The 566,785-nt window shown below is 45.9% G+C and overlaps 41 protein-coding genes, 8 long non-coding RNA genes and 7 pseudogenes across 71 annotated transcripts; 30 read left to right on the top strand and 26 right to left on the bottom strand.

Moving 5' to 3' along the window:
* The first annotated feature begins 84,383 nt into the window (after nucleotides 1-84,383).
* LOC108165235 lies at nucleotides 84,384-86,684 on the top strand (annotated as a pseudogene).
* Nucleotides 86,685-87,320: 636 nt separating this feature from the next.
* Nucleotides 87,321-101,096, bottom strand: LOC108152521 (protein yippee-like CG15309). 3 transcript variants are annotated; one of them, XM_017281921.2, is made up of 3 exons: nucleotides 100,788-101,096; nucleotides 89,642-89,890; nucleotides 87,321-89,576 (listed from the first exon to the last, which is right to left on the bottom strand). In XM_017281921.2, the coding sequence occupies exon 3, from the start codon at nucleotides 89,437-89,439 to the stop codon at nucleotides 89,095-89,097; it is 345 nt and encodes a 114-aa protein (XP_017137410.1). In that variant the 5' UTR covers nucleotides 89,440-89,576; nucleotides 89,642-89,890; nucleotides 100,788-101,096; the 3' UTR covers nucleotides 87,321-89,094. The 3 variants fall into 3 exon arrangements, with proteins under 3 accessions (XP_017137410.1, XP_017137411.1, XP_033242232.1); XM_017281922.2 differs by having other exon boundaries at nucleotides 87,321-89,573; XM_033386341.1 differs by lacking the exon at nucleotides 100,788-101,096 and adding an exon at nucleotides 94,055-94,144.
* Nucleotides 96,538-103,411, top strand: LOC108152520 (kelch domain-containing protein 3). Of its 3 annotated transcripts, XM_017281919.2 has the most exons (3): nucleotides 101,451-101,540; nucleotides 101,633-101,699; nucleotides 101,800-103,411. In XM_017281919.2, the coding sequence occupies exon 3, from the start codon at nucleotides 101,818-101,820 to the stop codon at nucleotides 103,051-103,053; it is 1,236 nt and encodes a 411-aa protein (XP_017137408.1). In that variant the 5' UTR covers nucleotides 101,451-101,540; nucleotides 101,633-101,699; nucleotides 101,800-101,817; the 3' UTR covers nucleotides 103,054-103,411. The 3 variants fall into 3 exon arrangements, with proteins under 3 accessions (XP_033242231.1, XP_017137409.1, XP_017137408.1); XM_033386340.1 differs by lacking the exons at nucleotides 101,451-101,540; nucleotides 101,633-101,699 and adding an exon at nucleotides 96,538-96,556; XM_017281920.2 differs by lacking the exon at nucleotides 101,633-101,699 and having other exon boundaries at nucleotides 101,434-101,540.
* An 88-nt stretch (nucleotides 103,412-103,499) lies between these two features.
* Nucleotides 103,500-104,518, bottom strand: LOC108152522 (INO80 complex subunit C). Its single transcript, XM_017281923.2, has 3 exons — nucleotides 104,420-104,518; nucleotides 103,956-104,095; nucleotides 103,500-103,881 (listed from the first exon to the last, which is right to left on the bottom strand). The coding sequence occupies exons 1-3, from the start codon at nucleotides 104,437-104,439 to the stop codon at nucleotides 103,685-103,687; spliced, it is 357 nt and encodes a 118-aa protein (XP_017137412.2). The 5' UTR covers nucleotides 104,440-104,518; the 3' UTR covers nucleotides 103,500-103,684.
* Nucleotides 104,519-106,274: 1,756 nt separating this feature from the next.
* On the top strand, nucleotides 106,275-109,325 carry LOC108152970 (mannosyl-oligosaccharide glucosidase). The gene is made up of 2 exons (XM_017282693.2): nucleotides 106,275-108,050; nucleotides 108,121-109,325. Exons 1-2 carry the CDS (start codon nucleotides 106,403-106,405, stop codon nucleotides 109,002-109,004), a joined length of 2,532 nt encoding a protein of 843 aa, XP_017138182.1. The 5' UTR covers nucleotides 106,275-106,402; the 3' UTR covers nucleotides 109,005-109,325.
* A 2,105-nt stretch (nucleotides 109,326-111,430) lies between these two features.
* Nucleotides 111,431-118,099, bottom strand: LOC108151991 (transmembrane protein 68). The gene is made up of 4 exons (XM_017280957.2): nucleotides 117,390-118,099; nucleotides 117,150-117,288; nucleotides 112,581-113,247; nucleotides 111,431-112,509 (listed from the first exon to the last, which is right to left on the bottom strand). Exons 1-4 carry the CDS (start codon nucleotides 117,433-117,435, stop codon nucleotides 112,381-112,383), a joined length of 981 nt encoding a protein of 326 aa, XP_017136446.1. The 5' UTR covers nucleotides 117,436-118,099; the 3' UTR covers nucleotides 111,431-112,380.
* Nucleotides 118,100-118,270: 171 nt separating this feature from the next.
* LOC108151990 (transport and Golgi organization protein 2) lies at nucleotides 118,271-120,224 on the top strand. Of its 2 annotated transcripts, none has more exons than XM_017280955.2 (4): nucleotides 118,271-118,972; nucleotides 119,044-119,166; nucleotides 119,301-119,574; nucleotides 119,641-120,224. In XM_017280955.2, exons 1-4 carry the CDS (start codon nucleotides 118,831-118,833, stop codon nucleotides 120,098-120,100), a joined length of 999 nt encoding a protein of 332 aa, XP_017136444.1. In that variant the 5' UTR covers nucleotides 118,271-118,830; the 3' UTR covers nucleotides 120,101-120,224. The 2 variants fall into 2 exon arrangements, with proteins under 2 accessions (XP_017136444.1, XP_017136445.1); XM_017280956.2 differs by having other exon boundaries at nucleotides 118,274-118,972; nucleotides 119,445-119,574.
* Nucleotides 120,218-125,890, bottom strand: LOC108151989 (RRP12-like protein). The gene is made up of 10 exons (XM_017280954.2): nucleotides 125,673-125,890; nucleotides 125,064-125,608; nucleotides 124,028-124,968; nucleotides 123,052-123,933; nucleotides 122,820-122,954; nucleotides 122,308-122,740; nucleotides 121,974-122,242; nucleotides 121,185-121,378; nucleotides 120,573-121,128; nucleotides 120,218-120,472 (listed from the first exon to the last, which is right to left on the bottom strand). The coding sequence occupies exons 1-10, from the start codon at nucleotides 125,812-125,814 to the stop codon at nucleotides 120,370-120,372; spliced, it is 4,200 nt and encodes a 1,399-aa protein (XP_017136443.1). The 5' UTR covers nucleotides 125,815-125,890; the 3' UTR covers nucleotides 120,218-120,369.
* A 333-nt stretch (nucleotides 125,891-126,223) lies between these two features.
* On the top strand, nucleotides 126,224-187,451 carry LOC108151473. Of its 6 annotated transcripts, XM_017280102.2 has the most exons (10): nucleotides 155,382-156,138; nucleotides 163,419-163,543; nucleotides 165,013-165,434; nucleotides 171,065-171,649; nucleotides 173,227-173,647; nucleotides 173,870-174,026; nucleotides 174,099-174,346; nucleotides 175,258-175,441; nucleotides 181,901-183,916; nucleotides 185,641-187,451. In XM_017280102.2, exons 1-10 carry the CDS (start codon nucleotides 155,769-155,771, stop codon nucleotides 185,643-185,645), a joined length of 4,533 nt encoding a protein of 1,510 aa, XP_017135591.1. In that variant the 5' UTR covers nucleotides 155,382-155,768; the 3' UTR covers nucleotides 185,646-187,451. The 6 variants fall into 6 exon arrangements, with proteins under 6 accessions (XP_017135592.1, XP_017135594.1, XP_033243905.1 ...); XM_017280103.2 differs by lacking the exons at nucleotides 155,382-156,138; nucleotides 185,641-187,451 and adding an exon at nucleotides 126,224-127,056 and having other exon boundaries at nucleotides 181,901-184,350; XM_017280101.2 differs by lacking the exon at nucleotides 185,641-187,451 and having other exon boundaries at nucleotides 181,901-184,350.
* LOC117186773 lies at nucleotides 165,918-167,098 on the bottom strand. 2 transcript variants are annotated; one of them, XR_004471685.1, is made up of 4 exons: nucleotides 166,936-167,098; nucleotides 166,438-166,844; nucleotides 166,274-166,369; nucleotides 165,918-166,212 (listed from the first exon to the last, which is right to left on the bottom strand). It is a non-coding gene; the product is annotated as an uncharacterized LOC117186773 (long non-coding RNA). The 2 variants fall into 2 exon arrangements; XR_004471684.1 differs by having other exon boundaries at nucleotides 166,274-166,844.
* A 5,244-nt stretch (nucleotides 187,452-192,695) lies between the features above and the next one.
* Nucleotides 192,696-196,166, bottom strand: LOC108153036 (DNA ligase 4). Its single transcript, XM_017282790.2, has 5 exons — nucleotides 195,795-196,166; nucleotides 195,569-195,733; nucleotides 194,577-195,490; nucleotides 194,048-194,500; nucleotides 192,696-193,982 (listed from the first exon to the last, which is right to left on the bottom strand). The coding sequence occupies exons 1-5, from the start codon at nucleotides 196,099-196,101 to the stop codon at nucleotides 193,071-193,073; spliced, it is 2,751 nt and encodes a 916-aa protein (XP_017138279.1). The 5' UTR covers nucleotides 196,102-196,166; the 3' UTR covers nucleotides 192,696-193,070.
* An 11,358-nt stretch (nucleotides 196,167-207,524) lies between these two features.
* Nucleotides 207,525-208,859, top strand: LOC108153283 (ribonuclease H2 subunit B). Its single transcript, XM_017283155.2, has 2 exons — nucleotides 207,525-208,040; nucleotides 208,112-208,859. The coding sequence occupies exons 1-2, from the start codon at nucleotides 207,680-207,682 to the stop codon at nucleotides 208,771-208,773; spliced, it is 1,023 nt and encodes a 340-aa protein (XP_017138644.1). The 5' UTR covers nucleotides 207,525-207,679; the 3' UTR covers nucleotides 208,774-208,859.
* Nucleotides 208,860-211,364: 2,505 nt separating this feature from the next.
* On the top strand, nucleotides 211,365-216,741 carry LOC108153041. 3 transcript variants are annotated; one of them, XM_033387077.1, is made up of 5 exons: nucleotides 211,365-211,504; nucleotides 212,002-212,583; nucleotides 213,102-213,262; nucleotides 213,909-214,101; nucleotides 214,170-216,741. In XM_033387077.1, exons 2-5 carry the CDS (start codon nucleotides 212,476-212,478, stop codon nucleotides 215,850-215,852), a joined length of 2,145 nt encoding a protein of 714 aa, XP_033242968.1. In that variant the 5' UTR covers nucleotides 211,365-211,504; nucleotides 212,002-212,475; the 3' UTR covers nucleotides 215,853-216,741. The 3 variants fall into 3 exon arrangements, with proteins under 3 accessions (XP_033242968.1, XP_017138289.1, XP_017138290.1); XM_017282800.2 differs by having other exon boundaries at nucleotides 211,365-211,582; XM_017282801.2 differs by lacking the exons at nucleotides 211,365-211,504; nucleotides 212,002-212,583; nucleotides 213,102-213,262 and adding an exon at nucleotides 213,714-213,822.
* Nucleotides 216,742-218,261: 1,520 nt separating this feature from the next.
* LOC108152872 (fatty acid hydroxylase domain-containing protein 2) lies at nucleotides 218,262-219,919 on the top strand. The gene is made up of 2 exons (XM_017282501.2): nucleotides 218,262-219,020; nucleotides 219,076-219,919. The coding sequence occupies exons 1-2, from the start codon at nucleotides 218,305-218,307 to the stop codon at nucleotides 219,197-219,199; spliced, it is 840 nt and encodes a 279-aa protein (XP_017137990.1). The 5' UTR covers nucleotides 218,262-218,304; the 3' UTR covers nucleotides 219,200-219,919.
* On the top strand, nucleotides 219,600-222,343 carry LOC108152871 (RNA-binding protein FUS). Its single transcript, XM_017282500.2, has 2 exons — nucleotides 219,600-220,304; nucleotides 220,395-222,343. Exons 1-2 carry the CDS (start codon nucleotides 220,000-220,002, stop codon nucleotides 221,377-221,379), a joined length of 1,290 nt encoding a protein of 429 aa, XP_017137989.1. The 5' UTR covers nucleotides 219,600-219,999; the 3' UTR covers nucleotides 221,380-222,343.
* On the bottom strand, nucleotides 222,234-223,338 carry LOC108152873 (selenoprotein BthD). Its single transcript, XM_017282502.2, has 2 exons — nucleotides 223,231-223,338; nucleotides 222,234-223,165 (listed from the first exon to the last, which is right to left on the bottom strand). Exons 1-2 carry the CDS (start codon nucleotides 223,258-223,260, stop codon nucleotides 222,620-222,622), a joined length of 576 nt encoding a protein of 191 aa, XP_017137991.1. The 5' UTR covers nucleotides 223,261-223,338; the 3' UTR covers nucleotides 222,234-222,619.
* Nucleotides 223,339-224,410: 1,072 nt separating this feature from the next.
* Nucleotides 224,411-268,704, top strand: LOC108151874 (neuroglian). 3 transcript variants are annotated; one of them, XM_017280768.2, is made up of 8 exons: nucleotides 224,411-224,513; nucleotides 242,542-242,815; nucleotides 244,188-244,317; nucleotides 259,410-262,223; nucleotides 262,292-262,456; nucleotides 262,521-262,898; nucleotides 262,969-263,072; nucleotides 266,987-268,704. In XM_017280768.2, exons 2-8 carry the CDS (start codon nucleotides 242,746-242,748, stop codon nucleotides 267,253-267,255), a joined length of 3,930 nt encoding a protein of 1,309 aa, XP_017136257.1. In that variant the 5' UTR covers nucleotides 224,411-224,513; nucleotides 242,542-242,745; the 3' UTR covers nucleotides 267,256-268,704. The 3 variants fall into 3 exon arrangements, 2 of the variants coding, with proteins under 2 accessions (XP_017136257.1, XP_017136258.1); XR_001774766.2 differs by lacking the exons at nucleotides 224,411-224,513; nucleotides 266,987-268,704 and adding exons at nucleotides 263,695-264,026; nucleotides 264,699-265,771 and having other exon boundaries at nucleotides 242,746-242,815; XM_017280769.2 differs by lacking the exons at nucleotides 224,411-224,513; nucleotides 266,987-268,704 and adding an exon at nucleotides 264,699-265,771 and having other exon boundaries at nucleotides 242,746-242,815.
* On the bottom strand, nucleotides 231,394-232,153 carry LOC117186124. The gene is made up of 3 exons (XR_004471264.1): nucleotides 231,914-232,153; nucleotides 231,760-231,861; nucleotides 231,394-231,706 (listed from the first exon to the last, which is right to left on the bottom strand). It is a non-coding gene; the product is annotated as an uncharacterized LOC117186124 (long non-coding RNA).
* LOC108151875 (actin cytoskeleton-regulatory complex protein pan1) lies at nucleotides 236,003-241,009 on the bottom strand. 2 transcript variants are annotated; one of them, XM_017280771.2, is made up of 4 exons: nucleotides 240,609-241,009; nucleotides 236,683-240,027; nucleotides 236,461-236,621; nucleotides 236,003-236,402 (listed from the first exon to the last, which is right to left on the bottom strand). In XM_017280771.2, exons 1-3 carry the CDS (start codon nucleotides 240,826-240,828, stop codon nucleotides 236,608-236,610), a joined length of 3,579 nt encoding a protein of 1,192 aa, XP_017136260.1. In that variant the 5' UTR covers nucleotides 240,829-241,009; the 3' UTR covers nucleotides 236,003-236,402; nucleotides 236,461-236,607. The 2 variants fall into 2 exon arrangements, with proteins under 2 accessions (XP_017136260.1, XP_017136259.1); XM_017280770.2 differs by having other exon boundaries at nucleotides 236,461-236,628; nucleotides 240,609-241,008.
* A 12,534-nt stretch (nucleotides 268,705-281,238) lies between the features above and the next one.
* On the top strand, nucleotides 281,239-284,637 carry LOC108152834 (integrator complex subunit 4). The gene is made up of 2 exons (XM_017282439.2): nucleotides 281,239-283,422; nucleotides 283,497-284,637. Exons 1-2 carry the CDS (start codon nucleotides 281,332-281,334, stop codon nucleotides 284,481-284,483), a joined length of 3,078 nt encoding a protein of 1,025 aa, XP_017137928.1. The 5' UTR covers nucleotides 281,239-281,331; the 3' UTR covers nucleotides 284,484-284,637.
* On the bottom strand, nucleotides 284,565-285,419 carry LOC117186113. Its single transcript, XR_004471255.1, has 2 exons — nucleotides 285,103-285,419; nucleotides 284,565-285,040 (listed from the first exon to the last, which is right to left on the bottom strand). It is a non-coding gene; the product is annotated as an uncharacterized LOC117186113 (long non-coding RNA).
* Nucleotides 285,420-285,699: 280 nt separating this feature from the next.
* LOC117186111 (E3 ubiquitin-protein ligase UBR1-like) lies at nucleotides 285,700-296,885 on the top strand. Of its 2 annotated transcripts, XM_033386231.1 has the most exons (8): nucleotides 285,700-285,868; nucleotides 286,833-287,428; nucleotides 290,567-290,901; nucleotides 290,978-293,151; nucleotides 293,230-293,341; nucleotides 293,409-293,537; nucleotides 293,605-295,033; nucleotides 295,116-296,885. In XM_033386231.1, exons 2-8 carry the CDS (start codon nucleotides 287,254-287,256, stop codon nucleotides 296,246-296,248), a joined length of 5,487 nt encoding a protein of 1,828 aa, XP_033242122.1. In that variant the 5' UTR covers nucleotides 285,700-285,868; nucleotides 286,833-287,253; the 3' UTR covers nucleotides 296,249-296,885. The 2 variants fall into 2 exon arrangements, with proteins under 2 accessions (XP_033242122.1, XP_033242123.1); XM_033386232.1 differs by lacking the exon at nucleotides 285,700-285,868 and having other exon boundaries at nucleotides 286,725-287,428.
* LOC117186112 lies at nucleotides 286,848-288,900 on the bottom strand. 2 transcript variants are annotated; one of them, XR_004471254.1, is made up of 3 exons: nucleotides 288,806-288,899; nucleotides 287,950-288,721; nucleotides 286,848-287,878 (listed from the first exon to the last, which is right to left on the bottom strand). It is a non-coding gene; the product is annotated as an uncharacterized LOC117186112 (long non-coding RNA). The 2 variants fall into 2 exon arrangements; XR_004471253.1 differs by having other exon boundaries at nucleotides 287,950-288,900.
* Nucleotides 296,886-301,696: 4,811 nt separating the features above from the next.
* On the bottom strand, nucleotides 301,697-309,574 carry LOC117186166 (annotated as a pseudogene).
* LOC117186165 (E3 ubiquitin-protein ligase UBR1-like) lies at nucleotides 308,125-318,872 on the top strand. Its single transcript, XM_033386387.1, has 7 exons — nucleotides 308,125-308,845; nucleotides 311,959-312,293; nucleotides 312,370-314,543; nucleotides 314,622-314,733; nucleotides 314,801-314,929; nucleotides 314,997-316,425; nucleotides 316,508-318,872. The coding sequence occupies exons 1-7, from the start codon at nucleotides 308,671-308,673 to the stop codon at nucleotides 317,638-317,640; spliced, it is 5,487 nt and encodes a 1,828-aa protein (XP_033242278.1). The 5' UTR covers nucleotides 308,125-308,670; the 3' UTR covers nucleotides 317,641-318,872.
* A 3,637-nt stretch (nucleotides 318,873-322,509) lies between these two features.
* On the bottom strand, nucleotides 322,510-336,444 carry LOC117186498 (annotated as a pseudogene).
* Nucleotides 327,931-328,962, top strand: LOC117186497 (E3 ubiquitin-protein ligase UBR1-like). Of its 2 annotated transcripts, none has more exons than XM_033387376.1 (2): nucleotides 327,931-328,663; nucleotides 328,925-328,962. In XM_033387376.1, the coding sequence occupies exons 1-2, from the start codon at nucleotides 328,489-328,491 to the stop codon at nucleotides 328,945-328,947; spliced, it is 198 nt and encodes a 65-aa protein (XP_033243267.1). In that variant the 5' UTR covers nucleotides 327,931-328,488; the 3' UTR covers nucleotides 328,948-328,962. The 2 variants fall into 2 exon arrangements, with proteins under 2 accessions (XP_033243267.1, XP_033243266.1); XM_033387375.1 differs by having other exon boundaries at nucleotides 327,982-328,663; nucleotides 328,901-328,962.
* Nucleotides 328,511-329,954, bottom strand: LOC117186500. Its single transcript, XR_004471555.1, has 2 exons — nucleotides 329,185-329,954; nucleotides 328,511-329,113 (listed from the first exon to the last, which is right to left on the bottom strand). It is a non-coding gene; the product is annotated as an uncharacterized LOC117186500 (long non-coding RNA).
* On the top strand, nucleotides 334,995-345,768 carry LOC117186495 (E3 ubiquitin-protein ligase UBR1-like). The gene is made up of 7 exons (XM_033387374.1): nucleotides 334,995-335,714; nucleotides 338,855-339,189; nucleotides 339,266-341,439; nucleotides 341,518-341,629; nucleotides 341,697-341,825; nucleotides 341,893-343,321; nucleotides 343,404-345,768. The coding sequence occupies exons 2-7, from the start codon at nucleotides 338,863-338,865 to the stop codon at nucleotides 344,534-344,536; spliced, it is 5,304 nt and encodes a 1,767-aa protein (XP_033243265.1). The 5' UTR covers nucleotides 334,995-335,714; nucleotides 338,855-338,862; the 3' UTR covers nucleotides 344,537-345,768.
* Nucleotides 345,769-349,329: 3,561 nt separating this feature from the next.
* On the bottom strand, nucleotides 349,330-356,683 carry LOC117186496 (annotated as a pseudogene).
* A 5,109-nt stretch (nucleotides 356,684-361,792) lies between these two features.
* LOC117186499 lies at nucleotides 361,793-362,189 on the top strand. Its single transcript, XR_004471554.1, has 3 exons — nucleotides 361,793-361,843; nucleotides 361,911-362,039; nucleotides 362,106-362,189. It is a non-coding gene; the product is annotated as an uncharacterized LOC117186499 (long non-coding RNA).
* Nucleotides 362,190-369,511: 7,322 nt separating this feature from the next.
* Nucleotides 369,512-376,879, bottom strand: LOC117186173 (annotated as a pseudogene).
* On the top strand, nucleotides 375,453-376,509 carry LOC117186175 (E3 ubiquitin-protein ligase UBR1-like). Its single transcript, XM_033386420.1, has 2 exons — nucleotides 375,453-376,181; nucleotides 376,419-376,509. The coding sequence occupies exons 1-2, from the start codon at nucleotides 376,007-376,009 to the stop codon at nucleotides 376,463-376,465; spliced, it is 222 nt and encodes a 73-aa protein (XP_033242311.1). The 5' UTR covers nucleotides 375,453-376,006; the 3' UTR covers nucleotides 376,466-376,509.
* A 2,438-nt stretch (nucleotides 376,880-379,317) lies between the features above and the next one.
* On the top strand, nucleotides 379,318-381,451 carry LOC117186085 (E3 ubiquitin-protein ligase UBR1-like). Its single transcript, XM_033386185.1, has 3 exons — nucleotides 379,318-379,644; nucleotides 379,720-381,383; nucleotides 381,427-381,451. The coding sequence occupies exons 1-3, from the start codon at nucleotides 379,318-379,320 to the stop codon at nucleotides 381,449-381,451; spliced, it is 2,016 nt and encodes a 671-aa protein (XP_033242076.1).
* A 5-nt stretch (nucleotides 381,452-381,456) lies between these two features.
* On the top strand, nucleotides 381,457-385,206 carry LOC117186174 (E3 ubiquitin-protein ligase UBR1-like). Its single transcript, XM_033386419.1, has 5 exons — nucleotides 381,457-381,892; nucleotides 381,971-382,082; nucleotides 382,150-382,278; nucleotides 382,346-383,774; nucleotides 383,857-385,206. The coding sequence occupies exons 1-5, from the start codon at nucleotides 381,471-381,473 to the stop codon at nucleotides 384,987-384,989; spliced, it is 3,225 nt and encodes a 1,074-aa protein (XP_033242310.1). The 5' UTR covers nucleotides 381,457-381,470; the 3' UTR covers nucleotides 384,990-385,206.
* Nucleotides 385,207-390,570: 5,364 nt separating this feature from the next.
* LOC117186084 (arf-GAP with Rho-GAP domain, ANK repeat and PH domain-containing protein 2-like) lies at nucleotides 390,571-392,980 on the bottom strand. Its single transcript, XM_033386184.1, has 7 exons — nucleotides 392,564-392,980; nucleotides 392,365-392,491; nucleotides 392,259-392,296; nucleotides 391,657-392,196; nucleotides 391,481-391,576; nucleotides 390,727-390,860; nucleotides 390,571-390,663 (listed from the first exon to the last, which is right to left on the bottom strand). Exons 1-6 carry the CDS (start codon nucleotides 392,978-392,980, stop codon nucleotides 390,771-390,773), a joined length of 1,308 nt encoding a protein of 435 aa, XP_033242075.1. The 3' UTR covers nucleotides 390,571-390,663; nucleotides 390,727-390,770.
* Nucleotides 392,981-393,043: 63 nt separating this feature from the next.
* LOC117186083 lies at nucleotides 393,044-395,991 on the bottom strand (annotated as a pseudogene).
* On the top strand, nucleotides 395,495-406,073 carry LOC117185909 (annotated as a pseudogene).
* Nucleotides 406,074-410,295: 4,222 nt separating this feature from the next.
* LOC117185881 lies at nucleotides 410,296-430,545 on the bottom strand. The gene is given in 10 exon segments (XM_033386987.1): nucleotides 410,296-410,988; nucleotides 411,055-411,578; nucleotides 411,642-411,776; nucleotides 412,397-412,492; nucleotides 412,573-413,213; nucleotides 413,282-413,408; nucleotides 413,481-415,648; nucleotides 415,651-415,862; nucleotides 420,358-421,123; nucleotides 429,957-430,545. Coding segments are annotated over 9 exon segments (4,794 nt in total). The 5' UTR covers nucleotides 421,113-421,123; nucleotides 429,957-430,545; the 3' UTR covers nucleotides 410,296-410,852.
* LOC108165236 lies at nucleotides 421,353-421,682 on the top strand. Its single transcript, XM_017301275.1, has one exon. The coding sequence runs from the start codon at nucleotides 421,353-421,355 to the stop codon at nucleotides 421,680-421,682; it is 330 nt and encodes a 109-aa protein (XP_017156764.1).
* Nucleotides 430,546-431,454: 909 nt separating the features above from the next.
* Nucleotides 431,455-432,431, top strand: LOC108153050. The gene is made up of 4 exons (XM_017282823.2): nucleotides 431,455-431,607; nucleotides 431,672-431,888; nucleotides 431,953-432,064; nucleotides 432,124-432,431. Exons 1-3 carry the CDS (start codon nucleotides 431,577-431,579, stop codon nucleotides 432,029-432,031), a joined length of 327 nt encoding a protein of 108 aa, XP_017138312.1. The 5' UTR covers nucleotides 431,455-431,576; the 3' UTR covers nucleotides 432,032-432,064; nucleotides 432,124-432,431.
* LOC108153052 lies at nucleotides 432,163-432,675 on the bottom strand. Its single transcript, XR_001774873.2, has 2 exons — nucleotides 432,438-432,675; nucleotides 432,163-432,377 (listed from the first exon to the last, which is right to left on the bottom strand). It is a non-coding gene; the product is annotated as an uncharacterized LOC108153052 (long non-coding RNA).
* Nucleotides 432,676-432,948: 273 nt separating this feature from the next.
* LOC108153049 lies at nucleotides 432,949-434,006 on the top strand. Its single transcript, XM_017282821.2, has 2 exons — nucleotides 432,949-433,426; nucleotides 433,490-434,006. Exons 1-2 carry the CDS (start codon nucleotides 433,154-433,156, stop codon nucleotides 433,589-433,591), a joined length of 375 nt encoding a protein of 124 aa, XP_017138310.1. The 5' UTR covers nucleotides 432,949-433,153; the 3' UTR covers nucleotides 433,592-434,006.
* A 107-nt stretch (nucleotides 434,007-434,113) lies between these two features.
* On the top strand, nucleotides 434,114-435,659 carry LOC108153048 (zinc finger C4H2 domain-containing protein). Its single transcript, XM_017282820.2, has one exon. It carries the CDS (start codon nucleotides 434,340-434,342, stop codon nucleotides 435,318-435,320), a length of 981 nt encoding a protein of 326 aa, XP_017138309.1. The 5' UTR covers nucleotides 434,114-434,339; the 3' UTR covers nucleotides 435,321-435,659.
* A 215-nt stretch (nucleotides 435,660-435,874) lies between these two features.
* On the top strand, nucleotides 435,875-438,077 carry LOC108152393 (dnaJ homolog subfamily C member 22). 2 transcript variants are annotated; one of them, XM_017281692.2, is made up of 2 exons: nucleotides 435,875-436,282; nucleotides 436,353-438,077. In XM_017281692.2, the coding sequence occupies exon 2, from the start codon at nucleotides 436,375-436,377 to the stop codon at nucleotides 437,632-437,634; it is 1,260 nt and encodes a 419-aa protein (XP_017137181.1). In that variant the 5' UTR covers nucleotides 435,875-436,282; nucleotides 436,353-436,374; the 3' UTR covers nucleotides 437,635-438,077. The 2 variants fall into 2 exon arrangements, with proteins under 2 accessions (XP_017137181.1, XP_017137180.1); XM_017281691.2 differs by having other exon boundaries at nucleotides 436,337-438,077.
* Nucleotides 438,078-438,085: 8 nt separating this feature from the next.
* LOC108152392 (UNC93-like protein) lies at nucleotides 438,086-464,182 on the bottom strand. Of its 2 annotated transcripts, none has more exons than XM_017281689.2 (6): nucleotides 463,045-464,182; nucleotides 447,331-447,469; nucleotides 440,868-441,002; nucleotides 440,371-440,776; nucleotides 439,457-440,310; nucleotides 438,086-439,382 (listed from the first exon to the last, which is right to left on the bottom strand). In XM_017281689.2, the coding sequence occupies exons 2-6, from the start codon at nucleotides 447,376-447,378 to the stop codon at nucleotides 439,209-439,211; spliced, it is 1,617 nt and encodes a 538-aa protein (XP_017137178.1). In that variant the 5' UTR covers nucleotides 447,379-447,469; nucleotides 463,045-464,182; the 3' UTR covers nucleotides 438,086-439,208. The 2 variants fall into 2 exon arrangements, with proteins under 2 accessions (XP_017137178.1, XP_017137179.1); XM_017281690.2 differs by lacking the exon at nucleotides 463,045-464,182 and adding an exon at nucleotides 452,265-452,375.
* On the top strand, nucleotides 448,619-450,110 carry LOC108152394 (homeotic protein female sterile-like). The gene is made up of 4 exons (XM_017281695.2): nucleotides 448,619-448,677; nucleotides 448,763-448,921; nucleotides 448,994-449,494; nucleotides 449,558-450,110. The coding sequence occupies exons 2-4, from the start codon at nucleotides 448,919-448,921 to the stop codon at nucleotides 450,035-450,037; spliced, it is 984 nt and encodes a 327-aa protein (XP_017137184.1). The 5' UTR covers nucleotides 448,619-448,677; nucleotides 448,763-448,918; the 3' UTR covers nucleotides 450,038-450,110.
* An 18,702-nt stretch (nucleotides 464,183-482,884) lies between the features above and the next one.
* On the bottom strand, nucleotides 482,885-483,505 carry LOC108152396. The gene is made up of 3 exons (XR_001774825.2): nucleotides 483,253-483,505; nucleotides 483,105-483,184; nucleotides 482,885-483,029 (listed from the first exon to the last, which is right to left on the bottom strand). It is a non-coding gene; the product is annotated as an uncharacterized LOC108152396 (long non-coding RNA).
* Nucleotides 483,506-492,992: 9,487 nt separating this feature from the next.
* On the bottom strand, nucleotides 492,993-494,085 carry LOC108152395. The gene is made up of 3 exons (XM_017281696.2): nucleotides 494,017-494,085; nucleotides 493,371-493,733; nucleotides 492,993-493,297 (listed from the first exon to the last, which is right to left on the bottom strand). The coding sequence occupies exons 1-3, from the start codon at nucleotides 494,083-494,085 to the stop codon at nucleotides 493,145-493,147; spliced, it is 585 nt and encodes a 194-aa protein (XP_017137185.2). The 3' UTR covers nucleotides 492,993-493,144.
* Nucleotides 494,086-504,267: 10,182 nt separating this feature from the next.
* Nucleotides 504,268-505,595, bottom strand: LOC108153271. Its single transcript, XM_017283140.2, has 2 exons — nucleotides 505,543-505,595; nucleotides 504,268-505,483 (listed from the first exon to the last, which is right to left on the bottom strand). Exon 2 carries the CDS (start codon nucleotides 505,454-505,456, stop codon nucleotides 504,410-504,412), a length of 1,047 nt encoding a protein of 348 aa, XP_017138629.1. The 5' UTR covers nucleotides 505,457-505,483; nucleotides 505,543-505,595; the 3' UTR covers nucleotides 504,268-504,409.
* A 1,635-nt stretch (nucleotides 505,596-507,230) lies between these two features.
* LOC108151687 (DNA-directed RNA polymerase III subunit RPC9) lies at nucleotides 507,231-508,077 on the top strand. The gene is made up of 4 exons (XM_017280432.2): nucleotides 507,231-507,336; nucleotides 507,392-507,506; nucleotides 507,578-507,730; nucleotides 507,795-508,077. Exons 1-4 carry the CDS (start codon nucleotides 507,329-507,331, stop codon nucleotides 508,017-508,019), a joined length of 501 nt encoding a protein of 166 aa, XP_017135921.1. The 5' UTR covers nucleotides 507,231-507,328; the 3' UTR covers nucleotides 508,020-508,077.
* LOC108151685 (density-regulated protein homolog) lies at nucleotides 508,022-508,922 on the bottom strand. Its single transcript, XM_017280429.2, has 3 exons — nucleotides 508,698-508,922; nucleotides 508,372-508,633; nucleotides 508,022-508,293 (listed from the first exon to the last, which is right to left on the bottom strand). Exons 1-3 carry the CDS (start codon nucleotides 508,818-508,820, stop codon nucleotides 508,109-508,111), a joined length of 570 nt encoding a protein of 189 aa, XP_017135918.1. The 5' UTR covers nucleotides 508,821-508,922; the 3' UTR covers nucleotides 508,022-508,108.
* An 80-nt stretch (nucleotides 508,923-509,002) lies between these two features.
* On the top strand, nucleotides 509,003-510,550 carry LOC108151683 (GATOR complex protein NPRL2). The gene is made up of 3 exons (XM_017280427.1): nucleotides 509,003-509,240; nucleotides 509,301-509,807; nucleotides 509,875-510,550. The coding sequence occupies exons 1-3, from the start codon at nucleotides 509,121-509,123 to the stop codon at nucleotides 510,427-510,429; spliced, it is 1,182 nt and encodes a 393-aa protein (XP_017135916.1). The 5' UTR covers nucleotides 509,003-509,120; the 3' UTR covers nucleotides 510,430-510,550.
* On the bottom strand, nucleotides 510,496-512,502 carry LOC108151684 (ketimine reductase mu-crystallin). Its single transcript, XM_017280428.2, has 3 exons — nucleotides 511,039-512,502; nucleotides 510,770-510,967; nucleotides 510,496-510,704 (listed from the first exon to the last, which is right to left on the bottom strand). The coding sequence occupies exons 1-3, from the start codon at nucleotides 511,835-511,837 to the stop codon at nucleotides 510,637-510,639; spliced, it is 1,065 nt and encodes a 354-aa protein (XP_017135917.1). The 5' UTR covers nucleotides 511,838-512,502; the 3' UTR covers nucleotides 510,496-510,636.
* Nucleotides 512,503-517,758: 5,256 nt separating this feature from the next.
* LOC108151681 (mucin-5AC) lies at nucleotides 517,759-560,807 on the top strand. The gene is made up of 5 exons (XM_017280424.2): nucleotides 517,759-517,931; nucleotides 518,414-518,469; nucleotides 539,489-539,883; nucleotides 555,791-556,365; nucleotides 556,752-560,807. Exons 4-5 carry the CDS (start codon nucleotides 555,791-555,793, stop codon nucleotides 559,525-559,527), a joined length of 3,351 nt encoding a protein of 1,116 aa, XP_017135913.1. The 5' UTR covers nucleotides 517,759-517,931; nucleotides 518,414-518,469; nucleotides 539,489-539,883; the 3' UTR covers nucleotides 559,528-560,807.
* An 81-nt stretch (nucleotides 560,808-560,888) lies between these two features.
* On the top strand, nucleotides 560,889-566,216 carry LOC108151682 (regulator of G-protein signaling 7). 2 transcript variants are annotated; one of them, XR_004471404.1, is made up of 8 exons: nucleotides 560,889-562,406; nucleotides 562,686-562,933; nucleotides 562,992-563,175; nucleotides 563,235-563,521; nucleotides 563,579-563,692; nucleotides 564,321-564,446; nucleotides 564,511-565,932; nucleotides 566,009-566,216. XR_004471404.1 is itself a non-coding variant. In XM_017280426.2 (7 exons), exons 1-7 carry the CDS (start codon nucleotides 561,777-561,779, stop codon nucleotides 564,836-564,838), a joined length of 1,917 nt encoding a protein of 638 aa, XP_017135915.1. In that variant the 5' UTR covers nucleotides 560,889-561,776; the 3' UTR covers nucleotides 564,839-566,216. The 2 variants fall into 2 exon arrangements, 1 of the variants encoding a protein (XP_017135915.1); XM_017280426.2 differs by having other exon boundaries at nucleotides 564,511-566,216.
* The last annotated feature ends 569 nt before the right edge of the window (nucleotides 566,217-566,785 follow it).

The following is a 566,785-nucleotide window of genomic DNA, read 5'->3' as shown; positions in this document are numbered from 1 at the left end:
GGCGGATTATCGGCCTTCCTTCTGGAATGCGAGTATTCCAGGACCGCCGAGGAAAAGCTGCTATCATCGTCGACGAACCGGACGCCATCTGCATGCCAATGGAGACCCTTACCACGCATTTTGGAGTATGCGTCAGAGTTACGGGATGATTCGGCTCAATCTTCATATGCTCCGTGTACTGCCAATTCGACACCGACTTGGCGCCGTACCTCAGGTACTTAGATGCGGTGCTGCTGCTGGGCAGCCGCACTTCTGTCATCTTTGGGCTCGACGCGAACGCAGTATCCCCAGCGTGGTTTAGCAAGCTCTCCGGACACAATCGGGGGCAAGCTAACTATGCACGGGGTGAGCTGCTGTCTGAGTGGATAACCGAGAGAGCCAGCGTGCTCAATGAAGCCAGTCGGGTGTTTACATTCGATAACCGTAGAGGCCAAAGCGATATCGATGTGACAATCGTCAACCAAGCTGCGACTATGTGGGCCACATACGATTGGGAAGTGAAGGAATGGGACACCAGCGATCACAACATGACCCATTTTGTGGTGACGACTGACCCGAACGACGCAGTTGAGCCCATCGCTCCTGTGCCATCCTGGAAGCTTTCCAATGCGCGCTGGCGATTGTTTGAGGAGGAAGTGGTAAGGGAGACAGCCGAATTGCCAGAAGACATCGCCGAATCGCCGTTGGACAACCAAGTGTCTGCACTGCGCTCTGTAGTGCACAGTGTGTGTGACAGAGTGCTGGGACGCAGCACACCGAGAGCCGCGAGAAAAGTAGTTTGGTGGACTGCCGAACTACACTCCAAACGCCGAGAGGTCAGGAGACTGAGGCGAAGGCTCCAGGACGCTCGTCGGCACGAGACCGACGCAGCAGAGGAACTTGTGGTCGCGTTGAGGATCTCCTCAGCGCAGTACAAGAAGCTCATCCTGAGAACGAAGGAAGACAACTGGCGACGCTTCGTAGGAGAGAACAGAGATGGTCCATGGAGGCACGTCTACAGGCTCCACCGGCCCTCGAAGCTTTCGAGGTTGATGCATGCGTCGCCAGGTTGAAAAGCAGACGCTCTCCCGACATGGACGGCATCACAGGTGCCATTTGCAAGGCATTGTGGCGCGCCATCCCTCAGCACATGACAGCGATGCATTCCCGCTGCCTGGAGACAGGGAACTTCCCAACGGAATGGAAGCATCCTAGGGTGGTTCCACTCCTGAAGGGACCCGATAAGGACCGGACCGATCCTACCTCATATCGGGGTATCTGTCTGTTGCCAGTGCTGGGCAAAGTGCTTGAGGGGATCATGGTGTATCGTCTGAAGGACACCATTCCGGATGGCTGCAGATGGCAATTTGGCTTTCGCCAAGGACGTTGTGTGGAGGATGCTTGGAGACACGTCGTGAGCACTGTTTCGGCCAGCCAGTCGAAATATGTGCTCGGAGTCTTCGTGGACTTCAAGGGAGCCTTCGACAACGTCGAATGGAATGCTGCACTACGCCGCCTCCTTGAGCTGGGATGCCGAGAAGCAAGGTTGTGGCGAAGTTTCTTCTCCGGCCGGAGTGCGAGCATCGTCAGTAGGCATGGAGTAGCCATTGTTCCGGCCTATGCTGACGACTTGCTCCTCCTCATCGAGGGAAATTCCCGTTCAGAACTCGAGCAAAAAGGAGGTGAGTTAATGTCCATCGTAAGCGCTTGGGGTGTTGAAGTCGGCGTTGCCGTTTCAAAGGCTGCGCATAGGCATACTTAGACGGCCACTAGTGGTACAGTTTGCTGGAGAAAGCCTGCCATACAAGGGCAAGTATTTGCTCCCGCACATCACGGGCTTGCGTGATAAGCTAACTGGAGTCGTAGGGGCAATGTCGCGCATACTGCGGGTCGACTGGGGTCTCAGTCCCCGCACAAAGCGGACAATATATGCCGGACTCATGGTGCCTCGGTTTGGTCTGTCGTGGCGACGACACAAGTGGTTGCCAGGAGGCATCTGCTTGCGTGCCAAAGGATTATCCTGATTAGATGCCTGCCGGTATGCCGAACAGTGTCCACCATGGAACTACAAGTAGTTGCTGGAACCCCTCCGTTTGATCTGGTTGCCAGACGCCTGGCAATCAGCTTCAAACTAAAGCGTGACTACCCGCTGGAGGAGAGCGATTGGCTGTACGGCGAAGATTTGGCAAATCTTAGCTGGAAGCAGAAGATGGCGCGACTAGACGAAGTCCTGTTGTGCGAGTGGCAACGCAGATGGGATGATGGTGACTCCCCAGGTGACGCAACGCTTCATTCCGAACGCAGGCTTCTACAGCGAACGAAGGTTTGTCTTCACGCTGGGTTCCTGCTGACGGGCCACGGATCGCTCAATGCATTTCTGCATGGAAGAAGCCTTAGCGACACGCCAGCATGTCTATGCGGCGCAGAACGCGAGGATTGCCAGCACTTCCTATGTGCTTGTCCCCTCTATGCAGACTTGCGAGACCTCGATGGACTTGGAGTGCAGTACACGGATGGCGACTGGACCTTCTCCGATGTGACGGCTTCTCAGGAGAGGATGCGGACTCTCGACAGGTTCGCCGGACTTACGCCGATAGAAGGAGCCACATAGACAATGGAAGTAGATACGGAGGCCGACGCCAGCGACACTTGCCTGGCTAGTGTAGGGGCGAGCTCGTCGTCGAGAGTTCCCGCCCATAGGCTGGCCGAAATCCACAGCCGCCAAAAAGGGAACCAAGAAGATCTGGCTTGGGATTGGGCTAACCGGAGAGCAGCCAATCCCAGCCGAGAGATCGCCTCCACTATTGCTCCCCTTTGAGGATTCCCCACGGCAATCCTCGTCGCTACCAACCGGTACGACGAGCTGGTCATGGCTCTGGCTGGGGAGAAGGTGCGACTGGAGGAGAGGGCAAGGATGCCCAAGGAAGACCCGCTGCTGCTGCCCACACGGGCACCACCGTCGTCACTACCGCTGCGTATGCGACAGCCTTCCCAGGCCTGCCCCCACCGAGCGCCGTCGCTGCACCGATCCCAAAACCTAGGGATACTTGGTCTGCTCTAATAAAGAGCAAGAACCCGGAGGAGACCAGCAAGGAGCTTGTGGAGCGAGTCAAGAAGACCGTGTTGCCGACACTTGGAGTCCGCGTCCACGAGGTTCGCGAGCTGAAGAGCGGAGGAGCGATTATTCGCACCCCTTCAGTGAGCGAACTGAGGAAGGTAGTGGCCAGCAGCAAATTTACCGAAGCAGGACTGGAGGTTAAGAAGAGGCCGGAGACCAAGCCTCAGGTCGTGGTGTACGACGTGGACACGTCCATCACACCTGAAGAGTTCATGGAGGAGCTCTTCACGAATAACCTGGAGGAGACCATGACTGCCGCGGAATTCAAAAAGTCGGTTCACCTGGGCAGTAAACCCTGGTCGGTCACCGACGGCGCCACGATCAACATGACGCTAGAGGTCGACGCGAAGGCACAGGAGGCGTTGCACGAATACGTGTATATAAAGTGGTTTAGATGCCGCTGCTGCTGCTGTTCCTTGGTCCGAACATACGCCTGCCACAGATGTGCAGGCTTCGACCACAAGGTGTCGCAATGTCGCCTAAAGGAGAACGTGTGCCACCGGTGTGGACAGAACGGCCACAACGTTGCACGGTGTCCCAATCCCGTGGACTGCCGCAACTGCCGCCTCAAGGGGTACCCTGCAGCACATTCCATGCTGTCAGCGGCGTGCCCGATCTACGCAGCGGTACTGCCGAGGGTGCAAGCTAGACATTAATGTTTAGCTTCATCCAAGCTAATTGTGGCCGTGGCCGAGCAGCTGTGATAGAACTCGGAGCCATCATGCGCAGCTCTAACCATCAGCTCGCACTGGTCCAGGAGCCGTACGTCGATGGAGCAGGGCGGATTACCGGCCTTCCTTCTGGAATGCGAGTATTCCAGGACCGCCGAGGAAAAGCTGCTATCATCGTCGACGAACCGGACGCCATCTGCATGCCAATGGAGACCCTTACCACGGATTTTGGAGTATGCGTCAGAGTTACGGGAAGATTCGGCTCAATCTTCCTATGCTCCGTGTACTGCCAATTCGACACCGACTTGGCGCCGTACCTCAGGTACTTAGATGCGGTGCTGCTGCTGGGCAGCCGCACTTCTGTCATCTTTGGGCTCGACGCGAACGCAGTATCCCCAGCGTGGTTTAGCAAGCTCTCCGGACACAATCGGGGGCAAGCTAACTATGCGCGGGGTGAGCTGCTGTCTGAGTGGATAACCGATATGAGAGCCGGCGTGCTCAATGAAGCCAGTCGGGTATTTACATTCGATAACCGTAGAGGCCAAAGCGATATCGATGTGACAATCGTCAACCAAGCTGCGACTATGTGGGCCACATACGATTGGGAAGTGAAGGAATGGGACACCAGCGATCACAACATGACCCATTTTGTGGTGACGACTGACCCGAACGACGCAGTTGAGCCCATTGCTCCTGTGCCATCCTGGAAGCTTTCCAATGCGCGCTGGCGATTGTTTGAGGAGGAAGTGGTAAGGGAGACAGCCGAATTGCCAGAAGACATCGCCGAATCGCCGTTGGACAACCAAGTGTCTGCACTGCGCTCTGTAGTGCACAGTGTGTGTGACAGAGTGCTGGGACGCAGCACACCGAGAGCCGCGAGAAAAGTAGTTTGGTGGACTGCCGAACTACACTCCAAACGCCGAGAGGTCAGGAGACTGAGGCGAAGGCTCCAGGACGCTCGTCGGCACGAGACCGACGCAGCAGAGGAACTTGTGGTCGCGTTGAGGATCTCCTCAGCGCAGTACAAGAAGCTCATCCTGAGAACGAAGGAAGACAACTGGCGACGCTTCGTAGGAGAGAACAGAGATGGTCCATGGAGGCACGTCTACAGGCTCCACCGGCCCTCGAAGGTTTCAAGGTTGATGCATGCGTCGCCAGGTTGAAAAGCAGACGCTCTCCCGACATGAAAGGCATCACAGGTGCCATTTGCAAGGCATTGTGGCGCACCATCCCTCAGCACATGACAGCGATGTATTCCCGCTGCCTGGAGACAGGGTACTTCCCAACGGAATGGAAGCATCCTAGGGTGGTTCCACTCCTGAAGGGACCCGATAAGGACCGGACCGATCCTACCTCATATCGGGGTATCTGTCTGTTGCCAGTGCTGGGCAAAGTGCTTGAGGGGATCATGGTGAATCGTCTGAAGGACACCATTCCGGATGGCTGTAGATGGCAATTTGGCTTTCGCCAAGGACGTTGTGTGGAGGATGCTTGGAAACACGTCGTGAGCACTGTTTCGGCCAGCCAGTCGAAATATGTGCTCGGAGTCTTTGTGGTCTTCAAGGGAGCCTTCGACAACGTCGAATGGAATGCTGCACTACGCCGCCTCCTTGAGCTGGGATGCCGAGAAGCAAGCTTGTGGCGAAGTTTCTTCTCCGGCCGGAGTGCGAGCATCGTCAGTAGGCATGGAGTAGCCATTGTTCCGGCCTATGCTGACGACTTGCTCCTCCTCATCGAGGGAAATTCCCGTTCAGAACTCGAGCAAAAAGGAGGTGAGTTAATGTCCATCGTAAGCGCGTGGGGAGTTGAAGTCGGCGTTGCCGTTTCAAAGGCTGCGCATTGGCATACTTAGACGGCCACCAGTGGTACAGTTTGCTGGAGAAAGCCTGCCATACAAGGGCAAGTATTTGCTCCCGGACATCACGGGCTTGCGTGATAAGCTGACTGGAGTCGTAGGGGCAATGTCGCGCGTACTGCGGGTCGACTGGGGTCTCAGTCCCCGCACAAAGCGGACAATATATGCCGGACTCATGGTGCTTCGGTTTAGTCTGTCGTGGCGACGACACAAGTGGTTGCCAGTAGGCATCTGCTTGCGTGCCAAAGGATTATTAGATGCCTGCCGGTATGCCGTACAGTGGGCTGGGTGGATTACCTATCGGTACCACGGGTTGTGCAGCTTCCAAGGCTGCACATTGAGGTCGGCCCCTAGTGGGAGTATCGTGCTGGCTGTGGTTTATACCCAAACGTTACGCGGGGAGAGCCGCTATGCTCCTCGTGGAGTTGTGCTCTCAAAAAGCCTGTGCTAAAGCTTCTTTTTCGGGGCGTTAACTGGCGCATCTGTATCAGGCTCCTGCGTATGTGCGCGGTGGTAGGTGATGGCGTGATATATATATATCGCACTAATCGAGGCTAAGCCGTACACATCAGACGCCTTGGTTTAAATTCCTCCCTGTGGAACAGCTACGTTAAATAAAGATAAGTATATGATTAGAGCCTAGAGACTGTGTGTTGATATCGTGTATAGCCAAATGAATGGGTTTGCGCAGAAGTGTATGATATACTGAGAAAGAGATCGAGCCGAAGGCACAAGTGCTAGCAGTGTGCAGACATGGCGTGTGGCGCGGTTGACGTGGTTGTGCGAGACGGATGAGGCACATCTTGTAAATTGGAATATGGTAGCCTGCGAAACCAACATTCGAGGAATCATTAAATGAAGTTTTGTACTGTTTGAGTTTGTTTATATTTTTTTTTTTTTTCTCAATGGTCATAAGATATGAAAACAAGAACGATAAAAAGAAAATATTACTAAAGCAAGAATGATACCAACCTAGTGATACAGTATGCACACGAGGACGTGTGAAAGTCAAGATGGCCGTGTCGGAGATGCATAAGAATGAAGGAGAAAGAGATGTATAGCATTAAGAAATGGTGACAATAAAGAAAGAATACGCTGTGGAGTTGTGTCTGTTATGTTTACAATTCGTGTTTTTGCTGAGAGCGAGAGAGAGTCGCCGAGTGTGGCGCGGTGTTGTTGTATTTGAGAGAGCGACATCAAAAAGGAACTGCGGAAGGAGAGCAATTAAATCTGAAAATGCTGTGTCGGTCAATGCGAGAGCTGAGAGAGGCAGAGACAAGAATGTACTCGGCAGGTTGCTCATGGACTTTAGAAAGAGAGACAACACCACGACTCACTGCGCTCGAGGGTTAAGAAAAATGCAAGAAGAAGAGCCCCCTGTCCCTCAGCCCCCGACACATACATATATGTACATATGTTTAAAGAAATGAGATTCTTTATCTATAATATAAATGCATCGATCAACTCTTAAATTATCAGAGCCGATTTCTTTCAGGACATTTTCAAAAACTTCAAACCAGCACTTGGCAGCCTGTTTTAGACCATAAATAGCTTTATTTAGCTTACAGACTTGACTTTGTCAATCCTTGAGGAATCTTCATATAAATTTGTCTCTTTAAGGTTACCATTAAGGAATAATTTCTTTACATCCATATGATGCCTTTTCAAATCATTTTGATTTGCAAACGACAGAATAAATTGAAAAAAAGACATACGTGCAACTGGTGCAAAGTTTCACTTAAATTCTTCAACTCCTTTGCGGGCTTTGTTCTCCACACCCCAAAACACGCAAACAGAAACATATAAACATTTATACATATTTGTATATCGGAGGGGCAATCAAATATCACTCATACGGCACATGAATAATTCAACCAATTTAAAAGACAAAAACCAAAAAGGAAACAATGGGTGGAGAGAAACGCAAATTCACATCAAATTATACAATTACAAAATATTAAAACAAAATTATGGATAATCATTTTCAACGCATATAAGCCGCAGAAAACAAAGCCAAACTTTTATTTAAAATTTTCCAATCAGCTGCAACCTTCTGAAGAAAAGAGCCAAGATTGAGGCTTGTGTGCCTCTCACCAAACGCGCTTCACAAGCTAACATATAGGCATTTCCGCGAAAAGGTCAACCAAGAGTTAAAAAAAAACTACCGAAGATCTTGCTGTTTTTGATTATATATTATTTAGAAGTATTGCAATTTTATATTTTTGGGTAAAAATAGTGAATAAAAGTTCATATGTAAAAAACAATTGTAAGCGAAGTTGAGTTTGTATGTATCTTGCAATGGGCACGTTTTATAGGCTTATTTCGTTAAATTATTTACTTCATTTAGAGTTCTCTTACCGTAGAGCTTCTCTTCTTTAATTGTACTTAGATAAGTGAAGTTACGGTAAAAATAACAAAGAGAGACAACAGAGCACGAAGTAACCGTATTTGTGCTAATCTTTAATCTGATAAGTTGTCAAAACATTTGCATTTAATGATAAGAGTGGACGCAAATTTGTAGTTTACGTGAGATTGGTTCAACAGTCAGTAAAATAAAATTAAATAAAATTTTTTTCCAATATTGGTTTTTTTATTCATTGCGAAAGTTTGTCGTGTGAGTTATTTTTGCCTAGTTATTATTAGCTTTTTCAATGAAAATAAAAATAGCGCGCACCGCTTATTCTCAAAAATGTCATATTAATTAATTATGTATACATATGTATGTACATATGTTAAGCAAAAACGAATTTAAAATAAATTAATTTCTTTTCTTCTGTAACATCGAGTATTTTTTAGTCGTTTGCAGCTCATGGATATCGCTTTTTTATTTTTATACCCGATACTCAAAATGAGTATTGGGGTATATTAGATTTGTGGTGAAAGTGGATGTGTGTAACGTCCAGAAGGAATCGTTTCCGACCCCATAAAGTATATATATTCTTGATCAGCATCAATAGCCGAGTCGATTGAGCTCTTTCTGTCTGTCCGTCTGTTCGTCTGTCTGTCCCTATCAGCGCATAGTGCTCAAAGAGTATAAGAGCTAGAGCAACGAAATTTTATATCCGGACTTCTGTGATATGTCACTGTTACAAGTATATTTCAAAACTTTGTCCCGCCCACTTCCGCCCCACAAAGGGCGAAAATCTGTGGCATCCACAATTTCGTCGATACGAGAAAACAGAAACTACGCAAAATCATAGAGAATGACTATATCTATCAGATTCCTGAATCTGGATCAGATCGGATCATTTTTATAGCCAAAAGGAACAAATCAATTTGCAGTGGCTACGCAGCGCCCGACGACACGCTCAGACTGATTTTCTGTCTCTCTCGCACGCACTCTTTGTCGTGTCGGTCAATATTAGCGGCGTCTGCCGGAGGAGAGCCATACTGACTAAGTATCGGGTATAAATGTAGAGTTGCAGTCTACGCAGCAACTCACAACGTTCCCCCTCGTTTTTTTAAACACGTGTATAACCTTTTCTTTTATCTCGCCGTTCCACCAAACTTCCCTTTCACAATTCAGTTCTATGGATCGAATGATCCAGCGCTTGAGCTTTGATTTTGTCTCTTGATCCCAATCTAACCGCACGCTCTAAAGCACAAGGCCTAGATAACCCACCACGATAACTCAAAGCTCGCTCTCCCGTCAAAAGCTTTCTCTTTATTCCCATTTATTCCATTGCTTGCAGATAAGCTACAGGACTGTGCACAAAAATAAGTCAATCCAAATATGGGCCGTCACACCACATGTTATTTTTAAGCTGTTCTACTTGCTCAAAATAAGCTGGAAAACGGTCATCCTTTAAGTTACGCATTTCTGTAGGTCTTTGGCATGGAACTTTCCTATCAGTTGACCATCTTCTTCTAATTTATAACAGTGGTTACCAAACTTTCGAACTACAGTTGCCTTCAAGAATTTAGGAGCTAGTTTTGCATTAAATACATTGATCTTATTACTTTGGGCAAAGTTTAGCCTAAAGACGTTTTCGAACGTAACATACATTGTGCGCAAATCATTGTAAGAGACCATACTCTTATTGGTTTGATATGCCTTACTGACGTTTTCCATGACTTTGTTCCTAACAATTTGCAATTTTTCTATATTCAAAATATTCTCGCCCTCTTTAAGCATTTCTATTCTCCTCAGCAATTCATAGTTGTCTGCGTGCGTTATCATATTGTAACGGTTTCGGCTGGACAGTACAGATCTAGGTTAGGTTATTGCTATGGTGCTCGGGCATATCGCATGCAATAACCTTGTGCCAATTATCGATGCATGTCATAGCATAGCTGGGGTGGGTGCAGGCAAGCTCGATTTAGGGCACAGCTGATCAAAACTTTCGTAAGTGCTGTGCAGCGCATCGCAACAGAGCTTTCGAAGCGGAGCGTGAAGATCTGCAAGCTCGTATCCACCCTTGACGGGAGTACTCTTCGTGAGCCAACCTTGGTGTGGGGCCGATTTTTTTTGTCTCCTGTGGAAATCGTTGGAACAGCTCATCACATAACCTCGACCGGCCATAACCCTTGCGCCATACATAACCTACGCGCAGGCTCCATGCGGCTTGCAGTGTGGTGCATAGAGGGCATAGAGATCACCCCCCACCCTTCGTATGCTCCGCTAACTAACTAGAAGAAGCCGTTACGGATCCGGACCAATATTTTGTAGCATAGTGTAGCTTTAAGTTTCCTTCTTTTTTGGTTCCTTCTGAGCCCTGCTATTCCTATGTTACTTTCATTAATTCCGAGGCAGTCCAGTCTCGATAGCCGTGAACGCGAAAGTTCCCAAAACTTAATTTATTTTGCTGGTTGAAAATATAAAAAAAATAATTTATAATAGTAACAACACAAACAAAAAAATTAGAAAAAAAAAATACCCCTAACCTATCAAATATCCCCCCCTTTTTTACCAATTCCCCTTCGAACTGGGCACACATTAACCTTGTTTCCACAGCTCCACAACGAAAGGCGCCTTTCAGCGAGGTACCACTGTACTGAAGCTGTAAGTGACCCAATTTCCCTTTTCTCCTTTGCGTCGGTATTCGTAAAATTCTAAAAGGCATGCGCAGCGGCCAGCCGCTGCTGATAAGAGAGCGCAACGATTGAGTTCCACACACTCGAAGCTTTTCGTTCTCGTAGTTGCCAATTCTGCTTTAAGCTTGCATTGCTCGCATTCTATGAATGCTAATGCATTGAAACGTTACCGAAAAATACACTAACCAACAAGAAAAAAAAAAACAAAACCAGTTAAAATGTTTTAGTTTAATTTCGTTTTAGATTTTCATTGCGGATCGCTGGTCTGACGTACGCTGCTTCGATAATTTTGTCGGATTTTGATTTTTCTATGTATTAATATTAATTTCCTTATATCTTTATTATATTCATATACCCTCTCGTTTATATATACATAGATATATAACTTTCCTCTTTATCCTTTAGGATTAAGCCCCATTTTTTTTAATTCCATTAATTTTTATGCTCTCCTTGATTTGCCTAATGGTCGCAATTAAATACTTGTGTTTGCTGGTTTTCTGAAAATGTGGCAAAATATCTAGTTTTAAGTACCGAGAAATATATTGAATTTTGTTAGCAATGAATATGGAATAGACTTCTAATTTCCCAGTGACATGGTGACGTAATGGGGTTAGGGTGAGAATAATAGGGATCTCCAGAACCTTCTCACAACTGGAAATCATGGGTGGGTACAGAATTGTGTGGGTCGACTACAATCTCACGCCCGCGATATTTTTGGAACACACAGACGAAAGCCCCTAGAACTTTCGGGTACGCCCTCGGTATGATTGTGCCGTTTCGTTTTCGTTTATGCTCGGAGTAGGCATATTGTTGTTTTCGGAGTTAGCTCCCTGTAGAGTTACGGGATTCTACATTTTTAAAGTTTATGTAGTAGGAGTCGAGACGCGGTCAAATTCGGCAAGATTCGGCAATCTGGTAGATATGGCCATTCTCTATGATTGTGCGTTTTTAATCTTCTCCTCTTTCCAAAATTGTGGTTGCCACAGATTTTCGTCCCTTGCGGTGTGGGAAGGGGGTGGGGCGAAATTTGAAAACATACTTGTAGCAGTGAGCTCTCTACAGTGAGCAAAAAGAAATACACTTGTAACAGTGAAACTCACTGTGAAATATTATAAATAGTTTTGTAACAGTGAGAGCTCTACAGTTCGGACTTATAGTCTCTGAGATCTGTGGATACCACAGATTTTCGTCCTTTGCGGGGGCGGAAGAGGGTGGGGCCATGTTTTGAAATAGACTTGTGCAGTATCGATATCATAGGAATGCGAATAGCAAATTTGGTTGCTCTAGCTTTTTTAGTCTCTGAGATCTAGGCGCTAATGTTTCGCGCTTAGCAAAGCCGGCTATAATACGTGTGTGTTAGAGAGAGACAGGGCGAGAAAAAATTAAATTGTTTTCTTCATTGTGGCTATAAAAATGATACGATCTGGTTCAGATTTGGCATTCTAGAAGATATAGTCATCCTCTACGATCCGGCGTAGTTTCTGTTTTCTCGTATCGATGAAATTGTGGATGCCACAGATTTTCGCTCTTTGTGGGGACGGAAGTGGGCGTGGCAAAGTTTTGAAATATACTTGTAACAGTGACATATCACAGAAGTCCGGATATAAAATGTCGTTGCTCTAGCTCTTATAGTCTTTGAGCACTATGCGCTGATAGGGACAGACAGACAGGGCTCAATCGACTCGGCTATTGATGCTAATCAAGAATATATATACTTTATGGGGTCGGAAGCGCTTCCTTCTGGACGTTACACACATCCACTTTTACCAAAAATCTAATATACCCCAATACTGATTTTGAGTATCAGTTATAAAAAGATATTAGACCATTTGTAGAAATAAATATATTTGGTAAGACCTATGGAGGATTATTAGATTCCGGTGCATCAGATTCATGCCTTAGTGGGGAAGCTGCAAAGGAATTTATAAGCAAGAATATGTCCTAAATTGCAAGCAAGTCGGAAGTTGAAACTGCTGGAGGACAGAAATACAAAATTCTTGGTTACGTAGAAACTCAAGTAAGCTTTAGGAATCAGACTAGATTGTTCACCTTATATATAACCCTAACCTATCTGAATTTGATTGAATTGAATTGCCAGAATTGCTAAATGCCGAACAACAACAACGCATATAAAAGGTTGTAGCTTGTAGAATGTTGTAGAATGCACACATTTCCATCCCGATCGAGGCTCCGCCAGCCCTCGAAGCTTTTGAGGCTGGGATGCCGAGAAGCAAGCTTCTGCCGAAGTTTCCTCTCAGGCCGGAGTGCGAGCATCGTCAGCAGGCATGGAGTAGCCACTGTACCGGCCTATGCTGACGACTTGCTCCTCCTCATCGAGGGAAATGCCCGTTCAGAACTCGAGCAAGCAGGAGGTGAGTTAATGTCCATCGTAAGCGCTTGGGGAGTTGAAGTCGGCGTTGCCGTTTCAAAGGCTGCGCTCCAGCTGACTGGAGTCGTAGGGGCAATGTCGCGCATACTGCGGGTCGACTGGGGTCTCAGTCCCCGCACAAAGCGGACAATATATGCCGGACTCATGGTGCCTCGGTTTGGTCTGTCGTGGCGACGACACAAGTGGTTGCCAGGAGGCATCTGCTTGTGTGCCAAAGGATTATCCTGATTAGATGCCTGCCGGTATGCCGAACAGTGTCCACCATGGAACTACAAGTAGTTGCTGGAGCCCCTCCGTTTGATCTGGTTGCCAGACGCCTGGCAATCAGCTTTAAACTAAAGCGCGCCTACCCGCTTGTGGAGAGCGATTGGCTGTACGGCGAAGATTTGGCAAATCTTAGCTGGCAGCAGAAGATTGCGCGACTAGACGAAGTCCTGTTGTGCGAGTGGCAACGCAGATGGGATGATGGTGTCTCCCCAGGTCGGGTGACGCACCGCTTCATCCCGAACGCAGGCTTCGTCTACTGCGAGCGAAGCTTCGGCTTCACGCTGCGCGCGGGGTTCCTGCTGACGGGCCACGGATCGCTCAATGAATTTCTGCATGGAAGAAGGCTTAGCGACACGCCAGCATGTCTATGCGGCACAGAAAGCGAGGATTGGCAGCACTTCCTATGTGCTTGTCCCCTCTATGCAGACTTGCGAGACCTCGATGGACTTGGAGTGCAGCACACGGATGGCGAATGGACCTTCTCCGAAGTGACGGCTACTCAGGAGAGAGTTTCCAAGGCTGCACATTGAAGTCGGCCCCCTAGTGGGAGTATCGTGGTGGCTGTGGTTGATACCCAAACGTTACGCGGGGAGAGCCGCTAGGCTCCTGGTAGAGTTGCGCTCTCAACCGGGTGCCGAGACACATAGATTAGAAGACGTGTTAGATACACCTCGCCCCTCACCAAGGGGGATTGTATGCCCGACCAGGATACCTTTAATTGGGCGTTAACTGGCGTTTACCAGGTTCCTGCGTATGTGGCGGTGGTGCGTGATGGCGTGATATATGTATATATATCGCACTAATCGAGGCTAAGCCGTACACATTAGACGCCGTGGTTGAAATCCCTCCCTGTGGAACCGCCACGTAAAATAAAACTGAGAGATCAGACTAATTCTGTCCCTATCTACTCTCGTTGCTCTCCGACTGCTAACGAAAGCAGACGTGTTTTTATAGCGTTCCGCTTTGCCGTCATTTTCTTTAGTAAAGAGTGTAATTTTCCCGTGCGGAAAGTGTCCAGAAATTGCCGCGAGATGTCGCGCTGTTCGCCAGTGAAATCGCGAGTTAATTTGGTGCAAAAACAGTGCAGCTATTGGCAAATTATTTTTTGCAAAATAAACTCCGAAAAACAGCCACGTCTAGAACTTTAGCTCGACAACAAGTGCGAATAGTTCGTCCACAAGTTCGAGTTCGAAGCTTCGGCTCGAAGCTGCCACTACCTTTGCCGCTGCCGCCGCCGCTGCCGCCACTGCTGCCACCAACGCTGCCGCTGCCACATGCCCGGCAACTGGCATTGTCGCGGCAGGCTACTCGGCCGTCATTGCGGAAATATCTGCAATAAGGATGGCAGTAAATGAAGCGGTACTCAAGGGGCTGATGCCGCCAGAGGCCTCCATGGCAATCCTCGTCGCTACCAACCGGTACGACGAGCTGGTCATGGCTCTGGCTGGGGAGAAGGTGCGACTGGAGGAGAGGGCAAGGATGCCGCCTCCACCAAGACCCGCTGCTGCTGCCCACACGGGCACCTCCGTCGTCACTACCGCTGCGTATGCGACAGCTCTCCCAGGCCTGCCCGCACCGAGCGCCGTCGCTGCACCGATCCCAAAGCCTAGGGATACTAGGTCTGCTCTAATAAAGAGCAAGAACCCGGAGGAGACCAGCAAGGAGCTTGTGGAGCGAGTCGGGAAGACCGTGGTGCCGACACTTGGAGTCCGCGTCCACGAGGTTCGCGAGCTGAAGAGCGGAGGAGCGATTATTCGCACCCCTTCAGTGAGCGAACTGAGGAAGGTAGTGGCCAGCAGCAAATTTACCGAAGCAGGACTGGAGGTTAAGAAGAGGTCGGAGACCAAGCCTCAGGTCGTGGTGTATGACGTGGACACGTCCATCACACCTGAAGAGTTCATGGAGGAGCTCTTCACGAAGAACCTGGAGGAGACCATGACTGCCGCTGAATTCAAAAAGTCGGTTCACCTGGGCAGTAAGCCCTGGTCGGTCACCGACGGCGCCACGATCAACGTGACGCTAGAGGTCGACGCGAAGGCACAGGAGGCGTTGCACGAATACGTGTATATAAAGTGGCTTAGATGCCGCTGCCGCTCCTTGGTCCGAACATACGCCTGCCACAGATGTGCAGGCTTCGACCACAATGTGTCGCAATGTCGCTTAAAGGAGAACGTGTGCCACCGGTGTGGACAAAACGGCCACAACGTTGCACGGTGTCCCAACCCCGTGGACTGCCGCAACTGCCGCTTCAAGGGGTACCCTGCAGCACATTCCATGCTGTCAGCGGCGTGCCCGATCTACGCAGCGGTACTGCCGAGGGTGCAAGCTAGACATTAATGTTTAGCTTCATCCAAGCTAATTGTGGCCGTCGCCGAGCAGCTTCGATGGAACTCGGAGCCATCATGCGCAGCTCTGGCCGTCAGTTCGCACTGGTCCAGGAGCCGTACGTCGATGGAGCAGGGCGGATTACCGGCCTTCCTTCTGGAATGCGAGTATTCCAGGACCGCCGAGGAAAAGCTGCTATCATCGTCGTCGAACCGGACGCCATCTGCATTCCAATGGAGACCCTTACCACGGATTTTGGAGTATGCGTCAGAGTTACGGGAAGATTCGGCTCAATCTTCCTATGCTCCGTGTACTGCCAATTCGACACCGACTTGGCGCCGTACCTCAGCTACTTCGATGCGGTGCTGCTGCTGGACAGCCGCACTCCTGTCATCTTTGGGCTCGACGCGAACGCAGTATCCCCAGCGTGGTTTAGCAAGCTCTCCGGACACAATCGGGGGCAAGCTAACTATGCACGGGGTGAGCTGCTGTCTGAGTGGATAACCGAGAGAGCCAGCGTGCTCAATGAAGCCAGTCGGGTGTTTACATTCGATAACCGTAGGGGCCAAAGCGATATCGATGTGAAAATCGTCAACCAAGCTGCGACTATGTGGGCCACATACGATTGGGAAGTGAAGGAATGGGACACCAGCGATCACAACATGACCCATGTTGTGGTGACGACTGACCCGAACGACGCAGTTGAGCCCATTGCTCCTGTGCCGTCCTGGAAGCTTTCCAATGCGCGCTGGCAATTGTTTGAGGAGAAAGTGGTAAGGGAGACAGCCGAATTGCCGGAAGACATCGCCGAATCGCCGTTGGACAACCAAGTGTCTGCACTGCGCTCTGTAGTGCACAGTGTGTGCGACAGAGTGCTGGGACGCAGCACACCGAGAGCCGTGAGAAAAGTAGTTTGGTGGACTGCCGAACTACACTCCAAACGCCGAGAGGTCAGGAGACTGAGGCGAAGGCTCCAGGACGCTCGTCGGCACGAGACCGACGCAGCAGAGGAACTTGTGGTCGCGTTGAGGATCTCCTCAGCGCAGTACAAGAAGCTCATCCTGAGAACGAAGGAAGACAACTGGCGACGCTTCGTAGGAGAGAACAGAGATGATCCATGGAGGCACGTCTACAGGCTCCACCGGCCCTCGAAGCTTTCGAGGTTGATGCATGCGTCGCCAGGTTGAAAAGCAGACGCTCTCCCGACATGGACGGCATCACAGGTGCCATTTGCAAGGCATTGTGGCGCGCCATCCCTCAGCACATGACAGCGATGCATTCCCGCTGCCTGGAGACAGGGTACTTCCCAACGGAATGGAAGCATCCTAGGGTGGTTCCACTCCTGAAGGGACCCGATAAGGACCGGACCGATCCTACCTCATATCGGGGTATCTGTCTGTTGCCAGTACTGGGCAAAGTGCTTGAGGGGATCATGGTGAATCGTCTGAAGGACACCATTCCGGATGGCTGCAGATGGCAATTTGGCTTTCGCCAAGAACGTTGTGTGGAGGATGCTTGGAAACACGTCGTGAGCACTGTTTCGGCCAGCCAGTCGAAATATGTGCTCGGAGTCTTTGTGGTCTTCAAGGGAGCCTTCGACAACGTCGAATGGAATGCTGCACTACGCCGCCTCCTTGAGCTGGGATGCCGAGAAGCAAGCTTGTGGCGAAGTTTCTTCTCCGGCCGGAGTGCGAGCATCGTCAGTAGGCATGGAGTAGCCATTGTTCCGGCCTATGCTGACGACTTGCTCCTCCTCATCGAGGGAAATTCCCGTTCAGAACTCGAGCAAAAAGGAGGTGAGTTAATGTCCATCGTAAGCGCTTGGGGTGTTGAAGTCGGCGTTGCCGTTTCAAAGGCTGCGCATAGGCATACTTAGACGGCCACTAGTGGTACAGTTTGCTGGAGAAAGCCTGCCATACAAGGGCAAGTATTTGCTCCCGCACATCACGGGCTTGCGTGATAAGCTGACTGGAGTCGTAGGGGCAATGTCGCGCGTACTGCGGGTCGACTGGGGTCTCAGTCCCCGCACAAAGCGGACAATACATGCCGGACTCATGGTGCCTCGGTTTGGTCTGTCGTGGCGACGACACAAGTGGTTGCCAGGAGGCATCTGCTTGCGTGCCAAAGGAATATTAGATGCCTGCCGGTATGCCGAACACTGTCCACCATGGAACTACAAGTAGTTGCTGGAGCCCCTCCGTTTGATCTGGTTGCCAGACGCCTGGCAATCAGCTTCAAACTAAAGCGTGACTACCCGCTGGAGGAGAGCGATTGGCTGTACGGCGAAGATTTGGCAAATCTTAGCTGGAAGCAGAAGATGGCGCGACTAGACGAAGGCCTGTTGTGCGAGTGTTAACGCAGATGGGATGATGGTGACTCTCGGGTGTCGCACCGCTTCATCCCGAACGCAGGCTTCGTCTACAGCGAACGAAGGTTTGGCTTCACGCTGCGCGCTGGGTTCCTGCTGACGGGCCACGGATCGCTCAATGCATTTCTGCATGGAAGAAGCCTTAGCGACACGCCAGCATGTCTATGCGGCGCAGAACGCGAGGATTGCCAGCACTTCCTATGTGCTTGTCCCCTCTATGCAGACTTGCGAGACCTCGATGGACTTGGAGTGCAGTACACGGATGGCGACTGGACCTTCTCCGATGTGACGGCATCTCAGGAGAGAATGCGGACTCTCGACAGGTTCGCCGGACTTACGCCGATAGAGGGAGCCACATAGACAATGGAAGTAGATACGGAGGCCGACGCCAGCGACACTAGCCTGGATAGTGTAGGGGCGAGCTCGTCGTCGAGCGTTCCCGCCCGCAGGCCGGGCCGGCCGAAATCCACAGCCGCCAAAAAGGGAGCCAAGAAGATCGGGCTTGGGATTGGGCTAACCGGAGAGCAGCCAATTCCAGCCGAGAGATCGCCGCCACCATCGCTCCCCTTTGAGGAGGCTGCTGCGACGCCAGGCACCTCTGGCGCTACTACCACCGCTGCCGCCACCGCTCACACTACCTCTTCCGCTGCCGCCGCTGCTGCCACCACTGCTGTCACCACCGCTGTCGCCGCCGCTGCCTCCACCGCTGCCGCTGCCACATGCCGATGTGGTAAACGAAGCAGTGCTCAAGGGGCTGATGCCGCCAGAGGCCTCCATGGCAGTCCTCGTCGCTACCAACCGGTACGACGAGCTGGTCATGGCTCTGGCTGGGGAGAAAGTGCGACTGGAGGAGAGGGCAAGGATGCCGCCTCCACCAAGACCCGCTGCTGCTGCCCACACGGGCACCACCGTCGTCACTACCGCTGCGTATGCGACAGCTTTCCCAGGCCTGCCCGCACCGAGCGCCGTCGCTGCACCGATTCCAAAGCCTAGGGATACTTGGTCTGCTCTAATAAAGAGCAAGAAGAGCTTGTGGAGCGAGTCAAGAAGACCGTGGTGCCGACACTTGGAGTCCGCGTCCACGAGGTTCGCGAGCTGAAGAGCGGAGGAGCGATTATTCGCACCCCTTCAGTGAGCGAACTGAGGAAGGTAGTGGCCAGCAGTAAATTTACGGAAGCAGGACTGGAGGTTAAGAAGAGGCCGGAGACCAAGCCTCAGGTCGTGGTGTACGACGTGGACACGTCCATCACACCTGAAGAGTTCATGGAGGAGCTCTTCACGAAGAACCTGGAGGAGACCATGACTGCCGCTGAATTCAAAAAGTCGGTTCACCTGGGCAGTAAGCCCTGGTCGGTCACCGACGGCGCCACGATCAACGTGACGCTAGAGGTCGACGCGAAGGCACAGGAGGCGTTGCACGAATACGTGTATATAAAGTGGTTTAGATGCTGCTGCCGCTCCTTGGTCCGAACATACGCCTGCCACAGATGTGCAGGCTTCGACCACAAGGTGTCGCAATGTCGCCTAAAGGAGAACGTGTGCCACCGGTGTGGACAGAACGGCCATAACGTTGCACGGTGTCCCAACCCCGTGGACTGCCGCAACTGCCGCTTCAAGGGGTACCCTGCAGCACATTCCATGCTGTCAGCGGCGTGCCCGATCTACGCAGCGGTGCTGCCGAGGGTGCAAGCTAGACATTAATGTTTAGCTTCATCCAAGCTAATTGTGGCCGTGGCCTAGCGGCTGTGATGGAGCTCGGAGCCATCATGCGCAGCTCTGGCCGTCTGTTCGCACTGGTCCAGGAGCCGTACGTCGATGGAGCAGGGCGGATTACCGGCCTTCCTTCTGGAATGCGAGTATTCCAGGACCGCCGAGGAAAAGCTGCTATCATCGTCGACGAACCGGACGCCATCTGCATGCCAATGGAGACCCTTACCACGGATGCGTCAGAGTTACGGGAAGATTCGGCTCAATCTTCCTATGCTCCGTGTACTGCCAATTCGACACCGACTTGGCGCCGTACCTCAGCTACTTCGATGCGGTGCTGCTGCTGGGCAGCCGCACTTCTGTCATCTTTGGGCTCGACGCGAACGCAGTATCCCCAGCGTGGTTTAGCAAGCTCTCCGGACACAATCGGGAGCAAGCTAACTATGCACGGGGTGAGCTGCTGTCTGAGTGGATAACCGATATGAGAGCCGGCGTGCTCAATGAAACCAGTCGGGTGTTTACATTCGATAACCGTAGAGGCCAAAGCGATATCGATGTGACAATCGTCAACCAAGCTGCGACTATGTGGGCCACATACGATTGGGAAGTGAAGGAATGGGACACCAGCGATCACAACATGACCCATGTTGTGGTGACGACTGACCCGAACGACGCAGTTGAGCCCATTGCTCCTGTGCCGTTTGTTTGAGGAGGAAGTGGTAAGGGAGACAGCCGAATTGCCGGAAGTCATCGCCGAATCGCCGTTGGACAACCAAGTGTCTGCACTGCGCTCTGTAGTGCACAGTGTGTGCGACAGAGTGCTGGGACGCAGCACACCGCGAGCCGCGAGATGCATGCGTCGCCAGGTTGAAAAGCAGACGCTCTCCCGACATGGACGGCATCACAGGTGCCATTTGCAAGGCATTGTGGCGCACCATCCCTCAGCACATGACAGCGATGTATTCCCGCTGCCTGGAGACAGGGTACTTCCCAACGGAATGGAAGCATCCTAGGGTGGTTCCACTCCTGAAGGGACCCGATAAGGACCGGACCGATCCTACCTCATATCGGGGTATCTGTCTGTTGCCAGTGCTGGGCAAAGTGCTTGAGGGGATCATGGTGAATCGTCTGAAGGACACCATTCCGGATGGCTGCAGATGGCAATTTGGCTTTCGCCAAGGACGTTGTGTGGGGGATGCTTGGAGACACGTCGTGAGCACTGTTTCGGCCAGCCAGTCGAAATATGTGCTCGGAGTCTTCGTGGACTTCAAGGGAGCCTTCGACAACGTCGAATGGAATGCTGCACTACGCCGCCTCCTTGAGCTGGGATGCCGAGAAGCAAGGTTGTGGCGAAGTTTCTTCTCCGGCCGGAGTGCGAGCATCGTCAGTAGGCATGGAGTAGCCATTGTTCCGGCCTATGCTGACGACTTGCTCCTCTTCATCGAGGGAAATTCCCGTTCAGAACTCGAGCAAAAAGGAGGTGAGTTAATGTCCATCGTAAGCGCTTGGGGTGTTGAAGTCGGCGTTGCCGTTTCAAAGGCTGCGCATAGGCATACTTAGACGGCCAGCAGTGGTACAGTTTGCTGGAGAAAGCCTGCCATACAAGGGCAAGTATTTGCTCCCGCACATCACGGGCTTGCGTGATAAGCTGACTGGAGTCGTAGGTGCAATGTCGCGCGTACTGCCGGTCGACTGGGGTCTCAGTCCCCGCACAAAGCGGACAATATATGCCGGACTCATGGTGCCTCGGTTTGGTCTGTCGTGGCGACGACACAAGTGGTTGCCAGGAGGCATCTGCTTGCGTGCCAAAGGAATATTAGATGCCTGCCGGTATGCCGAACACTGTCCACCATGGAACTACAAGTAGTTGCTGGAGCCCCTCCGTTTGATCTGGTTGCCAGACGCCTGGCAATCAGCTTCAAACTAAAGCGTGACTACCCGCTGGAGGAGATCGATTGGCTGTACGGCGAAGATTTGGCAAATCTCAGCTGGAAGCAGAAGATGGCGCGACTAGACGAAGGCCTGTTGTGCGAGTGTTAACGCAGATGGGATGATGGTGACTCTCGGGTGACGCACCGCTTCATCCCCAACGCAGGCTTCGTCTACAGCGAACGAAGGTTTGGCTTCACGCTGCGCGCTGGGTTCCTGCTGATGGGCCACGGATCGCTCAATGCATTTCTGCATGGAAGAAGCCTTAGCGACACGCCAGCATGTCTATGCGGCGCAGAACGCGAGGATTGCCAGCACTTCCTATGTGCTTGTCCCCTCTATGCAGACTTGCGAGACCTCGATGGACTTGGAGTGCAGTACACGGATGGCGACTGGACCTTCTTCGATGTGACGGCATCTCAGGAGAGAATGCGGACTCTCGACAGGTTCGCCGGACTTACGCCGATAGAGGGAGCCACATAGACAATGGAAGTAGATACGGAGGCCGACGCCAGCGACACTAGCCTGGATAGTGTAGGGGCGAGCTCGTCGTCGAGCGTTCCCGCCCGCAGGCCGGGCCGGCCGAAATCCACAGCCGCCAAAAAGGGAGCCAAGAAGATCGGGCTTGGGATTGGGCTAACCGGAGAGCAGCCAATTCCAGCCGAGAGATCGCCGCCACCATCGCTCCCCTTTGAGGAGGCTGCTGCGACGCCAGGCACCTCTGGCGCTACTACCACCGCTGCCGCCACCGCTCACACTACCTCTTCCGCTGCCGCCGCTGCTGCCACCACTGCTGTCACCACCGCTGTCGCCGCCGCTGCCTCCACCGCTGCCGCTGCCACATGCCGATGTGGTAAACGGAGCAGTGCTCAAAGGGCTGATGCCGCCAGAGGCCTCCATGGCAATCCTCGTCGCTACCAACCGGTACGACGAGCTGGTCATGGCTCTGGCTGGGGAGAAAGTGCGACTGGAGGAGAGGGCAAGGATGCCGCCTCCACCAAGACCCGCTGCTGCTGCCCACACGGGCACCACCGTCGTCACTACCGCTGCGTATGCGACAGCTTTCCCAGGCCTGCCCGCACCGAGCGCCGTCGCTGCACCGATTCCAAAGCCTAGGGATACTTGGTCTGCTCTAATAAAGAGCAAGAAGAGCTTGTGGAGCGAGTCAAGAAGACCGTGGTGCCGACACTTGGAGTCCGCGTCCACGAGGTTCGCGAGCTGAAGAGCGGAGGAGCGATTATTCGCACCCCTTCAGTGAGCGAACTGAGGAAGGTAGTGGCCAGCAGCAAATTTACCGAAGCAGGACTGGAGGTTAAGAAGAGGCCGGAGACCAAGCCTCAGGTCGTGGTGTACGACGTGGACACGTCCATCACACCTGAAGAGTTCATGGAGGAGCTCTTCACGAAGAACCTGGAGGAGACCATGACTGCCGCTGAATTCAAAAAGTCGGTTCACCTGGGCAGTAAGCCCTGGTCGGTCACCGACGGCGCCACGATCAACGTGACGCTAGAGGTCGACGCGAAGGCACAGGAGGCGTTGCACGAATACGTGTATATAAAGTGGTTTAGATGCTGCTGCCGCTCCTTGGTCCGAACATACGCCTGCCACAGATGTGCAGGCTTCGACCACAAGGTGTCGCAATGTCGCCTAAAGGAGAACGTGTGCCACCGGTGTGGACAGAACGGCCACAACGTTGCACGGTGTCCCAACCCCGTGGACTGCCGCAACTGCCGCCTCAAGGGGTACCCTGCAGCACATTCCATGCTGTCAGCGGCGTGCCCGATCTACGCAGCGGTACTGCCGAGGGTGCAAGCTAGACATTAATGCTTAGCTTCATCCAAGCTAATTGTGGCCGTGGCCTAGCGGCTGTGATGGAACTCGGAGCCATCATGCGCAGCTCTGGCCGTCTGTTCGCACTGGTCCAGGAGCCGTACGTCGATGGAGCAGGGCGGATTACCGGCCTTCCTTCTGGAATGCGAGTATTCCAGGACCGCCGAGGAAAAGCTGCTATCATCGTCGACGAACCGGACGCCATCTGCATGCCAATGGAGACCCTTACCACGGATTTTGGAGTATGCGTCAGAGTTACGGGAAGATTCGGCTCAATCTTCCTATACTCCGTGTACTGCCAATTCGACACCGACTTGGCGCCGTACCTCAGCTACTTCGATGCGGTGCTGCTGCTGGGCAGCCGCACTTCTGTCATCTTTGGGCTCGACGCGAACGCAGTATCCCCAGCGTGGTTTAGCAAGCTCTCCGGACACAATCGGGAGCAAGCTAACTATGCACGGGGTGAGCTGCTGTCTGAGTGGATAACCGATATGAGAGCCGGCGTGCTCAATGAAACCAGTCGGGTGTTTACATTCGATAACCGTAGAGGCCAAAGCGATATCGATGTGACAATCGTCAACCAAGCTGCGACTATGTGGGCCACATACGATTGGGAAGTGAAGGAATGGGACACCAGCGATCACAACATGACCCATGTTGTGGTGACGACTGACCCGAACGACGCAGTTGAGCCCATTGCTCCTGTGCCGTTTGTTTGAGGAGGAAGTGGTAAGGGAGACAGCCGAATTGCCGGAAGTCATCGCCGAATCGCCGTTGGACAACCAAGTGTCTGCACTGCGCTCTGTAGTGCACAGTGTGCGCGACAGAGTGCTGGGACGCAGCACACCGAGAGCCGCGAGATGCATGCGTCGCCAGGTTGAAAAGCAGACGCTCTCCCGACATGGACGGCATCACAGGTGCCATTTGCAAGGCATTGTGGCGCACCATCCCTCAGCACATGACAGCGATGTATTCCCGCTGCCTGGAGACAGGGTACTTCCCAACGGAATGGAAGCATCCTAGGGTGGTTCCACTCCTGAAGGGACCCGATAAGGACCGGACCGATCCTACCTCATATCGGGGTATCTGTCTGTTGCCAGTGCTGGGCAAAGTGCTTGAGGGGATCATGGTGAATCGTCTGAAGGACACCATTCCGGATGGCTGCAGATGGCAATTTGGCTTTCGCCAAGGACGTTGTGTGGAGGATGCTTGGAGACACGTCGTGAGCACTGTTTCGGCCAGCCAGTCGAAATATGTGCTCGGAGTCTTCGTGGACTTCAAGGGAGCCTTCGACAACGTCGAATGGAATGCTGCACTACGCCGCCTCCTTGAGCTGGGATGCCGAGAAGCAAGGTTGTGGCGAAGTTTCTTCTCCGGCCGGAGTGCGAGCATCGTCAGTAGGCATGGAGTAGCCATTGTTCCGGCCTATGCTGACGACTTGCTCCTCTTCATCGAGGGAAATTCCCGTTCAGAACTCGAGCAAAAGGGAGGTGAGTTAATGTCCATCGTAAGCGCTTGGGGTGTTGAAGTCGGCGTTGCCGTTTCAAAGGCTGCGCATAGGCATACTTAGACGGCCAGCAGTGGTACAGTTTGCTGGAGAAAGCCTGCCATACAAGGGCAAGTATTTGCTCCCGCACATCACGGGCTTGCGTGATAAGCTGACTGGAGTCGTAGGTGCAATGTCGCGCGTACTGCCGGTCGACTGGGGTCTCAGTCCCCGCACAAAGCGGACAATATATGCCGGACTCATGGTGCCTCGGTTTGGTCTGTCGTGGCGACGACACAAGTGGTTGCCAGGAGGCATCTGCTTGCGTGCCAAAGGAATATTAGATGCCTGCCGGTATGCCGAACACTGTCCACCATGGAACTACAAGTAGTTGCTGGAGCCCCTCCGTTTGATCTGGTTGCCAGACGCCTGGCAATCAGCTTCAAACTAAAGCGTGACTACCCGCTGGAGGAGATCGATTGGCTGTACGGCGAAGATTTGGCAAATCTCAGCTGGAAGCAGAAGATGGCGCGACTAGACGAAGGCCTGTTGTGCGAGTGGCAACGCAGATGGGATGATGGTGACTCCCCAGGTCGGGTGACGCACCGCTTCATCCCGAACGCAGGCTTCGTCTACAGCGAACGAAGGTTTGGCTTCACGTTGCGCGCTGGGTTCCTGCTGACGGGCCACGGATCGCTCAATGCATTTCTGCATGGAAGAAGCCTTAGCGACACGCCAGCATGTCTATGAGGTGCAGAACGCGAGGATTGCCAGCACTTCCTATGTGCTTGTCCCCTCTATGCAGACTTGCGAGACCTCGATGGACTTGGAGTGCAGTACACGGATGGCGACTGGACCTTCTCCGATGTGACGGCATCTCAGGAGAGAATGCGGACTCTCAACAGGTTCGCCGGACTTACGCCGATAGAGGGAGCCACATAGACAATGGAAGTAGATACGGAGGCCGACGCCAGCGACACTAGCCTGGATAGTGTAGGGGCGAGCTCGTCGTCGAGCGTTCCCGCCCGCAGGCTGGGCCGGCCGAAATCCACAGCCGCCAAAAAGGGAGCCAAGAAGATCGGGCTTGGGATTGGGCTAACCGGAGAGCAGCCAATTCCAGCCGCTCCCCTTTGAGGAGGCTGCTGCGACGCTAGGCACCTCTGGCGCTACTACCACCGCTGCCGCCACCGCTCACACTACCTCTTCCGCTGCCGCCGCCGCTGCCACCACTGCTGTCACCACCGCTGTCGTCGCCGCTGCCTCCACCGCTGCCGCTGCCACATGCCGATGTGGTAAACGAAGCAGTGCTCAAGGGGCTGATGCCGCCAGAGGCCTCCATGGCAATCCTCGTCGCTACCAACCGGTACGACGAGCTGGTCATGGCTCTGGCTGGGGAGAAAGTGCGACTGGAGGAGAGGGCAAGGATGCCGCCTCCACCAAGACCCGCTGCTGCTGCCCACACGGGCACCACCGTCGTCACTACCGCTGCGTATGCGACAGCTTTCCCAGGCCTGCCCGCACCGAGCGCCGTCGCTGCACCGATCCCAAAGCCTAGGGATACTTGGTCTGCTCTAATAAAGAGCAAGAAGAGCTTGTGGAGCGAGTCAAGAAGACCGTGGTGCCGACACTTGGAGTCCGCGTCCACGAGGTTCGCGAGCTGAAGAGCGGAGGAGCGATTATTCGCACCCCTTCAGTGAGCGAACTGAGGAAGGTAGTGGCCAGCAGCAAATTTACCGAAGCAGGACTGGAGGTTAAGAAGAGGCCGGAGACCAAGCCTCAGGTCGTGGTGTACGACGTGGACACGTCCATCACACCTGAAGAGTTCATGGAGGAGCTCTTCACGAAGAACCTGGAGGAGACCATGACTGCCGCTGAATTCAAAAAGTCGGTTCACCTGGGCAGTAAGCCCTGGTCGGTCACCGACGGCGCCACGATCAACGTGACGCTAGAGGTCGACGCGAAGGCACAGGAGGCGTTGCACGAATACGTGTATATAAAGTGGTTTAGATGCTGCTGCCGCTCCTTGGTCCGAACATACGCCTGCCACAGATGTGCAGGCTTCGACCACAAGGTGTCGCAATGTCGCCTAAAGGAGAACGTGTGCCACCGGTGTGGACAGAACGGCCACAACGTTGCACGGTGTCCCAACCCCGTGGACTGCCGCAACTGCCGCCTCAAGGGGTACCCTGCAGCACATTCCATGCTGTCAGCGGCGTGCCCGATCTACGCAGCGGTACTGCCGAGGGTGCAAGCTAGACATTAATGTTTAGCTTCATCCAAGCTAATTGTGGCCGTGGCCTAGCGGCTGTGATGGAACTCGGAGCCATCATGCGCAGCTCTGGCCGTCTGTTCGCACTGGTCCAGGAGCCGTACGTCGATGGAGCAGGGCGGATTACCGGCCTTCCTTCTGGAATGCGAGTATTCCAGGACCGCCGAGGAAAAGCTGCTATCATCGTTGACGAACCGGACGCCATCTGCATGCCAATGGAGGTAAGGGTGGTAAGGGTACCACGGATGCGTCAGAGTTACGGGAAGATTCGGCTCAATCTTCCTATGCTCATTGTACTGCCAATTCGACACCGACTTGGCGCCGTACCTCAGCTACTTCGATGCGGTGCTGCTGCTGGGCAGCCGCACTTCTGTCATCTTTGGGCTCGACGCGAACGCAGTATCCCCAGCGTGGTTTAGCAAGCTCTCCGGACACAATCGGGAGCAAGCTAACTATGCACGGGGTGAGCTGCTGTCTGAGTGGATAACCGATATGAGAGCCGGCGTGCTCAATGAAACCAGTCGGGTGTTTACATTCGATAACCGTAGAGGCCAAAGCGATATCGATGTGACAATCGTCAACCAAGCTGCGACTATGTGGGCCACATACGATTGGGAAGTGAAGGAATGGGACACCAGCGATCACAACATGACCCATGTTGTGGTGACGACTGACCCGAACGACGCAGTTGAGCCCATTGCTCCTGTGCCGTTTGTTTGAGGAGGAAGTGGTAAGGGAGACAGCCGAATTGCCGGAAGTCATCGCCGAATCGCCGTTGGACAACCAAGTGTCTGCACTGCGCTCTGTAGTGCACAGTGTGTGCGACAGAGTGCTGGGACGCAGCACACCGAGAGCCGCGAGATGCATGCGTCGCCAGGTTGAAAAGCAGACGCTCTCCCGACATGGACGGCATCACAGGTGCCATTTGCAAGGCATTGTGGCGCACCATCCCTCAGCACATGACAGCGATGTATTCCCGCTGCCTGGAGACAGGGTACTTCCCAACGGAATGGAAGCATCCTAGGGTGGTTCCACTCCTGAAGGGACCCGATAAGGACCGGACCGATCCTACCTCATATCGGGGTATCTGTCTGTTGCCAGTGCTGGGCAAAGTGCTTGAGGGGATCATGGTGAATCGTCTGAAGGACACCATTCCGGATGGCTGCAGATGGCAATTTGGCTTTCGCCAAGGACGTTGTGTGGAGGATGCTTGGAGACACGTCGTGAGCACTGTTTCGGCCAGCCAGTCGAAATATGTGCTCGGAGTCTTCGTGGACTTCAAGGGAGCCTTCGACAACGTCGAATGGAATGCTGCACTACGCCGCCTCCTTGAGCTGGGATGCCGAGAAGCAAGGTTGTGGCGAAGTTTCTTCTCCGGCCGGAGTGCGAGCATCGTCAGTAGGCATGGAGTAGCCATTGTTCCGGCCTATGCTGACGACTTGCTCCTCCTCATCGGGGGAAATTCCCGTTCAGAACTCGAGCAAAAAGGAGGTGAGTTAATGTCCATCGTAAGCGCTTGGGGTGTTGAAGTCGGCGTTGCCGTTTCAAAGGCTGCGCATAGGCATACTTAGACGGCCACCAGTGGTACAGTTTGCTGGAGAAAGCCTGCCATACAAGGGCAAGTATTTGCTCCCGCACATCACGGGCTTGCGTGATAAGCTGACTGGAGTCGTAGGGGCAATGTCGCGCGTACTGCGGGTCGACTGGGGTCTCAGTCCCCGCACAAAGCGGACAATATATGCCGGACTCATGGTGCCTCGGTTTGGTCTGTCGTGGCGACGACACAAGTGGTTGCCAGGAGGCATCTGCTTGCGTGCCAAAGGAATATTAGATGCCTGCCGGTATGCCGAACACTGTCCACCATGGAACTACAAGTAGTTGCTGGAGCCCCTCCGTTTGATCTGGTTGCCAGACGCCTGGCAATCAGCTTCAAACTAAAGCGTGACTACCCGCTGGAGGAGATCGATTGGCTGTACGGCGAAGATTTGGCAAATCTTAGCTGGAAGCAGAAGATGGCGCGACTAGACGAAGGCCTGTTGTGCGAGTGGCAACGCAGATGGGATGATGGTGACTCCCCAGGTCGGGTGACGCACCGCTTCATCCCGAACGCAGGCTTCGTCTACAGCGAACGAAGGTTTGGCTTCACGCTGCGCGCTGGGTTCCTGCTGACGGGCCACGGATCGCTCAATGCATTTCTGCATGGAAGAAGCCTTAGCGGCACGCCAGCATGTCTATGAGGTGCAGAACGCGAGGATTGCCAGCACTTCCTATGTGCTTATCCCCTCTATGCAGACTTGCGAGACCTCGATGGACTTGGAGTGCAGTACACGGATGGCGACTGGACCTTCTCCGATGTGACGGCATCTCAGGAGAGAATGCGGACTCTCGACAGGTTCGCCGGACTAACGCCGATAGAGGGAGCCACATAGACAATGGAAGTAGATACGGAGGCCGACGCCAGCGACACTAGCCTGGATAGTGTAGGGGCGAGCTCGTCGTCGAGCGTTCCCGCCCGCAGGCTGGGCCGGCCGAAATCCACAGCCGCCAAAAAGGGAGCCAAGAAGATCGGGCTTGGGATTGGGCTAACCGGAGAGCAGCCAATTCCAGCCGAGAGATCGCTGCCACCATCGCTCCCCTTTGAGGAGGCTGCTGCGACGCCAGGCACCTCTGGCGCTACTACCACCGCTGCCGCCACCGCTCACACTACCTCTTCCGCTGCCGCCGCCGCTGCCACCACTGCTGTCACCACCGCTGTCGCCGCCGCTGCCTCCACCGCTGCCGCTGCCACATGCCGATGTGGTAAACGAAGCAGTGCTCAAAGGGCTGATGCCGCCAGAGGCCTCCATGGCAGTCCTCGTCGCTACCAACCGGTACGACGAGCTGGTCATGGCTCTGGCTGGGGAGAAAGTGCGACTGGAGGAGAGGGCAAGGATGCCGCCTCCACCAAGACCCGCTGCTGCTGCCCACACGGGCACCACCGTCGTCACTACCGCTGCGGATGCGACAGCTTTCCCAGGCCTGCCCGCACCGAGCGCCGTCGCTGCACCGATCCCAAAGCCTAGGGATACTTGGTCTGCTCTAATAAAGAGCAAGAACCCGGAGGAGACCAGCAAGGAGCTTGTGGAGCGAGTCAAGAAGACCGTGGTTCCGACACTTGGAGTCCGCGTCCAGGAGGTTCGCGAGCTGAAGAGCGGAGGAGCGATTATTCGCACCCCTTCAGTGAGCGAACTGAGGAAGGTAGTGGCCAGCAGCAAATTTACCGAAGCAGGACTGGAGGTTAAGAAGAGGCCGGAGACCAAGCCTCAGGTCGTGGAATACGACGTGGACACGTCCATCACACCTGAAGAGTTCATGGAGGAGCTCTTCACGAAGAACCTGGAGGAGACCATGACTGCCGCTGAATTCAAAAAGTCGGTTCACCTGGGCAGTAAGCCCTGGTCGGTCACCGACGGCGCCACGATCAACGTGACGCTAGAGGTCGACGCGAAGGCACAGGAGGCGTTGCACGAATACGTGTATATAAAGTGGCTTAGATGCCGCTGCTGCTGCCGCTCCTTGGTCCGAACATACGCCTGCCACAGATGTGCAGGCTTCGACCACAAGGTGTCGCAATGTCGCCTAAAGGAGAACGTGTGCCACCGGTGTGGACAGAACGGCCACAACGTTGCACGGTGTCCCAACCCCGTGGACTGCCGCAACTGCCGCCTCAAGGGGTACTGTAGCGCCATTTGGATAATAATAATTGTTATTAGGATAGTATCTCATGAAGTCTAGTGTAAGTTAGGATAGGGCAAAGCGGGAGCGCAATAAAAGCTCGCTCTCTCGCTCTTTTGCGAATTCGCCCCGCTTTGCCACCGTAGGTAAGGTAGGCACAGAAGAAATTGTTTTAATATATGAAGGAGGTCGAGAAAAATCCATGAAAACGAACGCACGCACTTATTTTTTTCGTCGTATTAAAATACAAAATTGCAGTCACCCAAGTTGTTTCGGTATCGTTATTTAGAAAAACTATTCTAAAATTTCATGGCGCCCCCGGGTGGACTTGCAAATTAAACGTATTAAATAAAAGTGGAAGGCAAAAGTGACAGTGACACAGTGGAGAATAGATCAATAGCCAAAATCTATTATACCTACATGTACATGCATATGTGCTGCAGCTAAATTGCCAAATTGACCGCGACGTGTGTGCAAATAATTCAACAAACAAAACTAAAAATCACCGCGTCGGTCGTGCAATACCCTGTCTGCAGCTACATATGTATATACAAAAGGAGATACACATACACATACCATCTACCCAAGAAGATCCAAGTGGAGCATCCAGTATAAGAAGAGGAGAGTACAGCACCTGGAATTTCCAATCTTCTCAAGAGGTATTTGTGCAAAAAATTGAAAGCTCGAGTGAAGACGAAAAGATTAAAAAACTCGCAATTATTGTCTTTTGCTGAAACAATTGCACCTCGCTTTCAATTCTTGGCACATACGTATGACATAGTAGAGCTAGATTGCATGCTGTAGTTAGAGTTGAGCATATATATATTAATACATATATACATATGTATGTACATCTAACCCTCTTGGACGCAATAACTACACATAACTCATTTTAACTGCAATCTCTGTCACCCCTTTCCCCTTTCTCGTTTTCGTTGTGTCAAATATATGTATGTATAGTTGGGTCGTTGGCCAAGCACGCATACCAATACGCAGCTGCAGCGGTGAATTTTTTCGTCTCGCTTTCGCTCTTCACCGTTGCTTATCGTTGTTCTTTTGTTTGGCGCGCTTGATCCAAACCAAACACCAAGTGACGCGCTACCCTGTTTTCGTCGGGTATATTCGTTTGGTGTCAGTAGGATCCAACTATCAATTAAGACAAAGTCGTGCCTCGCAAATCAATTTAGCGTCGATCGTTGTCGGTGCATACGTACATATACACAACATCCATTCTTCAGAACTGCAGCGGTAAAATTTTCCGTTTTCGCTTGTCACCAGTGCAGTTCGTTGCTATTCTTGTGTGGTTTTCGTGTACGCGCCAGCCAAGCGACGCTCTGCCCTAAATTTTTCGGGTATATTGGTTTTTCACCTCGTTTGGGTACAATTACCCATTATTTCATTGAGTGCCTCGGCATTAAATACGATTATTAGAAACGATCTTTCGCCTTCAGTTGCTTGTATTGAGAATCAATATGATCTCAAAAGCCAACAATATTGCCCTTGAAGAGCTGAAGAAAAAGCGCAGTTGCCGTGTCAAAGGCATTCGTTTATTAGCGGACCGTTTAGAAGCGGGGGATATTCCGCTGGTATTGACGGAGCTCGAGTGCACTCTCGAAACGCTGATGCGTAGCATTGACACGGCACGCGAACTTCAAGAGAAGATTGAAGATATAGACATTGACGATGAATTTGGAGTCGAGTTGGAAGAACTCTCAATTGTCACAAAGGCAAAATTAATGTCTCTCATTTGCGCATTAAAGACAGCTGATGAGACAATACCGGCAGTACCAGCTTATGGTGGCCCAACTCGTGCTCGCCTTCCGAAGTTAGCTCTGCCGCAGTTCAGCGGCAACTTTTCGGACTTTAAAAACTTCATAGGTTTATTTGAGACTCTAGTTCACAATGACCAAAGCATTCCAATTATGGAAAATTTTAACCATTTGCTTTCGTGTCTCTCCGGTGAAGCGTTGGGAACAGTTAGGGCTTTCCAAGTAACCGAGACCAACTACGAGAAAGCAATGGCTAGCTTAAAACGGGTCTACGATAATGATTGTCTGATCTTTAAAAATCACATTGATGCCCTATTTAGTCTTCCCAAAATGACCCAGCAATCAGCATCGTCCTTAAGGAACCTTATCGATACCGCCTCATCCATATATGGTTCGTTGTTGTCGATTGGCGATGATAAAAAGATCTCGAATGCGATGATTATTCATCTCGTCTTGAGCAGAGTCGATCCGGTGACCAAAGAGAAATGGGAAGAACAGCTCGATTATGACAAACTGCCACTTTGGACGGACTGTGAAAAGTTGCTTAATCGCAGACATCAGCATCTTTCGGCCGAAAATTCGGACAAACCAAAGCAGGAGCAGAAAGCTGTGCCAAGCAAGCCGCATAATCGGAGCTCATTCGCGTGTTCCACCGCGAATACCCAAAACCAACAATGCAGCTACTGCAATGCGAAAGGCCATTTGTTGACAGATTGCAGTCCATTTGGTCGGCTGGCAGTAATGCAAAGGTTCGAATTCGCAAAAACTGCATCCTTGTGCATCAATTGTCTGCAGCCAGGCCACTCTGTAGTACGATGCAAGGCTAAGAAGTGTCGAGTGTGTGGCTGCTCAAACCATACCTTATTGCATAGATACACAGTGGCGAATAAAAGTCTAGCGTTACCATCACCCCCAGAGAATTCTCCTCCTCCCAATCAGAATCAACCTTCCACTTCGCATGCTCTCCATGCGACAGCTATGGATAGAGTTATTCTGGCTACGTCGATCGTAAGCGTCCGAACAAATAATGGTGAACATGTTTTGGCCCGAGCTCTGCTTGACTCGGGGTCTCAAACCAATTTTATAACGGAGGACTTAGCACAGCGCTTAGGGAGGAGGGAGGAGTCGTATATCAACTTGCTTGGTATTGGTGAATCCAATTCACAAGTCAAGAAAAAGATACACACGGTGGTGAAGTCGCGAATTACTGGTAGTGAGTTTTCGGTTGATTTCTGGATTTTTTTTTTTTTTTTTTTTTTTTTATTTGTGGACCTTGACATGCAATGACTGCATCTTTCAAGAGGCGATGCAGTTACTGCACCGTCAAGTGGCCCGTGTGACACCAGCAGAAGGCTGTTACGCGCGGATCCCAGGCAAAACGCAGCCCTCCTCCCGCCCAACCGACCGAGGGGCGCTGCCGCATGACGCGCGGTGCGTAGCCGCACCAAACGCGAACATGCAAGAAAGATAGCTATTAGACTAACATTCGAGGAAAATTAGTACTAAACTTACTAAGAAACTAAGCATGCAATCAAAGTAAAAATACCACTACAGTTACTAATTAATAGAAAGGTGTGTAAGGATTAATAATTTAATAAGAGGAAGAGAATTAGTGGTGGATATAATATGGTAGAGGGAATTATAATCCGAGCATAAGACCCTAAACGGTTCATGCAAGGAATAATTCGATCTACAAAGTGGAAGGAACAACGGTATAAAATTTCTAGTCAGTCTAATAGGAATCGTGAAGTTTATGCGGCTCAACAGATCAGGGCTGTCTATGTCACCCCTGATCAAGTTGTGCATAAATATCACACCAAGCATTTTTCTACGGTTAACTAAGGATGGGAGGTTTACTAATAGTAGTCTACTAGAGTAAGATGGGAGTCTTACACCCGCATCCCAGTTAAGGCCCCGCAGAGCAAAGAGTAAAAAGTTTTTCTGTACTGATTCTATACGGTCCTGGTGTACTTTGTACTGAGGGCACCATACACAGGAGCCGTATTCTAAGATCGGACGAACAAGCGAGGTATAGAGAGTCTTTGTTATATAGGGGTCGTCAAATTCCTTTGACCACCTCTTTATAAACCCAAGCACGCCCATGGCCTTATTTACCATGGTAGAAATGTGTTCGGAAAACTTTAACTTGGGGTCTAACATAACACCCAGATCATCCACCAGGGTAATTCTCTCAAGAAAACCACCAAATAGGGTGTAGGGAGCCAACAAAGGGCTAGAACGATGAAATGTCATAACTTTGCATTTCGAGGCATTAAGGTGTAACAAGTTTGCACAACACCATGACTGAAAGTTATTGAGATCGGATTGCAAGCGAGAATGAAATGAAATGTCCTTGTACTGGACACAGAGTTTAACATCATCCGCATACATAAGTACTCGAGAGTATGTTAATACTGAAGGTAAGTCATTAATAAAGAGTGTGAAGAGTAAGGGGCCTAGATGGCTGCCTTGTGGTACTCCCGAAGAAACCTTTACTGGTAAAGAGAGGGAGTTTTTGAAGAGGACTCTTTGAGACCTAGAACAAAGATAGCTAGAAATCCATCTCAGGAGGTTGGGCGGAAACCCTAAAAGGTCAAGTTTAGGCGCTAAAAGGGAATGGTTTACAGAGTCGAATGCTTTACTAAAGTCGGTGTAAATAACATCCGTCTGTAAGTTACATTGAAAGCCTTTAATAATGAAAGAGGTAAACTCTAACAAGTTCGTGGTGGTTGATCGCCGCCTTATAAATCCATGCTGAGTTGGAGATATAAGTGACTTGCAGAGATGTTGCAAGTGCGGAGTTAAAACCCTCTCAAACATTTTAGGAATAGCGGATAACTTTGCTATACCTCTATAATTTTTTGCATCAGACCTGCTACCTTTTTTATGGAGAGGAATTATAAACGATTCCTTCCAGATCGGGGGGAAGCAAGAAGAATCAATGGATAGGGTGAATAGTTTAAGCAAAGGTCCACACAGAGCCTCGGCGCAGTACCTGAGTACACAACCTGGAACCCCGTCTGGACCCGGTGAAAACACCGGCTTAACTAGTCGAAGATCATGAAGTAGGGAACATTCATTTAACAAGGGACTGAAAATGCCGTTCGACCTCGGTAAACCGTATGGGTACGGATGACCAGAGTAGCTTTCCTCAGAATAGGTGGTTTGGAAGAATTGGGCAAAAAGATCGGCAATTGCCTGATCATTATTTGCCGACGTATTACAAAATGATAGCGAGGATGGGTGTGCGGACGTTCTACGCTTACTGTTTACGAAGCTGTAAAACTGTTTAGGGTCCTGAAAAAAACGTATCCTGCATCGAGATAGGTAGTTCTTATAGCATTGAGCATTAAGAACTGAAAAGTTTGACCGAGCTAATACATAGCGAGAGTGAGAAGTAGGAGATCCCACTTCTTGAAATTTTGTATAAAGTCTTGATTTTAAGTTTTTTAGACTGGATAACTCTTTGGTAAACCAAGGGGGTTTTCCAGATCTAGTCGGACAAGAAAGCGGGACACAACAATCGAAAAATGTGCCAAGAGCATTGTAAAAAATGTTTGTGCCTTTTATGATATCAGTGCACAAGTACAAAGCGGACCAATCAAAATCCCTAATGAGGTTATTAAGCTTCGCAAACTCGGCTTTACGAAAGCAGCGGACACGTTCGGGCAGCCTACTCGACCGATCCAATACAGTTGGTCCTATATCTAGCGACACCTCGAAAGTAGGGTGGTAGGCGTCTTCAGGTATAGTGAGCGGAAGGGCTCGGGTTAACAACACTATGGTCGGATCCGATACAAAGCACAGATCAAGCAATCGACCCAAGGAATTTTTCACATGGTTGACTTGAGACAGGGATAGGTCAAGTAAGCCGTCAACAAAGTCATGTCGTGACATGGGCACTAGGATACTAGACTCGTTTACCGAAGACCAAACAGTTCCTGGCAAGTTGAAGTCACCAAGAACTATCATACGATCTTTATCAGATAGCGAGGAAGAAACAGCGGTTAAAGCGGACAAGTGCTGCTCATAAATTGAAATATCCGAAGAAGGTGGGATATACGAGCAAGTAATGAATATAGCGAAAGCGGGAAGAATCAGTTTTACACACAGGAATTCCAGTTCCTGTTGAACTTGGACTGTGAAGTGTTCCGACGTGAAGTAAGAGTCCACTGCAATTAGAACCCCCCTGCCCGTCGAGACGAACGGTCCTTTCTAAAAGTTGTGTACCGACCTGCCAAAACCTCGGAACTAAGAATGTCCGGCTTTAACCAGGTTTCAGTAAACACAATAACGTGGGAAGCAAATGCAACACTATCCCGGAAAAGAATGCTGAGCTTACTACGCAAGCCTCTTACATTCTGACAGGTTACTAAAAGAGAAGTTAGTTTTTTGGAAAGGTGGAAGCAAGACGGGAAGTTGAGGAAGAGGAAGTTGAGGTTGAGGGTGGCACACAGGAAAGATTTGGAAGGGATATGGGGGGCCTATTCTTCTTCTTAGCCTTAAACTCCTTCACCACCAAATGCTCCGGCCAAAATTTGGCGGAGCAAATGGTGTCAAATTGAGTTGGGGAGATGCTTATCTTAAACGAGGCTATCTGCCTGGCATAAGAGAAGTTAAATTTCTCCACCTTTAAGCCCACGGCTTTTATTTTGCTTTGAATAAAAGCAATTACATCATTAGATGTGAGGTCAGGGGCCAGCCGTGAAACAAAAACTTGTCGTTTTGGTGGGACTCCCACCAGTGGTTTAGTCACCACAGGCCTAGTACCTGTGGTGGCAATATCCGGATGTCCGGAACGTCTATTTACTGGTGGGCTCGGGATAGACGGGACAACTAGCGAACTTGCGTATACCACGGACACGGACGCTGCAGACGTACTTGGCTGCACATTCTCCGAGGCGATGAATTCGGCTACCGAATCTGCATCGCCAGCAGCTGTCGTTGCCCTTGGAGTGGCAAACGAGATCAACTGCTGCACACTTGGAGTGGTCGGAGTCAGTTTTTCGGCGGCGCACGGCTGAGTGACGGTTGGCAATTGCAGATCCCGCGGAGTGACCTTTTTGCGCCTCGGAGACTCATTCAGCAGTTTTAAACCGCTAAACTGAGCCTCCATGGCTAGGAGCCGGTCGTATTGGTTTTTAAAACCAACGGTCAGCTCCTTAAAGCCACTCCGCGTCTGCCTCATGAAAGCCACCATGTCTTTCTCCACCGCACGGCATGCCTCGCAACTGTAATGCAAGCCATTACGTTTGGCTATAGCATCACTCACGAGGCCAGAAAATCCAGCGCATTTTGCGTGCACTACGCTGTCGCAGAGCCAGCAGGGGACATTCGGCTGATCGTGGGTGATCTGCTTCTTACAGCTTTTTTTGGCACAGACCACAGCGTATTCCATTTTATTATTTATTTATATACTATTATTTGCAAAACAAATTGGTATCAGACCAATGTGCCAGACAACGCTCAAAGCGGAATTGGTAAAAAAAAGAGAGCAGAGTGGAGAGCGGTTATAGCGAGAGCTACTAAGCAGAGAGCGCTATTGCTCGGAAAGTTTGAAGAGCGAGAGAGAAAGAACAGTTATTGAAGTTGAGGTGATAGCGAGAGAGTGATAAAACAACAAAAGCTACCAGACGAGAGCGGACTGCAATGCAATGTAATGCGTACTCACTCACTGCAACAACACAAACACAAGCACAAGCACAAGCCGACGCCGAAAAATAAAAAGTTAAATAATGTTTTAACACAAATCAAAAGGCATGCACTCGCGTAATAGAATAGGTTTCCAGATTGTTGTCTGGTTAGGAAGTATAATTAGAATTAGAATTTAGTTAGGAAAACACCGGCTGTTTATTCAAAACAAAAGGAAAAAATGCGGAGCGCAAAACAAAAACACGTCTGATCACTACGAAAGATAATAGGAAATTCTAAAGTCCATTTCGGGGTATCACCCTGATCAGACACTTAACGTGAGTGACTGGAAAATCCCGAAGAACTTACCACTTGCAGACCCATATTTCTTCAAGCCACAGAAGATAGATATGTTGATAGGTGCAGAAACATTTTTCGAACTTTTATCTGTTGGTCAGATTCGACAAGGTCCTGACTATCCAACTCTGCAGAAAACGCTTCTCGGCTGGATTGTGTCGGGCAGATACACTCCAAAGGTGACTGCCACCCAAGAAGCTAGGAATTGTTTGAGTTGTCGAGAAGAGTCAGTGATCCACATCGACAATACATTACAAAAGTTTTGGTCACTGGAAGAATTGCCGTCTTCTAAAAAGTCTTTATCTCCTGAACACAAGTTATGTGAAAAGCATTATAGAAGGACTACTCAGGTCGTGCCTTCAGGTCGGTTTGAAGTAAGACTGCCGTTCAAATCAGATCCCAGTATCTTAGGCAACTCCTTTGAAGTGGCTAAACGGCGGTTTTTATCGCTTGAAAAAAGATTGTCTCGTGACCCCGAGTTGCAGAAAATGTACTTGGAGTTCATGGAAGAGTACCTCTTCTTGGGTCACATGTCTACCACAGACAACACAATCCCCAAAACTCCACATTATTTCATTCCACATCAGTGTGTGTTGAGGCCTCAAAGCACGTCGACCAAGCTCCGCGTCGTTTTCGATGCGTCTTGTAAAACGTCCTCTCAGGTGGCCTTGAACGACATATTGATGGTCGGTCCTACGATACAGGATGAGCTGTATTCGACATTGCTCCGATTCAGACTACACAGGTACGCCTTGACAGCCGATGTCAAAAAGATGTATCGCCAAGTCTGGGTCGCTGATGCGGATAGACAATTTCAGCTCATAGTGTGGAGAAGATACCCGTCTGAGTCCTTGAGAATATACCAGCTCAACACCGTAACATATGGGACTGGACCAGCCCCATTTTTGGCTATTCGGTGTTTGAAGAGGTTGAGTGAGTCTGCAAAACTCTCATTCCCTAAAGCTGCTGAAGTTATTGACTCCGACTTCTATGTCGATGACATGTTGACTGGTGCTGGTTGCGTAGAGGAGTTAAAGACAATTAAGTCTGATGTGGCTCAGGTTCTTCAAACCGCTGGGTTTGATTTGACTAAATGGTTTTCGAACTCACCTGAGGTCACCGCATCCGAGAGCACAGTTAAACCGATAACGATCTCGGACTCAGAGTCAACTAAGGCGTTAGGAATATCGTGGCTGCCACACGAAGACGTCTTTAAGTTCCAAATTGACACGTCAGTTATGGGTCTCCGAGCGACAAAACGGAACATATTATCGGTGACATCAAAGCTGTTTGACCCCCTTGGCTTGTTAAGTCCTTTAGTAATTAAGGGAAAGATCCTACTGCAGGAGCTTTGGCTCAACAAGCTAGATTGGGATGAGTCAATTCCAATGAACTTGGAAACAGCATGGAACTTATTAAAAGAATCCTTGGGTCAGTTGGAGAAGATTACCATACCTCGATTTGTGCATACTGATCCCATGTCACCGATTCAAGTACATGCCTTTGCCGACGCATCCATGAGAGCTTATGGAGCCTGCGTCTATATCCGTAGAAAGACTGCAGAAGGTTTCAAGGTCTCCTTGTTGACTGCAAAGTCGAAAGTAGCGCCACTAAAGACGAAAACGCTTCCAAGGCTTGTGCCGCTCACCTTCTAGCAGACCTTTGTCACCGAATCAAATCACTGCTCAAGGTTCCAATTGATAAAATGATATTCTGGTCAGATTCAGAAGTTACTCTTCATTGGATCAGATCCCACCCTTCGTCGTTGTCAACATTCGTTGCGAACCGAGTAGCGGAGATTCAAGAGTGGTCAAGTGGCGGCATGTGCCAACAAAACAGAACCCAGCAGACATAGTTTCGAGAGGTTGTGACGTAGAGGAAATCGTGCAGTCGATCTGGTTTGGTGGACCAGAGTTCTTAAAGTTTGAAGAAGAGAGCTGGCCCAGAAATCCACACTTCGAGCTTTCCGAAGAAGAGATACAGATGGAAAGTCGGAAGACAGCACATTCCATGATGTCAGCGGCGTGCCCGATCTACGCAGCGGTACTGCCGAGGGTGCAAGCTAGACATTAATGTTTAGCTTCATCCAAGCTAATTGTGGCCGTGGCCTAGCGGCTGTGATGGAACTCGGAGCCATCATGCGCAGCTCTGGCCGTCTGTTCGCACTGGTCCAGGAGCCGTACGTCGATGGAGCAGGGCGGATTACCGGCCTTCCTTCTGGAATGCGAGTATTCCAGGACCGCCGAGGAAAAGCTGCTATCATCGTCGACGAACCGGACGCCATCTGCATGCCAATGGAGAGCCTTACCACGGATTTTGGAGTATGCGTCAGAGTTACGGGAAGATTCGGCTCAATCTTCCTATGCTCCGTGTACTGCCAATTCGACACCGACTTGGCGCCGTACCTCAGCTACTTCGATGCGGTGCTGCTGCTGGGCAGCCGCACTTCTGTCATCTTTGGGCTCGACGCGAACGCAGTATCCCCAGCGTGGTTTAGCAAGCTCTCCGGACACAATCGGGAGCAAGCTAACTATGCACGGGGTGAGCTGCTGTCTGAGTGGATAACCGATATGAGAGCCGGCGTGCTCAATGAAACCAGTCGGGTGTTTACATTCGATAACCGTAGAGGCCAAAGCGATATCGATGTGACAATCGTCAACCAAGCTGCGACTATGTGGGCCACATACGATTGGGAAGTGAAGGAATGGGACACCAGCGATCACAACATGACCCATTTTGTGGTGACGACTGACCCGAACGACGCAGTTGAGCCCATTGCTCCTGTGCCGTTTGTTTGAGGAGGAAGTGGTAAGGGAGACAGCCGAATTGCCGGAAGTCATCGCCGAATCGCCGTTGGACAACCAAGTGTCTGCACTGCGCTCTGTAGTGCACAGTGTGTGCGACAGAGTGCTGGGACGCAGCACACCGAGAGCCGCGAGAAAAGTAGTTTGGTGGACTGCCGAACTACACTCCAAACGCCGAGAGGTCAGGAGACTGAGGCGAAGGCTCCAGGACGCTCGTCGGCACGAGACCGACGCAGCAGAGGAACTTGTGGTCGCGTTGAGGATCTCCTCAGCGCAGTACAAGAAGCTCATCCTGAGAACGAAGGAAGACAACTTGCGACGCTTCGTAGGAGAGAACAGAGATGGTCCATGGAGGCACGTCTACAGGCTCCACCGGCCCTCGCAGCTTTCGAGGTTGATGCATGCGTCGCCAGGTTGAAAAGCAGACGCTCTCCCGACATGGACGGCATCACAGGTGCCATTTGCAAAGCATTGTGGCGCACCATCCCTCAGCACATGACAGCGATGTATTCCCGCTGCCTGGAGACAGGGTACTTCCCAACGGAATGGAAGCATCCTAGGGTGGTTCCACTCCTAAAGGGACCCCATAAGGACCGGATCGATCCTACCTCATATCGGGGTATCTGTCTGTTGCCAGTGCTGGGCAAAGTGCTTGAGGGGATCATGGTAAATCGTCTGAAGGACACCATTCCGGATGGCTGCAGATGGCAATTTGGCTTTTGCCAAGGACGTTGTGTGGAGGATGCTTGGAAACACGTCGTGAGCACTGTTTCGGCCAGCCAGTCGAAATACGTGCTCGGAGTCTTCGTGGACTTCAAGGGAGCCTTCGACAACGTCGAATGAAATGCTGCACTACGCCGCCTCCTTGAGCTGGGATGCCGAGAAGCAAGGTTGTGGCGAAGATTCTTCTCCGGCCAAAGTGCGAGCATCGTCAGTAGGCATGGAGTAGCCATTGTTCCGGCCTATGCTGACGACTTGCTCCTCCTCATCGAGGGAAATTCCCGTTCAGAACTCGAGCAAAAAGGAGGTGAGTTAATGTCCATCGTAAGCGCTTGGCGTGTTGAAGTCGGCGTTGCAGTTTCAAAGGCTGCGCATAGGCATACTTAGACGGCCACCAGTGGTACAGTTTGCTGGAGAAAGCCTGCCATACAAGGGCAAGTATTTGCTCCCGCACATCACGGGCTTGCGTGATAAGCTGACTGGAGTCGTAGCGGCAATGTCGCGCGTACTGCGGGTCGACTGGAGTCTCAGTCCCCGCACAAAGCGGACAATATATGCCGGACTCATGGTGCCTCGGTTTGGTCTGTCGTGGCGACGACACAAGTGGTTGCCAGGAGGCATCTGCTTGCGTGCCAAAGGATTATCCTGTCCACCATGGAACTACAAGTAGTTGCTGGAGCCCCTCCGTTTGATCTGGTTGCCAGACGCCTGGCAATCAGCTTCAAACTAAAGCGTGACTACCCGCTGGAGGAGACCGATTGGCTGTACGGCGAAGATTTGGCACTAGACGAAGTCCTGTTGTGCGAGTGGCAACGCAGATTGGATGATGGTGACTCCCCAGGTGACGCAACGCTTCATTCCGAACGCAGGCTTCGTCTACAGCGAACGAAGGTTTGGCTTCACGCTGCGCGCTGGGTTCCTGCTGACGGGCCACGCTCAATGCATTTCCGCATGGAAGAAGCCTTAGCGACACGCCATCATGTCTATGCGGCGCAGAGCGCGAGGATTGCCAGCACTTCCTATGTGCTTGTCCCCTCTATGCAGACTTGCGAGACCTCGATGGACTTGGAGTGCAGTACACGGATGGCGACTGGACCTTCTCCGATGTGACGACTTCTCAGGAGAGAATGCGGACTCTCGACAGGTTCGCCGGACTTACGCCGATAGAGGGAGCCACATAGACAATGGAAGTAGATACGGAGACCGACGCCAGCGACACTTGCCTGGCTAGTGTAGGGGCGAGCTCGTCGTCGAGAGTTCCCGCCCATAGGCTGGCCGAAATCCACAGCCGCCAAAAAGGGAGCCAAGAAGATCTGGCTTGGGATTGGGCTAACCGGAGAGCAGCCAATCCCAGCCGAGAGATCGCCTCCACTATCGCTCCCCTTTGAGGATTCCCCACGGCAATCCTCGTCGCTACCAACCGGTACGACGAGCTGGTCATGGCTCTGGCTGGGGAGAAGGTGCGACTGGAGGAGAGGGCAAGGATGCCCAAGGAAGACCCGCTGCTGCTGCCCACACGGGCACCACCGTCGTCACTACCGCTGCGTATGCGACAGCCTTCCCAGGCCTGCCCCCACCGAGCGCCGTCGCTGCACCGATCCCAAAACCTAGGGATACTTGGTCTGCTCTAATAAAGAGCAAGAACCCGGAGGAGACCAGCAAGGAGCTTGTGGAGCGAGTCAAGAAGACTGTGGTGCCGACACTTGGAGTCCGCGTCCACGAGGTTCGCGAGCTGAAGAACGGAGGAGCGATTATTCGCACCCCTTCAGTGAGCGAACTGAGGAAGGTAGTGGCTAGCAGCAAATTTACCGAAGCAGGACTGGAGGTTAAGAAGAGGTCGGAGACCAAGCCTCAGGTCGTGGTGTATGACGTGGACACGTCCATCACACCTGAAGAGTTCATGGAGGAGCTCTTCACGAAGAACCTGGAGGAGACCATGACTGCCGCGGAATTCAAAAAGTCGGTTCACCTGGGCAGTAAACCCTGGTCGGTCACCGACGGCGCCACGATCAACGTGACGCTAGAGGTCGACGCGAAGGCACAGGAGGCGTTGCACGAATACGTGTATATAAAGTGGTTTAGATGCCGCTGCTGCTGCCGCTCCTTGGTCCGAACATACGCCTGCCACAGATGTGCAGGCTTCGACCACAAGGTGTCGCAATGTCGCTTAAAGGAGAACGTGTGCCACCGGTGTGGACAAAACGGCCACAACGTTGCACGGTGTCCCAACCCCGTGGACTACCGCAACTGCCGCTTCAAGGGGTACCCTGCAGCACATTCCATGCTGTCAGCGGCGTGCCCGATCTACGCAGCGGTACTGCCGAGGGTGCAAGCTAGACATTAATGTTTAGCTTCATCCAAGCTAATTGTGGCCGTCGCCGAGCAGCTGTGATGGAACTCGGAGCCATCATGCGCAGCTCTGGCCGTCTGTTCGCACTGGTCCAGGAGCCGTACGTCGATGGAGCAGGGCGGATTACCGGCCTTCCTTCTGGAATGCGAGTATTCCAGGACCGCCGAGGAAAAGCTGCTATCATCGTCGTCGAACCGGACGCCATCTGCATGCCAATGGAGACCCTTACCACGGATTTTGGAGTATGCGTCAGAGTTACGGGATGATTCGGCTCAATCTTCCTATGCTCCGTGTACTGCCAATTCGACACCGACTTGGCGCCGTACCTCAGATACTTCGATGCGGTGCTGCTGCTGGGCAGCCGCACTTCTGTCATCTTTGGGCTCGACGCGAACGCAGTATCCCCAGCGTGGTTTAGCAAGCTCTCCGGACACAATCGGGAGCAAGCTAACTATGCACGGGGTGAGCTGCTATCTGAGTGGATAACCGATATGAGAGCCGGCGTGCTCAATGAAACCAGTCGGGTGTTTACATTCGATAACCGTAGAGGCCAAAGCGATATCGATGTGACAATCGTCAACCAAGCTGCGACTATGTGGGCCACATACGATTGGGAAGTGAAGGAATGGGACACCAGCGATCACAACATGACCCATTTTGTGGTGACGACTGACCCGAACGACGCAGTTGAGCCCATTGCTCCTGTGCCATCCTGGAAGTTTTCCAATGCGCGCTGGCGATTGTTTGAGGAGGAAGTGGTAAGGGAGACAGCCGAATTGCCGGAAGACATCGCCGAATCGCCGTTGGACAACCAAGTGTCTGCACTGCGCTCTGTAGTGCACAGTGTGTGCGACAGAGTGCTGGGACGCAGCACACCGAGAGCCGCGAGAAAAGTAGTTTGGTGGACTGCCGAACTACACTCCAAACGCCGAGAGGTCAGGAGACTGAGGCGAAGGCTCCAGGACGCTCGTCGGCACGAGACCGACGCAGCAGAGGAACTTGTGGTCGCGTTGAGGATCTCCTCAGCGCAGTACAAGAAGCTCATCCTGAGAACGAAGGAAGACAACTGGCGACGCTTCGTAGGAGAGAACAGAGATTGTCCATGGAGGCACGTCTACAGGGTCCACCGGCCCTCGAAGCTTTCGAGGTTGATGCATGCGTCGCCAGGTTGAAAGGCAGACGCTCTCCCGACATGGACGGCATCACAGGTGCCATTTGCAAGGCATTGTGGCGCGCCATCCCTCAGCACATGACAGCGATGTATTTCCGCTGCCTGGAGACAGGGTACTTCCCAACGGAATGGAAGCATCCTAGGGTGGTTCCACTCCTGAAGGGACCCGATAAGGACCTGACCGATCCTACCTCATATCGGGGTATCTGTCTGTTGCCAGTGCTGGGCAAAGTGCTTGAGGGGATCATGGTGAATCGTCTGAAGGACACCATTCCGGATGGCTGCAGATGGCAATTTGGCTTTCACCAAGGACGTTGTGTGGAGGATGCTTGGAAACACGTCGTGAGCACTGTTTCGGCCAGCCAGTCGAAATACGTGCTCGGAGTCTTTGTGGTCTTCAAGGGAGCCTTCGACAACGTCGAATGAAATGCTGCACTACGCCGCCTCCTTGAGCTGGGATGCCGAGAAGCAAGCTTGTGGCGAAGTTTCTTCTCCGGCCGGAGTGCGAGCATCGTCAGTAGGCATGGAGTAGCCATTGTTCCGGCCTATGCTGACGACTTGCTCCTCCTCATCGAGGGAAATTCCCGTTCAGAACTCGAGCAAAAAGGAGGTGAGTTAATGTCCATCGTAAGCGCTTGGGGAGTTGAAGTCGGCGTTGCCGTTTCAAAGGCTGCGCATAGGCATACTTAGACGGCCACCAGTGGTACAGTTTGCTGGAGAAAGCCTGCCATACAAGGGCAAGTATTTGCTCCCGCACATCACGGGCTTGCGTGATAAGCTGACTGGAGTCGTAGGGGCAATGTCGCGCGTACTGCGGGTCGACTGGGGTCTCAGTCCCCGCACAAAGCGGACAATATATGCCGGACTCATAGTGCTTCGGTTTAGTCTGTCGTGGCGACGACACAAGTGGTTGCCAGTAGGCATCTGCTTGCGTGCCAAAGGATTATTAGATGCCTGCCGGTATGCCGTACAGTGTCCACCATGGAACTACAAGTAGTTGCTGGAGCCCCTCCGTTTGATCTGGTTGCCAGACGCCTGGCAATCAGCTTCAAACTAAAGCGTGACTACCCGCTGGAGGAGATCGATTGGCTGTACGGCGAAGATTTGGCAAATCTTAGCTGGAAGCAGAAGATGGCGCGACTAGACGAAGTCCTGTTGTGCGAGTGGCAACGCAGATGGGATGATGGTGTCTCCCCAGGTCGGGTGACGCACCGCTTCATCCCGAACGCAGGCTTCGTCTACTGTGAGCGAAGCTTCGGCTTCACGCTGGGTTCCTGCTGACGGGCCACGGATAACTCAATGAATTTCTGCATGGAAGAAGGCTTAGCGACACGCCAGTATGTCTATGCGGCACAGAACGCGAGGATTGGCAGCACTTCCTATGTGCTTGTCCCCTCTATGCAGACTTGCGAGACCTCGATGGACTTGGAGTACAGCACACGGATGGCGAATGGACCTTCTCCGAAGTGACGGCTACTCAGGAGAGAATGCGGATGCTCGACAGGTTCGCCGGACTGCCGTTCTCCAGGCGACAGCAACAGCTGAACGTGCTAGCGGTGCACGGGCTGGGTGGATTACCTATCCAGGCTGGTCGGGGCTAAAGGGGACGATCGAGCTGAGTCCTTAAGATCGGTACCACGGGTTGTGCAGCTTCCAAGGCTGCACTTTGAGGTCGGCCCCCTAGTGGGAGTATCGTGCTGGCTGTGGTTGATACCCAAACGTTACGCGGGGAGAGCCGCTATGCTCCTCGTGGAGTTGTGCTCTCAAAAAGCCTGTGCTAAAGCTTCCTTTTCGGGGCGTTAACTGGCGCATCTGTATCAGGCTCCTGCGTATGTGCGCGGTGGAAGGTGATGGCGTGATATATATATATCGCACTAATCGAGGCTAAGCCGTACACATTAGACGCCTTGGTTGAAATTCCTCCCTGTGGAACAGCTACGTTAAATAAAGCTAAAGTATATGATTAGAGCCTAGAGACTGTGTGTTGATATCGTGTATAGCCAAATGAATGGGTTTGCGCAGAAGAGTATGATATACTGAGAAAGAGATCGAGCCGAAGGCACAAGTGCTAGCAGTGTGCAGACATGGCGTGTGGCGCGGTTGACGTGGTTGTGCGAGACGGATGAGGCACATCTTGTAAATTGGAATATGGTAGCCTGCGAAACCAACATTCGAGGAATCATTAAATGAAGTTTTGTACTGTTTGAGTTTGTTTATGTTTTTTTTTTTTTTTCTCAATGGTCATAAGATATGAAAACAAGAACGATAAAAAGAAAATATTACTAAAGCAAGAATGATACCAACCTAGTGATACAGTATGCACACGAGGACGTGTGAAAGTCAAGATGGCCGTGTCGGAGATGCATAAGAATGAAGGAGAAAGAGATGTATAGCATTAAGAAATGGTGACAATAAAGAAAGAATACGCTGTGGAGTTGTGTCTGTTATGTTTACAATTCGTGTTTTTGCTGAGAGCGAGAGAGAGTCGCCGAGTGTGGCGCGGTGTTGTTGTATTTGAGAGAGCGACATCAAAAAGGAATTGCGGAAGGAGAGCAATTAAATCTGAAAATGCTGTGTCGGTCAATGCGAGAGCTGAGAGAGGCAGAGACAAGAATGTACTCGGCAGGTTGCTCATGGACTTTAGAAAGAGAGACAACACCACGACTCACTGCGCTCGAGGCTTAAGAAAAATGCAAGAAGAAGAGCCCCCTGTCCCTCAGCCCCCGACACATACATATATGTACATATGTTTAAAGAAATGAGATTCTTTATCTATAATATAAATGCATCGATCAACTCTTAAATTATCAGAACCGATTTCTTTCAGGACATTTTCAAAAACTTCAAACCAGCACTTGGCAGCCTGTTTTAGACCATAAATAGCTTTATTTAGCTTACAGACTTGACTTTGTCAATCCTTGAGGAATCTTCATATAAATTTGTCTCTTTAAGGTTACCATTAAGGAATAATTTCTTTACATCCATATGATGCCTTTTCAAATCATTTTGATTTGCAAACGACAGAATAAATTGAAAAAAAGACATACGTGCAACTGGTGCAAAGTTTCACTTAAATTCTTCAACTCCTTTGCGGGCTTTGTTCTCCACACCCCAAAACACGCAAACAGAAACATATAAACATTTATACATATTTGTATATCGGAGGGGCAATCAAATATCACTCATACGGCACATGAATAATTCAACCAATTTAAAAGACAAAAACCAAAAAGGAAACAATGGGTGGAGAGAAACGCAAATTCACATCAAATTATACAATTACAAAATATTAAAACAAAATTATGGATAATCATTTTCAACGCATATAAACCGAAGAAAACAAAGCCAAACTTTTATTTAAAATTTTCCAATCAGCTGCAACCTTCTGAAGAAAAGAGCCAAGATTGAGGCTTGTGTGCCTCTCACCAAACGCGCTTCACAAGCTAACATATGGGCATTTCCGCGAAAAGGTCAACCAAGAGTCAAAAAAAAACTACCGAAGATCTTGCTGTTTTTGATTATATATTATTTAGAAGTATTGAAATTTTATATTTTTGGGTCAAAATAGTGAATAAAAGTTCATATGTAAAAAACAATTGTAAGCGAAGTTGAGTTTGTATGTATCTTGCAATGGGCACGTTTTATAGGCTTATTTCGTTAAATTATTTACTTCATTTAGAGTTCTCTTACCGTAGAGCTTCTCTTCTTTAATTGTACTTAGATAAGTGAAGTTACGGTAAAAATAACAAAGAGAGACAACAGAGCACGAAGTAACCGTATTTGTGCTAATCTTTAATCTGATAAGTTGTCAAAACATTTGCATTTAATGATAAGAGTGGACGCAAATTTGTAGTTTACGTGAGATTGGTTCAACAGTCAGTAAAATAAAATTAAATAAAATTTTTTTCCAATATTGGTTTTTTTATTCATTGCGAAAGTTTGTCGTGTGAGTGACCGTAAGTGCAATCCCTTCAAAAAAAATTATTTTTGCCTAGTTATTATTAGCTTTTTCAATGAAAATAAAAATAGCGCGCACCGCTTATTCTCAAAAATGTCATATTAATTAATTATGTATACATATGTATGTACATATGTTAAGCAAAAACGAATTTAAAATAAATTAATTTCTTTTCTTCTGTAACATCGAGTATTTTTTAGTCGTTTGCAGCTCATGGATATCGCTTTTTTATTTGTATACCCGATACTCAAAATGAGTATTGGGGTATATTAGATTTGTGGTGAAAGTGGATGTGTGTAACGTCCAGAAGGAATCGTTTCCGACCCCATAAAGTATATATATTCTTGATCAGCATCAATAGCCGAGTCGATTGAGCTCTGTCTGTCTGTCCGTCTGTTCGTCTGTCCGTCTCTATTAGCGCCTAATGCTCAAAGAGTATAAGAGCTAGAGCAACGAAATTTTATATCCGGACTTCTGTGATATGTCACTGTTACAAGTATATTTCAAAACTTTGTCCCGCCCACTTCCGCCCCACAAAGGGCGAAAATCTGTGGCATCCACAATTTCGTCGATACGAGAAAACAGAAACTACGCAAAATCATAGAGAATGACTATATCTATCAGATTCCTGAATCTGGATCAGATCGGATCATTTTTATAGCCAAAAGGAACAAATCAATTTGCAGTGGCTACGCAGCGCCCGACGACACGCTCAGACTGATTTTCTGTCTCTCTCGCACGCACTCTTTGTCGTGTCGGTCAATATTAGCGGCGTCTGCCGGAGGAGAGCCATACTGACTAAGTATCGGGTATAAATGTAGAGTTGCAGTCTACGCAGCAACTCACAACGTTCCCCCTCGTTTTTTTAAACACGTGTATAACCTTTTCTTTTATCTCGCCGTTCCACCAAACTTCCCTTTCACAACTCAGTTCTATGGATCGAATGATCCAGCGCTTGAGCTTTGATTTTGTCTCTTGATCCCAATCTAACCGCACGCTCTAAAGCACAAGGCCTAGATAACCCACCACGATAACTCAAAGCTCGCTCTCCCGTCAAAAGCTTTCTCTTTATTCCCATTTATTCCATTGCTTGCAGATAAGCTACAGCACTGTGCACAAAAATAAGTCAATCCAAATATGGGCCGTCACACCACATGTTATTTTTAAGCTGTTCTACTTGCTCAAAATAAGCTGGAAAACGGTCATCCTTTAAGTTACGCATTTCTGTAGGTCTTTGGCATGGAACTTTCCTATCAGTTGACCATCTTCTTCTAATTTATAACAGTGGTTACCAAACTTTCGAACTACAGTTGCCTTCAAGAATTTAGGAGCTAGTTTTGCATTAAATACATTGATCTTATTACTTTGGGCAAAGTTTCGCCTAAAGACGTTTTCGAACGTAACATACATTGTGCGCAAATCATTGTAAGAGACCATACTCTTATTGGTTTGATATGCCTTACTGACGTTTTCCATGACTTTGTTCCTAACAATTTGCAATTTTTCTATAGTCAAAATATTCTCGCCCTCTTTAAGCATTTCTATTCTCCTCAGCAATTCATAGTTGTCTGCGTGCGTTATCATATTGTAACGGTTTTGGCTGGACAGTACAGATCTAGGTTAGGTTATTGCTATGGTGCTCGGGCATATCGCATGCAATAACCTTGTGCCAATTATCGATGCATGTCATAGCATAGCTGGGGTGGGTGCAGGCAAGCTCGATTTAGGGCACAGCTGATCAAAACTTTCGTAAGTGCTGTGCAGCGCATCGCAACAGAGCTTTCGAAGCGGAGCGTGAAGATCTGCAAGCTCGTATCCACCCTTGACGGGAGTACTCTTCGTGAGCCAACCTTGGTGTGGGGCCGATTTTGTTTGTCTCCTGTGGAAATCGTTGGAACAGCTCATCACATAACCTCGACCGGCCATAACCCTTGCGCCATACATAACCTACGCGCAGGCCCCATGCGGCTTGCAGTGTGGTGCATAGAGGGCATAGAGATCACCCCCACCCCTTCGTATGCTCCGCTAACTAACTAGAAGAAGCCGTTACGGATCCGGACCAATATTTTGTAGCATAGTGTAGCTTTAAGTTTCCTTCTTTTTTGGTTCCTTCTGAGCCCTGCTATTCCTATGTTACTTTCATTAACTCCGAGGCAGTCCTGCCTCGATAGCCGTGAACGCGAAAGTTCCCAAAACTTAATTTATTTTGCTGGTTGAAAATATAAAAAAAAAAGATTTATAATAGTAACAACACAAACAAAAAAATTAGAAAAAAAAAATACCCCTAACCTTTCAAATATCCCCCCCTTTTTTACCAATTCCCCTTCGAACTGGGCACACATTAACCTTGTTTCCACAGCTCCACAACGAAAGGCGCCTTTCAGCGAGGTACCACTGTACTGAAGCTGTAAGTGACCCAATTTCCCTTTTCTCCTTTGCGTCGGTATTCGTAAAATTCTAAAAGGCATGCGCAGCGGCCAGCCGCTGCTGATAAGAGAGCGCAACGATTGAGTTCCACACACTCGAAGCTTTTCGTTCTCGTAGTTGCCAATTCTGCTTTAAGCTTGCATTGCTCGCATTCTATGAATGCTAATGCATTGAAACGTTACCGAAAAATACACTAACCAACAAGAAAAAAAAAAACAAAACCAGTTAAAATGTTTTAGTTTAATTTCGTTTTAGATTTTCATTGCGGATCGCTGGTCTGACGTACGCTGCTTCGATAATTTTGTCGGATTTTGATTTTTCTATGTATTAATATTAATTTCCTTATATCTTTATTATATTCATATACCCTCTCGTTTATATATACATAGATATATAACTTTCCTCTTTATCCTTTAGGATTAAGCCCCATTTTTTTTAATTCCATTAATTTTTATGCTCTCCTTGATTTGCCTAATGGTCGCAATTAAATACTTGTGTTTGCTGGTTTTCTGAAAATGTGGCAAAATATCTAGTTTTAAGTACCGAGAAATATATTGAATTTTGTTAGCAATGAATATGGAATAGACTTCTAATTTCCCAGTGACATGGTGACGTAATGGGGTTAGGGTGAGAATAATAGGGATCTCCAGAACCTTCTCACAACTGGAAATCATGGGTGGGTACAGAATTGTGTGGGTCGACTACAATCTCACGCCCGCGATATTTTTGGAACACACAGACGAAAGCCCCTAGAACTTTCGGGTACGCCCTCGGTATGATTGTGCCGTTTCGTTTTCGTTTATGCTCGGAGTAGGCATATTGTTGTTTTCGGAGTTAGCTCCCTGTAGAGTTACGGGATTCTACATTTTTAAAGTTTATGTAGTAGGAGTCGAGACGCGGTCAAATTCGGCAAGATTCGGCAATCTGGTAGATATGGCCATTCTCTATGATTGTGCGTTTTTAATCTTCTCCTCTTTCCAAAATTGTGGTTGCCACAGATTTTCGTCCCTTGCGGTGTGGGAAGGGGGTGGGGCGAAATTTGAAAACATACTTGTAGCAGTGAGCTCTCTACAGTGAGCAAAAAGAAATACACTTGTAACAGTGAAACTCACTGTGAAATATTATAAATTGTTTTGTAACAGTGAGAGCTCTACAGTTCGGACTTATAGTCTCTGAGATCTGTGGATACCACAGATTTTCGTCCTTTGCGGGGGCGGAAGAGGGTGGGGCCATGTTTTGAAATAGACTTGTGCAGTATCGATATCATAGGAATGCGAATAGCAAATTTGGTTGCTCTAGCTTTTTTAGTCTCTGAGATCTAGGCGCTAATGTTTCGCGCTTAGCAAAGCCGGCTATAATACGTGTGTGTTAGAGAGAGACAGGGCGAGAAAAAATTAAATTGTTTTCTTCATTGTGGCTATAAAAATGATACGATCTGGTTCAGATTTGGCATTCTAGAAGATATAGTCATCCTCTACGATTCGGCGTAGTTTCTGTTTTCTCGTATCGATGAAATTGTGGATGCCACAGATTTTCGCTCTTTGTGGGGACGGAAGTGGGCGTGGCAAAGTTTTGAAATATACTTGTAACAGTGACATATCACAGAAGTCCGGATATAAAATGTCGTTACTCTAGCTCTTATAGTCTTTGAGCACTATGCGCTGATAGGGACAGACAGACAGGGCTCAATCGACTCGGCTATTGATGCTAATCAAGAATATATATACTTTATGGGGTCGGAAGCGCTTCCTTCTGGACGTTACACACATCCACTTTTACCAAAAATCTAATATACCCCAATACTGATTTTGAGTATCAGGTATAAAAAGATATTAGACCATTTGTAGAAATAAATATATTTGGTAAGACCTATGGAGGATTATTAGATTCCGGTGCATCAGATTCATGCCTTAGTGGGGAAGCTGCAAAGGAATTTATAAGCAAGAATATGTCCTAAATTGCAAGCAAGTCGGAAGTTGAAACTGCTGGAGGACAGAAATACAAAATTCTTGGTTACGTAGAAACTCAAGTAAGCTTTAGGAATCAGACTAGATTGTTCACCTTATATATAACCCTAACCTATCTGAATTTGATTGAATTGAATTGCCAGAATTGCTAAATGCCGAACAACAACAACGCATATAAAAGGTTGTAGCTTGTAGAATGTTGTAGAATGCACACATTTCCATCCCGATCGAGGCTCCGCCAGCCCTCGAAGCTTTTGAGGCTGGGATGCCGAGAAGCAAGCTTCTGCCGAAGTTTCCTCTCAGGCCGGAGTGCGAGCATCGTCAGCAGGCATGGAGTAGCCACTGTTCCGGCCTATGCTGACGACTTGCTCCTCCTCATCGAGGGAAATGCCCGTTCAGAACTCGAGCAAACAGGAGGTGAGTTAATGTCCATCGTAAGCGCTTGGGGAGTTGAAGTCGGCGTTGCCGTTTCAAAGGCTGCGCTCCAGCTGACTGGAGTCGTAGGGGCAATGTCGCGCATACTGCGGGTCGACTGGGGTCTCAGTCCCCGCACAAAGCGGACAATATATGCCGGACTCATGGTGCCTCGGTTTGGTCTGTCGTGGCGACGACACAAGTGGTTGCCAGGAGGCATCTGCTTGTGTGCCAAAGGATTATCCTGATTAGATGCCTGCCGGTATGCCGAACAGTGTCCACCATGGAACTACAAGTAGTTGCTGGAGCCCCTCCGTTTGATCTGGTTGCCAGACGCCTGGCAATCAGCTTTAAACTAAAGCGCGCCTACCCGCTTGTGGAGAGCGATTGGCTGTACGGCGAAGATTTGGCAAATCTTAGCTGGCAGCAGAAGATTGCGCGACTAGACGAAGTCCTGTTGTGCGAGTGGCAACGCAGATGGGATGATGGTGTCTCCCCAGGTCGGGTGACGCACCGCTTAATCCCGAACGCAGGCTTCGTCTACTGCGAGCGAAGCTTCGGCTTCACGCTGCGCGCGGGGTTCCTGCTGACGGGCCACGGATCGCTCAATGAATTTCTGCATGGAAGAAGGCTTAGCGACACGCCAGCATGTCTATGCGGCACAGAAAGCGAGGATTGGCAGCACTTCCTATGTGCTTGTCCCCTCTATGCAGACTTGCGAGACCTCGATGGACTTGGAGTGCAGCACACGGATGGCGAATGGACCTTCTCCGAAGTGACGGCTACTCAGGAGAGAGTTTCCAAGGCTGCACATTGAAGTCGGCCCCCTAGTGGGAGTATCGTGGTGGCTGTGGTTGATACCCAAACGTTACGCGGGGAGAGCCGCTAGGCTCCTGGTAGAGTTGCGCTCTCAACCGGGTGCCGAGACACATAGATTAGAAGACGTGTTAGATACACCTCGCCCCTCACCAAGGGGGATTGTATGCCCGACCAGGATACTTTCAATTGGGCGTTAACTGGCGTTTACCAGGTTCCTGCGTATGTGGCGGTGGTGCGTGATGGCGTGATATATGTATATATATCGCACTAATCGAGGCTAAGCCGTACACATTAGACGCCGTGGTTGAAATCCCTCCCTGTGGAACCGCCACGTAAAATAAAACTGAGAGATCAGACTAATTCTGTCCCTATCTACTCTCGTTGCTCTCCGACTGCTAACGAAAGCAGACGTGTTTTTATAGCGTTCCGCTTTGCCGTCATTTTCTTTAGTAAAGAGTGTAATTTTCCCGTGCGGAAAGTGTCCAGAAATTGCCGCGAGATGACGCGCTGTTCGCCAGTGAAATGGCGAGTTAATTTGGTGCAAAAACAGTGCAGCTATTGGCAAATTATTTTTTGCAAAATAAACGCCGAAAAACAGCCACGTCTAGAACTTTAGCTCGACAACAAGTGCGAATAGTTCGTCCACAAGTTCGAGTTCGAAGCTTCGGCTCGAAGCTGCCACTACCTTTGCCGCTGCCGCCGCCGCTGCCGCCACTGCTGCCACCAACGCTGCCGCTGCCACATGCCCGGCAACTGGCATTGTCGCGGCAGGCTACTCGGCCGTCATTGCGGAAATATCTGCAATAAGGATGGCAGTAAATGAAGCGGTACTCAAGGGGCTGATGCCGCCAGAGGCCTCCATGGCAATCCTCGTCGCTACCAACCGGTACGACGAGCTGGTCATGGCTCTGGCTGGGGAGAAGGTGCGACTGGAGGAGAGGGCAAGGATGCCGCCTCCACCAAGACCCGCTGCTGCTGCCCACACGGGCACCTCCGTCGTCACTACCGCTGCGTATGCGACAGCTTTCCCAGGCCTGCCCGCACCGAGCGCCGTCGCTGCACCGATCCCAAAGCCTAGGGATACTTGGTCTGCTCTAATAAAGAGCAAGAACCCGGAGGAGACCAGCAAGGAGCTTGTGGAGCGAGTCGGGAAGACCGTGGTGCCGACACTTGGAGTCCGCGTCCACGAGGTTCGCGAGCTGAAGAGCGGAGGAGCGATTATTCGCACCCCTTCAGTGAGCGAACTGAGGAAGGTAGTGGCCAGCAGCAAATTTACCGAAGCAGGACTGGAGGTTAAGAAGAGGTCGGAGACCAAGCCTCAGGTCGTGGTGTATGACGTGGACACGTCCATCACACCTGAAGAGTTCATGGAGGAGCTCTTCACGAAGAACCTGGAGGAGACCATGACTGCCGCTGAATTCAAAAAGTCGGTTCACCTGGGCAGTAAGCCCTGGTCGGTCACCGACGGCGCCACGATCAACGTGACGCTAGAGGTCGACGCGAAGGCACAGGAGGCGTTGCACGAATACGTGTATATAAAGTGGCTTAGATGCCGCTGCCGCTCCTTGGTCCGAACATACGCCTGCCACAGATGTGCAGGCTTCGACCACAATGTGTCGCAATGTCGCTTAAAGGAGAACGTGTGCCACCGGTGTGGACAAAACGGCCACAACGTTGCACGGTGTCCCAACCCCGTGGACTACCGCAACTGCCGCTTCAAGGGGTACCCTGCAGCACATTCCATGCTGTCAGCGGCGTGCCCGATCTACGCAGCGGTACTGCCGAGGGTGCAAGCTAGACATTAATGTTTAGCTTCATCCAAGCTAATTGTGGCCGTCGCCGAGCAGCTGTGATGGAACTCGGAGCCATCATGCGCAGCTCTGGCCGTCTGTTCGCACTGGTCCAGGAGCCGTACGTCGATGGAGCAGGGCGGATTACCGGCCTTCCTTCTGGAATGCGAGTATTCCAGGACCGCCGAGGAAAAGCTGCTATCATCGTCGACGAACCGGACGCCATCTGCATGCCAATGGAGACCCTTACAACGGATTTTGGAGTATGCGTCAGAGTTACGGGAAGATTCGGCTCAATCTTCCTATGCTCCGTGTACTGCCAATTCGACACCGACTTGGCGCCGTACCTCAGCTACTTCGATGCGGTGCTGCTGCTGGACAGCCGCACTCCTGTCATCTTTGGGCTCGACGCGAACGCAGTATCCCCAGCGTGGTTTAGCAAGCTCTCCGGACACAATCGGGGGCAAGCTAACTATGCACGGGGTGAGCTGCTGTCTGAGTGGATAACCGATATGAGAGCCGGCGTGCTCAATGAAGCCAGTCGGGTGTTTACATTCGATAACCGTAGAGGCCAAAGCGATATCGATGTGAAAATCGTCAACCAAGCTGCGACTATGTGGGCCACATACGATTGGGAAGTGAAGGAATGGGACACCAGCGATCACAACATGACCCATGTTGTGGTGACGACTGACCCGAACGACGCAGTTGAGCCCATTGCTCCTGTGCCGTCCTGGAAGCTTTCCAATGCGCGCTGGCAATTGTTTGAGGAGGAAGTGGTAAGGGAGACAGCCGAATTGCCGGAAGACATCGCCGAATCGCCGTTGGACAACCAAGTGTCTGCACTGCGCTCTGTAGTGCACAGTGTGTGCGACAGAGTGCTGGGACGCAGCACACCGAGAGCCGTGAGAAAAGTAGTTTGGTGGACTGCCGAACTACACTCCAAACGCCGAGAGGTCAGGATACTGAGGCGAAGGCTCCAGGACGCTCGTCGGCACGAGACCGACGCAGCAGAGGAACTTGTGGTCGCGTTGAGGATCTCCTCAGCGCAGTACAAGAAGCTCATCCTGAGAACGAAGGAAGACAACTGGCGACGCTTCGTAGGAGAGAACAGAGATGATTCATGGAGGCACGTCTACAGGCTCCAACGGCCCTCGAAGCTTTCGAGGTTGATGCATGCGTCGCCAGGTTGAAAAGCAGACGCTCTCCCGACATGAACGGCATCACAGGTGCCATTTGCAAGGCATTGTGGCGCGCCATCCCTCAGCACATGACATCGATGTATTCCCGCTGCCTGGAGACAGGGTACTTCCCAACGGAATGGAAGCATCCTAGGGTGGTTCCACTCCTGAAGGGACCCGATAAGGACCGGACCGATCCTACCTCATATCGGGGTATCTGTGTGTTGCCAGTGCTGGGCAAAGTGCTTGAGGGGATCATGGTGAATCGTCTGAAGGACACCATTCCGGATGGCTGCAGATGGCAATTTGGCTTTCGCCAAGGACGTTGTGTGGAGGAGGCTTGGAAACACGTCGTGAGCACTGTTTCGGCCAGCCAGTCGAAATATGTGCTCGGAGTCTTCGTGGACTTCAAGGGAGCCTTCGACAACGTCAATTGAATGACGACTTGCTCCTCCTCATCGAGGGAAATTCCCGTTCAGAGCTCGAGCAAAAAGGAGGTGAGTTAATGTCCATCGTAAGCGCTTGGGGTGTTGAAGTCGGCGTTGCCGTTTCAAAGGCTGCGCATAGGCATACTTAGACGGCCACTAGTGGTACAGTTTGCTGGAGAAAGCCTGCCATACAAGGGCAAGTATTTGCTCCCGCACATCACGGGCTTGCGTGATAAGCTGACTGGAGTCGTAGGGGCAATGTCGCGCGTACTGCGGGTCGACTGGGGTCTCAGTCCCCGCACAAAGCGGACAATACATGCCGGACTCATGGTGCCTCGGTTTGGTCTGTCGTGGCGACGACACAAGTGGTTGCCAGGAGGCATCTGCTTGCGTGCCAAAGGAATATTAGATGCCTGCCGGTATGCCGAACACTGTCCACCATGGAACTACAAGTAGTTGCTGGAGCCCCTCCGTTTGATCTGGTTGCCAGACGGCTGGCAATCAGCTTCAAACTAAAGCGTGACTACCCGCTGGAGGAGAGCGATTGGCTGTACGGCGAAGATTTGGCAAATCTTTGCTGGAAGCAGAAGATGGCGCGACTAGACGAAGGCCTGTTGTGCGAGTGTTAACGCAGATGGGATGATGGTGACTCTCGGGTGACGCACCGCTTCATCCCGAACGCAGGCTTCGTCTACAGCGAACGAAGGTTTGGCTTCACGCTGGGTTCCTGCTGACGGGCCACGGATCGCTCAATGCATTTCTGCATGGAAGAAGCCTTAGCGACACGCCAGCATGTCTATGCGGCGCAGAACGCGAGGATTGCCAGCACTTCCTATGTGCTTGTCCCCTCTATGCAGACTTGCGAGACCTCGATGGACTTGGAGTGCAGTACACGGATGGCGACTGGACCTTCTCCGATGTGACGGCATCTCAGGAGAGAATGCGGACTCTCGACAGGTTCGCCGGACTTACGCCGATAGAGGGAGCCACATAGACAATGGAAGTAGATACGGAGGCCGACGCCAGCGACACTAGCCTGGATAGTGTAGGGGCGAGCTCGTCGTCGAGCGTTCCCGCCCGCAGGCCGGGCCGGCCGAAATCCACAGCCGCCAAAAAGGGAGCCAAGAAGATCGGGCTTGGGATTGGGCTAACCGGAGAGCAGCCAATTCCAGCCGAGAGATCGCCGCCACCATCGCTCCCCTTTGAGGAGGCTGCTGCGACGCCAGGCACCTCTGGCGCTACTACCACCGCTGCCGCCACCGCTCACACTACCTCTTCCGCTGCCGCCGCTGCTGCCACCACTGCTGTCACCACCGCTGTCGCCGCCGCTGCCTCCACCGCTGCCGCTGCCACATGCCGATGTGGTAAACGGAGCAGTGCTCAAGGGGCTGATGCCGCCAGAGGCCTCCATGGCAATCCTCGTCGCTACCAACCGGTACGACGAGCTGGTCATGGCTCTGGCTGGGGAGAAAGTGCGACTGGAGGAGAGGGCAAGGATGCCGCCTCCACCAAGACCCGCTGCTGCTGCCCACACGGGCACCACCGTCGTCACTACCGCTGCGTATGCGACAGCTTTCCCAGGCCTGCCCGCACCGAGCGCCGTCGCTGCACCGATCCCAAAGCCTAGGGATACTTGGTCTGCTCTAATAAAGAGCAAGAACCCGGAGGAGACCAGCAAGGAGCTTGTGGAGCGAGTCAAGAAGACCGTGGTGCCGACACTTGGAGTCCGCGTCCACGAGGTTCGCGAGCTGAAGAGCGGAGGAGCGATTATTCGCACCCCTTCAGTGAGCGAACTAAGGAAGGTAGTGGCCAGCAGTAAATTTACGGAAGCAGGACTGGAGGTTAAGAAGAGGCCGCAGACCAAGCCTCAGGTCGTGGTGTATGACGTGGACACGTCCATCACACCTGAAGAGTTCATGGAGGAGCTCTTCACGAAGAACCTGGAGGAAACCATGACTGCCGCTGAATTCAAAAAGTCGGTTCACCTGGGCAGTAAGCCCTGGTCGGTCACCGACAGCGCCACGATCAACGTGACGCTAGAGGTCGACGCGAAGGCACAGGAGGCGTTGCACGAATACGTGTATATAAAGTGGCTTAGATGCCGCTGCCGCTCCTTGGTCCGAACATACGCCTGCCACAGATGTGCAGGCTTCGACCACAATGTGTCGCAATGTCGCTTAAAGGAGAACGTGTGCCACCGGTGTGGACAAAACGGCCACAACGTTGCACGGTGTCCCAACCCCGTGGACTACCGCAACTGCCGCTTCAAGGGGTACCCTGCAGCACATTCCATGCTGTCAGCGGCGTGCCCGATCTACGCAGCGGTACTGGCGAGGGTGCAAGCTAGACATTAATGTTTAGCTTCATCCAAGCTAATTGTGGCCGTCGCCGAGCAGCTGTGATGGAACTCGGAGCCATCATGCGCAGCTCTGGCCGTCTGTTCGCACTGGTCCAGGAGCCGTACGTCGATGGAGCAGGGCGGATTACCTTCCTTCTGGAATGCGAGTATTCCAGGACCGCCGAGGAAAAGCTGCTATCATCGTCGACGAACCGGACGCCATCTGCATGCCAATGGAGACCCTTACCACGGATGCGTCAGAGTTACGGGAAGATTCGGCTCAATCTTCCTATGCTCCGTGTACTGCCAATTCGACACCGACTTGGCGCCGTACCTCAGCTACTTCGATGCGGTGCTGCTGCTGGGCAGCCGCACTTCTGTCATCTTTGGGCTCGACGCGAACGCAGTATCCCCAGCGTGGTTTAGCAAGCTCTCCGGACACAATCGGGAGCAAGCTAACTATGCACGGGGTGAGCTGCTGTCTGAGTGGATAACCGATATGAGAGCCGGCGTGCTCAATGAAACCAGTCGGGTGTTTACATTCGATAACCGTAGAGGCCAAAGCGATATCGATGTGACAATCGTCAACCAAGCTGCGACTATGTGGGCCACATACGATTGGGAAGTGAAGGAATGGGACACCAGCGATCACAACATGACCCATGTTGTGGTGACGACTGACCCGAACGACGCAGTTGAGCCCATTGCTCCTGTGCCGTTTGTTTGAGGAGGAAGTGGTAAGGGAGACAGCCGAATTGCCGGAAGTCATCGCCGAATCGCCGTTGGACAACCAAGTGTCTGCACTGCGCTCTGTAGTGCACAGTGTGTGCGACAGAGTGCTGGGACGCAGCACACCGAGAGCCGCGAGATGCATGCGTCGCCAGGTTGAAAAGCAGACGCTCTCCCGACATGGACGGCATCACAGGTGCCATTTGCAAGGCATTGTGGCGCACCATCCCTCAGCACATGACAGCGATGTATTCCCGCTGCCTGGAGACAGGGTACTTCCCAACGGAATGGAAGCATCCTAGGGTGGTTCCACTCCTGAAGGGACCCGATAAGGACCTGACCGATCCTACCTCATATCGGGGTATCTGTCTGTTGCCAGTGCTGGGCAAAGTGCTTGATGGGATCATGGTGAATCGTCTGAAGGACACCATTCCGGATGGCTGCAGATGGCAATTTGGCTTTCGCCAAGGACGTTGTGTGGAGGATGCTTGGAGACACGTCGTGAGCACTGTTTCGGCCAGCCAGTCGAAATATGTGCTCGGAGTCTTCGTGGACTTCAAGGGAGCCTTCGACAACGTCGAATGGAATGCTGCACTACGCCGCCTCCTTGAGCTGGGATGCCGAGAAGCAAGGTTGTGGCGAAGTTTCTTCTCCGGCCGGAGTGCGAGCATCGTCAGTAGGCATGGAGTAGCCATTGTTCCGGCCTATGCTGACGACTTGCTCCTCCTCATCGAGGGAAATTCCCGTTCAGAACTCGAGCAAAAAGGAGGTGAGTTAATGTCCATCGTAAGCGCTTGGGGTGTTGAAGTCGGCGTTGCCGTTTCAAAGGCTGCGCATAGGCATACTTAGACGGCCACTAGTGGTACAGTTTGCTGGAGAAAGCCTGCCATACAAGGGCAAGTATTTGCTCCCGCACATCACGGGCTTGCGTGATAAGCTGACTGGAGTCGTAGGGGCAATGTCGCGCATACTGCGGGTCGACTGGGGTCTCAGTCCCCGCACTAAGCGGACAATATATGCCGGACTCATGGTGCCTCGGTTTGGTCTGTCGTGGCGACGACACAAGTGGTTGCCAGGAGGCATCTGCTTGCGTGCCAAAGGATTATCCTGATTAGATGCCTGCCGGTATGCCGAACAGTGTCCACCATGGAACTACAAGTAGTTGCTGGAGCCCCTCCGTTTGATCTGGTTGCCAGACGCCTGGCAATCAGCTTCAAACTAAAGCGTGACTACCCGCTGGAGGAGAGCGATTGGCTGTACGGCGAAGATTTGGCACTAGACGAAGTCCTGTTGTGCGAGTGGCAACGCAGATGGGATGATGGTGACTCCCCAGGTGACGCAACGCTTCATTCCGAACGCAGGCTTCTACAGCGAACGAAGGTTTGGCTTCACGCTGGGTTCCTGCTGACGGGCCACGGATCGCTCAATGCATTTCTGCATGGAAGAAGCCTTAGCGACACGCCAGCATGTCTATGCGGCGCAGAACGCGAGGATTGCCAGCACTTCCTATGTGCTTGTCCCCTCTATGCAGACTTGCGAGACCTCGATGGACTTGGAGTGCAGTACACGGATGGCGACTGGACCTTCTCCGATGTGACGGCTTCTCAGGAGAGAATGCGGACTCTCGACAGGTTCGCCGGACTTACGCCGATAGAAGGAGCCACATAGACAATGGAAGTAGATACGGAGGCCGACGCCAGCGACACTTGCCTGGCTAGTGTAGGGGCGAGCTCGTCGTCGAGAGTTCCCGCCCATAGGCTGGCCGAAATCCACAGCCGCCAAAAAGGGAGCCAAGAAGATCTGGCTTGGGATTGGGCTAACCGGAGAGCAGCCAATCCCAGCCGAGAGATCGCCTCCACTATTGCTCCCCTTTGAGGATTCCCCACGGCAATCCTCGTCGCTACCAACCGGTACGACGAGCTGGTCATGGCTCTGGCTGGGGAGAAGGTGCGACTGGAGGAGAGGGCAAGGATGCCCAAGGAAGACCCGCTGCTGCTGCCCACACGGGCACCACCGTCGTCACTACCGCTGCGTATGCGACAGCCTTCCCAGGCCTGCCCCACCGAGCGCCGTCGCTGCACCGATCCCAAAACCTAGGGATACTTGGTCTGCTCTAATAAAGAGCAAGAACCCGGAGGAGACCAGCAAGGAGCTTGTGGAGCGAGTCAAGAAGACCGTGGTGCCGACACTTGGAGTCCGCGTCCGCGAGGTTCGCGAGCTGAAGAGCGGAGGAGCGATTATTCGCACCCCTTCAGTGAGCGAACTGAGGAAGGTAGTGGCCAGCAGCAAATTTACCGAAGCAGGACTGGAGGTTAAGAAGAGGCCGGAGACCAAGCCTCAGGTCGTGGTGTACGACGTGGACACGTCCATCACACCTGAAGAGTTCATGGAGGAGCTCTTCACGAATAACCTGGAGGAGACCATGACTGCCGCGGAATTCAAAAAGTCGGTTCACCTGGGCAGTAAACCCTGGTCGGTCACCGACGGCGCCACGATCAACGTGACGCTAGAGGTCGACGCGAAGGCACAGGAGGCGTTGCACGAATACGTGTATATAAAGTGGTTTAGATGCCGCTGCTGCTGCTGTTCCTTGGTCCGAACATACGCCTGCCACAGATGTGCAGGCTTCGACCACAAGGTGTCGCAATGTCGCCTAAAGGAGAACGTGTGCCACCGGTGTGGACAGAACGGCCACAACGTTGCACGGTGTCCCAATCCCGTGGACTGCCGCAACTGCCGCCTCAAGGGGTACCCTGCAGCACATTCCATGCTGTCAGCGGCGTGCCCGATCTACGCAGCGGTACTGGCGAGGGTGCAAGCTAGACATTAATGTTTAGCTTCATCCAAGCTAATTGTGGCCGTGGCCGAGCAGCTGTGATAGAACTCGGAGCCATCATGCGCAGCTCTAACCATCAGCTCGCACTGGTCCAGGAGCCGTACGTCGATGGAGCAGGGCGGATTACCGGCCTTCCTTCTGGAATGCGAGTATTCCAGGACCGCCGAGGAAAAGCTGCTATCATCGTCGACGAACCGGACGCCATCTGCATGCCAATGGAGACCCTTACCACGGATTTTGGAGTATGCGTCAGAGTTACGGGAAGATTCGGCTCAATCTTCCTATGCTCCGTGTACTGCCAATTCGACACCGACTTGGCGCCGTACCTCAGGTACTTAGATGCGGTGCTGCTGCTGGGCAGCCGCACTTCTGTCATCTTTGGGCTCGACGCGAACGCAGTATCCCCAGCGTGGTTTAGCAAGCTCTCCGGACAAAATCGGGGGCAAGCTAACTATGCGCGGGGTGAGCTGCTGTCTGAGTGGATAACCGATATGAGAGCCGGCGTGCTCAATGAAGCCAGTCGGGTGTTTACATTCGATAACCGTAGAGGCCAAAGCGATATCGATGTGACAATCGTCAACCAAGCTGCGACTATGTGGGCCACATACGATTGGAAAGTGAAGGAATGGGACACCAGCGATCACAACATGACCCATTTTGTGGTGACGACTGACCCGAACGACGCAGTTGAGCCCATTGCTTCTGTGCCATCCTGGAAGCTTTCCAATGCGCGCTGGCGATTGTTTGAGGAGGAAGTGGTAAGGGAGACAGCCGAATTGCCGGAAGACATCGCCGAATCGCCGTTGGACAACCAAGTGTCTGCACTGCGCTCTGTAGTGCACAGTGTGTGCGACAGAGTGCTGGGACGCAGCACACCGAGAGCCGTGAGAAAGTAGTTTGGTGGACTGCCGAACTACACTCCAAACGCCGAGAGGTCAGGAGACTGAGGCGAAGGCTCCAGGACGCTCGTCGGCACGAGACCGACGCAGCAGAGGAACTTGTGGTCGCGTTGAGGATCTCCTCAGCGCAGTACAAGAAGCTCATCCTGAGAACGAAGGAAGACAACTGGCGACGCTTCGTAGGAGAGAACAGAGATGGTCCATGGAGGCACGTCTACAGGCTCCACCGGCCCTCGAAGCTTTCGAGGTTGATGCATGCGTCGCCAGGTTGAAAAGCAGACGCTCTCCCGACATGGACGGCATCACAGGTGCCATTTGCAAGGCATTGTGGCGCGCCATCCCTCAGCACATGACAGCGATGTATTCCCGCTGCCTGGAGACAGGGTACTTCCCAACGGAATGGAAGCATCCTAGGGTGGTTCCACTCCTGAAGGGACCCGATAAGGACCGGACCGATCCTACCTCATATCGGGGTATCTGTGTGTTGCCAGTGCTGGGCAAAGTGCTTGAGGGGATCATGGTGAATCGTCTGAAGGACACCATTCCGGATGGCTGCAGATGGCAATTTGGCTTTCGCCAAGGACGTTGTGTGGAGGATGCTTGGAAACACGTCGTGAGCACTGTTTCGGCCAGCCAGTTGAAATATGTGCTCGGAGTCTTCGTGGACTTCAAGGGAGCCTTCGACAACGTCAATTGAATGACGACTTGCTCCTCCTCATCGAGGGAAATTCCCGTTCAGAGCTCGAGCAAAAAGGAGGTGAGTTAATGTCCATCGTAAGCGCTTGGGGTGTTGAAGTCGGCGTTGCCGTTTCAAAGGCTGCGCATAGGCATACTTAGACGGCCACTAGTGGTACAGTTTGCTGGAGAAAGCCTGCCATACAAGGGCAAGTATTTGCTCCCGCACATCACGGGCTTGCGTGATAAGCTGACTGGAGTCGTAGGGGCAATGTCGCGCGTACTGCGGGTCGACTGGGGTCTCAGTCCCCGCACAAAGCGGACAATATATGCCGGACTCATGGTGCTTCGGTTTAGTCTGTCGTGGCGACGACACAAGTGGTTGCCAGTAGGCATCTGCTTGCGTGCCAAAGGATTATTAGATGCCTGCCGGTATGCCGTACAGTGTCCACCATGGAACTACAAGTAGTTGCTGGAGCCCCTCCGTTTGATCTGGTTGCCAGACGCCTGGTGTGTGACGCACCGCTTCATCCCGAACGCAGGCTTCGTTTACTGTGAGCGAAGCTTCGGCTTCACGCTGCGTACCGGGTTCCTGCTGACGGGCCACGGATCACTCAATGAATTTCTGCATGGAAGAAGGCTTAGCGACACGCCAGTATGTCTATGCGGCACAGAACGCGAGGATTGGCAGCACTTCCTATGTGCTTGTCCCCTCTATGCAGACTTGCGAGACCTCGATGGACTTGGAGTACAGCACACGGATGGCGAATGGACCTTCTCCGAAGTGACGGCTACTCAGGAGAGAATGCGGATGCTCGACAGGTTCGCCGGACTGCCGTTCTCCAGGCGACAGCAACAGCTGAACGTGCTAGCGGTGCACGGGCTGGGTGGATTACCTATCGGTACCACGGGTTGTGCAGCTTCCAAGGCTGCACATTGAGGTCGGCCCCCTAGTGGGAGTATCGTGCTGGCTGTGGTTGATACCCAAACGTTACGCGGGGAGAGCCGCTATGCTCCTCGTGGAGTTGTGCTCTCAAAAAGCCTGTGCTAAAGCTTCTTTTTCGGGGCGTTAACTGGCGCATCTGTATCAGGCTCCTGCGTATGTGCGCGGTGGTAGGTGATGGCGTGATATATATATATCGCACTAATCGAGGCTAAGCCGTACACATTAGACGCCTTGGTTGAAATTCCTCCCTGTGGAACAGCTACGTTAAGCCGTCAGCCATTGGGTGCTACAGGGGGACAAACGGATGACGGGTCGGCTCGCACAACTGTGAACTCGGCGCAGGCGCAGCCGCTCCGGTTAGTAATACCCGGTGCGGTCTGCGTCTCACACCCCCCCTAGGACACAGAGGGTTGCGAGCGAACCGTCACCCGCCGTAACTGTGCACACCGGTGGAAGTGCGACTATACTCTCCCCGTGAGGGCGGCTGGAAACAGGTCCTAGCACGGTCATGTCTCTGCTAGGATGCTGGCGAATGGTAGTCGGGCGGAGAGAAGAAAACTCTCAGTGAAATTACCCCAATCCAAGGTGACACTGTTATATGCCGAGGGATGCATGGCCGGGGGGGTGCCCGGTCGCTAATATGCGGACTCTGGATACCTGCCGACCTCCAGTTTAAATCAGGCTTCCCGGGGCAAGCGGGCTATGCCTCGGGTGACCAACCCCTTCCCGCCTACTCGTGGGAACAAAAATGCCAAACATATCAAAAATACCAAATAAAAACACCGCAAAGGAGCTCGGTACTCCTCTTAAAGTACCGGAGGGACAAGCCAATCCCTCTGCACCAGCGCCTGGGAAACCGGGTCCAAAGAAGACGGGGAAGGAGACTGAGTCGGTCCACCGTCTTCAGGCAGCAGCCGCAGCGAGGGGGGGCCCGAAAAGCCAATCGCGTCCTTCTAAGTCGGGTGGCTCCAAGGGCGAAGCGGATACCGGGGTGGCTGCCAAGCAGAGCGTAATCGCGGCTGGTAAGCGCACCGGGACCGAAGAACCCATGGGAGCCCCGGCGGGCAGCGTCTCTGCACCACGGGGTGGAAAGCCGTCGTACCAGGACAGGAGACGAGCGGCTTTCATCCTGTCCAACGAAGACCCGAACTTCAAGGCGTCAGCCGAAGGAAAGGAGCAGAGGCTGTGGGCCTGCTCAATCCTTCCACTGTTCCAGCCAGCCAAAGCCGGAAAGGGCGCAGCCAAGGCCGCCAACAAGCGGCAACGCTCAGCGGAGGACCCCGCAAATCAGCCAGGCCAAGCCCAGCAAGCCAAGCGGGTGAAGACCCACCTCACGAACCGGTCGTTCGCTGAGGTGGCGAGGGGCAGGACCCTGATCGGTGTCCTGGACAGGGGCGCCGAGGACGGCCATGTCCCTCGCGATAAGTGGCACCTGGTGGAGAACGAGCTCCAGGACCGGTTCCTACTGGAACTGGAGGAGAACGGCGGACCACCGCCAAAGTGTGAGGACGCAGGGTGGCATCAAGGCAAGGTGAAAGCCATCGCCTGCCAAGACGCTCGCTCTGCGGCTCTCTACATGAAGGCGGTGGCAGCCCTAAAAGAGGTCTATCCAGGGGCGAAACTGGAGGCCGTGAAGTGGGAAGATGTCCCTAGTCGCCCGAGAGCCAGAGCGTGGGTCTCGGCTAAGCCTGCAGAGCCTGAGAAGATCCTCAGGTTACTGCAGGTCTGCAACCCCCACCTTCCTACAGCCGATTGGAAGGTGGCAAAGGTGGAGGATATCCAAGGGCAGAGGCGCCAGATTATCCTCGTCCTAAATGAGGAATCCATTGATCTCCTCGCAAAGTCGGACGGTGTAGTGGATTATGGCTACAAGAAGGTCACCATATCCACTTACAAGTCCGATCGCAAGGGCAGGCAAGCGGAGGTCGAGCCAGACCCGGAGCTGCCGGAGATCCCAAAAGAGGGGGCCTCGTGCGAGGAAGACAACCCGGCGTCGGATGCGGCGTCCATGATGTCGGACGATATCTTGGACGACTACGCGTTCGACGAGAGCGACCTAGCCAGAGGTCTCAGCCACATCGTTGTTGGGGAGGAGCCGGAGTCCCCTGACAGCGATCTAGAAGTAACAATGGTGGAGGCGAGCCTCAGGAATGTCGTTGACGCTCCTGCAGATAAACCTCCACCATTGTAAGGCAGCATGCGCTGCTCTACTGCTCCACCTGGCCAAGGGTGGAGCCGACATAGTCCTCATTCAGGAGCCCTGGATCCTCGGAAACAGGGTCTCCGGTCTGAGGACTTCTGACTACAAGCTATATGTAGCTGAAACCGCAGGTAAAATTCGTACCTGCATTCTTGCAAAAAGAGAGTTGCACCTATTTTTGCTCCCAAATTTCAGCAATGAAGACCACACCGCAGTGAGCCTCGAAGGCCAGGAGCGCTCACTGAGGATCTGCTCCGCATACATGGGGCATGAACAACCAGACCCCCCTCCACACGCGCCTCTCCGGGCTCTAATCGCAGACTGCTCGGCCAAGGACATCGGCCTAATTGTGGGGTGCGATGCCAATGCACATCACTGTCAGTGGGGAAGCACTGACACAAACGAAAGGGGTGAGTACCTTTTCAGTTACTTACTGACCACTCAGATGGTCTTACTAAACCGGGGTAGTGATCCCACCTTTATCATTAAAAACCGCAAGGAGGTCCTGGACCTCACGCTTGCCTCTCATGAGATACAGCGTAACATTGTATCCTGGAGGGTCCTGGAAGAGCACTCCTTCTCGGACCACAGGTACGTGGAAACTGTCTTCTCCTTCTCAGTACCGAAGCCAGTCCGATTCCGAAACATCAGGCGGACAAACTGGACTCGGTACTCTGATTACCTCTGTCGTGTTCTCCCTGAGCCCCCATCTGAGGAGGAGTTCTCCACGGAGGCCACGACTCGTCTTCTTAAGATCTTTACCGACGCCTGCAATAAGGCGCTCGACAAAGCATGCCCCTCTGGCAAGAACAGAGGCCGGAAGAAACCTGAATGGTGGAATCCGAAACTGGGTGAACTCCGGAAAGCCTCCCGGAGACTCTTCAATAAAGCTAAGGCTGAAAACGTTGAGCAAAACTGGGCCGAATACAAGGCCAGTCTGTCAACCTACAACAAAGAACTTAGAAAAGCCAAACGCGCCTCCTGGCGTAAGTTCTGCAGCGAAATCGAGAGTAACTCAGAAGCCTCACGCTTGCGCAGAGTTCTCTCGAAGACAACACCCACCCTGGGCTACTTGAAGAACACCGACCAGTCGTGGACTACGTCCAGCGAGGAGTCGCTAAATCTTCTCCTAAATACCCACTTCCCTGGCTGCGATGAAAACAGACCCAACTACCTCGCGCCTCCTTCTGTCGCCTCAAATGCCATCTTGGGACTGCTAAGCCAGGAGAACATTTCCTGGGCGATCAGAAGCTTTAAACCCTACAAGTCCGCGGGGCCAGACGGCATTTTCCCTGCCCAACTGATTCACGCGGGACATAAAGCCATTAACTGGCTCAAAATAATTTACGAGGGAATCTTCTCCCACGGGTGCATTCCTGACACCTGGCTTCAGACCAAAGTCGTATTCATACCCAAGGCAGGCAAGCCCTCGCACACTGCCCCAAAAGATTTCAGACCCATAAGTCTATCGTCTTTTCTTCTAAAGGCGATGGAGCGGCTCCTGGGGCTGCATCTAACGGCGTGCATTCCGTCCAGTCTGATCTCAGACTCCCAGCATGCCTATCGGAAGGGAAGATCCACCGAAACGGCCCTACACTCGATCACATCGATCATCGAAGCATCCCTTAATTTTAAGGAGTACACCCTAGTAGCCTTCCTCGACATAGAAGGCGCCTTTAACAACATCCTTCCGACCGCCATCACGGGCGCACTGACGGATCTGGGCGTTGACTCCAGGACGGTGAGCCTGATCGATCAGATGCTACAATGCAGGACGGTTGAGGCATCACTGGGGACGTCAACGTGTACCAGATTTGTCAGCAGAGGCACACCGCAGGGCGGAGTCCTCTCGCCCCTCCTATGGAACGTGGCAGTGAACACACTGCTGCGGGAGATAGAGGGGGGTGGCTGCCGTGTGGTGGCGTACGCGGACGATGTTGCCATAGCATTCTCCGGAAAATTTCCGCAGACATTGTGTGAGTGCATGACAAGTACTCTCACGAAAATGTCGAAATGGGCAGACAAATGCGGGTTAGGCGTCAACCCGTCTAAAACGGAACTGGTGCTTTTCACTAGGAAGTACAAAGTTCCGGTAATGATTCCCCCAAGACTATGTGGGGAAACGCTAGTCTTCAGCAACAACGCCAAGTATCTTGGCCTAATCCTCGATAGAAAGCTCGATTGGAAATTGAGCATAGAGGATAGAGTAAAGAAGGCCACAGTGGCCTTCTATACTTGCAGGAAAGCCATCGGACTAAAATGGGGAATGACCCCCTATATAGTTCGGTGGCTCTACACCGCCATCATACGACCAATCATGCTCTATGGAGTGGTGGTATGGTGGCCAGCCTTGGACAGAAGGACATGCCTCAATAAACTCAGCAGAGTTCAACGCATGGCAGAGCTATGCATAACTGGCGGGCTACGCACTACTCCAGGGGAAGCCCTGGATACTGTGCTGGACCTCCTCCCTGTGGATCTCATGGGAAAGAAGGTGGCAACACTTTCCGCCCTCAGAATGAGAGAAGCCAGACTGTGGAAAGCATCCGCGGTTGGGCACTCGGGAATCCTGATGAGACTCCCGCAATTACCAGAGAGGACAGATTACTGTATCCCCAGTGATCACCTCTCGACGCCCTTCCAGGTATCAATCCCATCTAGGGAGGACAGGGAGATGGGCGAACCAGGACCTGCAAATGCGGTCCACTTCTATACTGATGGCTCAAAGCTAGACGGCCGCGTGGGAGGCGGAGTCTACTGCAGCGAGCTGAACATCAGTCATTGCTTCAGGCTCCCGGATCACTGTAGTGTGTTCCAAGCGGAGGTTGAAGCCATCAAGGAGGCCATTTCGATCGTCTCCAAATTACTTCTAGATACGCACTTAGTGTGCGTCTTCTCGGACAGCCAAGCAGCTATCAAAGCTCTAGGCTCAATATCGTCGAACTCAGCGACTGTAAATGACTGCCGCAGGTCTCTGCACGAGATCGCAGAGCAGTTAGATCTCTTCCTTATATGGGTCCCCGGCCACAGGGACATCGAGGGGAATGACGCCGCCGACGAGCTAGCCAGGCAGGGTACTACGATTCCTCTCCTACCGGAGAGGGAGCAAGTAGCGATGCCCTTGGCTACGTGCAGGCTCCTAACGCACGAATTGTTCGAGCAAAATGCCAATAGGAGATGGCAGCAAACCGTTTCCTGTAAAGTCTCAAGATTGATATGGCCATATCGATCGAAGAAGCGCTCAGCAGAGCTGTATAAACTCAGCAGAGCACAGTGCTCTGCAGTTACTAGAGCCATCACGGGACACTGGCAGATCGGCACTCACGCCTCTAGACTGTCAATCCCTCATAACGACTTCTGCAGGAGTTGTCGCGACGAGGAGGAGGAGGAATCGGTCCCCCACTTCTTCTGCCACTGCCCAGCCCTTGGAAATCGTCGTCTTCGAATTCTCGGGGCCGCTTTCCTCACGGACATTTCGGACCTGTCCGTAATCAAACCAGGGACCTTGTCCAAATACATCCAAGCCACCGGATGGGACTGCCCTTAACCTGCAGTAGTATGCTCTCACGGTTCGGGCAACGCGAAGGGGCACATGCCCATGCGGCAACACAACGGACCTTTTATAGGTCCAAGTGAGCTTGGGGGCGGGAGGCTCTTATCCCCCCCCCCTCCCGGCTACCGCCTTAACCTAACCTAACCTAACAGCTACGTTAAATAAAGCTAAAGTATATGATTAGAGCCTAGAGACTGTGTGTTGATATCGTGTATAGCCAAATGAATGGGTTTGCGCAGAAGAGTATGATATACTGAGAAAGAGATCGAGCCGAAGGCACAAGTGCTAGCAGTGTGCAGACATGGCGTGTGGCGCGGTTGACGTGGTTGTGCGAGACGGATGAGGCACATCTTGTAAATTGGAATATGGTAGCCTGCGAAACCAACATTCGAGGAATCATTAAATGAAGTTTTGTACTGTTTGAGTTTGTTTATGTTTTTTTTTTTTTCTCAATGGTCATAAGATATGAAAACAAGAACGATAAAAAGAAAATATTACTAAAGCAAGAATGATACCAACCTAGTGATACAGTATGCACACAAGGACGTGTGAAAGTCAAGATGGCCGTGTCGGAGATGCATAAGAATGAAGGAGAAAGAGATGTATAGCATTAAGAAATGGTGACAATAAAGAAAGAATACGCTGTGGAGTTGTGTCTGTTATGCTTACAATTCGTGTTTTTGCTGAGAGCGAGAGAGAGTCGCCGAGTGTGGCGCGGTGTTGTTGTATTTGAGAGAGCGACATCAAAAAGGAACTGCGTAAGGAGAGCAATTAAATCTGAAAATGCTGTGTCGGTCAATGCGAGAGCTGAGAGAGGCAGAGACAAGAATGTACTCGGCAGGTTGCTCATGGACTTTAGAAAGAGAGACAAAACCACGACTCACTGCGCTCGAGGCTTAAGAAAAATGCAAGAAGAAGAGCCCCCTGTCCCTCAGCCCCCGACACATACATATATGTACATATGTTTAAAGAAATGAGATTCTTTATCTATAATATAAATGCATCGATCAACTCTTAAATTTTAAGAGCCGATTTCTTTCAGGACATTTTCAAAAACTTCAAACCAGCACTTGGCAGCCTGTTTTAGACCATAAATAGCTTTATTTAGCTTACAGACTTGACTTTGTCAATCCTTGAGGAATCTTCATATAAATTTGTCTCTTTAAGGTTACCATTAAGGAATAATTTCTTTACATCCATATGATGCCTTTTCAAATCATTTTGATTTGCAAACGACAGAATAAATTGAAAAAAAGACAGGTGCAAAGTTTCACTTAAATTCTTCAACTCCTTTGCGGGCTTTGTTCTCCACACCCCAAAACACGCAAACAGAAAGATATAAACATTTATACATATTTGTATATCGGAGGGGCAATCAAATATCACTCATACGGCACATGAATAATTCAACCAATTTAAAAGACAAAAACCAAAAAGGAAACAATGGGTGGAGAGAAACGCAAATTCACATCAAATTATACAATTACAAAATATTAAAACAAAATTATGGATAATCATTTTCAACGCATATAAACCGAAGAAAACAAAGCCAAACTTTTATTTAAAATTTTCCAATCAGCTGCAACCTTCTGAAGAAAAGAGCCAAGATTGAGGCTTGTGTGCCTCTCACCAAACGCGCTTCACAAGCTAACATATAGGCATTTCCGCGAAAAGGTCAACCAAGAGTCAAAAAAAAACTACCGAAGATCTTGCTGTTTTTGATTATATATTATTTAGAAGTATTGAAATTTTATATTTTTGGGTCAAAATAGTGAATAAAAGTTCATATGTAAAAAACAATTGTAAGCGAAGTTGAGTTTGTATGTATCTTGCAATGGGCACGTTTTATAGGCTTATTTCGTTAAATTATTTACTTCATTTAGAGTTCTCTTACCGTAGAGCTTCTCTTCTTTAATTGTACTTAGATAAGTGAAGTTACGGTAAAAATAACAAAGAGAGACAACAGAGCACGAAGTAACCGTATTTGTGCTAATCTTTAATCTGATAAGTTGTCAAAACATTTGCATTTAATGATAAGAGTGGACGCAAATTTGTAGTTTACGTGAGATTGGTTCAACAGTCAGTAAAATAAAATTAAATAAAATTTTTTTCCAATATTGGTTTTTTTATTCATTGCGAAAGTTTGTCGTGTGAGTGACCGGAAGTGCAATCCCTTCAAAAAAAATTATTTTTGCCTAGTTATTATTAGCTTTTTCAATGAAAATAAAAATAGCGCGCACCGCTTATTCTCAAAAATGTCATATTAATTAATTATGTATACATATGTATGTACATATGTTAAGCAAAAACGAATTTAAAATAAATTAATTTATTTTCTTCTGTAACATCGAGTATTTTTTAGTCGTTTGCAGCTCATGGATATCGCTTTTTTATTTTTATACCCGATACTCAAAATGAGTATTGGGGTATATTAGATTAGTGGTGAAAGTGGATGTGTGTAACGTCCAGAAGGAATCGTTTCCGACCCCATAAAGTATATATATTCTTGATCAGCATCAATAGCCGAGTCGATTGAGCTCTGTCTGTCTGTCCGTCTGTTCGTCTGTCCGTCTCTATTAGCGCCTAATGCTCAAAGAGTATAAGAGCTAGAGCAACGAAATTTTATATCCGGACTTCTGTGATATGTCACTGTTACAAGTATATTTCAAAACTTTGTCCCGCCCACTTCCGCCCCACAAAGGGCGAAAATCTGTGGCATCCACAATTTCGTCGATACGAGAAAACAGAAACTACGCAAAATCATAGAGAATGACTATATCTATCAGATTCCTGAATCTGGATCAGATCGGATCATTTTTATAGCCAAAAGGAACAAATCAATTTGCAGTGGCTACGCAGCGCCCGACGACACGCTCAGACTGATTTTCTGTCTCTCTCGCACGCACTCTTTGTCGTGTCGGTCAATATTAGCGGCGTCTGCCGGAGGAGAGCCATACTGACTAAGTATCGGGTATAAATGTAGAGTTGCAGTCTACGCAGCAACTCACAACGTTCCCCCTCGTTTTTTTAAACACGTGTATAACCTTTTCTTTTCTTTTATCTCGCCGTTCCACCAAACTTCCCTTTCACAACTCAGTTCTATGGATCGAATGATCCAGCGCTTGAGCTTTGATTTTGTCTCTTGATCCCATTCTAACCGCACGCTCTAAAGCACAAGGCCTAGATAACCCACCACGATAACTCAAAGCTCGCTCTCCCGTCAAAAGCTTTCTCTTTATTCCCATTTATTCCATTGCTTGCAGATAAGCTACAGGACTGTGCACAAAAATAAGTCAATCCAAATATGGGCCGTCACACCACATGTTATTTTTAAGCTGTTCTACTTGTGAGTTGCTGCGGACACCGCAACTCTACGGTTATACCCGATACTAAGTCAGTATGACTCTCCTCCGGCAGACGCCGCTAATATTAAACGACACGACAAAGAGTGCGTGCGAGAGAGACAGAAAATCAGTCTGAGCGTGACGTCGGGCGCTGCGTAGCCACTCCAAATTGATTTGTTTCTATTGGCTATAAAAATGATCTGATCTGATCCAGATTCAGCAATCTGATAGATATGGTCATTATCTATGATTCTGCGTTTTTAGTTTTCTCGAATGTGCAATATTATAGATGCAACAGATTTTCGTCCTTTGTGTGGGCGGAAGGGGGTGGGGCGAAATTTTGAGTTACACGTTTTATAGTAAGATCTAACAGGAGTGCGGATACCAAATTTGGTTACTCTAGCCTTAATAGTCTCTGAGATTTTTGAATATCCCCAGATTTTCGTCCTTTGCGGGGGCGGAAGGGGGTGTGGCGAAATTTTGAAACAAACTCGTCTCGGTCCGATATATTAGGAGTGTGGATACCAAATTTGGTTGCTCTAGCTTTTGTAGTCTCTGAGATCTAGGCGCTAATGTTTTACTCTAAGCAAAGCCGCCTATGCTACGTGTGTGTTAGAGAGAGACAGGGCGAGAAAAAATGAAATGAGAGAAAATGAAAAAAAATAAAATCATATTTTACCGGCTGCAACTGTAAACGGCAAACACAACGCAAACCAACGGTTTATCCAACAGCCGCTATCTCTCGCACGAAGCAGGGACAAAGAAGACCAGACGATAGCTCTGCGCCTGGACAGTAGCACACAACAACAACACAAGCCGACGGTTAGACAGCAGCCTCTCTCTCGTGCAAAGCAGAGACCAAGAGACCAACGAGCGTTCTGTTGCTGCACATCATCTCTAGACACAAGGCCTCAACTCAACGCTCACAGTAGCACAGTTTCTGCTCTCCGCTCGGACAACACCAACAACAACGACTCGCAAGTTCTCTTAAGCTACGCTTTAAGCAAAGAGAAGCACTCCCGAGTACCAGAGTAAGTGTTTCGTTGTGGGTATTTTGTACAAGGTCAAAGAGAGTGCAACTAAGGGTGAGAAAGGTACATACACATATAACAGCAACATGTCAACAGCCGAGTCCCACGACCTCGAAGCCGATCCTCAGGTGGAGATCGACAATCTCAGTGTTATTCAGACAAATCTCATTGCGAGGGTTAATCAAACGGTGCGTAATTTCAGAAAGGATGGCGCAGATCGGAAAACAAAAGCTTATTTTCAAACGCGCTTACAAACTTTGCAACGGTTCTTAGGTGAATTTGAGCAAAATCATCAACGTTTGCTAATACTTCGATGTCCAAGTACGCATAGTTATGTGTCCAGCGAAGTGGCCTTTCGCTTTGATGAAGACTATACAACGGCATTCAGCATCATATCAGAGGCCTACGAAAATGTATGTCCAAGAGCACCACCGGTACAGCAGAATCCGGAGCCAGCAAATCCATCCGTATCATCAGTGCAATTGCCCAAGCTACCTGTACCGACATTTACAGGCAAGTTTGTGGATTGGCCGGCATTTCACGATGCATTTGTTCAACTCATCCATAACAACCAGAAACTGTCCGACGTCCAAAGGTTTCATTTCCTGAAGCAAGCTCTTCCCTCGGATCGCGACGAGGATATTCAGCAGATGGCGCTTGCGGGAAATAACTATGCAACAGCTTGGAGTCTCGTCCTCAAGCGATACGACAACAAACGGCTGCAGTTTATGTACCATATGAACGGTTTGTATGACTTGCCACAGTTGACAAAGGAGCAGTCTGCTGATATAAAACATATGCTTAATGTTGCGACGGTTTGTCTCAATGCTTTCAAGAATCTAGATGTTCAGCATTGGATGGCTCATCATCTCACTTCCAGACTGCCAAGCACGACACTGCAAGCTTGGGAGCTCCATCTCGGTAGCTCTGCCGAACTTGCCACCTTTTCTCAGCTACAATCATTTCTCAACGACCGTCTCGTCAGCATCGATGTGTTCGAAAACCGAGGCCACTCCACGACGCGGACACCTGTGCCGCAGCCTGTCAATCAAAGGCACCCGAAGAAGTCAGTTGGCAACGTAACATACAAGGGCAACAGTTTCCATGCCAAGACTGCGGTTGCCGAACACACTCGCTGCCCTCACTGTAGCGACAGTCACAATCTTCGGCATTGCCCGGACCTTTTGTCCAAGGACTGCTTTGCAAGGAAAGCCATCGTCGATCATGCAAAGGCATGCCTCAACTGTCTGAGCCGTTCCCATGCACTTTCAAAATGTACCAGTAAAAGGAACTGCACGCAGTGTGGTCAAAGACACCATACACTGCTGCACTTCCCAACTCCTGCTCAGGTGGCAACACAGCCTCACGCAGCCTCCCATAGCGCTCGTTCCGGTAACTCCTGGCAGTATACAACGAGCGACTCATCTGGCAGGGCTACACCTACGCAACTCTACGCTAGGACCCCACTTCCTACTCAGAGCACTGCACAGCCTCTCCCAGTTGTTCCCAACACTAGTTCCGGTGGTCATCCACAGTCTGCAGCGACCGACTCGTCTGTGAGAACACACTCTGCGCAACTAGTCTCCGCTACGGCAACGCATCACGAACCCAGCACTGTCCTTCTGGCCACTGCCCTGGTCACAATCCACAACCCCCACACTGGTCAATCAGCGGTGGTACGTGCGTTAGTGGATTCAGGCTCGGAAGGAACCCTCATTACAGAGCACACAGTGCAGGCTCTCAACCTCAAGCGGCATCCAATTTCGGCAGAAATTGCTGGAGTTGGGACCACCTCCAAGAACAGGTGTACCTACACTACAGAATTGGCATTAAGTTCTTGTACTTCGCAGTTTTGTACTACCATTGATACTGCGTTTATACTTAAACCGCTTACATCGCAATTACCTTCAAAATCCATCAAATTGCAGCAATGTCCTCATTTGAACGGAATAGAACTCGCCGATCCCAGGTTCTACAAATCACAACGGATTGATCTTCTGCTGGGAGCGGACGTAATCCCACAGATCCTGCTTTCAGATATCCGCAGAGGAAAGGAGAACCAACCAATTGCACAGCACACCCAGCTGGGCTGGATAGTCTTTGGTCGAGCCACTTCCACACGCTCACACGCTGTCACCATTAGATGTCACCACAACAGGCTAGAGAATCTCGTCCAGAAATTCTTCGAAATGGAGCATCTCGGTTCTGCAAAACAGCTCACACCAGAAGAGCGATGGTGCGAGGAGCATTTTAAACGAACTCACATCCGTCAACGAAACGGCAAGTATTTGGTACGGTTACCACTTAAGCGTTTGTTTGACCCTTCGCAGGTGCTAGGCAAATCACGTCAAATCGCGATTAATCGATTCCAAATGCTTCAACGAAGATTCCAAAGGCAGCCGGAGCTGCAAGCCAAATATTCGGAAGTCATGAAGGAGTACTTTCAACTAGGCCAGGTGACCAAAGTAACAACCAAGGAGCAGCAGCATTGCATCATTAGCAAGGAGAATGGAATCGAGTCCACATGTTGCACCTTGCCTCATCACGCAGTATTTAAAGAGGAAAGTGTCACTACTAAGGTTAGAGTAGTATATGACGCCTCCTGTAAAACGTCAAACGGAAAATCGCTCAATGACGTCCTATGCACCGGACCAGCGCTCCAAAACGATCTAGCCGGCGTGGTCCTGAATTGGCGTTTCCATCGTTTTGTTTTTGCTGCCGACATTCAGAAGATGTATAGAGGCATTGACATGAATGCAGAGGATTCGCAATATCAACGCATCTTTTGGCATGACGAACACAACCAAGTAGCTGAGTATTATCTCAACACAGTTACGTTTGGAACCGCTTCAGCTCCTTACACAGCCATTCGCGTCATACATCAACTGGCGCAGGATGAACGAGACCGATACCCACTCGCGGAAGGGGTCCTTCGACACGAAATATACGTGGACGACGTACAAAGCGGAGCTTCCACTCGCGAAGGAGCATTAGAAATTCAAAATCAATTGATCGGAGCCTTACGATCAGCAGGAATGGAGCTTCGAAAGTGGTCTGCGAATGACGCTTCTCTGCTACAAGACATACCTCCAGACCATTTATCTCATAAGACATTATTAGAGTTTGAGTACCAAGATCCCGTTAAAACCTTAGGCCTCTATTGGCATCCACATCAAGACTATTTTGGGTTCAAGATAAATTTTGAAATCAGTCACGCACATACTAAACGTTCTTTACTTTCCACAGTCGCCCGACTGTACGACCCATTAGGTTTCATCACGCCCTGTGTCATGACCGCGAAGGCGATACTCAAGGACTCATGGATGGCCCGCATCAAACGCAACGATGGCAGCCTAGCACAACTGGACTGGGATGAACCGCTGCCAACCGAACTGCTTGATAGATGGCAGGGATTCATACAGAACTTGCCATATGTCGAGCAAATTCAAGTACCACGATGGCTGCGCTTCAACATCCACGAGCTTGCGTCATTACAGCTACATGTTTTCTGCGATGGATCATCACTGGCGTATGCAGCATGTGCATATATTCGTGCAGAGCTACCAAACGGAATGATTCAAACTCATTTGCTAGCTGCACGCAGTCGAGTCACACCCACGAAACCGATCACAATTCCACGAGTCGAACTTTCGGGTGCGCTGCTGGCAGTTAAACTGGCAAAATGGATCCGGGACCAACTTCGCACTGCAGGACCACCTATGGCAACCTTCTATTGGTCAGATGCTACTATCGTTTGGTTTTGGATAAATGGAGATCCCCACCGATGGCAAACCTTTGTGTCAAATCGCGTTGGACAGATTTTGGAGCATAGTACATCAACCCAGTGGAGACATGTACCTACTGCGGTAAACCCAGCGGACTGCGCAACTCGTGGCTTAACACCACAAGAGTTAGCAGTACATCCATTATGGTGGTCTGGACCATCATGGCTACAGCAGCCGGAAAGCCAATGGCCGGCAAACGGAGTTCCCAGTCAGGACATCGACAGGACTATAATCGAGGAGAAACCGTCAGTTTTGTTCCAAAATGCTGTGCAAGTCTCGGAGGCTCCAGAAGCCTTCATCCACAACTCGTCCTCATACGACAGGTTAATATCAGTCATGGCATATGTTCTACGGTTTATACATAACATTCAAGCCAAAGGGGACAAACTGTCTGGACCACTGAGTGTGCAGGAGCTCGACAACGCTTTAAGTCATCTCGTTCGCAGCATTCAACAGGAGGTCTACGCGACAGAGATATTGAGGTTGAAGGGAAACAAGGCACTATCGGGCACACACAAGTTGTGTCAATTATCCCCATTTCTAGATGACCAACAAATTCTACGAGTCAGAGGTCGACTGCGAAATGCAATGCACCTTCCGATAAGCCAGCGACAACCAATGATCATTCCCAATCATCATCATTTTACCGATCTCGTCGTGCGTAATGCCCACCGTCTCGCACTCCACGGCGGCACCGAATTAACGCTAGTCAACGGAAAACAAACTGTCAAACGCATTCTTCGACAATGCGTCCGATGTTTTCGTCACCGACCGAAACCAGCAGCACAATTGATGGCCGATCTTCCCCTACATAGAGTCAATCCGCCAACTCGTGCATTCATCGCCACCGGAGTGGACTATACAGGCGCGTTCGAAATTCAAGCATCCAGATTCCGTGGACACACAAACTACAAGGCGTATATCGCAGTGTTCATCTGTTTGGCTACAAAGGCAATTCATCTTGAAGCGGTCACGGGCTTAACCACCGAACACTTTCTCATGGCCCTACAACGTTTCATCGCGCGTCGGGGCTACTGTCAACACATGTATAGCGACTGCGGCACGAACTTCATTGGTGCCGACCGGGCTCTTCAAACCTGGCAAATACATTTGAAACGAGAGCTACCCACAACTGTAATACCTGCTTTAGCGGCCCGAAACGTCCAATGGCATTTTAATCCACCGCATAGTCCTAATTTCGGAGGCCTTTGGGAGGCAAATGTAAAGTCTGTCAAAACACATCTCTATCGAGCCTTTTCAGGATATAAAATGACCTACGAACAACTTGCTACCGTGCTAACACAAATTGAAGCCTGTTTAAATTCCAGGCCATTATGTCCACTAAGCGCGGAGCCGGAGGACCTAGCTGTCCTCACCCCGGCACATTTTCTTATTGGAGATTCATTATTAGCACCGCCGGATGTAACGACAAGGGATGTTCCACTCACAGTCCAATTTCTGGAAGGACAGAAAATGATCCGGCAATTTTGGAAACGTTGGAGTTCGGATTGGCTATCACATCTTCAAGCCCGTCCAAAGTGGCGACAGGAAACCGACAATCTACAAGTCAGCGATCTAGTAATTGTCAAGGATGACCGACTGCCACCCAACGAGTGGAAACTGGGAAGGATAATAGAAGTTCACCCTGGAGCTGACAGTTTAGTCAGAGTCGCAACTGTTAAAACAGCATCAGGCGTATACAAACGATCGGTCTCTAAACTATGTCGGCTACCGTTGCCACAGACCTCAGAACAATCCTACCACCGTTGCTAGCTCTATTCGACCATACATGTACCATAACGAACACTTTATTTATTCACAGAGCATTCACATGTGACATCCTTTGGTTTCTAATACTGGTCCCAGTATTGGGGGCGGCATGGACGGTTTTCTAAGGGTTAAACTACAAAGAGAGTGAGAGAGCTCTAACTGCGATTGCCCACTCGGAGAACGGCGTCGTTTCATGCTAGGGCAGCGTAACCTCGTTTCCGATCACCATGAAGAGTCTTCGTTTGCGTGTCGACGAAATCACAACGACAATTAGCAGTTGCAGCCGGCCGCGCTTAAACCCGTATTACCCATTACATACATACATACTCTATACGCGATTAAGATTAAAGTTTAAGTTGATTGAAGTCCAAATGAATAAATATCGAATTGTCTATATCGTGTAGTACATTATTAAACGCAAAGATTCCCCAGAGCATTTCTGCTCAACATTGAAATCTCGTATCGAGGATTTCACAACACACAGATTTTCGTCCTTTGTGGGGGCGGAAGTGGGCGGGGCGAAGTTTTGAAATATTTTTGTAGCAGTGACATATCACAGAAGTCTGGATCCAAAACATCGTTGCTCTAGCTCTTATAGTCTTTGAGCACTAGGCGCTGAAGGGGACGGACGGACGGACGGACGGACGGACGGACAGACCGACAGGGCTCAATCGACTCGGCTATTGATGCTGATCAAGAATATATATACTTTATGGGGTCGGAAACGATTCCTTCTGGACGTTACACACATCCACTTTTACCACAGATCTAATATACCCCAATACTCATTTTGAGTATCGGGTATAAAAACGAAGTTCTCTTCTATCGCTCACTGCTGGTACTACAGGGCAGTCAGTATGGCTCTCCTCCGGCAGACGGCTCTAACATTAAACGACAGAGTGAGTGCATGAGAGACAGAAAAAAAAGTCAGAACTTGTCATCGGGCGCTGCGTAGCCACTGCAAATTGATTGGTTCCTTTGGTTATAGTAATGTTCCGATCTGATTCAGATTTATCAATCCGGTAGATATGATTATTCTTTATGATTCTCTCTTATGATTTCTCGTACCTTTAAAATTGTGGAAGACAGAGATTTTCGTCCTTTGTGGGTGCTGAAGGATGTGGGGTGAAATTTTAAAACAAACTTGTAACAGTGAAATCTAACAGGAGTCTGCATAAATTTGGTTGCCCTAGCTTTTATAGTCTCTGAAATCTAGGTGCTCATAGGGACGGACAGACGAACGGGCAGACATATATGTATATATTTTATGGCGTCGGAAAGGAATCGTCCTTCTGGACGTTACACACATCCATTTGCACCACAAATCTAATATACCCCTATACTGATTTTGAGTATCGGGTATAAAAAGGGCATCATAATACACATATGTAATAATATGTAAATGCAACAATAACGTGTATTTTATCTATGCTCTTTATTTGGCTTTTAAGGTTGTGTGAAAATTTGAAATCAATTTTTTCTATTACTTTTGAATAAAAATGAACAAAATATTTCTAGCCTGCTGAGCTGTGCTTTCGGACTAGTCGACAGCCCTACTCAGCTGTCAGTTGTCTAATAGAAAATTATAAAAAAGTCGAGCTGAGAGATTTATTTTGTCAGGCAGGGCGAGAAGGAGCAAATCAAAATCGAAGTTCTAACTTATAAATTATTGAAACAAAATACAGAATACAAACATCAGGTAAGCAACAAAATGTCTGCAGCCGGAGCAACATTAGCACGACTAACGAGGGGGAACGTTGTGAGTTGCTGCGGACACCGCAACTCTACGGTTATACCCGATACTAAGTCAGTATGGCTCTCCTCCGGCAGACGCCGCTAATATTAAACGACACGACAAAGAGTGCGTGCGAGAGAGACAGAAAATCAGTCTGAGCGTGACGTCGGGCGCTGCGTAGCCACTGAAAATTGATTTCTTGCTTTTGGCTACAAAAATGATCCGATCTGATCCAGATTCAGCAATCTGATAGATATGGTCATTATCTATGATTCTGCGTTTTTAGTTTTCTCGAATGTGCAATATTGTGGATGCAACAGATTTTCGTCTTTTGTGGGGGCGGAAGGGGGTGGGGCGAAATTCTGAGATATACGTTTTATAGTGAGATCTAACAGAAGTGCGGATACCAAATTTGGTTACTCTAGCCTTAATAGTCTCTTAGATTTGTGGATGCCCCAGATTTTCGTCCTTTGCGGTGGCGGAAGGGGGTGTGGCGAAATTTGGACACGAAACGGTCAAGGTCCGATATCACAGGAGTGTGGATACCAAATTTGGTTTCTCTGGCTCTTATAGGTTCTGAGATCCTTGAACTCATATTTTGCAATTGACAAAACCGACCATGAAACCTGTGTGTTAGAGAGAGACAGAGCGAGAAAGAATGAAATTGTTTTCTTGATTCTGGCTATAATCATTATTCGATCTTGTTCAGATTTTGCACTGTAGAAGATATGGTCATCCTCACCGATTCTGCGTTTTTGGTTTTATCGTATCTTTAAAAATGTGGATGCCACAGATTTTCGTCCTTTGTGGGGGCGGAAGTGGGCGGGGCGAAGTTTTGAAATATTTTTGTAGCAGTGACATATCACAGAAGTCTGGATCCAAAACATCGTTGCTCTAGCTCTTATAGTCTTTGAGCACTAGGCGCTGAAGGGGACGGACGGACGGACGGACGGACGGACGGACGGACGGACGGACGGACGGACGGACGGACAGACGGACAGACAGACAGGGCTCAATCGACTCGGCTATTGATGCTGATCAAGAATATATATACTTTATGGGGTCGGAAACGATTCCTTCTGGACGTTACACACATCCACTTTTACCACAAATCTAATATACCCCAATACTCATTTTGAGTATCGGGTATAAAAATGGTGACTCTTCCAGGTGTAGTACCGTCACAATGTCAGAAATGCGTGCGCTGAGCTTGCGTCTACATAAGCAGTTCCACCAAGTACTTCCCCTGCGGGCGGCGATAATGGCAATGATGCGTCGTGAAACCCATCACGACGGTACACGCCTGATGAGTGGCGATCGCGAGGTGGTCGGCTATGGCGTAAACGGCAATCCCATCTACATCGATTGCGTGGAGTTTCCGTTTCCGGCGATTCGCTATCGCGAGGTCACACCCGAGCTGTGCGCAGTGCGCGAAAAGGAGCTAGGCGACTGGAATGCGTTGTCGCTCCAGGACAAGAAGCTCCTGTATCGGCACAGCTTCTGTCAGACCTACGCTGAGTTTCAGCATTTTACGCCCGACTGAAGGTTGGTCATTGGCGTTGGTTTTTGGTCAGTCGCCGTTGGACTACTTATTTCGTTGTCCTATTACTTCAAGCTATATGACCCCGTGCCGGAAACGTATGCCGAGGACCGGCGCCAGGCGCAACTGCGTCGCATCATTCAACTGCAGATGAACCCCATTACCGGACTGTCGTCCAAGTAGTGCTACCACTCCAACAAATGGAAATAATTGGTGACCACAGATCAAGCTGATCCACTAAGTACACAGAAACAAAACCTCTCTATAGCACAGTTACATGTTAGCACCATAAATCTAAATTCCACGAATCGCAAATGCACATAGTTAACGCAGAGTCGAGAAGAGAATTAAAATCAATCGCACAAATCAACCTTAATCGATTTCACATGAACATAATCGAAAACGCAGAACACAAAATTGATAAACCAAAAGAAAATTGTCTTAAAATAAACCCGTTTTAAGCTCGTTTTATAGAAATAAATGTGTCTCTAATTTTTCTCTGCATCGTACTTCTATTAAAGGAAAACAAAATTCTAAGTACAGCTAAAAATGCGCTTTATTGCAGTTAGTGATTTATGTTTCGTTTATATCCAATATATATGTATATATATACATATAAAATGTATATTTATGCATGTATGTATGGCGATGTATGCAAACCAAACGCATATGTCGCACGCGAGTCAAATGTATCGCTAACTTTTTAGCTCACTGGCGATCTCGTTTGCGGGCATGCTGCGAGACACTCGCTGAAGGATCGTGCGTTTGGTTTGGTGGGTATGCATAGCACACACATACATATACGTGTATACTCACTCTTACAATAGAACATCTTGAAACGCTTTTACTAACAACCTCGCTACTCCAACCTGACTTCAGTTAATGTAGATGGCTGTAATTTTGTGTTTGATGTAAAGGTGTTCTAGTTTTATTATGTATGTATATATTTTGGTATGAATGGATGTATGATAGTAGTATGTATGTATATGCAAGTATAATATATACATACATATATGTATGTATGTAAATACTGACATCAGTGTTATGAATTCCGCTTAAATTTGTGTTGCATTTATGGTGCATCACATGCAGGGAGTAGAGTAAAACAACGCTTAAAGCTTTTTCAGAATTAGGCCTAAAGATTGATAAATATGAGTAAATAGACGATTGCAATGTACAAACAATGTCATAAAAACAAAAAAAAAAGAACCGGTTCTGCCATTTGTATAATTTTGCATGTTTCACGATATAAGCTTTCTTTAAAAAAATTTGATTTGTTTTGTTTTTGATTGAACTTTTGTTATATTTTGCGGTTTTCCTTTTACTTTTAAGGTATTTTAACACTACCAAAAATATGTTTCTCATATACATTTATATAACTACTTAAAGAACATCTTTTAACTTGAATAGTTCTGGCAGTTATTTTTGCATACATTATTTCATAATTTGCTTCCATTAAAAATATTTCTTCCATTTTTTCTTCCGTTTTCTCGATTCTCTTTGATTATTATACAATTTTTGCGAGACAAATACGCAGTTTCTTTATATACATAAATAAATATTCATATTGGATTTTATTACTGTTACGCATAGAATGCCTTGTATTTTATTGAATTTCTTTCACACCCCGCCCATTTCCTGCGATCAGGATCCACGTCACAGTATTACATTCCACTGGGAGCAGTATATTTATTGATGTGCCTGTGAAGCAATCTAGCCTTTCGGTTCGCACCATTTTCGACCTCTCTGACGCGTGCATTGCTGCTTTGCTATTCTTTCAGCTTTAAACAGTTATAATTTTCATGGTATTCATTCATGGTAAATTGCATTAAATAATAAATTTAAAATACATTTTTAAATACCTACTATGTTGAAAATGTGTGTTCGCCTGAGTATGTGTATGAATGTATGTGTATGTGTGTGTGTGTGTGTGTTCTGTATGTGCTTTCGCGTGGTTCTGAATATTTATTTATGATTCCCGATTAGGTTTTTGCATGCCTTGTGTTCTAAAGATCCATTTTTTCCCGCGGTGGTTGTGTTTTATTGCTAAGCATTTCTCCTGTTTTTTGGCAGTGCAAGTTGTTGTTGTGTGTACATGTGTGTGTGTCGTTTTCTCGCTGCGGGCTTCTTGTTTTCTGTTTATACAAAAATCGATTTCACTCATACTGAACATAAATTAAACCTTATTTAATCAGCATCTTCATTCGATTAGTGTCCTTCAAATAATCGATCAATTAATTCAAATACAAAGAAGGAGAAAGAAAGGGAACGCGAACATAAGCGTGATGAAATTCTTAAAATATTCAAAAGCCTGACATATACATACATATGTACATATATACATTTACATATGTACATACGGAGATGGCGCCAGCTCCAACCAGGCTCGCTGCGGCCGGCGCAGAGATCGTCCAAACGGCCACTCAAGCATTTTATACATGTATATATAAATTTGTTATATATGCACATATATGTACGTATCTGCATGAGTGTGTGTTTATGTGGGTGGGTTGTATTATGTTTTGTCTCTGATTGGATGATTGTTCTATTAGATACGACGATTAGTGCACTAATAGCATACACATATATATGTATTCTGGTACCAAATAACTCTCACTGGTGGATCGAATTTAATTTCTTCACCGCCTGCTGCCTAGCCCTTGCCCTTGAACCTACACCCCTGCCTGATCATATCCTTCTCGTTTTTGATCTCTTTCTTGTTCCCTCTGTTCATCGACGCCTCAAAACATCAGCACACTCCATCCCTCTCATTGCACTTTGCATTTGCATTCCACTTGAGGGAGTACAAGAGCGATCCCGCTCACGCTCGCACTCGAACTTCTTCCAACGCCTTCCACTCGTTGTCCACGCTGTGTGTTTGTGTCTGTATTTCCACTTTTGTTGCTGCTGCTGTTGTTTCGGCCATTTTTCTGCTTTAACCCTTGCCGACGGCTGCCTTACATCCGCCAATCCGCCTTGCATACGTTCAATCCCAGCCGTTCTCCTTGATCATGTGCGCCAGCTCGATAATAAACTTCCCCTCCTTGTACTTCTGGCTGGACTCGTAGGCGTGCTCATACTTCCAGCCCAGCGGCGTCTTGCAACATTCGCAGTAGATGTCGGCCACGGCGTGGAGTCCAGTGAGCAGGACCCGCTCTTCCGTCTGGCCACAGGCCACGTTCACCACCGAGTTGAAGAGGTAGGCCGGGCCCTGGCTGCCTTGGAACGACTTCGAAATGAGTTCGTCGTGGGAGGCGAGGTGGGCGCGGCAGTGAACACATGAGTAGGTCCGATTGGTGGACGGTAGATAGGCTTGAAAGGTTTTCACCATTTTTTCTGCTGCTGAATGGGTAGGTGCCCTCTTCTTGATCTCCCCTCCTTTGGTTGAGGCTTCAGCACTCAGTCCTTTCAATTTATGTGTTGTTTATCTCTTCCCTTTGGTCTTTTTACTTTATAGATGGCCCGCTGCTGAAGTACCGGATAAATATTTATTAGTGGCAAGGACATAAATGAAGAGATTACACAGCACATACCTTGGCCACGTCCAAAAGGCCACGAAACAATCTCTGTTCTCTTTTCACCGCTGGACCCTATGCTCGGGCGTTAACTGCGCGCTGCTGCAGCGGCAAATGCAGCAGCAGAAACTGCTGCGGCTGCTGTCATTGAACGATTACAGAGGCGTCCCTGTCCCGCCACTGATACCGAGATGACGCCGTCGACGACGCCTTTGTCTGGCCGTTCTGATCCCAAGTTATGTATATCGAATTTCCCGACAGCCAAAGCTGAAAATAAGAACAAAGTTAAAATATTAGTGCATGTGTAGCTCTGTGGTGGTGGTGCATCTTTCTGCAGGCGGCTATTGGTTTGCCAGAGAAGGAAAGTGCCAGGGGCGAAAGCGGGGGACGGAAAGTTATATATACATATATGTATGTATATGCCCGGGGCATTTCCATTATCGATTTCCATTTACAATCTCTCTTGCCCACACGCAACAACACGTATGATTGACCGACCCGAAACAAAGAAATACAACAAAAATGTACGTATGGATGTATAATATGTACAGAAGAACACATATGTACATATGTATGTATATGTACATATACCCTTGCAGCTCGAGTACCGTAAAAGTTCAAGTCTCTGACGATTGGCTTTCTGCTGCGGTTGGCGTCACTTTTCATTTGTTGCTTCTGTTTTGACTGCGGCTTCTGATATGTATGTTCAGTGGCGTTAGCAGTAGCAGCTGTCGACTGAACCATTTCAAACCCTGTTGATTTACTATATATCTGGGATACATATTTTTATAACTACTATTTTCCATTTTTGTATAATAAAAATCTTTTTTCGTTCCGCAAAATTGCAGAAACATTGAAGTATTCCAAGGGAATGGTGCATAATGCCATGAAACATAGCACAAAAATAAAAACTATCCCAAACTCTGGAGAGGAATATGTACACTCATGAGACAGACCCATTTCCTCTTCTAATATTAAAAAGAATTCTTGATTCTTAAAATATATTCTTGATCAGCATCAAAAACCGAGTCGATAGAGCCATGCCTGTCTGTCCGCACACTCCTATCCTATCGAACCTGATATCCGCCCCGCATAGGACGAAAATCTGTGTCATCCACAGATCTCAGAGACTATTAAGGCTAGAGCATGAATCTGGATCACATCGGATCAATTTTATAACCAAAAGGAGCAAACCAATTTGCAGTGGCTACGCAGCGTCCGTTAACACGTTCTTACTGTTTTTCTGTCTCTTTCGCACGTACTCTTTGTCGTACGTCCTCGCCGTCTAGCGGAGAGCCATACGGACTAAGTATCGGGTATAAATATAGAGTTGCGGTCGCAGCTGGAACTCACAACGTTCCCCCTCGCTTCACTTTTACTTTAGGGACTGCAAAGATAAACAAACTCAATAAAACAAACATAAAAATTAAGATCACTTCAAAGTTACTTAAACTATTCATCCAAACCTCCGGATGGGACTGCCCTACACCTGCCTTCATGACCTAGCCCAACCTATTCCGATAATCAATCAATGATCTCTTGCATTATTTTGTAGAATTTTTTAAACGAAAACACTCCATTTCCAGATACTTTTGTTCCGATAATTTAACAAATTGGCACATAGTTTCATTAACATCTGAAACCCATTATATATATACTTTATGTTCCTCAAAGTCTCTCTAAAAACCCTAGTAAGTCGTTTTTTAAGGAAAAGCTAATTTAATTATATATCAATTGGTTTCATTCAATTTAGAAAATAATATCGGGACAAAAGTATATGGAAATGGAAATATGGACTTTTCGAAGGAATTTCCCATATACAAAATTAAATGTCTTAAAAACGAAATAGTATCGGCTAACGGTACATTTCCTAACTTTTCTTATGGAATATAAAAAAAAAAGTAAAACAGGAAAATTAAATGTTAAAAATTGTATACAGATACCCGATTCGCAGAGTTTTGCAAGGGCAGGGGTCGCGGCTCTACAATCGTAGCCGGTATTCAGTCAGTAAATACATACATATGTATGTATGTTTATGTTTATGGTTTATGTACATATGTATGTAACCTATACAACAATATATTATATATTTAATTCTACGTAAGCACTGGAATTCGTCTCGGAGCTGATGGCTCTCCGAGACTCTCGCCGCATGCTCTCTCTCTCTAAGTTTTTTGGTATCGCTTTCCGCAAAATGGACAAATTGATTTGCTGCTTAATGTGGGGGGGGGACGGAATTCGGCAATTTTTCTCAGTTTTGCTAGCACTTGTCATGGGAGATGGGAAAAACATAGAGAGAAAGAGAGAAACATAATGTCAATTCTTCCATTTCGTTTATCCTCTTTACACCTAATGACCAATTTTATTAGAATTTAAAAAATTTTATTTGTCTCCATATTTCCGCCAATGTTTTGTATTCCGCTATAAGCGTCGCGCTCTACTCACACCAGCCAGCATTTATACATACATATCTCGTTCCTCTCCGCTAAGGGACTTACACTGCACGAATAAGAGTATGTAAAGGAGAGAGAAAATGAGTGAGCGCATGGAAGGGGGTTGAGGAGCCACTGCAGTTTTATTTGCTCCTCCTGGCTAATAACACAAATAATAAACCGATCTAAATCAGATTTGGCAATCTGGTAGATATGGTCATTCTCAATGATTCTGCGATTTGTTATGATTTTTTAAAAAGAACGAGGGGGAACGTTGTGAGTTGCTGCGGAGACCGCAACTCTACAGTTATACCCGATACTAAGTCAGTATGGCTCTCCTCCGGCAGAGGCCGCTAATATTAAACGACACGACAAGGAGTGCGTGCGAGAGAGACAGAAAATCAGTCTGAGCGTGACGTCGGGGGCTGCGTAGCCAGTGCAAATTGATTTGTTCCTTTTGGCTATAAAAATGATCTGATCTGATCCAGATTCAGCAATCTGATAGATATGGTTATTATCTATGATTCTGCGTTTTTAGTTTTCTCGAATGTGCAATATTGTGGATGCAACAGATTTTCGTCTTTTGTGGGGGCGGAAAAGGGTGGGGCGAAATTCTGAGATATACGTTTTATAGTGAGATCTAACAGAAGTGCGGACACCAAATTTGGTTACTCTAGCCTTAATAGTCTCTTAGATTTGTGGATGCCCCAGATTTTCGTCCTTTGCGGGGGCGGAAGGGGGTGTGGCGAAATTTGGACACGAAACGGTCAAGGTCCGATATCACAGGAGTGTGGATACCAAATTTGGTTGCTCTGGCTCTTATAGGTTCTGAGATCCTTGAACTCATATTTTGCAATTGGCAAAGCCGACCATGAAACCTCTGTGTTAGAGAGAGACAGAGCGAGAAAGAATGAAATTGTTTTCTTGATTCTGGCTATAATAATTATACGATCTGGTTGAGATTTTACACTCTAGAACATATAGTCATCCTCTACGATTCTGCGTTTTTGGTTTTATCGTATCTTTAAAAATGTGGATGCCACAGATTTTCGTCCTTTGTGGGGGCGGAAGTGGGCGGGGCGAAGTTTTGAAATATTTTTGTAGCAGTGACATATCACAGAAGTCTGGATCCAAAACATCGTTGCTCTAGATCTTATAGTCTTTGAGCACTAGGCGCTGAAGGGGACGGACGGACGGACGGACGGACGGACGGACGGACGGACGGACGGACGGACGGACGGACGGACGGACGGACGGACGGACGGACAGACGGACAGACAGACAGGGCTCAATCGACTCGGCTATTGATGCTGATCAAGAATATATATACTTTATGGGGTCGGAAACGATTCCTTCTGGACGTTACACACATCCACTTTTACCACAAATCTAATATACCCCAATACTCATTTTGAGTATCGGGTATAAAAAGCGGACGTATTCTCCAAATGCAAAGTATGCAAATTTGCTGCTGCTGACTCGGACGCTGACGGCGGCGTCAGCGCCTGCGTCTGCGCTAACGACTTGAACAAAGAAACCAAAGGAGCGCCCAGGCCCGGGCAGAACAAAGAGCTACACAGACAGCTATTCAGAGAGAAAGAGAGAAGAGGGAAATGCACCAGACAACAAAGAGATCTAAAACACCCCCGGCCGCCTGCTAGGAGGCGTGCCGGCCAAAAATTAATTAGCATTATAATTAGGATATTTGTCAACGACTCTTCTCCTCTCGACACCTAACTGTAATTAATTTAATAATATCGAAGCAGAAACCAAAACGAAAACGAAGAAGCAAAACAGTTCACTGAACCACAAAAAAAAAACAAAAAAACGAAGAAACGCGGTGGCGGTGGCGGTTGCGGTTGCGGTGGCAGCGGCGGAGAAGGGAAAGGTGAAGCTTCAAAAGCTATTCGTCACATACACACACATCTTATTCTGCCGTTTGTTTCTTTTCTTTTATTTATTATTATTCATGCAACTGGATTTTAGCTTATTTTTTCACCTTTTCAGAGTACTTTGAGCGTCTGCCTCTTCCCCACACTTTTTGTTTTTGCCAACGAAAAATCAGAAACCAAAGCGCGCTGCTCGAAACGAAACGAACGAATGAGCGGCGACGCGACGCCGTCTCCACTGGTAGAGTATTGTATTGGCCTGACAGCGGCGCTGGCAGTGGCAGCACCAGCAGCAGGTGGTCGAGACATCAGCAGCGACGATAAAGTACAAATATGATATGCAAAGTGCAACAATGGCAAAAATTTAAACGCATAATGCGTGCTCAATGAACAAACAAATTACGTACAATTTGCAAATTCAATAAAGACGACTGACCAACGAACGTACACAGAAGTAGCTAAAGCAGAAAATGAAGAAGAAAAAGTAAGAGCAAAATTATATACATTGGATAACATTAATATTCGTTTTTTTTTCAACTTCAAACGCGAATAAAAAGTACATATAAAACAACTAAAAACGAGGGGGAACGTTGTGAGTTGCTGCGGAGACCGCAACTCTACAGTTATACCCGATACTAAGTAAGTATGGCTCTCCTCCGGCAGACGCCGCTAATATTAAACGACACGACAAAGAGTGCGTGCGAGAGAGACAGAAAATCAGTCTGAGCGTGACGTCGGGCGCTGCGTAGCCACTGCAAATTGTTTTGTTCCTATTGGCTATAAAAATGATCTGATCTGATCCAGATTCAGCAATCTGATAGATATGGTCATTATCTATGATTCTGCGTTTTTAGTTTTCTCGAATGTGCAATATTGTGGATGCAACAGATTTTCGTCCTTTGTGTGGGCGGAAGGGTAACTCAAACGTAACTAACGTGTAACTCAAAATTTCGCCCCACCATTTTGAGTTACACGTTTTATAGTAAGATCTAACAGGAGTGCGGATACCAAATTTGGTTACTCTAGCCTTAATAGTCTCTGAGATTTTTGAATATCCCCAGATTTTCGTCCTTTGCGGGGGCGGAAGGGGGTGTGGCGAAATTTTGAAATAAACCCTTCTCGGTCCGATATATTAGGAGTGTGGATACCAAATTTGGTTGCTCTAGCTTTTGTAGTCTCTGAGATCTAGGCGCTAATGTTTTACTCTAAGCAAAGCCGCCTATGCTACGTGTGTGTTAGAGAGAGACAGGGCGAGAAAAAATGAAATTGTTTTCTTGATGCTGGCTATAATAATAATACGATCCAATTCAGATTCAGAATCCGCAGTCTTAAAGATATGGTCATTCTCTACAATTCTACGTTTTTGGTTTTCTCATATCTTTAAAATTGTGGATGCCACAGATTTTCGTCCTTTGTGGGGGCGGAAGTGGGCGGGGCGAAGTTTTGAAATATTTTTGTAGCAGTGACATTTCACAGAAGTCTGGATCCAAAACATCGTTGCTCCAGCTCTTATAGTCTTTGAGCACTAGGCGCTGAAGGGGACGGACGGACGGACGGACGGACAGACGGACAGACAGGGCTCAATCGACTCGGCTATTGATGCTGATCAAGAATATATATACTTTATGGGGTCGGAAACGATTCCTTCTGGACGTTACACACATCCACTTTTACCACAAATCTAATATACCCCAATACTCATTTTGAGTATCGGGTATAAAAACGAAGTTCTCTTCTATCGCTCACTGCTGGTACTACAGGGCAGTCAGTATGGCTCTCCTCCGGCAGACGGCTCTAACATTAAACGACAGAGTGAGTGCATGAGAGACAGAAAAAAAAGTCAGAACTTGTCATCGGGCGCTGCGTAGCCACTGCAAATTGATTGGTTCCTTTGGTTATAGTAATGTTCCGATCTGATTCAGATTTATCAATCTGGTAGATATGATTATTCTTTATGATTCTCTCTTATGATTTCTCGTACCTTTAAAATTGTGGAAGACAGAGATTTTCGTCCTTTGTGGGTGCTGAAGGATGTGGGGTGAAATTTTAAAACAAACTTGTAACAGTGAAATCTAACAGGAGTCTGCATAAATTTGGTTGCCCTAGCTTTTATAGTCTCTGAAATCTAGGTGCTCATAGGGACGGACAGACGAACGGGCAGACATATATGTATATATTTTATGGCGTCGGAAAGGAATCGTCCTTCTGGACGTTACACACATCCATTTGCACCACAAATCTAATATACCCCTATACTGATTTTGAGTATCGGGTATGAAAAGGGCATCATAATACACATATGTAATAATATGTAAATGCAACAATAACGTGTATTTTATCTATGCTCTTTATTTGGCTTTTAAGGTTGTGTGAAAATTTGAAATCAATTTTTTCTATTACTTTTGAATAAAAATGAACAAAATATTTCCAGCCTGCTGAGCTGTGCTTTCGGACTAGTCGACAGCCCTACTCAGCTGTCAGTTGTCTAATAGAAAATTATAAAAAAGTCGAGCTGAGAGATTTATTTTGTCAGGCAGGGCGAGAAGGAGCAAATCAAAATCGAAGTTCTAACTTATAAATTATTGAAACAAAATAAAGAATACAAACATCAGGTAAGCAACAAAATGTCTGCAGCCGGAGCAACATTAGCACGACTAACGAGGGTGAACGTTGTGAGTTGCTGCGGACACCGCAACTCTACGGTTATACCCGATACTAAGTCAGTATGGCTCTCCTCCGGCAGACGCCGCTAATATTAAACGACACGACAAAGAGTGCGTGCGAGAGAGACAGAAAATCAGTCTGAGCGTGACGTCGGGCGCTGCGTAGCCACTGAAAATTGATTTCTTGCTTTTGGCTACAAAAATGATCCGATCTGATCCAGATTCAGCAATCTGATAGATATGGTCATTATCTATGATTCTGCGTTTTTAGTTTTCTCGAATGTGCAATATTGTGGATGCAACAGATTTTCGTCTTTTGTGGGGGCGGAAGGGGGTGGGGCGAAATTCTGAGATATACGTTTTATAGTGAGATCTAACAGAAGTGCGGATACCAAATTTGGTTACTCTAGCCTTAATAGTCTCTTAGATTTGTGGATGCCCCAGATTTTCGTCCTTTGCGAGGGCGGAAGGGGGTGTGGCGAAATTTGGACACGAAACGGTCAAGGTCCGATATCACAGGAGTGTGGATACCAAATTTGGTTGCTCTGGCTCTTATAGGTTCTGAGATCCTTGAACTCATATTTTGCAATTGACAAAACCGACCATGAAACCTGTGTGTTAGAGAGAGACAGAGCGAGAAAGAATGAAATTGTTTTCTTGATTCTGGCTATAATCATTATTCGATCTGGTTCAGATTTTGCACTCTAGAAGATATAGTCATCTTATCGTATCTTTAAAAATGTGGATGCCACAGATTTTCGTCCTTTGTGGGGGCGGAAGTGGGCGGGGCGAAGTTTTGAAATATTTTTGTAGCAGTGACATTTCACAGAAGTCTGGATCCAAAACATCGTTGCTCCAGCTCTTATAGTCTTTGAGCACTAGGCGCTGAAGGGGACGGACGGACGGACGGACGGACGGACGGACAGACGGACAGACAGACAGACAGGGCTCAATCGACTCGGCTATTGATGCTGATCAAGAATATATATACTTTATGGGGTCGGAAACGATTCCTTCTGGACGTTACACACATCCACTTTTACCACAAATCTAATATATCCCAATACTCATTTTGAGTATCGGGTATAAAAAATCTCTTAAACGGTTGGGCCCATTTTTTTTTGAACAGCGATACAAACGGCATATAAAATGTATTGCATAAATTATATAAATCATAAGCTCACTTATGGACCTTTACGTATACTGATTAAGTGGAGACCATAAGGAAAAAGCAGGCAGTGAGTGAGCAAAATATATAAATGTATGTATAAGGCATGAATTACTAAATATAATCATTTTGGCTTTTTTCTAATGAAGTTCGCGATAATTTAATTTTTTGTTGGCGAATCCTGATTTTTTGTGGCAGCCGTGTGTACAATGTCCATACACATGTAGTTAGATACGAGTATGTACATAACCATGTAGATATGTATATACATACATATGTACATATGTACATGTCATATGAACGATCGAAGTGCAAGGGTATGCAAGGCCTCAGGGCCCAAAGCAAGTCAAATTTACTTAAATACATATGTATGTGAGATCGGCAACGGTGGACAGAATATTTGTTGCGCTTGTTTCATACGACTGCACTAATGCTGGACAGAGGTCTTCTGGTCATGACAACTTTAGCTATGTATAGTATGTATGTATGTATGTTAATATGTATGCACACACATAAACCCAGTTTTATAATATGGAAATGCCATAGAAGTGGGCTGTTTTGGTTCGGCCCCTGTTGGCGTGACTGTGGCAAAGTCCCCACCATGCTGTGTAACGGTAAGTCTGCTCATGTATCGTGATAAGTTTTTGGGAATGCGATTGCGATTGTCTGTCAGCGTTGCTTGCGGATCGCAAGCCAGACTGGATTGGATTGCCGCAAGCCCAGTTCAAAACTGCATGCATACATACATATGTATGTACATAATTAACACCGAAACCGCCTAGTCAGCTTTTTCTGTTCTTGTTTAATTGAGAAGTACATACGAGTACGCATTTACAGTGAAAATGTGGCGGCGCGGCACGGAATCTGCGAGCTAATTCGCGAAGTGGCCCAGGCTCTATGGCTTTATTTGTTTGCTTATCTTCGTCTCTCAATGAAATTTGTTCTGCGATTGTTTGTTTTCGTTACTACTTTGCACCCGTGGAGAAGAAATGTATCCTATACTCGTTTTTTACACCAACTTGCTTAACCGGGATCGCATTTGATCAATTAGAAAGAAAACCATCTTTGTTTCTTTGAAAACTATTAAGTATCTTGATAGTTTGTACAGACTCTTCTATCAGTTGCTTCTGTAGGCAATATAAAAGGCGGAACATCAAAGAAGGGGTTTTTGGTAGATACTGCACCACTGCAAATTGATTTGTTCCTTTTGGCTATACAATTTATCCAATCTGATCCAGATTCAAAATTTTGAGATACACGTTTTATAGTGACATCTAACAGGAGTGTGGATACCAAATTTGGTTACCCCAGCCTCAATTTACGGGGGCGTAAGGGGGTGTGGCGAAATTTTAACACAAACTCGTCAAGGTCCGATATCACAGGAGTGTGGATCAAAAAGTTGGTTGCTCTTGCTCTTATAGTCTCTGAGATTTAGGCGCTAATGTTTTACGCTAAGCAAAGCCGGCTATGATACATACATACGTGTGTGTTAGAGAGAGACAGGGCGAAAAAAAATGAAATTTTTTTTTCGTTCTGGCTATGATAATGATACGATCCAATTCAGATTCCGCAGTCTAGAAGATATGTTTATTCTCTACGATTCGGCTTTTGGTTTTCTCGTATCGTTGAAATTGTGGATGCCACACATTTTCGCCCTTTGTGGGGGCGGAAGTGGGCGGGACAAAGTTTTGAAATACTTGTAACAGTGACATATGTATCACAGAAGTCCGGATAGTCACACTAGGCGCTAATAGGGACGGACAGACGGACGGACGGACAAACGGACAGACAGACATGGCTCAATCGACTCGGCTATTGATGCTGATCAAGAATATATATACTTTATGGGGTCGGAAACGATTACTTCTGGACGTTACACACATTCATTTTCACCACAAATCTAATTTACCCCAATACTCATTTATAGTATCGGGTATAATTAAATATTATATGCGTTGGTATATACATATGTATTTTGTGCTGTGTCAAAGTTGCACGTATTAGTAAGTTATTAGTAATGGTTTAGTATGTTGTTGATAACTTTTAAATATAATTGGTTTGTAATATCCAACTTTTTTTTGGCTCATACATACATATGTATGTATATAACTCGAACTCAATAAAATTTTCTTACACAAAAACACACCGCCCGTAACGCCTGTGATTATCGTGATGCAGATAAAAACTATGAGATCGATGCTATCCTAAGATATTTCTCTCTATCATGGCCAGGGGACAAAGAAAACCAGAATAACCAACAACTGACGAGAGAGAGAGATGGAGTGAGATCACACTTTTAGAAAAAGAGAGCTAGTACATATCATATACTATATGTGCATACGTATGTACATAAGGCTAGAAAACATTTATTTTCATTAAATATTTCCACATCGGGGGTAAACACTTTTCGGCTTCATTCGATTGCATTCGTGATTTCTTATCAGAAAACAGCCTGAACTTATTGCGTTGTGACGCTAGCGACAGACCGCTACAGTGGCAGCAGAAGAGAGGCAGAAGCGTAAACAACAATACACAAACAGCTGCGTCGACACACACACACACTCATGCGCACTACAGCTGTTAGTTTGTCTTTTGGTGTCTTGTGTGAGAATTGCTGGTTTTGTTCTATGTATGCAACAAACATAAACTGCGAAAATCCTTTCTCTTGGCCTCTGGCCCCCCCTGCGCAAACACTCTTGCGGCAGAATGGGTAGAAACAAAGTCAGCTGTGTGGAAGAAACGCAATACCAATGGCAGGTGAGAGACAAAGATAGAAATTAAGCATTTTCGCGACCCGCTCTCTCCTGCTCAAACTGAAGTTTTGCTGTCGAAAGGCGCAATTTGTTAAACAGTGGGCATACGCACGCACATGGAAAACAGCTATCTATACATACAAACAAACAAACATGTCTTGTTTTTGCTAATGCGCTGCGCTGCTTGCAACGAGGGGAGCGGGTAAAATAGAGGCATAACAACTGAATTTGGCTGAAAAATTATGTTAAAACAACTTACGTTTTGCCTGTTGTTTTTGTTTGCAAGAACAATGCACAGCCACACACACCACCATATACCGAGAACAAAAAAAGAGGCAGCAACGACGACGACCCACTGGAAAAGGCACTTTGTCCGTGGTACCCGTTTCTTCACTTGTATAATGCAGCAGAAGTTTGCATTGTTTCTATTTTACATTTGTTTGCGCTGCGCTCATATTCTGCCTTTAACAGCACCTGTTCTCTAACAGCGCACTCGCTGTGCACTTGCACCTAACAGAACAAGATGCGTCTCCAGAGTTTATTTTGGGTCGCAACTGCCATGGGATTCGGTAACCTTCCGTATATGCAACTGTCACACAGTACTGTATACTGTACACTTAAGCTATTTATTTCAATAACTTTACAACGCTATGCGATGCTTTTGGCTTACGTACTGCCTCTAACAGCACATCATTCTGTGCGCCCAACAGCACCAGTTCGCTAACAGCGCTCGAAGCGCATTTGTGAAAACCGCCAGGCACTTATATGCAACAAGCACTGAATTATCTGTGGAATGGATTTTAATGAAATATACGTGACTTTGTCACATCAAATTTTATATCTAACAAATCTTTTACCACCTTTTTTCCGTTACATTGGTGCTGTGAATGTGACAAAAAAAAAGCTGCGAACTTTCACGCACTTACAGCACTGTCCGAATTCGAGTCAGAGTCATCTGTTCTGTGCCAGTGCTGTCATCGATTGAAAAGCCTTAACATACCATATACGTTCCGTAAGTGCGAAGTTCCATACCTAGTTTTATTAAAAACGGTAGCAACAACAAATACAATACATACAAATAAGTTAAATTACCTTTAACAACAGTGGTGGTATCTGCCGTTGCCTTTACACCTGTGTGGCCTTCAAGCACTCGCACCTCCATAATAACTCGGTCTGTTTGTTTTACTTTTTTTTTTTTTTGCTGCTAGTCAGTCTCTGCCTGACGTTCGGCCCAAACTGATCAAGTTTTCTTTGTCATCATTCTGTTGCAGTATCCGAGCCCGATCCCAATGCTGTGGACCGTACACCTGGACGGAGGGCCTCAGAGGGTTAACCATGCCGCTGTGGGCGTGGGCGACTTAATCTACAGCTTCGGTGGATACTGCACCGGCTATGACTACCGCTTCAACGAGCAGATCGATGTGCACGTCCTGAACGCACACACTATGCGCTGGACCCTCGTCCCACAGCAGAACGACGAAGAAGGTGTTCCTCTCAAGTATCCGCTGGTCCCCTTCCAGCGGTACGGCCACACCGTGGTGGCCTACAAGGAGCGCATCTACATATGGGGCGGACGGAATGACGAGAACCTTTGCAACGTCCTCTACTGCTTCGACCCGAAGACTGCGAAGTGGACACGGCCCGTGGTTACTGGCTGCTTGCCCGGGGCCCGGGACGGTCACTCGGCATGTGTCATCGGCAACTCCATGTACATATTCGGCGGTTTCGTAGATGAGATAAACGAGTTCAGCAGCGACGTGCACACCCTCAATCTGGACACTATGGAGTGGACTTATGTACAGACATTTGGTGTTCCCCCCAGCTACCGGGACTTCCATGCCGCTGTGGCCTACGAGGAAGAGCGCATGTACATTTTCGGGGGACGCGGCGATAAGCACAGCCCATACCACAGTCAGGAGGAGACCTATTGCCATGAGATTGTCTTTCTGGACATGAAGACGAAGGTATGGCACCGTCCGTTCACGGCCGGAAAGGTCCCCGTCGGCCGGCGCAGCCATAGCATGTTCGTCTATAACAAACTCATCTACGTCTTTGGCGGCTACAATGGGCTGCTCGACCAGCACTTTAACGATCTGTACACGTTTGATCCCCGCAGTAAACTCTGGAACCTAATACGGGCCAATGGAAAGGGGCCGACGGCCCGCCGCCGTCAATGTGCCATTGTGATAGGCACACAAATGTTCCTCTTTGGCGGCACCAGTCCACGAATCTCCACAAGTACAACGGCGGTGCTGCAGCACGAGCAGCAGGGATATGCTCCGGCTGCACCTGGAGTTCAAGGCCATGCGGAGGCCCAAGACGCCGGGCCACCGCCGGTATTGCCTCTCATAGATTACAGCGACCTGCACGTGTTAGATTTCGAGCCAACACTGAAGACCCTGGCCACCATGGTGGTGCTGAAGTACCAGTTGGACATCTCCGGACTGCCACGGAGCTTTCGCGCCGACCTGCAGATGCTCACCCAGCCGAACAGTATTAGCCGCCCCATCAACCAGGCCGGGTAGCATCAAACAAGATTCCTGGACCGAATGCCACAAAATGCATAAAGGACACATTGAAATTAGTCTTAGCTCACACGGCGCGTGCGCTGAGGTCCGGGAAGCGGGTCCCATAACTCCCACAACTAGTCCGCTTTCCACAGGCACACGCACACATATACAGATCGAGCAAGAAATACTGATATTCTGGGAAATCCCGGTAATTGATGAGTTTCCGAAACTTTTTTTGGTACTTCCTTTAGATGCTTAAATCTCAATTAACTCAAACAAAATTATAATACTGATAATAACACGAGAGATTTAGTTTGTAAAACATTTAGAGAAAGGACCAAATAAAGCTCCTTTAGCTGTACTTGTTCCGAAATGTCCTCTAGCGCTCATTAGCGTTCGTTCCCCAGCTGAAGGATAGCTGAAAGTTGAGCTTTCACAGAAACAATAGAAAAGGTATCGAATAATTTCAGCTTACTTTCACTGTTTTATTATTAAAAGTTCTTGGGGTTATTTTCACTGCCTTACAGTTTGACAACTCTTTACAATCTATACTTAAAAATAAACCTTACATTCTAACTAAAAGTAAGGTCAGAAATAACTGCAGACCGGACCTTCGAGAGCTCATTCAGCAGTCATTCGTCCACCATTACACGGCACTTGTGTAGCCGCGTACCGATAGGTACCGGTTGATGATGTCCGATGGCATGTGCTGCATGGAGGCGTACTCTTCGGCATTGACAAAACGAAGCTTTGTGTGCGGATCCATATAGGGGGCGGGCAAGCCACTAATGTCTGAGTACTTCTTTGCCGGTACCAGAGAGGGTGGTGCATTAAGCGTGAAGTCTGGATATTGACACAAACAAACAGACAAGGCGAATTGAGCGTCAAAAGAAATGCATGGTGTTCTTGCTACTTACACGTTGGCCTGTCAACAGGTAGCTTCTGGTTTCGTTCCATATTGCTTATCTGGCGCATTGGGCGGTAGACACAGTTCTTTGCGAAGATAAAGGGCTTTTTAAATGAGCGTCTGTTCTTCTGACTTGATTTCGCGTCCATGCTTGAGAGATGGATAAGATTTTAATGGTTGGTGTATGCATTAGAGCTGGGAAAACAAACGATGGCACTATCATTACATCGATGTTTTGGCAATTCAGAAGACTCCATGGGAGTCATCGATGTTTTTACTGCTCAAATGTATAATGAAATTAACCATTAATTTTGGGGTAAAAATTGTTCAATTTACTAAAGAAGTTCGTTTCCTGACTTTTATTCAGTGAACTAAGTCGTTCTTTTAGTTTGTTCGATTTTTTCTCCTCTTTAGGTCATACATCTTGCCACTTCTTGGCCTTTTGTATCGATAACGTGAAGATAGTGAACTCACCTAGTTGTTAATCCATTCATGTAGAAATGCCACTTAGAGCCAAATGGCTCTGATAACCTGATAACCTATTTCCAGGGGTGACCATCCACAATCCATTTCTGGGATTGTCCCTAAGGTTTTGCATCTGCGAAAATTTTTCAGTTATTCCACTATCCATCTGGGATGTTCCTAGTCCGCACTTTTTTATGCGATACTTTGCCGATAGTTTACAAGTGAAACCCTAAAAAGCAATAAAAATAAATACTTGAAATCTTTTTCCAAATTTCAAATCGTAGAAGTCCAAAAAACCATAAAAAAAATATATACAAAATAAAAACCAGAAACTAGTGGTGGTAAGTTTAATAATTATATGTATGTATTTTTTTGTTTATCATATTAGTATTTTACAGCCATTAAAAAAATACACCTAGGTTGAAGGGTAGTGCTGGAAAATCGCGTAAGAAAAATGTGGTATGATAATATTGACGATTTGCGGGGTGCCCGAAAGAATTCTTTTGAGGTCGATCACGACAGATCTAACTGAAGCCCCAGCATTCTTTCTGCGGCCAACGCGCTCCACCAAAACTGGACAGCCTTCTGAAGATTGATGGCGAAATGCTGGAAAGGACTGCCGGAAGGACCAGCAGATATTACAGGAGGAGCACCAGGAAATAATGCGAGAGATACTAAAATAAATTGCGAGCAGCAAAGGCCAAACCAACTTATGGACAGATCTACTGCAATTATTAAGGGAGTCCAGAGAGTATCGTTATACAGTACATATGTACATATGATGTACATTAAGATTTTTGCTAAAACATTTTCCTCAAAACATATTAGATTATCTAACAAAATCCTTGAAATTTGGACAATCACGTCTAACGGTATATTTTTTAGCTTTTATTACCCCGGAATTTGGTAACGTAACGCCAGTAACGTACCAGATGCCTCCGCGATTTTAATAAAAAAAACCAGGAAAGGCTTTAACATTTAACAACATGAAACCTTCATATACTCAGGCAGGTATTTCACTTTCAAGACAATTTTCTGATTTACTTTTGAAAACATATAATTTAGAGCACCCGTTTTCACAAAACGCAATATTTCTCCGTTTTCACATCGGAAACATTTTCCTCGCCGAAATGAAAATTAAACAGCTATTGATCCAAAAAACGAATTTTAATTTCAAAAGGAAAAAAATAGATGACTTTTAGATGCATTAAGATCAATTGTACACCATTAATAGGGAAATTTAGCTTGTCTAATGGCAACAACACTTTTTGTTTTCGTGCTGCAAGCTGACGCAGCTCGATTGGGTTATCGAAACGTTGGCAAGAATTACATGCTTGCGCATAACAGCATAAGTGCGCGCTTAACAGATCAGATTAGGCTCGTAAATATATTAAACTGTGCGCCTAAAAGAACATCTTGGTAAAAACTGTTACTCACAGTTCGTCAGCCATTTTAAATACACAGCTGTTTCATCTAAGATGTCTTGATCTTCTTACATCGTCGGTTGTTGCTTGAAAACAAGTAAAGGCATTTTTATCGCGCTCTATATTTACGAAGCAACCAAGTCAATTTTTTTAATGTGCCAGAATCGAAGGAAAAATAAAAAATATCGATGACAAAAATTTGTGACAACGAAACTTTTTGGCTGAAAACGCAAAAATAAGTGAAAACCGGAACCTACCTGATTATCAAAAAAAAAAACTATACATATAGTCCTGACCAATTCGAATAGTTTTGCAATTCCGTCAAAAACTTCCAACGTTACCCGAAGATGTGCTCTGTGTCGAATAATAATTCGTGATCAGCACCTTAGTCCATCTATCGATAAATCTTAAAGATTTACCTGTCATCCATCGTTGCTGTTATGTTTTCTTGTAATTGGCAACCCTGCGCACAACGCAAAAATACAATGCGCTGTCTAAATAATTTTAACTGTGCAGAAACTAAGTAGAATTTCGTAACTCCCAATTACGATCGAAACCAACAAATAAAATGGCCCGGAATACTGGCGCTGCCAGGTCCAGTTCAGGCAACTCGGGCCAACCGGCATCTGCAGCAGCGGCAGCGGCAGCAGTAGCAGCAGCTGCCGCAGCCGCCAACTCCAAACAGAAGCGTAGCACCAGGTTCAATTTGTCCTCGAAGGTGATGATGGACAAATGGAAGACGTTAATCGGTTGCATTTCCCTGGGAATCGCTTCGTTCTTTGGCTACGTGGGCTACTTGGAGACGAGGGTGAACACTCCGTTCGATAACCAGAAAATGGTTGTTAACACGGGGCTGGACAATCCAGATCTATACTGGGGATCGTACCGGCCGCTCACCTACTTCGGTATGAAAACACGAGATCCGCACTCCCTGGTAATGGGATTGATGTGGTACACGCCCAGTAGTCTGGGCCATGGTGGCCAGGGAATTCGGCACTGGTGTGAGCAGGGCGACAATCTCGACGGCTACGGGTGGACGCATCACGACGGCCGCAGCTTCGGCGTGCAGGAGATCCAGGACCTACCCTACGAGCTGAAGACCTCCTTTGTCAAGTATCCGGCTGGGAAGCAATATGGCGGCGACTGGACCGCTCGTATCTCGGTGAGGAACACAACTCGGGCATGGGACAAGAGCATCTCGCTCATTTGGTACGTGGCGTTGGATGAGCGCACCAATGGCCATATCAAGTACGTGTCGGACGAGAAGAGCCCCGAGCCAGGTGTCTATGGCGAGACGCAGGGACTGGGCGAGTTCCAGGTCCGCTTCCATGCAATGAAGGGAAAAATTCTGCACAAGTCCTACCTCAGCACGGTGGCGCCGTCGCTGAGTAAGCTGAAAGACACGCTCTTTTCGCATTTCCGAGCATTCGCGGACAAGCGCGGCAACCGCTTCATTGGCCTGCCCGGCGAGATTGTCTTCCAGAACGGTCTGCCTTCGTCCAATCCGGAGCCAAACTTCATAGCCATACAGATCACGGCCGAGGTAGACTTCACCCTCGACATTACCTATCAGTCCACATCGGGATTTACTCTGAGCGAGTCCATACCAAAGCCGCCCACGGGCCGGGCGTACACAGAGTCGCTGCAGGCAAAGATCAGCGAGTTCGACCAGCGATTCGAAGAGAAGTTTCAGCTGAAGAGCCGCGGCTACTCGCTCGAAGAGGTGCGCTTCGCACGCAACGCCCTGAGCAATATGCTAGGTGGCATCGGCTACTTCTACGGCTCTAGTCGTGTGCAGTCGGTCCACACCAAGAACCCAGTGCCCTATTGGAAGGCTCCCCTATACACGGCCGTGCCTTCTCGCAGCTTTTTTCCCCGTGGCTTCCTATGGGACGAGGGCTTCCACGGGCTGCTGATAAGTTCATGGGACATCGATATAGAGCTGGACATCATCTGTCATTGGTTTGATCTACTCAATGTCGAGGGCTGGATTCCACGTGAGCAAATCCTCGGAGCTGAGGCCATGTCCAAGGTCCCCGAAGAGTTTGTCACACAAAGGAACAGCAATGCCAATCCGCCAACGTTCTTTCTGACGCTACGGAAGCTGCTCACCAGCCACAGGAAAGAGCTCTCTCAAGAGGGTCGCCTGGCCACCCTCGAGCGGCTGTATCCCCGTATCCAGGCGTGGTTCAACTGGTACAACACCACACAAAAAGGTTCGGTTTTCTTCTGCATCTTTCTATCTCTTTCCTTTTCTAATTCGTGCTCTGCACTTCATTTTCGCAGGCGACTTAATGGGATCATATCTGTGGCGTGGTCGAAATACTACCACCCAGCGAGAGCTCAATCCTAAGAGCCTATCCTCCGGCCTGGACGATTATCCACGCGCCTCGCATCCCACCGACCGGGAGCGGCACTTGGATCTGCGCTGCTGGGTGGCGCTGGCCGCCAGCGTGATGGCCGAGCTGTCGACGCTGCTTGGCAAGGACGACGTCAAGTACTATGAGACGGCCTCCTATTTGACGGACAACGAGCAGCTGAACCGTCTGCACCTAGCCCCCTACAGTGAACAGTACGCCGACTGGGGCCTCCACACCGACCAGGTCATGCTGAAGCGTCCACCAGCGATGGCGCCGCAGCGGGGCAGCCACCCGTCGCAACAGCCAGAGATGGTGCGCGTGTCGATGGAACAGCCAACCTACCAGTTTGTGGACACCACATTTGGCTATGTAAATCTATTCCCGCTCCTGCTCGAGCAGCTTAATCACGACTCGCCGTATCTGACCAAAATGCTGCAGGACCTGAGGGATCCACAGCAGCTTTGGACAAAGTTTGGCCTTCGGTCGCTATCGAAGCGCTCCCCGCTGTATATGAAGCGGAACACTGAGCACGATCCGCCGTACTGGCGTGGCCCCATCTGGATCAACATTAACTTTCTGGCTGTGAGGGCCCTGCAGCATTATGGCAAGATAGAGGGCCCCAATGCCGCCCTGGCCCGTGAGATTTACACGGAACTGCGCGAGAATCTAGTACGAAATATATTCAGGCAATACCAGAAGAGCGGCTACCTTTGGGAACAGTACGATGACTCCACTGGCGAGGGAAAGGGCTGCAATCCGTTCACCGGCTGGACGGCTACCGTGGTCCTCCTCATGGCCGAGCAGTTCTAGCTTGGTTCTACTTTCTTTATCGTTTTCCTCTATCTGCTGTGAGTTCCTCAACCAATGGAGTCCTACAATGGGAGTCCCCAATGATCTACATATAGTATATGTTTTTATGTAGTAACATAGAGTGTGTAATCTTTAGTGTGTCTTCCTGTCCGTCAGTCCTGGTTGCTGTACAAAACGTTTCCCCCTATTGAGGAAATGTCCACGTGCTGGAGAATGTGCGTAAGAAATTCGGACAAAGAAAGGATGGGACAAAGAAGAGAAAAAGGGGAAATTTTTAGCGTTAAATAGATGAATTTTAAAATTAAAAACTATTATAAAAGATTCCTTTGGATGTTTTGATTTTGCTGTTGCTGTTTATAATCAGCAATTGAGAAATAACGCTTGTGTCCAATCCATAACCATAAGAGGCTTCCATCGGATGGCGATTTACATATGCCCATATAAATTAACTTTTACTTTTACGAGCCCCTTCTATTTGTGGGTATTCTGAGCGACATGATTAAGGGACGTGTCATAACAAGCGTCTGATTAACGCTGGGGGAAATGGATTCAGAAGTAAGCGTTACCGACCTCAAAAAGTACATACTTGATCAGCATCAATAGCAGATTCGATTGCTAGAGCAACCAAATGTTGTGTGCAGGCTCCTGTGATATCGCACTGAATGGAGTTTGTTTCCAAATTTTGCGACGCCCCCTTCTGACCCACAAGGAACCAAAAACTGTGGCATCCACAACATTGAAGATACAAGAAAATGCAGAATCCCAGAGAATGACCATATCTAGCAGATTGTCGAATCTGGTTCGGGTCGAATCATTAATATAGCCAGAAGCAACAAATGAAAGTGCAGTGGCCTCGCTACGCCCTCCACGCGCTTACTCATTCCCTCTCTCTCTCTCTCTCACACAGTCTTCATCGTGCAGTGTGCGCCATTCACGAAGAGGAGCGAGATAAATCGGCCGATGTTGTGATAACAGAGAACAAAAGACAGAGGAAAACGAGGGGGAACGTTGTAAGTTGCTGCGGAGACCGCAACTTTACATTTATACCCGATACTTAGTCAGTATGGCTCTCCTCCGGCAGACGCCGCTAATATTAAACGACACGACAAAGAGTGCGTGCGAGAGAGACAGAAAATCAGTCTGAGCGTGACGTCGGGCGCTGCGTAGCCACTGCAAATTGATTTCTTGCTTTTGGCTATAAAAATTATCTGATCTGATCCAGATTCAGCAATCTGATAGATATGGTCGTTATCTATGATTCTGCATTTTTAGTTTTCTCGAATGTGCAATATTGTGGATGCAACAGATTTTCGTCCTTTGTGGGGGCGGAAGGGGGTGGGGCGAAATTCTGAGATAAACGTTTTATAGTGAGACCTAACAGAAGTGCGGATACCAAATTTGGTAACTCTAGCCTTAATAGTCTCTGAGATTTGTGGATGCCCCAGATTTTCGTCCTTTGCGGGGGCGAAAGGGGGTGTGGCAAAATTTGGACACGAAAAGGTCAAGGTCCGATATCACAGGAGTGTGGATACCAAATTTGGTTGCTCTGGCTCTTATAGGTTCTGAGATCCTTGAACTCATATTTTGCAATTGACAAAACCGACCATGAAACCTGTGTGTTAGAGAGAGACAGAGCGAGAAAGAATAAAATTGTTTTATTGATTCTAGCTATAATAATTATACGATCTGGTTGAGATCTTACATTCTAGAACATATAGTCATCCTCTACGATTCTGCCTTTTTGGTTTTATCGTATCTTTAAAAATGTGGATGCCACAGATTTTCGTCCTTTCTGGGGGCGGAAGTGGGCGGGGCGAAGTTTTGAAATATTTTTGTAGCAGTGACATATCACAGAAATCTGGATCCAAAACATCGTTGCTCTAGCTCTTATAGTCTTCGAGCACTAGGCGCTGAAGGGGACGGACGGACGGACGGACGGACAGACGGACGGACGGACGGACGGACGGACGGACGGACAGACGGACAGACAGACAGGGCTCAATCGACTCGGCTATTGATGCTGATCAAGAATATATATACTTTATGGGGTCGGAAACGATTCCTTCTGGACGTTACACACATCCACTTTTACCACAAATCTAATATACCCCAATACTCATTTTGAGTATCGGGTATAAAAAGCTCAAAAATACATACACATATATAAATTTGCAACGTTCGCATTCGTTCGTTTTATTATCGGGCCCATATACTTATGCATTTATGTACATATTTTTGTACATATGTATATGTACATATGTATGTTTTACGGAGTATGATACAAATCGGTGGTCAGAATAACTTCGACACTTACAAAAAAGCTCCTGTGTTCTCCTCTTGAGTTTTAAAAAGTAAGCGTTTGCCTTTGGCTTTTAGTTTAAAGCATGTAGATTAACCACGGACCACGTCCCATTAAAATGCTTCGATTCATAATTTCTCCACATTTTATTGCCACATGTGATTATTTTTGCCAGTTGGAAATCGGTATTAGCTTTTTTCGTCTGTGGGGAGAGGAGAGGGATCAAGGCAACATGTCACATTAATATACTTATGCATACTATTTACTACTACTACTATGATTATCGTACAATCTTCTTCTTAACTACACATACATATATTACACAGACGCATACACAGATTCAATTCATTCACTCGACAGCAACTCGACTGCTGCGCCCGCTACTCCTCCTCGGCTGAGCCAACAAAATAAGGTTGCAAAAATATACATATGTATGTACGTACTCGTATGACATACACGTATGTACACGCAGCCATTAGAAATACACACTTAACACAAGACTAATTAGATAATTGTTTAATGCAGCCTGAATTATATTAGGAAAAAAAAGTATATCAAAATGTTTAAGGTTTTTTTGTTGCTTTTGTTGTCTTTTGGTGTGTATAAAAAAGAGCAACAAAAAATAATTCGAATAATTCTTCTTTGTTCAGAATTGGACTCTAGTTGAACATTGACTTAAGAACATTTCTGCTCGCGAGATTGGATCTACGTGTTTGCACTTAAGTGAACGTTAACGTGATTGAGTTTTGACGGCTCCTATTGGGGATTGCCCTGAACGTAGGAACCTATTTACATGTCTAACAGAAACCGCGAAGAGAAAACAAAAGGCATTGCATCATAATGCAACGGGGGGACCAAGCAGTATCCAAAGTACTCCATCTGCGCAGCGTAAGTGTATAAACTATTTATACATATGCTAGTACTATGATCATGAAGTACATGGAAGAAAGTCTTTTATGGCCAGAACCAAAGTCAATCTCTGTTAATCTCTCTTCAAAAGTTATCATCGTTGCCGGCAAAGATGTGGGGCAGCAGAAGAAGCAGCTCTCGGAGCCAGTCAATCTCTCTGATTTCCGCCTACTCCACCTTCTTTTTGATGCCTGAAGATGCCCGTCTGAAGGCCGGCAGCCGGTCCAAAAGTGCCAGCAGAATGCTGCCCGGCAATCGCTGATGTTGATTGATCAAATCCTCAATGGCTGTGGCAACCTGCCAGATGAAATAATCAGTGGAAATGGAAAAATGGAGTGTCAAGCAAAAGTCTAGCGAAGTCCACTCACCTTGTTTTGTAGGTCCTGCGGAGTGAGGGTCTCATCGTACTCTATCGGTTTGCCCAAATACGTGCGAAACTTCACCGGAAAGCCGCCGTAGATGGGATAGACCGGAATGCGAACCTTGTTGTACAGCCGCATAAAGAAGTTCCGAAAGATGCCTACCTGGCGGAAGCCCTCGCGTAGATTTTGCGTGAAGCAGGGTATTATGGGGGCCTTGGCCTCCAGGGCAACCTTTGCGAAGCCCACACGATTGCGCCACAGCAGCTCGTAGTAATGGTCTCCGAACTGGGCCTCGTAGACGCCGCCCGGCGAGATGGCCAGCAGATTGCCATCCCGCAGAATGCTCACACAGGATTGGACGGTGCCGGGACTGATGTGGAAGGCCTCCGATATGGTGCCCCATCCGGGAAGCTTGAACAGGAACCTATCCCCGATCGTGTAGATCAGGCGCTCTCGCTGCAGAAGCATCCGCGAGTTCAGGTAGTACATGTCGATGGGTATCGCTCCATGGTAATAGACAATCAGCGCCGGACCCTCCTGGGGTACGTTCTCCAGACCGATCACCTCGTACCCGTGGTAGATTCTCGCATGGGCATCCCATATGGCGGCCACTATCTTGCGGCCCACGCGCCAGAAGTTGCGATCGGTCTGCACAGCTCGCATGATCACCTGCCTAAAGGGCGAGATACAAGGGAAGACGGGAGTTGTAAGTTGAAGTTGTCATTGTGTAGAGGATTAGAGGACTAGGTGGTTCAGTAGGTGACTCCACTAGGGGTGAGGTGGGTCGGGTCGGCGGTTTGCTCCGATCCCAAATAAATTGCCAAAAACTGATAATTATATTTAAATTTAATTTCTTCTTTCGCTGTCACCAGGTGTTATCAGCATAAAACAGACAGACCTGTCCTCAGGAACTTATAAATCAATTTTCATACAGACATAAATTTATATATACATGTATGTCTGTATGTACATATGTATGTATGTATGTAGGGGGGCGCCGTTTATAGGAATGCAGAACTGCGTTTTGTGGGGGACAGCAGGGAGCAGGGAGCAGGGAGCAGGGACATCGCTCGGCCGCTGATAAGAATGTTCTCAAAAAGAATCTTGTGGCCAACAGCTTGGGGACCAAAACAACTACCGACAGAAGCAAAAACAATTTTTTTGCCCAATTCGAATGAAAACGAGGGGGAACGTTGTGAGTTGCTGCGGACACCGCAACTCTACATTTATACCCGATACTAAGTCAGTATGGCTCTCCTCCGGCAGACGCAGCTAATATTAAACGACACGACAAAGAGTGCGTGCGAGAGAGACAGAAAATCAGTCTGAGCGTGACGTCGGGCGCTGCGTAGCCAGTGCAAATTGATTTGTTCCTTTTGGGTATAAAAATGATCCGATCTGATCCAGATTCAGCAGTCTATTAGATATGGTCATTATCTATGATTCTGCGTTTTTAGTTTTCTCGAATCTGCAATATTGTGGACGCAACAGATTTTCGTCCTTTGTGGGGGCGGAAGGGGGTGGGGCGAAATTCTGAGATAAACGTTTTATAGTGAGACCTAACAGAAGTGCGGATACCAAATTTGGTTACTCTAGCCTTAATAGTCTCTGAGATTTGTGGATGCCCCAGATTTTCGTCCTTTGCGGGGGCGAAAGGGGGTGTGGCGAAATTTGGACACGAAACGGTCAAGGTCCGATATCACAGGAGTGTGGATACCAAATTTGGTTGCTCTGGCTCTTATAGGTTCTGAGATCCTTGAACTCATATTTTGCAATTGACAAAACCGACCATGAAACCTGTGTGTTAGAGAGAGACAGAGCGAGAAAGAATGAAATTGTTTTCTTGATTCTGGCTATAATCATTATTCGATCTGGTTCAGATTTTGCACTCTAGAAGATATAGTCATCCTCTACGATTCTGCGTTTTTGGTTTTATCGTATCTTTAAAAATGTGGATGCCACAGATTTTCGTCCTTTGTGGGGGCGGAAGTGGGCGGGGCGAAGTTTTGAAATATTTTTGTAGCAGTGACATATCACAGAAGTCTGGATCCAAAGCAACGTTGCTCTAGCTCTTATAGTCTTTGAGCACTAGGCGCTGAAGGGGACGGACAGACGGACGGACGGACAGAGAGACAGGGCTCAATCGACTCGGCTATTGATGCTGATCAAGAATATATATACTTTATGGGGTCGGAAACGATTCCTTCTGGACGTTACACACATACACTTTTACCACAAATCTAATATACCCCAATACTCATTTTGAGTATCGGGTATAACAATTTGATCAGCGACTTTAGGGCAGATCTCAAGGGAAAAGTGGCCGCCTAGATCTCGAGTTTGGTATCATCCCTGACGTAACTTCACCGAACGAAAGCTTCCTTACTACTACTGATCTTCATCGGTACATCTGGCCTGATTTAAACAGCAGCCACTAAAAGAACAATTTGTTATATAATAGGGATAAATCATGCTAACGTAATCGTCGCATAAGAACTTAACCGGAAGGGCAAGGATACCAGGACTACACCCAACGAATAGTTCTTGATCGTCACTCTCCATCGTTACCAAAACGGAATTCAATATTAAGTTTTACAGAGTACAATGCTAGTTATCATTTTAGTTTTTACGAGTAGACATGGGACATATGTATGTACTTATTCCCTACATATGATATGTATCTCTAGTGGAGGTAGGCCCTACAAACTGGGTCCATGCCTGTTATATCGAACAATACCACCGAACAAAAGTACACATGCCTGTGCGTACTTATTTGTGTAGATAACTATGGGAGCGATATGGGATCTGGTAAAAAGCAGCTGATCAAGAATATATGTATGTATGTATATCTTTTCTTCGGCCCATTATAAATTGTCTTTTTACTCTCCTACGAGTTGTAGCAAAATTTTTGCTCAGTGCGTCGGCCTCCTCGTCTTCCCCCACGACTTTTATGGATATTTAATTCCTGTGATTACGGTCGCGCTGCGCTTCATGACCAATACGAGTACTGGTGATCGTGCGGGGCAAGCAATGGCGTCGTCGCCAATAACCATGAACTGATAGTCATTAGTGATGCGTATGGCGCTGCGACACCGCTTCGGTGCCTCGGTGCCTCGGTGCAGGCTGTTATCGGAACACAACAGCCAAAAAAGAAGCAGCAGAAATGAAGCAACAGCATCGTCGAGTCGACTACAGGAGAATATGCTTTAGTTTTGTTTGATGGCATGTTTTGGTTTAGTGTTTTTCTATACCCTTGAAGAGGGCGAGGGTATTATGGAATTGATCCAATGTTTGTTACGCGCATAAAAGCCTCTTCACCCCATTATATAGATTTATATGCATACATATATATGTGCTTAAACTCACAAAAATTTGGTCATAGGAACGATCGGTCGGTTAGTATTTATGTTTATTTTTTATATAGTTCTAGCATAAATAACCTTTACAGAGGGTAATAATAATTAATTACCATATTTTTTCCGCGAAAAGAAAAACCATTCATTGCTAGAACAATTGTTTTGCATTCCACGATCGGATGGGATTTTATGCATGGTGATAGTAGCATAGGAAGGCTAGTGCGAAAATAAGTTGTATTTTTTCGTATATAAGGAAATCGTATCAAAATCAGATGACCATATCACGAGCGAATTGCAGGGCATCACAAGATTCGAGCTTGCTTCCTAGTTTTTTTTTCTTGCGTGTTTTTTATTTAAGGAGTGCTTATCGAACTGTTCCAGTATCGGGCTATGACAAGGCCATAACCGTACTTGCTTGTGCATGTGTTTGTATTTTTGTGCCATTATCTGGCGGGGAATCCAGTGGATTAGATCTATCAATGGGAGTCGTTCGATAATGTCAAACACTAATACATACATACATACATACGTGTATATGCAGACAAGGGTGAAGCTACATATTAGTCTAGTGCAGGGTATAGAGAGCTTTTTAGGTAATTAGCATAAAGAACAGAACTGGTTCTGCAGTGAATAGAAGACATTAGAGAGTTTGAAAATAAATAAAAGCACGCCAGAAAATACATACATACGTAGTCGCACACACACACACACCCACACACACAACAAGTAAAAGTCGCTGAAGCCGACGTTGATCACTTGATAAACAGTCGCTATTGCTGTCGCTGACGATGTCGACGTCGACGTCTCTATGAGCAGGAGCGGACTTGTAAACCCAAAGGGCAAACGGTATGTTAATTATGGGTGAATTGAATCCAAGAGAGCTTACGCTCGGCTCATGTGTGTTGTACATATGTATGTACATACATATGTGCTCTGCTGCCTCTCTCTCACACGCTAGTTGTGCCGTTTTAATTACATTGGAAAAAAGAGACAAGACGCATTATGCACAGGGCCAGGCCAGAGTGACCAACCAACCGCCAACCGGACGGACGGAATGGAAGATGGGCAAATGGCTGCCGAAAAGTGCGCGGTCAGCATGAGAGTTCATTTACACCTGGACAAGAGTGGCGGCGAGTGCAATAGTTGCTGTTGTTGTTGGTGTACCTGTTGTTCTTTTAATGTATTATTTTAAGCGCTGAGCGGTGTAAGAGTTGCGTACCTGTGCAGCTTGTAGATGAAGAGCACCAAGAATGATATGTATATAAGGGCCACAAAGACCAGGGGCAGCAGGAATGTGACTATCAGCGGCGTCAGGAAGCGATACAGCCACATCGAGTAATCCAGGTCGATGTAGGATGCTAAACGGTACATCGGAAGAGAAGCTTTGATTAGATGTGGGCTCTGGGATCGGTAGCAACTCGGCCGGGCGGTAGATAATAGATAACTGGCTTGTACTCACACAACAGACTTTGAAGACTCTTGACTATATTCTCCAGAACTTCCATCTTTGCTTTTTGTTTAGTACTCTTCTTGACTCTGATTAAATTAAACGAAGTTCCTATGTACGGTGAGTGTTATAGTAGATGGGATGGCCTCTTCTGGCGAGGTTTCATTTGTTATTATCGGGAATGGCCAATGGCCGATTGGCAGGTTGGAAAGCAAAATACATATATGTATTCGAATAAAGTTTTGGCCTAATTTTCACTTGAAGCTTTACTTTCTTTCTCTTTTGCGCTCCTCGAGTTCTGTTTTTGATTTCTGCTCATTTAAATCTGAATCAAAATTCTCGTTTCGTTGTCCCCTCTTCGGTTTCTGCTTGACGGTTATTTCGGTGGTTTGTTGCTGGATGGATTCCCATTTGGCGGCCCACTCTCATTTGCATTAACATTTGAGCCGCTTTATGTACATTTTATGCACTCGACTCGAAATTGCTAGGTTTCGTTTTTTTGCTGCTAACGGAGTTAGCCAAACGTAATCATTACCGTTTCCGCCTCAGTTTAATGACAACATATGTCGTTCGCGGCCAGCCACATTGTGTTGAAGTAGTCGCCGTTGTGTGTTTCAGTTATTACTACTAAGTAGCGTTGTGCTTTATATATTGTTGTTCTCTCATTTTGTTTTTTGCTTTGCATTCATCCCTGGAACCTGGCAACGTTGCCCAGCTGTTCTGCAGCTGTCAGCGCTGCCAGCTTTTTAGCTTTGCGATGGAAGTTTACACGATCTATCTATCGATAAATATTGTGAAACAATGAATTATCTTGGATAATCTGAATCAGCTGTGAGTGGTGAAGAAATGGTGTTACACTAACACATACATATCGTTGGGCATGTCCTCAAGACTAGATTGGTCTTGAGGTGTGGAGGGATACAACCATAAAACAAATTTATCTACCCTGTGTCTCATGCTATCTTTGTCTTGCAGACTAGATTGGTCTTCAAGTGTAGTGATTTATCGATGCCGACCCCGTGATGTGACACTTGGGGCTCGTCACATATGGCAGCCCAAAAAACAAAACAAAAAAACGAGACAAAACGGATATAAAACCAGAAATGTAGAATTATAATATTTTCAAGACTGATATTTTGAGAAATAAAACATATACTAATTTTTGGACTTTTATTGCACTGAAACTACCTCAGTACGCCCTAAAATACTTCAAATAATCATTTGTATATATAAGCGCTAACAATTTGTTTACGTTGTTGTCGAGCACAAACAACGGAAAAGAAGACTGTATCAGCGATAATTTGTTGATAAAATTCAGCTTTAGACGCCCTAGCAAACACCAAACAAAGCAACAAAGAGACTGACCTGAAATTGAAAACAGTTCGTCACTGCCACTTGAGGACAACGGACGGTCGAGAGGTTCATCATCCATCCCAACTCCACCATCAGCATCATGTGCGTGATCTTTTTTTACGCCAATTCAGATCCCCAGCCCGGTGGCTACAGGCTCATCTTGGCCTCTAATCGCGATGAGTTCTTTGCCCGTAAAACCGTGAAGGCGAGCGAATGGCCCGACGCGGATCATGTCGTTGGCGGTAAGTGGTGCGGTGGTGCACTTGCCTCTTGTATGCGCCTCTTGAATGTGAACCTCCAACGCTCCTTGCAGGCATTGATCTCGAACCGGGCCGCGAGGGCGGCACCTGGCTGGCCATTGGCAGCGCGAGTGGAGTCTTCAAAGTTGGGGCCCTGCTCAATCTCACAGGCGAGCCCAAGCCCCGCGATGCAGTCGGTAATCAAACACACCCCACACCACACCACACCACACGCACACCACACCACACGCACACATCATTGATTCATTTTGCTTTCGCCGAACTTTCACTGAACTTTTGCTTCAAACCTTTTTCTGTTTCCCGTTTGAAGCGCACAAGAACATTTTGCAACCAAATAACCAAAACAACCACAATAACAGCCACAGTCACAGCCACAGCCACAGCAGCAGCAACATGAGCAACATCAGCAACAGCAAGAGGCCAGAAAATAACGATAACGAACATTTCTTACTAGGGCGCGGCATGATTGTGGCAGACTTTGTGTCCCAGTTCGATGAGCCAAACAGCATACTGAACTTCAACCAGAGCCTGCTCCAGGACTGCACCAAGTACAGCGCCTTCAACTTTGTCTCCATTGAGATTGGGTGAGTGTCGAATATCTGTTCGTATGATCGTTTACGTATACCAGTCGCTCCCATCCCACCGTTTAGGCCAAAATCCCTGCCAGCCCAGATCAGACTGCTGAGCAATGTGCCGCCCACCCTGAACGACTTTGAGGAGGGAAAATGCTACGGCTTCGGCAACAGTCTGCCCGGGACTCCCTTCGAGAAGGTGCGCTTCGGCCAGCAGCAGTTCTCAGATATTGTGGAGGAGCATGGCACTGGCACAGTCGAAGCACTGAGCGCGCAGCTGCTGATGCTGCTCAAGAACAAGAAGAAATTCTGGCCCGATGCGGAGCTGAAGCGTCGGGCCCCCAACTGGGGCGAGGAATTGAGTGCGCTCAATGTCCATATTGGCGACCGCGGCTATGGCAGTCGTACGCATTCCATTATCCTGGTGGACACCAACAACAAGATGCATTTCTTTGAGGAAAATTTTGATCCCGAGACCAATTTGCGAGAGCCCTGTAATCTACGGACGGTGGTCCACAAGCACCTGGGGGCGATCTAGATCCATTAGTGGAAATGTATGTATGTGCATTTTTGTTGCATTTGTTGGTGTGTTATGTATAATAATAATAATATCCATTTTGTCTCTGGAATATACATCGGCAGTCGCGCACTTATATAAAGATCATACGAGTGTATATATTTAGATATTTAAGCAAATTAACAAGCGAAATCTTTTTCATCATATTAGCCTTATTATCAGCCCGTGCTGCCCTATACTGGCACTATCTATATAGTATCTTTACGATCCAGTTACTGCCGTGTTTTGCTCTATTTGTACCTCTTGCCTACTCGGCCGCCACTGGCACCGCCGACCTCGGCACCAGCTCCACGCAGAACATTCTTAAAATTGCGCGAGTTCATTGAACGTTTCCTGTTCCAAAGAGAGAGATAGATAGATAGATCAAGATAGAGAGGATAGAAGGTAGAGGGAGAGTCAGACAGAGATAGGGATGGATGTGAAGGGAACCTACCGCTTGTTCAGAGTATTCCTGGTCAGAGGTATATAGGCATACGGATCCAGCTGGCCTCGCTTCTTCATGTCGCCCTTGGCCTTTTTGCTGCTGTACTCGCTGCCGGCTGGCTTGCCGGCAGCTTTGCCCGAGCGCATGGACATGGCATCCGCCACCGGGGCAGGAGCACCGTTGCCGGTGCCCAATGGACGATGAATACCTTTGCCGCCGGCCGTGTATCGAGTGCTGGTGCTGGTCTTGGCGGAACGCGTGCTTAGGGCATCGCTGGCCTTGCGTTTGCGCTTGCCACTGACCAGTTGTTCCTGCTGTAGCTGCTCCTCGTCGCTAGAGTCCTCCTCCATGCCGCGCTTGGCTTTGCCACCTACCTGCTCGTGTTCGCTGTCCATGGAGGAGTCCGAATCCGTGTCTTCATCGCAATCCTTTCCTCCTTGGCCGCGTAGAGCCTTGTCACTGATAATAAGACGTCCGTCGTCGGCAGTCTTGAAGCCCCCATTGGCCAGCTGGGGCCTGGCCTTAAGGCTCTTGCTGGGGCCATCTGTTTGGGCGGATCCGCTGGCTGCAGACGAGGGAAGCGATAAGTCTTTGGTCCCACCGCTATGGGTGTTAACTTACTTAGCACGTTGCCAATGGACTTAAGATCGGCTAAATCGACTATCTCGTCGGGATCCTCGCGGATGTAGGTGCTGCGCTGCTGCTGCTGCTTGGACTTGATGCGTCGCTTGCCAACGACAGCGGCTGCTCCCTCTTCCTCTGCATCCATATCTTCGGGCAGATCCGAGTCCGAATCAGCCAAAATGTCATCAATGCTGGATAACAGAAGAGCAAATTCTTAGCAATTCTAAATGAACACCGAAAGTCCTAGCAGATTAAGTAGATATATTTGAGAACACAAAGGTTCTTAAAATAGGGTCTATTCTTCGCTCGACTCTCGTTATAAAAGCTTCGTGTTTTAGTTCCTTGAAAGTGCAAATTGGTATTGCCAAACGATCGAACTATGTCACAAACAGGAGCTACCCCGAGCTAAAACCGAGATATAGCTTACAGGTTGAGAGACTAGTCCGCATAGAAAAGGAGAGGCACATAGGCAGAGACGGATCGACTAGGTTATCGACTGTTATAGACATACTCCTCTTGGGAGTATACATGCGTATAAGTGTTATTAGACGTTGATATGCAAGGACCCGCCGAAGTCGGTTGCGCGATTCCAAAAGGAAACGCAGGCCGACCGAAGGACGCTGCCGCTTGGCGCACGACACACGATGCATGTCACCGAACTGGTCACGTGCATGCAGGAAAGTTATATGTAAGACAAATGTTCGAGGAAAATATAGTGGACAGACAGAGGATGGACGAGATTCCCCTACAACGATAATCTGGCAGTTTTCTCCCCCTAATTCTTACGTATAGCTCTTCTGCTCCAGTCCTCCGACGAGCTCCTCGTCGGAGCTGTCCGCTTGAGCGGCCGCCTCCTCGCTCTGCTTCTTGCGTGTGTCGCGGCGCATCTGCTTGCGGATCTTCTTGAGGCGACGATGGGTGACTTCGTCGTCGCCGGGCACATAGCTGGCCAGCTCTTCGGTGCTGAAGCGCTTGCACAGCTTCTTGAGGAAGTAGCCGATCTGGATGCGGCAATACCGCTTCGTATCTTTTGTCATGGCCGATAGGGAGCGCATCTGTTGAGGAGGGGAGTTATTAAAGGAGGGTGGAACCAAGACGGGGTGGGACATTAGGGACATACAATCGTTTCCAGATGGTTGGCCACTAGCGGGATGGGCATAACCTTGATGAATGTAATGAGGAAGGCGACAGCGGCCTCCGACTGATTGCGAGACTTTTGCACCAGGAACACCGACACCTGCTGCAGTATGAACTCAAGGGTGGCCACCGTCAGGTGCTGGCCCTGCTGCTGCAGAACTGCCCTGAAGGCGAGGATTGTGTTCGTGACTAGGGACTCGTCCCCGGCGAAGCCCGCTGTAAGGATGTCCATGAAATCATTGATTTTTCCTGCATCCTGGTACAGTTGGGCAATGAATTTGATCAGCTGCTCGGCCACCTGCTCTTTGCGCGTGGAGAACTCCTTGTAGTTGAGCACTGCCTCTGGGATGGCCTTCATGACGAGCTGGTCCGTGTGCGTGAGATTGCTACGGCATTCCAGCAGCGATTTCAGGCAGCTACAAGTGAGACAAAGAGAAAAGCAATATACAATGCAAGTGAAGGAGGCTCGGTTGAGGTACGTCCCACTACACTTACTACAGTCGCGATGCCTGGCACACACTGCAGCTGGTGGCGAAGGCCTCCAGGAGCAACTGCTGCAGCGAATTGCAGTTCTTGCGCGTAAACTTCTGGCACGACACCAGCTCCGAGGTCATCAGCTCGCGAAGAAGCCTACACGAAACAGTGGTGGGGGAAGGGGGGGGAGGGGAGAGTAGAATTTACAATTTACAATTACAGCAATTACAATTCAAATTTGAATTCATCTTACTCGTAGGTCTTGCGCTGCTGCTTCTTGAGCTTCTGCTCGTCCCGGGAGACCAGCTTCGACTTGTCGTTGCGCAGCACCGGAGCCATGTACTTCTCAAAGTATGATTCGATGCCGCGGCACTTCTGCACCCGGACAATGGCCGCGTTAATGTCGAACATTGCGTCATACTCAAAGCTGGCCACGGCACTGCCAGCCAACTGGCTCTGGGCGCTCTCGAAGAGCTCCGCCTGCACCTCGGCCGAAGCCCGGGCAATGTACAGCCGAATCACTTCCAGGGCCCGCTTGCGCTGATCAGCCTCATAGGAGCCGGTCGGCTTCTGCGAGTATATGTTGAACAGACGCGGCAGAAAGTTCTTCGCGTACTGCCCGATGGCCGTGTGACAGCTCTCGCTCTGGCTGTCGCCGAGCAGCTCCAGCAGGCCATCAAAGATGGGGGCTCGGAACTCGGGATTCTTCTGCAGCACGGAGCCGAGGGTGGGAGCCAGATGGCGTAGGTACTCGGGATCCCGCGGCTGGCGGCAGAAGCCCGGGAAGAGGCCCCACAGCTGGCAGCACAGCAGTTCGTATATGTGGGACGATGAGGTGTTCTCGGCGACGGCGAACTCTTTCCACTTGCCCTGGCAGTCCGTGGCTAGGGGCACAATGTGCTCCTTAAAGAACTGCAAGCTCGCTCCGTTTGCCCCCTCGCGCAGGAGTGGCAGTAGCCAGGAACGCTCCAGCTGCATGCCCCCTCTCCCATCGGCGAGGGGAACGGCTGTGAGGACCAGCTCGGGTCCCAACGCCTTGATGGCACTGATCAGGGTGTGCTCAATCTGCAGCCGCATGCTGCTTTGGCTGTCGTACCGCTTGGAGATGGTCAGCAGCGATGGCGTTAGCTCAGTGCTGGAAAGCAGACCGGAAAACAGAAAGGAAAAGGAACAGAAGATATAAATCTCAATTAAAACTCAAGGAGAATGCTTTTCAGGAATGAACTCACGCAAAGTGCTTGCCACAGGCCTCGAAAACAATGGAGAAGATGAGGATGACGTATTTGGAGATTTCTCCAAACGGAGCACTCAGAACCTTGTGAAGTGCCGAAATGATTCGGGCCACGCTCTGGCGATTCCGCTGAGCGTCTTCGGGCGCCGCGCAGGCATGCGACACGCAGTCCTGCAGCAGTTCCTTGATGCAGTTGGAGACGCCAACGACGAGCTCTGTGCGCTCCGAGAGCCACAGGTCTGTAGTGCACACCTCGAAGAGGCGGGGCAGGGCTTGCATGCACAGGTCTAACCGCAACGTGGCCAAATGCAGGTGACCCTCCTTAAGGACCGTGATCCAAGTAAGCGTCTGACGGACATCTGAGCGATCCGGCCGATATTCATGGATGGCGGCCAACAGCTTTGCACAGAGTGTGGCATTCAGGTTGGCGCTGCGCGTGAGAAACAGGGCATGCAGCGCCTGGAAGCAATTGGTGCGGACCAGAAAATTCGCTGCCGTCATAATGGACAGCAGGTGTTCGCACACCGCGCGTATCTCCTCTGTGCGGAACCCCGACAAGGTGTCCTTGAGCAGGGCCAGTGTGTGGAGTACCGTCGTCTGGGCGTTGACCAGCACCTCGGGCTTAAATTGGGCCAAACAGAACTTGGTCACACGACCGCTCGCTGGATGGGCTGCTGCTTTGGGCTGCTGCTGCTTCTGGTCCTCCTCCACTGCCGTATTCTCTTCACCTTCTTGACCCCCTGTGGGTGGCGCAGGTTGGGGAAGCATGAAGCAACTGCCGTGTATGATTGCCACAACCGCGTGCTGGGCAGCTTTGCGTATTTTCGGCTTGGCGTGAATTGTGAACGCGAGCAAAGCGTCAAAGTACTGCGTGGTGGAGCTGTAGGTCCAAGTGGCGTAGTCCTGGGCACGCAACAGCACTGACATGCATCCGATAAGCTGTAAGAGAGACACAGAGAACCAAGAGAAAAGGATTATATGTATAATCTACAAGGCCAGAGACGCTTTAAGGGCTAGTAGGAGAAGCTACTTGCATAACGGATAACCGATTGGTTTGTGGATTCCATGAAGCGTTTAAGGAGCTTCTGAGCGGTGGCGGCCGTTTGGCTGAAACGTTTTCGCAGTACCGGAGCCGGGACAGATTTGATGCCCATGGAGAGCAGCGCGATGCCTGCAATGGTGTCCCGCTCCTCGGTGGAGGCTTCGATTTGCTCCATAAGAAGCAAAAAGTACTCAGTGGAAGACTCGCTGCCGCCATTCTCGCGTATAATGTCAGTGAGGGCACTCAGTATGGCCAGCATTTCCTTGTGCAGATCGGATGACGCCCGGAAGCCGGTGAGGAGCTTCTTAAAGCTCACGTTGCTGCAGCTGCTGTAGTTGGAGGCGAATGTCTTGAAGGTCTTGAATGTTCCTGTGGGCTGTGTGCCCGTGCCGGACATGCCATCGTCGTCGTCCAGAGTGAAGCTCATTAAGCTGCCTGCCACATCGTTCACTGTTGTTGTCTCCGCGTTGTACGCCTGACGCTGTTCGTGCTTGTGCACTGCCTCTAATGTGAGGCCGTTTGGTGCTGGAGCGGAGGCTGTAGAGGAATTCAGGTTAGGGACAGACAGGACAGTGTTTCAATAACAACCGGTTGCACATACCCAGACTTAAATTTGGCTGAAAGAAACGCGACTTTGCTTTGAGGCGATGCTTCATCTGCTCCGGGTTGGATTTGGCCGACTCTCCCTTGCGCCATGTCTTACCCTTGCCATGGCGTTTCAATTTCGATCGAAATTTACCCATGGTTATCAAAAATCTATAAAATAAAGCCCGTAAATTAAACTCACGAACCCAACCAAACACGTGCAATGCAGTGTGACTGCAGTGATAAAATATACCCGTCTGAATAGCAGAAATATACCGTCTCATTTTAAAAATATACCGTAAATATACTGACGAATGCAAGTTATACTATGTATATTCCTAGTTTTTTATATCGCCTTCGGCCTGAAATCGGATACCGATATGTCGTTAAGCCGTTGAGCCCCAGCTGGAGCAGCCAGCATATCAAAATACAGTTTTATCTCATATCCTATCCATTTAAGAAAAGCCTTATCCAGATATTAATTATTGAGTATCAATCGATATTTTGGAATATATATGTATATTCCTGTGCGCTTGCCAGCCCTGCCAGAATACAATAGTCTGGCAGCCTTGTGCAACCAGTTGAATGTAAAAGAAATAGAAGAAGCAGGGCCCGAAAATAGTGCGCAAAATAGATTGTTTTTTTATGTGTATATGTGACATTGTTAAACTATTTCGAAGAAAAACGGCAAATACAAGTGATATTGTGTTTTATTGTGCAGTGTATACGTCCAAAGACAGAAAAAATCACTGTTCGAAAGGAAACCCTACCAATTCATATGAACGTTGACACATGAACATACGGAGAGGCATATGTATAGGCACACAATCGTGCAGAGAAACGGGAAACTCGGTGATTGTTGTGAGTGTGTAAGTGTGCGAAGAGAAGCCAACCAAGCCTGGAATAGTAAAATTGATAAAACAAAACGCGGGCCTGCGCCAACGACCAATTTTGCGTCAGCAGCAGCTCAAGGAATCGGAGAACTAGCAGGCGGTAGTGGACGGAGGAGGCGGCAGAGACTAAGAAGAAACCTCAAGGCGCACCACCAGAGCGAGAGAGAGAGAGAGAGACAAAACACAATTGTTGTTGCTAAAAATAGCAACAAATAGACAAACCCTGTGCCATCGTTGACGCAGACCAGGCGCTTCTACGTAGTACCTTAATTTCGATTTGGCTTCCACTTGGCGGTGGGGACAGTGTGTGTTTCCGTTAGCCTGCGAGTAGTGACAAGGCGCAAACTTGCAATCCGCTTACCGCACGCTCTCTCAATAACAACAATCAAAAAATGCTTTTGAAATTCACAAAAACCAGTGGAGCTGGCAATGCTGGACCGGGCTCTGTGGCGGGTTCCAGTTCATCCTCAATGCAAACGACCACGTCGTATGCCGCTCGCGGAACAGGTTTGTGCCTTCAATCCTCCTATTTTTTCGTCTTACAAAATTGAGTAGATACAATGTGTTTGTTTCTTATATGTAGTCTCTGTTTTTGTTTATTTTTATATGTATGTGTGTAGCTGTAAGGTAGTGGACAAACAAAAATATAACTCCAACCCAAAAGTTACAAGCTGTCTGATAATACATGAAGCCATCTGATCTCCTTTCTATAAAAATGTGCGTTAGATTGATTTTAATTTACGTTCACCCAGCCTGCCCCTTTTCGATATGTAACCATGAATCGAAAGCATTTCATGTTTTGCCCCCACAAACATTGCGACATTGAGAGGCGAAAGGCACGTGTACGCAACACACATGCCCACATACTCATATGTATGTACATTCATATCAACATATGTACATATGTATGTAGATATGTATGCTAACAGATATTTATACACAAACACGCACACTTTATTGTCCGTAAGTACTGGCTAAACGAGCCATCAGCTCCAAGAGTACAGGGGTGGGTATATTGAATTCCTGTATACATATATATACAGAAACTGAATACCGGTTAGTATAATGTTGCGGCACGTGTTCCGCGACTCGCAACGTCAGGACTGGTTTTGAATATACCTGGTTTTTGATATATATGTAGAATAAATAGAGCAATGAATGGAACGTCGTCATGTATTGGTTGGGGGGCTGACTAATTTAAGTAGTTCATATTTGATCACGGATGTACTATATATGTACATAAATATCTTGATACATGATGGCTTGGTTCATTTAGATCCAGTCAGGCCAGGGTGCTCCCTTGTTTAGCCAGTACTTAATGCTCACTCTCCAAGGCAAAACACTGAGCATGGGTTCATTGGGCTCCTGCTTCTGTTTGTTTCATTCAATTCCAATGTTCAATGCTACACGTGGCAACAACAGCAACATAGATGATAACTGTTGCTGCAAATACAGTTGCAGACACACATGCATACATATGTACATACATATGTATGTGTGTACTCGTAAATGGCCCCAATCGTTTTCTGCGTTCCTTTTCGCTGTTTGCTCGGTATTTCATTTCTCGGCTCCTTCGGAAGGCACTTCCACTGTCTCCACCAATTCCGCTATCCTGAGCCATTTGTTTGCTCCGTCTAATTCTCATTATAGAATTAAATGTTTGCCCATTCCATTCAGGTATGTATGTACAATGTACACATGTACACATGTACATACATACATATGTACATACTCACGAGTATGCCACCGGGATGTCACCTGGGCAGGTGGCGAAACGGGTGGCGAAACGGGTGACGAGCTTCCATTTGCATATTCCCCCATTGCAGGGCACAGAGTGTAAAGAGTGCGTCCACCTGTGCTTAGCTAAGCCTGTCATCACACATAGTATGTATATGTACATATGTGCAGGTACTAACGGTAATTCTGGACATAGTTTCTGAAATAGCTTCTCCATACCACTTTCCAATTTGATTTAGATCGGACGGTTTAAATCGAAACCGTATACTTCAGCCCCTAGGACGGATCCATATGCATGGACCCACAGACTATGTTTGCATTTATGCACATAGGAACTTCCATGGAAGGGACCACCGAGACCAACAAATTAAATGCTAATACAAACACATATCCGTATATGCACGCACGTTATGTCAATATTATTTTCTAGATTGATTGAAACTTACCGAATTTATCCAATTGACATACCTTTGATGTGAAATCCTATTAGATCCTATTAAGATATACCTAGTTAATTTTTTCGGTATTTTTTTGTATTCTTTAGACTTGGTCAGTTTCTTCTCTATTATTATCTCCTGTAAGACAGACGATTCTTGATAAAAGTTCCTCCACAAAGACTCTCCTACATATTTAACTATCTAAAAAAAAATCGACGAAAATTTTCTCAATATCGGTTAACGGTATATCTTTTAACTTGTATAAAGTGTTTGGTCCCGTGCCACAGAGGCTAAATCAAATTAAAAAAAAAAAAAAACACAGATTCAAATCATATTTGCGTGAAATTATAACCATTATAAAGGGACATCTATGCAAAAGATTTATCAGAAATTCGCATCAATATATTGCCTCTACTTTCGCCGAAATCCGAGTTTGAATTGATCGCCGCAAGACCAAGTATATTTTTGTCCCTTGCGACTGCCTTGGTATTTTTTTGCAAAAATCTCGGAAACGAAAAGTTGCCCAAAATCGACATATTATAGGGCTGATCAAAGGGCTTCTGTATAATGGAAAAATAATTTCGAAAAACCGTCTTATTCTGACTGTTTTATACCCGATACTCAAAGAGTATCTGTCTGTCTGTTAATTGCATTGGAAGTCTCGTGACTAGAATTGAGTCAGCAATTGTTTTGTTTTGTTCGCCATCGCTCTCTCAACAGCCCCCCCCCCCCCCCCCCCCCCCCCCCATCCCACTCCACACTCAAGTTGGTTAATTTAATACAATTTTCTGCTCTCTAGATTAGTTAATGATCATCGTTGTTGCTGTTGCTGTTGCTGTTGCTTTTGTTGCTATTCAGCGTTCGGGCTGTTTTGGTATTCAAAGCCCGACGGCGACAATCGACGACAATCGACGGCAACGACGACGACTTGAATAATTTCAAGTTAGTTAATCAATTTAATTATGTATGAAAATCGTTTTATTTGCTATTGTTGATGCGACAATATTATAGTTTACTCGTTTCCCCCCTCCTCTACCAACACACACTCTCCTCTACACCATACACCATATGTACATATGTATGTATGTATGTACCATTGTTCGCTCAGTGTGTGTTAGTGTTAGAGTTGTTGTTGTGGTGTGGGGCAGTGCCTGGTATTAAATTGAAAAAATAATGAATGGCAGCGCCAGTCCAAGTCTATACTACAAATAAGCTACATACGACATTCCGATGCCGATTCCGATGCCGATTCCGATGCAGCGATATATGTACACCCATATGTATGCATGTATGTATGTATGTAGCCTCTATTGATGAGCGCCAGCAAAACATCACCACCAATACATCAACAGGTTTGTAGACTTTTCGGCATGTGGGATGTGTTCGTATAGAAAGAGATCGGAGAGAGTGGCTGCCATAGGGTTGTTCTACCCGAAGAGCGGGGAGCTTATCTCTCATTGAATGTATTGTACCTTTGTACATGTGTATGCATGTGTGTACTTTGCGCTCACTTCTGCTCTCCGTCTTCGTCTTCGACTACCTCTCCCTCTCCCTCTTTGTCACATTGCTTCGTGCTGATGAGGTTGAATTTCCCACAAAAAAAGTTTCAACTTAAATCTCTCTTCTGTTCTACCCCTGTCTCTACTCTTCTCTCTTGTTTTGTTCTATTGCCTTTTTTGTTTTTTTTTTGCGAGCCCACCTCAATTTGTTTGTTGTTGCGCTGTCACCCGAAAGCCACGTGTTTTTTTTTTTTATTATTTTTTTTGTTTGTGTGTGTTTGTGTGTCGAGTGCGCCTGATCAGCCCCTCGGTACTACTTTGCTGCCGACATCCCCGGCTGGCTGCCCCCGTCGATGCACGATTCAAATGTGTCTCGCGTTCAAAACAAAATGATTAAATTCGTTGCCTGTGCCCCTGCCTGTGCCCCTGCCTGTGGTTCTGCCTGTGCTTCTTCCATTTCGATTTCCGTTAATGGATATTTAAGCAAAGGGTACATTAATATGAGGTGAGGGGTTGTTTAGTTTTCTGTCTTCGCAGCATTATGCCTGACCGTGAATAAATGCCCCTCGAGACTATCCCTGATAGTCGACGGCTTCCCATGCCCCATATCCATTCTGTTCCGAGGGACTTGACTTGCCTGATCGAGGCTTACTCGTATGTCCAATCTTCTGTGTCATTCCCAGGGCATTCGCCCCGTTGTCCCTTCTCTCGTGCTGCAAATATGGATCTGAGCCGTTAAAACGCTCACAAACAAGCGAATAAAAATACCCAAATAAAGGCCATTGTAATGCCGGCTGGTCGATAAGCTCCGGACCCAAAATAATATACATATCGTCCCATTAATGGCAAATAAGTTTTGGCTCTTTCTGCTGTTTGCTGTCTCCTGTCGGCTGTCGGCGGTTGGTCCCCGGCGACAACGAGAGACAATAAAAGGGAATCAAAGTGTTTATTGGGGCCTCGAAGTCGAGTCGTAACAAACTGAAGAGATTCGAATTCAATTTAGCCATGCTTCACCTGAGTGTAAATCCATGAGTCACGCGAATCCGGGACACTGATGAGCGATGAGACTTCCCCAATTCATGGAACAAACGATATGCGATCCGCAATTATTCAATGAGAATCACTCTCGGGTTTTTCATTTTTAATTGCCATCGTAGAAGGAGGAGGGGACTGACTTTTACGAAGGGAGGAGGCTGTTTGGTTATGGGAAATTTTCTCGTATCTTTCTTGGTGAATAGTACGCCATGCATGCTCGCAGTCGTTGTGGGGAACCAGGAAAAACCTGGACTAGACAGCCTTCTAACTTAAACCGTGTTGGCTATCCGATGATTCGGGAATTCTGGAATCCGTTTTGGGGCCATCCAACAGACCCAGAAATGCAGTTTGCTTGAAAGGATCGGGGAACATTCCAACATAGTCCAGACCCAATAGATATGTAAATTTGCACCCATATATTTAATTCGAAGACATGGGCTGGTCGTCAAATAGTTTCTGCACCTAAATTCTAGCTAAGTCGCGCTCCATCGAGGGTATTTTTGATTTTTGCTTGAGCAGGGGAGACGGTGGTTGGGAGTAACTGTAAAAAGTAGACTGAACTCCGGGGTGGCATTCGAAAAACGACTCTTTTAGGGGATGGTTGAAGTGTGCGCTGGAGCACGACCGAGCCTACAATGTCCTCGAAGAGTCCGCTCTGCCTAGAAAGCTACGCGTCTGGGTCAGAGAATGTTCCCATGTGCTGGTGCACAACTCACGCCCGTGCCACAGTGACGAAACATTCCTTGGGCTGATCGAGAGCGAGGTGCTAGCTATTACGTAGTCAGAAGGACTCCAGAGAAACCCAGGGAATCCCGATTAGCAGCTCGCGTATCTGGCCAAAATGCGTATTTCAGCGCACATTCAAAAATGTTTATAATCCAAACACACACCCGAAAGCACGCTGGGACGTTTTGCCATTTCTAGCCAGTGAGTGGATCTTAATCGCATCGAAATCTTATGGACAAATGTTTCAGGCAGTGCAGCAACTGCCGACCCGTCAACCGGAACTAAGTTTTGGCATGTGGCATGTGGCATGTGGCTCAAGAATTATTGACTCAAATCCTATTGAACCGTTGGCAGCACCTTATTGACCCAGGCCAGGCAAGGGCAAGGCATCTAACGAGTTGTAGGTTCAAATTTGAGTTCCACTACTATTACCACTATTTCAATGTACAGCAGGTTTCATGGCTTATTGTCTAGGGCCGTGAAAAACAAGAGGATGGAATGTGACGGGATCTCTTAAGGTTTAGAAAAGCCTACGTTCCAAAAAGATAAGAAAAAGGTATCGAGGTATCGAATAGTCGCAACACTTGAACGTAGCGTTATTAGTACTTGTTATTGTCATTTTCTAGGTCATTATATACCATTACGCTGCTAGATTACCAGCCCCCCAACTCCACTCCGCGCCACTGCAACAACTACAGCAGGGTGGGGGGGAAGGCGCCGAACGACAATTGTTTGTTGAAGGCCAAAACACAACTCTGGTAAAGCGTTTCGTAGAAGTTGATTTAGATCAGAAGCCCCTCTACAGAACCCCCCTCTCAGAATCCCCGTGGCAGCGGCCGGGGTCGCTCTCAGAGAGTGGTCCGGAAATGCCGATAGGTGAAAAACTCTTCTGACTTTTGCAGTGACGTATGTAGGTGATGTTGGGCTGGGGCTGCCGTCAGCGAGGGGCTGTCGCTGCGATGCCGTTGTATCGTCATCCAGGTGAGTCCCCCGACAGCCGGTTTCGCTTGGAAATTAATCGAAATGCATGATAGATGCATGGTGGCACGGGTACCATAGGGTACGGGTACGGGAGTGGGAACGGGAACGGCAAGCGTGATGGAGAATGAATCGATGGAACCTGGGTCACTGGGCGTTTCGTCACCATCCCACAAACATCGCAACATTCCAGCTGGGAATCGGCAATCGGGAAGAACAATCGTTTTCGAGTCCAGGGAAGGTCTGGCAACAGCTAAAAGTTTCGAAAGACTCTCGAATCAAACAGATAAGCGATGAGCTACGTGTAATTACGGATCGAGAACTAGTTAATTGATCACTAATCGTCCGATGAGCCCAGCTCTGATAGAAAACCGCCTTCAAATTTCATAGCCTGGAACCGTCTGGCATTTCATTGGATCTTATGCAATGTTTTGCTACTCAATTTCCTATCCAATCCCCCTAGAACTAGGAGTGCTCGGCCGATCGCCCGGACTGACCCGTCGATTCAGATAGCTTAGGACTCGCGTTTGCTGGGACCAGGCGATACACTCTACTCTCCTATGGGAGCCTGGGCAACCGGGGCTTCCTGAAAGGGAAGCGGTGCAAGTGGTGGCAAGGACTTACAATAGACCTTGCTGAACCCCGTCATTCACTCACTGACTTCTGCGCACTCGGATTGACTCGCGTTCACGTCCTTCACACGAATGACACTCGTTGCTGTCGAGGGTCTCCTTTTATAGCCGGCTGCCACAGTCATCTTGCGATCTGGGCCTGCGCCAATCGCAGCCTCCACCTCACACTCCCACGTGGTGTGTGGTATAGGAGTGACTCCTCGCTATCAGATAAATACCATATGCTAGTTCTTGGTGACTTCAACGTGCCAGGTGCTGTTTGGTCTTCGGTAAACGAGTTTAATAACTTTTTGACGGCTTGCTTGACCTGTTCCTGTTCCTATTCCTGTCTCAAGTCAACCATGTGAAAAATTCCTGGCGTTGATTGCTTGCTCTGTGCTTTGTATCGGATCCGAGTCCTTCCGCTCAGTATACCCGAAGACGTCTACCATCCTACTCCTGGCTATCCTATTGGATCGGTCGGGTAGGCTATCTATCGTATTCTCATCGTATTTCTCGCTATCTTTTCTCAATACGTCATCGATCTTTTTGCCCAATTTTTCCAAACCACCTCTTCTCAGAAAAGCTACTCTGGTCAGCCGTACCCCTACGGTTTACCGAGGTCGAACGGCATTTTCAGTCCCTTGCTAAATAAAAGCTTGCTGCTTCATGATCTCCGACTAGTGGGTCCTGACGGAGTTCCCGGCTGTGTACTCAGGCACCGCTCGGAGGTTCTGAGCGGGCCCTTGCTTAGCCTATTCACCCACTCACTATTCACTCACTATTTGTGAGGAATCGTTCACAATTCCTCTCCATAAAAAGGCAGCAAGTCTGATGCAACGAACTATAGAGGTATGTATATCAAAGTTACCCGCTATTCCTAAAATGTTTGAGAGGGGTTTAGCTCCGCACCTGCAACACCTCTGCAAGTCACTTATATCTCCAACTCAGCATGGATAATACATTTAATTATTTGTGTATTGTCACCATTAAAGGCTTTCAAGGTACCTTGCAGACGGATGTTAAGCATTCGAATCAGTAAACCACTTCCTTCCAGCACACAAAATGTACCTTTAGGCTTTCCGCCCAACCTCCTTAGATGGATTTCTAGCTATCTTTGTTCCAGGTCCCAAAGAGTCCTCTTCAGAAACTCCCTCTCACCAGTCAAGGTTTCTTCGGGAGTACCACGGGGCAGCCCTGGATAGCCCTGGCTTGTTGAGTCGCATAAACTTCACGATTCCCAACGATTAGATCCACTAGAATCTATGGGTGTTGGCATATCCATACCGTTGTCCCTTCCGCTTTGTAGATCTGTTTTGCATGTGGAAATATTAAATGAAGTCTTAGCGAAATTTTAGAATGTCTTGATCCTGTTTCAAAATCTAGTAAATATCGTACATTGGCTGCGTAGGAATACCAAATGCTGCCACAATATTATGTTTTTCGAGTTTTTTTCATGTTTGCTTGTTTTTTTTAATTTAAGAGCATCGAAAAGACCATAAAAAAAAGTGTTCCAACTTGGCGGAGATCGAAGTCCCCAAGGCCATGCCGCCGTCTCGCACTTAATTTCGAGCAATCTATAAAGGGCGAAAACACCAGCGATCTTGAAAATCAGAAAATCAGTTTGGATCTCCGAGTTTTCGCTTTCGTTTCCAAATTAACCCAGATTCGAGGTATCGAGATTTTCCCTTGGCTCCCTCAGAATTTGAAGCCGAATAAAAACTGCCTATGCGGAGGTCGGAGGCTCACGCCTGAGGAGTTCTGGGACTGTAACAAAACGAGACCAATCGAAAATATTTTCTAGGAGGAGCAGCGAGAGCAACGTGACACGAAAATAACGAAAGAAAGAGGGCAAACAAATGAAGGAGCGATTAGGAGCGCAGCGCGTCAGAGAATCGAGGCACGCGCATGTCACGTGACGTTAGCGAACAAAAAAACAACAACAACAACCAGCCGCAGCGACTCGACTCGACTCGACTCGACTCAATCAAAGTATTTTGCGTTGCCTCAATCGCAGGCCTCTGGGTCTGACTGGGTCTGTCAGCTCCTCCCCCAGCTGGATTCGCTTCGCATCCAGAAAGCCGAAGCCGAATCCGAATCCGAATCCGAATCCGAGTCGCAATGCTCGTCATAGTTATCGCATCGCATCGAATCGAATCGAATCACGCTCCACACGCACACCCCAAGGCGCTCACATGCGGTCGCATGTGCATGTGTTGGTTCCGTGCCGTGTTCTGGCCTCTGTCTGATGCCCGCTAATCGAAAACAGTGCCAGGGTATACTGTGTTCGCGGGGCGGTATGGCGGCGGCAGCATGCATATGGCCATTTCCGTGTAAAAGCCAAATCTTTTTTGGACATCAAGAGCGTGCGGAAATGCCAATATGTACATATATACATATACATATGTAGTCCTCCAAGTCTATTAGTCAAGAGTCATTGATCCGTCGAGCCATCTATCCCTGTCCTGTCCTGTCCTGTCCTGTCCTGTCCGGTCTCTCCATAGGTCTCTCCCATGTTTTTTTCCTGGCTCCAGGAGCTGGAGTAACCAAATTTGGTTCCTGGGCCGCAGGGACCTGTTCATGCATATGTAGGAGACTCAGCCCAGGGAAAATGTAACAGGGATATTGTGTGCAAACCGCTCCAAACTTTTCTCGATCAGATAAATATTTATATGGGAACTTTTGAAGAATCCAGAAGATTCAGAGTGGGCATTTTATAGTCGGAGCTCATCCCCCTGTCCCCCTATTCCCCTATCTCTCTCTCAGTCTTCTCTCTTCGCACTTGTCAGACGGTTTGTCGTGCTTTCTCTTTTTCTTGGCACTGCCGAAAATCGGGAGAAGCGCGCGAGGCATCGCCGACACAAGTAAACAAAATCTTATCAGACAGTACCGTCGTCGTCGTCTTCGTCTTCGTCTTCGTCTTCATCTTCTGTGCACTCTCGCCCCGCTCATAAAGATACACACACGCCTGTAAGCCTGTACATATCGGACACATACAATATGTACATATGTATGTCCTACACTCCAAGCCAAAAATTACCCTATACAGACAGGCAGACAGACCCGGACCGCGGACAGGTACAAAGGTACGTGTACCGCGAAAATCCGCCGAGGCCAACAAATTAAAAGCCAGTAAAATCACATTTCCAAATACTAGTGTCCCGATATCATTTTCTAAGAATATTGCAACTCGGCTAATTTAACCAATCGACATATGATTCCTTCAACTTTGACCTAAAAACCCATTAAAATAAGCTAATGTTCACCTTTTCGGTATTATCTCCTATAAGAAAGATGATTCTTGATGAAAGTTTTGCCTCAAAGCCTCTCTAACATTGAACTATCTAAAAAGTGTATAACCTGTGCATATTAAGCCAATAAATGTCCCTGTTTTCCCTGTCCCAATCGCCCCCTCGCTAAGCCCGAAGAACTGATCGTGGAGTATCGAAAACTGAAAATTAAAAGCAGACTGCTTTTGCTGTTCCGCTCGATCTGCGATCTGGTTTGATGTGGTTCAGGATCCGAATCGTGGCATCGTCGCATCGTCGCATCGTCGCGTCATCGCATCAACGCTTCAGCCACAGAGCGGGGCTGACCAATCTTCCCCTTGTACGGCTCGAGTGTTACACGTGTCGTGCACGTCAGAGCTGAGGTCGCCGTCACATGGCCATCTCAAGGCAGTCTAGCATAAACCTATAATCTTAGACGAAATGGTAAATGCGTCATATTAAATGTCCGACAAACAAGCAACAACAGCCGCTGCAAAGCTGCCCGTTCGATGCTTGTGGCTGTCTTTGTTTTCTCTGTCCGATCGCACGCCTGATTTACGAAGCTAGATCGGGTATTCGTATCTGTGGGGGCATCTTTATCCAATAGCACATATCCCATCTGAAGGCGATCTCAGGATCTCAGACCATACCGCTCTGAGGGTACACCAGCACACTCCCGGAGCCTCCTCAGAGGAAGAGAAGCAAAGCGGCATGCACATATGTATGTATGTATGTACATATGTCTGCATGTATGCATGTGTGTATGTAAATATCTTATAATTACTGCCAAGGAACATCCGAGCAACATCTGAATCTTCGCAGACCTTTACGGTATACCATCACGTCCCGTCTCTAAGTGATTTTGACCTGAACCTTACCTTACCCTGAACTCATTTTTTGACAATGAAAATTGGTACACATTCCGCTATAACAAAACGACAGTCTTTATTCAACATTGGAGTGGTACTCGAAGAGTATAGGATAGGATATGTGCAGCACATTTAGAATTTTGCGTAGAATTTTTGGTGCAAGCAGCTCCTTCGGTACCCGACCCGTAGTCACCTACCCAGTGACAATTACCTGGCGACAGTTGCTAGCTCTTGTGCTGAAGTTGTTCCTTGCTCAGGGGCCCTCTCACTTGTTTTGTTGCTCAGTTAGTTTCGCTGATGCTCACTAGTGCTCACTGACGAATTGAGCAACTGGCGGGCAACCCAACACCAGTAGCATGTAGTGCTCTGTCCGTTTAGGAGGCAGCTCCCGAAGTAGATTCCACATGTGCTAATTAGTTGAAGGCTCTGGGGCAGTCACGATGTTGTTGCTACTGTGCTTTCGGCCATTCATCAGTGGGTTTTGTGGGTGTGGCCCCATTCATGTAGTTTGATTAAAGTGATGCCGCTTTGACGCGATAATCGACAATGTCCGAGATATTTACTGTGTAAGAGCAAACAGAGAATTGATAAACGTTTGTTGTTATTCATGCTCTTATCAGCCACTTGCTTCCACGTGATGCCAACCGCAAGATCCCCCAGGCACACACCCACACACCCACGCACCCACACACCCACGCACACACACCCACACACCCACACACCCACACAGCACAGCGCTGCGCTATCTAGGACGAGTGATCACACAGCTAGTGGAGATGCTCGAGGATGGCAAGAGGCGATCCATACACCAACCCATGCGGGACTCGATCGAGAGTATAAGGGTGCTGTATGAGCTGGTTGCTATCCAGCTGCACGATGAAGGCGCTAAGGACCCACCAGTCTTCTCAAACGTCACCGATTTTTAGACCTCTCCCGGAGCCTAAGAGGAAACAGGCTGCAGGTGCACCAACACCCCGGACAAAGAGGACCAAGGCAGCGGTCGAGGTCCAGACCACTCCAGGAGTAGCAGTCGAAAAGGACGCCCACGCTGAAAGGGACAGAAAGGAGCCGGAGGAGACCCCATTCCTGACGGTGTCCAACCGACGCAGAAGGAAGAGGCCGCAAAAGCCGACTGGAGCGCTCGCGGACAAGACGCGACCAGATGCCATCGTCATTGCCACCAACGGCGAAAAGACCTACGCAGAGATACTGCGCAAGGTGAGGACGGACGAAACCCTGCGTGGACTCGGTGATGCGGTCGCCAGGATCAGGAGGACCCAAAAAGGAGAGCTACTGTTACAGCTCAACAAGTCGGGAGAGGAGACGGAGACGTTTAAAAGCCTGGTAGCCGTAGCCTGTCGCACCGAGTGACCGTAGAGTGCAAGGACCTGGACGAGATAACCACCACGGAGGATATATGCGAAGCTCTGAGAAGCCAGGTGGAATTGGCGGAGCTGTCTGCGGATGACATCCAGCTGCGAAAGGCATGCGGCGGAACCCAGACGGCCACAATCAGGCTGCCAGCGGAGAGCGCCCAGAAGGCTCTGAAAATAGGAGTGCTAAAAGTGGGCTGGGTAAGATGCAGACTGCGTGAGCGAATCAGAGTCACCAAATGCTTTAGATGTCTCGAGTTTGGGCATATGGCACGACAGTGCAGTAGCAAAGTAGACAGGTCCAAGCTGTGTAGAAGATGTGGAAAGGAGAACCACCTGGCAAAGGACTGTAGCCTGGAACCTCAGTGCATGCTCTGCAAGGGAACGAGCGCAGACTGGAAGCACGTGGCCGGCAGCGGTAGATTGTTGTTCCCCCCCTGTTTAGGAACGCCCTGACTAAAAGATCAGCATGAGGTGTACTCAGCTGAATTAAAACCATTGCGAAGCTGCTCAGTCTCTCCTGAGACAAGCAGTCAGGGAGAGGAAGACCGAAGTCGTGCTCATCTGCGAGCCATTCAGGGCGATACCAGGAAGCGGTTGGACCAGCAGCAGTTGCGGCAAGGCGGCCATCTGGGCCGTACAAATCCACCCCCAGGAGATATGCGCAGCCAACGAAGGATTTGTTAGAGCGAGGCTTAGAGAGGTAACCTTCTATAGCTGCTATGCCCCGCCGAGCTGGGACCTAGCGCGCTTCCAAAGTATGCTAGCGCATATAGCGGAAGACGCGCGCGGAAGAGCCCCCGTAATAATAGCGGGAGACTTTAATGCGTGGTCCGTAGAGTGGGGCAGTAAAGAAACCAACGCCAGAGGCACGTGTCTGCTCGAGGAATTTGCGTCCTTGGACGTAATACTCGCAAACGATAGCAGGAAGCTAACCTACTTCAAGGCGGGTCGAGGGTCCATTATCGACCTAACCTTCATGAGCGTCTCACTCCATAGGGGATCTACGTGGAGAGTAAGCGAGGAGTTTACGTTCAGCGACCACCAGGCGATCCACTTCGAATGCGGAGCAGCAACGAAAAAACAGCTAGCCAAAATTACCGGACCTAAATGGAAGGGCGACCACCTGGATGTGGAAACCTTCACGGAATATCTGCGCAACGCCAGCTGGAGCCCTGCGCGAGAAACGGCAGAGGGCCTGGCTCAGAAACTGGCGAAGCTCATGGAGGAGGTATGTGATGCGGAAATGCCAAGAAGGAAGCCTTGCAGAAGAGGAGCGCCCTGTTACTGGTGGAATGCGGAGGTTAACCAGCTAAGGAAAGCCTGCCTACGAGAAAGACGGTGCTACCAGAGAGCACGAGGTCGCCCTGGGTTCGACACCAGGGGGGAGGAACTCCGATCAGCGAAAAGAGCCCTTAAACGTGCCATAAAGGAGAGCAAGTCAGCCTGCTTCAGGCAGATATGCGAGGAGGCTGACGTCAACCCTTGGGGGACGGCATATAAGGTCGTCACCAAGAGGATAAGGAGCCAGTCAGCACCGGAAGTGACCTGCCCGATCCTGCTTCGTAGCATCGTGGAGGCCCTATTCCCACAGCACCCGTATCGGGAGGAGAGCTTCTCGAGCCAAGACTTCGAGCTGTGGCAACAGATTTCTGTTGAGGAGGTGATAGCGGCTACCAGGAGAATTGGGGATAAAAAGGCACCAGGACCGGATGGTATCCCAAACAAGGCATTGAAGCTTGGAGCAACCACCAGACCAGATGTATTTGTTGACACGTTCAACAAATGCCTACGGGAAGGGGGAAAAAAGAACACACACACACACACACGGAGATTGATCATTCATGTGGAGGAGGCTCCTGCCCCGGAAGTTCCAAACATGCAAAGAAAACTTGAGCGAAACGCGCTTTTTGTGGCCCTTATCACCACTAACAATCGCACCTGCCGCTGGCCCGCCCCCTCCCCCTCCCCCTCTCCTAATGAAAACTCGCTCTCCGGTCATGTGTGTGTGTGTGTGTGTGTGTGTGTGTGTGTGTGTGCTGTTGGCGGGCTAAGCATAAACATATGCAAACACACGCACACACCCACTTGTTCTACTACCTTGCCCCGCTCCGAACAGTCGAGCACTTTGCATAATCTACTAAACGGCGATTTGAAGACACAGACAACACACAGACAGCACAGACCACAGCCACGCGCCAAATTACCACTAAGTGCACGAAGAAGCAGAAAAGAAGCAGAAAGAGAGCGGGAGCGGGAGCGGGAGCAAGAGAGAGAGATCGAATGGATCGAAGAGAATGGCGTGCGAGCTAAGATACCAGCTATTTACATACGTATTGCCTCAAGTAATCCCCTTCCGCTCTTTGCCAACAGCTGGGTCCTAGAAGAGCCCCCATGAACGAAACCTAACCGCCCACTCCACGTGCACACACTCGTACTCCCCTCGGGCACATGCCTACTCCCCTGTTAAACAACAGCGGCTAGACCTAAGGCTCTCATTTCGTTCGTCTGTGCTGTTATTTTATGTTACTGTTACGTTACTGTTGCGGCACTGTAACGTCGCTGTTACTGATACTGCCACTGTTACTGCTACTGCTACTGCTACTGTTATTCCGTTGTCCGAGTATGCCTTGAACAGCTGAGATCACCGGCGGGCAGTGTGGCGTATGCGTGATATCTGGCCGCCACTGTTGCCTTTGCTATAATTAACCAAACAGCAGCATCGGCGGCCGATGCGATGAAGCAGTTGAAGCAATTATAACAAAGTTGGCAAAATAAACCCCTAAGAAGAGACAGCGACTGTTGAAAGGCTTAACTTCGAACGGTTAATGTTGATGTTGTTCCTGTTCCCTGGCAGAGGGTGCGGAGGTTCACCACTTAAAGTATTTAGATACATGTGTATGTCTCGTAGAACAAAATGTTCGAAAATGGAATACAAAAAATGTTCTTCTATTTGAATAGTAATTGGATGCCCTGCCCTCTATACGATCGAATGATCGTTTCTAAAGATACAAGCCAAACTATGACCTGACATTTCGTTACAGAAAACGGGATTGGTTCTTGAGGTTGGGCTACAAAATGGCAAAACTCTGCGACTTGGTTAGGACTATAAGATATGTATAGCATTTTCTGTGATAATATATGAAGAACTACATGTATGAAATGTAAAAACATTTCATTTTTTTGTTGTAAATCTGCGCAGGGATCTACTACCAAATTGCGGGCTAACAAAAGAGAAAAATTACCCGAGATCGGGCCAATTTTCTGGGATCTCTCAGATACTCACAGTTCAATATTTTAGAGATACTAGTAATAGTAATAGAGAGACTAGGAGGTAATAGTATACGAAATCATGATTATTCTAATAGGTTTTAAGATCAAAGTTAATGAAATTATTCGTCAATTGGTTAAATTATATAAGAAAAGAATATCGAAATCTATTATTGGCATGGTGGAAATGCCCTAGTTAAACGAGTATGCGACTGAGCCGCCGGTTTCTGTCATTTTTATCATTACATAGATACACCCAATCTGGAAAGAGCATCAAAACTTCGGCTCCCGCCTAGTGTTCGTTTCTTCTTATTGCTGTTTCGTCTTTTCTGCGGATTTTATTTTACGAGCGAACCCGTAAAAAATTGCCAGAATAAACTTTTTCAATAACAATTGATGTCTGGTGTTTTTTTTATCGCTGTTGGATTTATTGTTTTTATTTTTATTTTTTTGAATATGAAAACAAAGAGAACTTTATCGGTGTTCTTGTAAATGTTTTTGATTTTTTGGCCTAATTTGATTTGTAGAATAACAGCTCGCTTTGCAGAACATTTAAATTTTGCCCATGGCGACCCAATAAGGGCATTTCCATGAAACAGTTCCCGATGCTATGTCCCAATGTTATTTTCTAAATTATTGAAACTTGGCTAATTACCCAAATGACGTGCGATGTAATTTATGAACTTTGAATAACAAACATTAAAATCAGCAAGAGGTATTCTTTTGGTTTTTTATTTTATTTTTTTTTTAGTACCATATTTTCCTTATGAATATCTCTTATAAGAAAGATGATTCTCGATGGAAGTTCTTCCGCGTAAAAATCCCAGAGAATAAGCCCAATCTCGACTGACTTATCTTTTTTTTTTAATTTTTATTACCACAGAAATTTTGCATTGTAACGGCAGTAAAGTACGTCAGATCCTTCGGCGGGTTCGGTGGGCGAGATATGCCGGCCGGATGGTACTTCGTTGGGAACGGATTTCGATGTAGTTGATTTTCTTTCGGGGCAAAGTAACGTTTTATCAGAGCCGGATGATGAAGATATATTTTGTACGCGCTGGACGGATGCCCATTAGCGGACGAGAGTGCAACCGAAACCATTTACAGAAACACTACTCTTGTACAATGGTGAAATTCAGTTGTACCGCGCTGCTTTTCAACACATGATTATGCGAGAAATCGTTGAAAATTCTGGTTTGGCCGTGCTCGTGCTCGAGGCCGGCTTAGTAGTCGTCGATTTACAGGGTATGCGAAGTTCGAAGCGGCGAAGATAGCTTCCTTACTGGTTTCATTAGGACTTTGTTTTGTTTAATATTGTTGTTAGCGTTTTATTGTCGCGTCCCGAGTCGAAAGCCCAGTTCAAAGCAGACGATAGACAGTGAGAAAAAGAAGACCGAATGAGAGGGAAATGGAACGGGAGAACAAGAGACGGAGACGGAGACGGAGGCGGAGACGGACGAAGACGGAGAATCGTCGCGTTAATCGATACGAAATAAATCGTATAAAATCGTGATTAACCATTTAACATGATTAAGATGTTGAGATCCGTACGAGTATGTACACACATATGTACATACATATGTATGTGTCTGCCTCACATAATATACATACAGCCTCTAATATGGGTACTCCCCTCCCCATCCCCCTCCCCTCCCCATCCCCCTCCCCATCCCCCCAAAGGTAAAGGGCTGTTCGCTCGTTCCCGTTCCCGTTCTCGATCTCGTTCTGGAATTTCGGTGTGATTCGCGAATCCCGTTGGAGTGAGACGCACATTTCGTCATTTCAAGGCAAATCATTTGGCAATTCTGGTGGGTATACTAATTGGGGTGCCAATCGAAACAAATCGAAGCAAGACAAATTAGATCAGGCGAGGCGCACATTCCCCAAAACCACATTCATCCTTTCAGCCTCAGTCCGTCCTGTACCGGCAGTACCGGCAGGAAACGCTGGAAACCCAAACGCAAACCACAAGACCGCGAGAAAGTTTTCCTCAATTCGCTGACCATTTTTTCTGGCGACTAAATTTAATTAATAATACTTAACATTTTACTTCTGCCTCGCACATTTGTCATTTAGCAGCGATGTATAATTTATAACATTTTGTTCGTTGACAGAACAATCCCAACCCCTCCCCTCCCCGTCCCGCCCCACCCCACCCAATGCCGATTCCAAATCCAATTCCAATGATGATGATGATGATTGCATCTCATGTACGAGTATTAATATTATTATTATTGTTTTTTTTTTGTGTCGATGGTTGTTGTTGCTGCTGCTGCTGCTGTTGTACCAGGGAATGTATTATATTATACCCTACTTCTCGGCCCCAGTGCGTGGCGCGGCGATCTTAGCGTCGATCGGCCCAAAGAGCAGCAGCAGCAACACGAAAACCATTTACTGAGCATTTTCAAGGTTCAAGGTTACAACCTGCACTTATTAATACGGTTTATTGTACTTTTGTGTTCCTTCTTTTCCCCACTGCACACTGCGCCCTGCACACTGCGCCCTGCACCCTGCACCCTGCGCCCTGCATCTGCACCACTAGCAGTCCGAGCACCAACAAAAACTGGAGCAACAACAACTTGTACATATAGTAGTCGCTTGACCTGCAGGAACAATTGGCTTCTATAATTATTTATACGATGTTTCATTTGTTTTGGAATTTTTCCATTTTCTGAGATTGCAATTTGCAACAAACGAAAAAGTAGGGAAAACAAACTTCATCGGCGCGCAAAGGGGCGGATAAGGTGCGGGCAGGGTGCGGGCAAGGTGAGAAGGGGAGAGAGATTCAGTGGGCATTTAATAGGATGTGTAATTTCAGTAGTAGTAGTAGTAGTAAATAACTGCTACGAGTACAACTGCGTATCTGATTATCTGGGCACGGAGTGGGTGGATGCCCCGAATGCAATTACCGAAAACCTTCTTCGAGGACAGAGAACCCAACCTCTCATGCGGCATTACCATAGAAAATAATCCTGTTCTCAAGACTCAAGACCCAAGACTGGCGGGACCAAGCGATGGTTTGTAGATTCTGCTAGTTGTATTTTATTTTTTTTATTTTTTTTTTATATATAGAAAACCACTAACATTTGTTATTTCTTACTCGCTTGAAAGAAAATACAGTAGAACTCGGGTATAACGACACTCAACGGACAGACGATCTTACGTCGTTATACCCGGAAGACGCTGTAACCACAAGCCACGTTTGTAATAGGTTTAAAAATAAAACTAATTAATTTTTAAATCAAACAAAAAATTGAATTCAATAACATGGTTTTTTCACAATAAGTCGTATACATATAATGCATATTCATAAGCATAATATAACAGGATTTATTTCTATATGTGGTTTTTCTTTTTATTCTAAATAATCAGTAATTTTTGATTGTTTAGCAGTAACAATATAAAAACAGCCGCGCACAGAATTATTTAAAATTGAAGAATTTGAATGGAAAAATGTATTCAGAATTTCTGCAGCCTTAAATGCCTTCAAAACGCTAAGTGCTGACACATCTTCATTTTGAGCTTCGACGTTGTCGTCGCAGTCCTGTCCGCCATCTAATGTATCAATAAGAACATATTCATCCAGTTCTTCCTTTGAAATCGGTGCCGATCACTGATAAATACATACTACATTTCTGAGATCGTCGTTAGATGCTTAAATTTGTTGGCATTATTTCGCTTATTATTTTCCTTTTTTGGCACGTCGCAATAGCCGGTTTGTCGCTAAAAGCGGAGACGTACTGAGCGGAGGCCCTTTCATATAAGTTTGCATGGGGACCATTCAACCAAGCCATTGAATTTTCGTCGCTATGACGGGACGTTACAATCGGATTCTACTGTAGTTGCTCTTGCGCTTTATTCTCCCTAAGATTTTTGAAGTGAATCGTTATCCAGAAATATTGTAAAATGAACGGGGGCTAAAGCTTATAGAGGAAAGTAAGGAAAAATGGGAAGGAGCTCTACGGTTGCGCATAATTACATTAAAAATCAGTCAGAATATGGCAGAATACAAGAAGAGTCACAGTAAAAAGGCATCTACCGAAGCTGACCGTTGGGTAATACTCCGAGCAACCTCAAATCCCCACCAGTCGGCATACGGAGTATGGAGAGTATGGACCGTGAAGGGGGTTATTCAAGGTGCTAAACATCTGAGAAGACTCATCCTCGTGCAAAGAGCAATAACACGGCATCCAACCATTTTCAGTATTTAGTATTTATTGAACGATTTACAATCAATTTTGTCTGTAACTGTATTTCAAAATTCATTTAAAAGCAGCTCAATGTTCAGTGTTTTTATACTGACCGCAGCTACACAAATACACACATGGGTATTTAGAAACTGAGCACAGGGTGTTCCGTGTGTTTCGCCTTGTTTCTAAAAACTAAAAAGTGTTTAAAATGGCCATTACCGCCTTACCCATCACTATACATCAATTAAAACTCTTTTCGATATAGTTCTGTTCCGATAAAATTTTTGTTAATTTACTTAAAGTTGTTTTAAAGTTAACTGTAGCCAAAGACAATATAGCAGTAAGATTACTAACGCCCCTACACTCTGTCGGCTCGAAATTTGGCTCTCTGAAATTTTTTGAAAGCCACGAGAGAGCTCCGAAAGCCACCGCGCTCTCACGCTGTGTACATGAGGCGGCCGACGACTGCGATTTGTTGGTATTGGTGCACACGTCTTCTCGTGCATTTGAGGTCTGCTTGCTTGTGTTGGTTTTTTTCGACGGCGCTGTCGAAGCATACACCCATTACTTTAGAATTCACTAGAGGTTGTGACACTTCTCAAAGACGATTGCTAATATACTGGGCGAATGTACATACATACGTATGTATGTGAAAATACATCAAATATTTCGCACATGAATTCACATGAGAATAATTCTCTGTAGGGTATTCAGCGTGCGTTGCGTCAAGAAGCACAGATTTTGTGGATATGTATGTATGTACGTGCGCACAGCCAACGATTTGCCAAAAATTCGTGAGTTTCTTGACTTAACAAATTTAAGTCGAGATTAGGCGGTAGCTAGCAGTAGGGGATCAATTACTTTGAGATTTTCTGAACAGTCATACGAAACGAAAATATCTGACTTTTGTTAGCCTTTGCTGCGGCAAAGAGTTTTATCTCCATCAGGTAGATGCGTCAAAAATACCATTTCAACGATGAATACTGTTGAAAAATTCACAATTTTGGTAGTTTTTGTAAAACAAAAAATTATATCGGGTTACGGCACTGGGCAAGAGATACCGAACGGTATACAAATAAAATTTAAAAACAAAAGAATTAATTTTAATTGACTTTTTCAAGTATAATTTTTGAAAAAAATACCGCAAAAAAATTACCAATTTTGCATTCGAAAGCCCAACACTCCTCCCCCGGTAAGCTGAAGCTACAAAGGGTTTGGGTCCGATCTATAAATGCATTCATCAGCTTTTCACAATTGCAAAGTTCAACAAAGCAGATGTTGGATACTTAAGTTAGATGGGGAAAGCACTACCACTATTAGATCTGTGGCGAAAGTGGATGTGTGTAACACTCAGAAAGAAGCGTTGCCGACCCCATAAAGTATATATATTCTTAATCAGCATCAAAAGCCGAGTCAATAAAGCCATGTATATCTGTTCGACTAGTTAAACTAGATCAGCCAACCCTTAATGGCATTCAAAATTTTTAAGATGCGAGAAAATCTTTAAAAATATCACCCAGAATCATAGAGAATGACCATATCTACATCTATAAAATTCTATGCTTCAATTTTTGCTGGATGGGCATTTTTGGTCTGGCCAAATTATTTATAAATTTTAAAGGATTTGATGAGGATTTGGTCAGAGGCTTGTTGGTTTTTATTAAGTTCTTTCATATTTAAAATCTAAAGTGCTTACTGAAAGTCGAGGATGGAAGAAGAAATCTTTACAAACAACGGACACCCGCATCATCAGTCTTGCAAAAAAGTATCAGTTCATGTCTGCCAAGGTCATATCCGCTCAAATTGGCAAAGAAAAATCAGGTCTGATGTTTCGTCGGTGACTTCAATATACAGACTTAAACGGACGTATAGTCCGAAAAGTTTCCTTACTCCGAGTAAAAAATTTGAAGCTGAGGCAAAAAGTCGTTGAAAATCATTTGGCATGGTCTGGGTCTGAAAAGTGGAACAAAAATATTATTGAAAGACGAAAAAAAAAATATATCTTTGTGATAATGACTCCAGAAGATGTATACAACGACCCAAAGACAAAGAATTCGGCTTCCGGTACACAAAGAAAATGGCTAAGAACGGAGGCCGATGTATAGGTATTGTTTTTTTATTGGCATGGCGTTGAGCCGGTACATCGCATAACTGATCCTGTGATCCAATTCGGGTATGAAAACTTATTGACAGATATTATGCAACCTTATGCTGAGTAAAACATGCCCTTGAGATGGTTCTTTCTACAGGAAAATGACCCAAAGCACACCTCAAAGGTGGTCAAGGCTTGGTTTACGGGAAAAAATGTAAACGTTATGGCTTGGCTAAGTCAGTCTCCTGACTTAAACCGATTTGAAAACCTTTGGGGTGACTTGAAACGTCGAATTGGTAAAAATACTTTTCGAAAAGAAAAAGAATTGTGGCGAATTTGTGCAAAAAACGTGGCATGACATTATAGTGGAGACTTGCCGCAAACTTATTGCTAGTATGCCAAGAAGAATTGCCAAAGTCATCCAAAATAAGTGTGGCTATACAGGATACTAATATAAGATTATAAATAATAAGAAAAAAGTGGAAAAATGTTGATACGCTTTTAGTTTTTTGCTTTGTAGAATTGCTGTACCCATTATTTTGGCCAACCGTTGTTTATGTTTTTTAGGTTTAATCGATCATAAAATATATATTTAAAATGAAAAGTATGATAAATATTTTTATAGTCTACTGTAGGTTAGAAAACTAATAGTAAACTTGATATTTTAATTATGTTTATTAGAAAAGTTGTATAAGCATGAACGAGAGCTCATAAGCGTGTACTAATTGTTTTGGCCAGTAGTGTTCGTCCATTCGCTAACCCATTTTCCGTCTCTCCCTCACACACATTATCATCGTGCAGTGTGCGCCCTCTGGCGGATGGGAGCCATACTCAACTAGTTTCGGGTATAATATCGGGTATAATAATGCTCGCAACGCTCCTGCTCGTTTTTATTTTTTGCTATCGCAAAATCAATTTCATACAGAAATGTATTCCATTGTTTTTATACCCGATACTCAAAATGAGTATTGGGGTATATTAGATTTGTGGTAAAAGTGGATGTGTGTAACGTCCAGAAGGAATCGTTTCCGACCCCATAAAGTATATATATTCTTGATCAGCATCAATAGCCGAGTCGGTTGAGCCATTTCTGTCTGTCCGTCCGTCCGTCCGTCCGTCCCCTTCAGCGCCTAGTGCTCAAAGACTATATGAGCTAAAGCAACGATGTTTTGGATCCAGACTTCTGTGATTAGTCACTGCTACAAGAATATTTCAAAACTTTGCCCCGCCCACTTCCGCCCCCACAAAGGGCGAAAATCTGTGGCATCCAAAATTTCGACGATACGAGAAAACTAAAAACGCAGAATCGTAGAAGATGACCACATCTTCTAAAATGCAAAATCTGAACCAGATCGTATAATTATTATAGCCAGAATCAAGAAAACAATTTCATTCTTTCTCGCTCTGTCTCTCTCTAACACACAGGTTTCATGGTCGGTTTTGCCAATTGCAAAATATGAGTTCAAGGATCTCAGAACCCATAAAAGCTAGAGCAACCAAATTTGGTATCCACACTCCTGTGATATCGGACCTTGACCGTTTCGTGTCCAAATTTCGCCACACCCCCTTCCGCCCCCGCAAAGGACGAAAATCTGGGGATATTCACAAATCTTAAAGACTATTAACGCTAGAGTAACCAAATTTGGTATCCGCACTCCTGTTAGATCTTACTATAAAACGTGTATCTCAAAATTTCGCCCCAGCCCCTTCCGCCCACACAAAGTACGAAAATCTGTTGCATCCACAATATTGCACATTCGAGAAAACTAAAAACGCAAAATCATAGATAATGACCATATCTATCAGATTGCTGAATCTGGATCAGATCAGATAATTTGTATAGCCAAAAGGAACAAATCAATTTGCAGTGGCTACGCAGCGCCCGACGTCACGCTCAGACTGATTTTCTGTCTCTCTCGCACGCACTCCTTGTCGTGTCGTTTAATATTAGCGGCGTCTGCCGGAGGAGAGCCATACTGACTTAGTATCGGGTATAACTGTAGAGTTGCGGTGTCCGCAGCAACTCAACGTTCCCCCTCGTTTTTATTATATTTATTTTTTAAATCCAACGACTGTAGCGTTTGTTTTTCGGTAATATTAAACAAACTGAAGAAAAAAATTAATTTTTGGTTGTGGACCAAAGCTAAATTTGTTTCCTGCAAACTAATAACAAATAACAATCCAATAAAATTAAAATTTTTGTTACAAGTGTAAAAGGGCCAATTTTCTGGGATTTTTTGTTAGATATATAGTTCAATATGGTAGAGAGACTTTGAGGAAAGCTTTTATTAATAATCATGGGCGGAAATGCCCGCGCACGAACGTGCCATAGTAGATCTATTGGTCATCTAACTTTTCCTTAGCTACTGTGACCTGTTGTAGAATTAGTACGAAGTGCAGTACAATACAGTACATTTCGGAATGTTATGCTTAATAAGCTTATTGAAAGTCCTCATTCCTAGTCTTTGGCTTCCGTCTAGAGAACTGCGTGCATCAGATGTGCGTCAGCAGCTTCTCGAGCGGCGCTTGTCATCAGCAGAGAGAACAGACAAATGTCTGTCCAGTGCTGCCAACAGCAGAAAAAGATGGGCGTCACCGCTGCTTCACCGCATGAGCTTCTTGTAGTGTATTTTTCGAATGTGGACGCACGAGAGCTACACGCTACCCCCCCCGCTCCCCCAAAGCGGCACCATTGCCCTCTTCACAATTTTCAATGTTAAAGAAAAGACTTATCAGCTGTTGTTGTTCTTTCTTTCTGCTGCTGCTGCTGCTCCTCCCTTTTTGTGATAACACACATTTTTGTGCTGAGCGGGTGCGTGCTCTCTTTGCTCTATTCCTCGCTTCTCCCATCTGCTGTGCCCCAAAGATGCCGAGGTTGGATGCGATTTACATGTGTGCTGTAGACCATTATGTTAAGAAAAAAACATATTTGCTTTGATTTAGTTAAATACAAAAATATACGTAGACATATGTAGAACGTAGATACGTGTGTACGTATGTGCGTATGTACGAATGTACATGCATTTGCATATACATATATTTTGTAATTCAATGGACTCATCCACTGCGCCAGCTATCGGCAACCAAGGAGAAATTAACACTATTATAGCTGTGGTTATTGCTGGCGCGCTACTGGAAGCCGACGTTAGTGATCTTCGTGAATGCTCGGGCTCGTGCGTGTGTGAGAGAGCGGGAGACAGCGATAGAGAGCGCGATCGGAAGAGCCAGTGGGATCGAAATCGCTCAGCTGGGATCTGAGCTCTCAGCTGAGGCCTACATGTGACCACCCCCCACCCCACCCCACACCACACCACACCACACCACACCTCTTCCGTGTGAGTGTGGTGTGATCAAATTTGAAGAAAATACGCTTTTAGGCAAATACGGTATATTGGATTCACCTTCTTTAATACATGGAACATACATACATATGTATGTACATGGAATATCTGCTTGGATATGAGCTTATCAGCGCTAGTGATATCTGGTCACACCTGCCAACATATGTATTGCTGTGCTCCCAAGCAGACGTAAACATCGCTTGACGTACACATGTACGGTTACGGCTGCTCCAAGTGTGTGGTGTGTAGACATTCCTTTCTGTCTGACCCTGACTGTCTGTCTGGGATTGACCGCGCTCGCGCTCGCTAACATCGGCGGCGCAATTGTGCGTATCGTCATCATCGAGCGCGCACACTTAAGCGTGTGCTGGCCGCTCCGCTGTTAATTAACAGCTACACATCGAATTCGTGTACGTATGGTTGGGCTGGGGGAAAGGCATAGCGCAGCCGCAACAGCAACAGCAACAGCAACCGCTACGGCAACCGCTACGGCAGCCGCGACCGCAGCTTCCGAAGATGTGCATATTGATTCTCTTCCAGTGCTCTCAGTCGCGCGCTCTCCCGCTGGGCGCTGCTTTATCAATTCGCGGCTGCAATCAGTGCCGAACCACAACAATACGCACACACACACACACACACACACACACACAGGCACGAAGCGAGGGCTCTTCTCACAAAAATATACACACACATAGATATCAATTAAACCCGTTGTCGTCATAGTTTTTGTCAGCCACGCGTACACTTGTCGCAGCCGCCTCCGATTCGCTCTCAGTTCTCCATGCTCTGGGCTTCGAGTGTTCTCTCTGTCTCTCTCTCTCTCTGGGTTTCTCACTATCTCTCTGCCTGAGGGGGCAGCATCTGGCCAGGCGCGGCCAGGCATCATTACAGTGTGTCGTTCTTTCGGGATTTAGTTCATCGATCTCAGCGTAAGTGTCCACATCGTGCCACCGCTTGACTCGTGATTCGGTTTCGGTTTCGGTATCGGTTTTGGGGTCGGTTTCGGTATCGGTTCAACCACAGTCTCGGTGTCAGCTGAAATATTTTGCGTTTTCAGTCGAGTCTACTATAACTTTTTTTCCGTATTTTTTTTGTGCGTGCCTAGTGTTTCCCTGGAATTTGCACATAACTTTCTACGTCTACATATGTATTACAATGTACATATATATATAAATATATATATATATAAATATATAAATATATAAATATATAAATATATAAATATATAAATATATATATATATATATATATAAATATATAAATATATATATATATATAAATATATATATATATATATACATATATAAATATATATATACATATATGTGTATGCAGTGCTGCATTGCTTTTGCTTTGTCTAGCTCAAGGTAGTGTTCAATCGGCCCAATCGCGGAAAGAAAAGGGAAATCCGTTTCAATTTAAGTCCCTCCAAAGGAGTGCCGATCGTGTCTGTGGTAGAGACAAAGGTCTCTCAGCGAAGTCGCGCGTTTATCTAATCGCCTTTGCCAGAGCGGGACAGATCCAGAGAGGAAGCGGCCCACTAGGCCCAGTCGCAGTCCCCGGCCCCGGCCCCACAAGACCTGATCGAACCAGACTGAACCCGAATCAGAGCGGCAGTCCCCCAACAAAGTCCTTTCCAATACATTCAGATTTCGCAGTTTGTTCTCCTGCCTTCATCAGAGATATTTGAATTGTTTCCATATTGATTTTCTGTACAAAAAACAAGTGTTGATAAGAAATTTCAAAAGCCAGCCAGCCACACACAAATCAACATAACCCCCTTATGAAAAATACAAATCGGAGAAAATACTAATCTATCATTATTATAATGGAGACTTATCTCTCTCTCTCTTTCTCTCTCTCTCTACCTCTACATTTTTCTACTTTAAAGACGTATACAAGAATTTCTGAATAAATGATTTCTGGGGAGCGAACAATGAGGTTTAACATGGAATAAAAACCATAAATTGACTTCAAGGGAGAGGAGCAAATGTGTAGATGTGAGCTGAATTTACCAAATATTCTATATATACATATATATGACTCGAGTCTTTCGATAGTATTCCCTTACTGAACAAAATGAAAGCCTCGAGGTGTAATGAACACATCTCTGGTCCGTCCATCGGATCAGCTGAGAGCCGTCTAATTCTGCTCATTTCGGGCGAGTTTATTATGATTTCAATGTGGGTCAATGAAACAAGATCAAGATATTTCACAAAGCCAACGGCACTTAATATACAAAGGTTTATACATATGTACATGTACACACATACATGCATATGCATATGCATATGCATGTGTGTATATTTATGTATGTAAGACTGCTTGACTGATAAAGGCACCGTGCACCCGTACATTTTCAATTAGCATTTAATCAAGCCAAGAACTTGCTTGGCATTTGATTGTCAAAAAAAAAAATAAATAAATAAATAAATAAATACAAAAAACGGGGCATTGCTGGCAGCATTATCTGTGTCAACGAGTCGCGGCTGAGGAGGGGCACCGCAAGGTGCATCGATTAGGCCAAGAACCGAGTTGCACCCGACTACGAAGCAACATATGTACGTACGTACGTACATATGTGTAGATGCTGTTGCACCTTCGCAGCGAAACACACACGAAAAAATAAATGAAAAGAGGGTGGAGCGGCTCCGACGCGTCCACTCCGACCTTGCCCTTTTTCCGCTCGAAAGAGCTGCCTCTCTCTTCCTCTTGGGTGCAGAAAAGTAAAAGGGAAAAGAAACCCGTTCTAGTTCTACGATTTAGTCTGCTGCGGTGTAACTGTTAATTGAGGAGCAACTAGGAAGCGCCCAAGCGCAAGGAGGAAACATTTCAAGGTGGGCCCCCTCCTCCTCCGAGAGGGAAACAAGTTTCGGAACAAACAGAGATACAGACGGACAAACGGACAGAGAGACAGACGGACAGAGAGACAGAGCGAGAGAGAGAGAGAGAGAGAGAGAGATAGAGTGCACTTAAGGCGATGATCATCGAACTCCTCCCGTTTCCCGTTTCCCTTTCCATTTGCCTTCTTAATTGTTCGTGCTGCTCTGCCTGCCCTGGACTTTGGCTTCGGTTCGGCTTGGTCGCGATAAAAAACGCACGCAAAGGGAAATACACAATCGGCATCGGACGCCTGTAAAAAAAACAAAAAGGCCGTAAATAAATAGATAAATAACGCTAAAGCGAATTTACGAAACAAAACAAATAACTCAAAATAAATGTAAACTTTGTTGTTGGGCGTTTCAAGCCGCGATCCGATCGCAGGCGCGGTATTTAAAAGCGTCTTTCGCTTTCGCGGGCGACTTGGTGGCGATTCGTGTGCGTTTTCCCGAGCAATTCGCGTGCGAATTGATTTTGATTGATTTTCCCCGTCGTCTATTTTCTTAATTTTTTATTGTTTGTTGACTCAAAGCTGGCCGACAACAACAACAAAGCAACCACAACAAAAACCGACTGCAAATGTATTTATTGTAACGCATTTATCAGAAACATCAAGAATAAAAACACGAACAAGAAATGTACAAAGAAAAGCAAATGAAATGCCAAATAAAAAACTAATCAACAAACTAAATTAGCTAACAACTAGAACAAGAACAAAACGTGCCAATAATTATTACCAAAAAAAGACCAATCTATGCCTACGCACATAATTATAGAGTACACTAAGAGCACATATCCAAAAAAGAGAACGAGAAGCATCAGTGCAGTAGAGCAGGAGAGCAGGAGAGGCAGCAAATGCAGAACGTTCTAAGATAACTGCAAGAGAGCGACCAGTAAAGCTATCCCCCCACAATGCGCTTCACCTACAATCAGTATAAACACTACGAGTCGGGCTACCGGATTCCCTCCAAGATGCACAATCTGAGCCATCATCAGCACCATGGTGGCAGCAATAGCACTGGCGGTGCTGTTGCTGGTGCTGTTGCTGTTGCTGGTGGGGGCGGCGGAGGAAGAGGAGGAGGAGGAGGAGGAGGCGTTGGTGGAGGTGGAGGTGGAGGTGGAGGTGGAGCAGGTAGAGGAGGTAGTAGTAGCAATACCAGCAATAATCACTACGGTCAGCATTACAACAGCACCAGTAACAACAACAACAATAGCAACAACAACAACACCACAGGCAACACAAATATACAGCCCTACCAGCACCATTACAAAAGCAACTTCGGTAAGGAAGCGAAATCAAGAGAGGTATCATTGGTAAATACATATGTACACACTATGTACATACATACATACATACATACATACATACATACATACATACATACATACATCAGTGGTCGGCACGGGCCTATCTCGCGGGGACCTACATATCTCGTACATCCAGTAAACCACTGGTCGGCACTAATACAATAACGTTTTTCCAGCCGACCACTGATGTAACTGATGTAAATAAATACTTATATTCTTCATCGGCAAGAGCTATGTACAGCTGCACTTAAGGCACAAATATATCCGGCACAAGCCAAAGAAAACGGGGAACTTGAATTTTCACCAAATCCTTATTCCATTTAGCATAAATTTCCAAAAAATTAATAGCAATATTCATTAAAGTAGATTAAGGAACAAAATGTATCTGAAATAACACTTGAATACGACACCCACATTGAAAATTATTTTTTAGTGGCTGTGGTCGCCAGCGGACATCGAAAAACTCTCAAAAATCAATTGGACTGTCCTAACGATAAAAAGAAATTTGGGTTGTGACTGGGTGTGCTTTGTGTGATTTCATAAAGAAGGGTTCAAATTATGTAAAAACATACAAAACCGAACCAAAACGGCTATATCCGAGACTTCTATGCGATCGGTCCTGCGAGCCGCACCTTAAACACACGACTCAAAATCAATTACAAATTCGAATTGAAGACTGTCCTTAAGGTACTGTAATTATTAAAAAATTCCAGCTTTGTACTTGGTAAACTCGGCTTGATAAAAACTGGTCCACGCCGTACTAGGATATTACTTACCGAAGCATAATAGCGCTCACAATGCTGTGAAAACGATCCAATTGTAATTCCTCTTTACACCTCACTTCCTTTGCTTCCTTGAATCCTCAGAAATATACAAAAGAAACCCTTATGACCCTTCAAAATTCAATTTCTTTCCTTTGAAAATTCTGTTTAGCAGCAGTCTATACTCCACGCCATATGAATATTGCCAAAGTACTCCAAAGTATTTTAAGTTTTCGACCACAGCCAATAAAAAATATTTTACAATGTTAGTGTCGTATTCAAGTGTCGCATTTTTTTACATTTTCTTTCTTTATCTCCTATAATGAAATTTGCTCTTATTTTTTATTTTTTATTTGAAATTTATGATAAATTGAATAAAGGTTTGATGAAAATGCAAGTTCACCGTTTTCTTTGGATTGTACCGGAAATATTTGGGCCTTGAGTGTTCATTTTCAGTGTGTCGTATTCAAGTGTCTGGGAGTGTACACACATACATATGTATGTATGTATGTATGTATGTATGTATATATGTATATACCAAAACATGTGCTTATACATACATACATATATCAGAGAGGCCATAGAGGCGATCGGACGTGAGCGGATTAGAGAGGGATCTTAAGCAAGGTACCAGCCCATAAAGGCTTCTTATCTAGTAATACATGCTGATAAAAAGATTATGGTAATTAAGGAGGTTCGGCTAAATAAGATCAAGTTAAGTGAGAACCGTCGCGGCCTTATGTTGAGGCCCCCTGTTGAGGCAATTTAAATTGTAGCGATCTGTTTCTCTCTTTGCACTATTGTCAGATACACTTGCAGATACATACATATATTTGTAGAATAAATGCTAAAGTAATTGCCTCCATCTGATGACAGCCTGATTGGATAGACATTGGCTGCCATGCCTGCTCGCATATCGTCTGCATTAACGAACCGCTTTAAAAATGATTTTTGATCAAATTTCGCCACTGTGATAACATGCAATAAACATTTCGTATCGATATATAACGCACGCAGATCTAGAAATGGAGCGCGTCAATTACCAAAGAGGCGGCGCCCAGTTGTCGCTGGTGATTCAAGTTCTCCCCAGCGCTAGGTTTGGTTTCGTTAACGCCAGTTTTCGCCAGTTGCCAGGTTTGTCCAAGGCGATAAGATTACGCGGCAGTCGCGACAGAAGAAAAACAACCAAACGCAAAAAACAGAAAACATTGTGAGCCGCGGCCTTTGCCGCTGCTCTACTTTATACCCGGTGCTCAGTCAGTATATGTATGTACATGTGAGCTTATGATTTATGAAATTTACACAATATATTTTATATGTCGTTTGGTAGCGCAGTTCGCCAAAAAACGAATTGATTTTTGCCAAACGAAGATTTTATAAGCATCGGTCGAACCGTTCGAATATTTTTAATATATTCGATTTCTGTTTACTTCTGTTTCTGTGTTTCTATTCTCACACCAACACCAATAGTTTTAATTCGCTTTCTTCCGCCACGACACGCACACTGAAGGGGTCGTCAAAATTGTGGATCCCACAGATGTTCGTTCTTTGTGGGAACGAAAAGGGGCGTGACAATATTTTGGAAACAAACCTGATTCAGTGTCATATCACAGGAGTCTGGGTTGTCTCTGAGGTCTAGGCGCTAATTGGGATGGACTGACAGACAGACATGGACCAATCGACTCGTCTGTTGATGCTGATCAAGAATATACACACTTGATCATAATAATAGGTACACGTTGAAGCTTTTCATTAATAATTAGTTTTATCGTACTTTAAGTGTTGAAAACAAAATTTTTTTTGGTATGTTTTATTTGTCAATGTATTGCAGTTCCGTGACAAAAAAAATGAAACAGGGAAACCGCCGAATAACAGAGCTTTAAGCGATATTGCGAGTTGACATCACATTTTGGCTGATCAAAATAATAGGTACAGTGTCAGTAAATTTTGAATATCAAGTGAATAATTTGGAAATTCTTGGCTTTTTGGCAATTAAACATCCATTTCATTTAACTACAGTCTAAATATAAACAAATAATTATTATTTTTTTTACAAGAATAGGCCGAAAGTCTTATTGTACAGCCCAATTGGCTCTTAGTCTGAAAAAAGAAGGCCAATCTCTTCGGGCCATTGCTAAATTAATGAAAAGGTTTCATAATTTTGTTGAAATGCTTTAAAAATAAAAACCTAGTCAGGAAACTCGCGGAAAGCCACAGAAAACAACCATAACACGTGACCACTACATACTTTTCTTTGAGGAATAAGGACCCATTTAAGTCGTCAAAGGCTATTGTATCAGAAATTGCACTAGAAGTTAGTGCTCCAACGATCCGTAGACGGCTACAACAAGCCAGCCTTCCAAGGAGAATAGAAAGAAAGGTCCCACTTACGCGTCAAAAAAATTTAGCCATGATGCAAACTTTTGCTAAAGATCATAAAGACTGCACAGGATGCGCAGGAGAGAAAAAGTGGAGAAGTCTTTTATGGAGCGACGAAACTAAAATAAATTTATTAGGGAATGAATGTGAAAGCAATGTAGGAAGCCTTAAAAGAAAGAATTTTGATCCATGTTTCACAAAAAAAATTTGTCAAACATGGAGGTGCCAGTTAAAGATATTGGGCTGCTCATCCTGGTACGGCGTAGGTCCATTTTTCCTGACAACGAACAGAATGGACGCTGAGCAATACAAACCCAGATTGCAGACAGTTATGCTATCTTATGCTGAAGAAAACATGAGTTTTCATTGGGTATTTAAGTAATATAACGACCCAAGGCACACATTCAAGCTTTTGACCAAATTTTTTGAGGACCAAACAATAGACGTTTTAAAGTGGCTTCTTAAATTTTCCGACTTAAATCCAATCGAAAACTTGTGGGCGGACTTACGAAACAAAATTAGCTAAGTTTTCATTTTCAAATAATCAAAAATTATGCGAGGGCATCCAATAATTGTGGTATGAGACACCTGCCAGACGCTTATTAAAAGTACGCCAAAAATAATTATAAAGGTGACAAAAAATAAAGGTGGATACATCGGATATTAACTATCAAATCCCATTTAGGCAACAACAAAATAATAATAACCAGTTAACAAACTTTTTTCATAACAATACTTGAAGTGTACCTATTATTTTGAGCAGCATGATATTGACTGTGAAGTACAAATGGATCTATTTTCTTTTATAACATTATCTTATAATATAATCAAGTTTATTTGATTGAAAACAGATACTTAAGGAATAATTGAGAACTCATTTTTTTAAGTTTAATATATTGCATAAAACCGTTTTCTGTTATGTTAAAGTTTACGTAGATGTGTGTACCTATTATTATGATCAAGTGTGTATGTATACACTTTATGGCTTCGGAAACGCCTTCTTCTGGGTGTTACAAACATCCACTGTCACCACAAATCTAAAAACCCCTATACTCATTTCGGTAACAGTCCTTTCCGATAGTATTCCAGGACCTGGGTCATCGTGTGCATCCAGTGCATGTACTCGTGTTGTACATTTACATGGGCCTGGGAGGGACAAAGTGGGTCAGAAAGTTTCAATACTCTCGTATCTCGTATACGTATTTGTGTTTTTTTCTTTTTACTTTATTGACAAGCTGTTTTGGTTAATTCCTCCAAGTATGTAATTTTGTGCAGGAGTCTGCGCTTAAATATAGATTTCCGAACCCCAGAAACAACTGTCTCTCCACAAGTAGCTCCGTAATACGAGTATCTTTTGTCTGTTCCACACCTGTGTTTAGCTATCGTACAGCCGCTCTCCCAGGATAGTCAGTGTCTACTCGGCGAATGGGAGGAATGTGAAATTGAACGAAGACTCTGTGCCCCACTCTTGCATCTCCCTTGTGGCGTGGCGATAGTAATAGTAAATGTCTCCCTCTAAACGACAATGGCAGTGGTGGATTGATGGTAGATTGCCATATCTCTCGAACATCTTCCACCCATCTTTCCACCATCGACTTGTATCTCACAGTACTTACTGTACTTACAGTATGTCTACCATGACAATGCAGTCTATCATCTCTTCCATCTCCCTCTCCCTCTCCCACTCCCACTCCCACTCCCACCGTTAGATCTTATCGCAGTCGATCCCTCCCTCCCCGTGAGGCTCGTTTCTTCGGGCTCGGTAGGTAGGCGCGTTCCGAAAGCCCAAAAGCAAATATTGGTTTATTTGGTTTCCACTCAAGGTTAGGCAGGCGGCTGAAAGGGTGCGAATCGGATCGGTTTGAATCGTTTTGTGTCGGATCGGATCGGATTGGGTCGGGTGGGGTGGGGTGGGTGATGCTGTCATAAAACGTTGAGGGCGCAACTGACGTCACAGAAATCAATGTACTTAGAGAAAAAAATGGCAGGCTAAAAAGAATCACACCCAAATTGTAATTAAGTAATCGGTTTCTAAGTACACACTTTTTCAAATGTACACATTTACACATATGTAAATGTATTACCTAATATTAAATCTGATTGCTTAATAAAACATATAGTATACCAGCGGGCCCTGCCACGTTTCGATGTGGCGCACATTGTGGTTCAACGGATAAGAAATGAGGATAACTCAAATGATTTTTCGTCGATGGAGAATAATATCTCGAGCTTGGAACTGATCTCCGACTATGCCTCTTGGCATTTGTTTGATCAGTATGCATAGTCTGTCCGTCCGTCCGTCTTCATGAGCGCCTAGACCTCAGAGACTATAAGATCTAGAGCAACTCAAATTTGTATCCGTACTCCTGTGATATCACACTGTTGGACGTGTATTTCAAAATTTCGCACCGCCCCCTAAAAACGCAGAATTATGGAGAATGACCATATCTAGTGGAGTGACGAATCTGGCTCAGATCTGATTATTACTTTAGCCAGAATGAACAAATCAATTTGCAGTGGCCACACAACGCCTTCCATGCGCTAACTCATTTTCTCTCTCTCTCTCTCTCTCTCTCTCTCTCTCTCTCTCTCCCTCTCACACACACACACCTACTCTTCCTCTTGCAGTGCGCGCCCTCTGGCGGAGGGGAGCCATACTGACTGAGTATCGGGAATAGGTGTAGGGTCGCGGCCCTAGCTGCGGCTCACAACTTTCCTCGCTCGTTATATAGATTACGTTTGTAGGAAATATATTTACTCCAAACGTGAAACATATTTATTTTAAATAAGAGATATTTTTAAACTAAAATTTATTTAAATTAAATGTTTTCATATTAACGGTAGATTGTCATTCTACTCGTTTCTTCTGGAAACTAGAATTAGAATTAGAATTTGTTCATTCCTAAATAAGGATCAAATCGTATTTGCCGATGATTAGCGTTTTAATTAAAAGCTCACCGATATAACAATTGTGTTTTGTGTATTTTTTGTTTCGTGTTTTATTGAGTGAATAAATAAAGAAGCGTACTCCAAATACATGATGAAATATGGAGGTAGATTAAAGAAGGAGAGGTAGGAGAAAGAGCAGAGGCATCGCCCAGGGGAGTGCAGTGTCCCAACTGGAGACTATTAATGTTAGTGTTAGTGTTAGTGTTAGTGTTAGTGTTAGTGTTAGTGTTAGTGTTAGTGCTAGTGTTGGTGGGGTTTTTTCTGTTTAATGGGGTTTGTCTGGGCCGCCGGGCTCCCTGGCACTTTATCAGTTTTGCTCTTGGTGCTACTGTGGTTGTGTGGCTGCGTGATAATACACATCCATATGTGTGTGAATATATGCACACTTGCAAATATATTATTGTGTATGTGTATGTATTTTATATAAAACTCCTTATGAATCTGGGGTCCCAGAAAGCGAATGCGAACGCGAAGGCAGTTGAAATTGAAATTGAGTTTCAATTGAGATCGTGTGAGCGGCAACAATGAGTGCTGTTCCAGCAATAGCACAACAACACTGACAGTAACAGAAACAGAAACAACAGTCACTAAAGGCAATATTCTATGCTCTGAACTACTATATACGGACTGTGAGTCTCTGAGGTTCTGCACTGAGGAGAAGTTCAATGCACCCAAAACCGCCCCGCCGCCGCAGCATTATCAGTTTCCATGGCAGTAACTTAGCTCACGAACGATCCGTTCGGATCGGAACGGAACGGAAAAGAACAGAACAGAACAGAACAGAACGCCAGACCCGCAATGCAATGCTCGTTCTGCCCCCGCTCTGCAGTGCTCTGGAGCACCCTTGCATTGTACGGATTTCAATGATCAAAGTATATACAAAGTACAGAGACTTGTAGAGATATAGAGCTTAATGAGACTCTTTGCAGGTCCACATGGAAACGGAAAGGCAAATCATAGTAAATCAGATATAAAAGACATTAATCTTTTATCATCTTTATCTTAAGGTTCGGAGCCAAATCATAGTACTACATATGTTCTTATACTCGAATATGTAAATCTTAATGACGTCTATTATTGCTGCTTGTAATTTATGTTTAATCTTATGATGCAACATAAAGTATTGTTTATTAACAGATATATCTCTTTTAACCACTTTCCATAGGCATGAGGATGACTATGTCCACCAACTCCACAATGAGCGCCCGAATACATCGCAAGGGATTTCGGATACCCTCGAAAAGACAGCCGGGAAAGGGCTTGCCCGGCAAGCTGCATACCATAACCAGGGTAAGCTGCTGTGGAAGAAGAAACCAAAGTATTTATAGCCATGCCCCGTCTATCTGTCTGTTGAATGACTGTACCTTTATGTGTCTTCTTGCCTAGCAAAGCAAAATTGTATAAGACCCCTATATCATATCATGGCTAACGTGAAACGATCGATCTGGAAAGGTATCAAAAGCTTTTCGCCTGCAGATGGTATTATTAATTGGACCTGATGCTTGCTCATGACATGAAATGAAGATCCAGCTATTCATGGGGGAGGACATGCAAATGTTTGCGCGCTTATATCAGCCGCTGGTGTTGTGATTGGTTTTTTTTTTTTTTTTGAAGGAACATGAACAAGGGAATGTTATGTACTGGCCAAGCTAATAGTTCCTCCTGACCTTAAAAGTCACTGAGAATTTTTAGTTGACTCAAACTAAACTAACACTGACAGAAGATGGGGGAGCAAATCAGTCCAGGAAAATCAGGAAAATTGGTCGAATCGTTGCAAAACATTCTAAAAAGGGGTTTATGAGAGGGGGCATACAAAATAAAAATTTGCATTTTAAAAGTAAAACGGAAAAACAGAAAAAGGCATGTTTTTTTATTTTCAAAATTGATTTGAAATATATATATATACAGGCAGGCTCCGGCTTTCACTTTCACAAAAACGCAAAAATTGGTGCTCCCGTTTTTACGAAACGCAAGATTTTTCCGTTTTTAAAACGGAAACAATTTCCCTGCCGAAATAAAAAAGAAAACGAACCAATTGATGCATTGACATAAATTTGACACCATTGCTTACAAAATTGACTAAATTGTGCGCATAGCAGAACAGCTGTTTTCCGCGCCACATTTAATTCAAAATGCAAGTGCAAAAAATTAGTCTTTGGACAATTGGCTATTTAGTTTTGTATTTGCATGTTGTTACTCACAGTTCGTCAGACATGTTACACACACGGGTGTTGCATCTAAGATGTCTTGACCTTCTTCCAAATCGCACCTTTTCTGCCGTCGTTTTGCTTGAAAAAAAAAAAGGATTTGAAAGCTGAATGCATTTTTAATACGCTGTGTATTTACAAAGGTCTACGAAGCAGGTCAGCTGTTTCAGCTCAAAACTGGAGCACCTCAAAACGGGACCTTAAAACGCAAAAGTAAGTGAAAATCGGAGCCTGTCTGATGGCTGAAATCGTGTCTTACATTTCGTTTTCAATGGTATGTTTTAAGCTAGGAAGCTAGAACACTTTTAGGTGTGAGAAGTGCTTTGGTTCATTTAGGCTGTGAGTCCACCGTGGGGTATATCGTTGAAACGATGCTCTGTGATATGGAGGCTGTCTGTCTGTCTGTCTTGTGGACTCTCCTTTAAGACAGATATAGTTTGTAGTACAGAGTATATATTATGTGTTTGGAACAGATACAGAAAGGAGGAGCTTTAACCAATCTGCGAAGGATCCCTCGGGTTGATTGTCTCTCTATCTTTTGTTGCTTTGCAGGCGGGTCCTGGCAAGATAGTTCCCGGAAAGCGAATACCACAGCGACCGCATCTGCCGCCTTGCGACAACTCCAACGACAGTGGGCTGGGCTTCGACCAGCACACGGAGCTGCGATCCTCATCGGGGCCAGGAGTAGCCGATACAGGCAGCTCGAATGGAGGCGGCATCGGCATGGGGGCAGTCCAGCGCACGAATCTGCTGGTGAACAGCTCCCTGACGAATACGGTGGCTGCAGCGGCGGCGGCGGCTGCAGCTGCAGTGGCAAGTAACACGTTGCAGCAGCACCACCAACAGCAGCAGCAGCAGCAGCACCAGCACCACCAACAGCAGCAACAGCAGCAGCAACACCAACAGCAGCAACAACAACACCAACAGCAACATTTACCGCAGCAGCATTTAATTCGGGCGATACCTGTATCAAGGTGAGTCGTGATCTCCCACTCTCCCACTCTCTCTCTCTTTCTCTCCTCGTTCTTTCTCTCTCTTTCTCTTTCTCTACCTCCCCCACTCCCTGTTTCTATCTCCCATTCCCTATTCCTCCATTGGTGCATCCGCAAAAAAAGTTCGAAATAATTGCCAGCTCATGACTTCATTTTGTTGTGTTTGACGCATGATTTCGATTGGAGTGAATGAATTCACATAAGTTCACATAACACACACACACACACATACACACACACACACAACCATAACGCACACACACACACACGAAAACAAATTAAAACCTTACATACAACACAGAAATTACGAAATGCTCCTGGTACATATTGTACATACCGAACTTAAACCCACATCTAAAGAAATAACTACAATAGGAATTAATCCAGATTAATTTCGACTAAGGAAGGACTTAGTGGATCCACTTACAATGAGACACAATCCCAGAGGAAACTCGTTTGAAACGCTTTATTAATTCTTTGATTTTTATCCGATTGACGAATTTAGATTAGGATTAGTAATTACTAGTTACAATTAGTAAATAATGGTTATTTGATAATACCGAATCGGAGTTGCTTCTCAATTTTGCAGCGCAAAAGGCGGCGTGGCGAAAACTTGACCAGCTTGACTAGCTCCGGCTCGTAGATAGGGAGACGGATCAAGATGATTATGTCCACACTCCTGCGTGTATTTTGTATTTGCATTCTCATAAATACCATGTACACGCTCGTATTCGTGTATATACTGTATGCAGTTGAGGGCCTGTTTTTGTATAATACCTTTGAACAAAACGAACACACTCGTGTGATCCACGACCACTTACCGTGTATAGAAGGAAACCTGAGCAAATGTGTTTGTTCTACGGCTCCAATGGCCTACCAACTTATCGTGCGGAAGGAAAAGCCAGATGGGAAGGGGGCTGCAGAGGGTATCCAGGCTTATTAATGAAGTACGTATATTGTTTCGCCAGATTCTCCGAATGTTCACCTCATGGTCGCTAGAAAGTCGCGCTTCCCTCAGTACAGTTTTGCCCTCAAAGCATGCCAGATCTTTTGAGTCTGCGATCTGTCGCAACATAAAAGGCATAATATAATAAAGTCGAGTCGAGTCGAATCGAATTGGAATTCTAGCACCATGTATACCATGTAAGTACACATCAGTGTGCGTTCAATGACTATAGGACATGTTTTCATACTCGGTACTCAAAGAGTATAGGGGTATACGTTATAGATTTGGAAGTGGAAGTGGAAGTGAGCGCCTAGATCTCAGAGACTATAAGAGCTAGAGCAACCAAATTGTGTGTCCGGACTCCTGTGATGTCACAATCAAGTTTGCTTCCAAAATTTTGCCAATTTCCGTTTCTTGACTGGATTTGCGGTGCGAGAGGGATCCTCCTGGGTGAATCAGAGAAAGCCAAGGGCCAAGAAGTAAAGAAAACTGTTGAAACTATGATAATCGTATTTACGTGCATCAGCTGTTTCTGACCTTTTCCAGCTGTCATATGAGCAAATTGAATTATGCATCCAATTTTTCCTTCCAATTAGCAAACTGTTCATGTAAACGTTGGCTAGCAAGCTCAAAGCATTAGATTAATCTGAGAAGTAGCATCTGGAGACTAGTTTCTTGCCCCTCTAGCATCGTTTAGGATTTTTCCACACGGCCTGCTATTGGCTATTAGATGTGCACACTGTTGTGCTCAACTAATCCAGTCAGTCAGTCAGTTAGTTCAATTCAAAGTATCCAGTGATACCCCCTATATAGACTTTTTCCATTGCCTAGACGATACTCCAAATGTGTCCATTTCTACTACGTGGACGAGGTTCTCGTCCACATCCTTCTTTCATCCTTGCTTTCAAATTCTTAAATCTTGTGCTAAACTAAGTGAACTTAGTCCGATATAACCCTTCCCTTTCCTTGTCTGCTGTTCTTGTTCACAAGCTGCAGAGAGAATTCGATAGAGCTCGATATCAGAATGAACGCTGAAAGCATTAAATGTCAGTCTTAAACCCAAACAAATGGAACAAAAAACCAGTGATGACATTAGGAGCCGAGGCATATGTACCTCGACACCACAATACCCGCTACTCACTTTCTGTTTGTGTAATCTTACGATTGCTGTAGCTTAATTGTAACATCTTGCTATTTCTCTGTTCCCGACGGCACCGACGTGCCATCCCTCTGATACATCTCCCTCACTCCGCCAGGGGTCGCTACACTGCACGATGAAGAGAGAGAGCAAGAGAGCGAAGAACAATTCTGTACCACTTTAAACATTTTCATAGCCCATTCCCATTCCCATTCCATTGGGTAGTGTAGTGGGGTTGGGTATCCATTCTTTTACATTTTTCCAGCCATATAGGATCGAATCTTTGATTGAAAAACATATTTACTTATGTATTTCTAGATTTCTTGGTTTCTAAATTTCTAGAATAGTAAACAGAGTTAGTTTTGGTTCAAGGAAAATCGGTACACTCTTCCGGCTTGTGCACCAGAGGCAGGAGTCCTCTGCTTCCCATAGATGACACGATCAAATATTGTCTCGAGGCATCTGCCGCGTAGCGTCAAGGTCTCCTCCAATTTGGACCTGCACTTGGACAGGTCTTTCCCCCCAGGTTTTTGTAGGTCATGGTGAATGTGTTTTCCGTTTGATTCGACTCAGATCGGATCGGATTTAGACTTCAACTTAATGCTGTTTTCTATATGATATTCGGCTGGTTTCCAGAGTGTGTGTTTACTTAGTGTCTCGGTTTTGTTTTTTTGTAGCTGCTGTAATTGCATGCCTGTCTGTGTAATTGCCTTATTATCTTATCAGCTTATCAGTTGTATGAACTCTCCTCCAATTGCAAATTGCAGTTTGGAATCTGCAACTGCGTACAGTCGAGAGAGGGAGATAGGAGCGGTTTTCCCTAGCTGTTGAGCATTTCAATGCAAAAGCACAGCTGTTTTTGGCACTTGTGTCGGCTTCCTTGGCTTTGCATGAGCTCAAAGCATTGCAGGGACAATCGGCAGAGCAGAGTGCTCGGCCGGAGGCTTCTTAATTAGACGAACAGTTTACAGTTCCCATGCAATCCAGTGAGTAATCGATACCTGAACCAGTTCTTGACTTTGATTAGCTTCACATAATTTCACATCATGTGAAGTAACTGGCCAGCACGGACCATGTACAGATTACAGATCACCTCTCTTGGAAGGAAGTAAATCGTATTTCGTCAAAAGGGTTCCGTTACAACTTACTGGGAACTGGGAACTGGAAGCTGGGAACTGGAACCATTCAACGCGAAAGCAGCGGGTGCCCAGACTCTAGAGTACTAAAAGCTTCGGTACGATGGACGGGAACTGCCTGCATTCGTTTGTTTATCCGATTGATTTGCACATTCTTTGGCGCTTAATTTAATTCGCATACATTTGGCCAGTTCCATGAAAACATCTCTTTCTCCCTGCGGCACAAAACATTCGTTGGGCATTGCCTTGGGCAATGACTTTTGGTTGTTTTCTTTGGATTGGGATTGTTGACTGATCGACAAGAGGGCTTGTTTTTGAAGTAAAAAAGCCCCAAATCTATCTGAAAAAGTCGGTTGGCTCGAAGCGTAAATAAAAAGCGTAAAAAGTTCAATTTTGTTGCCCAGTGCTCGCGCTGCCCTCGGGTGCACCCGATTTGGGAACTGGAACTGATCGAAGTATCTGCGACTGACGTGAATTATGTTGCGAGTACGGGGGAATATTCGATTGGAGAAACGTTGCCGATCACAAAAGGTACACTCACCTGCATATCGATATAGCCATGTCTGTTTGGTTGTCCGCTTCTCAGATACTATGCATAAGAGTTAGAGCAACAGGGTTTTGTGGTTAGACTCCTAAGACGCTCCTTAGACACATTTAGGGATCCTATCTACTAGATCCTATCTATTCATCCTATTCATGTACTCAAGGAGAGCTCTCCACCTGTAGATGGTGCCCCGTACTTGCAGAAATAGCTTCTTCGCCATTCCAGTGTCTTCGTTTTATTTAAAGCAGGGGCCGGCAGGGTCCCATGCCCAGTGCATGCGAGAGTGTTCCACTGTATGACAGTGGGCGGCACCAGTACAATGTTCTCTTTTGCTTCTCCCTGCTTCTCTAAACCAAATTTAATATTCGGAACTTAGGCGGATCGATATTCACTGAATTCCAAAGTTAAGGCTTTTCTTTTCTCCTCTACATACAGTCATGGAAAAAATAATAGAAACGGCATATTTTATTTTTATTGTTTTTTTAGGTTTCATTATTTTGTTACAGTAATTTATCAAAATATAACAAAACAATAAGACTGAAAAATATATTTTTGTAAATTTCAAAGCCTCAAAACAAACTATAGAAACGCTCACAAATTGTTTTCTTATCTAGTTTAAAAATGGCTGAAATCGAATTATAGTACCACTATACATACAAAGTCCATTTCATAAACTTAAGACAAAAGAAGATACAAGATAACTATTCCTGCGGATCCCGTTGTGTTCGTTTTTGTCATCCGTCTCAGAATGAGTCGTTGAGAAAACACATCCTAAATCGAAAAAATTAAGGCAAAACAAGGTCTGATAATGCCACAATACTGAAATGTTCACTCTAAAAACATCGCAACAACATAGGCATGTTTTCAACCGTTTTTCAAAGACCGTTTCACATACACATAGCTCGAATGGTACGAGCCAATTTCGCGAAGGTCCATATTTATCGCGCCCCAATTGGAAAAATGTGTTGTGGTCAGATGAAACTAAGGTTAATTTGGAAGCATGGCCTTAGGGCGTAAACATCACGTATACGAATACGAAAAAGAAATTGCCGTTTGTGTTATTTGTACTATTTTGATGGCAATGACTGTACGTGGTACATTTACATGGTACAATGTAGAATGTACAATGTACACACTCTCTCTCCATATCTCTTTCTCTTCATCATGCAGTGTGGCGACCCCTGGCGGAGTGAGGGATATACGACGGATGGTGCTTTGTTGGTGGGAAGAGAGAGATGGGGATGTACTGGTACAGTGTACACACCTCATTCAATTGGCTGTATTGTTCATCAATTTGCCGTGCTTGACGCCAGTGCACACACTTTTTATCTGTTTTTCGTAGGCGCAAGAACTAGTCCACTTGCAATTGGACATCAGAGAGTCGTCGTTTAAGAGCCCTGCATTTTTGTTTCAGCAGAATATTGTGCACTCTTGACGGTTGTCGATTGACGGCTGACGGTTGACGGTTGTCGGCCGTTCACTGGCTCCGATCAGACAGATTCAGTTAAGTTTCCTTCAAATTGAGTTCGTTCATTTTATATGCATCCGGACATTGATCGCCGATGCCGATGTCAGATTCGATTTGTTGTGCAATCTCTGATCGACTTTAGAATGATATATGTATGTACATATTTACGTATGTACGTAAGGGTGTACTTCTATATCTTAAGGCATACACAGATGCAATTACGAGAATTTCATATGTGTGTATGTGGAGAAACTTGAATCGAAATCGATAAAATGAAATGAAATGAAATGAAATAATGTACGCTCTCAATGGGTGTGTGTGTGTTGCTGAGAAACTATATATGTAAATGTAAATATGTATATGTATATGTGTATGTATAGATCGCGGCACACCAAGAAAATGCTGAGCGCCTTTCTGGATGACTTGGATCTGACCAACTCCAACTCCAACTCCAACTCGGAGGGATCGACCGCCTCCACCTCCCTGTCCTGCTCGGCGACGCCAACCTCTGAGGACACAGGCTTCGTCAATCACAGCAGCAGCACCCCTCGCAACAGCTCGGAGCCCTTTGGTGGCGTCTTCCAGGCCACCGAGGCAGCTGTGGCAGCAGCCGTGACAGCCTTTAACGTCCAGAATCAGCAGCCCCTTCCGCAGCAACAGCAGCAGCTACTGCAGCAGCACTTTCAGTATCCTGAAATGGTCGTGCAACAACAACAGCAGCAGCAGCACCATCAGCGAAACCTGCCCCGGAGCGGGGACAAGCACATCAAGCGCAAGAAGCTTGAGTACAACCAGCTGGAGCTGGACAACGATGACGCCTGCAGCGAAGACGAGTTCATACGCAAGATAGCCAACGCGGCAATTGCTTCTTCGTCTGAGGAGGCGGTTCTTGTGGCGCCTGTGGCGGCCGCACGGCCTCCGCCTGCCATGACTAGTGTGCTGCCTCGCAACGGCCATGAGACAAAGTAAGCGGAGTTTTCTTTACAGACCCATCCAAAGCAGAAAAACCAAACCCAAAATAGGTTCCACCAACAATATCGAAATCTACAAGAAAGAAATTTTCAAAATTGCAAAAATGCAACGGCGAACACCCCCGTTAATACCCTGTTTTTTCATATAATTTTTGGAACTAGGTTTATGAATGGAAACCTCGAAATCGTATCATTAAAGAAACACACACACTAAAAGTATTTAACGTTTACAAATATTTCCTCTTCTTAATTTTATAAAATTGTCCTTCAATTGTTTTGGAACTCATTTAAACATATTTAAATAAAGTCTATGCTATGCTCGTACAAGTCTGTTCCTTAGAAGCATTCGGAACGTAATGCAGCTCAATCAAAATCTCCCTAACGCTCAGTACCAAAATAAGAACTCCAGTCGGAAACTGGAAATTTTTTAAAATAATTTGTCAAAAGCCTGTTCATGCTGTGCCGGGCGATTTGTATGTTTTCCACTGGCATATATTTGTGTCTGTATCTGTCTTCCGAAAATTGATCCAAAAACTAAAAAGTTGAGTTTAAGTTTTCGATGATTTTCTCCCCGATTGGCTTTTGTTTCTTAGTTTTCATTCCTGGAGACACTCAAATTTCTGCGTCGTTTAACCACGCTGCCCGATCTCTGTTTCAGCAACAAGCAATCCAAAATCTGCAGCTAAAATCCCCCATGCCTAAATATATTTCAAAAGTAAACTTGGTTCGTTTATTTCTGAAGATCATATGGATGGACCTCCTTAAAATACTCCGCGAATATGAATATATGTTTAGAAAAAATATCGATACCAAAATTCGTAGCGTTCCTTGAAGATACTCTGAAAAATGTATCGGGCTTCTAGGTAAATGTGTCCCCTGCATAATTCCTGTATGTTCGTTTCTCTCTCTCTATCTCTCTCTCTCTCTCTCTCTCTCTCTCTCTATCTCTCCTTCTCTCACTCTCTCTGTTTGCGTGTGTGTTAAACAAAATTTTTTGAACAATTGTAAAAGGTAAACGATTAAAAATAAGAAAACGAATAAAAACTGAACAAACACAAAGATTTATATAAACAAAAAGCGAAGAAAAACGAAAAAAGCTGCAATGAAATTTCGAATATCGAAAAATTCTTTTTTGGCTTTTTATGTTTTTGGCTTTACGAATGTGCGTGTGTGTGTGTGTGTGTGTGTGTGTGTGTGAGTACCGTATATCATTTTCGCATTTTCGCGTATACATGAATTGTACTCCATTCATTCCCATCTTACATATCTCGGCCGTAAAACATTCATCAAAAATGCTCCATCATGCATACTACATATGTGTGGGAGCTGGGCAAAGTTCAAGTAAAAAATACACATATTTAACGATCGTTAGACAAATAAACGCAAGCACAAAGAACGGAGAATGCCACACACATTTGATCTTTACGAATGGAAAAGTTCCCTTCGAAATGGAATGAGTGGAATGAAATGGAATGGAATGCAAAAAACTCAAGAAAACTTAGACTGCATGTTCCTTTTTGCATCACGTACTTCATGTCCTCTGGTCTGTCTATTCCCGTTCGACTCCTCAGGTTCATTTCGGCCCGGACTGTCACCAGGGTGGCCAACAAGCGGCAGCCCGCCACCCCTCTGAACAGCGTCGCCAGCTCGAACGACGGCCACGTGCAACTGGAGATCGTCTCGCAGCCGGAGCAGCAGCACCGGGCCCGTTACCAGACCGAGGGCAGTCGCGGGGCGGTGAAGGACCGCAGCGGCAACGGGTTCCCCATTGTCCGGCTGACGGGCTATGACAAGGGCGCCGTGCTGCAGGTCTTTATTGGCACGGACATTGGCCGGGTGGCGCCACACATGTTCTATCAGGCTTGCAAGGTGGCTGGCAAAAACTCGACGCAGTGCAACGAGAAGAAGGTCGACGGTACCATGGTCATCGAGATCGATTTCAAGCCAGAGACGGACATGACCATCACCTGTGATTGCGTCGGCATATTGAAGGTGAGTTGGGGATGGGCTAAGCACACATACACATACACATACACATACACATACACATACACATACACATACACATATGTACATATGTACATATACCTGGAACTCCCGGATGTGTCCGGGATCATCCAGGATCATGCAAGCTAATGTCATAGGTACAATCAGTGCGGCACACGCAGTTTTCCTGATTTAATTTTGAATTTCTTTACTGTTGTCGCTTTACAGGAACGCAATGTCGACGTGGAGCACCGCTTTCCCGAGCACTTGGCGCAGAAGAACAAGAAGAAATCGACTCGCTGTCGGATGGTGTTCCGCACTCAGCTGACCCGCGAAGATGGCACCACCGAGACCCTCCAGGTCTGCTCCAACCCCATCATCTGCAGTAAGTCCACTTAGATACCCCTTCGTACCCCGTACTATTTTACTAATTGGTTTCGTCTGATGCCTGCCCCAGCTCAACCCCCAGGCGTGCCGGAAATATGCAAGAAGTCGCTCAATTCGTGCCCCGTCGATGGCGGCCTCGAGCTCTTCATCATCGGCAAGAACTTCCTGAAGGACACCCACGTGGTGTTCCAGGAGACCTACGACAGTGTCAACGGCGACGATCCAGCCACCGAGATCGCTGTGCGCCAGCAGCTGATTGGCGGCACCGCCGCTCTCTGGGAACAGAGCGTGATGCCCGACAAGGAATATTTGCACCAGGTGGGTTCCGGGTTCCGGGTCCCTGACGAGAATGGGACAGATATTGCTTGGCAGAGCTTTTTTCATGGGATTGGGGCACAACCACATACATCTCCACTCGGAAAGACAATAGGACTACCTACTGTCAACTGTTTCTACTGTTAGTCCTAGAAATATCGACTCTTCTTGACAAATTAATTAGCGTGAAGTTCACCCACTGACTGGACTAGATAGAAAGCCTATTTATCTGTAATGGACTGAGCTTTATAGTTATGGAATTGGATATTGGTTACTCGCAGTGCGATCATTCGATCATGCCCTGTACCGATGTACCGCTGGAAACCTTAGGAAATTCAGCTCATTTACCAACGACGTTGCAGAAGTGGAGAACAAAACGGAAACGAGTGTTTCTATGATCCAAGGATGATGATGATAATGATGCACTTGAATGCATTGTGATGCGCGACGATACTCATGTTAAATGGGACTCGACAACTTTTGCCGGACCTCAGTTTTCTACAAGAGAAAGAGCTGATATGGCAGGCCTCTTTAACCTGGGGCCTGTTTGAAAAATGTCCCATATCAATTTGCTGAAAAATGCAAAGTATCTAGAATATTTTTGCCAGATCTGGGCTCTGCACACTATCCACGCCACCATATTATCCAGAGCTTTGCCCAACTAAGCGGAATTGGGGCATTGTAAATCGAAATTTGAACGAAAGGAGGATGGTAGTCCTTTGGAGTACATGGCAGAGGTTACAAAAACTAGTTACCAAACGGTTTTTTTTAGTATGTTGTTTTTAGTATATGTGTGTGTTTATGCACATGTCAGATACAAGCATCAGATCTATTGTGTCTTTCTGGGGGCACTGTAGATGCGTGGGTTTGTGTGACAGAACGAAATTAACTCCCCCTTTTATTTCTCTCTCCAGACGCATCTGATATGCACAGTGCCACCGTATCTGCACGAGAACGTGATCAAGCCGGTCAGCGTCCAGGTCTCGATCATCTCGAGCGGCAAGAAGAGCGAGCCGCACACCTTCACCTACACGCCGAAGGGCCAGTTTTCGACTCTAGCTGCTGCTAGCACGTTAAGTAGCACAATTCACGACCAAGGTATCTATTTGTTGACTAAGTAGTGCTTAGCCCTTCCCCACCCCCGACTGCCAGCCACCGAGGCTGCAGTCGGTGCTGCCCGACTCCCAGGGTCCACCCCGGGCGACGGGTAGCAGCGTGCGATTTAATCGGCGCGAATCGTACATGACACCACACACACAGCTCATTCCAGGGCAGACACAACAAAACTAATACACTGTGAGGTAGCCGCCAGTCCTAGGCAGATCCTGGTGCAAGTACAGACATACGTATACCGTATCGTATACATATGTATGTATGTAGTTTACCTCTGATATACCAGCTCGAATTTTGCATACCTAAAGAAAATTCCATGGAACAACGAAAAGCACCCGTTTTGTTTGAAAAGTATTTCTTTTTCTACATCACTTCCAAAGCCTCCAGAACTCCAGGCTGCTTTCTCACGCATACATATATATATGTATATATATTAGATAAATTAGGAAAATTCCGTAGAAAGTAAATAAACCGGGGAAAACATAATTCGATAAACGATCGATAAAACAGTCTTATATCTTCATGCGTTATTCTGTTCTTATTTTCCCTCTCTCCTCTCTCCTTTCTCTCTCGCTCTCTCTCTCTCTCTATCTCTCTCTATCTCTCTCTCTATCTTTCCCCACATCTCCCTATCTCCGTCACCCTCTGTCTGCATTTTATTGAGCGTCCTCACCCACCCTTTCGGTTGCGGCTAGGCAAAATAACCCAAACGTATTATTAAACATACATATTTAACAATTAGCACCTACCTAGTCGCAGTATGTATGTATGTATGTATGTACAGTATCGCGTACAGGCAGCCGAACCGAAGAAAAATGTGAACACATACTCTTGACCTTAATGAGGAAGTTTCGTGGATCCCACAAGCCACAAAGTTACTACAAATGAAAGAAAACAGCAGTATTTCTTTTGCTTCTTTGATTCCCAATCGCTTCACGACCGACTCGAAGGTGAGAACAGAAATGTTGAGAGTATTTGAGGGAAGAGGTCCTTGATTTTCATCCACGTATCAAAAGCAATAAGAACTTGTTAGAGAAACTAAGTACAGCCCGAGGGTAGCTTTCGTGTATGAATACAGCAAATAGTTGACTTTTGATCTGTTTTTGGGTTCCCTCATACATTTTGCCTACATATTAACCAACTATGGATCATAACCCACTATATACGTACACACATACATACAAACGATTCATTTCAATTCTAAATGAATGAAATTTTGATTAACCACCACAACCACTCCCGCTTTTGCTTGCGAACATACATATGTACTTGTTCTATACTTGTTTCCTTTCATATTTAATTTTATAGTTTATTGCACAGAGTAACGCATGAAAAGATCTATAACCGAATAAAAATAAAACCACATAGTTTGTAAGTAGGAAATGTAAACGAACAAACGAAACCAGCGAAACCAACGGAAAAGGATATAAAATAAAATAATATATAATTTAATCTATAAGTACGATCAACAATTACCAAGTAAACTAAACACAATCATAAATGAATAAGTCACAAGCAATGTCGTGCAATGGCAATGGCGATTGATGCCTTCGGAGAAACTAGACCTCCAATTCCCCGTTCCTCTGCCGCTCTCTTTCGCTCTCTCCTTGTCTCTGTCCTTGCCGTTAACTCCGTGACTCCCTGACTCCCTGACTCCCTGATTAAGGAAGGACAATAAATCGGAATTCGCTTGGTAACTGATCGAAACAACTCTGCTGAATGAATGTTTAATTTACATGCATACATAGTATATTGACAGATACTCGTAGAAGCAAATTCGGAGAATCCTTCCATACATGGTACATACTCATACTCATACTCGTACCCGTACCCGTACCCGTACTCGTAAATTGAAATTGAAATTGGTTCCATATTTGAGTTGAAAAAAGCACCCGTCGGCTTGGTGCCGAGAAAGGTATTCTTTGTTGCTAGGATTTCCATAACTACCTTTCTTTAACTACCTGAATTATATACTTGTTTGGTTGTGGGTGTGTGTAAGTGAGAGTGATAGTGCGTGTTGCTGAGTGTGTATTGGGTGCCTGAGTGTGTCTGGGGCTGTGAGTGATCTCAGGCCTTGCTGTGAGCGAGTGCGTGGATGAGCGAGTGCATGGGTGAGCGAGTGCATGGGTGAGCGAGTGCGTGGGTGAGCGAGTGCGTGTGTGAATGAGGTGCAGAGTTTTCTTGATCATGTTCTCACCAAGAAACCTCCTCCAAGAAATGCCCGCCAAAGACAATGGCGAACCGAACCAAGCTAAATTCATGAAACAAACCGATATTGAAACCCACAAGAAGCAGAAGATCAGAAGATCAGGACGATAAATAACAGAAGAAGAAGAAGATCAAGGCAGCCCCAACAAAAGAAAAAACACTTTTATCGATTCAGGCAAATAATATGAAAATCCAGGACAGGAAACCTCCAAATATAATATATATTTTTTGCAACACTTAAAAGATCTTCCCCTCCACAAAAACAAAAACAAAACCCCTTCCCCAAATCAAAAAAAAACAAAACCAAAAAAAATATGCATATATATATTTTTACTTTATATTCTTCCTCCTTCCCCTTCTCTTAGCAATTTAGGTGCTCAATCTAACTATATAGTCAAATATGTATACATTTTGAGTGCTATAAAATGCAAAACCAAAACCAAAAACAAACCAAAACCAAAGCCAAATTTAAATCAAAATTAAGTCATTAATCGAAAGTCGATATAAAATCAATATATAGACACCGATATATCCTGTATCTCTATATACAATAGCACATATAACAATAGCAAAAAATAGCAAAGCAAAGCCCAGCTAAGGCTAAATCCATGAGACAAATCTGGAAAAGCTCGCCTGGAAAGCAACGCTGGATGCATACGTACGCTCAATCTATAGATAGACCAGCGGTGAAAAAACACGTACACACCCATACACCCAGACACACACACACGCAGGCAAACGGCACCAAGGCGCATTCCCCGAGACGTTCATCAGCGGAGAAGCATACGAGCACGAAGCACCGCAGCCCGAACCACATCGAGCCATCGAGCCAGCGACCACTTCCCAACTCTAGTCTCAACTGCAACAGCAACTTCAAGGATGCCTAGGGTACTGGTTCAAACAAAAACACAAAAAACCATACAAAAACATTTACTACTTGACTAAAGAAAACATTTTTTTTGTCATTTCGTACTACATTTTCTATATACATATATATATTATTGAACTGAACAAACACTTTACCCGCCCTCCACACACACATACCATTCCAATTAACTAAACATAGTCTTAGTGGCGCCCATCTCACATGCATATCCCCATCCCCCCTTTAAGAATCACATGTAAACATTTTCCATATAGTACATACTATGTACATACATACATACATACATACATACATACATACATGCATACATACATACATGCATACATACATACATACATACATACATGCATACATACATAGATACACCTGCAGTAGCGGACAGTGAAATTTGCAGTAAAAAAGTGTTTTTTTTTTTTTTTGTATTATAAAGTTTTGCTTTGTTCTTCAAGAAAAAAGCTTATGAAACTAACTAAACAATTTAAAAGGCTAACGAACACACATTAAAAGTTTGAATGCAAACGTCCTTGTTTTCAAAGAATCCTCAAATCAAAAAGTATTCACTTTGGTATTCACTTTTGTAAAATTCATTCTAGGATTTTAGTCCGGCAATAAAATTGTTCTGTTATTATGATTAATTCTATGAATATTGAAGAGTAGGTAAAGAATTAGTTAAATATTTTTTTGAACTTCCTCGGTGTTTAGAACTAGTTTTCAATGCGAATGTTCGGTACCTCCTAATTTGCAGATTGATTCGAAGTTTATATCGTTATGCCACACTTTTTCAAATATTTGTTCAATTCAGATCAAGTTTTGGGTCTCTGCCTTCTAATATCTTATGCCATTTTGAACCGATTTGAGATGCTGTACTGTTTCAGAACACGGTCCTACTTTGATAGTCCTTTGGGGTGGTCTTCCTCCTACTTCATGAGGGAACCGCGGTTTTTTAAATTTTGTATAAAAATTGTTTAATTGGTCATCCCAAGTTTGGGGCTAATAGTTCCAAAACTAATGTTTTCTGACCCCAATGCATTTTCATACATTTTTTGTTGTTAGTTTTTTGTTTTTGTTTTAACTTCTTGCATTTTTTATGAAAAAGAGACGTTAATAAACAGCTAATCTACAGTATAAAAATGTTTCCCGACTGAATTCTAAGTTTTTAAATACGCATCACCGGCTTAAAGATAGACAACATGAATGTCCACATTTTACTGTCCGCCAATGTATATTCACTCGCTAACAACACTCATACAAGAATGAAAGCTTTTGTGTTTGTCCCTTCCTGTTCTGGTATGGAGGTCTGAAGATCATTGTACTGCGATATCATTTCGAACAGTTTGAACCGCTAAAGTCTTTTCACATTGAGGTTATATTTCAAACGGGGAAAATTCATGTTTCGCTTGTATATGTACATAGAGGATGGATTTTTTTAGATCTGGTATACATAATAGTGGAATAATGGAATATGATGGAAAAATGTACTTTTTCTCCTCGAAATACTCATACCTGAGCCGGTACATATTCGTTGTCTCATTTAAAAATGTTTCATTATTATCGATTCATACATATGTAGCTGTACCAACTGTACTAACAAACGACCATTCTCTTTGGACACGGTTCAAAGTAAAGAATCGTCTGTTCTAGAAATTACTATCATCCCTTTTCAGTTCCGTTTCAGTTGCCCTCCAAAAAATGATCATGCTAATTTTTAAGCCAATTTTCAGTGGAACTCAGCAGACCTGGAACCCAATCATAATCATCGAGTATGTAAATCGATTTGCAGGGGCACAATGGCACATCTATCTGTGTTGGTATCTGCGGATGTGCAACAAAGTAAATGAATGAATTGTATCTGTCGGCTGATAATAGGGAACGGCAGCAATCGTACAGCAAGCTTCAGCAAAATCAAGTCAAATGAAACCAACTGCCACAGATGAGGTGACAAAAGCGTGGGTACTTGTTTTGAAAGAACATATCGAAGGGTTGGTAGTGATGGGACTCGTCTAGAACGAGCGGAATTTCAAACATTGCTCGACTTCAGAGCCTCAACATTACGCCTAGAGAACGCAAGCAGCTTTCGACCATGCATCCCACCAGAGAACGTGCAGTTGAGCCTCATAAGGAGTGGAATATTTTTAGTCTATTGTCTATTTATGTATATGTAGTACGAGGTTCATGGGTAACAGAGTCCACCATAGGTATTCCTCCAGTACTAATCCATTCTCCGCACTTTCCTATACCTACATGAACATAATAATAAGCATTACCATTTAAGTCGAACTTGAACCTTAGTAATAGTTTTAGGCCTAACATTAAGTTGAACTTTTAAGTAGAGATGGAAATTGCTTGGCGTGTGTGCGAGTGATTGACTGATTGAGTGATTGATGGATGCGGAATTCATAGATTGGTTTTGTTTGTGTGTGTGTGTGTGTGTGTATGTGGGTGTGTGTTGCTGCTCGTTGATCTGCTTTGTACGACTGAGAGAAGGTTTTCCCTGTTTTTGATCACTTCATATATTATGGTGTGGGTTCAAGGCTCAAGTCTCAAGTCTCAGTGATTGGTTGATTGATTGATTCATTATACAGTGAGATATACATTTGTAGCTGAACAGCCGACAATTCTACCGGCTGTAGGGATAGAGTGTGAGTGTATGTCTGTTGATCCTTGATCTGTATTGTGTCTTGGGGTGGTTTCTATCACTTGATCGTTTTATATCTGGCGTTCAGTTGTCTTGATGTTTTCCCGCTATGGGGCTATGGGAAATAATTCTTTTTCTGAAGAAGCTCCTTTCTCCAACCCCTTTGAATGATTGGATGTGTGACTCGTTTAGCATTCCCAGGTCATTTCCCAGGCAATACAAACTATTAGTTCATAGATATATATATATATAAAATAAGCTTAAAATAAGCATAGAATAAGCAAACCTAGCATGTAATGATTAACAATATTTGAACCAAAACCAAAACGAAAAACAAACACAAAAAGACCCCTCGACCCTGACCCCACCTAGAGCCCCGAATCGTCCTGAAGGAGCGCTCGAGTCCGGGAGCGTTTCTAGCTTAATTTTTCCGTAGTGCCTAAGTTGTAGTTCCAATAAAATGCTCCCGGACTATCATACTCTCTGCCTCTCTCTAGATGTATTACATCCAAAGCGCTTACTCCTTACCTAACCACCACTCGGTCTCGTATTTTATTCTTTTCATTTGTAACTTGTTTTTTTTTTTTTTTGTTACTCTAGCTAGTTTCTTTATTTTAGAACCCCGACCACTCCGACCACCCCGACCATGCTCCCCCGATTGAAGTGCCGCCAAAACGTTGCAAACTAAATCTTTTCCCTCCCATATGTTTTGTAGATGTGAACCACTTTATGGACACCACAGCGTCGCCCTCGAGCAGCGGATCGAACTGGTCGGCCAACTCCCAGGCGTCCGGTTCCGGATCAGGACCAGCCTCCAGTGGCGAGGGGGTGGTAGTGGAGACCAAGCACGAGATAGACTCGGGCATGATGCCCCCACCGATCACCACACAGATACCGATGGGCGTTGTGCGCCGCTCGTCGCTGCCCAGCGCCACGCCCATGATCACGGATCAGCAGCTCGTCCACCTCAATGCGGTGGCCGTGGCCAGTGCCGAGGCCTTAAAAAGCGAGCTAATCGACGACAGCAGCACGAGCAGCCCACTCACAGCGGAGCCCACCCCGGATAGCCCCAACGGTATGCAGTACCACCATCAGACGCACTTTGCCCGCAAGTCCAGCCTCGACACGATCATGTTCGATCAGTCGAACAGTTTGCCCGGATTCCCCGTCACCGGTGTGGACATTGACTCCGCTGCTGTGGCGGTGGCTGTGGAGCTGGCCGTGAAGAACGAGATTGTCAAGCACGTGGTGCAGCAGCATCAGCAGCAGCAACAGCAGCAACAACAGCAGCAACAACAGCAGCAACAACAGCAGCAACAACAGCAGCAACAACAGCAGCCACAGCAGCAACAGCAGGCCACAGCGGCGGCAGCAGCGAGTGTGCACAAGTTCATCGACGAGCTGACAAAGTCCACATCGGTGGTCAGCAGCAATGGAACAACAGAGTCAGCACTCTTTACCAGTGCGGCGGTGATCGATCACGCGCTGACCGACATTCTGCAGTCGAAGGTGGGCGTACTGAGCCACGGCAGCCACCAGACGGGAGCCCCGACAAACGGTGTCCTCGAGCGAAGTCTGTCGCTCGGCTCGACAAACTCGAGCAGCTCGTTGAGCGGTAACGAGTCCTCTCCAAACAGCTCGCCGCTGACACAGGACATCATACTAAACTCGGAGCCGGCAGCTGCTCTGGCCGGTGCCCCCATCCTCGCTCCTTCCCCCGTCGATGTAGGCGCCAGCCTCTCCACCGATATCATCATGAACCCCGCCGTCTCGCCATCCACCATACTTTGCTCGGCCAACGGGGCAGCCACTGCGGTGGTGCCCAACATACTAGCGCCCCACCAGGTGACCATGGCCAACTCCATATTGAACGACATAGCCATGCAGCCGGAACCGACGCAGCAAGATGCGGCCGTGGCTGCCCTGGCGCTGAGCAACATAATGATGAGTCCGCCGACGTCGGCCGGTGGGGTAGTAGATGCCCTTCCACCAACACCGGCGGCCTTGCAACCGGAGGTGACTGCCACTGCCACCTCGACAGCAGTCAGCAATATGATCATCAAGGCGGCCGCTGACTTCATCACCACCCAGGAGCAAGAGCAGCACCACTATCATCACCAGCACACCCGTACCCACACCCATTCGCATACACACTCGCATACGCGTTCGCCGCAGGCTGGAGTTGCAGTGACTACCAATCCCGTAGACGCTGGCGAGGATCCGTTGGTCAATCTACTTCTGAGCCACGCAACCCCACCGGAGACGGCAGTCGCAGCTGCTGCAGCCGTGGCCGCGGAGGCTGCCAGCTTTCAGTCGCTTTCTGGCCATGGCCACGGCCATAGCCATAGTCATAGCCACAGCCACAGTCATAGTCACAGTCACAGCCACAGTCATAGTCATGGCCACGGTCACGGTCACGGCCATGGTCACTCGCACGGCCACGCCCACTTGCCCGTTGTAGCGGCCACACCTCAAGAATCTCTGATCGTTGCATTGGCCAGCGAGAATGCGCTGCAGAAGTCCGTGGCCACCGCTGCCGTCACCACTAATGGGGCCGTGATGACCCAACAGGCTTCGGCACCCACCACGGCGGGAAGCATTTTACCAGCGGCTGTTGGGGCCGTCGCTGCTGCCGCGGCCGTGGCTGTCCAGCCACCAATACCCCAGGAGCTGACCACGATGTCTGATCAGGATCTAATCAGCTACATAAATCCGAGCACCTTCGATCAGCGTGAGTTTGGGCTTATTGGGAGTATTGGAGGGTGCTATTTTTAAAAAATTCTTTATAATTTCAAACGTTTTCCAACGTCTACAATTATTGGATACATCCGATTTAATTACTAGGAAACAAATTTCTTACACTTGGAATAAATTTCTTAGTAATGAACTGTTAGGGATTAAAAATTATATATAATATAATACAATAAATTATAAAGTTATAGCCCGATTCGACAACGTTTAAGGGGGCCGACTTGAGCTCAAAGTTGAAAAATACGATATTTGGCCAATGGTTCCTATGGCAGCTATGCTATATATCGTTCTGATCGGGCGGAATTTGTTTTTATGCTTTAGAATATTAAATTTAATCCAGCCCCTTAAATTTCATTTCGATTGGTTATTATTTAAGCCAACAATAAATAGTTTACACTATACTTTTATTTTGAATTAAGGCATTTTTATTATTCAACGGATATTGAGTGGAGTATTCCTTTGCGACGTCCAGCATGTTCTGGAAGTCATCTTCTTAATTGTTAGTATTGGAATATGGTCTTTTATAAGTTCAACAGTTCAGCATTTTTATTTTTTGATCTTTACTATTATGCCATTTTAAAGGATCTTTAGTTAAAAAGCCTATGAAAAAAAGTGATCGAATAATTTGAGCAGAATTCGGTGTGAAAAAATGAGATAATCTCTTTGTACCAGTCGTAGGAGAATCTTTATCTTTTAAAATTCAGCGTTTTGTAGAAGATTTGATATTCTAATCGTCCATCGTTCTAAAGTGCCAGAGCTGTTCCGCCATTTCTCATTTCTCAATTAAGAAAATATTATCGTCAAAGAATGCAAGTTCGATATTTTTATCAGACAAATACCACAAATGACTACAAGTACTTTTTAGAACGACGTTTGCAATTTTACGATCAACTTTCTAAAGATTGTACATTGCACATACAATATATAGTAAATTGAAAGTCCAGATTTGGAGTTGACCGAATCCAATAATTTATATAAAAACGCACTATAAAAATAGATACATCGCGCAAATATTTTCCTCCTCGATTTGTCCATATAAACTCCTCTCGAAAAATAAATATATTTTCATGGTATAAATCGACTTAGACATCCTGCGTGCATGGTGCATTGTTACGGGGAGTCTTAAACAATGACCCTTCGGAGCCAGCCGATCCCAAACAAATTTGAGTTAACTCTAACAATTGAACGTAATCAGTACGCGCATGATGTTTGCTCAATTTAACTTGGCAGAAGTTAATTTTTGCATTTCTTCTGTCATTTAAATGCGTTGCAACGTACTGATTAGTCATACCAAACATAAACTTGATTTGTTCAATAGATTTTGGTCTAATAGTTTCTCTAGGAAAGTAGCGCCGTTAAGTCGTGCAAAATTGGACTCTAAACAGGCTTTAGTTTATTACGCTGCACGTGTAATTGCACATTAGTCTGAAAAGTGGAATTTGAACTATTTATTGTTGGCTAAAATATGAACAAATCGAGCTGAAATTTGCCATAGCTGCCATAGCCATTGGCCAAACACCGTATTTTTAAACTTTGACCTAAAGTCCATACCTCTAAACGTTGTCGAATCGGGAAACTGAGACTTTTGAAAGTTATGCTTTTATTTATAAGCGCAACCCCAATGTTCATTTAGCGAAATTGCCAGTTAATGATCATTTTTATAAAATTCGATTGTAATTTTACTATTTCTTTTTATTTTTGCAGTGTAAACGGCTTTAGATCAACAAATTAAACTACGTGGACTTTTTTTTATTATTACCTCCTATAAAGGCCTAATATTAAGTATATATGTATATGTACTGTACTGTACAGTGACACCTACGGATACGGATTCAAGGTTTCAGCGTGGACCAACATTGACCAAGCGCGACAGCGAATGAAAGGACAAGATGGGAGAAGTCAAGGCACTCCCTTTCTGTCTGTTTCCTCCCCCATCAAAAAAAAGGAACACATACACCCACACACACACACAAACACACAAACAAATATTTACGGCTTTATTGAAGCTGAAACAATCATATATAGCATATATACACATTTCTTATATATAGTATATTATGCGTTAGCTAAGAAAATTAAAGTCAAATCATCTCAAAAAGTTAAATAGAAACACTGATTTACAACTGCCATATACCTATGAAATAAATGAACTGGAAGACGCAACTCCCAGGATCAATAGAAATTCAAAAACGAAATACTGAATACTGAATACAGAAATACTAGAAGTTCAAAAGGCAAGATCCCGAAAAAAAATGTTAGCCGAAAGGCAATAGTAGATATCAGCCAGAAAGAGAATCTAAATGAGAGAGACCGAAATCTTTGCCTCATGACAGCTGATTGTTGATCAGACTAATTTTCAAAGATCCGACTGTTGTCTGACATCCACTATTAATCTCCGTTTGCTGCTGTAAAACACATTCTTCATGAAGTCAGAAATGTACATTTTGTTTCCCCTCTTTAGAATTTACAAGAATTTTCATGCAAAAATACAATATACATTTTTTTGAGCTTATACTAGGGTTATTGCCTTTAGGACAGATACTAAATTAAATCCAAAAAGGGTGAAAAACTATTGATTAAACAGTTATTTATATATATATACACATACATACAATTTAAGTTAAAACTACGAAGAATATGCGAGAAATTCCAAAAGACTTTTTTAATGATTTAATGAAAACGCAATTATTTGTTTATGGACAATTTTTTGTTTGTTTTTTATTCTTTAATTTTATGGACGAAAACACAAAGAAAAATGAAACTTATGTTATTACTATTATTATAGCTATATATAAAACTATTACCATTAAGAGCTCCATTAACGTTGATAGATGATATGATAGCGCTGTAAGGCATATATCGGTGTTATCCTATATTGTCTAAAATATATCACGTACGTTTTTAAATGCAAATTATTGCTATTGTATTATCATACAATAAGAGAAAGTAGTAAAAACGCGAACGGAAAATTTAATTGCAGCAGTTAATCCTAGGAATACTATATTCAACATGTGTTACCCGGACCCTAAAGAAAGATCGAACGAAATGTGCATTTGTATACCCTTATTTATATACATATATGTACAATGTATACCCATATATTTATTCTATCTATAATGAGCACGAATTTCCCCCACTCCCAAGAATATTTAATCAATGAAGCAAACTGAAAACAGAAAACTGAAAGAATGAAACACTTGATAAAATTGAAGAATTTGTTTGTAAATCCTATTCAAAATAGAAAATTGGATACACTTTGAAAATGTAATTGAGATACGTAACCTATATGTTAAAGGAGTCCATAAATGTGTTAAACAATCTCAGAGATTGCATATTCCTCATTAGATTTTACACAGAATACAAAAGAATGATATGGAGAAGGCAGGACTATGAAAGAGAGGGAAATATAGAGAGCCAGCGGTTAAGAGTTGTTAATGTTAAATGTTATATACATATACATAATTTATATACGAGTATCTAACTTTATAATAAATAAAAATGAGTGTATTTTTTGATGTCCTTATTGCCACAGGGAAAAAGCTGAAGCCGAAACAGAGAAAACTGAAAATAAGCAGCAAATGTTACTGACATTTAAAACGTATCAATTAATGAAGAAGGAATGTAAAAATACCCCAAAGTCATTCATACATTTGTTAGGTGTCACTTTCTACTACATATGTACAACTTTCCTAACAAACGTTTATCTGCTCGTTATCTCTTTTTATGTGAATAAAAATGCGAAATCTTTTTACATAAGATTCAAAAATGAACCGCTTGATTGAATTGGGAGTTTATCAAACAATGTAAATGTATAAATTGCGGTCAAAACATAGGACAGTAAATTGAATGGTTCGGATGTATATAGTCAAATAGTTAGATACATATATAGAACGATAGATAGATAGATACAAATCGAGTAGAACAGCCAGAGAGCACTGTTGAAAAACACATGCATCGACCAGCTGAAAAATTTCAACAGATTTTGTGGAAGAAATCTGGATCTGAATAAAACCCTAATTCTGTCTTGAAAAAGCTTAGACGTATCATCATCTAAGATCTTGCCTTCCTTCTTCTCCTTGTAAGGATCCCAAATAGAAACGTTGGCCACCTATCCAACCTTAAAACGACGCAGAGACTATCACCGACGGAGTGACCCTATACCCTAAATCTGCAAGCAGCCCCTCATCGATCACATTTATACTTTAAGATAATCATCACAAGACACGAGTTCAGTAGTTTAGGAGTTTAGCGGCAAAAAATAATATATAAGGGAAGATGTTCGGCTGTGGCCACTCTTACTGAAATTTTGAAAGAAAGGAGATTTATTAAATCTGACAAATGTCAAGTGTGTATTACAGTGTGTCACTACATATTCATTTTATGCGACTACGAGGGCTGCTATTTATATTTCGGGAATAGCAAATAAGAACCAAAACTTTTCAATGAAAATGGTTTTGTTTGCCCCTATTTCCCCTTCACTTTTGCATTCGTTAGAACCATTGCTCATAGCAGTTTTTCAATTCCTTTTGAGACACCATCAAAACATGGTTTTTGAACTCTTGAACTGCTTCCCCGGCGCTCGTAAATCGTTGACAACGCTGTTTTTATACCCGATACTCAAAATGAGTAACGTGAAATGAGTAAATGTAACGTCCAGAAGGAATCGTTTCCGACCCCATAAAGTATATATATTCTTGATCACCATCAATAGCCGAGTCGATTGAGCCATGTCTGTCTGTCCGTTTGTCCGTCCCTATCAGCTCCTAGTGCTCAAAGACTATAAGAGCTAGAGCAACGACGTTTTATATCCGGACTTCTGTGATATTTCACTGCTACGAAAATATTTCAAAACTTTGCCCCGCCCACTTCCGCGCCCACAAAGGGCGAAAATCTGTGGCATTCACAAAATCAAAGATACGAGAAAACTAAAAACGCAGAATCGTAGAAGATGACTATATGTTCTAGACTGTAAAATCTGAACCAGATCGTATAATTATTATAGCCAGAATCAAGAAAACAATTTCATTCTTTCTCGCTCTGTCTCTCTCTAACAGACAGGTTTCATGGTCGGTTTTGCCAATTGCATACTATGAGTTCAAGGATCTCAGAACCTATAAGAGCCAGAGCAACCAAATTTGGTATCCACACTCCTGTGATATCGGACCTTGACCTTTTTGTGTCAAAATTTCGCCCCACCCCCTCCACCCCCGCAAAGGACGAAAATCTGGGGCATCCACAAATCTCAGAGACTATTAACGCTAGAGTAACCAAATTTAGTATCCGCACTCCTGTTAGATCTCACTATATAACGTATATCTCAAAATTTCGTCCCACCCCCTTCCGCCCCCACAAAGGACGAAAATCTGTTGCATCCACAATATTGCAGATTCGAGAAAACTAAGAACGCACAATCATAGAGAATGACCATATCTATCCGGTTGCTGAATCTGGATCAGATCGGATCATTTTTGTAGCCAAAAGCAAGAAATCAATTTTCAGTGGCTACGCAGCGCCCGACGTGACGCTCAGACTGATTTTCTGTCTCTCTCGCACGCACTCTCTGTCGTGTCGTTTAATATTAGCGGCGTCTGTCGGAGGAGAGCCATACTGACTAAGTATCGGGTATAAATGTAGAGTTGCGGTCTCCGCAGCAACTCACAACGTTCCCCCTCGTTTTCACTTTAAATTGTTTGGCCTCGGTTGACATTTCCGCGGAAATGACCATATATGGCAACGCCAGCTGTCCGCCACCATGTCCAATACGATCTGAACGAAAAACAACATAACCATCGCACAAAATTGACAAGTCACATAAATCAGAGACAAACCAAGTCTCAGAAACACATACATATACATATGTACATACCATCTACATTTGACTGAAGAAAAATAAATCTAAAAAATAAACTCATCGATTTTCCTTATCAAACTTCGAGACCATTTCTGTGGTTACTAATAATTTTAATCATACTACCGGCTATGGAACTACCTACCTCACCATTTATTGATAGAGTGTGATTTTATTAGGTACGCAATCTCAATATTAAAAAAACGATTCATTTGATATAGGTAAAAGGAAGTAATAAATAATATAATATTACTAACAATGACCTAGCTATTAAAAATAAAAGAGCAGTAGGTAAGTGCTTAAGAGCGCAAGCTATTTGAGACACCTGTTGCGTCTTTGAAGAGAGGGAGAGGAGAGGAGAGGCAGACTCGTTAGCTGGTGCGATCGACAAAAGCTCATCCATGCATTTATGGTTCTTCATTCGCATGGCCTCTTTAAATAATTGGTAGTTATCCCTTAAAAGCTTTCCACTCACATAGATAACAGCTTCTGAGTCGAACCCGGTATACCCCAATTATTCTAAGGAGATTGATCTTCTCTCGGACGCTTTCTATTTTAACGATAATTACGGTATCGACATCAGAGCTTTCTGTTTGTCGGGCCATGAATACGTCATGAATTCTTGTTGGTGGTTCAGCTAGAGCTTGAAGCAAGGCTTGTTACACAGAGCTCTCACGTTTTCTCCCTCCACATAGGGAGCGCCGAGGATTCGTAGTTACGCGTGCTCGTTGCGATGTGTTCGGCCGCCAGGCTCGCCTCGATCAACCAACTCTTGCTGCAAGTTTATAACTCTTGCACCCATACGCTTGCCCTCACCACAGATCGAATCCGGATCCGGATCCGATTCCGGACGTGGGACGCAATTTGAATGGTCTGCTCTTGGAATTGATCCTTAAGCAGCTCCAGCAACTGTGGCGATGGGGCGTCGGAGAGGCGCTCAGTAGCTGTCCCAGCGTTGGGGCGGGTGCGCTTTGTTGGCGGTGCGAGAGACATTTTTTTTGCAGTGTGTTTATTTTTTTGATTTCTTTTATCGATTGGTTCGTTTTAGTATGGTTAAGCTATCGCGCCTTCAAGTGTTATGTTACTGTGTTTATGTGAGTGTGCTGCGGTTTGAAGACTATGTTCTATGGTTGGTTAAGCAATATAGATTAAGTGCTTTTTTCGTGATAATTAGTTAATTATTTGCAGCTTCAAGTCTACCACAGAGAGGATAAACAGGAGATTTTTTTGATAGAATAAATTGCTGGCGAGCCTTGGACGATACAGGTACAGTGATTGAAGGAATACACATATACATATATTTATTGCGGAGCTAACGATTTCATAGAAGGAATTGACTATTGCGTAGAAATTCGAACTACAGAACCCACCAGTCGACCTGGGAGAGTTGAAGATTCAAACCAATGGTTTATTAAGACATTAGTTTTTAGAAAACACTTCTTACGGCTTGGTGTCATTCAATTGGTACTGATACTGGATCGGACACAATCGACAAATATCGAGCAAAAGGGATGGTATGGGTCTTCCGGAAAAGATGTCGGATTACCTCTGGCTGTCGGCACAAAAGCGCTAGCGAGGTGACAAATGCTACATAGGTCCAGAAGTCTGTTACTATTTTTTTTAACGGACTTAATTTGGACAACAGAGACATCGGATATCGATAGACATTTCGCCATTTTGGTAGCAGCAGATTTGTCACATCACAAGGCAGCAAAGAAAGAAACATCAGCTTCAGACCAAGGTGAAATATAAGAGCAGTTCAAAGAGATAGATGTCGGCTCAATGCTGACTTTAACTGCAATAAATTAAATTCCATGGAACGAAAATTTTCTAATCGGAGACGAAAGAACCCTGGCTAAAGCGTTCAGTTAACGCGATAGCCTCGAAATCACAAGTGGCACTATTTGAGACACTGTATTTCAGACAAGTTTCCAAATGGACTGTGCGCGTCCGGCGAAGATGCTCGATAGCGATGATCCAAAGCAGATGATCCAAAGCAGATCAGCAAATACCAGTAAGAATTGCTTGCACAAAAACAAAGTTAGGCTGGACTTTTGCTTGTAAGTTCAATACACACGCACATACAACCATGCAAAAAACTTTGGTGGGGTGTCATCTGGCAGTCAATTATGACTTTTGCGAAAATGTCATCAATAGAATTTCAAATATAGTACTTCTCGCCATCAACCTAATTTGTTTGCGTTAAAAAAACTTTTTAAAAATATGTCCATGTGGTCAAAATCGCGAACTGTTACGTTACATCTGTACGCACATTTTAACACAAATTTTCCGAAAAACGCATGAAACTGTGTAATTTTAATATTTATTACATTTGCATTCCAAATTTTACATCTGTTGAAAAAGTCTGTTCTTCTGGTTGACTAATTTTAACGATTATAACATCATTTTGTAGCTTTGGAATTAAAGTTACAAAAGTAAATTTCATTGAAACACAAACAATTTTTTTTTGCAAGCAAAAATGTCCGGAAAAATGAAATGAAAACAAAGTAAATACATTTTTTTCTTTTATTTATTAATTAAACTTCACAAAAAATACATTACAAAGTGAATAACAACATAAATTATAAGTTTTATCCTTGTTTTAAAGTGTTAAAACTTGTGATCACTCCATTAATTACTTGAATTTGACACTTTTCGCGCTGTTAAACATCGCAGGTGTGTTCAAAATGTTATTTATATTGAAGAAATCACATTCAGTAACCCCTTCTATGGTGATTTTTGATTCTAAATGATTACAAAACAAACTACAAAATCTGAGACACATTTCACGACATATTCATGAGACATCATTTTGGTAGTTGAGCCAATACCATCAATACAACTTGTGGGAAGTTTTCAATACAATTTTTCTGTTTTTGAGCCTTGCTTAACTTTATCTAAACATAAAAAGTTAAATTCGTCTCAAAAAGAAGACACAAATGTTTTATTTAAAAAGGAGGCTATAAATATTTAAAAAAAGAGCAAGAAGTTTTGTTTTGAATGCCATACAGTTTATATAAAAAAAACTTTTAATAATTTGCGACTGTTACGTTATACTACAAATTGCGGAGGAATTCCTTTTCATTAAAAAGGCAGCCACCTTTTTTTTTTCTACTTCCAAGTAACCTTATTCGCTCGAAAATATTGATGAGCAATTAAAAAGCTATTTTTATTTAATATTACAAACCTGTTTGTCACTTGACAAGTTTTTGTTCACTTTCACTCATCGCGATGCAACGACCAAAACAAGCTGGCATATGTATTGTATGCACCTTTAAAAAAATTTCTACTTAAACGAAAAACAACTCATTTTTAGAAGGCGGCGTTCACGGTGCGATTGATAGATCCATGCAGAGTTAAGGACTTCGCCAGAATACGAACTTAAATGGTTATGTAGCCACGACTCAAAGTAATTATCGTCTATATCCGAAGACAGGCATACAAATACAAGGTTTAGTTGGGGGTCAGATTCGCCTGCCAGCGTGCCGCCATTCTGCAGGAACAAAACTTTGCCCAGTTCGTCGCCCTTTGGATCATAGAAGTAGGCATGCAAGTCACGGAATATGTTTTGTGTGACCTGGCCCAGCAACTTGTCTTCGAAGGCATTGATTTCGGACTGTGACACATAGTCGACGGCAAGCTCCTCCTTACCGATGTCCTGTAGTAATTCGAGCAGTTCATCAACGCTCGCAAAGTCCTTTGTATAGCTGTCCCCTAATTTGTCAAACCATTCGGCCAAATCATCCTGTAGTGGCTCGGTGGCCGAAAGCAAATCTTTTGGACGTAGCTGGAGCTCTTGCTCCTGACAGACGCGTATCAGCCACTCCATGCGCACAATATCGCTGGTGCACGGTTGCTGCTGCATTAGTCGCTTTACCAGGAACGTCTGATCTCCTGCTATACAGAAGCATTTCGGATCGTTGGGCAGCGGATTCTCCACAATGCAGCCACCATTCTTGGCTGCCAATTCTTGCAGTTTGTGCTTGCTCTGGCCTGGCGCACCACTCAAGATGCAGAAACTAAGGCCTTCGAAAAGTTTTGTGCAGCTAGAACTCGTCCCGACATCGTAGCGCTTCTCGTATATGGCCAGACCTAGACGCCTGCGCTCTGCGGGCGTCATGCGTAGACGTTTTCGTTTCGTGGTCAAATCATCCAAACACAGGTGACGCTTGTTCAGTTTCTTGATCGGACCAGAGCCCTGGAAAGAAAAATTAGATAAAGTGACTAGATATGATAACCATACATATATACTTGGCCCTTTACCTCACACAGCTGGTTAAACTCCTGTAGCGTCATGCATTCATTCCAGGCCTTATCGTCGCGCTTCAGTTCGATGCGTGGAAAGTGCAAAGCTTTGGGCGTATAGAAGGCACTATTGGGTGTCAAATCCGCCGCCTTAACCTGCAAGATAATCGAATTGTGTGGATCGATCCACAGATCCGGGGAGCCAATCTTTTCGTTGGCCATGTAATGAAACCATAGTGGCGGCGGCTCCTTGGTAGTATCGTGCCAGTGTGGCCTCAGCGTATGATTCAGCACCACTGCTTGTCTCGTATTATTGGTAACGCAACCAATGCTGTACACCTCATGACGACTGTCGCTATTAGCCATTGGCTGGAGAACGCCTAGTAGAAACGAATCGATAAATGTGCGCTTGCGATTATAAAAGCCTCCAATGATGAGAACATCGAATTCGGTTATGAGACCCTTGATGTACTGTTGATTTTAAACAAAACAAGATATAATATACTCTGCATACGAAAGGAGTAAATATGGCATGTGGTGGACTCACATCTGCCTTATCCTTGTACCATCCCCCGCCGACTCGAACTCCCGGCTGGTAGATGGAGCTCTGCTTTTTTAGAACAATGCCTTCGGCATTGGAGTCAAGGGCTTGCTGGAAGAGTTTGTTGAATTCCTCGATTGAGCCAACCTTGGTGCCGCGCATCAGCTGCAGCACTCCTTGCTGTTCGCCGATCAACTTTTGGAGCTTGTAGGATCGTTGGATGTATGTCAAATCGAGCAGACTCTGGCCATTGAAGTACAGTAGATCGTAGACCACAAAACAAGGCCGCCAGCTTCGATCGGGCTTTAGATTTTTTACATCCGTGTTCTCGCCCTTTTCGCGATACCTCTTTTGGTTGGTGTCCCAAACCATCATCTCGCCATCGAGGATGATCGTCTGCAGGCCGAGCGGCAAAAGACCACGCAATTGTGGCGTCAACGTTCCCCGGCTATAGCTTTCGCCAAAATTGTTAGAATAGTCCACTCCGTTTCGGGAAAGGTACATGAATCGACCGCGATCAATATGCAGTTGGAAACGCTCGCCATCCATTTTGGTCTCCAGATATAGAACGTCGGATTGCATAAGCTCCTGAATGTCGCCGGGAAAACGCTCGCAAAGCATGGGACGGATCTGATGGAAGGGCCTTATGACTGCGTTCAGATTAACAGTTGATGGGTGGCTGTTGCCTTTGATCTTCGTGTCGCTGACTTCCAGGTCAGATACCTTATCGGCAACTAAATTACAGACGTGACTTAGATCTGAGCAGCGCTGGTAAATGTCCTTAGCATTCGGATGCAGAACTCCGAAAATGCGCTGCTCCCCTATGCCCAATCCCAGGGACTTTAGGAGAATTCGGATTAGCCACTTCTGCTCCCTGGCCGAGGCTTGTTCTGTGAAACGTATCAGTTCCTGTTCCTTAACTGTGCGGAACACGAATAATGCATTTTAGCGCCCGCATATAGGCAAACAAGAGCACCCGGCCATTTTCCCACACCCACCTGATGTATCTTCATTGGCAATTGTATCTAGCATTTCGTGGATGGCGTTGAGACGCAGATCGCTTGGCGGATTAAAGCAACGGGACACAAGTACGGCATAGACCACATCTCCGTAGTCCCGAAACGAGGAGCCAGTACGATGCTGCAGCATTATGGCATCGCGAGCTGCAGGTGGTAAGAGTTAGCAATAACATTCTAAAACTGATTTTCTGACGTGACCACCCACAGTCCCTGGTTAGCTGCAGCACTCTGGTGTAGAGACGGCCCAGAGCTGTTATTTGCAGGCCATAGTTGTCTCTTCTAGTGTCTGCACTGGGCAACAGGAGACGCAGGACCGAGTGGAAGCTGCTGGAGCCATTCTCACTCTGCTCGTCCGTTAAGCCAGCCGCCTGGCGAAATGCCTCCCGATGTCGGCAGAACGACTCATAGTAGCTTCTCAGCACATCCTCTTTGTCTTGAACCTTCTTTGCCGCCTTGACCTTTTCGAACAGCTCGCAGACATCACGAAACTTTACGGTTGTGGCTATATCCATTGTGTCAGAATAAAAGCAAAATATTTATTTCACCATCAACCGCACAGCTGTGCGTATTGGTAACAGTGTGACCGCGGATTTATCGTTAAAATATACCGTCCGACCCTCAGAAATATACCAAAATATACCGTCTCATTTTAAAAATATACCGTTAGAAACAGGTTTTATTAATAAAACGTAACAAAACCGAGGGTCGCGGATGAACGTTTGTACCCTTTTGATGTACTAAAAAGATAGAAAAGAACAATTTTACGCGCTTTTTTTTGTGGTTCGATACAACTTTGTTAGCCTATGTTTAGATGGGGTTCATCGAATTTTAGTTTTCATAATGATAGAAATAAACATGGGTCGCGAGCGTACGCGAAATATAAGTCGACTTTGGCTTAATCTAATAAAACGAAAAAATCTGCGAAACGTAATGGAATACTCGAAAACGATTAATTTATTTTTAAAAAGGATTTATGTAGGTTTCTTTCGATAATAATAATAATAATAATAATAATAAACGTTACTCTTTGGAATCCCTTTAACATTGCAGCAACTCTGTATGGAAGTTGGGTTGGCCTTGATTGGTTACAATTTGCTGGGATATCTCTCGCGTTGTTTCCTGGTGCTCATCCTGTAATTTCAGCTACTCCTTTCTGACTTCAAGCTTTTCCCGAACAATTTCCAGAAGATTTTCCAGTTTAATACGTTTTGGTGCAGCGTCTTGGTTGCAGAAAGAATACTAGAGCTTCGGTTGGATCTGTCCTGGTCGACATTAACGGAATTCTTGCAGGCTTTCCGCAAATCCGCAATGTTATTTATTTATTTATTTATTTATTAAATTAACAAATTATCTGTTAATAATGGTACTTAATAACTAAAGGCGGAAAAAGAGAAGTTAAAAGTTAGCTAAATTTAAATGATTATAAATATTGCATGCAATTAGTTTAAGAGACAGTTCAGGGGATAGGGTTTGGCAGAAGGAGTTATAATTATGGCATAAAACCCTAAAAGGTTCATGATCAGCATAGTTATACCTACATATGGGTAAGCGGATAGGCCTAAAAGTACGGGTAGGTCTAGATGGAACGGCCAAGTCAATCTGACCCAACAGAGTTTGGGAGTCAACAGTCCCGAGAGGGAGCTTGTGCACGAACATTACGCCATTGCATATTCTGCGATGGTGCAACGACGGCAGGTCAATAAGATTTAGCCTAGACCGGTAGGGTGGCAAGATTCTACCCGAGTCCCAGTTAAAGTTCCGAAGGGCAAAAATTAAAAATTACTTTTGCACGGATTCAATAACAACCTGCTGCTCTTTATACTGCGGGCTCCACACACAAGAACAATACTCCAATATAGGACGTACTAACGAGATGTACAGTTTTTTCGTAACGTACGGGTCGTCAAACTCCTTGGACCAACGCTTAATGAACGCTAAAACACCCTTAGCTTTATTTACAGTTTCAGCTATATGGCTGTTAAAACACATCTTATGATCATAAAGGACTCCGAGGTCATTTGAACTCGAAATTCGCTCGAGGACATGATTTCCTAGAACATATGAGACATATGAGCGCGACTGTAAAATGTCATAAATTTGCATTTGGAAAGGTTCAGAAAAAGAAGATTAGTTGAACACCACAATAGTAGTTCACTTAGATCCAGTTGAAGGCGTGTGTGCAAATACCAATCAGAGTAAGAAAGACAGATTTTGACATCATCAGCATACATTAGTGTAGTAGAGTATGTTATAACTTGAGGAAGGTCATTCACAAATAAAATAAACAGAAGCGGGCCCAGATGACTTCCCTGTGGCACACCTGAAGTAACATTAACAGTATTTGACAACACGCTAGAAAACAAAACACGTTGAGTACGGTTAAACTACGATGTTGAACGATGTCTGAAAAAACCGTGTTGCGACGGAGATATCAAGCTGCAACAAAGATGTTGCAGTTGTCGGGTGACCAGGAACTCAAGAAGCTTCGGGATGGCGGAAAGCTTTGCGATACCACGATAGTTTTCAATGTTTGATCTTGAACCTTTTTTGTGAAGCGGAATGATGTAGGACTCATTCCAAATTACTGGGAGACAAGACTGTTCCAAGGAGAGGTTGAAGAGAAAGGTCAAGGGTTTGCAAAGGGACTGGGCACAGTGTTTTAAAATGCAACTTGGTACTTTATCTGGACCCGCAGAAAACGATATGTCCATAGATGACAAACCTTCCAGAACAACGCTTTCCTCGAAAAAGGGCAGAAAAATTCTGTTAGCTTGAGGTAGCTGGTACGGATACGGAGTGGATGCGTTGTAAATATGAGACGAGTACGTTGTTTGGAAAAAGTTAGCGAATAAATTTACAATACCAACAGCAAAAGCTTCTGTTTTGTTCTGGTAATGAAGGGACGGAGGAAAAGCGTTTGACTTACGCTTAGAGTTAACGAACGAATAGAATTTTTTAGGATCACTACGAAAGTTACTACTACATTGTGAAAGGTAATGATTATAACACTGACTATTAACGGCAAGGAACAGAGAGCGAGCGGAGGAGTATAGAGCCGGGATTTATGGTTTTTTAAGTATGACAAATACTTGGAGAACCAGGGAGGCTTGGACGATACGGGACAGTGATATCAGGAACAAATGTATTAGGCGCGGAGTAAATAGAGCTATAAAACGAGCTAACAGTTGCATCTATGTTCGGTAATGAATAAAGAAACGACCAATCAACACGCTAGAGATGTAGATCTAAATCGATAAAGTTTGTTTTGCGAAAACACTTTATGTGACAAGGAGCCATGGAACTGTCAGCACCACCAGATTGTGTACACTCAAGGGATATCGACAAAGTTGGATGGTAAGGATCTTCAGGGAGTGATATTGGGCTTGCTCTAGATACCGTAGCAAGAGAAGCATCGTTAACAAACACGAGGTCAAGAAGTCTGTCCCTTATGTTTTTAACGGAATTAATTTGGACAAGGGAAACATCCGTTAGCCCATTGAAAAAGTCATTATGGCAATTGGGAAACAACAGGTTAGCGTCATCACAAGGCAGCCAAGAAAGAAATGGGAGGTTAAAGTCCCCCATGACAATAATTCGATCATTGCACCCTAATGCAGATACGACAGTATTACTTGCTTAGAGGTGGTGTAAGTAAAGCTCAGCATCAGACCTGGGAGGAATTTAAGAGCAGGTTAAATAGAAAAATGCCGAGCCAACACGAACTTTGACTGCAACAAATTCAATTCCATGGATGTTATTGAATGGGAATAACTCAGATGAGAAAACAGATTTAACAGCAATCAGAACCCCACCTGCAAAAGATGGGCGGTGCATTCTATAAATAGTGTAACTATCAATGAAAATTTCATGATCATTGACAGAGGAGTTAAGCCAGGTTTCGGTAAACGCGATGGCATCGAAATCAAAGGACGCGCTATTAGTATGAATTTGACGCAATTTTCCCAGCAAACTGCGAACGTTCTGATAGTGCATGGAAAAATAGTACATCAGTTTTTTGGAGCATGTTCGGTAATTCTTGGATTCGAGTTCGAATCTTTGAGAAGGAACTCATGCACAATTGTATGCTCAGGCCATATTGACGGTTCTAGAGAACAGGATAGTAAAGAATCAGGGAGAAGAATTTTAAAGGATGATATGTTGCGCTTATTTTTAAATGTAAATTTAGTCACAACTATATCAACAGGCGAAGTGTTAAGTTTAGAGGAAAGATGTTGTTTAACATCCTCCGTTGTAGCCTCAGGAATAAGACGAGAAACAAATATTGCTTTCCGAGGGACCACTGCTCTAAGTTGAAGTCCCGAGCGAGATCGAGATGGTGGAGCCACTCCTAAAAGAGATCTCGGTCCAAGGGCAGAGGAATTGGCAGCAATGGCTGTAGCAGGAATTGGAGTAGGAATTGGAGCAGGAATTGGAGCAGGAATTGGAGCAGGAATTGGCAAGACGTCGTCAGCAACCAGAACACCCGCACTAGGAGCACTCACCGCGTCAGAAGTGACGGCCACAGAAACTGCAGGGATGGGATTGATGCTGTTGGGAACTTGGATGCTCGAAGGAAGCACATTGCTCGGTGTAAAGAACACCGGAGCCACCGTTGGCGGATTTACAGACAACGGCGTGGCATGACTACACGGAGTAACAAATGCTTCCGATGGATGAAGGTGGGAGGCAGGCGTACCAATCGGATTAGGTTGCAAGAGATTGTTATCATTATGCGGAGTTTTCCGTCTAGGCGCTTCGCTCAAGAGTTTGAGCCCAAGAAACTGTGATTCAAGGGCAAGATATTTCTCGTTGAGAGCCACAAATTGTTTCCGGACATCCAGAAACCCAGTTCGAGTCTGTCTCATAAATGTGCGCATTTCGGCCTCAATCTCCCGACAAGCCAGACATGACCAAGACAGGCCCATGCGTTTCGAGATCAGATCATTTAGCCGGCCAAAATTTCCGCCACCAGCACATTTTATGTGGGCAAAATTGTCGCACAGCCAGCAGCTTAGGAATGAATCACCAATGATTACACCACCGAATTCACATTTCTTTGTGAATAATAAATAAATTGTGAATTAATAAAAGAACGGAGTGAGAGCGCAGGTAAAATGGGAGAGCAGACAGCAGAGCGAGCCCGACAATCAACTGCAGCGGCAATAATTCAAAGCAGATGATCCAACGAAGTGCAGGAAACGAGCAGTAAAGCGAGTGTGGGCGATGCAAACGTTGATGCGCGAGAACAGTGCACACCGAAGAAGCGATAACGAAAAGCAGACTGGGCAAAAAACAATAACAAATTGCCTGCAAGAGTCCGATGCGTTACGTTGCGAATATTGAATTTATATTAAACACTTGTTTACAAACAAAACACTGGTGATTAACACAAAGTAAAATCAAATTAAAGAGATGCGATGATATATCAAAACAAAGTCACAACTATGTTGTATGATATTTAAGCAAAGGGCGGAGAATGCAGGAGCAAGAAAAAAACACAACCGGCTTAAGCAAGAGCTAGAAGCGAAATTTCTGTTAATTTGTGTTTTTGTTAACATACCAAATACTTATAAAAAGAGTTCCCATCTCCGTACTCCACTTCAACCTGCGTGTATTTGTTTCTTCAATGGCTCCAACATAATAAAGTACAAAGAAAGAAGGTGTAGCATACACCTACACATATGTATGTACATATATATTAAACTCGTCGCCACCAGTATCTCTTCTCTCCATTTTGCATTTTTTCTGGTGTATTTTTGTCATTTGGCCTTAAACTCTGCTTTGAGCAAAATCGATGGAAAATTTTGCTGCTTTTAGGCTTTACCGTTACTTTTAGTTGCAAGAAAGTAGACTTGAAGCGAGAGTAGCTGTAAAAAAGAGAGTCAGCCTTACATTACAAATTAAACTATGAAACACCACATTTACCTTGTAAACCAAGCCGACTTTTTCTGATAGATGGGGGGCTCTAAAATTTTTTAATGATTTTCTATTTTTTACGGTTTGGTATTTTCCAAAAATTTTTGCTTTGATAAGTCGTGAAAAGTAAAAAAAAAAAATGTTTTCATGTGTTTTATTTTTTTTTTGCATACTTAAGGTAAAGCTGCAGCCGTTTGACCAAACTTTCAAATGTCGCATTTTGCCGTTAAATTCCGTTACGTTCCTTGACAAAAAACACTTTAACGTTCAAAACTGTTGCAAATACAAAAGTGTGGTATTTTTTCTCGAGTCTTAAAAGTCAATATATGTAAATATAACGCAAAAATTATTAATTTTTAATTTGAAAGATGGCAGCGGCCCAAAGGCCTGGCCCAACCCGCAAATCAGCAGTGAAAACCTGCGCGGCGGAAGATGCTAGGGAGAGCCCAAAGCGGTCCCATCCCGGTTTCGGGGTGGGTGGTGAATTGGCTCCCAAAACCAATACCTTGGCAGAGTGGCTATGCAATCCTGCGGCTGCTCTGCCTGCTGGTAAAGTGGCGGGTGATGAGTCACCATCTACTAGTGTCCAAGCCAAATCTTTTACATATGCCGATAGAAGGAGTGCTGGCAATATACTCCGTCGGCAGAACGCAAGCCAGATGTCCAGCCCGACGGACAAATGGATAAAGAAGGTTGAGTGGGCCTCGAAGGTGCTGCCGAACTTTGGCAAGGAAGCACCGAAGAAGGAAGCCCCTCAGCCAAAAAGGCAGCGCTCGCAAGAGACTCCTGGGCCAACACCGAAGCGCTCCAGAGTACTGCCTAACACATCGTTCGCGCAGATTGCCAGAGAAAGGACGCTGACTGGCGTGGGAGTGGAAGTGGGTGGAAGCGGCACTGGCCGACCGCTGCTTCGAGCTGCTGGAAAAGCAGCCTGGCCTGGCCCCGATTGAGGCTGCCAAAGGCGAGCTCAATTTTGGGTTCAGCTCTGTGACCGTAAAGGTCTACAAGTCGGATGCAGCGGCCGGGGCACGCCCTGTCGACAAGCCAGTCGAGCAGGACGCTGCCTCGGAGATCGAAGCACCCGACGATCACACTGAGACAGACCCAGAGGGCTACTCCACCGATGGCACGCTGAGATGCGACTTCGAGGCGATGTGATGCCACGAGGAAGTCGAGGACGATCCAGATGCCGACATTACAGTGGTGGAGAACACTAAGGATGTCCTTGAGGCTTCTTCAGATCAATCTCCACCACTGTAAAGCAGCATCCGCTGCTCTTATATTCCGCCTCGAAGAGAGCGGAGCAGACGTAGCCCTGATCCAGGAACCTTGGATAGTGGGAGACAAGGTGTGTGGACTAGGGTCGAAGGAGTACAAGATAATTGTAGCTCAACATGAAGGTAAAACCCGCACCTGCATTCTCGCCAGAAAGCACCTTAATATCTTTCTGCTCCATAATTATAGCGATAGCGACAACACGGCGGCAAGCCTAGAGCTGAAAGGGACACATCTAAGGCTGATGTCGTCCTACATGGCCCATGAGGAAAACGATCCTCCCAACGACCTTGCTCGCAAACTAGCCAGCGACAGCGAGAGGTCGGACATAGACCTATTAATAAGTTGCGATGCCAACGCTCACCACACTCAATGGGGGAGCTCGAACACAAATGTAAGGGGTGAGTCACTTTTCAGCTTCATCCTTAACTCAAATCTATATATTTTTAATCGGGGCAACGACCCCAATTTTATAATTAAAAATCGACAGGAGGTTATTGACCTCACCTTAGTGTCTCCCAACCTGTTAGACATAGTCAAGAGTTGGCAAGTCCTTGATGACCACTCTTTCTCTGACCACAGATACATCGAGACCACACTATCCCTCGAGTGTCCGAAACCTAAGGACTATATTAATCCCAGGAAAGCCAACTGGGAAAAATATAGCTCAGCCCTGGAGGACTTACTCCCCTCTAAAGCACCATCATGCCCGGACACAAAAGACGACCTAGATCGCCTAGTGAACAGGTTCACAGAAGCATGCAACAAAGCCTTCGCGGCAGCATGCCCCTCTAGCAAACCTAGGGGGAACGAGGTGGAACGTTGTGAGTTGCTGCGGACACCGCAACTCTACAGTTATACCCGATACTAAGTCAGTATGGCTCTCCTGCGGCAGACGCCGCTAATATTGAATCACACGACAAAGAGTGTGTGCGAGAGAGACAGAAAATCAGTCTGAGCGTGACGTCGGGCGCTGCGTAGCTACTGCAAATTGATTTGTTCCTTTTGGCTACAAAAATGATCCGATCTGATCCAGATTCAGCAACCTGATAGATATGGTCATTATCTATGATTCTGCGTTTTTAGTTTTCTCGAATGTGCAATATTGTGGATGCAACAGATTTTCGTCTTTTGCGTGGGCGGAAGGGGGTGGGGCGAAACTTTGAGATACACGTTTTATAGTAAGATCTAACAGGAGTGCGGATACCAAATTTGGTTACTCTAGCCTTAATAGTCTCTGAGATTTTTGAATATCCCTAGATTTTCGTCCTTTGCGGGGGCGGAAGGGGGTGTGGCGAAATTTGGACACGAAACGGTCAAGGTCCGATATCACAGGAGTGTGGATAACAAATTTGGTTGCTCTGGCTCTTATAGGTTCTGAGATCCTTGAACTCATAGTATGCAATTGACAAAACCGACCATGAAACCTGTGTGTTAGAGAGAGACAGAGCGAGAAAGAATGAAATTGTTTTCTTGATTCTGGCTAAAATAATTATACGATCTGGTTCAGATTTTGCACTGTAGAAGATATGGTCATCCTCACCGATTCTGCGTTTTTGGTTTTATCGTATCTTTAAAAATGTGGATGCCACAGATTTTCGTCTTTTGTGGGGGCGGAAGTGGGCGGGGCGAAGTTTTGAAATATTTTTGTAGCAGTGACATATCACAGAAGTCTGAATCCAAAACATCGTTGCTCTAGCTCTTATAGTCTTTGAGCACTAGGCGCTGAAGGGGACGGACGGACGGACGGACGGACGGACAGACGGACAGACAGACAGGGCTCAATCGACTCGGCTATTGATGCTGATCAAGAATATATATACTTTATGGGGTCGGAAACGATTCCTTCTGGACGTTACACACATCCACTTTTACCACAAATCTAATATACCCCAATACTCATCTTGAGTATCGGGTATAAAAAGAAACCCCCCTGGTGGTCAAAACAAATAGACATCCTACGTAAAAGCTGCAGGACCCTCTTCAACAGGGCCAAAAGCGCGAACGAGGAGAGCCACTGGGCAGACTACAAAATCAGTCTGTCACTATATAAAAAGGAAACAAGGAAAGCAAAAATTGGCAAAAAAATCTTGGCAAAAATTTTGCTCGGAAATTGAGGAAACGTCCGAGGCCGCAAGGCTTCGAAAGATTCTCTCAAAAACTAACCCCTCGGTAGGGTATCTTAAAAGGAATGACGGCACGTGGACCAACACCAGTGAGGAGTCCCTGCACATTCTACTAGACACGCATTTCCCAGGGTGCACAACCATCGAGACGGTACATCTCCCAGGAGAGGGACCGGTAACCTCGATGGATCACATCCTCACAAAACGTAACATAAGCTGGGCAATAAACAGCTTCAACCCGTTCAAATCGCCAGGCCCAGACCAGGTAATCCCTGCCCAACTTCAGAAGGCCGGGGATACGGCCATCAACTGGCTACAAGGTATCTTCAGGAAGATACTGGCTGTGGGTACAATCCCGCGAACATGGCTTAAGGCAAAGATAGTCTTCATTCCCAAAGCAGGAAAAGCCTCGCACTCAACTACAAAAGACTTTAGACCAATCAGCCTATCGTCCTTCCTCCTCAAAACCTTTAAGAGACTCGTCGGGCTGCAACTGAGGACAACTATACACCCTCAGTTGCTGTCAGGCGCACAGCATCCCTACCGGAAAGGAAAATCCACGAAACGGCTCTTCATGAAGTGATCTCAGCGGTAGAGAAATCTCTGCATCACAAAGAGTACTCACTCATAGCCTTTCTCGATATTGAGGGAGCTTTCAACAACGTTGTACCGGGCGCCATGACAGAAGCCCTGACTGACCTGGGGGTGGACCGTCACTTAGTGATGCTCATTGATCAATTGCTCACATGCAGGACGGTGACATCATCGATGGGATCGTCCGCCCAGTCAAGGTATGTCAACAGAGGCACCCCGCAAGGTGGTGTCCTGTCTCTTCTTCTGTGGAACATAGCAGTCAACAAGATTCTATGTGACCTAGAAGGGGGGGGCTGCAAAGACGTGGCCTATGCGGACGACGTTGCGATTATCTTCTCGGGGAATCCCTTCTCATCCCTCCAATACTACAAGCATGCAGGCTCTCCTTTAGCGACAGTGCCAGTTACTTAGGGTTGGTAATTGACAAGAAGCTTAACTGGAACCTGAATGTCAAAGACAGAGTGAAGAAAGCAATGACTGCACTCTACACATAATAACAGTACCGTCCCCTCAAAAACAGACTACCAAGTTCCAAGAGAGTACACAGTCACTCCCTTCGACACAATCATCCCTCACAGAGACGAATGGCTCGAGGGACTCCCAGGCCCAGATGGGGCCATAAACATCTTCACAGATGGATCAAAGCTGGACGACAGAGTCGGAGGGGGAATCTACACTGAACAGCTAAACATAAGGCATTCCTTCAGGCTCCCAGATCATTGCAGTGTCTTTCAAGCGGAGGTCATAGCAATCAGGGAGGCTCTAGACTGCCTACAAGCGGTTGCCGTTACGGCAACCAAGCTAAACATTTATAGCGACAGCCAGGCTGCGATCAAATCGCTAAGTGCGATTTCCTCGAGCTCGGCCACCGTGGCAGACTGCCGCAAATCTCTGCACGAGATGGCTCAGCAATTTGCTATTAGCCTGATTTGGGTCTCGGGCCACCGGGACATCGAGGGCAACTGTATAGCGGACGAGCTGGCCAGATCTGGCACTACAATCCCCCTTCTCCAAGACAAGGAGGATATCTGTATGCCAATGGCCACCTGTAAGCTCATTATAAAAGAGCAATACAAGCGACTAACAAACGATATGTGGCAAATAGTGCCACGATGTCGCACAACTCGGCAAACATGGCCGACCATGGACATGAAGCGCACCTCCGAGCTCCTCAAGTTACGCAGGAAAAGGTGCAGCGTAGTCATACGTTCCCTCACAGGACACTGGCTAATAGGCACCCACGCTAACAGGCTGGGGGCCCCACATAACGATTTTTGTCGCAGCTGTAGAGACGAGGAAGAGGAGGAGACAGTGGAACATCTGTTCTGCTCCTGCCCAGCTCTCAGCAGAAGAAGGCTACCGTACCTGGGCTCAGCCTTTCTACACGACATCTCAGAGATGTCCAAACTATGTCCCAGGAGGATAGCGAACTTTGTGAGAGCATCTGGGTGGGATAATTGCTGACAGGAAGTCTCACAACGCAGGAAGGAATGATCCTATGCGGTATCACAACGGGCCGAAACCGGCCTAAGTGTGACGGGCTCCGAGCGAGCCCGGCAGCCGCCTCAACCTAACCTAACCTAACCTAATTTGAAAGATTAATGTTTCCCAGACGGTAAGCTTATGGGACAGAGGTTTGATTTATAGATGCACTTATCAGCTTTTCAGAGTTGCAAAGTTCACTGTAACCAGTCCTAAGATACTTAAGCTATGTGAAAAAAGAAGCACAACCTCTGAAAAAAACATGACTACAAAACAGTTTTTGAGCATTTAACAACAACAAAATCAGTTAACATGTAACAGAAAAAGTCGTTTGGTTCACGGCGGAAAAAATTTAAATTTGTTTGTCTTGTGTTATTGAACAAAACCGTACAAAATCAGAAATTAAAAATCATGGCGGCAATGCAGAGGTTTTTCAAAAATAAAGAATCCTTTTTTCTAGGATCTATTATTAAAAAAAATCGTTTTTCACAGTCCCTGGTTATTACAGATATTAAAAAAATGTACACCTATCGAATATGGCAGTCGATAGTTCTGCATCTCTAACAAACGCGGGAGATTGTTTTTAGTTTACTTTATTTACATTCATTGTTTGGAAATTTGTATAATCTCTTTAGCGAAACGCGTCAACTCAAAACCACTTTAACTGCAGTCCTACGAACCAATTAGTTATTTGAAAATGAGTAAAAAGACAACGCGATCAGCAAAACCAAAGCCAGATCCAGACGCAAATATAGATACGGCTGCGCAAAAATCGACCGTGGCTGGATTAAAGAAAGTGCTCTACATATCCGAAAAGATACTACCGGATGATAATCAGCGGCTTCGCGTGGATCGCTTTTACCATCCTGGCAAGGGAAAAGATGCATTGTTTCTAACAAACCCAGATGGCCAAATTATGGAGCTGCTGGAATATGCGGAGCCGCGACGCGGCTGGCTAATCAACAGCGAGATATGCGCCAATGGCAGAGTCTATATGACCATGCCCATGGATACAACACTGCTGGCGATACACCACTTGAGGAAACACTGTGCGCAGAGTAAGTATGTCTAGATTTGCCAGATCGCCTTCCATCGCAATGATATTTACTTTTTATCTAAACCCAACCAGGAGCAATGTCGCTGGATAATATTGCTGTACACGAAGCCAGCACGAGTCGCTTCCTAACGCAGTTCGTTGACTCCAACGGTCTTAAGTGTGTGGCCGATGTTAAGATGTCTGGAGACTTGACCTTCTACAAATACAATCAGGAGCGGACGCTCGCCTGGCTGGCCCTCAAGACACGACATGTGGCAGAGATTCTGAAACAAAAGCAGATCCACTGCGGCCACAGTGCTCAATCAAAGAACTTTGTTCGAAGCGAAAAGCTGTCAGACAATGTTGTCAACGAGATGGACTATGGACGTATGGCCTGTGACATTGTTGGCCGCTACCTGGATTCCAACCTGCACGATCAACTGATCGGCTATCTACATATACCCAGCGAGATTCAGGCTATAGTTGAGGAGAAAACCGCAGCTCAGAAGCGAAAGTCACAGGTGGGACAAGAGGGCAGCAACAGCAAAAAAATTAAACTGAATAGCCATGACAGCGATGCCGCATCCAAGCTGAAGCTCAGTGGTTTGCTGGACAGCGACAATGGTAAGGATTGTATAACGTCCCCACCCACTCTGGAACCGCTTAAGGAGCGTAGCATGACGGCCAAAGAGAAGGCTCTGGCGAAAGGAGCCAAAGGTACCAAGAGCATTGCATCCTTCTTCAAAGTTAATTAGACGTTTCTCTTTAGACTTTAGATTAAATGTATCTTTTTTATATTTAAATTTTTTAAATATGCTTCATAAACTTGATTATACTTGGACTTGTTTGAGACGGGCATTAGTTAGGTTCTTGGTAAGCACTACGCGCAAAAAAGGCGTAACTCGACATTCCGACTACAGCAAATAATCAAACTTTCTATCATGAGTCGAAAAGGGATGGCACTCATACCCGTTACTTGGTCAGTAAACTGCAGTAGCCGGCAACTAGCTCGGAACCGGTGCCGCACTAGCCACCTAGCCATTCTCACCTCGCTGGTGACAGATCGACAACCGAGAATGTATTTCATCGGAGAATTTAAGAAATGCATGTCCTAGGGCGGAACCATCCCTGGCTCCCGTTCGTTTACCGGTAGCTAGATGCTAACGCCAGTAGCTAATTCCCAAATAACTACTGGTAGTCCATCTGGAACTATTTATAATAAATAAATAAAAATTCATTTTGCTTATGTACTTTTTTGTGTCTTGCATTCGATTAGCACACGTACAATAGAATATCTCGTTTCACTTACCATTTTGGTGAATATTACATGGCGTGGCATCGGTGAAAACCTACTGAGTCCGCACTGTAATGTAACTCTTTTTCTCTGTTTCTTCATAATTCCACGGGCTTAGGGTTAGGGTTAGGCTTAGGGGCTCGAAAACAAGTCGAGGCGGCACCATATTTCGGATCTGTTCAGACTGGTCGTCGTTCGCTTCCCGCGTAACTAGTTGCAGAACTATTACATTGTAGTCGACGAAGACGTGGTCGAGGCTCGCTTCCCGCGTAATTAGTTGCACGGAACTAGTTCGAGATGGTCAATTGACCCCTTTGATTCCACAGGGCTATGTTACTGATACAGTATACATCCATACATAGAGACTTGGTATCGGAGCCGAATAATGGCACATGCTCTCTCTCTGTCTTTTTCGTTTCGCAAAAGGGAGAGATTGATTTGTTGGTTAATGCGTGAAGGTGGGGGGCGAACGAGCGGGACCGATAGTAATGTTCTTATGGTAATTCTGACACTCCGTCATCCCCATTTCACCTACTGACCATCCTGTTTTAAGTGAGGTTTTGGCGGTGGAACTTTGGTGATATAGGCTGCGTTAAACTACAGATGAAAGACCCCTTTATGCTTCATCTAAACGAGAATGAATGAAGAAATGTATCATATGTTGATATTATAAAAACTAAGTAACTGAGTCTGCGGGCCAGTTGTATGGCGATGACTTGACTGTTCAAAAGGATTATGCGTTGGTTTTCGGTGTATTCTATGTTTTCTATACAGGCAGAAAAAAGCCTATTTTAAATATTAAGTCCGAACCAAAAGTTCTGTGGTATCCTCTCTGATAAAATGTTTAAGAAGGGAAGACAGTTTGGGAAAGCTAGCTAACTAAAAGTACAGCGATAATGGGCACATATCAATTCATCCATTGTTAAACCACTAGGTGATTCCATGCCATCCCGTCTTAATTCAGTTATAATAAACAATAGAACGATAGTGATTACTAAAGATTGCTAATTCAACATTAATTAAAACAAAAAATGCATAAACAAATATTTTTTATGAAGACGACTTTCAAGTTAAGTTTATTTTTACATTTAACGGAAATGTTGTACCATTTTTGGATTTTATTTCGTTACATTTTCATTTTACATTACCACCCGCAGTTCCGATGTTTACAACTCAGCTCACAAATGTCTAGAATTTTCTTTTAAGGTCTTAACATATATGTATGTTACATATGTAATTCTTTGGGAGAGAAAATGAGTGGCAAATGTTTTTCTTCGTTCTGGCTATAATAATGATCTGATCTAGATTCTGCAATCTGATAGATATAGTCTATGATTCTGCGTCTTCGATTCTTTTTACCTTACAAATATGGATGGCACAGATATTTGTTAGTCTAAATTTTGATCTGATCTAGATTCTGCAATCTGATAGATATAGTCTATGATTCTGCGTCTTCGATTCTTTTTACCTTACAAATTTGGATGGCACAGATATTTGTTAGTCTAAATTTTGAAATAAACTTGCAACAGTGTGAAATTACAGTCTGCATATAGAATTTAGTTTCTCTAGCTTTTATAGTCTCTGCTATCTTGGTGCTTATCAAGAGCAATGGACAGACAGATGGAGAATGGGTTATCCAGGTAGGATACTGAAAAAAGATATGCTGCAAAGTTTTTGCTTGGGGAGGTACATATCTCCATCTTGTGGTCCTGTTTTGTACGACGATGGCGACTATGAACTCACAGATACAGAGCGTTTCTTATTAGACTCATTTCTTATAAACAAACGAACTCTTGCTTCATATAAAAGAACGTATTTCCATGTTGGTCATGGTTCTATTTTCCAGTGGCTTAAAACTTAAATTCCTTGTTTCTAAAATAATTTTCTTTCACATACGCCTCTGATCTTCTGTTCATTCTGTACATACATAAGTCTTCACACATATTCAACAGATTCAACAAATAACAAATTTATAAAAATTTGTTGTATGATTTAATTTTACGCTCCTTTGAAAAAGTGGTCAAACAGCTGTTGCCAGGGGGTTGCCACGCTGGGCGACAATCGTATTGCCTGACGAAAGGAGCTGGCTCTGTTGGAATTCTATTACAGTGTTAGTGCTACCGTTTTCTGCCCGTTTGTTCAGTTTTAGGATTCTCGCTCCCACGTTGGATGTTCGTTCGGTCCGGAAAACTGTAAATTCCACTGATGCTCCTGCTCTAAATCTCGCTCTCGCTCGCTGTCTCTGTCCCAGCTCCTGCTTCTGTTATTGTGTATGCCTGGAGGATGAGGCGCGGGAGATTTCCGGGGAACCAACAATTGCAATGAAGAACATATAGCTATTTAATTTTTTTTTGTGCTGTCAAACATCGTAATTTTCCAATGATTTCCCAAAAAAAGTGACGAGATTGAAATAATGAAATCTATAGACTGGGAACATATGTATGTGTATGTGCACACATATGTATGTATATGAATAATAAAAGTGGCGTCACACGAAGAGAAAATTTTCTTGGCGTCGTTAAGCTACATACATACATATGTACATAGAATGTATTTGCGTTTGGGTATGCCTAAGGTTGTGTGCATATGTACATAATAGGCAATAGGCAATAAACAGTATATATATTTGTATGTATGTATGTACATATGTATGTATGGACATAAGTAGATACATTCGTATCATTCACAGAATAACAGACCAGAAAAAACCAGAAAAATAGTAAAGTAAAACAAAACGCAAAGCACAAAAGCATGCAACGGTAAATTGCATTGTTGTCTGTCAAGGACAAAACAAAACGCCCTGCTATGTAGCACCGCGCGTGTACATGTGACTGTGCGAGATAGTGTGTGTACGGTTGCGCGCGTGTGTGTGTGTGTGTGTGCATTGAGCAAGGCATCAGCAGCGACAAAATAAAACAAAAACAACAAGAACATAATGTGACACAAATATCAGCAGCAGAGAAGCAGCAGCAGCAGAGAGAAAGCAGAAACGAAAGCAAATCAAAGGAACAAATCACACACGAGGCTGAACGGAGAACGGAGGCTGCCACCAACCACCAACCACCACCTACCGCCACCTATCTCCATCATCCTCCCTTCTCCTCCCCTTCGCATTGAGCGGACATTTGGCGCCAGTCCGGGCAGCGAAAGAGCTGGGAGTACCATGTGGCTTTACGCTTCGCTGCTCTCCTCCTCCTCCTCATATGCCTCCCCATGCCCTTTGTTAGTGCTGCAGTTGGTCCTCTTGGCGGTGGGCCTTCTCCCCCTGCATGTAAGTTGTTAACTGCTGTAATGTTGAACGGACTTCATTTGTATTGTAATACTACTTAATACAATATGATTACAAAATATGCTCATTGTACATATGTACATTGTATATGTATGTATGTATATGTATTATTTTGATTATCATTTATGTATGCTCTAAATGTATGTTTGTGCAGGTGTAAATACATATGTATGTATGTACATATGTACATCATTTTTGAATGCTTTACTTCCTAGAAGGACAAACACTTAGGCCCCAACTACACTGCAGGTCAACTGCAGCTGAGAACACTATGTACCACATGCGAGTACATACATATGTACATATGTATGTACATACAAAAGGAGATCTCTTTTTTTGTTCATGGAATTTCAACGGCGATATTGACAATGATATTTTCATAACCGTTCATACCTTTCTGCTTTTGTTTTTGCTTTTGCTTTTGCTTTGTTCGTTTTTCTATTTTACAGCTCCATCCGTTCACCTTGTCTCGACAGAAAACTAATTTCTATAATTTACAGGTGACGGCTCGGTTTTTGTGCGAAGGCGGACACATCTGTTCACTGCCCCGCGACTGCTGCACCCAGGGCTGTTGTCCCGCCTACCAGGGCGGACCCCGACCATTGCCCCCGCCCTCGGAGCACGTCCTTAATCTCTTCTTCATCAGCCACTGGTTCTTCTGGTAAGTCCTGCGACGCCCGTTACCTGCAGCTTGCTCTGTTGCTGCTCCTCCTACTGCTGCTCCTGCTCCTGCTCCCATGAGGCCTGTGCACATGGCCTCGCCGTGTGGAGCGTAATTTTTTGTTTTTTGGTGCGGGCGTCGGGGGGAGAGGGGGTTTTGTTCTGGCCGATTGGCATTGTGTGGCATGCGAGTTATTATTATTATTGGCAACAACGTCGACGGTGCCCAGTGCCGGCTTGCGTCAAGTCAAGTCAAGAGGCTTATGCAAGACAGCAGGCCCACTCCCCCTCCCCAGAGAGAAGGAGGTACGGAAATGGCAATGCCAACTAATGAGACACACAACATTCTGCTCTCTGTGTGCTGATGCAACCTAATTCGGACCCCGCTGGGCCACAGCGAGCTCTTTTGCTCACATAATCCAATCTCGAGTCGCCAAAAAGACAGCCAGAGGCCGTTAAAAATTTAGTTGGAATTCGATAATAGCCGTTGCATGACACGGGCACGGACACGGCCACGGCCATGGGCTTCTTCATCCAGTCGCGCCAGCTGCAGACTGAGCAGTGAGCAGAGGATAGCCTAGCGGAGCATTCAACAGGGACGGAACCATGCCCAATCCGTATTGCTGATTGCTGATATATCGTTGCAGGTGCGTCGTGGTCGCCATCATCTTGGCCATACTCTGTGCGTACTCGTTGTGGAAGAAGCGCCGCACTTTGTGTGGCTGGGGCTTCAACGAGCATCACACCCAGTCCGAGGGCGACTCGGCCGGGTCCTGCTATGCCCCTCCGCAGTACAGTCGCTGTAATTCGTTCCACCACCCGCCTCCACCATATACAGAGGTGAGTCAAGCTTCGTCTGAAAATAACCGTATGATGTACAATACATCTCGATTGGATTACTTTTGCAGGTCACGTCCAAGCCGGATCTCTATCCTCTGGTCTTCACCTGCAACAGCGACAACGGCAAGGGCAACGGCAACGGCAGCTCCAGTTACCTCATGGTCCAGTACTTCCGAAACTACATTGTGCGTCCGGCTGGCTCGTTGAGCGCCGCCAGCACTGTGGACTCGCTCAGCTCAAGCTTCATCTGCAATGCAAACGAGGCGAACACCATGGTTCCGCCGCCATATTCCCGGGCAGCCAGTCCGGAGCTGGGCCTCCACCACTACCTGGCGCATGCCCATGGTCATGGCACCCGCAATGCGGATCATCCGGGAGCACTACAGCTGCCACTGGGGCCGCCACCGCTTACCGCAGCCCACCAGTATGGTCTGCCACGCTCTGCCTCCCAGTTGGTGGAGCCGGATATGTACCTGCCACGTCAGACAGGGGCTATTCAATCCCAGTCCCGGGCACATGCTCAAGCGCAGGCCCAAGCCCAGGCCCAACATTATGCTACGGTGGCCCTCGGCAGTGGCACTGGCGGTGGTGGAGCGGCCATGTACAGTACGCGGCTGCATGGCTCACACGAGGAGGGAGTCAGTGGCCTGGTCAGTGGTACCGGGGCTGGTGTGGGCTACCTACAGTCGCAGAGCGACCAGCACTTCCGCTATATGGCCAACAGCAGCAGCAGCCTCAGTGATATCTTCGTGAACAACAGCTGTGTGGCAGGCCTAGGTGGAGCAGCAGGCGCAGGAATGGCCCTCGGAGGAGGCCCCAGCATTGAAAGTGTAGCCGCCACACAGGCTGCTTCCCTGTGCAGCCTGGCAGTCGGAGGCGGTGTCGGCACACCGGTGATCTTCAGCAATGGCTGCATCCAACCTAATCCCCTTCACAGCCTGGAGAACTGCTGCCAGCACTCCAGCATGCCAGTCGGAATGGTGGACCGGGACCCCACCTCAGGTCTGGGGCCAGTTGGCACTGCCAGCACGGCGTCGGGAGTGAGTAGTCTGGCCAACATCGGGACACCGGTCTCACCGCCACAGGCCACCAGTCCAACCGGGGAGGTACGCGAGATTCTCGACCAGATCCGTCAATTGCAGGCGGGCGTCAGCTACGAACATCTCCTGTTGAGCGGGACGGGAACGGGAGCGAAGCCACGGCTACAGCACACGCTATCCACACCCTCATCTTCGCAGGCCCCGCAGCCCACAGCGATGTCGACCTCTGCCTCTGGCTCCAGTGCAGTCTACGCTTGCGCCTCTGGAAAGAGTAAAAAGTTATTTGGATCGAACAAGGCGCCGCCACCTCCCAATAAGGCCTTGTATATACCGATGGCCGCCATGGGACCAGGAATGGGAATGTCGACTGGAACAGCACAGCGCTGTTTGCTGAAGAGCCCCGTCAGCAGCGTGGTCAGTGGTGCCAGTTTCTTTGTGAACCGAGGACGCGTGGCCCGCAAGGGCTGGATCACGCGCTCGGCACCCACTACGCCGGGAAGCGCCTTGCCTCCCAATCGGCTGGGCGACGATAGCCCGCTGTTGCTCAACGAGCACGATGAGGACACCATTGACGATGACAACGAGGACTTAGACATTGAGACGGAGACGGAGACAGAAGCTGAGGCCCATGATCATCGACGACTGGCGCATCGTCAGCCGCATCGCCACCATCGACATGGGCAGCGTCGGCGGAATGGGCAGATTGAATAATATTAAGCGGGGGCAGAAGATCAGAGTCAGTTTGTAGATTTTGTTGTAGCTCAAGATTCGGTTCTCCCTAGTATTAAGCTTTTATACGATTCGGGTTCGGATTCGGATTCGGGTTCAGATACTGATGTGGAATCTCATTCGGTATCTGATTGGGGAAAGCGCTTAGTGAATTTTCCGGCACTGGCGGCTTGAGGTTGGAACACGTTTTTAGTCTGAAAACCGTTCAAAATGCGGTGGGAAACCAGAAAGGATGGATTCCAGTAATGAGTCCCGAAATTAGGTGCGTTACACATAGGTAAGGATCCTTAAACATCGATAATTTATGACGAAACATACGTTCGTCTGCAAGTTTCTCAGAAAATTGTATTTTTTTCAATAAAATAAAATATGTTCCAACAGGCCGAATATTTATATATGTACTTATATGTATGTTCAAATAATGTCTTCGAATTCAAGTGTCTTTCGTTTTACAACAAATCCTCAACTTATTCAAAACTAAGAAATAACAAAAACAAATTTTTTATTCATTTATATATATTTTAAAATGATGAAATGTTGAACTGCGAAAAATTTCACAAAAGATTTAAACGGATCTAGTAGGTATATTCTAGCTCTCGGATTGAACCAATCCCAAAGAAAGAACAAAAATTGATCGCCTACAAATGTTTTGTAATTACATTTTAAGAGCTCGTTCAAATCGAACACAAGCAAAAAGAACAAACCGAAAAACGAAGAGAGACACATATTGTACTAATAGGGGACTGCTTGAAGAAATAATTATATTCTAAATGCTTTGAGATATGTATGTACATATGTATTTATGTAAAACTGTGTAGGCATTCGGTTGGATATTAAAGAGAAAATAATAACAAAACCAAAAATAAATAAACACTAAGCGAACAAGATCTGGGGCGCAGGGGAATCGTTTGAGTGCAGCAGTGCCTTTTCAGTTAAATAAACTACAAGCAAGCGAAGGATCGTAGGATCTTAGGATCGTAGGATGATGAAAAATCAAAAATAAAAAACAGAAGATAATATGATTGTTGAGAAGCAGAGAAACGAATCTACAGACATAGAACAATCCAATGGACAAGGCAATATTTAAAAATCTGCTTAAGCATTAGATACTATATACATTACAATATGCATAACACTACATAGAAGTAGATTAAGGGGAATTTTACAGTCCATTGTCATTTGGCACTTCAGTTTCCTTCGGCGGTTTCGTTCGGGTCTCTTTCATCAATCGTTTGACTAGCTTATTACTCATAAATCCAGTTTCATTGTATGTATTTATGTACATACGTACATACACATATATACATACATAATTAATTAACTAGCAAAGCGAACTGAAAGCGTTCAATGCATAAATCTCCAAAAGCAAGTGAATTGTTGTAAAGCAAACGAAAACAAACCATTTTAAGGAAACTATACAAAAATGAAAAATAATACAATAAACAAAGGAATTCCAAAAAAACAAAAGTCTGTTAATATCGGGACAAATGCTATTTTAAAATGTCATACCTTACCTGATTCGGGCTCAAGTCATATAGAAAGTAAATATTGTTTAATCTGGGAGATGCAATTGTGCCAGTAGTTATATATAAAGGGATATATTTATCCTCTGCTGGACTTATCCTCTTACAAGGTTCTAGCTCTGCGCTTCGTCAGATCATTCGAAGCTCTCATTTTATCAAATTGAATTTGATAAGGATCGGACCACCAGCGACTATGTCAAGGACAGATATGGTACAAGTTTGAACAGATAGCCAAGCTGATATTTATGCATGTACATATGTATGAATTTCTATGTGGATAGTCGATAGGTGGATAAGTGATTAGATGGATAGCCAGGTGGGCAGGTGGCCGCTTTCGGGAATCTCTGAAGCAGATAAGACATGGTCAGAGGCTGCCAAAGAGTACATCAAGTCGGATTGAACTTTGAATCGGTTAGATTTCCAGAGCCCAACAGCAAATAAAATTAAAAAAATAGAAGCCTAATCTTATGACAATATTAATGCTTGGCAATAATCTGCCTTCGAATGCGAAACAAAACCGAAAACCCGATAAGCATTGCTGATTTCTAAATTTGTACGTAATGCCAATCAGCTCGCACTAGGCCCCCGGCCCCCATCCCATGCTCGAATAACGATAGAGAGTGCTAAAGAACTAGCTGATCGGGTCAGGCAGATCGACGGAATGACCTTCCCCTTCCCCCCAGGTGTCAGAAAGCAGGGGCAAATTGTAATAACCTAGAAGTCGAACCTACATACATGGATGTGGATGGTATATATGTACATACATAAGTATGTATGGGCGTGCCAAGAGGCAGCGGCGAGCAAAGGAACCTCGCCAAATGTAGCGCACAGCTAGAGCGAGTCTTCAAAAACTGAACTGCTTCCCCGACTACTTGGACGGAGATTCAGTTAAAGACTAGACCAACAGCACAATGGAGGCCCTACTGGAGTGCTGGACTCAGGCTGGGGAGTTTATGCAGGAGCGCTGGCTGTCGCTGCTCGACGTGATCGGCGAGGATCCCTGGCGGCTGTGGGTGCTGGGCAGCACTGTGACAATATTCTCCGTCTACTGGGTGTATGCGGCTCTGTTTACCATTATGGATATTACGAATCGACCGCGGTTCATACGCAAATACAAGATCCAACCGGGTCAGAACGAGCCCGTTGATCTGACCAAGCTTTGGCGTGCCATCAAGGTGGTGCTTTTTAACCTGACGGTCGTCAATCTGTTGGCCTCGTGGGTGGTATTCGAACTGATCTACAAGAACAAGAACAGTCAGAATGTACGGGAGCTGCCCACGTTCAGGCGATCGGTGCGAGATCTGGTGGTGTTCGTGGTGCTAGAGGAGATCATGTTCTACTATGCCCATCGTCTGATGCACCACAAAGCGGTCTACAAGTATGTGCACAAGAAGCATCACGAGTGGACGGCCCCGATAGCGGCGATCACGCTGTATGCCCACCCCGTGGAGCATGTACTGGCCAACCTTCTCCCGGTGGCACTCTCAATAGCGCTACTGGGCACCCACGTCGCCTTGGCCTGGATGATTTTTGCCTTGGCCATTATCAACTCGATGAGCGATCATACTGGATACAGCTTTCCCTGGTCGGGGGGATCCGTCCGCTTCCACGACTATCACCATGCCAAGTAAGTTTTCGGTTGCCTTTGATTTTGAGATCTCTCACATCTTCCATATACACAGATTCAACTATAATTATGGTGTGATCGGCTTGCTGGACAAATTGCACGGGACATATCGTGCAACGCCGGAACAGAAACCGCCCATGCGGGGCAGTGGCAAAACAGTCAAGAGGAAACTAAAATAACTACAATTTGGTCTAACACATTTTCAATCGTTTTTATTTACTTGTAAATACATTCAAATATTCAGTGCTGCCAAACGGCAAATGTATGCATTAAGACCCAAATTCGCTGTCGGGCTGTGGATACTGAGCAGAACAGTTGGTATTTTGTGCGAAAAATTCGATGCCACTATAATGGTGACGTGACTTGTTGGGGAGTCTCAGGGGCCAACAAAACAAAATACACATATGTATGTACATATCTTTGCTAAGTTCAATTATTTCTGATAGTCTTTGGCGATGAAAAACGATAACCCATGTTACGTGGTACGAGTCAGGACTACTTTTGAAATGTTGATAAAACTGCTACTTAAAAGTACTCGTGACAAGTAACAGGTTTTGGTAAATATCGCTCATCTCTACTATTTTGGCTAGAAAATCGGCAAAAAGTCAAAGTAAACGCTGAAAATTAACGTTAACCTTTTTTAATAAAACAATAAGGAAGTCATGTGGAACTCGTCCTTTCTGCCCCTCACATAATCACGTAGAATGGCACCCAAAATCCTCTAGATAACGCTGTGCGGGAACACTTAGTGAAAGCGTTGTGAAAACACACAAAAAAACAAGAGAAAAAAAGGCGAACGAGATAAGAAACAAAATACAAAGACTCCAAGTTGTCGTCAGCAGAAGCAGCAGCAGCAGCTACTGGGAGAATGGTTTAGTCTAAAGGCCTAGACGCAAGTTGAACTTGGCAAAAGATTAAGCACCGAATAATCACCGCGCAGATCCGGAGTCAGCGCCAGATCAGGATCCAGTGCACTACCATGTCCTCGGCCGTCAACATACAGATCGTGTCGATGCCTAATCTGGCGAAAATCGAGAACTTCCTAAAGGATGTCAGCTACCGGGAGACGATCGAGTACAGTGCCAATTTCAACACACGCCTGTGCATCGAACGGCGACTGCGGCTGCCCTTCCTTGATCCGCAAACGGGCGTAGCCCAGAACCACTCACAATTGTTCATGGACAAGCGGCAGCGGATGCCAGGCTTTCGGCAGGGACAAATCTACACGTATCCGGCGGCCAGGTGGCGAAAGAGTCGCCGCCAATACTTGACCAAGATGTACAGGTGAGTCCTAACCGCTTCCCCACCTCCAGCTCCGCCAGCTACACCATTATGTTGGTTGCTCATACTTCCCCTACTGCTCCCTCCTTTTAGTCGGTTTCCCGAGCGACCCTTCCAGGCGCTGCGCAAGGAGCACGAAGCGCTAGTAGCCAGCGGCGTTAATCTCGGCATCGGCCTGAGCAGCCTGGGCGGCGGCAGCAGCTCCTCCTCCCTCAGTCTCAACATGCTGACAGGGGCCGGTACAACAACGCCCTCTGTCCTGGCTGCATTGCACAGCGATACCACGCACGACTTCAATGGAGCCTTCAGCCTGGAGGAGTCCAGCTCCCTGGGTGCGGCCGGTGGCGACACCTCCGACAGCAAGGATAGCCAGCAGCAGCACCACCACCAACAGCAGCACCATCAGCAGCAGTTAACGCAGTGCAAGGATGATCTGCCCAAGGAATGGTTCTACGATGACATGGACATGAACGATGTCGACTCGCTGGAAGAGCCAAAGTCGCCGGCAGACGACGAATACGACTACGATCCGCGCTATGGCAACAAGAAGAGGCGCAAGCGTCGTCCCGGCAAGCGGGGTACATTCAATGCGGCTATCGGTGACGGTGGGGGTGGCGGCGGCGGTGGCTCCAGCGGCGGCTCTAGCGCCCGACGACGCAGTGCCGTGATGCGTACCCGCATTACCACCACAGATGCCGCCCTGGATGCTTCCCTAGAGGCCATTGAGTTAGGCGACAGTGTCCCTGGAAGCAATGGCGGCGGTTGCGGTGGCAGCGGCGGAGGCACGCCCACTTCCAGCAGCGGCATCGGCAATAACGGCGGTGGAAATGGGGGCAGTGGCGCCGGTGGCCGACGCTCACGGGGAGTGGGCACTCGCGGCCGGCGACGGACCAAAGGAGTCGGTGGATCCTCCTTGGGCGGCTCGGGCTCTGGCCTGCCCCACAGTTCATGTGATCCGCACATCCCGGGCATGATCATTGAGCCGCCTTCCTTTGAGAGTGCCGCTGCGGCAGTGGGCGTCGGCGGCGTCGTCGAGGACGGGAATGCCCATTTGCGCAACTATCGGAAATATCTGTAACAAATGAACGAATGATGATCAATAAGAGTTCTCCCATGCTTAGTTCCCCATCCTCACTCCTACCCCCAATCCGCATTCTTCCTCCCAGCTCTTCAACCAAACTATTTTTGTATTTGTAACACGTTGATGTAACTGTTTTCTGCATTGTTTTCTATATCGATATATCGCATAATCTACATATTTTTTTCGCACCTAATTTAAATCTAGTTTAAGCTTAGTTTAGTTCCTTATGGGATCGGATGAGATGAGTTTCTCTTAACAAGAAACACGTACCCAAACCCAAACTCAAATCAAATGCAAATGGACCAGGACCAGAGACAGAGACAGGCCGTAGCAAATACAATTCCAATATGTCGTCGTCTCTTATGACTTTACTTCCCCATAGCCAATTGACTGTTTGTTTTCCTACATACATATACATATATAGTACATATATGCCATATATACTACATATGTCTGTCCTGTCTCACTTTACATTATGCATCTCAAACATATATATATATATATATATATATGTATATATATACGGAATGTACCACACCCTCTTATGTACTACTAGTCTCTCTCCCGCGGACTACATACTATCCTCCACTCAGTCGCAATCTCGGTTTCTGTCCTTTTTGAGCCTTCTGAGTCCTTCTTTTCGGGGGCTCAACTTTTAATCGAAATCGAAACCTTAGTTGAAAGGGAGTCAAAATGAAAATTGATATGATATGTAATGTATTTTAGGCAAGTGGTAGGGTAGGGTATAGTTTAACGACAACTCGATTTCGTAAACCAAAATTTTTCTCTAGGATTATAACACTTAAGAGCTAAAAAGAAGAAATGAAAACCAATTAAAACGAAAGTGAAAATAAAATGCAGAAAAATCGACGAAACGAAATCAAATTGCGCAAATTTTGATAATCGAAGGCATATTATAAGAACAAAACAATTCTAATAAAAGTGAGGCATAAAAATCGAATCGAAAAAGATTTACAAAAATGGCAAAAGAATGAGGTTTCTAAGATGTTTTAATATATTTTTGAATAACAATTGTGTGCAGATTTTTACAAGTTTTTGCATTTGTGTGTGTTTACGGGTAACTGGTATCTGGTAATTCTGGCAAAGGCAATGCGAAAGGGGCTTCACAATAATCGGTTCCGCACGGGATTTGCTGATCATCGTTCATGGAGCTCAATTGCCAGAAATATTTATCCGGAAAGCCGCGAAGGCTTTTCTTATGCAAAGCAATATAGATTCACTTCCTTCGCTTAGCATTGTTGGTGGATACGACCTGCTCTTCGTTGGGGACATTCACCGGCTCTGGTTCTGACTTTGTGGTCTTGGCAGAGCGTTTGCGCTTTTGAGATTTCTTTGCGGGCACGGCTTCCTGCTTCAATTCGGGCTCGGGCTCCTCCTCCTTGGGTATCTGATCGCCTGCCTGCCCCGGCTGTTGTTTTTCCGTTACCTGGCCAAGCATCTCGACAATCCACCGAAATACATCGTCGACAGGGGGAAACTTCTGGGCACGCGGAGTACGTTTTAGGCCAGACCAAAGAAAATGCTGCTCACTCGCCTCCGTTGTCGGCTGCTTGGCCAAGTGCAGCTCGAACGCTCCACGACGAGGCGTCCCTTTGACATTCAGCTGAAGCTGCAGCTTGTGGAGACCGCGCTCTTGCAGGGCCGCGTGCAGCTCTTCGGCCCGACGACGGAAAACGCGTCAGGAGCGGCAGTGTTCGATGTAGAGGACTGGCTGCGAGGGATCCAGGGCTGCTGCCCCAGGATCAGGCACAAATGTGGCCTCCTGTGTGGAAAACAGGCAAATGTTGGATGTTGAGTGATCTAAAATACACACTTTACCCGACTTACAATCGCTTTCTTACGTCGCTTCGGCGGCATTTCGACGTGACCTTTTAAGAAAAATGCGCCATTTATTCCCAGTGCTGTGAAACGCTTTAAGCCTAGTGATGAGGATGATATTCGTATAGAAACGATAAGAATGTATTTTAATCGATGGAAAATTTAGCACCAGGCGTTTTTTGCTGAAGAGAACACAGATGGATGTATCAATCGGATAAATTTATATATTCAGGTATAGAAGTCCTAGCTAGCTAGTAATATCAAATCGAATATCAAAATCGAGGAATATGGTTCCAGTACTTTACGGATACGATTAACGCATTGTAGACCAAGGGGGTATTTTAATATTCCATCGAAAATAATGAAAATTGAATCATTTTAGCTCAGTTCAGGTGAAAGATTTCGTGGTTTTTTTTAAGTTCAGAGAAGATATGGCCTAGATCTACAAGAAGAATTTACAATCAGTAATATTTTACGATATTTTTCTCAAGTCGTTGAACCGTTTATATAGTCGGGGCTTAAGTTCGTTTTTGTCATCGGTATAAATGTTGGTATATTTCTGGACGTCAGACGATTAAGCGGACGTTCTTGCCACCACGTCTAGCTCACACACTTTGCAAATTTTATACTTTTCATGGTATTTTGCAGAATATTTTAAAACGCATTTTGCACTCACAAGAGGGTGAACAAAAGGGTGCACCAATGTATACATTTCTGAACGGTCGCCATCAAAATTTCAATTTTTTCAAAAATGTCGGAAAAAAGTATATGTCAAAAAAGGGGATAAGATAGGTTTTTCACACTGGCGGTTCAATGGTGTTTATATGAAAAAACAACCAACAGGTGTCGCTTTGGGTTTTTACATCAGCAGGTACTTCATATGTAGCAAACGTGTAGTTACTATGTACATAAATTAATCTAGTGGAAATTGTTGTTGACCGTTTTTGTTTAAACCTTATTTTATACGCAATGAAATAAAGCTGAAAATTTAATTTAACCAGTCTTGTAGAAAATTGATTTAGTAATCGGATAAAATAATGAATTTAGAGCTGAGGGTTCCATATAGCTAATAATATTCAACGGAATATCAAAAATAAGGAATATGTATAATAGAACTTGAACGTCAGTACGATATATTTTTAAAATGAGACGGTATATTTTGGTATATTTCTGAGGGCCGGACGGTATATCTTATCGATAAATCCTATACTGGTTTTGTGTTGTTCGCTTTTGTGTTATTCGTTAATTTTTTTCGTTGCGCCCGGTTGTGTCTTTTCCGTACGTGTGTGTGTGTAAGTGGCCAGTCAAACCAGCAGCAGAGTGCCGGGTACCGAGCGAGAGAGTCCGACTGACTGTCGCCGCCGCCGTGTTCAATTTTAATGTTGGCATAGAAAAGTTTCCTATTTACTTGGCTTTTTGATGTTCCATCCTTTTTTTTCCTGTGGCTATTTGTGCTCTTCCGTTATCTCTTTGTGTGTGGCTATCTATGTTTACATATGTGTCTGCGAATTGTTTAGAATTGGCGGTCGAAAAAGAGACATACAAAGATTCCCAACAATTGGCTGCTAAATTGAAAACCCAAACAAAAGATGATTTTTTTCTTCTAAATTTTCCACTTTGTGCCGCACCCAAAATAGTTGAATTAAATCAAATATATATTTTTAAAAAATAGTAACTTCAAAAATAAATTGTAATAAATGTATACAAAAGATGACAACAAGAAAGGAGAAGAGGCAACATAGGACGTCACGAAAGCAGCGAAAGGAAAACAGCAACAGCAAAAGCAACTTTAGAAACAAAAACGAAATTAATTAAAGTTCAGCTGTACGAAAAAGAGCTCAAGTCGAGAGAGTCCGCTAAGAAGCAGTAGCCAAGACAGCGGCAGAGTCAGCAGCAGCTTGTTGAAAGTTATTGTGCTGTTTTTCATAACTTTTTGTTACATTTTGATGTTTGTATGTATTGCATTATGTACCGTACCACGAAGCCAAAACTTCGTAATTGAGTTTTGAGTTCGTTTCGTCGCTTGGTTCGCTCATGCTGACCCTCCTCTGGCTCTCTCTCTTTCGCATTGCCGCTTACCTGGTGCGGTGTTTGAGTCAAAGTCGGGGTCGGAGTTTGAAGAATTGAACAGTTGTTGTTGCTGTTGCTGTTGCGATTTCTACTCCCTAGAGAAAATCAACTTTTCTTTACATTTTTCTAAAGGTAAGTTATCCATAAATCCCAGTTTGGCCTACGTACAACTTAATTGAAAACCCAAAAATTATCCAAGTTGAGTGAGACTTGCGATTGAGCTCAAACACACATAAAACAGGTTTTGCTAGCTAGAAAGAGATGTTGAATGGGACAAGAGAAGGAGAATACAAAACGGCAGACAATGAGCGCGAATTAAAGTTGTGCACTGGTGTGTGTGTGTGTGTGTGTGTGTGTGTGTGTGTGTGTGTGTGTGTGTGTGTGTGTGTGTGTGTGTGTGAGAGAGCGTCCACTAAGGTGGGGCAGATGCTGACATCAATGTTGCCATCATCATCACAGTAATGATCATCTCCACGCAGCCAGCAGAGATACATGTGTATCTCTCTCTCCGTCTTTTTATATTTTTATATATTTCTCCATATATTAATGAAAAGAGAATAAATCTGAAAACTGCTAAAATAAAATTATTCTTTTGTGCGTGCTTCTGTGGCAACACCGCCCATGCGGTCATCGCTGGCAGACGTCATCATTGGTTATACTGCGCACCCGCTACGCCCCAGAAGAAACGTCGACGTCAACATCGCAGTTGACAGCCAAATTCCTCCGCCCCGATCCGACCTAAAAAATTACCCTACCAGTTGACAGTTGGATGGTTGGGTTAATGAATGCCCTTGCTGCCTGCCCCGCGGGGAAGTGTGGTGTGGGAGAGCAGTGTGTGCTCAGAGAGAGACAGAAAGAGAGGCGCAGCCAAAATGATCTTGAGAAACATTCCGTAGCTTCTGCTAAGCTAGTCATATACGTAAAAGCCTTCTCCCAAGAGAGAGAGATAGAGCGCGAGAGAGAACACTCACACAGTAGGAAAAGCGGCGAGAGACAGACAGAAGAACTCAAGCTTGCATTAGACACTCAATACATTTATTAAAATACGGTGGGGTGAGCCTTAAGCTAAAGGATTTTGGTAATTTGTATAGAGATCTATTTTTCCCGTCTGGCCCGCTCAAAGACCTTTTTAAGCCTACCAGTCTAAAAAACGGTTGTTGTAGCTTTTTTTTTACATAGAGCGGAGTTGTTGGTGGCATTTCATGCAGGTGTTATTGGTTATATGGACATTTATACTGCGGTTCGCGTCACCGAAGTTCCACTGTATGCTAAGCTGAGTCTTGTTGATATGCATTCGCTGTGGACATGTATATCGCGAAGGTTTCTCTAAGTGTAATTATATTAGAGGACCCTGATGGTGTTATACTATAGTATTATTGAATCCAATATTTCATACTTACATATGTATAGTATACGTACATATATATGTATGTATGTAAGTGCATACTTCAGAAGAATTTAATTGGCTTGATTTTTTGACTCCTAGTATAAACATACATATATGTACATATATGTATGTGCATAGGCACATATTTACATACATATGTACATGTATGTTTCATATCGTCCCACCTCCCACCCCATCGAACCTTCATTTATATGGATCATTTTCAGCGAGAGAACCTCCAATTGAAAGCGATAAAAAACGAACTTGAAATTCAAGTACGGGCCGCATTGAAAGGAAGATCAATCCAGGGCCCCCCCCCCCCAACCTAATTTATATGGCAAACAATGAAGAATGTCGAGCATAATTAAAACAGTTCATTATTCAAGCAGCTGACCCTACAACAGAGGAGTGTGGGTGCGGTGAATCACTCGCGGGGACACTCACTTTGGTCATGCTTCGCCAGTTCTCCCCATTCTCCCTCCCATCAGTTTTCTGAATTCTTTTTCTCTTTTCAATTGAAATAAAAAGAAATAAAATAAATTCAATTTTCTATCGACAAATCATTAAAAGAGAAAGATTCATTTTTCGTTTATCGTTAAATTATTTTAAAACGTGAAAATGGCAAACTTTTAAATGGAAGCCTTCGCATAAATATACAGACAGAAGGGTACATACTTATGTATGTACATATATATATTTACATACGTTATTTTGATTGATGGCCCGATTGATGTTTACCTTGCGAAAAAACACTTAAATTTCTCTTGAACGGAAGAACCGGAGAAACGTTCCATTCAACGTCCCAAGTTGGATCCCGAAACTGAATATATTGATAATATTGATGTCACCTTCCCTCCATGGGGTATGTCTTGTCCTTTTTGTTTACGGTACCCCCGAGCATGGCAAAATGATATCATCGATATCTTTCGCGCTTTCCGCCGCTCCATCCCCTACCTTTCTATTATTTGATGAGATTTATGACGATATTTTTGTGCAATTGCCTGGCATTTGTTATAGTTCCAAATGGAACGCCCAAAAAATATCAAGAATAACAACAAAAAAAAAACACTCAAAGATTAAAAATAAAGAACAAATTTGTGTATTCCAATTGAGCAAATATACATACATATGTAGGTATATATGTTATATACATACTATATATGTACATATGTATAGATGTGCGTGCGTGGATTTTTGTATATTGATATCTCGCGGGCTGTATCTTTTCTCTGGAGCTTTTGCCATGCGGATTGTGGTATGTTTTGGGGCACATTTTTAGATGCTGCCCTGCCGCACCTCCCCCCCCGTTTCGTCTCGTACTTCATAGCCCCCTATCCAACAATCCAACACTGACTTTGCCAAACAGCTGGCGATTGCGTCATTTCTCTTGTTCTCATTCGCGTTCGGGTTCGCGTTCGCGTTCGCGTTCGCGTTCTCTTCGCTCTGCCACTGCCCTCGCTCTCTTTCGCAGACACTTTTTATCCAATTCCCAGAGCACAACAGCAATAACAATCCTTTGTGTGTGGCTCGGCTCTCCATGCTCCATGCTCCACTCTCTTGTCTGATGTCATTTGCCTTTTGGCTGATGTTGCATGTCTCACCGAAATCCTTTTTGAGCAGTAGAAAATCAATAAGCCCACACACAGCACATTTGTGGTGCGTTGTCGATTGTCGACGGCGGCAATGCATAGCAAACCAAAGGCCCACGACCCATGAAAGCATAGAAGCATGGAAGCAGGCCGCCGGTCGACTCGTACTCGTACTCGTACTCGTACTCGCGACGTACAGTAAACAATCCTCGGGCCGGCCAGCAAATGATGAGGTCATCATCAACCATCGTTTCCAGTTCGGCTATCGGTTGGTTCTTGTCGCTCACTCGCTTGCCAGCTCGTTGTTCGGTCGCTAGGTTGCTCGTTTCGTGTACCGTGAGCTGGGCAGAAGGGTATTCTTGTTTTGGAGATGTGTTCGCAGGTATTTTTCCCAAAAGGAAGTACATATATAATTATTACATATTCGATCCGATTTACTATAGATATTGATTATAAATATAGAATATTCTTTCTAGTGTGTATACCATCATTGTTCACGAGGTTTTGCAATGTGACCCATGATGTGACCCACTAATTCGCATCGGAGTTCACAGTTCAGTTTGATTCATTGAATCATGCATTGATCACAGCAAAGACGCACAGCGGCACAGAGTAAACTTTGAATGGCTCTCCCGTACGGATTCTGAAATAAATATGCACATGCACACACATGATCATACTAATAGGTACACGTTGAAAGTTTTCAATGATAATCTGTTTCACCGTACTTTAAGAGTTTAAAACAAAATTTTGTGTGGCATATTTTGTTTGTCAATGTGTTGCGGTTCCGTATGAAAATATGAAGCAGGGGAAGCGCCGAATAACAGAGTTTTAATCGAAATTGTGAGTTGACCTCACATTTCGGATGATCGAAATAATAGGTACAGTGTCAGTAAATTTTGAATATCAAGTGAATAATTGGAAACTAATGGCTTTTTGGCCATTAAACATGCATTTCATTTAGCTACAGTCTAAATATAAACAAATAATTATTTTTTCTTACAAGAATGGGCCGAAAGTCTTATTGTACAGAGGAAGAAGCCCGATTGGCTCTTAGTCTGAAAAAGAGAAGGCCAATCTCTTCGGGCCATCGCCAAATTAGTGAAACAATTTTGTTAAATTGCTTTAAAAATGAAAACCTGGACAGGAAACAATATATATAGTTTTCTTAGAGGAAAAGGACCCATTTAAGTCGTCAAAGTCTTTTGCAGCAGAAATTGGACTAGAAGTGCTCCAAAGATCCGTAGACGGCTACAAAAAGCCAACCTTTCAGGGAGAATAGAGAGACAGGTCCCACTTACGCGTAAAAAAAATATAGCCATGACGCAAACTTTTGCTGAAGATCATAAAGACGGGGCAGGATGCGACGGGGGGAAAATTTTGATGGCCAAACAATTGACGTTTTAAAGCGGCCTAGTCAGTTTTCCGACTTGAATCCAATCGAAAACTTGTGGGGAGACGTACGAAACGAAATTAGCAAAGTTTTTATTTTCAAAGATATTAGGATATTAACTAGTAAATCCTAATTGGGTAAAAAAAAGATAATAATAATAACAATCAGTTAACAAACAAACAAATTTTTTTCATAACAATACTTGAAGTGTATCTATTATTTTGAGTACAAATGGACCTATTTTCTTTTCGGACATTATCCCATAATATAATCAAGTGCATCTTATTGAAAAAAATATCTTTAAGAATAAGTGAGAGCTAATTTAAGGTTTAAAATATTGAATAAAATGTTTTCTGTTGGTTTAAAGATCACGTAGATGCGTGTACCTATTAATATGATCATGTGTGTGTGTACATATGTATGTATAGATAATCTCCACGCCCTGCCACAGTTTGTTTGCAAATGCGTGGTTTGTGGTTGGGTTTTGGGGGCCGCCACTTCCTCTGCATTCTGCGCTCTGATTTGCTTTTGGGGAGGTGCTTGAGCAGAAATCAAACGAGCGAAGGCAGCAAGGTGATTCTGGAGCCCACCTTTGTAAATATTTAATTTTGTGCAATCTAGTCGAAGAAAAACATTCCTAAGGTAAAGTTGGAAAGGAACGATCTATTCTATGACCCGGGCTAATCATACGGGAGCTCTCGCAGAAGGACTAGAAGGTCCTCTCGCTAACTAAATTCGATTTGAATCGCGAAGCTAAAGGCTAAGGGTTCCACCAACCCAATCATAGTCCCACAACTGAATCAATGAGATAATTGCAACCTACATACGTATGTTAAATAACTTCTGATAGCTAGTGCACTGCATATAAGTATTTCGATTGCCTAATACGCTAATACTGCAGTGCTAATACTATTGGATAATTAATTGTCCGTCCATCCAGCTGCTTGCTACATATGGACATATATCCGTAATCCGTGGACACATCTGTTATAGATACAATGGAATCATCGTTAGTTCGGAGACATAATATGTTCGGAAAAGATGAAGCTACAGTTCCATATGGTTCCATATCAATGGTTCCAGATCCAAGCTTCACAGAGATCGCCTCCATTCCACGCACATGCCCCTCTCTGCCCTTGCAGTCAGTGTGTGCAGCGGTGGGGCAAGGCAGGTCTAGCAGGGGAGAGACTCCATGACCGTTCGCGGTTTTAGCGGTTAGATTTTTGTTTTCTGGCTTTTTGCTCTGGCTTCTTTCCACCGGCGGTTACTGAGGGTTTGGGGGGTGGATGGTCACCTAGGTACCGTTTCTCCGTCAACGTCAGCGCCGACTGCGACGGCACTCGAGGGAATTGCACTTTTAAGTGTTTTTTTGGATGCTCGACGCACTGGGGGCGGGTAGTGTGGGGTATGGCAGAACAGGGTCCATGTGGCATGAGGCATGTGGCACAGGTGGACACAAATGACGGAGCTGGAAAGGAGTGGCGTCTCCGAATCGCGTTGCACTTTGCAGCGCGCCCCCTTCCAGCAGTTCCAGCTGCGCCTCTGTTTGTTGTCGATGGTTCTTCTGCCATGAGTGGAAAGAGACCCAACGGGGCGGGCTAATTAGGCCCTCTTGTCATTCGGGCTAAGTGTATGCAACTATGTTGCTTGCCACATGCAGAAGGCGCGCCGTGCCACTTGGCTACAGGAAAGGCTGTCGAAAGCGAGTTTTCTTCGCTGATCCATTAAAGCCCTTCGAAAGTAGGCTCGAAGCAGATCCAGTGCTCTTTTATAACAGTTTTTTAAGATGTACATTGTACACATTTACTATATGAACTAGTACTATGTACACATTATAGTAGAAGTACAAACCGGTAAAAATATGGGTATTTATGTGTACATATGTGATGTGTGCTCTGTGCTCTTAGGCTAGAGTCACTCTCCTGCTCTCCTGCTCTCCTGCTCTCCTGCTCTCCTTCTGTCCCACTGTCCTACTGTCCTGCTGTCCTCTATGATAAGTGAAGGGAATTCAGAGATCGAGCGGATCCATAGTCAAAGACTTACAGACTTAATTTGGTTTCTTGCATGAATTTATGTAATGCATACCTACATATACATACCGTACATACAAATGTACTTATGTACATATTACGCAGCATTATTCGACATATGTACATGCATATGTAAACCAGTTTATTGTTCGATTCACTATTAGCTGCATCCTGGAATAGGTACATATTGTTATTGTTGCTGCTTGTTTAAGAGTTTAATCACCATTCCACTCGACTATTATTATGTATGTTGAATAGGAAATTAGTTTGATTTCCAGCTATGACCACATTGATTGATATTATCTGATCAAGTGTTTCTCAGATGAAAAGAAAGTCTGATATTGGTACGATATGGTAATTACATTTACAGTAAACCCCCTGTCGAATGAAATCGAATGGAGTGCCTTGGAATGGAACCGAACCGAACCGATCCGATCCGATCCCATTTCCCTCTCCCACTCGCTTTCTGCGGCACTTCTTGAGTCTTCTTTGGTTACTAGTCCGTTAGTCTTGGTCGCCAGCTGTGTGCCAGAGTGGCATTGTTTTTCCGCAGCGTTTTCCTATTGGTGGCTCCATTCCATAAATTGCATTCCATAATATTCATATGTACATATATGCCAGGGAGCCAGCCCTGTTGCCGTCGCCGTCGCCGTCGCAGCCGCAGCCGCAGAACGAGGAGCATTGAACTTCTGGCTGTCCGGAAGCCCGACAGAGACTCCCAACCTCTACTGCTCCCCCCAGCTCATCTCCACCCTCTCGATCGTTGTGCCTCTACCAGGTTTGCCTCCGTTTCTGTCTCTCATATGGTAAAGAGTCAGCGTAAAGCTTTGCGCCCGTTTTGGTCACTTCCTTTGACTTTCTCGCTACCGCTCGCTTGGTGGATGTGTTGCTTCCTCGTGGAAATGGGAAATGCTTGACTGAAATCGTTTCCCAAAAGGGTTTTCTTTCCGTTGATGAGTGGAGTAGCTTTAAAATGGATTGATCTTTGAGCTTTGAGGCTCCGCAATTAATTGATCGGCTTAGCAAGATCAAAGCTGCCAACTCCTTTCTTTCATACATACATACATACATACATATGCATGTCTAGTCACACATACACATACACACACACACATGCACATACATACATACATACATACATACATACATACATACATACATACATACATACATACATACATACATATGTACTCCAACTAAAACGGATCGTAGCGTGAGTCGCCTGCGATCATGGCCTCTTCCGCCTTTTCCGCAAAGAGCTCTCACTGTTTCGAATATTTCGACAGAGACCAAATAATTAAAAGCTAATAAAACCCATTTCCATATATGTACATACGATCATGTATGTACTTTTGTCCCGATATTATTATCGAAATTCAATGAAACTCAGCTTATTTAACCAATTGCCATATAATTTTATTTATTTTTATTTGAAATTTGTATCTATCAAAAAAGGCAAAGATCACTTTGTGGGTATTTTTACAGTCAGTCATGTATTCCTTTACCATTTTCTCCTATAAGAAAGGTGATTCTTGATAAAAGTTGTTCCTCTTAAAAGTGATTTATGGGAGAGTGTGAGCCCATATTCTTCGTTTCTCATGGCTATTGTCCCTCGTCGCACTCTTGCTTAAGCGGGGCAAAATCAAAATTCAGTCAGTCAACCAGTTAATCCATTCCCTGTTCGCTGGCCTGGGAAAACAGGAGGTGGCCGTTGAATGGGGTGGATTCTTGATCGAATCCGACTCCTGGATATGGCTTATACAAACAGATATACAATACATACGTTGGGTGCTACATGAGTACCTGGCCTAACCTTCAAAAAAAAAAAGCTTTGGTGGTGGAAAATGGGTTTTCGGTTGGGATTTGGCTCGCTTTAACCCATACCGTGGATTACTGTTTTGTTTCGGACTCAAATTCATCTCTTGTTGACCGATTCCTAAATTGTGTGATCATGGTAAATCCTTTCCAACGTCCAAGGATGCCTCAACCTCACGGTGACAAGACAGCACCAGTAAATTATGCTCCAAAATCATGACGCGGAAATTCCCCTGTGTCAATTCATACGCCCCGAAACTTGTATAGCAGCCCTCGCATATGTACGTTTACACGGATAGGTGGACGGGGGTAGGGTGTGCGTAATGCGTGTGTGCTCCTGTCGCTTTCGCTTTCGCTTTCGCTGTCACTCTTTTCCCTTTGCTACACTGTGGCATGCGATATATTGGATCGGCTGGGTCCCAGTCGCGTGTCGAATAACGGTGGTGCTGCATCTGCTGCTGCTCCTGAGGGTTGGTGTGCGAAAAGCGGACAGTAGCGAGCCGAACTGAAGCTGGAGAGGGAGAGGGAACTGGAGAGGGGTAGAATATCGTCTGATTCATGGACGTTTACTATTTATTTGCTACCTCAAGTTCCTTGCTTTTGTGGCAGTTACGAGTATTTGGTTTGGCTCCATAATGGCTTGGCGTCCACGGCTTGCACGGCTTGCACGGCTTGCACGGCTTGCACGGCTTCCTCCACCACGCAATGGAGAATTTTCCAGCAATAAAATGTACTCTTAATTGCGCCCAAAAGTCAACAATAACAGCAATTCTCGAATGAGAAATGCTGGTCGAAGGCGCATTGATGGCTCCGTTCCGATTCGTTCCATTCCTGGTTCCGTTTTGCTTAATTTAGGCAATTTATTGGAATTTAATGCGCTCCGATGAGGGTCTCCGATTAGGAGGGGAGAGTAAGGAAGGGAAGGAAGGGAAGGAAGGGAAGGGTGGGTAGGATATCAGCCTCGCCAGCAGAAAGACAGGGATAGAGAGAGATGTGTTTGCACATCGTTCCAATCGTTACAAGAAAGCTTTAATTAAAGCTCAAAGCGATCATGTATGGGTGCTGTGTGGGTTGGGGATGGAGAGTGGGGGGCGTGGAGGGAGAGGGTGTGCTAATTAATTTTCTCTGACTGAACACACACACACACAAACACACAGAGAGACGAGTGACTCAAACACTCACTCACTAACAGCACCGTCGAAAGCAAGGACCACTGCATTGCAGTCGAATCAAGGGGCCAAGGCCACGGCCAACAAAAATCCAAGTTCTTGGTCGGAGTCCGAAACTTTATACATACATATGTACTTCTGCAGATGCATCCTAGGAGGGAGGCTCCTACTATACTGTAACTACACTGGGTATAAATTTTGAAAACCCCTTGTAACAGTGCGATATTCCAGGAGTCTGGATACAACTATCGGTTTCTCTAGCTCTTATAGCCTCTGAGATCTAGGCGTCAAACAAGACGGACAGACGGAGGGACGTTACACACATCCATTCCACCACAAATCGAGTGTACCCCCATACTCTTCGGGCAACGGGTACAAAAAGAGTACAAAATACAAATGTATCCACGACTACGCAAATGCCTTACAAACATCTAATACATATCTTCTGGCTCTGGTCACATTTCTGCGGTGCGGGCAGGAGGACACTTGAAAGGTTCCTTGACCTTGCACTTGGCCATGCTCTTCGCCCTTCGCTCTTCATTTCCTTTGCTCCTCTTCCCTTTTGGGTGGTCGTCGAAGGTACGTCCCCACTCTGACAAAGAGCTCATTTAGAGCTCTCATTCATTATTTGCTTGGCAATTATTCAAGGGACATCATACGATCCCCTGGATACCCCGATTTTCTTCGATTCTTGAGTTTCTTGTGGTATATGCATGGATATATGCATATATGTACATATTTATGTACACTCTTATGTACGTACATATGTATGTATGTATGTATTTTCCTTTCCACCCCTCTCCTGAGTATGCGCTGGTAGCGCGGATACTTTACTTAATTAATTAATTAGCATAAATTATGAATTAAAATGCGCTCGTTCAGCGATTCGTATCGGATAGGAGTCAAGGGAGGACTAGGAGCCTGCACTGCAACCACCGCGCGCGCATGATATGCATAATGGTGGTGCCTGATGGCCCGATGGCCGCCTGATGGCCCGATGGCCGCCTGGAGGCCCGGTGGCCACGGTGGTGGATGGTGTTGCATGGAAGTGTCAGCTGTGTCTCGCTCAATCCACCCCTCCCACACCTGGGTGCATTAATCAACTAGGGACGGACTTCCCTTTGTACGGACGTCCCTCGTTGAGGATTCTACCTCTACATGGACCTACCCTTGCACCCTTTCATCCTTGCAGCAGATGGACTCCGTCGCGAAATATATACTTTGTTTGTACTCTTGATCAGCAGGTTCTACTGTACATACATACGTATGACGTATAGATGTACGTATGCTCATACGTACATACGCAGATTGCTTTCAGAGCCGAAAACTATTGTTTCATATAGGTTTTTTTAATTCGTTGTTATACTTTATCTACATATATCCAAATAAACGCTTACACAATTAGCAAAAAAAAAACAGATCAACTTATTATATAATATGCACGATTATATGGAAAATATATGTACTATATTCTGCCGTGCGGTGGGTTCGCACTTCCATTAATTCCAGTAGACGTTTAATGGATTTGCATACCCTTGCAGATCAATTGCGCACTACAGTCGATCCGGAGATTATGTACGATGCAAACTAGTCCTTCATATTCCCATCACTATCATACATCCTATATATGTATGTACATATATATATGTATATGAATATATATACCCGTGTGTAGGGCGTAGGATACATGTCGTAGATCCATGCTCGCAGTCTGGCAAAAAGGATTTCCTGTTTTTGTAAAGAAATCGGATTAATTGATGCTGGGGGAACCCCCGGCTATACACACTTTGAGGCACCCGTCGAGCCTAGCCCGCGACTGAAAGCGATATGGGAGCGTAGTCCCATAAGTGATCCCTTATGGGACCCTAGACGGTACATTTGTATCTCTTGTATGCTCAAATCTCCACCACGTAACGACTGCTGCCTGATGGGCTTATGGAGTAGTAGCTATTCTCTGCAACAGATACAGATTCAGATACAAGATTCAGGGAGGATTGCTTCGGCTCACCTTCGTCGCTGTCGAAGCTGTAAAAGTTTTCATCGTCGCGGGTCATGGATCGTCGACTGCGTCGTGCCTGCTGTCTCTGTTGCTGCTGCTGCTGTTGCTGTTGCTGCTGCTGTTGCTGCTGCTGCTGCTGCTGCTGCTGCTGGGGAGCAGGCAGCGTGAAAGGGGGAGCTCCAGTGGCCGCCGAGCTGCGACGCCTGCTGGGGTAGGGATAGGCCAGGGGCGACCCGTACTCCGATCGGCTGCAGTTGGAGTTTTGGCGATCCAAAGACAGTTCCATGGTCAGGAACTCCTCCTCCTCCTCCTTCTCCCTCCTCCTGTTGCTGTTGCTGTTGTTGTTGTTGTTGTTGTTGTTGTTGCTGGGCTGCGTGGTAACGATCTCTGGTATGACGACTGGTCGATTGGTGGGAGTAATGGGAGATGCTGCCTCCTCCTTCTGTCCATCCTCCTCCTCCTCCGCTGCATCATCCTGATCCTCGTCCCCGTTGAAACTGGCTGAGGTGGCGGTCAGCTCGTACTCCTCGCTGTGGAGCCGTCGTGGACAGAGGCGAGGCCGGCGGCCGCCCTCGAATCGGGAGATCAGCTTGTTCACCTTACCAATGTCGCCGGGGAGCACCTGTTCGTTGTAGGTGAGCCGCAGGGAGCTGGTCTTGACCAGCGGCTTAGCCGGGCGCGTCATGGAGGCACGGCTCCTCTGCGGGAGGGACGAAACCGCTGGGAGCGACGCGGGAACAGTAGGAGAAGCAGCGCGATTGGGAGGAATGGTCATGCTCAGGGGCGGGGGCTTGCTGGTGGGCAGCGGCGGAGGCACTGCATCGTAGATGGGCACTGGCGGCGGAGTAGAGATTCTGCGCTGCGGCGGACGCCGTTGTGGAAGCGGCGGTGGTGGAGGCGAGGCGGACGGGGGACGCTCCAGAGCACGCCTCTCCCTTTCCTCCTCCGCATCCTTCTCCTCCTCCTGCTCTTGCTCCTCCTCCCGCTCCTGGGCCATCAGACTCTCTCTGCTGTTGCCGATCTGTGGGGGGGTCTGCACCCGTATTCTTGTGACCCTGGAGCTGCTGTCGTCCGCCTCCTCGCCGCTCTTATCGCAGCTGCTCCCGGCACTGATCCTCAGAATGGGGGCGTTGCGAAGCGCCTCATCGAAGTCGGCGAACGCGGCCCCCGAGGCCTCGAAGATATCAATGCTCTTAGGCTTGCACAGGGGCCGGGGACCAGGCCAGCATTCAGCCTCTCCCGCCCCTCCCGGCTGCTGCTCCGTCGGTTCGTTGAGCAGCCACTGGGTGGTGATGCCGGTCGGGGTCGGGGTTGGGGTCGGGCTCCGGACAAGGGCCGGCGATGATGCCTTCGAGGTCTTTGTGGCTACGGCGATGATCAGCGTGGACTCGCAGGAGTCGTCGGTGTGCTCCTGGTGAATGAGCACTCGGGGGTAGTCCTCGTCAGGGATCTCCTCCAGCGAATCGCTGCTCCAGGCCGCGAAGGAGCGTCCTCCGTTTGGGCATCCCCCCTTTGCCGCCTCCGCCTGTAGCTCAGCCAGCGTCGCCATATGTCGAGCAGCGTGGGCGGACGCAGTTCCTGGTAGGGGGTGCTCCATCTGTGTCTCTTCCTCTTCGTCTTCATCCCCATCCTCGCTGTCATCCTCCTGCTGCCCAAATGCCTCCGCAGCACAGACATCGTGTCCGCTGTCCTGGCTGCCACGCTCCTCTTCGTCCTCGTCGCTATCGCTGTGATGGTAGGTGGCAGCCAGCTCCTCATCGTCGTCAATAAAGACGGGCTCATGCCCGACAGTGTTCGGCTTCGACTGCCTCCCGACTGTCTCCGAGGGGGAGGAGGCTGCCCCTCCCTGGCGCTGAAAAAACTTGAGCTGATGCATTTTCTCGTTGAGCTTCGTGAGGGTTCGCTCCAGATGGACACCAATGGCCATTCCGGTCGCTGCTCCCACTCCTGCTCCTGCCGCCGCACCTGCTCCCCCTTTGGGGCTCTCCTGCGATTCGGTTGCTGCGGTCTTGAAGCTCTTGCGCCAGCGCTCCTGCAGCTGCTCCGTGGAGGCAAATCGACTGAGGCGGGCTCTCAGATTGCCAGAGGACTTGGCTGGTGGCTCCTTCTCCCTGTCGCTCTCCCTCCCTTGCTGCGGCTCTTCGTCCGAATCGTCGACTGCCTTCTGCTGCTGCTGCTGCTGCTTCTCCTTGAGCTTCGCTGGCCGCTTGATGGACTTGCGCAGCCTCTTGATGTTTTTGCGGATAGCCGACTTCGGTGGGGGGGTTTGAGGTGTGCTCGATGCCTCCTCCCCCGCACCCTTCTCCTCCTTGCTGCGACCTTTCTGGAGACTGTGAAGGGTGTTGGGGAAGCTGGGGAGCTTTTGCAACAGCTGTTTATAGCTGCTGCGACGCGGCGAAGCCTCCCGATCCGGCTGCTCCTCGCGCCCCCTCTGCACCTCCTGCTCTTCCATTTGCAGCGGCGGCTGTCGGACCTTGGCGAATCGCGTGGCTGCAATGCCCGGCTTCCTGCTTCTCGCGGGCAGTGGTGGTGTGCCCTCCATTCCGCTCTCATCTCCACTCTGCTCGGCCACGCTGCGCGGCTTCTGGGGCTTCGTGCGCACCTTCGCCTCTCCGGCCTCTCGGTCGGGACTGTTCTGTCTGGATCTGGCGAGCGTCTTGAATCGAATGTCGTAGTTGTCGGCTATCTCCCGATCCCTGCGCGCCAGTGCCCGCCGCTCCGACCGCAGCTCGGCTTCGTACTGCTCCACGTAGCGGTCCACCTCGATGTCGTCCCGCCTCAGGATCGTCTGCTTGGTGAACAGATGCTTCAGCCGAAGCTCGCTGAGGCTCTTGTAGCCCCTCTGGATGCGCTGCGTCAGAGTCGGGGGCTGGCCTCCACCTTCCACTGGGGCTGACGGAATCTTAACGGGGCTAATGGGTCGCGAGGCACGGTCCCCGACTCCGCTGTCCGGTGCATAATAATCGTCATCCAGACTCCCCGCACTTCGATAGGTGCTTGGCTGTCTGTGTCCTGTTCCTTGGCCAATGCCCATTCCCATTCCCATTCCCATTCCCATGCCCGTGTCCACCTCCTGCTGCTGCTCCTCGTACATCAACGAGCTGATGGTGGAGATCCGCTGGGGTGTGCGGTTGATGAACTGCTGTGACTGTTGTGGCAGCGGCAACGGCAGCGTGCACATTCCTCCGCCGTCGACTCCTTTGACTGCTGCTCCCCCGGCCCCATCCTTGTTACTGTTGCTGCTGTGGTTTCTCCTGGAGCTGCGGAAGTCCTTGCGACCGCGGAGCTTGGGGAGCAATTTCGGGAGCTTCAGTTGCGGCAGCGAGGGCAGCGAAGGCAACGAAGGCAGCTTGGCTGCGGAGGAGAAGAAATAATAATAAAATAAATGAACGTGAACTTTTTTGGAACCAACTCTGGGAACAGATTCTGGGTGCACAAGAAATAATAAATACACCAATTTATTGAATCAGGAATAAACTCCACTTCGATTTTTGCTTGATTCTCCGCGGTGCTTCAATTCTCTTTTGGGCCATCGTTCGCCTCTTACCGCGCCCCTGCCGCCTGCTGGCTTCGCCTGAGTCGGTTCCCCGAATCCAAGAACGAAGTACACAGTCCTTCGCGAGGCGCAGAAAAAACTTACTTTTCGGTCCGCTTAGTCCTGGTAATTTGCTAGTCTTTGATATTATCCATACGAACTGCATTCGAGCTAATCGAACTCCCACGAGATGAACTAGTTCTTTAATAATAATAGTGCTTAATAATAGTCTCCGATATTAGAGGCTGCTGCCTTTAAACTTGAACTATTTCGAAAAAAAAAAACTAAATTGAAAACTATTCAAATATTCTATGGGCTTCCATTAGAAGCAGAACTAGTCGGAACAAGAACTGATCCTAGCTCGAATTTGTGGAAAATGTTGTGGAAAACTAGCACTCACCTCTCAGGCGATCCACATCGAGACGCTGGCAGAGATTACGAAGGTCCATTGACCCACCGCCGATGCCGCGTGCGGTAGTGGAGTGGCACGGATTATGCAGATTCTGTGGATTCCTTTCGGAGCCCAAGTCGGAAGAGGAGTTCCCTTTCAATACCGATTCCGATTGCACTTGCTGCAGCTGGTCGTGATGATGATAGTGATGGAACTGTTGGTGGCTCATAGCACCCTCGCCTGCAACTCCGACCCCACCGAGAACTCCGAAAGCGACAACAACAAAACCGACAGCGACTGCGACAACGATAACGGCGAAAACTGGTAGCGTCCGTTGCAGTTCAGCATTTTAGCCAGTTTGAAGCTCCGGCGGACAGCATTGGCTCTGGCCCCAAAGCCACACACCGGGTTGCACCCGATTTCAATGGGAAATTGCTAATTAAATTAACGCGCGGACTGGCAGACAGCGGACAGACAGCCAGCCAGACAGAGAACCCTTCTCCAGGTCGGTCTTCATTCCCCTGCTCTCCTCCATCCGCCCCATCGGTGCTCGGTAGCCGATGTTCGGTATTCGGTGTTCTATAGTCGGTTTCGGTGTTCGGTATTCGGTTTCGTATTCCCGCTAACTGGCGTGGCCTCTGGCACCATTTCTAATTTCCATTTTCCCTAGACGGTCACCAGTTCGGCCCATGGAAACCAGGTCTATGATGACGCCCCCTCTGGCATTTGGGCATTTGTTATCCATCGACTATTGCTATGGCATTTGTTGCACTTGATTCTACTGCTCAGCCTGGGGAGGGGAGAGGGGGGGCGCTTGGGTTTTCCTTGTGGTGCATATTCGTATTTCCAATGCCTCGCGCAGTTCTCTTAATCACTTCCTCCGTCATCGTACCGTCGTACTGTTATGTTCAAAACCAAGACAAATATCGCTGAAAAGTAATAAATAATCGATCAATCGATTTTGAGCAGTGCGTCGCAATTCGATATCGAATTCTGTCTCTCTCTGTAAAATACGAGATTCCGTTGTCTTCTTTTCGATTTACCGTTTGTCCTTGCCTACTGTCTGTCCGATTGCTGTGCATGTTTTAGTGAGAGAGCGCGTAGAGAGGGACGACTCGCTCAGAGAGGATCAGAAGGGACGAGATGGTGAGAGAACGCGCTCAGCGTGGTCCTCTGCGATATTGCGGTTTTGCGATGCTGAGAGAGAGCAGCGACATACATATGTATACATGTACCTATATATACATACATATATGTATTGTATATATGTTTGTACGCATTGAATTTGAGTATCAGTAATCGTAGTCTCGAGGCTCGTGTTCCTCGACTCAATCGTTCTATTTAACAGCTGATTTGCCAATTCAAAATATGCCAAGAATAAATCCACGTTTCAATGATCCCTCGACTGGAGCCTACCGCCCACCGCCTTAGGAATTGCATGCCGGATGCAAAAAGGGCTGGGTGAATACCAGATTGCGATTCATTCCTTGGACCGAATCACGACTGGTGAGAATCAAGTGGTCCGCTAACTCTCTTTCGGGTCTAATGTCACGCCTGTCACTACTACATACTACATACATACATAGAGATACATAGGTATACGTATATGTAGATATGTGGAAGCTGTTTTGTGTTGTTTTTGTATACCCTTCGTATACTCTTAGTCGTTACGCTGCTGGAGCGGACAACGTTGTATAATTTGATCATAGTTTGAATCATATTGGACAATTGCATTACTCATTATTCATCTCTTTCGGTTCTCTCTTTTCTCTTTTCAGCCACACAGACATGCAAAACTTTTATGGCCTGCCCCATGCCCCACCCACACCTTACTCTCTCGCTCGTACGCGTCGTCTCGTCTCGCCTCGTCTCGTCTCGTTTCGCATTGAAAAGTGTTAAGTTCTGGAAATCATTATCAACATTATAATAATTTTATTTTCAGTGCCACAAAGAGAAAAGATAAAAGCTCGACGTGGATGCAATTTAGTGTGTAAATTGTGCGAGATCTAAGAGCAGAAGCAGAGAAGGAAAAGGAGAAGAAGAAGACACACCACCCGCAACTACAACCACAGCCACAGTCTCTACTCTCCACCACACACTCGCAACACACACGCGAAGAAAGAGAGAGAGAGGGAGCGGCTCGAAAATGCGGCGGCAGTCAACGATGCTGGCCGCGATATTGCTAGCTGCCTTTTTGGGCAGTGCAACGGCAAGAAGTAAGTCCATAGCAACGAAGGGGATGCGGGGGGATGGGGATCTGCACTGAGACCCCTAGTCCCATCTACCCCATGCACATACAGTGGCGGCGAAAAAAATAGCACTGCTAGGTTCAACAGTCTTTGTTGTTTCACAACATGACCACTGTCCAACATTTCTTGCACATAAATGTAATATTAAATGGGTTTACATGTCTCCTCTCCTAACAGTTATTATTTTCTTAGGCAAATTTGCGAAAGATTGTTACAAGAAAGTTACCAAATGAATGTAGTTATGGGTCTTGGAAAGCACTGTAGTGAAGAAAATAGAGAAAGGATCAAAACATTAATTTCAAAAGACAAGTCCTATGCTAAGGTCGGGCAAATTGTCGGTTTAAAATATGTTTCCTACAAGAAACTTGTGGAAGAAAAACCGCATATCTCCATTTCTGGCAAAACTTTTGCTTCGTGAGAGCAAGGACCAATTTAAGAAAATATCTTAACAAATCGTCAAGAACCGGGAAAGTTAGAGATCTTGTTACAAGAACGTAAAATAGGTGCCCGTAGTCCGGAAAGGTATGGTGCAAAGAAAAAATTTAAAAATATGTGGCTAATGCGGAACCAAAGAACCATAAAGATCCTTGGGGTATCCTGCATGGTTCGTGGATTAATATCCCAGGGGAAAGATGCGAAAGTTAGGTGAACTTTAATGCCGAGTTACAACATAACTACAACCTTTAATATTACAACTAATACAACATATTTTACTCAAATTTTTAAAAATTTTCTTTGGCTTTTATAGTTTTTGGATAAAATCCATTGTTTAAACAAAAACCGTCAGTACAGACACATTAGCCCCATGGTGCTATTTTTTTCGCCGCAGCTGTACTTATGTACATACATATGTAATTTTTAGGTTGACAAAACTGGTCGACACTACTTGATCCTGAAATTGGAACTTCTAATGAGATCATTGTAGTTGAAAATATCATAATTATCCGTCTTCATTTTCCACACGACAACAATCAGCACAAATCAAAAGTCAGTAAAAAGAAAAGGGACCTTTTCCCGTGCGTTCATTTGGAAATTAAATTTGACATTCCCTTCGTTCGTGCGCCAACCTCCGATATGAGTAGAATATTGGGCCACAACGCTAAAACACTTTTTTATATAATAGAGAGATATAAATGTATTTCGTTCACATCTCGGAGAGTAGATCGATGCGGAAGCCCCACAGCCCTGCCTGTCCCCCTTGGCTAGCATTCAAAACTAAGCATTCAATAGTTCTCAAGAGCTAAAAATAATATCAAACCTAATTTAAAATTGATGCGACCAATTAGTGGCAAGATCCCAGTGCTCATCAATCTTTCCTCCTGCTCTACCCCCAACTCAGCCAACTCCCCGCCACGGATCATCAAGCAGCCGGCCCCCGGCGAGCTTCTCTTCAAGGTGGCGCAGCAGAATAAGGAGAGCGACAATCCATTTATTATCGAATGCGAGGCCGATGGACAGCCGGAGCCAGAGTAAGTACCCGTACAAATACATCTACTAAAAGATTTGATACAATCTAAAAATAACTAAAATGGGCCAATAAACGAGCGGAGTCGTCGCAAATTCAATGGAATCAGTTCATATATTTTCGGTATACATTTATTGGTACATTTATGTAGTACTATCCCCTATCCCCTATCCCCTTTCCCCGACACCCGATTCACCCGATTCCCCCGATTCACGTAAATCAAATTTAAGCAGTCTTCTGACCGAAATATGTATTCCCCCTTCAGATCTGAATAAAAAACATTTTCGTTTTTTGTTTGTTTACTTTCCGGCCGTGTTTCTTACGAAATATTTTCGTCGTCACAAAGTATTTAGAATTTATTATAGAACCGAGGAAGCAGCATTTGGCTCAGAATTTGATACAGCTTGTCCTAAAAGAATAAGGAATTGTTGAGCGAAGCCAAATGAAATGAAATCGAGCGGGAACGTTGTGAGTTGCTGCTGCGACCGCAACTCTACATTTATACCCGATACTTAGTCAGCATGGCTCTCCTCCGCCAAACTGCGCTAACATTGAACGACACGACAAAGGGTGCGTGCGCGAGAGACAGATAATCAGTCAGAACGTGTCGGGGGGCGCAGCATAGCCACTGAAAATTGATTTGTATAATTACATATATGTAAATATTGCATATGTACCTTAACAATCGCAGGCTCTGATGCTCGTATGAATGAAGCTATAAAGGAAGGTATGAAAAGAATTCAGGGGTATAACAAATGATAATGTATGGTGATGTATGTACATTCGAGTATGTAACAGCCAGATGGGATCATTTCCAACCCCATTAAGAATTCTTGATCATTATGATATGATTACGATGATCATTATGATTGATATACCTAGTATGTATCTCTTTCTCTCTCTTTCCCAGAGTGGTCTAGCACCATGTAGGGGTGATCTCTCCTCCCGAAGGGTAAACTCTTTGTGTTCTATAACCTTAAACTGTGCATACGCTTCAACCTTTGAGGTGTATCTACAATTCGATGAACTAACCAATATTTAGATCCCACAAAATGCTGTACATATATACATATGTATGTATGTAAATTTTCGGTCAGCTTTTGTGCTGGAAAGGAAGCTATGCCGAAACCCAATCTGGCGTCGTGAGTAATGTCTGAGCCATGTTTATGCGGCCAATTTGAACCTGTTTCCTAAACTCAAATAAAACACGTTTCGACGCCGCCGCGTTACGATTAGTTTCGTTTCGTTTCGTTTCTTTCTGATTTGTTGTACTTTTTGTACTTTTTTACTTTGACTTTGAGTTTTGGCCGTGCACTTGGGTCCATTCATTGCATTGAGTCATCTCCATCTACATCACCGTTTGAAATGCGGAATTCAAAGTTATTCGTACATACATATGTGCACACATATTCTGGACATCAAGTGATGACCTCATTGTCAAAATAAAATGAAAGAATGACTAAATGTGGATGTGGCGAGAAGATGTGGCGTCGGGGCAAAAGAAAAGCGGCGTGACGAGCCATGAAAATATTTATAAAGCGTCTCTGAAATGTTTACGAGGGAAAATGTGAAAACATGGGACGGTTTTCCCATCGGAGCTGCTTCTATGAGACTCGCTTTAAGCTGTACTGAAGGCGAACTAAATACCCCCACATTTCGGAGATTTAGAGTATTGTTTTAAACATAAGCATGTACCCTATGTACATACATTATGTCAAAGTAAACCTCACTTCGGAACTGAGAGAGACTAGCAGATAAACAGACAAAGCTCAATCGATCTGTCGCGTCATACTGCTCAAAGGACTTTACTGACTCGGATCGGCTAAGCTGCCGAAGAAGAAATCAAATAGAGTTAGCGAAGAAAGGAGTAGTCTTGACATATTTATTCGAATACTCAATGTCGAATATTTCCCTCCAGCTCTCTGTCGAGGAAGTGTCATACAGGCAGAAAGAGGCTGAGAGTAGTGTCAGACGAAGCGCCTCGGCATCGTCAGCAGCAGCAGCAGCAGCAGCAGCAACAGATGGCCAAATGCCAGGCCAGACAGGCGCTGCTACCGTCACCAGCAGCGACGCAGGCACAGAAGTTGGCAATGTGTGAGGTGTAGAAGAAAGCAGAGGAAAACGCAGCAGCAGCAGCAGCAGCAGCAGAACCAGAACATGATAACGGGGAAACATGAGAAAATGCTGTTGTTTATTTTTACACCACCATCCATACATACATATGTATGTATGTATGTACATATGTATGTAGGTCTGAAATGGGTTAATAGTGGGAAATGTGTGCGCTTTTCCCGCGTACACTCCGCTCTCTTCGGATGGAAGGCAGCAAGTGGTTAATTTAGCTGGACAAGAGTACTCTCTTACGGGAACGGAAGAACGAGCACATGTGCGCTGGGACGGACACACAGGTAAGGTAGTGGTAGACTGAGGTATAGAGAGGATCAGGAGCAGGGGTGCGGTTGCGGGTGCGGGTAGGGGGGCAACCACTATGAAACCTGTTTGACTGGATGGTCAAACACGCTGAGAATATTAACGAAGCAAGAAAAATAAACAGATCTACACCTAAAATGAGCCAAGCCCCGAGCATTACGTAATACCATCTAGAGTTTTGGTATTTTACCGAAAATTAAGCAGTCACAGCTACACGTTTTAATCCAAGGATTTCGATTGCAATCTGCCAACATACATACATACATACATGCATAAAAGCATACAATCTCTCTATACATTTAGCAATATTTGTAATAGGCATTTCACTCAAAAAAAAAAAACAAGCGGGAACGTTGTGAGTCGTGATCCCAAGAGTCTGAATACAAAATATGGTTGCTCCAGCTCTTATAGTCTCTGAGATTTAGGCGCTCATCGGGACGGACAGACAGACGTGGATCAATCGACTCGGCAATTGAGGCTGATCAAGAATATATACACTTTATGTGGTCGGAAACGCTTCCTTCTGGGCGTTACATCCATTTTCACCACAAACCTAATACACCCCAATACTGCCTTTGAGTATCGGGTAAAAAAAAAAACTCCAAATATCTTCCGCCGAAGAGAGCAGAGCAGACGGTAAGGCAGGTAATGTGGTAACAGTGGGGCTTACATAAGCAGTGCTCCGTCAAAGTCGCGCTTAGTTCTCTTCTCTCCCTCTCTGTTCTCCGCTCAAAAGCTTTTCAAGCACATCGCTCTCTCTTTCTCTCTCTCCTCTTATGTACGAGTATGTATACGGTATACGCCTCTGTGGTTCAGCGTGACATACTTTTATTGTTGTCGTTGGCTGCCTTTTCCCACCTCTGCTGCAACGCTGCCACTGCCTCTGCCGCTGCCACTGCCACTGCCGCTGCCACTGCTACTGCAAATGTACAAAGCAATGCGTGCAGAGTTATTTTTAACTTTCAACCCAAAGCAACAACACAATCATGAGAATGATGATGATATTTAGCTCTTTTTACGTTACTTTTTTTTAGCGCACCGATACTAATGATGTTATTTGTTCTCTATCTCTCTCTCTATCTCTTTATTTCTCTCTCGTAGTAGTTGAAGTAGTAGTAGTAGTAGTTCCGTAGGGTGCTGCAGTGTGAGTCGTTCAGATTTTCATCTGCGGGTGGACGTGGACGTGGCTGTAACCCTAAATGAGTATCATTTGCATCCAAGAAGTATGGATCGTAGGGGATTAAATCAGTAGAAAACACTAAGAAACTAAGTTCTGCCACTGCTGCCTCACACGCACAAACGCAGATAAACACCTACTGATGTATCGTAGAATGATTAATGCGAATGGGTGTTGCCTGATTCGAAAACACTCACTTTCTGTCTCTCCTGCAGTTTTAAGAATTTCGGCGTTTCTCGCGGGGGCATCGTTGCGTATTACTTTCCCTCTTTCAAGTGGAACCAGTTCAACGGTTCCAATCAAAGACTGGATGTTCAATCGAACTGGTTCAAAACTCAGTGTAAGCGCAACATCTTTCTCATATACTACATGCATACATACATATGTAGCTATCCAACCCCCAATAGCGCAAGTTATCTGCCTTTTAATACCCGGTACTCGAAGAGTATACGGGTATATTCGATTTTTGGAGGAAGCCGATGTGTGTAACACATAGAAGGAATTGTTGAAATTACCATATCTACCAGACTGCAGAATCTGAATAAGATGGGATCATTATTGTAGCCAGAAGAAATAAATTGAGTTGCATTCATTCTCTGACTCTCTCTCACACTCTTCGTTGTGCACACTGACTCGCCCTCTGACGAGAGAAAAACGGCTGATATTGGTACTAAAATAGAAAAAAGAGATATGTAAATAATATATATATATATATTTATAATCTGATATGTACAAATCTCCCAAACGGTTCGAACGATTTTTATGATTTTTTTTGTACAAAATCGAACCGTGTTTTACGAACAGCGATACCAAACGACATATGAAATATATATTGTATAAATTTCATACATCATAAGGTCACATAATATACTGACTGAGTACCGGTTATAAAGTAGAGCCGCGGCCTTTACCGCAGCTCACAACGTTCCCTCCCCGTTTTTCGCTGTTGCTGTGTCTTCACTTCTGTCTGCCTCTTCGGGTGCCCTTGACTGGGCATGAGAGCACGTTTTCATGGCTTTCGTTTTTTATAGGCTTTGCATTTGTTTGTATGTCTGTCTGTCTGTCTGTTTCTACGACTGATGTAGTATGAAGTTGTTTGTTAGTTGCGATTGAACTTTTAAGAAACTAGTTTTTCCTTTACCCTGTCTCTTCCTATCTCTATTTCTGCGGTGTGTGTGTGGAAGACCTACAACTTTTTATATAATTTTTAAAGTATGGAATTTCTTTTGTTTTAAACTTTGAGAAATTATGAAAACTCCCACAGTGGACAAAATTTGGTAGTTCTGCAATCATGTGTGCCCAATTTTACATATGTACATACATATACATATGTAGATACATATATGTACATCAGTATGTTTGCATGGGGGGGGGGAATAATGTCACAGAAAATCTTTGGGCTGATGTTAAACGAGATATTTCTAATGCGAGTCCAAAGAGCAATAAAGATCTTTGGGCAACGGATCGTAGGGGGGGATACCCCTTTAATGCCGAGACGTTGAGCTGCTGCTGTTGCTGCCAATGGTTTTGCAACGAAATATTAACCTTTAGACACAAATAAAGTAACATTTGAAAAACGTTTTTGTATTTTGGAAATAAATGCTATTTTGGCGCTTTAATTGAGTAAATTCCTTTCTTTTCAAATATTTTCTTCATGTACAGACTATGTACATATGTTGGTACGCTCATATGTATGCATGTATATTGAGTATACTAAGCCCAATATGAGAGAGCGGGCTCCACCATTCCATACCAAAACTGATTAATTTCATTTGAATCGACCAATTCATGCTCCCGCCTACATACGCATACGACTGAAAGCAGACAATGCCTGTGTGTCTCCATACGCACTCCGCACTACATCAAACCACGAAGCGAATACATATACATATATCATACATATACATACATATGTATAAATACATACATATCTACATACATACTCGTGCTGAGAGAGTAGCCCAACGAATGGCGCTGGGGGGTATCTTATTGATTTTTACACCACATTAGTCCGAGTCCTTTTAAACTAAGGCTGCTGCTGTCCTTGAATTTTATTTTCTCTACTCTCAAAGAGAGTGTCCCTCTTTCCCCCACTTACCGCCATTCAACGATTCCGACTCATCGCTTCGCTGGCCTCCCCTTCGTTACCAGAAGAAGCGATAGGCAGCTAAATTCAATTCGAGAGTAGTCTGTGATTAAAACCTCTGCACCTGCAAAAGGGCGCTTTGCTGCACAGGAGACACCCGTCTCCGGAAAGCACTCTGCTTCCGCTCCACCCAAAAACTTGGAACCCCCACAAAGCGACATGATTCATGCGTATCAATCAAACTTTGGGCAAACTGCAGAGGCAATAGTGAGGGGGGGGGGGTCTGTTGACGTTGTCTCAGTTTTGCCATTTTGTCATTAGTTGGGCTTCCGTCTGTGTCCCTATGCCCGTCTCTCTCTCTCTCTCTCTCTCTCTCTCTCTCTCTCTCTCTGCTTGTTTCCGTTATTGCGCATATGATTCGCTTTTAGATAGGAAAAGGGGAAGAAGGCAAGAAGGGAGGACACTGTCTTTTCACTGGCATATTTAATTCGGCTAAATTGGAGAAAATCGATGAAGTGCGCCAGCAAATTGATCTGTTGGCCGTAAGGCTGAAAGGATACGAGCCTAGATATGATCTGGCTGTACGATACAAAAAGCAGAAGTGCTTTTTGAGGTTGGGGTATGAAATTTCACAACTTATATTAAGTATTGAGCGCTAATTTTCCAAGTTATTAAATACTAATATATTTTGTTATTTTTTTTTTTACTTAATCCCTGCGGATCCGTGCTAAAAATGTTTAAAAAATATACCATTTGCCAAGGTGGGCCAATCTTCTGCGTTTTTTTTTTTTTTTTATATTGTTTGAAATGTTATAGATAGTTTGGGGAAAAATATTTGTCAAGAATCATCAAAGTTAATGAAATTATATGTCAGTCCATTGGGTAAATTTGTTAACTTTCAATAAATTTAGAAAATAATATCCGGACAGAAGTCCATCTGTATGTATCTTTCAGATTAGTGTTAATTCAATCAGGTTATTATTGGGGGAACTCGGTATGATTGTTGAGATACCTCTGATATTTATACATATGTACGGGTACATATACGTACTCGTACAATTATCCTGAACATATCATACGGATAGCGAACTTAAATCATGAAAATTTGTGTTCTCTTCACCACCGGCACAAAATCAATTCCTCTCACGAAATCCCCAATCATAAAAATGCCCGAATCAGATAACCACGTGAAGATCCGCCTTAATACTCGTCCCAGATACTAAGATACTGCGTATTCCAGAAAAAAAAGTTCAGCTGAAGAATCTGGCCGAACTGAACGGTAGGGCAGAGGCTTACTCTCTGAATTTCATAAAGGTTCTCACGTTGCGCACTGCATTCGTGATAGCGGGCTACTTCCAGTCCCACGTCCCACGTCCCACGTCCCCTCTGTCTCTCCCGTTCTCTCGTGTGTTCTTTTGCCGCTCGATGTCATCGCTGGCGACATCTAACGAATGCCTACGAGTGCGTGTGTGTTTGTGTGTGACGCAGTGCGCTCTTTAACCCTTTTATGGGTTGGTGGGGCACATTACGCAGATGATAATTTAACGAGCCAAGACGGGTTTTCATTCTTTACCCCTCTTCAAACTGTTCTTTGTACATAATTCGTGGCTTTAATTACTACGTTTTGTATGCTTAGAATAGGAATATGTTTCGGAAGGGACTCTACCCTCCCCACCACCCATCCCATCCCAGCTACCAGTATGGAATGTGTCTGTGCCATAACCAAAAATGTACGTACATATAACATATCTTGGCATTTCCGGTGCAGGTACAGCTACATATACAGCTACGGGGACAGGTGTGCGCATTTTGCCCACAGGTGTCTGTACGTATCCGCACACAGCCGCACAGCCATTCCTCTCCGGCTCGAACAATACTTCCCTGTCTGCCGCCGTCTGTCAGTCTGTCTATTTCCCCTCTTTCCAGAGCTTACGCGAAAATGGCCATCGATTTGTGTGCGAGTGGGGGACGTTCTCTGTGGGGTGCGTTGAGGTAACGAGGGAAATTTGGGAAGAAGAGGCGGCCTCCAGAACGTCCTCAAATCATATTTGATTCCAAATACCAATTTGGCTTTTAAATGCTCAACTTTGAGAGAACACTCTGGACACACATAATATTTGAAAGCAAACCTAAAATGCCGTAATCTAAGCAATCTAGAATTGCGAACGAGACTGGAGCTTATCCGTGCTGGCGCCTCTTGGGTGTACGAGTGTGTATCTGTGTGCACTTCCTGTCCCAAATCTCTGGACTGGCGCTTACTCTCTCCCTGAGCCACTGCCTCCAGCCATCCTTCTGCCGAGCAAAAATCACACTCCCCAATATCATCTTTTATGGTTCGTGAAACCAAAAACCAAAAACGACTTTTTAAACATGTACAGCACACACAGACAATATTTGCATGTCGTTAGACTTCTGTGCACTCACCCACCCCTCTCCCTTCCCTTGGGCTCTTGTGGCTCCCGTTGCAGCATTACAAAAAATTCAAAGCTGCAGCCCATTCATTCATTCATTCATTCATTCATTCGATTCATTCGTGGCACCAGCCTCCCATGCATGGGAATGCCGGTGCTGCAACCCTTCAGCAAGCGGCTGGATGCGAGCTTCTCTGCTCTGTGCTCTGTCCTCTGTGCTCTCCCTCTCCTTTTGGGCGCCTCCTCTAGTAGGCGTCTGTTTGGGTCCCGGCCTTTGTGTCAGATGTTAAGTACGGAGTTTTTATGCTCCCCCTTTTCTGGCTTCTACTTCTGCCACTCCAGTTCCAGTTCCAGTTCCATCTTCTTCTCCTTCTTCCTTGTAGTCCCATTTGATTCAGTCAGTCGGTGGAGCTATGCCTGGCTGGATGAGTCATCGCCCGCAATTCCCATCCCAGCCCATCCTCCATAGGACTCTTCCACACCCACTCTGGGGGATTGCGTTGCGTCTCTTCCTCGTAAGCCTCGTGGCACGTGGCACGTGCCAGCTCTCCTGCTCTTCTTCTCTCCTGTTTGTTTTAGCTAAAAGCGTTTGTTGCTCCCGTCTAATCCTTTGCCGCCTAGTGGCGATTCAATGGCAACAGCATTTCTATATATGTATACATTTTCATGCATACGAACGAGTACCTATGTATGCATATGTATGCATCTACGGGGTTATACATCTAAAAGGTTGAAAAAGAAAAAAGTTGTGGTTATTTCATAAGTCAGCTTTCGTTCAACTTTCGTATTATACATATACATACATACATATATGTATATACTGACATGCATACGTATGTATTTGTGCATAAATGTACAGTAAAATGTACAGTAAGTAGATGTAAATACGTACCATCCATCATTTAGATCATTTTTGTTACGAGTACTTTACGTGCATGTACTCACATACATATGTATGTATGTATGTTTGTGTGCGTGCATGTATGTATGTATGCAAATATTCCCTTAATCAGCGGGGGAGTTGGGGAAGGATCGGGAGTACTCCGAAGCGTCCGCTCGATACGGTTGAGGTGTGAGCTCTTTTCGGAAGCATTTCCAGCAATTATTAAATAATTCATATTTTATATAAATATTCATCACTCCTTACCCCCACCCCACGGTTGCCAAGCCGTTAATGTGCTGTAATTGCAGTTGAAGTCGTATTTCCATTCAAACTGACATTTGACATCCATTTAATGATGTTAACCGGAGTGGCAGTGCGGTCTCTGGAAAGGAAAAGGGAACGGGGATGGGAACGGGCACCACTTGCACTTGTGCAACCCGCACGGAGTGCGCACACAGTCGGAGACGAAATTTCGACGAGCAGTTTGCTCCCGATCTTCTCTTTCAGCTAATTCCAGTCTATCTGTAACTTGATTGCTTGTGTGTGCCCCATCCCATCGCGTCGATGCCCCGATGCTGCGCCTCTGTCTATTGTATTTTGACTTTGTTTTCGACATTCACCTCACAATGTGGCTGAGTGGCATAGTGGCATAGTGGCAGTGGCAGAGACAGAAGGAGCGCCAGAGGGCAATGCAAAGTCAATTGGCAGATAGTCTTTTTTGGAGTCGCAGCTAGCAGCTTATTACTTTTTACTTTTCTTTTAATATTAGCTATAATACATTTGCATTCAATGATAATACAACTAATGGTCGAATGGGGTGCTGAATACCGAATACCGAATACCGAATACCGACTACCGAGACCTTAGACGATTTATCTATTTATCTGCCGTCTACATTTTATAATATATTAGCATCGGGTGGACATTTCCCCTCGATGGTCCCTTCGTCCCTTGGTCTCTCGACTACACACAGACAACATGTACGTGCATACATATCTACTCCCTTGGCTTTTTCCATGGAAACTAATCCATCAACTGTTGCCATGCCCAAGCCCAAGCCAAAGCCCAAGCCCAAGCCCCCGGGTTGCTACCATCTGGGCTCCGTCTCCGCCTATGGCTCCGATGCACAGTGGTTGCGCCCTTAGGCCGAAAATCGCAAAAACAATCAACAAATATTTTCGCAAAAGTAGCCCTCTAGTGTCCAAACTTCTTAATGCCCAGCCGGGTTTTTCCGAAATGCTGAAAATAAAGTCCAAATAGCAAAAAGCTAGCTACAAAAAACTGACTTATATACTAAAAAGTGTACGTTATTGAAGACAGGTTGCAGTGGCCACAAACTTCGGTTGATAAAAACGTCTCAGTTGAAGCGAAGCCAACGGGGATAACCGCTGTGGAAAAGGGCTTGAAGCAAAAAGTCCATGAAAGCCGTTTTGAGCTTGGGCTGCCCCCACTCTATACTTCACCCTTATATTCGGCCTTCATATTTATATATTATTTGCAAAGAATTGCCGAATTCGTACTCCCTTCTTCACAGAAAAACCCAAATTCAAACGGACTTCGGTGCGAAAATGGGCCTTTGAGTAGAGGAACCAAGAAGTGCAGGAAGTGCGGCAAGTGCATTTGACAACATCGCGAAATCGACTGCTGAGATTAGGTGATCAGGTGTTCTGTTCAACAGTGCTGCAATGCATGTCATCTGGGTATACAATTCATGTGGACAAATGTGGAAAGTATGCACTTGACGCCGCCAAGGAACTAATGGACTTATATCCTGGGCGTTGTATAATTCATCCGATAGGAGAGTTAAGTATCGAAATATGGATAATAATATTTAAAATGCTTAGAAGGCAGCACAAATGTCTGCAAATACAGATTCAATAAATAGATTGCTCCCAAGCTCGGATCTCTTTATTAAGGCGAAAAGTCGACAATACCAAGATTAGTACTATTCAAATCCATAATTGTTTTTAATCATTTTTAATCATCAAAAAGTGTATTCATGATACGGAGACCACTGTGCGATGGCTGCTCTGCTCTGCTCTGCTCTGCTCTGCTCTGCTCTGCTCTGCTCTGTTCTGCTCCTTTGTGGGGCTCCATCGAACTATAAAAACTTTGTTTGCATGCTCTGCGGCCATTAATGAGGAGTGTGCTCTGTTTTCTGTTTTCTGCTTTGGTCGTGCCATTCCATGTCCTATTTTCCCGTTCCGTTCGTTGTGTGTGCGTAGTGTGTGGATACTACCTTGGAGACGACGCTTCCGGGACACCGACCGGGGTCTGACCCGTCCCTTCATCCTGGTGTCGGTGTCCGTTTCGTTTCATTGTAGAGCTTATTTTTTCGGTGTCATTGCACGTTTGAACATGCACGAAAATGTCAACACGAGACCGAATGAGGATGACGCGGACGCTTTCTTATTCCCTCCCATCCCATCCCATCCAATCCAATCCCCCCCTTCCGTTTCTGTTTCACTCTTGGAAACAGTAGCCGAAAAAAGCTTTTTGCTGTTCCTCGAGCCCCCCTCCACTTCACCCAAGAGTCAGCCCGGAAATCTCGGGGGTGGGGGTGGTATTAGCCGAAGGGCCAACCCTTGTACTGGCTTGTAAATGCTCCCGTGCCCTTTCCCCCCCCACAGCCCACAGCCCACAGCCGACAGCCGTTGGCAGGGGCGTGGTAGGGGCCATTTTATGTTTTGACATTTGACTGTCGACAGACCCCAGAAATAGTTCCACAAAACGGTTCTGAAAATCTACAAATAGGGGGGCTAAAGTGGTCCCAAAAGCTTGAAAGATCTATGGATCGACGGACGAATGGACCAGTCTACGTGGATCTCGGACCAGCCTGTTGCTCAGGGAAAGGACAGAATGAAATCGTGTAGGCCACTACCAGCCACTACGCCTACACCTCTCCTTTTGTCCACCTAGTAGCTTTTGTCCCCCTGCTTCCCTCCTGGCTAAATGCGGTTATGGCTTTTCTTTTCTTTTCTTTGCTTTTCTTTCATGTACGTATGTATTGCACTTCAAACGCTGCCACAAGCACTCGCACACACTGGCATGTGCGCTGTATACATGTGTACGTGTGGATACATACATGCATACCACCTATAACTGGGTTAGGGCAGACGCCGCCGCGTGGGCGTGGGCGTGGCCGCGGCCGCGGAGCGGGGCAACGCGCAAAAAAGTATGCTATGGCATTTTGTTGCTTTCCAACCCCAAAAACACAGCGGGAACCAGCTCCAGCCAGACCCCTTAGAGACGCCTCCTTCCTAATATGCAAAGTACTCTCTGATGATTCATCAGGCTTGTTCTGGCACTTCTTGGCGCATACACTCTTACAGAATGTGTGTACACACGGTTTCCATATGCATTTATTACCATATACCCGGTACACAAGGAGTGGCATAAGAGGGGTATATTAGGTATATTAGGTTCGTGGAGTCCGTCTCCAGCCCCGACAAGCATATTCTTGATCTGCTGATAGAGATACGAACCAAACACGCAGGATCGTGGAGAATGATTGGATCAGATTAGATCATTATTACAGCCCTGGCTGGCTTCTCTGATACTCGATGGCTCTCCATCTCTTCCTCGTCAGGTGGCGCCCCCCGGCGGAGTGAGCTAGGGGGCAGCTATATACTGAAAGCCACACATCTGTTTTCAGAGATTTCTTTTGGGTGCGATCGTGCCGAAGTACGGCTGATAGATCCTGTCAGCGGTATGTCTGCATAGTGCATCAGATCTGCACAATTACAGCTAGTCAACTTTCGATTGAGGAAAGGCCACAAGGCCGGACCGGACAGGGTAAACAGGACCGCAACACGAAAGAAATACTTGTGGATGTGTCGAAAGAAATTTAAAGAGGAAACGTTCGACGTGCAAAAAAGAGGGTTCGAAGGGAAGGACAGGGAGATAAGATTTGATACGGTACAGGAAGAGGGGTGAAGGGTGAAGGGTGAGGGGTGAGGGGCGAGGACCGAAGAACGAGGAACCAGGAACGAGGGTGCGGAGCAGCTGTTGTCTGGAGTAACTGTTTCAAGTGACCGCTTGACTGCCTTCGATGGTGTCTGCCGAAGGGAGGGCAGACCTCTCTGCCTCCTCGACTGCCAGCCTGCTACTTAGCCAGAAATTTATTGACTTGCCCAAGCAGCAGAGCTGCTGCTGGTCAAGAGTTGGGGTTGGCCAACAACTCAGCAGTGACTGTATGGTGGGCAGGGCAGGGCAGGCCAGGCCAGGCGATGACCTAATGTGTCATTCGAAACATGTTGTCCGGTCCTGGGTAAATGCACGTGGACGACCAGGCCGATAAGCACGCTCAAAAACTAGTTCGCCAGGATGCACGTAAATGTGCGTGAATGGACGGACGGATGAATGGATGGATGGCTGGATGGATGGATGGATGGTGGCCGTTCAACAAACTCTTGTGCCAGTCTTTCCATTTCTATAGCTGCCCTCCTACTTGCCCCCCACTGCAGCACTCCACCAGCCCTCCAGCAGTGCACAGTCGCTCAGTCGCTCAGTTCCCTTGGTAGTTCCAACTTACAACTACACTTAAAAACAATTCAAATGATTGACCTATGGCGTGACCTGTAGCCAAGAGTGAGCCCGAACCCGAACCCGAAAAGATCCAACCAAAGGAGGGGATGGAGGAGTGGGCACTGGGGAGCATAGCTCAAGTCTGAAAATGATGAAAAATTGAAAGAAAGAACAAAAAGAGAAAAGCTTGTTCCAATGCCTAACAAGCTCAAGCAGCAGTCCGCTGATACTTATAATTGACTGCGGCTTTCGAGTGTTGCACACATATATTTCTTTGTGTGTATGTAAATATGCACAACATATACTTACATATGTATGTATGGATATGTATCTGTACAAAAGTCGGGCATAGCCATAGCTACCCCAGAGAGAACTTGAGCTGGCGCTCTTCTGGCGTCGACTTCCTTTTGCCGCTTAATTTCAATTACTCGCGACTCGAGCAATGAGATGGAAACAAAAGCAGCAGACTGCCAGAAACTGCCACATTCCCTATCCCCCCGGTCTCTCCCCCAGGCCCGACACTTACTGGAATCGACATTTTTCGCAATTGGAAATGAAGCAAGTTAAGTCGTCATAATTTGTGCATAAAATGTCTTAATTTTCTTCACTTTTTGCCCGAGTCCCGGGGCCCCTGAGCCGAGCCTGAGAAATGTTGATTAAGCGAAATTAAATGTAGAAAAACGCAACTTGTTAGACAGCAAAGCCGCCTAATGGCAGTCCAGGAAACGGGGAAAACTCGGAGACTGGGACTGGGACTGGGATTGGGAATTGGGAGATGAGGAGATGAGGAGACGGGGAATAAAATGTCATAATTGGTCATTTGATATGGAACAATTAACGGAAATATGTAGGTGAATCATTACATTCCATTCGGTCTGGAATAAATCTCTGATTAGCAAACGGTCACCCGGGCATTATGTATTGTAGAGAGGGATAAATAGCGCTCCACGTATTAATTATACCCGATACTCAAAAGGAGTGTATTGGTGGTGGAAGTGGATATAACATATCCCATATATACTCTTGATCAGCCTCAATAGCCGAGTCGATTGAGCCGTGTCCGTCAGAAAGCCCTCGTTCTGTGCTATGAGGGAGGCAGTGATTGTCGGAGTCGAATGCTTTACCGAAGTCGGTGTCGAAAACATCCGTGTGTGAGTCTCCTTGAAAGCAACGGAACTCTCGCTGGGCACCGTCTCAATGGGGAAATTTGATTCTGATTTTATCTTGAGCCACAGCTGCCGCCAAGAATGCAAAATTTCACATTTTCCTGTGAAATACTTGCACCCAGAGAATCAAATTTGTAGTTACTGATGAAACTAGATTATATTTCCTGCAAAATCTAGTAGATTATATTCATGCATGCACTCTAAAGTTGTTTCGATTTGGATCAAATATGGGTCGTGGAGTTTTGCGTGTATTTCTTTTACGGGAGGGGCCTGTGGGCTGGAGGCCATTTAATTTGTAGAAGGCAGCGTCTTCTCTATACTGTTGCATGGATCTGTGAGACAGGAAGCTCTGCTGAAACTGAACCCAACAAAAGATCGCTCTGTCTGATGTGTGATTCGCTATCCTATCATTCCAGATACTCATGGATAAAGAACGGCAAGAAGTTCGACTGGCAGGCGTACGACGACCGAATGCTGCGGCAGCCGGGACGCGGCACATTGGTGATCACCTCGCCGAAGGACGAGGACCGAGGCCACTACCAGTGCTTTGCGTCGAACGAGTTCGGGACGGCCACCTCGAACTCCGTGTACGTGCGGAAGGCTGAGCTGAACGCGTTCAAGGACGAGGCGGCCAAGACCGTGGTGGCAGTGGAGGGGGAGCCCTTCATGCTGAAGTGCGCGGCGCCAGACGGCTTCCCCAGTCCGACGGTCAACTGGATGATGCAGCAGTCGATCGACGGCAGCATAAAGTCGATCAACAACTCGCGCATGACCCTCGACCCGGAGGGCAACCTCTGGTTCTCGAACGTGACCCGCGACGACGCCAGCGATGACTTTTACTACGCCTGCTCCGCGACCTCCGTGTTCCGCAGCGAGTACAAGATCGGCAACAAGGTCCTGCTGGACGTGAAGCAGATGGGCGTCAGCGCCTCCCAAAACAAGCACCAGCCGATCAGGCAGTACGTTTCCCGTCGCCAGTCCCTCGCGCTGCGCGGCAAGCGCATGGAGCTGTTCTGTATCTACGGCGGCACGCCGCTGCCCCAGACCGTATGGAGCAAGGATGGACACCGGATACAGTGGAGCGACCGCATCACGCAGGGCCACTATGGCAAGTCGCTGATCATACGGCAGACGAACTTTGACGACAACGGCACCTACACCTGCGACGTGTCTAACGGCGTGGGCAACGCCCAGTCCTTCTCCATCATCCTGGAGGTGAACGCCATCCCCTATTTCACCGTAGAACCTGACTTCAAGACGGCCGCCGAGGACGAGGAGGTGGTCTTCCAGTGCGAGGCAGCCGGCTTCCCCGAGCCGAAGATCAGCTGGATCCACAACGGCAAGCCCATCGAGCAGAGCACGCCCAATCCCAGGCGCACCGTCACCGACAACACCATTCGCATCGTGAATCTGGTGAAGAGCGACACGGGAAACTACGGCTGCAACGCCACCAACTCCTTGGGCTACGTCTACAAGGATGTTTTCCTCAACGTGCAGGCCCTGCCCCCAGAGATCGAGGAGCCGCCGACCGCCCTCTCCACCGTCGACGGACGCAACGTGACCCTGCGCTGCCGCGTAACCGGGGCCCCCAAGCCGCAGGTGAGGTGGCTGCGGGCCACCAACTGGCTGACCGGAGGACGCTACATCGTGCAGGCCAATGGGGATCTACAGATCCTGGACGTGACCTTCTCGGACGCCGGGCAATACACGTGCTATGCGGAGAACAAGTTCGGGAACAAGTCCGCCGAGGGCTCGCTGACAGTGATGGAGCACACGCGAATCACCCAGGAGCCGCAGAACTACGAGGTGGCCGCCGGACAGTCGGCCACGTTCCGCTGCAATGAGGCGCACGACGGAAATCTGGAGATCGAGATAGACTGGTGGAAGGACGGACAGCCGATCGACTTTGAGGCGCAGCCGCGGTTCGTCAAGACCAACGACAACAGCCTGACGATTGCCAAGACGATGGAACTGGACTCCGGCGAATACACGTGTGTGGCACGAACCCGACTGGACGAGGCCACCGCGAAGGCGAACCTGATCGTCCAGGACGTGCCGAACGCCCCCAAGCTGACGGGCATAACCTGCCAGGCGGACAAGGCGGAGATCATGTGGGAGCCGCAGGGCGACAACCGATCGCCCATCCTGCACTACACGATCCAGTTCAACACCTCATTCACCCCCGCCTCGTGGGACACGGCCTTCGAGAAGGTGCCCAACACGGACTTCTCCTTCGTGGTCCAGATGTCCCCGTGGGCCAACTACACGTTCCGCGTGATCGCCTTCAACAAAATCGGCGCCTCGCAGCCGTCCGCTCATAGCGAGTCCTGCACTACCCAGCCGGACGTGCCCTTCAAGAATCCGGACAACGTTGTGGGCCAGGGAACGGAGCCCAACAACCTGGTGATCTCGTGGACCCCCATGCCGGAGATCGAGCACAACGCCCCGAAGTTCCAGTACCGCGTTAGCTGGAAGCGTGACATTCCCGCAGCCGCCTGGGAGAACAAGGACATCAACGAGTGGCACCAGAACAACATAGTGATCACCGACCAACCGACCTTCGTCAAGTACCACATCAAGGTGGTAGCCATCAACGAGCGCGGCGAGTCGAACGTGGCCGCCGAGGAGGTCATTGGCTACTCGGGGGAGGACCGTCCGCTGGACGCGCCGACCAACTTCACGATGCGACAGATTACAACGGCCACGAGCGCCTACCTCGCCTGGACCCCCGTCAGCGAGGAGTCCGTGCGCGGGCACTTCAAGGGCTACAAGATCCAGACCTGGACCGAAAAGGAGGGCGAAGAGGGTCTGCGCGAGATCCATGTTAAGGGCGACACAGACACGGCCCTGGTCACGCAATTCAAGCCAGACTCGAAGAACTTTGCCCGCATACTGGCCTACAACGGACGATTCAATGGTCCGCCCAGTGCCATCATCGATTTCGACACGCCCGAGGGTGTGCCCTCCCCTGTACAGTCGCTGGACGCTCATCCACTGGGCTCCTCCGCTTTCTGGGTTACCTGGAAGAAGCCGCTGCATCCCAACGGAAAGCTGACCGGCTACAAGATCTACTATGAGGAGGTCCAGGGCAGCTTTGTGGGCGAGCGACGCGAATACGATCCCCATATCACCGATCCGAGGATCACGCGCATGAAGATGGCTGGCCTAAAGCCCAAGACCAAGTACCGCATCTCCATTACGGCTACCACCAAGATGGGCGAAGGAACTGAGTGAGTCTATGACCCAAGACGCACGTTAAAGTATTTGATCTTTGACTCCTTTCCCTACATCCCTGCAGGCACTACATCGAGAAGAGCACTCTGGGGGATAGCAACTTGGCACCAGCCACGCCCAGCTTTGCCTGGGAGCAGTTGCCGTCGGACAATGGACAGGCCAAGTTCCGCATCAACTGGCAGCCGAGCACCGAGGGACACGCGGGCACTCACTTCTTCACCAAGTACAGGTACAGTAAAGACTCGCGCTGTGCTCTCGAAAGAAATGAACTCAAGCTCCTGATTCGATTGCAGGGTCAAGGGTGAGACGCAATGGTCCGACGCAAAGGAGGAGAAAATGACTGACTTCCAGGAGATAGCCGGTCTCGATCCAGAGACCGCATACGAGTTCCGGGTGGTGTCCGTCGATGGACATTACTACACGGAAAGCGCCACGCAGGAGATCGACACGAATAGCGTAGAGGGACCGATAATGGTGCCCAACGAAACGGTAGCCAACGCCGGCTGGTTCATCGGCATGATGCTGGCCCTGGCCTTCATCATCATCCTGTTCATAATTATCTGCATCATTCGTCGCAACCGAGGCGGCAAGTACGATGTTCACGACCGGGAACTTGCCAACGGAAGGCGCGACTATCCCGACGAAGGAGGTTTCCACGAGTACTCGCAACCGTAAGAGACCCATCCACAGTCCACAAGCCACAATCCACATTCTAATAATAATCACTTATCCCGTTCGCAGTTTGGATAACAAGAGCGCTGGTCGCCAATCCGTTAGTTCAGCGAATAAACCGGGCGTGGAGAGCGACACCGATTCAATGGCCGAGTACGGCGATGGCGATACAGGTTAGTTGAGTCAAGTCGATTCCGAATCCAAATTCGAATCCGAGTTTTCCTGACCACCTACATACATACATACACACATACATACACACATACATACACACATACATCCTTTGTACATCTCTTTGTACCTCCTACTCCTCATCTTAAGCCTAGAACGGAACCGCATTGCTTCAAAGAAAGCTTTGAAAGATCATAAATCAACATATAGCGATCTGCTTCTGAATTGAGACTTCCTCCTTATATGGGATACGATTCGAGGGATGGACAGGGCACGCTTACGGCCTACCTTCGTATACTTATTGTATATGTATGTATATTGACCAGCTTTGTAGCGGAGCCATATTCTCCATTTTTAGTTTTGATAAGGACGGCGCCGTTCTAGGGCTAAGATGATCCCCCCGTACACATGTGACATCATCTTGACCATTTTGTGTTCTCATGGCCTTGATTTCTTTACAACAATTTTGATTTTATTGATGATGATGATGATGATGATGATGATGATGATGATGATGATGATGATGATGATGACGATGATGATGATGATGATGATGATGATGATGATGATGATGATGATGATGATGATGATGTTGATGATGATACTGTGGTCAATGTTGAGCAGCTGTGGCCACCGCTGCCGCCCGTGCCGCCGCCGCTGCCCGCAAGGGATGTAGCAAACTTTTGCAGTCTCCGTTGTCCCCCAGCAGTCCAGCACTGCAGCAGCCGTCGCCATCGAAATCGTTCCAGCCATCGCTGCCGTTGCCACCGTCGCCACACTCGTCCCCAGCACCACCACCACCGTCCTACGACCACTGCATAGCCAGCGGTGGCGTCCGCAAAGTCTAGGAGAGTCCTTTCGCTCTCTCCCCGTTTTGACTCGTCGTTGTCTCTTTGTGCTGTGCTCCTCCTGTTGCGGCGACATCGTCATCCACCATCCACCGTCCAATCTGTCAGGTCAGAAGAGCTTTCCAAGGGCTTACTCGTAATGTTGTTTACTTTCTGTTCTCTTTGCGGCCGGCTTCCTGATGCGCTTTCGTCACAAAAAGCCATTGCCATTAGCGGAAATAGGTTCTCCCATTCCGCTTTCCCTCACTCCATAGCTCTAATTCGGGCAGAAGAGAGCGGGACAGTTGTTGTGCGCTTTCGCTGCATCTCCATTGATCCTTTCCCTTGCACGCTGTTTTCGTTTGCTCTCTTGTTTAATACTAACTGCAGGGACTGCCTCTCTGCGGCTGCCTCTCTGCTCGCGCAGAGATCATCCTTTCCAAAGCTCCCCACTGAAACATCTACCCACGTACCCAAGTGGCACCTGGCTTGGCCACAGCTGCTGATTCACTCCACTCCACTCCAATCCACTTCATTTCATTCCAGAGCATCATCCATCAGTCGCTAAAGTTTGCCAATTGTTTTTTTGTGTTCTTTGTTAAATGTTTATATATTTCTTTAACTGCACAATACTGATTTGATTTTTAATTTTATTTCATATGTATCATTATTTCTCTTACCTTTCTCTTTACACTACACAAACACACACACACACACACACAACACACACACACACACACACACAAAATGTATAAAAAATGTTTGAATATGAATGAACAACAACCAATATTCAATATCCAGGCATGAATGAAGACGGATCTTTTATCGGCCAATATGGACGCAAGGGGCTTTGATTAAGTAAGCAGCGGCCCCACACCAGCCACAGCAGCTAAACCGAAACCCGAGTCCCAAAACCCACCTCCACAGACACACATACCCACACAACACACACAACACACAGCCCCAAAAATGAACAAAATCACCGCCCAAGAACCACAATTAAATGCTGGGAGGCCATCGTTTCTCTTTGAACGAAGTGCAAAAGGATGTGGAAATTTAAATATATATATAGATCGAACTTTTATATATTAATATTAAAGTTAAAAAATGTAAAAAGCAAAGCAAATTCTACTGCCAAACGAAAAGATGAAAAAAGCAACCGCAAAAGCAACAGCAACAGCAACTACAAAAAAAACAACAACAACGACGACGATTATGATGATCGATGCAGCAAAAGGCTATTTGAAAACAAACAAACATGACAAAGGAGAAGAAATGGAAATAGAAATGATAGATACAGAAAAAATAAATCGAATAAAGAGAAAAAGGAATATAATGAAAGAGCAGCAATATAACCCATGATTTGGCCCAACTGGAGCGCCTTGAGGGAGAAGGAGAAAGTAAAAAGTAGAAGGACAAAGCAATCAAATTAATATACTTGTATGCGAATCCGAGGCCACCGACTAAACTCATTTTGTATTCTATCAGAGAAGATCGATTTTATTCGCTATTTGCGCCGTCTTTGCACCTGCCTCTGCCCCTGTTCTCTATGGGTATCTCTTTCTGTTCCACTGCGTCCCATGCACTCACTGTATGCAACTGTATATCTATGTCTCGCTCTCTTACATGTAATGCATATATATATATATAAATATAAAACGTAAATAAGTTTTAATTTAATATTTTTTTATATAAACAGTAATGTAAAATTTCCGTTTATCTCCCTCCTTGGACAACAAAAAAGAGACAATTTTTGCGTAGATGTTTATTTTGCATAATCTTACTTTGTATTTTGTTTTTATTTTATAATTTGTGTAACGTTTTTTATAATTTTTTTTACTTCATTTTTGACAGTGTAGTAGTGTTGTAAAATGTAAAAAATGTTTCCTTTGCGTTTGTTTTCTGGAAAAAGAAAGAAATTTGAAGAATCCAAGAATCGAAGAAGAATTACAAATAATGTTTTTTTTCTGTGTAGTAGAGCTATTTAATATTAATGAATGGAGGACGAACACTACATATTTATATGGAATTATAATTTTTTATATATGTATATTAAATTAGAAAGAACAACAACAAAAATAAAGAAAACTGAATGAATAATAATAAACGAAACAAGAAACCCCCGATGTCAACCCTAAAATATACCTGCAGAATATATTATACATGCAGCATGTATTTTGTGAAGTGCGTACATTGTACATGACCAGAAGTAATAGGTAGCTTCCGGGAGCATATGTAAATATGTATGTAGATCCATGCCTAGACTCGCAAGTCTTATACATAGATCGTCAAGCTAGATCGAAAAGACTACTTTGTAATCAATCGATAATAGTTGTATAAGGTTGTATAACCTGTAGAAGGAAGCCCTTTTCGCTTATTTGTACAAATAGTGTCGGTCCTTTTCTATGCAAACTATGTAGTTTCTCAGTCAAAAAGCTATCACAACGGAATAGTTTAACATCATTTGCTGGAATTTACCGGATCTTATGGCTGGCATGTGAATGACCGGTCGAAAACAAGTCGTTGTGGGAACAACTTTTATTGTTCAGTAAATACATAGGTACATATGTGGCTGTCATTAACCGATGAGAAGAATTGTTGTAAGAATTGGTTTTTTCTTTTTATGTGTTTACTTTTGTCTTCATTTTGTAGCTGACAAATCCGAAAGGTAAAGTTTTGTAATTTTCCAAGCATGTTTATTATAATTTATTTATTAGGCAATTTGTTCTTGCTAATGATTATAGTAGATATGTACAAAGAAGCTCCACAGATCCTCACAGTAGTTTTAGCTTAACAAATTCCAGACTAACGAAGCCTTTTCTTGTCCCTCACACCCCCCTACTCGCTACCAGGAACAGGGATATCCAATTATGTATAACCTACCAACATAATTTTTAACTAAACCAAGAAAGAAATAAAATCTAAATATAATATAAATTCCTAATACAAACTAATCAAAACTCTCACGCGCTGGTGTTGGTTGTGGTTAACATGGTCTATGTACAAATACTATAGGTTTTTGAAAGAGTGAAAGAGTCAGTACTACTATTATTAATATCTCGTTTATCTGGGTTGCTCTCTCGCCGCAGGTCAATTCACTGAAGATGGCTCTTTTATCGGCCAGTACGTACCCGGGAAGCTCCAGCCGCCAGTCAGTCCACAGCCGCTTAACAGCTCCGCCTCAGCGCACCAACAGGCGCCGCCCCAGACAAGTGCTGCCGCAGCAGCAGCCGCAGCCGCAGGTGGGGGCAACGGCTCCGGATTGGGATCAGGAGCGGTAGCAGGAGGAGCTGGGACTGGAGCCAGCAATGGAGGAACTGGCTCGACCAACACTGCCGCGGTAGCCACCTACGTCTAAGAGGCATGCCTGGAGCTGAATGAATTTCCTATGAGTTCTTGATTTTCTTCAACTGATTCTATGCCCCAAAACATTTTTGTAATTGTAAAACGAAAACTGCTTTAAGTGTCTGCAAAAACTATAAGAAAACAAAAACTATATTAAAATATCAAGCAAAAACAAACACAAAAAGAAAAAATGAAAAAAAGAAAAGAAAACAACAAATGTAAGAGTTCGAAAGCATTTGATTTAGCTTCCTTTAGCTTATTTAATATTTTAGCAAACAGCTAACGCCTTTTCCAAGCTAAAAAAACAAAACAATTACATAACATTTTTTTACATATGTGAGCTAAAAAAAAAAAATCAGAAGAACAAAAAATGAGTATAAACGTTATTGAAAGAAAAACCATTCACGGTGATGCCTGTTTGGGAACCTTTTTTTTTTCGAAATTATGTTTAGTTTGCAATGGCAATTTATTTATAACGATCCGCGTTAGGTATCTGCGTGGAATATATGGAAAATGAGTCAAGTTTTGTAACCAAACCAAAGACAAGGCGAACCGGTAGATCCGGCTAGCAGAGACAAACAGATATCAAAACTAAGGAGCAGGTTTCTACTCGTACATACATGCATGCATACATACGTATGTACATACACATGCTTGTACCAAAGGCAATGATTGAATGAACTATGGAGCCCATTCGCAATCCAATGTATAGATCCATTGAGATCTGTCAGCTGTCAGTCTACCCATTTGCCTTGTTCAAATTCTACTATTTTTGCAATTATTTTTACTATACAATTACTTACATATGTACACATGTATGTGTATGCACTATAGCCAACAACATTGATGTGTTCAGCAAGTAAAATTTCCAACCTGAGTACGGATTATGGTTACTTTCAAACAACAACAAAAAAGACTTCGAGGCAAAGAGCAGCCACAGTTGGAGGATCCAAAGAGAGTCAGCCGATAATTTAGGGCTGCGAGGATAGCATAGAGGCTGCTCCTTTGGAAAACATTCCTTTCATCGGCAATTCGAATATTGTATAAGTTTCTGATTTTCGTCCATAGTGTAATGACAAATTGTGTGTAATATTGAAACGAAAACCTTTCATCATTTGTCCATTAATTATTTAAGTAAAGCAATTAGTTAATTAACGAATTAGTTGACCGAACGTGGTCCTGATTAGTCAGTTATATACTTATGAGTGCATATATATATTAATGGAAAAAAGGAGCCTCCAATTGATGCTCCCCAATATTAAGTGCGTATAGTGCTATTGGGTTATTTTATGCTGAGAACCACAATTTAATTTCTGATTTTGAATTCCTTGTAAACACGAAACACGAAATCCTGATGGATCTATAATAAAAACAATCATATTTTTTTTAGCTAAACACACGCAAAGTGGCATTAGCATCTAAAAGGAAAGAGCACACACAATAAAACACAACATTAAAAATTTTTTTTTCTGTTTATGAGAAATGTTCTCTAATTTAAATCTCAGTTTTAATTTTATGTGCCGCTTTAAGAGTAAAATGCATTGAACTTTTTAAGAACACAGTATGGAGATAGACCTGGACGTCTATATTTTGTAGTGTACAAACCAGCCTGTGCATTGAATAATATCCAAAATGCAGGCAAGAGAGATGAAACATATGTATGATCCCCCATGTGACCCTAAAAGTATAACATATGTATAATTGTTTCAACTATGCATTTTTGACTGGTTTGCCCACTCCAGATAGCACGATATGTACATTAAGTGGATACGAGCATATATTTTTTGGTCTTTAATAAACATACAGGGTTGCTTAGTAAAATTTTTGCACTAGATTTAAACAAATGAATAACGAAGGGAAGAGATCATAGGAACGGATTGGAATATTATGAAGAGGGGGAAGGAAAGCATTAAGGAAAGTAAATGATATTGAGAGCTACGAGTACTCATATGTGTCGTTTCTTTTAATTAATCGTATTTCGTGCACTGCGTTCTGTTTGCTGTTATTTCAATTAACTATCTAATGAACTACTAATGAACTCGTATAACCCCAGCTTGAGCATAGTCTTCAATCGAATACTCGATTCTTTAGGATGACCCACTTGGGTGTACTCAGTGAGAACAATAAACAAGTTTCCCCTCCCCCAAACAAACTCCAAAGAAAACTGAGGGACGGAAAAACGATTCCCACTATTCACCTGCCCCACGCATATCCCAACGATTGAGGTAGATGACGATCGGCTCTCTGAAGCAAAGTAGGGGAATAAAGCAGAGAGGGGGAGCCTGGCTCGTTGCATGCTCCACCTTCTCAAGTTACACCATGCAGTGGAAGCAGCTCACACACACGCACACAAAAATCCACATCAACAACAACAACAACACCAGCAACCCCACCACCACCACCACCACCACCACCCCCCCCGCACACACACCCACACCCACACTGAAAAACCGAGCAGTGAGAGCTGTGGAAGAACGCAAAGGAGGACAAAACGAAAGCTAAATAATACAATACATACAAACAAATATGCTATATACACGTACATACACGTTACAATATGTACACATATTTAAATATATGGATATATGAATATATATTTACATGTATAGAGGACAACGATCTAAATCTAATGTTCGAATATATATATACAATATATAGAGAGATGTATAAGATTTTGCATATATATATTGTGATTTTCCAAATGAAAACTCAAAATAGTCAATAGCAAAAGTCAAAACCAAGAAAATATTTCCTCTTGTTTCGAGAAAATGTGTTCATCGGTGGAATGAAATCGTTCGATATCGGTGCCGGATCGATATCCAAGCGAACCAGACTTCTGCACGACCATGGGTAAGAGGGTAAGAACCATACAAACCCAAAACTGCACTGCCTGTGTCGGGTTCTATTTTACATTACATTTACAATTGCATTTGCATTTACATAGACACATAAATAGAATACATACATATGTTCATATGTATGTACATATGTATATGCTGCTTGAAGATCGAGTTTTTGTACCACTCAAACAAGAAGGTCATTTGCACAATACTGTGATTCCTAAAAAGAAACAAACACAAAACGAAGCGAAGCGAAAGGAAACGGGACGAGACGAGAAAGGGTATAACACAAGCGATAATGAAATGTATACCGATGATAACGATACTGAGATTCAGATGATCAATATACATTGTACATGTGCACGTATGTACGACTACGTACGAGTATGTTTGTACATATGTACATATGTGTACAATGTTTAGCTACAAGAACAGAACTACTTATATAACCACTCCATTATATCCAACTTTTGCAACACTTTCTTGCGTATAATTATTACCAATAAGAAATGACCTAAACAAAATTAACTTACGAATTGTGCAGAACAAACACAAGAGTACGGAATACCCTTTTTAAGTGAGTCTTAGCGAATCAAATATAAACAACCCATGATTAACAAATTCATATACAACAGCAGCAACAGAATGTATGTATCTAATAAGTAACAACCACACAAACAAAAAGAAAACAGTCAGATCTTTGCAAAGGAGCAGAAGCAACAAGATCAAATGCGAAAATTGAAAACGAAAATGTTTAAGCTGTAAAACCTATAATGAAAAATAAACCATAGAAAAAAAAGTTCATTTTGTACTCTTTTACCATCCCTCTAAACCGTCTAATAATTATTCTATTCAATCCAAACCCAACAGACGAACTCACAAATAGATTCCACAATTTTGTTCCTCCTAATAATTGTTTTCCAATTGTGTGTCTATGCAGTCCTTATCGCGGATATACGGCAATTGATATTGGTACTTAAGGCCTTGTTTCATCTGAGCGGCGATCAGGCTCTGCAACTCCTCGAAGACCTTCATAGAACTCCACACAGAAAACAATTGACGATCTCTAGAGCAATTGCAGTATGGCAGTAAGACGAACAATGGATTAAGACCTCGAAGCTATCCTGGAAGAACAATAATTCGCCATAATGCCAATAATTCGTATCGTAGTAATTTAAATGGAAACGGCTTTTGCCAACTAAGTGGGTTCTACGAATGTCATTAAATACTACATCAGCAATATATACAAACATATAAAAATGTATATGCGTCTCAACTATGTATCTAAAACGTTCTAGTGTCCTTAATTGTAGAAGACGAATTTCCATGATCACATCGTGTTGAAAAAGGTGTGTTCGCGCTGGCACAAATGAAACCTAACACGTTTTCGCAGAGTAACTAAGTATTCAAAGTATTTAGTATTTATAAAAAAAATTACTGAAATGTAGGCGATTTTTCACCCTTAGAAGGGGAACCTCCCCTTAAATAGCAGCTTACCTACTTGGCATTATACATACCACATCCATGGAAATCTAGTCCAACTCACTTGTGTGCATGGAGATCCATTTCAATTAAATATACTTTAATATTTGCGGCTCAGGTTTCTGCATTCAAAGGATACAAATCTAAAATAACAGCAAACCTTTCAATCATTTTTATTGGGCCTTGGTAAGAGCAGGGATTTGTAGTGCTTGTAGCAGGAAGTTTTGAATTTTTACGTGGCGCCATCTAGTGCTTAGAGGAAAAGCGAACGATGGGTCACGATGAATAAAAATGCGTTAACAGGTTCTCTCGTCAGGCTCTCTCTGTGGAAAATTAGAGGACCTGTTAGAGGACTTGCCGCGAGCAGGCTGGTGTCCCTATTGGCCATTCCCTTTTAAACTTCGTTTGAGCCGATTGCGTATCGTCCCCAAAAAGTAGTGAAAAGCAAAAATATGAATCAAGAAGAGTTTAAAACGGTTGTGTTTGGAAATTTAAGGTGGAGAGGAAATAGTGTGTTTTAGCCGTCATAACCCCTACAGCGCTGAATCCGATTGGGGTAAGTGCCACGGGGAGAAGGAAAAAAAGGAGGAAAATATTAGAAAGACACCAAGATCATGGAACTGGGTAGTTCTCTCAAGAGAACCGCCACATAGAGTATAGGGAGCCAACAAGGGGCTAGAACGATGAAATGTCATTACTTTGCATTTCGCGGCATTAAGTTGTAACAAGTTTGCACAGCACCATGACTGAAAGTTATTGAGATCGGATTGCAAGCGAGAATGAAATGAAATGTCCTTATACTGGACACAGAGCTTAACATCATCCGAGTACTCGAGAGTATGTTAATACCGAAGGCAAGTCATTAATAAAAGGTCAAGTTTATGTGCTAGAAGGGAATGGTTTACAGAGTTTAATGCTTTACTAAATAACATCCGTCTCTAAGTTACCTTGAAAGCCTTTCATAATGAAAGAGGTAAACTCTAACAATTTCGTGGTGGTTGATCGCCGCCTTATAAATCCATGCTGAGTTGGAGATATAAGTGACTTGCATATATGTTGATAGTACGGAGTTAAAACCTTCTCATATATTTTAGGAATAGCGGATAAATTAGCTATTCCTCTATAATTTTTTGCGTCAGACTTGCTACCTTTTTTATGGGGAGGTATTATTAACAATTCCTTCCAGATCGGGGGAAAGATATAAGAATCGATGGACAATGTGAATAGTTTAAGCAAGGGTCCACATATGTAGTGCCTCGGCGCAGTACCTGAGTACACAACCTGGAACCCTGTCTGGACCCGTTGAAAACACCGGCCTGACTAGTCGAAGATCATGAAGTAAAGAACATTCATTTAACAAGGGAATGAAAATGCCGTTCGACCTCGGTTATCCGTATGAATACGGATGACCAGAGTAGGTTTCCTCAGAATAGGTCGATTGGAAAAATTTCGCAAAAAAATCGGCAATTGCCTGATCATTATTTGCCGACGTATTACAAAATGATAGCGAGGATGGGTGTGCGGACGTTCTACACTTACTGTTTACGAAGCTGTAAAACTGTTTTGGGTCCTGTGAAAAACTTATCCTGCATCGAGATAGGTAGTTCTTATAGCATTGGGCATTAAGAACTGGAAAGTTTGACCGAGCTATTATATAGCGAGGAGAGCCAACTTCTTGAAATTTGTTAGAAAGTCTTGATTTTAAGTTTTTAGAATGGATACTTCTTTGGTAAACAAAGGGGGTTTCTAATCTGATAAGAAAGCGGGACACAAGAATCAAAAAATGTGCCGAGAGCATTGTAAAAAATGTTTGTGCCTTTTATGACATCAGTGCCCAAGTATAAGAAGGACCAATCAAAATCCCTAATGAGGTTATTAAACTTCGCAAACTTGGCTGTACGAAATCAGCGAACGCGTTTAGATAGCCTACTCGACCGATCCAATACAGTTGGTCCTATATCTAGTGACACTTCGAAAGTAGGATGGTAGGCGTCTTCAGGTATAGTGGGCGGAAGGGTCGGGTTAACAACACTATGGTCGGATCCGATACAAATCACAGATCAAGCTATCGACCCAAGGAATTTTTCACATGATTGACTTGAGACAGGGACAGGTCAAGAAAGCCGTCAACAAAGTCATGTCGTGACATGGGCAGAAGGTTACTAGACTCGTTTACCGATGACTAAACAGCTCCTGGCAAGTTGAAGTCACCAAGAACTATCATATGATCTTTATCTGATAGCGAGGAAGAAACAGCGGTTAAAACAGACAAGTGCTGCTCATAAATTGAGGTTTCCGAAGAAGGTGGAATATACGAGCAAGTCATTAATATAGCGAAAGCGGGAAGAATCAGTTTTACACACAGGAATTCCAGTTCTTGTTGAACCTGGACTGTGAAGTGTTTCTAAAAGTTGTCGTTTCTAAACAATCTATATACATACATATGTACAATAAACTTTGCTCTTTGGACTCCCTTAAAAATTGCAGCAGCTCTGTTTGGAAGTTGGTTTGGCCTTGGCGGCTAGCAATTTCTTTCCTGGTGCTCATCCTGTAATTTCTGCTGCTCCTTGTGGACTTGAATCATTTTCCGAACAATCTCCAGCAGATTTTCCAGTTTAATCCGCTTTGGTTGCAGAAATAATACTAGAGCCGCAGTTGGATCTGTGCCGGTCGACATTAACGGAATTATTTAGGATCCTCGTAAATCCGCAGTACCAGCATAACAAATGTATATAGCGAGATTTTCCATCTATGCACTCCATTTCGACTCGCGTGTATTGTTTGTTAATTTAGTGGCTGAAAAATAATAATAATAAAAAAAGGAAATTCATACATAATTTGTTTACTTATTACCACCAATTTCTGGTTTCTCCATTTTGTATTGTGTCTGTTTTATTTTATTTTTTATTTTTTTAGTATTTAATATTCGAATTACGAATGGAAATATATCTGTTGTTATGGGCGGTTTTGGAGAGAGCCGATAGGTATCAGGGCTGGAGAAGAAAGAGACAGCGGCATCTACAGTGGATCCTGGGAAGCAGTGGCAGAGTTGCGTGGGAGAAAAGGAAACGGGGCGAGGAAGAAAAAAAAGAGAGTTTCCGGTGGAGAATAGTGGAGGCCGCACGTGCCCTAAAAGAAAAAAAGGAAACAAAATTGGTGATCGTGGAGACGACGATCCCACCAAGACATCAGCGGCAGGCATCAACATCAGCAGAAGCGGCGGACATCGGCAGCAGCATCCCGGTACTGGCCAGGCCGGGAAACTGATGCGAGAACCGTCAGCGGAGCACCGGCACCAAGGGACCGTCAGCGGAGCACCGACTGGAGACACGTTTCTGTCCCCACACACCAGCCCCCCCGGGGAAAGAATCCGGACTTCAAAGCAGCAATACACACACACGATTCACACACACCCACCTTCATCCACCCACATCACACACAACCCACGCATGTATACCCTCATTCATAACACATCACATAACATCACCACATTTCACACATCTACACCCGTCCGACCCACAATTAAACAAAATATCACGATCATACAAAAAACACCACGATTAAACGTAAACATCAGCAAGCATCAGGAAGCAACAACCTCTATCAAAGGGGGCTGCCAACTCGGCCGAAATAGGGTTTATTTTTTTTTTGTTAGTATTTTTGTGTTAGTATTTGTTTCCTTTATATAAACCTAGATTATTAATTATTATTTATTAATAATGTTCAAGATAAATAAGAAAATATAATGGATATAAAAGGAATATTTGAAAAGAGTCATGAGTGAATAGAAAACGGTAGTTGGGTGGGACGAGAGCGAGAAGAAGAGCGGGACCCTGAATATGAAAAGGGAGCGAATTCAAAAGGTGGCGCTCATGGAAGGGTGGGACCCTGCTAGGGATAACGAAACCAACTATCCCCGCTGACGAAAGTGCCAACGAGGACAAGTCTGTCCTATAAATTAGATTTGTTTTTTTTGTATGTTTTTTTGTTTTGTTCAATCCGTCCCCTGGCCTATCGGGTCGGAAGCACCCCTGACTTCCCCGTGAGCTAGCTGGGAACGATAGGCCAGGGTGGCAAAGAGGCGGATCATAACAAATGGCGCCCAATGGTAATAGAAGGGATCGATTTTAAACGCGAGTCTTAAAGACCCGGTGTAAAATGGAACCCTGGTAGAACGAAACTCAGCCGGTCCGCGAGCCGGGAATAAATCCTAGCCGTCGTAGCCGCTGAGATGAGTAGAAGAGAGGAAAATGGACATGGTAGTTATGTATCGGAGGTAGAAGGGAAGGAAGTGTGTGTCCCGAGTTGTGGTCCAGGTATTACCAGGTGGTAGTAGCCTCGTTGTACGACTCGTGGAGCTCGCTGTCTGGATCTGAAAAGGGGAAGAGGTGCCGGAGGATCTGTCGAGTCGTGGTCCGGGTTATGTCCAGAGGCATTAACGTCGTTGTCCGATTCTGGGGGATCCACGGTGATCTGAGGGAGGAAACAGCGAAGGGAGTTGGCACTTAGAAAAAGTAAGCGAAGGTAAATAGCAAGGGGAAAAGAAGGGAGTCCGCTCACCTGCAAAACAATTAATGCAGTTGTCTCTCGTCCCACCAAACAAATTAAAGGTGAATTTTTGTCTGAAGCAGTTTGGGAATCATATGTTTTTTTTGTTAGTGATTTAGCAGACTATTGGAAAGCCGAAGCAAGAAAACCCAAAGGGAAATCATTTTTTTTTGAGGACTGACGATTCTCGCTAGCATTGTTTAAAAGCAATTTTAGAAGTAGGCATTAGGCAAGTCATCGGAAAAAGAGTTTTTGTTTGGGAGAGGAAGTATTTAGTTATTTAGTGTTGCATTTAATTAGGCGATTAATTGTAGATGTAGGTGTTTATTTATTTGATTGAATCAATTTAGATATTTAGATTTATCAATTTATTGATTTAAATTAACCGATTTATGTATTTAAATTTATTTATTTGGTTATCTAAACATGGAATTAATTATTCGCTTATTTATTTATTGCACTATTTATTTATTTGTTTTCTCCTTACGATTGAAGGTATTGAGGATTAATTAGCCAGGAACTAGGTGTTTAGTGGAGTAGGGTAGTCAGATAATAAGCAATCCAATTTATTTATCACCAAGATAGTTAAGTAAATAGGGAATAGACGAAGGAAAGGAGTACGTTAGGAAAATTGGTTGATGAGTGACCCGGAGATTTTTAAAGGGTCGGGGAAGACAAGGCGTAGCCCAGAGGCACAGCGCAGGTACCAGCCGTACAACATGCCGACGACTCGGTCCCAGGACGGTAAAGCCGGCAGTAGGCTGGAAGGGCCGTCGCAAGTGGCGGAAAACGTACATGCGGGGTTGTACCAGGAGGACCCAGAAGCCGGAGCGGTAGGAGGTCAACAGCGAACCCGTAAGGACCTGGTGTTACCGTCCGAGTTAAGCTCAGCCGTGAACGCAGCCTTAGCCCAAGCACAGGAGACCTACCGAGCGTCGCTCGGGCAGCAAATGGAAGCGCTGAGATCGTCAATGCAAGCAGACATGCTAGAGTTCATGCGAGAGATCAACGCTGTGGTGGGTTCGTTAAAAGCGGAGCGAACGGCGAGTGATGCGAATGGAAGGAATCGGGGATCAAATGCAACCAGTCTGGGAGGAGGTCAACAGGAAGCACCCGGGAACCAGCAAGCACATCCAACGCACTTGTTCGTGGACAACCGAACATTGGAGGCCGATCAGAGGACCCAAGCCGATCAGAGACCCGTGGAGGAGTGGCTGTTCAACGGGATGGGCGCAGGAGCAAACCCTAACAGGAATCGACCGAGTTTCGGAGAGGCTAGGCAGGAGCAAGTGCAGATACGAAGATGGGGACTTAGCTTCGACGGCGATCCAAAGGGGATGCCCGTGGCGGAATTCATATTCCGGGTGGAGCATCTACAGACGTCGTATCAGGTACCGTGGGCGGAGGTGTTGAAAGCCTTTCACACATTGGTCAGTGGCCACGCAAGGGATTGGTACTGGATGCATGTGCGGACGGTAGGAATGCCGGACTGGCCGAATCTGAGATATGGTCTCCAGCAGCAGTTTCAAGTTCGTCGGACAGAGTTCGAGCGAGAGCAAGAGCTCAGGGAACGCCGACAACGCCACGGGGAGTCGGCGGACCAATACATCCAGGAGATGTTGGTGTTGAGGTCGAGATTGCTGAATCCGTTCGCGGATTATGATCTAATAAAGATCATAAAGATCAATATTAGGGATGCAATTTCGAGGGTGATTTATCCAATGCAGATACCAAATCTCCAGAAGCTGCGAGAAGAGTGTGCGGACGCCGAGAAACTGCTGGCGACGCGATGGACAAGGAGCGGTCCAGACCATGGGGGTAGTAGGCGCAGGGAAGATCACAAAGTACATGAATTGGATGCGAACACTCACGACCCGGAGGAACAGACCGAGGCATTGGATGCTGTCCATAGGACGAGGGAATCCGGAGGCGACCGCACCCAGCTGAAGTGCTGGAATTGCGCTCAGCCGTGTCACACCTATTTTGAGTGTGAGTCGGCCGTGCGTAACCTGTTCTGCTACAAGTGCGGGCTGGCCGGGGTCATTCTCCCTAAATGCCCTAAATGTCGGCCGGGAAACGCGAAAAGGAGCACGACGCAATTGGAGGAGTCGAGTTCCACGTCGCCGCGAATCAGCCAATAGATAGGTCCTCCAACATGAAATTAGATACCCCTGAGGAAAGAAGTTACAATAAGGATGTTTACACTACTATATATAAAGTTAACCAAGCGGTATTACCCGAAGCTAAATGGTCCGAGCGCAAGCCGATAAAGGAAAGGCAGCGTCAGTACGAGCTGGAGACGTTGCAAGGCTCACGTATTGGGGTGTTGCACGCAAAGGATCTGAAGCAGTAGCCCAGGCATCTCAGTCGATGGAGCCAGAGACTCTCAATCTCAGGGTGTGGGCGATGGCCTACGTTTGGGGCCCCTTAATTGAAAAAGCCCGCCTGCTTGGCACTCTCGTTTCGGCGGAGTAATCCTGGAAACGGTAGTGTGGTGTTATGGGCGGTTTTGGAGAGAGCCGATAGGTATCAGGGCTGGAGAAGAAAGAGACAGCGGCATCTACAGTGGATCCTGGGAAGCAGTGGCAGAGTTGCGTGGGAGAAAAGGAAACGGGGCGAGGAAGAAAACGAGGGGGAACGTTATGAGTTGCTGCGGACACCGCAACTCTACATTTATACCCGATACTAAGTCAGTATAACTCTCCTCCGGCAGACGCCGCTAATATTAAACGACACGACAAAGAGTGCGTGCGAGAGAGACAGAAAATCAGTCTGAGCGTCACGTCGGGCGCTGCGTAGCCAGTGCAAATTGATTTGTTCCTTTTGCCTATAAAAATGATCTGATCTGATCCAGATTCAGCAATCTGATAGATATGGTCATTATCTATGATTCTGATTTTTAGTTTTCTCGAATGTGCAATATTGTGGATGCAACAGATTTTCGTCCTTTGTGGGGGCGGAAAAGGGTGGGGCGAAATTCTGAGATATACGTTTTATAGTGAGATCTAACAGAAGTGCGGATACCAAATTTGGTTACTCTAGCCTTAATAGTCTCTGAGATTTGTGGATGCCCCAGATTTTCGTCCTTTGCGGGGGCGGAAGGGGGTGTGGCGAAATTTAGACACGAAACGGTCAAGGTCCGATATCACAGGAGTGTGGATACCAAATTTGGTTGCTCTGGCTCTTATAGGTTCTGAGATCCTTGAACTCATATTTTGCAATTGGCAAAGCCGACCATGAAACCTGTGTGTTAGAGAGAGACAGAGCGAGAAAGAATGAAATTGTTTTCTTGATTCTGGCTATAATAATTATACGATCTGGTTGAGATTTTACACTCTAGAACATATAGTCATCTTCTACGATTCTGCATTTTTGGTTTTATCGTATCTTTAAAAATGTGGATGCCACAGATTTTCGTCCTTTGTGGGGGCGGAAGTGGGCGGGGCAAAGTTTTGAAATATTTTTGTAGCAGTGACATTTCACAGATGTCTGGATCCAAAACATCGTTGCTCTAGCTCTTATAGTCTTTGAGCAATAGGCGCTGAAGGGGACGGACGGACGGACGGACGGACGGACAGACGGACGGACGGACGGACGGACAGACGGACAGACAGACAGGGCTCAATCGACTCGGCTATTGATGCTGATCAAGAATATATATACTTTATGGGGTCGGAAACGATTCCTTCTGGACGTTACACACATCCACTTTTACCACAAATCTAATATATCCCAATACTCATTTTGAGTATCGGGTATAAAAAGGAAACAAAATTGGTGATCGTGGAGACGACGATCCCACCAAGACATCAGCGGCAGGCATCAACATCAGCAGAAGCGGCGGACATCGGCAGCAGCATCCCGGTACTGGCCAGGCCGGGAAACTGATGCGAGAACCGTCAGCGGAGCACCGGCACCAAGGGACCGTCAGCGGAGCACCGACTGGAGACACGTTTCTGTCCCCACACACCAGCCCCCCCGGGGAAAGAATCCGGACTTCAAAGCAGCAATACACACACACGATTCACACACACCCACCTTCATCCACCCACATCACACACAACCCACGCATGTATACCCTCATTCATAACACATCACATAACATCACCACATTTCACACATCTACACCCGTCCGACCCACAATTAAACAAAATATCACGATCATACAAAAAACACCACGATTAAACGTAAACATCAGCAAGCATCAGGAAGCAACAACCTCTATCAAAGGGGGCTGCCAACTCGGCCGAAATAGGGTTTATTTTTTGTTGTTAGTATTTTTGTGTTAGTATTTGTTTCCTTTATATAAACCTAGATTATTAATTATTATTAATTAATAATGTTCAAGATAAATAAGAAAATATAATGGATATAAAAGGAATATTTGAAAAGAGTCATGAGTGAATAGAAAACGGTAGTTGGGTGGGACGAGAGCGAGAAGAAGAGCGGGACCCTGAATATGAAAAGGGAGCGAATTCAAAAGGTGGCGCTCATGGAAGGGTGGGACCCTGCTAGGGATAACGAAACCAACTATCCCCGCTGACGAAAGTGCCAACGAGGACAAGTCTGTCCTATAAATTAGATTTGTTTTTTTTGTATGTTTTTTTGTTTTGTTCAATCCGTCCCCTGGCCTATCGGGTCGGAAGCACCCCTGACTTCCCCGTGAGCTAGCTGGGAACGATAGGCCAGGGTGGCAAAGAGGCGGATCATAACACTGTCTAGGCGCAAACTATTTTTTATTGCCTTTCAGTGTTTTTAGGACTGATTTTTGAAAACCATCGGCTAACTATCGCATAGAAACGTGCGGTTTACGAACATCCCAGATGGATGGTGGAATAACAGGGAAATTTTGGAATGGCAAAACCTTACGGACAATCCCCGAAATTGATGGGTGAATAGCCTATTATACGCACACATTTGAATGCGCTGCTGCTCTGGGTCAAGACGTGGGTCGACCTAAAGAGAGTCGAGCCCGGGAGCTGACAACCGAAGCAAAAATATCCTCTATTACTCTCGATTTAAATTACTGTTGGTACATTATTGTATGGTTGGTGTTTTTACTTTCAAACTCTACATCGATGGTCGGACTTATCGCAAAAAACCATCGACACTATCGATTTTATCAATAGTATCATCGATGTTCTTGCATCCCACTTCGTTTCATATTTTACGGAGAATTTCATTACAAATTGAAATTGCATCAAAAAAATAGTAAAATTATGGCACTGGCCTTTAAAAAGGCTCACGGGTCCTTAGTTGAGACCATTGATGGAGCGCCGCCACTCAAGAAACTACGCCTTCAAACTGTGGCCGCCAAAGCAAAGCCAGTGGAAAGGAAACTGCAGGTGCTGGCACAGCTCGATCCCTATTTGGGAGCAGCTACTGCAGTAGCAGGCGCCTGTGGAGTTGGTGGAGCAACAACAACGCCGGCAGCTGTACCCCCAGCTGCACCCCTACCAATAAGTAATACAGGGGCTACAGCAACGAGTGCAACCGCTACCATTAGCCCAAGCAGTACCAAGGAGCTACTGGAAGTGCTTGTCAAGATCACGGATGAGATCTGCTACGAAGATGTGGATATGGTCGAGCTGAAAGAGGCCTCTGCGAAAATATATAAATTGTTCCAGCTGCAGGACCGTGATAGCGACACTTCGGTGCGGGTCAAGTTGCTGGAGCTGCTCTCCGGCCTAGGTTGTGAGTGCACCACGGAGGCGGGCGTCATTCTCATCATAGACCACCTAATCTACTTACTACGCAAGGAGACCTCACAAAAGGTGCTGGCTCAGGGAATGATGTGCCTCTACCGGATCGGTGATCGCCGGCGTCACCTTGTCCCGATGGCCTACAACACACAAGTTGCTCATCTGGCCAAGGAGGCACTGCGTTCTGGCTCCACACACACGCAGAAAAACGCAATGCTGGTGATTGGCCGGTTCGCAACGCGAATGGAGGGCGAGCGCCACTACGCGTGGAAATTGGCCTTCTACATAGACTCGCAGGATTCAGGGGTGCGAGCGCAGGCTCTGCATGCTCTGTTAACACTGGGCGAGCGGGGATCCAACCTGCCGGCGGTGCTCTACAAGCGGGCCGTAGATGCAATGAAGGACGACTACGAGTGTGTGCGAAAGGAAGCCCTGCGACTGGTGTACATGCTGGGCAACCGTCATCCCGACTTCATTATTGCCTCGGAGCGCCAGCAGGAAGACATCCGAATGATTGATGCCGCGTTCAGCAAAGTGTGCGAAGCACTGTGTGATCTCTCGCTGCAGATTCGTGTCTTGGCTGCCGAGCTTTTGGGCGGCATGACCCACGTCAGTCGAGAGTTCCTCCATCAGACGCTCGACAAGAAGTTAATGAGCAATTTGCGCAGAAAGCGCACGGCCCACGAGCGCGGGGCGCGTTTGGTGGCCAGCGGCGAGTGGTCGTCGGGCAAGCGGTGGGCGGATGATGCTCCACAGGAGCACCTAGATGCCAGGAGCATATCGATTATCGCCAGTGGGGCCTGCGGGGCCCTTATCCACGGTCTAGAGGATGAGTTTTTGGAGGTAAGAACGGCTGCTGTCACCTCCATGTGCAAGCTGGCACTGTCGCGGCCGGACTTTGCTCTGACCAGCCTGGACTTCCTGGTGGACATGTTCAACGACGAGATTGAGGATGTCCGGCTGAAGGCCATATACAGTCTGACAGCCATCGCTCGACACATAGTTCTGCGGGAGGATCAGCTGGAGACCATGCTGAGCTCGCTGGAAGACTACTCGGTGGACGTGAGGGAAGGCCTGCATCTGATGCTGGGCGCATGCCGGGTCTCGACACAAACGTGCCTGCTGATGGTGGTCCAAAAGCTGCTCGATGTGTTGGCCAAGTATCCGCAAGATCGTCATTCCACCTACGCCTGCATGCGGAAGATTGGACAGAAGCATCCGCACCTTGTCATGGCTGTGGCCGTTCACCTTCTCTACGTGCATCCGTTCTTCGAGACCCCCGAGCGGGATGTGGAGGATCCCACCTACCTCTGCGTACTTATTCTTGTCTTCAATGCAGCCGAGCATCTGATGCCAATCATCAGCCTCCTGCCGACGGCCACACACCGTCACTATGCGTATTTAAGGGACAGCATGCCGAAACTGGTCCCCCAGCTGCCCATCGAGGGTGCTTCCTCCTCGTGCACAAAACATCGGATCGATGATGCGGTCAAGAAGGCTGGCAGCTCCGCTGGATACCTCAAAATGATTCTCAGCCACATCGACGAGATCGTGACCATGCCCGACGGTCGCGTGGAGTTGCTTAAAACCGCCCAGTCCAATCTCCAAGTAAGTTAAGCTATGAATCCTTGAATGAAACCGAAACCAATAGAAAATGTTCATTCTCTGCGTATTCTCTCCAGCGCCTTGGGGACATCGACTCGGGACTGTATGGGACGTCAAACTTTCTGGAAACTTTCCTGTCCGCTCAGATTCAAATTGAGCAGATGCAGCGCTGCGCTAGAGCGCACAGAAGTCGTGTCCCACTGAAGGAATCGCTGGCCGCCCTCATCACCAAGTGTCTCAAGCTGCAGCACACGTTTTCGGGTCTTAGCTACTGGGACATTCTACAGGTAAAGCAGTTGCGGCTGCGTGCCAGTGCCCTGCATCTGGTCCTTGTGGTGAAGGATCGCTCGCAAAGCGCCCTTGGTCCCTGCCAGATGCTGCTCCAGACTGCAGGGGACATCAGTGAGTACATAAAGGCCAACACGAAGAATGAAGAGCAGCCGCTGCTCCCAATCCCAACCATTGTGGCTATCGGGGGAGAGGAAGAGAAGTCCATAAAATCATCGGCCAACAACGTCCAGCCGGATAGTTTCACACGTCAGCTACTGTCCAAACTAGACGCTATCACGGATCCCAAGCCAGGCCGAGTCTTCCGCGAGATTCTGCCCCTGGTGCAGAATGCCCCGCCTTTAGCTCTGCCGCCTGCCAATGAAAAGATCAGACGCTGTATGGCCAGCATAATCGAGCCGTGCCCGCTGCAGTCGCAGGACAATGTAATCAAGGTGACTGCTGGTCTGATTGCAGCCGTTCCGTTTGTGGCTGAGATTGACAACTTGCAAGAGTCGCAGAAGGCGGACATGCGCATCAAGATCAAGTACCCCGATCAGCACATGCACACAGTGGTGCCCAAAATGACGGACTTCAAGCCCATCATGACTGAGCAGGGCGAGCACGAAACGAATGTGCGTCTAAGGACGACGATCCTCCTGTCTCACAGCGTCTGGACAGAGGCGTCCCTCGTGGAGATTCAGCTGTGCCTGGCTGTGCGGCCGGGCAGTGAGCTAGAGCTTTGCAAGCCGGCGAAGGTCTTATTTGCTCCAAAGCCAGTGCGGCGAGGAATTTAACGGGAAAAGATCAATTATACTAAAGAATCTGTAAAGTCAAGAAGGAAGCAGTACAGAAAGCAGACAAAGCGACGAAGCTGCTCATGGATAAACTAGTTATTAGAGATCTAACATTGTAAATTATCCAATTAAATAACAATATTATTTTCCTCTATGCCCCCTTACAGTCTGTCATGCATAATTTTGGCCACATGCGGAAGCATCCATGCAACAGCAGAGTCGATTTAGCCGCATCATCCTGTTTCTATGCAGTTTTCTCTGTTTTTCGCCTTTTTTTTTGGGAAGAAAACTTGTTTATATAGATTTATTAGCTTATTATTAGTTCTGAGCGCCGATATGCGATTTCTAAAATTTTTTGGAAATTGGGTTTCCTCGCTATCGATACGACTGTTTATATAATGCAAAGACCTCCCAGTGCAGACAGAGAAACTATCGCAATAGCTAAACTTACGCAATCAAAATGGAGTGGCGAAAGTGAGTTATCAATCGAAGGAAATTCCATCGCTGCGAACAACCATTTTTTAATCAAATATTTTACTTGAAAACGGGCCAGAAAACTGAAGAAGACACAAATAATTACCATGAATGATGCTAGAACATGCATAGAAGAAATTCGAACCATTAGTCTCAACGATAGACAAATCATTTTCAGCTCAGGCTTTTTGCTTGGACCAGATTTGAAAAATCTAGGCAAATAGGATTCTTTTTCAGAAAAGCTCTGATTCATTTTTGAAAATGAACAAATTTTCACAAACGAAACTTTTTCCTCGGGGAAATGAAAATTTAAGCGCCTTACTATACAACAAAACGATTCTTAATTGCAACAAGAAAAAAAATAGATGACTTATTGATGCATAAACATAAATTTGACACCATAACCAAAGTAATTTAGATTGTGCCTATCCCAAATTTGGTTCTAAAATCAATCGTCCGGGCAGCAACACTTTGCGTTTTCGTGCTAACAGGTGACGCAGCCTGATTCGGCTATCGATACATCGTATCGGATCGGATGTTACTCATAGCGCTTGAGATGTGACACGAGAAAATGTGATACAAATTTGTGAAAACGGAAGCACCTAAAAACAAAAACGAAACTTTTTGGCTGAAAACGCAAAATGTCATAGTAAGTGCCTGAATATGAGACTAGTACTTTTAAAACTTCCACCACTATTATCGATAGTCGATGAGGCAATCGATAGATATTACAGCTCTGGCGTGAAAAGCAAAGCGAAAAACTGAAAGCGAAATTGAGTTTGAGGGAGTCACTGTGCATGGCACATTTTAAAACTGCAGCAGTTTTCGCGTTGTCTGCTTGTGTGCGAAGTTTAATAAAAGTTAATAGAAAGTCATAGTTGATAGATTTATAGAAATCGAAACGTAGTACGGTATGTGCCCATTTGTGTGTGATGTGTTGCTTAATTCTCTTTCGTCAGCTGCCCGATTGCCTCTTTATCACACACATGAATTTACCATATGTACGTGCCTGTGTGTGTGTGTGTGTAGGAAACTCGCTTTGCGATCAGGTTCGGGAACCCCAACCCTGCGCGATGCCATAGTGACAAAAAAATGCGAGTGAGCTGAGAGTTTACTACAAAAAAACGCAACAAAACAAAAGATCACTAAAAAAATGACTAATATAAATATATCCGAAATAATATACATATAAGGAGGACCCCTCGTATGTTTTATCTCTTTTTTTGTTGTTTTTTTTTGTCATGCGCGCTCACTCGTCCACACTCTCGTTCTCTGTCGCTCTCACACTTACATTACGGTTCGTGGCAATAGCTCGCGTGCGTTTTGGTTTTGTTTTGCTGCCAAAACTAATGCAAAAACAACAAAAAATTGGATACAGAAGAGACGAAAAAGTCTGCCAAGCAACAGTTGCAAACTGCGACTTGCATATTCCTGTTGTACACGAAGACGCGACGAAAAGCGTACAACTGAACGGGACGGAACAGAAAATTCTTCCTCCAAGCACAGCGGTAGTAGGCGAGGCTAGGGAAGGCAAGGTGAGACGACGTGTTGCCTTCATTTTTGCAAGCACGCATTGTTTTCCTCACAAAAAATCCAAATTCGTAATCCCAACAACACTTCGCTCACCTCTTGCTTCCTTATCTCAGGTTTACGAGAGTAAACAACAATTGTTATACTCGTACACACATATATACAATATAAAACTGCGTCGAAGTGTGCCTGTGCCTGTGTGTTCTGTACGGATATTGATTCAAACTAAATCCTTAGGGCAACTTCAAAAGTGACTGACAAAAATAAGTGAAACGTGAATCGGAATTGTTGCGTGAAACTTCGCTGTAAATTCAAAATGTGTTTTATTTTCTCGTTTCCGTTCAGCTTTTGATAATTAAATTTTCAAGTAACCACGAGAACGATAGTGCCTCCTCATCGCGGAAAGAGTCACAGAAGCACCTCCGCTAACCCTCGATTCGAATTGGTTCAAATGCAGCCACGATAACCACAACGACAAACGGTTGCAACAACGGCGTTAGGTGCGAAGGACAAGCCACCCGCCACCCACGCTTAAATCACAGCTGAGAGCCAGAAAGAGACAGCAAGTCGCCCTCGAGAAGAGAAGAGAAGAGAAGCAAGAATCGAAAAAGCTCTGAAAGCACACCAACACAACACCAAAAGCATTAAAACTGCAGCAGAGCGACCCCATCCCACACATCACACTCACACCAGCGCCACGAGCATCGAACATTGCATCGGGCATTGAGCATAGGGAGGGACACACACTGACACTGGGAGGAAGAAGATGGATCTTTTCGATATGGACGACGTTGTAGTGGGCCCCCCGGACGAGTGCAGCACCCCGCTGAAGGAGTGGCGGCTGAAACTCCAGGCTGGCACACTGACACGCAACGACTTCATCGAGTTCTTCAAGAAGGAGTCGCCCAAGTACTTTGACTACGAGAACGAGCTGGACACAGGTGAGATGCACTACTGCTCGCTCTTGGGTTTCATTTTGTTTCTATTGTCGTTTGAACAAACGATTCGGTATTGCGCCTACTGCGTCAACCTCCCGTTTCTGCCGCTCCTCCCTCCCACTGTTTATCTGTTGTTATTATTATATTTGGGGTGTTGTTCACAAAGCTTTAGAGTGAACAGCAAAGCTGGAACTTCGATTGACTTGACATATGAAACCGCTCTTATACCCCCTCGTGCAGGGGTAAACTGTTGGGATCTGGCAGCACATACTCGACTCGTAGGCTAGGAAGCTCCAGGATCCAGGATAACCATGATAGGACCTTGCTGCTTTCTACTTTCTCAATTTCATATAGAGATCGTCGTAGGCAATCGAGCAGAACAGAAAACGTAGATGTTAAGATGACACTGTTGTGAGGACAGACTTTGGGCCACGGTGGTTGTGACGACAATGACTGATAAAACAGAATGTGAAATATATATATTTGTATTTGAATTCAATTCGGTTTATTCAACTTGCTTTTACCTGGCCCTTGTCCAGACCAGAACAGACCTCAGTCACAGCCTCAGCCCCAGTCCTCTGACGTGTCCCCAGTCTTTTCCAGCTTTCTTCACACTTACGGATGGATTTTGAATTCGTGAGGTTGTCTCTTTGTGGAGCCAATAAACGGCTGATACAATTAGACATACAGACTTTCTTGTGTGAATGCATTCGTGTGTCGAGTATATATGTACATTGTACATATATTCATGTAAGTACATATATGTATATATATGTGTAAGCATATGATGATATATGTATGTCATTCGTGTTAATACATTATCCTTAAACAAATCTTTTCTGTTTCTGCTTAATTTTGTTCCCATTTGAGTACTTGGGTATTTGGTTGGGGTGCCTTAAACTTCTCCTTCTCCTCTCCTCTCCTTTCCTCTCGGCGCGATTAGCTGATTAACACATGCTATCGCTGGCATGTCGCCGGAGAAGGCCGGAAGGACATTTCTTTGTGTGGGGAGGGGCTGAGCTTTTTGTTTGCTTTTCGCAAGGAGCGTGGAATATGGCATGGACAATTCCGCCTCAGCTGTGATCTTTACCGTTCAGTTCCGTTCCGTTCATTTCCGTGCTGATCGATTCTCCTCTGTGCTGCTCTGTTCTAGGCCCTCGCCCGCCCGTTCCGTTCTTTGTTCCACTCTATTACGCCTCAGCAGCACACTGTTGCACACGTAGTTATGTACATATGTAGGTGTTTTACAGTGGAACGTTTTGCATGCACATATTCGTCAGTAAATGGAAGAATCACCTATAGATACATAGCAAAAAACAGTACATACATATGTATGTAGGTATATGCATGTATGTACGTACTATGTATGTGCATACATACTATGTGCACTGCAGACTTTGTTGTATTTATTATTTTCGTTGATAGCCCGAGAATCGTTGCGACGTCAGATTCTCAGATGCGTTGTCGATTGTGGAAGAGTGTGTGAAAGAGAGAGAAGAGAAAGAGAGTGAGCGCGTGGAAGGCGTTGCCTAGCCACTGCAATTTCATTTGTTCCCTCTGGCTATAATATTGCTCCGATCCGATCTAGACTCGGCAATCTGCTAGATATGGTCATTATCTGCGACTCTGCTTTTTTAGTTTTTGTCGTATCGTCAAATTGTGCATGCCGCAGCTTTCGTCCTTCGTGGGGGGCGGAAGGGGACGGTTCAGTGTGATATCACAGGAGTCTGGACTCAAAATTAAGTTGCTCTAGCTCTTATAGTCTCTGAGAACTAGGCGTCAAACAAGACGGACGGACGGACGGACGGACGGACGGACGGACGGAAGTTCTGGGAAGTTACACACATCCCCATTCACTTTCACCACAAATCGAATATACCCTTGTACTCTTCGAGTACCAGGTATAAAAATAGCTAACGGGAACCGCTGTCGCTCTTACATCTGATTCCCTCGCTCGCGCTCTCTTCTTCCCGCTCCTACTTCTACTCTCTTACTCTCATTGGATAGTATCTATCTATCTGTCTCGCTCTGAACGATGCAGGCAGAGTTCATACCTGCATACGTACATACATATGTACATATGTATGTGTTGCATATAAAGGCGCGACCTTGAACTGTATTTGTATTTGTTGTATTTGACGATTTGTGGTTTTGATTTCAATTCGAAAACTCGTTTCGATGGAAGGTTTCTCTTCGCCTCCAGTCTCCAGCTCTCTTGCGGTCGCAACATCATCGTCATCATCACGATCATGATTGTCATGATATCTTTCTTTATGCTGTTTAACCTGTTCGAAAAACTAAGTGATATTTTACACAGACCGATGATGATTGTGTTACTCATATGTATGTTCATATGAACATACAAATGCATGTATGTACATATATACATATGTATATGCACGTATGCTGTACGAATGCAAGTAATACTACACCGCTAAACAATGACTAAATGCGTTTATCCAAAATCCCACATCCCATCCCCACCTTCACCCTAACTCAAGTAGTGTGTTCTCCACTCACTTTGGCACTCACAGGGTCTCTTCCGTCTCTATCCCCCGAGTAAGACCGAATTATTTTACTTTGAATCACCAAAGTAGTCTCCATGCTGTCTAGAACTGAAATTAATCCTAGAGTGGGGCTAATGATTGAATATTGTGATGCACGTATGTATGTATGTGCATGTGTATACATATGTATACCCTCTATTCGAAGTCTACTCCACACAAGCGGCTACTGGAGCATTCGTGAAGGAGGAATGCGTTTTTGCCTGGTATCCGCGCGTAACAGCCTTCTGCTGGTTTCACATGGGACGCTTGATGGTGCAGCATACAGAGGTTGATGGATGTGTTGTCTTATCAATTGGAGCGATTTTTTGCAGAACATGTCAGCCATACATATGTATGTTCTTACTTCCCTACGCTATCTTAGTTATACCCGATACTCGACAGAGTTTAGGGAAATACATATACTCCTTATTCCCGCCTCCTACTTCCACCTAAAGAAGGCATCGACGTTGAATGTCTTGGGTCACCGAACGAATTCATTTGCCAGCATTGTACCCACCCCCAGCATATATGTTCTCGTAACCTTGTCAATTATTTCATGCCTCTCCGTTGCTCCGTTTTCTTATATTTTTTTTAGTGAAATGCATGTTCAAAGAAGCCCTGGCCAAGGAGGAGATAATCGATGTTCTGGTCGAGTTCATGCTTGGCGATAACCCAAAATCGGCGCTGGAGAAGCTGCGGCTCGAGGGCAACACCGCTACCGTCTGCGGCAAGGTGTTCAAAAATGGGGAGCCCACCTACAGTTGCCGGGAGTGTGGCATGGATCCCACCTGTGTGCTGTGCGTAAACTGCTTTAAGCGGTCGGCGCATCGCTTCCACAAGTACAAAATGTCCACCTCCGGCGGCGGTGGCTGCTGCGATTGTGGGGACAATGAGGCCTGGAAGAAGGATCACTATTGTCATCTGCATTTGGTGAGTAAAACGAGAGTGCTTCCTAGCATGCTACCCCTTACTTTAACATCCGAATCCGTATCCGTATCTGTTGCAGGATAATCGAAAGAATCCGCTCGAGAGCAAGATCATCAGTGGGGCCGTTTTGGAGCGCAGCGAGATCTGCTTCAGTGCCATTCTGGCGTTTTGCGTCAACTATCTGGAGATCGAGCCGAACGCCAGTCTGAAGTGCCTCGACGGGGAGGGGCTGGAGCTGGATGGGGCGCACTTTTGCACGGTGCTGTACAACGACGAGTCGCACACGTTTGACCAGGTCATCCAGACGCTGACAAAGATCGCCAAGTGCCGCCACAAGGAGGCCATGGAGATAGTGGCGGCCATAGACCGCGAGGGCAGGGCCGTGGTCAAGTGCGACACGTTCAAGGCGTGCAACGAGCTGAAGATGGCCATAGAGAACCAGATGATACCACCGAGCGGTCTCCTTACCAATCTCCGCAACAACCAGTCGCTGCGAACCTCCGTGCTGCACATCAACTCGGTGGCCTGCCAGCAGTTCGCCCTCCAGCTGCTTAGCTGGTTCCAGGAGTTCCTTGTCCGCCACTACCTCTTCCGCAAGACCTTCTCCGAGCTGGTGCAGCAGAAGCAGGAGTCCTTCTGCATCCGCCACATCCTCGAGTGCGACGTGAAGCTGTGGAAGACCGCTCGCACCTGCTGGCACCGCCTCCTCATCTCGGGCATGCTCATGGAGTACGAGAACAAGATGGTGCTGGCCCAAGAGTTCTCACGCCGCTACGCGACAATCGTGGAGGACTTCATCAACGATGACCACGACCACGCCTTCTCGATAGTCTCTCTCAGTGTGCAGCTCTTCACCGTCCCCAGCATTGCCCATCGCCTGATCGCCAAGGAGGGCATATTCGACAAGCTGCTGCACACATTCTACTACGTGGCCATCGAGAAATTCATCCTCAATCGCACCCTCCACTTCAGCAAGAACATTGCCAGCCTGACCTTCTTCAAGCGAGCCAACTATATTCTGTACGACCTGCGCTATCTGCTCAGCCTCAAGCCAGACGTTCTGAGCAATGAGCTGCGCACTGGATTTCTAGAAGGCTGCAAGGCTCTGATGCGAGTCCTAAATGTGATGCAAGGCATGGAGTCGATTACTCGCCAGACGGGACAGCATATGGACTACGAGCCGGAGTGGGAGTGCGCCTTCAATCTGCACATAAAGCTGGCCACGACCATTTCGCAGGTGATCGAGTGGGCATCCACCGACAAGACGCTGCTGCACAAACTCTACAAGATGACGGTGCGGGCTCTGGTGAGCAACAACTTTATTGTCGGAGGCGAGGAGGCGGAGGCCAAGAGTGTGGCTGGACATGTGGCCAACTGCCTCATATACGATGTCTCGGTGCGGCCGGTGTCCATTCATCTGCCATTGACTCGCTTTTATGCCGGGATCTACCTGCATCTGGGGTCACACGACCTAAGCTACGACTGCCTGGTGGCCGAAACCGAGGCGCTGAACATCAAGATGACGCCGCGCGAGATCATAGAGCCGGTGCTGTGCACCCATGCGATGATTGCCCAGGTGGCCGCCGGAATGTGGCGCCGCAACGGCTACTCTCTGCTCCACCAGCTGTACTTCTACAGAAATGTGCGCTGCCGCGTCGAGATGCTGGACAGGGACATTGTCTGCCTGCAGATTGGTGCCTCTCTTATGGAGAGCAACGAGTTCCTCATCCATGCCCTGAACAAGTTCAATCTGATCGGATGGGCCCAGTCCAACTACGAATCGAAGCTGGCCGAGTCCCCCCTCGACGATGAGTTCATGCGCCAGCTGTCAATGATCGACGAGTTCCTCGAGCTGCTCATCGTCATCATCGGGGAGCGCTGGATGCCCGGAGTATCGCTCGTGACCGAGGAAGATCGCCTGCGCAAGGAGATAATCCAGCTGCTGTGCATCAAATCCTACTCCCATTCGGAGCTGAGTCGCGCCCTGCCTGACACCACCGGCGGCAACAGTGACAGTGTCTTCGAGGACGTCATCAACACGGTGGCCACGTTCAAGAAGCCCGTGGGTGCCGATCGGAAGGGCGTCTACGTTCTGAAGGAGTCGCTGTTCGAAGAATTCAACGTGTACTTCTATCACTACACCAAGGAGGATAAATCAAAGGCCGAGGAGCTGCAGCGGGAGCGTCGCAAGGCCAAAAAGGAACTGGTCTGCTGTCCGCCCCCCATGCTGCCGCAGTTGACTCCAGCGTTCACGTGAGTCCGCTTGAGGATACTCGTATGGAGGATTCTGTTGCTAATGCTAATGCCAATTTTCTCTTGCTACCATTACAGGTCCATGGCCAACATATTGCAGTGCAATGTGTTCCTCAGCATCTGCACTTTGACTATGGATCGGGCTCTGGACATTCGCAGCCGCTCCTTCTCGGAATCCCATGTGCAGAAGGTATGTAGTTTCCTGTTCTGTTCGTTCTGCTTCTGATGTTAACAATCGTAATTTCTTTTCAATTCAGATTTTACATTTGCTCGGCTTTGCCATCCAAGAGGAACTTAGCGAGCACTACCCATTTCTCAGTTTCTATGAGCGCGCGCAGCAGTTTGGAATCCTCGACAAGTTGGACGAGCTAGCACGCTGCCCAAGGGTTAGTGTCCACGCTTTATATACTGCCTGCCTTGAATGTCCTTTAATTTGATCTCATTTCGCCACAGTTGGAGGCACATCGTGACTTTGTGCTTTGGACCATTAAACGGTACAAGGATATGCAGGCCAAGCAGGCGCCAGCAGCAGCGGCCGGGCCCAGCGGCTCTCAGAAGAAGACTGCGGGCGAAGAGCCGCCGCTGACATCCGAGGAACAGGCACGCCAGGAGAAGGAGACCCGCGCCAAGCTGGCCGCCGAGCGTCGAGCCAAGATTATGGCCCAGATGCAGAGTGCCCAAAAGTCCTTTATGAAGTCGAACGCTGAGATGTTTGCCAACAGCGACCTGGAGCAGGATTCAATCTCAACAGGAGCCTCTAGTAGCCGGGGGGCGGCATCCTCCATGGGCAGCACCGCTATGGATTGGGAGGATATATCGGATGAGAGCCTAGAGGACCAGGGTGCGGCAGCTCTAGTGATAAAGCAGAACCCGGCCTGCCTGGGGCCAAACCGGGCCCACTACCAGTCGCAGGAGAACAGCTTCAAATGCATCCTGTGCTTCGAGAACTGTAGCATCAACCCGGACGGACCACCGCTCGTTAGCTCCGCGTTTGTGCAGACCTCACGCGTGATCCTGACTACACCGAGCCACTACAAGGGCAAGTGCGGCATGCACGTGAGCTGCTGCGGCCACGTGATGCACTACAAGTGCTGGCAGGAGTACTACAGTAACGAGGAGTCTAAGGAGCAGCGTCGCCTCCACCGGAATCGTCTCGCCCTCAGCCAGGGCCACAACGTGGAGTTCCACTGTCCGTATTGCCGGGCCCTCAGCAATACTGTGCTCCCCGTCAGCGAGCCCCTGGTCGGACTTATTCCCGGCGGCCTTCCCGGAGTGCCGCCGGCTGTCAGCTCCGAGAGCTACTTGCCCCTGGACTGCTTCGTGGAGATCATGAGGACTCTTGCTGGGGAGCTATCGGCTCCAGCCGGTGACAACACCATGTGGCAGTATCCGAGCGTTCTGCGCAGGTCCAATGTAATCGGCGATCTGGCTCAGTTCGAGCGTAGTGTGCAGCTGATCGCGAAGCCGCAGCTGCACGCCACTTGTATGGAGGTGATGACCTCCTTCAACAAGGCGCTGCAAAATGCGATGATAAGCCAACAGCCGAACGCTGTCACAGAGGGCGGAGTAGGCGGCGAGGCCGAGAACCCGTACCTGGTGTTTGACACATGCAGCTACACATTGGAGTCCCTTGAGATCTACATGTACACTATGCGGAAGCCGCTCAAGGTGGAGATGCCCATGCGCCATCAGACGTGCACCACGAACCTGGTGCGCGCCTGCGCCCTCTACTCGAGTTGGGCTCCGCAGCGACCCGAACTGGCGTCCAAGCTGCTGGACACCATATTCAACCAGAAGGGAACCAGTGTCCTCGAATGGGACTGCTTTCGCATGCTAGTCCAGCTAAGCTTTGGGGTCCTCAACCTCATGGTGAGGGAGAATGGTAAGTGTAATCCGAATCCAGTGCGTCGCATCGCTCTCTTTGTTGCTGATTACTGATTCTTGATTTTCAATCTGTTGCATAGAACACACTTTTCTGCCCAGCGGGAGCATGTTCGATTTCTACATGATGCAGACAATGTTCCTGGCCAATGTCACAAAGGCCGTCATCTGCTTTGACGTTGAGAAACAGCTGGACAGTCGGCGGGCCAAGGAGGAGGCTGGCATGGCGCCAACTGAGCTCTCTCAGCTAGCATATGTGGAGCAGCTTCCCTTGAAGATCCAGGAGAATATGGTGGCGTTCTATCGTCGCTACAATGTGCCATCCCGAATGCGCCAGCTGGTGCAGCAAAAGGAGTCGGAGGAGAAGCACAACCAGAGTCAGAGCCAAAGTCAGAACCAAGAGCACACTGTGGTAATCCCATGCGAGCTGCAGCACCTGGCCCTGATGCTGGAGTATGTACAGTGTCAGATGAGAGCATTCTTGCGATGCGCCTGCCTCTTCTACCGCTGCCTGACCGATGTTGAGTTCCCCGACACGTTCCCCACAGAACAACCGGATAGATTTGACCTGATGTGCCAGTACCTGGGTCTGGATGCTGACATGGGCGTATATTTCGATATGGAGACAGTCTATGCCACCGTGATGCACAACTTTGCCTCGCATCCGCACATCCTGCGCCAGGCCGAGCAGTGCAGTTTACGCTATGGAGATCCCGTGGAGGTGTTACCATGTCTGCGTCCCCTGCCGGAGCTGAAGCCGCTCTTTGAGGACTACAGCGATCTGATCAACAGCGTATCGGACATTTTCTGTCCCAACAACGAGCGCGAGGAAATGAAGACCCCTACGATGTGCCTGATCTGTGGCAAAGTGCTTTGTGGACAGTCGTACTGCTGTCAGCCAGAGCTGGGAAAGATGTCGGTGGGGGCCTGCACCCATCATGCCCACAGCTGCGGCGCCGAGGTCGGCATATTTCTACGCATACGGGACTGCCAGGTTGTCTATCTAGGCCGTGGCAAGGGCTGCTATGTCCAGCCACCGTATCTGGACGAGTATGGGGAGACGGATCAGGGCCTAAGGCGCGGCAATCCATTGCGCCTCAGCCAGTATGCCTATCGCCGCATCTTTATGCAGTGGTTGGGTCACAAGCTGCACGAGGAAATTGCTCGACTCAATGATAATGCCAACGTGGCTGTAACGCAATGGCATCACATGTAGTCCGAACGAAGAGCGAGTAGTAGTTCAGCTTCGGAACGAAAGGGGAAGAACTGGAGCTGGAGCTGAACATGAAGCTGTAGGAGATCGAGAGCAAGAGCGATGGCAATGGCGACAGTCAATGTGATTATTACGTACTAACATTAGGAGAGCATATTTATACGTCTAAGCATTTTACAAGTTATCCTTTGGAAAGGAAACAGATCCCCCTTCCCCACACATAAACACACACACCTCAACACGTTGAGTACTAAAACGAAAAACCAAAAGAAACCTAAACCTAAATTCGAACTAAAACTACAATCCTTACACACGTCCAGCTTCAACTTTGTAAAATCGTCTTGCGTTCTCTTACACTATAACACATAAAAACTTGATTATATTTTTTTTTGAGCTAACATTAGAAAACTTCTTGATAGTTTGTGTAGTAGACCGAATTTCGAGGACCTTCTCTAGTTATATATATATATAATATACATATACTACACTTAAAAAAAAACTAGGCTAGATTTTGCCAGCACCTTCAAGGACTATACACGAGACTATACATGTGACCCCCACAGCAGATAAGAGTAACCGAAAAGAAAGAAAGAAAATATAACAAATGAGCACTCTGTGTTTCTTTGCTTCTGATTGATAATTTGATCTATAGTCTGTTCCATGACCACGGCCATGTCATCAGCAACTCCCCAAGTCTGTGTACATAGAAATCTCTGAATCCTTATCCAAATCCCCACCATTATTGACACTTAGCAGGGAAGCAGCAGGGCTATGTGCAGTCTTGAAAAGAAGGCGGTAGCGTAACCTAACCCGAAGATATACATACATATGTGTGTTCATCAATCCAAATAACCGGGTGGGTTGCCGGGACGCACTTCCATCCGAAGAACACTGACACCCGTAAGACGTTGACACACATATTGGCACACCTTAAACTCAACTTTGCACACTTCCGAACAATATGTATTCTCCTTCCACTCCACTCGGCAAACCTTTAACGACAAGAAGATGACTTCAAACATACTAAATTTAGTCAAATTTCATGTTTCTTTATCAGAATATACTTAACACCTCCATATGGTAACTATCTATGGATAGATATATGTATGCAAACATACACAAACATGTTTCTATCTATATATTGTATAACAACAACAACAAAATCGATTTATGTAAAGTTCAAGCCAAATATTGTTGCGAAACAAAATCTGACAAATAAAAACTGGAAGAAACAAACAAACTTGAAATAAAATGCAGTTTGAAAATATTTTTTATTGAATCTGCAACGAGCAATGTCCAATTAGAACGACGGCTCGTCGTGCAGCACCTCGTGCTGCTGCTGGAGAGCGGAGAGTCGGTCAGTAGCGACTACTTCTACTTACAGAAAATGCCATGCAAATTAAAAGAACATTTGCCATGTTGGTTCATGTGCACTTCGAAAATAAATTCATCTTTAGTACCGGCCAGTAGGATTGTGTGGAAGATCCCTGTATTTTAATGAAGTCAATCAGTTTGGTAGGACTTATTTCCCAAATCCGGTCACTGTTGTTCTCACAAACTTGAAGACTCTTCTTTAATAGATCGCAGAATATTCATTCTGTGTCCTGCTCCATTGCACAGAATCTACAGCAGTCTATATTTACTAATTTCCCTTTCTTGAGGGGACATTTCAGGTGAAAGTCTCCTGTAATATTATCGTTTAAGTCCGAATGTCGTCTTTATTCAAGTTGAGAAGTCGCATTGAGAGCTTCTCCAGGAGGAGAAACTTCGTGGCTTGGCTTTGGGCTTTTCTGACAATTCAGTGCTTGAGTTTCTCTTGTTCGTCTCATTTCCAGATAATGTTTCCGGACTAGGACCATCTCTTTCACACACTCTTCGTCGTGCAATGAGTGCGCTCTTTGGCAGAGGGAGCCATTCTAACTGAGTATCGGGTAGAAATGTAGAGCCGTAGCTGCGACTCACAACGTTCCCCTTCGTTATTATTGATCTCCAGTTCAGAGCTCCAGAAGGAGATACCAAGTTTCTGAAGCTCAGAGCGTATGATGCGCTTTTTTGGCAGCATCAAGTTATTTTCAAGTGCATCAAAAAGAAAAGGGAAAACCGCTTTTATTATTCCTGGATAAGCTTTTCCGGACTAGCACCTGGCTTTGGAGCGACTGGCTCCAGAAGGGCAGGAGGGGAACGCAGCGGATCGCCACATTTCCTTGGTTGGGTCTTCGACTCACAACAGACCCAGATCTGCCTAGCTGTTCCAAAGATTCCGAGACTCCAAGGAAATCTGGTGTCCCAGGAAAGGAGAAACCAACCTTAGCCCGGCGACCTCAAAGTGGTCGCGAGAAGAAGTAGCCATGATCAATGTTTCAGTTACCGGCCCAATTCAACGCAAAACACTCAACCGGGGCTATTGAGTAGTTTTTGAAAAAGAACTGAATTGTTTTGTTTCGAGAGCGAGCTTTGAGGCACTAGAGGGAGCTAACTAGAGCCTAACCAAAAGCTGTCAGGGGCATAGCGAGGTCTTTAAATTAATGGTGCGAGTGATTCTCATCATCGGAAAAGTTCCGGAGGAGAAACGGACTGAATTTGAAAAAGGCAGAAACTTTCGTTAGTAATATGTTTTAGTGTTAAGTGATTTTAAATAAGTTTGTTAGCTTTTCCGTGTATGATAGTCATTGTCAGCGGCGAAAGGCAGACGAAGGCGAGGGCAAAAAGGGAAGACCCAAAGAATTTTTTCCTCCAAAAGCGGAAGGAATATCGCAGAGTACTAGTGGGAAAAGAAAAGAATTTTTTTATTAGTGTGTTGATTTCGTGTTGCCTTTGTGTGACTCAATCTTGAGGCTCGATTGGAGTTTCCTTTTCAGATCCGGACTTCATCGAGAAAACGCTTTCGTGGATATGCGGACCAAGGGGTGAGTGATATTGGCCAAATGTTAAAAGTTAAAGAAAAACGAGGGGAACGTTCTGAGTTGCTGCGTACACCGCAACTCTACATTTATACCCGATACTTAGTTAGTATGGCTCTCCTCCGGCAGACGCCGCTAATATTGAACGACATGACAAAGAGTGTGTGCGAGAGAGACAGAAAATCAGTCTGAGCGTGACGTCGGGCGCTGCTTAGCCACTGCAAATTGATTTGTTCCTTTTGGCTACAAAAATAATCCGATCTGATCCAGATTCAGCAACGAATAGATATGGTCATTATCTATGATTCTGCGTTTTTAGTTTTCTCGTATCCTTAATATTGTGGATGCAACAGACTTTCGTCTTTTGTGGGGGCGGAAGGGGGTGGGGAGAAATTTTGAGATATACGTTTTATAGTGAGATCTAACAGGAGTGCGGATACCAAATTTGGTTACTCTAGCCTTATAGGTCTCTGAGATTTGTGAATATCCCCAGATTTTCATCCTTTGCGTGGGCGAAAGGGGGTGTGGCGAAATTTTCAAACAAACTCGTCTCGGTCCGATATATTAGGAGTGTGGATACCAAATTTGGTTACTCTAGCTTTTATAGTCTCTGAGATCTAGGCGCTAATGTTTTACTCTAAGCAAAGCCGGCTATGCTACGTGTGTGTTAGAGAGAGACAGGGCGAGAAAAAAATGAAATTGTTTTCTTGATGCTGGCTATAATAATAATACGATCCAATTCAGATTCTGCAGTCTAAAAGATATGGGCATTCTCTACGATTCTGCGTTTTTGGTTTTATCGTATCTTTAAAAATGTGGATGCCACAGATTTTCGTCCTTTGTGGGGGCGGAAGTGGACGGGGCGAAGTTTTGAAATATTTTTGTAGCAGTGACATATCACAGAAGTCTGGATCCAAAACATCGTTGCTCTAGCTCTTATAGTCTTTGAGCACTAGGCGCTGAAGGGGACGGACAGACGGACGGACAGACAGACGGACAGACAGACAGGGCTCAATCGACTCGGCTATTGATGCTGATCAAGCATATATGTATATACTTTATGGGGTCGGAAACGATTCCTTCTGGACGTTACACACATCCATTTTCACCACAAATCTAATATACCCCAATACTCATTTTGAGTATCGGGTATAAAAATTTATTTGGTTTTGTTTTCGACGTAAAGCCCGCTGAGGGGCAAAGCAAACTGAGCAAAGTGTAATCCACTCAAGAAAAAAAGGAGAGAGAGATAAGCACTCAAATTATTCCCCCTATTGTTGTTCCGTTTTCTTCCTCCCTTCACGGTCTTGCTCGTCGACTCTATGCATGCACCTAAAGAAATTAATTGTTCGTCTTATTTATTATTACTCATTATCCAATTCGTTAGTCTTTAAAGCCCTTCTTTTTATACCCGATACTCAAAATGAGTATTGGGGTATATTAGATTTGTGGTGAAAATGGATGTGCGTAACGTCCAGAAGGAATCGTTTCCGACCCCATAAAGTATATACATACATATATGCTTGATCAGCATCAATAGCCGAGTCGATTGAGCCCTGTATGTCTGTCCGTCCCTATCAGCGCCTAGTGCTCAAAGACTATAAGAGCTAGAGCAACGACATTTTATATCCAGCCCACTGTGATATGTCACTGTTACAAGAATATTTCAGAACTTTGCCCCACCCCCTACCGACCCCACAAAGAGCGAAAATCTGTGGCATCCACAATTTCGACGATACGAGAAAACTGAAAATCACATCGCACAATCATAAGGAATGACCATATCTGTCTGATTGCTGAATCTGGATCAGATCGGATCATTTTTATAGCCAAAAGGAACAAATCAATTTGCAGTGTTTACGCAGCGCCCGACGTCACGCTCAGACTGATTTTCTGTCTCTCTCGCACGCACTCTTTGTCGTGTCGTTCAATATTAGCGGCGTCTGCCGGAGGAGAGCCATACTGACTAAGTATCGGGTATAACTGTAGAGTTGCGGTGTCCGCAGCAACTCACAACGTTCCCCCTCGTTTTTTTTAGTCTTAAGTTAGATTCGCTCCTATATTGGAGGTCAATAAATTTTATAATGTGAATTCAAAGTGGATTGCCTTCAGCTAGCCGAATGTCCCTGAAGATCCCATAGGTACGCAAAGGGGTCATTCCGTTTATGTTCACTCGCGATCTAGGAATGACCAAGAAAGGGAGGGTCAATGAGACCTGCGGCGTGGGGAAGCTTTCCGGAACAAGGCGAAGAAAGCACAAGCAGGAGTTACGCGTCGATGCAATTTTAGATCCTTCATGAATCTCGTCGTAGCATGCATATTTAATAACTTTAATAATAATGAGGATAGGCAACCAGCGAGAGGATGGCAAGATCACCACCCCAAATTGCCGAGGATCCCAGCCGGGAATAACAGTGTGCGCCCTTCTCCCATTCCCCAACATCTCGTCTGAATCGTTACAACTATGTTCAAATACTTTTCTAAAATTATTAATAATTTATTTCTAAGATAATGAACGGATTAATGAACAGTATATTCCGTATTCTTTTTATTTTCATTCAACATTTCCTTTTCTGGATTGTGTTGATTCTAAAATGAATGGGTACAAAATATTTGTATGTACTGTATATAATCGCAGACCCCATTAAAACAAGTATATATATAAATATATAATAAATGATATTAAAAATATGAAAATATTGCCTGTTTGGCTTTATGTAGCCAAAAGTATATGTAGTCAGAAAGTAATTTCGATACTTAGACTGTATCGAACACTCAGTTATACATACATATGCAAAGAAGTAAAAATAATGTTTTTATGGTAATGTACAATTTTGGTTTTAGGCGATTATGATTATGTACAGATAATGTGGATCATTAGTATGATAGTATTATTTACTATGTAGATTGTTTTCCAAGCTATTCGACATTTTATGTTTAGGAAAAAAAAACTTCGAAAAGTTAGGGGGCGGGGTGCAACGATGGTGAAAATCGGATCGTAAATTAATCATATTTCATATAAATTCAGAGTATCTATGTATGTACATAATAACTAAAGAAATGCAACAGAGAGACAAAAATATGGTTTAGGGCTGATCAGATCTTCCTTTACTTGAGGATGATCTCAGCTGGTGGTAAAATATTGTCACCGTAGAGGCAATACCAGATGCTCGAATACCAAATGGTACGATCCACCCACTCGCTGCCGGCCAGAACATGGCCAATGTAGGGAGCATCTCGCGATCTGCAATGGAGAGATGAAAGTCTTAGAAATCACCTTGCTCTGATGATATCAGTTTTAGACTCAAACCTCATTATCTGTGCCTGGGTGCGCTCGACAAAAGTGATGGCCCAGCTCCATGGAAAGTCTCGTTTGCGCTCACAGCCAACATACGCCGTACAGCTCTGCAGAAATATCTCCCTGATAATAGTTGTCTTGTCGTTTTTGTCCTTCTTGGAAATAACAATCTTGCCGTCGCGCAGCTCGCACTGTAGAGATTTGAACGTCTTGGTGCGATTGTCGGCGAAGCGCAGCTCCTTGCCGGGCGTCACTGTGGCCAGATTCTTGATCGCCCGCTGTATTTCGCGCAGCATCTCAATGGGCCGCACCATCAGATAGTTGTGCTTGCGATCTTCCTCCGGCCAGTACGACCAGTTAAGGATCACGTCGAACACTTTTGTGTCATGGTGCAGGGGCCGCTCCAGGCTGCCGTTCAGTATCACCTCGTAGAGCGTCAGTTGATGGGTTGGTAGTTGCATTTTGACGGAATATTCCCGACATAGCTCGTAGGCGGTTTTTGTGGGTGAAATCGTGGCGTTCACCTGCATCTTTTCCTGGACGGATAGAGCGATTAGATCATTACATACTGAAGTGATCAATCATAACTGATGGCAAACCTCTGTGATGTTGTCTGGATTCGGATTCAGGCTGATCCAGATCTTTATGTCCCCCGACTGCTTGACCGCATCTTTGAGCGTCTCGGCGGCAGCGTAATACTTTTGCAGGCATGCCAGCATGTCCTGCTCCCGTTTCTGCATTGAATAAAATATAACATAGTTGTAAAGAATGAGCGGGAACGTTGTGATATACCCGATACTCAGTCAGAAGGTGTGTTGCTCTCTGCTCTCTTCTGCCAGATCGCGCACACTGCACGAGGAAGGGTGTGTGGGAGGGAGAATGAGAGAGCGCGTGGCTGGGCGTAGCGTACATTTGTTTCTTAGGGCTATAATAATGACCCGATCTGATCTAGATTCGGCAATCTTCTATGATTTTCTATGATTCAACGTTTTCGTTTTCGTGTATCTTTAAAATTAAGGATGCCACAGACTTTCGTGCTTTGTGACTGCAGAAGGGGGCGGGGTAAAATTTTGATATCACAGTCACATACAGTCTGGTTGCTCTAGCTTAAGAGTCTTTGAGATCTAGGCGCTCATCGGGAGGGACACACGGACGGACGGACAGACATACTTGGCTCAATCGACTGGGCCATTGATGCTGATCAAGAATATATATACTTTATGGCTTCGGGAACGCTTCCATCTGGGTCATACACACATCCACTTTTACCACATACTCCTATACTCCTGTACTCTTCTTGAGTATCTGGTATAAAAACATTCATAGATTCAAAGTAAGGTAGCGTTCAACTTACAATTTCATCGGCACTGACGGGGAATAGGTTCTTGTACAGAAGAATGAGATCGCTGAGAACATCGGCCTCTTTCTGAGAGTAGATTAGCTCATCGCTCTATTGGAGAAGCCGGAAACATACAGATAATTATGCACATACTCCTAAATATAGTAGCCAAGGTTTGACAGGGGACCCACCTTCTTGGCCAGCAGCGTTGGGCCCCAGATCATGGTTAGATTCTGAACGCTCATCTTGTTCTTGGTCTGCTGCGAGCTAATGAACACCAGGTGGCCCACGATCCGGCGCAAGGTCTCATGCTCGATGGGCGAGAGGCGAGCGAGGAGCTCACGATAGATGGGAATCTTCTCGGCGGCCAAATTCAGCTCGGTGACGAAGACGAAGCTGTCGGTTAGCTTGCCCAGGAGGCGCTCGGGCAAGTCCCTCATGAACCGCTTGAGGACATTGGCTACGTCGTGCTCATTGTACTCGTTTCGGGTGATCTCCACATTAAAGGCATCCGCTCGGAAGGCGCTCATCAGCTTGTGCATGGAGTTCTCCGAGCCTGATTTGCGATAGATCCCCTCCGACATGGACCCGTGGATGTACACAAAGTTAATGCACTTATCCACTATCACGGGCACATCGTACCGCGTCAACTGCTGATCCCCCAGCGAAAAGCCGTTGTTGTGTGCCACTTCCCGAATGATGTGACGCCAGATCTTTGTCTCTCGTGCCGAGCTCATGATCATGTAGACAGCATACGGCGGACAGTCAATCATCAGCATTGGCCCGATCCCCACGTGCAGGTTGTCGATGGACTCGTCACTCTCCTTGAGCACTATTTTAGAGGGATAGAAATGCAATTAAATGTTATTTTATAGCTCTTACATAGCTCTTATATAGCACCTATGCATCGCGCCTTGCGCAAGTCCATTTTCTCCACATTCCCAGTGGCCTCGCTCACGAAGATGAGACGTCGCTGGCTCTTGCGAAGCACCAACCAGGTGCCACTCCACTCTGACGTGATAGAGTTCTGAAACGGAACGGAACGGAATGCAACGCATTAGGCATGGGGTCTCAGGGAGGAGCTTAACGCTTCACCCACTTTTAGGTAGCACCAGCCCGCGCGGTAATAGTGGCATGTGTACTTGACAGGCATACTGTTGGTGAGACTCTCAAGGATCTTCTGCATCCAGACGCCCCTCTCGGACTCCTTGCCCACGCCATACAGATGGGAAACCCGCTGCTGCTTGACGTTCCCTGACGAGCTGCTGGTCATCACCAGATTGGGATTCGAGGACATGCTGTCGCTTACTCCGTTGCCGTTGCCTCCGTTTTTCGGCTGAGATGTCGTGATCTCGAAGCAGTAAAAGTGGGTCGCCGTGTCCGTGACGCGATTGTTGCTGACGCACTGCAGCGTGGTTATGGTGTCCAAGGGTATCGACTCCCTTGGCGTCTTCATCTCATGGTCGAGAAATGTCTGGAACTGGCGGTCCCTGAGTATGGCCTTTCGGTTCTGCATCTCCTTAAGTATATCTTCGACCACGCCCGAGGGAAACCGCACAAGGGGACCTTCGTAGCGCACCAGAAGCGGCGACAGACTGGGCCGGGGAACCATCTGCAGGGCCACCTTCACCTCCGACTGCCTCTGGGCCCCCGCCTTAAAGCTGGAGCGCCTCTTCATCACATCCATGCGCAGCTTGACGCTCGAGAAGGTGGTTATCGTCTTCCGCAGACGAGAGCTAAGCGTAGAACGAGACTCGATACTGACAGGGGCGGTCTGTCCGCTGGTTCCTGTTCCTCCAATGGCCTCCAGGTAGGTGGGTGGGCTGTCGCCTTCGATTGGTAGTGCTGACTTTGTGCTGCTGCTGGACGTGGAGGTGGAGGTGACTGTGGCTGTGGTTGTGACTGGAGAACCGTCTGCCACAAACCAATTGGTGCGATTTCTTGAGGCGCTGGCCAAGTCCACCATGGATCTGTTGGCGGTCCCCTCGGGTATCTTGCTCAGATAGGGCCTGGCACGTGCCTCCAACTGCTCCTGCTCGCGGTCCAGCATATGCTCCAGGCTGTCGTTCAGCAGCTGGGCATTTTGGTGCACGATCTGGGGCTGGCGACCACTTGTCGTGGCCGCACATCCACTAGGCGGCTCCTCCTCGGAGGTGCACATGCTGACATCGTCCTGATCCCGCTCTTGTTTCACAGTGCCGTAGGTGTCCTCCTCCAGTAGGTGCTCGAGCAGTAGCAGCTCGTTGCTCTTGTTGGAACGCTCCAGCGTCGAGCACTTGCTGCTCATTAATGGATCGAACTCCTCGATCAGCTCCTGGGGCGCGGACCATCCACCGACGGCTCCGTCGTTGCTGTCCAGCTCCCCATCTTCGCTGATGCAGGCCAGCTCTTGCTGCTGCTGGTTTTGCTGCTGCTGCTGGTTGGGGGTCAACAAGTTGCAGCCGCGACTGCTCCCCGCGGTGGCCATCTCGAAGAGCTTCCCGTAGGTGGCTTCCTGGTTGGCATAGACCGGTTCCCGGGAGGAGTCTTCTTCCTGCACCTCTTCTCCCTGCTGCGAATCGACATCCTCGCCGTAGAACTGCCAGGAATCGCTGCGCTCTGGCTTTGGGGCCCTCGCCTCTTCGGCGGCAATCTTGGCGCAGATTAGCAGCGATTCCTCTCGCTCCGCTACCGCCGCTGCCCGATTCAGTTCCTTCAGCTCGGCGGAGTCCACGGGGGGACGTCGCAGCTCGATGTGCTCGTAGTTCTTGCGGCGCTTCTGCCGCACGGGCGGCTGCAGTGCGTCCAGCCGGAACCGCTCCGGCTGTTGGGAGAGGCGCGGCGGAGGGAACGCGGGCATTGGCAGGGACGATGGCGGAGACGACGTCGTTGCGTCATCTCCGCGGATCGGGGGACGCTGCTGCGTCCGTAGCTGGACCTGCTCCTGAGAGAGATTTCTGGCCAGCGGGGGAGGTGGGGAGGGACGTGCCCTCAGTGCCTCATCGTAGCTGGGGGCTTACCCTGCACCTTGGGCACCTCATAACAGCCGTCATCATCCCCGGCACCGTCCCCCCCAGCTGGCACCTCTTGATCCTCAACTTTGACTTTGGCAGTGACCTTTGCCTGATCGCGGAGATCGGTGAATCCTCCGCCGACGACATTCCGGTTCAGGGGACTGGAGAACTGTATCGCATTGAAGACATCCGTGTTGGGCATGGTCTGTCGTCGCTCAAGGTCAAACTCTCCCACGGAGCTTTCTCCACCCTCCGCTTCTCTGTCCCCATGGCCTCCCCTGCCCCCCAAGGTGAAGTTCGACCCGAATCGCCTGCTGGCATTCTTCAGACGGCTGCCAGCGTCAGCGCTGAGATTGCTGATCGCTTCCGTGGAGCTCCTTAGGTTCCTGTCCAGACGCTTCTTGGCACCCTTGGCCTTGAACGTGATCCGTTCGCCAATGGCCTCGCCCAGCAGTTTCGAGGTGGTGCCCAAGGATCGCAGAAGATTCCTGAATTCATTTGAGGCAAAATGAAATCGAGGGAGAGAGAGGATGAGAGAGAGAGAGTTAGTTTTGCTTGTGGCAGAGAGAGTTCGTCCCATTCCCATTTGGTAAGTAAATGAAATCCAAGTATACGTACGTATACTAGTGCAATGTGTGTGCGTGTTAGATCTAATACTACGTGAATAGGAGTATCCGCAACACATATTGGGCTAGGGCTAGGCCTAGGCACATGATGGGAATAGGAGTGCTGGGAAGAGAAATGCGCTGGGTCCAAGAACTTCCCTCAGATGAATCAGCCGTCTCAATGCGCACATATTGTATTCTACAGGTATTCGTTTCAAATATATGGGTGCATGGGCTTAATCTTACTTTAATGTATGTAAACATCGGCGCGCCGAAGTTTGCTCAGAGGTAAGGCTATGCATCGGCGAAATAGATAAATCGGATGATTTACCAAGGACCCTCGCAGATAGCCTTCTCCTCCGGTTGCCATTGATCTCGAACTGAAAGAAAGTGCTTCAATAATCGCACATCATGCCACGTAAACTGCACTCCTGTATCCTTGATCTCTATAGATCTTGAAACTTAGCGACGCGTCGGGTCTGACAAAAATAGTATTGCACAGACGATCAAGGTGATCATCAAGAACATCTCTGAAGACTTAAAAATACTACAGCCGAGTGCCTATGTATGATAGCATTAAGAAGAAAGGAAGGCTAGCTTCAGGGGCTAACTAAAGGGTCTACTAAAGACTAGCTTACAAATCTAATTCCACCCACGATTCCACGATTCCAATTCAATTTCTTCCACCCACCCACGTCGAAGTGTGCCTGTGCCTAGTGTGTTCTGTACGGATATTGATTCAAACTAAATCCTTAGGGCAACTTCAAAAGTGACTGACAAAAATAAGTGAAACGTGAATCGGAATTGTTGCGTGAAACTTCGCTGTAAATTCAAAATGTGTTTTATTTTCTCGTTTCCGTTCAGCTTTTGAAAATTAAATTTTCAAGTAACCACGAGAACGATAGTGCCTCCTCATCGCGGAAAGAGTCACAGAAGCACCTCCGCTAACCCTCGATTCGAATTGGTTCAAATGCAGCCACGATAACCACAACGACAAACGGTTGCAACAACGGCGTTAGGTGCGAAGGACAAGCCACCCGCCACCCACGCTTAAATCACAGCTGAGAGCCAGAAAGAGACAGCAAGTCGCCCTCGAGAAGAGAAGAGAAGAGAAGAGAAGCAAGAATCGAAAAAGCTCTGAAAGCACACCAACACAACACCAAAAGCATTAAAACTGCAGCAGAGCGACCCCATCCCACACATCACACTCACACCAGCGCCACGAGCATCGAACATTGCATCGGGCATTGAGCATAGGGAGGGACACACACTGACACTGGGAGGAAGAAGATGGATCTTTTCGATATGGACGACGTTGTAGTGGGCCCCCCGGACGAGTGCAGCACCCCGCTGAAGGAGTGGCGGCTGAAACTCCAGGCTGGCACACTGACACGCAACGACTTCATCGAGTTCTTCAAGAAGGAGTCGCCCAAGTACTTTGACTACGAGAACGAGCTGGACACAGGTGAGATGCACTACTGCTCGCTCTTGGGTTTCATTTTGTTTCTATTGTCGTTTGAACAAACGATTCGGTATTGCGCCTACTGCGTCAACCTCCCTTTTCTGCCGCTCCTCCCTCCCACTGTTTATCTGTTGTTATTATTATATTTGGGGTGTTGTTCACAAAGCTTTAGAGTGAACAGCAAAGCTGGAACTTCGATTGACTTGACATATGAAACCGCTCTTATACCCCCTCGTGCAGGGGTAAACTGTTGGGATCTGGCAGCACATACTCGACTCGTAGGCTAGGAAGCTCCAGGATCCAGGATAACCATGATAGGACCTTGCTGCTTTCTACTTTCTCAATTTCATATAGAGATCGTCGTAGGCAATCGAGCAGAACAGAAAACGTAGATGTTAAGATGACACTGTTGTGAGGACAGACTTTGGGCCACGGTGGTTGTGACGACAATGACTGATAAAACAGAATGTGAAATATATATATTTGTATTTGAATTCAATTCGGTTTATTCAACTTGCTTTTACCTGGCCCTTGTCCAGACCAGAACAGACCTCAGTCGCAGCCTCAGCCCCAGTCCTCTGACGTGTCCCCAGTCTTTTCCAGCTTTCTTCAGACTTACGGATGGATTTTGAATTCGTGAGGTTGTCTCTTTGTGGAGCCAATAAACGGCTGATACAATTAGACATACAGACTTTCTTGTGTGAATGCATTCGTGTGTCGAGTATATATGTACATTGTACATATATTCATGTAAGTACATATATGTATATATATGTGTAAGCATATGATGATATATGTATGTCATTCGTGTTAATACATTATCCTTAAACAAATCTTTTCTGTTTCTGCTTAATTTTGTTCCCATTTGAGTACTTGGGTATTTGGTTGGGGTGCCTTAAACTTCTCCTTCTCCTCTCCTCTCCTTTCCTCTCGGCGCGATTAGCTGATTAACACATGCTATCGCTGGCATGTCGCCGGAGAAGGCCGGAAGGACATTTCTTTGTGTGGGGAGGGGCTGAGCTTTTTGTTTGCTTTTCGCAAGGAGCGTGGAATATGGCATGGACAATTCCGCCTCAGCTGTGATCTTTACCGTTCAGTTCCGTTCCGTTCATTTCCGTGCTGATCGATTCTCCTCTGTGCTGCTCTGTTCTAGGCCCTCGCCCGCCCGTTCCGTTCTTTGTTCCACTCTATTACGCCTCAGCAGCACACTGTTGCACACGTAGTTATGTACATATGTTGGTGTTTTACAGTGGAACGTTTTGCATGCACATATTCGTCAGTAAATGGAAGAATCACCTATAGATACATAGCAAAAAACAGTACATACATATGTATGTAGGTATATGCATGTATGTACGTACTATGTATGTGCATACATACTATGTGCACTGCAGACTTTGTTGTATTTATTATTTTCGTTGATAGCCCGAGAATCGTTGCGACGTCAGATTCTCAGATGCGTTGTCGATTGTGGAAGAGTGTGTGAAAGAGAGAGAAGAGAAAGAGAGTGAGCGCGTGGAAGGCGTTGCCTAGCCACTGCAATTTCATTTGTTCCCTCTGGCTATAATATTGCTCCGATCCGATCTAGACTCGGCAATCTGCTAGATATGGTCATTATCTGCGACTCTGCTTTTTTAGTTTTCTCGTATCGTCAAATTGTGCATGCCGCAGCTTTCGTCCTTCGTGGGGGGCGGAAGGGGACGGTTCAGTGTGATATCACAGGAGTCTGGACTCAAAATTAAGTTGCTCTAGCTCTTATAGTCTCTGAGAACTAGGCGTCAAACAAGACGGACGGACGGACGGACGGAAGTTCTGGGAAGTTCCCCATTCACTTTCACCACAAATCGAATATACCCTTGTACTCTTCGAGTACCAGGTATAAAAATAGCTAACGGGAACCGCTGTCGCTCTTACATCTGATTCCCTCGCTCGCGCTCTCTTCTTCCCGCTCCTACTTCTACTCTCTTACTCTCATTGGATAGTATCTATCTATCTGTCTCGCTCTGAACGATGCAGGCAGAGTTCATACCTGCATACGTACATACATATGTACATATGTATGTGTTGCATATAAAGGCGCGACCTTGAACTGTATTTGTATTTGTTGTATTTGACGATTTGTGGTTTTGATTTCAATTCGAAAACTCGTTTCGATGGAAGGTTTCTCTTCGCCTCCAGTCTCCAGTTCTCTTGCGGTCGCAACATCATCGTCATCATCACGATCATGATTGTCATGATATCTTTCTTTATGCTGTTTAACCTGTTCTAAAAACTAAGTGATATTTTACACAGACCGATGATGATTGTGTTACTCATATGTATGTTCATATGAACATACAAATGCATGTATGTACATATATACATATGTATATGCACGTATGCTGTACGAATGCAAGTAATACTACACCGCTAAACAATGACTAAATGCGTTTATCCAAAATCCCACATCCCATCCCCACCTTCACCCTAACTCAAGTAGTGTGTTCTCCACTCACTTTGGCACTCACAGGGTCTCTTCCGTCTCTATCCCCCGAGTAAGACCGAATTATTTTACTTTGAATCACCAAAGTAGTCTCCATGCTGTCTAGAACTGAAATTAATCCTAGAGTGGGGCTAATGATTGAATATTGTGATGCACGTATGTATGTATGTGCATGTGTATACATATGTATACTCTCTATTCGAAGTCTACTCCACACAAGCGGCTACTGGAGCATTCGTGAAGGAGGAATGCGTTTTTGCCTGGTATCCGCGCGTAACAGCCTTCTGCTGGTTTCACATGGGACGCTTGATGGTGCAGCATACAGAGGTTGATGGATGTGTTGTCTTATCAATTGGAGCGATTTTTTGCAGAACAAGTCAGCCATACATATGTATGTTCTTACTTCCCTACGCTATCTTAGTTATACCCGATACTCGACAGAGTTTAGGGAAATACATATACTCCTTATTCCCGCCTCCTACTTCCACCTAAAGAAGGCATCGACGTTGAATGTCTTGGGTCACCGAACGAATTCATTTGCCAGCATTGTACCCACCCCCAGCATATATGTTCTCGTAACCTTGTCAATTATTTCATGCCTCTCCGTTGCTCCGTTTTCTTATATTTTGTTTAGTGAAATGCATGTTCAAAGAAGCCCTGGCCAAGGTGGAGATAATCGATGTTCTGGTCGAGTTCATGCTTGGCGATAACCCAAAATCGGCGCTGGAGAAGCTGCGGCTCGAGGGCAACACCGCTACCGTCTGCGGCAAGGTGTTCAAAAATGGGGAGCCCACCTACAGTTGCCGGGAGTGTGGCATGGATCCCACCTGTGTGCTGTGCGTAAACTGCTTTAAGCGGTCGGCGCATCGCTTCCACAAGTACAAAATGTCCACCTCCGGCGGCGGTGGCTGCTGCGATTGTGGGGACAATGAGGCCTGGAAGAAGGATCACTATTGTCATCTGCATTTGGTGAGTAAAACGAGAGTGCTTCCTAGCATGCTACCCCTTACTTTAACATCCGAATCCGTATCCGTATCTGTTGCAGGATAATCGAAAGAATCCGCTCGAGAGCAAGATCATCAGTGGGGCCGTTTTGGAGCGCAGCGAGATCTGCTTCAGTGCCATTCTGGCGTTTTGCGTCAACTATCTGGAGATCGAGCCGAACGCCAGTCTGAAGTGCCTCGACGGGGAGGGGCTGGAGCTGGATGGGGCGCACTTTTGCACGGTGCTGTACAACGACGAGTCGCACACGTTTGACCAGGTCATCCAGACGCTGACAAAGATCGCCAAGTGCCGCCACAAGGAGGCCATGGAGATAGTGGCGGCCATAGACCGCGAGGGCAAGGCCGTGGTCAAGTGCGACACGTTCAAGGCGTGCAACGAGCTGAAGATGGCCATAGAGAACCAGATGATACCACCGAGCGGTCTCCTTAGCAATCTCCGCAACAACCAGTCGCTGCGAACCTCCGTGCTGCACATCAACTCGGTGGCCTGCCAGCAGTTCGCCCTCCAGCTGCTTAGCTGGTTCCAGGAGTTCCTTGTCCGCCACTACCTCTTCCGCAAGACCTTCTCCGAGCTGGTGCAGCAGAAGCAGGAGTCCTTCTGCATCCGCCACATCCTCGAGTGCGACGTGAAGCTGTGGAAGACCGCTCGCACCTGCTGGCACCGCCTCCTCATCTCGGGCATGCTCATGGAGTACGAGAACAAGATGGTGCTGGCCCAAGAGTTCTCACGCCGCTACGCGACAATCGTGGAGGACTTCATCAACGATGACCACGACCACGCCTTTTCGATAGTCTCTCTCAGTGTGCAGCTCTTCACCGTCCCCAGCATTGCCCATCGCCTGATCGCCAAGGAGGGCATATTCGACAAGCTGCTGCACACATTCTACTACGTGGCCATCGAGAAATTCATCCTCAATCGCACCCTCCACTTCAGCAAGAACATTGCCAGCCTGACCTTCTTCAAGCGAGCCAACTATATTCTGTACGACCTGCGCTATCTGCTCAGCCTCAAGCCAGACGTTCTGAGCAATGAGCTGCGCACTGGATTTCTAGAAGGCTGCAAGGCTCTGATGCGAGTCCTAAATGTGATGCAAGGCATGGAGTCGATTACTCGCCAGACGGGACAGCATATGGACTACGAGCCGGAGTGGGAGTGCGCCTTCAATCTGCACATAAAGCTGGCCACGACCATTTCGCAGGTGATCGAGTGGGCATCCACCGACAAGACGCTGCTGCACAAACTCTACAAGATGACGGTGCGGGCTCTGGTGAGCAACAACTTTATTGTCGGAGGCGAGGAGGCGGAGGCCAAGAGTGTGGCTGGACATGTGGCCAACTGCCTCATATACGATGTCTCGGTGCGGCCGGTGTCCATTCATCTGCCACTGACTCGCTTTTATGCCGGGATCTACCTGCATCTGGGGTCACACGACCTAAGCTACGACTGCCTGGTGGCCGAAACCGAGGCGCTGAACATCAAGATGACACCGCGCGAGATCATAGAGCCGGTGCTGTGCACCCATGCGATGATTGCCCAGGTGGCCGCCGGAATGTGGCGCCGCAACGGCTACTCTCTGCTCCACCAGCTGTACCTCTACAGAAATGTGCGCTGCCGCGTCGAGATGCTGGACAGGGACATTGTCTGCCTGCAGATTGGTGCCTCTCTTATGGAGAGCAACGAGTTCCTCATCCATGCCCTGAACAAGTTCAATCTGATCGGATGGGCCCAGTCCAACTACGAATCGAAGCTGGCCGAGTCCCCCCTCGACGATGAGTTCATGCGCCAGCTGTCAATGATCGACGAGTTCCTCGAGCTGCTCATCGTCATCATCGGGGAGCGCTGGATGCCCGGAGTATCGCTCGTGACCGAGGAAGATCGCCTGCGCAAGGAGATAATCCAGCTGCTGTGCATCAAATCCTACTCCCATTCGGAGCTGAGTCGCGCCCTGCCTGACACCACCGGCGGCAACAGTGACAGTGTCTTCGAGGACGTCATCAACACGGTGGCCACGTTCAAGAAGCCCGTGGGTGCCGATCGGAAGGGCGTCTACGTTCTGAAGGAGTCGCTGTTCGAAGAATTCAACGTGTACTTCTATCACTACACCAAGGAGGATAAATCAAAGGCCGAGGAGCTGCAGCGGGAGCGTCGCAAGGCCAAAAAGGAACTGGTCTGCTGTCCGCCCCCCATGCTGCCGCAGTTGACTCCAGCGTTCACGTGAGTCCGCTTGAGGATACTCGTATGGAGGATTCTGTTGCTAATGCTAATGCCAATTTTCTCTTGCTACCATTACAGGTCCATGGCCAACATATTGCAGTGCAATGTGTTCCTCAGCATCTGCACTTTGACTATGGATCGGGCTCTGGACATTCGCAGCCGCTCCTTCTCGGAATCCCATGTGCAGAAGGTATGTAGTTTCCTGTTCTGTTCGTTCTGCTTCTGATGTTAACAATCGTAATTTCTTTTCAATTCAGATTTTACATTTGCTCGGCTTTGCCATCCAAGAGGAACTTAGCGAGCACTACCCATTTCTCAGTTTCTATGAGCGCGCGCAGCAGTTTGGAATCCTCGACAAGTTGGACGAGCTAGCACGCTGCCCAAGGGTTAGTGTCCACGCTTTATATACTGCCTGCCTTGAATGTCCTTTAATTTGATCTCATTTCGCCACAGTTGGAGGCACATCGTGACTTTGTGCTTTGGACCATTAAACGGTACAAGGATATGCAGGCCAAGCAGGCGCCAGCAGCAGCGGCCGGGCCCAGCGGCTCTCAGAAGAAGACTGCGGGCGAAGAGCCGCCGCTGACATCCGAGGAACAGGCACGCCAGGAGAAGGAGACCCGCGCCAAGCTGGCCGCCGAGCGTCGAGCCAAGATTATGGCCCAGATGCAGAGTGCCCAAAAGTCCTTTATGAAGTCGAACGCTGAGATGTTTGCCAACAGCGACCTGAAGCAGGATTCAATCTCAACAGGAGCCTCTAGTAGCCGGGGGGCGGCATCCTCCATGGGCAGCACCGCTATGGATTGGGAGGATATATCGGATGAGAGCCTAGAGGACCAGGGTGCGGCAGCTCTAGTGATAAAGCAGAACCCGGCCTGCCTGGGGCCAAACCGGGCCCACTACCAGGCGCAGGAGAACAGCTTTAAATGCATCCTGTGCTTCGAGAACTGTAGCATCAACCCGGACGGACCACCGCTCGTTAGCTCCGCGTTTGTGCAGACCTCACGCGTGATCCTGACTACACCGAGCCACTACAAGGGCAAGTGCGGCATGCACGTGAGCTGCTGCGGCCACGTGATGCACTACAAGTGCTGGCAGGAGTACTACAGTAACGAGGAGTCTAAGGAGCAGCGTCGCCTCCACCGGAATCGTCTCGCCCTCAGCCAGGGCCACAACGTGGAGTTCCACTGTCCGTATTGCCGGGCCCTCAGCAATACTGTGCTCCCCGTCAGCGAGCCCCTGGTCGGACTTATTCCCGGCGGCCTTCCCGGAGTGCCGCCGGCTGTCAGCTCCGAGAGCTACTTGCCCCTGGACTGCTTCGTGAAGATCATGAGGACTCTTGCTGGGGAGCTATCGGCTCCAGCCGGTGACAACACCATGTGGCAGTATCCGAGCGTTCTGCGCAGGTCCAATGTAATCGGCGATCTGGCTCAGTTCGAGCGTAGTGTGCAGCTGATCGCGAAGCCGCAGCTGCACGCCACTTGTATGGAGGTGATGACCTCCTTCAACAAGGCGCTGCAAAATGCGATGATAAGCCAACAGCCGAACGCTGTCACAGAGGGCGGAGTAGGCGGCGAGGCCGAGAACCCGTACCTGGTGTTTGACACATGCAGCTACACATTGGAGTCCCTTGAGATCTACATGTACACTATGCGGAAGCCGCTCAAGGTGGAGATGCCCATGCGCCATCAGACGTGCACCACGAACCTGGTGCGCGCCTGCGCCCTCTACTCGAGTTGGGCTCCGCAGCGACCCGAACTGGCGTCCAAGCTGCTGGACACCATATTCAACCAGAAGGGAACCAGTGTCCTCGAATGGGACTGCTTTCGCATGCTAGTCCAGCTAAGCTTTGGGGTCCTCAACCTCATGGTGAGGGAGAATGGTAAGTGTAATCCGAATCCAGTGCGTCGCATCGCTCTCTTTGTTGCTGATTACTGATTCTTGATTTTCAATCTGTTGCATAGAACACACTTTTCTGCCCAGCGGGAGCATGTTCGATTTCTACATGATGCAGACAATGTTCCTGGCCAATGTCACAAAGGCCGTCATCTGCTTTGACGTTGAGAAACAGCTGGACAGTCGGCGGGCCAAGGAGGAGGCTGGCAAGGCGCCAACTGAGCTCTCTCAGCTAGCATATGTGGAGCAGCTTCCCTCGAAGATCCAGGAGAATATGGTGGCGTTCTATCGTCGCTACAATGTGCCAGCCCGAATGCGCCAGCTGGTGCAGCAAAAGGAGTCGGAGGAGAAGCACAACCAGAGTCAGAGCCAAAGTCAGAACCAAGAGCAGACTGTGGTAATCCCATGCGAGCTGCAGCACCTGGCCCTGATGCTGGAGTATGTACAGTGTCAGATGAGAGCATTCTTGCGATGCGCCTGCCTCTTCTACCGCTGCCTGACCGATGTTGAGTTCCCCGACACGTTCCCCACAGAACAACCGGATAGATTTGACCTGATGTGCCAGTACCTGGGTCTGGATGCTGACATGGGCGTATATTTCGATATGGAGACAGTCTATGCCACCGTGATGCACAACTTTGCCTCGCATCCGCACATCCTGCGCCAGGCCGAGCAGTGCAGTTTACGCTATGGAGATCCCGTGGAGGTGTTACCATGTCTGCGTCCCCTGCCGGAGCTGAAGCCGCTCTTTGAGGACTACAGCGATCTGATCAACAGCGTATCGGACATTTTCTGTCCCAACAACGAGCGCGAGGAAATGAAGACCCCTACGATGTGCCTGATCTGTGGCAAAGTGCTTTGTGGACAGTCGTACTGCTGTCAGCCAGAGCTGGGAAAGATGTCGGTGGGGGCCTGCACCCATCATGCCCACAGCTGCGGCGCCGAGGTCGGCATATTTCTACGCATACGGGACTGCCAGGTTGTCTATCTAGGCCGTGGCAAGGGCTGCTATGTCCAGCCACCGTATCTGGACGAGTATGGGGAGACGGATCAGGGCCTAAGGCGCGGCAATCCATTGCGCCTCAGCCAGTATGCCTATCGCCGCATCTTTATGCAGTGGTTGGGTCACAAGCTGCACGAGGAAATTGCTCGACTCAATGATAATGCCAACGTGGCTGTAAGGCAATGGCATCACATGTAGTCCGAACGAAGAGCGAGAAGTAGTAGTTCAGCTTCGGAACGAAAGGGGAAGAACTGGAGCTGGAGCTGAACATGAAGCTGTAGGAGATCGAGAGCAAGAGCGATGGCAATGGCGACAGTCAATGTGATTATTACGTACTAACATTAGGAGAGCATATTTATACGTCTAAGCATTTTACAAGTTATCCTTTGGAAAGGAAACAGATCCCCCTTCCCCACACATAAACACACACACCTCAACACGTTGAGTACTAAAACGAAAAACCAAAAGAAACCTAAACCTAAATTCGAACTAAAACTACAATCCTTACACACGTCCAGCTTCAACTTTGTAAAATCGTCTTGCGTTCTCTTACACTATAACACATAAAAACTTGATTATATTTTTTTTTGAGCTAACATTAGAAAACTTCTTGATAGTTTGTGTAGTAGACCGAATTTCGAGGACCTTCTCTAGTTATATATATATATAATATACATATACTACACTTAAAAAAAAACTAGGCTAGATTTTGCCAGCACCTTCAAGGACTATACACGAGACTATACATGTGACCCCCACAGCAGATAAGAGTAACCGAAAAGAAAGAAAGAAAATATAACAAATGAGCACTCTGTGTTTCTTTGCTTCTGATTGATAATTTGATCTATAGTCTGTTCCATGACCACGGCCATGTCATCAGCAACTCCCCAAGTCTGTGTACATAGAAATCTCTGAATCCTTATCCAAATCCCCACCATTATTGACACTTAGCAGGGAAGCAGCAGGGCTATGTGCAGTCTTGAAAAGAAGGCGGTAGCGTAACCTAACCCGAAGATATACATACATATGTGTGTTCATCAATCCAAATAACCGGGTGGGTTGCCGGGACGCACTTCCATCCGAAGAACACTGACACCCGTAAGACGTTGACACACATATTGGCACACCTTAAACTCAACTTTGCACACTTCCGAACAATATGTATTCTCCTTCCACTCCACTCGGCAAACCTTTAACGACAAGAAGATGACTTCAAACATACTAAATTTAGTCAAATTTCATGTTTCTTTATCAGAATATACTTAACACCTCCATATGGTAACTATCTATGGATAGATATATGTATGCAAACATACACAAACATGTTTCTATCTATATATTGTATAACAACAACAACAAAATCGATTTATGTAAAGTTCAAGCCAAATATTGTTGCGAAACAAAATCTGACAAATAGAAACTGGAAGAAACAAACAAACTTGAAATAAAATGCAGTTTGAAAATATTTTTTATTGAATCTGCAACGAGCAATGTCCAATTAGAACGACGGCTCGTCGTGCAGCACCTCGTGCTGCTGCTGGAGAGCGGAGAGTCGGTCAGTAGCGACTACTTCTACTTACAGAAAATGCCATGCAAATTAAAAGAACATTTGCCATGTTGGTTCATGTGCACTTCGAAAATAAATTCATCTTTAGTACCGGCCAGTAGGATTGTGTGGAAGATCCCTGTATTTTAATGAAGTCAATCAGTTTGGTAGGACTTATTTCCCAAATCCGGTCACTGTTGTTCTCACAAACTTGAAGACTCTTCTTTAATAGATCGCAGAATATTCATTCTGTGTCCTGCTCCATTGCACAGAATCTACAGCAGTCTATATTTACTAATTTCCCTTTCTTGAGGGGACATTTCAGGTGAAAGTCTCCTGTAATATTATCGTTTAAGTCCGAATGTCGACTTTATTCAAGTTGAGAAGTCGCATTAAGAGCTTCTCCAGGAGGAGAAACTTCGTGGCTTGGCTTTGGGCTTTTCTGACAATTCAGTGCTTGAGTTTCTCTTGTTCGTCTCATTTCCAGATAATGTTTCCGGATTAGGACCATCTCTTTCACACACTCTTCGTCGTGCAATGAGTGCGCTCTTTGGCAGAGGGAGCCATTCTAACTGAGTATCGGGTAGAAATGTAGAGCCGTAGCTGCGACTCACAACGTTCCCCTTCGTTATTATTGATCTCCAGTTCAGAGCTCCAGAAGGAGATACCAAGTTTCTGAAGCTCAGAGCGTATGATGCGCTTTTTTGGCAGCATCAAGTTATTTTCAAGTGCATCAACCGCTTTTATTATTCCTGGATAAGCTTTTCCGGACTAGCACCTGGCTTTGGAGCGACTGGCTCCAGAAGGGCAGGAGGGGAACGCAGCGGTTCGCCACATTTCCTTGGTTGGGTCTTCGACTCACAACAGACCCAGATCTGCCTAGCTGTTCCAAAGATTCCGAGACTCCAAGGAAATCTGGTGTCCCAGGAAAGGAGAAACCAACCTTAGCCCGGCGACCTCAAAGTGGTCGCGAGAAGAAGTAGCCATGATCAATGTTTCAGTTACCGGCCCAATTCAACGCAAAACACTCAACCGGGGCTATTGAGTAGTTTTTGAAAAAGAACTGAATTCTTTTGTTTCGAGAGCGAGCTTTGAGGCACTAGAGGGAGCTAACTAGAGCCTAACCAAAAGCTGTCAGGGGCATAGCGAGGTCTTTAAATTAATGGTGCGAGTGATTCTCATCATCGGAAAAGTTCCGGAGGAGAAACGGACTGAATTTGAAAAAGGCAGAAACTTTCGTTAGTAATATGTTTTAGTGTTAAGTGATTTTAAATAAGTTTGTTAGCTTTTCCGTGTATGATAGTCATTGTCAGCGGCGAAAGGCAGACGAAGGCGAGGGCAAAAAGGGAAGACCCAAAGAATTTTTTCCTCCAAAAGCGGAAGGAATATCGTAGAGTACTAGTGGGAAAAGAAAAGAATTTTTTTGTTAGTGTGTTGATTTCGTGTTGCCTTTGTGTGACTCAATCTTGAGGCTCGATTGGAGTTTCCTTTTCAGATCCGGACTTCATCGAGAAAACGCTTTCGTGGATATGCGGACCAAGGGGTGAGTGATATTGGCCAAATGTTAAAAGTTAAAGAAAAACGAGGGGGAACGTTCTGAGTTGCTGCGTACACCGCAACTCTACATTTATACCCGATACTTAGTTAGTATGGCTCTCCTCCGGCAGACGCCGCTAATATTGAACGACACGACAAAGAGTGTGTGCGAGAGAGACAGAAAATCAGTCTGAGCGTGACGTCGGGCGCTGCTTAGCCACTGCAAATTGATTTGTTCCTTTTGGCTACAAAAATATTCCGATCTGATCCAGATTCAGCAACGGGATAGATATAGTCATTATCTATGATTCTGTGATCTATGATGACAGAAGTCTGGATCCAAAACATCGTTGCTCTAGCTCTTATAGTCTTTGAGCACTAGGCGCTGAAGGGGACGGACAGACGGACAGACGGACGGACAGACAGACGGACAGACAGACAGGGCTCAATCGACTCGGCTATTGATGCTGATCAAGCATATATGTATATACTTTATGGGGTCGGAAACGATTCCTTCTGGACGTTACACACATCCATTTTCACCACAAATCTAATATACCCCAATACTCATTTTGAGTATCGGGTATAAAAATTTATTTGGTTTTGTTTTCGACTTAAAGCCCGCTGAGGGGCAAAGCAAACTGAGCAAAGTGTAATCCACTCAAGAAAAAAAGGAGAGAGAGATAAGCACTCAAATTATTCCCCCTATTGTTGTTCCGTTTTCTTCCTCCCTTCACGGTCTTGCTCGTCGACTCTATGCATGCACCTAAAGAAATTAATTGTTCGTCTTATTTATTATTACTCATTATCCAATTCTTTAGTCTTTAAAGCCCTTCTTTTTATACCCGATACTCAAAATGAGTATTGGGGTATATTAGATTTGTGGTGAAAATGGATGTGCGTAACGTCCAGAAGGAATCGTTTCCGACCCCATAAAGTATATACATACATATATGCTTGATCAGCATCAATAGCCGAGTCGATTGAGCCCTGTCTGTCTGTCCGTCCCTATCAGCGCCTAGTGCTCAAAGACTATAAGAGCTAGAGCAACGACATTTTATATCCAGCCCTCTGTGATATGTCACTGTTACAAGAATATTTCAGAACTTTGCCCCACCCCCTACCGACCCCACAAAGGACGAAAATCTGTGGCATCCACAATTTCGACGATACGAGAAAACTGAAAATCACATCGCACAATCATAGGGAATGACCATATCTATCTGATTGCTGAATCTGGATCAGATCGGATCATTTTTGTAGCCAAAAGGAACAAATCAATTTGCAGTGGCTACGCAGCGCCCGACGTCACGCTCAGACTGATTTTCTGTCTCTCTCGCACGCACTCTTTGTCGTGTCGTTCAATATTAGCGGCGTCTGCCGGAGGAGAGCCATACTGACTAAGTATCGGGTATAACTGTAGAGTTGCGGTGTCCGCAGCAACTCACAACGTTCCCCCTCGTTTTTTTTAGTCTTAAGTTAGATTCGCTCCTATATTGGAGGTCAATAAATTTTATAATGTGAATTCAAAGTGGATTGCCTTCAGCTAGCCGAATGTCCCTGAAGATCCCATAGGTACGCAAAGGGGTCATTCCGTTTATGTTCACTCGCGATCTAGGAATGACCAAGAAAGGGAGGGTCAATGAGACCTGCGGCGTGGGGAAGCTTTCCGGAACAAGGCGAAGAAAGCACAAGCGGGAGTTACGCGTCGATAGAATTTTAGATCCTTCATGAATCTCGTCGTAGCATGCATATTTAATAATTTTAATAATAATGAGGATAGGCAACCAGCGAGAGGATGGCAAGATCACCACCCCAAATTGCCGAGGATCCCAGCCGGGAATAACAGTGTGCGCCCTTCTCCCATTCCCCAACATCTCGTCTGAATCGTTACAACTATGTTCAAATACTTTTCTAAAATTATTAATAATTTATTTCTAAGATAATGAACGGATTAATGAACAGTATATTCCGTATTCTTTTTATTTTCATTCAACATTTCCTTTTCTGGATTGTGTTGATTCTAAAATGAATGGGTACAAAATATTTGTATGTACTGTATATAATCGCAGACCCCATTAAAACAAGTATATATATAAATATATAATAAATGATATTAAAAATATGAAAATATTGCCTGTTTGGCTTTATGTAGCCAAAAGTATATGTAGTCAGAAAGTAATTTCGATACTTAGACTGTATCGAACACTCAGTTATACATACATATGCAAAGAAGTAAAAATAATGTTGTTATGGTAATGTACAATTTTGGTTTTAGGCGATTATGATTATGTACAGATAATGTGGATCATTAGTATGATAGTATTATTTACTATGTAGATTGTTTTCCAAGCTATTCGACATTTTATGTTTAGGAAAAAAAAACTTCGAAAAGTTAGGGGGCGGGGTGCAACGATGGTGAAAATCGGATCGTAAATTAATCATATTTCATATAAATTCAGAGTATCTATGTATGTACATAATAACTAAAGAAATGCAACAGAGAGACAAAAATATGGTTTAGGGCTGATCAGATCTTCCTTTACTTGAGGATGATCTCAGCTGGTGGTAAAATATTGTCACCGTAGAGGCAATACCAGATGCTCGAATACCAAATGGTACGATCCACCCACTCGCTGCCGGCCAGAACATGGCCAATGTAGGGAGCATCTCGCGATCTGCAATGGAGAGATGAAAGTCTTAGAAATCACCTTGCTCTGATGATATCAGTTTTAGACTCAAACCTCATTATCTGTGCCTGGGTGCGCTCGACAAAAGTGATGGCCCAGCTCCATGGAAAGTCTCGTTTGCGCTCACAGCCAACATACGCCGTACAGCTCTGCAGAAATATCTCCCTGATAATAGTTGTCTTGTCGTTTTTGTCCTTCTTGGAAATAACAATCTTGCCGTCGCGCAGCTCGCACTGTAGAGATTTGAACGTCTTGGTGCGATTGTCGGCGAAGCGCAGCTCCTTGCCGGGCGTCACTGTGGCCAGATTCTTGATCGCCCGCTGTATTTCGCGCAGCATCTCAATGGGCCGCACCATCAGATAGTTGTGCTTGCGATCTTCCTCCGGCCAGTACGACCAGTTAAGGATCACGTCAAACACTTTTGTGTCATGGTGCAGGGGCCGCTCCAGGCTGCCGTTCAGTATCACCTCGTAGAGCGTCAGTTGATGGGTTGGTAGTTGCATTTTGACGGAATATTCCCGACATAGCTCGTAGGCGGTTTTGGTGGGTGAAATCGTGGCGTTCACCTGCATCTTTTCCTGGACGGATAGAGCGATTAGATCATTACATACTGAAGTGATCAATCATAACTGATGGCAAACCTCTGTGATGTTGTCTGGATTCGGATTCAGGCTGATCCAGATCTTTATGTCCCCGACTGCTTGACCGCATCTTTGAGCGTCTCGGCGGCAGCGTAATACTTTTGCAGGCATGCCAGCATGGCCTGCTCCCGTTTCTGCATTGAATAAAATATAACATAGTTGTAAAGAATGAGCGGGAACGTTGTGATATACCCGATACTCAGTCAGAAGGTGTGTTGCTCTCTGCTCTCTTCTGCCAGATCGCGCACACTGCACGAGGAAGGGTGTGTGGGAGGGAGAATGAGAGAGCGCGTGGCTGGGCGTAGCGTACATTTGTTTCTTAGGGCTATAATAATGACCCGATCTGATCTAGATTCGGCAATCTTCTATGATTTTCTATGATTCAACGTTTTCGTTTTCGTGTATCTTTAAAATTAAGGATGCCACAGACTTTCGTGCTTTGTGACTGCAGAAGGGGGCGGGGTAAAATTTTGATATCACAGTCACATACAGTCTGGTTGCTCTAGCTTAAGAGTCTTTGAGATCTAGGCGCTCATCGGGAGGGACACACGGACGGACGGACAGACATACTTGGCTCATCTTGTTCTTGGTCTGCTGCGAGCTAATGAACACCAGGTGGCCTACGATCCGGCGCAAGGTCTCATGCTCGATGGGCGAGAGGCGAGCGAGGAGCTCACGATAGATGGGAATCTTCTCGGCGGCCAAATTCAGCTCGGTGACGAAGACGAAGCTGTCGGTTAGCTTGCCCAGGAGGCGCTCGGGCAAGTCCCTCATGAACCGCTTGAGGACATTGGCTACGTCGTGCTCATTGTACTCGTTTCGGGTGATCTCCACATTAAAGGCATCCGCTCGGAAGGCGCTCATCAGCTTGTGCATGGAGTTCTCCGAGCCTGATTTGCGATAGATCCCCTCCGACATGGACCCGTGGATGTACACAAAGTTAATGCACTTATCCACTATCACGGGCACATCGTACTGCGTCAACTGCTGATCCCCCAGCGAAAAGCCGTTGTTGTGTGCCACTTCCCGAATGATGTGACGCCAGATCTTTGTCTCTCGTGCCGAGCTCATGATCATGTAGACAGCATACGGCGGACAGTCAATCATCAGCATTGGCCCGATCCCCACGTGCAGGTTGTCGATGGACTCGTCACTCTCCTTGAGCACTATTTTAGAGGGATAGAAATGCAATTAAATGTTATTTTATAGCTCTTACATAGCTCTTATATAGCACCTATGCATCGCGCCTTGCGCAAGTCCATTTTCTCCACATTCCCAGTGGCCTCGCTCACGAAGATGAGACGTCGCTGGCTCTTGCGAAGCACCAACCAGGTGCCACTCCACTCTGACGTGATAGAGTTCTGAAACGGAACGGAACGGAATGCAACGCATTAGGCATGGGGTCTCAGGGAGGAGCTTAACGCTTCACCCACCTTTAGGTAGCACCAGCCCGCGCGGTAATAGTGGCATGTGTACTTGACAGGCATACTGTTGGTGAGACTCTCAAGGATCTTCTGCATCCAGACGCCCCTCTCGGACTCCTTGCCCACGCCATACAGATGGGAAACCCGCTGCTGCTTGACGTTCCCTGACGAGCTGCTGGTCATCACCAGATTGGGATTCGAGGACATGCTGTCGCTTACTCCGTTGCCGTTGCCTCCGTTTTTCGGCTGAGATGTCGTGATCTCGAAGCAGTAAAAGTGGGTCGCCGTGTCCGTGATGCGATTGTTGCTGACGCACTGCAGCGTGGTTATGGTGTCCAAGGGTATCGACTCCCTTGGCGTCTTCATCTCATGGTCGAGAAATGTCTGGAACTGGCGGTCCCTGAGTATGGCCTTTCGGTTCTGCATCTCCTTAAGTATATCTTCGACCACGCCCGAGGGAAACCGCACAAGGGGACCTTCGTAGCGCACCAGAAGCGGCGACAGACTGGGCCGGGGAACCATCTGCAGGGCCACCTTCACCTCCGACTGCCTCTGGGCCCCCGCCTTAAAGCTGGAGCGCCTCTTCATCACATCCATGCGCAGCTTGACGCTCGAGAAGGTGGTTATCGTCTTCCGCAGACGAGAGCTAAGCGTAGAACGAGACTCGATACTGACAGGGGCGGTCTGTCCGCTGGTTCCTGTTCCTCCAATGGCCTCCAGGTAGGTGGGTGGGCTGTCGCCTTCGATTGGTAGTGCTGACTTTGTGCTGCTGCTGGACGTGGAGGTGGAGGTGACTGTGGCTGTGGTTGTGACTGGAGAACCGTCTGCCACAAACCAATTGGTGCGATTTCTTGAGGCGCTGGCCAAGTCCACCATGGATCTGTTGGCGGTCCCCTCGGGTATCTTGCTCAGATAGGGCCTGGCACGTGCCTCCAACTGCTCCTGCTCGCGGTCCAGCATATGCTCCAGGCTGTCGTTCAGCAGCTGGGCATTTTGGTGCACGATCTGGGGCTGGCGACCACTTGTCGTGGCCGCACATCCACTAGGCGGCTCCTCCTCGGAGGTGCACATGCTGACATCGTCCTGATCCCGCTCTTGTTTCACAGTGCCGTAGGTGTCCTCCTCCAGTAGGTGCTCGAGCAGTAGCAGCTCGTTGCTCTTGTTGGAACGCTCCAGCGTCGAGCACTTGCTGCTCATTAATGGATCGAACTCCTCGATCAGCTCCTGGGGCGCGGACCATCCACCGACGGCTCCGTCGTTGCTGTCCAGCTCCCCATCTTCGCTGATGCAGGCCAGCTCTTGCTGCTGCTGGTTTTGCTGCTGCTGCTGGTTGGGGGTCAACAAGTTGCAGCCGCGACTGCTCCCCGCGGTGGCCATCTCGAAGAGCTTCCCGTAGGTGGCTTCCTGGTTGGCATAGACCGGTTCCCGGGAGGAGTCTTCTTCCTGCACCTCTTCTCCCTGCTGCGAATCGACATCCTCGCCGTAGAACTGCCAGGAATCGCTGCGCTCTGGCTTTGGGGCCCTCGCCTCTTCGGCGGCAATCTTGGCGCAGATTAGCAGCGATTCCTCTCGCTCCGCTACCGCCGCTGCCCGATTCAGTTCCTTCAGCTCGGCGGAGTCCACGGGGGGACGTCGCAGCTCGATGTGCTCGTAGTTCTTGCGGCGCTTCTGCCGCACGGGCGGCTGCAGTGCGTCCAGCCGGAACCGCTCCGGCTGTTGGGAGAGGCGCGGCGGAGGGAACGCGGGCATTGGCAGGGACGATGGCGGAGACGACGTCGTTGCGTCATCTCCGCGGATCGGGGGACGCTGCTGCGTCCGTAGCTGGACCTGCTCCTGAGAGAGATTTTTGGCCAGCGGGGGAGGTGGGGAGGGACGTGCCCTCAGTGCCTCATCGTAGCTGGGGGGCTTACCCTGCACCTTGGGCACCTCATAACAGCCGTCATCATCCCCGGCACCGTCCCCCCCAGCTGGCACCTCTTGATCCTCAACTTTGACTTTGGCAGTGACCTTTGCCTGATCGCGGAGATCGGTGAATCCTCCGCCGACGACATTCCGGTTCAGGGGACTGGAGAACTGTATCGCATTGAAGACATCCGTGTTGGGCATGGTCTGTCGTCGCTCAAGGTCAAACTCTCCCACGGAGCTTTCTCCACCCTCCGCTTCTCTGTCCCCATGGCCTCCCCTGCCCCCCAAGGTGAAGTTCGACCCGAATCGCTTGCTGGGTCGAAATAGATAAATCGGATGATTTACCAAGGACCCTCGCAAATAGCCTTCTCCTCCGGTTGCCATTGATCTCGAACTGAAAGAAAGTGCTTCAATAATCGCACATCATGCCACGTAAACTGCACTCCTGTATCCTTGATCTCTATAGATCTTGAAACTTAGCGACGCGTCGGGTCTGACAAAAATAGTATTGCACAGACGATCAAGGTGATCATCACGAACATCTCTGAAGACTTAAAAAGACTACAGCCGAGTGCCTATGTATGATAGCATTAAGAAGAAAGGAAGGCTAGCTTCAGGGGCTAACTAAAGGGTCTACTAAAGACTAGCTTACAAATCTAATTCCACCCACGATTCCACGATTCCAATTCAATTTCTTCCACCCACCCACGTCGAAGTGTGCCTGTGCCTAGTGTGTTCTGTACGGATATTGATTCAAACTAAATCCTTAGGGCAACTTCAAAAGTGACTGACAAAAATAAGTGAAACGTGAATCGGAATTGTTGCGTGAAACTTCGCTGTAAATTCAAAATGTGTTTTATTTTCTCGTTTCCGTTCAGCTTTTGAAAATTAAATTTTCAAGTAACCACGAGAACGATAGTGCCTCCTCATCGCGGAAAGAGTCACAGAAGCACCTCCGCTAACCCTCGATTCGAATTGGTTCAAATGCAGCCACGATAACCACAACGACAAACGGTTGCAACAACGGCGTTAGGTGCGAAGGACAAGCCACCCGCCACCCACGCTTAAATCACAGCTGAGAGCCAGAAAGAGACAGCAAGTCGCCCTCGAGAAGAGAAGAGAAGAGAAGAGAAGCAAGAATCGAAAAAGCTCTGAAAGCACACCAACACAACACCAAAAGCATTAAAACTGCAGCAGAGCGACCCCATCCCACACATCACACTCACACCAGCGCCACGAGCATCGAACATTGCATCGGGCATTGAGCATAGGGAGGGACACACACTGACACTGGGAGGAAGAAGATGGATCTTTTCGATATGGACGACGTTGTAGTGGGCCCCCCGGACGAGTGCAGCACCCCGCTGAAGGAGTGGCGGCTGAAACTCCAGGCTGGCACACTGACACGCAACGACTTCATCGAGTTCTTCAAGAAGGAGTCGCCCAAGTACTTTGACTACGAGAACGAGCTGGACACAGGTGAGATGCACTACTGCTCGCTCTTGGGTTTCATTTTGTTTCTATTGTCGTTTGAACAAACGATTCGGTATTGCGCCTACTGCGTCAACCTCCCGTTTCTGCCGCTCCTCCCTCCCACTGTTTATCTGTTGTTATTATTATATTTGGGGTGTTGTTCACAAAGCTTTAGAGTGAACAGCAAAGCTGGAACTTCGATTGACTTGACATATGAAACCGCTCTTATACCCCCTCGTGCAGGGGTAAACTGTTGGGATCTGGCAGCACATACTCGACTCGTAGGCTAGGAAGCTCCAGGATCCAGGATAACCATGATAGGACCTTGCTGCTTTCTACTTTCTCAATTTCATATAGAGATCGTCGTAGGCAATCGAGCAGAACAGAAAACGTAGATGTTAAGATGACACTGTTGTGAGGACAGACTTTGGGCCACGGTGGTTGTGACGACAATGACTGATAAAACAGAATGTGAAATATATATATTTGTATTTGAATTCAATTCGGTTTATTCAACTTGCTTTTACCTGGCCCTTGTCCAGACAAGAACAGACCTCAGTCACAGCCTCAGCCCCAGTCCTCTGACGTGTCCCCAGTCTTTTCCAGCTTTCTTCAGACTTACGGATGGATTTTGAATTCGTGAGGTTGTCTCTTTGTGGAGCCAATAAACGGCTGATACAATTAGACATACAGACTTTCTTGTGTGAATGCATTCGTGTGTCGAGTATATATGTACATTGTACATATATTCATGTAAGTACATATATGTATAACACATGCTATCGCTGGCATGTCGCCGGAGAAGGCCGGAAGGACATTTCTTTGTGTGGGGAGGGGCTGAGCTTTTTGTTTGCTTTTCGCAAGGAGCGTGGAATATGGCATGGACAATTCCGCCTCAGCTGTGATCTTTACCGTTCAGTTCCGTTCCGTTCATTTCCGTGCTGATCGATTCTCCTCTGTGCTGCTCTGTTCTAGGCCCTCGCCCGCCCGTTCCGTTCTTTGTTCCACTCTATTACGCCTCAGCAGCACACTGTTGCACACGTAGTTATGTACATATGTTGGTGTTTTACAGTGGAACGTTTTGCATGCACATATTTGTCAGTAAATGGAAGAATCACCTATAGATACATAGCAAAAAACAGTACATACATATGTATGTAGGTATATGCATGTATGTACGTACTATGTATGTGCATACATACTATGTGCACTGCAGACTTTGTTGTATTTATTATTTTCGTTGATAGCCCGAGAATCGTTGCGACGTCAGATTCTCAGATGCGTTGTCGATTGTGGAAGAGTGTGTGAAAGAGAGAGAAGAGAAAGAGAGTGAGCGCGTGGAAGGCGTTGCCTAGCCACTGCAATTTCATTTGTTCCCTCTGGCTATAATATTGCTCCGATCCGATCTAGACTCGGCAATCTGCTAGATATGGTCATTATCTGCGACTCTGCTTTTTTAGTTTTCTCGTATCGTCAAATTGTGCATGCCGCAGCTTTCGTCCTTCGTGGGGGGCGGAAGGGGACGGTTCAGTGTGATATCACAGGAGTCTGGACTCAAAATTAAGTTGCTCTAGCTCTTATAGTCTCTGAGAACTAGGCGTCAAACAAGACGGACGGACGGACGGACGGACGGACGGACGGAAGTTCTGGGAAGTTCCCCATTCACTTTCACCACAAATCGAATATACCCTTGTACTCTTCGAGTACCAGGTATAAAAATAGCTAACGGGAACCGCTGTCGCTCTTACATCTGATTCCCTCGCTCGCGCTCTCTTCTTCCCGCTCCTACTTCTACTCTCTTACTCTCATTGGATAGTATCTATCTATCTGTCTCGCTCTGAACGATGCAGGCAGAGTTCATACCTGCATACGTACATACATATGTACATATGTATGTGTTGCATATAAAGGCGCGACCTTGAACTGTATTTGTATTTGTTGTATTTGACGATTTGTGGTTTTGATTTCAATTCGAAAACTCGTTTCGATGGAAGGTTTCTCTTCGCCTCCAGTCTCCAGCTCTCTTGCGGTCGCAACATCATCGTCATCATCACGATCATGATTGTCATGATATCTTTCTTTATGCTGTTTAACCTGTTCTAAAAACTAAGTGATATTTTACACAGACCGATGATGATTGTGTTACTCATATGTATGTTCATATGAACATACAAATGCATGTATGTACATATATACATATGTATATGCACGTATGCTGTACGAATGCAAGTAATACTACACCGCTAAACAATGACTAAATGCGTTTATCCAAAATCCCACATCCCATCCCCACCTTCACCCTAACTCAAGTAGTGTGTTCTCCACTCACTTTGGCACTCACAGGGTCTCTTCCGTCTCTATCCCCCGAGTAAGACCGAATTATTTTACTTTGAATCACCAAAGTAGTCTCCATGCTGTCTAGAACTGAAATTAATCCTAGAGTGGGGCTAATGATTGAATATTGTGATGCACGTATGTATGTATGTGCATGTGTATACATATGTATACCCTCTATTCGAAGTCTACTCCACACAAGCGGCTACTGGAGCATTCGTGAAGGAGGAATGCGTTTTTGCCTGGTATCCGCGCGTAACAGCTTTCTGCTGGTTTCACATGGGACGCTTGATGGTGCAGCATACAGAGGTTGATGGATGTGTTGTCTTATCAATTGGAGCGATTTTTTGCAGAACATGTCAGCCATACATATGTATGTTCTTACTTCCCTACGCTATCTTAGTTATACCCGATACTCGACAGAGTTTAGGGAAATACATATACTCCTTATTCCCGCCTCCTACTTCCACCTAAAGAAGGCATCGACGTTGAATGTCTTGGGTCACCGAACGAATTCATTTGCCAGCATTGTACCCACCCCCAGCATATATGTTCTCGTAACCTTGTCAATTATTTCATGCCTCTCCGTTGCTCCGTTTTCTTATATTTTTTTTAGTGAAAGACGTCGCTGGCTCTTGCGAAGCACCAACCAGGTGCCACTCCACTCTGACGTGATAGAGTTCTGAAACGGAACGGAACGGAATGCAACGCATTAGGCATGGGGTCTCAGGGAGGAGCTTAACGCTTCACCCACCTTTAGGTAGCACCAGCCCGCGCGGTAATAGTGGCATGTGTACTTGACAGGCATACTGTTGGTGAGACTCTCAAGGATCTTCTGCATCCAGACGCCCCTCTCGGACTCCTTGCCCACGCCATACAGATGGGAAACCCGCTGCTGCTTGACGTTCCCTGACGAGCTGCTGGTCATCACCAGATTGGGATTCGAGGACATGCTGTCGCTTACTCCGTTGCCGTTGCCTCCGTTTTTCGGCTGAGATGTCGTGATCTCGAAGCAGTAAAAGTGGGTCGCCGTGTCCGTGATGCGATTGTTGCTGACGCACTGCAGCGTGGTTATGGTGTCCAAGGGTATCGACTCCCTTAGCGTCTTCATCTCATGGTCGAGAAATGTCTGGAACTGGCGGTCCCTGAGTATGGCCTTTCGGTTCTGCATCTCCTTAAGTATATCTTCGACCACGCCCGAGGGAAACCGCACAAGGGGACCTTCGTAGCGCACCAGAAGCGGCGACAGACTGGGCCGGGGAACCATCTGCAGGGCCACCTTCACCTCCGACTGCCTCTGGGCCCCCGCCTTAAAGCTGGAGCGCCTCTTCATCACATCCATGCGCAGCTTGACGCTCGAGAAGGTGGTTATCGTCTTCCGCAGACGAGAGCTAAGCGTAGAACGAGACTCGATACTGACAGGGGCGATCTGTCCGCTGGTTCCTGTTCCTCCAATGGCCTCCAGGTAGGTGGGTGGGCTGTCGCCTTCGATTGGTAGTGCTGACTTTGTGCTGCTGCTGGACGTGGAGGTGGAGGTGACTGTGGCTGTGGTTGTGACTGGAGAACCGTCTGCCACAAACCAATTGGTGCGATTTCTTGAGGCGCTGGCCAAGTCCACCATGGATCTGTTGGCGGTCCCCTCGGGTATCTTGCTCAGATAGGGCCTGGCACGTGCCTCCAACTGCTCCTGCTCGCGGTCCAGCATATGCTCCAGGCTGTCGTTCAGCAGCTGGGCATTTTGGTGCACGATCTGGGGCTGGCGACCACTTGTCGTGGCCGCACATCCACTAGGCGGCTCCTCCTCGGAGGTGCACATGCTGACATCGTCCTGATCCCGCTCTTGTTTCACAGTGCCGTAGGTGTCCTCCTCCAGTAGGTGCTCGAGCAGTAGCAGCTCGTTGCTCTTGTTGGAACGCTCCAGCGTCGAGCACTTGCTGCTCATTAATGGATCGAACTCCTCGATCAGCTCCTGGGGCGCGGACCATCCACCGACGGCTCCGTCGTTGCTGTCCAGCTCCCCATCTTCGCTGATGCAGGCCAGCTCTTGCTGCTGCTGGTTTTGCTGCTGCTGCTGGTTGGGGGTCAACAAGTTGCAGCCGCGACTGCTCCCCGCGGTGGCCATCTCGAAGAGCTTCCCGTAGGTGGCTTCCTGGTTGGCATAGACCGGTTCCCGGGAGGAGTCTTCTTCCTGCACCTCTTCTCCCTGCTGCGAATCGACATCCTCGCCGTAGAACTGCCAGGAATCGCTGCGCTCTGGCTTTGGGGCCCTCGCCTCTTCGGCGGCAATCTTGGCGCAGATTAGCAGCGATTCCTCTCGCTCCGCTACCGCCGCTGCCCGATTCAGTTCCTTCAGCTCGGCGGAGTCCACGGGGGGACGTCGCAGCTCGATGTGCTCGTAGTTCTTGCGGCGCTTCTGCCGCACGGGCGGCTGCAGTGCGTCCAGCCGGAACCGCTCCGGCTGTTGGGAGAGGCGCGGCGGAGGGAACGCGGGCATTGGCAGGGACGATGGCGGAGACGACGTCGTTGCGTCATCTCCGCGGATCGGGGGACGCTGCTGCGTCCGTAGCTGGACCTGCTCCTGAGAGAGATTTTTGGCCAGCGGGGGAGGTGGGGAGGGACGTGCCCTCAGTGCCTCATCGTAGCTGGGGGCTTACCCTGCACCTTGGGCACCTCATAACAGCCGTCATCATCCCCGGCACCGTCCCCCCCAGCTGGCACCTCTTGATCCTCAACTTTGACTTTGGCAGTGACCTTTGCCTGATCGCGGAGATCGGTGAATCCTCCGCCGACGACATTCCGGTTCAGGGGACTGGAGAACTGTATCGCATTGAAGACATCCGTGTTGGGCATGGTCTGTCGTCGCTCAAGGTCAAACTCTCCCACGGAGCTTTCTCCACCCTCCGCTTCTCTGTCCCCATGGCCTCCCCTGCCCCCCAAGGTGAAGTTCGACCCGAATCGCCTGCTGGCATTCTTCAGACGGCTGCCAGCGTCAGCGCTGAGATTGCTGATCGCTTCCGTGGAGCTCCTTAGGTTCCTGTCCAGACGCTTCTTGGCATCCTTGGCCTTGAACGTGATCCGTTCGCCAATGGCCTCGCCCAGCAGTTTCGAGGTGGTGCCCAAGGATCGCAGAAGATTCCTGAATTCATTTGAGGCAAAATGAAATCGAGGGAGAGAGAGGATGAGAGAGAGAGAGTTAGTTTTGCTTGTGGCAGAGAGAGTTCGTCCCATTCCCATTCCCATTTGGTAAGTAAATGAAATCCAAGTATACGTACGTATACTAGTGCAATGTGTGTGCGTGTTAGATCTAATACTACGTGAATAGGAGTATCCGCAACACATATTGGGCTAGGGCTAGGCCTAGGCACATGATGGGAATAGGAGTGCTGGGAAGAGAAATGCGCTGGGTCCAAGAACTTCCCTCAGATGAATCAGCCGTCTCAATGCGCACATATTGTATTCTACAGGTATTCGTTTCAAATATATAGGTGCATGGGCTTAATCTTACTTTAATGTATGTAAACATCGGCGCGCCGAAGTTTGCTCAGAGGTAAGGCTATGCATCGGCGAAATAGATAAATCGGATGATTTACCAAGGACCCTCGCAGATAGCCTTCTCCTCCGGTTGCCATTGATCTCGAACTGAAAGAAAGTGCTTCAATAATCGCACATCATGCCACGTAAACTGCACTCCTGTATCCTTGATCTCTATAGATCTTGAAACTTAGCGACGCGTCGGGTCTGACAAAAATAGTATTGCACAGACGATCAAGGTGATCATCAAGAACATCTCTGAAGACTTAAAAAGACTACAGCCGAGTGCCTATGTATGATAGCATTAAGAAGAAAGGAAGGCTAGCTTCAGGGGCTAACTAAAGGGTCTACTAAAGACTAGCTTACAAATCTAATTCCACCCACGATTCCACGATTCCAATTCAATTTCTTCCACCCACCCACGTCGAAGTGTGCCTGTGCCTAGTGTGTTCTGTACGGATATTGATTCAAACTAAATCCTTAGGGCAACTTCAAAAGTGACTGACAAAAATAAGTGAAACGTGAATCGGAATTGTTGCGTGAAACTTCGCTGTAAATTCAAAATGTGTTTTATTTTCTCGTTTCCGTTCAGCTTTTGAAAATTAAATTTTCAAGTAACCACGAGAACGATAGTGCCTCCTCATCGCGGAAAGAGTCACAGAAGCACCTCCGCTAACCCTCGATTCGAATTGGTTCAAATGCAGCCACGATAACCACAACGACAAACGGTTGCAACAACGGCGTTAGGTGCGAAGGACAAGCCACCCGCCACCCACGCTTAAATCACAGCTGAGAGCCAGAAAGAGACAGCAAGTCGCCCTCGAGAAGAGAAGAGAAGAGAAGAGAAGCAAGAATCGAAAAAGCTCTGAAAGCACACCAACACAACACCAAAAGCATTAAAACTGCAGCAGAGCGACCCCATCCCACACATCACACTCACACCAGCGCCACGAGCATCGAACATTGCATCGGGCATTGAGCATAGGGAGGGACACACACTGACACTGGGAGGAAGAAGATGGATCTTTTCGATATGGACGACGTTGTAGTGGGCCCCCGGACGAGTGCAGCACCCCGCTGAAGGAGTGGCGGCTGAAACTCCAGGCTGGCACACTGACACGCAACGACTTCATCGAGTTCTTCAAGAAGGAGTCGCCCAAGTACTTTGACTACGAGAACGAGCTGGACACAGGTGAGATGCACTACTGCTCGCTCTTGGGTTTCATTTTGTTTCTATTGTCGTTTGAACAAACGATTCGGTATTGCGCCTACTGCGTCAACCTCCCGTTTCTGCCGCTCCTCCCTCCCACTGTTTATCTGTTGTTATTATTATATTTGGGGTGTTGTTCACAAAGCTTTAGAGTGAACAGCAAAGCTGGAACTTCGATTGACTTGACATATGAAACCGCTCTTATACCCCCTCGTGCAGGGGTAAACTGTTGGGATCTGGCAGCACATACTCGACTCGTAGGCTAGGAAGCTCCAGGATCCAGGATAACCATGATAGGACCTTGCTGCTTTCTACTTTCTCAATTTCATATAGAGATCGTCGTAGGCAATCGAGCAGAACAGAAAACGTAGATGTTAAGATGACACTGTTGTGAGGACAGACTTTGGGCCACGGTGGTTGTGACGACAATGACTGATAAAACAGAATGTGAAATATATATATTTGTATTTGAATTCAATTCGGTTTATTCAACTTGCTTTTACCTGGCCCTTGTCCAGACCAGAACAGACCTCAGTCACAGCCTCAGCCCCAGTCCTCTGACGTGTCCCCAGTCTTTTCCAGCTTTCTTCAGACTTACGGATGGATTTTGAATTCGTGAGGTTGTCTCTTTGTGGAGCCAATAAACGGCTGATACAATTAGACATACAGACTTTCTTGTGTGAATGCATTCGTGTGTCGAGTATATATGTACATTGTACATATATTCATGTAAGTACATATATGTATATATATGTGTAAGCATATGATGATATATGTGTCATTCGTGTTAATACATTATACTTAAACAAATCTTTTCTGTTTCTGCTTAATTTTGTTCCCATTTGAGTACTTGGGTATTTGGTTGGGGTGCCTTAAACTTCTCCTTCTCCTCTCCTCTCCTTTCCTCTCGGCGCGATTAGCTGATTAACACATGCTATCGCTGGCATGTCGCCGGAGAAGGCCGGAAGGACATTTCTTTGTGTGGGGAGGGGCTGAGCTTTTTGTTTGCTTTTCGCAAGGAGCGTGGAATATGGCATGGACAATTCCGCCTCAGCTGTGATCTTTACCGTTCAGTTCCGTTCCGTTCATTTCCGTGCTGATCGATTCTCCTCTGTGCTGCTCTGTTCTAGGCCCTCGCCCGCCCGTTCCGTTCTTTGTTCCACTCTATTACGCCTCAGCAGCACACTGTTGCACACGTAGTTATGTACATATGTTGGTGTTTTACAGTGGAACGTTTTGCATGCACATATTCGTCAGTAAATGGAAGAATCACCTATAGATACATAGCAAAAAACAGTACATACATATGTATGTAGGTATATGCATGTATGTACGTACTATGTATGTGCATACATACTATGTGCACTGCAGACTTTGTTGTATTTATTATTTTCGTTGATAGCCCGAGAATCGTTGCGACGTCAGATTCTCAGATGCGTTGTCGATTGTGGAAGAGTGTGTGAAAGAGAGAGAAGAGAAAGAGAGTGAGCGCGTGGAAGGCGTTGCCTAGCCACTGCAATTTCATTTGTTCCCTCTGGCTATAATATTGCTCCGATCCGATCTAGACTCGGCAATCTGCTAGATATGGTCATTATCTGCGACTCTGCTTTTTTAGTTTTTGTCGTATCGTCAAATTGTGCATGCCGCAGCTTTCGTCCTTCGTGGGGGGCGGAAGGGGACGGTTCAGTGTGATATCACAGGAGTCTGGACTCAAAATTAAGTTGCTCTAGCTCTTATAGTCTCTGAGAACTAGGCGTCAAACAAGACGGACGGACGGACGGACGGACGGACGGACGGACGGACGGAAGTTCTGGGAAGTTACACACATCCCCATTCACTTTCACCACAAATCGAATATACCCTTGTACTCTTCGAGTACCAGGTATAAAAATAGCTAACGGGAACCGCTGTCGCTCTTACATCTGATTCCCTCGCTCGCGCTCTCTTCTTCCCGCTCCTACTTCTACTCTCTTACTCTCATTGGATAGTATCTATCTATCTGTCTCGCTCTGAACGATGCAGGCAGAGTTCATACCTGCATACGTACATACATATGTACATATGTATGTGTTGCATATAAAGGCGCGACCTTGAACTGTATTTGTATTTGTTGTATTTGACGATTTGTGGTTTTGATTTCAATTCGAAAACTCGTTTCGATGGAAGGTTTCTCTTCGCCTCCAGTCTCCAGCTCTCTTGCGGTCGCAACATCATCGTCATCATCACGATCATGATTGTCATGATATCTTTCTTTATGCTGTTTAACCTGTTCTAAAAACTAAGTGATATTTTACACAGACCGATGATGTTTGTGTTACTCATATGTATGTTCATATGAACATACAAATGCATGTATGTACATATATACATATGTATATGCACGTATGCTGTACGAATGCAAGTAATACTACACCGCTAAACAATGACTAAATGCGTTTATCCAAAATCCCACATCCCATCCCCACCTTCACCCTAACTCAAGTAGTGTGTTCTCCACTCACTTTGGCACTCACAGGGTCTCTTCCGTCTCTATCCCCCGAGTAAGACCGAATTATTTTACTTTGAATCACCAAAGTAGTCTCCATGCTGTCTAGAACTGAAATTAATCCTAGAGTGGGGCTAATGATTGAATATTGTGATGCACGTATGTATGTATGTGCATGTGTATACATATGTATACCCTCTATTCGAAGTCTACTCCACACAAGCGGCTACTGGAGCATTCGTGAAGGAGGAATGCGTTTTTGCCTGGTATCCGCGCGTAACAGCCTTCTGCTGGTTTCACATGGGACGCTTGATGGTGCAGCATACAGAGGTTGATGGATGTGTTGTCTTATCAATTGGAGCGATTTTTTGCAGAACATGTCAGCCATACATATGTATGTTCTTACTTCCCTACGCTATCTTAGTTATACCCGATACTCGACAGAGTTTAGGGAAATACATATACTCCTTATTCCCGCCTCCTACTTCCACCTAAAGAAGGCATCGACGTTGAATGTCTTGGGTCACTGAACGAATTCATTTGCCAGCATTGTACCCACCCCCAGCATATATGTTCTCGTAACCTTGTCAATTATTTCATGCCTCTCCGTTGCTCCGTTTTCTTATATTTTTTTTAGTGAAATGCATGTTCAAAGAAGCCCTGGCCAAGGAGGAGATAATCGATGTTCTGGTCGAGTTCATGCTTGGCGATAACCCAAAATCGGCGCTGGAGAAGCTGCGGCTCGAGGGCAACACCGCTACCGTCTGCGGCAAGGTGTTCAAAAATGGGGAGCCCACCTACAGTTGCCGGGAGTGTGGCATGGATCCCACCTGTGTGCTGTGCGTAAACTGCTTTAAGCGGTCGGCGCATCGCTTCCACAAGTACAAAATGTCCACCTCCGGCGGCGGTGGCTGCTGCGATTGTGGGGACAATGAGGCCTGGAAGAAGGATCACTATTGTCATCTGCATTTGGTGAGTAAAACGAGAGTGCTTCCTAGCATGCTACCCCTTACTTTAACATCCGAATCCGTATCCGTATCTGTTGCAGGATAATCGAAAGAATCCGCTCGAGAGCAAGATCATCAGTGGGGCCGTTTTGGAGCGCAGCGAGATCTGCTTCAGTGCCATTCTGGCGTTTTGCGTCAACTATCTGGAGATCGAGCCGAACGCCAGTCTGAAGTGCCTCGACGGGGAGGGGCTGGAGCTGGATGGGGCGCACTTTTGCACGGTGCTGTACAACGACGAGTCGCACACGTTTGACCAGGTCATCCAGACGCTGACAAAGATCGCCAAGTGCCGCCACAAGGATCCCATGGAGATAGTGGCGGCCATAGACCGCGAGGGCAGGGCCGTGGTCAAGTGCGACACGTTCAAGGCGTGCAACGAGCTGAAGATGGCCATAGAGAACCAGATGATACCACCGAGCGGTCTCCTTACCAATCTCCGCAACAACCAGTCGCTGCGAACCTCCGTGCTGCACATCAACTCGGTGGCCTGCCAGCAGTTCGCCCTCCAGCTGCTTAGCTGGTTCCAGGAGTTCCTTGTCCGCCACTACCTCTTCCGCAAGACCTTCTCCGAGCTGGTGCAGCAGAAGCAGGAGTCCTTCTGCATCCGCCACATCCTCGAGTGCGACGTGAAGCTGTGGAAGACCGCTCGCACCTGCTGGCACCGCCTCCTCATCTCGGGCATGCTCATGGAGTACGAGAACAAGATGGTGCTGGCCCAAGAGTTCTCACGCCGCTACGCGACAATCGTGGAGGACTTCATCAACGATGACCACGACCACGCCTTCTCGATAGTCTCTCTCAGTGTGCAGCTCTTCACCGTCCCCAGCATTGCCCATCGCCTGATCGTCAAGGAGGGCATATTCGACAAGCTGCTGCACACATTCTACTACGTGGCCATCGAGAAATTCATCCTCAATCGCACCCTCCACTTCAGCAAGAACATTGCCAGCCTGACCTTCTTCAAGCGAGCCAACTATATTCTGTACGACCTGCGCTATCTGCTCAGCCTCAAGCCAGACGTTCTGAGCAATGAGCTGCGCACTGGATTTCTAGAAGGCTGCAAGGCTCTGATGCGAGTCCTAAATGTGATGCAAGGCATGGAGTCGATTACTCGCCAGACGGGACAGCATATGGACTACGAGCCGGAGTGGGAGTGCGCCTTCAATCTGCACATAAAGCTGGCCACGACCATTTCGCAGGTGATCGAGTGGGCATCCACCGACAAGACGCTGCTGCACAAACTCTACAAGATGACGGTGCGGGCTCTGGTGAGCAACAACTTTATTGTCGGAGGCGAGGAGGCGGAGGCCAAGAGTGTGGCTGGACATGTGGCCAACTGCCTCATATACGATGTCTCGGTGCGGCCGGTGTCCATTCATCTGCCATTGACTCGCTTTTATGCCGGGATCTACCTGCATCTGGGGTCACACGACCTAAGCTACGACTGCCTGGTGGCCGAAACCGAGGCGCTGAACATCAAGATGACGCCGCGCGAGATCATAGAGCCGGTGCTGTGCACCCATGCGATGATTGCCCAGGTGGCCGCCGGAATGTGGCGCCGCAACGGCTACTCTCTGCTCCACCAGCTGTACCTCTACAGAAATGTGCGCTGCCGCGTCGAGATGCTGGACAGGGACATTGTCTGCCTGCAGATTGGTGCCTCTCTTATGGAGAGCAACGAGTTCCTCATCCATGCCCTGAACAAGTTCAATCTGATCAGATGGGCCCAGTCCAACTACGAATCGAAGCTGGCCGAGTCCCCCCTCGACGATGAGTTCATGCGCCAGCTGTCAATGATCGACGAGTTCCTCGAGCTGCTCATCGTCATCATCGGGGAGCGCTGGATGCCCGGAGTATCGCTCATGACCGAGGAAGATCGCCTGCGCAAGGAGATAATCCAGCTGCTGTGCATCAAATCCTACTCCCATTCGGAGCTGAGTCGCGCCCTGCCTGACACCACCGGCGGCAACAGTGACAGTGTCTTCGAGGACGTCATCAACACGGTGGCCACGTTCAAGAAGCCCGTGGGTGCCGATCGGAAGGGCGTCTACGTTCTGAAGGAGTCGCTGTTCGAAGAATTCAACGTGTACTTCTATCACTACACCAAGGAGGATAAATCAAAGGCCGAGGAGCTGCAGCGGGAGCGTCGCAAGGCCAAAAAGGAACTGGTCTGCTGTCCGCCCCCCATGCTGCCGCAGTTGACTCCAGCGTTCACGTGAGTCCGCTTGAGGATACTCGTATGGAGGATTCTGTTGCTAATGCTAATGCCAATTTTCTCTTGCTACCATTACAGGTCCATGGCCAACATATTGCAGTGCAATGTGTTCCTCAGCATCTGCACTTTGACTATGGATCGGGCTCTGGACATTCGCAGCCGCTCCTTCTCGGAATCCCATGTGCAGAAGGTATGTAGTTTCCTGTTCTGTTCGTTCTGCTTCTGATGTTAACAATCGTAATTTCTTTTCAATTCAGATTTTACATTTGCTCGGCTTTGCCATCCAAGAGGAACTTAGCGAGCACTACCCATTTCTCAGTTTCTATGAGCGCGCGCAGCAGTTTGGAATCCTCGACAAGTTGGACGAGCTAGCACGCTGCCCAAGGGTTAGTGTCCACGCTTTATATACTGCCTGCCTTGAATGTCCTTTAATTTGATCTCATTTCGCCACAGTTGGAGGCACATCGTGACTTTGTGCTTTGGACCATTAAACGGTACAAGGATATGCAGGCCAAGCAGGCGCCAGCAGCAGCGGCCGGGCCCAGCGGCTCTCAGAAGAAGACTGCGGGCGAAGAGCCGCCGCTGACATCCGAGGAACAGGCACGCCAGGAGAAGGAGACCCGCGCCAAGCTGGCCGCCGAGCGTCGAGCCAAGATTATGGCCCAGATGAAGAGTGCCCAAAAGTCCTTTATGAAGTCGAACGCTGAGATGTTTGCCAACAGCGACCTGGAGCAGGATTCAATCTCAACAGGAGCCTCTAGTAGCCGGGGGGCGGCATCCTCCATGGGCAGCACCGCTATGGATTGGGAGGATATATCGGATGAGAGCCTAGAGGACCAGGGTGCGGCAGCTCTAGTGATAAAGCAGAACCCGGCCTGCCTGGGGCCAAACCGGGCCCACTACCAGGCGCAGGAGAACAGCTTCAAATGCATCCTGTGCTTCGAGAACTGTAGCATCAACCCGGACGGACCACCGCTCGTTAGCTCCGCGTTTGTGCAGACCTCACGCGTGATCCTGACTACACCGAGCCACTACAAGGGCAAGTGCGGCATGCACGTGAGCTGCTGCGGCCACGTGATGCACTACAAGTGCTGGCAGGAGTACTACAGTAACGAGGAGTCTAAGGAGCAGCGTCGCCTCCACCGGAATCGTCTCGCCCTCAGCCAGGGCCACAACGTGGAGTTCCACTGTCCGTATTGCCGGGCCCTCAGCAATACTGTGCTCCCCGTCAGCGAGCCCCTGGTCGGACTTATTCCCGGCGGCCTTCCCGGAGTGCCGCCGGCTGTCAGCTCCGAGAGCTACTTGCCCCTGGACTGCTTCGTGGAGATCATAAGGACTCTTGCTGGGGAGCTATCGGCTCCAGCCGGTGACAACACCATGTGGCAGTATCCGAGCGTTCTGCGCAGGTCCAATGTAATCGGCGATCTGGCTCAGTTCGAGCGTAGTGTGCAGCTGATCGCGAAGCCGCAGCTGCACGCCACTTGTATGGAGGTGATGACCTCCTTCAACAAGGCGCTGCAAAATGCGATGATAAGCCAACAGCCGAACGCTGTCACAGAGGGCGGAGTAGGCGGCGAGGCCGAGAACCCGTACCTGGTGTTTGACACATGCAGCTACACATTGGAGTCCCTTGAGATCTACATGTACACTATGCGGAAGCCGCTCAAGGTGGAGATGCCCATGCGCCATCAGACGTGCACCACGAACCTGGTGCGCGCCTGCGCCCTCTACTCGAGTTGGGCTCCGCAGCGACCCGAACTGGCGTCCAAGCTGCTGGACACCATATTCAACCAGAAGGGAACCAGTGTCCTCGAATGGGACTGCTTTCGCATGCTAGTCCAGCTAAGCTTTGGGGTCCTCAACCTCATGGTGAGGGAGAATGGTAAGTGTAATCCGAATCCAGTGCGTCGCATCGCTCTCTTTGTTGCTGATTACTGATTCTTGATTTTCAATCTGTTGCATAGAACACACTTTTCTGCCCAGCGGGAGCATGTTCGATTTCTACATGATGCAGACAATGTTCCTGGCCAATGTCACAAAGGCCGTCATCTGCTTTGACGTTGAGAAACAGCTGGACAGTCGGCGGGCCAAGGAGGAGGCTGGCATGGCGCCAACTGAGCTCTCTCAGCTAGCATATGTGGAGCAGCTTCCCTCGAAGATCCAGGAGAATATGGTGGCGTTCTATCGTCGCTACAATGTGCCATCCCGAATGCGCCAGCTGGTGCAGCAAAAGGAGTCGGAGGAGAAGCACGACCAGAGTCAGAGCCAAAGTCAGAACCAAGAGCAGACTGTGGTAATCCCATGCGAGCTGCAGCACCTGGCCCTGATGCTGGAGTATGTACAGTGTCAGATGAGAGCATTCTTGCGATGCGCCTGCCTCTTCTACCGCTGCCTGACCGATGTTGAGTTCCCCGACACGTTCCCCACAGAACAACCGGATAGATTTGACCTGATGTGCCAGTACCTGGGTCTGGATGCTGACATGGGCGTATATTTCGATATGGAGACAGTCTATGCCACCGTGATGCACAACTTTGCCTCGCATCCGCACATCCTGCGCCAGGCCGAGCAGTGCAGTTTACGCTATGGAGATCCCGTGGAGGTGTTACCATGTCTGCGTCCCCTGCCGGAGCTGAAGCCGCTCTTTGAGGACTACAGCGATCTGATCAACAGCGTATCGGACATTTTCTGTCCCAACAACGAGCGCGAGGAAATGAAGACCCCTACGATGTGCCTGATCTGTGGCAAAGTGCTTTGTGGACAATCGTACTGCTGTCAGCCAGAGCTGGGAAAGATGTCGGTGGGGGCCTGCACCCATCATGCCCACAGCTGCGGCGCCGAGGTCGGCATATTTCTACGCATACGGGACTGCCAGGTTGTCTATCTAGGCCGTGGCAAGGGCTGCTATGTCCAGCCACCGTATCTGGACGAGTATGGGGAGACGGATCAGGGCCTAAGGCGCGGCAATCCATTGCGCCTCAGCCAGTATGCCTATCGCCGCATCTTTATGCAGTGGTTGGGTCACAAGCTGCACGAGGAAATTGCTCGACTCAATGATAATGCCAACGTGGCTGTAAGGCAATGGCATCACATGTAGTCCGAACGAAGAGCGAGAAGTAGTAGTTCAGCTTCGGAACGAAAGGGGAAGAACTGGAGCTGGAGCTGAACATGAAGCTGTAGGAGATCGAGAGCAAGAGCGATGGCAATGGCGACAGTCAATGTGATTATTACGTACTAACATTAGGAGAGCATATTTATACGTCTAAGCATTTTACAAGTTATCCTTTGGAAAGGAAACAGATCCCCCTTCCCCACACATAAACACACACACCTCAACACGTTGAGTACTAAAACGAAAAACCAAAAGAAACCTAAACCTAAATTCGAACTAAAACTACAATCCTTACACACGTCCAGCTTCAACTTTGTAAAATCGTCTTGCGTTCTCTTACACTATAACACATAAAAACTTGATTATATTTTTTTTTGAGCTAACATTAGAAAACTTCTTGATAGTTTGTGTAGTAGACCGAATTTCGAGGACCTTCTCTAGTTATATATATATATAATATACATATACTACACTTAAAAAAAAACTAGGCTAGATTTTGCCAGCACCTTCAAGGACTATACACGAGACTATACATGTGACCCCCACAGCAGATAAGAGTAACCGAAAAGAAAGAAAGAAAATATAACAAATGAGCACTCTGTGTTTCTTTGCTTCTGATTGATAATTTGATCTATAGTCTGTTCCATGACCACGGCCATGTCATCAGCAACTCCCCAAGTCTGTGTACATAGAAATCTCTGAATCCTTATCCAAATCCCCACCATTATTGACACTTAGCAGGGAAGCAGCAGGGCTATGTGCAGTCTTGAAAAGAAGGCGGTAGCGTAACCTAACCCGAAGATATACATACATATGTGTGTTCATCAATCCAAATAACCGGGTGGGTTGCCGGGACGCACTTCCATCCGAAGAACACTGACACCCGTAAGACGTTGACACACATATTGGCACACCTTAAACTCAACTTTGCACACTTCCGAACAATATGTATTCTCCTTCCACTCCACTCGGCAAACCTTTAACGACAAGAAGATGACTTCAAACATACTAAGTTTAGTCAAATTTCATGTTTCTTTATCAGAATATACTTAACACCTCCATATGGTAACTATCTATGGATAGATATATGTATGCAAACATACACAAACATGTTTCTATCTATATATTGTATAACAACAACAACAAAATCGATTTATGTAAAGTTCAAGCCAAATATTGTTGCGAAACAAAATCTGACAAATAGAAACTGGAAGAAACAAACAAACTTGAAATAAAATGCAGTTTGAAAATATTTTTTATTGAATCTGCAACGAGCAATGTCCAATTAGAACGACGGCTCGTCGTGCAGCACCTCGTGCTGCTGCTGGAGAGCGGAGAGTCGGTCAGTAGCGACTACTTCTACTTACAGAAAATGCCATGCAAATTAAAAGAACATTTGCCATGTTGGTTCATGTGCACTTCGAAAATAAATTCATCTTTAGTACCGGCCAGTAGGATTGTGTGGAAGATCCCTGTATTTTAATGAAGTCAATCAGTTTGGTAGGACTTATTTCCCAAATCCGGTCACTGTTGTTCTCACAAACTTGAAGACTCTTCTTTAATAGATCGCAGAATATTCATTCTGTGTCCTGCTCCATTGCACAGAATCTACAGCAGTCTATATTTACTAATTTCCCTTTCTTGAGGGGACATTTCAGGTGAAAGTCTCCTGTAATATTATCGTTTAAGTCCGAATTTCGTCTTTATTCAAGTTGAGAAGTCGCATTGAGAGCTTCTCCAGGAGGAGAAACTTCGTGGCTTGGCTTTGGGCTTTTCTGACAATTCAGTGCTTGAGTTTCTCTTGTTCGTCTCATTTCCAGATAATGTTTCCGGATTAGGACCATCTCTTTCACACACTCTTCGTCGTGCAATGAGTGCGCTCTTTGGCAGAGGGAGCCATTCTAACTGAGTATCGGGTAGAAATGTAGAGCCGTAGCTGCGACTCACAACGTTCCCCTTCGTTATTATTGATCTCCAGTTCAGAGCTCCAGAAGGAGATACCAAGTTTCTGAAGCTCAGAGCGTATGATGCGCTTTTTTGGCAGCATCAAGTTATTTTCAAGTGCATCAAAAAGAAAAGGGAAAACCGCTTTTATTATTCCTGGATAAGCTTTTCCGGACTAGCACCTGGCTTTGGAGCGACTGGCTCCAGAAGGGCAGGAGGGGAACGCAGCGGTTCGCCACATTTCCTTGGTTGGGTCTTCGACTCACAACAGACCCAGATCTGCCTAGCTGTTCCAAAGATTCCGAGACTCCAAGGAAATCTGGTGTCCCAGGAAAGGAGAAACCAACCTTAGCCCGGCGACCTCAAAGTGGTCGCGAGAAGAAGTAGCCATGATCAATGTTTCAGTTACCGGCCCAATTCAACGCAAAACACTCAACCGGGGCTATTAAGTAGTTTTTGAAAAAGAACTGAATTGTTTTGTTTCGAGAGCGAGCTTTGAGGCACTAGAGGGAGCTAACTAGAGCCTAACCAAAAGCTGTCAGGGGCATAGCGAGGTCTTTAAATTAATGGTGCGAGTGATTCTCATCATCGGAAAAGTTCCGGAGGAGAAACGGACTGAATTTGAAAAAGGCAGAAACTTTCGTTAGTAATATGTTTTAGTGTTAAGTGATTTTAAATAAGTTTGTTAGCTTTTCCGTGTATGATAGTCATTGTCAGCGGCGAAAGGCAGACGAAGGCGAGGGCAAAAAGGGAAGACCCAAAGAATTTTTTCCTCCAAAAGCGGAAGGAATATCGTAGAGTACTAGTGGGAAAAGAAAAGAATTTTTTTGTTAGTGTGTTGATTTCGTGTTGCCTTTGTGTGACTCAATCTTGAGGCTCGATTGGAGTTTCCTTTTCAGATCCGGACTTCATCGAGAAAACGCTTTCGTGGATATGCGGACCAAGGGGTGAGTGATATTGGCCAAATGTTAAAAGTTAAAGAAAAACGAGGGGGAACGTTCTGAGTTGCTGCGTACACCGCAACTCTACATTTATACCCGATACTTAGTTAGTATGGCTCTCCTCCGGCAGACGCCGCTAATATTGAACGACACGACAAAGATTGTGTGCGAGAGAGACAGAAAATCAGTCTGAGCGTGACGTCGGGCGCTTCTTAGCCACTGCAAATTGATTTGTTCCTGTTGGCTACAAAAATAATCCGATCTGATCCAGATTCAGCAACGGGATAGATATGGTCATTATCTATGATTCTGCGTTTTTAGTTTTCTCGTATCCTCAATATTGTGGATGCAACAGACTTTCGTTTTTTGTGGGGGCGGAAGGGGGTGGGGAGAGATTTTGAGATATACGTTTTATAGTGAGATCTAACAGGAGTGCGGATACCAAATTTGGTTACTCTAGCGTTAATAGTCTCTGAGATTTGTGGATGCCCCAGATTTTCGTCCTTTGCGTGGGCGGAAGGGGGTGTGGCGAAATTTTGAAACAAACTCGTCTCGGTCAGATATATTAGGAGTGTGGATACCAAATTTGGTTACTCTAGCTTTTATAGTCTCTGAGATCTAGGCGCTAATGTTCTACTCTAAGCAAAGCCGGCTATGCTACGTGTGTGTTAGAGAGAGACAGGGCGAGAAAAAATGAAATTGTTTTCTTGATGCTGGCTATAATAATAATACGATCCAATTCAGATTCTGCAGTCTAAAAGATATGGGCATTCTCTACGATTCTGCGTTTTTGGTTTTCTCATATCTTTAAAAATGTGGATGCCACAGATTTTCGTCCTTTGTGGGGGCGGAAGTGGACGGGGCGAAGTTTTGAAATATTTTTGTAGCAGTGACATATCACAGAAGTCTGGATCCAAAACATCGTTGCTCTAGCTCTTATAGTCTTTGAGCACTAGGCGCTGAAGGGGACTCACAACGTTCCCCCTCGTTTTTTTAGTCTTAAGTTAGATTCGCTCCTATATTGGAGGTCAATAAATTTTATAATGTGAATTCAAAGTGGATTGCCTTCAGCTAGCCGAATGTCCCTGAAGATCCCATAGGTACGCAAAGGGGTCATTCCGTTTATGTTCACTCGCGATCTAGGAATGACCAAGAAAGGGAGGGTCAATGAGACCTGCGGCGTGGGGAAGCTTTCCGGAACAAGGCGAAGAAAGCACAAGCGGGAGTTACGCGTCGATGCAATTTTAGATCCTTCATGAATCTCGTCGTAGCATGCATATTTAATAACTTTAATAATAATGAGGATAGGCAACCAGCGAGAGGATGGCAAGATCACCACCCCAAATTGCCGAGGATCCCAGCCGGGAATAACAGTGTGCGCCCTTCTCCCATTCCCCAACATCTCGTCTGAATCGTTACAACTATGTTCAAATACTTTTCTAAAATTATTAATAATTTATTTCTAAGATAATGAACGGATTAATGAACAGTATATTCCGTATTCTTTTTATTTTTATTCAACATTTCCTTTTCTGGATTGTGTTGATTCTAAAATGAATGGGTACAAAATATTTGTATGTACTGTATATAATCGCAGACCCCATTAAAACAAGTATATATATAAATATATAATAAATGATATTAAAAATATGAAAATATTGCCTGTTTGGCTTTATGTAGCCAAAAGTATATGTAGTCAGAAAGTAATTTCGATACTTAGACTGTATCGAACACTCAGTTATACATACATATGCAAAGAAGTAAAAATAATGTTGTTATGGTAATGTACAATTTTGGTTTTAGGCGATTATGATTATGTACAGATAATGTGGATCATTAGTATGATAGTATTATTTACTATGTAGATTGTTTTCCAAGCTATTCGACATTTTATGTTTAGGAAAAAAAAACTTCGAAAAGTTAGGGGGCGGGGTGCAACGATGGTGAAAATCGGATCGTAAATTAATCATATTTCATATAAATTCAGAGTATCTATGTATGTACATAATAACTAAAGAAATGCAACAGAGAGACAAAAATATGGTTTAGGGCTGATCAGATCTTCCTTTACTTGAGGATGATCTCAGCTGGTGGTAAAATATTGTCACCGTAGAGGCAATACCAGATGCTCGAATACCAAATGGTACGATCCACCCACTCGCTGCCGGCCAGAACATGGCCAATGTAGGGAGCATCTCGCGATCTGCAATGGAGAGATGAAAGTCTTAGAAATCACCTTGCTCTGATGATATCAGTTTTAGACTCAAACCTCATTATCTGTGCCTGGGTGCGCTCGACAAAAGTGATGGCCCAGCTCCATGGAAAGTCTCGTTTGCGCTCACAGCTCTGCAGAAATATCTCCCTGATAATAGTTGTCTTGTCGTTTTTGTCCTTCTTGGAAATAACAATCTTGCCGTCGCGCAGCTCGCACTGTAGAGATTTGAACGTCTTGGTGCGATTGTCGGCGAAGCGCAGCTCCTTGCCGGGCGTCACTGTGGCCAGATTCTTGATCGCCCGCTGTATTTCGCGCAGCATCTCAATGGGCCGCACCATCAGATAGTTGTGCTTGCGATCTTCCTCCGGCCAGTACGACCAGTTAAGGATCACGTCGAACACTTTTGTGTCATGGTGCAGGGGCCGCTCCAGGCTGCCGTTCAGTATCACCTCGTAGAGCGTCAGTTGATGGGTTGGTAGTTGCATTTTGACGGAATATTCCCGACATAGCTCGTAGGCGGTTTTGGTGGGTGAAATCGTGGCGTTCACCTGCATCTTTTCCTGGACGGATAGAGCGATTAGATCATTACATACTGAAGTGATCAATCATAACTGATGGCAAACCTCTGTGATGTTGTCTGGATTCGGATTCAGGCTGATCCAGATCTTTATGTCCCCCGACTGCTTGACCGCATCTTTGAGCGTCTCGGCGGCAGCGTAATACTTTTGCAGGCATGCCAGCATGTCCTGCTCCCGTTTCTGCATTGAATAAAATATAACATAGTTGTAAAGAATGAGAGGGAACGTTGTGATATACCCGATACTCAGTCAGAAGGTGTGTTGCTCTCTGCTCTCTTCTGCCAGATCGCGCACACTGCACGAGGAAGGGTGTGTGGGAGGGAGAATGAGAGAGCGCGTGGCTGGGCGTAGCGTACATTTGTTTCTTAGGGCTATAATAATGACCCGATCTGATCTAGATTCGGCAATCTTCTATGATTTTCTATGATTCAACGTTTTCGTTTTCGTGTATCTTTAAAATTAAGGATGCCACAGACTTTCGTGCTTTGTGACTGCAGAAGGGGGCGGGGTAAAATTTTGATATCACAGTCACATACAGTCTGGTTGCTCTAGCTTAAGAGTCTTTGAGATCTAGGCGCTCATCGGGAGGGACACACGGACGGACGGACAGACATACTTGGCTCAATCGACTGGGCCATTGATGCTGATCAAGAATATATATACTTTATGGCTTCGGGAACGCTTCCATCTGGGTCATACACACATCCACTTTTACCACATACTCCTATACTCCTGTACTCTTCTTGAGTATCTGGTATAAAAACATTCATAGATTCAAAGTAAGGTAGCGTTCAACTTACAATTTCATCGGCACTGACGGGGAATAGGTTCTTGTACAGAAGAATGAGATCGCTGAGAACATCGGCCCCTTTCTGAGAGTAGATTAGCTCATCGCTCTATTGGAGAAGCCGGAAACATACAGATAATTATGCACATACTCCTAAATATAGTAGCCAAGGTTTGACAGGGGACCCACCTTCTTGGCCAGCAGCGTTGGGCCCCAGATCATGGTTAGATTCTGAACGCTCATCTTGTTCTTGGTCTGCTGCGAGCTAATGAACACCAGGTGGCCCACGATCCGGCGCAAGGTCTCATGCTCGATGGGCGAGAGGCGAGCGAGGAGCTCACGATAGATGGGAATCTTCTCGGCGGCCAAATTTAGCTCGGTGACGAAGACGAAGCTGTCGGTTAGCTTGCCCAGGAGGCGCTCGGCAAGTCCTCATGAACCGCTTGAGGACATTGGCTACGTCGTGCTCATTGTACTCGTTTCGGGTGATCTCCACATTAAAGGCATCCGCTCGGAAGGCGCTCATCAGCTTGTGCATGGAGTTCTCCGAGCCTGATTTGCGATAGATCCCCTCCGACATGGACCCGTGGATGTACACAAAGTTAATGCACTTATCCACTATCACGGGCACATCGTACCGCGTCAACTGCTGATCCCCCAGCGAAAAGCCGTTGTTGTGTGCCACTTCCCGAATGATGTGACGCCAGATCTTTGTCTCTCGTGCCGAGCTCATGATCATGTAGACAGCATACGGCGGACAGTCAATCATCAGCATTGGCCCGATCCCCACGTGCAGGTTGTCGATGGACTCGTCACTCTCCTTGAGCACTATTATAGAGGGATAGAAATGCAATTAAATGTTATTTTATAGCTCTTACATAGCTCTTATATAGCACCTATGCATCGCGCCTTGCGCAAGTCCATTTTCTCCACATTCCCAGTGGCCTCGCTCACGAAGATGAGACGTCGCTGGCTCTTGCGAAGCACCAACCAGGTGCCACTCCACTCTGACGTGATAGAGTTCTGAAACGGAACGGAACGGAATGCAACGCATTAGGCATGGGGTCTCAGGGAGGAGCTTAACGCTTCACCCACCTTTAGGTAGCACCAGCCCGCGCGGTAATAGTGGCATGTGTACTTGACAGGCATACTGTTGGTGAGACTCTCAAGGATCTTCTGCATCCAGACGCCCCTCTCGGACTCCTTGCCCACGCCATACAGATGGGAAACCCGCTGCTGCTTGACGTTCCCTGACGAGCTGCTGGTCATCACCAGATTGGGATTCGAGGACATGCTGTCGCTTACTCCGTTGCCGTTGCCTCCGTTTTTCGGCTGAGATGTCGTGATCTCGAAGCAGTAAAAGTGGGTCGCCGTGTCCGTGACGCGATTGTTGCTGACGCACTGCAGCGTGGTTATGGTGTCCAAGGGTATCGACTCCCTTGGCGTCTTCATCTCATGGTCGAGAAATGTCTGAAACTGGCGGTCCCTGAGTATGGCCTTTCGGTTCTGCATCTCCTTAAGTATATCTTCGACCACGCCCGAGGGAAACCGCACAAGGGGACCTTCGCCCCCGCCTTAAAGCTGGAGCGCCTCTTCATCACATCCATGCGCAGCTTGACGCTCGAGAAGGTGGTTATCGTCTTCCGCAGACGAGAGCTAAGCGTAGAACGAGACTCGATACTGACAGGGGCGGTCTGTCCGCTGGTTCCTGTTCCTCCAATGGCCTCCAGGTAGGTGGGTGGGCTGTCGCCTTCGATTGGTAGTGCTGACTTTGTGCTGCTGCTGGACGTGGAGGTGGAGGTGACTGTGGCTGTGGTTGTGACTGGAGAACCGTCTGCCACAAACCAATTGGTGCGATTTCTTGAGGCGCTGGCCAAGTCCACCATGGATCTGTTGGCGGTCCCCTCGGGTATCTTGCTCAGATAGGGCCTGGCACGTGCCTCCAACTGCTCCTGCTCGCGGTCCAGCATATGCTCCAGGCTGTCGTTCAGCAGCTGGCATTTTGGTGCACGATCTGGGGCTGGCGACCACATGTCGTGGCCGCACATCCACTAGGCGGCTCCTCCTCGGAGGTGCACATGCTGACATCGTCCTGATCCCGCTCTTGTTTCACAGTGCCGTAGGTGTCCTCCTCCAGTAGGTGCTCGAGCAGTAGCAGCTCGTTGCTCTTGTTGGAACGCTCCAGCGTCGAGCACTTGCTGCTCATTAATGGATCGAACTCCTCGATCAGCTCCTGGGGCGCGGACCATCCACCGACGGCTCCGTCGTTGCTGTCCAGCTCCCCATCTTCGCTGATGCAGGCCAGCTCTTGCTGCTGCTGGTTTTGCTGCTGCTGCTGGTTGGGGGTCAACAAGTTGCAGCCGCGACTGCTCCCGCGTGGCCATCTCGAAGAGCTTCCCGTAGGTGGCTTCCTGGTTGGCATAGACCGGTTCCCGGGAGGAGTCTTCTTCCTGCACCTCTTCTCCCTGCTGCGAATCGACATCCTCGCCGTAGAACTGCCAGGAATCGCTGCGCTCTGGCTTTGGGGCCCTCGCCTCTTCGGCGGCAATCTTGGCGCAGATTAGCAGCGATTCCTCTCGCTCCGCTACCGCCGCTGCCCGATTCAGTTCCTTCAGCTCGGCGGAGTCCACGGGGGACGTCGCAGCTCGATGTGCTCGTAGTTCTTGCGGCGCTTCTGCCGCACGGGCGGCTGCAGTGCGTCCAGCCGGAACCGCTCCGGCTGTTGGGAGAGGCGCGGCGGAGGGAACGCGGGCATTGGCAGGGACGATGGCGGAGACGACGTCGTTGCGTCATCTCCGCGGATCGGGGGACGCTGCTGCGTCCGTAGCTGGACCTGCTCCTGAGAGAGATTTTTGGCCAGCGGGGAGGTGGGAGGGACGTGCCCTCAGTGCCTCATCGTAGCTGGGGGCTTACCCTGCACCTTGGGCACCTCATAACAGCCGTCATCATCCCCGCACCGTCCCCCCCAGCTGGCACCTCTTGATCCTCAACTTTGACTTTGGCAGTGACCTTTGCCTGATCGCGGAGATCGGTGAATCCTCCGCCGACGACATTCCGGTTCAGGGGACTGGAGAACTGTATCGCATTGAAGACATCCGTGTTGGGCATGGTCTGTCGTCGCTCAAGGTCAAACTCTCCCACGGAGCTTTCTCCACCCTCCGCTTCTCTGTCCCCATGGCCTCCCCTGCCCCCTCAAGGTGAAGTTCGACCCGAATCGCCTGCTGGCATTCTTCAGACGGCTGCCAGCGTCAGCGCTGAGATTGCTGATCGCTTCCGTGGAGCTCCTTAGGTTCCTGTCCAGACGCTTCTTGGCACCCTTGGCCTTGAACGTGATCCGTTCGCCAATGGCCTCGCCCAGCAGTTTCGAGGTGGTGCCCAAGGATCGCAGAAGATTCCTGAATTCATTTGAGGCAAAATGAAATCGAGGGAGAGAGAGGATGAGAGAGAGAGAGTTAGTTTTTGCTTGTGGCAGAGAGAGTTCGTCCATTCCCATTCCCATTTGGTAAGTAAATGAAATCCAAGTATACGTACGTATACTAGTGCAATGTGTGTGCGTGTTAGATCTAATACTACGTGAATAGGAGTATCCGCAACACATATTGGGCTAGGGCTAGGCCTAGGCACATGATGGGAATAGGAGTGCTGGGAAGAGAAATGCGCTGGTCCAAGAACTTCCTCAGATGAATCAGCCGTCTCAATGCGCACATATTGTATTCTACAGGTATTCGTTTCAAATATATAGGTGCATGGGCTTAATCTTACTTTAATGTATGTAACATCGGCGCGCCGAAGTTTGCTCAGAGGTAAGGCTATGCATCGGCGAAATAGATAAATCGGATGATTTACCAAGGACCCTCGCAGATAGCCTTCTCCTCCGGTTGCCATTGATCTCGAACTGAAAGAAAGTGCTTCAATAATCGCACATCATGCACGTAAACTGCACTCCTGTATCCTTGATCTCTATAGATCTTGAAACTTAGCGACGCGTCGGGTCTGACAAAAATAGTATTGCACAGACGATCAAGGTGATCATCAAGAACATCTCTGAAGACTTAAAAAGACTACAGCCGAGTGCCTATGTATGATAGCATTAAGAAGAAAGGAAGGCTAGCTTCAGGGCTAACTAAAGGGTCTACTAAAGACTAGCTTACAAATCTAATTCCACCCACGATTCCACGATTCCAATTCAATTTCTTCCACCCACCCACGTCGAAGTGTGCCTGTGCCTAGTGTGTTCTGTACGGATATTGATTCAAACTAAATCCTTAGGGCAACTTCAAAAGTGACTGACAAAAATAAGTGAAACGTGAATCGGAATTGTTGCGTGAAACTTCGCTGTAAATTCAAAATGTGTTTTATTTTCTCGTTTCCGTTCAGCTTTTGAAAATTAAATTTTCAAGTAACCACGAGAACGATAGTGCCTCCTCATCGCGGAAAGAGTCACAGAAGCACCTCCGCTAACCCTCGATTCGAATTGGTTCAAATGCAGCCACGATAACCACAACGACAAACGGTTGCAACAACGGCGTTAGGTGCGAAGGACAAGCCACCCGCCACCCACGCTTAAATCACAGCTGAGAGCCAGAAAGAGACAGCAAGTCGCCCTCGAGAAGAGAAGAGAAGAGAAGCAAGAATCGAAAAAGCTCTGAAAGCACACCAACACAACACCAAAAGCATTAAAACTGCAGCAGAGCGACCCCATCCCACACATCACACTCACACCCAGCGCCACGAGCATCGAACATTGCATCTGCATTGAGCATAGGAGGGACACACGCTGACACTGGGAGGAAGAAGATGGATCTTTTCGATATGGACGACGTTGTAGTGGGCCCCCCGGACGAGTGCAGCACCCCGCTGAAGGAGTGGCGGCTGAAACTCCAGGCTGCACACTGACACGCAACGACTTCATCGAGTTCTTCAAGAAGGAGTCGCCCAAGTACTTTGACTACGAGAACGAGCTGGACACAGTGAGATGCACTACTGCTCGCTCTTGGGTTTCATTTTGTTTCTATTGTCGTTTGAACAAACGATTCGGTATTGCGCCTACTGCGTCAACCTCCCGTTTCTGCCGCTCCTCCCTCCCACTGTTTATCTGTTGTTATTATTATATTTGGGGTGTTGTTCACAAAGCTTTAGAGTGAACAGCAAAGCTGGAACTTCGATTGACTTGACATATGAAACCGCTCTTATACCCCTCGTGCAGGGGTAAACTGTTGGGATCTGGCAGCACATACTCGACTCGTAGGCTAGGAAGCTCCAGGATCCAGGATAACCATGATAGGACCTTGCTGCTTTCTACTTTCTCAATTTCATATAGAGATCGTCGTAGGCAATCGAGCAGAACAGAAAACGTAGATGTTAAGATGACACTGTTGTGAGGACAGACTTTGGGCCACGGTGGTTGTGACGACAATGACTGATAAAACAGAATGTGAAATATATATATTTGTATTTGAATTCAATTCGGTTTATTCAACTTGCTTTTACCTGGCCCTTGTCCAGACCAGAACAGACCTCAGTCACAGCCTCAGCCCCAGTCCTCTGACGTGTCCCCAGTCTTTTCCAGCTTTCTTCAGACTTACGGATGGATTTTGAATTCGTGAGGTTGTCTCTTTGTGGAGCCAATAAACGGCTGATACAATTAGACATACAGAATTTCTTGTGTGAATGCATTCGTGTGTCGAGTATATATGTACATTGTACATATATTCATGTAAGTACATATATGTATATATATGTGTAAGCATATGATGATATATGTGTCATTCGTGTTAATACATTATCCTTAAACAAATCTTTTCTGTTTCTGCTTAATTTTGTTCCATTTGAGTACTTGGGTATTTGGTTGGGGTGCCTTAAACTTCTCCTTCTCCTCTCCTCTCCTTTCCTCTCGGCGCGATTAGCTGATTAACACATGCTATCGTGGCATGTCGCCGGAGAAGGCCGGAAGGACATTTCTTTGTGTGGGGAGGGCTGAGCTTTTTTGTTTGCTTTTCGCAAGGAGCGTGGAATATGGCATGGACAATTCCGCCTCAGCTGTGATCTTTACCGTTCAGTTCCGTTCCGTTCATTTCCGTGCTGATCGATTCTCCTCTGTGCTGCTCTGTTCTGGCCCTCGCCCGCCCGTTCCGTTCTTTGTTCCACTCTATTACGCCTCAGCAGCACACTGTTGCACACGTAGTTATGTACATATGTTGGTGTTTTACAGTTGGAACGTTTTGCATGCACATATTTGTCAGTAAATGGAAGAATCACCTATAGATACATAGCAAAAAACAGTACATACATATGTATGTAGGTATATGCATGTATGTACGTACTATGTATGTGCATACATACTATGTGCACTGCAGACTTGTTGTATTTATTTATTTTCGTTGATAGCCCGAGAATCGTTGCGACGTCAGATTCTCAGATGCGTTGTCGATTGTGGAAGAGTGTGTGAAGAGAGAGAAGAGAAAGAGAGTGAGCGCGTGGAAGGCGTTGCCTAGCCACTGCAATTTCATTTGTTCCCTCTGGCTATAATATTGCTCCGATCCGATCTAGACTCGGGCAATCTGCTAGATATGGTCATTATCTGCGACTCTGCTTTTTTAGTTTTTGTCGTTATCGTCAAATTGTGCATGCCGCAGCTTTTGTCCTTCGTGGGGGCGGAAGGGGACGGTTCAGTGTGATATCACAGGAGTCTGGACTCAAAATTAAGTTGCTCTAGCTCTTATAGTCTCTGAGAACTGGCGTTAACAGCGACGGACGGACGGACGGACGGACGGAGGACGGAAGTTCTGGGAAGTTCCCCATTCACTTTCACCACAATCGAATATACCCTTGTACTCTTCGAGTACCAGGTATAAAATAGCTAACGGGAACCGCTGTCGCTCTTACATCTGATTCCCTCGCTCCGCTCTCTTCTTCCCGCTCCTACTTCTATCTCTTACTCTCATTGGATAGTATCTATCTATCTGTCTCGCTCTGAACGATGCAGGCGAGTTCATACCTGCATACGTACATACATATGTACATATTGTATGTGTTGCATATAAGGCGCGACCTTGAACTGGTATTTGTATTTGTTGTATTTGACGATTTGTGGTTTTGATTTCAATTCGAAAACTCGTTTCGATGGAAGGTTTCTCTTCGCCTCCAGTCTCCAGCTCTCTTGCGGTCGCAACATCATCGTCATCATCACGATCATGATTGTCATGATATCTTTCTTTATGCTGTTTAACCTGTTCTAAAAACTAAGTGATATTTTACACAGACCGATGATGATTGTGTTACTCATATGTATGTTCATATGAACATACAAATGCATGTATGTACATATATACATATGTATATGCACGTATGCTGTACGAATGCAAGTAATACTACACCGCTAAACAATGACTAAATGCGTTTATCCAAAATCCCACATCCCATCCCCACCTTCACCCTAACTCAAGTAGTGTGTTCTCCACTCACTTTGGCACTCACAGGGTCTCTTCCGTCTCTATCCCCGAGTAAGACGAATTATTTTACTTTGAATCACAAAGTAGTCTCCATGCTGTTCTAGAACTGAAATTAATCCTAGAGTGGGGCTAATGATTGAATATTGTGATGCACGTATGTATGTATGTGCATGTGTATACATATGTATACTCTCTATTCGAAGTCTACTCACACAAGCGGCTACTGGAGCATTCGTGAAGGAGGAATGCGTTTTTGCCTGGTATCCGCCGCGTAACAGCTTCTGCTGGTTTCACATGGGACGCTTGATGGTGCGCATACAGAGGTTGATGGATGTGTTGTCTTATCAATTGGAGCGATTTTTTGCAGAACAAGTCGCCATACATATGTATGTTCTTACTTCCCTACGCTATCTTAGTTATACCCGATACTCGACAGAGTTTAGGGAAATACATATACTCCTTATTCCGCCTCCTACTTCCACCTAAAGAAGGCATCGACGTTGAATGTCTTGGGTCACCGAACGAATTCATTTGCCGCATTGTACCACCCCCAGCTATATGTTCTCGTAACTTTGTAAATTATTTCATGCCTCTCCGTTGCTCGTTTTCTTATATTTTTTTTAGTGAAATGCATGTTCAAAGAAGCCCTGGCCAAGGAGGAGATAATCGATGTTTGGTCGAGTTCATGCTTGGCGATAACCCAAATCGGGCTGGAGAAGCTGCGGCTCGAGGGCAACACCGCTACGTCTGCGGCAAGGTGTTCAAAAATGGGGAGCCACTTACAGTTGCCGGGGTGTGGCATGGATCCCACCTGTGTGCTGTGCGTAAACTGCTTTAAGCGGTCGGCGCATCGCTTCCACAGTACAAAATGTCCACCTCCGGCGGCGGTGGCTGCTGCGATTGTGGGGACAATGAGGCCTGGAAGAAGGATCACTATTGTCATCTGCATTTGGTGAGTAAACGAGAGTGTTCCTAGCATGCTACCCCTTACTTTAACATCCGAATCCGTATCCGTATCTGTTGCAGGATAATCGAAGATCCGCTCGAGAGCAAGATCATCAGTGGGGCCGTTTTGGAGCGCAGCGAGATCTGCTTCAGTGCATTCTGGCGTTTTGCGTCAACTATCTGGAGATCGAGCCGAACGCCAGTCTGAAGTGCCTCGACGGGAGGGGCTGGAGCTGGATGGGGCGCACTTTTGCACGGTGCTGTACAACGACGAGTCGCACACGTTTGACAGGTCATCCAGACGCTGACAAAGATCGCCAAGTGCCGCCACAAGGAGGCCATGGAGATAGTGGCGGCCATAGACCGCGAGGGCAGGGCCGTGGTCAAGTGCGACACGTTCAAGCGTGCAACGAGCTGAAGATGGCCATAGAGAACCAGATGATACCACCGAGCGGTCTCCTTACCAATCTCCGCAACAACCAGTCGCTGCGAACCTCCGTGCTGCACATCAACTCGGTGCCTGCAGCAGTTCGCCCTCCAGCTGCTTAGCTGGTTCAGGAGTTCCTTGTCCGCCACTACCTCTTCCGCAAGACCTTCTCCGAGCTGGTGCAGCAGAAGCAGGAGTCCTTCTGCATCCGCCACATCCTCGAGTGCGACGTGAAGCTGTGGAAGACCGCTCGCACCTGCTGGCACCGCCTCCTCATCTCGGGCATGCTCATGGAGTACGAGAACAAGATGGTGCTGGCCCAAGAGTTCTCACGCCGCTACGCGACAATCGTGGAGGACTTCATCAACGATGACACGACCACGCCTTCTCGATAGTCTCTCTCAGTGTGCAGCTCTTCACCGTCCCAGCATTGCCATCGCCTGATCGCCAAGGAGGGCATATTCGACAAGCTGCTGCACACATTCTACTACGTGGCCATCGAGAATTCATCCTCAATCGCACCCTCCACTTCAGCAAGAACATTGCCAGCCTGACCTTCTTCAAGCGAGCCAACTATATTCTGTACGACCTGCGCTATCTGCTCAGCCTCAGCCAGACGTTCTGAGCAATGAGCTGCGCACTGGATTTCTAGAAGGCTGCAAGGCTCTGATGCGAGTCCTAAATGTGATGCAAGGCATGGAGTCGATTACTCGCCAGACGGGACAGCATATGGACTACGAGCCGGAGTGGGAGTGCGCCTTCAATCTGCACATAAAGCTGGCCACGACCATTTCGCAGGTGATCGAGTGGGCATCCACCGACAAGACGCTGCTGCACAAACTCTACAAGATGACGGTGCGGGCTCTGGTGAGCAACAACTTTATTGTCGGAGGCGAGGAGGCGGAGGCCAAGAGTGTGGCTGGACATGTGGCCAACTGCCTCATATACGATGTCTCGGTGCGGCCGGTGTCCATTCATCTGCCATTGACTCGCTTTTATGCCGGGATCTACCTGCATCTGGGGTCACACGACCTAAGCTACGACTGCCTGGTGGCCGAAACCGAGGCGCTGAACATCAAGATGACGCCGCGCGAGATCATAGAGCCGGTGCTGTGCACCCATGCGATGATTGCCCAGGTGGCCGCCGGAATGTGGCGCCGCAACGGCTACTCTCTGCTCCACCAGCTGTACCTCTACAGAAATGTGCGCTGCCGCGTCGAGATGCTGGACAGGGACATTGTCTGCCTGCAGATTGGTGCCTCTCTTATGGAGAGCAACGAGTTCCTCATCCATGCCCTGAACAAGTTCAATCTGATCGGATGGGCCCAGTCCAACTACGAATCGAAGCTGGCCGAGTCCCCCCTCGACGATGAGTTCATGCGCCAGCTGTCAATGATCGACGAGTTCCTCGAGCTGCTCATCGTCATCATCGGGGAGCGCTGGATGCCCGGAGTATCGCTCGATGACCGAGGAAGATCGCCTGCGCAAGGAGATAATCCAGCTGCTGTGCATCAAATCCTACTCCCATTCGGAGCTGAGTCGCGCCCTGCCTGACACCACCGGCGGCAACAGTTGACAGTGTCTTCGAGGACGTCATCAACACGGTGGCCACGTTCAAGAAGCCCGTGGGTGCCGATCGGAAGGGCGTCTACGTTCTGAAGGAGTCGCTGTTCGAAGAATTCAACGTGTACTTCTATCACTACACCAAGGAGGATAAATCAAAGGCCGAGGAGCTGCAGCGGGAGCGTCGCAAGGCCAAAAAGGAACTGGTCTGCTGTCCGCCCCCCATGCTGCCGCAGTTGACTCCAGCGTTCACGTGAGTCCGCTTGAGGATACTCGTATGGAGGATTCTGTTGCTAATGCTAATGCAATTTTCTCTTGCTACCATTACAGGTCCATGGCCAACATATTGCAGTGCAATGTGTTCCTCAGCATCTGCACTTTGACTATGGATCGGCTCTGGACATTCGCAGCCGCTCCTTCTCGGAATCCCATGTGCAGAAGGTTATGTAGTTTTCTGTTCTGTTCGTTCTGCTTCTGATGTTAACATCGTAATTTCTTTTCAATTCAGATTTTACATTTGCTCCGGCTTTGCCATCCAAGAGGAACTTAGCGAGCACTACCCATTTCTCAGTTTCTATGAGCGCGCGCAGCGTTTGGAATCCTCGACAAGTTGGACGAGCTAGCACGCTGCCCAAGGGTTAGTGTCCACGCTTTATATACTGCCTGCCTTGAATGTCCTTTAATTTGATCTCATTTCGCACAGTTGGAGGCACATCGTGACTTTGTGCTTTGGACCATTAAACGGTACAAGGATATGCAGGCCAAGCAGGCGCCAGCAGCAGCGGCGGCCCAGCGGCTCTCAGAAGAAGACTGCGGGCGAAGAGCCGCCGCTGACATCCGAGGAACAGGCACCCAGGAGAAGGAGACCGCGCCAAGCTGGCCGCCGAGCGTCGAGCCAAGATTATGGCCCAGATGAAGAGTGCCAAAAGTCCTTTATGAGTCGAACGCTGAGATGTTTGCCAACAGCGACCTGGAGCAGGATTCAATCTCAACAGGAGCCTTAGTAGCCGGGGGCGGCATCCTCCATGGGCAGCACCGCTATGGATTGGGAGGATATATCGGATGAGAGCCTAGAGGACAGGGTGCGGCAGCTCTAGTGATAAAAGCAGAACCCGCCTGCCTGGGGCCAAACCGGGCCCACTACCAGGCGCAGGAGAACAGCTTCAAATGCATCCTGTGCTTCGAGAACTGTAGCATCAACCCGGACGGACCACCGCTCGTTAGCTCCGCGTTTGTGCAGACCTCAACGCGTGATCTGACTACACCGAGCACTACAAGGGCAAGTGCGGCATGCACGTGAGCTGCTGCGCCACGTGATGCACTACAAGTGCTGGCAGGAGTACTACAGTAACGAGGAGTCTAAGGAGCAGCGTCGCCTCCACCGGAATCGTCTCGCCCTCAGCCAGGGCCACAACGTGGAGTTCCACTGTCCGTATTGCCGGGCCTCAGCAATACTGTGCTCCCGTCAGCGAGCCCCTGGTCGGACTTATTCCCGGCGGCCTTCCCGGAGTGCCGCGGCTGTCAGCTCCGAGAGCTACTTGCCCCTGGACTGCTTCGTGGAGATCATAAGGACTCTTGCTGGGGAGCTATCGGCTCCAGCCGGTGACAACACCATGTGGCAGTATCCGAGCGTTCTGCGCAGGTCCAATGTAATCGGCGATCTGGCTCAGTTCGAGCGTAGTGTGCAGCTGATCGCGAAGCCGCAGCTGCACGCCACTTGTATGGAGGTGATGACTCCTTCAACAAGGCGCTGCAAAATGCGATGATAAGCCAACAGCCGAACGCTGTCACAGAGGGCGGAGTAGGCGGCGAGGCCGAGAACCGTACCTGGTGTTTGACACATGCAGCTACACATTGGAGTCCTTGAGATCTACATGTACACTATGCGGAAGCCGCTCAAGGTGGAGATGCCCATGCGCCATCAGACGTGCACCACGAACCTGGTGCGCGCCTGCGCCCTCTACTCGAGTTGGGCTCCGCAGCGACCCGAACTGGCGTCAAGCTGCTGGACACCATATTCAACCAGAAGGGAACAGTGTCCTCGAATGGGACTGCTTTCGCATGCTAGTCCAGCTAAGCTTTGGGGTCCTCAACCTCATGGTGAGGGAGAATGGTAAGTGTAATCCGAATCCAGTGCGTCGCATCGCTCTCTTTGTTGCTGATTACTGATTCTTGATTTTCAATCTGTTGCATAGAACACACTTTTCTGCCCAGCGGAGCATGTTCGATTTCTACATGATGCAGACAATGTTCCTGGCCAATGTCACAAAGGCCGTCATCTGCTTTGACGTTGAGAAACAGCTGGACAGTCGGCGGGCCAAGGAGGAGGCTGGCATGGCGCCAACTGAGCTCTCTCAGCTAGCATATGTGGAGCAGCTTCCCTCGAAGATCCAGGAGAATATGGTGGCGTTCTATCGTCGCTACAATGTGCCATCCCGAATGCGCCAGCTGGTGCAGCAAAAGGAGTCGGAGGAGAAGCACGACCAGAGTCAGAGCCAAAGTCAGAACCAAGAGCAGACTGTGGTAATCCCATGCGAGCTGCAGCACCTGGCCCTGATGCTGGAGTATGTACAGTGTCAGATGAGAGCATTCTTGCGATGCGCCTGCCTCTTCTACCGCTGCCTGACCGATGTTGAGTTCCCCGACACGTTCCCCACAGAACAACCGGATAGATTTGACCTGATGTGCCAGTACCTGGGTCTGGATGCTGACATGGGCGTATATTTCGATATGGAGACAGTCTATGCCACCGTGATGCACAACTTTGCCTCGCATCCGCACATCCTGCGCCAGGCCGAGCAGTGCAGTTTACGCTATGGAGATCCCGTGGAGGTGTTACCATGTCTGCGTCCCTGCCGGAGCTGAAGCCGCTCTTTGAGGACTACAGCGATCTGATCAACAGCGTATCGGACATTTTCTGTCCAACAACGAGCGCGAGGAAATGAAGACCCCTACGATGTGCTGATCTGTGGCAAGTGCTTTGTGGACAATCGTACTGCTGTCAGCCAGAGCTGGGAAAGATGTCGGTGGGGGCCTGCACCCATCATGCCACAGCTGCGGCGCCGAGGTCGGCATATTTCTACGCATACGGGACTGCCAGGTTGTCTATCTAGGCCGTGGCAAGGCTGCTATGTCCAGCCACCGTATCTGGACGAGTATGGGGAGACGGATCAGGGCCTAAGGCGCGGCAATCCATTGCGCCTCAGCCAGTATGCCTATCGCCGCATCTTTATGCAGTGGTTGGGTCACAAGCTGCACGAGGAAATTGCTCGACTCAATGATAATGCCAACGTGGCTGTAAGGCAATGGCATCACATGTAGTCCGAACGAAGAGCGAGAAGTAGTAGTTCAGCTTCGGAACGAAAGGGGAAGAACTGGAGCTGGAGCTGAACATGAAGCTGTAGGAGATCGAGAGCAAGAGCGATGGCAATGGCGACAGTCAATGTGATTATTACGTACTAACATTAGGAGAGCATATTTATACGTCTAAGCATTTTACAAGTTATCCTTTGGAAAGGAAACAGATCCCCCTTCCCCACACATAAACACACACACCTCAACACGTTGAGTACTAAAACGAAAAACCAAAAGAAACCTAAACCTAAATTCGAACTAAAACTACAATCCTTACACACGTCCAGCTTCAACTTTGTAAAATCGTCTTGCGTTCTCTTACACTATAACACATAAAAACTTGATTATATTTTTTTTTGAGCTAACATTAGAAAACTTCTTGATAGTTTGTGTAGTAGACCGAATTTCGAGGACCTTCTCTAGTTATATATATATATAATATACATATACTACACTTAAAAAAAAACTAGGCTAGATTTTGCCAGCACCTTCAAGGACTATACACGAGACTATACATGTGACCCCACAGCAGATAAGAGTAACCGAAAAGAAAGAAAGAAAATATAACAAATGAGCACTCTGTGTTTCTTTGCTTCTGATTGATAATTTGATCTATAGTCTGTTCCATGACCACGGCCATGTCATCAGCAACTCCCCAAGTCTGTGTACATAGAAATCTCTGAATCCTTATCCAAATCCCACCATTATTGACACTTAGCAGGGAAGCAGCAGGGCTATGTGCAGTCTTGAAAAGAAGGCGGTAGCGTAACCTAACCGAAGATATACATACATATGTGTGTTCATCAATCCAAATAACCGGGTGGGTTGCCGGGACGCACTTCCATCCGAAGAACACTGACACCCGTAAGACGTTGACACACATATTGGCACACCTTAAACTCAACTTTGCACACTTCCGAACAATATGTATTCTCCTTCCACTCCACTCGGCAAACCTTTAACGACAAGAAGATGACTTCAAACATACTAAGTTTAGTCAAATTTCATGTTTCTTTATCAGAATATACTTAACACCTCCATATGGTAACTATCTATGGATAGATATATGTATGCAAACATACACAAACATGTTTCTATCTATATATTGTATAACAACAACAACAAAATCGATTTATGTAAAGTTCAAGCCAAATATTGTTGCGAAACAAAATCTGACAAATAGAAACTGGAAGAAACAAACAAACTTGAAATAAAATGCAGTTTGAAAATATTTTTATTGAATCTGCAACGAGCAATGTCCAATTAGAACGACGGCTCGTCGTGCAGCACCTCGTGCTGCTGCTGGAGAGCGGAGAGTCGGTCAGTAGCGACTACTTCTACTTACAGAAAATGCCATGCAAATTAAAAGAACATTTGCCATGTTGGTTCATGTGCACTTCGAAAATAAATTCATCTTTAGTACCGGCCAGTAGGATTGTGTGGAAGATCCCTGTATTTTAATGAAGTCAATCAGTTTGGTAGGACTTATTTCCAAATCCGGTCACTGTTGTTCTCACAAACTTGAAGACTCTTCTTTAATAGATCGCAGAATATTCATTCTGTGTCCTGCTCCATTGCACAGAATCTACAGCAGTCTATATTTACTAATTTCCCTTTCTTGAGGGGACATTTCAGGTGAAAGTCTCCTGTAATATTATCGTTTAAGTCCGAATTTCGTCTTTATTCAAGTTGAGAAGTCGCATTGAGAGCTTCTCCAGGAGGAGAAACTTCGTGGCTTGGCTTTGGGCTTTTCTGACAATTCAGTGCTTGAGTTTCTCTTGTTCGTCTCATTTCCAGATAATGTTTCCGGATTAGGACCATCTCTTTCACACACTCTTCGTCGTGCAATGAGTGCGCTCTTTGGCAGAGGGAGCCATTCTAACTGAGTATCGGGTAGAAATGTAGAGCCGTAGCTGCGACTCACAACGTTCCCCTTCGTTATTATTGATCTCCAGTTCAGAGCTCCAGAAGGAGATACCAAGTTTCTGAAGCTCAGAGCGTATGATGCGCTTTTTTGGCAGCATCAAGTTATTTTCAAGTGCATCAAAAAGAAAAGGGAAAACCGCTTTTATTATTCCTGGATAAGCTTTTCCGGACTAGCACCTGGCTTTGGAGCGACTGGCTCCAGAAGGGCAGGAGGGGAACGCAGCGGTTCGCCACATTTCCTTGGTTGGGTCTTCGACTCACAACAGACCCAGATCTGCCTAGCTGTTCCAAAGATTCCGAGACTCCAAGGAAATCTGGTGTCCCAGGAAAGGAGAAACCAACCTTAGCCCGGCGACCTCAAAGTGGTCGCGAGAAGAAGTAGCCATGATCAATGTTTCAGTTACCGGCCCAATTCAACGCAAAACACTCAACCGGGGCTATTAAGTAGTTTTTGAAAAAGAACTGAATTGTTTTGTTTCGAGAGCGAGCTTTGAGGCACTAGAGGGAGCTAACTAGAGCCTAACCAAAAGCTGTCAGGGGCATAGCGAGGTCTTTAAATTAATGGTGCGAGTGATTCTCATCATCGGAAAAGTTCCGGAGGAGAAACGGACTGAATTTGAAAAAGGCAGAAACTTTCGTTAGTAATATGTTTTAGTGTTAAGTGATTTTAAATAAGTTTGTTAGCTTTTCCGTGTATGATAGTCATTGTCAGCGGCGAAAGGCAGACGAAGGCGAGGGCAAAAAGGGAAGACCCAAAGAATTTTTTCCTCCAAAAGCGGAAGGAATATCGTAGAGTACTAGTGGGAAAAGAAAAGAATTTTTTTGTTAGTGTGTTGATTTCGTGTTGCCTTTGTGTGACTCAATCTTGAGGCTCGATTGGAGTTTCCTTTTCAGATCCGGACTTCATCGAGAAAACGCTTTCGTGGATATGCGGACCAAGGGGTGAGTGATATTGGCCAAATGTTAAAAGTTAAAGAAAAACGAGGGGGAACGTTCTGAGTTGCTGCGTACACCGCAACTCTACATTTATACCCGATACTTAGTTAGTATGGCTCTCCTCCGGCAGACGCCGCTAATATTGAACGACACGACAAAGATTGTGTGCGAGAGAGACAGAAAATCAGTCTGAGCGTGACGTCGGGCGCTTCTTAGCCACTGCAAATTGATTTGTTCCTGTTGGCTACAAAAATAATCCGATCTGATCCAGATTCAGCAACGGGATAGATATGGTCATTATCTATGATTCTGCGTTTTTAGTTTTCTCGTATCCTCAATATTGTGGATGCAACAGACTTTCGTTTTTTGTGGGGGCGGAAGGGGGTGGGGAGAGATTTTGAGATATACGTTTTATAGTGAGATCTAACAGGAGTGCGGATACCAAATTTGGTTACTCTAGCGTTAATAGTCTCTGAGATTTGTGGATGCCCCAGATTTTCGTCCTTTGCGTGGGCGGAAGGGGGTGTGGCGAAATTTTGAAACAAACTCGTCTCGGTCAGATATATTAGGAGTGTGGATACCAAATTTGGTTACTCTAGCTTTTATAGTCTCTGAGATCTAGGCGCTAATGTTCTACTCTAAGCAAAGCCGGCTATGCTACGTGTGTGTTAGAGAGAGACAGGGCGAGAAAAAATGAAATTGTTTTCTTGATGCTGGCTATAATAATAATACGATCCAATTCAGATTCTGCAGTCTAAAAGATATGGGCATTCTCTACGATTCTGCGTTTTTGGTTTTCTCATATCTTTAAAAATGTGGATGCCACAGATTTTCGTCCTTTGTGGGGGCGGAAGTGGACGGGGCGAAGTTTTGAAATATTTTTGTAGCAGTGACATATCACAGAAGTCTGGATCCAAAACATCGTTGCTCTAGCTCTTATAGTCTTTGAGCACTAGGCGCTGAAGGGGACTCACAACGTTCCCCCTCGTTTTTTTAGTCTTAAGTTAGATTCGCTCCTATATTGGAGGTCAATAAATTTTATAATGTGAATTCAAAGTGGATTGCCTTCAGCTAGCCGAATGTCCCTGAAGATCCCATAGGTACGCAAAGGGGTCATTCCGTTTATGTTCACTCGCGATCTAGGAATGACCAAGAAAGGGAGGGTCAATGAGACCTGCGGCGTGGGGAAGCTTTCCGGAACAAGGCGAAGAAAGCACAAGCGGGAGTTACGCGTCGATGCAATTTTAGATCCTTCATGAATCTCGTCGTAGCATGCATATTTAATAACTTTAATAATAATGAGGATAGGCAACCAGCGAGAGGATGGCAAGATCACCACCCCAAATTGCCGAGGATCCCAGCCGGGAATAACAGTGTGCGCCCTTCTCCCATTCCCCAACATCTCGTCTGAATCGTTACAACTATGTTCAAATACTTTTCTAAAATTATTAATAATTTATTTCTAAGATAATGAACGGATTAATGAACAGTATATTCCGTATTCTTTTTATTTTTATTCAACATTTCCTTTTCTGGATTGTGTTGATTCTAAAATGAATGGGTACAAAATATTTGTATGTACTGTATATAATCGCAGACCCCATTAAAACAAGTATATATATAAATATATAATAAATGATATTAAAAATATGAAAATATTGCCTGTTTGGCTTTATGTAGCCAAAAGTATATGTAGTCAGAAAGTAATTTCGATACTTAGACTGTATCGAACACTCAGTTATACATACATATGCAAAGAAGTAAAAATAATGTTGTTATGGTAATGTACAATTTTGGTTTTAGGCGATTATGATTATGTACAGATAATGTGGATCATTAGTATGATAGTATTATTTACTATGTAGATTGTTTTCCAAGCTATTCGACATTTTATGTTTAGGAAAAAAAAACTTCGAAAAGTTAGGGGGCGGGGTGCAACGATGGTGAAAATCGGATCGTAAATTAATCATATTTCATATAAATTCAGAGTATCTATGTATGTACATAATAACTAAAGAAATGCAACAGAGAGACAAAAATATGGTTTAGGGCTGATCAGATCTTCCTTTACTTGAGGATGATCTCAGCTGGTGGTAAAATATTGTCACCGTAGAGGCAATACCAGATGCTCGAATACCAAATGGTACGATCCACCCACTCGCTGCCGGCCAGAACATGGCCAATGTAGGGAGCATCTCGCGATCTGCAATGGAGAGATGAAAGTCTTAGAAATCACCTTGCTCTGATGATATCAGTTTTAGACTCAAACCTCATTATCTGTGCCTGGGTGCGCTCGACAAAAGTGATGGCCCAGCTCCATGGAAAGTCTCGTTTGCGCTCACAGCTCTGCAGAAATATCTCCCTGATAATAGTTGTCTTGTCGTTTTTGTCCTTCTTGGAAATAACAATCTTGCCGTCGCGCAGCTCGCACTGTAGAGATTTGAACGTCTTGGTGCGATTGTCGGCGAAGCGCAGCTCCTTGCCGGGCGTCACTGTGGCCAGATTCTTGATCGCCCGCTGTATTTCGCGCAGCATCTCAATGGGCCGCACCATCAGATAGTTGTGCTTGCGATCTTCCTCCGGCCAGTACGACCAGTTAAGGATCACGTCGAACACTTTTGTGTCATGGTGCAGGGCCGCTCCAGGCTGCCGTTCAGTATCACCTCGTAGAGCGTCAGTTGATGGGTTGGTAGTTGCATTTTGACGGAATATTCCCGACATAGCTCGTAGGCGGTTTTGGTGGGTGAAATCGTGGCGTTCACCTGCATCTTTTCCTGGACGGATAGAGCGATTAGATCATTACATACTGAAGTGATCAATCATAACTGATGGCAAACCTCTGTGATGTTGTCTGGATTCGGATTCAGGCTGATCCAGATCTTTATGTCCCCGACTGCTTGACCGCATCTTTGAGCGTCTCGGCGGCAGCGTAATACTTTTGCAGGCATGCCAGCATGTCCTGCTCCCGTTTCTGCATTGAATAAAATATAACATAGTTGTAAAGAATGAGAGGGAACGTTGTGATATACCCGATACTCAGTCAGAAGGTGTGTTGCTCTCTGCTCTCTTCTGCCAGATCGCGCACACTGCACGAGGAAGGGTGTGTGGGAGGGAGAATGAGAGAGCGCGTGGCTGGGCGTAGCGTACATTTGTTTCTTAGGGCTATAATAATGACCCGATCTGATCTAGATTCGGCAATCTTCTATGATTTTCTATGATTCAACGTTTTCGTTTTCGTGTATCTTTAAAATTAAGGATGCCACAGACTTTCGTGCTTTGTGACTGCAGAAGGGGGCGGGTAAAATTTTGATATCACAGTCACATACAGTCTGGTTGCTCTAGCTTAAGAGTCTTTGAGATCTAGGCGCTCATCGGGAGGGACACACGGACGGACGGACAGACATACTTGGCTCAATCGACTGGGCCATTGATGCTGATCAAGAATATATATACTTTATGGCTTCGGGAACGCTTCCATCTGGGTCATACACACATCCACTTTTACCACATACTCCTATACTCCTGTACTCTTCTTGAGTATCTGGTATAAAAACATTCATAGATTCAAAGTAAGGTAGCGTTCAACTTACAATTTCATCGGCACTGACGGGGAATAGGTTCTTGTACAGAAGAATGAGATCGCTGAGAACATCGGCCCCTTTCTGAGAGTAGATTAGCTCATCGCTCTATTGGAGAAGCCGGAAACATACAGATAATTATGCACATACTCCTAAATATAGTAGCCAAGGTTTGACAGGGGACCCACCTTCTTGGCCAGCAGCGTTGGGCCCCAGATCATGGTTAGATTCTGAACGCTCATCTTGTTCTTGGTCTGCTGCGAGCTAATGAACACCAGGTGGCCCACGATCCGGCGCAAGGTCTCATGCTCGATGGGCGAGAGGCGAGCGAGGAGCTCACGATAGATGGGAATCTTCTCGGCGGCCAAATTTAGCTCGGTGACGAAGACGAAGCTGTCGGTTAGCTTGCCCAGGAGGCGCTCGGGCAAGTCCCTCATGAACCGCTTGAGGACATTGGCTACGTCGTGCTCATTGTACTCGTTTCGGGTGATCTCCACATTAAAGGCATCCGCTCGGAAGGCGCTCATCAGCTTGTGCATGGAGTTCTCCGAGCCTGATTTGCGATAGATCCCCTCCGACATGGACCCGTGGATGTACACAAAGTTAATGCACTTATCCACTATCACGGGCACATCGTACCGCGTCAACTGCTGATCCCCAGCGAAAAGCCGTTGTTGTGTGCCACTTCCCGAATGATGTGACGCCAGATCTTTGTCTCTCGTGCCGAGCTCATGATCATGTAGACAGCATACGGCGGACAGTCAATCATCAGCATTGGCCCGATCCCCACGTGCAGGTTGTCGATGGACTCGTCACTCTCCTTGAGCACTATTATAGAGGGATAGAAATGCAATTAAATGTTATTTTATAGCTCTTACATAGCTCTTATATAGCACCTATGCATCGCGCCTTGCGCAAGTCCATTTTCTCCACATTCCCAGTGGCCTCGCTCACGAAGATGAGACGTCGCTGGCTCTTGCGAAGCACCAACCAGGTGCCACTCCACTCTGACGTGATAGAGTTCTGAAACGGAACGGAACGGAATGCAACGCATTAGGCATGGGGTCTCAGGGAGGAGCTTAACGCTTCACCCACCTTTAGGTAGCACCAGCCCGCGCGGTAATAGTGGCATGTGTACTTGACAGGCATACTGTTGGTGAGACTCTCAAGGATCTTCTGCATCCAGACGCCCCTCTCGGACTCCTTGCCCACGCCATACAGATGGGAAACCCGCTGCTGCTTGACGTTCCCTGACGAGCTGCTGGTCATCACCAGATTGGGATTCGAGGACATGCTGTCGCTTACTCCGTTGCCGTTGCCTCCGTTTTTCGGCTGAGATGTCGTGATCTCGAAGCAGTAAAAGTGGGTCGCCGTGTCCGTGACGCGATTGTTGCTGACGCACTGCAGCGTGGTTATGGTGTCCAAGGGTATCGACTCCCTTGGCGTCTTCATCTCATGGTCGAGAAATGTCTGAAACTGGCGGTCCCTGAGTATGGCCTTTCGGTTCTGCATCTCCTTAAGTATATCTTCGACCACGCCCGAGGGAAACCGCACAAGGGGACCTTCGCCCCCGCCTTAAAGCTGGAGCGCCTCTTCATCACATCCATGCGCAGCTTGACGCTCGAGAAGGTGGTTATCGTCTTCCGCAGACGAGAGCTAAGCGTAGAACGAGACTCGATACTGACAGGGGCGGTCTGTCCGCTGGTTCCTGTTCCTCCAATGGCCTCCAGGTAGGTGGGTGGGCTGTCGCCTTCGATTGGTAGTGCTGACTTTGTGCTGCTGCTGGACGTGGAGGTGGAGGTGACTGTGGCTGTGGTTGTGACTGGAGAACCGTCTGCCACAAACCAATTGGTGCGATTTCTTGAGGCGCTGGCCAAGTCCACCATGGATCTGTTGGCGGTCCCCTCGGGTATCTTGCTCAGATAGGGCCTGGCACGTGCCTCCAACTGCTCCTGCTCGCGGTCCAGCATATGCTCCAGGCTGTCGTTCAGCAGCTGGGCATTTTGGTGCACGATCTGGGGCTGGCGACCACATGTCGTGGCCGCACATCCACTAGGCGGCTCCTCCTCGGAGGTGCACATGCTGACATCGTCCTGATCCCGCTCTTGTTTCACAGTGCCGTAGGTGTCCTCCTCCAGTAGGTGCTCGAGCAGTAGCAGCTCGTTGCTCTTGTTGGAACGCTCCAGCGTCGAGCACTTGCTGCTCATTAATGGATCGAACTCCTCGATCAGCTCCTGGGGCGCGGACCATCCACCGACGGCTCCGTCGTTGCTGTCCAGCTCCCCATCTTCGCTGATGCAGGCCAGCTCTTGCTGCTGCTGGTTTTGCTGCTGCTGCTGGTTGGGGGTCAACAAGTTGCAGCCGCGACTGCTCCCCGCGGTGGCCATCTCGAAGAGCTTCCCGTAGGTGGCTTCCTGGTTGGCATAGACCGGTTCCCGGGAGGAGTCTTCTTCCTGCACCTCTTCTCCCTGCTGCGAATCGACATCCTCGCCGTAGAACTGCCAGGAATCGCTGCGCTCTGGCTTTGGGGCCCTCGCCTCTTCGGCGGCAATCTTGGCGCAGATTAGCAGCGATTCCTCTCGCTCCGCTACCGCCGCTGCCCGATTCAGTTCCTTCAGCTCGGCGGAGTCCACGGGGGACGTCGCAGCTCGATGTGCTCGTAGTTCTTGCGGCGCTTCTGCCGCACGGGCGGCTGCAGTGCGTCCAGCCGGAACCGCTCCGGCTGTTGGGAGAGGCGCGGCGGAGGGAACGCGGGCATTGGCAGGGACGATGGCGGAGACGACGTCGTTGCGTCATCTCCGCGGATCGGGGGACGCTGCTGCGTCCGTAGCTGGACCTGCTCCTGAGAGAGATTTTTGGCCAGCGGGGGAGGTGGGGAGGGACGTGCCCTCAGTGCCTCATCGTAGCTGGGGGGCTTACCCTGCACCTTGGGCACCTCATAACAGCCGTCATCATCCCCGGCACCGTCCCCCCCAGCTGGCACCTCTTGATCCTCAACTTTGACTTTGGCAGTGACCTTTGCCTGATCGCGGAGATCGGTGAATCCTCCGCCGACGACATTCCGGTTCAGGGGACTGGAGAACTGTATCGCATTGAAGACATCCGTGTTGGGCATGGTCTGTCGTCGCTCAAGGTCAAACTCTCCCACGGAGCTTTCTCCACCCTCCGCTTCTCTGTCCCCATGGCCTCCCCTGCCCCCTCAAGGTGAAGTTCGACCCGAATCGCCTGCTGGCATTCTTCAGACGGCTGCCAGCGTCAGCGCTGAGATTGCTGATCGCTTCCGTGGAGCTCCTTAGGTTCCTGTCCAGACGCTTCTTGGCACCCTTGGCCTTGAACGTGATCCGTTCGCCAATGGCCTCGCCCAGCAGTTTCGAGGTGGTGCCCAAGGATCGCAGAAGATTCCTGAATTCATTTGAGGCAAAATGAAATCGAGGGAGAGAGAGGATGAGAGAGAGAGAGTTAGTTTTGCTTGTGGCAGAGAGAGTTCGTCCCATTCCCATTCCCATTTGGTAAGTAAATGAAATCCAAGTATACGTACGTATACTAGTGCAATGTGTGTGCGTGTTAGATCTAATACTACGTGAATAGGAGTATCCGCAACACATATTGGGCTAGGGCTAGGCCTAGGCACATGATGGGAATAGGAGTGCTGGGAAGAGAAATGCGCTGGGTCCAAGAACTTCCCTCAGATGAATCAGCCGTCTCAATGCGCACATATTGTATTCTACAGGTATTCGTTTCAAATATATAGGTGCATGGGCTTAATCTTACTTTAATGTATGTAAACATCGGCGCGCCGAAGTTTGCTCAGAGGTAAGGCTATGCATCGGCGAAATAGATAAATCGGATGATTTACCAAGGACCCTCGCAGATAGCCTTCTCCTCCGGTTGCCATTGATCTCGAACTGAAAGAAAGTGCTTCAATAATCGCACATCATGCCACGTAAACTGCACTCCTGTATCCTTGATCTCTATAGATCTTGAAACTTAGCGACGCGTCGGGTCTGACAAAAATAGTATTGCACAGACGATCAAGGTGATCATCAAGAACATCTCTGAAGACTTAAAAAGACTACAGCCGAGTGCCTATGTATGATAGCATTAAGAAGAAAGGAAGGCTAGCTTCAGGGGCTAACTAAAGGGTCTACTAAAGACTAGCTTACAAATCTAATTCCACCCACGATTCCACGATTCCAATTCAATTTCTTCCACCCACCCACGTCGAAGTGTGCCTGTGCCTAGTGTGTTCTGTACGGATATTGATTCAAACTAAATCCTTAGGGCAACTTCAAAAGTGACTGACAAAAATAAGTGAAACGTGAATCGGAATTGTTGCGTGAAACTTCGCTGTAAATTCAAAATGTGTTTTATTTTCTCGTTTCCGTTCAGCTTTTGAAAATTAAATTTTCAAGTAACCACGAGAACGATAGTGCCTCCTCATCGCGGAAAGAGTCACAGAAGCACCTCCGCTAACCCTCGATTCGAATTGGTTCAAATGCAGCCACGATAACCACAACGACAAACGGTTGCAACAACGGCGTTAGGTGCGAAGGACAAGCCACCCGCCACCCACGCTTAAATCACAGCTGAGAGCCAGAAAGAGACAGCAAGTCGCCCTCGAGAAGAGAAGAGAAGAGAAGCAAGAATCGAAAAAGCTCTGAAAGCACACCAACACAACACCAAAAGCATTAAAACTGCAGCAGAGCGACCCCATCCCACACATCACACTCACACCAGCGCCACGAGCATCGAACATTGCATCTGGCATTGAGCATAGGGAGGGACACACGCTGACACTGGGAGGAAGAAGATGGATCTTTTCGATATGGACGACGTTGTAGTGGGCCCCCCGGACGAGTGCAGCACCCCGCTGAAGGAGTGGCGGCTGAAACTCCAGGCTGGCACACTGACACGCAACGACTTCATCGAGTTCTTCAAGAAGGAGTCGCCCAAGTACTTTGACTACGAGAACGAGCTGGACACAGGTGAGATGCACTACTGCTCGCTCTTGGGTTTCATTTTGTTTCTATTGTCGTTTGAACAAACGATTCGGTATTGCGCCTACTGCGTCAACCTCCCGTTTCTGCCGCTCCTCCCTCCCACTGTTTATCTGTTGTTATTATTATATTTGGGGTGTTGTTCACAAAGCTTTAGAGTGAACAGCAAAGCTGGAACTTCGATTGACTTGACATATGAAACCGCTCTTATACCCCCTCGTGCAGGGGTAAACTGTTGGGATCTGGCAGCACATACTCGACTCGTAGGCTAGGAAGCTCCAGGATCCAGGATAACCATGATAGGACCTTGCTGCTTTCTACTTTCTCAATTTCATATAGAGATCGTCGTAGGCAATCGAGCAGAACAGAAAACGTAGATGTTAAGATGACACTGTTGTGAGGACAGACTTTGGGCCACGGTGGTTGTGACGACAATGACTGATAAAACAGAATGTGAAATATATATATTTGTATTTGAATTCAATTCGGTTTATTCAACTTGCTTTTACCTGGCCCTTGTCCAGACCAGAACAGACCTCAGTCACAGCCTCAGCCCCAGTCCTCTGACGTGTCCCCAGTCTTTTCCAGCTTTCTTCAGACTTACGGATGGATTTTGAATTCGTGAGGTTGTCTCTTTGTGGAGCCAATAAACGGCTGATACAATTAGACATACAGAATTTCTTGTGTGAATGCATTCGTGTGTCGAGTATATATGTACATTGTACATATATTCATGTAAGTACATATATGTATATATATGTGTAAGCATATGATGATATATGTGTCATTCGTGTTAATACATTATCCTTAAACAAATCTTTTCTGTTTCTGCTTAATTTTGTTCCCATTTGAGTACTTGGGTATTTGGTTGGGGTGCCTTAAACTTCTCCTTCTCCTCTCCTCTCCTTTCCTCTCGGCGCGATTAGCTGATTAACACATGCTATCGCTGGCATGTCGCCGGAGAAGGCCGGAAGGACATTTCTTTGTGTGGGGAGGGGCTGAGCTTTTTGTTTGCTTTTCGCAAGGAGCGTGGAATATGGCATGGACAATTCCGCCTCAGCTGTGATCTTTACCGTTCAGTTCCGTTCCGTTCATTTCCGTGCTGATCGATTCTCCTCTGTGCTGCTCTGTTCTAGGCCCTCGCCCGCCCGTTCCGTTCTTTGTTCCACTCTATTACGCCTCAGCAGCACACTGTTGCACACGTAGTTATGTACATATGTTGGTGTTTTACAGTGGAACGTTTTGCATGCACATATTTGTCAGTAAATGGAAGAATCACCTATAGATACATAGCAAAAAACAGTACATACATATGTATGTAGGTATATGCATGTATGTACGTACTATGTATGTGCATACATACTATGTGCACTGCAGACTTTGTTGTATTTATTATTTTCGTTGATAGCCCGAGAATCGTTGCGACGTCAGATTCTCAGATGCGTTGTCGATTGTGGAAGAGTGTGTGAAAGAGAGAGAAGAGAAAGAGAGTGAGCGCGTGGAAGGCGTTGCCTAGCCACTGCAATTTCATTTGTTCCCTCTGGCTATAATATTGCTCCGATCCGATCTAGACTCGGCAATCTGCTAGATATGGTCATTATCTGCGACTCTGCTTTTTTAGTTTTTGTCGTATCGTCAAATTGTGCATGCCGCAGCTTTTGTCCTTCGTGGGGGGCGGAAGGGGACGGTTCAGTGTGATATCACAGGAGTCTGGACTCAAAATTAAGTTGCTCTAGCTCTTATAGTCTCTGAGAACTAGGCGTCAAACAAGACGGACGGACGGACGGACGGACGGACGGACGGACGGAAGTTCTGGGAAGTTCCCCATTCACTTTCACCACAAATCGAATATACCCTTGTACTCTTCGAGTACCAGGTATAAAAATAGCTAACGGGAACCGCTGTCGCTCTTACATCTGATTCCCTCGCTCGCGCTCTCTTCTTCCCGCTCCTACTTCTACTCTCTTACTCTCATTGGATAGTATCTATCTATCTGTCTCGCTCTGAACGATGCAGGCAGAGTTCATACCTGCATACGTACATACATATGTACATATGTATGTGTTGCATATAAAGGCGCGACCTTGAACTGTATTTGTATTTGTTGTATTTGACGATTTGTGGTTTTGATTTCAATTCGAAAACTCGTTTCGATGGAAGGTTTCTCTTCGCCTCCAGTCTCCAGCTCTCTTGCGGTCGCAACATCATCGTCATCATCACGATCATGATTGTCATGATATCTTTCTTTATGCTGTTTAACCTGTTCTAAAAACTAAGTGATATTTTACACAGACCGATGATGATTGTGTTACTCATATGTATGTTCATATGAACATACAAATGCATGTATGTACATATATACATATGTATATGCACGTATGCTGTACGAATGCAAGTAATACTACACCGCTAAACAATGACTAAATGCGTTTATCCAAAATCCCACATCCCATCCCCACCTTCACCCTAACTCAAGTAGTGTGTTCTCCACTCACTTTGGCACTCACAGGGTCTCTTCCGTCTCTATCCCCCGAGTAAGACCGAATTATTTTACTTTGAATCACCAAAGTAGTCTCCATGCTGTCTAGAACTGAAATTAATCCTAGAGTGGGGCTAATGATTGAATATTGTGATGCACGTATGTATGTATGTGCATGTGTATACATATGTATACTCTCTATTCGAAGTCTACTCCACACAAGCGGCTACTGGAGCATTCGTGAAGGAGGAATGCGTTTTTGCCTGGTATCCGCGCGTAACAGCCTTCTGCTGGTTTCACATGGGACGCTTGATGGTGCAGCATACAGAGGTTGATGGATGTGTTGTCTTATCAATTGGAGCGATTTTTTGCAGAACAAGTCAGCCATACATATGTATGTTCTTACTTCCCTACGCTATCTTAGTTATACCCGATACTCGACAGAGTTTAGGGAAATACATATACTCCTTATTCCCGCCTCCTACTTCCACCTAAAGAAGGCATCGACGTTGAATGTCTTGGGTCACCGAACGAATTCATTTGCCAGCATTGTACCCACCCCCAGCATATATGTTCTCGTAACCTTGTAAATTATTTCATGCCTCTCCGTTGCTCCGTTTTCTTATATTTTTTTTAGTGAAATGCATGTTCAAAGAAGCCCTGGCCAAGGAGGAGATAATCGATGTTCTGGTCGAGTTCATGCTTGGCGATAACCCAAAATCGGCGCTGGAGAAGCTGCGGCTCGAGGGCAACACCGCTACCGTCTGCGGCAAGGTGTTCAAAAATGGGGAGCCCACCTACAGTTGCCGGGAGTGTGGCATGGATCCCACCTGTGTGCTGTGCGTAAACTGCTTTAAGCGGTCGGCGCATCGCTTCCACAAGTACAAAATGTCCACCTCCGGCGGCGGTGGCTGCTGCGATTGTGGGGACAATGAGGCCTGGAAGAAGGATCACTATTGTCATCTGCATTTGGTGAGTAAAACGAGAGTGCTTCCTAGCATGCTACCCTTACTTTAACATCCGAATCCGTATCCGTATCTGTTGCAGGATAATCGAAAGAATCCGCTCGAGAGCAAGATCATCAGTGGGGCCGTTTTGGAGCGCAGCGAGATCTGCTTCAGTGCCATTCTGGCGTTTTGCGTCAACTATCTGGAGATCGAGCCGAACGCCAGTCTGAAGTGCCTCGACGGGGAGGGGCTGGAGCTGGATGGGGCGCACTTTTGCACGGTGCTGTACAACGACGAGTCGCACACGTTTGACCAGGTCATCCAGACGCTGACAAAGATCGCCAAGTGCCGCCACAAGGAGGCCATGGAGATAGTGGCGGCCATAGACCGCGAGGGCAGGGCCGTGGTCAAGTGCGACACGTTCAAGGCGTGCAACGAGCTGAAGATGGCCATAGAGAACCAGATGATACCACCGAGCGGTCTCCTTACCAATCTCCGCAACAACCAGTCGCTGCGAACCTCCGTGCTGCACATCAACTCGGTGGCCTGCCAGCAGTTCGCCCTCCAGCTGCTTAGCTGGTTCCAGGAGTTCCTTGTCCGCCACTACCTCTTCCGCAAGACCTTCTCCGAGCTGGTGCAGCAGAAGCAGGAGTCCTTCTGCATCCGCCACATCCTCGAGTGCGACGTGAAGCTGTGGAAGACCGCTCGCACCTGCTGGCACCGCCTCCTCATCTCGGGCATGCTCATGGAGTACGAGAACAAGATGGTGCTGGCCCAAGAGTTCTCACGCCGCTACGCGACAATCGTGGAGGACTTCATCAACGATGACCACGACCACGCCTTCTCGATAGTCTCTCTCAGTGTGCAGCTCTTCACCGTCCCCAGCATTGCCCATCGCCTGATCGCCAAGGAGGGCATATTCGACAAGCTGCTGCACACATTCTACTACGTGGCCATCGAGAAATTCATCCTCAATCGCACCCTCCACTTCAGCAAGAACATTGCCAGCCTGACCTTCTTCAAGCGAGCCAACTATATTCTGTACGACCTGCGCTATCTGCTCAGCCTCAAGCCAGACGTTCTGAGCAATGAGCTGCGCACTGGATTTCTAGAAGGCTGCAAGGCTCTGATGCGAGTCCTAAATGTGATGCAAGGCATGGAGTCGATTACTCGCCAGACGGGACAGCATATGGACTACGAGCCGGAGTGGGAGTGCGCCTTCAATCTGCACATAAAGCTGGCCACGACCATTTCGCAGGTGATCGAGTGGGCATCCACCGACAAGACGCTGCTGCACAAACTCTACAAGATGACGGTGCGGGCTCTGGTGAGCAACAACTTTATTGTCGGAGGCGAGGAGGCGGAGGCCAAGAGTGTGGCTGGACATGTGGCCAACTGCCTCATATACGATGTCTCGGTGCGGCCGGTGTCCATTCATCTGCCATTGACTCGCTTTTATGCCGGGATCTACCTGCATCTGGGGTCACACGACCTAAGCTACGACTGCCTGGTGGCCGAAACCGAGGCGCTGAACATCAAGATGACACCGCGCGAGATCATAGAGCCGGTGCTGTGCACCCATGCGATGATTGCCCAGGTGGCCGCCGGAATGTGGCGCCGCAACGGCTACTCTCTGCTCCACCAGCTGTACCTCTACAGAAATGTGCGCTGCCGCGTCGAGATGCTGGACAGGGACATTGTCTGCCTGCAGATTGGTGCCTCTCTTATGGAGAGCAACGAGTTCCTCATCCATGCCCTGAACAAGTTCAATCTGATCGGATGGGCCCAGTCCAACTACGAATCGAAGCTGGCCGAGTCCCCCTCGACGATGAGTTCATGCGCCAGCTGTCAATGATCGACGAGTTCCTCGAGCTGCTCATCGTCATCATCGGGGAGCGCTGGATGCCCGGAGTATCGCTCATGACCGAGGAAGATCGCCTGCGCAAGGAGATAATCCAGCTGCTGTGCATCAAATCCTACTCCCATTCGGAGCTGAGTCGCGCCCTGCCTGACACCACCGGCGGCAACAGTGACAGTGTCTTCGAGGACGTCATCAACACGGTGGCCACGTTCAAGAAGCCCGTGGGTGCCGATCGGAAGGGCGTCTACGTTCTGAAGGAGTCGCTGTTCGAAGAATTCAACGTGTACTTCTATCACTACACCAAGGAGGATAAATCAAAGGCCGAGGAGCTGCAGCGGGAGCGTCGCAAGGCCAAAAAGGAACTGGTCTGCTGTCCGCCCCCCATGCTGCCGCAGTTGACTCCAGCGTTCACGTGAGTCCGCTTGAGGATACTCGTATGGAGGATTCTGTTGCTAATGCTAATGCCAATTTTCTCTTGCTACCATTACAGGTCCATGGCCAACATATTGCAGTGCAATGTGTTCCTCAGCATCTGCACTTTGACTATGGATCGGGCTCTGGACATTCGCAGCCGCTCCTTCTCGGAATCCCATGTGCAGAAGGTATGTAGTTTCCTGTTCTGTTCGTTCTGCTTCTGATGTTAACAATCGTAATTTCTTTTCAATTCAGATTTTACATTTGCTCGGCTTTGCCATCCAAGAGGAACTTAGCGAGCACTACCCATTTCTCAGTTTCTATGAGCGCGCGCAGCAGTTTGGAATCCTCGACAAGTTGGACGAGCTAGCACGCTGCCCAAGGGTTAGTGTCCACGCTTTATATACTGCCTGCCTTGAATGTCCTTTAATTTGATCTCATTTCGCCACAGTTGGAGGCACATCGTGACTTTGTGCTTTGGACCATTAAACGGTACAAGGATATGCAGGCCAAGCAGGCGCCAGCAGCAGCGGCCGGGCCCAGCGGCTCTCAGAAGAAGACTGCGGGCGAAGAGCCGCCGCTGACATCCGAGGAACAGGCACGCCAGGAGAAGGAGACCCGCGCCAAGCTGGCCGCCGAGCGTCGAGCCAAGATTATGGCCCAGATGAAGAGTGCCCAAAAGTCCTTTATGAAGTCGAACGCTGAGATGTTTGCCAACAGCGACCTGGAGCAGGATTCAATCTCAACAGGAGCCTCTAGTAGCCGGGGGGCGGCATCCTCCATGGGCAGCACCGCTATGGATTGGGAGGATATATCGGATGAGAGCCTAGAGGACCAGGGTGCGGCAGCTCTAGTGATAAAGCAGAACCCGGCCTGCCTGGGGCCAAACCGGGCCCACTACCAGGCGCAGGAGAACAGCTTCAAATGCATCCTGTGCTTCGAGAACTGTAGCATCAACCCGGACGGACCACCGCTCGTTAGCTCCGCGTTTGTGCAGACCTCACGCGTGATCCTGACTACACCGAGCCACTACAAGGGCAAGTGCGGCATGCACGTGAGCTGCTGCGGCCACGTGATGCACTACAAGTGCTGGCAGGAGTACTACAGTAACGAGGAGTCTAAGGAGCAGCGTCGCCTCCACCGGAATCGTCTCGCCCTCAGCCAGGGCCACAACGTGGAGTTCCACTGTCCGTATTGCCGGGCCCTCAGCAATACTGTGCTCCCCGTCAGCGAGCCCCTGGTCGGACTTATTCCCGGCGGCCTTCCCGGAGTGCCGCCGGCTGTCAGCTCCGAGAGCTACTTGCCCCTGGACTGCTTCGTGGAGATCATGAGGACTCTTGCTGGGGAGCTATCGGCTCCAGCCGGTGACAACACCATGTGGCAGTATCCGAGCGTTCTGCGCAGGTCCAATGTAATCGGCGATCTGGCTCAGTTCGAGCGTAGTGTGCAGCTGATCGCGAAGCCGCAGCTGCACGCCACTTGTATGGAGGTGATGACCTCCTTCAACAAGGCGCTGCAAAATGCGATGATAAGCCAACAGCCGAACGCTGTCACAGAGGGCGGAGTAGGCGGCGAGGCCGAGAACCCGTACCTGGTGTTTGACACATGCAGCTACACATTGGAGTCCCTTGAGATCTACATGTACACTATGCGGAAGCCGCTCAAGGTGGAGATGCCCATGCGCCATCAGACGTGCACCACGAACCTGGTGCGCGCCTGCGCCCTCTACTCGAGTTGGGCTCCGCAGCGACCCGAACTGGCGTCCAAGCTGCTGGACACCATATTCAACCAGAAGGGAACCAGTGTCCTCGAATGGGACTGCTTTCGCATGCTAGTCCAGCTAAGCTTTGGGGTCCTCAACCTCATGGTGAGGGAGAATGGTAAGTGTAATCCGAATCCAGTGCGTCGCATCGCTCTCTTTGTTGCTGATTACTGATTCTTGATTTTCAATCTGTTGCATAGAACACACTTTTCTGCCCAGCGGGAGCATGTTCGATTTCTACATGATGCAGACAATGTTCCTGGCCAATGTCACAAAGGCCGTCATCTGCTTTGACGTTGAGAAACAGCTGGACAGTCGGCGGGCCAAGGAGGAGGCTGGCATGGCGCCAACTGAGCTCTCTCAGCTAGCATATGTGGAGCAGCTTCCCTCGAAGATCCAGGAGAATATGGTGGCGTTCTATCGTCGCTACAATGTGCCATCCCGAATGCGCCAGCTGGTGCAGCAAAAGGAGTCGGAGGAGAAGCACGACCAGAGTCAGAGCCAAAGTCAGAACCAAGAGCAGACTGTGGTAATCCCATGCGAGCTGCAGCACCTGGCCCTGATGCTGGAGTATGTACAGTGTCAGATGAGAGCATTCTTGCGATGCGCCTGCCTCTTCTACCGCTGCCTGACCGATGTTGAGTTCCCCGACACGTTCCCCACAGAACAACCGGATAGATTTGACCTGATGTGCCAGTACCTGGGTCTGGATGCTGACATGGGCGTATATTTCGATATGGAGACAGTCTATGCCACCGTGATGCACAACTTTGCCTCGCATCCGCACATCCTGCGCCAGGCCGAGCAGTGCAGTTTACGCTATGGAGATCCCGTGGAGGTGTTACCATGTCTGCGTCCCCTGCCGGAGCTGAAGCCGCTCTTTGAGGACTACAGCGATCTGATCAACAGCGTATCGGACATTTTCTGTCCCAACAACGAGCGCGAGGAAATGAAGACCCCTACGATGTGCCTGATCTGTGGCAAAGTGCTTTGTGGACAGTCGTACTGCTGTCAGCCAGAGCTGGGAAAGATGTCGGTGGGGGCCTGCACCCATCATGCCCACAGCTGCGGCGCCGAGGTCGGCATATTTCTACGCATACGGGACTGCCAGGTTGTCTATCTAGGCCGTGGCAAGGGCTGCTATGTCCAGCCACCGTATCTGGACGAGTATGGGGAGACGGATCAGGGCCTAAGGCGCGGCAATCCATTGCGCCTCAGCCAGTATGCCTATCGCCGCATCTTTATGCAGTGGTTGGGTCACAAGCTGCACGAGGAAATTGCTCGACTCAATGATAATGCCAACGTGGCTGTAAGGCAATGGCATCACATGTAGTCCGAACGAAGAGCGAGAAGTAGTAGTTCAGCTTCGGAACGAAAGGGGAAGAACTGGAGCTGGAGCTGAACATGAAGCTGTAGGAGATCGAGAGCAAGAGCGATGGCAATGGCGACAGTCAATGTGATTATTACGTACTAACATTAGGAGAGCATATTTATACGTCTAAGCATTTTACAAGTTATCCTTTGGAAAGGAAACAGATCCCCCTTCCCACACATAAACACACACACCTCAACACGTTGAGTACTAAAACGAAAAACCAAAAGAAACCTAAACCTAAATTCGAACTAAAACTACAATCCTTACACACGTCCAGCTTCAACTTTGTAAAATCGTCTTGAGTTCCCTTACACTATAACACATAAAAACTTGATTATATTTTTTTTTTGAGCTAACATTAGAAAACTTCTTGATAGTTTGTGTAGTAGACCGAATTTCGAGGACCTTCTCTAGTTATATATATATATAATATACATATACTACACTTAAAAAAAAACTAGGCTAGATTTTGCCAGCACCTTCAAGGACTATACACGAGACTATACATGTGACCCCCACAGCAGATAAGAGTAACCGAAAAGAAAGAAAGAAAATATAACAAATGAGCACTCTGTGTTTCTTTGCTTCTGATTGATAATTTGATCTATAGTCTGTTCCATGACCACGGCCATGTCATCAGCAACTCCCCAAGTCTGTGTACATAGAAATCTCTGAATCCTTATCCAAATCCCCACCTTTATTGACACTTAGCAGGGAAGCAGCAGGGCTATGTGCAGTCTTGAAAAGAAGGCGGTAGCGTAACCTAACCCGAAGATATACATACATATGTGTGTTCATCAATCCAAATAACCGGGTGGGTTGCCGGGACGCACTTCCATCCGAAGAACACTGACACCCGTAAGACGTTGACACACATATTGGCACACCTTAAACTCAACTTTGCACACTTCCGAACAATATGTATTCTCCTTCCACTCCACTCGGCAAACCTTTAACGACAAGAAGATGACTTCAAACATACTAAGTTTAGTCAAATTTCATGTTTCTTTATCAGAATATACTTAACACCTCCATATGGTAACTATCTATGGATAGATATATGTATGCAAACATACACAAACATGTTTCTATCTATATATTGTATAACAACAACAACAAAATCGATTTATGTAAAGTTCAAGCCAAATATTGTTGCGAAACAAAATCTGACAAATAGAAACTGGAAGAAACCAACAAACTTGAAATAAAATGCAGTTTGAAAATATTTTTGATTGAATCTGCAACGAGCAATGTCCAATTAGAACGACGGCTCGTCGTGCAGCACCTCGTGCTGCTGCTGGAGAGCGGAGAGTCGGTCAGTAGCGACTACTTCTACTTACAGAAAATGCCATGCAAATTAAAAGAACATTTGCCATGTTGGTTCATGTGCACTTCGAAAATAAATTCATCTTTAGTACCGGCCAGTAGGATTGTGTGGAAGATCCCTGTATTTTAATGAAGTCAATCAGTTTGGTAGGACTTATTTCCCAAATCCGGTCACTGTTGTTCTCACAAACTTGAAGACTCTTCTTTAATAGATCGCAGAATATTCATTCTGTGTCCTGCTCCATTGCACAGAATCTACAGCAGTCTATATTTACTAATTTCCCTTTCTTGAGGGGACATTTCAGGTGAAAGTCTCCTGTAATATTATCGTTTAAGTCCGAATGTCGTCTTTATTCAAGTTGAGAAGTCGCATTGAGAGCTTCTCCAGGAGGAGAAACTTCGTGGCTTGGCTTTGGGCTTTTCTGACAATTCAGTGCTTGAGTTTCTCTTGTTCGTCTCATTTCCAGATAATGTTTCCGGATTAGGACCATCTCTTTCACACACTCTTCGTCGTGCAATGAGTGCGCTCTTTGGCAGAGGGAGCCATTCTAACTGAGTATCGGGTAGAAATGTAGAGCCGTAGCTGCGACTCACAACGTTCCCCTTCGTTATTATTGATCTCCAGTTCAGAGCTCCAGAAGGAGATACCAAGTTTCTGAAGCTCAGAGCGTATGATGCGCTTTTTTGGCAGCATCAAGTTATTTTCAAGTGCATCAAAAAGAAAAGGGAAAACCGCTTTTATTATTCCTGGATAAGCTTTTCCGGACTAGCACCTGGCTTTGGAGCGACTGGCTCCAGAAGGGCAGGAGGGGAACGCAGCGGTTCGCCACATTTCCTTGGTTGGGTCTTCGACTCACAACAGACCCAGATCTGCCTAGCTGTTCCAAAGATTCCGAGACTCCAAGGAAATCTGGTGTCCCAGGAAAGGAGAAACCAACCTTAGCCCGGCGACCTCAAAGTGGTCGCGAGAAGAAGTAGCCATGATCAATGTTTCAGTTACCGGCCCAATTCAACGCAAAACACTCAACCGGGGCTATTAAGTAGTTTTTGAAAAAGAACTGAATTGTTTTGTTTCGAGAGCGAGCTTTGAGGCACTAGAGGGAGCTAACTAGAGCCTAACCAAAAGCTGTCAGGGGCATAGCGAGGTCTTTAAATTAATGGTGCGAGTGATTCTCATCATCGGAAAAGTTCCGGAGGAGAAACGGACTGAATTTGAAAAAGGCAGAAACTTTCGTTAGTAATATGTTTTAGTGTTAAGTGATTTTAAATAAGTTTGTTAGCTTTTCCGTGTATGATAGTCATTGTCAGCGGCGAAAGGCAGACGAAGGCGAGGGCAAAAAGGGAAGACCCAAAGAATTTTTTCCTCCAAAAGCGGAAGGAATATCGTAGAGTACTAGTGGGAAAAGAAAAGAATTTTTTTGTTAGTGTGTTGATTTCGTGTTGCCTTTGTGTGACTCAATCTTGAGGCTCGATTGGAGTTTCCTTTTCAGATCCGGACTTCATCGAGAAAACGCTTTCGTGGATATGCGGACCAAGGGGTGAGTGATATTGGCCAAATGTTAAAAGTTAAAGAAAAACGAGGGGGAACGTTCTGAGTTGCTGCGTACACCGCAACTCTACATTTATACCCGATACTTAGCTAGTATGGCTCTCCTCCGGCAGACGCCGCTAATATTGAACGACACGACAAAGATTGTGTGCGAGAGAGACAGAAAATCAGTCTGAGCGTGACGTCGGGCGCTTCTTAGCCACTGCAAATTGATTTGTTCCTGTTGGCTACAAAAATAATCCGATCTGATCCAGATTCAGCAACGGGATAGATATGGTCATTATCTATGATTCTGCGTTTTTAGTTTTCTCGTATCCTCAATATTGTGGATGCAACAGACTTTCGTCTTTTGTGGGGGCGGAAGGGGGTGGGGAGAAATTTTGAGATATACGTTTTATAGTGAGATCTAACAGGAGTGCGGATACCAAATTTGGTTACTCTAGCGTTAATAGTCTCTGAGATTTGTGGATGCCCCAGATTTTCGTCCTTTGCGTGGGCGGAAGGGGGTGTGGCGAAATTTTGAAACAAACTCGTCTCGGTCCGATATATTAGGAGTGTGGATACCAAATTTGGTTACTCTAGCTTTTATAGTCTCTGAGATCTAGGCGCTAATGTTCTACTCTAAGCAAAGCCGGCTATGCTACGTGTGTGTTAGAGAGAGACAGGGCGAGAAAAAATGAAATTGTTTTCTTGATGCTGGCTATAATAATAATACGATCCAATTCAGATTCTGCAGTCTAAAAGATATGGGCATTCTCTACGATTCTGCGTTTTTGGTTTTCTCATATCTTTAAAAATGTGGACGCCACAGATTTTCGTCCTTTGTGGGGGCGGAAGTGGACGGGGCGAAGTTTTGAAATATTTTTGTAGCAGTGACATATCACAGAAGTCTGGATCCAAAACATCGTTGCTCTAGCTCTTATAGTCTTTGAGCACTAGGCGCTGAAGGGGACTCACAACGTTCCCCCTCGTTTTTTTAGTCTTAAGTTAGATTCGCTCCTATATTGGAGGTCAATAAATTTTATAATGTGAATTCAAAGTGGATTGCCTTCAGCTAGCCGAATGTCCCGAAGATCCCATAGGTACGCAAAGGGGTCATTCCGTTTATGTTCACTCGCGATCTAGGAATGACCAAGAAAGGGAGGGTCAATGAGACCTGCGGCGTGGGGAAGCTTTCCGGAACAAGGCGAAGAAAGCACAAGCGGGAGTTACGCGTCGATAGAATTTTAGATCCTTCATGAATCTCGTCGTAGCATGCATATTTAATAATTTTAATAATAATGAGGATAGGCAACCAGCGAGAGGATGGCAAGATCACCACCCCAAATTGCCGAGGATCCCAGCCGGGAATAACAGTGTGCGCCCTTCTCCCATTCCCCAACATCTCGTCTGAATCGTTACAACTATGTTCAAATACTTTTCTAAAATTATTAATAATTTATTTCTAAGATAATGAACGGATTAATGAACAGTATATTCCGTATTCTTTTTATTTTCATTCAACATTTCCTTTTCTGGATTGTGTTGATTCTAAAATGAATGGGTACAAAATATTTGTATGTACTGTATATAATCGCAGACCCCATTAAAACAAGTATATATATAAATATATAATAAATGATATTAAAAATATGAAAATATTGCCTGTTTGGCTTTATGTAGCCAAAAGTATATGTAGTCAGAAAGTAATTTCGATACTTAGACTGTATCGAACACTCAGTTATACATACATATGCAAAGAAGTAAAAATAATGTTGTTATGGTAATGTACAATTTTGGTTTTAGGCGATTATGATTATGTACAGATAATGTGGATCATTAGTATGATAGTATTATTTACTATGTAGATTGTTTTCCAAGCTATTCGACATTTTATGTTTAGGAAAAAAAAACTTCGAAAAGTTAGGGGGCGGGGTGCAACGATGGTGAAAATCGGATCGTAAATTAATCATATTTCATATAAATTCAGAGTATCTATGTATGTACATAATAACTAAAGAAATGCAACAGAGAGACAAAAATATGGTTTAGGGCTGATCAGATCTTCCTTTACTTGAGGATGATCTCAGCTGGTGGTAAAATATTGTCACCGTAGAGGCAATACCAGATGCTCGAATACCAAATGGTACGATCCACCCACTCGCTGCCGGCCAGAACATGGCCAATGTAGGGAGCATCTCGCGATCTGCAATGGAGAGATGAAAGTCTTAGAAATCACCTTGCTCTGATGATATCAGTTTTAGACTCAAACCTCATTATCTGTGCCTGGGTGCGCTCGACAAAAGTGATGGCCCAGCTCCATGGAAAGTCTCGTTTGCGCTCACAGCTCTGCAGAAATATCTCCCTGATAATAGTTGTCTTGTCGTTTTTGTCCTTCTTGGAAATAACAATCTTGCCGTCGCGCAGCTCGCACTGTAGAGATTTGAACGTCTTGGTGCGATTGTCGGCGAAGCGCAGCTCCTTGCCGGGCGTCACTGTGGCCAGATTCTTGATCGCCCGCTGTATTTCGCGCAGCATCTCAATGGGCCGCACCATCAGATAGTTGTGCTTGCGATCTTTCTCCGGCCAGTACGACCAGTTAAGGATCACGTCGAACACTTTTGTGTCATGGTGCAGGGGCCGCTCCAGGCTGCCGTTCAGTATCACCTCGTAGAGCGTCAGTTGATGGGTTGGTAGTTGCATTTTGACGGAATATTCCCGACATAGCTCGTAGGCGGTTTTGGTGGGTGAAATCGTGGCGTTCACCTGCATCTTTTCCTGGACGGATAGAGCGATTAGATCATTACATACTGAAGTGATCAATCATAACTGATGGCAAACCTCTGTGATGTTGTCTGGATTCGGATTCAGGCTGATCCAGATCTTTATGTCCCCGACTGCTTGACCGCATCTTTGAGCGTCTCGGCGGCAGCGTAATACTTTTGCAGGCATGCCAGCATGTCCTGCTCCCGTTTCTGCATTGAATAAAATATAACATAGTTGTAAAGAATGAGCGGGAACGTTGTGATATACCCGATACTCAGTCAGAAGGTGTGTTGCTCTCTGCTCTCTTCTGCCAGATCGCGCACACTGCACGAGGAAGGGTGTGTGGGAGGGAGAATGAGAGAGCGCGTGGCTGGGCGTAGCGTACATTTGTTTCTTAGGGCTATAATAATGACCCGATCTGATCTAGATTCGGCAATCTTCTATGATTTTCTATGATTCAACGTTTTCGTTTTCGTGTATCTTTAAAATTAAGGATGCCACAGACTTTCGTGCTTTGTGACTGCAGAAGGGGGCGGGGTAAAATTTTGATATCACAGTCACATACAGTCTGGTTGCTCTAGCTTAAGAGTCTTTGAGATCTAGGCGCTCATCGGGAGGGACACACGGACGGACGGACAGACATACTTGGCTCAATCGACTGGGCCATTGATGCTGATCAAGAATATATATACTTTATGGCTTCGGGAACGCTTCCATCTGTGTCATACACACATCCACTTTTACCACATACTCCTATACTCCTGTACTCTTCTTGAGTATCTGGTATAAAAACATTCATAGATTCAAAGTAAGGTAGCGTTCAACTTACAATTTCATCGGCACTGACGGGGAATAGGTTCTTGTACAGAAGAATGAGATCGCTGAGAACATCGGCCTCTTTCTGAGAGTAGATTAGCTCATCGCTCTATTGGAGAAGCCGGAAACATACAGATAATTATGCACATACTCCTAAATATAGTAGCCAAGGTTTGACAGGGGACCCACCTTCTTGGCCAGCAGCGTTGGGCCCCAGATCATGGTTAGATTCTGAACGCTCATCTTGTTCTTGGTCTGCTGCGAGCTAATGAACACCAGGTGGCCCACGATCCGGCGCAAGGTCTCATGCTCGATGGGCGAGAGGCGAGCGAGGAGCTCACGATAGATGGGAATCTTCTCGGCGGCCAAATTCAGCTCGGTGACGAAGACGAAGCTGTCGGTTAGCTTGCCCAGGAGGCGCTCGGGCAAGTCCCTCATGAACCGCTTGAGGACATTGGCTACGTCGTGCTCATTGTACTCGTTTCGGGTGATCTCCACATTAAAGGCATCCGCTCGGAAGGCGCTCATCAGCTTGTGCATGGAGTTCTCCGAGCCTGATTTGCGATAGATCCCCTCCGACATGGACCCGTGGATGTACACAAAGTTAATGCACTTATCCACTATCACGGGCACATCGTACCGCGTCAACTGCTGATCCCCAGCGAAAAGCCGTTGTTGTGTGCCACTTCCCGAATGATGTGACGCCAGATCTTTGTCTCTCGTGCCGAGCTCATGATCATGTAGACAGCATACGGCGGACAGTCAATCATCAGCATTGGCCCGATCCCCACGTGCAGGTTGTCGATGGACTCGTCACTCTCCTTGAGCACTATTTTAGAGGGATAGAAATGCAATTAAATGTTATTTTATAGCTCTTACATAGCTCTTATATAGCACCTATGCATCGCGCCTTGCGCAAGTCCATTTTCTCCACATTCCCAGTGGCCTCGCTCACGAAGATGAGACGTCGCTGGCTCTTGCGAAGCACCAACCAGGTGCCACTCCACTCTGACGTGATAGAGTTCTGAAACGGAACGGAACGGAATGCAACGCATTAGGCATGGGGTCTCAGGGAGGAGCTTAACGCTTCACCCACCTTTAGGTAGCACCAGCCCGCGCGGTAATAGTGGCATGTGTACTTGACAGGCATACTGTTGGTGAGACTCTCAAGGATCTTCTGCATCCAGACGCCCCTCTCGGACTCCTTGCCCACGCCATACAGATGGGAAACCCGCTGCTGCTTGACGTTCCCTGACGAGCTGCTGGTCATCACCAGATTGGGATTCGAGGACATGCTGTCGCTTACTCCGTTGCCGTTGCCTCCGTTTTTCGGCTGAGATGTCGTGATCTCGAAGCAGTAAAAGTGGGTCGCCGTGTCCGTGACGCGATTGTTGCTGACGCACTGCAGCGTGGTTATGGTGTCCAAGGGTATCGACTCCCTTGGCGTCTTCATCTCATGGTCGAGAAATGTCTGAAACTGGCGGTCCCTGAGTATGGCCTTTCGGTTCTGCATCTCCTTAAGTATATCTTCGACCACGCCCGAGGGAAACCGCACAAGGGGACCTTCGCCCCCGCCTTAAAGCTGGAGCGCCTCTTCATCACATCCATGCGCAGCTTGACGCTCGAGAAGGTGGTTATCGTCTTCCGCAGACGAGAGCTAAGCGTAGAACGAGACTCGATACTGACAGGGGCGGTCTGTCCGCTGGTTCCTGTTCCTCCAATGGCCTCCAGGTAGGTGGGTGGGCTGTCGCCTTCGATTGGTAGTGCTGACTTTGTGCTGCTGCTGGACGTGGAGGTGGAGGTGACTGTGGCTGTGGTTGTGACTGGAGAACCGTCTGCCACAAACCAATTGGTGCGATTTCTTGAGGCGCTGGCCAAGTCCACCATGGATCTGTTGGCGGTCCCCTCGGGTATCTTGCTCAGATAGGGCCTGGCACGTGCCTCCAACTGCTCCTGCTCGCGGTCCAGCATATGCTCCAGGCTGTCGTTCAGCAGCTGGGCATTTTGGTGCACGATCTGGGGCTGGCGACCACTTGTCGTGGCCGCACATCCACTAGGCGGCTCCTCCTCGGAGGTGCACATGCTGACATCGTCCTGATCCCGCTCTTGTTTCACAGTGCCGTAGGTGTCCTCCTCCAGTAGGTGCTCGAGCAGTAGCAGCTCGTTGCTCTTGTTGGAACGCTCCAGCGTCGAGCACTTGCTGCTCATTAATGGATCGAACTCCTCGATCAGCTCCTGGGGCGCGGACCATCCACCGACGGCGCCGTCGTTGCTGTCCAGCTCCCCATCTTCGCTGATGCAGGCCAGCTCTTGCTGCTGCTGGTTTTGCTGCTGCTGCTGGTTGGGGGTCAACAAGTTGCAGCCGCGACTGCTCCCCGCGGTGGCCATCTCGAAGAGCTTCCCGTAGGTGGCTTCCTGGTTGGCATAGACCGGTTCCCGGGAGGAGTCTTCTTCCTGCACCTCTTCTCCCTGCTGCGAATCGACATCCTCGCCGTAGAACTGCCAGGAATCGCTGCGCTCTGGCTTTGGGGCCCTCGCCTCTTCGGCGGCAATCTTGGCGCAGATTAGCAGCGGGGGACGCTGCTGCGTCCGTAGCTGGACCTGCTCCTGAGAGAGATTTTTGGCCAGCGGGGGAGGTGGGGAGGGACGTGCCCTCAGTGCCTCATCGTAGCTGGGGGGCTTACCCTGCACCTTGGGCACCTCATAACAGCCGTCATCATCCCCGGCACCGTCCCCCCCAGCTGGCACCTCTTGATCCTCAACTTTGACTTTGGCAGTGACCTTTGCCTGATCGCGGAGATCGGTGAATCCTCCGCCGACGACATTCCGGTTCAGGGGACTGGAGAACTGTATCGCATTGAAGACATCCGTGTTGGGCATGGTCTGTCGTCGCTCAAGGTCAAACTCTCCCACGGAGCTTTCTCCACCCTCCGCTTCTCTGTCCCCATGGCCTCCCCTGCCCCAAGGTGAAGTTCGACCCGAATCGCCTGCTGGCATTCTTCAGACGGCTGCCAGCGTCAGCGCTGAGATTGCTGATCGCTTCCGTGGAGCTCCTTAGGTTCCTGTCCAGACGCTTCTTGGCACCCTTGGCCTTGAACGTGATCCGTTCGCCAATGGCCTCGCCCAGCAGTTTCGAGGTGGTGCCCAAGGATCGCAGAAGATTCCTGAATTCATTTGAGGCAAAATGAAATCGAGGGAGAGAGAGGATGAGAGAGAGAGAGTTAGTTTTGCTTGTGGCAGAGAGAGTTCGTCCCATTCCCATTTGGTAAGTAAATGAAATCCAAGTATACGTACGTATACTAGTGCAATGTGTGTGCGTGTTAGATCTAATACTACGTGAATAGGAGTATCCGCAACACATATTGGGCTAGGGCTAGGCCTAGGCACATGATGGGAATAGGAGTGCTGGGAAGAGAAATGCGCTGGGTCCAAGAACTTCCCTCAGATGAATCAGCCGTCTCAATGCGCACATATTGTATTCTACAGGTATTCGTTTCAAATATATAGGTGCATGGGCTTAATCTTACTCTAATGTATGTAAACATCGGCGCGCCGAAGTTTGCTCAGAGGTAAGGCTATGCATCGGCGAAATAGATAAATCGGATGATTTACCAAGGACCCTCGCAGATAGCCTTCTCCTCCGGTTGCCATTGATCTCGAACTGAAAGAAAGTGCTTCAATAATCGCACATCATGCCACGTAAACTGCACTCCTGTATCCTTGATCTCTATAGATCTTGAAACTTAGCGACGCGTCGGGTCTGACAAAAATAGTATTGCACAGACGATCAAGGTGATCATCAAGAACATCTCTGAAGACTTAAAAAGACTACAGCCGAGTGCCTATGTATGATAGCATTAAGAAGAAAGGAAGGCTAGCTTCAGGGGCTAACTAAAGGGTCTACTAAAGACTAGCTTACAAATCTAATTCCACCCACGATTCCACGATTCCAATTCAATTTCTTCCACCCACCCACGTCGAAGTGTGCCTGTGCCTAGTGTGTTCTGTACGGATATTGATTCAAACTAAATCCTTAGGGCAACTTCAAAAGTGACTGACAAAAATAAGTGAAACGTGAATCGGAATTGTTGCGTGAAACTTCGCTGTAAATTCAAAATGTGTTTTATTTTCTCGTTTCCGTTCAGCTTTTGAAAATTAAATTTTCAAGTAACCACGAGAACGATAGTGCCTCCTCATCGCGGAAAGAGTCACAGAAGCACCTCCGCTAACCCTCGATTCGAATTGGTTCAAATGCAGCCACGATAACCACAACGACAAACGGTTGCAACAACGGCGTTAGGTGCGAAGGACAAGCCACCCGCCACCCACGCTTAAATCACAGCTGAGAGCCAGAAAGAGACAGCAAGTCGCCCTCGAGAAGAGAAGAGAAGAGAAGCAAGAATCGAAAAAGCTCTGAAAGCACACCAACACAACACCAAAAGCATTAAAACTGCAGCAGAGCGACCCCATCCCACACATCACACTCACACCAGCGCCACGAGCATCGAACATTGCATCGGGCATTGAGCATAGGGAGGGACACACACTGACACTGGGAGGAAGAAGATGGATCTTTTCGATATGGACGACGTTGTAGTGGGCCCCCGGACGAGTGCAGCACCCCGCTGAAGGAGTGGCGGCTGAAACTCCAGGCTGGCACACTGACACGCAACGACTTCATCGAGTTCTTCAAGAAGGAGTCGCCCAAGTACTTTGACTACGAGAACGAGCTGGACACAGGTGAGATGCACTACTGCTCGCTCTTGGGTTTCATTTTGTTTCTATTGTCGTTTGAACAAACGATTCGGTATTGCGCCTACTGCGTCAACCTCCCGTTTCTGCCGCTCCTCCCTCCCACTGTTTATCTGTTGTTATTATTATATTTGGGGTGTTGTTCACAAAGCTTTAGAGTGAACAGCAAAGCTGGAACTTCGATTGACTTGACATATGAAACCGCTCTTATACCCCCTCGTGCAGGGGTAAACTGTTGGGATCTGGCAGCACATACTCGACTCGTAGGCTAGGAAGCTCCAGGATCCAGGATAACCATGATAGGACCTTGCTGCTTTCTACTTTCTCAATTTCATATAGAGATCGTCGTAGGCAATCGAGCAGAACAGAAAACGTAGATGTTAAGATGACACTGTTGTGAGGACAGACTTTGGGCCACGGTGGTTGTGACGACAATGACTGATAAAACAGAATGTGATATATATATATTTGTATTTGAATTCAATTCGGTTTATTCAACTTGCTTTTACCTGGCCCTTGTCCAGACCAGAACAGACCTCAGTCACAGCCTCAGCCCCAGTCCTCTGACGTGTCCCCAGTCTTTTCCAGCTTTCTTCAGACTTACGGATGGATTTTGAATTCGTGAGGTTGTCTCTTTGTGGAGCCAATAAACGGCTGATACAATTAGACATACAGACTTTCTTGTGTGAATGCATTCGTGTGTCGAGTATATATGTACATTGTACATATATTCATGTAAGTACATATATGTATAACACATGCTATCGCTGGCATGTCGCCGGAGAAGGCCGGAAGGACATTTCTTTGTGTGGGGAGGGGCTGAGCTTTTTGTTTGCTTTTCGCAAGGAGCGTGGAATATGGCATGGACAATTCCGCCTCAGCTGTGATCTTTACCGTTCAGTTCCGTTCCGTTCATTTCCGTGCTGATCGATTCTCCTCTGTGCTGCTCTGTTCTAGGCCCTCGCCCGCCCGTTCCGTTCTTTGTTCCACTCTATTACGCCTCAGCAGCACACTGTTGCACACGTAGTTATGTACATATGTTGGTGTTTTACAGTGGAACGTTTTGCATGCACATATTTGTCAGTAAATGGAAGAATCACCTATAGATACATAGCAAAAAACAGTACATACATATGTATGTAGGTATATGCATGTATGTACGTACTATGTATGTGCATACATACTATGTGCACTGCAGACTTTGTTGTATTTATTATTTTCGTTGATAGCCCGAGAATCGTTGCGACGTCAGATTCTCAGATGCGTTGTCGATTGTGGAAGAGTGTGTGAAAGAGAGAGAAGAGAAAGAGAGTGAGCGCGTGGAAGGCGTTGCCTAGCCACTGCAATTTCATTTGTTCCCTCTGGCTATAATATTGCTCCGATCCGATCTAGACTCGGCAATCTGCTAGATATGGTCATTATCTGCGACTCTGCTTTTTTAGTTTTTGTCGTATCGTCAAATTGTGCATGCCGCAGCTTTCGTCCTTCGTGGGGGGCGGAAGGGGACGGTTCAGTGTGATATCACAGGAGTCTGGACTCAAAATTAAGTTGCTCTAGCTCTTATAGTCTCTGAGAACTAGGCGTCAAACAAGACGGACGGACGGACGGACGGACGGACGGACGGAAGTTCTGGGAAGTTACACACATCCCCATTCACTTTCACCACAAATCGAATATACCCTTGTACTCTTCGAGTACCAGGTATAAAAATAGCTAACGGGAACCGCTGTCGCTCTTACATCTGATTCCCTCGCTCGCGCTCTCTTCTTCCCGCTCCTACTTCTACTCTCTTACTCTCATTGGATAGTATCTATCTATCTGTCTCGCTCTGAACGATGCAGGCAGAGTTCATACCTGCATACGTACATACATATGTACATATGTATGTGTTGCATATAAAGGCGCGACCTTGAACTGTATTTGTATTTGTTGTATTTGACGATTTGTGGTTTTGATTTCAATTCGAAAACTCGTTTCGATGGAAGGTTTCTCTTCGCCTCCAGTCTCCAGTTCTCTTGCGGTCGCAACATCATCGTCATCATCACGATCATGATTGTCATGATATCTTTCTTTATGCTGTTTAACCTGTTCTAAAAACTAAGTGATATTTTACACAGACCGATGATGATTGTGTTACTCATATGTATGTTCATATGAACATACAAATGCATGTATGTACATATATACATATGTATATGCACGTATGCTGTACGAATGCAAGTAATACTACACCGCTAAACAATGACTAAATGCGTTTATCCAAAATCCCACATCCCATCCCCACCTTCACCCTAACTCAAGTAGTGTGTTCTCCACTCACTTTGGCACTCACAGGGTCTCTTCCGTCTCTATCCCCCGAGTAAGACCGAATTATTTTACTTTGAATCACCAAAGTAGTCTCCATGCTGTCTAGAACTGAAATTAATCCTAGAGTGGGGCTAATGATTGAATATTGTGATGCACGTATGTATGTATGTGCATGTGTATACATATGTATACCCTCTATTCGAAGTCTACTCCACACAAGCGGCTACTGGAGCATTCGTGAAGGAGGAATGCGTTTTTGCCTGGTATCCGCGCGTAACAGCCTTCTGCTGGTTTCACATGGGACGCTTGATGGTGCAGCATACAGAGGTTGATGGATGTGTTGTCTTATCAATTGGAGCGATTTTTTGCAGAACATGTCAGCCATACATATGTATGTTCTTACTTCCCTACGCTATCTTAGTTATACCCGATACTCGACAGAGTTTAGGGAAATACATATACTCCTTATTCCCGCCTCCTACTTCCACCTAAAGAAGGCATCGACGTTGAATGTCTTGGGTCACCGAACGAATTCATTTGCCAGCATTGTACCCACCCCCAGCATATATGTTCTCGTAACCTTGTCAATTATTTCATGCCTCTCCGTTGCTCCGTTTTCTTATATTTTTTTTAGTGAAATGCATGTTCAAAGAAGCCCTGGCCAAGGAGGAGATAATCGATGTTCTGGTCGAGTTCATGCTTGGCGATAACCCAAAATCGGCGCTGGAGAAGCTGCGGCTCGAGGGCAACACCGCTACCGTCTGCGGCAAGGTGTTCAAAAATGGGGAGCCCACCTACAGTTGCCGGGAGTGTGGCATGGATCCCACCTGTGTGCTGTGCGTAAACTGCTTTAAGCGGTCGGCGCATCGCTTCCACAAGTACAAAATGTCCACCTCCGGCGGCGGTGGCTGCTGCGATTGTGGGGACAATGAGGCCTGGAAGAAGGATCACTATTGTCATCTGCATTTGGTGAGTAAAACGAGAGTGCTTCCTAGCATGCTACCCCTTACTTTAACATCCGAATCCGTATCCGTATCTGTTGCAGGATAATCGAAAGAATCCGCTCGAGAGCAAGATCATCAGTGGGGCCGTTTTGGAGCGCAGCGAGATCTGCTTCAGTGCCATTCTGGCGTTTTGCGTCAACTATCTGGAGATCGAGCCGAACGCCAGTCTGAAGTGCCTCGACGGGGAGGGGCTGGAGCTGGATGGGGCGCACTTTTGCACGGTGCTGTACAACGACGAGTCGCACACGTTTGACCAGGTCATCCAGACGCTGACAAAGATCGCCAAGTGCCGCCACAAGGAGGCCATGGAGATAGTGGCGGCCATAGACCGCGAGGGCAGGGCCGTGGTCAAGTGCGACACGTTCAAGGCGTGCAACGAGCTGAAGATGGCCATAGAGAACCAGATGATACCACCGAGCGGTCTCCTTACCAATCTCCGCAACAACCAGTCGCTGCGAACCTCCGTGCTGCACATCAACTCGGTGGCCTGCCAGCAGTTCGCCCTCCAGCTGCTTAGCTGGTTCCAGGAGTTCCTTGTCCGCCACTACCTCTTCCGCAAGACCTTCTCCGAGCTGGTGCAGCAGAAGCAGGAGTCCTTCTGCATCCGCCACATCCTCGAGTGCGACGTGAAGCTGTGGAAGACCGCTCGCACCTGCTGGCACCGCCTCCTCATCTCGGGCATGCTCATGGAGTACGAGAACAAGATGGTGCTGGCCCAAGAGTTCTCACGCCGCTACGCGACAATCGTGGAGGACTTCATCAACGATGACCACGACCACGCCTTCTCGATAGTCTCTCTCAGTGTGCAGCTCTTCACCGTCCCCAGCATTGCCCATCGCCTGATCGCCAAGGAGGGCATATTCGACAAGCTGCTGCACACATTCTACTACGTGGCCATCGAGAAATTCATCCTCAATCGCACCCTCCACTTCAGCAAGAACATTGCCAGCCTGACCTTCTTCAAGCGAGCCAACTATATTCTGTACGACCTGCGCTATCTGCTCAGCCTCAAGCCAGACGTTCTGAGCAATGAGCTGCGCACTGGATTTCTAGAAGGCTGCAAGGCTCTGATGCGAGTCCTAAATGTGATGCAAGGCATGGAGTCGATTACTCGCCAGACGGGACAGCATATGGACTACGAGCCGGAGTGGGAGTGCGCCTTCAATCTGCACATAAAGCTGGCCACGACCATTTCGCAGGTGATCGAGTGGGCATCCACCGACAAGACGCTGCTGCACAAACTCTACAAGATGACGGTGCGGGCTCTGGTGAGCAACAACTTTATTGTCGGAGGCGAGGAGGCGGAGGCCAAGAGTGTGGCTGGACATGTGGCCAACTGCCTCATATACGATGTCTCGGTGCGGCCGGTGTCCATTCATCTGCCATTGACTCGCTTTTATGCCGGGATCTACCTGCATCTGGGGTCACACGACCTAAGCTACGACTGCCTGGTGGCCGAAACCGAGGCGCTGAACATCAAGATGACGCCGCGCGAGATCATAGAGCCGGTGCTGTGCACCCATGCGATGATTGCCCAGGTGGCCGCCGGAATGTGGCGCCGCAACGGCTACTCTCTGCTCCACCAGCTGTACCTCTACAGAAATGTGCGCTGCCGCGTCGAGATGCTGGACAGGGACATTGTCTGCCTGCAGATTGGTGCCTCTCTTATGGAGAGCAACGAGTTCCTCATCCATGCCCTGAACAAGTTCAATCTGATCAGATGGGCCCAGTCCAACTACGAATCGAAGCTGGCCGAGTCCCCCCTCGACGATGAGTTCATGCGCCAGCTGTCAATGATCGACGAGTTCCTCGAGCTGCTCATCGTCATCATCGGGGAGCGCTGGATGCCCGGAGTATCGCTCATGACCGAGGAAGATCGCCTGCGCAAGGAGATAATCCAGCTGCTGTGCATCAAATCCTACTCCCATTCGGAGCTGAGTCGCGCCCTGCCTGACACCACCGGCGGCAACAGTGACAGTGTCTTCGAGGACGTCATCAACACGGTGGCCACGTTCAAGAAGCCCGTGGGTGCCGATCGGAAGGGCGTCTACGTTCTGAAGGAGTCGCTGTTCGAAGAATTCAACGTGTACTTCTATCACTACACCAAGGAGGATAAATCAAAGGCCGAGGAGCTGCAGCGGGAGCGTCGCAAGGCCAAAAAGGAACTGGTCTGCTGTCCGCCCCCCATGCTGCCGCAGTTGACTCCAGCGTTCACGTGAGTCCGCTTGAGGATACTCGTATGGAGGATTCTGTTGCTAATGCTAATGCCAATTTTCTCTTGCTACCATTACAGGTCCATGGCCAACATATTGCAGTGCAATGTGTTCCTCAGCATCTGCACTTTGACTATGGATCGGGCTCTGGACATTCGCAGCCGCTCCTTCTCGGAATCCCATGTGCAGAAGGTATGTAGTTTCCTGTTCTGTTCGTTCTGCTTCTGATGTTAACAATCGTAATTTCTTTTCAATTCAGATTTTACATTTGCTCGGCTTTGCCATCCAAGAGGAACTTAGCGAGCACTACCCATTTCTCAGTTTCTATGAGCGCGCGCAGCAGTTTGGAATCCTCGACAAGTTGGACGAGCTAGCACGCTGCCCAAGGGTTAGTGTCCACGCTTTATATACTGCCTGCCTTGAATGTCCTTTAATTTGATCTCATTTCGCCACAGTTGGAGGCACATCGTGACTTTGTGCTTTGGACCATTAAACGGTACAAGGATATGCAGGCCAAGCAGGCGCCAGCAGCAGCGGCCGGGCCCAGCGGCTCTCAGAAGAAGACTGCGGGCGAAGAGCCGCCGCTGACATCCGAGGAACAGGCACGCCAGGAGAAGGAGACCCGCGCCAAGCTGGCCGCCGAGCGTCGAGCCAAGATTATGGCCCAGATGCAGAGTGCCCAAAAGTCCTTTATGAAGTCGAACGCTGAGATGTTTGCCAACAGCGACCTGGAGCAGGATTCAATCTCAACAGGAGCCTCTAGTAGCCGGGGGCGGCATCCTCCATGGGCAGCACCGCTATGGATTGGGAGGATATATCGGATGAGAGCCTAGAGGACCAGGGTGCGGCAGCTCTAGTGATAAAGCAGAACCCGGCCTGCCTGGGGCCAAACCGGGCCCACTACCAGGCGCAGGAGAACAGCTTCAAATGCATCCTGTGCTTCGAGAACTGTAGCATCAACCCGGACGGACCACCGCTCGTTAGCTCCGCGTTTGTGCAGACCTCACGCGTGATCCTGACTACACCGAGCCACTACAAGGGCAAGTGCGGCATGCACGTGAGCTGCTGCGGCCACGTGATGCACTACAAGTGCTGGCAGGAGTACTACAGTAACGAGGAGTCTAAGGAGCAGCGTCGCCTCCACCGGAATCGTCTCGCCCTCAGCCAGGGCCACAACGTGGAGTTCCACTGTCCGTATTGCCGGGCCCTCAGCAATACTGTGCTCCCCGTCAGCGAGCCCCTGGTCGGACTTATTCCCGGCGGCCTTCCCGGAGTGCCGCCGGCTGTCAGCTCCGAGAGCTACTTGCCCCTGGACTGCTTCGTGGAGATCATGAGGACTCTTGCTGGGGAGCTATCGGCTCCAGCCGGTGACAACACCATGTGGCAGTATCCGAGCGTTCTGCGCAGGTCCAATGTAATCGGCGATCTGGCTCAGTTCGAGCGTAGTGTGCAGCTGATCGCGAAGCCGCAGCTGCACGCCACTTGTATGGAGGTGATGACCTCCTTCAACAAGGCGCTGCAAAATGCGATGATAAGCCAACAGCCGAACGCTGTCACAGAGGGCGGAGTAGGCGGCGAGGCCGAGAACCCGTACCTGGTGTTTGACACATGCAGCTACACATTGGAGTCCCTTGAGATCTACATGTACACTATGCGGAAGCCGCTCAAGGTGGAGATGCCCATGCGCCATCAGACGTGCACCACGAACCTGGTGCGCGCCTGCGCCCTCTACTCGAGTTGGGCTCCGCAGCGACCCGAACTGGCGTCCAAGCTGCTGGACACCATATTCAACCAGAAGGGAACCAGTGTCCTCGAATGGGACTGCTTTCGCATGCTAGTCCAGCTAAGCTTTGGGGTCCTCAACCTCATGGTGAGGGAGAATGGTAAGTGTAATCCGAATCCAGTGCGTCGCATCGCTCTCTTTGTTGCTGATTACTGATTCTTGATTTTCAATCTGTTGCATAGAACACACTTTTCTGCCCAGCGGGAGCATGTTCGATTTCTACATGATGCAGACAATGTTCCTGGCCAATGTCACAAAGGCCGTCATCTGCTTTGACGTTGAGAAACAGCTGGACAGTCGGCGGGCCAAGGAGGAGGCTGGCATGGCGCCAACTGAGCTCTCTCAGCTAGCATATGTGGAGCAGCTTCCCTCGAAGATCCAGGAGAATATGGTGGCGTTCTATCGTCGCTACAATGTGCCATCCCGAATGCGCCAGCTGGTGCAGCAAAAGGAGTCGGAGGAGAAGCACAACAAGAGTCAGAGCCAAAGTCAGAACCAAGAGCAGACTGTGGTAATCCCATGCGAGCTGCAGCACCTGGCCCTGATGCTGGAGTATGTACAGTGTCAGATGAGAGCATTCTTGCGATGCGCCTGCCTCTTCTACCGCTGCCTGACCGATGTTGAGTTCCCCGACACGTTCCCCACAGAACAACCGGATAGATTTGACCTGATGTGCCAGTACCTGGGTCTGGATGCTGACATGGGCGTATATTTCGATATGGAGACAGTCTATGCCACCGTGATGCACAACTTTGCCTCGCATCCGCACATCCTGCGCCAGGCCGAGCAGTGCAGTTTACGCTATGGAGATCCCGTGGAGGTGTTACCATGTCTGCGTCCCCTGCCGGAGCTGAAGCCGCTCTTTGAGGACTACAGCGATCTGATCAACAGCGTATCGGACATTTTCTGTCCCAACAACGAGCGCGAGGAAATGAAGACCCCTACGATGTGCCTGATCTGTGGCAAAGTGCTTTGTGGACAGTCGTACTGCTGTCAGCCAGAGCTGGGAAAGATGTCGGTGGGGGCCTGCACCCATCATGCCCACAGCTGCGGCGCCGAGGTCGGCATATTTCTACGCATACGGGACTGCCAGGTTGTCTATCTAGGCCGTGGCAAGGGCTGCTATGTCCAGCCACCGTATCTGGACGAGTATGGGGAGACGGATCAGGGCCTAAGGCGCGGCAATCCATTGCGCCTCAGCCAGTATGCCTATCGCCGCATCTTTATGCAGTGGTTGGGTCACAAGCTGCACGAGGAAATTGCTCGACTCAATGATAATGCCAACGTGGCTGTAAGGCAATGGCATCACATGTAGTCCGAACGAAGAGCGAGAAGTAGTAGTTCAGCTTCGGAACGAAAGGGGAAGAACTGGAGCTGGAGCTGAACATGAAGCTGTAGGAGATCGAGAGCAAGAGCGATGGCAATGGCGACAGTCAATGTGATTATTACGTACTAACATTAGGAGAGCATATTTATACGTCTAAGCATTTTACAAGTTATCCTTTGGAAAGGAAACAGATCCCCCTTCCCCACACATAAACACACACACCTCAACACGTTGAGTACTAAAACGAAAAACCAAAAGAAACCTAAACCTAAATTCGAACTAAAACTACAATCCTTACACACGTCCAGCTTCAACTTTGTAAAATCGTCTTGAGTTCCCTTACACTATAACACATAAAAACTTGATTATATTTTTTTTTGAGCTAACATTAGAAAACTTCTTGATAGTTTGTGTAGTAGACCGAATTTCGAGGACCTTCTCTAGTTATATATATATATAATATACATATACTACACTTAAAAAAAAACTAGGCTAGATTTTGCCAGCACCTTCAAGGACTATACACGAGACTATACATGTGACCCCCACAGCAGATAAGAGTAACCGAAAAGAAAGAAAGAAAATATAACAAATGAGCACTCTGTGTTTCTTTGCTTCTGATTGATAATTTGATCTATAGTCTGTTCCATGACCACGGCCATGTCATCAGCAACTCCCCAAGTCTGTGTACATAGAAATCTCTGAATCCTTATCCAAATCCCCACCATTATTGACACTTAGCAGGGAAGCAGCAGGGCTATGTGCAGTCTTGAAAAGAAGGCGGTAGCGTAACCTAACCCGAAGATATACATACATATGTGTGTTCATCAATCCAAATAACCGGGTGGGTTGCCGGGACGCACTTCCATCCGAAGAACACTGACACCCGTAAGACGTTGACACACATATTGGCACACCTTAAACTCAACTTTGCACACTTCCGAACAATATGTATTCTCCTTCCACTCCACTCGGCAAACCTTTAACGACAAGAAGATGACTTCAAACATACTAAGTTTAGTCAAATTTCATGTTTCTTTATCAGAATATACTTAACACCTCCATATGGTAACTATCTATGGATAGATATATGTATGCAAACATACACAAACATGTTTCTATCTATATATTGTATAACAACAACAACAAAATCGATTTATGTAAAGTTCAAGCCAAATATTGTTGCGAAACAAAATCTGACAAATAGAAACTGGAAGAAACAAACAAACTTGAAATAAAATGCAGTTTGAAAATATTTTTTATTGAATCTGCAACGAGCAATGTCCAATTAGAACGACGGCTCGTCGTGCAGCACCTCGTGCTGCTGCTGGAGAGCGGAGAGTCGGTCAGTAGCGACTACTTCTACTTACAGAAAATGCCATGCAAATTAAAAGAACATTTCCCATGTTGGTTCATGTGCACTTCGAAAATAAATTCAACTTTAGTACCGGCCAGTAGGATTGTGTGGAAGATCCCTGTATTTTAATGAAGTCAATCAGTTTGGTAGGACTTATTTCCCAAATCCGGTCACTGTTGTTCTCACAAACTTGAAGACTCTTCTTTAATAGATCGCAGAATATTCATTCTGTGTCCTTCTCCATTGCACAGAATCTACAGCAGTCTATATTTACTAATTTCCCTTTCTTGAGGGGACATTTCAGGTGAAAGTCTCCTGTAATATTATCGTTTAAGTCCGAATGTCGTCTTTATTCAAGTTGAGAAGTCGCATTGAGAGCTTCTCCAGGAGGAGAAACTTCGTGGCTTGGCTTTGGGCTTTTCTGACAATTCAGTGCTTGAGTTTCTCTTGTTCGTCTCATTTCCAGATAATGTTTCCGGATTAGGACCATCTCTTTCACACACTCTTCGTCGTGCAATGAGTGCGCTCTTTGGCAGAGGGAGCCATTCTAACTGAGTATCGGGTAGAAATGTAGAGCCGTAGCTGCGACTCACAACGTTCCCCTTCGTTATTATTGATCTCCAGTTCAGAGCTCCAGAAGGAGATACCAAGTTTCTGAAGCTCAGAGCGTATGATGCGCTTTTTTGGCAGCATCAAGTTATTTTCAAGTGCATCAAAAAGAAAAGGGAAAACCGCTTTTATTATTCCTGGATAAGCTTTTCCGGACTAGCACCTGGCTTTGGAGCGACTGGCTCCAGAAGGGCAGGAGGGGAACGCAGCGGTTCGCCACATTTCCTTGGTTGGGTCTTCGACTCACAACAGACCCAGATCTGCCTAGCTGTTCCAAAGATTCCGAGACTCCAAGGAAATCTGGTGTCCCAGGAAAGGAGAAACCAACCTTAGCCCGGCGACCTCAAAGTGGTCGCGAGAAGAAGTAGCCATGATCAATGTTTCAGTTACCGGCCCAATTCAACGCAAAACACTCAACCGGGGCTATTGAGTAGTTTTTGAAAAAGAACTGAATTGTTTTGTTTCGAGAGCGAGCTTTGAGGCACTAGAGGGAGCTAACTAGAGCCTAACCAAAAGCTGTCAGGGGCATAGCGAGGTCTTTAAATTAATGGTGCGAGTGATTCTCATCATCGGAAAAGTTCCGGAGGAGAAACGGACTGAATTTGAAAAAGGCAGAAACTTTCGTTAGTAATATGTTTTAGTGTTAAGTGATTTTAAATAAGTTTGTTAGCTTTTCCGTGTATGATAGTCATTGTCAGCGGCGAAAGGCAGACGAAGGCGAGGGCAAAAAGGGAAGACCCAAAGAATTTTTTCCTCCAAAAGCGGAAGGAATATCGTAGAGTACTAGTGGGAAAAGAAAAGAATTTTTTTGTTAGTGTGTTGATTTCGTGTTGCCTTTGTGTGACTCAATCTTGAGGCTCGATTGGAGTTTCCTTTTCAGATCCGGACTTCATCGAGAAAACGCTTTCGTGGATATGCGGACCAAGGGGTGAGTGATATTGGCCAAATGTTAAAAGTTAAAGAAAAACGAGGGGGAACGTTCTGAGTTGCTGCGTACACCGCAACTCTACATTTATACCCGATACTTAGTTAGTATGGCTCTCCTCCGGCAGACGCCGCTAATATTGAACGACACGACAAAGATTGTGTGCGAGAGAGACAGAAAATCAGTCTGAGCGTGACGTCGGGCGCTGCTTAGCCACTGCAAATTGATTTGTTCCTTTTGGCTACAAAAAAAATCCGATCTGATCCAGATTCAGCAACGGGATAGATATGGTCATTATCTATGATTCTGCGTTTTTAGTTTTCTCGTATCCTCAATATTGTGGATGCAACAGACTTTCGTCTTTTGTGGGGGCGGAAGGGGGTGGGGAGAAATTTTGAGATATACGTTTTATAGTGAGATCTAACAGGAGTGCGGATACCAAATTTGGTTACTCTAGCCTTATAGGTCTCTGAGATTTGTGAATATCCCCAGATTTTCATCCTTTGCGTGGGCGGAAGGGGGTGTGGCGAAATTTTGAAACAAACTCGTCTCGGTCCGATATATTAGGAGTGTGGATACCAAATTTGGTTGCTCTAGCTTTTATAGTCGCTGAGATCTAGGCGCTAATGTTTTACTCTAAGCAAAGCCGGCTATGCTACGTGTGTGTTAGAGAGAGACAGGGCGAGAAAAAAATGAAATTGTTTTCTTGATGCTGGCTATAATAATAATACGATCCAATTCAGTCTGCAGTCTAAAAGATATGAGCATTCTCTACGATTCTGCGTTTTTGGTTTTATCGTATCTTTAAAAATGTGGATGCCACAGATTTTCGTCCTTTGTGGGGGCGGAAGTGGACGGGGCGAAGTTTTGAAATATTTTTGTAGCAGTGACATATCACAGAAGTCTGGATCCAAAACATCGTTGCTCTAGCTCTTATAGTCTTTGAGCACTAGGCGCTGAAGGGGACGGACAGACGGACGGACAGACGGACGGACAGACAGACGGACAGGGCTCAATCGACTCGGCTATTGATGCTGATCAAGCATATATGTATATACTTTATGGGGTCGGAAACGATTCCTTCTGGACGTTACACACATCCATTTTCACCACAAATCTAATATACCCCAATACTCATTTTGAGTATCGGGTATACAAATTTATTTGGTTTTGTTTTTCGACTTAAAGCCCGCTGAGGGGCAAAGCAAACTGAGCAAAGTGTAATCCACTCAAGAAGAAAAGGAGAGAGAGATAAGCACTCAAATTATTCCCCCTATTGTTGTTCCGTTTTCTTCCTCCCTTCACGGTCTTGCTCGTCGACTCTATGCATGCACCTAAAGAAATTAATTGTTCGTCTTATTTATTATTACTCATTATCCAATTCGTTAGTCTTTAAAGCCCTTCTTTTTATACCCGATACTCAAAATGAGTATTGGGGTATATTAGATTTGTGGTGAAAATGGATGTGCGTAACGTCCAGAAGGAATCGTTTCCGACCCCATAAAGTATATACATACATATATGCTTGATCAGCATCAATAGCCGAGTCGATTGAGCCCTGTCTGTCTGTCCGTCCCTATCAGCGCCTAGTGCTCAAAGACTATAAGAGCTAGAGCAACGACATTTTATATCCAGCCCTTTGTGATATGTCACTGTTACAAGAATATTTCAGAACTTTGCCCCACCCCCTACCGACCCCACAAAGGACGAAAATCTGTGGCATCCACAATTTCGACGATACGAGAAAACTGAAAATCACATCGCACAATCATAGGGAATGACCATATCTATCTGATTGCTGAATCTGGATCAGATCGGATCATTTTTGTAGCCAAAAGGAACAAATCAATTTGCAGTGGCTACGCAGCGCCCGACGTCACGCTCAGACTGATTTTCTGTCTCTCTCGCACGCACTCTTTGTCGTGTCGTTCAATATTAGCGGCGTCTGCCGGAGGAGAGCCATACTGACTAAGTATCGGGTATAACTGTAGAGTTGCGTTGTCCGCAGCAACTCACAACGTTCCCCTCGTTTTTTTTAGTCTTAAGTTAGATTCGCTCCTATATTGGAGGTCAATAAATTTTATAATGTGAATTCAAAGTGGATTGCCTTCAGCTAGCCGAATGTCCCGAAGATCCCATAGGTACGCAAAGGGGTCATTCCGTTTATGTTCACTCGCGATCTAGGAATGACCAAGAAAGGGAGGGTCAATGAGACCTGCGGCGTGGGGAAGCTTTCCGGAACAAGGCGAAGAAAGCACAAGCGGGAGTTACGCGTCGATAGAATTTTAGATCCTTCATGAATCTCGTCGTAGCATGCATATTTAATAATTTTAATAATAATGAGGATAGGCAACCAGCGAGAGGATGGCAAGATCACCACCCCAAATTGCCGAGGATCCCAGCCGGGAATAACAGTGTGCGCCCTTCTCCCATTCCCCAACATCTCGTCTGAATCGTTACAACTATGTTCAAATACTTTTCTAAAATTATTAATAATTTATTTCTAAGATAATGAACGGATTAATGAACAGTATATTCCGTATTCTTTTTATTTTCATTCAACATTTCCTTTTCTGGATTGTGTTGATTCTAAAATGAATGGGTACAAAATATTTGTATGTACTGTATATAATCGCAGACCCCATTAAAACAAGTATATATATAAATATATAATAAATGATATTAAAAATATGAAAATATTGCCTGTTTGGCTTTATGTAGCCAAAAGTATATGTAGTCAGAAAGTAATTTCGATACTTAGACTGTATCGAACACTCAGTTATACATACATATGCAAAGAAGTAAAAATAATGTTTTTATGGTAATGTACAATTTTGGTTTTAGGCGATTATGATTATGTACAGATAATGTGGATCATTAGTATGATAGTATTATTTACTATGTAGATTTTTTTCCAGTCTATTCGACATTTTATGTTTAGGAAAAAAAAACTTCGAAAAGTTAGGGGGCGGGGTGCAACGATGGTGAAAATCGGATCGTAAATTAATCATATTTCATATAAATTCAGAGTATCTATGTATGTACATAATAACTAAAGAAATGCAACAGAGAGACAAAAATATGGTTTAGGGCTGATCAGATCTTCCTTTACTTGAGGATGATCTCAGCTGGTGGTAAAATATTGTCACCGTAGAGGCAATACCAGATGCTCGAATACCAAATGGTACGATCCACCCACTCGCTGCCGGCCAGAACATGGCCAATGTAGGGAGCATCTCGCGATCTGCAATGGAGAGATGAAAGTCTTAGAAATCACCTTGCTCTGATGATATCAGTTTTAGACCCAAACCTCATTATCTGTGCCTGGGTGCGCTCGACAAAAGTGATGGCCCAGCTCCATGGAAAGTCTCGTTTGCGCTCACAGCCAACATACGCCGTACAGCTCTGCAGAAATATCTCCCTGATAATAGTTGTCTTGTCGTTTTTGTCCTTCTTGGAAATAACAATCTTGCCGTCGCGCAGCTCGCACTGTAGAGATTTGAACGTCTTGGTGCGATTGTCGGCGAAGCGCAGCTCCTTGCCGGGCGTCACTGTGGCCAGATTCTTGATCGCCCGCTGTATTTCGCGCAGCATCTCAATGGGCCGCACCATCAGATAGTTGTGCTTGCGATCTTCCTCCGGCCAGTACGACCAGTTAAGGATCACGTCGAACACTTTTGTGTCATGGTGCAGGGGCCGCTCCAGGCTGCCGTTCAGTATCACCTCGTAGAGCGTCAGTTGATGGGTTGGTAGTTGCATTTTGACGGAATATTCCCGACATAGCTCGTAGGCGGTTTTGGTGGGTGAAATCGTGGCGTTCACCTGCATCTTTTCCTGGACGGATAGAGCGATTAGATCATTACATACTGAAGTGATCAATCATAACTGATGGCAAACCTCTGTGATGTTGTCTGGATTCGGATTCAGGCTGATCCAGATCTTTATGTCCCCCGACTGCTTGACCGCATCTTTGAGCGTCTCGGCGGCAGCGTAATACTTTTGCAGGCATGCCAGCATGGCCTGCTCCCGTTTCTGCATTGAATAAAATATAACATAGTTGTAAAGAATGAGCGGGAACGTTGTGATATACCCGATACTCAGTCAGAAGGTGTGTTGCTCTCTGCTCTCGTCTGCCAGATCGCTCACACTGCACGAGGAAGGGTGTGTGGGAGGGAGAATGAGAGAGCGCGTGGCTGGGCGTAGCGTACATTTGTTTCTTAGGGCTATAATAATGACCCGATCTGATCTAGATTCCGCAATCTTCTATGATTTTCTATGATTCAACGTTTTCGTTTTCGTGTATCTTTAAAATTAAGGATGCCACAGACTTTCGTGCTTTGTGACTGCAGAAGGGGGCGGGGTAAAATTTTGATATCACAGTCACATACAGTCTGGTTGCTCTAGCTTAAGAGTCTTTGAGATCTAGGCGCTCATCGGGAGGGACACACGGACGGACGGACAGACATACTTGGCTCAATCGACTGGGCCATTGATGCTGATCAAGAATATATATACTTTATGGCTTCGGGAACGCTTCCATCTGGGTCATACACACATCCACTTTTACCACATACTCCTATACTCCTGTACTCTTCTTGAGTATCTGGTGTAAAAATATTCATAGATTCAAAGTAAGGTAGCGTTCAACTTACAATTTCATCGGCACTGACGGGGAATAGGTTCTTGTACAGAAGAATGAGATCGCTGAGAACATCGGCCTCTTTCTGAGAGTAGATTAGCTCATCGCTCTATTGGAGAAGCCGGAAACATACAGATAATTATGCACATACTCCTAAATATAGTAGCCAAGGTTTGACAGGGGACCCACCTTCTTGGCCAGCAGCGTTGGGCCCCAGATCATGGTTAGATTCTGAACGCTCATCTTGTTCTTGGTCTGCTGCGAGCTAATGAACACCAGGTGGCCCACGATCCGGCGCAAGGTCTCATGCTCGATGGGCGAGAGGCGAGCGAGGAGCTCACGATAGATGGGAATCTTCTCGGCGGCCAAATTCAGCTCGGTGACGAAGACGAAGCTGTCGGTTAGCTTGCCCAGGAGGCGCTCGGGCAAGTCCCTCATGAACCGCTTGAGGACATTGGCTACGTCGTGCTCATTGTACTCGTTTCGGGTGATCTCCACATTAAAGGCATCCGCTCGGAAGGCGCTCATCAGCTTGTGCATGGAGTTCTCCGAGCCTGATTTGCGATAGATCCCCTCCGACATGGACCCGTGGATGTACACAAAGTTAATGCACTTATCCACTATCACGGGCACATCGTACCGCGTCAACTGCTGATCCCCCAGCGAAAAGCCGTTGTTGTGTGCCACTTCCCGAATGATGTGACGCCAGATCTTTGTCTCTCGTGCCGAGCTCATGATCATGTAGACAGCATACGGCGGACAGTCAATCATCAGCATTGGCCCGATCCCCACGTGCAGGTTGTCGATGGACTCGTCACTCTCCTTGAGCACTATTTTAGAGGGATAGAAATGCAATTAAATGTTATTTTATAGCTCTTACATAGCTCTTATATAGCACCTATGCATCGCGCCTTGCGCAAGTCCATTTTCTCCACATTCCCAGTGGCCTCGCTCACGAAGATGAGACGTCGCTGGCTCTTGCGAAGCACCAACCAGGTGCCACTCCACTCTGACGTGATAGAGTTCTGAAACGGAACGGAACGGAATGCAACGCATTAGGCATGGGGTCTCAGGGAGGAGCTTAACGCTTCACCCACCTTTAGGTAGCACCAGCCCGCGCGGTAATAGTGGCATGTGTACTTGACAGGCATACTGTTGGTGAGACTCTCAAGGATCTTCTGCATCCAGACGCCCCTCTCGGACTCCTTGCCCACGCCATACAGATGGGAAACCCGCTGCTGCTTGACGTTCCCTGACGAGCTGCTGGTCATCACCAGATTGGGATTCGAGGACATGCTGTCGCTTACTCCGTTGCCGTTGCCTCCGTTTTTCGGCTGAGATGTCGTGATCTCGAAGCAGTAAAAGTGGGTCGCCGTGTCCGTGACGCGATTGTTGCTGACGCACTGCAGCGTGGTTATGGTGTCCAAGGGTATCGACTCCCTTGGCGTCTTCATCTCCTGGTCGAGAAATGTCTGGAACTGGCGGTCCCTGAGTATGGCCTTTCGGTTCTGCATCTCCTTAAGTATATCTTCGACCACGCCCGAGGGAAACCGCACAAGGGGACCTTCGTAGCGCACCAGAAGCGGCGACAGACTGGGCCGGGGAACCATCTGCAGGGCCACCTTCACCTCCGACTGCCTCTGGGCCCCCGCCTTAAAGCTGGAGCGCCTCTTCATCACATCCATGCGCAGCTTGACGCTCGAGAAGGTGGTTATCGTCTTCCGCAGACGAGAGCTAAGCGTAGAACGAGACTCGATACTGACAGGGGCGGTCTGTCCGCTGGTTCCTGTTCCTCCAATGGCCTCCAGGTAGGTGGGTGGGCTGTCGCCTTCGATTGGTAGTGCTGACTTTGTGCTGCTGCTGGACGTGGAGGTGGAGGTGACTGTGGCTGTGGTTGTGACTGGAGAACCGTCTGCCACAAACCAATTGGTGCGATTTCTCGAGGCGCTGGCCAAGTCCACCATGGATCTGTTGGCGGTCCCCTCGGGTATCTTGCTCAGATAGGGCCTGGCACGTGCCTCCAACTGCTCCTGCTCGCGGTCCAGCATATGCTCCAGGCTGTCGTTCAGCAGCTGGGCATTTTGGTGCACGATCTGGGGCTGGCGACCACTTGTCGTGGCCGCACATCCACTAGGCGGCTCCTCCTCGGAGGTGCACATGCTGACATCGTCCTGATCCCGCTCTTGTTTCACAGTGCCGTAGGTGTCCTCCTCCAGTAGGTGCTCGAGCAGTAGCAGCTCGTTGCTCTTGTTGGAACGCTCCAGCGTCGAGCACTTGCTGCTCATTAATGGATCGAACTCCTCGATCAGCTCCTGGGGCGCGGACCATCCACCGACGGCTCCGTCGTTGCTGTCCAGCTCCCCATCTTCGCTGATGCAGGCCAGCTCTTGCTGCTGCTGGTTTTGCTGCTGCTGCTGGTTGGGGGTCAACAAGTTGCAGCCGCGACTGCTCCCCGCGGTGGCCATCTCGAAGAGCTTCCCGTAGGTGGCTTCCTGGTTGGCATAGACCGGTTCCCGGGAGGAGTCTTCTTCCTGCACCTCTTCTCCCTGCTGCGAATCGACATCCTCGCCGTAGAACTGCCAGGAATCGCTGCGCTCTGGCTTTGGGGCCCTCGCCTCTTCGGCGGCAATCTTGGCGCAGATTAGCAGCGATTCCTCTCGCTCCGCTACCGCCGCTGCCCGATTCAGTTCCTTCAGCTCGGCGGAGTCCACGGGGGGACGTCGCAGCTCGATGTGCTCGTAGTTCTTGCGGCGCTTCTGCCGCACGGGCGGCTGCAGTGCGTCCAGCCGGAACCGCTCCGGCTGTTGGGAGAGGCGCGGCGGAGGGAACGCGGGCATTGGCAGGGACGATGGCGGAGACGACGTCGTTGCGTCATCTCCGCGGATCGGGGGACGCTGCTGCGTCCGTAGCTGGACCTGCTCCTGAGAGAGATTTTTGGCCAGCGGGGGAGGTGGGGAGGGACGTGCCCTCAGTGCCTCATCGTAGCTGGGGGGCTTACCCTGCACCTTGGGCACCTCATAACAGCCGTCATCATCCCCGGCACCGTCCCCCCCAGCTGGCACCTCTTGATCCTCAACTTTGACTTTGGCAGTGACCTTTGCCTGATCGCGGAGATCGGTGAATCCTCCGCCGACGACATTCCGGTTCAGGGGACTGGAGAACTGTATCGCATTGAAGACATCCGTGTTGGGCATGGTCTGTCGTCGCTCAAGGTCAAACTCTCCCACGGAGCTTTCTCCAGCCTCCGCTTCTCTGTCCCCATGGCCTCCCCTGCCCCCAAGGTGAAGTTCGACCCGAATCGCCTGCTGGCATTCTTCAGACGGCTGCCAGCGTCAGCGCTGAGATTGCTGATCGCTTCCGTGGAGCTCCTTAGGTTCCTGTCCAGACGCTTCTTGGCACCCTTGGCCTTGAACGTGATCCGTTCGCCAATGGCCTCGCCCAGCAGTTTCGAGGTGGTGCCCAAGGATCGCAGAAGATTCCTGAATTCATTTGAGGCAAAATGAAATCGAGGGAGAGAGAGGATGAGAGAGAGAGAGTTAGTTTTGCTTGTGGCAGAGAGAGTTCGTCCCATTCCCATTTGGTAAGTAAATGAAATCCAAGTATACGTACGTATACTAGTGCAATGTGTGTGCGTGTTAGATCTAATACTACGTGAATAGGAGTATCCGCAACACATATTGGGCTAGGGCTAGGCCTAGGCACATGATGGGAATAGGAGTGCTGGGAAGAGAAATGCGCTGGGTCCAAGAACTTCCCTCAGATGAATCAGCCGTCTCAATGCGCACATATTGTATTCTACAGGTATTCGTTTCAAATATATAGGTGCATGGGCTTAATCTTACTTTAATGTATGTAAACATGGGCGCGCCGAAGTTTGCTCAGAGGTAAGGCTATGCATCGGCGAAATAGATAAATCGGATGATTTACCAAGGACCCTCGCAGATAGCCTTCTCCTCCGGTTGCCATTGATCTCGAACTGAAAGAAAGTGCTTCAATAATCGCACATCATGCCACGTAAACTGCACTCCTGTATCCTTGATCTCTATAGATCTTGAAACTTAGCGACGCGTCGGGTCTGACAAAAATAGTATTGCACAGACGATCAAGGTGATCATCAAGAACATCTCTGAAGACTTAAAAAGACTACAGCCGAGTGCCTATGTATGATAGCATTAAGAAGAAAGGAAGGCTAGCTTCAGGGGCTAACTAAAGGGTCTACTAAAGACTAGCTTACAAATCTAATTCCACCCACGACACTCAATATTCATTTTCGATCAGCGCTTCGTTTAAGCCAGATACACATGTACGAGGGCATACATACGTTTCAATAGCTAAGACACTATGTAGTTTTTACCAAACTAGGCAAGCACGGCGTTGTCAGCGTTGCAGACATCAAGTCTGACATCAAATAAAACCCGAGGGAAAGTTGTGAGACGCAGCAAGGGTCGCGGCTTTACTCTCCCATTCGGTAATTTCAACTTTTATTTAATAATTCAATCAAACGATGGAAACAATTTTAGCAAACGGTAAACGATTTCTTCAACAAAAACCAAATTTTTTCCAATATGTTATTTTTTTTCTATTAACTAACAATAAACAATATTATTGCACGAGGTGTTTTTTTCAAATTATGAATCAATAAATGTTTTGTGGTACCCCTACCCACCTTGGGTTTCATTGAACATTTGACGCTATGGGGAACGCATCGAATCGTATAAAGCCGTTAGATATTCATCCGTTATGTCCTCAAAACAAACTTGTTCTATAATTTCGCCTGACTCAACCATAGTTTATTATTTTGGCAGTCATAAGGGCCTATCGGATTGAGGTCGGGGCTGTCCCCGAGATGGCCAATCTAGGGACTTAATGTCCAATTCCGGCTTCAAAATGTTTCTGTCGCTGAAAAATAGTCAAAGCTAGTTGAACCGAAAGTCGACAAGGTGCAGATTCGTCCTGAAAGATGGGATCTTCTTCTCTCTCAGTAACTGATCCCATACTGGGCCCAACTCCACTGCGCATTTTGCATTCACCATGCCCTTTTAATCATTATTAGTAATTTAGTTTTATATTTAGATATATATCCCCATACGAGTATCATAATATATGGCGAATGCTTTACGGTGGCAATGCACCAATTTTCGGAAAAGCCTCCACTTCTGCGGCGAACTGCCCGCGAACTATCGGTTCCAATGAGATTCAGTTTGGAATAATCCGAGAATATGATTCGTGGCCACTTAGATTCAGCCCAATTTGATTTTTCGTTGGACCAATATAAGCGAGCTTTCTTTACTCGACTATGCAGAAGTAGCTTTTTGGCAGGTGTTATTGCCAATGAGACCATCTCCTGCAGACGACGATGCGTAGCTAGAGCTGAAATTTATTTTTCAAAACGTTGCTGCAGTTTTGATTGCTATCTCAACACAAGTTTTAAACCGATCCTGAGGCTCGTTTGCTACCCCATTGCTAAGATTGGTACCACAAAAAATTAATTACACCAGGCAACAAAATGTATATTTTTATTTCCGCTTCGAACCAACCCGACCTTTTCTGATACATTTGGGGCCTTAACAATTTCTAATACATTTTCTAAAACAAATACATTTGTTTTTTTTTCTAATGTTTTTTTCAGAGGCTGCGTTCTATTTTTGTATCGTTTGTTAATATTTATGGACAAGCGGCTAAGGTGCAGACTTATGTAGCTGCCACAATTTACCGTTAAATTCCGTTACTCGAAATACAACCGTTATTTTTGAAACAAAAAATACCAACATTTTTTAATTATACCATTTTTTAAAGGTAAATTGGCATTTGGGAATTGGGAAGGTACGTAACGGAACAAATTATCAATTTTGAAAGCTTAATATTATCGAGACGATGATCGTAAGCTCCAAAGTGTTTAGGTCTTATTTCGAAATTGCAAAGTGCAATACCACCAGGTTTAAGATATGTACATACTTAAGTTATGTTAAAAAAAGATGCACAACCTTTGAAAAACATTAAAAAAAATACCAGTTCTTAAAAGTTTTCCAAAAAAGAAACCACACCGTGAAAAAAAATTCATTACAAATTTGTAAAGCCACATATATTAGAAAAAGTCGGTTTGGTTCGAAGCGGCAATAAAAACCCTAGTGTTATCGAGTGTTTTTACTTTTTTTTTTGTTTACTCTTTGCTCTGCGGGGCCTTAACTGGGATGCGGGTGTAGGTTAGGTTAGGTTGAGGCGGCTGCCGGGATCGCTCGGAACCCGTCACACTTAGGCCGGTTTCGGCCCGTTGTGATACCGCATAGGATCATTTCCTTCCTGCGTTGTGAGACTTCCTGTCAGCAATTATCCCATCCAGATGCTCTCACAAAGTTCGCTATCCTCCTGGGACATAGTTTGGACATCTCTGAGATGTCGTGTAGAAAGGCTGAGCCCAGGTGCTGTAGCCTTCTTCTGCTGAGAGCTGGGCAGGAGCAGAACAGATGTTCCACTGTCTCCTCCTCTTCCTCGTCTCTACAGCTGCGACAAAAATCGTTATGTGGGGCCCCCAGCCTGTTAGCGTGGGTGCCTATTAGCCAGTGTCCCGTGAGGGAACGTGTGACTACGCTGCACCTTTTCCTGCTTAACTTGAGGAGCTCGGAGGTGCGCTTCATGTCCATGGTCGGCCATGTTTGCCGAGTTGTGCGACATCGTGGCACTGTTTGCCACATATCGTTGTTTAGTCGCTTGTATTGCTCCCTTATAATGAGCTTACAGGTGGCCATTGGCATGCGGGTGTAAGACTCCCATCTTACTCTAGTAGACTACTATTAGTAAACCTCCCATCCTTAGTTAACCGTAGAAAAATGCTTGGTGTGATATTTATGCACAACTTGATCAGGGGTGACATAGACAGCCCTGATCTGTTGAGCCACATAAACTTCACGATTCCTATTAGACTGACTAGAAATTTTATACCGTTGTTCCTTCCACTTTGTAGATCGAATTATTCCTTGCATGAACCGTTTAGGGTCTTATGCTCGGATTATAATTCCCTCTACCATATTATATCCACCACTAATTCTCTTCCTCTTATTAAATTACTAATCCTTACACACCTTTCTAGTAATTAGTAATTGTAGTGGAATTTGTATTTTGATTGCATGCTTAGTTTCTTAGTAAATTTTGTGCTAATTTTCCTCGAATGTTAGTCTAATAGCTATCTTTCTTGCATGTTCGCGTTCGGTTCGGCTACGCACCGTGCGTCATGCGGCAGCGCCCCTCGGTCGGTTGGGCGGGAGGAGGGCTGCGTTTTGACTGGGATCCGCGCGTAACAGCCTTCTGCTGGTTTCACACGGGCCACTTAACGGTGCAGTAACTGCATCGCCTCTTGAAAGATGCAGTCATTGCATGTCAACGTCCAAGAAAAAAAAAAAAAAGATTCAAAGGACTTTATATAAAGGGAAATGTCTCTGAATTATATTAAAATACAGGATCAGCTAACTACGAGAATACTCCCGACATTGGGTACAATTCCATCAACTCTGACATGTTTTCAATCAAATATCAAATTACATATAAATCGTATCATCAAATCAAAATTCCATGTGTGACAATTCAAAACGAATTATTGAAGTAACGACTCGCTTCGCACGTGCGTCGGCGTCGGCCGACGACGATGACCCAAAACTAGAGAGAGTTAGTGCAAAAATAATAATAACATGAGATCGTTTGCTGAAGGCGTTCGAGTCTCCCCGTGGGACCACAACCGGAGATGGGGAGAAACCAGCTAACCGAAACCGTGAAACGTCAAAGGATAAGCCAGACCCAAGACCCAGATCCAGATTCATATCTGATTTTTAGGTTAGTTTAACTATGGATGTTGGGACACCAAGGAACTAGGGTACAGATGAGGGTGCATCTACAGAAAAACAGAGAAACCGTTTAGAGAAACACCAAAGAAGAAGGAAAGGGAAAGATCTAGTATAAGGAGAACATTTCGGTAAAGTTTACTTGTCATCTTCTCGATCATGGTCTTGTTCTTGATCACAGCTGGAGGACTGATCGAGCGACGTCGATGAAGATGTCGAAGGTGGTGGTGGTGTTGGCGTTGGCGGAGGTGTTCCCGGGTCGGAGAAATCTTCCGGAAATGGCTGACCCCGCTGATCAACGCCATCAACGTCGTCTACGTACCCGGGTGACTGCGACTTGAACATGCCGCTCTGCGAGCCCTGCGAGCAGCAGTCCAGCGAGGCGTTCGAGCCGTAGAGAGAGGAGGCCGTAGCATCCCCCTGCTGCTCCATCTCGCTGCATATCGACAAGCGCTGTTCTAGGATGGGCGGCTTCGGCGGCACCTGGGGAGCTGTGCGCACAGCTCTCAGAGGAACCGCGTCCACATCTAGTTCGACTTGCGGCTCCTGCGGGAGCTCCTCCGGCGGGAGTCGCTGTCTCGGCGCTGGTCGGGGCGCGGCATAGATCGGTTCCGTCGGGACATTCTCGTTGGCGTCGGGACCGTAGATGGGCTGCTGCTGCTCGGCGCTGTTCTCCTGCAGCACTTGCAGCTTGTTCTGCCCACTTGCCGGCAGCTTCTTCTCCGCACAGTTGCCGTGCAGGTTCTCCGCGTTGATGTTCAGCTTCTTGAAACTGATGATAGTATTGTTGTTGTTATTGTTGTTGCTAGGCTTGATTTCGATGTTCTCATAGTTGGCGGGACGTAGCTCGGTGCAGAGCCGCCGCGGAGCCGGCACGGGTCGCGGAGCCTGTTCCATGGCAGAGTCGTCTGAAAGTGAGAGAAAGGATTGCGTTTTATTTGTTTATTGCGGGGATATCATGGTATCGGACGATAGGTGTCCAGGTAGGCCCTATGATGATTACCTTTGAGGAATTTCGAGGGCTTAGGGAGATAAAGAGGGCTTTCAGGTAAAGGCAGCAGGTGCCTGAGGCTTCTATAAAGACCCGACTTCCATGGCTGGCCCTCACACTCGATCGCATCAATTCAAGCAAGCAGGATGGCCACGATCACCGATACATTCTGCCAAAAGTCGTGCACTTTCTGGCTCACCCTCGTCCGTCTGCTGATGCAGCTCCTGCGGACCATATATCAAGGCCATGCTCTAACCGAAGAAATTGTCGGGCCAATCAGCCCAGGGGACTCGAATGGAAGCCGAATCGACCCCCGGATCGCAGAGCACCAGCTACTGTTGCACCGGAGGGCCGAGAGCTACGCCAAGGTGGAGCTGCTGCATCGACTGCTCGTCCGGCAGCAGCTGCACGAGCTGGAGCAGCGCAGGCTGATGCGATTGGCCCTCGCCCGGCGACGGCTGCAGTTCTCCAATTAGCCCGACGATTATCTCATTATCATTTATTTAGATCTAGATTTATTTATATTTATATTCAGATTAAGTAGGGTAGGGGTAGGCGTAGGTAGAGTTATTATACCCGATACTCAAAATGAGTATTGGGGTATATTAGATTTGTGGTAAAAGTGGATGTGTGTAACGTCCAGAAGGAATCGTTTCCGACCCCATAAAGTATATATATTCTTGATCAGCATCAATAGCCGAGTCGATTGAGCCATGTCTGTCTGTCCGTCTGTCCGTCCGTCCGTCTGTCCGTCTGTCCGTCCCCTTCAGCGCCTAGTGCTCAAAGACTATAAGAGCTAGAGCAACGATGTTTTAGATCCAGACTTCTGTGATATGTCACTGCTACAAAAATATTTCAAAACTTCGCCCCGTCCACTTCCGCCCCCACAAAGAACGAAAATCTGTGGCATCCACATTTTTAAAGATATGAGAAAACCAAAAACGCAGAATCGTAGAGAATGCCCATATCTTTTAGACTGCAGAATCTGAATTGGATCGTATTATTATTATAGCCAGCATCAAGAAAACAATTTCATTTTTTTCTCGCCCTGTCTCTCTCTAACACACACGTAGCATAGCCGGCTTTGCTTAGAGTAAAACATTAGCGCCTAGATCTCAGCGACTATAAAAGCTAGAGCAACCAAATTTGGTATCCACACTCCTGTGATATCGGACCGAGACGCGTTTGTTTCAAAATTTCGCCACACCCCCTTCCGCCCCCGCAAAGGACGAAAATCTGGGGATATTCACAAATCTCAGAGACTATTAAGGCTAGAGTAACCAAATTTGGTATCCGCACTCCTGTTAGATCTCACTTTAAAACGTATATCTCAAAATTTCGCCCCACCCCCTTCCGCCCCCACAAAGGGCGAATCATAGATAATGATCATATCTATCAGATTGCTGAATCTGGATCAGATCAGATCATTTTTATAGCCAAAAGGAACAAATCAATTTGCAGTGGCTACGCAGCGCCCGACGTAACGCTCAGACTGATTTTCTGTCTCTCTCGCACGCACTCTTTGTCGTGTCGTTCAATATTAGCGGCGTCTGCCGGAGGAGAGCCATACTGACTAAGTATCGGGTATAACCGTAGAGTTGCGGTGTCCGCAGCAACTCACAACGTTCCCCCTCGTTTTAGTTTAAATTTCTGTCGAATATTTATTTCAGCTTAAAGTGATCAAAGATGAGCGTGGGCTCAAGAGGGGGATCTAAGCTGCACACTCATTGGGGATAAAACGATACGATGAGAAGTTTTGAAATAAACTTGTAACAGTGAGATCTATCTGGAGTGTGGACTAGGCTATTGATGCTGATCAAGAGTATCCATATGTAGTATATACGGGGTCGGAAATCCTTCCTACTGCACGTTACACACATCCACTGTCACCACAAATCTAGTATACCCCTACACTCTCTTTGAGTATCGGCTATAAAAATAAGAATCACAAAGAAAAGTATCGGGCCTCTGGCCGTTCCCTTTAGCCTCCGGGATTCCCGGAAATACCCCTTTAATCGTCAAAGTTGTGATTAAACTAATAAATTGATGAAATAAGCTGCTTCAGCGCTGCTCTGCGCTGAAGATCAAACAGATGTAGGAATCGAAAAGGATCACTGCCGACACCTTTGTGACGAAATGGCGTAGCTGGAAATCAGGGAAGGTCTTAATCTACCAGCACAACATAGATTGTCCTCAATAGGAATGATATTATCACCACCATTTGCATATATATGTATGTACCTGCTGTTGAGTAGGGTATTGCCCTACATATGCTATACATATACCGACATAAGTCATTCCCTCTCTCTCTGGCTGTCTGGTGGAGCCAGTAGTGAGTGTGTTGTGCTGCAGTTCCCTGAACTTTTCAAATCTGCAAAGCAGAGCCATCTGCTGGCACTGTCGCTGTCGTGGTCGTTGTCGCTTAAGTGGTCGCTCCACTTTAAATGAGAGTTCTGTTCTCCCTGGGCTCTCTCCTTCCCTCTACCATCCCTCTCCTTCGCCATCGCGTTCGCCTCCTGATTCTCTTGACGTTTCCATTTCTGCAGTGCTCAATGATTTTGTTTATAAATGTTTAAGTAGACCCATTGTAGTCATTTCCATTCCCATTCTCATTCTGTTTTCCCTTTGCACGTACTCGTACGGGAGTATTGTGCTTTCCATTGGATATCTTGGATGAATAAACTTGTTCAAAGAGAGTGCGCTCGTGAGTGCGATTGTGAGTGCGGGTGAGTCACGTTAGATCGGACACTACATATTACACATGCTTACATACATATGTACGTGTACGTGTATGTTTGAGCTGGCATCCTGCTATTGTTTTCCCGAAAAATCAGCTGCAACTATAGCAGCCGCACAGTGGGACATTCGGCCATTTTAGCTCGCTAAATTAATAGCTTCTGAACTAATATACATATGTAGATAAAGATATCACAAAACTTCACAAGCTGCATTTGAAAGTACAGTTTTTCAAACTGTTGTCTGCCCGAGTAAATGGTGCTTCATGATCTGGGCATTCGAAATTCTTATATTTTTGGACCGATAAAGAAGGTATAATAGAAAATTTTGCTACACATAATAATTGTATATTTTTGATTTATATTTTAATCCAACATAACTTTTACAAAGGTACAAAAAAAAAAAACAATTTTATGATAAAACTTGATCTTATTGTTTGATTTTGTAAAATAATCATCGTTATTGGAAGGAATATTTAATAAACTCAAAATTTCTAAAGAACAACTATTTGCCGACAGCCGAGTCGATTGAGCGAAGATCTGTGGCATCCACAATTTCAAAGATACGAGAAAACAAAGGATACAAAAATATGTAGAATCGTAGAGAATGACTATATCTTCTAGAGTGCAAAATCTGAACTAGATCGTATAATTATTATAGCCAGAATCAAGAAAAAAATTTCAGTCTTTCTCGCTCTGTCTCTCTCTAACACACAGGTTTGATGGTCGGCTTTGCCTATTGCAAAATGTGAGTTCAAGGATCTCCGAGACTATAAGAGCTAGAGCAACCAAATTTGGTATCCACACTCCTGTGATATCGGACCTTGACAAGTTAGTTTTTAAAAATTTCGCCTTTTACATGTTATTCCACCTGAAATGCAGCATGTGATTAAACGTAGAATACATTTCCATTTCCATTACATTTTCCAGCGAAACTAAAAGTTTCCTTGTGTGTATTTTTGAAAGCTCCGTCAGGTGCGTATATTCATATTATTCAATTCATATTATTTTCGGCTGGTGTCCCACTGTGCCCCGCGCATCTTTTGGTGTCGCCTTCTTCGTGTCCTCTTTTGGAGAGGGGCTTCTCTCAGATCCAAGTCTAAGTAGTGCCTACCACAAGACACTGAGCAATCCGATTTCCAAAGGTCATTATTATCGCATGTGCATATGTACATACTCGTATGTACAATATATACATATGTACATATGTATAAGTATGTTCCACAGAAGCTCTATTTGTGCCGAGAAAATATCGGAACAAGATTTGGGATAAATTACGTATGTACTATGTACGATACCTATATCATATATATATCATTTAACATATCAATGTAGATATGTATGTAAATATGTTAACACATGCATTCGCTTAAATACTGCTATACTGATATCACATTTACACACGTATTTATAGGTCCAAAAAGGCAGTGATAGCCGGGGAGGCAGAGCAGCGATAACAATGACAATGACGATCGGCGCAAACCCAGCGATTGATGTAATAGTACATATGTATGTACATGCATGTGTGCATACGTACATATGTATGTATGTATTCTTTGCAATGAATAAGTACACCTAGAGAAAAAGCCCTGAAATTTTAATATTTACATATGCATAGCTTTAACGAGGGGGAACGTTGTGAGTCGCTGCCACGGCCGCGACTCTACCTTTATACCCGATACTCGGTGAGCACGACTCCTCTCCGCCAGAGGGCGCACACAGTGCGTGTGAGAAAGGGAGAGAAAAAGCGCGCGGCTGGGTTTGCGTAGCCTCTGCAAATTTATTTGTTCCTTCTTGCTATAATAATTGACCGATCTGATCCAGTCTGCCATCTTTGGTTTTCTCATATCTTTAACATTGTGGATGCCACAGATTTTCGTCCTTTGTGGGGGCGAAAGGGGGCATGGCAAAATTTTGAAACAAACTTGATTCAGTGTGATATTGCAGGAGTATGGAAACTAGGCGTTAAACAAGACGAACGGACGAACGGACGGACGGACAGACAGACAGACGGACATGGCTCAATCGACTCGGCTACTGATGCTGATCAACAATACGTATGTATGAATGTACATATAAGAAATGAATCATAACATATTAATATAGTATAGACAAGTATAGAAGTATAGAATACTTTTTCCGGATATCGTATTTATAATTAGGAATTTGAAGCTGGTCTGAAGACAGATCAATTCAGTTGAGAAATCGCTGAAATCAATGTTCTTATCAATGTCAACAGTCTGGCTCATTGTTGGAGTTTACAATCAGACCTCTGCCTTGCTCTCCCTTTGTGGAGTAAATTCCGCAGAGCACCAGTGAACTACTGGCAGAGCTTTAAACGGGGCCTGGCTTATCAGCTTTCCATTAGCACACCAGAAATGCCAGCCAAATTTCAATTACATTTTCGACTGCCAAATACCGAAAAAATCTGTTCGGGAAACTTCGTAATTGGCTTATTCCCAGTTTAGCAATTTTTGATGGCTCTGGAGAGCGTTCTAGAGATCACGGTTTGTATTTTATATTTTATAAAAATATAAAACAGTCACACGTCTCAGCTAATGACGTACCACCTTAAAGAACAGTTTATTGTTTAAGCTTTGTGATTGTGATACTCGTATCTCAGCAAAGCTAAAAGGCTATCAAATATGGAATACTAGACACGAGCTACACATTTTGGCGCATTCACATTAAATGGCCATACTTACATATGTACATATGTACATACATACATACATATGTATGTAATAAAAAAAAGAACAAACCGTTATTTACCACACACATTTTACACCGCCAATGGGTTTCAAAATTGATTTGGTTTCATTTTTCGATTGGCTTGCATTAAATGTACTGCATAGACCTTTGCTCCCATTTTATACCCGATACTCAAAATGAGTATTGGGGTATATTAGATTTGTGGTAAAAGTGTAACGTCCAGAAGGAATCGTTTCCGACCCCATAAAGTATATATATTCTTGATCAGCATCAATAGCCGAGTCGATTGAGCCCTGTCTGTCTGTCCGTCCGTCCGTCTGTCCGTCCCCTTCAGCGCCTAGTGCTCAAAGACTATAAGAGCTAGAGCAACGATGTTTTGGATCCAGACTTCTGTGATCCGCCCACTTCCGCCCCCACAAAGGACGAAAATCTGTGGCATCCACAATTTTGAAGATATGAGAAAACCAAAAACGTAGAATTGTAGAGAATGACCATATCTTTAAGACTGCGGAATCTGAATTAGATCGTATTATTATTATAGCCAGCATCAAGAAAACAATTTCATTTTTTCTCGCCCTGTCTCTCTCTAACACACACGTAGCATAGGCGGCTTTGCTTAGAGTAAAACATTAGCGCCTAGATCTCAGAGACTACAAAAGCTAGAGCAACCAAATTTGGTATCCACACTCCTAATATATCGAACCGAGACGAGTTTGTTTCAAAATTTCGCCACACCCCCTTCCGCCCCCGCAAAGGACGAAAATCTGGGGATATTCAAAAATCTCAGAGACTATTAAGGCTAGAGTAACCAAATTTGGTATCCGCACTCCTGTTAGATCTCACTTTAAAACGTATATCTCAAAATTTCGTCCCACCCCCTTCCGCCCCCACAAAGGGCGAATCATAGATAACGACCATATCTATCAGATTGCTGAATCTGGATCAGATCAGATCATTTTTATAGCCAATAGGAACAAATCAATTTGCAGTGGCTACGCAGCGCCCGACGTCACGCTCAGACTGATTTTCTGTCTCTCTCGCACGCACTCTTTGTCGTGTCGTTTAATATTAGCGGCGTCTGCCGGAGGAGAGCCATACTGACTTAGTATCGGGTATAACCGTAGAGTTGCGGTGTCCGCAGCAACTCACAACGTTCCCCCTCGTTTGTTTTCGTTTTTGGTTTTGTTTTTGTTTTTCCACATAGCACCATTAAAAACTTTAATTGAGCTTGGTTCCGTTGTTGGTGAGAGAACGTTTGCCAAAGCAATATATGGAGTAAATATACGGAAATATTTATTAAAACCACATCTGAAATTCATGTACATACGGTACATATACATTCGCACATATGTATGCATGTGAACATGTACATATTTATGTACATGCATACATAAATATGTACGTGGATAAACAATGTCAAATGAATCTGCATTCATGTGCATTTGCCCGGGGAATATGCAATTGGTGCTTATTCGGATGAATCACTTGCACTCTCCCTTTTTGTTTGTTGTTTTGTTTGTTGGTACAGTGTCTGGTTGTTTTTTATGCAGTAGCAGAGGGTATGTTCATTTTTCGACCATCGTTTGCAATGCTTTATATAATTGTTTATGTTTTGCCTTGGCTTGAGCAAATACGAGTAGCTAGATGCATACAAATGTATGTACATACATATATATGTATGTGCATTCAAACGAATTATTTCTGTATTTTAAAGGAAGTTTAGGAATACATCATGTACTACGTTTCTGGCCGGGGATTCTCACCCCTGTACCCGAATACCCGTACGAGAACTCGTATAATCTAATAGCGTGTATCCACTTTGGAGCGTCGCTGCCGGTACCCACTAGTAGCCCTACAGCACTCTACTCCCCATGGACAAACAGCTGCATGCACACACATACTCGCACGAGTGTGAATGATGAACAGAGTTGAAACATTGTATTTTGTTTGTTTATGCTTTTCAATGCGATAAGAGAGCGCATAAAAAGCTGATTCGTCGTCGTCTCAGCTCCTCTTTCTCCCTCCCCCTTCCCAGCGAGGGAAGGGTCATATTCATTGAGCACAGTGCAAAAAGACGGACAAGTTGCGGAGGAAGTGGGCACAGAGCACTCTGTGGGCATAACGTTGCCATGGCCCCAATTATATAAGACAGAGGAGAGTCTCCGAGGCTCCAGCCAGAGCGACTCGATTTCCAAGTTGCTTGACGGCATTTTATGTCGCATTCAGTATGTAGCATGGAAGTCTACATCGATTTGTGATTTGATCTACACGCAGACACGCACAGTCACAGACACAGACACAGCCACAGCGCTGCTTGTGGACGTAGACGTGGATGTCGCGCCTGCGCTGACCAAGGGACCAAGGCTCTGTTGCGGGAGGGGACTGGGGTAGGGGCCGGCAGCGATTAGTTGACAGTTATCGTTATCCGCGCTATCCACCCTATCTTTCTCGCTCTCTAGAGTCTAGGCCAACCATGGGCTGGCTTATGGCCTTTGCTGAAGACAGTAGTTCTGGGCGGACCAAAGCGATTAACCCCAACGCGAACTTGTTCAGGTACCCGGTCAAATAAATGGGGCGAGTTTGAGCTTTATTCGTGCGACAGAACAGCTGATCTGATCGACTTACATAAATATGTAGCTATTAGCCGTGGGCCGCAACTATCTACAATACTCGAATGACGTATAGCAGTGTTTTACTGGTAGTATAAAAGCCAGATACGGGTATGAGTAAGTATTCCGAGTGATGGAGGGGGGAAAGGTTCTTCGGTGAATGTGTGCCAGAAAACCTAATATGTTTATAATTGCCTAAATTGCCAAACAATTAAGAGGCGCGGACGGACAGAGAGCACCAGCACCAGCGAAATGTGCCACGTTAGTGGAGAGAGAGAGTGAGAGACGGGCCAAGAGACACTTGTGCCGTTCTGTGTCACCAGGTGACGCCGTTGACCGCTATCTTCTTGGTCCGGCTCTGGCTCTGGCAGTAAAGCTGTAGCGATAAGCAGTTAGGAGCTTTTACAACAAACAGAGTATTTGCAGACCATTTGCCAATATTAGTATCGAAAACTATCAACAAATGGGAATATGCGGGCTCAACGAGGTACAAATGCATTTATGTATGTACAGTGGTCGTTTCCATCCTATCGTTTTCGTATCAGGGAAATACCTAGGGCGGTGTAATATGTACATCTCAGGAGCCCACGAATTGAATGCAGGTGAAAGATAAACACTTCAGGGTAAGAGGTTGGTCAATGGTGTTACAGGTTTCACGAAACTGAAGCCTGAAAAAATAATACAAAAACTTTACCTTTCGATTGCTGGCGTCGAACTAGAATTACGAATCCGATTTATGTCCTTTTTTGTATTTTACAAACAACAACAATAGAAGATACCACAATAAAAAAAGAAAACAAAGGGGAACGGCCCAAGTGAAAAACAAGTCTGGTATCAGGGAGATACCTTTAGAAGATCTAGATATGCTAGAGCTTCCACTAGTTCCTGTTGATACATTTTAGCTGGGCGGCTCTGCACATAATACGCGTATTGATTACCTTCCGCCGACCGTTTTGTTCCGTTTCGTTTATTTTATGATTCGAGGAATGAATAATTTTCGGATGCCTCACGTTCACGCACACGGACACACACTCAGACGCATTGTTGTATCGCTCGCTTGTACGACTGGCGATCGGCGTTCGCTGGTGTGGATGGAATGGATGTGGGGCAACACTTGACACAACCGCAACGCAACGCGCACCTCACGCTGGAAAATCATGACCAGAACTCAATGATCAGCTATCACCAGTTTTCTCGGTCCTTTGTCTTTTACAAAAATCTACTTGGCATAATTCGTTTCGCGGCTATTAATTTATACTACACATACTACCAGGGATGCTGATCTCTCTTTTTTTCCCGTCAGATCTAGCTTTTTTTAGAGACAGCTGCGGGAATTTGGTATTTTTAGAAATGTTTTTGGCTTTTTCAGCTTTTTTAATGCTGCCATCGGTTGCATTAAAAGTGTGAGATTGATCGATATTTGACACTAACACCACTAGTTTACCAGATAGTTTGACATATACCGATTTTCATTTAATAAAATCAAAAAAATCAGCGAAAATACTAAGTTTTGGAGTGAGGCTTACTTTTCCATGAATTCCATGAAACTAAGCAGCACCAATAGTATTCTATGAATAAGGTACATTTTTATTGTCAGTGAAAGGATATTACTAATTTAGGTATCGCTTGCGAAGGCTTGGGAAGTGCTGCTTTGACTACGAAGCACCCAATAACTATCTATGCGTGATTGGTCGTACGACCATGTCGTACGAATTCGAATCTGAAGCTTATGCCGCAGAGCTAGACAAGTTAATGGAAATACTGTAAAAAACATATTAAATATTATATTAATAAAATATTGTTAAAACCATTAATTACGCGTGTCTTTTTGTTTGTTATCTTCAAGTTAAAAACTACGTCATTTCAATTGAAAAGTTGCCTGCAGCCGTGCTACAACTGCGAAAAATATTGATATTGATGCCAATATATCGGGTCTTTATGGTCACTATCGATGAATCGATGTAATCACTATTGGTTGTTTCCACTACAAGAAATACCATAATAGGCTATTCACACTGACGACCATCCACCATCCACCATCCATTTCGGGGATGGTCCGTAAGGTTTTGCCGTTCCGAAAATTTCCCAGTTAGTCCACCATCCATTTTGGATGTTCCTAAGCCGCACGTTTCTATGCGATAGTTAGCCGATGGTTTTCAAATGCAACTCTGAATAATTGTCATTCACAATGGAAAAATGGTATTTACTGCGAAAACGTAAACAATGATTGTGACAAAATTAACAAAAAACAAAAACAACAACAGAACAGCTCGGAAGGACAGCAGACCAAATTTTCGAAAAACTTATTAATAAAATGGATTTAGTGCCAGAAAACTCCTCCAGTGGTACGTTGAATAGATATATTTGTTTTTTATTGTTTATAATATATAATATTATAACACAATGCAGCAAACAAGAGAACAACAGCAGGCGGCAGGGTGAAATGGAGTGCCGCGCTTGAGAGCCTGCTGATTGACATATGGCAGGAGAAAATTGAAGATTTGCGCGGACCACGCAAAAATTCACATGTGTACATGGAGATGGCCGAGTCCATGAAGGAGGCTGGGCTTGAGCTTGGATGGGGCGAGATAAGGAAAAAGCTCGAGAACATGACCAAAAAATACAGGTAAATATTATTGACTCTGCCAAATAAAAGATTGTGAAACCTACTTTTTTTTTATACTTTGCAGGATTGAAAAAAATAAAATTGGACCGAGCGGCGGTGCTCCATCTGGGTGGCAACATCATTTCTGGGGTGCTACCGGATAAACAACATGGAGCAGAGCACATTGGACAACGACAGTAAGTTTTATTAATTTATTGCTAAAAAAAATATATTTCATTTAAGATGTTCATTGCAGATCCTGATGAGTACTTTTCGGATATTATTGAGATGGACCTGGACGGATCTTGTAGCTCCAGCACCTTGTCTGGGCGTCCGTCAAAGAAAAAGAAAAAGACCGACATTTCGTGGCTTGCAGAGATCGCCCGGGAACGTCTCGAAGAACAGAAGGACCACCACAGAAAGAAGGAAGAGCACGACGTGAGGCAGGAGAAGATGGTGCAGGACCTAATCAGCACACAAACGAAATTTCAAAATGATCTGTTGGAAGTGCTAAAAAATAGAAACAAATAATAATAAATAATAAAAAAATAAGTTTTTAATTTTCATTACGGTCTACACAATATTTTGCGATTGCAGATCGTATCTGTTCTGCTGACTGATTAAAGTCAGCAGAACTGTTGCTGGTATCGGGCTGTTCGCCCTGCTCATTTGTTGCAAGCTCCCATTTGTTGCAAGACATAAGAGAGGCACAACGTTACATTTTCCTAACGATAGGATCGACTGTGCCAATGCTCTGAGAGTGTCACCGTTATCTCTCGACCTTACTATACACTGCTTGTCTCTCCTGCGACGAAGAAATGAGTCGTAATATAAAAGGGCTATACAAAAAGGTATGGGCAAGGCATGATGTAATTATACATCATTATAATTACATCATGGGGCAAGGGGCCCACGAGCCTCAAAAGCCGATTTCGTCTCAAGGTATATTCGCCAAAAGGGGTGAATTTTACCTTGAATGCGGTTCATTTTCTGGGCCGTGTTTCCTGTTGTCCATACCTCTTATTCACAGCACTTTCACAGCTGGCGGATTTGAATGAAATGGCCAACGGCCTTGCACCCCCGCATTTGTGAACATGAATGTGAACTGGATGGGACAGTAGCGTTAGCGTGTATTCGTCATGTAATAAATTGAGCAAAATGTAAATAATGTAGAAACATAAATCTTAAAGAAATCGATTCACAGCCTTCGAAATAGGATACTCTTTTGCGTTACACCAACAGTTTGGAGGTGTCCCACAGACAATTAGATTTCAGATGGTATTTGTATGGATAAAAGCACAAAACCTGTGCGTGGAACCGCTGGCCCTGACTTGCATGTTGGTCAACAGGTCGGCACAAACAGCGGGCGAAGAATCCAAATAAAGCAGGCTCAGCTGTACAAATTTTCTTCCCTCGTTTTTGGACCGGGAGACCCTGAACTTCTGTATCTGGAGGAATTTCTGGCCTTCCCAAATGCGAATACGAATGTGACGCTGCCAGTGACCCGAAAGAATATCCGTGCCGTGAACTATGACCCGATCACTCAACAAATTGACGGGGTAAGATTAGCGGATGCTGAGCGCGGTAGAGGATACCCCTAATCCTTCTATAACTTCTTCCAGATCGAAGGCAGAAGTCACAGCATCAGGCTTTCGCTGGTAAATGGCACAAAGGAGCCTCTTGGCCAAATCCGGACAGCCCTTCGACGTTATCATACCCCATAGCATAGACGCCATTGACATAGACAGTGCGGAGGGTGTGGCATCAGCGGCCCCAGTGAACAAGTACTGTGTATCAGCCTCCTGTCGCCATGACGGCCAAAGACTGCCCGGCGGATCAAAAAATTAAATTTATTAATTATTCAGCCAGGCTCCGGTTTTCAATTTCGCAAAAGTTTTTCGATTTCCCGTTTTCACAATCCGCAAGACTTCTTCGTTTTTAAAACAAAAACAATTTCCTCGATAAAATGAAAAGTAAACGGCTTTTAATACAACATAACGAATCTTAATTTCAAAAGGAAAAAAATAGTTGAATTATTGATGCATTAACATACAGTTCACACTTAGGCCAGAGTAATTTGGTCTGTGGCTTCTTTATAAATATTTTTTCTTAGCCGCACCTCATTTGGCTCGGAAAAATTTGGTAATTGGTCAAACGCCTAAACACAAACGTCTAAAAACATCGATGTTTTAGAAAAAACATCGATGTCGCAATGTACATCCAAACATCGATGACATCGATGTGAACATCGATATATACATATACAGAAAGCAGTGAAAAAACCAAATATTTGAGATTTAAATATAGAATTCAATTAAAAAGTTTATGCATTGAAATTGTGCCGAAGTGACACCAGCTGACGTTGATGCCAGCATCTGCATCGAAAATCCCAATCTCAGCGCGTCGAGGTAAAAGCAAACAGCTCAGTGAAAGAGGAAGCCACGGCAGACACAAGGCCCACACGGACACAAAATGGCCACCAGCGAGATATCCAGCTCCAACGAGCGACACTACTATGCCAAGCTAGAGGCCATCAAGGACATACGGGACAAGACGCTGGCCCTCGAGAAACTTAAGGTGCGCATCATCAAGGAGGTAAAGCTGAGCGACGACGAGGAGAAGTGTTTGGAAGAATACCGCAAGGAAATGGAGCACCTGCTCGAGGAGAAAATGTCCCACGTAGAGGAACTGCGCCAGATCCACGCGGACATCAACGACATGGAGAACATCATCAAGCAGACAAAGGAGAACCAGACGCGCTCCTTCGACATGGCCAATCGCGTATACGAGGAGTACTTGGCACTCAAGTACCAAATCGATCACATGCGAAGGGACTACCTCGGCCTAAGTCCGCTGCGCGACCTGCACGAGGAGGAGGGCAGTCCCATATCGAAGGATCGTTTTCAGACAAACTTCCTCAAGGTGGCCGCCCAGTCAGCGGCTGCCGCTGCAGCCGCAGCAGCAGCCTCGGTCACGCAGCCAACGTCCCTGGCTCGCCCACACGCTCGTCATCCCTTGATGCCCGAGGCCACGGTCACCGCCTTACCCCCCAGTTCATCGTCTGGTGGCGGCGGCAGCAGCTCAGTCAGCGCCGGCGGCGGTGGTGGTGGACCAGGACACGCTTTTATGCCACCGGCCCCGCCTGGAGCAGGCAGCGCTGGGGCTGCCGCAGCTGCCGCCGCGGCCGCTGTGCGTCTAGGCAAAGGTGATTTCTCGGCCCCGCCGCCTCCACCTCCGCCAACAAATCGCCTTCAACAAACACCGTCGATTGGAATCGGCCACCATCCGTCGTTCCGTTCGGACTTCAACGTGAATCTCCGCCAGCAGCCACCACCGATGAAGTCGTGCCTGTCGTGCCATCAGCAAATCCATCGAAATGCCCCCATCTGCCCGCTCTGCAAGGCCAAGTCGCGCTCACGGAATCCCAAGAAGCCCAAGAAAAAGAACAACTAGAGGACCGGAGGTGCAGGTCCACGTCCACGTCCACCGGCAGGAACATCAACTACTCTCATCAATCTATTCGTGAAGATTTCCCGGCCAGGTCCAGGAAGGAACCTTAGGACTAGAGGTTTTTTTTTCAACTATTTATTAACCCAAGCAAAGTATTACCAAGCAAATGCATCAAGCTAAATAACAAACTCTCAAAAAAAGAAAACCGTAGTTTCTAAGACCTTTTGAAAAGTGTTTTTGCTCAAATTTAATTTTCGATTTGAATTGTAAGTTAAAGCTAATTTATAGACTTTTAAAAGCAAATCACGTGTCAAATTTCATTAAAATACATTATACGTGTAAGCATTTATTAATATGCATATAGGCATTTTGAAAAAAAATAAAACTGAATTGAATCAATAAAAAAGTGTAAATATAAATTTTTATCAGAATGGTCAAAAAGAGGTAACGGAACGGAACAAGAGTTTTAGGTTTCCCAATTGTGCGTATGCAGCCCTGGCTGACTTCACACTTTTTGGGATTTAAGTCTACGCTTTAGGGTATTTCTGCATACGCCTTAGCCGATTTGCGCTGCTACTTTAATTTTAAAACCCTCCGCTCCGTCGCTGCGCTGTAAATAGTAGAGTGAGATTTCCATAAAAAACAGTTAGCAGAACAACAGAGTGGTTCTGGCTTAACAAACTGTTCGTGCACTTATTGTCTGTATTTTTGCTGTTGTCAAAGTTAAATTCGCAGCGTGGATAAAAGGCGTAAAGAACTAATAGAAATTTAACGCATCAGTGCGGCTCCCTAACTGTTTCCTCCGGCTCTTCTGCCTGTTCTTGCTGCGCTGGCTGCGTGCGCAGAATTTGTGAAAAGAGAAAGTTGGGCGCCGATTGCTGCCGCTGCTTCCCGCTCCACTCCCGCCGCTGGAACAGGCACATTCAACAGCGCGTGCGCAACGACACTCTTCACGAAGAAATTGGGTCAGTTTACCAAAGTTTTGCTTGGAATTCAACTAAACTCGTATTCAAATAAAGTGATTATTCCTTCTAGTACTCCGAGTGCATATCCGAAGATGGGAACCAAGCAGACTGTGTCGCCGAAGTTCGGTGGCACTGTAAAGGCAAAGGCCAAATCGACCACAAGCGACAGTCCCCCGCCCTCGCCCACGGACAAATCGCTCATCAAGAGCAAGCCAAATAGACGCATGTCGACGAACCGCGAATCTTCCACGGAGGCCAACACCCTGCTTGCCCAGAAGTCAGTGGTAGTTGCGTACGTTCTCTGGCTGTTTGGCGGTATCTTCGGTCTGCATCATCTCTACTTGCACCGCGATCGTCACGCCTTTATTTGGGCATGCACGCTGGGCGGCTACATGGGCATTGGCTGGATTGGTGAACTCTTCCTGATACCCGAATACGTGCGGGATGCCAACGAAGACCCGCGATTCGTCAAGGCGTTCGTGGCCAAGCTGCAGGCCTTTCAGCGGCCTCCGTACTCCTCCAAGCGCTTCGTGGGCCAGGTGATGATCGGTCATTTATTTGGTCAGCTGTTCGCGATGGCCATACCGCAGACAGTTGTAGCTGGTTTCGACCTATCCTTCCTGCACTGGGCCATTCCCATCTTCGTGTCCCAGGGAATCTGGCTGGTTGGGAACATTGGCCGCGAGCAGGGCGTTTGGTGGCACTGTCTCCTGGCCGCCTATTTGGCATACCCAGCGCGGTACTTCATCTACGACGAGACCTACTCACTGCTGCTGACGGGACTGGTGTCCGCCCTCACCTTTGACGGCATCTCAAAGCAATGGCGCCGAACTCCACCACGTCGGGGACGACCCGTGGAGCGATCCCTGAAGCTGACGGGAGCCATTTTGATCTACTGCACCTTTTGGGGCAGCTTCGTCTACTTCAACGGAACCATTGCGGACGAGGATGGTGGCGAGGTGCCAATACACGAGGCCCTTCACAACTTTCTCGCCTCCGCCTGGTGGACGGACCTTAAGCAGGCCCTGCACGACACCTACATCTACGCACAGCATCACGGCTGGTACGAGACCTGGAAGGAGGTATTTGAGAGCATGGATGTGGACGGCGAGCGGAACTCCTACAAAGTGCTGGGCGTTAGTGCCACTGCGTCGCAGGCCGAGATCACGGCGGCTTACCGCAGGTTGTCCAAGGAGTATCACCCTGATAAGGTCAAGGACGAGGCGCTGCGCGACGAGGCCCACCAGCGCTTCATCGAGATCCAGCAGGCCTATAACGTGCTCAGCAAGATCAAGTCAAACCGCCGGCGAAAGAACAAGCAGTTCCAGGAAGACGATGCAATTGTTCTCTAGGAAACAGCTCGCAAAAGTTGCACCCTAAGGGGGCTTTAGTCTCTAAGTTAGCCCACATCTTACGTAAATATTTCTTTCGAATTAGGTGGAAACTAATGTTATCTTTAGCAGTTATTCAGCAACCGCTTACGTGGATCCAGATAAGGTGGATTGCCTTTTTCTGGTTCAAAGCGTGACTTATTTACGCCGCAGGGCGTGGCCCCGCCCAAATTGGAAGCTCACGACGACAATGAGGTTTTTCTCAACCATTAGTTTCATATTCATTTATTTATTTTATATATTTTACATAATATAATGAACTACTTAACAATCTAGGCAAAAAAAGGAAAATATTTAGTATAATTTTTTTTTTTTAATTTGTTGTAAACAATGTTTTTGTGTGTGTAAACTTTTGCACTAATATATAGTTAAAACGTTTCAATAAACGAAAAAGTATATATGTATGTATGTATTTTCATATGCGTGTGTGATCGCTCATATTTGAATATGATTTGATTTCTCTGTAAGGGGATTGATCCTTGATTGAGTGTTAGCGTTCCTTTGCAAGACCTTGGTCTGCAGGAGGCCCCAACTCGAAATGGAATGGGTTTGCTCAAACGGAAACCACCAGAGTGTCATAATGATGATTACGTTCACGAAAAAGGTAAAACAGGAAACAATAACTCACTTAGATTTAGTTTAAAACATAATACTGAGCAAAAATCGTGTATATATCATTCTGCTTGCTGGATTTTTTGCTTTCTTTATAGATATAATAATTATTTAATTACGGTTTGCTTTGCACTGCTTCGTCGTGTTATCGTATATTTATCAATTATAGATCCAGTTAAGGTTAACAACAATTTGACTATGGGATCGCATAGTTTTTGTTGTGACTGTACGTGTGTGTTTGTGTGTGAGTGGTAGTCTGGGAGTGTGTGTTGCGAAATATCACGTTTTTCTTTCTGTTCTGTCAGCGGCAACCAAAAAAAAATCAATTTACAAAGAAAAAGTGATTTATAGTAGGGATTATAGTTAAAATACGATTTAAAATAAAATAACAATTTTTTAGGCTTAAACGGGCCCGCACACACATATGCACGCTTGTGTGTGTGTGTGTGTGTGTGTGTGTGTATATATGTTCGTGATGTGTGAGTGGGAGCGTGCGTACACTTGCACACATCAAATGCAAATATATTCTGCATATTCTGCTTTCATTCTCTCATTGTTCTTGCCTATCTTTCTCCTCTCTTACTGTCTCTCCCTCTCTCGGTTCTCTCTTTTTATATACAAATTAAAGTTAGCCAAGCACACACACACATGCGAGTGCATGCATATCGAGGGGCATGTGTGTGCGTCTCGGTATGGATGGTCTTTGAGCTAAATGGTTTTCTCTGGAGGAGGGGCTGTGGAGAAGTGGAGAGGGTGGTAGGGATGGTGCGTGACAATCGATGTGTGGGATGGGGTATGGTATGGTGTGGTGGGGGGAGGGGTCCATGCACTAAGTACGCCGGGGGCTATACAACGCTTCCCTTCGATCATTCGATTGATCGATCGATCGAACACTTAACAGCTATCGGCGCCGTCTTCACCGATTACAGGCGCGTGACTACAATGTCTTCTTCGAGATCATCCAGCTCGTCGTCGGTCTCCTCGACGCCGTCGATCGCATTGGCCTCGGCAGCAGCAATGGCTGCGGCAGCCGCAGCAGCGGCCTCCTTCTCCTTCTCGGCAGCCTCCAGCTTCTCCTGCTTCTTGACCTTGCGTTGCTAAAGGGGGTGAAAGGGGACGGTGTTATCAATTGATTGCCTACATTCGGGCTGAGAGGCTGAGGGACACTCACCTTCTTCCTGTAGAGGATCTCGACGATGACGTAGCCGATGCACCCCAGCGTGAGCACCGCCAGCAGGATGTAGAGCTTCATGCGGGTGCACAGCGTTGTGGCATAGGCGTAGGCGATCACAAAACCAGCCGACTCCCACAGCCGGTAGTTGGAGAACGCCGCCTCTTTGTTGCGGCGAAACAGCAGCCCGTAGAGGCCGTTGATCTGGGTCTGCCAGACGGCGTCGCCGACGCCCCATAGGCCGGACATGGCGTAAAAGATGATGGGATTGTCGGGATTGGGCCGCCAGAAGAGCTCAACCGTAATGAGGGTAAAGTGCACTACAGCTCCAAGGACAATGATGGGCGTGCGGCCAATGTATTTCATGACAGAACCGAATAGGATGGAGCATAGGGCGTTGACAACGCCGAAGCAGATCATGACGAAGCCGATCTTGTTGACGCCCAAGGCACAGGCCACGTAGGCCTGGGTGAAGTCGGCACCGATGAATGCCTGCTCCATGCCGATGAAGATGGTGATGGGGATGAGCAGCTGCAGATTGGGCTTTTTCATCTGACGGAAAGTGGCCGAGAGCAATTGGACGCCCGAGAGCTCGGCGGCGGAGTTTGAGCCCTTGCGCTTCTCTCCGTAGCGCTTGAGTGGATCAAGGAAGAAGGCAATGATGCAGACGGCGGCCACGATGCACGATAAATAGATCATAGAAATCTCGAAGATCTCATCCTCTGGCGGACGCTCCAGGTTGCCGTGTCCCCCAGTGCCGGTGGTGCAGAAGTTGGCGCCGCAGTACTGCAGATCCTCCTCGCTGATCGTGGAGTTGGAGCTGCTGCTGGATCCATGGGCACCACTGGAAAGGACTGTCCGAAGGAAACGTTAGAGAGGATCGTGAGTTGGGTGTTTGTGTGATGGATGCTTACCCAGGCTGGAGATAAGATTGCCCCAGAGCTCAGCGGACTGCCAGGCCAGGAAGAAGAAGCCAAAGAACCGCACAATGATCGCGTCGACCGCTTGTTCCGTGATCTTGGCATACACTTGTCCCACCTGCGTCAGATAGGTCGCCTTGGACGCCCACATGGGCGCTGCGCCCATACCTACCAGTATGCCGGCGGGGACGAGGGTGTAGAAGCGCGGGAAGAGCTGGAAAGCAATGTAGGGCGCATAGCAGAGCATGCTAAAGACCAGAGTCCATTTGACCGTCAGCTTGCGGATGATCAGGGTGGGCAGGAAAATACACGACACCACCAGGGCCGCGTAGATCGCGCTCAGCGAGACTGTTCCCAGGCCATCCTTTGAGTTGATCGAGGACTGCAGATTGGCTGTTCCCTAGAGAAAACAAAAAGCCAAACGGAAAAGACCCTGGTCAGTGGGAATAGATACACGGGATAGTTGGGAAATAATAGGAAAGGGAACTCACCTGAAACGCGGTGAACTGCACCATGAAGGCGATCGAGATGATCGAGATATTCTTTAAGATGCGCCATTTCTCGGCCGGATTCAGCACAACTTTCTCTCGTAACGAGGCGGTGTCGGGCTCAAAACCAGCTTTCGGCTAAAAATAAACAAAAAAGTGCAGAGAAAAAGATCAGCATTTATGGATGATCGTCAGTTTCAGTTTCTGTTTCGGGGGGCTTGGGTCCACGGCATCCATGGTAAGGAGGTGGAGAAAAGAGTGTAATAAGCGGGAGGGGGTGAGGCAAATGGTCTTGCCACTGATCCTACTTTCTTTCTTATCTCCTCGCTTCCACGATGCTCGTTGCGATAACTTTCTTATTACGAGTATGGCTCCCCGATACTTAAAAGAAATGGCTTATAGCCATTCAACAAATTTCTTTCCATTCCCATCAGATGACTACTATCATAGTAGTAGTACTATGTATGTATATCCATTATTATACTGTCCCTTATTCTTATGGAAATCGCTTCGATATGTTAGAAATTTGATTTGAATGAAGATCTACTGGAACATTTATCATGCGAAAAATTGTACAATTTATTATTTATAAAGTAAGAGCATCCAAAATTCGGCAACTATCTGCGATAGCTTTCATTTTCTCGTCGAGTCTCCACTCTACAGACTGCACACAACATACACATTAATTAATTATTTATGTCTTGGCGCATTTTACGCTTTTAGTTTCTAAAAATCAAGAGATAAAACCAATTTGAACAGCCGCACGCGTTTTGCTCGCGTTTCGCGCATGGCGCATGCGTGATGCGGCCTTTAAATGGCCATAAAAATGCTCCCCAGGCCCCAAAAACCCACCGAACGCACACGATACAATCCAAATCGATCCGAGAACTGGCCGAAAGGAAACCCACATCGGCACATCGAGCGAGGTGCCGAATTTGCATGCGCCGCACATGGCCAGAAGGTTACATCGGTCGACCAAAACCGAGTGTGATTGAGCAGTGCGGTAGGATATGGGAAGATGGTAAGGCAGTGGTGGCAGTGGGCAGTGCGGAGTGAGCAGTGGAAGTTCATAAAATCCGAGTGGGTGGTGGTGGCTAACCACACGCCGATCGCCACACGCGTCGTTATGCAAGACGTAATCGATTACTGCTTTGTTTCACTCGATTTAGTTTTATTTTTTTCCTAACAATATAGTTTAAATTATAGCACATAATAGTAGTGGCTGGTCACACGATGCGGTATGGGCTGCAGGCTGGTGTGTTAGGAGTCGGGTCTGGAATGCCCGTTTTGTTTGTATGTAAATTGCATGCAGTATTTCGTCGAACTAAAAAAAGTCTCCAAAACATTTTAGCGTCATACAATCGCATTGAATGGATTAAAAAGCAAAATAAGGGGTACGAAAACAGATGGGAGCAAGGGGAAATCAAATAAAACGGATTCATTAACACCATTAATATTAAATACGTAACACTCGTCGCAACAACGTCAGCAAACACAAATAAAAACGAAGTGGAACGTTGTGAGTTGCTGCGGACACCGCAACTCTACAGTTATACCCGATACTAAGTCAGTATGGCTCTCCTCCGGCAGACACCGCTAATATTAAACGACACGACAAGGAGTGCGTGCGAGAGAGACAGAAAATCAGTCTGAGCGTGACGTCGGCGGCTGCGTAGCCAGTGCAAATTGATTTGTTCCTTTTGGCTATAAAAATGATCTGATCTGATCCAGATTCAGCAATCTGATAGATATGATCATTATCTATGATTCTGCGTTTTTAGTTTTCTCGAATGTGCAATATTGTGGATGCAACAGATTTTCGTCCTTTGTGGGGGCGGAAAAGGGTGGGGCGAAATTCTGAGATATACGTTTTATAGTGAGATCTAACAGGAGTGCGGATACCAAATTTGGTTACTCTAGCCTTAATAGTCTCTGAGATTTGTGGATGCCCCAGATTGTCGTCCTTTGCGGGGGCGGAAGGGGGTGTGGCGAAATTTGGACACAAAACGGTCAAGGTCCGATATCACAGAAGTGTGGATACCAAATTTGGTTGCTCTGGCTCTTATAGGTTCTGAGATCCTTGAACTCATATTTTGCAATTGGCAAAACCGACCATGAAAACTGTGTGTTAGAGAGAGACAGAGCGAGAAAGAATGGAATTGTTTTCTTGATTCTGGCTATAATAATTATACGATCTGGTTCAGATTTTGCACTGTAGAAGATATGGTCATCCTCACCGATTCTGCGTTTTTGGTTTTATCGTATCTTTAAAAATGTGGATGCCACAGATTTTCGTCTTTTGTGGGGGCGGAAGTGGGCGGGGCGAAGTTTTGATATATTTTTGTAGCAGTGACATATCACAGAAGTCTGGATGCAAAACATCGTTGCTCTAGCTCTTATAGTCTTTGAGCACTAGGCGCTGAAGGGGACGGACGGACGGACGGACAGGGCTCAATCGACTCGGCTATTGATGCTGATCAAGAATATATATACTTTATGGGGTCGGAAACGATTCCTTCTGGACGTTGCACACATCCACTTTTACCACAAATCTAATATACCCCAATACTCATTTTGAGTATCGGGTATAATTAAGAATTGTACCTGGAACTCTCAAAAGTATTGTGTGTAGATCTGGTGCTTGTTGCATTTACTCGTAAAATGCGAATGGAATGTACTCGTATCTGAAAAACACCAGAACAGAAACCGTGCAACCAAGTGCCCCGTGGAGCCACGTGCAACGCGCCCCAGAATCGAAAATACGACTATTACTCATCCGACATGTGCCCCCAAATGGTACCAAGTGGTACTGAAATATTTGCTTGATTTTCAGAGAAAGGAATCGAATAGAAAAAATTAAACTGGACGGGAACGTAATGGAACGAAACTGGAAAGGGCAAGGGCAAAGGTGAGGCAGCTGAAATGCCTTAGTTCGGATTTTTAGTCGGTCTGGAGGGGGCGCAGTGGCAGAGAAAGCGTAGAATCATACTGTGGAAGTACAAGTGAGACGGTCTAAATCAGCTGGCGCATTGCTGGCTGACCCGTTAGGCGGCAACCTTCTTTAGCATATGATGACATAGCATAAAGCTTGCTGGGAAAACCGATCTGTCTCTGGCTCTGTGTGCATGTGTGTTGAACGGGGCTTTAATCGCCAACAGCTGGTAATGCCCGAAGCAGCGCAAAGCAGCAGCAGCACGAGTGCCTGGTGCGAAATAATAAGATGAGGATCCATAATGATTATCGAGAGTGGTGGCTGTGCCATGGCGTTGGCAGCGGCAGCAGCGTCAACGGCGTCAACGGCGTCAACGGCGTCAACGGCGTCAACGGCGCGCGTCTCTAGCTGGGACAAGCAAACAAAAACTGCTGCAAACCAGTTACAACTGGCTGCCAGGTGACTGGCGGTTACTGTGGGTGGCTGTGTTTGTGTGTGTGTGTGTGTGTGTGTGTAAGAGTGAGTGCGCCTAGAGGCGGTCTACACTGGCGATCGGCAGCATGCTGCCAGCGACCTACTGTGTGCAACATGCTGCGCACGCGCGTTTGGAGCACGAGATTTCGTTTTATTTTGAAAAGCGGCACGTTTCGTGCTGCCTCTGTCACTTTCCCTGCCCCTGCCCCTTCCCATGGGACTGTCCTTATGCCACTCCCAGCAAGCCTTTACATGCCTCTTGTTGTGGGTTTTTTTTTTACATAAATTCGCTCTCTGCTGGACGTTCTCCGACAGTAACAACCACAATCACAACCGCAACCGCAGCAGTCGTTCTGTGTCTTGACCACAACGAGGAAAACGGGTTTTTGTTTTTTAGAACTGATTACTACAGTATGAGTGGAGGTGAGGTGAGGGTGGATTGGGGTTATGTGGTGTTGTGTGGTGTGGTGTGGTGTAGTGTGGTGTAGTGTGGGCTGGCGCAGGGAGGTGCGTGGCGTGGTCTCGGATCATTGTAAATTGGCAATATTTTATTATGAAACCTCGTCAGTGGCTTAATTGTGCAATCGGTTTTGTGCAAATGGATTTAGTTTTTGTTCGAGCCGTCGATTGCCAAATGTCTTAGGAATTAGTTGGCAGCACTCGCACGGATGAGTTGGCAGCCCTATTCAGACACGAACACAAGAGCATACATATGTAAACGTGCATATGTGTATTTATATACAGGCGTGCCTGTGTGAGAGCGTGTTAAGCTCTTTCTGCTGTCACATTTCTTTTCTGCTTCTTGCGCTGGTTCGGTTTTCAGATTTAGGCTTTTGGTTTTCGGTTTTCGGTTTCTTGAGGTGAAATTTATTTCGCCTCATTAAAATCCAAGGAGTGGTTGACTGATCATTAGCATCTCGAGCATCATCTGCACCTTCATCTCCATCTCCATCTGCGGCTCGCCTCAGCCCGGCCCGGCTCATTGGATACGATAGTCTTACTTCCTTCTCATCTGGGCCATAATGAATAATCCGACGCGTTTCATTATAAAACATGATTTCTTTGGCGAAGGCAAACAGAGTCATTAACACTGCCCCATACAACACTGCCCAATACAATACAATGCGACACAACACAACACAAAGCATACGACCCAGACAGACACTCGATAAGTGTAATCCAGCTCATAAGCACCACCGCATCTACATATGTATGTATGTACATACTTATGTGCCAGGTAGCATAAGCCACATGCTACACGATTACATACATATGTAGACTAAAATCAACATCAGAGCGGCCTGGCGTTATCCACGCATGAGCGAATGACAAAAGAAAAAAAAAACAACGAATATGTGAGAATGTGACAACAATTTAAAAATGGCAGCGTTTTATGGTATATTCAATGGCTCTAAAATGTTGCCCATGGCCCATGTTCTATGCGAACTGGGGAATTCCCGATGATTTTTATACCCGATACTCAAAATGAGTATTGGGGTATATTAGATTTGTGGTAAAAGTGGATGTGTGTAACGTCCAGAAGGAATCGTTTCCGACCCCATAAAGTATATATATTCTTGATCAGCATCAATAGCCGAGTCGATTGAGCCATGTCTGTCTGTCCGTCTGTCCGTCCGTCCGTCCGTCCGTCTGTCCGTCTGTCCGTCCCCTTCAGCGCCTAGTGCTCAAAGACTATAAGAGCTAGAGCAACGATGTTTTGGATCCAGACTTCTGTGATATGTCACTGCTACAAGAAAGTTTCCAAACTTGTGGCATCCACAATTTCGACGATACGAGAAAACCAAAAACGCAGAATCGTAGAAGATGACTATATCTTTTAGAGTGCAAAATCTGAACCAGATCGTATAATTATTATAGCCAGAATCAAGAAAACAATTTTATTCTTTCTCCCTCTGTCTCTCTCTAACACACAGGTTTCATGGTCGGTTTTGCCAATTGCAAAATATGAGTTCAAGGATCTCAGAACCTATAAGAGCCAGAGCAACCAAATTTGGTATCCACACTTCTGTGATATCGGACCTTGACCGTTTTGTGTCCAAATTTCGCCACACCCCCTTCCGCCCCCGCAAAGGACGAAAATCTGGGGCATCCACAAATCTCAGAGACTGTTAACGCTAGAGTAACCAAATTTAGTATCCGCACTCCTGTTAGATCTCACTATAAAACGTATATCTGAAAATTTCGCCCCACCTCCTTCCGCCCACACAAAAAACGAAAATCTGTTGCATCCACAATATTGTACATTCGAGAAAACTAAAAACGCAGAATCATAGATAATGACCATATCTATCAGATTGCTGAATCTGGATCAGATCAGATCATTTTTATAGCCAAAAGGAACAAATAAATTTTCAGTGGCTACGCAGCGCCCGACGTCACGCTCAGACTGATTTTCTGTCTCTCTCGCACGCACTCTTTGTCGTGTCGTTTAATATTAGCGGCGTCTGCCGGAGGAGAGCCATACTGAATAAGTATCGGGTATAACTGTAGAGTTGCGGTGTCCGCAGCAACTCACAACGTTCCCCCTCGTTTGACGATATATTTGTATGGTGTTATTACAAATGTGCCTCGAACACACTGAAATATAAAACCATTTATCGTTAATTGGTCTTAGAAAACTGGACAACTACTGTGGATATTTGAATGAAAATTTGAAGACAGAATTTCCTTATGCTAACAGGTCTTGGGTCTAAGAACCCAATTTACCGTTTATAAATGTAGCTCTGTTATAATAACACCGATTAAGAAACAGTTCGGTAGTGGCTGGCTATCCTTCGAAATTTAAATGAACACCGAATGGTGGGAATTACAATTTAAATGCAGCCAACAAAGCAATCAGTTTGAATTAAAGTGTGCGATTTGTTTGATCTTTCTTCGAGTTAAAGTCTTTGAGGGAGCCGGTGATTTCATATTGCGTACGTTAACATTGACGTGCACCAATAACAAAGAACAGCTGGCATTCAAGGAAGAACTCAGAGCTCAGAACTCATTAAGATTTACTGGGACCAGGCCGACCAGAAAGCAATACGAAAGACTCACCTTGACGGGCTCATCGTTCTCGAATCCGCCGTTGGTAAAACCAGTCATCTTGCTGGATTTCTATGTTCTCCGTTCCCTTTTTCGAGTGTGCTCTGTTCGGGGGGACCTGGTTAATCAATTAACCAAAGGGAAGAGTGTTCTGCAAGACAAAAAACAAAAGGAAAGAGTTAGGCAATTACATGATTATAAACCTATTTGCAGATCTGAGAGATCGTGAACTGAGAGGGAAAACGATCGGTACGTTATATATGTTATGTGTATATACTCGTATACATATATTATGTACATATGTATGTTTGTAAGCTTCACAGCGGTAATAACAATACCAATAATAATAATGATAATGATAATAACAATACGAGCAAGCAACAGCAGAAAGGGTTTCGTTTGCGAAATTGCCCAGCCCCAGTCCATAATTGTCGGCCATAATTGTCGTAGACAAATGGATGGGACTGTTGAAAGTGACTACGGACCGACCGAACACTGACGGCGCTGACGCTGACTTATACAAACGAATATCTATCTGTTTGCTTTGTCCGAATGAGATTCAGAGGCATTCTGCCTGAGCAGAGCTGGGGAGTCTTCTGGCCTCGTGTGTTTGCCTGGGATTATGTTCCCATCGGTTCCCATTGGCTACAAGCTTTGCCATTGTCTAATTGCCATATTCTTAATAGTCTCCGGGATACCCATACCCACACCCGCTCCCATACTCCCAAACCCCCACTGTAGTTCAAGTTCATGTCCAATTAATTGAAAATTAGGCGGCACTCGACCATTATCCGGGCCCCTCAACTGAAGCGACAACACACAACACCCAAGAGAAACCTCGTGTCCAGCACAGCAAACACAGCAACAACAACAAAAAAAAAACAACAAAAAAAACACAAAAACAAAATTGGGTAAAATTTTTTATGGTCAGACATTGGCATCGGAGATTCCCATAATGATTATAATAAAATGAATACTAAAAAAGAATAAAAAAGAATTTACAACATTTATGACTTATGTATGTACGAATATAATCATGTCGCTGATGACCATCGCCGCGGAGTTTCTTTTTACAATACCAATACCCGAAAATTAATATTCATTTATGCATAGCATCGAAAAGCCCCAATCAAGAAGAGTGAGAAAACGAGGTAGAAGATGCGCAAATGGACAGATAATACTGACTGTGACTTGGCTAGTGATTTACTTAGTTCGCTTTGAAACACTCGGACTGTTTTTATTTTCCACTCAGTGTTGATCAACGTCAACTGAGTGGTTACCAGTGTTGGTAAACGTAAGCTGTGACTTGGATAGTTAACTGCGCTGGAATCCACAATGAAAACGTTCTTGGTTGCTTGTGTAAGCAATTTGCATTTTTAGCAAAATTAATTTGTAAATGAATTAGCTAACACCGAGCAGTGTAACAGTTGTGCATTTCCCATAGGCAGTGGTGGAATAGATTCGCTGTAAAAAAATCTTGGCAATATTGAAATCAGTTCTGGAAATATCCAGTGGAGCCACACAGGATTCAACTGTCAGTGAGAACTAAGTAGTCGCACTTTAAGCTAATTAGTACTCAATACTAAACAAGACTAGGACGATGGTAATGTTAAGACTATTTTAGACTGTGTGTTGCTTCATTCAACAATGTCCCCGTCTCCGTCCCCATCTACAGGCTCTTGCCCAGGACTTAGGTGATTGTAAGGTCAAGCTACAGATGGAGACATATGTGCAGCCAGAGGTGCATCCTCAACCTTCGCATTTCGGCCAATACACAAATAAGATGCATTTCATGAGCACAAATGTTCTTATTGAATTGTGCGGGAAGACCTTCGCTGCAGATTTTTTGAGGCCTGTAGACTCGGAACTACTTGGGGCACCAGAATACTACGCTATCATTGGTCAGCCCATGGACATAGGAACCATCATCAAGCGATTGAACAATAAATTCTACCATCACGTGGGAGAGGTGGTGTCTGACTTTATGCTGATTATTCACAACTGCTTCAAGTACAATCGACCTGGAAGTGTAATCTATGAGCGTGGCCAGTTGTTGGAAGACTATTTCATGAAGCAATTGAAGGCCATCCCCAAGGGAGTCGAGTATCCGTACGACGATGATCGCAAGATGCTGAGATGCACGATGTCGATCCCGCCAGTCAAGACGGGGCAGATGGTAAGACGATGACTTCATGTTTTATTCTGTTTTATTCGGCTGAGTCCACTCCGTTATGTTCAGCTCCAGCCTCCGACGGGCAAGGAGAATCCTCCGCCGACTTGTGTGCAGCCCGAGGTGGGGCCAGAGCCCATGAACTTGGGCAAGTACACAAACAAGTTGGACTTCTTTAAGAAATCTGTACTTGACGAGGCGTGCAAGCTGGATTTCTGCGCGGAGTTTATGCGACCGGTGGACACGGTGGTTCTTGGGGTGCCAAAATACTACGAGGTCGTCATGAAGCCCATGGACATCGGCACCATCATAAATAGAGTGGAGAACAACTTCTACCACCATGTCGGCGATGCGATGTCCGACTTTATGCTCATCATCTACAATTGCTTCAAATATAATAAGCCTGGCGATGTGGTCTACAGCCATGGGATGTTGTTGGATGCATTTTTTAAGAAGAAAATGCAGGCCATGCCCACCGGACCAGAGATTACAACAGACAATGCATTTCCGGGCGCCATTTCCACTGATTGTTATCCCGAAATTGTCTAAAAGTTTGTGGAATTGAGTAAATTCTGACCTGTTCTCTTTCTGCCACCCTATGAATCATTGCCGTTAGATGCGTTCCTACTTATCAGTTATGTACCTATTGCACACACATATGTCAAAGCCTCTAAAATATCAGAGTGCTTGTTACATAAGCATGAACTGCGGCTGGGCTCCGACTTTCACATAACCGTGAACACCCTCGGCAGAGGGGTTACTCAACCGCTTCTCGAACAGCGATCGAGCGAGCCAGTATCTGTTACGCTTCCTCCTTAACGGGAAAGCTAAAGTGTAAGCTCGGTTCTCAAAGCCCGCTACACGCGACTGAATTATTGGCCATAGCACATTGCGTCGGATTGCGGCGTAGTTTACGTTTTGTGGGGTTTTAAGCAGCGTGTGAATAAACAATCCACAAACCGAAAGCATAAATCACAAAGAACCCGGCCATACTCGTTATTAATATACCCGTAATTCATAAAGAACCTGCTACCGCCGACAGACGACAAACGGCCGGAGTCTGACGTCAGCATCAGCTCCACGAACTTCCACGAACATCCACGAACGTCCACGAACTTCCGCGAACTTCTACGAACTTCCACGCTTCCAATGCAATAATCCAATAATTACGTATCCTAAGCCCAGTAGCTGGCCCAAGACCAAGACCAAGCCCAAGTCCAAGCATAGGGCCCTCCAGGTAGAACAACCTATTGTAGTGCACAGAATAGTATTTAGCCAGCACGTGCGCGCATTTACCCTTAGCGTTAAGCTTTTTCTTAGCTTTCACTGATTGCAGATACTCGTAACATCTGATTGCAGGCATCAAACCGAAAATGCCGACAAACGTTATATAAATAATAATGTAGATACATATGTACAATATACGAGTATATTCATATGGCTATGAATATCTATATGGTGTAGAGATACTGCCAATTGCCAGATGAATTCGGTCCCCGAAATTGGTTTGAGCAATTGGTTTTCTACGTTTGAGCCAAAGATTTTTATGGCTGCTGCGTGTGAGTGGACTTTTTATAAAGGCAACACGCGCCAAACGTCATTAAGAATAAAATACAAACACACAAAAAAGCAATTTCAGTTTCAATTATTATTCTAGCGAAATATCCCATCGGAGTAGTCATCACAGTCCTCAGTATTGAAGCGAGTACATCTGTATGTACGCTCTTATATGTATGTACATTGCACATACATATGTACATACACTCGTAGCTGCAACATCATTGCTACATTTGCCTTTCTTTTTGTTTCAGTCCGTTTCGAAATGAGTTTCTTATGTACGATCGGATCGGATCGGATCGGATCGTATCGTATCGTATCGGTATTATCTTCTCTGTGTATAGATCGGGCCTTAAGTGGCCTACAAATGGGCTCGACCCAAAAGTTTTGTTTTGCGTTTGACTGTATTTTTGTTTTTGATTTTGATTATGGGTTTGGTTTTGTTTCGCTTCATGGCGTTTTTGTTTCTTTTCTTTGGCCACGGCTTGGGCTTACACTTGGGCTTGGACTTGGGCCCTTCACCCAAGCTGCCTTCTTAGTGCCGTAATTATTTATAACAGAGAAATGAAATCGACTGGAGCCACATAGTACATGGGGCCGATACTCTTTCTCAGCTGGAATGGAGCTGATGTTAAATTTTGGCTGATTTCGTTGTGAATTTGGGGTGTAAAATATACAAAATATATAATATGTATGTACATATGTATGTTTTGGCCTCCCAAAGATTTTCGTTGAAACTGTACGTCCTAAAATGGTATTACACAAAAACTTTCTCATCAAATATGCATATGAATTGGGAATTTTGAAAAAACTTTTTCGAACTTTTTGCATAGTATGGAAATGGACTGAAAATTGTCTATGGAATCTCTGATTAAGATTTTGATTTTGCAGACAAAACTACATACATAATTATAATCGTACTTAAAAAAAAAAGACAGTTCGTCACATTTCACTTCAGTGTAGGGTACGCGTAGAAGGTTCTGATTTTTCTCTTGTTTTCATTTCAATATTATTGCATTTGGCCTGTATTGAGTATGCCATGCATTCGAATTTCAGTAGATCTCGTTGTACCTTTGATACTTATGTATTTCGTGGCCTGGTACTTGGCTTTACTTTAGCTTTTTGCGGTTTTGAAGGATTTTGATTTGAATTAAATTGAATTTGAGAGTTTTAGTTTAGTTGGTTTTCGGTCGTAGGATCGTCACAATCAGTCACTCACACAGTATGCTCGAAAAAAATGGGTTCCCCTTGGATACGGCTCGAATTGAAGAAAACTAAACACAACTGACAACAACTTTTCTGGACAGGCCAAGTGGCTGTCTCAGAGCCTAGTAGTACAATGCCAAGAAAATGCGACAACGTGCGAATTTTAAACGAAAAGCACTTTCTAGCTAATTGGAGTGATTAGTGGCAGGCGTCGCTGCCAGCGTCGGCGGCACAGCCAGCGTCGCTGTCGTTTTGTCGTGGTAATCGTAGTTGGCGGTCCAAGAGCTCACCAAGATATATACGGGCAAGGTTATCGCCTGGACGGAGCTAACTGTAAATAATCGGACAGAGATAGAGGCAGGGAGCAGCGGTGGGGAGCAGAGGAGGCAGCAGGCGGAGTAGCTGCTGGCGCGCTGATTTTTCGGTTGGTTAGTCGTGATTTGCTTGGTCAGTTCTAAGATAGATAGCCAGAAGAGGAAGAGCCAGCTGATGTGACGGCAGGTGTTGCTGCGTTGGCAGCTCTGCTCTGGCCGATGCGGATCGCTTTGAAATATCCGATTTTCGATGATCGATGAACGATCCTCAATGGGCGTTCGTCGATTGTCGATTGCCGATTGTGGATCGGCGATGGGGCGTGTGTCTGGTGTCCACTGTCGTTTGGCGGCTTCATCAGGAGCGGTTCAAGACGGTGTATTTAAAAAAGAAAAAAACACCTAATGAATTTCACGAGGGCTACGAGTTCGAGTTCGAGCTTGACACTGTTGATTTTGGGTACAATTTAGATTTCTTATTGCTTCCACATTTGTTCTGGGACAGGAAATATCCCAAATTGAGGGTTCCTACGGGTCTTCTGTTTGCTGTCTGAGACCAAGCGATACAGATACGAGCATAGCAGCAATGGAGTCTCGCTAGACCGCTCCTGTCGCGAGGCGGCTCTTCAGCGGTCAAGTTGGCCTGGCCGATTGTGAAGAGTTGTGCGTTTCGTGTCTCGGCGATTAGATTGGACAGGCCAACAACATATACAATTGCTATTTATTGTCTGTATATGGGCCCGGCTATTGCCAGACCATAAATTCTAATTAATAACCGCGCACGGGCCGCGGCAGTCCGGGGCAATCGAAACCAGAGGCGAAGGGCAGATGCGGAGGCGGTGGAGTGCTCCATGTGGCTCATCCTATCGATGATCGGGGCGCGATCGATGGCGGGGTGGCAGAGAGGCGGCGTGAGTCTTATGGCCACCTTATCGCAGTTATTAGCGCGTGATTATGTGAACTGTGATTTTGGCGGAGAGCTACCGTTCGTAAATATTGGACAATGATTAGGCAGAGTTACGCGGAAAAAGAGATGGTTGGGGCTCAGGGATTTTTCCTTACGTCCGCTTTGATTCTTTTATGGTTTTAATTGTGGTACATTTTTGGCTTTCTCAGAAAATTCCGGAATACTCAAATGTCGTTCTAGATAGCCCAAGAAGTATACCAAACCCGCAAGTGTCTATGACTAAAGCGAGCCGAGTGGTTGAGTGCTGTGTGCGGTGGGGTGTGCGCGGGGATAATATTATTAAAAATTTGGCTATTGCCCGCACCACTCGAGACTCAAATGACAGCCGCTAATGAAGAATGACGGATGGAATTGTCTCTAGGATTTCCATCGACATATCGAAAAAGAAGTGCTCACAGTAAAACCAAAAACATTGACAGTCCCTGCCAGAGTTACGGCTGCAGTTACAGTTACAGTTACAGTTACAGTTACAGTCACAGTCACAGTCACACTGTCAGGCCACAGCAGTTGTGTCAATAATGCGATGCCCGAGTTGAGGGGTAGCGCACTTGACTTATCTATGGGTTTATTCACACATCGTCTGGCGTCTGGCTTAGGAGAAGATCAAACCTGCCTAGAGTTGGCTCGCAGCTTTAAAGCTTTACAGCATAGTATTTGCTGTTGGACTGTTTGACTGTGGCTTGGCTTTGGCTTTGGCTGACCCACTTTCAAAGAAGATCAAAGAAAACAAAAAACAAAAACCGACACCGAAACAATATAAATAATAGAAAGAAACCATACATTTTGATTGGCATTGGTTTTTTTTTCAGAAAGCTTGGGCTTGACAGTACAACGGACAGTGCTGTGAAAGGCACAATTTGCAGTGTTGGGAAATTATTTTGTCGCGTATAAGGGAAAAAATGATACATGTACCTATGTACATATGTACGTAAGTAAGTGCTAGTATCGTTATACAGATTCTTCTTAGTCCCCGATACATCTAATCTCCCCGATACATTGTAGAGTGCTCGGATTCGTTAATAGATCGTTTAAAGTCAATTAATCTTTTACTCAATGTACACTTAAGCCCTAGAGCCTCGAGAGGCCATCGACATAAGTCAATGGCTGATTGATAGAGACAGCTTATCATGCAAAACCGACAACTACAAAAACCATTCTCATTTGAAGGCTAAGCCCTAAGCAGATATAGATTGATAAACGACACGAACGGGAAAAACTGAAAATCTACAAAAATGAGTCAGGGAAAATATACCAATCCCGTCGATAGACGATAAGCCCAATGAAGGCTCGCTTGAAACTCAGATAGCTCAGAATATAGCACCTGATGAAATGATCAGCGCGTTGTTGGCTATTCTTGGCTCTTTACATACTCGCATGGCTGTTGCTCAGTAGAGCACTCGCGAGCACTTATCATATCAGCCCAACAATTGATTAATTAAAAATTCTAGCGTCCGAAGGGGCACACCAAAAAGATATACACACGAATTCCGATAATCAGGTTTTCCAAAATCGATGCCACCCTGCCAAAAATGCACATACTCGCACTAGCATATTGTAATCGTATAGACGGTATACTCGCACGTACTCGTATACATATATACATACATATGTATGTGTGTGTGTGTGTGTGTGTGCATGTATGTGTGACAAGTACGAGTATTCACCATAAATAAATATATGACAATTTTTTTGCTGGTCACGTGAATGCCAACGTCTCTTGTCTGTGGATCTGGAGTGGGCAAAGGCTGGAGACGGAGACTTGGCATCAACTACGGATCGGTGTCCTCAACTGGTTTTGTTTTTCGTCTCCGTTGTGTTCCAGGCGCATGCATACATACATAAATATGTATATGCATATGTGTGTGCCTCAATACGTATGTATATGTATATTTCGTTGCTTGCCTATTTATAGCCAATATTTTTAGCTGCTGATTTCATTTCATTATAGAGTAGTATCAGATACCTGGGGCTCAGCCACTTGATGTTGCCTGTGTTTCCCCTTCTGCATATATTTTAATTAAAGTAACAACGAAAATGGCTTAACTGTTTTAAATGGTTAGCGACCAAGTGTCTAATGGCTTCTAGATTATGGATTTTGAATTATTCTCGACTTGAGAATTCCCCTCGGTCTTTCGATCCCCAAAGAAATACTATGGGGATACTTTTTGACCTAAGGTTTTATTTTACTACTATTATTACTATTATTTATTATTGAAAACTTGAATTAGTGGCAGTTCCCATTTGTCAAGCTCATTTGCGCTGATTCAAGAAAGCCATACACAGTAGAAGGGAAACCCTTCCAAGTTTAGCCGTTCGGGCCATGTCAATCACTCCGTTTCTAGATATAGGGTGTAACAAATGTGAAAAGAAGTTTTTATCGCTTATCATTTGAAGAGTGGTACAGCCGTAAAGGTAAAAAAGTTCATCTTAAAGTGTATCAAGCGTACTCCAAGTGTCGTTGACAATGTCCCGAATATGAAAATGAAAATGAAAATACTAGTACGAGTACTTCTCGCTTTGTTGGCGACGAGTTGATTGAACTGGGCAAAGCGATTGTGCGACAATTACTCAATATCAATACTCTCGTACCAGGCCATACATACTCTGTACTCTCTCTCTCTCTCTCTCTCTCTTTCTCTGTCTCTATCTCTATATCTATATGTGATATAATTACAATCTTGTTTTGTGCAAGTAACAGACAAACTTTTAATTGTTCCCCCGAATGTCAACGAGATCAGTCGAACAGAAGCCGCAAAAAAAGCCGAAACAAAGCAAAGCAAAAAGAGGCCAAAATAAAAATTGATTTTGAGATCTGATAACAAGGCCCCTAATAACAGTTAATCTCCATCGAAGGGAAGGACGGATGGGCGGATGGGCGGATGGGTGGATGGGCGGATGGGGCTGGAAAGGGGTTATTGTTGGGAGAGGGAGGGAGAGTGGCCAGAGCCATTTGCATTGTATTTTGCAAATTGAAAATGGGAAAAACGCCAAACAAAAAGGTACTCCCAGGTGGAATCACAGCAAAATTAACACGCAACCGTGCACACAATAATCGTATTAATAACAATGATTTTCCTCATCCCTCGTACACATGTATATGAATTTTATATATGGATATATGTACATGGGCATTATTTTGCTCTGATATTATATGAACTAAGGTTCAGACGCGGAGCGGCATTCGCCGATTTCCGTCAAGTGAGTTCGCGTGATTTGGTTGGCCATAAAATATTATATTGGTACCGAGTACCCACCAGTATAACCAGACTGTAATCGTCATAGCCCCCGTCATATATCAGCTTCTATATATGTACATACATATGTACATATGTATCTTTAGTCGTATATAAAGCCATGGTACGATACGGCCTTTTCCGTGGGGCCGTGGCCGTGTAGAAATCACAGCCTAATCAAATTTAAATTGATTGATTTCGCGGCAGCCATAAAGATTACCACCGATCCGATACGATCCGATCCCTATCGCTGCTTCTTGTCGCCCGATACAGGCCGCAACAGGACCGCATTGTTATACAATGTCCGGCAATAAAGACCAGCGCGGTGCACCGCCCCGGTCATTACCTTATTTCTGGGATTAAGGCAGCTAGCACTTATAAACTGAAGGAGGAGATTATATTGAAAGGGAAATTCCGGCTCTAGAACGGGTCTGCTGCGGATGACGGATAATAAAAAAGATGATAGTGATAGGCAGCACCCCCGTCAGCCCGTCTGTCTCTGGTATTCTGGTATGAGAATCGAAAATAGTTCTCATCTCTTTTGAAAGTCTTATAAACCATAACGATACATAACGAATTACTTTTAGGTTAAAGAATCGAAGCATATCAAGCAGCACTTCTTGCTTTGCTGCTCTTGGAACAGGAGTCTGAATGAGAGTGGTTTTCTGTAGCTCAATTTAGCGCAGCAGAGGGGAAAAAAAAGGGAAGAGATCCCTTGGTAAAGCCAGTTCTCTTTCACTCCATATTGCGGCTCATTGCGGCACATTGCTCGTATGCCGAGCGTTTCGTTTTGCACATCTTGGCCAACTGCTACCCACAGTACTAGTGCGCGTACCGACTCGTATCTGAACAGCAGAGCAAAAACTAAACATGGCCAAGACCGAGACCTTCATCTGCGATTAGAATGCAATTAGTGGCAGCAGCAGCAGCAGTCGCCAGAACAGAGAGTGAGTGAAATAAACTCCACAAAAAGTTCTAACAAAACATTGCATTGAGCTTCAGTTTGTTGCGATTCCATGTTTTTTAGATGTGCCAGACCAGCATTAGTTTCGTTTTGATTTGTTTTGAGTTCGCCTCCATTTGCGCTTTTTTATCTGTCATAATAACTTCCGCTTCAGCGTCAACTATAAATTTCTGTGCTTTTCATTTCCATTTGTGTGTAGTTTTATTTATTTGCTTTTGTTTCTTTATGAGCGTAAGAATACTCGTAATTAGATGAGATGTGATGTTGATGTAGATGTGTCCGCGTCTAAGACTAAGTATACGGCTTTACATACGGGCACGGGCACGGGTACATATGTGTGTACATATGTACATATGTATGAAGAATTCTTTGCTTAACCCACATTGTGTGTCCTCGTATAAACGGAACTTATTTTGGGCCAGAATGCTCGTTAGCGTGAAAAGATTATGGCCCCTGCATGATACATGTGATCTGGTAGGTGTTCAGGGTAGGGGCCCGAGGCAGCGAATTCTTTGGGCCTCAAAGTGCCCTGTCACCTGTCCGGGACACACGAGAACGAGTAGGAGTACGAGTACTCCCTCATTTGTTAGCCAAATAAATCAAGAATCTGCTTTGGCTTTTGTTGGCACTTGCTGTCGGTTCTTAAGTGTTTCCCCAGCTTCTGGCTCTGGCTCGGGCTCTGGCTCTGGCGCAGCCTTAGCCCCAGTCTCAATTGTTTGGTTTTCGGCCGTTCTGCGACGCAGAATTCGGTGGGAAAGACCCACCAGAGTATCCGAAAAAAAACCAGCATCGGATCTCGATTATACGAAATAATGGCGCATAATGAGCGTGTTGTATAAGCTTATAAGAACAACTCCAAAGTTCAATGTTTGCCATTGAACGCGGGACGGGAGTCTTCTAGTCTTTCACTATCATATCACTCTATGATACTACTATTATGAAATACAAATACAGAATCTTATCTGGGGAGGGCGGGCGTTCCTCGCGGATCGGGCATCGGCCATCGGCCATCGGCCATCGCCCATTGTGGGTCGTGGATCGTGGATCGCGGATCGGGCACGAGCTTTTGGATGCTTCTCGAGCTCATCAGCGACGTGGCCACTGACTAAGTAGCTGGTCATATACATACATACATAGTAGGTGCCAGGCCCGGGAATTCTACCTCTTATCGGGCTGGCCGGAGCTGGTAATTATTTGGCTATAAATAACAATAAAAACCTGATCATAAACCTCGCGCCTTATCACGATAATGATCGTTCGTTGGGCGGTTAGCTACTGCCCCTGCGCCTGCCCCTGCTACTGTCACAACTATTGCTACTGCCACTGCCACTGCCACTGCTACCGCCACTTCTACTGCTACTGGATTATTCTCAGCGCGTTCCGCAATTGGGTGAAAGCCCCACCAAGACTTATGTATGTATGTACATACATATATCGGTCATCAGATCAGACTTGCTGGAGCCTGAGCCTGTGCCTGTGCCTGTGCCTGTGCCTGCGCGCTGTTCATGGAAAGTTTTCTCATGGCTTTTATGGCTCCGTGCTTGTCAGATTGTCATCGTGGAAGTTTTTCCAGCGCCTCGAAATTTCGATTCTAAAGGTTACTGCCATGTTTTCATGTTAATTTCATTCACAAAAGAAATCCGATAGTGGCAACGGCTTGTATATTGTATACATATTTATGCGGACGAGTATAGCTTAGAGAGGGGGTTGGGGGAAGCTTATATAATGCTCGCATTGGATGGATGTTGTATCAACAGCATTACCACTAAGTGGCTACGATCCAAGCTGCGATCCAAGGCGTTAAGAAGAATGGATTGCAGACCCGAATTGTCCCTATAGTTCCCTATAAGATTCGCTATAGTATTAAAAACATTTTCAGTGTATGTGTGCATTTGGCTCGAAGCTACCTCTGTACCGTTTTACCCATAATAGTTAACTTCCCAATTTGGCCCCGCACACGGGGCCTATCCTTATCAGCTGGAAAGGCTTCTTGCTCTTTTCGCCTTGTTCTTTTGGCCACCTGGCATGCAGATCGAGAGCTAGCTAATTACAAGTAGATGTTCAGATGGAAATTGAGAGATTTGCCCAACATCATCATCATTATCATTATCATTATCAATATCATCGTGATTATGGTCTTGACGAGCTGCACCCAAAGTTGCCAGCTCTAATGAAGTGATAACATTCGACATACAGATTCGACGACTGTCTCTCAGAAGTCGCTCCAGTTTGGCCTGGTTGCTGCCTGCTGTCTGATGTTAATTTCAAGTTTATATAAATTATTTGCAGAGTGTGTTAACAAGAGTTGGTCAAATATTTGCACGGCTATTTGGCACTGTCCGTGTCAAGAAGGCTGTGCCGGGCCTGGGGCTGGGGCTGGCTGGGCTGGAACGTAGCTCCACAGAGTAGTAGCCACACACGGCGTATGAGTAATAAAGTCAACCTGCCAACCCGATCATCATAATAATCATCAGAAGCAGAGCAGAAGAGCACGGCACGGCACGGCACAGGCACACGGCAGAACAGCCGCAAAATTGTTGTGCAAACGATCACAACACGATATCAAAATAAAAAAACAGCAGCCGTAGCAGCAGTAGCCGCAGCAAGAGCAAAAGTCAGAGAGACAGCCAGACAGAAAGCCAGACAGACAGCGAAATTTGTTTTTGTAGATGCAACAAGCAGCGTCAACAGCCTCGAATACTTGTCGAAAGGAGTTGGCAGTCTTTAAGGCAGTCTCCGAAAATGAATTACAAATAAAACGTATATATAAACACAAATAAGCAAGCAATGCAAAAAAAAAATTAAAACAATAATGTTTTGTTTAATAGCCAGCAAAAGGGCGAAAGTTTCGTCTGAAAAGGAGCGCCCAATAATAAAAAGGAAGTTTTTATCAAAAAGTCAAATGAAAATGCATGGCTTGAGTCACACGCTGCGTATATCTATGTATATATTTATTTTTACATATATATTTATATTTATATCTGTATCTATGTATATCTCTTTCAGAACGTTTGGAATAACTTTTAGGAGTATCTAGAACTTGTAGAACTTGCTTGGAAACCATTTGATTGATTAATTCTTGAGTGTCCCATAAAATGTCCTTAATATCTGTGTGTTTTTTCGTTGCTAGTTATTGTTCTTGTTAGTTCTATTCTTTGCATATTAGGTGATGCGGAACATCAACCAAATAATTCCTTTTTTGATGTTTTTCCTAGATGCATACATATATTTGATTTAAATGATTCTCAAAAAGTCACAAGCCCCATTACACCTAAGCAGTTTTTGAGTTTTTGATTGACTCAAATTAAGTACGAATATTTAGTAACATAATTGCTTTTCTTAAGGTTTAATTAGTCAATAAATTAAAATAACCGGCAAACTGATGAATTAATGGCCAGAATATTTTTGGCTTCTATTGTACTTAGTTAGTGCATTGATTTCGTCGACTTAATTATTCTAGCTAAACGGTGCCCTTAAAAGTTATATAAGAGCCCATAAGGAACCGCTGCTTGTTTTTTACAATTACTTCGGCGGCGACTCCGGATTCTGCTACAATAAATTTTTGATAATTACATTCAAATAGGGTTTAGGAAGCCCCAGTTCTGAGTGTACGAGTGCTTCTCGACCTGATGAATGCGCCTGCGGATATGACTGTATCTGTATATGTACCTGTGTGTGTATATGCTTGGAGATATTTGCGGAAGTGCATTGATTTTCCACTCAAGTGGGCACTTGACTAGCCGCTGCCTTCGCCTTCGCCTTCGCCGCTGTCTGTCGTTGTGAATTGATTCTCTCACCTCTATTGACTTAACTTTTTTGTGTTTTTTTCGCTTTGCGCTGCGCTCGAAAAATGTTAATTAGTTTTTTTTTCCCTCCAACCACTTTTAATTAGAACTAAGTATTAGTATTTCAGTTTGTCTGTTTGTCATAGTTTGCGCTCGCTGATATTTTTTCTAGGTGATTTGTTATCGTAACAACATTTATGCAAATCGGCATTGGAAGTCGGCAATTTTTGTGCGGATTTCCGCCTGAAAAGCATCTTCATGCGACTTAAGCTCAAGCTAAAAGCGGAATCGGAGTCAGAGTCGGAGTCGGAGTCGGTCCCACTGGACCGCCAGTGAAAGTTTTCTATGCTGATCCGCTACGGATCGCTGGCCTCTCTGGGGGATGTGAATGTGTGCAAGATGTGTGAGCTGCCTGCTTTATAAGTCTCTCTCGCCCATTGAAAAGCTGCGCATGTTCGACGAGCGCTTAAATAACCCCCATGCAGTGCGCATGCCAACATCACGAACGTATCCAGCAGATACGAGGCGTCACATGACCATTTTCGGCCACCACCGCGGCCGCATGGTATCTGTAGATGCAGTCCTGCCATGTCTCTATTCTCTATTATCTATGATGTTGTGGGTGTGAGCAGGACAAAAGCAGTGGACCACCCTTCTCAAAGCGCAAAGCTGACGTCAACTGTACCTGGTCCTCCCCTAAATGTAATGATCTCTCGATCGTACGGATAGGACGCAGTGTTATGTTATGTTCATCTGGATCCGTTCCTGATCTCTCGAGCCCTCCATGACTTCTCCTCGAAAGTGGGGGGAATAACCCCAGCTTTGAATTTATTAGAATTGGATAACGACTTCGAAGAGTTTTCCTTTGTTTGGATTCGCTTCGTTATTTTTGTTTGCGGGTGGGCCTCGCACAAGCCGCAAAAGCTTATGCAATTTGTTTGTTTATTATTAACATTTGGCTGGGGTTTCTGTCCCTTCTGGCAGTCAAAAATATAAATTTACTAAATATAAATTTACATGCACATACATATGTACATATACATATATGTGCATATAAGCGGGTATCGGGATGCAACGACTGGTGCATCGCACTATATGCTATACCCAATATTTTGATAAACAGAAATTACTATGGTTTAGTTTTGTCAATCTTATCGGAATTTTGAAACTAATGGGTCCACTACGAGTAATGGAATTTGCACAACTGAGAGCTTTCTGTGAGACCATTTGCGCAGTTTATTTTGACGGACTGTTTTTTCTTTAATTGTTGAGTTTTGTGATTCATCTCTAAGGCAGCTGTTGGAAAAGTGTTCTACGGGTTGACGAACAGTACTAATTTAGTTCTTTAGCACTAAACACTTCAATATTTTGTTGTAAAATAAATTAAACAAATCTCTAACTTCGCCAGAATTTTCTACATTCACCGTTTAAGTCCTTTCGGGCTACAGCACTTCGAAATACGAGAACTAGTTCGAACTTACGAGTATAATTATGTATATTCCAATATAACAATAGCATAACAGCTTCACTTACCGTTATATCTCGTGGGAAAACGTAATCGCAGCTCTTATACGTGTACGCGAGGTCTCTCTCTCTCTCGTGTGTGTATGTTGAAAAGCCCAAAACAGGATGCGCCGCTTTGCCGCTAAACGAAAAAATCCACTTCCGTCTTTTAATACGCTGCTTGTGTGCGTATGCGTGCGCCCGAATGTACGCGTGTGTGGTATATGTGAGCTCGTTTTTTTTTTTTTTTTTGTAAATTATGATATTAAATTGCTGCTCTTTGCTATTAAATGTTATGTAATTGGATTTTGTTGTTTAAGGCTTGCTGCGCTGGACGTTTCGGAGCTGGTGGCCGCGTTGAAAAACAATTGTTCTAAATGTTAAGCAGAAAGCGGGGCTCAGTTCTTGGCGGGGGCGAGTAGCTTACATTTCCGTTTAAGTTGTTCAACAGAAAAAAAAATTATATATTTTCGGGTATTTGCCAAACAACAAATTTCAGCAGGATAATCGATCAACAGGATCCGGGAAATATTTCACAATTTCAAGACTCTCGCAGTCACATTAAAGTCTCTCCTGGGGAAAACGTCTGAGGAGCTGAAGAGCTTTCCTCTTCAGAATATATATTTGATTTTGGCTCGAGCTGATTTTTTATTGGAATTTTGTTGTTAACAAAAACACGACCAACTCGAAAACGCACAAAAACGGTATTAAAAGCCGAGACTAAATTTAACTTTGCAAGTAATTTACGGCGCGACTTGGAGCGCGAGCGGAGTGCCGCACGAACCCGATCTCGGGTCCGAATCCAAGTCCGAGTCTGAATCGAACCGCGGCGAGCACGGCACGAGCACGAAGCCGGAGCGCAAGAGACCAGAGGAGCTTCCAGAGCAGGTGGAGGTGACAGAGAGAGCGTCGCTGTCGGCGGAGTTCACTTCACTTTTGCACTTGTTTCTGCTGACAATTCAGCTGCTGATGCTGATGAGGCGGGGGATCGCTGCTGCTGTTGGCAGATGCGGACAGATAGCTCTCTGACACTGGGCCCAAAACAGCTGCTCGTTATCGATGTTAGCGGTTAGCGGTTGGCTGCTGGCTAATCGTGGATTGTGGCTCTTTTAACGCTGATCGCTGGATCTGCTGCTGGCGTTGTTGGCGTTCGGCTGGGGAATGATGTTGGCTTAAAGCCCACCGCTACGTAATATACGCTCAGATCCTGTTTGCATGCCGTCAGCGTCGTAGCTGGCGTTGACGCTGGCGTTGGCTTCGGCGCTGCCGCTGCCGCTGGCGCTGGCAGCCGAAGAGCTCTGACGCTGGGAAGAGAGCGGTGCACTGATCACGAGCTTTTTGGTTTCTTTTTCGTTGCTGTTGCGGTTGCGGTTGTCGATTGTGTTTGATTTCGGCTTTTTCTTCTGCTCAGATTCGAGCTGAGTGTTGAGTGTGGGTGTTCCTCGACTGCGCAGCATCGCACAGTGGGTAGAAAAGCGTTAGAATTGCACTAAAATAGAGAATAACTTGCAGAATAACTTGTTCTATTCTTCTCTGCAAGTTTTTCATTTATACTTGTCTGAACAGCAAAGTAGCATACATTCTTTAAAAAAATTGATCCAAAAAAATCCTGTTAAATTTTGGGTTCGCCTTATCTGAGGTTCTTAGAAATCTTCCTTAGTAGCCGTATTGTAATACTGGATTCGGTTTTTGGGGAAAGCTTAATTCAAAGAGAATATACAGAGATCACTGGTTCCAAGAAATACATACATACAATGTAACCGTTATTGCACCACTGTGCCCAAGTCCACTGCGCAGCATCGCTGCCTCGCGGTTCGACCGGGCCTCGAACATGTTCGATACTAGCTGCGGCTCGACATTCTGTGGGATTCACATTGCCAACCAATCGCTTGAAGTGGCGCTTTTCAACTTTCATTAGAAATTATTGGATTCCGACGCCACGCCTCCTTCAGCAGGCTGCGTGTGTGTAGGTGTGTGTGGACGGAAATTGGATTTGTGTGTAGCGACGACGGGACGTTCAGTTAGCACATACAAATACGATAATTTGCGATAATTACTGTTAATGGAAGAGATGAAAAAACATTTGGCGAAACGCCATTGATAGATAGTCCATCTCCTTCTCTGGTCCCTCTGGCCCTGTGTTTTAGTGTGTCACCGTAGGCGAGTGCGTCAATTGTTTAATGCGAGACAACAAACAAACAAACAATGCCCCCCATCCACATCCTCACATCCAACATCTCCTTCTACATCCAACAAAAGCCGATCGAAAGAGGCAGCGGCAGCCTCAACAGGCCCGACAGCCATCAAGCAATTTTTATCGTCTCATTTTTAATTTATTAATTTATTATTTGTTTGCTTGAATGAACGACACTGTTGTTTATTGTCGTCCCCAACCCCATCCGCTCCTCCGTCCCCCATTGTGTTCGTGTCTCAATTTTGGTTCTAGCTTTTCGTCATATTTTTATACCCGATACTCAAAATGAGTATTGGGGTATATTAGATTTGTGGTAAAAGTGGATGTGTGTAACGTCCAGAAGGAATCGTTTCCGACCCCATAAAGTATATATATTCTTGATCAGCATCAATAGCCGAGTCGATTGAGCCATGTCTGTCTGCCCGTCTGTCCGTCTGTCCGTCCGTCCGTCTGTCCGTCTGTCCGTCCCCTTCAGCGCCTAGTGCTCAAAGACTATAAGAGCTAGAGCAACGATGTTTTGGATCCAGACTTCTGTGATATGTCACTGCTACAAGAAAGTTTCCAAACTTTGCCCCGCCCACTTCCGCCCCCACAAAGGGCGAAAATCTGTGGCATCCACAATTTCGACGATACGAGAAAACTAAAACGCTGAATCGTAGAAGATGACTATATGTTCTAGATGGTAAAATCTCAATCAGATCGTATAATTATTATAGCCAGAATCAAGAAAACAATTTCATTCTCTCTCGCTCTGTCTCTCTCTAACACACAGGTTTCATGGTCGGTTTTGCCAATTGCAAAATATGAGTTCAAGGATCTCAGAACCTATAAGAGCCAGAGCAACCAAATTTGGTATCCACACTCCTGTGATATCGGACCTTGACCATTTTGCGTCAAAATTTCGCCACACCCCCTTCCGCCCCCGCAAAGGACGAAAATCTGAGGCATCCACAAATCTCAGAGACTATTAAGGCTAGAGTAACCAAATTTGGTACACACACTCCTTTAAGATGTCACTATAAAACGTATATCTCAAAATTTCGCCCCACGCTCTTCCGCCCCCACAAAAAACGATAATCTGTTGCATCCACAATATTGCACATTCGAGAAAACTAAAAACGCAGAATCATAGATAATGACCATATCTATCAGATTGCTGAATCTGGATCAGATCAGATCATTTTTATAGCCAATAGGAACAAATCAATTTGCAGTGGCTACGCAGCGCCCGACGTCACGCTCAGACTGATTTTCTGTCTCTCTCGCACGCACTCTTTGTCGTGTCGTTTAATATTAGCGGCGTCTGCCGTAGGAGAGCCATACTGACTTAGTATCGGGTATAACTGTAGAGTTGCGGTGTCCGCAGTAACTCACAACGTTCCCCCTCGTTTGTGTTTGCGTCTTATCGCCGTCATCGCCAAACGTCACGAGATCTGTCAGGCATCGAAATTGATATATGTAAATACATTCATACAAACTTACATATGTACATATGTATATGTATGTACACATGTGTATGTATAGACGCAAATATATATGGATCTATCAACATCGCGTATCCGTAATGTTTTTCGCTTCTTCGTGCTCGAATCTGGTTAGAATTTTGGTGACTTATTTCTTTCTTTCGCTTTTACTCGGTCGTTCCTTTCATTTCTGGGCATATTGTTAAAAAGCTCAATTGAATTTATCATAAATATATAGAGAATTTCATGAATCAAATAGATAAAATAAACTTAAAAGCTTTTTAGGTGAGAAAACAATTATATTATATAAATAATAATATAAATAAGATCTTAGACGTAAACAGTCTTTAACGAGCGGTAAAGTTGTGAGTCGCAGCTCTATTTTACCAGAAAACGCACACTGCACCAGGAAGAGTGTGTAAAAGAGAGGGAATGACTAAGCTCGTGGAAGGCGTTGCGTAGCAACTGCAGTTTCATTTGTGCCTCCTGAGTACAATAATAGCCCGATCTGATCCATATTCGGCAATTTGGTTAGATAAATATGGTTATTCTTAATTATTCTACGTAATCTCCTATCTCTCCACAGATTTTAATCCTTTGTGGAGGCGGAAGGGGGTGTGGCAAGATTTTAAAACAAATGACTCAGTGTGATATCACAGGAGCCTAAAAACAAAATTCAGTGGCTCTAGTGCTTTACAGTATCATTTTCACTGGTGGCGTATAAATATGTATATGTGTATGTGGGTACATATAGTGTATGTGTGTCTATCGGTGTGGTGTGTCAATTTATAGTGACCCTCAGCTAATTTTTAATTTATTCATTAGCCTGTTAACGCCATTCCATTTGCGGTCCCCGATAAGTCCCCAGCCTCTAGCCTCCAGCTCCAGTTTTAATTGGGCATACATAAAACAATCTGCACTGATCTGCCCCAAGCTGATTCTGCCAAGATCGAATGCGATTAAGAATATGTATATGTGTATGTCTGTACGCACATACGAGTAAGTACAATTATCTCGGGTAGACTGATTTAATTAGTCTCTTAAATGCGTCACCCGGATGCATATCGTAGGCGTGGAATAAAAGGAGTGCGATGCCACTGCCACTAACGGCAAATGAGTACCAACTTAATGTAATGAAACTAATGAAATTTCCGTAGAGACCACATGATAGCAGTAACTCCGATGGGGTGCTAATTGGTGGCACAACACGTGCTAAGGCCTCCACGCCACATTCTCGTACTACACACTGTTCTAAGTATAGTCACCTGCCGTCCGGCCACTTTTCGCTGCCGATTAATCAAATGTGTGTGAAATTGCACAACCTGGCCTAATGGCAATGACAAAAAAACCCCGAAGCGAACAGCAGGAAAACAAAGAAGCTACCCAAGTCATCGCAAGATACTTAAATCTTGCTGTATTATGGGTCTGACTAACCAAAAGATAAGGCCCGCTATCTACACTTGGAGCTTCCACTCGCATCTGTACATCAGATACGGGTGGGAGCAGTATATCGCATTCGGGGTGGTTCGTTTTTTGCAGTGTCCTCACTCTGACTAACTCGCTGACGGATGGATGTTGCTTGGGCGATAAGAATGCGTTAGAACTTCTGGATCTTCTTGCCAGAGTTCTGTTTGTGTTGGACTTTACCAAATTGCAAATCATTTTATGATCACCAAACTGTAAATCTATTTCCAAGAAAGCGACAAAACCCTTGTCAGCACGCACGCCTGGATAAAAGTACATATACATATGTATATGTACATGAACATAGTATATCTGAGCGATCCACTAATACTAATATGGGTCAGTGGCAACGTGTATTTGTCTTAGCGACCCATGCTGCCGCACTTGAATTTGTAATAACCTCTTCAAGTTCACTGCCTCGGCTGTCGGTGTCCCCGTAAATGTATATCTGTGGTTTGGTATCGTACTCATTATAGGGCCGAACTCATCTGACCATAATCTGGTACTTCTTAATTCAGCTAGATTAGAGATTCAGTCCGAGAAAAAGCGATGAAAACAACATCTCAAACATTTTTTTTGGAAGTTTGAGTTTTGGAACGTAAACAGTATTTCTAGTGTCAAGTTATCTTGACAAAATCGGTGCAGGTTCCATTCATCTTAGTTCGAATTGCAGAATATTCTGGTCAGATAATTACGATGGCATGTCCAAGGAAAAAGTTTTACAAATTGCTGAGAATTCATCATCTGCATTTACGGTTTTTCCAAAATCCTTTTGACTCGTTCCGTTCCGTCACGTTCCGTTTCTTTTCGTTAATTTATTAAGAACAACTCACACGAAAGCCACAACTTCGCACTTAGACGATTGCACACCCAGGTCCGCTCCATCCCAGACCCAATGGGTTTGAGTCCGCTTCAATCTGAGTTCAGCTCTGAGTCAACGATTTTGTGAATTTTGAGGTATGAACTGCGAGGAAATCAATTCAAAGGTAATAATATACATACATATGTACAGATATATAACCAGAGAAAAGCTGTGAAGGCTCAAATGAGCATAATAGAAGCAGAGAAAGACGGTGACTAGTGACGGTGAGAACCCTTTTTATACCCGATACTCAAAATGAGTATTGGGGTATATTAGATTTGTGGTGAAAATGGATGTGTGTAACGTCCAGAAGGAATCGTTTCCGACCCCATAAAGTATATATATTCTTGATCAGCATCAATAGCCGAGTCGATTGAGCCCTGTCTGTCTGTCTGTCTGTCTGTCCGTCTGTCCGTCCCCTTCAGCGCCTAGTGCTCAAAGACTATAAGAGCTTGAGCAACGACGTTTTATATCCGGACTTCTCTGATATGTCACTGCTACAAGTATATTTCAAAACTTTGCCCCGCCCACTTCCGCCCCCACAAAGGGCGAAAATCTGTGGCATCTACAATTTCAACGATACGAGAAAACGAGAAAACGCAGAATCGTAGAAGATGACTATATCTTCTAGAGTGCAAAATCTGAATCAGATCGTATAATTATTATAGCCAGAATCAAGAAAACAATTTCATTCTTTCTCGCTCTGTCTCTCTCTAACACACAGTTTTCATGGTCGGTTTTGCCAATTGCAAAATATGAGTTCAAGGATCTCAGAACCTATAAGAGCCAGAGCAACCAAATTTGGTATCCACACTCCTGTGATATCGGACCTTGACCGTTTTGTGTCACGATTTCGCCACACCCCCTTCCGCCCCCGCAAAGGACGAAAATCTGGGGCATCCACAAATCTCAGAGACTATTAACGCTAAAGTAACCAAATTTAGTATGCGCACTCCTATTAGATCTCACTATAAAACGTATATCTCAAAATTTGGCCCACCCCCTTCCGCCCCCACAAAGGACGAAAATCTGTTGCATCCACAATATTGCAGATACGAGAAAACTAAAAACGCACAATCATAGAGTATAACCATATCTATAAGATTGCTGAATCTGGATCAGATCAGACAATTTTTATAGCCAAAAGGAACAAATCAATTTGCAGTGGCTACGCAGCGCCCGACGTCACGCTCAGACTGATTTTCTGTCTCTCTCGCACGCACTCTTTGTCGTGTCGTTTAATATTCGCGGCGTCTGCCGGAGGAGAGCCATACTGACTAAGTATCGGGTATAAATGTAGAGTTGCGGTGTCCGCAGCAACTCACAACGTTCCCCCTCGTTTAGTACTGTAATCTTTTAAACATTGCAAACATTCTAAAATTGTGTTCTTATTGTACAAACTGCTGCTTTTATTATTGAATACATACATATATGTACATGCAAATTGGAAGAGGACAATTAATTTTCCATTATCTTTTGTACTTACATATTGTATGTAGTATGTGCTATTTCTAAAATTCCCTTTACCGTCTGGGAGCAGAGGAGGCTACAAAATTTGTAAGAGTATAGTAGTTTTGGGGCTCTGTACTGCGATCTATTTTTGCATACAAAGCGAGATCCTGATTTCAACTATCAAGAAACATTAATTGAAAAAGGAGTGCGACTTGCCACATTCTAATGACATTTATATAAGTTAACGGAGTTGTTGATGCGTAAGGCATCAAAAATTGTACCCAACTGTTTCGCCGATTTATCTGCCCGTTACAACTAGATTTAACTGTTATACTTCTCGTGCTTGGTTCTGTATAGCTGTATATAGCCCATAGCTCGAGTATTGCAATTGCCCAACCCAAGTCCCACGCCAAAGCCAAGAAAGTCGACGAGAGCAACGGTAAAGCAGTCTAGACTAGCGAGTGTTGCAGGGACTAACGGTGAGAGTGATACCGGGAACTATGGTTCTGGGCCGGTGTGGTATCAAATAATGTTGTGTGGACTGGTACGTGCGTGTACCGCTACGCAGGTCCGCTTAGAGCTATTAGCCAGCAGTAGAACCATCAATCTTCCAATTGTCGTTTCTCCTCTATTTTGGCTTCAACTCTCTGAGGGGGAGATCTGTTTAAAGCTCACCCACAGCCCCACCAACAGCACTCGAACCCGGTTGTCTTGGCGCCTCCGATCGCAATCGGAAAATGAGTGACAAAACCAGTAAAAAAATATATATGTTTGCGCAACGCCGCCGTTTTGAATACACTCCCGGATTTCCTAATGTCTAGATCAAGTTAAAGATTTTTATTGACCAGTAGGAAAAGTAACCACTTACAAGTGAGATACAATTTATTTTGTTGGGGTAATTGAAGCATCAATGCCACATCAACGGGAAAAATTAAATCGATGTTGATCACATTTGCCGGACATTGTTAAGAAGCTCAAAGATTTACATTCGAAAAATCCAAATATCTCTCGTACGTACTTGTACGTACAAAATTTCAGAGATGTTCCGTATATTTGGATAGAGTTTGATGCGAAGCGGACAAGGGTCTCTAAAATCACTAAGAATACAATGCTGACGTTAAGTTCAAGGACCGTTTACAACTTCCCAGAGTGCATGTATGGCTTGCATGTGTGGTCGCAGTTAAAGCACTCTCTGTTAGAGTATGTAAATAAATATTATTCAAGCTGGCAAGACTTCGGCGCTGGCACCAGTGCCAGAGACGGCAGCGCGCAAACAGCCTTAAACCGCTTGAGGCCGGTTCAAACTAGAATCGGTGGACCGTTCGTTCGATCCGGACAGGCCCGTCCCGGCTGAGTTCAGTTCGGTTCGGTTCGGTTAAGTTCGGTTGGGTTGAGTTGAGTTAAGTTGGCTTCGTCCAAGCTGGCTTGGCTTGGCTTGAGTTGGTTATCGTCTTTGTGGGTATTAAATATTGAAAACGAGCCTAACCAACTAACAGGCTCAATGTGACAACATTCCTTGATTTACAGAACTGCACCTGACAAAGAAATTCCCCAGGTCAAAAACGACTTTAAGACTTTACTAAGGAAGCGCAATGGTTGACCTAAATACGATTATTCCCAGCCCAGCACATTGTATATACGAGTAGTGCTGGCCCAGAGGGATCTTCTAAGGCAAGAACGTATAGTAGAAAGTATAGAATATTTTACCATCTAAGGATTATTATATATTATTAGTAAATTTTGTTGACGTTTCTCTTGGGTGGAAGAAATAGATAAAGAAAATTATATAAAAATTACAGCGTCTGAACATGGCATTTCATTTAAATTAATATTATTATTCAAGGAGTAAAACTAAAATAAAAAGCATTCAGAAATTAAATTTATGCTTTAGGTAAATGTAAGTTCTTATGTACATACATACATATGTATGTACATACATATATACCCCTCAAGAACGAGCTCAGCTCCACCCCAATAAAAAAATCATGTCGCATAATTTTCAGTAGACCGCAATCGACATAACTCATACGCCGCGTGTTCCAAATGGAGGTTAAAAGCCAATGCAGTCAGTGCAGTGCAAGTTACAGTGTCTATAAATAAATCTTTGGCCCAGGCCCAGGCACAGACCCGGGCCCGGCCGCGCAGCCGCAATGCAATCGAAAACTGGTCTGGTGGGTCTGGGTCTTGGCAGCGGCAGCACCAGCACCAGCTTTAGCGGCGTGACATGGGGCATGGGCATCGCCTCGATTGGATCCAATCTGATCTGAGCAACCGCTGCAGTTGCATGTTCGTACAGAAGAACAGCAACAACAGCTGAGGCAAAAAGCTTAAGTCTACTTTAATATATTTCGACAGAAAAAAATTTCTTCGCTGGTTGTATATTTTGGCATCCATGATGGTCAAGGACGTATTCGTACATCAACCAGGCTTGACTCGGGGAGAAGGAACGCCGGAGACAAAGGGAATGAAAGCAATTAAATAAACCCAACTGGTTGTTTCCCACTCCGATTTATGGAGAGGCAGGGTGTAGGATGTAACATATGTAGTTGTTTATGAAGTGAAGAAGTGAAGAGGTTAAAGGGTCAAACAGAATATTGGAGAGAAGAAAATTATAAATACCTACTGACAGTGGATATTTGCATTGATGAAAAGAGGGAACAAATAAAACTTGGAAAAAAAGAAATTGAAGAAATCCCGAAAACCACTCTGTTCTTGATTGCGAAAGCGAATTCTTGGATTTAGAAAGTTGCTCCTCAGTGCAGATTCAGTGTTGCTTTATTCAGTGGCTTATAGGAAAGGCGGCCGAGAAGCAGATGCCATGTGGCATGTGCATCTGTTCTTCCGTCTATCTGACACGTTTGACACCTGTTTCTCAGAAATTTTACGACCTCTGGCGATATCACACTGGGTAAGGTTTTTTTTTCCAAGCCCCTACACTACCCCTCAAAGAGTGAAAATCTGTGGCATTCACAATTTAAAGATAAAAGGAAACCGAAATGCAGCTTCATAGAGAATGATCATACATACGAGTATCTACTAGATTGCAGAATTTGGATCAGTTGGGATCATTATTATAGCCATAATGATGAATTTCCAGTGGCTGACTCTCAGCCTCGTGCTAGCTCTCTCTCTCCTACACTCCCACGTCCAGTATGCATCCTCCGGTGTGAGCGAGTGGGCGAGTGAGCAGGATTGTATTGTGTACGTTACATAAACCATGAGATTACATATGAATTTACATTGTACATACATACTTACAGATATGTTATACTGACTGAGTACCGAGTATTAAGTACCTCCAGTACTGTCCGTGCTATTCCCAACGCGTTTCAAGTTCATAGTGTGTCGAATTCCAGACTCTCAAATTGTAGTTTTGTCATTGTTTGTACCATTTGCTTGTGTCGTATGCGCAATGTTCTGTGATCACAATAGTGCACTGGTGTAAGGCACACACGAAACAAGAATGTCAGTACCTGGCCACAATCCTTTTTCCCCCGATGCACTTTATTTGCAATTTTTTGTTTGTTACCCAGCTTTAAATGCTACATTTTATTCGCCAACAATGGCAGTGCTTTTTCTCTCTCTGCCCTCTACTTTTCTGTGTAATTTGCAAGACCTTCTGAAGCTCGAAGCTGCGATCTGGGGTGGATTGCGTGAGCCTTTTTCGGCTGGTCCCAGTTGATTGCATTTTATTGAGTTTATTATTTTGTAATAATGGCTCATTAATTCTCTTCGCCCTTGGTTTCGCCCTCTTTTGGCTCTCGCCCTCTCCACCTCAGCCTTGCGTGCGTATTCTCTGTGTCACTTTCTGGCCACATCAGCATCCCATAAGCCAGGCCCTAAAAAAGATTTATTTACGTTGAATCATGGGGATCGTTAAAAATGCACTTGAATTCCGTTAATGGACTTGGAAGATGTTTTGCCAGCAATTGGTGATCGGTTCTGAAAGTCACCCGAATTACCCGCATTCTGCTGCGAGCTAGCAGATACGTTCTGTGCTAGATTAAACAAGTATTGAGAAATACAATAAATGTTTAATAATTAAAAGCTTGTGATCTCTTTGGAAATGGACTGTCCATTTACCGGATATGGGCTCTAAGGCTTTCAGTACACATGCTGCTTTCGAGCGATGTGTAATATCTCATATACCCATTACAAAGGTAAATTTATATTTAGAAAGAAGACAATTTCTAGCGAGTATTGTATATATTTCCCTCGTGCCCAAAGCATAGGCTTCACTATCAGAAGAATAGGCAGGCTATAGGTAGGGACCGTAAATATCAAATGCGAACTACATTTCAATGTCTTAGCTTGCCCCAGACTACTTCTAGGTACGTTTTTGGGTATTTTGCTCGAATCATTCTAGATATATTTTGAAGTCGCGTTCACGACCTTCCCAACGCCTGGTACTGCTGCTGATGTCTGTGCCACACGCCACACAAATTGACGTAGTACTCTTTCCACCTGGGGTAAATAATCATTTATGTACTCAACGGCTATTTGCTTTTTTGTTTTTCGACGCTCTCAGGGTAAGTTTTTCCAAACAATAGCGGGAAAAAATTAGCACAGCTGCTTTAAAACGAAATGAGATGAAAAATAGTATAAAAAGCTGAAAAACCGTCTATTAAACGGTTCGAGTAAGTACATGAAAAACACAAATTCAAATATAAATATTTTTGCAACAAATTAAACAAATAGCGGACTGGCAAGGAGACCCCCTACAAACCGAGAAAACTATTTTATTTTTCCAATATAATTCCTCAATATTTGTTTGTTTCGCTCGACGCGAATTGCAATTAGCATCAATTTGCCAGCCAGAGGAGGAGATGGGGCGGATATATCTAATTGATAGCTTCCATATTTGCTTCAGGTGTCCCAGGTGAAATTCATAGCCCGCACTCTACAGTCTACAGTCGCATCCCCAACCCCCAACCCACAACCCCCAATTCCCAAATCCAGACCAGACCAGACCAGACTTTGCTTAGCCTTCCCCTTCGAGTGGAGGCAAGTCGTCACTTTGGGAAAAATATTTGAACATTGTTTGCATGTTTCAATTAATGCTGCCGTTGCCGTTGCCGTTGCGGTATGTGTTCCGTTCGACATTAGGGTGGACCATTAACACTAGCACGCTAAGTGATCATCCTCCTCCCGGTCAGAGCCCCTTCAACCCTTGCTTGATTATCGCTAATCAATGAAAAAGTCGCAGCTTGTCTTGCGAAACAGTTTCTGTTGTTGCCTTTTAATCTAGGAATCGGAATCAAAATTGGGACCAAAATTTGAATTGGAATGGGAATTTTGTTGTCTGTCTGGAGGAGGCCTGTCCACTGCTTAGAGAGCCGAAACCAGTTTTTATATTCATCGTTTTGTTTTGTGTCTTTTTTTAAACATTATGACAAATGACATGCCATCGATCAAAATGTGCCGAATAATTTGAAACATATGAATGCTGTTGAGGAAAAGTTTAGAGTCTCTCTAGTAATTTGGCTCATTTTACTGCTGTCTGATGGAAATGATAATTGTGCGTCATGGCAAAAATGTATACTTTGTGGTGAAATGATGTACACAAATACTATTTTTATAGGCCCCCTCGGGTAAAGGATCTTTGGTTCAGCCACGAACATGGTTCCGTTGCATACTTTTCGGATTTGTTTATGTTCATTTATTTCATGGGTTTCCTTGCTTCATACAGGAGTGCATCTGTGTGTTTATAAAAACGAAATAAAAAGAAAATTCAAATGATATTCGTTTTTGAAGATAAGTGACATGATAAAAGTTCGACAAAAAAATGTTTGTGGCTTTGTGTATGAGCCGAACAACTTTAAATGTCTTTAAATTATATCTGAATTCATTAGCTTTTTTGAATTGAAAAGCTCTAAAAACTCAAAAAGCTAAGTTTAAACGAGGGGGAACGTTGTGAGTTGCTGCGGACACCGCAACTCTACATTTATACCCGATACTAAGTCAGTATGGCTCTCCTTCGGCAGACGCCGCTAATATTAAACGACACGACAAAGAGTGCGTGCGAGAGAGACAGAAAATCAGTCTGAGCGTGACGTCGGGCGCTGCGTAGCCACTGCAAATTGATTTGTTCCTATTGGCTATAAAAATGATCTGATCTGATCCAGATTCAGCAATCTGATAGATATGGTCATTATCTATGATTCTGCGTTTTTAGTTTTCTCGAATGTGCAATATTGTGGATGCAACAGATTTTCGTTTTTTGTGTGGGCGGAAGGGGCGAAATTCTGAGATGTACGTTTTATAGTGAGATCTAACAGAAGTGCGTATACCAAATTTGGTTACTGTAGCCTTAATAGTCTCTGAGATTTGTGGATGCCCCAGATTGTCGTCCTTTGCGGGGGCGGAAGGGGGTGTGGCGAAATTGTGACACAAAACGGTCAAGGTCCGATATCACAGGAGTGTGGATACCAAATTTGGTTCTCTAGCTCTTATGGGTTCTGAGATCCTTGAACTCATATTTTGCAATTGGCAAAACCGACCATGAAACCTGTGTGTTAGAGAGAGACAGAGCGAGAAAGAATGAAATTGTTTTATTGATTCTGGCTATGATAATTATACGATCTGGTTCAGATTTTACACTTTAGAACATATAGTTATCCTCTACGATTCTGCGTTTTCAGTTTTCTCGTATCTTCGAATATGTGGATGCCCCAGATTTTCGCCCTTTGTGGGGGCGGAAGTGGGCGGGGCGAAGTTTTGAAATATTTTTGTAGTAGTGACATATCACAGAAGTCTGGATCCAAAACATCGTTGCTCTAGCTCTTATAGTCTTTGAGCACTAGGCGCTGAAGGGGACGGACAGACGGACGGACGGACAGACGGACAGACGGACGGACGGACAGACGGACAGACAGACAGGGCACAATTGACTCGGCTATTGATGCTGATCAAGAATATATATACTTTATGGGGTCGGAAACGATTCCTTGTGGACGTTACACACATCCACTTTTACCACAAATCTAATATACCCCAATACTCATTTTGAGTATCGGGTATAAAAAGCAAGATTACGTGCGAATAAAAGAGTAAAAAAAACCAATTTAAAACAAAAGATTCAAAACTTTGGAGTTTTAAGTCAATCTGAAAGAATTTGTTTCGTTCGAGATGTTTAATGTTTCAGCTCATTATTAGAGCTCTCTCTCTACTCCCAGAGAGTCGTATTTACATTTCATTCATTTTTCCACAACTTTTTCGAATTTTGTGTGTGTTTTTTTTAAATAACAAGCAAAAATACATGAATGGTGTGCTAAAGGACCATGTAAACGCATGCAAATTATTATTATTATTTAATTTTATTGGTATACCGGCACATTTTCCTTGAGGTTTGCATAAAACTATAAAAACATATATGTTTAAGATGCAATAGTGCAAATAGTACTGGATTATGCATATCGGCAGTGGAATAAAGAACCGTTGCCGCCACGCCCAGTATACTCGCAGGCCCTCCTCGGCGACTAGACCCTTCCCCTTCCTCCTCGACCATACGAGTATGGTCACCTGCACAGTAAATACTCGTAAAAGTTCAATGTTTGAATACATTAAACTTAAAAAGCAAGCACAAAGAGACGGCAGCATATCGTACAATGATGATATGGGTGGGGAGGTAGGCTTTTGTGGCTGTCCGAGGTACTGACAATGCGAGGAACATTCACAAAATGACCATTTTCAATAACACTCACGTAGCATCCGAGTCAATAAATTACAGCAACAACAGCAATGACAAGTGAAGCGAATAAAAGTTCCACAATTGAAATTTCGTTGGTGGCCGGGCCGGCACGTTCGACAACAGCCACAGAAGCGACAGCAGCGGGAGCAGCAATGAAACGTCTGCCCGAAAGACCCAGACAAGAAATCGGAAGGTTACCTCATCGGTGACCGCGACGGCTGGGTACCCTTAAAACTGGAATTCGACTGAAATATGTCTATATAAAGGATACAATATTGAAGACTTACAAACGAATAGATGTAGGTGAAGGGTGAAAGTTTCAATGATAATAATCATTGCAATAAAGTTTTTATTCAAGTAATCAGTATATGGTAGACCTATTTAAAAAGCCTCTATGTCCAACGGAACCTCACAAATACTTGACTATGGAAGACGAGAGACAGAAGCAGAGAAAGAGGTAGCGGTAGAGGGAGCTAGAGAAGAGACGAAAACAAAAAATATGTATGTGAAGGCCAAGGACGTCTTGACATTCCTTGCGTACATGATTTGGTCAAGGGATTCCCCCTTTCACATACATAGTTGTTGCAGGTATTCATGTACTGTTCCTTCCCCCATATCGCAGGAGCTGGTTAACCAATAGGTTTTATTGTCTTTTCGAGCACTATTCAAGTATCAAGAAAATTAGTAAAGAACAATCTACATACATATGTACATGCATTTATGTTCAAAGGATACAATATCCAGGACCCGTTGGTCAGATCTGATCAGACGAATTGATGAATATGAATCCTACACCTACTCAGACTGGCTTTCAGTAATCTTTGGCTCATGTGGGTGATTCCCGCGCCTATATTTTCTCTCTTCCCATGAATAATTATCACCTATGTCACTCGATAATGAACAAAAATCAATAAAGTTTCGATAAGCATTTCGAGTTGCATTTTTTATTAATAATATATTAATTAATTAACTTATTCTCCTTTCTGGCCGTCTCTTCGATTTTTGTTTGTCTCTTCTCTAAACGAATACGTTTAGAAAAACACTCGCATGAATGCGTCATTCGACAGAAAACAAGAAATTAATTAAGCAGTTATCAAAATGTTAATACTCTGCTCGTGATTGTAGATATGCACGTTAGGTCTGGAATAGCAAGAACGGTACTAAAATTAGGTTTGAGGTAAGGTTCGGCTTGATTTTAATTGAATTTATTAAATCAGTTAAGGATGAAAGTCTTCGATTGAACTGGCTCGAAACAATACGGACAAATAATTATAGAAAGTTGTAACCCATTGTATAAAAAAAGATTTTTCAATAAAAAATATCAAAATATATACATTTGTATGTACATATGTATGTATGTGCTCGTATTTATTTGTGAATTATGGGAAAACGTTTGAGGGGGAAGTCTATCTTTATTTCAATTGATATGTTGTATTAGTAGTGTGATACACCATCAAAACGATTATGGTTATGCTTCTTGGCAGAAAATAAGCACTCGTCGACTCAGAAATCTATATGGAGGACTCTGTAGAGTTTGGGCTGATATCAAAACAGAACAGAATCCATTTCAGGATTAGAGCTGACATTTGTTTTTGAAACATTTTCAAAAATACTCGTATAAAATTGGAAACAAAAAGGTTTGCTGTCGGTTCATCATTGCGGCGGAGCAGGTGGGGCTGGAGTGGAGCTGTCGCTGGAGTGTAAGAGAAGCGGGGCGACTTGGGCTGGGGTTTTGAACTGGTCTTGGCTACCTTACCGGTTCACCTTGTAAATCAGCGCCACATACTCATATGTACTAAAAATACCAGTGATCCGAGCTCTTCGCTGCTGTTTATTCGTGTGTGCCACCGTGCAGTCGGCCGACTGGAAGTTGGCCAACGTTAACCGATATCAACGATATCAGCGGCCCCTGAACCGCCTCTAATAGTTTAATATAAGCCAAACCTACCGGCCATTTTGTTTGCAAATTTGTACCTTCTTCTTTGGTTTCGGTTTTGGTTTGTTTATGTTGTTTTCAGGCCTTGTTGCTGTTGCTGTTGTTTCTGTGGGTGTGGAGTTCTTCGAACTCGGCGGGGTTTTTGAAATTTCATGAAAAATTACCCAACCCGCTACGACAGGGCAAAAATCTTCTGCGGCCATCAGGTGAACGATAACAGACTGAGAAGAAGTCGGTCCAAGAGTTTTGCCATTGCGGAAGCCTTATTTAAACGGTTTTATTATTTTTTTTTTGCGTTCTTTCGGCCAAATATAAAACGTGCCGGGGTCCGTTGCCCGTTGACCGATTTGTTAGCTTCGGAACAAAAAACAAAAACCAAAAGATACTCGGAGTCGGAGTCAGAGTGGAAGGAAAAGAAGAAGAAGCTAGAAGACTATATAATAAGATGTGTCTTGAAATCAAAAATGACACATACACGAGCGTTTCGCGAGAAAAAAGAGCGATACACTCGTACCCATGAGTGTGTTTATCTGCGCGTATGGAAATACATATTCGTATTCGGATGCGTACACCTGAAATTATTTGTAGAGCCGGCTGACAAGACTGTTATGGCTTGATTGTCTCAGGGTTGGAAGTTCTTTGATCCCCACAATAGCAGCCTCTGGCAGTTCCTGCTTTTGTGGCTGTGTCTCTTTAATATCAATGCTGGTTTTTCTCTATGCCAAATGCCACAGAATACCTATAATACCATCCGTACCATCCCACATCTATAGAGAAAAGGAGAGAGAGAGGCAGAGTGAGAGAGCGGGATCAGCGGAGGAGGATCTCAGTAATACGTGCGTATGTAGGTTTCAAGAGGTCCAGCGAATACTCGAAAACAGTGGCATGTTGTTCCACATGCGTCTTAAACGTCGTCTAAAGTTGGGTTTTCGAATAAGGCCAAAGCAACAAATGGGGAATTTGGGAACTTCACAATTTCAAGCTTACGTTAAACAACCCCTATAAATAAATAAAATAAAAGAATAAGGGCTGGTCCATTAGTGATGCAGATTTCTGAGAATTATAATAACCAGAGAGTTAAGCTCTCTGCAACTTTCTCACTTCAGGGACGGATATTTTTTCTGTTTCAAGCTCATGAGAAGCAATTGTAAGTCTCTATGTTTTCTATTCTATTCTATTGCTAGTAACATTACATATCTGAATCCGAAACGTGCCTACTCCTGTTGAGTACCTGCTCACATGTACCTCGTGTATCGATCACACACGATGTCTTCCCCTGGTGACTTTTTGTGCTTTGCGTTAACCTGTTACGGAGTTTTTCAGATCGCAAAGCATTCCAAAACCGACAGCCGCGCCCTAAGAACTTTCCATTTCTGTGGCATTCTCTAGTTGGACAATATACAATATGCATACATATACACACATTCATATGGATTCGTATGTGCATATGTACATCTGTACGGGTATGGTATACCATTCTCTATTCATTTTGTAAGTATGACTAGGGAGAAAGAGAGATCAATTAAAAGAGATGATTGCTTTGCTGTCAATTAAACACTTGGCTTGGCTAAAGTGTATGTTCATAGTGTTAATTGCTAATGACTGGCTCAATTCAATTGAAATGTCTATATCCGACTCTTACCTCAGCTCCTAATCAATGGAGCAGCGTGACTGATCGAGGGGGCACGTGTGAGAAGGGAGAAGACCTCGGTCGGAAAACCTTGAAAAATAAAATCTACTTAAATCCATTTGGGTTAGGACATTCTTGCCACCGTAATAGTATATTTATGAAAGCGGGAAGCCCTCTGTACCCTATCCATCTACTTCTTTTGTAATCTAAAGATTATCTAAGCGAAAATTGTATCCAATTAACAACCACTTTTCTAATGCAAATTGGCAACTTCAAAACTTTTCAAAAAAATAGTAAAATCAGTTCATATTGTATTTACATTGCATTGCGCAAATTGATATGAGCCTCTAATTGAATATTAATTAACCGCGACCACATCAAAATTTTCCACCGAAAAAGAGGTTTTGAAGCTGCTATTCGCGAGTAAATGTTAGAAGATCATGTCAAAATATTGAAAAAACGAGTATGGAAAGCAGTTCGATGGAATCTTTAACGCGTAATGCCAACGCTTCCTCAGACAAGTGGGGAATTCGAGGAAGATTCAATTGAGCGGCCGGACACAACCAGTTAACAGTGTCAGTTATAGTCAGATGAGATGAGTCTCATTTGATCTGATCTGTCATTAAAATCAATTTAACGCCCAGTGTCTACAAACTTTTATGAGCAACTGTAAACACCTTGCTAATCAAATGGGCAAATGTGACATTTTTGAGAGTTTTTTTTTGTGCTTGGTTATTCTCCAATGTTTTGTTGTTGGTCGCGGTCCGTTTGGTTTTGGTGGAGGCCTGTGGGTGGGGCTGGCAGGGGTTAAGGAATGACGCCTGACGGCTGCAGTTTGCTTTAACACTTTGAGACAAAGCACATAAAAGAAGGCTTAGCGGTTTCGATGTCTTCCGCATACACTGGAAAAGAAATCGCAAGAAATATTTTCTCGTTTCGTTCAGTATTTGTAATGCGGAATATTTGCTGAAAATTCTAACTGAATATTCGGCCAGGCACCGTTTTTCACTTTCACAAAAGTTTTCCGATTGATCGGAGATGATGAGAGCTTCTGGACTACGAGTAAATATGTACTTATTATGAGGTTCAGATTTTGAAAATTTTTCTGAAATTGAATTGTTTTTGCTAGCTCCCTGGAGTTCCTAATTAGCTAGGCCAATGAATGTTTACTGACTTCCGTATAATAGATGTGCTTTATTCATGTATGCTGATAGTGATATACATACTAGCAGGCTCGCTCAAATGACCGGGTATCGTGTTCCATCAGCTTCTCTGTTGACCTCCATCCATTCCATCCCTCCTCCATCATGTCTAGTGACTATGCCTGTCACATTTTGTACAGTTTGCACAATGATAATAGGCAATTAGATGACTGAAATTACTGCATCTGCTAACTTACCCAAAGGGAGTCTGACAATCCAGCAATCTGACAACCTTCATCAGAAAAATGCGATTGCATGATTGCCATATTTAGTTAATCTATCAATTATTGCATACAAATAATTGAAAATGGTTTAGGCAAATAATAAAGACACTGATCCACCTACCTCTCTGCCCTATCCCCTGTCCCACTGCTCATCGAAGCATGTCAAAGTTACGGTCACGTGCCCACCGGCTTGTTTGAAAATTTCTCACTTGGAGATGAATGGGAATTGGAATGGGGATTTGATTGATTAGATTGTATGGGAGTTGAGTGGAGGGGGTGGACTGGAGAAAAGTGGAGTAGATGATTTCCGTCTTTCGGCCATCGCAACATCCATTTGCGTGTGCAGCTTTATTCACTTTACTTTATTCCACCACCTTCTACGTTACTTATTTGCCTTTTTGCGCAATAAAACATGTTATTTATTTGTTTCCGAAAATATTATTTATTTAATTAATTTAATATTAATTTATATTCCCGTATTTACTTTACAGGCAAATGCGAACGGAGAGACGCCAAAACATTGTACATACATACGATGTGCTCGTAAGTACATACTTATACGTACTTTGTGTATTTTTCGTGTTTGCTATTCTCATTTTGATTAAATGCTGTTTCTTTATTTCGTCAAATGAGAAGAGAACTGCCTGTGGGTGCAGTGGGTTGTCGTGGTCTGGTCTTGGTCGAACGTAGCGAGGCGAGTTGGAGTAAAGTCAAGTGGAGTGGTTTGCGATATGCGACAAATTAAAATTGAAAATCAAATTGCATCAAAGCTGGAAATATTCGCACCGTGAATTCCCAATTACCCAATCGGCAGCCGTTGACGTGGTGTGCACTATCTGATGCTATTTTCTATCCTGTCAATTCTCATCGATCTTGCCTTAGGAACAGCTTTTGTAATATGCGACCTCTTGTTTTCCTTGTCGTTCCTATATGACATGTTACATCTACAAGTTTTCTCTTTCTTGTATAATCTGAATACTTTTTCAGGCTTTTTGTTGGTTTTCCTGTGGCTCCTCCTGAGGATGCGGAGGGTTAATCATCTAACTAGTTGTTTCCAATTACCCAGTTTGCGTTTTTCCTATTAAGAAAGTAAATTCTATCGTGAGATCTCCCATTTCTTTTTAATACTTGTATATACAGGGTGCGCCATCTTTTAGTACGGTATGGAAACATCGAATAACTTTAAAACAAAAAACCAATCGATTTCCATAAGTGAGGTATTTTTATTTGGTTTGGTTCTTTACAATATATTTAGACTATGTTTTGGCCGCCCTAAGTGCCTAAGTGCCGCCACTAAGTGGCCGCCCTTATTAGCAATTACAAATTGGGCTGTTTTTCTGCGTTTGCCATTACCTTTTCGAGCATCTCTGGTGTTATAGCGTTGATTTCGTAACGAATGTTTTCCTTAAGCTGGTCTATATTCTGAGGCTTGTTGGCGTAAACCTTACTTTTTAGAAAGCCCCACAAAAAGATGTCCGGGGGGGTTAAATCAGCCGATCTCGGTGGCCAGTCAATTCCACGAATTCGTTTGAGGTGTTTAAAACTCTAAATATCTCGAAACAATTTTTCTTTTCTAGAGCCATTTTCACGAAAATTAAATTCTGGAAATATCAGGCAGGCTCCGTTTTTCATTTACTTTTGCGGATTACGTGTTAAGCCAAGACTTTTCGTTTTAACGTTCTCCAGTTTTCACATATTTTTGCTGTTTCCCTGGCCAATAAAGAAAGCAAAAATTAAATTACCCTGATATAGGTGTCAAGTTTATGTTAATGCATCAATAAGTCATCTATTTTTTTACTTTTGCAATTAAGGTTCGGTTCGTTGCATAAAAAGCTGTTTAGTTTTCATTTCGTCAACGAAAATGTTTTCGTTTTGAAAACGAATAAATCTTGCGGAATGTGAAAACGGGAGCCCCAATTTATGTGTACTCAAAAGTAAATCGGAAAACTTTTGTGAATGTGAAAAACGGAGCCTGGCTGTATATTTAAAAAATGTATTCTCTGCTGCTAGCTTAAACGCAACTTAAACGTCAAAATAAAACTAAAGAGCTGTGCAAAAATGGAATTAAAAAAAATATACACATACTTACGGTCAAAATCGTGGACTGTTGTTACGTAACATCCGTACGCACATTTGAAATTAAATTTTCCCAAGAACGCATGGAACTGCGTTATTTTATTTTAATATTTATACCCGATACTCAAAATAAGTATAGGGGTATATTATATTTGTGGTGAAAATGGATGTGTGTAACGTCCAGAAGGAATCGGTTCCGATCCCATAAAGTATATATATATTCTTGATCAGCATCAATAGCCGAGTCGATTGAGCCCTGTCTGTCTGTCCGTCCCTATCAGCGCCTAATGCTCAAAGACTATCAGAGCTAGAGAAACGACATTTTATATTCGGACTTCTACGATATGTCACTGTTACAAGTATATTTCAAAACTTCGCCCCGCCCACTTCCGCCCCCACAAAGAGCGAAATTCTGTGGCCTCCACAATTTCAAAGATACGAGAAAACAGAATCGAAAACAAACGCAGAATCGTAGAGGATGACTATATCTTCTTGGACGTTGACATGCAATGACTGCATCTTGCAAGAGGCGATGCAATTACTGCACGGCACCGTCAAGTGGCCTGTCTGAAACCAGCAGAAGGCTGTTACGCTAGCATGCAGGAAAGATAGCTATTTCTCTAATATTCGAGGAAAATTAGTACTAAAATTACTAAGAGAACTATGCATGCATTCAAAATACAAATACCACTACAATCACAAATTACTAGAAAGGTGTGTAAGGATTAGTAATTTAATAAGAGGAAGAGAATTAGTGGTGGATATAATATGGTAGAGGGAATCATAATCCGAGCATAAGACCCTAAACGGTTCATGCAAGGAATAATTCGATCTACAAAGTGGAAGGAACAACGGTATAAAATTTCTAGTAAGTCTAATAGGAATTGTGAAGTTTATGCGGCTCAACAAATCACGGCTGTCTATGTCACCCCTGATCAAGTTGTGCATAAAAATCACACCAAGCATTTTTCTACGGTTAACTAAGGATGGGAGGTTTACTAATAGTAGTCTACTAGAGTAAGATGGGAGTCTCACACCCGCATCCCAGTTAAGGCCCCGCAGAGCAAAGAGTAAGCCGTTTTTCTGTACTGATTCTATACGGTCCTGGTGTACATTGTACTGAGGGCACCATACACAGGAGCCGTATTCTAAGATCGGACGAACAAGCGAGGTATAGAGAGTTTTTTTTATATAGGGGTCGTCAAATGTCATAACTTTGCATTTCGAGGCATTAAGGTATAACAAGTTTACACAACACCATGACTGAAATTTATTGAGATCGGATTTCAAGCGAGAATGAAATGAAATTTCCTTATACTGGACACAGAGTTTATCATCATCCGCATACATAAGCACTCGAGAGTATGTTAATACCGAAGGCAGGTCATTAATAAAGAGTGTGAAGAGTAAGGGGCCTAGAGCGCAAAATCTGAACCAGATCGTATTATTATTATTATAGCCAGAATCAAGAAAGCAATTATATTCTCTCTCGCTCTGTCTTTATCTAACACACAGGTTTGATGGTCGGCTTTGCCTATTGCCAAATGTGAGTTCAAGGATCTCAGAGACTATAAGAGTTAGAGCAACCCAATTCGGTATCCACACTCCTGTGATATCGGACCTTGACAAGTTAGTTTCAAAATTTCGCCACACCTCCTTCCGCCCCCGCAAAGGACGAAAATCTGGGGCATCCACAAATCTCAGAGACTATTAAGGCTAGAGCAACCAAATTTAGTATCCGCACTCCTGTTAGATCTCACTATAAAACGTATATCTCAAAATTTCGCCCCACCCCCCGACCCCACAAAGGACGAATATGGAATATTCGAGAAAACTAAAAACGCACAATCATAGATAATGACCATATCTATTAGATTGCTGAATCTGGATCAGATCAGATCATTTTTATAGCCAAAAGGAACAAATTAATTTGCACTGGCTAAGCAGCGCCCGACGTCACGCTCAGACTGATTTTCTGTCTCTCTCGCACACACTCTTTGTCGTTTTGTTTAATATTCGCGGCGTCTGCCGGAGGAGAGCCATACTGACTAAGTATCGGGTATAAATGTAGAGTTGCGGTCTCCGCAGCAACTCACAACGTTCCCCCTCGTTTTGGTTTTATTTACATTTAAAATTTGACAACTGTTGCGAGATTTTCTGTTTTTTTAATACATTTTTCTGTACGCGTGCTATTTAAGAGCTATGAACGTATCTAATGGACTGTTACGTTACACAATTTTGGAAGTAGATTTTCAAGTTGCGCGACACTTTTGAGAAAGTGCTCTTCTGGTTGACTATTTTTAACGATCGGTAAATAATCTTGTAGCTTTGGCATTAAACTTAAAAAAATAAATTTCATTTTTGCAAAACAACATTTTTTTAATCTTTTTAGAAACAAAAATTTAAAAAAATTTTACCCTGTTACGTTTCATGTAGTATCTTCGCTTGCGAAAAAATTAATTAATTAATTCCATTTTCCTTTAATTAGACATTCAAAAATTCCCAATTAGTATGTTGTTTAACATGAAAATAAAAAAATAAAACTTTTTTTGTATACGTATATTAAACTCATTAAACTTCATGAAAAATAAATTTTAAATTGAATAAAAACTAAAATTATAAGTTGTATCCTTGTTTTGAAGTGTTCAAACTTGGAGTGGTCACCATTAATTACTTGAATTTGATACACGGACATTATATCATGGAAAATTTTCGCGCTGTTAAACATCTCAGGTGCGTTAAAAATGTTATTTATATCAGAGAAATCACAATCAGTAACCTTTTCTACGGTAATTTATATTTCTTAACGATTACAAAACTAACTACAAAATCTGGGACACATTTCATGATGCCGTCACGAGGCAAAATACGCTTCCTCACAATCATTTTGGTAGTTGAGCCAATACCGTAAATAAAACCTTTCTCGTGGAAAGTTTTCTATAAAATTTTTCTTTAACCTTAAAATTTGATAATTGATAAAAAAGACTGTTGCGTTACAAATAGAATTCGTCTCTGACATTCGTCAGAGACAAAACTAAATATATTGCTGATTTAATGTTTTCTTTAAAAAGTTGACTAAAAGTTTTTAAAGAAAAGTAAGTGGTTTTTAATGCAATAGAAAACTTTGAATAATTTGCGACCATTACATTACACAAAAAATCGCGGTCAAATATTTCATTTATTTACTTTGAAATAACCTAATTATACTGGAAAATATGGATGAGCAGGTACAAAATAATTTATATTTAATATTACAAACCTTTTTGTCACTCGACACCTTTTTATTCACTTTCACTCGTCGCGATTCAATAACTATGAATTTTGGAAACAACCAACAGATTACGCCTCGCAAATAGTGTTCTATGACAGATTGGGATCATTATTAGCAGTAAATAATCAAGAATCCGCCAAATAAAAAAAAAAATGTTTTTCGCGATTTTGACCATATGTACATACATATGTACCACCCTCCGGCATAATAAAAAGCAGGTTACAAAACCTGGTAAAAAAAAACAGATCAAATGTAAAACGGCTAACATGCATATTTATTTATACCCAAAAACATAATTTAGGTAGCGCAAAATGCAAAAATTAAAATGTCTGGGCATATGGATTCATAGGTACTAATGGGGCAGTTTTTCAACATTGACTGCCATACTGACTATGTCTCTGGTATAAATTTACAGTCGCAGCTGTAGCAGCGACTCACAACGCTCTCCTTCGTTTACTCTAATTTCGAGTCCGTAACGGCTATCTCAAGTCTTAATGCTGCACTTTTGTGATCCGGAAAGCTAACAGCATATTGAACCAATCTTCGTTTTGTCACCTTCGAGAAAACATTCAGGTGTTCGTGTACCTATAGGCAGAGATTGGTATTCGTCTATATCGTGTATCCATGATCAAGCACCTTATGATCATCGTTCTTTCAAAAGAATTGCCAAAAAAGGCGGCATCTATTTTTTCTCTGCATCTCAGAACAATGAGTTTAACCGTAACCATCTTAATAATTTCACTGTCTATTCCAGTAATATGAGCTGTTGCATCAACGATTTTGAAAAGCTTCCTGGAGGTGCTGCCATCGTTTGCTATTTGCAAAACCTTGTTTGGGTTCGTCAACCAACAACCCTAATTCCTCACGAAAATCTTCTTGCATTCTCCTTAATTTTGTTTTCAGGCAAAGTATAAATCGAATTTTGGCATGTAAAGGAGAAATACCATATTCATAATTATGGCAATATGCAATCGATTTGTTTAGTTTGAAAGTTTTTCTAATGCATCTGCGTTTTCTCCTGTGGTTCAATGCATTAAGGTAAAGATCAAAAGATTAATAATATAGGCTCAACTCCCAAAGTAGACAATTTTGTTTTGGGTTAAAACATGTTTTATTTATTATTATTATATTATAATATTTTTTTTTTTTGTATTTATGTACTGTATGTATTTTATGTGATGTGAAATCTTAGAGTGAGTGCTTAATACTATAATTAAAATATTTATGTATTTACTGATTTTTATAAAAATCGTAAATTTTTAATAAGAAATCAAAAGTTTGAGTTAAGCGAATTAATTCAGCTCCTTTTTCGTAGGCATAACTTAAAAAATGTATAAAATTCGTTAAGCTTTGCAGATTATTATAAAAAATCAAGTAGATAACTTAAAAAATTCATTCAAAAGAGCTTGTGGATGGTTTCTCCAATTGGCCGAATAATTATTCCGATTATATAAAAATATGGCTCACAATTAAAATTACGATATGTCGTTTATTCTTATTCTAGGCGGGGATACTACTAATCAGGGATCGCAAATAAGAGTTATGAATGCAAAAGTTATCCAAATAAATCAATGTGAAGGAAATATGTTTCGGCAACATGGAATACACCAAAATTTATCGGTATCAGAAAAAATTTATATATCCCAATTTTTGGTAATAATATTTTTAATAAAAATGAGAAATAACACTTATTTTTTAGTATTTCAATAGAAATAAAAATAATTATATTGGATTTTTATTTGAAAAGTTTAAAATATGAGTAATTCCTTATCTTTTATTTTTTAAATCAAAAATAAAAGTTTTTTAACTGATTATTGGAAAATAATTGTAAGACTGCAATTTTTTATTTTAAAACTTATAACAGTTACGGTCCCTGCTACTAATGGATCTAAATTTGAAATTTTAATAACAATATCTGTATCTACAGCGGCTACAAATGATTATTCGTGCGCGCCATTTAATGCTATATTCGATTTTCGCGGGAAAGTGATGTGTGTAACGCCCAGAAGGAATTGTCTCCGACCCCATGAAGTATAAATATGCTTGATCAGCATCAATAGCCGAGTCTATAGAGCCATGTCTGTCCGTCCGTCTGTCTGAGCAACAGCAACGAAATTTTTTATCCAGACTTTTGTGATAACACACTTAATCAAATTTCTTTCAAAATTCTGCCACGCCTCTCTCCGCCCCACAAAGAAAGAAAATCTGTGGCATCGACAATTTTGAAGATACGAGAAAAAAACACGCAAAATCGTAGAGAACGACCATATCTAGCACACTACTTACTTACAAAGCTTACTTATTTTCTGTCTCTCTCTAACACACTCTTCGTGCTGAACGTGTGCGCCCTCTGCCGGAGGGGAGCCATACTGACTGATTATCGGGTACAAATGTAGAGTCGCGGCCGTAGCAGCGACTTACACCGCTCCCCCTCGCTTTTCTTTGCTTCTATATACACGCAATAAATAAAAACGCCTATTTCATGCAATTTGAATGGAAGGGCAGAGCTAAATATTGTACATACTTATGCATATATTGTACGTGTATAACATAGTACAAGTATTCATAGTATATGAATGACGTGCATACAGTACTACCGTATTACACTTGCTACCGTTTTGTACGACTATATTACTCCGTAGAGATTGTTTGTTCGTCTATTTATTTTGCTACTCCTCTTGAAAGTTTCTAACAAGATATGGAACCCATGGAAAGCACTGTTTTCCTCTTCGCGACATCGAACAATACGATCCTGCCTGCTGCAGCACCCCCACCCCTCTTTCTCTGAAGCGGAGTCTACTACAGATTCAGCCTCAAATCCGACAGTAACAAGTCATTACCAGTTTAAAGCGCTTTCGGCCTGATAACTAATATACATCTGTATGTACATACGAGCATGTGGATATGTATAAGATTAACATACTTATATAAGCTCATTCGATCGGCTCTCATGAGCTGTGACCATTATTATACATATTGTTATTGATGCATTTTATATCGATTCTCATTTGCCATTCTATCAGAAATTGCATTTGAACAGTGGAATTCGGGAGTTTAATATACTCGTAGAATAAGTCCAAGCAAAAGCCTATTGTACGTTATGATTGACTGATCTAAGAAATTAACTAAACGTATTGGATCCATAGTTTAATATTCTCTGATCAATTCCTTTTTAACAAAGTTTAATGAATGATAATAGATTTTGTGTGACAAATGATAACTTTTAGTGTTTGCCAAAATGTTGCTCTTTACCAACCCACTTTGAATACCCTTATTTATACCTATGTATTCTACGTCTTAAAAAGTTCTTAAGGAGGCACATAAATTACTCAAAGTCATATTGAATAAGTCAAATAAAGAAATGCATTTTAATGTATCTGTTACATGACAAGTCTAGTGCGGGCTCGAAATGTTTTGTTTGTATGACTGATCTTTCGTCAGCTAATCGTTTGTTTATCATGACACAATCCCGAGCAAATAAACAGGTAGCACAGAGAAATTAATATAGCCCATAAAACATCTCAAACAAGCGGAAAAAATAGGTGTTGAGAGCTGTTAAGTGAAAAACTTACAATAATTTGGAAAATTTACAATATGTGCACTTTTTCTAATACATAACCGTATGTACTCGTTCGAGAATTATTTCCGAGCGATATAGCCATGTCCATCCGTCCGTTTTGGTTGGCGCCAGGTTCTCAGGGACTATTCTCTATCTCACTTTCCCATACACTCTCTCGAGATATGACCGCCAGCTGGTAGTTCGATGGTGTATAGAGAGAGAAATTTGTTTCTTTATTCGGAAAGATTGCAAGAATTATAACATAACTAGGGCTCGCTCTCTCTGTTTCCCGCATAACCGTTGTGTCTTCTCCCAAGTGGAAGAAGAATATATAGAAATGGGCGGTCTGCTTTGCCCGTTCTACCAAAATCTTTGATAACAATAACATTTTCATGATCTATTTATTATTGTTGTTTAAGTTCATTGGAGCATTTTCATTCTCAGTCATCCTATGCCGTGATATTTATTAATTAAAACACATATGTTTAAACAGGCGCTTAGCCTTAGTTCATCACCACCAAATATTCGAATTTAATTATGAAACCCTTCAGATTATTTCGATAGTTTATTGAATCGAAAACTGCTCCACATGACAAATGGACTCCCTGGCAGACCACGTGCAAAAGAAAACCAAAGTAAATAAATAGATAATTCGTGTGAAAGAAGCAGTGAACCCGCATATACACACATCGTAAATTGCCGCAGTTCATGGTGCAGTTGGGGAAACACGGGGCAGTCAGCAGTGGATACGTACGCCCCATCACGCGCTGCTGAGAATGAGTTCAGTCCATGTGGCTGTGCATGGCGCCGCATTTGAGCTTCTGGCAAATACTACAAGGGGATTACTGGGCTAAGTTCCCATTTCAGTTATGGCTTATCACCAACAAGGGGGAAGTATAACAAAACAAAAAAGAAAAAAAAAGAATAATAAAAGGTAATCATTTCTGGCATTTTTTCGAGTGCATGAATATGAAATATTTTGTTTTATTTACAAATCATTTAGTTAGAATCATAAACGGAGAACGCGCCATTGAAGCTGAGCAAACAGAGTAGAGCAACTGGCAGATCAAGCCATAAAAGAAGCAGCCAGATATCTTGTCACGGTTATCAATTCGCATACACCTTGACAAAGACCACCATACAGGTCTTGTACTGATCCGTGCTCAAGTGGACCACCGCCTTGAGATCGCCGACAATGTCCACAGACTGCATATTGTTCACGAACAAATGGTTGCTGATATTTCTGAGTGAGTAGACGTGCTGCCGATCGGAATGATTAGGGTTAGATATCATCATAATCTTTTACAGGCTCTCAAGGATTCTTGTCGCTTACTGACTTATTTGGAGGACATTTCAGCTGACTTTTAGGGATTTCCCTGACCACAGGATGCCACAACTCCCACGGATCCAGGAGCGCCTGACAGAAGTCGTCCCGTTTTATCGATAAAGGTATGGGTAGCCACTCGCTTCGCACCCAGCGAAAAACATCCAACTGAAGAGTGATCGGGGTATGGGGTATATCCATTAGCACCTTGATATCGCCACTGTAGTACAGGGTCTCCAGATCATCGGCTATCACAAAGTGGACGTCACTTATGTCCAAAATCTGCCTAACTTGAATATTACCCTCATTTTCCATGCCATTACATTCGATGGCCATTGTTTTTTCATCACCAATGATCTCATAGTTGACTGACTAGAAGGGTAACGATTAATTTGCCATGGGTAGAAAGATTGTACTTAGCTATGACACTAAGGAATGGTACGATTCGAAGTTGGAAGCGTTAAATACCCTTGTAGCTATATATGTATTTAATATAGTACTCTAAAATTTACTCGAATTCGGTTTATCTCATTCGGTGTAATACAATGATCCGATAGTGGTTAAGGCATTTGCTACGGAATCTGTACTATGCTGCAAAGACCACTTACACAGAAACCGACGATTAACGGACAGACAGTAAAATGTTTCAACTCACTATGCAGATTGCAATACGTAGGATCACCAGCAGCGAAATGTACCACTTAACTTGCGGCAGTTGCTCCATTGCGAAGTACATACTCGCAGACCTGCTACGGTTGCCACATTTTATATATCCGTGGGCTAATTGAAGGGCAATTATCTATCGTCATTCGTATTGTTAACTAATTGCCAAATTAACTTGTACATTTTTTAATTGTCACATATTTGTATGTAGATGCTTTTAGATACAAATACAAATTTTGTTCAATCGTTAATAGGTGGATATCACAGAATTTAATGGATTTTGATTAATGGAGGTACATATTTGGATTTTGGCTAAAAGACGTGCATGGATTGGCATGACTAAATAAAAGAAATCGCAATAACGGCTAAAAAAGCGTCCTTTCTTCCGGATTATAATATTATTATTGTACATATTGTAATTAGGTCCGATATGTATGCATTGCGACCAAATATGTTTATTAAGTGTGGAGTTTCTGTATGATTTTTGCAGTTCGTTATTTGTAGAGCTATTTTCAAAACTTATCATTGGTACTTAAAAACAGTAGTATTTTAATTTGAATTTTAGTTTTATTTTAGAGCCTCTAGCTCCACCTATTCGAATTCAACTTGGGAGTAAGCTTGTGCTCTACGAGAACAGGGTGTAAGCAAAAGAACATCAACATTCACGCTACGTAGACGTCAGTGAGGTCAGCGAAGTCACTCGCCCCTCGCCCGGAAGCAGGCTGAGCTCGGGCCTCAATGCAACAAATACCCGTATATCACGCGTGAGTCGTGTACGCCTGTGGGACAGCGGCAATGACTACGCACTTGACCCTGGACAACTGACTGGATGTTTGTCACTGCTTTGTTGGTTGTGGCTTTTTTGTAGGCCATGGTGACTATAAAACATTAAATCGGGTCGACACACGACGTCCGATAACAGTGGGAACCTCTTCACGATGGGAGAACAGAATTCGCTGGGCCATAAACGCCAACGAGGTAACAGCCTCAATACCAGTAAGAGCCGCAGCGCGTGGCAAGATTCCCTGGATGGGTGTTCTGGTTCTGGCTGTTATAATTTTTCGGTGACCTTTGGATATCCCTGCGATCATAAAATTAGGTATGTACCTACACAGCTAAGAATCTTAAGAATCTAAATAGTTATTAATATCATTATATGTACACATACAGATAACCATATAAATATGTAACGTTTTACATATTTATATAAACTTGTTTGCCCTGACTGATTAACTGATCACCGTACAGCCGAAGTTTGAGCCAGAGCCGGATGTAGTCCTGAGCGGAAGACCTCTACTTGCGAACGGGATATGTGATTTCAGATAAGATTATTACATATTACAGCCTTGAAAAGAGATTTATAAGATCTTTTTAAGAATTCTACCGTGCCAAAATAAGCTCTACTATAGTTTAACGCATTAATGGGCCAGGATACAGGGGTCCCGAGGCAGCAGGCGCTGCGAGGATGGATCCGAATAGCCGATCGGGCCAATCCATGTCCGGAGGCTCCAAGGGCGAACCGGGGACTGGGGTGGCTACCAAGCAGAGCGATATCACGATATCTGTCTCAGAATACCAGGAGAGAAGATGCGGGGTCTTCATCCTGCTCAAAACGATCCAGTATTTCTATCGTCTACTCAAGGGATCAAGCTGAGGCAATGGGGCACTAATGAACGGAGTGATGAAGACATGGTTATATTAAGCCGAAGAAATTATCCACCCTTTGTTATTAAAAATCGTAAGACAGTCCTGGACCTCACACTTGCCTCTCACGATTTACACGATTTACGATCTAGTATCCTGGAGGATCCTTGAAGAACACTCCTTTTTAGACCACAGGTACGTGGAAACTGTATTCTTTTTATCCGTAGTTCAATTTCGGAATCTCAGGCGGACAAACTAGACTCAGTATTCAAATCACCTTGGCCAAGTTCGCCCTGAGTCCCTTTTCTAAGAAGGAAATTTCACGGAAGGCCACAATACGTCTCGTTAAAAAATTTACCGACGCCTGCAGGAAGACGCTCGATAAACCCTGCTCGTCTAGTAAAGCCAGAGGTTGAAAGAATCCTGAATGGTCGACTCCGAATCCATCGATCTCAGTAAAGTCTCGCGAAATTCTTCAACAGAGCTAAAGCTCTGAATGTAGAATAGAACTGGACAGCCTAAAACAAAGAACACAGGACGTCAGCTCTGCAGCGAAATCGAGAGCAACTCGGAAGTTTCGCGCCTGCGCTGAGTTCTCTTTCCGACAACACCCACCCTGGGCTGCCTGAAGAAAGCCAACCAGTCTTGACGAGTCGTTACGAGTCGTAGGTGTTAAGGCGTCTAAAAAAGAACTGGTGCTCTTCACTAGGAAGTAAAACATTCCGACACTGACTCCCCCAAAACTTGGCGGGGAAATGAATTAAGCAGCGATGCCAAATATCTTGGCCTGGCTTGGCTCTAAGTTGAGCTTAAAGGATAGGGTAAAGAAAGCCACAGAGGACTATATACCTGCAGAAAAACCATCGGACTAAAATGGGGAATGACCGTATATAGTTCGGTGGATCTACACTGCCATCATACGACCAATTATGCTCTACAGAGTAGTAGTGGTGGCCAGCTCTGGGCAGGAAACACTTTCTTCACAAGCTCAGTCGAGTTTAACGTATGGTTGAACCATATGAAGCACCGTTCTGGACCACTTTTTCGTACATCTCATGGGGAAGAAGGTGGTAACACTGTCCGCTCTGAAAATAAGGAAGCCAACTTGTGGAAAACATCCCCGGTCGGGCACTCGGGAATCTTGACAAGACTCCCACAATTACCAGAGGACAGATTATTGTATCCCCAGGGATCACCTCTCGACGCCTTTCCAGGTATCAATCCCGGACCTTAAATAAGTCCAAGTGAGCTGGTGGGACGGTCTTCCCTTTCCCTAGCTACTACTTTAAAGTAACCTAACCTAATGGGCCATACTATCAATGGCGAAGAACAGGAGAGCGTATAAGGAGCGCAGCATTAAAAAGGACGTATTGTATATGTATGTATGTACATATGTAATTAAATATGTAAGTGCCTCCTTTAATTCACCTGGAAATGCCATTGATCTGAGCTTTCGTGCGAAGATTCAGCTGGTTCGGACTTACATATCTAATAGTGCAGCTTCGTGTACGTTCAAATAAACATTAAGTTCACAATAAACATATTTTTTGAAGGTTCTACATACATAAATATGTAGGTACAAATGTATGTACACCACTTCTTAGCTAAATATGTAAACATTTTTGGGGCTTCTGACGAGAATTTCATTTGTTGTAGATTACATTTTCATTTACAAGTCCTTCAAATGTGTTTAGAATATAGCAATATGCAGTCAACAAAGTCGCTTATCAACTTATCGATTTTGATGAAATAATTTGTACATTATAGATTATTTTATTGTTAATGTAACAAGAAAGTTTTCTGTCTCTATGACACGTACAAGTATTTATGAGATATTCATTTTGTTTCAGAACAGTACATTAAAAAATCCTATTTATTATAGCTCAATTAAATATGTTCAGGATAAATGATTTTAGTTTGTGGTCTACACATGAAGAATTTACGACGTACATTTTTCAATTAAAAGTATCATATATCGGCAGATAAGGGAGTTTATATAAGTTTTTTTATAAGGTCATGCTTTGGGTAAAATCGGCGTAATATTGGGGTAATATTCCAAGAAAATCAGACCATTGAAATGGGGAGTTGGTTATTTTATTTGTATCGATTCAAAACTCTAAGGTAGTGCTTCTTTTTTCACATAACTTAAGTATCTGACTTCTGATTTGATTGAACTTTGCAATTCTACAACGCTGTGAAATGCATCTATAGATCTTACCCAAAGACTTTGTGCTTAAGCTTATCGTATCAGAAATATAAAACATTCAAATTTTTAATCGTATTAAATTTTGATTTTGAAAGCTCGGAAAAGTCGAAATAAATTTGTTCCTTGGGGTTTTGTATTTTTGTGGTATAGGTTCGGCGTCGTTTAAGCTATCGTTTGTAAAAATATATAGATAAATGGCTAAGAAGCAGCCGTTTGATCAAATCCAAAATTTCCGCATTTTTCTCCTCAAAATACTGTTCGGCCAACCTTCTACGGCTTCAACCTACTTATAAGTCAAGAAAACCATAGGATGCAGCAGTATTTTGTATATCCTCCTTGCAATTCAGATAACATGGCTAAGACTTTTAGGTCCTACGCAACTCTCCACTGGTGTTCTTTATATTTTATATTTTCAAACAATTTAGTGATTGTTTGGGCGATGGAAAGAGACGGCTTCTATTTCCATTGTTTAGCATTGTAAGCCTCACACAGTGGCTTAAATAGTCCGAAAATATCGTGTCATCGGTTAAAATTGTGCGTGAGCCAAATGACGCGCCCGGAAAAGACTTAAACATTTGGAGCCGTAAATATCTGGTTTTCTCCACAGCAAAGGACTACCAAACTAAAATTGTATATTTAAAAAAAAAATTATGTTAAGTATTTTTTATAAACTTAATAGCTTGTGGATTAGGGTAACTTACTTTCCGTATTACATAATTTGCAAACACAGCTGGGTGCCCACACTTCAAGAAAGCTTTTGGGCTTTACATTAAAAGTTTCTTCATACTTTTCCCGCAAATTTGCATCTGAAATTAATTTTTCTTCGTCGGGTATCATGTACTCTCCACAAATGCAGCAAAACGAGTCTGCTTTGTAAAGACATTTAAGCGATTGGTTTGAGTTATCCGTTTCAATTGCTTTTAAATAGAAACCAGGTGATTAGTAAAAAAACGAGGGGGAACGTTGTGAGTTGCTGCGGACACCGCAACTCTACGGTTATACCCGATACTAAGTCAGTATGGCTCTCCTCCGGCAGACGCCGCTAATATTAAACGACACGACAAAGAGTGCGTGCGAGAGAGACAGAAAATCAGTCTGAGCGTGACGTCGGGCGCTGCGTAGCCACTGCAAATTGATTTGTTCCTATTGGCTATAAAAATGATCTGATCTGATCCAGATTCAGCAATCTGATAGATATGGTCATTATCTATGATTCTGCGTTTTTAGTTTTCTCGAATGTACAATATTGTGGATGCAACAGATTTTCGTCCTTTGTGTGGGCGGAAGGGGGTGGGGCGAAACTTTGAGATACACGTTTTATAGTAAGATCTAACAGGAGTGCGGATACCAAATTTGGTTACTCTAGCCTTAATAGTCTCTGAGATTTTTGAATACCCCCAGATTTTCGTCCTTTGCGGGGGCGGAAGGGGGTGTGGCGAAATTTTGAAACAAACTCGTCTCGGTCCGATATATAAGGAGTGTGGATACCAAATTTGGTTGCTCTAGCTTTTGTAGTCTCTGAGATCTAGGCGCAAATGTTTTACTCTAAGCAAAGCCGCCTATGCTACGTGTGTGTTAGAGAGAGACAGGGCGAGAAAAAATGAAATTGTTTTCTTGATGCTGGCTATAATAATAATACGATCCAATTCAGATTCCGCAGTCTTAAAGATATGGTCATTCTCTACAATTCTACGTTTTTGGTTTTCTCATATCTTTAAAATTGTGGATGCCACAGATTTTCGTCCTTTGTGGGGGCGGAAGTGGGCGGGGCGAAGTTTTGAAATATTTTTGGAGCAGTGACATATCACAGAAGTCTGGATCCAAAACATCGTTGCTCTAGCTCTTATAGTCTTTGAGCACTAGGCGCTGAAGGGGACGGACAGACGGACAGATGGACGGACGGACAGATGGACGGACGGACAGACAGACAGGGCTCAATCGACTCGGCTATTGATGCTGATCAAGAATATATATACTTTATGGGGTCGGAAACGATTCCTTCTGGACGTTACACACATCCACTTTTACCACAAATCTAATATACCCTAATACTCATTTTGAGTATCGGGTATAAATACCACCAAAAATGTTTAATTTTAAAATTGAAAGCTGAATATTTTCTAGACCATAAGCTTAAGCTACAAAGTATTCGGGTAAGATATATAGCAGCATTTGTGAGCTTTGAAGAATTGCGAAGTTCAATACCATCAGATGTCAGATACTATGTGAGAAATAGAAGCACTGCCTCTGAAAAAAGCAGTAAAAAATACCAGACTTAAAAGAAATAAAAATTAAGCCATACAAAAATACTATGACAAATTTTTAAATTTATAAAAAAAGTCGGTTTGCTTCACAATGGAAAAAAAAGTTACATTTTATTGAGTAATGAATTTACCACGAACTGATCATTTTTTCGGTATTTTTATACCCGATACTCAAAATGAGTATTGGGGTAAATTAGATTTGTGGTAAAAGTGGATGTGTGTAACGTCCAGAAGGAATCGTTTCCGACCCCATAAAGTATATATATTCTTGATCAGCATCAATAGCCGAGTCGATTGAGCCATGTCTGTCTGTCCGTCTGTCCGTCTGTCCGTCCGTCCGTCCGTCCGTCTGTCCGTCTGTCCGTCTGTCCGTCCCCTTCAGCGCCTAGTGCTCAAAGACTATAAGAGCGAGAGCAACGATGTTTTGGATCCAGACTTCTGTGATATGTCACTGCTACAAAAATATTTCAAAACTTCGCCCCGCCCACTTCCGCCCCCACAAAGGACGAAAATCTGTGGCATCCACAATTTTAAAGATATGAGAAAACCAGAAACGTAGAATTGTAGAGAATGACCATTTCTTTAAGACTGCGGAATCTGAATTGGATCGTATTATTATTATAGCCAGCATCAAGAAAACAATTTCATTTTTTCTCGCCCTGTCTCTCTCTAACACACACGTAGCATAGGCGGCTTTGCTTAGAGTAAAACATTAGCGCCTAGATCTCAGAGTTTACAAAAGCTAGAGCAACCAAATTTGGTATCCACACTCCTAATATATCGGACCGAGACGAGTTTGTTTCAAAATTTCGCCACACCCCCTTCCGCCCCCGCAAAGGACGAAAATCTGGGGATATTCAAAAATCTCAGAGACTATTAAGGCTAGAGTAACCAAATTTAGTATCCGCACTCCTGTTAGATCTTACTATAAAACGTGTATCTCAAAATTTTGCCCCACCCCTTTCCGCCCACACAAAGGACGAAAATCTGTTGCATCCACAATATTGCACATTAGAGAAAACTAAAAACGCAGAATCATAGATAATGACCATATCTATCTGATTGCTGAATCTGGATCAGATCGGATCATTTTTGTAGCCATAAGTAAGAAATCAATTTGCAGTGGCTACGCAGCGCCCGACGTCACGCTCAGACTGATTTTCTGTCTCTCTCGCACGCACTCTTTGTCGTGTCGTTTAATATTAGCGGCGTCTGCCGGAGGAGAGCCATACTGACTTAGTATCGGGTATAACCGTAGAGTTGCGGTGTCCGCAGCAACTCACAACGTTCCCCCTCGTTTTCTTCTAAATTTTGATTTCAAAAACCCAGGAAAACTCGGAAAAATTTTTCTTGAGGTTTTATATTTTTCTTGTATATGTAAATTAATTTGGTGTCGTTTAAGGTATCGTTTGTAAAAAAAATTTGGATAAACGGCTAAGGTGCATCCGTTTGACCAAACCTCAAAAAATATAACTTGAATACTTAATTTGAATCCGATTGAGGTTCACTTATCAGCTTTTGAAAATTGCAAAGTTCAATAAAATGCAAACTTGATTCAGTGTGATATCACAGGAGTCTGGATACAACATTTCGTTGCTCTAGCTCTTATTGTCTCTGAGATCTATGCGCTAACTTTTAGCGAAAGTCAAAGCCGATCTCGAAACGTATGTGTTAGAGAGAGACAGAGCGAGAAACAATGAAATTGTTTTCTTTATTCCAGCTATAATAATGATACGATATGGTTCAGATTCTGCCGTCTACAAGACGGACGGACGGACGGGCAGACAGACAGACATGGCTCTATCGACTTGGCTATTGATGCTGATCAAGAATATTTATACCTTATGGGGTCGGAAACGCTTCCATCTGGCGGTTACACACATCCATTTTCCGCACAAATCGAATATACCCCTATACTCTTTTTGGGTATCAGTTATAACAACAGAAATACTCACAACCATATAGAAGAAATTTAGTCCCAGAACTATCTGTGTCAACAAACAAGAGCCCACTTTTATTAGTTCCGAAAAAGCCTCTGCCAGATTCATATAAACAGATTAGTAATGGACTACCGCCAAATAAATAACGAATTGCTGTCAGATAAATTTCTGCTCCCTCGGATAGACGATATACTCGATCAACTAGGAAGAGAAAAATATTTTTCCCGTTTAGAATTAATTTCTCGTTTTTTTTTAGACGATTTAGTTTTAATCGGTTTTTCTGAAAAACAAATGTTTGAAAACCATACAAACGTTTTTGACACGTTTAGGAAATAAAATCTTAAATCTCAAACACCCCAAAAATGTTAATTGTTCATCCAGTCCCAGCCGATGCGAACAGCGGTAGATGCTTCGTTGCATTCTACAACTATTGCATACTGCAACTATTTACGGCACATAACACGATTATGTAAAAAGAATGTTCCCTTCGAATGGCCAGCTTAATGCCAAATGCATTCCAACATCTAAAAGATTAATTAATAGCTAATTAATACTCTATTATTATACTTTCAGCAAAGAATAATAATGATGCAAGCAAGCAAGCGTGTTGAGCATCTTTCACTCAAACTCAAAACGGACTCCAGCATCTAGTTACAAACGCATCCCGATCATTTTCGAAAGCTGAAATTAATACGAGTACAACTGAGCAAAAACTAGAAGCTATTCATTGGGCTATTAGACATGTTCAACCATATATGTATTTATTTCTTAGTTAAAACTGACCACTAACTTACCTTTTTCCAATGGTTAACCTAAGCTCTAAACTAACCAGAATGAGATTGGAATTAGAGGAATATAATTTTACTGTAGAGTACCTAAAGAGCAAAGAAAATTTCGTGGCAGATGTACTGTGACGAATTACAATAAGAGATTTAAAAAATAACTCATCAAATATATTTAAAGTTACTTCACGAAATCATAATGTCAAAACTAAACAAAATAAATAGAAATAATAAATAATATAGAAAACGTTTGGGGACCCTGAGACCCTAATTGACGGCATTAAATCAGCCTGGGAAATTATATCGATCAATATTTTACAAAATTATGACAAGTCCTTAAAAGATCGAATATATGAAGTAATACGAACTTGTCTCAACAGACTCAGTAGAGTTCAACGCATGGCAGAGCTATGCATAACTGGCGTCCGTGCTGGACCTCCTTCCAGTAGATCTCATGGGAAAGAAGGTAGCTACACTTTCCGCTCTTAGAAAGAGAGAAGTCAAACTGTGGAAAGCGTCCACGGTTGGGCACTCGGGAATCCTGACGAGATTCTCGCAGTTACGGGAGAGAACTGATTATTTTATCACCTCTAGACGCCTTTCCAGGTATCAATCCCACCTAGGGAGGACTGGGAGATGGGCGAACCAGGACCTGTAAGTGCGGTCCACTTCAACACTGATGGCTCAAAGTTAGACGGCCGCTTGGGAGGCCGAGTTTTCTGTAGCGAGCTAAACATCAGGCTCCCGGACCACTGTAGTGTGTTCCCAGCGGAGGTTGTGGCCATCAAGGAGGCCATTTCTATTGTCTCCAAACTACTTCTAGACACGCACATTGTGCGCGTCTTCTCGGACAGCCAAGCAGCCATTAAAAACTTGTGCTCAATATCGGCCGGAGGTCTCTGCATGAGATCGCAGAGCAGTTAGATCTCTTCCTTATATGGGTCCCCGGTCACAGGGACATCGAGGGGAACGACGCTGCCGACGAGGGTACTACGATCACTCACGTGCAGGCTTCTCACGCACGAATTGTTCGAGCAAAGTGCAAATAGGTGATGGCAGTAAGTTCACTTTTTCTGCCGTTGCCTGGCCCTTGGAAACCGTCGTCTGCGGCTTCTCGGGGCCCCCTTCCTCACGGACATTTCGGACCTGTCTCAAATCAAACCAGGGACCTTGTCCAAATACATCCAAGCCTCCGGATGGAACTTCCCTTATCCTGCAGTAGCTTGCTGTCACGGTTTAGGCAATGAGAAGGGGTACGCGCCCGTACGGCAACACAATGGGCCTCTTATGTGACCCGGTTTGGAGGTGGTGGTGGCTGTGTGTGTGTGTTTCATCCTCCCCATCCCCGGCTACCGCCTTAACCTAACCTAACCTCACTATTATGGAATTAACATTGTTAGGACTATATTCTTATGTACACATATATTTTTAATTACACTTAACTCGGAAGTTGTACAGGATTGTCGATTTTTTGTGCTAGGAATACATATGCTTACGTGGAATCTCAATATCACTATGTTTAGGAACTTCAACATTTTTTGTGATTTTATCAGTCTTTTTGGTAATTCGATTTGGGTTGTCCGTAGATTAGGACCTTTGCGCGGAGTGTCTTGCATCCAGACATCTTAAAATCTGTGGTATTGATCATGGACTCTACATACTTCTGATCCAGATGCAGATTCTCCAGGTCCGCCTCATGTCGAATGCAACTCTCCAAATGCTGCGGCTCGAGCGTGTCAAATTGAATAACTTGATTGTGGGGCAACTGCAGCACGGTGGCGAAATGCTCAACAGAAGTTTCGCCAAGAAAGCGATTGATATTGAAAATGTACACGATGGACAAGCGTTTGAGGTTTACTTTGTGAGTATTTTTGCTTCCGGCGATGTCGCCAAAGCTGCTGACTAGGTCGTTGACCCTTTGCACAATCTCTTGATCCGTGCTGTTCATGTTGTCGACCAGAATGAGATTGCGACCACAGAAGTCCAATTTGGTGAGCACCGAATTCATTCTGACCAAGTCCGAGACATCGCTCTTGGTCAAAGCGTGTACATTTTCCGGCCAGGGGAACAGCTCCCGGAGCAGACGAGCCGTCAAACTCTTGCCCACGCCCGAAGATCCCAGCAGGGAAATTGACTGAAACTGTGGCTTCCTCAAAGACTCCTCCAGCTGGTCGAGAGCAGTTTCTTGGTTTAGCACATGCCGGCGAATATGGCCAAACATTTCGTTTAGCGACAAAGTATGATCACAATAGTTTTGCTTGTTGTGGATGATGGCCTGGTACTGTTTGCTGTAGTTGAGCATAAAATTGCTCACATTCTCTCCGTCATAGTAGCAGCTAAGGCCGCAAATCAAAACCCCTAGCGCGAGCAGCACGATGCACCAGCAGGACTGAAACATCCACGTATGATTGGGTGGAGACTGCTGCGCATCATACTTATCGTCGGCAATCAAGCGACGCACACGGCTGTGGCCCCAATGGCGGTGCGAGCCGAGGGAAGCCTTGCACTGGTGCAAGTCATTTAATCGCCGCTTCGGCAGGCGGTGCTTTGCCTTTTTCCATCCTGCGGTTATTGGGGGCGTCTTGTCTGCTGCCATTGTGAAGTGAAGTCTTCACTACGGAATCTAAATGGTATAGATTTATATCTGTTGGCTTGTTGTTAATTTGTTAATTTTTAATTTACGCAAAGCTTCGAATCAGTGTTGGATTTATCGATAAAATATACCCCGTCTGACCATCAGAAATATACCAAAATATACCGTCTCATTTTATAAATATACCGTAAATATACTAACGAATTAAAGTTCTGTTATACATATTCCTCGTTTCTGATATTCCGTCGAATATTACCAGCTATATAGATCTCTCAGCCCTGCCCACATAATTTTATACGACTAATGAATCAATTTTCTACTTGACTGGCTTATTATTTTTAACACTAGCTTTTATTGGCTTTCTATTCCCTTTGTTCTTAAATATACCTTTGAAAATTGCCTCTTTGCCACCCTGGCCTATCGTTCCCAGCTAGCTCACGGGGAAGTCAGGGGTGTTTCCGACCCGATAAGCCAGGGGACGGATTGAACAAAACAAAAACAAACAAAAAACATACAAAAAAAACAAATCTAATTTATAGGACAGACTTGTCCTCGTTGGCACTTTCGTCAGCGGGGATAGTTGGTTTCGTTATCCCTAGCAGGGTCCCACCCTTCCATGAGCGCCACCTTTTGAATTCGCTCCCTTTTCATATTCAGGGTCCCGCTCTACTTCTCGCTCTCGACCCACACAAGTACCGTTTTCTATTCACTCATGACTCTTTTCAAATTTTCTTTTTATATCCATTATATTTTCCTTTTTATCTTCTTGAACATTATTAATTAATAATCTAGGTTTATATAAAAGAAACAAATACTAACGCAAAAATACTAACAAAAAAAATAAACCCTATTTCGGCCGAACTGGCAGCCCCCTCTGATAGAGGTTGTTGCTTCCTGATGCTTGCTGATGTTTACGTTTAATCGTGGTGTTTTTTTGTATGATCGTGATATTTTGTTTAATTGTGGGTCGGACGGGTGTAGATGTGTGAAATGTGGTGATGTTATGTGATGTGTTATGAATGAGGGTATACATGCGTGGGTTGTGTGTGATGTGGGTGGATGAAGCTGTGTGATATTGATTCGTGTGGGTGTATTTCTGCTTTGAAGTCCGGATTCTTTCCCCGGGGGTCGGTTGGTGTGTGGGGACAGAAACGTGTCTCCAGTCGGTGCTCCGCTGGCGGTTCCTTGGTGCCGGTGCTCCGCTGACGGTTCTCGCAACAGTTTTCCGGCCTGGCCAGTACCGGGATGCTGCTGCCGATGTCCGCCGCTGCCGCTGATGTCTTGGTGGGATCGTCGTCTCCACGATCACCAATTTTGTTTCCTTTTTTTTCCAGGGCACGTGCGGCCTCCACTATTCTCCACCGGAAAAACTCTCCTTTTTTTTCTTCCTTGCCCCGTTTCCTTTTCTCCCACGCAACTCTGCCACTGCTTCCCAGGAGCCACTATAGATGCCGCTGTCACTTTCTTCTCCAGCCCTGATACCTATCGGCTCTCTCCAAAACCGCCCATAACAAAATGAAAATTAATAAATTGATGAAATAAATATACCGTTGGTTCGATTCAATTTGACAGAGATACAGTGTTTTACAAGTGTGGCCAGATCAACGTAATGTCATATAGGTTTTGGCGCCAACATTGAGTCAATTATTATTCCCTTGCTATGAACAAGAAAATAAATTTGCAAATCGAAAAAAAAAATATTCTTCAACGCAACGAACAGAACAGCAATTATTACACACTATTTTTATTTATATTTTACTAGGTTGTGTTTGAAAACGCGATATTTTTGGTCGTTGAAAATAAACTGGTTCCATAGGAACTAGTTCACTTACAATATGTTTACATTTTGTGTAGAAAGCCGACCGCTTCATCACAATGGAAACGTGAGTTATTGAATACAAGAAGCAGATAATCCATATAATTATTTAACTCTTTCAGTGTCAATGCTACCTACTCGTACCTAACGAACATGGAGGTGATGCAGGTGCTCCAGAAAATCAAAAGCACCAAAAAGAAGTTTGGAATGCGTAACCTGGCCACAGTAACCTATGAGGTATGGTATAAGTACTTACTGTAAATTCCTTATTCTTCGACACCGAAGAGCGTATGGCATTTTTCTTTCAGGCCCTGCAATATCTGGAAGAGTCGCCCTGCAAGACTCAGACACGTGAGTCCATCACAAACTACGTAAAAGACCTAGCCAGCTATCGCCTGAAGTCCCACGAAGTACTCCAAATGGTGAACGATCCGCCAACCAGTCCGCTGCACACGCAATTGGTAAGAGATAATGTGAGATTAATATATACCCCAGCAGCGTTCAAATTTCATTTGCATAATGCAGCTGATTGATGACAACAAAGCTCCGTTGACGGACGAGGAGAACGAGAAAATCATCCAACTGACATACAAGCACTTTTACGGAGTGGAAACAACGCCGCAGCTGCCACAGCAATCCCAAACCCAAACCCAGTCTTCTTCCAAAGAAAAAAAACCAGAGCAAAAGCAACCGGCGTCAGCACAGGCAGATGGGCAAGCCGAGAAGCAGCAGGAACAGCAGAAGAAATAGCATTTAAGTAATTTAACGTTTAATATTTTATTGTAGCGTATAAAAGAAGACAAAAATATGTGCTGCTTGCTAGTGAAACTTTTTGGCGCTTAACGCTTCTGATCGCCAAGGTCCTCGATGGCGTCCTCGTCGATTTCTGACCACTTATCGGGTATGACATCAAACAAATCGTCCTTGACATCGCCCTGGATGACGATTTCATCGTCGCCAGTGACTGACGAGCCGCACGCGAATTTGGTGCCAAAGAATTTTGCAGCCACTTTGAGATCAATATCTGTAAGAAATTACGAAAATAAACAAAATAAGGATATGCAGTAAAAACATTGAATAAGGGAATCAAGAAAGGACTGACCAAAGGTACTCAGGCCGGTGACTACAGTCACAGACTTCTTTTTGCCGCGGGCAGCTCGGGACACACAGATGCGCTTGGGGACATCCTCCTTTTTCTTGACACGCAGCAGTCCCTTGCCCCCGCGCTTCTGGCGCTTTTTGTCATCGTCAGTGCCGTCGGCAGCAGCCTGCTCTTCCTCGATCTTAAGGCGCTCAAAGTCATCGGGCATATTACGCTCCAGCCATTCCTTGCACTTTTCATATTCCGGATAGTATTCGCAATACTGTAAATATCATTGAATCTAACATATAAATAAAATTTCCGGCCTAAAATGTAATGAATCCTACCTCGATGGGCATGGTGCAGTGGCCGCAGTACTTCATCACGATGGGATAGGTGACGCCTTCGCGGATGCCCACCTTAAGACGTTCGGCGACATTTGTACTCACGCTAATGTTTTCGTTTGTCATTTTGCTTAATTTTGCTAAATAATAATACCCAATTCGAGACGAATTTCTGCTGCACAGTGAAATATTTTGCACACTGGCCACTGAACACGCGTTTTGCAGCACAGCACAACACAGCACTGATGATTTGAAAACTATACTATCGATAATGGTTAGCATCTGTTTGCACTAACGCCTTCCCTTCTGACTCAGGGCTACGCTGCCAGATATTCTGATATAAATGTTTCTCGGCTCGTCGAATGAGAAGAGGATCACAAAATCGTTGCCCAAAAATGAGGAGATAGCGGTGAACCAGCGGTAAGAATGCACTCCCACACGAATGACGCTGCTGGCACGAGCAGTGCCGGTAGCACAGACGGCAAAATACGGTGCATATTTCTAAGCGAATTCCATGCCACAGCTGGCTGCAAGATAAGCTGCCAAGTGAGTACGTTCAATCCTTCCATCAACCAGCTTTCGTACAAACCTGGTTTGGCCCCGCAGGTGCCTGATAACTACATCTCCAAGGATGTCTTCGATGCCATCAACGTGTACATCATTCCCAAGCAGCACTTGCAGCGCTGCATCTTGACCGTGAACGCCATGGACGTGAAGATTGTTGGCTATCCGGTGGGCATACAGGATCAGCAGAAGTACGCTCGTAATGCCTTTCTATTCAACCTGTGCTTCGTCTGCGATTCGCGGGCCCGGTCTGTGCAATATGAGCCCGTAGTGAAGAAGCTATCGGAGTACCTTATCATGATGGAGGAGGAATCGTGTTTTCTGTCGCGCGAGGACGACAAGCGGAGATTGCAGAATATCTTCCAGACCGTGCTCAGGGACCTGAACGAGCGCAAGGTGGCCACCATTGTGGAGGGCGACAATACGATTTATCTGAAGATTGTGATGCACAAGCCGGATCCTCCTGCGGTCAAGGATCACATGGTGCCTTTATTGCTTGCTAATCTGCGTGACACGCCGCTAGAAAATTGGGACCTAACCACGCAGCAGGTTAGCCAATGAAATATAATTTTGACACATTTTTAAAGTTCTTCACTTATACCTCCCTCTTATCCAGATATTGCCCTATATCAATGGAATCAATCATGTAGCGCGCATCGCCGCAGAGGCGGACGTGGAAACGGATTTGGTCAAGTCATGCATACAGAATCTGGTCTACTACGGTGTGGTTCAACTGCTGCCCATCCTCAAATACAGCAACGTGTACATGACCCAGAACCTAAAGCACCTAATCCAGAGTGCATCGCTGAGCAACGCTTGTCGCAAGTACGTGGCGCTCAAACCCGACAAAACCCTGCCCAGCGTACAGCGTATCTTCCAGTTCTATGCTTCGATGACGCACGGCGTGACACTGAGAGCCATTTGCCAGCGCTTGTGTCCCCAGCATCACAACATCGATGAGCGCAAGATGGTCATCTTTGGGCTGCAGCACAAGTTCATCCGATGCATCCACAAGTATCCGGTGTTCACGGGATCGGTGCCATCCGGGCGCCAGAAGATGTACACGGGCCTCATCAGCTTTGACGAGATCTGCTGCAAGACGGGCCTTTCACCCTGCACCATTGAGCGGGATATTGAGAAAGACACAAATGTGACTGTGATTTGGAAGTAAACTTTAATGCTGATGCTAAGCTAAATGCATTGCGTAGTTTGTAAACACAGATTGTTACGTTTCCAATTGATTTTTATATACATGAAATATTTATTATTTGCCATAAATGCCTCAACATAAACATTTCAGCTCCGTCATTTCTAAATAGGGCACATGTCTAGCTATTTATCACAAGCGTTTGGGGCTGTAAAAAGACGACGGGCTGTATTACTTGACGCCGGACAGGAAAGCGTCCTGCAAGGCCTGCGCCACACAAGCATCCTCAGAAGCCATTCCTGAAAACAGAGTTCAGAGCTGTACGGATATGTTACGAACACTACGGACTTCACTTCTTACGAACCCATGGACTGGAAAATGGTGATGTCTGACGCTTCGGGATAATGCCCACTGTTGATGACTGATCCCAACTCGGCGGTAATAGGCGCGAGAAGGCCAATCAACTCGCTTTCGGCATTGGCAAAGCAATCTACATAGACCTGGGCACGTTCGTATATATTTGTCGCCACCTCCGAGTAGTGGATTTCGCCTGCGCCCACAGCTGCATGGAAAAAAGGCAAAGCAAATGCGTTTTAAACGAAAGGAACTCAGTGCTTGAAATGCTGGACCAACCATTAATGTGGACAGATCCCTCTTCGCGCAGATCTGATGCAAAGATCAGCGGCTCCGTCGAGTAAGTGGCAATGCAAATGACATCGGCGCTTTTCACAGCCTGTTCTGGATTGCTGCATACATTAATTTTTGTCTGTCTCGCACATCCAAGCTCGTGCTTCATCTGCTCGGCTAGCTCAAAGGCCCTGGCAGTGCTGCGATTAAATAGATTCAATTGCTTCACTTTGAACATGGAACAAAATGCCGATGCGTGCATTTTTCCCTGTACTCCGCAACCAATTATTGCAACCGTTATCTCCCGATCGTGCTCGGCGCTAGGGCCAAAACGACGAAAATAGAGGTACTTGGTGGCCACTATTGAGGCAGCCACTGTGCGCCAGGTAGTTACATCTGTGCCAGCCATAATTGCAGTCAGCTCTCCAGTCTGAATGCTGAAGAGTAAGATGTTTGCATTTATGCTGGGCAGCGGCGGTTCTTGTTGAGGATTAGAACTGAACGAGGAAACCACCTTGCAGGCCAATGTCGAGCGTGTAACGTTGGCCGCATCCCCAACATAGCCATCCGAGGGCAGCGTGAAGTTGCCCACAAAGGCGGGCATCGTGAGCAAGACTTGGCCCGGATCCTTGCACGCGGTGATGCTCCTCTTTGGCTGGTTCACATAGGCTGCATTAGGAGGACGGTTCTCTGAAGACACAACTGCCTTCAATGCTGACTCTACTGCTTCGTTGACAAGCGGCCAGGTGAGGAAACGTCGGACTGTCTCCGCACTATAATATAATGGCGCCGTCTCATTGTTCATTGTAAAAGTGAATTATTATGCACTACACCGATCTGTAAATGATTTTCCGACTGTGTGACTTGCAAGTTGCAATAATGAATAATCATAATAAATAATGAGTTGCTGCTGCGACCGCAACTCTACATTTATGCCTGATACTTAGTCAATATGGCTCTTCTCCGGCAGACACCGCGTAACATTGAGTGATAAAAAGTGAATGCGAGAGAGACAGAAAATCAGTCTGAACGTGTCGTCGGGCGCTGCGTAGCGACCGAAAATTTATATGTTACTCTTGGCTATAATAATAATTCGATCTGATCATGATTCGGCAATCTGGTAGATATGGTCATTCTTTATGATTTTAATTTTCCCGTATTGTGGATGTCACAGATTTTCGTTCTTTGTGAGGGCGGAAGGGGGTGGGGCGAAGTTTTGAAATGCACTTGTACAGGTTCGATAACATAGGAGTGTAGATACCAAATTTGGTTGCTCTAGCTCTTATAGACTCAGAGATCTAGGCGCTCACTTTTTGCGATAGGCAAGGCCGACCATGAAACGTGTTTGTTAGAGAAGGACAGAGCGAGAGAGAATGAAATTGTTTTCATCATTCTGGCTATAATAATGATACGATCTAGTTCAGTCTAGAAGAAACTTTTGGTTTTCTCATATCTTTAAAATTGGGGATGCCACAGATTTTGTGGGTGCGCAAAGGGGCGTGGCGAAGTTTTGAAATACACTTGTAACAGTGACATATCACAGATTTCTGGATACGGATACGGACGGACGGATATACCAAAATATACGGTCTCACTTTCAAAATATACCGTAAATATACCTTCATTTAAACACATTGATTTTAAATTTTTTTTATTTTTAGTATCAACAAAAAATTCGAGTGAAACAGCTGCTCACATATCGATACTTTCTATCGCACTTCTGCGGCCTCTCTTCAACATAGAGAGTTGGCGGGAGATTCGAAACCTGAAAAACCTGAAAATTATTAAGTTGCTATAGAAATAGAAAACTGAGTATATGTACAGAAGAGGCTGTTTTCATATTTTGGGCAAAGTTTGACTTAGCTAACTTTACTTATAAAAATATACAAACTAGTTTACATAAGTATATGAAAATATATAAAGTAGTTGCCTACAGTTCGATACTTTTCAATAAGTATTAATCGATAACTTGGTTGGCGGTATTTCAAAATGAAATCCATCCAACTATTTTGTACGCATGGCACATGGCACACATTCGGAAAATGTGTTATGATAATAAAAACCAATTTTCACGGTTGCATATTTTATCATTTGCCATTTTCCCATTCTTCTGAGCGCTCTCGCCTGACGAGAAAGCATTTTCACCGCACGCCAAGGGCAAAACCGCAGAAAAAAAGAAAATCATTTGTTGTGCGGTTGTGCACAGCTTCTGTCAACTGCCTTATCTCTTTGACAGAAACAATTCTCGCCACTTCAATTCACGGCCGCAACATTTCGTCTCTCAGTATGAAACTGAGCCACCACCACCTACTTATACCACCGTCACCACATGGAAAACACGAAAGTGAAACCCCTGCAGATGTTGGGTGCACTTTTCCGCAGCTGCAAGCTGATAGAAAAATTAATTTATGCACCACCATTGTCTTGTCTGCTCTTTTTCCCAGCTGCTAATTCAAATTTTGACATAATTTTATTTGCTATTCGGTTTTCTTCTTCAGCTTGCTTTCTCATTTTTGTCCCTTAAGCCAAGGCGCTTAAATTTCACTTGACTTGACCTTTGTTGCGGTTGTTCGGTTGGTTGGCATGGTTGTCATGGTTAGGGTTAGGTCCAAGTACCAAGTACCAGTGCCATTTTCAGTTGTATAAAGTTTTGTTGTGGTTTAGCGGCCTTGGGACCGTGCAATTGGTCGCTGATTTATATTAGCACAAAGGTGCAATAAATCAAAGTCAAACCCCAGTTGCCGTCGCTGACTCATGGGCTACCGGCTCCTGCTTCTTCGACCTGTTGGCTCTACTCCTGGCTCGCGGCTGGAGCAGCACCAGCCGCAACCAACAGTCGCAGCCGCCAATTCGAAGTGTTCTGACCTTGTTGCTGGGTAAGTGGCTAGCCATAAATTTTGGTTTTGCGCAAAACCAAACAACGCCAAAAGAACGCCCCGTTTTGATTGCGATTACAATTCTAAATCTACGTCCAAAAAGTGAAGTGTCACCAAAACATTGAATACTTTTCCAAGCAACATGGCAAGCGCCAAAATTGAATGAAAAAAAAGATTTTTTCTTACCCCGCACTATGGTTCAACGTCCCGTTATCCGGGATAAGTTCCAAAAATGTACACTTTTCATAGGCATGGATTGAATATACATAAACTGGAATACATTTCAATCCGATCAGACCACGCCCACCCTCAGCTCCCATGTAACCATAACTTCGTATCTTCATTTTGTTCAAAATGGATAAGTAAAGAAGTAAAGAAATCCATTTAGAATGTAATCAGAGTCAGCTGCTGAATCCAGCTCGTCATCTTTTTGAAGACGAACAAATCTGCGATCCGTGATTAAGATTTTTCTTCGCAAAGTATCTGAACAATACGCAATAAACACCTGTGGTAAGGAGTCCAAAGTGTTGGGAAAGTATTTTAAATAAATATGAAATAAGTATTATTATTATTATTATCAGCTGACTTCATTGTTGGATTAGCTGCTCAACGCCAAAAACTGCCTGAATTTATTTAGAAGGGTTATAGAATCAACAAATTGAGCTATAGTCTTCCTGTAGCTTCCTTTCAAGCCGCCTGCCTTCTGCTCCGGCTAACTACAGTATTTATTAATGAATTGATGGAAACCAAAGAAAGTGAAAAGACCTTTCAGATAGGTAGGATAGCTAGGAGGAGATTAGGATAGTGGGAAAATAATATGCACTACTTCTTCAATGATTTCAGTGCATAAATAAAAATCAAAACAATTTTGTATTACGGCTACAAACGCCAACTTTTCGCTAATTATCGCTCAAAATAGTCAGTAGAATATGCATCTATATTATTGCCATAGGACCTTTCTTTGCATTAAAAAAATAAGTCTTCAATAAATTGGGAGTAGACAGAAAGTTATCTTCAGTTAATGATCGAAAACAATTACAAAGATCACACACATGTTCAATTGCATGCGAGCTCGCCAAAAGCTTTTGAAAATAAGTCCCATCCGTGGCTGATATATCAAAATAAAACCACAAATCAGCGCGTGTTCTTTTCTTGACAGATTATGGATGTACCCTGGACGTCAAGGGTATCAAAAACTTCGCTGATCGGAAACAAATTTTCTTCGTCTATTTGCTTTTATTTTTGTTGCTTTTGTTTTTGGAGTTTTGTTTTCAAGCTGCTGCTGAATAGCCAAACAATTTTGTTATTTATGCCATTTTAGCTGGGGGCTTTTGAAATTGTGAATGCAAGTGTAACTGTAACTGTAAACTGTAAACTGTAAATGTAAATGCAAGTGTAACTGTAGCTCCTCTACACACACACACACGCACACACCCTCTGAAAAACAGAACGTTGCGAGGTTGCCACACCTTTTTGTCGCGTAGAGCATTGGATTTGGTCGATTTTTATACCCGATACTCAAAATGAGTATTGGGGTATATTAGATTTGTGGTAAAAGTGGATGTGTGTAACGTCCAGAAGGAATCGTTTCCGACCCCATAAAGTATATATATTCTTGATCAGCATCAATAGCCGAGTCGATTGGGCCCTGTCTGTCTGTCTGTCTGTCCGTCTGTCCGTCTGTCCGTCCGTCCGTCTGTCCGTCCCCTTCAGCGCCTAGTGATCAAAGACTATAAGAGCTAGAGCAACGATGTTTTGGATCCAGACTTCTGTGATATGTCACTGCTACAAAAATATTTCAAAACTTCGCCCCGCCCACTTCCGCCCCCACAAAGGACGAAAATCTGTGGCATTCACAATTTTAAAGATATGAGAAAACCAAAAACGTAGAATTGTAGAGAGTGACCATATCTTTAAGACTGCGGAATCTGAATTGGATCGTATTATTATTATAGCCAGCATCAAGAAAACAATTTAATTTTTTCTCGCCCTGTCTCTCTCTAACACACACGTAGCATAGGCGGCTTTGCTTAGAGTAAAACATTAGCGCCTAGATCTCAGAGACTATAAAAGCTAGAGCAACCAAATTTGGTATCCACACTCCTAATATATCGGACCGAGACGAGTTTGTTTCAAAATTTCGCCACACCCCCTTCCGCTCCCGCAAAAGACGAAAATCTGGGGATATTCAAAAATCTCAGAGACTATTAAGGCTAGAGTAACCAAATTTGGTATCCGCACTTCTGTTAGATCTTACTATAAAACGTGTATCTCAAAATTTCGCCCCACCCCCTTCCGCCCCCACAAAGGACGAAAATCTGTTGCATCCACAATATTGCACATTCGAGAAAACTAAAAACGCAGAATCATAGATAATGACCATATCTATCAGATTGCTGAATCTGGATCAGATCAGATCATTTTTATAGCCAATAGGAACAAATCAATTTGCAGTGGCTACGCAGCGCCCGACGTCACGCTCAGACTGATTTTCTGTCTCTCTCGCACGCACTCTTTGTCGTGTCGTTTAATATTAGCGGCGTCTGCCGAAGGAGAGCCATACTGACTTAGTATCGGGTATAACCGTAGAGTTGCGGTGTCCACAGCAACTCACAACGTTCCCCCTCGTTTTCCTTTATTTTTGCAGTATCTGTTTTTGTTTTAATGCGCGCCCGCACACTTTGTAAACACAGACACACATATACAGATATACATAGATAGAAAAAGGAAAGTTGGCAACGCGAAAAACTCGGCTCAGAGCTGAAGTTTTGTAGATCAATCTTGGTTTACTGGTGCTGCTAGCCGCCGGCGGCGACGTCGTCGTCGTCGCTCACTAAAATGTTGTTTGTCCTTGGAGAATGTGGCAAAAAGATAGGAAAAAACTGTAAAACTATAATATACATATGCGAACTGTTACCGTTCATACATATCTGAAGTCGATTATAATTGTGCCGTTATGTTTAGCGTTGGCGCCGCACCCAACGGACTTCAGCACACCGCACCACCGCACCATCGCACCACCTTGCCACCCGCTCCACCAATTAGATTCGATCGGACCAGTATTTTTTTCGTCATTGTAGTCGGAGTCATTGCAGCCATTACTTTAGTTTTCCTTTGTCTAATGATTTCGATTATTGGTTTGATTTTCCTTTTGTGCATTGCAACTTCCGTCTTTGTACTTGTGTATCATTGGGCCTAAATTATAGAATAAAAACGTAAAACAGAAGGCAATTCAGGTGGAATTATTTAATTTGAGGAAGTCTCAGAAGGTGAGAGTATAAAAATTGCTACAAAAGAATGAGCTGTGAAATTTTTTTTCCTTTTTTTTCATAAGTGACAAATGTTTTACTAAAATTTATTATAAAGAAATAATGCTTGAATGTATGTACATGTGTACATTTTCTTAAAACTTAAATATTAAATGGTCCTTTAACTTCCATTCAAAAATTCTAAATTCATTTCGGACATCTTCTGTCGAACATCTTCCATCATAATTCTATTCTAAAGAACAATTTCAAAATAAAATTGAATGATCTTCTGTAAAAAATTTCATGAATTACCTATATAGAGCCTCCAGTCTTGATCGAAGCCGCAAAAACTCGTATTCAGATATTTGCGAAAATCTCAGACTGGCTTCCAACACCCACTGGCAGGCTAATCCAGAGCCTAATATTTCAGAGGCCTATTATTAGCATATTTTAGGCACACCTTGCCCCGTTCGCTGCCAGTCTCGTTTCCATCACGTCCCGATCTTGCCCTGTTCCACTCGCTCCCAGTCGTTCCAGCAGACATTCGGAACGACTGTTTCGCTTGAGTTTTATCGTGCGGCTGGCGCTTGCCTCGCCAATCAGTGTTGAGCTTTCGGCCAGAGCTGACGACCTCCCTCCCAAGCCCAATGCTAAAGCCCGTGCTTGACGAACGCCGGCAGCCCCGCTAACTGAGGAGCTAACACAGAGAAGTGTAGCTCACTGAACGGGTGTGAAGTGCAGTGCCTTATAAAATAAAATTATCAAATATACTCGTGTATGTATAGTACGTGGGATTACGATTACGATACATCTGGAATGTTTGAGTGAAATTTCCCAATGATCAGTGATTTTTGCCAGAGCCATCGACGGATTGTTACTTTCTCGGCTAATGGTTTTGTAATGAATTGAATTGTTGTTAATCGCAACGATTTTGCTTTCAGAACAATTTTTTTTTCACTTATTTTTTTGATTATGCAAATTGGCCGTGTTTTTCTTGGTGAATTTGGTATTAATTACTCATATTTTTGTTGTTCTCGCGCACAGACGGGAAAAATAATATATACTCGTGTATATCTATAAGAACGAGAAACACATTTCTTGTATGCAAATTAAATCAGTTGCTTATTGTGCAGTCCGAAGAATCCAAAAGAATATTTTTCGCCCCTTGCAAGTGTACAAAACATACAAAAGTAAAAAGTAATAATCACAGCAGACTCGGTCCCAAAAAAATTCAAAATTGAACCTGTTCTGTTATAGACCTGCGTTGGAGTGGCGGAGGAATCACGCGGCCGTGGGGACACTTTGAGATTGAGGTAAGCTGATTTATTTGTATTTTGCTTTCATTATATGCACGCCCGTAATATTGCGTTGAAATACGTCTCTGATAAATAATAGCTTATCAAGCCATAGCGAGACTTGCGAACTGAAAGTTATTAGGCGCTTAGCCAGCGAATGACCTGATTCCACCATTGTTCTACTTATGCATATAAACATCCAACCTAGCTGATCTCTCCGATCACTTTGATGCAGTTCTGCAACGCTGGCCTGGCCTGTGCTGTGCTGTGCTGGGTTGGGCTGACCAGCCTGAAACCCTAAAGACGAAACAGTGAAACACTTCCGATCCCACTGAACCGCAACCATCTAGACGGTCATCTGATGTTCATTCTGAACTGAAAGACGACCTTGCCCATGAAAGCTCAGAGCTGGCTGGGTAGCCGCTCTGCTCTTTTCTGTGAGGGTCGGTCTTTGGAGGAAGTCCGGTTGAACTAAAGGATGATTCGTAAGTTAACTGGATTGCGGAATCGAGGCAAGGCCAAGGCTGTGACTGAAATTGGAAAAACAATTATAAGGTACAGAGACGGAACATTCTGCTTGCTATTCTTTGGGAGAACTTTTTGAAGTACTGCATGATTTTGTTAATATGTATATGTATATACATCTGTATGTAGGTCTCATATATTCTAGATAATCTAGAAATTTATTTAATAAAATTACCTAAAAGAAAGAGATTTTATATTGTATTTTGTCAATCAGACATACAAGGAAATGTGTGTTTGTGTATTTTTAAATCATATAAATCATACATAAATAATAGGAGAAGAAATCATATAAATCATACATAAATAATAGAAGAAATAATGTAGGAGAAGCAATTCTCACAAGTAGTAGGACTTGAACCGTTTTTTGTCATACGTACATAAGGATAAAACAGGGAACACGCTCAAATACTAAAAGGGAAATCCTTTCTTGACAGACCAATTTGAACGGGATCTCAGCATCTCAGAAAGTAAATTATTAGCAGCAATCTTGATTGATTCAAAAAGTGTACTTACACCAAAAGTGGAAATTTAGAACAAATATGTTTGCACATACATACATATGTATGTATGTGCATGTGACTTTACAGAAACATACTAGCCCAAGACCAATCAAAACCATCCTAGAATACTGGGATACCTAAAGGAATACAAATCAAACTGTCCGATCGAAATTTTCGAGAATATACGAATGCAGAATTTAAGGCAAAACACCTTTTTACCCATCTCTCCGTGATAAAGGCCCTGGTCAGTTGCCCAACTTGGCCTACAAATTATAGTGCTTACTATGAAAGAGAAAAGGGCCCGAGCCATGACTGCGAGTAGGAAACTTCGTCTCTGGCCTCTCTGCCTGACTCCGAATCCGACTCCGACTTCAACCCCAGGCCCGGCTCGGACTCTGGCTGAACAAAATACTAAACAGCTTTTACCTTTTGACCCGACCCAGTTTCAGTTCCATATGTCAGAAAAGAACAGCGTCTGTTGGTAGTCACTCTTCGGTCTGAGCTGCTGCCTGCTAGTGTCGAGTTGTTCCATATGCGAAAAAAGGAAATTGCATTCACATTTGGGCCTACGCGCTTCATAGCCCACTCGACCGACTGCTGCCTTTGCCAAGTACGCCCAGACGTCTCCTGCGCACTCCAAGGTGGTTGATATTTTTAAAAATGTTTAAATACAAAATAAATATAAATATCACATCATTTGATATTTATTCGAAAAAAGATTCTATATTAAATTATACGTATTTAGGTTTCAATCGGTGCGGCTCTTAGAATATATCAAATATGAAATGTATGCTTGTTTATGTAAAGAACATTGTGCATAGGGTATAGAGACTTGCATGTTCAATACTCTGCAAACGTTTAGCTGCTCATATAAAGCTATCTGCTCTCTGCAGGAGGAGAGGAGAGGCTCCGCTCTCTTCAGAGAAGCTGGAGAAGCTCATGCTTGAACGCAAAACTGAGCGAGCTCCCCAGCCATAAGGCGATCGGTACTCTGGAACTGTGGAAATGTGGATTTGCTTTTTGCTGCCTCAATCTTTTTCGGCCGGGAACAAGGAAAGACAGAAATAGTGTCGAATTTTTCTCAGAATTCAGTTGAAGAAATTACTTTAATATGTGATAATGATAATGGTAATAAATCATAAAATAGTTATGTAAATACATACATACTGGTATATGGTATATCAATATTCGATATCTCAATTCCCTATGGAAGATTTGAAGTTGGATAAAAAGTTGAGAGTCAGTGTTATGATTCAAATTTTTTCAAAAGCCCGAAATTGCGATGTATGTACATATTGTTAGGAGCTATCCGTGTCGATGAACCAAAGGTGTAACGGTACTTGGCACGGGCCACACAGTTCTCTATCCAAATAGGAATTTTTTTTCGCGATTTTCGACTTTTAGACTACCAAGAATTTGATCGGTGTGAAACCAGGTGCATCATGTGGTGTAGGACAACATATGTGTAATACATATGTGTAATACGATGACGATGATTTTAAAGGGTGCAGTCGGACATTAACCAACAAATTAGCCACTTTATGTGGACAGAGTTCCATGTGCTGGTGAAAGTGATGGCAAACACTTTGGTTCAAACACATTACCGGTTCACGCTACTATCCAACCCAATACAAAATGAATGTTTGGTATGGCCACGGCAAGACTCCTTAGTTCCATTGTAAATAAATACTTAATGTATGTAAGTGATTATTGTATTAAATTTCCTGAACGCGCAGCAGTATCCGCGCTCTAACTTTCAAATTAATTAATATAAACATTGGCTTCCATGTTTAGGTTAGAGATTGGCTTCGTTCCTGATATCGCCGTTCCGTTTGGTTGGGAGTCTGGGGGTTCTTTTGTTCTCCGATTCTTAGATTTATCCGTTTTACTGCTGATGGATGAGTCCACCAATAAGTTGTAAAGTTGTAAATATGTACTACATCCGATTATACTATACCTAAAATCGTGAAAGTTCCTTTGAGGTTTCTTAACTTAAATAACTTGAATTAATGGTTATCTTAATGTTTAATACTAGAGTAATAAATTTGTATTATGTATGTACATGCATATATGTATGTATGGTGTTTGTCATAAGATATTACATACAATAGTTTGCTTAGTATCTCGCGAGTATCCATTGCTTTTGGCTTTCATCCAGATTATTCGGCATGCTGTTCAGTTGAAACTTTTGTAAATTTACTTTCTGTGATTGTTGAGGCAGTTTCTGTTGCTCTTGCTGTTTCTTTTACCCCTTTTGTTGTTTCTGTTTCTGGTTGGCTTTGGCTTTCGTACATTTCGTATATCTGTGTGTCTCTGGCTCACTTTGGCAGCTTTCTTGCATAATAAACAAGATCAGCGCGGCATACAATGTGCAACATTAGGCCAATGTTGGTACGTGGACACTGGAACGACTGAACGGAGTGCAGTGTGGCAGTGTGGCTGTGTGGCTGTGTGGCTGTGTGGCTGTGTGGAGTGGGGCATGGGGACAATCATGGACAACGGGCGCTAAGCCGTAAAGACAGCCGAAGCAGTGGCTACTTTTGCTCTCGTTTCGACTGCTTTGCGGCAACTGCGTGAGGCGCATGGGTAACTGGATAGCTTGGACAGCTTCCCGTTCCCATTTCCCCTCTTCCTCTCCCGACCTCTCCCGACCTCTCCCGATCCCCCCGACCTCTCTCTCTCTTAGGTCTCTCTCTGCAGGTCTCTTGCCGTGTTCGCTATAAACCTGCTACCACAAAAAAAAACAACAAGAAACCCAAAATAAATCGTCAGCCCCGCAAAAGTTCGCAAACTTTTTAATCTGTGCTGCTGCAGCGGCTTCCCCAAAAAAGTGTTGTTCCATTTCGGAGATCGGCGAACCTCTTCTGGCATTTTATGGGATCTGCACATACATATGTATGTACGTACATATGTGCTGGTGTTGGAGCCATAGTAGAACCTCGGTGTGCCGATTAGCGATTTACCTATGGAAAAGCCCCATTCGGCATCTGAGCTGATGACCGCTGCTGCCAGCCGCATCACTAATTCACTGCTGACGGTTGCAAGGGGAAGGGGCGCATACACAATTTGCTTCTCTTGTAAATGCGGACGCGTGGCACGAGTCGGGACCAAGTCCCAGGGCAGCCATAATTGCCCCTCACTTCGTTGATGGCGCACTCACACACACTCGCACACAAACACACAAACACTGTGGAAAAAGTTCCATCAATGCAGCATAGCCGGGGACCTCGAGTCAACAGCGACACCAACAACGAGACCGAGACCGAGACAGAAACTCTCGAGCGGTGGCGAGTCCAACTGCAAATTCGTGCCCAGCGATCTGCATTGTTTGGCAAATTTGTAAGCGAAAAGTTATTGCAAACTGTTTTCTTGCGCTATTGCTTACGCTTATGCCCGTACTCGAACTGGTATCGTACTGAAGCTGGTGCTGTTTCTGTGGCTGTTCCTGTAGCCGCTCGGCTGTGCCCCTCGGCTGCTTTTGCTCCTCTGCCGCCGACAGCTTCTTGTATATAATTATGCCAAGAGCCTCAAGCCTCAAGCCTCGGACACCTTGGCCATGTTTATCTTATGGCAACTGGCGACTGCCAACTGACGACTGCAATGGCCAGTTGTCTATCTCTGCCACATACTCGTTTATGCTTCGCCCACATGCCACATGACATATGCCACCTCCACCGCCACCTCCACCGCCACCGCCACCGCCACCGCCACCTCCACCGCCAGCGGAGACAATGTGGAGTGCTCACATCACCGAAATGCCACTGCAACATGACGAAGTACCACACCAGATTCAAGCTGATCTGCTACGATGGCAAATGAGCAGAAGCAACAGTTGAAGCAGTGACAAAAGGAACAAATAAAACAAAAAACAGCAAGAAAGGTAGAGTTATCTGGGACCAAAACTGTAGATCTGTGGACCCTTTCATATCGATCAACCGATGTATTGGAAATACGTGTGACAGGAGTGTGATATTTAAAATCACATTTTTTAAATAGAGATTCGGTCGCGTAGTTCAAAAATATGATCAATCAAGTGCAAACAGCATTTTCCAATCTTTTGTGGCTTGTACATATAAAACTAGCCAATAAAATATGGACTGTGGAGTAGGGGACTACATAGTAGACTACAATATCGACTCAGCTGATATGCTGATATGATTATGTTATGAGGCGACAACTGGCTGAAAGCATAGTGGTTGGATGTTGGTACACGAACATTTTCCGATCTGCCAGATGCAATGAGTTACGCAATTTGCGAGAGCAAAGACAATTTTCAATGCAAATTTCCACCCGCCCACATTTTCGGTGAAGCGTCATCATTTATGGATCGCACCCGTTTGGGCGAAAACATCAAAGGGTGTCCGACTGCAGACTCCGAGTCGCTGTGCAGGAGCGACTTGGCGTTTCTACAAAGCAAACAGAATTAAAAAGTCGAATTAAAGCAAGCAGGCATGTCCAGCTAAATGAACCTTGGCAAGAATTTCCATGGCGCAACAGCAGCAGAGGCCATCAGCCAGCAAACATCCACTGACAACCACGAACAACCACTCAAGCGCGTTATTTGGTTTATCGATTCCAGTCAGTGGTGCTGTGGTGCTGTGGTGCCGTACTGCTGTGCTGCTGTGCTGCTGCTGTTGTTTCTGCCAGTGTTTTGCAATTGCATTTTACACCGCATTGAGTCTTGGCTTTTGTTTTCCACAAAAGCCCTGCTCCGAGCAGTTCCGATCAGCCATAAGGGGGCCACACACACGGCTCTCCTTCTCCTTCTCCTTCGCCTTCTCCTACTCATGAGTCACACAATCTGGAGCAACAGCGCCGAGAGCAACGAGATCGGATTGGATCGGCTGGGTCTCTCGTATGTGAAACGCCCACTGGGTGTGGAGACGTCCGCTGCTGGATGGCCGTGCCTACGAATCGGCGAAACGATTTGCTTTTGATTTGCTTTGGCAGCTTTTCATTTACATTTACTGATGACAGTAACAGCAGCAACAGCAACAGCAGCAGCAGCAGCAGCAGCAATCTCCGGCTCCCCAGCGGATTGGAGCAGCAACCACTGCAACATAAAATCATGACAATGCTCAAGGTACAATGTCAAGACCTCGCGCCACATACAAAAACAAAACCAACGAAGCTAAATCCAATGGATACCGCGTGGGTCAGCAATGCGAGAACTCTCGATAAGGTGGCGCGAACGTCGAGTACGTACTGCACTTGCACGGGTCGAGGCGGGGCGGAGTGGATCCCTCGCTGTGGTGCTGTGCTGCTGTGGTGCAACACGTCCATCCATTTGGCTGTCCATCTCGAGTATCAGTCAAAAATATTACTTTCAAATTTGCGCAGACACAGTTGGTCAAACATTTGGCATGGCTATGCTCTATTTGCCCGCAGTTCGGCACGAACCAATCCTCGGTTCTCAGTTCGGTGGTGCAGAGGGAGGGTCGGATCTCTGGTTCGTTAGGTGGTGTCACCGTATAATGATAGAAGAGCTCGGTCGGCCCATTGCAAATGAATGCCAATTCACTGATCGATGGGGCAAGGCCAGGTCAGGGACAAGGTGGTGTCAATTGCTGCTGTTGGGTGGTGCTACCGAATGGGGATAGGCTATCAGGTTCATAGCACATGATAGACTGTTTCTGCTTATTTGTTTCGGCATTTGTTGTTCAAGATCCGCTCCCTAAGATGCTAGGTTACTGATGCTAGGTTGCTAGGTCCAGGGAGCTAAGAATTATTTCAAAAATATTTTTTTGCCAGTGAACATTTTCTAAAACAAAAAAAACATGCTTTAAGTATGCAAATGGAGTAGTCTCAGTTTTTAATAAAAAACAACAGCAAGTGTATTTTGTATAAGTTTTCGAGTGTAGCTGAAATTCATCATCGTCGCCAGTGGTTTAACTGATCCTATCATGGACACAGCGAAAGTCCATCAGGAATGCGATACAAGGATGCGTCTCGTGTGATGCATAAGCGCGTGTCATTTGTTCCATACGTTCCATACGTTCCTTACGTTCCATACGATCCATACGTTCCATAATGAAGTGGATCTGGGTGGTGTCAAGTGGTGTGAATTGGTGTAAGTGGCACCAAAATGAGGGAAATGAATAGCAGACCATTATTCGCTAATGGTCCATGGGAGTTTTGGTGCCGAAAAAAGCCATGATTATAATCAGTTAAAATGATTGAGGTTTGACGATGCACCACATTTCAAATAAGACAAGACAAGAAAAAGAGTGTGGACGTCGCTCTTTTCCGAGTGGTGTTTGGGGGGTCCAAGTTGTGTCCATACCACTCGCGGATGGTTTCGAACTAGATTTTCTCGTGCCACACACCGGGGACAGCCCCACCTCCACGATCCTAACCTTTTGACCAGAGACCTAGCCCAGAACCGACCGAATCCACTTTGTTTGTCTTTCACTTTCCAATCCAATGTTGCTAGTTTGCTTTTTTCTGTTTTTTGTTTTCTGTTTTTTGTTTTCTGTTTTTTGTTTGCTTTATCTAACCAAATCGATCGGGATCCAATCACTTTGTGAGTGGATAGTTGACGCCTCCGTGAACCATGACTAACCCCGCGGCAATACCGTGAACTTCCACCTTCATCGACCCCGCCTGCTTTGACTACTAATCCTCGGCAACACCTTCCTTAACTTAACTTATTTTTCCGTTCTTGCAGATAGCTCATTGATAGATAAGATTTATAATTAAAAGTTTGTCCGGCGGGTGGCAGCGGGAAGCAGCGGGAAATGGTGCAATGAAATTTAAATTGAGAGCGAGCTCTCCGTCTGACCGATCGCCCCACAAAACGTGCTCTACTCGTATTGTACTTGAAGTCTATTGCCACGAAAGAGACCCGACCCAGACTAGCAGCCACCGCTGGAGTCGCTTGACAAAATTAAATGCCCCCAGATACATAGATAGCGAGTCGTACACGTAAAAGTGATTTTTTCGGCTTCAAATTTCAGCCTTTTTATGTCGGCTTTTTATTACGGGCACCTTTTGTGGTTTGTTGCTTGTTTGTTGTTACAACAATTGCAACAATTACGACGAGCAACAACGAGAGACGCGAAAAAGCAACCGAGAAAAATTATGACTTTTGATCTAATTATGGCTTTGGACTCTATTTGTTGTCTCGGGCCAACCTTGGCACCAATTTGTTTGCTTCACTGAATTCCATTCGATGTTTTTGGGGGCTGGTGCTGGGGCTGGGCTGGGGCTGGGTCGGGGCTTGGGATGGGGATGGGGATGGTGATGGCAGGGTCTGGGCAGGCCTTTCTCTACCGCATTCTAAGACTGAATGAGACACGCCCACTAGTCCCCCCAGATAACCGTACGAGTATCGATTAAAAACAATAATTACGATGAAAAAATGTTTGCTAGACATTTTTTCTTACTTTTGATTTTGTTGCGATACTGGGATTGGTGTTTTTTTTTCCTCTTCGCTCTTTTAAATTGGAGCACCACTTGCGGTGGTGGTGGAGGTGGTTTGAGGGAAGGAAAAACTAAGAAACATATTTGAGATAGCCGAACGAACAATTATCCCCAGGCTCGGCAAAATAATTTACTTGCCCTGGCAGCTTTTTGCTGTATTGGCCGTTGCGGCCGTTCAGATGGCAGTGCTGCTGGTGCTGTGGCACGAACTAGCGAATAAAAGTAAGAGTCTGATGATTTCGGGGATTTCAGGAGATTTATTTTATTTTATTTTATTTTTCCCTCCGATTTGTTTGCGCAATTTTAGCGCGGCCAAGCGAAAGACTTAAGAAACGAACTTTAGCATTATTTTGTAACTGTATTTCGTCGTTTTTGGTTTCTTGTGCACTGCTCGATGCAAATATGGCATAGGCGTGGCCAAATCAAGGGGAAATTAGTCGACATGGAGGGGACAGCAGGGAGCAATTTTGTCGCTCAAACGACTCCATTAAGTCAGTCGCTAGTTTTATGGCCTTATGCCTGTTGCAGGCTAATGGATTGCACTTTTGATACCCTAGGCCCTAGGGAATATCCGACTGGGCTGACTGACTGCCAGTTGGCTATGATCGTTGGATATGGCTCCTATATGGTTCCTCCGACTTTCCTTTCCAACCAGGTAATTCTTTGTTCGTTGATGGTCGAGCGAGCAAGAATCCATTTGGTTTTTTAAACATTTGTTTCCTTACTTTGTTTGTATGCTCATATTTATGTAAATTTCATTGGCGTGACTCAATGATTTGTAGGCTCTGACTATATAAGCGTAGATCTGAATATCGTAGTATGATATGGTATGGTATGGTATGGTATGGTATGGTATGGGGTACCCTTACTCGTATTTGTGTATGCGATCCACGTAGACAAACGGGCGACGGCGACCGCCCTTTCACATATTTTTGGAACGAACAATCTGCTGCCGACCATCGCGCAATGGATTAGCTGCGTCGACAGATCCAAATATGTCTATGGTTATGGTATCGTATCTGTGGATATGCACATATCCGAGAACGGGTACAGGCCACTCTGAGGTCTGGAGGCTGCTGTCAAATTCGTTGCAGTCATTAGGCCAATTGAATTGGCTGTACTCGTAGTTCGGCGAAACCAACGAAAACTATAACGAAAACGAGTATTAATTGTGTTGTTAACGCCGCGGCGTTCGGTAATTCTATATGATATGCTGTGATATGTGTCTTTCGCTATACTCGAAAGAGTATGATGTGTGCAAAAACGAATCAAGCCTCAGCCAGTCCAAGCCTCAACTATACACATACATACATCCAATATTAGTCACTTCCCTTTACTAGAATTTATATGAAAACTTTCAACTTTTTCGGTGCGGCTCGGTTCGGTTTGAGTTCGGTTCGAGTTCAGTTCGAGTTCAGTGGATTTAGTTTTGCGTTTTTCAGTCGGTGCTGCTTGCTTTTCGACTGGCATGAATTAAAGCCTAATTATGGCCCCGCCAGCCAGCCCAGTCTCGGAAAATGTTCACCCAAGGAGAGATAATGCCCGTCCCGTCCCGTCTGGCCGCAACGGGTTTGACTACGCACTCAAGGTTACAATATGCACAAAAATATTGCACACATCTACAAACATATATATCTGCATATATGTATCTGCATTCTGCACAGGCACATGGAGCATGGAGCTCAGCTCCCACTCTAAATTTAATACCAATTCTAATACTAACGAGGGGGAACGTTGTGAGTTTCTGCGGACACCGCAACTCTACAGTTATACCCGATACTTAGTCAGTATGGCTCTCCTCCGGCAGACGCCGCTAATTTGAACGACACGACAAAGAGTGCGTGCGAGAGAGACAGAAAATCAGTCTGAGCGTGACGTCGGGCGCTGCGTAGCCACTGCAAATTGATTTGTTCCTTTTGGCTATAAAAATTATCTGATCTGATCCAGATTCAGCAATCTGATAGATATGGTCATTATCTATGATTCTGCGTTTTTAGTTTTCTCGTATCCTCAATATTGTGGATGCAACAGATTTTCGTCCTTTGTGGGGGCGAAAGGGGGTGGGACAAAATTGTGAGATATACGTTTTATAGTGAGATCTAACAAGAGTGCGGATACCAAATTTGGTTACTCTATCGTTGATAGTCTCTGAGATTTGTGGATGCCCCAGATTTTCGTCCTTTGCGGGGGCGGAAGGGGGTGTGTCGAAATTTTGACACAAAACGGTCAAGGTCCGATATCACAGGAGTGTGGATACCAAATTTGGTTGCTCTGGCTCTTATAGGTTCTGAGATCCTTGAACTCATATTTTGCAATTGGCAAAACCGACCATGAAACCTGTGTGTTAGAGAGAGACAGAGCGAGAAAGAATGAAATTGTTTCCTTGATTCTGGCTATAATAATTATACGATCTGGTTCAGATTTTGCACTCTCGAAGATATAGTCATCCTCTACGACTCTGCGTTTTTGGTTTTATCGTATCTTTAAAATTGTGGATGCCACAGATGCCCGGGCGAAGTTTTGAAATATTTTTGTAGCAGTGACATATCACAGAAATCTGGATCCAAAAAAGTCCAAATCGTGGCGATCGCCAGCGATAACTTTAGGTTGGACGCAGCCGGACAAGCTGCAGCAGTCTCTGTCCGTGCAGTGGTGGTCCCATCAATCGGTCAACTTGTCCGCATGTCAACCGATAAGATCGCCATCTGTTTTTATGCCGTCCCGTCCCGCCCAGCTGCCCGGCTGCCCGGTTGCCCGGTTGCCTGTCTACTGCTGCCCCACAATGATGCTGTCATAAGTCGACTGCACATGTCGACGATTTCTATCGGAGCCGACTGCTCTTGATTCTGGGAAATGTCAATTTCATTCGGCCCGACTCAATTTATGCGCTTCCTGTGCAATCAACTGCCTTCAATTATTCGGCGGATTCTAGCGGAGGCATAAGCTCATAAATAGCTTCGATTCCGCATGCGATTACATTTCTGACATTGATTGCATCCTGTTGTACACATTTTTTTGGCTCGAATTGGCCTCACGCTTCTTGACCACTTTTGGGCCGAGCTGCGCTCGTGGTGCCATGACCAAATGTGGGACATTCTCTGCGTTCTCGAAATCGCTCCCCTCAACCTCAACGTCCCTCTCCCTCTCCCCCTCCCCATCACCATCACCAACCCCATCCCCCTCCCCTATCTATCTGCGATTCCAACTGCGCACGGCATTTGTCCCATACTGGTAAGTCTATTTTATGGCGTTTTAAAGTGTTTCACATCGAAATTATTGTTAATCGTTGGCTTAATTGCCGTCTTTGGTCTCCGCTGTCTCAGCTGCAAACAGACAAATTATACTCCCAATTGTAGCCCCAATTAAATGCGATAAGTAGCTGCTTTGTCGTTGACAATGAAAATGTTTAGTTACTTTTTGGGTATTTCTTGTATTTTCTTTTTGCTTTTGTTTTTTGTTTAGAGGCTCTTGGCTCAAATAAAACCGAAAAACAAAACTTTTGATTCGCCATTCTAGTTCCGGGGTTGTCGGTCGCCAAGAAGATCTGTAAGATTATCCTTATGTGAGCCTTCCCATCCTTCCCTTGCTTCGTGCCACAAGGTTGTAAGCGAATATTTTCGACAGTAAATCAGCAAATACACGGCTCTCGACAATTTTTTCTGATGGTCCCCCACAAGATCAAGCGCAGAATTGAAAGCCTTTGCTGACCTTGAGGTCCGGCGGCAGATCGTTGTTGCTGTCAGTCCTTTGCCAACAATATTTTGAGTGGCATCCACATGTACTATAATTGCTTCTGATATATGTCTGTTCTATACAAGATATTAACCATTTGGAGCAATCGATCGTGAGGGCACGATCCCTACTTGTTTTTTAATTTTGTATGCGATTTATGTGCCTATATATGTTTCGATATCGGCCAACGATAACAAAAATACCATGACTGATCAAAAAAAACCGTGTGTATAAGAGATTCCTTTTTGGTTCCTAGGGCAATCGAGTGGGCGATCAGACTGTTCTTGTAAACCCTTTTATGCACACTCAAATGGTGGTTGTAATGACAAGTGTCATAATTGGGTACCCTCCGATGGAATGTCGCGAGGTGGAATACACCTGTTGTCTCCCCTCCCCTCCCCTCCCCTCCCCTCCCCTGATGCACCGCAAGCTTCGCCTCTGGTCGGGTTTTTGGCCCCTCTATAATTTGCTTGGTATGCGTGAGCATTCAGTGCATTTTCCTTTTATTTTCTGCTTTGCGGCGCTGTAATTTTCATATTTTTGCTTTTGCTATTGCTATTGCTATTGCTTTTGCTATTTGCTACCTGCCAATAAAAGTCTTTGTCAACATTTTGTTGTTGTAATCAAGTCACACGCATGCGCAACCGTGCAACAATTTCAGACATTCAGACATGCTTTGCTCTCTTCATTTGCATTTAATTTCAAAGAAACGAAAACACACAAATAAATATTTGCACTGGGCAACGGCTGAACAAGCCCAGCCTTATTTCTCGGCCTCTTTTTGACTCATAATTAAATCGCAGTTAATTACCGGCAGCCGACTGCCGACTGTAATAAAAACAATGTGGCGCAACTGTGAGAACCCACAGAAGCCATTGACATATGGATTCGGAATAGAAATCGGAATCGCCAACGGAATCTGAATCAGAATACGAAATGGTGGCAGCTATTGCAAAAAGCGCATACATATGTACACTACGCGTACACTACTTACGAGTACATATTGTCAAATGTAGGTACATTTGTGTATTTAAACAATTTGTATTTTATTTTCCAAATCAACGGAACCTGAGCTCTTTTCGACTTGGCCAAAACAGTTGGAGTAGCAAATGGAGTAGCAAACAAGCAAAAAGAAAACAAAAACAAAAAAAACAACAAAAAAACAATCAGCTAATCACCGAAAATGAAAATAAATCAGTTGAATGCCACCACCACGATGATTACGTTGATGATGATGATGATGATGCTGATGCGCGTGCCACGGCGCCATTTAGTGCAAATTTGTCGATGCTTCCGGCCAAAAGATGGAGCCAAGCTGCTGCCTGGCCACCTGCCACAAACTGACTTCAAGTTGCTACTGTTGCAGCAGTGGCAGCAGACATTCACTTTGGTACTTTCGTTCATTCAATGCCAAAAAGAAAAGCACGTCAGAATTTCCGTGCCGCTTTTCGCGATAGAAAGACAGAGAAGGATGGATCGTTCGGGCTGGAGTCTTTCATTTGATGATTTGAATGGTGAAAGATGAGCTGGCATTTTTATGGCCATGGCGGTAATGCAATCATGTCTTAGCTTTTTCCCATCGAATGAGCTTACAGTGCGAATCGACTCTCCTCAGAGCCAAGCCAAGCCTGGGCGAGTCATTTGCATGTTGCGGGTACTACTACTGCCTTCCATGGCCCGGAAGCCGTGCCCAAAAGATCGTGTACTGTTAGAACAGCCAGCGACGGCAACCGATAATTATGGCTAATAAATATTAGCTGCCAAAAGTGCAATAAACCAGACGAACGACAAATACAAGGCGGAGGTGGTCCGGCAGAGGCGGCGGTCAGAGGGGCCTGGCTCTCGGCTGGTCACATTTCTCGATACTAGCACTTAATTGCAGTCTACACAGATGCGGAGCACAGATATTTACACATATTTAGACAGTGGGGATACTGGCTTGCTAGGAAAACTAGCTCACGCAGTCTGTGACTGCTGCATGGTGGGGCCCAGGCCATTTGTTAGGGATTCTGGAAAAGTTGTACGGCCATGTCATGTCCGTCTTTCCGCCTTTCCGTCTGTTTAAATGCAAGCTATTTTCTTAGCCCTAAGATTAAAAGTCTATCACACACAAATGTACATATAGTATACATGTTTGGTATGTTTGTTTCCAATGAGGGGCCTTTGAGAGAGTATTTTATCAACCATTTTAGGGAAAGAATGTTTTCTTTTCCTAGACCAAATGACATCCAATTTTTTGTAAACATACATAACATAGCTCGATAAAGTACGCGTAATTAGAGCTTACAAAAAATTCCGCATGTAATCTATCACATCTCAACTAACCAGCCCAGGCCTTACATAACCCAATCCTTGCTACAGTAAGGGGACCTTTTTTAAATGAATTTTCTACATAGTTTCGTCCTATAATTAGTGGGTTTTCTCTTTGCCCACAGCGTCAAAATTCAAAAAAATAAACAATAAAAACATAAATACTTGTATAATATATAAATATGAAATACCTGCACCAATCATATAAAAACAATTAGAGCGCCTAACACTCGGTTCGAGGTTAGGCCAGATTTCGTAATAATTTAATTTTATAATTTTTTCATACGCTTAGAAAACTGAACTGACTGGCCGATCGACTGATCCATCGATCGTTGGCCGTTACCCAGAGACACTTGGCTTGTTTAAATTGAATTTAATTAGAGCTGAGTACTATGACAAAATGATTAATTCAAGTCAATTTGAGACGCCCACTTGGACCAACCGCGAGGAGAGGCCTACATATGTAGATATGGGAAATACATACATATGTATATGCTGGCTTATTGGCTAAGATAGGTACATACATAATCGTACATATGTACGTATGCATATTATATACGAGTACTATCTGTTTGGTATACTCGTACTCGCACATATCCGACTTTTGTCTAGTGCAAGTGTCGTTGCTAATGATTATTGGAGCTGGCGACAAGTCTGAACCGCTAAATTGTTGTTAATTTCCAGCAATAATTCAAGCCAAGCGCCTCATAAACAAACAACTTTGTTAACAACAAATCGTGCGAGAGGGGCTGCGGACTGTGCGCCCGGAGAGGCGCTGGAGGAGTGGTCACACTATCAGTTTCAAGTGTTGAAGTCATAAATCTGCATAATGATCATGTCTCATGTCTCATGTCCCATGATCTACCCAGCCGTTGTGCGTTTGTCCATGTTTGTGTGGGCTGCCTACTGCCTACTGCCTACTGCCAACTGCCTACCACCGTCCCGACAAACAGAACCACAACACAAGCGAAACAGTATTTTGTACGAATTATACGATCTGTCATTAGTTCCTTTAGCAAATTTAGAAGGGTGACAATGGTGCAGTATACTCTTAGCCAGATCCTCAGGACTATTATCTACATATGTACATTTATAATATACAATACATATTGTACAATAAAATTTGCACGAATGGTATAAATTTCCATTACTTGCTTCCATTACTTTTTATAACAAAAGAAAGCAAAAAAATACAGATTACTCTCTGAATTGTATTGAAATCAGAAAAAAACCCTTTTGAATTTATAAAAAAGATCTACATTTATTTTGAAAGGAGAGGGGTCTTTCGAAATATGATCTTGTATTTTTCGTTCTATATCTTTATATCTATATTTATATATCATAGACTTTCTGATTCGACAGTTCTTCGTCTTTAAATATATAATCATATAATCATTAAAGCATTTCAGGAAAGAAATTAAACGTAATGGAAAACTATTCCCCAAAAATTATTCATAATAAATAATAAATAAAATTATAAAATGGTATAATACCTAAAAGAACAGCTATTTGTCACAAATATATATCTAAATATGTACGTCTGATCAAACAAAATAAAATTATATTCACTTCGGAAACTTTGTCATCTCCCACCTTTTAGTCGGGGTATAGATTGTAGCGTTCTTACTTGTTTAATTCCAAAAGTTCCCATGACCTGGCCATTCGAGTACTTACTCGTAAATGGGTATATTTTTTGGCAAAAGTAGTTCGCTCGCAGCTTTCACGGAACGGATTTCTCCGGCGGCACTCTTACCTACACTTGTCATTAGCAACTCCTCATTTCAGACACTCGACTACTCTGGCATATACAAACACATGGGAACCCCTCGCCACGCCCTCCTCACAGTTTGTTGCCCATTGTTGACGGCGGGAAAGTTGCCTTGCCACGAGAAGTCGGGCGATGTCTTTGTTTAGCTGTGTGATCTGATCTGACTTTTGGCCCCCATCGCTAGTCGGCGATTGTCCGGGCCTTTGGACGCCTCTGCCGCGCTTTCTGTGAGATTCAGCTTCCCTGGGCTCCTTTACTTGTTAACAAATACCGACAAATCCGATATGCGCAAGTTGGTCAAAATGGATATATAATGGAATGGGGCTATGAATCACTCACTGTTGGCAGGCGATTTGGCCAGGACCCAGCGGAATCAGTGAATAGTCATAATTTTTCTAAACGAGATGGTACGAGTATATCCACTGTAATTGTTGTGAATAAAACTACACACTATTCTGAATAAAGGAGATGGATTTCCATTCAATATATATAAAGTATAGCTATCTCCCTGGAATTCACCATTTAAGAATAACAGGATTGGGCTCCAATCTTCCACCAGTAAAACTGTGTGTGTACATACTTATGTACGTGTGGATGTTATATGCAAGACAAGAGAAATGCGTATGCCGTGCAGCCGTGTTCTCCTCCGGGAACGCACGCGCTGCGCATTCATCAGCGATAAATCGGCAGGAATCATCATCCCGTCTTTGGTCTGAAAACAAACAGTTTTGATGAAAATTTATTTTTTTTTTCTATTCTTAGCTCAAATTTTTACCAGTTGATCTGGGAACTGGGATTGATAGGGGAAGTGAAATTACTGAAATGTTTACAGACAGGAGAGGCATCAAGTCTGAAAAACATCAAGTGTGTGTTATCTCTACACATTGTTTTTATGCAAATACTAAAGAAGGCGCCTCTGCTTCATTCTGCGAAAAAAATAATTTTTTTATACGTGTAAATCGACGTGAAAGTTCTATTGCAAATTTCTAAACGTTCAATAAATCGATGTGAGTCAATAGAAAAGGTCAGTGAAATGCATATATAGACAGTACATTTATTATATTTTTTGATTCAATACCGACTGCCACTACAATGTCCGAAACCGAAATCTTGTCGTGGTTTTTTAAAATCATTGCCCCGAAGCGCGTTTAAACAAAAGAGTGTCTGACGAGGACGTAGACTTTTGCTTACTTTGTGTGAAATTTATTTAAATTAAATAAATAAAATTTTAATTTGTTATACCTGGAGCATTTTCATCTAATTTCGAGAGTTTTATTCAAATGTGGTCACAACCGAACAAAACTTTGTTTCGGCTTAAAAAAAACCAGTTTACTAAATTTGTAACAAAATTTGTATAGTCGACAGGATCAATTAAGTTTCTTCGCCAGTTGTTAGCTAAGGTCTCCAGCTTACCATAGATACAAATATGTTCGTAAATTATCAATTTGGTCACAAGCTATGAGTAAAAAGCGAAATGGGGGCCACAACCAAATCAGATCCCCTACTCTTGGAAAACTTCCTTTGTCACAAATAGTGGCTCAGCTCTTCGACCGATAGCTGGGAGAGTAACTGAAGACAGCTACCAACATTAAGGTGCTTCGATCGCTGTGTCTCTCATGCTATCTCTGTCTTGCAGAATCGGTTTCTTTTCTGTTCTCGTGAAGTCATCTTAAGCTGGTTGTAAGCGATGCATCAGCAGCATGGCAGCATTGCAGCATGTGTACATGTGACGCATTCCCATGCTACAGAGATTATCAAATGCATTTAGATATTTTCGCTCAGTCATGACGTTTGAGCTTTGGCTCTCCCTTTTCGTGCTCTCTCTCTCTCACATTATTCCAAGGCTCACGTACAAGCGAAATGGCAACACTAATAATTGAATGCTGTGTGAGAAATGCAGCAGCGTGCAGACAAAGCATGCATCCTCCCAGTCCCAAAAGCTCCACGTGATGACTATGCATCGTTTACAGCCAACTTTTCCAGACTCGGCTGACAGCATTGACTTCGCTCTCACGCCACCCGCGCTCTCTGTAGGAACTCAACAACATATGTAGATTAAGAGAACTCACCAAAGCTTCTCTTGCTCCTTTCTCGTTCATGTACACCACATGCCTGAAATGATTTTTGTTCGTTTCTCCGCCTCCCTTTCACTGTTTTATAGGACATGGACATATTATTTGCTGGATCCCCTCTCCTCACTATTACCGCTAATTCAAATGCATTGCTGCTTTGGAAGGAGGATTGTGGTATAAATTGTCATGAGAGATGGGGAAACATAGAAAGAAAAAGAAATATCGCCTCGGAAATTGCCGCCGGTCAAGAATATATTTACTATTTTATCGGGTCGAAATCGATTGACCTCGAACAAGATCACGCACCAGTAAAAAAGGATAAATGTAAAGTGGGAGCGGAATGGCCAAACAAGTTTTCTGTCCGATCATGCTGGGATCTCAATCCGAATAAATGATTGTAAGGCCTTCCGTTTGCAGGTGGACTACATCTCTATTATGCATGAAGAAAAACGGCCCAAATCAAAGAACAGGTGTCGGTGATTAAACAATAAAAAACCAATTATTGCTGGTAGTGCTGCCAGTGGACAGCCTGTCTGTCTGGCTGTCTGTCGGATAGTGTGTCGTTCGGCTGGCTATGAATGGGTTCGATGAGTGCCGCAAATGAGTCGAGTGGCATCCACTGCGGGCGGCAGCCTTTGCGAACGGAACTCGTAAATCAGATGGTGTTGGCTGTAGCTCATGATGAACATCATCAACACCTCTATCGGAGTCATTGAGACGCTTGACGATAAGCCCCAACATCAATTAAGAGACTTTGCTTTACCTTAATTTATTGGAGCTCAAAGTATGCGCAGAGAGGGGGAAGAAAGAGGGAGAAATAAAATTGTACATTCAAGTGCCGTTTAATTGAGGAACCACATGGAGCAGAGATCGTGGCACACGCACAGTTTCCCCTTGTCTCTTTACCGGCTGCCGGCTGCCTGCCGCCGTTTGCCGATTGCAACATGCCACACCGAGACACCCAGAGAGTCGGACAGGCAGGCAGGCAGGCAGGCAGGCAGACACATGGAAATCTTAGGGAAATTGCAAAACATTTACTCTGTTCCAGCTTCAGCCTCGACTTGGACTCTGCGATTTGGTATCCGGTTGTTCAACAACTTATTAAATCATTTTGTTTTGTTTGTGTGTTTGGGTTTCCGTCTTTTATCGTACTTCAGCGCCTGCCATGTAAAAGGCGAGCAACTACAAGCAACAATAGTGCTGGATTCAAGGGGTTCAAGAACTATGGGCTAAAATCAAATTGAAGCATTGATTTGGCCAGACCTATTAGCCCATGTCAGGCTCAGGCCGGAGCAAAGGCCGGAGCAAAGGCCGGAGCAAAGGCCGGAGCAAAGGCGTTTACAAAAATACTAGGGAGGGCAAATGTACATGGTTCTTATTTATTTTCTAATGCTTACCTTCCCTTCAATCAAAATGTTCTTATTTCTAAAATAAAGAGTCTTAAATGTTTTGAGGTGCGGCACTATTATTGTTAAGAACACAGGTGTGTGTACGAGTATGGTATGCATGGTATATATTTGACCTATGCTTACTGTACCACACTCTTTTCTTGCTAACATCGATATTGTTTCTGGCTGATTCGCTAATCGAGCAATATTTATGCTGATAGTATTTGCAATACCACAAAGTACATCAACATCTCAATAGTCACACGAGCATTTGCAACCCCTTACACGCGTACCGTACTCGCAGTGCGGCCCATTCGAAACCCATTCCAAAGTCACACAAAGTGAGCCAAGCCAAGCCAGGCCAAGTGTTGACCAACATTTGACTAATTAACACATCACAGTCGGCTGTAGTATGAGCCGACTGGCAGCCGTTAATATATAGGTCAGTACTCTCGCACAATACATACGTACATATACATACATACATATGTATGCATATGGTATTTGTGTATCTGCATGGATGTGTGTACATATGCTTCTATGCGGCCTAATGTAATTTTGATGTACTGAGCAAACAGTGGAAAAAAACGTTTGCCTATATTTCATTTATTTTTTTTAGTATGCTGCAATTAAGTCTGTGTCCCGCAAAAGAAGGGAAGAGGAATGGGGAATGGGAAATGGGGGAATGGGAAATGGGGAGTGGGGAATGGGAATAGGTAGATGGGAGAAACGCAATTAAATGTAACGGAAGGCAGACGCGAGTGTGAGTTTAAGCACCATCAAAATGCTGGACATTCATCCAAACGGATTGTGACAATCTCCAGGTGTTTCATCGAAGCGGCTTGACTTCACTCTGCCCCAGCAGCCAGCCAAGAGAGTCTGCCAGTTTGCCAGTCCGCGAGTCTGCGGAATCGGCCTGCTTCCGCCTTTCGCCTTCTTTTAGAGTCTCTGTGCGGTTCCGATTTTGAGTTGAAATGGCGCTCCGCTCACAAGGAGTTGAACTCCGTAATTCAACGTTCAATAAAAAGTTCAATTCTCTTTTGATCCAGCTGCCACATTCATTGGGCCTTACTGCTCCCAGCGGTTTCGATAAAATTCTGCCCTTTTCAGCTGCCTGGCCAGCCACCACTTGTTAGAACTGATTAAAAATCTCGGAAGTCATTAAACAATCTTTAATTGGATTAGGCCACGGCCATTTTTCAACGATCTGATTTATAAGCTAATAAGCAATCGATAATAATATAAAAATAAAAATTAAAAAATGCAAGGAATAAACATAATTGTAATCTTAATTATGTTTTCTTTTTTTATTTCTTGCAGTTCATTGATTGAACGTCCCAGCGCTGCGTCATGTTGTTGCTGCCATCGCAATCATGTCCAGCAACAACAGGAACAACAACCACTACAAGCAACTACGAAAACTAATTTGCAAAAATCATAAAAACAAAATCAGAATCACGAGACAATAAAAGCAGACAGTATAACTTTATCAAGCTGGTATATGACCAGATCAAACTGGAACAAAATCCAGAAGCAGTTACAAACGCGAGAATAGCTGAAAAATTGCAGTATATTTTTGGTTCACACTAAAACAAGAAAACTGAGAAACCGCACTGGAAGAGTAACAGCAACAAGAACCACTAAAAGAACCACAAGCACAAGTGTCTCCATTTTCTTGTGCGAAAAACCATTCTGTGATATCTCAAGACCCAAAGGTGAGTCGCAAAGGCCCCAGCATAGTCGTACACTTCCATAGGAAACCAAAGAATCAAAAAGCTTTTGGACAACTGCCCGCGGAAACGGAAATGCATTAACTGCAAATGCAAAAGGGGGCTGCAAAATGTGGATAGCGGTTAGGAGGGAGCAGAAGAGGGACAGCTCGCAATTGAGTGTGTGGACCGTTCTCATTGTGGAATAATACTTCTCTGATCTATTTGAAGGCTAGGGTTTCTTTTGATGCCAGTTTTATTTATTCAGCCCATATTCACAGTATATGTAAGTAGATCCCAACTGGTTCAAGTGTGCCGCCACATACAAATTTCCCAACCTGAGACCGCAAATGGAGTAGCCTGAGCCCGCGACATGGTTGGGATGGGGTATGGCCACAGTTAGCAATAGTGGGAGACTCCGACTCCGACTTCGACTGAGCATGCTACGTGTTGCATGTTTCATATTCGCTCGTGCCAGGCCGCCTGGTCAGCTGCAACGGCATTGATTGACACCTTTTAACTACCGTGACGCAATGAGAAGAAACAGCCACAAAGCCACAACAGCAACAGAAGCATTTCTCGATGTTTATTTATTTGGTTTGGCAGCCAAGTGACATATTTCCACAGGCTTGCCGGTTTGCTCCTCAAACGCGGCCACCCACCCAGATCCCGATCCCCGCAGCAAGAGAGAAATCAAATTTTCCTGAAAATTGAATTTTCTTTCGTGGCTCACTGATTATCTATAATTATAATTGTCAGTCGCAAGCACAGGCACGGGCAGAGAAAAAAATGAAAATTGCTCAACCATACTTATGCAATGGTGACCTGAGTTGGATCGGATTGGCTGGGACTGGGTGGGATTGGATTGGAGTAACGCCGGTGGACCACGCCCAGAGCTGGGAGCCCTCCTGCTGTGTGCTATGAGTCTTGGCTTTGCACGTCGCCTATTTAGTTAGCATAATTTGCTCTATAATTGTCACTGATACTGCCTGAAGAATGTAACCCGTTCCCGATCCCGATCTCGTTCCCGTTCCCGGCTTAACTGGTTACGATACCAGCTCAGTGCTCAGTGCACTGTCAACACTATTTCGCCCGAAGCCGATTGGCATATGAAATGCTGGTAATTTCCAATTACGAAAGCCAGCTACACCCACCATGGAAGCGAGACGCCCCCTGCATCATGATCGACTAATTAGTCGGTCCGATCGCCCCATAGAACCATGTCGTATCATGTCGTATGCCACACAGCAGGCCCGATAAGATATACATACATAAGCAGGAAGCCAATGCAGTGTGAAAGGGGATGAAAGGCCAAATACTTACCAGCGGAATGCTTACCAATCTACTGATCGTACTGGGAAATGGTATTGGTTGTGATATAAGTTCTATGTATGAATAATATGCGAGAATTGTATGTGTATATAGAGTATCTATGTTAGTACATATCCTTGAGACCTGTACTTTTTAGTTTTCGTAACGTTATACATGGTCTTGCGTATGGCCTTTTCCACGGGCTCATCTGGTATCTGAAACTGCACCGTCACTGAAATAATATGGGTTAATTTATTATGTTTTTGTTTGACTGACTTCCGTGTTCTCCCAGGATGTGCCTGTCCCCACTGTGTTCCGTATTTTGTTGATCTAAATTAAAAAAAAATATTATGTACACATATATGTATGTATTTTATATAAAATACTATTAATTTGGCTGCAAAAGTGTGCTTATGACGGTTTTTGTTGTTGTTGTTTTTGTTTTGTTGCTGGACACCTCACCGTAGTTTATAAAAATTAAATTTGCTTATAAGGATCTACAGTCTATTTCTCTATTTTTCTTGTATTCCCGACTATCGTAGTCGGAGCGTAAAGAAACCTTAAAGCAAGAGCATACGAGAAGAAAAAACACATACATATACATATATGTATATGTAATGTGAATGCAGCGAGGCATTAGTATAATATGAACATAGTTTTTCACATTTTTGACAAATTTAACATTTTATGCAATTGATATTTTCATTTAAAGACTGCACTTGCCTGATAAGAATAGATGGTAGTTATCATCTTAAAAACAAATTTAAATCTCAAAATCGGACCTCAGATTTGATATTAAAGACCAAAAACCCCTTTGGAACAAGTTTGAAGCAAAATAGATCAAATTTTCAAAAACGGCCGCCATTTTGGGTCCGTTATATTTAATCTTTAAAATCTGACATCAAATTTGTAAGTTTCAAGCAAATCCGACGAGCTTTAAAATAAGTATCCGCCATGTTTCGGCCAAATTGGTTTTTTGACGTTAGAAACAAAAATCTGACGTGATGGATTCGTGTTCAGGGCCCCAAAATACATAGGGATATGATACTCTGGTCAGCCGCGCACGACACTTTTTTTTTTGTGGGGCAGTGTAATTATTCACCAAGTCAGTGCAGTTTCGATTCTCACCCTTTTGCGCACAATCGTATCAAATGCAAAGCGAGCAAATGCCACTCGAGCAAATCAAGAGATTTCTGCCGACGCAGGAGCAAAAGAGACGAAAAGAAAGAACGAAGTCATATTCTACTGCTCACGATCGGCAGAACCGACAGAATTCTGTTACGGCACGACCGGAAAAGAAAGCAACAAATCGATTTGGCTGGCGTCAACGCCTAGATGCCATACAGATGACATTCGTCATCGCGCACGGCTGGCACTGCAGGGTGTATTTATATGTACATATATGTATGTATGTGTGTATTTATTCTTAGCTACAAGCGTATTTTACCCTGTACAGTTACGTAAAGTCACAGGTGTCGATCTCATGAGGGGAAGACTTAGTACAGAAGAAAGCAGCATTGTTTGTTTTCTTATTCTGAGACCACAACCACACCTGTTCGGAATTAATAAGTCCTACGTACATATGTACATATGTACATATGTGCGTATATCCTTCGATTTTTATGATAAAGAGTTTTACTAGAGCAAACATTTCGAGTGTTATGCAGCCATCTGTGATTTTGTTCCCATAAACCTAATTCGGGGAAGTCGCCCTTTGGCTCACAAGCCCTTGTAAATTGAACAGCCAGAAAGCTGTCCTGCTAAGCAGCTTGTCATTAGGCCTCTGTTCCCTGGCCAGGCGCTGCCAATTTGCATAATAAAGTTGTTTGGCTTTGGCTTCGGCTTCGGCTTTGGGGCACGCTTCCCACGCCCAGTTGCAATGGAATCGATGCAACTGCCTGATCCCCCCCAGACCTCTGCTGAGGAGTGAGCTCTAATCAAGTGATTTTTATAGCTCGATTTGCGCTCCACCCTAAATTTTGATGGCGCTGCTCCCCCTCACAGTCAGTAGTCCCTGGTCTCTCTGCTCTCTGGTGCATGTTTTAAAAACTTTCTTCTGAATTACGATTACCTGCAGGGACGCAAGGTTCTGCCTAACTGTTATTTTTTAATATTTCAGCAGAAGTTGAAGTTGAAATTACCCAGAGACTTGAACCAGATTGCGTATACGAGGCATTGCGCCTATTAGTGAAAGACTTGGGGGGAATAGTCCACTCGCGTTGTATAAAATCAAGTTAGCGTGGCTCCGTGGCAGTAAGACTCCCTACAAACTACTTCACTCCAGAGCCTGATCAATCAAGCGACAACAGAAAGAAACCCAAAACAAAAACCCATAAGCAAAAGCAACAAAAATGGGAAGCAATAAACCCAGAAATTCCACATTTTGAATCAATGAATATTTTGTAAACGTTTCTCGTTGTTTTTTTGTTGTTGTTTTTTGTTGTATGTGTTTACTGGCCCAGTTACGCGTCGAGCATAACTTTACCGTAACGACGTCGCGACGGCAGAAACTACTTGTACCACGGACTCTCGCTTTCACACCAGACTCGATGGAATACAGAATGAAATAATGCACAAGTACTCGTCGTACTTGTATAATAGAGATGGAACGTTAATTAGGTTGGTGTTGGTGTTGGTTAGTACGCCGCGGCGACTGCCTTGTGATATTTGTTTTCGTTGCCAATAAACAAAAACAGAATATAACGAACAAAAATGTATAAAAAGCTGATGAAAACTTGCGCAAAGCACTCTACGGGCAAAAAGTGCCATGCTCATTGTTTAGAGCCTTAGAGCCTAGAGCTAGGCTTGGTTGGATAATCGTAAAGAGCGCTTTTCTGTGTGTACTGTAAAGATATTTTTGGATTCTTTCAAGTTATCATTGAGTATTATCGCTTACGAACAACAAATAGATTCGATGGCCGTAGCTTTTCATACCCTTGCCTATCGCACATCGATCCTGTGTCAGGGTCATTCCATTTTTATCATATTTTACTTATTTAGCTGGTGCAGTTTGGTCGTAAAACCCCCCTTTCGCAAAAAGGATAGTTCCGATAATTCTTGGAAATGTATGTAGACTCGTCGTAGTTAGTCCAATTTGACCTACTTTTGATTGGTATCCAAAAATAGAAAAATTCTTTATTTTCAAATTGCCCATTGTTCGGCAGGACCTTTGGACAGAAAGTAGTCTTTAGTAGGTAGTTTATAATTTTATAATTTTAAAACCTGTGACGGTGCAAATATAACAAAAACAATTAAATAAGTTAAGCGTCATGATAGCGCTCGTGTTAGTTCGGGGAAGCCCGTGCGGGACTGTGTGCGGTATTACAAAATTTTCTCCTCCTGGAATGTTCAGTTTCGTCTGGAACCACTAGTTCGTTACCTTAATTATTTACCATACATTTTCAGTAAAAGTTGTGACCGCTCGGCACCAAAGTCACCGACACAGTGCCATAGTGAGAAGTAAAGTAAAGTAAAATGTTGCACAACTACGAGTAAATCGAATTTATTTAAAATTCCAGACCATTGCGATCAGCGGTCGCAGCAGCAACCAAAGGTACGGTTCATACTCGAAACAGCACAGATATTAAGCTGGAAATTCGCCCGGCTCTTTGGCGGCAAATACGAGTGTACTCGTACTCGCATATGCAAACCGAGTCTCCGAGTCAGAGTCACAAACGATCGACTGGGGAAACCGCACTGGGGAAACCGTACTGGGGCGCCGCATATCCAAGCATCAGCAGTTGCTAGACGCCTGCTGTAGTGGGGCACTGCAGCGAAGTTCGCCCCCACAGTGACGCCCCCTGGTGCAATGTTTCCATCGTCACCGTCACTCGTAGAGCAAGGGGGTATGTACATATGTATATTGTGTTTGATGGATGCATGTCGAAGGAATGCATTCTATTTACAATATATCATACAAAAGTCAGGCTATCGGACTATTACTAAAATCAAAATAAAGAAACAGAAGCCGAAACCGAAACCTATTGGAAATTCATCTGAATAGATAATTATCTACAATAAAAATATAAAAATAAGCTGTGTACATATATATATCCAAATGACTTACTTTCGTCTTTGCCAAAAGTCCATCAGGTTACCTTTGGTGTTTCTGAAATGAAGCCCTCAATTAGCCTTGTTTTTACCTGTAGTATGTACATACATATTTATTTAGTCTTTTTTTCGTTTCAACTGCATCTGTCACAATCCATAATTCTTTACCTGGCTAACGCATTGGGACTTTCCCCCTTTCCATTCGTATCAATCATTGTTGATGCGTTGGCGATTAACCTGCCCTCCAATTCGCTTTGCTAGCTATGCCCAACCAAACGCACAACATTTCATGTCTGGCCCATTTCATTCGGTTGCACAATCAGGGAGGGAGAAAATTTCCTTCTCTGCTCTAAATCGCCCAAAAAATTAGGTGGAAGCATTTTATGAAATATTAAATATGAAATGTTCGTAGCTCATTGTCATGGATTTGCTCTGCTACTTCCATTGTTCCTCTAGCATCGATTAATTAGAGCAAGGCGAATATTATTTCGTCGAACGGGGGGAGGCTCTACTTAGTTCTATTGCCATTCATCAAATTTTCAGCCATTTTTTTGTTTTCGGTTGGGCTTGAATTTGTTTAAAGGTGTTGCCGGAAACAAATTTTTCGTTGGCAAATTATATCAGATAATCCTGGACATCAATAAATCGGGAGAAGAAGAACAATTAGCTAATATTGGGCAAAGACAAAGCACAAGGCAGCACAAGGCAAAGAGGGAATGAAAAAATGAATTGAGTCCAATTTAATCTAAGACACCATCGCCCCAAACTGCTTTCAAATAAACTAATTAAATTTAAGCAAACCAACAGGCGCAGCAAAAACAAAGAATTATTTATTGCCAATAGCCAGAGACAGACGCTGCCTTGGCTGACGTTGCCTTTCATTCAAAATGCAAAAGCCAAAAAAAATACATATGTATGTATAGTATATCCGAAGGCGTGCTCGGGCGTGACGACTGCAAATACCCTAGCGATATGTATGGGATAAATCTTCGATCTGGCATCTGTAAGAATTAAAAGACATTCATCGAAACATACATAATGTATGTACATATGTATATGCAAATATACTGCAAAAACTGTGTGATTCACTTATCCCAAGGCATGAAATCTGGGATATATCAATAGGAGTAGGTGCTCCAAGAATATAATTGATAATACTATGTATATGTTTGCGCACGTGTAGGTAAAGAATATAACCTGGTGTGGCAAGTAGTTGAAGTACCCCAAGCTAGGGTATGGAAATGGCTGCAAGTCGCCGGCAGCAACTCCAAGGCTTGGTCTGGAACGTGGTCGCACTATGACGAATTTCTGATGGCGACGCTGTTTGACCGCCTTCCAGTAGAGGGGATTGTGTGGACTGTGTGGATTGTGTGGGGAGGGAGGCGGATGGGAACGGTGACGGAGACGGAGACGGAGGCGGGGATGGGGATGGGGGTGGAGAGGGAGATGGAGATGGGGAGTGGGACGCCCAGTCACTATAGGCACCGTTAGGCAGCGACCGCAGCGCACGCAAACAGTTTTCATTATTTACTGTTTATGTTACTCTGCACTGAAAATGAGTTACTACTACGAGTATATGCACTACGCGATGACCCAAGCAAATACCTATTATAAATTTTAGCCAAGTTGATTAAATATTCCAGCTGGATCTTCTCGACAAAAGTTTAATGAAGGCAATAAGCATTTAACAACCCATGTTCTGAAAAGAAGTGCATTGCCCAATGTGTTTACTTGAACTTTTTTAAATTTAAACATTCAAAAAACATATGTTGGGATCGTCTTAGAGCCCTCGAGTTAGGAGAAAACCGTATCTATGGAATTTCGATTTTAGAGCAACCAAACGTCGTTGTCTCGTCAAAAATGTTTGCTTTCCAACTCTTTCTGTTTTTTCGGCAGTTTTTTGTTTTAACTTATTTTTTGATTACCAAACAACTATTTGGCTGCTGCCGCCGAATTTTTTGTTGCTGTTGCTGTTGTGGTTCGTTCTACGAATAAAAAAAAGTAAAAATAAAATAAAGGCAAAAATTGGAGCGCACTGGACAGGCACACGATACAAGACCCACAGCATTCCTCTCCCCGTCGCGAACCGACTCCAGGTCCAGTTTTAGTTTTGGTCTCGGTTTGGGTTTGAGTTTGGGTTTGGGTTTGGGTTTCGGTTTCGAATCACGTTCCATTTGATTGTTTCTATTTCTTTTTGCCTTTGTAGCTAGCATAGTTTCTAGTTTTGTTTTGTTTTTTGTTGCTGTTGCTGCTATTGTTATTGCAGTTTGCGCTGGATTTATTGCTGGCTTTGGCTGCGGTTGCAGTTGTCTTTTCGGGTTTGGCAACTGCGCCCAACAACAGGCATTTTAGAGCTTGGAGCCTGCACTTGTGGGTGCCTCCAACGCTCTAAAAAGACCCAAAACAACAAATAAAAATATATTGAAAAATGAAAGAAAAAAAACTGGGGACAAAAGTCTTCAACCTGTCGCGCTTTTGCAGCTTTTGGCCAATTAGCCACGGCACGTATGAGTAATACCCACCGACAGCTAAGAAAACAAAAGTAGATTGTTATTTTTATTTATGATTCGATTTGTTGAAAGCTTTGTCCTTGATTTCGCTTTCGCCGTTTTCGGGCCTCGAGTGACGGGCTGAGCTGGAATTGAACTGGATTGGATCGATGATGGGTGGACAAGCCCAGACTCAAAATGGAATCCAAAAAACGCGGAATCAACAAAGGTCAGAAAGTTCTGACTGAAACTGAAGTGGCTTGGAGAGCTGATGCGTTGTCATGTGTGGAGCAAGAATGGGTTAACTCTAGGCAATGAAGTTGAACATGCAATTGATATAAATATAAAAATGGGGAATATAATTGTCATTTTTAACCCTCATCACGCATAGAATATTCAAAACTACTAACTACTGCATCTACCACGAAGGGACTCCAGATTGTTAGTTGCAATACTCCGGCCTAACTGTCAGACGGCGGGATATGCAGTCAGACATGGCATCACCAAAGGCAGCAGCTTCAGAAAATGCTAGTAAGCTGGAGCTATCGAAACCCTGCAAAGCCCGACTCTTTCACGGGAAACGACAAGGCGTCTCGGAGCGGCGGTGCTGGCATCATTTGACGATGCCTCCAACAGGGCGCCCATTGAGCTTTTATCGCTTGTTGTTGTCTGTACTCCCAGTACTGGGCGTGAGTCAATGAAAACCTCCGGTGTACGATATTGTACACGACATTTTTGAAAATTTTTGAGAAATTTTGAAAATTTACCACGAATTGGTATTCTATGATGGCTAGGACATGCCTACAATGGCATTTATACATTTGTGTGGTGTGGCGGACACGAAGGTGAGTCCATAGGTTAGGTTAGGTTAAGGCGGTAGCTGGGAGGGGGGGATGTGAGCCTCCCGCCCCCGAGCTCACTTGGACCTATAAAAGGTCCGTTGTGTTGCCGCATGGGCATGTGCCCCTTCTCGTTGCCTGAACCGTGAGATCAGACTACTGCAGGATTAAGGGCAGTCCCATCCGGTGGCTTGGATGTATTTGGACAAGGTCCCTGGTTTGATTTCGGACAGGTCCGAAATGTCCGTGAGGAAAGCGGCCCCGAGAATACGAAGACGAAAGGGTGAGTCCATAACGCGTCATAGAAAATTCTGGAAAATACTGCAACGATGTAAAAACAAACAATAAAAATAAATATATTAAAAATACTTAAAAACGAGGGGGAACGTTGTGAGTTGCTGCGGACACCGCAACTCTACGGTTATACCCGATACTAAGTCAGTATGGCTCTCCTCCGGCAGACGCCGCTAATATTAAACGACACGACAAAGAGTGCGTGCGAGAGAGACAGAAAATCAGTCTGAGCGTCACGTCGGGCGCTGCGTAGCCACTGCAAATTGATTTGTTCCTATTGGCTATAAAAATGATCTGATCTGATCCAGATTCAGCAATCTGATAGATATGGTCATTATCTATGATTCTGCGTTTTTAGTTTTCTCGAATGTGCAATATTGTGGATGCAACAGATTTTCGTCTTTTGTGTGGGCGGAAGGGGGTGGGGCGAAATTTTAAGATACACGTTTTATAGTAAGATCTAATAGGAGTGCGGATACCAAATTTGGTTACTCTAGCCTTAATAGTCTCTGAGATTTTTGAATATCCCCAGATTTTCGTCCTTTGCGGGGGCGGAAGGGGGTGTGGCGAAATTTTGAAACAAACTCGTCTCGGTCCGAAATATTTGGAGTGTGAATACCAAATTTGGTTGCTCTAGCTTTTGTAGTCTCTGAGATCTAGGCGCTAATGTTTTACTCTAAGCAAAGCCGCCTATGCTACGTGTGTGTTAGAGAGAGACAGGGCGAGAAAAAATGAAATTGTTTTCTTGATGCTGGCTATAATAATAATACGATCCAATTCAGATTCCGCAGTCTTAAAGATATGGTCATTCTCTACAATTCTACGTTTTTGGTTTTCTCATATCTTTAAAATTGTGGATGCCACAGATTTTCGTCTTTTGTGGGGGCGGAAGTGGGCGGGGCGAAGTTTTGAAATATTTTTGTAGCAGTGACATATCACAGAAGTCTGGATCCAAAACATCGTTGCTCTAGCTCTTATAGTCTTTGAGCACTAGGCGCTGAAGGGGACGGACAGACGGACAGACGGACGGACGGACAGACGGACAGACAGACATGGCTCAATCGACTCGGCTATTGATGCTGATCAAGAATATATATACTTTATGGGGTCGGAAACGATTCCTTCTGGACGTTACACACATCCACTTTTACCACAAATCTAATATACCCCAATACTCATTTTGAGTATCGGGTATAACAATAGTAATGAATTAAAATAAACGAAGGTGCCAATAAATAAGAAAGGTGAGTGTGTGTGCGACCTAGACAGGGGAATAAATCGAAATACGAACTATATAAACTATAAAAAAGAATAAAACCAAACGGTTTGTGCAGTATGTGCCAGGAGGAGAAGAGGAGGGTGTCATCATTCGACTGTACGGCATACGCAGTGTAGTGCTGTGGAAGGGCCCTGTTCGAAAAGGACGATGAGGAGCCCGAATGTGTGAACAAGCCCAACTCTCTCCTAGTCCTGGAGATCGAATTGCCGACCTACTTCTGGGACAAGGAGTTCCTGAGAGGAGACTTTAACTTTACCTGTGAGCACGACATCAATTGGCTGATGAAGCTGTGCATTCATAAACTCTTTCTTTAATAGTGGAAGGCATACGCCAATCACCATTGGCGACCATTATTATGAGTTTCTGCTGCGACCTTAACTCTACGTTTATACCCGATACTTAGTCAGTATGGCTCAGAGGCGTCCAAAGGCCCGGACACTTGCCGACTGGTGATGGAGGCCAAAAGTCAGATCAGATCACAAAGGTAAACAAAGACTTCGCCCGACTTCTCGTGGCAAGGCAACTTTCACGCCGTCAACAATGGGCAACAAACTGTCAGGTGGGCGTGGCGATGTTTTTTTTTTTTTTTTTATTCATATACTTATTTATTTGCTCTATAATATTATATTATTATATTATTATATTATATTATTATTAATATATACTATACAATTTATATTTAACTTAATTTAACGGACAAGAGTACTGTTGGGACTAGGGGCCCCGCGGACTGCGGTACTGCCGCAAAGCATTGCTTCGCAGTGGCGTGGACACCTACTCCGTCTGCTCCTTCCGCCTTCTCTCCAAGGACCTAAGCGTTCGCATCACGCTAGAGGCGAACTCCGCGGCCGCTTCCCACACCTTCGGGTCTGCCAGCATCAGCAGCACCAGAGTCTCGGTGCTGACCCTAGACCCTGCTGCTGTCTCCAATGTCTGACGCTCGAGGTCAAACCTGTGGCAGTCGAAGAGGACGTGGCGAGCGTCCTCCTCTATGCCTGTGCCACACTCGGGGCACCAGTCCTCTGTCTCGTGGCCGAAGCGCTTGAGGTAGCCGCGGAAGCAGCCATGTCCGCTCAGTGCCTGGGTAAGGTAGAATTCCACCTGGCCGTGCTTCCTTTCAACCCAGCATGCTATGCTTGGGATGAGGGTGTGGGTCCATCGGCCTTTGGGTGAGTGGTCCCATCGAGTCTGCCATCTGTCTATGCTGGTCCTTCTGGCGGCGTCCTTAATTTCTGCTTTGGAGCGTACCTCGGCTGCACTGTCCATCATGGCATCATGGATCTCCTTCCTCTCCCTTATCAGCTCCCTGAGCGGAACTTGCCCGGCAATGACTAACACAGCTTCGTCTGAGATGGTCCGGAACGAGCACGCGATCCTAATGGCGCACAGTCTGTACGTTGCCTCCACTCCTCGCATGTAGCTCCTCACCTTCGCGGCTTCTGCCCACACCGGTGCGGCGTAGTGCATCTGCGACGTCACGACGCTCGTCAGCAGTTTCCTCGTTGCCTGCTTTGGGCCTCTGGTGCTTAGCAGCATCCTGGATAGCGCTCCCGCGGTCCCACCGGCCTTCGTGTGGACGTATTCCAGATGCTCTTTGAATGACAGGCGCGTGTCGATAAGGACTCCTAGGTACTTGATGGACCTCTGCGATTGGATCGCGGTCCCACCAATCTGCACTCTGGCGGTCTCGACCACTTTACGGCTGGATATCAGGACCGCCTCCGTTTTTTGGGCTGCCAGCTCCAGCCCGGCGGCGGCTAGCCACGCCTCAACGGCTTGTATGGCGACGTTGGCAAGCTCCTCCACTGCGGCAAGTTCCTTCGCTACCGCCACTATTGCGACGTCGTAAGCGAAACCCACCAGGTTAGTGTTGGCTGGCATCGGGAGCCGTAGGACCCCGTCGTACATGGCGTTCCAGAGCAGAGGTCCCAAAACGGAGCCCTGCGGGACTCCGGCTGAGACTTCGTATGCCCTAGAGCCCTGACATGTGTCTATTGTCAGCACCCTATTGCTGAAATAGCTGCGCGCTATATTCAGTAGGTAGCCCGGGATGTTGAAGGACCTCAGTGCCTCCAGCGTCCGGGTCCAGTCGGCCGAGTTGAAGGCGTTCCTTATGTCCAGTGTCACCACCAGACAATAGATCTTTGTTCCGCCTCTCCACCTAGTCCCAGCAATGGCTTCCTCCGCCGTTTGTACGACCCTCAAGATGGCGTCCAGCGTCGACCTCCCTTTCCTGAACCCGTATTGGTTCTGGGAGAGACCGCCTGCTGCTTCGATGGCTGCGCTCAGCCTCGCACCGATCACCCTTTCGAAGACCTTTCCCATGGAGTCCAGAAGGCAGATGGGCCTGTAGGAAGAGGCCACCCCTGGCGGCTTGCCCGGCTTGGTTAATAGTAGCAGCCGTTGCCTTTTCCACCTCTCGGGGAACGTCCCCTCCTGGAGGCATTTGTTGAAAAGGCCCGCAACTTCCCTCGGGAGTAGAAGAAGTGCCAGCTTCAGCGCGCTGTTGGGGATCGCATCCGGACCCGGAGCCTTCCTAGGTATCAGGTTTCTGCCTGCCTGCAACACCTCGGCTTCCGTAACCTCGCAGATGTCGCTCGGGCTAAGCTCGAACCGCAGGGAGCTAGGGATCTGCCGTCCTCGAGGAAACAGTGCGCTGACTATTCCCTCCAGTGCCTCTGGATCTGTTGGGGCTTTGCTGCCCGCGTTCAGCCTCTTCACCACCATCCTGTACGCGCCTCCCCAGGGGTCCTCTTCGGCGGCATCACACAGCTTAAGGAAGCATTCCCTTTTGCTGTTCCTTATGGCGGTCTTCAGATCCTTCCTCGCCGCTTTGTAGGTCTCGCTGCATCGGGCCAAGCGCGGTGTGCCTCTGGCTCGCTGGAGCAGCCTTCTGGCCCGGTGGCAGGTTCTACGGAGAACCGCAATCGCTTCGCTTCACCAGAAAACTGGATCCTTGTGCTTCGGGAACGTCCCTCTCGGTAGCATGCTCTGGTCGCAGGCGCCTTCATGTGCGTCCGCGCACCGTCTGCGTCAGGAGATCCTGTGCGGTCCTGCAGTGATTCAGGTTGAGTGGAATCAACTGCATGTCGTCCTTGTTTTGCCGACCTCGCTTCGCGTGGCTGGGCAGTTTTTAGTGCCTGCCTGGTGCGTGACCTCCTTCTTTCCAGCTGCTGAGCAGATGAAGCACGCAGGCTCTTTTTTGCATTCGGCAACTTTGTGCCCTTTCTCCCCGCATTTGATGCAGCAGCCACTCCTGTCCACTGTACTCTGGCAGTTCCGTGCGATATGCCCGGGTTCCAGGCATCGGTAGCACCTTGGGAGTCCATCTCTTTCCCGGATCCTACATATGGTCCAGCCGATCCTCACCTTGCCGCCTTTCAGGACCGCTTGGCCGTGTGGATACCAAATTTGGTTGCTCTAGCTTTTATAGTCTCTGAGATCTAGGCGCTAATGTTTTACTCTAAGCAAAGCCGGCTATGCTACGTGTGTGTTAGAGAGAGACAGGGCGAGAATAAATGAAATTGTTTTCTTGATGCTGGCTATAATAATAAAACGATCTAATTCAGATTCTGCAGTCTAAAAGATATGGTTATTCTCTACGATTTCCCGTTTTTGGTTTTCTCGTATCTTTAAAATTGTGGATGCCACAGATTTTCGTCCTTTGTGGGGGCGGAAGTGGGCGGGGCGAAGTTTTGAAATATTCTTGTAGCAGTGACATATTACAGAAATCTGAATCCAAAATATCGTTACTCTAGCTCTTATAGTCTTTGAGCACTAGGCGCTAATAGGGACGGACAGACGGACGGACAGACGGACAGACAGACAGGGCTCAATCGACTCGGCTATTGATGCTGTTCAAGAATATATATACTTTATGGGGTCGGAAACGATTCCTTCTGGACGTTACACACATTCATTTTCACCACAAATCTAATAAGTATACCCCAATACTCATTTTGAGTATCGGATATAACTAGGGGGAACGTTGTGGTACATATGGTCATTCTCTATGATTGTGCGTTTTTAATTATTCCGAATATTCAAAATTGTGGATGCCACTGATTTTCGTCCCTTTTAGGGGGCGGAAAGGGGCGGGGCGAAGTTTTGAAATACACTTGTAACAGTGACATATCACAGAAGTCTGGATACAAAAGATGCGAAAAGATAAGCTGTAGCTGTAGAAGGTGGAGTCATGGTGTGGGGTGCCATCACTTTTTATGGTACAATGGATTTAATTTTTATAGATCAGAAAATGAACGGTGAGCGCTTTAAAACACTGCTGGAATCCGTATTTCCAAAGTTAAATGATCTCTTCGGACCAATCCCATGGATTTTCCAACAAGATAATGCCCGGATTCATAACGCTCGAGTAGTGAAGTCGTTTATTGCCAGTCAAAACATTAATATCATGACATGGCCACCATATTCTCCAGGTCTTAACGTTATTGAAAATGTATGGGGTTGTCTTGCGCGGAAAGTATACGACGGAGGAAAGAAATACGAAGATAAGGAATCTCGCCTGGAGCGAGATTTCCCTAAGCTACAGTGGGGTGCAAAAGTGAGTACATACTCATAATCACTGACTTTCGCCTCCCATAACAGGCAAACGAATAAAGCCAAACAAACCAAATTTGTTCCCCATATAAATACTTGTATTCTTAACAAATAAGCAATAATTACAAGAACGAGTAAAAATTTTTCAAAGAATGAAAAGTAAAAAACCAAAAGAACTCGCATGTACTCGGTTTTGCACTTTTTCATAAAAATTAAAGTAAATCATAATATTAACATTTTGTGCTTAGACCCATATTAGATATTACTTTTTTAATACGGGTTGGGATATTGTCTATTCTTTGGCTTTATTCGTTTGCCTGTTATGGGAGGCGAAAGTCAGTGATTCTGAGTATGTACTCACTTTTGCAGCCCACTGTACGTAGACTCCCTGTACCATTTTATGAAGGACTGGATATATGAAGTTATTTCGAACAAGGGAGGCAGTACTCATTACTGAAACTATTCTGTTTCTTTTTTGATAAATCTAAGATTTACAATATCTAAAAATTAAATTTTAAGATAAGTTTCTTTTCTTTCAAAAAATTAATTAATTTTAGTGCGTCTAATGACCAAGAAAAAAGTACCTTATTTAACACAGCTTTAAGAAACTGTTTAAAAAACATTATTTTAAAAAATTTCTCTACTTTTTCGAATAACATACTTGAAGAATCATTAATAACTTTATTCAATTCTTTAACAATAAAAAAGTTATAATTAAAATTTGTATGCAAGAATAGATGCGATCTATTGACGAGCAGTGTATGTACATGTATGTATGTGTGTAAAGAACTAAAGAACTACAGTTGAACTTCCATACCTGGAACGTCCGTAGGAATTTTATACATTTCGAACTGAAATTACCTTCAACTCTGTAAGTCGATGTCTCCATTATTCGAGCGCTTTCTTTGAATAATAGTGGTTCGACTTATGGAAGATCAACTGTATTTCCAAAATAACCTTAAGCAGAAAGTTGCAATATGTCGCCACATATTTCTCACCCTATACTTATGACGAGTATTACAGCAACTACAGCTATTACCATCACTTCTAGTAGGTGCTTTCGTTTATCCAATTCTAATTCTTTTCGACTACAGATGGCATCGTTAACCTTGCACTTGATAGTGATAACTCTTCTGGCGGCGGCAGCTATGACAACGGTAACAGCAGCAACGCGGCAGCGGGGCAGAGGAAAAGCAGCAGCATCCACAACTAGCACCGAAGTGCCAACGCTGCGGGCGCCCCGACAGCGCCGTCCGCCCACTACGCAATCAATTGAAATCCAGTTGTTCTCGAGCCGCAGTCGGAGTCTGAGCCGCAGCAGCAGCACCACCACCACCACCAGCCCGCCCTTGCCACAAACATCAGACAATAAGCAGCAGCAGCAGCGTCGCCGCTTCACTACCACAACGACAACAACTACAACAGTCGCCCCTTCGGCGAGGACTCTGCGGGACCGGGGAAGCGGGAGAGGTGCGCGTCAGCCCCGCGACACGCCCGCGCTGAGCAGCGTCAGCGAATTCGGTGGCAGCAGCAACAGCATCAGCCGCAGTTGGGGCCAGCCGCAAGCTCTACCCAGCAGTGCCATTCCTTCTGTCCACATCGCCAATACTGCCACTTCCGATTTCGCATCCACATCTAGTTTGGCTTCTCGAGGCGGCGCGTTAAAAACGTGAGTCTGAGTACATGATCATATCGTACCCTATAGAATGGATATACGATAGATCTCATATCATATCAATACAAGGATATATTTAATTCTAGGGAACTTGGTAATAAATCATTAAGAAAGAGAGTTTTTGAGATCCCTGCTTTTAGATAGTTTATAGTTAGACATCGTAGGATTGAACCACTAATAAGAGTAGTGCACATGTCCCACAAACATGAGCCCTAATATGATAATGTTTCATTATTTGTCAACTCGTCCCGCCGAATATATCCTTCCATAGCTATTTCGTTTCCCTTTTATATTGCTTTCAGACGTCGGCCCACTTGGGGTGCCGTTAATTGTTTTAATTTTATGACAAATATTTTTCACCGATTTCCATTCGTTGACAGGCCGCGCATGATCCAGAGATTAGTGGCTGGACACATACAAAATGCGCAGGGACATTCCACCTACGAGGTGTCGGCGGTGAGTGCCAATAGCTCACACTCGGCCTCCACTTCCCTGCCAACAACGACCACAGCCAAATCCACACCCACGTCGCGGGGCAACCAACCAACGTCGCGGGGCACTGGCAAGGCAAGCAGCAGCTATCGTCTCGCCAAGCCGTATCCAACACCGCCACCATCCCCATCAATATCACCATCCCACCCATACCTTGATGACAACGACAACGACGATGACGAGGCGTTGCTGAATGAGGCAGATGACTTCGACAACTGGGACAACGGGATCCTTCGGCTGAGTGCGGGGTCGGGGAAGGAAGCCGAGGCGCCGGCAAAGAAGCCGCTCAAGGAGGACGCGAAAAAGACGCTGGCCGACCAGGTAAGGGATGGCAAGTACGGGCTGATCGAGAAGGAGCTATTTCGCCGCATACCCAAGCGACCAGGGGTGTTAAGCTATGCCCGAAACTCCGAGGTGCCGCTGGATAATGAACGTAACTACGGGGGACTCAACGAGCAAGACATCTGGCTTTCTGAAGATCACCTGCTCGTGATCAAGGGAGGCAGCCTTAATGAGGATGAGGATCACGGCGGTGGCCAATGGCCTCCCATAGACGATTACGATGCGCCACCGCGACAAATTAAGCTGCCAGCAAATCCAGCGGTTCCGCCTCCCTTTCCCGTGCAGCTCGAGCCGCACGGGCCGCTGCAGATTATCCGAGATAATAAACTCGAGATCCTCCATCCGCCGCCTGGCAATGCAACGCTATCCGCTGACCTACCCAAGCAGGCGTCCAACCAGGGCTACGCTCCCACCCCGGCCCACACGGCGCATCCTTCTTCCCGGGCGGGAGCGACAACAGCGTCTAAGGCAACTGCGCCCCCCTACGTCTATCCGGCGCCCTATGCCCAGTGGCTGCTATACCCCAATGAAACGACCCCGGGCAATGGCCTGCTGAGATCGTCGCCTCCACTGTTGGGGCCCTGGCTGATAAACGGGCTGCATGGCAACGGCTCCCTGACAGGGAATACTGCAGAACTGCCTGGGAATGGCAGCGATTTCGATGAGGACGACCCTTCACTCTATTATCCGCCGGCCTATAGCTTTGTGTACAAAAGTAATTACTCAAATCCGGTGCCGCCGGGTCCGCTAGTTCCTGGGATTGTCCTACCCCCTCCGCCAGATCATTTCAGCCACTTGGACATCCATTTAACGACCACCACTCGCAGACCCACCACAAGCAGCACCATCTCCACCACGAGCACCACCACCACAACCACCACAACCACCACCAGCACAACCACGCCACGTCCACCTACGTCTCCACTACCGCTCAGGACATCGTACAAGCCCAAATACAATGCCATCAGTTACCTGCCGAATTCTCGTCAGCACCACCCTTCTCCAAAGTATGTTGAGCGGGTGCCAGTGCCCGTGGCGGTTCCCATACCCATCTACCCCATTAACTACACGCCCAGGCCCGAGGCCAAGCTTGTGTTTGTGCCCAGTTCCACGGAGGGCAAGGCCCAGGATATGGATCCGCCGCTCTCAAAGTCCAACCCCATCTACTACGAGTACTTCGAGGCTAAGCGCCAGCCGGGGTCGATCAAGTCCAATGTTATCGAGGACTTTCTGCCCACCAAATCGCCGAAGCGCCATCACCTTCATCATCATCTTCACTACAAGGCATCGGTCGGTCCGTCCAACGACGTGACAGATATTGTGAACATCACTCCAAAGCCGCGGACCGCCCAGCTTCAGCTAAATGCGGAGTACGATGCCGCCCTGGGGCAGCTTCTGAGGAGCAACCTCATATCGGCAGCACCAGCAACAGGAGCAGCCACCGTAACTGGTCGCTTTCATGCACCAGACTTTGACAAGCAGCCCTTCCTGCCCATGGTTAACTACAGTGCGGACGAACAAGACCAGAATGCCTTCAAGGCCATCGTATATCAGACTCCCCCGTCCCGCCAGCGACAGCTGAGGGTGGGAAAGCAGCAGCAGCAGCAACAGCAGCAGCTTCAGCTGGACACCACGGATGACTCCTATCTACCCGAACGGCAACTGAGAGTGGGCAAGCAGCAGCAGCAGCAGGTCTACGACCCCCAAATCTTCAGCACCCCAGGGCCACACTACGTTGACGATCAGGTCAGGGGAGGAGTCCATCTGCGTCCTCCTGCTCCTGTTCCTGTTCAGACAGGTGCGTTGCAGTTCTGGCAGCGTCCTCCGCCCCAGTTCAAGCGCGTGCGCCAAGGAAGTAAGCATCCGCATCCTCATCCGCACCTCCACCCTTATCCACCGTACTTCGTGCCCAGTTATCCAAGTGCCCCGGCCGGAGAGCCTCTCTATCGTCTGGTACCTGTGGCCCAGCACAAACACTGGCGCACTAAGCCGCAACATCCTCTCCAGCAGGCCCAGCAGCAGTCGCAGCCCATTCAGGTGCATCCCCACGCGCAGTCCTATCCGGACAGGGCCGTCAACATTGGGCATAGCCTGGCCGGTGACATCTTGGTCAACTACAACAGCAACAATCAGTTTAACCCCCAGGCGGAGTTAGTGCCTCAGGCTCAGTTGGCAGCGCCACCGCCACCGCCTCTGTCTTACCAGGCCCAGAGTGGCCAGGGTCTGGGGGGTCCGCTCTGGTCGGAGCGTGAGAAGCCGGCGCGGCAGCCACGTGCCCAGTATACTGAGCAACAGCAACAGCAACAGCAGCAGCAGCAGTAGACGATGGAGATAAAGATGGTTTCTATGTCATTGATAGGCGTAATGTCAAAATGTGATCTATGGGGAGGACAATCCAACACTAAGCCCAGCTTTTCCCAAAATTAAATTGGAGTATTGCTGATGCTGATTTTGCCTCATTTTCGATTCTTCTTTTCCAAGTATTCAAAGTTCTCCATTCCGACCAAAGTATTTCAGTGGCACATTCCTTGTCAGGGGATAAGTAGGGACAGTTTTATCTGTTTATCCAACGCGTACATCCTTGTCCGTCAGATCTGATGGCAGTGGTTTTACAAGTATTTGCTACGCGTCACGTCTACCAGGAGCTGACGCGTTTATTTGAGGTGGAGCCAATATTGCACAATGCATAAAGCTGGCATTGAGGCTACACTTATGTACTTTGTTCCCATTTCTTCTTTCCGATACAACAACATCAGCATACCCGGATCTGGCTCCATAGCCTTCCTTTCAATGGGGAGGCACAAGTAATTAGTGATGGAAAATGAGGAAAGAACTAACGTTGTTCATTCCTTACAAATATTACCATGGGATTTTTATGGTTTACATCGATTTCTTCCCTTCCAAACGTTATAAACTTGCTCCCCGAGTTATATTCTACCAATTATAAATAAATATATTATGTAGAGCTGGTCATTTAAGATAAATTATAATTTGAGGCCTGTTCACTCGCCTCATTTGTGACAAGCATCGATATACGTATCGCGTATCGCTTACAGGGTTACACATCGAACCAAACTGGATGTGCGCTTCAAGGCTTTTAGCTAATATGCAAGATACACAGATATCTATATATGCATAAATATGTATATATAGCAACATGTACATAACGATGAAGTGTACGCAAAATAATCGATGAAAGTTATTCGTGCATTACACAAAACCTAGTTTAAGGGAGAAAAAACGGATCATTTTCTTTGTTTGATTTCCTTAATTTTCTGTTCAATCCTGTTTATACACACATGCTATACCATATACACTATATGTACTATTTATTGTTTCCCTTTGAATGTTTTCAAAATCAATGCGAAATTTTGTATAAAAGCCATAACAACTAAGGTCACTGTAAGTTAATAGAAACGCTGCAACAATCACGGTATGCAACTAATAAACATGATAAATAATCGTACGCAAATACCATATGTTAAAATTTAAACAATTAGATGTACGACCTTTTTTTTGTTTATTGTAATAAAAGCAAATAATTTGTAGACGAGAAATTTTATCATCGAAATAAAGCGAATCAAATTGAAATTTAAAATGTCAAATGTCATTGCCATCGTTACTTCCTATCAGATATACGGACATCTGGCAACCCTAGCAGCTGAGCGATGTAAACAAGTCCGGTGCATGCGCAGTGGAAGGGAGAGAGCCAGGAGCCAGTGAGCAGGTTAAATGGGGGAGGCTTGAACAAAAATCGATGAGGGAGGTCCCCCTTGACAAGGACCTCCACAGGCACTTGAATTGACTTTGGGCCGTAAAATGATTACAGGCCGAAAGCTAAACTAGACGCTGAGAGAGTGAGAGAGCATGTGCGTGTGGAAGAGCGTCGCAGCGAGAGAGACTCTGCAAGTGAAAATGAGAGCGGGATAGCGGAGCAACAGCAAATGAAGCAGCAGAACAGAAAACGGCAGAAGTTCAACCCAGGAGTGCGAGTCCCCAGCAAATTGCAAATTAAACTGCTGAATATTACTATGCTATTCTAGTAACAATTCAATCCCCTCAAATACAATAAAACCCAAGTCGGAGCCCCGCTTTCGGAAGTGTATGCTCGTGTGCGTGCGTGTGTGTGTGCGTGTGTGTGCTTGGACCTGGGTCTTGCCGTAACTCCAGTAAATTTCTGCAAATAGCGGTGAGAAAGGGAGCAGAAAAGCGGAGTCAGCGACGAAGAAAACGGAAGCCTCGCACAAGGCGGAGGAAAAATCTCGTTAAGATGGAAAGCAATCCGAGGAAATGACCGGCAGCACCACCAGGAGCAGCAGGTGAACTTGTGGAACTTCTTCGGAAGGAGTGCCCCCGCAACTAAATAGATCGCCGTGTCCCTTTATGAACAGACACACACACGCACACACACACGGATACGAACAGGTCACGCACACAACGAGGAGGCCAAAATAGCTCACGGCCTCTCCGTCGCCCTTACTTCACCACCTACGTGACCCGGCTCCCACGCAGCACGGCGATTATAAATAGCTTTAGCTTTGCCGAGTCCAGGACTTGAGGCTGGTTGTACAATGGTAACAATGAACTCGGAGGCAGACAAAACTCAAGCAACCAATGCTACCCTGGCCATGAGCAACGCCGAAAAACACCCAGCCGTGGAGAGCACTAGTCCACTTCCAACATCCCCACCAGCCACAGCCACGGCCGCAGCAGAAAGCTGCGCCCCAGCTGCAATATCAACACCAGCTCCGGCTCAAGCTACAACTCAAACTTCAATTACCACTCCTGCCCCAGAAGCTCTGGCCAATGGCAACAGCAATTGCAACATTCAGGAAGTGGTGGCCACCACCAGCTCAGGCAACGCGGCCGCCACTACGGCAGAAGCAGGAGCAACGGTAAACGGAGGGGGAGGGGTGGTCACTTCGGCGGCGGCTGCCACGCCACCCCCCTCGGCCAAGACGGTGAATGTCCGCGATACCACTACCTCGGCGGGGGTCAGCAGCAGCTCGGCTAGCAAGTCTAGCGGCCTGCTGACAGTCAACAGCAATCATCACCATCATCATCATCATCAGCAGTCTTCGTCGTCGTCGACATCGTCGCAGCAGCAGGCGACCCCGTCTACGGTGGTCATGCAGTCGTCGTCACAGCACCAGCGCAGTAATAAGAACGAAGATGCACCCAACATACTCGTGTACAAAAAGGTGGGGGCTGCGAAATCTTAATTCTTTATTCTTAATCTCAACAATAGTAATGACGAGGAAAAGAACAGAATTTTCGCTAAGACACAATTTCTGATGCGTCGATGTTTCCTGTCGATGTGGCCCATACCGATCTGGATATCACCTAGAAAGGGTATTCTCCAGATAATTCTTTGTCAAATGAGAGTAGTCACACTTATTCCATATATTTGACATTTTTGTATTGATTTTTCTATTAATTATTGGATATAATAACCTGAATGTATAATATTCCCTCTATAGATGGAAACTATTATTGAGAAGATGCAGGCGGAGTCGACCGGTGTGGCCGTGCGCACTGTGAAAGCATTCATGAGCAAGGTTCCGTCTGTGTTCACGGGCGCGGATCTGGTGGCATGGATACTGAAAAACTTCGATGTGGAGGATGTGACGGAGGCCCTGCACTTTGCCCACCTGCTAAGCTCGCATGGCTACATCTTTCCCATCGACGATCATGCGCTGACAGTCAGGAACGACGGCACCTTCTACAGGTTTGCGGTCCAAGCTCACAGCATGCTTTTCGACAGGTATCGTAATATGATTCTCTAGATTTCAGACGCCCTACTTTTGGCCCTCGAACTGCTGGGAGCCGGAAAACACAGACTATGCGGTCTACCTATGCAAGCGCACCATGCAGAACAAAACGCGCCTGGAATTGGCCGACTACGAAGCCGAGAACCTGGCCAAGTTGCAGAAGATGTTCTCTCGGAAATGGGAGTTCATCTTCATGCAGGTAAGTATCGAATAGGAACTGAGCCACGACCCTCTTTATGCTTCACATTCTCCCAACAGGCCGAGTCACAGAGCAAAGTGGCCAAGAAGCGGGACAAGCTGGAGCGCAAGGTGCTCGACTCACAAGAGCGCGCCTTTTGGGACGTGCACCGTCCCATGCCAGGGTGCGTCAACACAACCGAGATCGACATCAAGAAGGCTTATCGACGAGGCGGCTCCAGCCATGGAACTGGTTCCTCCGGCGCCTCCGTGGCCAAGAATCCAATTGAGCAGCTGTCTCGCATCATTGCCCTGCGGAAACAGAAGCTCGAGCGGCGCACAATCAAAGTGTCCAAGGCGGCCGAGGCGTAAGTGCTGGCCCACATTTCCCAGCTCGATTAATACAGAATTTGTGTGGTTCGCAGTTTGGTTGCCTACTACGATCAGTACAATGAGTTCGATTACTTTATAACCTCTCCTGAGCTGCCCAATCCCTGGCAAACGGACAGCACAGAAATGTGGGATACGGAGAAGAATAGGTACGTGATTCCCAATTGATTTTCAAAGTAGTCATGTCTACATAAGTCTGGACTTAATTCCTTCTCGATTAGCATATACAGAATTTTATTACTCCCCCTGTCCCCCGTTTGCTATGTGTTTTTTTATTATTTCTGTTTTATCGTTTAAGAGCAAAGCTTACATTTGCATGGATAGTATGTTTTATATAATCCATACTTACTTCGAAAAAACGAAAAAAATATCAAATTTTAAAATTAAATCTTTCCAACTTATTTCGTAAAACAAAACTATATTTTACTCTCTATGGAAATCATTGCGAATTTCTCAATAATGGCCTTCCAACTGTTCGGCCACACAATTAATAAAATTTGTTTGGTTTTGTATTTCCAATCAAATAATTTCCACGTCCACATTGCTAGAAAATTTTCTCATGGACACGTTTTTTTATCCACTGAGGAGTATTATGTCAGCATGAAAGAAGTGAAACTTATTTATATCTATATGTATTAATGGACATAGTAAATACATGAATTTTCGTCTCGAATTTTGTATCGCTGGTAGATCCTACTTAATTGGGCATCATGGTTTCAGCCTAACACTTAGATCCCTTGATGATTACTACTGATTTGTACTATCTCTCCATTACAGCAAAGAAGTTCCTGTTCGCCGCGTAAAGCGTTGGGCCTTCAGTCTGCGGGAGCTGCTGAACGATGCCATCGGACGTGATCAGTTCACCAAGTTCTTGGAGAAGGAGTACAGCGGCGAAAATCTGAAGTGAGCGAAAGAGATATCAAAGCTAGATATGCAAACTAATGCCATCTGCTATTTTTCTGTTCAGGTTCTGGGAATCAGTGCAAGAGATGAAGGCGCTGCCGCAGTCGGAGATCAAAGAGGCCATACACAAGATCTGGCAGGAATTTCTCGCTCCCGACGCCCCGTGCCCAGTAAATGTGGACTCAAAGTCCGTGGAACTGGCCCGGGAGGCGGTCAACTCACCGAACGGCCCAAATCGCTGGTGTTTCGATGTGGCCGCTTCACATGTTTACCACCTGATGAAGAGCGACTCGTACTCGCGCTACCTGCGCTCTGACATGTACAAGGACTACTTGAACTGCTCGCGAAAGAAGATCAAGTCCATACCGAATCTGTTTGGCGTAAAACGTTGAGACACACTCCGTGGACGGCCACGCTTTCAGGTTGCGTGAGATGTTGGATTGGATCACGATTTGGAGGCGTAAAGTTAGCGGGGGGAAGGACCTTGATACATACTCCAGTCAGGTACTCATACTCGTATTTGTATGTATTTAAGCGATGTTACTTATTTATTACTTGCCACTGTGTCGCGTGTTCTCGTTTATGGAGATTTTTTATTAGTATTTGTTATACATATTAGTTACCTCGACGTGCCCATCGTGATTTTGAAAGGAGCTTCGTTCTGTTTTCCCTCTAAAATCACAATTCTCACAGAACTTTCCCATTTTCCTCCTGGAAGCCCTTTTCTTCATACTTTATCTTGCGCTCTCTCTCTCTCTCTTTCTGTGTCCCCTTCTGTGACCCTGTCTCTTTCTTTCTCGACGAAAACACCACTTAAGATGAAAAAGAAACTGCCAAGAGAATGTTAGAAAATGGAGACAAACACAAAAAAATAAATTGTAAATCAAACATGGAAGTGAAGCAAAGCCAACACCAAAAACCGTCGAGACCTTATTCTCGATTAAATGATGCATATAAATACATAACATTTCCAAAAATTATTCAGTACATAATTATGAAAAAAACAAGGAAAAACACCATACCGAAACACTTAAGCCAAGCAATTGTCAAGTGTAACCGATAATACTTAAAAAAAAGTAGAAATACAAAATACGAAAACAATACGAAAAAGTGACAACCTAACCTAAAGAAAACAAGTGTGCTAACAAACAAAAAAAAGCAACCAACTGAATTGTCAAACTATAACCAAAAACAAAAAAAGAATCATATATCGCAGAAGAGAAAAAACGAATACCCTAGAAGAAAACAACATTTAACGGAGTCTAAGAACTATAATCGCATAAGTAATTAGCTTAAAATGAAAATCAATCGAAAGTTAACCTTGAACTGGAAAAAAAAGTTAGCAAACAAAGAAAAACAGAATCAACCAAACTTCTGGTCAAGCAGCTTCTGTCCACACATTCCCATACACACTTCGGCATTCCACCTTTTTCGAGTTCCTTATCAGAACTGTTACCCGAAACGTTTTCCGCCGAAGGATTTTCATGTGAGTTGGTTGAAAATGTAACGTGTGTCAGCAGCATTACCATGGCTATGGGCTGTTTCTATCCTTTTCGTTGCAGTCACACAGTATGCGCACGCGCAGACACAGATTTAAGCATAGACAAGCGCACTCACATATCGATAAGAAGTTAGCTGGAAAGAAAAACATAGGTATGATTTTATTCATGTAAAATTTGTCTGTCCATTGCGGTTTTTTTTTTTCAGCGTGCGTAAACTTCTGTGAAAGAGAGCGAGGGCTTTAATTTTGAATAAATGTATACTATACTATTTTCTCTTGAATATTAGTTGTTGGATATGAGATGGGAGACAGAGTGATAAAAGGGAAAAGTAAAGTTCAGCTGGGGACAAAAAGTACACGAGAAAGTTAGGGTAAATAGGGTCAAAGGTGTGATAGCTGATAGGAAGTTAGCCAAAAGAGAGCTTTACAATAACGGAGATAGCAGCGACGATCCAGCTGGGAGAGTATATACATAACTTAGAGTGCCAGCCAAAGTTTGGATGTCCCTTACTCCCTCCCTCTCTATCTCTCTCTCTTTTACAAATGTGGATTACAGCAGATTCCGGGGAAATCCATAATAACTAAACCATAATAACTACCTATATATGATATATGTAAATGTATTTACACTAACATCAAGCTGATTTTGGGGAAAGTCTCCACACATTTTGAAGTAGCAATTAGACCTAGAAATAAGCCAAATGGAAAGTAAACTAAAGGCGGAATACTAAAACTATACGAATTACTCGTAAATACATATTTAACATGCACACAAAAGGTACACAATTGCCAGAGGAGCCGGAAGCGTTGTCCACTTTTGGGCCAAAAATCAAGAAAA

Source organism: Drosophila miranda, chromosome XR, assembly GCF_003369915.1.
Source record: "Drosophila miranda strain MSH22 chromosome XR, D.miranda_PacBio2.1, whole genome shotgun sequence".
NCBI classification, from domain to species: Eukaryota; Metazoa; Arthropoda; class Insecta; order Diptera; family Drosophilidae; genus Drosophila; species Drosophila miranda.
The sequence above is the reverse complement of the archived record's forward strand: the minus strand, read 5'-3'. Positions and strand labels throughout refer to the sequence as shown.

What these genes read in the sequence shown, in the direction of transcription:
- LOC108153049 (XM_017282821.2), top strand. Translation starts at nt 433,154, where the DNA reads ATGGATAAAAGCACAAAACCTGTGCGTGGAACCGCTGGCCCTGACTTG. An exon ending in TCACTCAACAAATTGACGGG is followed by an intron (nt 433,427 to 433,489) that starts GTAAGATTAGCG and finishes AACTTCTTCCAG; the next exon opens with ATCGAAGGCAGAAGTCACAG.
- LOC108151681 (XM_017280424.2), top strand. Translation starts at nt 555,791, where the DNA reads ATGGCATCGTTAACCTTGCACTTGATAGTGATAACTCTTCTGGCGGCG. An exon ending in CGAGGCGGCGCGTTAAAAAC is followed by an intron (nt 556,366 to 556,751) that starts GTGAGTCTGAGT and finishes ATTCGTTGACAG; the next exon opens with GCCGCGCATGATCCAGAGAT.
- LOC108152872 (XM_017282501.2), top strand. Translation starts at nt 218,305, where the DNA reads ATGGAGGCCCTACTGGAGTGCTGGACTCAGGCTGGGGAGTTTATGCAG. An exon ending in CACGACTATCACCATGCCAA is followed by an intron (nt 219,021 to 219,075) that starts GTAAGTTTTCGG and finishes CCATATACACAG; the next exon opens with ATTCAACTATAATTATGGTG.
- LOC108153271 (XM_017283140.2), bottom strand. Translation starts at nt 505,456, where the DNA reads ATGGCAGCAGACAAGACGCCCCCAATAACCGCAGGATGGAAAAAGGCA.
- LOC108151682 (XM_017280426.2), top strand. Translation starts at nt 561,777, where the DNA reads ATGGTAACAATGAACTCGGAGGCAGACAAAACTCAAGCAACCAATGCT. An exon ending in ACATACTCGTGTACAAAAAG is followed by an intron (nt 562,407 to 562,685) that starts GTGGGGGCTGCG and finishes TTCCCTCTATAG; the next exon opens with ATGGAAACTATTATTGAGAA. An exon ending in TACAGCGGCGAAAATCTGAA is followed by an intron (nt 564,447 to 564,510) that starts GTGAGCGAAAGA and finishes TTTTCTGTTCAG; the next exon opens with GTTCTGGGAATCAGTGCAAG.
- LOC117186084 (XM_033386184.1), bottom strand. Translation starts at nt 392,980, where the DNA reads ATGCAGAACCGAAAGGCCATACTCAGGGACCGCCAGTTTCAGACATTT. An exon ending in CGGGCTGGTGCTACCTAAAG is followed by an intron (nt 392,492 to 392,563) that starts GTGGGTGAAGCG and finishes GTTCCGTTTCAG; the next exon opens with AACTCTATCACGTCAGAGTG. An exon ending in CAACGCTGCTGGCCAAGAAG is followed by an intron (nt 391,577 to 391,656) that starts GTGGGTCCCCTG and finishes CTTCTCCAATAG; the next exon opens with AGCGATGAGCTAATCTACTC.
- LOC117186085 (XM_033386185.1), top strand. Translation starts at nt 379,318, where the DNA reads ATGTTCAAAGAAGCCCTGGCCAAGGAGGAGATAATCGATGTTCTGGTC. An exon ending in ACTATTGTCATCTGCATTTG is followed by an intron (nt 379,645 to 379,719) that starts GTGAGTAAAACG and finishes TATCTGTTGCAG; the next exon opens with GATAATCGAAAGAATCCGCT. An exon ending in CTCATCCATGCCCTGAACAA is followed by an intron (nt 381,384 to 381,426) that starts GTTCAATCTGAT and finishes TACGAATCGAAG; the next exon opens with CTGGCCGAGTCCCCCTCGAC.
- LOC108151990 (XM_017280955.2), top strand. Translation starts at nt 118,831, where the DNA reads ATGTGCGTGATCTTTTTTTACGCCAATTCAGATCCCCAGCCCGGTGGC. An exon ending in CGCGGATCATGTCGTTGGCG is followed by an intron (nt 118,973 to 119,043) that starts GTAAGTGGTGCG and finishes CGCTCCTTGCAG; the next exon opens with GCATTGATCTCGAACCGGGC. An exon ending in TTTGTCTCCATTGAGATTGG is followed by an intron (nt 119,575 to 119,640) that starts GTGAGTGTCGAA and finishes CCCACCGTTTAG; the next exon opens with GCCAAAATCCCTGCCAGCCC.
- LOC108152394 (XM_017281695.2), top strand. An exon ending in CAGTCAAGACGGGGCAGATG is followed by an intron (nt 449,495 to 449,557) that starts GTAAGACGATGA and finishes CGTTATGTTCAG; the next exon opens with CTCCAGCCTCCGACGGGCAA.
- LOC108153036 (XM_017282790.2), bottom strand. Translation starts at nt 196,101, where the DNA reads ATGGATATAGCCACAACCGTAAAGTTTCGTGATGTCTGCGAGCTGTTC. An exon ending in GCTGCAGCTAACCAGGGACT is followed by an intron (nt 195,734 to 195,794) that starts GTGGGTGGTCAC and finishes TACCACCTGCAG; the next exon opens with CTCGCGATGCCATAATGCTG. An exon ending in GGTACAAGGATAAGGCAGAT is followed by an intron (nt 194,501 to 194,576) that starts GTGAGTCCACCA and finishes TAAAATCAACAG; the next exon opens with TACATCAAGGGTCTCATAAC.
- LOC117186174 (XM_033386419.1), top strand. Translation starts at nt 381,471, where the DNA reads ATGATCGACGAGTTCCTCGAGCTGCTCATCGTCATCATCGGGGAGCGC. An exon ending in CAGTTGACTCCAGCGTTCAC is followed by an intron (nt 381,893 to 381,970) that starts GTGAGTCCGCTT and finishes CTACCATTACAG; the next exon opens with GTCCATGGCCAACATATTGC. An exon ending in AGCTAGCACGCTGCCCAAGG is followed by an intron (nt 382,279 to 382,345) that starts GTTAGTGTCCAC and finishes ATTTCGCCACAG; the next exon opens with TTGGAGGCACATCGTGACTT.
- LOC108152834 (XM_017282439.2), top strand. Translation starts at nt 281,332, where the DNA reads ATGGCACTGGCCTTTAAAAAGGCTCACGGGTCCTTAGTTGAGACCATT. An exon ending in CCGCCCAGTCCAATCTCCAA is followed by an intron (nt 283,423 to 283,496) that starts GTAAGTTAAGCT and finishes TATTCTCTCCAG; the next exon opens with CGCCTTGGGGACATCGACTC.
- LOC108151989 (XM_017280954.2), bottom strand. Translation starts at nt 125,814, where the DNA reads ATGGGTAAATTTCGATCGAAATTGAAACGCCATGGCAAGGGTAAGACA. An exon ending in CAGCAGCGCAAGACCTACGA is followed by an intron (nt 122,955 to 123,051) that starts GTAAGATGAATT and finishes TGTTTCGTGTAG; the next exon opens with GCTTCTTCGCGAGCTGATGA. An exon ending in GTCCATTGGCAACGTGCTAA is followed by an intron (nt 121,129 to 121,184) that starts GTAAGTTAACAC and finishes CCTCGTCTGCAG; the next exon opens with CCAGCGGATCCGCCCAAACA.
- LOC108151874 (XM_017280768.2), top strand. Translation starts at nt 242,746, where the DNA reads ATGCGGCGGCAGTCAACGATGCTGGCCGCGATATTGCTAGCTGCCTTT. An exon ending in GGGCAGTGCAACGGCAAGAA is followed by an intron (nt 242,816 to 244,187) that starts GTAAGTCCATAG and finishes CCCCCAACTCAG; the next exon opens with CCAACTCCCCGCCACGGATC. An exon ending in GATGGACAGCCGGAGCCAGA is followed by an intron (nt 244,318 to 259,409) that starts GTAAGTACCCGT and finishes CTATCATTCCAG; the next exon opens with ATACTCATGGATAAAGAACG.
- LOC108152520 (XM_033386340.1), top strand. Translation starts at nt 101,818, where the DNA reads ATGCTGTGGACCGTACACCTGGACGGAGGGCCTCAGAGGGTTAACCAT.
- LOC117186175 (XM_033386420.1), top strand. Translation starts at nt 376,007, where the DNA reads ATGGATCTTTTCGATATGGACGACGTTGTAGTGGGCCCCCCGGACGAG. An exon ending in CGAGAACGAGCTGGACACAG is followed by an intron (nt 376,182 to 376,418) that starts GTGAGATGCACT and finishes CCCCTCGTGCAG; the next exon opens with GGGTAAACTGTTGGGATCTG.
- LOC108152392 (XM_017281689.2), bottom strand. Translation starts at nt 447,378, where the DNA reads ATGACTGGTTTTACCAACGGCGGATTCGAGAACGATGAGCCCGTCAAG. An exon ending in AGAACGATGAGCCCGTCAAG is followed by an intron (nt 441,003 to 447,330) that starts GTGAGTCTTTCG and finishes GTTTATTTTTAG; the next exon opens with CCGAAAGCTGGTTTTGAGCC. An exon ending in CAATCTTATCTCCAGCCTGG is followed by an intron (nt 440,311 to 440,370) that starts GTAAGCATCCAT and finishes TCCTTCGGACAG; the next exon opens with TCCTTTCCAGTGGTGCCCAT.
- LOC108151687 (XM_017280432.2), top strand. An exon ending in TGGCCACAGTAACCTATGAG is followed by an intron (nt 507,507 to 507,577) that starts GTATGGTATAAG and finishes TTTTTCTTTCAG; the next exon opens with GCCCTGCAATATCTGGAAGA. An exon ending in GTCCGCTGCACACGCAATTG is followed by an intron (nt 507,731 to 507,794) that starts GTAAGAGATAAT and finishes TGCATAATGCAG; the next exon opens with CTGATTGATGACAACAAAGC.
- LOC108152970 (XM_017282693.2), top strand. Translation starts at nt 106,403, where the DNA reads ATGGCCCGGAATACTGGCGCTGCCAGGTCCAGTTCAGGCAACTCGGGC. An exon ending in GTACAACACCACACAAAAAG is followed by an intron (nt 108,051 to 108,120) that starts GTTCGGTTTTCT and finishes TCATTTTCGCAG; the next exon opens with GCGACTTAATGGGATCATAT.
- LOC108153048 (XM_017282820.2), top strand. Translation starts at nt 434,340, where the DNA reads ATGGCCACCAGCGAGATATCCAGCTCCAACGAGCGACACTACTATGCC.
- LOC108152393 (XM_017281692.2), top strand. Translation starts at nt 436,375, where the DNA reads ATGGGAACCAAGCAGACTGTGTCGCCGAAGTTCGGTGGCACTGTAAAG.
- LOC117186111 (XM_033386231.1), top strand. Translation starts at nt 287,254, where the DNA reads ATGGATCTTTTCGATATGGACGACGTTGTAGTGGGCCCCCCGGACGAG. An exon ending in CAGTTGACTCCAGCGTTCAC is followed by an intron (nt 293,152 to 293,229) that starts GTGAGTCCGCTT and finishes CTACCATTACAG; the next exon opens with GTCCATGGCCAACATATTGC. An exon ending in CCTCATGGTGAGGGAGAATG is followed by an intron (nt 295,034 to 295,115) that starts GTAAGTGTAATC and finishes TCTGTTGCATAG; the next exon opens with AACACACTTTTCTGCCCAGC.
- LOC108152395 (XM_017281696.2), bottom strand. Translation starts at nt 494,085, where the DNA reads ATGGAGCAACTGCCGCAAGTTAAGTGGTACATTTCGCTGCTGGTGATC. An exon ending in TACGTATTGCAATCTGCATA is followed by an intron (nt 493,734 to 494,016) that starts GTGAGTTGAAAC and finishes TTACCCTTCTAG; the next exon opens with TCAGTCAACTATGAGATCAT. An exon ending in AATGTCCTCCAAATAAGTCA is followed by an intron (nt 493,298 to 493,370) that starts GTAAGCGACAAG and finishes TCCGATCGGCAG; the next exon opens with CACGTCTACTCACTCAGAAA.
- LOC108153050 (XM_017282823.2), top strand. Translation starts at nt 431,577, where the DNA reads ATGGATTTAGTGCCAGAAAACTCCTCCAGTG. An exon ending in GCCAGAAAACTCCTCCAGTG is followed by an intron (nt 431,608 to 431,671) that starts GTACGTTGAATA and finishes AACACAATGCAG; the next exon opens with CAAACAAGAGAACAACAGCA. An exon ending in AACATGACCAAAAAATACAG is followed by an intron (nt 431,889 to 431,952) that starts GTAAATATTATT and finishes TATACTTTGCAG; the next exon opens with GATTGAAAAAAATAAAATTG.
- LOC117186495 (XM_033387374.1), top strand. Translation starts at nt 338,863, where the DNA reads ATGTTCAAAGAAGCCCTGGCCAAGGAGGAGATAATCGATGTTCTGGTC. An exon ending in ACTATTGTCATCTGCATTTG is followed by an intron (nt 339,190 to 339,265) that starts GTGAGTAAAACG and finishes TATCTGTTGCAG; the next exon opens with GATAATCGAAAGAATCCGCT. An exon ending in CCTCATGGTGAGGGAGAATG is followed by an intron (nt 343,322 to 343,403) that starts GTAAGTGTAATC and finishes TCTGTTGCATAG; the next exon opens with AACACACTTTTCTGCCCAGC.
- LOC117186497 (XM_033387375.1), top strand. Translation starts at nt 328,489, where the DNA reads ATGGATCTTTTCGATATGGACGACGTTGTAGTGGGCCCCCCGGACGAG. An exon ending in CGAGAACGAGCTGGACACAG is followed by an intron (nt 328,664 to 328,900) that starts GTGAGATGCACT and finishes CCCCTCGTGCAG; the next exon opens with GGGTAAACTGTTGGGATCTG.
- LOC108153283 (XM_017283155.2), top strand. Translation starts at nt 207,680, where the DNA reads ATGAGTAAAAAGACAACGCGATCAGCAAAACCAAAGCCAGATCCAGAC. An exon ending in GAGGAAACACTGTGCGCAGA is followed by an intron (nt 208,041 to 208,111) that starts GTAAGTATGTCT and finishes AAACCCAACCAG; the next exon opens with GAGCAATGTCGCTGGATAAT.
- LOC108151684 (XM_017280428.2), bottom strand. Translation starts at nt 511,837, where the DNA reads ATGAACAATGAGACGGCGCCATTATATTATAGTGCGGAGACAGTCCGA. An exon ending in GGGATCTGTCCACATTAATG is followed by an intron (nt 510,968 to 511,038) that starts GTTGGTCCAGCA and finishes TTTTCCATGCAG; the next exon opens with CTGTGGGCGCAGGCGAAATC. An exon ending in CACCATTTTCCAGTCCATGG is followed by an intron (nt 510,705 to 510,769) that starts GTTCGTAAGAAG and finishes CTCTGTTTTCAG; the next exon opens with GAATGGCTTCTGAGGATGCT.
- LOC108165236 (XM_017301275.1), top strand. Translation starts at nt 421,353, where the DNA reads ATGGCCACGATCACCGATACATTCTGCCAAAAGTCGTGCACTTTCTGG.
- LOC108152871 (XM_017282500.2), top strand. Translation starts at nt 220,000, where the DNA reads ATGTCCTCGGCCGTCAACATACAGATCGTGTCGATGCCTAATCTGGCG. An exon ending in TACTTGACCAAGATGTACAG is followed by an intron (nt 220,305 to 220,394) that starts GTGAGTCCTAAC and finishes CCCTCCTTTTAG; the next exon opens with TCGGTTTCCCGAGCGACCCT.
- LOC108152521 (XM_017281921.2), bottom strand. Translation starts at nt 89,439, where the DNA reads ATGGTGAAAACCTTTCAAGCCTATCTACCGTCCACCAATCGGACCTAC.
- LOC108151473 (XM_017280101.2), top strand. Translation starts at nt 155,769, where the DNA reads ATGCGCTTCACCTACAATCAGTATAAACACTACGAGTCGGGCTACCGG. An exon ending in CCATTACAAAAGCAACTTCG is followed by an intron (nt 156,139 to 163,418) that starts GTAAGGAAGCGA and finishes CACTTTCCATAG; the next exon opens with GCATGAGGATGACTATGTCC. An exon ending in AGCTGCATACCATAACCAGG is followed by an intron (nt 163,544 to 165,012) that starts GTAAGCTGCTGT and finishes GTTGCTTTGCAG; the next exon opens with GCGGGTCCTGGCAAGATAGT.
- LOC108152522 (XM_017281923.2), bottom strand. Translation starts at nt 104,439, where the DNA reads ATGAATGGATTAACAACTAG. An exon ending in ATGAATGGATTAACAACTAG is followed by an intron (nt 104,096 to 104,419) that starts GTGAGTTCACTA and finishes CCATCTCTCAAG; the next exon opens with CATGGACGCGAAATCAAGTC. An exon ending in ACCTGTTGACAGGCCAACGT is followed by an intron (nt 103,882 to 103,955) that starts GTAAGTAGCAAG and finishes GTCAATATCCAG; the next exon opens with ACTTCACGCTTAATGCACCA.
- LOC108151685 (XM_017280429.2), bottom strand. Translation starts at nt 508,820, where the DNA reads ATGACAAACGAAAACATTAGCGTGAGTACAAATGTCGCCGAACGTCTT. An exon ending in ACTGCACCATGCCCATCGAG is followed by an intron (nt 508,634 to 508,697) that starts GTAGGATTCATT and finishes TGATATTTACAG; the next exon opens with TATTGCGAATACTATCCGGA. An exon ending in CACCGGCCTGAGTACCTTTG is followed by an intron (nt 508,294 to 508,371) that starts GTCAGTCCTTTC and finishes AATTTCTTACAG; the next exon opens with ATATTGATCTCAAAGTGGCT.
- LOC108151991 (XM_017280957.2), bottom strand. Translation starts at nt 117,435, where the DNA reads ATGGAAGTTCTGGAGAATATAGTCAAGAGTCTTCAAAGTCTGTTGT. An exon ending in TTCATCTACAAGCTGCACAG is followed by an intron (nt 113,248 to 117,149) that starts GTACGCAACTCT and finishes CTCGCCCTTTAG; the next exon opens with GCAGGTGATCATGCGAGCTG. An exon ending in CGCAGGACCTACAAAACAAG is followed by an intron (nt 112,510 to 112,580) that starts GTGAGTGGACTT and finishes TTCATCTGGCAG; the next exon opens with GTTGCCACAGCCATTGAGGA.
- LOC108151683 (XM_017280427.1), top strand. Translation starts at nt 509,121, where the DNA reads ATGCACTCCCACACGAATGACGCTGCTGGCACGAGCAGTGCCGGTAGC. An exon ending in GCTGCAAGATAAGCTGCCAA is followed by an intron (nt 509,241 to 509,300) that starts GTGAGTACGTTC and finishes TTGGCCCCGCAG; the next exon opens with GTGCCTGATAACTACATCTC. An exon ending in GGGACCTAACCACGCAGCAG is followed by an intron (nt 509,808 to 509,874) that starts GTTAGCCAATGA and finishes CCTCTTATCCAG; the next exon opens with ATATTGCCCTATATCAATGG.
- LOC108153041 (XM_033387077.1), top strand. Translation starts at nt 212,476, where the DNA reads ATGTGGCTTTACGCTTCGCTGCTCTCCTCCTCCTCCTCATATGCCTCC. An exon ending in TGGGCCTTCTCCCCCTGCAT is followed by an intron (nt 212,584 to 213,101) that starts GTAAGTTGTTAA and finishes TATAATTTACAG; the next exon opens with GTGACGGCTCGGTTTTTGTG. An exon ending in ATCAGCCACTGGTTCTTCTG is followed by an intron (nt 213,263 to 213,908) that starts GTAAGTCCTGCG and finishes ATATCGTTGCAG; the next exon opens with GTGCGTCGTGGTCGCCATCA.
- LOC108151875 (XM_017280770.2), bottom strand. Translation starts at nt 240,828, where the DNA reads ATGAGCCACCAACAGTTCCATCACTATCATCATCACGACCAGCTGCAG. An exon ending in CGATGTGGATCGCCTGAGAG is followed by an intron (nt 240,028 to 240,608) that starts GTGAGTGCTAGT and finishes TCTCCTCCGCAG; the next exon opens with CCAAGCTGCCTTCGTTGCCT. An exon ending in CAGCTTCGACAGCGACGAAG is followed by an intron (nt 236,629 to 236,682) that starts GTGAGCCGAAGC and finishes TATCTGTTGCAG; the next exon opens with AGAATAGCTACTACTCCATA.
- LOC117186165 (XM_033386387.1), top strand. Translation starts at nt 308,671, where the DNA reads ATGGATCTTTTCGATATGGACGACGTTGTAGTGGGCCCCCCGGACGAG. An exon ending in CGAGAACGAGCTGGACACAG is followed by an intron (nt 308,846 to 311,958) that starts GTGAGATGCACT and finishes TATTTTGTTTAG; the next exon opens with TGAAATGCATGTTCAAAGAA. An exon ending in CGGAATCCCATGTGCAGAAG is followed by an intron (nt 314,734 to 314,800) that starts GTATGTAGTTTC and finishes TTTTCAATTCAG; the next exon opens with ATTTTACATTTGCTCGGCTT.